This window comes from Hermetia illucens, chromosome 4 (genome assembly GCF_905115235.1).
Source record: "Hermetia illucens chromosome 4, iHerIll2.2.curated.20191125, whole genome shotgun sequence".
In the NCBI taxonomy this organism is placed as follows: domain Eukaryota; kingdom Metazoa; phylum Arthropoda; class Insecta; order Diptera; family Stratiomyidae; genus Hermetia; species Hermetia illucens.
In genome coordinates, this window is record NC_051852.1 from 129,500,958 (window position 1) to 130,077,673 (window position 576,716).

General features: G+C 42.4%; 3 protein-coding genes and 1 non-coding gene across 14 annotated transcripts; 1 reads left to right on the top strand and 3 right to left on the bottom strand.

Annotated features, from left to right (window-relative positions):
- Positions 1 to 4,140: 4,140 nt before the first annotated feature.
- Positions 4,141 to 155,170, bottom strand: LOC119653565 (neurogenic protein mastermind). The gene is given in 6 exon segments (XM_038058279.1): positions 4,141 to 5,218; positions 5,286 to 5,576; positions 13,208 to 13,984; positions 14,048 to 14,264; positions 153,723 to 154,978; positions 154,981 to 155,170. Coding segments are annotated over 6 exon segments (3,246 nt in total). The 5' UTR covers positions 155,039 to 155,170; the 3' UTR covers positions 4,141 to 4,571.
- Positions 155,171 to 155,230: 60 nt separating this feature from the next.
- On the bottom strand, positions 155,231 to 459,274 carry LOC119653566 (neurogenic protein mastermind-like). Of its 9 annotated transcripts, none has more exons than XM_038058280.1 (3): positions 458,408 to 459,274; positions 346,562 to 347,432; positions 155,231 to 155,500 (listed from the first exon to the last, which is right to left on the bottom strand). In XM_038058280.1, the coding sequence occupies exons 2-3, from the start codon at positions 347,150 to 347,152 to the stop codon at positions 155,372 to 155,374; spliced, it is 720 nt and encodes a 239-aa protein (XP_037914208.1). In that variant the 5' UTR covers positions 347,153 to 347,432; positions 458,408 to 459,274; the 3' UTR covers positions 155,231 to 155,371. The 9 variants fall into 9 exon arrangements, 4 of the variants coding, with proteins under 4 accessions (XP_037914208.1, XP_037914211.1, XP_037914210.1 ...); XM_038058283.1 differs by lacking the exon at positions 458,408 to 459,274 and adding an exon at positions 451,961 to 451,980; XM_038058282.1 differs by lacking the exon at positions 458,408 to 459,274 and adding an exon at positions 355,379 to 355,530.
- Trnap-cgg lies at positions 438,130 to 438,201 on the top strand. Its single transcript has one exon. It is a non-coding gene; the product is annotated as a tRNA-Pro (tRNA).
- A 6,751-nt stretch (positions 459,275 to 466,025) lies between the features above and the next one.
- Positions 466,026 to 491,050, bottom strand: LOC119655689 (putative elongator complex protein 4). Of its 3 annotated transcripts, none has more exons than XM_038061693.1 (7): positions 490,841 to 491,050; positions 490,732 to 490,767; positions 490,540 to 490,655; positions 489,983 to 490,477; positions 476,018 to 476,252; positions 475,864 to 475,946; positions 466,947 to 467,085 (listed from the first exon to the last, which is right to left on the bottom strand). In XM_038061693.1, the coding sequence occupies exons 1-6, from the start codon at positions 490,953 to 490,955 to the stop codon at positions 475,870 to 475,872; spliced, it is 1,074 nt and encodes a 357-aa protein (XP_037917621.1). In that variant the 5' UTR covers positions 490,956 to 491,050; the 3' UTR covers positions 466,947 to 467,085; positions 475,864 to 475,869. The 3 variants fall into 3 exon arrangements, with proteins under 3 accessions (XP_037917623.1, XP_037917621.1, XP_037917622.1); XM_038061694.1 differs by having other exon boundaries at positions 466,955 to 467,085; positions 475,868 to 475,946; XM_038061695.1 differs by lacking the exons at positions 475,864 to 475,946; positions 476,018 to 476,252; positions 489,983 to 490,477; ... (1 more) ...; positions 490,732 to 490,767; positions 490,841 to 491,050 and adding an exon at positions 474,691 to 475,097 and having other exon boundaries at positions 466,026 to 467,085.
- Between the last annotated feature and the right edge of the window lie 85,666 nt (positions 491,051 to 576,716).

Here is a 576,716-nt window from a genome sequence, read left to right on the forward strand (position 1 = left end):
GTGTATAAACAGAGAAAACTTATTTTCAAATCTAACTCTTTTGAATTTTTTTTTTTTTTCATCCTTATCTCATTTTTCTATATAAATATTTGTTCTCTTTAATGTTTTATCTTACTTTTTTCCTTTTATTTCTTTATAACCTTAAATTTTGCCTTTTCATTTTATACAAAATAAATTGTGTCTTCCAATTAAATTAGTTTTGTAATAATTATATAATAATAATAATAGACAAATAGAAAAATGTATAATCGTAATCAGAATATGGTCCTTAAAATTATCTTGTAGAATTGCTTATTAATAATAGGTGATTGCTTTCATATGCTTTTGGGAAAAGATACAAAAAAAGATGTTCTAAAATTAAATAAGTTGTTCGGTAATAAAACTCAAGGGATGTATGCTTTACACTTAAGGTAATGAAAATTTTTATTTTACAAGTGGTTGCGGAGGCAATAGTGCGACTCCATTGTTTTTGCTTTCTACACTATTTCTTCTAAAAAAATAACTTATTAAATAATAAATTATGTTGTAAAAAATATAATAATTACAGAGAAAATATCATGTCTGATTTCTTTCAAATGTTTTCGATGATATTGCCATGATTTATGGTTATTTCAACCGGAAATTAGTGGAGATGGGAAAGTCTTGCGAAAGAAGAGATGGTTTCCATGGAGTTATTTTTGGGAAGAAGGTATATTTTGAGATGTTTTGCTATTATTCTGTAATATTGAAGGAGGCATTTCATCTGTTATAAGCACGCTGATCAGAGCACTTGCAATTCATAAAAAAATTAGTAGACGTGGGTGTTCGAACAACCCTCAAGTGATTCGAGCGCGCAGCAGTTCCTGTTCGCAAATGCACGCAATCATGACAGTGGTTGCACTGCTCTGAGGGTCAGGCAAGCCAGTTGAAGATGAAGAGGTCGTAGCTATTCTACTTGTGAGTGTTCCGTAATCGGGATTACTCCGCGTTTGAGGCTCCTGACGATAAGGACCTAATAATTGATTACGTAGCAGAGAAGATCAAGGATCAGTACAAGAAAAGAACATAAGAACATAAGTTTCGTAACATAACTTTCTGGCCGGGTGAGTTCGAAAGTGGCTCTCAAATTAGGAGCTCCCGCTAAATCTAACGGAAAGAAGGTAATTTAAATAAAAGTTCAAGCTTTCCGACGGTAACGAAAGATAAGTTAAGGAGACCCGTACTTCCAGGTGAGAGGGAAAAATTCGGACCCGGGGTGAAAACTATACGGCTTTAAGGGAAATTATGCGAGTTTCCATTTTATCCTTTTCATTGAAAATTATATTCCTGCTCAGAGAATATTCTTGGCCGTAGGGAATCTCCCTCTTTCCCCTCCGCTCTCGTCAGGCCTGCGTATTTGCTATCACCGTCAGCCACCAAGTCACTTCAAGCGGTAGTACATATGGTAACAACCGATAAAAGAACAAACTAGAGCAAACACTGAAAAAACGAAGGAGCCAGCCGAGTCTACTCGCACACAGCAGCCACGGGCCTTAAATGGCGAAGGCTTACGAGCTGTGCCAAGTCAGGGAGAATTTGGCCCGCTTATAACATAGCCCGATCACGAGAGCTCCTGTACCAGACGCGTGCAAATGCATTCAAGATGATGGTGGTCTGCCATTGGACCATAGGGGACCATTCCGCTAGACTCGGCATACCCTACAATTCACATGGCCGAAGCTGCGGAGAAGGAAGAGAAACCGTCATACACTTTCTCTGCGATTCCCCAGTTCTAGCTAGAATCAGGCTACGGACACTGGATAAATCATTCATTGGGGACCTCAGAGAGATTTCTAGCTGCAGGGTGGGAGAGTTGCTTTCCTACGTGCTACGGGCTGGCTCTGAAGATACTCTGCCTCCCTGCTCCCATAACAGCAGTCGCGGTCTGAGGAGTTTGTGGCAGCCCAACCGCGCATCACAGCGCTAATTGGGCTCCCCGGAGCGACCACTGATACCTACTTACCTCAGAACAGGCAACTGGAATCGCATCTCTCCCTGTAAGGATGAATCAACCTCTGAGAGTTGCATCAAAAGGGAAAAGGAACCAGGGATGCTGACCAATTCAGGCTCATGCGGACCGAGGCAGACGAAAAAACCAAGCAGAAAACAGACTGTTTCTGGCACTCATCCACGATTATTCCCGATTCACGACAGTCAGGCTGATGAAATGAAAAAAGAGGTCAGAGTTAAGGATTATATTGCAGGAATGCGGAACAGATTTGGCAAAAAACCGGTGGCGATTAGATCTAACAAGGGAAAGGATTACCTATCCAAGAAACTATAAGACTTTATTCGGCGAGAAGGAGCGCGACAACAGAACAAAGTGGCGAAAACAAAAAACAGGGCGCTAGTTGAATATGCGTATTGCTTGAAGCTAGACTGGACAGGCGGTGCCCACTGGAGGAGCAGTGTTTACAGCGGCGTACTTGCAAAACAGGGTAGAAAGCAGGATCATTGAGAAAACAGCAATTGATCTGTTCACAAATGAAAAACCAGACCCGCCTCACGTGAGAACTTTTAGCTCCAAGGTTTCCCCGCTCGTCGCAAAGAGGAAACGAAGGCAATGGAACGTCAAGGTAAGAGAAGGAATTTTGGCAGGCTACTAAGGCAACGCTACATGAAAAAAAGATAATTTGAATCCTTTGAATACAGAATCCTATATTCAACGACGGAAAGGATCTGAGCTAGCAGGACAGTGCAGATCGTCGAAAATAAACTCAAGCGAAAGAAGAGCTGCCATTAAGAGGAGAAAAAGAAGGCGTCTTCAAAGCGGTATATCAGCTATGAGCTCCCACAAGATGAAAAAGAAAAGAAGAACAAACATCAGAAGAAGAAATCATAGATCTCCGAGCAGAAATCGAATCAACAGACAAAGAACTCCGACCCCAGCGCCAATACAAAGATGAGTGTCCCAATGACACAACAGACATGTACCGCCGTTGAGATTACGGTATAAGGTAAGAGCCTGCTTCCGAACCGAGAACCGAAAGATTGGAATGATCTTTTGCAGATGGCACCAAGAGAGTAAGACTTGGAATGATCTATTGCAGATAGCAACAAGAAACATCAAGATCTGTGGCCGTAATGAAATTGCTGGCCGAACATAAAAGTTGCGGGTCTTCCTCTAGGCAGGAAAGCGATCTCGCACAAATGAGTTTACAAAGAAGAAACCGACGTTCATGGAAAGATCCACACACACAAGGCTCGTTTGGGTGCAAAGAACGATGTGCTGTTCCCAATTGCCAATCCCGACTTTTACGTGGATGTAAATTGACAGAAAAGAAATCGAGGAGCTAGAGTCAAGCTACAGACACTGGATAAACCATTCTTTGGGGACCTCAAAGAGATTTCTAGGGAGAGCTGCTTTCCTTCATGCTGGCTCTGAAGATCCAAGCCGCCTGGACTCTGCCCCCCTGCTCACAAGACAGCAGTCCAAGTCTTAGGAGTTTGTGGAATCAAAACGGCGCACCACAGCTCCTCGGAGTGGCCAGTGATATCTACCTACCTGTTGAGTTTCTAACCTCCACTTGTAAGTTTTAAAATAAAGCCCATTTCATCCGATAAATCGTGCTCTTTGCTATTCTAATTGCCATCAAAAAGTTCTGAGCTTCTCGGAAAAAGAGATGGATTTCATTGAGTTCGTCGAGAAAGTCCTGATGAAATTATTATATTTTGAAGGTATAGCAAGATACAAGATACATCAGGTTCTGAAAGTTAAATTATTTTTAAATCTGATGTTGTCGAAATAGATTTAATCCTCAACACACTAATCCGATTGAAAAGAAACCATAGCAATATATCGATTTGATTGATTCCAGTATTAAATTTCAATTTGTTCCCACGATAAATCGAAACGTGAAACTAAGCATTCTTTTCAGAAATAACAATGTCAGTTGTAATTGTAAAACAATTTTGAAAAACAAACATAACGAGGGTGTTTCCATACACTCCCAAATTCTACAAAACAAAACGAAACGACAGAACCAAACGATCGGTAAAGAAGGTAAGGAAAACTATCGAAAATATTTCCATGAATTCCAGTCAAAATCAATAAATAGAAAGAAAATACTAAAAGCCACTGATCGTCTGAACATAAGTCAAATTCAAAAAATGCTATATAAACCTCTCAACTTGTATATGTATGTATATATATGTTTGTTTTGTTACTGTCCACATTAAATTGGTAGTAGTGTTTGCAGTATGTAATATATGGCCTAATGAACGAACGCTACTCATAAAATGTGTCCCATCCCTTAGGAATGCGAGGTTATCCCCCAAGAAATTCTTATTACAATCCCTATGCTAAGTAAATTTTTTCCAATTTTTGTAGTTTTTTTTCTAAAAAGTATTTAAACAACAAACTATCACCAAGGATCACCGTTGGCATTCCATCGGTCTTTCTTCCTTAAAACTTCGCTTCGTATAATTCCATTTGTTTGATCAGCTATTCACAAAGCACAACAGCCGAACATTTGCTTCGGTAAAAAACACAATTTCGTCCCTTCGCTGCGTAACCTATTCCGCCGCAAGTTGTTCTTATGAAAACTTTTCCTTTAGAATATGTTGAAATTCTCACTATCCAACGAATTGAGTAGATCCTGCGCAGACAGATTGCCAACATCTCCTGAATTCTCGAGGAAGTCCAGCCCAAAGTCATTGGTGTTCGACACAACCGAATTTATCGTTTGATTGATTGAAGCAACTGATGTGGACGCGGAAGATGTGATTTGTTGATTGTTTACGTTCCCGGAGTTCGCGTTGCCGGCTCCACCCCCACCTTGAGCCTGGGCCATGGATTGAATCATTGAATGCTGTTGATTCGTCGTGGTTTGCTGGGAGTGTTGGACGAACTGCTGCTGCTGTTGTTGTTGAAGTGTTATTTGTTGCGTTTGCGACATGTGCATGCTGGCCATCTGCATTTGGGTCATCATGCCTTGCTGCTGGTGCTGTTGTTGGTTGTGTGAGTCCTGCTGCTGATGGAGCATTTGTTGAATAGCTGATTGCTGTTGCTGATGCTGCGCACTCGGTCCCATACCAGGTCCAACTAACATATTTTGTGGGTTTTGTTGAGACATTTGATTTTGCTGTTGCGATCGCAGCATTTGTTGCTGCATTTGAGCTGGAGTCATTTGCATTCCACTGACACCCATGCCAGCGCCTGGATTATTGCCACCTGCGTTCGCACTCGACATGAAACCACCTGCCATGACAATAGTAAGAAACATTAATACCAATATCAAACATCAGTAAACTAAATTTACTTTTACCTTGATGAGCACCTGCATTGAATGCATTCTGACGCATTTGTGGTCCACCGCCTCCTTGTGAGTTAAATGACATGTTCTGCTGTTGCGACATCATGATATGTCGCCACTCTTGTTGCGAACCAATTGGCATACCCTCCGGATTCACTTGAACATTCGGCGGTCTTTGAGGGCCACCCATTGGACCACTGGCACCGAATGGAACTCCTGCTCCAAGAGCATTTCGAGGACCACCGACGTGACCAGCGGCGGAATGTTGCATAAACATCGAGTGTTGAGGCCGCATCATTGGACCTAAAAATAGATATTTCTTTTAGTTTTGCATTACGGATATGATCGGTATATGGAAATATTATCAAAAGTTCAGAGAATCGTACTAACTTGGGAGTTTTCCATGACTTATACTACTACAAAACCTTCAAAACGCAAATAATGCACATGTTCTGATAATTTTCAAGATCTAATTTTTCTGAATATGGTCCTCTGGAATAAGCACCTATCTATATATATAGCTGGGTGAAAAAAGCATGGATCCATTCTTTTTTAAATAGTCCTTGTTTTTTGTTCCATAACGCCTAAAAGGGATAACTTCCCCATTATGAATTTGAAACAAGTTAAAAACTGCTAATGTCATCCACACGACTTCTTTAAAAAGCAATTAACTTAATATTTTGGAAGGCTGCGGGCTCGATTTGCAGAGTCTGTATTGTCCTTTGGCTTCACCTCTATCTCGCAACGTGATGACCAAAAAATTCATTTGCTTGTATGCAACATTTTTCCTTTTCCACCTATTTAGCATCTTTTATCATCTCCATTACCCTATTTTCAAATTCCCATAGCTCATCTGGATTTTACAAAAACATGAACGCATTTTAAATATTTATTTATGAGTTACCTAAATTTTAACCTCATTTTTTCCCAATAATTACATCGTGCCACACTAATGTGCCGGCAAAGGCATTTTCGCTTAGCGGATCGGCTCAGGCAATTGCGAAACATTTAATTATTCATTGCTGAGCATCAGCTTGTTATAATATAGAAAGTCCATCTTGATCGGTACAAACACTTTCGGTACGGAGTAATAAAAAAGTACTAACTCGATGCGAGCCAGCTTAGTCAGCGAATTAATGTCCCGTACTACGTCACCTCGTGTACAGAAAAACGAACGCACACAATGGGCGGCAATATGCACCTGTTTTTTTTTACATACACATTTTTATCCATTCCATACATATTGATTTTTAATGCTAAGATAGATTGATGTATGTCATTAGTTGGCTTCCAACCAATTTTAATGATAGTCTCTAAAATTAGAATTCTGCTAGCCTCATGCCTAAGGCTCTAAAATAGGAAACAATTCCAATTGGCCCTGATCCGAAGTTTTAATTGTTATGTTTTCGCCCGATGGAACTAGAGAGCTCATCAGCTGTGGTTCTAGCATACTAATTATATATTTTCACCCCTTATTGCCCTCATTGCAGATCGTATAAAATAAACTGTTCGAAAGCAAAGTTCCAAACGCCTTACTGAATCATCGTGGATTTTCTAGTGGTATCTAACGATATGCATATATAGATATATAATTTAGTCAGACTTATTAATTTAACTGAACCCATTCCGTTCAGCATGATCACCACCAGAATTCCCAGCAAGCAGAACACCTCTCAGAGAGCCATCTAGGGTGAGTCCGATATAGACCTTACTGATCGGTCGGAAGGAGCGGCGACCCAAAAGAGCCCAAAATGTGCATTCGCATGATCAAGTGATCTAAGACCCAAGTTGAACGAGTCCTGTTAATTATTTGTGCTAAATCAAAATACATATAAAATGACCAGATTGAGGAGAAAGTATTTGGAGTTTAGTTTTGGTACTCAAATTGAGCGAAGCTGGATCCATACCTAAAGCAAAAGGGGTTTACTAAGTTAATATGACCAGTAGAGTGGAGGTGAGAACCCCAAAGTGGAGTGGAGGTGAGAAGCCCAAAGGCCGATTGAAAATGTGATCCACCGTAGATCATGCTTCTCGATCGCGGCAATTGGAGCTCGAGTGTTTCAGAATCACGGGCGCGGCCGTGGCGGAATTTTTTCATTTTCGCCTTCCAACTTCGCATCACTTTCAGTTTCGACTTTAGGCGGTATTCCTATTTCATATTTCAGGATCCCGTGAGGTTCGACGCATCAGATTAAAGGGCACATAAAATATTTGATATTGATGTGAGAAGGACTGAAGTGCTCCAAAGGATCCTTCAAAACCCCTCTAGCACAGATGGGTACAAGCCCATGTCGATAGGAAACTTCAATGAAGTTACATTAATTACGCGCGGACCTTTACGGTAGATTTTACCGCTTTCTTTAGATTTTCGAGACAGTTCTGGGCCCTTGGTTGATTTCGGCCAATTCCTAAGGTCTTTTGGTCATCCTTCAATCCATAAGTCATTATAATTTATAAGACTGGAGTGTGGCGATGCGATTTCATGAGTAGGCATGATTTTTACTCCGGGGCTGAATTTTCTTGGCACAATCCTACCTTGAAGGGTAATTCCACGATTGCTACTATCGCAATCGCTTTCACCAAGGGCAAAGGATACTCTTTAAATGTTGCCTCACCACTTTCAGTCGGTGCTTTTCATAAAAAACAAATCAACATATTGGATTGGGGAAAAAGTAATGTCGTATTTGTGATCGAATTTTAACGCTTTATTTAACATACTTAGAATTATCCGATTCAAGTCAAATATGCGCTGTTTTGTTCGCAAACTTGTTGCCATTTAAAAAGCAACTCCATTATCCCCCTGTTATAAACCCCCCCCCCCCCCTCTCCTTATTTGCAAAAAACGCCAGTTCTCACAAGCCTCTTTTGAGGCCAATCTAGTAGCACCAAGAGCGTTTTGCATGGACCGGAAGAGATGGTAATTACTTGGTGCCAGGTCCGGACTATACGCTGGATGTGATAGCACATCGCATCCGAGCTTCTGTTGCTTCTGGCGGCTCATCAAAGATGTGTGAGGCCGAACGTTGTCCTGGTGGAACACAACACCATTCCTATTGACCAATTCTGGCCGCTTCTGGTCAATCGCCTGCTTCAAACGGTCGAGTTGCTCACAGTGGAGGACCGAATTGAGAGTCTGGCCACAGTTGAGCAGCTCATAGTGGATGACTCCCTTCCATTCCCACCAAACACACAGCAAAATCTTCCTGGCCGTCAATCCGGGCTTGGCGATGGTTTGGGCCGGCTCGCCGCGCTTCGACCACGATCTTTTTCGCTTGAGGTTGTCGTACGTGATCCACTTTTCATAATCAGTCACCATCCGCTTAAAAAATGGGTCGAATTCGTACCATTTTAGCAGCGCATCGCAGGCGTTGATTCGGTCCAAAAGATTTTTTTTCCGTCAACTCTTGTGGCACCCAAACATCCAGCTTTTTTTTGGAATCCAATCTTTTGCAAATGATTCCAAACGGTTTTATGGTCCTTACCCAGTTCCTGGCCAATCGAGCGAATGTTCACATGCCAGCCTACTTGGATGATTTCGACGACTTTATCGGTTTCGACGACGATTGGCCTACCAGTACGAGGTGTATCTTCGACATCTACTACACCGCAACAAAATCGATCGAACCAACGCTGTGCTGTGTGAGTCGTTACAGTATCGGACCCATAAACTTCACAAATTTTTTTTGGCCACCTTCGTTGCATTTTTACCTCTCAGGTAGTAAAAATGTAAAATATCATGAATTTCTTCCTTGGTGGACTCCATCTTTGACGCGCTATAAGTTGAGACTGAAATGTACGATCATAAAACTGTCAAAGAGACACCTATGACCCGATGCGATTAGTACAACACAAGATATGTTTAAGTGTCGCCATCTATTGACAAAATACGACATTACTTTTTCCCCAACCTAATATTAAGAAAATGGGCTACGGTCTGTAATTAAATTGAAGCGGAATGAGGACTCCTTCAATCCTACTTCTGACATTCATTCAGGAGCTGATGACAATGTTAACAAATGATAGCCATGAATATGGTAGACTCCAATGGAGATTTGAACAACGAATTGGATTTTGAATAACGAATCCAACCCGGAAAAAATTTCTGTCGTAAAAACCGTAAGTCCAAAAAAACCAGCAGAGATGCCATGACTTTGATGGCGGATTATATTCCTGTAAGCTTTGAGCCAAATGAATAGAACCTGAATGCTTCAACTGCCAAACCAACGGAGTATATATAGTGGATAGTGGGCGCAGATGAATGGAAAACTTTCCCTGATTAGACAAAGAATTCCGACTTTACACGTTTTTCGGTGGTGGTATTCCAATTTTTGCCATAACTTTGGACTAGTTGCGATCAGATTCTAACCCTCTTGCCACTTTCGCCCCCCAGCTACGATAATGACGAACGAGTTTGGCACGTGTTGCGGGCGCTAAAGATGGTCGTGTTGGGTCATCGTATCTAAAGACTCAACTGTGTAATTCCCACACCCTTCGTGTGTGCGCGAGAATGAGTAACAAAAATTGGATTGGAGAAACGCAGCCTCCTGATATCGATATTTCAAGCACCTGATCAAAGTCTCAACACCTCGATAACAATAGTTAAATAACATTCAAATGCTTATGCTTATAACTAATCCCTGAGAATTCCCTTTAACTCAGCTCAGTCGCACTTGATAATGCTCTCAATACCTTCAGAGGTGCTTCTACCCAACAGGATCACGCGTATATATGTTTATGTAGGTGGTGTTCGGTCAGACGGAGTGCGTCAGTATCTCCATGCGGTAGATAAATCGGCCTACATACAACGAACTTAAGTGTAAAATTTGGGTATTTGGTGGTTAGAGGAGGGTGTTGATCAGGAGAGCTGACACCGGCACTTTGAAGGATGGTAATGCTCTCACTGATATCTGGGTCAACACAGACTGTTCCTGAAATGTTCCGAAATGCTTCTCATCCGCCAACCCTCCCTTAACCAGCAACTTCAGACAAACTTCTAGAAATAAAACTGCCGGCGAGCCGGGAAAAGTGTCAATAGTCTCCGATTTTTCGATAAAAGTAATTTTGCTTGCTTGCAAATAACACAATGCCGGTACCCGGGCTAGCTCTAGTATTTTTAAGTATCGGTCTACCATCGTAGGTTCTATGGATTACTTCAATCCGTTGGCCACAAAATATTTCAAGGGGAAAAGGATTCTCACTACACTAGTGCCCACAAATGAGCGCATTTCTTAGCCGAGATTGTCCACCACCATTTCCAAGGCATTGCTCTTTTTTTTCGATGTATAATTTTTGTCTGGCTACTTTTAGGCGAGGGTATCTACGATAAGAAGGGGGAAAAGACACTCTAACGAATTCGGATAGCAAAAAAGCAAAGCGTGGAGTAAAAATCCAAGAAAACGCACCAATGTCATATGGACAGTCGGATATATAGGGAGGGGACGTAAAAGGTCCAATCATTGGTGAGCCTAGATGAGATTCGAAGGGTTCTTGATTCTTAGATGCAGAAATTGATTTCGAGCCATGGAGAAACAAACTATAACCTTGCACTGTTCTCCCAGGGCACAGAGGCTGTTAGAGACAACATCTGTACCAATTGTCTTAAATGCAATGGCACCGCTTAAAACCTAAAACCATTAAAAAACCAAATTTGAGGCTGAAAGAAGGACGTTGAACAAGGCATAAAGGCTAACTAATCTTCACCCAGAAAGTACAACTGAGGAGAAAGAAAAAAAATTATTCACAGCAATTATAAAAATTCGATGCCAGCTGTTGAAGGAGGCAAGTACGAGGAAAGCATCCTTCAACGTGCCACCCAGACTGTTCAACGCACTCATGCACTGGTTCACCATCCTGGAGGATATCCCCACTGACTACAAGGCCTTAATGGCCGCTTAGGTGTTGGTGAGAAAGGTTATGTTATACTTGGGGCTCACCCCAGGTTTCCAGTATCGTCAGTACTTCCGCGTGGAAAACCTGAGATACTATTCGACTCGAATAGACAGTGTGTCCGAAAAAACTCGCGAACCGACTCCACAGATTATCTTTGATCCGTTGGCGAAAAATATTAGCCTTGGAACACGCCGCCTAAGCAACCAAAGGCCAGCATTTATTTTTTCCGCTCGATGGATTTGGTCTCATGTTAAGATAAAGTATGACTCCCTTTCAATTATTTTTTCCTTCCTTTCCCCCACTAACGCTTCGAATCTGAATCCTTTTCTCAAAGCTTCTAATTCTTCTGATGAGTAATCAAGAAAAAGTTAACAGTGAAAATATTTCTTTTTCCACTAAATTTCTCTGCTTCCCATAAATCGCATAAGGATCCTGGCTGATGGAGTCTTCCTGTGGAATTTTCAACAATCAAGCTCTTCTGGGATACCTGCCCAGACACACTTTCTCTTAAGATTGCTGAAAGAAGAAACATGCTTTGAAAATTTCCCATTTGACGATCAGCTTTCAGGATGTATCTTCGAGGATTACATAAGATACTAACTTGACTGCATGCTTCTTCCATTATTAAACTCAAAGTGCCTAAACTTCTTCAAGAGCTTGAAAAACATCCCTTTCCATCGCTTCATCAAAAAGGTTTCGCTTTTTATCTTTGTATTGCAACATCTCCCCTCAGAGTTTCCAGCCATACTCATTTATATTTCCTAGCGATTTTGTTCGTATGAAAACTCTGCAAATTTTTATCTAGAATGGTATCATATTGCAAGGCAAAAGCTTTTGTTGATGATAGCGAGTATGGATTAAGTATCACCTACTTATTTTCCTAAAGAATTCTCTTCTTCTTTTTCTTCAGCCTTTGTCCCGTTCACAAGTGGGGTCGGCTCGTCGTGATCGGTTTCACCATTTAACTCTATCGAATGCCTGATCTGGGTGCAATCTTGAGGCTTTTAAATCCCCATCCAGCGTATCAAGCCACCGTTGTTTCGGCCTGCCTTTTGGTCGTTTACCATCGACTTCGATGTTCACACCAATCTTGGCAAATGAATTCTCGTTAGCACGAATTGCGTGACTATACCATCGAAGACGCCTCTCTCGCAATTTTTCCACGATCAGAGCAGCCCCATAATGATCGCGGATATCCTTATTTCGGATGTGATCAAAACGTGTCTCCATTACTGCAAGACGCCGTTCATTGTATTTTATAGTCGACTAGCACTCAGAACCATAGAGAGCGACAAGACGGACGACATTCCGATAAATTTTAGATTTGAGACGTTCGTTGATACTTCGATCACAAAGAATACCAGTTATGGAACGCCACTTCATCCAGGTTCCGTTAATATATAAAGCAATTTCATAACGCAGTTCTCCATTGGCTGATAGCGTTAACCCGAGGTATTTAAATCGGTCAGTTCTGGGCAGATCACTGCCGCTGACAGTGGTTGTGCCTGTTTCATAGGGATCGGTCGTCAAAAATTCAGTTTTGTTAGATTCAATCTGAGACCGTGTTGCATGAGGCCATCATTCCATTTTTGGACAAGTAGCTCGAGATTATTTTTACTATTAGATGCTAGGCAAACATCATCTGCATAAAGCAGTGTCTAGGGCACTGGATGTTGGATATCCCGTGTGACGGTGTCCATAACAAAAACAAAGAGGAGTGGTGAGAAGGCGGTTCCTTGATGAACACCAACAGAGACACGAAGCGGTTTTGATAAACCCGCCATACTTGCAACTTTACTTTTTGAATCGTGGTAGAGCAGTTGAACCCAACGCACAAGTTCTTCTGGCGCTAAGTGTTTTCGTAAAGCATACCAGATGAGTTCGTGTGGCACACGGTTAAACGCTTTCTCTAGATCCAGAAATGCAATGTTAAGAGGGCGATGTTTCTCATGGTGTTTCTCCATGACGCAGCAAATACTAATATTAAAAACGCTAGCGGATATAATTCTAATTTAAATGGTTTAACTAACGAAATTCCAACTTACCTGATGGTGGAATTGGCTGTTGACTCATTCTTCTCATGGCCGCTGCTTGAGCTGCATTCGGGAATCTTCCACCACTCGATTGGTGCATCATCTGAGCCTGCATCAATTGCGCTTGCGTTGCCTTATACTCCGGTGGTGGAGGTCTGCTTCCACCCATATGCTGCTGTTGTTGCTGCTGCAAAGCCTGCGCCCTCAGCATCTGTTGTTGCTGCATGAACTTCGCTTGATTCATATTCATCGGTCCACCAGCACCCATTAGCATCGAATTTGAGCCCATTCCATTACCTCCCATGGCATTTGGAACCATACCTCCCATTCCACTCATCTGATTTGGCATGCCACTCATATTACCAGGATTCATACCTCCCATTCCCATCATGCTCTCAGGTCCATGGGACATTTGGTTCATTGATTGACTCAAAGCCGCTTGACTCATTCGCATCGGGTTACCAGGTCCACCTGGCATTCCTTGTCCAGGCATGCCACTGGTCTGACCAACCATCTGAGGGTTTCCACCAGCTGACATCTGGTTCATTGCTTGTGGATTTAAGCCGGGTGGTACATTTGTAGGCTGGCCCATTGCATTTGTACTTCCAGGTCCATTGGGATTGAGACCAGATTGACCTCCTAGATTTGGACCTCCACTCACAGCACCTCCACCCATTCCAACTGAATTGGCAGCGGCCGCTGCTACATGGCTTTGCCGTTGCCTGATCGTCTGCTGATTGAAGTTGATTGATTGCGATTGCGACATTGAGTAGGATTCGTTGGAAGATCCTGAAAAATTGATAAAACGTTAGACTGAATATCGAAACGCATTAAATATTGCACAAATCTTACCTTGAGAATTGTTGACTGATTGATTCTGAGAGCATTGCTGATTATTGCTTAAGTTATTGCTATTCTGTTGTTGATGATGCTGCTGGGCTTGCTGTTGTTGTTGCTGCTGTTGTTGATGCTGCTGCTGTTGATGACTAAAGAAAACTCCTTGTTGAGCAGCAACCGAAACGTTGCTTTTGAGATCTCCGCTCAGATGTAAATGTTGGCCAGCCGAAACCTAGGGACGAAAAGTAAAAATCAGTTGTTAACGTCTAATTCAAAACTAGAATTATATAACGTTTTTAATTAATTAACCACGTAATGAACCAGCTGGATATTTATGCACGTAGGTATAATTGTGAAAGAGTTTAATAGAGACAGAAGCATTAAAGAAGGGTTTCTCAAAGGTTAACTAACTGGCAAACTCTGGTTTCCAATTTCGCACTTTGCAACTTTTCGGCCCCACTATGTCTAGAGTCTTTAATATTTTCTACCGGCTAAACTGGTGATCACGAGTTGCGCTTCTTTTCCAAGGAGTACACTTTAAAAGCCCCAGCTAATAATTAAAACCTAAGTCAGGTTACCAAGGTACCCCATTCAATATACGCATTTCCTAGAATTTACTCAAGAATCAATGGCAAATTGTATCTCAATAACAAACAGAATCAGATTAACTGAAAAACACCAATCACATGACTGTAGACATTGTGTGCGTATCTCGAACTTATTATCTTTTTTTGCTACTACTATTTGAAAAATTTCTTCGATCATTAGTTTCAAGTACCGTAACGTGAGTATTATACAAAGCTAATCATCGTCGATTTACCAGTTTAATCTACTTAGAATTGTACGAGTAAAGGTACTATTGCAAATAAAGCCGCTGGTATGTAGCAGATAACATTCTTAGTGTGCTGAAATCACTATCTTTTCAGCCCATTTAGTGAGTCTGAGTTTAACATTTGAGATGAACTAGATAGAGTAGGAATGTAGGTAAATGTACATAACTGGGGAGTATATATACCATTTTTTCTCAAAAGAATGCTGAGTAAATAATGCATGTTTCATAAAGTCTTAGTCGAGAGTGTTAAAATACTGAGACAGCACACTCAAAAACAACTAGTAGAGGAATAGGTATACGTCTAGAATTTAAAAGAAAATAGTCTTTGTAAATCATGATTTGATCACGGTGTATATCATACGACAGCCAAAGTGTTAGTATAAATCCCAAGGAAAAAGCCTGCATTTTTTCCGAGGAGAGGGAATGTTTTTACGCACTAACTATTGGGTTCCCGCAACAGTACGCCATCATACTACTAACTAAATATCTCCTCAACATCAGAAAAATATCTTGGAATCTTTGGACACATTACCTCGCGCAAGCCCTCAAGCTCTTCCGAGTTAAGAACCCTTCAAATCAAAGAATTCCTTTCACTAGCCGGACGAGAGAAGGATGTGGATTGTTAGTTGAAGGACCTGCTACCATCCAGTCCCTGTACCGCATTTTCTTCGCAACAAGAAGACCCGGAAAGTAATGTGGAACACGGCTCCATCCTTCAGCGCTCTCTCTCACAATGCTATCCTTAGAGAGATCCCCTGTGTCTGCATAAAGTTCCCATTCCACCTTCCACAAGCGATCGGCATCGTCCACTAGAGAACATACAGTTAGGACATCTTACCTTCCTTATCTTCTCCAGGAAAGACTTTAAGTCAACACGCAACCTTCTAAGCGAAGCTAAGGGTAAGGAAATAGTCAATCTCATCATCCTTTCAGCTGCGCAACGGAAATAAGTGGCCAATGAGACGCACAGTCCATCAGCCTCTTTACTCGTTTTGACAAGAGATTTGATACTCACTTAGTGAATATTGCCATCTTGAATCAAGCGTGATCCTTGTGGCATATCAAGTCTTAGCAGACTATCGTAGAACAATTCTGCTACCTCCAACGTGACCTTCAGCGTCTCATAGAGCTGGGAACGGTCCCTTAATATTCGTAAGAGATCGATCGGCACGTGAAATTAATTTCCTAGTGCGCCTGACATATCTATCCTACGGAATCTAAGGCATTTTTGACATCATGCATTAAGAGGGGCACTACTCGTTGACATTGCCAGCTGTATGCCTCAGTTCGATGAACCACACCTATGACAGAGTCCACAATGGACCTTTCTGCTCTAAAACCGAGCTCTCTTGGGAATAATCCCCAGCAGCGCATATCATTTCAGCGAGTTTACTCCTGATGAGATTTTCGAACACTTTCCCGGCTCTGTTAAGCATACAGGATGATCAGTATGCAGACGGCAGGTCAAGATCTCTTTTTCCTTTGTTGATCAGGGCAAGCCACGCTACCTTGCCGTGGCCTTTCAGACAAGCATTGTATGTGTCGAGCAATCGGTTTGGCCGATGGTGGAATACCAGTTTATATATCTCTACCGTGATACCGCTGGCTGACTTTTCATACGGAGGAGTGCCACTTCCAGCTCTTTCAGCGATGTATTGAGTTTTCCAGAACTCACCACACGTCTACTGACCACATGAGTGATTCGAACGGGAAGGTTATGTACTCAAAATCATACTCATGATGGAATCAACGGCGACAGCGCTGCTACTATTTTCTATCTGCATCTCCACGAATCACGAATTCCACTTCCTTTCAAGGGGGTATACTTCAAAAGCCCCAATGTTCGCTGAGATTCTTACTTAAGAACTGTTACTGACAGAGTAGCATGAAAGCAACTTTTCAACGCTGTAGCAAAGGGGTCCACTGGTGTCTGGGGGCTGGTGTAGAGCTGACAATTTAACCCAGAAAAACTACCTGTCATAATGCCGGGAGAAAACTTTGGTGCTGCCTATTCAGAGTAGCAGCTGCTAAACAGGCCTATATCACCGGAATGCAGAACCTACGCTGGACTTTATATACTATATATCTACCATCCAATAATCCATTTGCTGGGAGTAGATTTCCTAATCAGCCATGAATGAAAGTTACTGTTATTGGTTATGCATTTGCCGATTGCCTGGCGAAATCCAAAACAGTAGTCACATCGACAATCCCTACAGAGAGACTGCAGAGTTGGAAAAGTATAAAGGATGGACTCATATTTGGAGATTTCACAGTTAAGTAAGGAGGGAGTCCACTAACAGTATTTCATAAAAGGTGTTGCGCAGATAAACTTGGGCTCTTCAGATGGGATTACTTGCAACCAATTCGAGTCAAACGCCCCCATCTCTCAACCTTCATGAATTTCGGAACACATAGAACTGGACCCAAGTAACAAGAACACCTGAAATTCCCTCTAACAAGGCCGAATTGGATGCTGTAATGCACTTCTAAATATAAAGCAGCGACGACAGCGACTTTTAAAACCACCTAAAAGAAGTTATCATTGAGATAACCACAAAATATTTAGCCTCAATCAGTTACAGCGATTGGTTGGATGATGATTGTAAACTACCAAAGAAAGGGAAGAATGTTCTCCACCAGACAATGCAGCAACCTCAAAGAACGCAATCACGCGCAGAGACATACCATCAACTCCACAGACAGAAGAAAGTAACCAATCTGTGAATTAAAGAAGCACAAGGATCAACTGTAAAAGAACATAAGCTTTAACGGAAAGTTAACAAGATAAAGCCGTATGCATGCTCACCACGCCGAGACAAGAGTAAATTTGATTGCTAACCGTATGGGCATTTTTGAGTGATAGGTTAAGTATTTTGATGAACTGCCCAACAACCAGAATACCTGCGAGTTGGAGTTTGCACCAGCTGAATAAGATGGATAAATGCTGCCCTCGCCAAGAATGAAAAAAATTTACTATTCTGTAAGCCGCCTGAAGCCGATAGAAAAAAGAAAAGTCAATTGATTGAATATGGAGTACACTAACTATATTAAGCAGTTCATCAGCTTATCCACAAGATATTTTTGCCTTTCCACTTCACGGTCGTCAACTGTTTTTCTGAAAACGATTCCGACAACTCAATTGCCCTGTAGTACCATCAGCTTCAATTTTGCTTCAGACTGGGCTTGAAATTTATTTGTTCGTTCGCGACCTTTCCTTTTCTCAACTCCTACTACTAGTTCCTCAAGCGTATCCCAACCTTTGCAATCTTCCCTTTTCTCAATCCCTACCACTATTTCCTTAAGCTTATCACAACCTTTTATATAAAAAAATTAAGGTCTTTTAGATTTTGCTTCCAGATTATCATCATAACTTTACTTCCGAATCTCTACCCTAAATTCAGCTACCTTTAAATCTCCCGTAACTCTCAATCCTATTTGATAATTATGGAAATACACAGATTCAAAAACGAAAATGATCATTGCATTTTTATTATTAGCATCGTAATGCTATGTACATTCCCGTCTTAACGTGCAATCACATGTATTTAAAAATAGTCCCTGAGAAATATTATTTTCTTGCAGAATTTTGAAATTATAAAATTATTGCTGAACTTATTCTGTCCAAGGGAAGTTATTGTTCACACATACATATATGCATTTTGCCTAGTGAATTCCATTCTGGCAATATATAAAGTAATGTAAGGTTGAGAATTTAGGCCAAAAAGGAAGAATGTGAAAGACAGTCAATTTTTACAATAAGGGCAGAAAGATGTCTCACAAAAATGTGTTTAGAAAAAATTCCATTTGAAAGGCGCCAATGTAAACGTTTCTGAGCGGTATGTGGGAAGAAAGTGGATGTATCTGGATTTTAAGGCTCGTCGATCCTCAAAGGAGCCCAAATTAGCATGTGATAAAAGGAAAACAGCTAAAGTGGTCGAAGCAGTGGTCCGATAAAGATGTAAACTGCTAGACATCGCTGGTTTCGGTGATTTATTGTAACCAATCAGTATCATCACAACCTAAAAAAAATTATTTCAATCCCTGCTGTATTTTTATAGATCTATTTCGGCAATAAATACACGTTTGGGATGCTAGCAAAAGCAGTTTAATTTGTGCGTTGTCGCCGAGAGTAAAAATTTTTATACCCATTGGGGAAAATACCCTCACGAAAATTATAATTTAGTTTATCTTTTAACAAGGGCATTGGGCGACTTTATGTAGTAAAAGGCGCAATGAAATAGATCCTACAAAATTGGCCCAACTCAATGAAACTCAAAGAACTGTTTCCTAATGGGGAACCATTCTTCTTTATGTAAGATGGAGATCTTTGCCGCACGGCAGGATCTGTAAAAACATATTTGCAGGGGAAAATTTCACGTTGTTGGATTAGCCAGATAATAGCCCTAATATGAATCCAATCAGTAACGTTTGGGAGCTGAGGTAAAGGGATGTGGCTAAAGATGTAATGGCAATCAAAGCACACAATTGGTTCTCAAGCCGAATCTGACTTTTCAATAATTACTTGAAGGATACAATCTACGTTGCTGACGTTCTTTGAATACAGCTTTGCTTCACTCATGACAGTGCGATCAAATGTTGTTTCAACATCGCATTTCAGGATTCTTTCATATCTCTGCCTTCTCGATCCTATGCCATTCCCGCGTACTCGAGGAGAGTCATCAGATCCGAGTCTGCAATGGGACTCATCTGAAGCGGCTTTGGCCATGAAGCCTCACCAAAGGTTATATGGTACTATGGGAACCAAGATGGTCCTCTGAGAACAGAAGCCATAGGAGAATTCCTGGGGGATGTACTCTCGGACCGGTTATTTACAGTTGGCCTAGAGTTTCATGGTGGTTGTGGTTATGCCCATATCGCGAACAGAGTTCATTGTGGGCTCAAGCGTGGATTTGCGCTATTCAACTTAGTTGGGGTAGAGTTTTTAGATAGGCCTCGCACCCGCTGCTTTCACTCAGTATAAACCATTACTGCAGTGGTAGTTACGCCCAGGCATAATAATTCATTTTCCTTTCGTCCTCTTACATTGGAAATACTCAAGTTAATTCCCGAATAATACCCTTTATCTCCCTTCTTGGCACTACTATCAGCTTTAGTGTCATTTTGCCATTTTCACTTTTCAAAACTCGATATAAGCATCCATCCTCCAATTGCAGATACTGCCATTGTGGCCATAACCTTTCAATATCTGCACTCCTTCTGTCATGCTACTTTTCTTTGGTCTTCAATTTTGTTCTTTCAGATTAATAATCTTTGCGATAAAAACAAAGCGACTAAAGTGTCCGATGCAGTGGATTGACAAAGATGTGAATCAACAGTGATATATTTATTTAGCCTTTTGTCCTTTTGAATTCCTATCCATCGTTGGCCTATTCCTTGTACGTTGGGAATTGGAATACTAGAACGGTTTGTTGGAGGAGTCAACTCGCGCTTTTTCTGACTCCCCTCATAGTTCTAATGATCTGCAATTTTTTCCCAGCCCTCTGGCAATCGTCCGACCATATTACACTTCAAGGATTTCGTTTAAAGTCTCCCGATTCTGGTAATCTCAAAGTCATTACTATACGCCGAACTTTCATGTCAAATTCGTCATCTTCGTATTCCAATTTCCGTGCTTTGTACGTGGATCAATAGCAGCTTTCGGTGATTATGCACTTGAAACTTGAAGATCTATTTCAGTGAGATAACAGTCACTCACTATGAGTCGGGATCACGAATGCTGTCCACAAATGATTCTATAATACTTTGGCATCGTCGATAGTCAGCTGAACAATATGCGTATGCCATATGTGCCAACCTTTCCACTTCTCCTGCAAAGTGGTGCAATATTCCCCCACCAGATCTCTGGCACTTATTCTTTGACTCTATTCGAAAAACTTGTTTCTTATACTCGCTTCCGTATTTTCATTGGAACGCTGCCATTACCAGTGTATAATTCGTCCCCTCGTCTTCCAGAAAACGATGTGATTCCGTCATACCTCAGAGTCACAACCGAGATTTTCCTTCATTACAGTAGCAAGAGGTCCATATTGCTCTACCTTATGTACTTGTTATTCTCATATGTCTATTCGCTGTGGTTCAAATTTTCAGTGTATCCGAGTATTGCTTTCCAACACTCACCTCCAACTTTTGGAATTCAATGTTCAGGTTCTGGACTATCAAATAGAGTTTTCTGGTAACCTCCTCTTCAAGTTTAACCCCAATATCTTCTACGTGCTGTAAGATGCCGTTCTGATGTTGGAGTTGGAGTACTCTAACTAAATATTCGCCCTACAAATTTTGTGTCTAGGTTAATTGTCATCACTACGAATTTCAATTGGCGTCACATATATTTTCTCAAAGTAACTTTCCTCACACAATTTTGGATACAGCAACAAAAATGTGGAGACCGATAATCGAATTTAGAATCATCGGCGGGGGGGCGGGGTATGCTTGACATGACAGATAGACGTGATAATTGTATGAGATGCAAGCCCCCAACCGAGAAGAAGCGGAACGAATTGACTGGGGACATGGCTTCCATTTGACATTGCTATCCGACGGCATAGAATATTTTCGATGCTTTTTTGCAACTCAAACGAAAAATCTCTTCATACAACTTTTTTATGGCTTTCCAACCCTTCTTTCTTAAATTGGGCGGACGTTACCAGTGCCCACTTTGCCAAGATCTACTCGATCACTTTTCCCTGCCACCTAGGCAGCGTGACTTCACATGTAACCCCTGTTACACCACTAAGTTGCATGCAACTGTACTGATACCAACACGTTATTACTTCCACTCGCTATATCAATGTAACTTCTATTTACCCATAGTGACAGCAACAACACAACAACAACATTACGTGAATTAAATTAATATAGAAAGTTGAAGACTCATTGGCGGGTAATAAACACAAATTCCTTAAAAAACAAATATCACTAAGATACTGAGGTATAGGAAGACAATTGGATGAGAAACATACATGTACGAGTATATGTTCAACATGACAACGGAGAAGGAGAAAGGGAGGTCGTAGATCTTTTTCTGGACAGATAGAGTAAGTCCAGTGACAAGGAGCAAAAATAACTTCACAAAAATATTTTGATAAGGATAATATGATTTCTGATTACATGTTTGGAAATAGTTTCTTTAGGAAAACAATTCAAAGTTTTAAAAACATCCTAAAATGAATAAAAATAGTCAGTCGTAATTTAACTAAGTAAGACTTTAATACAAATTAAAAATATCCATCACTTCTCGATGCCACTCAATTCATCACTCTTCTCTCCTACCCTGAAAAGTTCCTTCTGTTCCAGTAAATCTAACAAAATGATACGGAAAAATCTGCTTGCTGGGACCAGATACAATACTAAATTCTTGTCTTTTTACATTACACAGGGATCTGAACAGACAACAACAAACAGATATATCGCATGCTTTTAAATTTCTCATCCCTTCAGGTCTGGACATAACATACTCTTAGTGGAGCACAAAAGGTTCCCAGATGAAAGTACGAAGATAACCATAAATTTCTAGAAATGAATTAAACAGAATGATTTATTATCCTTGTGTTTGATAGGTCACCTTGTCTTCGTATTATTCGTTTTTACGATTCACACACATAAAGTATTTTTATTCAACTTTAAGATAAAATTAAAGAACGAAACGTCGTCCCGTAAAATTTTGTGTATTATCATTTATGGATGATGTTACAAGATACTCGGATTATGCAGACAGATACTTGTACATTCTCGCCAGAGAACGCCTTTTGGAGATTATATTGATTATCTTGAAAAATACTTCAATCATCTTTGCGTCTAGGAACCGTTCTCATGTTAGGAGGGAGGCCTGCAGGGAATTTGTTCATGCAAACAATTTGAAGATGTAAAATATTTGGATATTGTAGGAAATTGAAAATCCTTGCAATGGAAAAAGTGGGAAAAGCAGAATGGATTTTAAATGTAATAACGTAATCTAATAATTGTGATTGCTTGACGCTCAAATTGTGGGTTATTTTGAATTCTGGAAGCTTATTAAATTATCCTTAAGCGGGCCGTAAGTCAAAACGACATTTTATAACTTTGGTGCAACTAGCATCAATAGTAGAAAAATAAAATCATTTCATTTAGATTGAAATTAGATTAAAAAGCTTTCAAACCTTCAAAAAGATTGGACTGAATAATTGTTTGAAAGTCATCAGTAACTGAGTTAACCACATTGCTGTCATAAAAAGATCCCAAGTTGAACTTACATAGTGCTGTTTCCCTTATTCAACTCGTTGGTCGTACCTTCAAAATTACACCGGCAGCAGCTTTCTGAGGTCGGCACAAATAACGCCCAACGTGGTGCTCGTATAAATAAGCTTACACTGGCTAACTAAGCAATACAATGCCAGCCATTCGCAAGGCTAAATGGGTCTAGTAATGTTTATTTCGAGAACAAGAGAGCAACTCTCTAAAGGCCCTCCTTTCCATTTTCTTCCTTTTGTATGCCAACAGAAATGGAAAACATGGATATTTGGAAAAGTGGAGGAGATATCAGAAAGTTGAGCTGCTTGTGTGAATCATCGTTTTGCTGTCAACAGTGTCGCTGTAAAGTTTCAAATCTATCAGTGAAGTCAGGATTGCCTGAGATCGAGTGGAAGACGCTTTTGTTACAGCGACAAAAGAAAAGAATCTGAGGCAATTGTATCTGCCAGCCATTTTACATGTCATAGAAACTATCATCTTTGTTCTTTTCAAAGAACTGAGCCCCTTCGTGAACTCTGTTCTTAGAGTATCGGACGGATCAGTCGCGGTTGTAATATTCTTCGAAGGCTATTTCCGAAAGTCGTTAATATACTAACTACGGCCGCAATCCCAAGGTGATTAAATGATGAACTTCAATAGATGTTTCAGCGCGAAATACAGGTGACTCGAACATTTACAGACAATTACATTGCCATTAATATCTGTCTCTATGATATGATCTTTTTTTTAAAATTTTTTCAACTAATCCTGCAGAGTATCTTTTGACAGCTGCATATCCCGGCGCAGCGTCTAAACCATGGTTTTCAACAAAACACAGATGGCCGCCAAAAACAGCGCTACTTAAATTACAAATTTTTTCCCCCCTTCGACATATCTAAAAGGGAACCTTGATTTTGTCGGAGTTTGTGCCCAGCCCGATTCTGCTTGTCTCCTTTTTCAGAGCCATGTGGCCATGGTTCATAACTCGGATAAGTCGGAAACCAGATTTCATCAGCGGAGTCGAGGTGTTTGAGGAAAGACGATATAGTTCATTAAATTAATTCCCGTTCTCCAGCCAAAGCAACATAACGAGGAGAAAAAATATCGGTGACAAACGGCAACTCCAGGGGCTTCAATTTCAATTTCAAACTCCTCTGAAGCTGAAGCTCCACGCAGAATGTAACACTTAGCTATTCACGACAACTTTTGCTTCCCTTACCAACGCAACCGCGGAGTTCCCTTTCTCTCTCTCGCAGTCATTAACGCAGCTGTCAGCTCCTTACAATCATCGAGTCATCTCCTCATTCTTCACTCAGTCAGATCTTGTGACTTCTGTGCAATGCAATCGACAACTCCATCTGGACCAGAGACAAAGGCACTTTTGATAGCGGCCCAGAATTTATCAATATCCTAGGGCAAATAGTCTAAACCTTATGTCATTTGCGCAGCAAGAAAGTTTTATCACTGCAAGGTGAGGGCCGTGGAAATGGGCCGTATTCAATTTGGGGATGCAAGGCTCTGATCCGCTGAGAGTATTGATACGCAAACGAAGGGAAGCGACGATCAGATAATGATCCTTTCAAGGCCGTTTCAGTATCTCTTTTGTAAGACTTCTGTCTGTCAACAGAAGACAACTTCTAAATCTAATACTGATTACGACATGGTCGAACTGATTAAATGTTCGTTTCCCAGTCACCAGGAACCCAACGGACCTTGTGGTAGGGTAGTCCCTGTGTGGGAAGAGTGTGTCGCCGATAACGAGGCGGTAAAATATGCGGAAGTGTACATGGTTAATTACAAGATCATGCTTCCTCTATCACAGGTCCGAGGAATTTATTCTCAAAGTGCACTTCGGCATTCAGATCACCTATCACCATCACACCGGCTTCCAGGGCAAGAGAGAGCATGCCTTACCGCAGTTGTCAGCAGCAATCCGATATTGGATTCGCGTTTGCTGCAGCTTGGCTTCCCAGAGTACACAAGAACAGTGCGGCACGAGTGAGAGGTGTAATCTCAAGCCTTATTATATTGCAAGAAGGCATTATGTTGCAAGAAGCGAGAACCCCGCCCCCTCAATACCGTTATCGAAAAGCGTGCGCATATTCCAGAAAGTAATCATAAGCCTTCCTTTGGCAACCAAAACTCAGTGCCTGTATATAATTTCGAAATTTCTAGACTGCTATCCCACAAATTTCTATCCCTTTTGGTTGTCTTTTTCGGTAAGCAGGAAATAGCAGGACAAAATAAAAATAACAAAGGGCCCAGAATAGAACCCTGTGGGACGCCAGAAGAGGGGGAGAAGGAGCGAGAAGTGCAGTCGTCAAAAGAGACGCGGCAGGATCGGTTGGAAAGGTAAGAGGCAAGTGGTATGGGAACGCTTGGAGACGAGAGTTTGGATAGAAGTATCTTGTGATTTACAGTGTCGAAGATTTTAGCGAAGTCAGTGTAAATGATATGTACTTGTTGCCGTGAATTTAGACATTTAACGGCAAAGTTGGTAAAGTCAAGCAGTTTGGAGGCAGTGGACCTACATTTAACGAAGCTGTGTTGCTCCTTCATTATGTGGTGGCCAAAGTGAGCGGACAACCAGTCGCTGACATATCTTTCCAGGATTTTGCAGCTGGAGGAGAGGACGGAAATGGAACGGTAATTCTTGGCAAGCATACGATCGCCACTTTTGTGAATGGATGATGAGAGCCTCTTTCCACAAGTCGGGAAAATTATTCTCTTCGAGGCTTTTGTTGAAAATAACAGATAGGGGAAGAGAGATGAACTTACCAGTTTTGAGCAAAAAGAGGTTTTGGAGATCATTGAAGCCAGGTCCGACATTGGCATCAAGTTTGCCAATGAGGTATTCGACAAGGATAGGGATAAGAAGGGGAATGGTACGCGATGCAGGCTACATCCACTATCGGAAGGGATTCGAAGGAAGAAGGGGGAACATAGACTGAGGGAAAGTAGCGGCAGAGTAAATCACAAGATAGTTGGGGGGAATTAGCTGAGGAGCCAAAGAATTTAGTGGATGGAAAGGATAACTGGGCAGGACAGCGAGAGTTGCAAATGTGGGACCAGAAAGGTTTCAGGTTTCCGCGCTTTATTGAGTTTTTCACACTGGTCAAATATTCGTTTTAGGACTTACGTATTACAGACCGAGGAAAGTAGGGATTTGAAAAAAACTGAGTCAGGATAGTTTCTAGAAGACAGCAAATTCTTTCTCGCAGTCTGTTTTTGACGTAGTTTCTTGTGAACTTCAGTGGTGAACCAGACGGGCTACAAGCGTAAGCACTTAGGAGAGGAGGGAACGTAACAGGGAAAATCAAATAAAATGGCATAGAAGGTGTTGAATACTTGGTCACACGTAAATGGAGAGAGGCCTCTTCCTCTCTCCATTTGCTTGCCGCCAGGGCTGAGTTCACATCTTCGAAGTTCGCCTTACGAAAGTTAAACTTAGTAGGCTTGCGAGCGACAGGAGAGTGGAGTCGAAATATCTGAGCATCGAACTCGAGAGCAGAATGATGGGCGCCAGAGGCAACGTAAGACGAAGCATGAAGGAATTGGGAAAAGCAATGCACAGGAAGGTTAGAGAGGACAAGGTCAAAAGTGCGATCTAAGTGGTTTCTGGAAAGGTTAAATTGGAGGGTGCCACAGGTGTACATGAAAGTGGATAGAGGAAGGAAAGGGTGGGTGGAGTTATTAGGGAGGGAGAGAAGACCAAGAGAGCATGGGAAGATTAAAGTCGCCACAGAGGATGAAACAAAACGATTAGGACCTCTGATAATCTGTCGAAGAAATTCTCGTACAGAGAAGGCGGGCTGAGTCAGGGAAAATATGCACACGATATGATAAAGAGGCATACGTTTGGCGAAATGACTCGTATGGTGCCAGAATCGTAGATAGAGGAGGAGGAGGAAAAGATGATTTCGGCACGGAGAGGGGGCTTAACAGCTATTAGGGCACCTTCGCCAGTTGTCTTGCCAAACGCAGCGCAGTCTCTGTCACAACAAAAGACAGAGTAACCTTTAAGGAGCTCAGAATCTAAAATCCTGTCATCCAGCCAGGTTTCAGAAATACAGATGACGTGATGTTGGAATGCTAAGGCAAACAGTTTGAAATCCAATAGCTTGGTCCTTAGACCCCTTACATTTTGATAAAAGAGTGTAAAGTTGTCGGAATAATTTAAGTTCGGCGTGGCAAGCGGGCAGGCCGGACATTTTCACGAAGCTTAGTCTTCTGATAAGGCTTGACGAAGACCCCTGTGGCCAAAAGGAAGATTGGACGATAGCATCGAAGTCGTGGAGATATGTCACTTTGAAAATTCATGAAAACCCATGGCAAACCCCTACAGGCGCTAAAGATGTGCCTAGTACTCCATCTACTACAAAATAGCCTCGGATTAGATGAAGTGTCCTAAGGTGAATCAGCAGCACTTTTGACAGATATGGCGACTATATCTTCAAAATTTGGATGTTCGAAAGTTTAAACGCAGTAGAAACTCAATATCTTTCGGTCAATTCCTCTAGGAACTTTTAAATTTAATCACGCTCTTAGAGCACTCATATGACAAGGTTTTGACACTATACATTGATTTATCATCATCAAAAGCTGTTTGGTGTTCTGGTCTATACCAACGATCCATCTGAGGCAGGGCCTACCCCGTCTTCTTTTTCTACCATAGACATTGTCTTTATATACTTTGCTGGCTGCAATCCATTGAGCCAGATTTTATCCACATAGATTTCGTCATTATATAGGCTACGGACTATATATTACTAGAAGATAATCCGCAACCGCAGGGTAAAATGAACCTTCTAAGGCCTAACACAAATCATACCTAAAGTTTACGCCGTGGAGGTGCCAGGCAGATGCAATAGTTTATGACCGCACTCAATACCATTTAAGGGGAACTACAACTGAAAGAGGAAACCCAGACCTTTCTTCCGGATCAGAAGAAAATGCCGAAAATTGTGTTGGAATTTATGCAAAAAAACGGGACCGGGGTGAAAATCTCCGGATCATAGAGGAAAGTCTTGGGAGCCCTCTTTTTTCATTGAGATATCTATTCCGGCACCATTAGAAAACTCCGTGCCCGGGAAAATCTTCCACTTTCCACTCTCATTTCATCAGGCTTTAGTGAGGAATGGAAAGAGTACGCGTCTGTTCTTCGCCATTAGAGATTTGTTGGTTACTTCGCTCCAGATTTGGAATAACTAATTTAGTCCGAAGCCTGGCAGACCTCTACTTAACTCCGATGTTTCTACCGTGAATTATCGTGCACTATAACCGATTTTCAGGTTTAACGATCAATCCGATTGCGATTAAATTTTAAACAGAAGAACTAAAGGTCACTTCCAGATTCACAGAATCTGAAAATAAGACTATTTTTGGTCTGACGATGGAAAAGCCTGGCCGTTTCCTTCCACTTTCTGCTGTATGTAAACTCCAGAAGGACTTTTTGACTCTTTGATTGACAATGGTTAATGAAAAATTATTTCAGCAGCACATGGAAAATAGAAAGTATACAAAGTTACCAGGCACTATGTGTTGTGAATATCTTATTGAGATACCAAGCCGCCTACTTTGAACCAAATTCATTATTCACTTGCTCATCAAAGAAGCATTTGAAACTGTTCAATTTCAAGACATCATTCAATTAATTTCTATTTTCAATGATATTTCACTTTACTACTTTCCCTTCCGTCTTAATCTTGGCACAGCACCATTTTCCCAACTTTTCCTGTGTTTACGCTATCTGACTGCACACATATGAAGAGTGCTCACTCCATTCGTACAACAAAAATAATTGTTCATTAGTTTGTGGTTTATTTCACATTTAGTTCTTTTCATTGAAACTTTTATGATTTATTCTCTGTTTACATCTACAATCTACAATCGAGCCGCAGATTAAAAGTGAAGGAGGGAATGTAGTTCCTAAGATTTTCGCACAGGTGCATAGACGAGTATGAAAGTGCATAATAATTCCCGTGTAAGTAAATACATGCATGTGGAGTGCAGCAGCGAACCCAATAATAAAAATATGATAGCAGCCGAGCAGGGAGAGTCATTTGGAGTTATTGTTGTTCATAAGAAAGTTCGAAGTGCTGGCGGAGAGGCAAAGAAGTGAAATGGGCGATAGAAAAAAAATGGAAAACATCGAAAGAGGAAAATGAATTGTGCATTTAATAAGTGAAATGAATAGCCTGAATGATCACCCATTGACTATGCATTCTCCAATGAAGACAGAAATCCGGATCCGGTAATGCAGACAATAAGCCAGTAATTGGTAAATAGTATTGGGAAATTCTTTGCTAAGCCACAAATGTACCAGTGTCACAAAGACCTCAATCACAAAAGGGGTTGCATAATATTCCAAATTGTTCACATACCCTGCAAGCCCGCATAGAAACCACAATTTGCTGAAATTCAACAGGAAAGCACGTCCTCCGGAAATCTGTATAATATACAATGATAATAAGGAGAATAGCTCCTACGCTCCACCCCATCTGAAATACCATAATATCATGACCCTTCCCATTATTTCATCTCATAAAACGGTCATAATCAGGATGGACTATGACATAACCCAATACTCGGTTCCATAATTGATATTACAAATATACACTCTGGCAGACTACATTTACCAGCATATTGGCGAGTATTCCCCAAACGACGGAAGCATGATGAGAATTGCAATTGTGTGGATGGATCTGCTCCCGGTTAATCGCATCGGGAAATCAAGATATACATATATAGATATAATAAAGCTTCTAGGATCTCTAATGGTGATTGAAATTTAAATTATGGTCAAAAAAGCACTTTGACTTGTTATAACGACACGAGATTTTCCCTGAAATAGGTTTTTTAGCCATGAGCAATGATACTTCCTGTTGAAGTGTGGGTGAACTGATTGTAGGGGTTGTTGCCGTCGTGAAAATGACTTTTTTCGGAGCTGAAGATAAAAAGTTTGTTTTTTAAGGAATGAGAAGCATTCCCGCAACAATGCTGATATCAAGAGAATCATGCATTCGATATTCCAAAACAACAATATGAATCCGAATATCATTCGCGGTCAAGGGCCTCCAGTTGGACTTCGTTGTCAGAAAATGTATTCCTCACATTTTCAGCCAAGCGGGAAACCAGATTCAATAATGAGAAAAAGCTTCCAGGTCATCAACTACCTAAAGCAAACACAATTTGCTTCAGTACTTTCCCCATAATGCTTAAAAGATTTGGTGTATGGCACAACAAGAGGTTGACTCCCCTAAACACAGCACACAGAGTAAACTTCTGCTAATTCCATAATGCCGGGGCAATTTTCTTCACAATGTCCTGATCAGCACAACTTGTCAAACGAGTCTGGTTTTATATTCATCGCGAGCTTGAACGCCTTAACAGACTTCCTTTCCCCATTTTCTACTGGAAATAACCAATAGCCCTTCTCTGGTTACTGCGAAAGATACTAATATTGTATCTGCCAAGTCTCCTTTGGCAGCCACGATCTCCCTGCTTACTTGATACAGTAACTCCTCAACGCTGATGGAATGAAAGTAAGTAATTTGAGCAATCGTACCACAGTTCGCTAGAAACCCACCAAATATTTATATTCGTCTCTGGGCGATGTCCTTTCAAGAGTCTCCCTTATTTCGCTAAACAACTAACTTGAGGTTTCAATAATTTTTTTATAGGCTTACACTTTCCTTTTTAATAAGTCTTATCTGTCACCCTTTAGCCAATTGTTCGATAGTGATCCAAACAAATGTCATACAATTCACTATTCCACTAGTGCGTCTTCTCAACCCTAAGTTGCAAATTTTTATGAAGAAAGTTCTTCCTGTGAGGGTACCTGCTTAATCTACTCCACTTCAAAAGTTTACTGGACCTTAGTTTAGCCAGCGTGACAGTTTCCCCACCCTCTTCATTGTCGAGTTTGCAGATTTACAGCTGAAACTAGCTGAAACAAAATTCACTGGTGGTCGTTGTGAGGATAATCTTCGTGAAAGTGCTAGAAGCTGATACATCTCATGCAGCGTGAACGAATTTTCCTCTAACAATTCCCTTCCTCCTTTTCAAGACATATTTATACTTTTTTCGTTAGCCAATATGTACAATATTCAGCTGTGGAAAATCTAAGGCTGAACGAAGTTTCTCTGGGCTTCTACTATTCATCAGGGGTCAAGTAGTACACTGCAGAATATACTGAAACGGAATATAGCTCTTTGGGGCCAACCTGTCTCCCTCTGAGAGTGAGCTGCCTCTCTTCGAGGGTGATATGTAGCTTTCCAGAAGCCAAGCCTCTCGCCTACCAAGGTCATTAGCGGGTGGTGATAGTCATACCCTGAATTCTACCAAAACATCGAAACCTGAACCCAAGAGAGGGGAAAGGCAGGAATCGGGAAGCCCACCATTAGATATAGTGCAGTCAAGGACATTCAGCTGGCCATAATGCCAAAAACGTTTTCAGAGCAAATAATCGCTCGTGAGGAGCGTGCAAGGGATGGACTATGAAGCTTGTGTTCACCGGGATACGCTTTCGACCAGGTCACATACTGGTGGGCAGGGAGACGGAGAACACTGCGGAGTAGCTTAGGACTATAGTTCCTAAATTGTCAGCCTGGGAAGGAGCAGAACTGTCGACATGTGCTGGGGATGATATACCAGGAGCACACATGATGACAGTGCTTCTTCCTAAATACTCAGCAATAGAAACATCTCATGGAACTACTCATCACTCAAAATGAGGACCTCCATATGTGATTATAGAGATTCTCAGAAGCAAGGTGGATGGCAAGGATAGACTCCTCACAATCGGGGTGGATGACCGATTCCTGGAAGCGATCAAACGTCAGAGTTGCCATATCAACTATAGATTTGACAAAATACCTGAACACGTGCACAGAGAAAGCCGACACTTTGGAGGAGGCATCGAGTGAAAAACTTACCGAAGTCCCTGAAGGAATCTCGGAGGCCATAGAGGCATAATCAGGGAAGTAGACCTGCTGTCCACAGAAGAACAGAAGCTGGACGATTTAGATCTTTTAGGGTTTAGGGTAGACAGCGACGTGCAGGAAAGCACCATGTTAAAGGAGGAGATTTATATTTCGACAGTGAAGAAGAGCTCCAAAAAATAACGCAGCCAATGGCCAGCACTAAGAACGCCCAGATAAACCTCCACCTTGCGAAAGTTGCATCTGCGGTAATTGCAAGAGCAAATTCCAAGGAAAACATTAAAATTGTTCTGACCCAGGAGCCATCATTGATCATCATTCTTAAATGTAATTTAAAAGATATATGTCTTTTAGAATTCATGGCCAGAGACCTTGTGGCTATTCAAGTCTCACTGGAAACCGGGGAAGCACTTGACAAATAGTCATGGCAGCGATCTACTTCCCAGGAGACGACATCCGAATCCCATTCAAGCTAAACTGGAGAATTTTTGTGAGAGGGGGACGCTACCACTTCTCGTCGGCTGCGATACCAACGCCCATCATGAAGTCTGGGGAGCAACAAAAACTTCTTAGCAATAAGTTAGAGATACAACATAGGGAACACTCTCAACATTTGCGACCAGCACTAGACTACTGGCCTATGTTGACGATATCGATATCATGGGAAGAACCACCCGAGACGTACAAACTGCCTTCATCCAACTTGCACATCAATGAAGGCAAGACGAAATATATGATGGCAACGTCAGCACGGAAGACGAACCAACCAACAACATCAAACCGCACTGGTCAAACAGGAAGAATAAGGATAAGGGAATACAACTTTGAGACCGTTGACAATTTCTCGTATCTAGAGTCGAAAATCACAACCGATAACAGCTACGATAATGAAATCCGCACACGGTTGTTGTCAATCAACAGAGACTATTCCAGGTTATAAAAACTGTTCCGCTCGAAACGTCTCACCATAGGGTCAAAGCTCGTACTGTATAAGACAACGATCTTGCCAGTCCTCATGTATTTCTCGGAGACTTGGGTTTCCAGCAAGAAAAATTGCGACCTCTTGGTCGGATTCGGGAGAAGAATCCTCCGAAGAATTTTTGGTTCCCTACATGAGGATGGACGATTCCGTAGCCTACACAATGACGAAGTCTATGAGCGATACCATGACCGTCCGGTTATGGATAAAATCCAGCTCAATAGGTTACGATGGGCGGGTCACTTAATCCGTATGGATGAGGATGATCCCACCCGGAAAGTCTATAAGGGCAATATCTATGGTAGAAAAAGAGGACGAGGCATACCCTGCCTAAGATGGAGCGATGGCGTAGGCCAGACAGGGATATCGAATTGGTGGATCTCGGCGCAAAACCGGGATGTCTGGAGTTCCTTATTAAGGCAAACCTAGACCGAATACCGGTTGTTGCGCCGTTAATAATGATGATAACTAAACGAGAGGTACAAAATATATAGTATTTTCTTGAGAATTGCGGGGTCCTAAGTCCGCATCAACTTGATGCCGGACCGGACCAAATGGAGAGCAACTTACTCCCTCGTTTTTTTTTGGTCCACGGACCCCTCATTTAGGGCTTAGCACCCAAATTTTCAAAATATTAGGCTATGACGGCTTTACTTTTTCTTGCCAGGGCAGAGGCAAATCGTCACACCCTGCCTCACATCTACCCTGGGAGCAGCGTGACCGAAGCGGCTCGCAAATGTTAAACGCTCCTTTATATAATTGAACATATTTTTTTGAGAATTACCAATTCTCGAAAAAATATTTTCAGCTCTGGCCAAGCTCTGGTCAATAGGGCGGATTTACGCTCAATATAATTCGTAGTCATGTTGTGTTCTGCGAATTATATAACGGAGCATTTAACATGTGCGACGACTTGCCTCTGCCCTGGTAAGAAACCGTAAAGCCTTCATCGCCTAAAATACAATATATAACTCTACTCTCTACTCTACGGGGCAGGGAAAACTCTGACGGTTAGAACTTGGAGGGTATCGGATGTGCCCTCTATGTCGGATCACAGAATAATCAGATTCAAATTCATTCATGAAAAGAATAATAAGATATCCCAAGAGAACGTATTGGGAAGCAAAACGGAACAGCTTGAAGGAATTCTGTGAACGGATCGAACAAACCACAGATGCAACCAGGCTACACAAAGCTATAGCCAAAGACAAGGCAATATCTTCTGTCTGTCTGAAGAAAAAAGATGAACCTTTAAAAAACTGAAATTACCTGGAGTAGATATCTTCCTAGCACTACTCCCGAAAGGCATAGAAATCATCTTAGAGCTACATACACAGCAAACTGTCAACTCTTGATCGTTGTAGAAAGACTCGCTGTAGTGGGGAGAACTAGCCACCCTCAGAATGCAGTCAACAGAAATTTGGTCCAGGTTGATTATAAGACTCAAGGGAGGACTTTGAGCACTGAATCGTGCGTTGTTCAACCTCAGAGGGATCACTACAATGTATTAGGCAGAAAATAAAGAGAATATAACTTCTATCAATGCTAGATTTCGATTGTCAACATATCGTCAGAAGTTGTAAGAACTGCGCCAAGGGATGGAATGATATACTGGACTAACTTTAGTTTAGTCATTCTGAGATAAAGGAAAATAAAAATAAAAAATAAAATACAATTGATTTGAGAGAATTGAGAAAAAAAACCTTCGCAGGATTGCATTAGACGGGTAAAAAAAAGTATTAAAGGACTAGGGGAACTGCTCCCTGGAAAAGCCATCAGGAATAGAGAAGACTTCATCAGAAAACTAAAAGATATGGAATTTCCGACACCAGATGAACGACTAGTGTCATTCGACATGAAGGCGCTTCTGTACCTGGAGGAGTGGTTACTGAGTAAAAATCCTACATCCTTGGCGTGGAAAAGATGAACAGGGATGCTTAGGGTATGCATGTCGGAAAGCAACCTGACATTCAGAGGGAAGTTCTACAAAAGAACCGGGGGTGGCAATGGGGAGCCCCCTTTCACCCTTTTGAGTGACATATTCATGGACAAGATTGAAAATGATCTACATTCCAAAGACTTGCTCTAGTCAAGGTATGTAGATGACATTTTCACCATTGTCCATGAAGACAAAGTGGCGGAGATGCTGGACGTCCTGAATAAGGTACATCGGTATCTTAGAGTCACAATGGATTTTGATTTGAGGATCATTAGAGAAGAAAAGGAGATCTCTTTTGACATCTACAGGAAGTCATACAAGCTGCGAACGATACCAGATAATTCGAACAATTGTCATAAAATGGCCCCCAGTACTGAAAGATTTAAAAAAGAAAAGGAATATTTAATCGACACCAGAGTAAAGGACGGTTTCCAATGGTCGATTATTGCTTCTAGGAAAATTGGATGTGGCAAGCTGGTAAGAGGTAATACTACCCAATTAGAGTAGTATTTTCATTAAACCTTAAAAATGGCTCACATCTATTGCACAACCATACGTAATGCTGTACGTAACTACTATAATAATATCAATAATTTTACTGTTACAAGCTTCCTAAGGAAGAGATAAAATAGTCATAAATGCAAAAAATCTAGTTGGATTTATAGTCTGTCTTCATAAATATTGTTAGAATATAGATAAAAATATAATAAATCATGTGTATGACTTGCAGTAAGTGTTTTTTTCCAGATCGTATACAGACATCTTATGTCATGGCGTATAATAATTTGATTAATACTAAGAATGACAATACACCTTTAGTACAATAATAAATTTGACAGATGCCATTTAAATTGATGCGATAGCGGGGACCGAATTTCTTACTTGAACCGCAAGCGCTTGCTTGGCCCTTTACTGGATCTTTATGAGTGAATGTATCTAGAGATTGATTTACGAAAACACAACAATTATGAGAGATACACCAAATTTTTCAAAAGTGTTTGCTATATTCTGTTCTGACACGTAACTTGGTAAAATAATTTTAAGGAAGAATCTACGAGTATTTTTGTCTTTTATAAGATCCATTAAACATTGTCATCTTATCCAACCTGACCTTTTGTGGACAGAACGCAAAATTGAAGAGCAGCAAATAAAAATTGCACTCTCATCAAATGTCGAATTTAATTTCGGAGGTTTGAGAAACATTTTCAGGATATTTTTTAGGAGGAATTGTCAGAAGGGTTGATTGATTCTTTCTCTTCTACAGTGCTACAGTTCGATGTTGGCTCTTATCCTCCCGAAATCCTCATCTCCAATCTTCTCGATCAAATGACCGTGTCCTCTAAATTCGGAGCGCATGAAACTCACGGTACTCATTCCTCTCATTTGTCCCGGCGGTTTCCATTTGGCATCTTGCCTTTGAATAGGCGTCAGAGAATTCTTCAGTCGTCTATAGATTCTACATGACGCACCCAGTGGAGCTTTCGAATCTTAATATGGGCGCGATTGATTTTGTTGAACGTCGTCCTATCTACCTGAGACCTATCTTCCCTTGGGGATCCTGCGTTAAGGCAAACAAGTTGATGAAATTGCAATGTTTCCGCTGCTTGCGAACGCTATAAATCTACTTTAATTCTCATTAACTATATTGTAGAGACCCAGGTTATGCAGTGGGCCAGTGCTTTTTCGACGTTTGCGTTCAAGTCGCCGGCGCAGCGAGAATAAACTGAGTCTGAGTCGTCCTTGTATTCCGTTGGTGCACATATACCCATTAATCAAACCTTGAAAATGTAATTTTTACTCGAAAGGCATCAACTCTTCCATTGGTTGGTCTGAAACCTGCGATGTTGAGGTTGAAATTTTTGGGGACAACAAAAGCAATGCCGCATTCACAAGTTCCAGACTTTTGGTGTTTTTAAAAACAGAGTGCCCTCCGGAGCCAATCAACAACAAATGCATTATAATTTTGTTTCTTAGACCACCAAAATATTTTTCTTGTTGTTTTTGACCTGTATAAGTAATTCACCAGTTCTGAACCGGGAGCGCAGGCTTCAGATTTCAAACTCGTAGTTGTTTTGCCACATCGGTGATTTGGCCATTATCGCTGGTATTTAAACGACCCAATCCAAGGATCAGTTTTGGGTTCAGAGACAATATTATACTGTAAAGAAGCTGTCAGCCTATTGCAAAGCCCCCAACTTAAAGGCACAGTATCTGTTTTCGGCGCAGTAAACCCGCAGTTTTCTTCATATTAAAGTAATGAAGAAGAATTCCCCACAAAAACACTTTTCCAGGCACAAAGTCCGACATATTTGAGAGAAAAAAAATTATTGTTGTTTACACTTGAAATGAATGACATATACTGAACAAGACGCACAATGACAGTAGCGTTCCAACGCATGTTCGGAATATTGGAACAATGGAATAATAATCAACCTACGTCATCTCTTAGCAAACGGCACGAATTAAGATATAGACCCAATAATTGATACGCGTCCACTCTGTAATGAGGAAATGGAATTTACGGAAAAGTGACTCTGCCGTCAGATTGTTGCACTTATGTAGTACAGTTACAGTGGGTAGCAGCACATCTTGGGATATGCAAACGAATCTAGGATATTCCATTAAATGGAGCGTCAAGTACGGTCTGAGCCTGAGCTAAGATGATATGAATTATAATCCGGGGTACTACAAGATAACTTCATAAGTCTTTCTCTGTATCTTTTATATGTTCTTATTAGGAAACTGTATCTCAAGTCTCACAATGACAGAATTTGTTTCACTGAGGAATGGGACGAGCTTCCCGTCATAAACCCTCAAACTCCAATATTTACCTTTAATGTACTATGTGTACTGCAGCCCGTGAATTTCTAGGATATCAAGTGTTCCCAGGAGCATTTCGACCTCGACCTACATGCAGACGTAAGACGGCGGTAAAACGTTTCCAAATAACTTAAGGACGATTAATATGATTGCTTTCTACACAAATCTTTCATCACAATCAAACCACGAAATTCATATGCGACAACCCACCACCAGCATCAGGACGAGATGTTGACTAGGTCTGAAATATCGCTAGCAACCATCTTTGCCTCGATGCCATTTTGTAACGATGTAGTAGTGATAATTGGGATATCTGGCTATGACAAGGGTTCAATTTAGGATGACGCTATTGTGTAGGCCCAAGTTGTCGAGCTCCAACACGGTCACTCTAGCCATTGGTACCTAGCTCATGGTGAAATGGACACCAGGTAATCATTATTTTTGAATTGTTAACGCCATGAGTTTATTTTCAGTCACTGTATTGTTAGCCACAATTAATTAAATAATTAGCATTTTCAGCTTGTTTTAATTTGAAATGAAAGAGATGATGATGCTGGTGAAGCTGCGTTAAAAGGTTGATGGAAGCAATTTGGAATGATAGGGATGGCGGGAAATTATACGAAAAGAATCTAATATTGAATCCTTAGGTAGGCGAAATTGTTGTTGAACAGAAAATTTTGACACTTTCCAGGAGATACATAACATGCCAACCAACCCAGTATCCAAGGTTTCTTTAGGTTTACATTCCGCACTTACAGTAATAACCCAATTTAGCACTCGGCCTAGAAATATCAATTTCAATTCATCATTTTTCCTCCTTTTGGGGTCATGTTTGCAAAGTGTAGACCAGAGTATCACTTTTATAGTTTATCGAGGACCAGCTTCTGCTCCAAAGTTGACGCGCCCTGAAACTTTCGCTTGGAGTTAACATTTATTCTCTTGAACACACTCTTGGAAAAATAATTTATAATGGCAATTTTTCATATTTGACTCTCTGGTATAATGCCAAGATTGCTATTCTGAAGGCAATAAAATTAATCGAGTGAACAAGAGAGGCGACCGTTCGAATATGTTCCAAGCCTATTGCCTATTGTATGCAGTATTCCCAATTGGATATCCACGAAACAACGCAAGTATGTATATATCGTCCTTATCGTCCTATTTCTTAGACTTGAAATCCTATTATATTGTTTCCTTGCTCTCTTCTTGTATTAAATTAGGTAATTTCGTTACGATTTTATTTCCTTCGGTTTGACGTCACTCCGTTTCGCTCAGAAGATGACTTAATAATTGAAATTGAGGGCCATAAAATTATCCATGTTTGCCAATAAAGCATGTAGGATGTACTGATAGATGGCATATATGACGCAAAAATTAGATTAGTGCACATTCTGGTGATGAAGGCTGAGTTAAACCGAAATCCAATAGAAGCACGTCGTTGTTTGCAGCTTACGTCACCAGGTATAACTTGATACGTTTGATCTATTTGTGCCTAAAGAGCGCCATTCGCAGGAGGTTCTACTTTATTAGTTTTTATTTTTAAGGAAAAACGAAAGAAATGTAAATTTTGAAGAAAATATTCAGCAGTCATTGTGTATGAGCGATGACACTAATGTTAAGGACCCAAGCATAGAGAACACCCAAGAGAGTTCAAGTTCATTGAATATCTAAAACGTAACCAAATCAGTGTGTATGGCATAGAACCAAAGGGAATCCACCACCACATCTAATTCAAACATTTTCAATATTTTTGGCTAGTTGGACAACATGCGGCAACGCTGAAATTCGTAGTCGCTTGACTCAATATCTGAATCCATAATTACTGAAACAACCACTTGCAATATTCTCTACTTTCTTTCGTCACGATATTGTTGCTATTGCATGTATAAATGGCAACTGGATGGACAGCACAGAAATTGGGCTGTCGAGTTGATGTATGAGTCATAGGGAGACTAACTTTGTTTGAGTGAACTAAGATGCAACTTAGCCATGTTCAATGAGTCACAGGCAATGGATGACCGATAGAACAAAAACTGCTCTTTCCACCAATAGGGGAATCGATGACGCGCTCAGCTAGTAACAAAAGAAATAATTTAGAAGGATAATGTATTTTCCAACTCCTTTCTATTGACTGCGACTTTAATATGAGCTACTATTCACAAGAAAACAAACTAGTCCTGTCTGCCTAGCCGTCAGTGGCTGAATCAATTGTCACGAGAGTGAGAAAGTGTAGTCTGTGTTGAGTTTGAAATGGGGCTAAATGCTACATGCGAAAGGAGAGGGTATATTTTTTTTCGTAGAATATAGTCATGTGCGGTATCAAATGAAAGTTTTCAAATAGTACTTTCCGAAAAAAAACAACCTATTTCTGATATTAGCTAAAACATTTGGGAATGGGGACTATAAATTTCTCAGATCTCGTTCTCAGAACCTATCCAACTGAAAAATCTGAAAAATCACACTGATACATCTATATAAACTCTAGGCCTAAAAATACATCCTGTTCCGATATCTCCACAAACACAGTTAATAATAGTACATTATCAAGTTTTAGTAGTTTACCGGAAAACCCCTTTAAGTTTACCCCAGAAAAAAATCAGTATAAGCACAAGGGGTGATTTAGGACATCATTCTGAAAAGTTTGAAGGCAATCCATCTATCATTAGCAAAGTTATAGAAGGTCAAAGTTTCGTATTTCAGGTAAATTTCTTCCACGCTAAGACGTGTATGATCTCATCATATAAAATGAACTTATATGAACGGTGGGTTCCATGGGGACGTTTCATTTTTCCTTTTTGCCTTAGTTATTTACATATCAGTGGTGCTGGGGTTCTGAAACAACTTGGTGTGCAGAATAACCTCAACACTTCCACTTGGATGCTGCTAGGCAGCCAAACAGGAGAGAGTTACAAGTGTCGGTTCCTAGAAGCATTGAAGGGAACGTGCAGTCCTCGGCATCTTCATCTGAAACGTAGATGAGGTGCCACATTTCCCAAGTAAATTTGGAGCATTATAAAGCGGCGACTGCTCGTATTAGTCGTCGGATCAATAGCTGCAAGACATTTATATACGTGATATAAGAACCGTGGGTTGTTGGTGGGGTGGTCAGGGGCCTAAACTTCCAATATGCTGACCTATTGTATGTCAATAGAAACTGTCGACCACGCTCCTGCATGGTAGACTCAAAAGACTTTCAGGTTAATTTGGTTAACGACCTATGTGATGGCGACACCACATCGGCTAAACTAACCATAAAAGTCAACAGGTAGATAAAAAAAATACTGTGGCGCTCTGAATATTTCCCCTATGACGAAGAAGACGTTCCCAGTGGAACATTCATCAGAGCTATCCAATATGCCAAAAGTAGGCCCCAGCATGGGGGTAATAGTAGGATCTGATGTCAATACTCACCACATATGCTGGGGAAATTCCAACATAAATGCAATAGGATCGAGACTACTGGAGAATCTAGTAGCAACCGATTTGCAGATCCTTAATTTGGGTAATGAACCCACTTTCTTTAACGTGGTCACGCGAGAGGTCATCGACATCAGGGCGGCATCTCCTAACATCGCGGCTCTGATCGGAGAATGGGGAGTATCAAACGATATTACCCTTTCGGATCACAGACGCATTGATTTCGTAATGGGCATGAATCCACCTACTCCATTTCGGAATCCGCGGAGGACAGATTGGGTGATGTATAAAATAGAATTGAGCGCCCGAGTCACGATCCCTGGGAAGCGCATCAAATCCATTGCTGGAATTGAGAAGAAAACCCAGATGATCACAACTAGCATAAGAGAAGCTTTAGAAAAAAGCTGTCCACTCAAGATGTCAAAGAATGGTAAAACACCATGGTGGAACTCAGATTTGGCAAAACAGAGGAGAACGACAAGGATGCTCCTCAATCGTGCTCTGAAGTGTGATTCAGACACTAGCTGGAATCACTATAAAGAGGCACAGAAAGTTCTAAAGGAGAGCATAAGATCGGCTAAACGATCAGCATGGAGACGCTTTTCCGAAGAGACTAACTCTCTTGAGGCAACCTCAAAGTTGAGCGAATTCTGGTTAAAGAACGTAGTCAGAAACTGGGTTATTTACGTTTAGAGTCCGGGAGGTATACAGAAAGCGATGTAGAAACGGCAAAAAATTAGCTTGAAGTGCATTTCCCAGGTAGCATCCATAGTCTAATCTCTGGACCAACAGGTGCATACAACCCTCAGCCGAGAGGCTGGAATCTGGCATGCAAAGTAGTATTAATGGATGGCATCATTTCTGGGCTAGTAATAGAGGGAATGGATGCCCTGGGTCTACATATTCGGAATATATAACGCGCACGCCTAGCACACGCTTATTTTCTCAATAAACTAGCGAGATGTAAAGGTGTTACTCACTTCCAAACCAGGGAAACCCACCTACACAGACGCAAAAAGCTTCCGACCGATAAGTCTAATGTCTTTTCTGCTAAAAGGACTAGAAAAACTAGTAGATCGCTTCATAAGGGATATACACATTTCTAAGTGGCCATTTCACTATAGGCAACACGCCTACCAGAAAGGCAAATCCACGGAGACAGTACTCCATGAACTTGCGGCAAAAATTGAAAAGGCGATGTTCGAAAAAATATACGCCTTAGACGCATTCATGGACATCGAAGGTGCCTTCAATTATACCTCATTCGCGGCAATTTGTGATGCAGACAGCATGAAATCGAACCATTACTGATCAGCTGGATCCTTCACATGCTAGAGTGAAGAAAAATTTACACATCGGTCGGCCAGAACTCTATTAAACCAGGATGTCTCAGGGGCTGCCCACAGGGAAGGTTCTCTCTCCACTGTTATGGCTCTTGGTAATGGATACCCTGCTGTTGCTCCTGGAGGACAAAAAAGTTTTCGCTATCCAACTTAGCAGAAGCGGAAATCCAGTTGCCGCAAATAGTCAAGTATTTAGGAGTACATTTCGATTCCAAGTTAACGTGGAAGCACCATATCCAGGAACAATATCAGAAATCCTGCAGATTGCTCTGGTGCTCTAGGACTGCTATAGGAAAGACCTGAGGACTTTCACCAAAATGGATACATTGGATGTATACACCTATAATAAAACCCATTTTGATGAATGCATACATGGTCTGGTGGCCAAGACTGAACTTTGCTAATAGCAGGAAGCTGCTAATGCAGATTCAGAGACTTGGTTGCCTAAGTGTTACTGAACCAATGAGTACTACGCCGACTGCGGCACTTGCAGCTATCCTGATAATGAGGAGGCTGATAGACTGGCTCGACGAGGATCTGGATCCACAATGGTGGGGCCAGAACCAGCTTTTGGAATCTGACCATCTACTGTCAAGTCTACTGTGAAGGGTGAAATTGCAAGGATTCACGCACCCGAGTGGAGAAATTTGGATCCTTGCCGGCAGGCGAAAATCCTTGTCAAAGAGCCTAGGGTTACTAGAGCGACATTTTTGTTGTCCCTTAAGAAGTGGGACATGAAAACCCTAGTAGGGCTTTTACCGGGACACTGCTCTTTAAACTACCATATGGAAAATATTGGGGTAGTTGTTTGGGCTATGTGCAACCAATGTGAGGATGAGGAGGACGTTTTATGCACCTGCCCGGCCTCCTCAGATCTCGGACAAAGACACCTTGGCAAGGCTTTCTTCAATAAAGAATCTGCACACTTTCTGCCTCTGAAGAATGTGCTCAGATTCACTAAAGCCTGCGAACGCCGTACGCGGGAAGCCATTGAATAGGCGATTTACGGCGATAGTACAATGGGCCTAAGAATGGCCTGAGTGCTGCGTCTCCCCCCAGTAAACTAAACTGCATATCAGTGTCAATTAATCGAAGTAGACATGTGTATGTATATGCATGTGCTAAAAGCTTGCGAGTAGTAAACAATATAATGGACATGTAGATATAATACACATGGTACCTGCTTACCAACGTACGTACATAACATATATGCATGCTTTTATGCACGGAGTAAACTGGCAATGCATGCAGATGCAGAATTCAAGGTGCATTATCAAAGTAATGCGCATTGTTTTATTATTGCACATGATGTATCTCAGCGCGATCAGACAGGTCGAAGATTGTGGAGGGGGTACTGTACTTTCAAATGCGCCTTATCTCAATTTCCTCAGAGCAGTAGGAGTGTTAGGATGTGTCTTTGCGCGGAGTCTGTTTTTCGATTGTGTCACTGCGTAATGGAACGCTCACTGGAACAACGGTACGAGTGACATGTACCAATATGCATAACTAAGAAATGGACAATGATGGATTCTTAGACGTAATATATAACTCATAGCCATGATGCATTTAAACAATTATCTAAATCGACTGCAGATTATCTGATAGCTCACTGCAGTCATGATACTTAAGCTACCAAGGGGAGGCCAGCACATGATGTACTTTGTCTATGCTGAACGAAACCACTGGTCGAACACATCTTTTAGTCATTCTTGTACAATATTTTGTTTTATTTGTCATACAAGTGTGAAATTCGTGAGCTAAAAGAACTTTTATTCTGAGTTTTTCTCTCGGGGCTTTCAAAGCAGTGTTTTTGGGTCTTTAGTTGCAATTCATAAATACCACTTGCCGGAAAGTACGTAACATATATACATATTGACAATAGTATTACTATGAACACCGGAAAATGGTCACATTCAGACAAACACGGGTATGAATCAACTTCTAATGAATAGGAAGCATTGTAATACTTAGGCACTCCCTCTTTCAGGCATTACAATCCTCACGTTCGTCATAATCAAAAGTGTTTTGCTAACCATATTGCCAATCCGTCGCTTCAATAAACACCTTGAGGAGCACAATGGGTACCTTATAAAAATGAATGTCGCCATTGAATTATCAAAAGAGAAGCTTATAGAATCCCCTCACCGTCTTGGCGACAGGCTACAGTAAGGTTCTTTTTTTCCGTATTCACATCTTTTTCTATTTGCTACAATCAAGGTCAGTATTTTTTGCATAATTTGCAAACGTCAAGTCAGTCTATGGAATCCATTATAAGGTTAAAACACCAGCTAAGCCGCCACCAACCAAGTTTTTGTTGTATGGATGTAAGTTAATAAGTCATTATTAATTTCGTAGTTTATGCTTATGCGGTCACGAAATTTTCATTACACAATGGCTGCATGATGACAACGACAACGTCAAACAAACAATGTTTTAATAATCAGTCAGAAATTTTCAAGTAAATGTTGTTTTTCTCTTGTATTTAGTGAGCATGCAGATAATAATTTGTCATAAGTGCTTGGGAGCGGCCTTTTCTTTTTCACGATGAAGAATAAATGCATGAGTGGTGTTGGCTAGCTACTTAGCCTTTGGATTAGAATCATAGAATAAGAATATATAATGGAAGAGTGGACACGCAATCGTGGGTGAAATCAATTTAGGAATATTAAATGAAAAAGAACAGACAGAGAGGAAATGTATTAGCATTTCGAAATGAAACATTTCAAAATATATGCGGGGACCATGTGGAGGTGCGGGTGATCTGTGTCTATCATGAAACGCCAGCTTTCGACCTCCAGTCGGACGCTTGCTTGAGCCCGATTAACAACTACCCATAAAACTGCAAAGTGGTAAGGGTTGCACAGAGATCTGAAAACCAGTGAAATCCGCAAATCTATGTGACAGCAATCTCTTCCTTATTTAATAAGGAACTAGCGGCATGACGAGTATGTGGAGACCTCGATGCCACACAGGGGCATCGTCATGATTTTTTTTTCATATTGCAGAAAGAGCGCTTAATTTAAGTGTGGATGTTCCCACCCTCTTACTCCCTTTCTTTCAGAGACGACGTCAAAACAAAGACTTTCTTGGAAAAGTACAAATCGAATCTAATCATTTCATATCCCATATGGGAAGGACATCCTGAATTCCAAACCAATATGGAAAAACAGAAGAGGGGACTTACGCTACAAAGGCTTAGAGCCTTAGTCTCGACAGCGTTTGGGAGCCAGCAAGCGGACTCTATTTACGACGATGCGATATAAGAGTTGGTTGAATGTTAACTTTTCGATCACACTACCCGGGGTCGAACCCCGGTTGGTTATGGATTTTTAGATTTGCCTTTTTACCCTCTCACCGCGTAATCGAACCATAGTAGAAAGACGACTAACGGTTTCGTTCATGGCAGAGTAAACTCATCAGATGCTGCCACACCTTTGCCATGGGAGCAAAGTGAGCGAAAGTGGCAATATATGGAAACCGCTCCTTTTTATATAATCACAAACGCGATATGGGTGCGAAATACATATACCTAAATTAAAAACCGCCAATTGTTTAAGATTAAGCTAGGCTGAAGATAAGAAATGACAATACGGAAAAGGGAATGTGTAGATACCCTGTACTTAACAGGAGACATATAAAAGCGAGCGCTAAATGGCTACTCACATATTTTTCGAAATCTCGTCACCACAATGTCTCAGTGCTGGATAACTTAACCATAGTGTCATCTAATGCTTCAAGCGAAGTTCCGCCATCACTAGGTGCACAAAGGAAAAACCCCTCTGAGAAAGACCGCCCATATGCGTAATATGAAGGAAAACCTCGAGGTTAATAAGTAATCGATAACGAAACCTACACCTTAGAGTTAAAAATAAGAAACACGGGGAACCAACTAAGGACAAGCGAGAAATTTTATACTCTCTGCGAGTTCGTTCCCCAGCGCTACCTACACAAGTATATTAAAACCACAATTCGAGCCCGGAAGGTATCCTATTGAAAGGAAATGGAGATAATTAAACTATCTATACAGGACTTTAGCAATTACCGACAGGAAACCACTGAAACAAAAGCACCCCGCAATTTTACTAGAAAAAAGCGGTTCACCAAAACGGGCTCAATATTTGTCGTTAAAGGAGATCGAAAATTGTCTAAGGAAGAAATTGTGACACAACCGACTTCAAAATAAATCGACAAAGACCAATGAAGAGCTCAGAAGCACACCACCCCCCTTCCCGAGGCCCAAGAAAGACAAACTGTAAAATGGATTGCGGACAAACAAATGCGGAAATATAGCAAAAGGAAGCCCCAGCATGATCTTAGTTGCCAAGAAAGGTATCAATTCCTATGTCGATGTCCTTCGGAGAGATAAGGCCGATCTCCAATTGAGAGGTATAAAGATTGCTAAGAGGGACGCAGAACAATGATCTACCTCGTATTGGGAATATTTTGGATAGAGGAGGCAACTGTCAAGTGCTATACTCTAATACTGGAGTGTAAAGATCTGGGCGAGGCCAAACACGACCTCTATAGAGAACTGGTGAGTCAATTCGATCTGCAGGAACTGAAAGACTCTGTTATCGAAGGCTTCAGAAAAGCATACCGCGAAATAAAGCTTGCCGGAATAAGTTTATCGGGGAAATGGACAAAAGTTGGTTAGGTTCCAGTTAGACGGATCGTGTGTACGCTTCATGAAAAGCTAACGTCGACCAAATGTATTGGATTGCTAGAATACCTGGCTAGTGAAAGAAGTCATTTCGCAGAAGAGAAAGACCCATTCGGCATACTTTGTAATGAAGCAGATAACAAGGACGGTGAGCTGCTCATGTCCATTATACAGGAGAGTATTAAATTTAACGCGGAGGAAGGTCATACAAATAATCCACAATCATTCTGAAGCTGAACGAGATCTATTGATGCATTCAGGGAAGAAGAGCACGGTTTAGACGTTACAAGTAGTAAGCTCTGGAAAGTAATGGATAATCCAGTCTAGACCACAGATAAAACGGATAAGGCTACTTGCCATTTTTTTGTGGTGAAAAAGAAAATCTTTCGAAGAGCTCTTAGTAACCACCAAAGACACATTTATCAGAGCGAATGCAGAGTACATCAGCATTTCAGAAGAACCGAAGTATAGAATAATGCTAGAGGAGCTGATAGCAGTTTTAGAACCGAAAGGTTTGGTTGCGGCAGAAAAGTCACAAACGGTAGGGGACAATTGCTACTGATTGCAATCAAACAATCCGGCATTTCGCAGTAAAAACAAGAAACTGGCCAATTTTTGACAAGAGAAAAGCGAATGAGAGAAGACTTCAGTTTTACCACACTTCCACGGGGAAAGTCCGGGTACTTTAGTGAACACCTAATATTCAACAATCACTGTCTGAATGAGAGCCAGAAAAAGATAAAAACGCAGCAATACAGCGGCATGCCTATGATAATTTAGGCTAAACTTAGGGGGAAAAGTTGCCACTGCCAGACCCAGATTGATTTAGAGAACACATTCAGAACCCTGCCCTGACTAGCACAGCGATACTGGTTTATATTGAATGCAGAATCAGCATTCCTACCAGTAGATGCGAGGCCTACCTAACATCCCTGTCGCAACTAAGGTGTACAGCGCTCGGGTTGTACGATGCAACGTCACGTTTGAGTTTACAAGGACCACATACGGGCACCAACCGGAAAGGACTAGTGCTCTAAGAGGCCCATCTCAGTTCCCATGGTACTGGATAACCTTCGGTGCGACTTCGTGTCAAGAACCAATTCAGGTGAGCCTTATTGCAGACTCAGATTTGATCGCGCTCCTCGAGTAGCACAGGAACTTCGCTTCACCAACTGCTAGATCAGCCGTAACAAAGGGCTAAGTTTAGATAAGGCCGTAAAGTTTGTGGCCACATAGAAAGTAAGCTATCCGCACCTTTACCACCGACCTCAGAGAGAGATTATGTTCTAAGCAGTAAAAAAGTCAAAGTCAAAATTATTTATACAGAAATGCTCACAGTTGTGGAAACCGCATATCTAAATATATAAGGAGCTCAAAGTGGCGCAGTCCTAACACCGTCGACGCAATTAATACGGTCATGGACTTCACCAAAAATACCCTCGGAAAAGTACTAAGGAGTAGAAAAACCAGTAAATACTATGCAATCATCAGCTTCGACGTAAGAAACGTCTTCATTTTTGCGAATTGAGATTATATAACAGAATCTTGTACAATGGCGAACCCATCGTCCATTTATTGAGAATCGTAAAAACTAGTTTGTTTGGTAAGGAATGGGCTGTTGTGAGCTAGAGCATATCTGATGGAGCGTCATAAAGCTAAAGTGATAGTTGTGGTTAAGGCCATAAGGGTACTGTGGTGAGACAGTAGAAGACACAGCAATTACGATTTCCGAAAAAAAACACAAAGAGAACTTGTCAGACTAGGTTCTTGGAACTAGCATACCATAAGACAGAGCCAGTACTTATTAGCAGGCTGTGTTAGAAGGAAATCATCCAAAGCAAAAGCAAAAAGGAGAATACCTGATCTCAACAAAGCCCTCAGTAATATTCTGGGGAAGTAATTGATTAAAAACAAGCACCTAAAAGCTGTCTTTTCGCGCAACGTAACAGAGTAAATCGATGTATCATACTATGATCTCCTCAATACAGGTATATGGGGCACCAGTTCAGACGCAAATAGTTAAGGTCATCTCATAGAAGATTGTTGGCAACGATATGCCGCCGGAGTGAGCCGCCGGACGCATTATGTGTGGGAGCCGAGATGATACTGATCGACATTCTTGCGATGGAGCTGAAATGCTATGCGAGGACAGAAAACGAGACCAATGGGAACGTCGCCTATTGCATCTGGCAAAATAACTGAGATACATCACAGGAAGGAGAGTGGACAAACCAGACTGAGCCCTGGCTGATGGCCAACTGCAGTAAAATAGATGATCACCTCATGCAATTCATCACTGGACCTAGCGGTTACAGAAGCTATTTGCATTACACAGGGCATGGCGGTTATAGAAGCTATTTGCATTGCACAGGGCGTGGCAAAGGTTCTTCTTTTGAAACGTGTGCAGATACTTAAGAAGAACCATAGCTCGTCTTGTTGCATTGTCGGGCTTTATAAGGAAAAATAACAGAATTCCTGAAAAAAAGCATTCACAAAAAATGAAAGACGGAGCGTACTGAGGAGGGGAGTAATTCTATAAGCGGGTGCTTCGCTGTTAGATGGATCGGCTCAATCGAATCTGGAGATCGACGACTACTGAATCGTCACGAGGTTTTGGCTAGAAACAGGATAAAAACGTCGCAGCGCACTCCCTGCAGCCCTAACGTGACTTGTCTTATCCTTCTCGATGAAAAAGGACTTATAAGGGCAGTTTACGGCAGCTTGACAGAGGTTCAGACCATTGCAATACGAGTCCTACAGAGCATTCCGGTTACTGAATTTCAGGGAGCCTATGAAGCTTGGACTGTAGTTAGCAAACGAAGGGAGTCCATCGATAGTAGCATCATATTATATGAGACCGTTCAATAACCGCACCACTACTTGCCAAAGAGAGAGAATTAGCGGAGAAGCCGGAAGTCCTTTCTCCCCAACCTGTCAAAAGTTGCATTGGTCGAACAGAGTTAACCATGGCAATCCGTTGGGGAAGAGGGGGGATTAGAGAGGCATATCCTTGTCTTTCTTCATCGCGATTAAAAAAAACTTCACTTTGAATTTGGAGGACTTGGACCCGCGATAACATCACTACCCGATTCGGGAATGGAGTTGAAAATTCAAACTTTAGCAAAAAGCTTTTTTGAGGAATTATGTGTCAACTCACGTCAAAAGCAATTGAAGATTATTTTTTATTACAACGTAAAATTTGCGACCTTGAATAGGAGAAATTCGAGATCAACTTATTTCTGAAAATTTGAAATCAAATGTATTAGAGTTCTCCCTCTAAATAATTAGGAATGGAAAAAATAAATGCTTAACAAATTCATGATACATCAAAGAATCAAAGCCGATGCTATAAACTGGACATTCGCTCCCCAACAATAACAAATGGAAAATTTCCTGTCTTCACTTTGAGGGAGCAGCATCAGCTGGAAAAGTAATTAGCCAATGAAGATGAAACGAAAAATTAATGCGAAAATAATAGACTCTTTTCAATGTTTTAATTTTCTTTTTTAAATTTTAAAGTGTTTACACTGTAAAGCTCTGTAAAAAGATACTTGGGTAAGACAATGTGTACATGGTTACCACTCCACTGGCCGAACAAAACCCAAACTAACTTAAAAACTGCTCATTTTCCTTTATTTGTGAACTTACAAGGTCCCCGCACATGAACTCATCACAATTTTCTTTATTTACCATTCCTGAATTGGCTATGGTCTGCCACCTACTCAGCACCTCACGTCCTTTCAGCCCCTAGCCAGGCCGAATGCTATTTCCAGCCATTCGCAATAATATTGACACGTCTTCAACGTAAAATATCTATCTTCCATCATTAATTAGGAACGGCGAAAAAAAGTGCCAAGAAATAAAGAAAAATATGAAAACCATTGCAGTTGGTATGAACATTATTAATGGAGTCACGGCTACAAAGCACAAGGTTTATTTGTTATGACCAAGTGGATAGGATTTCATTTCCAAGCGCAATAACAATGAGAATGGCTCTGAATTTGCCTGCCATGCATGCTTGGTGCATATTTTCGAAGTGAAGTGTATGAATGCAAAGATCATCAAGATTACATGGCGAGAAAAGGTAAAGAATTCAATTTTATTTATATGTCGAGGAATACTAGACAAATGATATTCAAGATTTCTGTTGCATCCATCGAGAATGCTACTGAACTTGTGTGCGGAAAAATAGATGGAAAATCTACAAGGTGAGGAGAAGCGAAAAATGTTATGGGCAACATTTTTTCGAAGTTTAAATTTATAGTCCAAGCTGAAGAGGAAGCTCTCCAAATAGGGAGAATTCATAAATAAATTACATTTGCATATATTGAGCTTCTTTTGCGATATGGGGCGAAAATCTCATTCGGGTTATCTATCGAATTATTTTCCTATTACTAGAGACTAGTACATGGCGGCTTGGTCTAATTATGCTTCAGGTTAAAGTTGCATAATTCAGCAAGTCATTGCACAACCTCCTGGTGGTAGCCGCTGAAAACCGTCTTCGGACGGGCCGGGAGTAGGCTCATTCAACTGACGAGGATCTGATTGTCTGCTGGCCATGTGTTAGGCGCAAGTAGATCTGGCGGGGGGATAGACCGAAGCAACAGCCCGGGGATCGTTCTCCCTGCACTGGAGAAGGTGCCAATAGGACCCCAAACTAAGGTGGAACAGCATACACTGAGGGCTGCGTGGCCAATGGGGAGCTTGGTCTTTAGTATGCGAACTCTAAATATCTTGGGCACCTTCAGTTTCAAATAAGACCCTTACTCTGGTGGCCGGGCCAGCCAGGGTGGACATTCTTCCCAGACTACTCGTGGGACCAAGCCATGGACTCAATTTTAAAAATACAAAAACCGACGATAGAAGAAGAGGGGGTTATGCCAGACGCATCATCGGAGGACGAGCTGCTGACATCCAACCAGGAGACGGTAGCCGTCGAGAGCAGTACACTCGGTGCAAGTCGTAGCACCGCTGTGCTGAAACCAACCACAGGGACCTCCCGGAGCGAGGCGGTAGACGGACTAGTAGTTCCCAGCCTGGAAACCACTGCCGTTAAACTGGGCATAGCGAGTACCAAACATAGTATTCCTAACCCAAAACCCTCGACGTCGGGGATCCCTGAAAGGTGAAAACCGACAAGAACGACGATCACCGGAAACCGACTAAGAAGCGAAGGTCCACTGGTGTCCTGTTCAAGAGCCAATCCCTGAAGGCCATCCATATTCTCAGCAAAATTGCTAAGAATAAGGAAGGCGGTACTGTCGACGAACGGGATGAAAAACAACTGGCTAAATGCGGGGCGATTGTTGAAGAATACAATAGCAAACGCCTGGTAGACGAGCAGAAGGCGAACCTCATCGCTCTGACACCCAATCGATCTTAAGACGAGATCGAGTAAGATCAGAAGCCGAGCAGAGTGGCAAGAGCTCCGACGCTAAGCAAAACCCAGGAGGCTAATTCTGGCGCTGGCAGACGGTAATTCTGCTAGTGGCAAACTTGCGCCGAAAGTGTGGACCAGTGTTGAGGCCAGGCTGTCGGAGATGGTCTTTGAGAATCTCCTGGACACCGAAGGCAAACACACGAGATTCATCCCCTGCTTCGATTCCTCTGAGGTGGTCCGTGGGTTCCACGTTATAGCTTGTGAGATCCAATTCTCTAGGGGCTTTCCCGGTTCTTGCGTCACTAAGCTCAGCGACGCCTGGGAGGGCGTAAAGCTCAGTGTCATCCCTTACGACGAGATTCCCAGAGCACCGGTCGTTCGCATCTGGTTGCCGAAGATCTGCATGGATAAGGACACGCAAATCCAATCCCTGTGCCTTCAAAACCCAAGAATTCCCGTGAACGACTGAGTTGTTATCAAGGAGGAGAAACCCCAGACATACAGCCAACTTTTTCTACTTCGTATAAACGAGGAGTGCCTGGAGGCACTGGAAAAGGTCGACTATAAAGTGCCGTTTGGAGTCACATGAAGTACATGGCTCAGGACCGATCAGCTCCGCCAGAAGAACTACAACATCTGACGAACACCATACCAACCTGTTGATAGGCTGCGACGCCAATGCAAGGCATACGCTTTGGAGCTGCTCGGAAATCAACGAGATAGGTGAGTCATTCTTTGATTTTATTATTACTTCAAACCTATCAGTGTGTAACAGAGGCAGTACACCAACCTTCAAGCTCGGAGAACTATGACAGTTGGGAGGATGTCCTTGATATCACCCTAATAACCTTCAATGGGATCATTAGGGTGGAGGACTGGAGAGTGTCTGACCAAAGATCCTTCTCGGATCACAGTTGGATACTTTTCAGTCTAGATCTCACCGCAGAAGTCTCCAAACCCTTCAGAGACTCCAGGAGGATTGACTGGAGAAAGTTTAGTCAAGTAATGAAGAACAAACTCTCCGGTGCGTAAATTCTTCAGATTGGTACGACAGACGAACTGCACTCAAGGGTCGGGGCTCTAAACAAGGCATTCGATACCGAATTAAAGTATCCTGCCCTACTCAGAACAGCAAAAACACATTGCCACCGTGGTGGAATGAAGATCTCTCCAGCCTCAGGCAGCTGAGATTTGACGTCGGATACCAGTCGACTCAGCTGTGAATGAGTACCTGAGTCAAATCAGTGTACTATAGTGTACCGTTACGGTCTTGAATGAAGTGCTCTAACACACTTCAAGGCCCTGAACCAATATGGGTTGTTGCGCCAACGATTATTATTATTATACAAGAGGCAATGTCAGGGATGTTTCCGTCCATTATGAGCGACATCATGGAAGGAGCGTTGCGAAAGGTGTGCCTGTAGGGCGCAGGATGCTGACTCGGCATAAACCCAACCAAAACGGAACTGATGCTATTCACCACCAAAACAAGGACACCTGAATTCTGCTTACCACGGTTGAATGAACAACGATTGGTTCTTTGCTCCAATGTACAGTATCTCGGTGTAATCCTGAATCCAAAGCTAAATTGGAGATTGAACATACAACTGAGGGTTAAGAAGGCCTGTATAGCCTTCTATGCCTGCAAGAGAACCTTTGCAAAGAACTAGCGTCTCCGGCCGAGGATGATTCTCTGACTGTATAGTACACTGCTATGGTGCGTCCCATCCTAACGTATGTATGGTGGCAGGCTTTGAGCAAAAAGTACAATACGATGAAGCTTATTAGGATTCAAAGAACCACATGGTTCATGCAATGCCGTCAGACTACGTGAGTCCGGATGCTGGGCAGCGAAGACCTACGGCCACAGAACCATCCTAAACGAAGTACCTCGGAAAATCTGGGCATTCCCCACGGACTATGCCACACGCAAGCTGAACTTCACTACAAACTGGACTTTCCAACCAGGGCAAAGTGGAAGACCGGCGGCCTGTTATGACTTAGTATTCTTTATCGGTGGATCATAGATGGCCTGTAGAGTGGACCGCGTCGACGCGTTTTGTCGAATACACATAGTGTATGCAAGTCGTATGGTCTCCCAGGTTTCGCCAGTGTATGCCAAGCGGGCTCTTCGTATATCCGCGATTTCCTAATGAGAGGGAAAGGCTTCAACTTCTCTTGAGGAGACCCTTACAAGTGCAGACGATCATTCCGCAAATACTCGAACCCCAAGAAGTGCGGAATGCAGTTAGTGGTACCAAGAGGAGCTTCCAAGGTTAAAGCGCGTACAAAAAAGCGGGAGGGAGGAAAAAATGCTCATCGTAGAATTAAACCAGTAGGGCTTTAACCTGTCTCACGATGTAATGTCTATAGATAATTCCGGGGGGGCAATGCGAGTGAGTGGAGGTGGTTTTAGTGATTAAGGTGCCACACTGCGGCATTCAATGCGTTCCATCTATATAAAACAAAGAAAAGACAGGTACACAGACAGACAATGAACTGGTTTTAGTAGAAAATTTTCCGTAATTTACTACCAGGAAGAAAATCGTTTAACTTCAGTTGACATCGAATTTGACTACAGTCGAAGGGTTGACAATAGGTGGTCCCAGTTACAATTTGAGATTTTATTATTATTTGGGAATTGGTTGCGATATATGTAAAGCTAAGCTTCGTAGGTAGCAAACATTGCATTAAGAAGGAACATCTCACTTCGTCACTTTAAGAACACATCCCATTCCATTCTAAGTAAATGATAATTGCCTGACTTTGAGTTCGAGTGTAGATGCGTAACCGAGCTGCCACCCCATCGACGTTTTGTAAGTTTTGATTTATTTGTAAGGCGCGTCCTGCCCAGAGCTTAAAACCTCAAGAATTTTTTCGAACTGACTGGCATAACAGTAAGTAAGCGCAAGGCAATAGACTGTCTCTGAGGCTGCGTTTTGATGCTGAACGACTTAATGTGGTCACCTTCCAAATGTGACCCTCAGTTTATGCCAATGATCATGAAAAGCACTTAAAAAAGGAACAGACTCATAGACTCACCTTAGACGATGAGTATTTCATCATTCTGACATCAGTCTGAATGACAATATTATGGCAAACTGATCGTCTAGTGTATTTTTATAGCATCACAGACTGATGAAAATCTAAATTGTCAAATAAAATCTGTCAGATTGGCTCGATAGATGATAATTTGAGTGCAGTACATTTGTCATTGTGTTGTTAATCGAAACATGACTTCCGAATGGTTCGGATCTTTAAATAAATGCAACAAAAGTGGTTTTTTGTCGTCTTACTAAACACATCAGTCCACCAGTCCATGTTTGACGGATGGACAAATGACAGATTGTTAAAATACTGATCGTGTAAGATCAGCCATATGGTAAACGTTTTTTCTTCTTCATTCTAGAAAAAAAGAAAACATTGAGCTCTCAATCTCATATGTGAATTTAATTTTTTAGACTAATTTCTACATTAGGATCAGATAAAACTACATATAATCTCCAGCATATGTAAATATCTTATTGCCGAAATTAATTGTGAATAACCACCGGAATAAAATAGCCTATCAAGTACACCCATAGAATTCCACATTGGAGATTAACCTTGGTCAGAAGTTTGACAAAAACAAAAAAAAAATACAAAAAAAATTGTTTGTAAATTTTAAGGCAGCAAAGATGAGAATCGTTGAGTTTTGTTCTATTTATAAAAAAAGTGAAGCGATGGCGGCTTTAGGGTTTCTTACCAGGACAGATGCAAATCCTCAGACGCTGCCTCACCTCTGCCCTGGGAGCAGCGTGACCGTAGCGGCTCGCAGATGTTGAGTGCTCCTTTATATAATTCGTAGAACACGACATGACTGCTATTTATTTTTATTTCAAAAAAGTACTCCTATTATAAATCCGGGATATTAGAAATTATACTCCATCCGTAACTATTTTCTTTCTGCACAAAACTCGTTCTTTTCACAATGACTGCCAACTGTCTTTTTTTTACTTATTATTATTATTTTTTTCATCTGACGTTTCTCGTCACCTACTCTGTTCTTCACTCTTGTAGCGAGGTCTGAACTGAGTGGAGCGCCGGTGACGTCATCTGTCCGCTGGTATTCGTGTCATTCGAAATAAATTTCGAATGCCGCGAATCCTGCCGCGCCATACTATCATTATTGAAGTCTGTCATGTTATGAACAAGTTCACGCTACCGCACGACTTGGAAATTGTGCAAATATTTTATCAAAGCTCAACGAGTTTTCTTATTATTTAACAACCTTTTGGCAACCAAATAATCATGACTTTCTGTAAGCTTGCAATGGTTGTTTTCTTTAAGGGGGAGGGCTGAAATGAGACTTCGAAAGGTTGCCCTTATGAAGTAGCAAATATCAGATAACCAGCGGCACCTAACAAGGAAGTTTGGAAATAGCTTCCAATAAAAAGTAACACCTGTGAATGAACCAATGCATTGTCTCTTGTACTCAACTTCTATTTTTAGTCCCCCCAAAGCATTTAATTCCGGAAAGAATGATGTATATAATATGTACATTGAATGCCTCCAAATCGAGTGAATAAACTCGTGCAGTTTTGAGTGTAAGCCCACGTCCTACATGACATATATGCGTTCTTGTGCGTCCACATGTTGGCACTGGGAGAAAAACCATTTCGTCGCACAAATGAAATGGTTCAGTTGAACGCTAGCGTCAGAGCACGTCAGCGAGCGTGGTGGCCGTTGGTGGAGGCGACGTGTGCTGCGCATGCCGATAAAGAGGTCATTGTTCTTGTTGCATGCCCCTGTCCCTGTCCTCCTGTCCTTGTTTCACATATGTCGTCGCACTGAGTACAATTAACCGACGATCGTGTTTAGCTCTCTTTCCGCCACAAAGTACGGAATAAAGCTCGCCATTACGTTAATGGGCTCTGGCCTTAAGCAGCGGCGGAGGCCGAAGTGGCGGCAGAGTATCAACAATGGCCCCACAAGAGCAACAAAAGCAACAACCAAGCCAGCAACAATGCCAACTGGCAAAGAAGCTTTTTGCAGTATTTGGGGCTGCAACATGGCATAAACATTCGGTGCTGATTTGATTTGTTCATTTCGTGTCAGCAATGTTGTATGGCGTTGGAGCAAGAATGAGATTTGGACACCTGTGAAGCTGTTTGTGGTTAGTTGGGATTGCAGACGCACGAATGGAGGAATGAAATGGACGCTTTGGAACCAAGTGCGTAACATTTCCGAAAAACGTCTAAATACTGGCCTACATAGACTCAAATCACCAATTGATTCCTAGTTAGTACGTTCTTACATAGGATTTCTGCGAGCGGAAGGGGTTGAATGAAATGTAATGAGCCTAATTACAGACAAATAGATGATACTCCATCGTAGGAAACGACAATTGGAAATATCTATTCGCATAGCGAAAGACCAGAAAAAAATGAGTAATTTTCCAAGAGCTATTCGTGGTTGGAACAAAATCTTACTAAAATCTTTTGCTAATTCTAGGAGTAGACACTTGCACAAATATATTGCATAATACATGCCATGATAGTGAAAAATTTGGTAGAAACCCCACTCTTCCTAGCAAATTTATAGTGGGTCAAAGTACCCTCTTTCTCCTGAAATATCATATAAAATAGTGATTATTCCCAATGCAGTATTTTTTTGGCCCCCTACATGAGGATGGACGATTCCGTAGCCTACATAACGACGAAATCTATGAGCGATACCACGACCGTCAGGTTGTGGATAAAATCCGGCTCAACAGGTTACGGTGGGCGGGTCACTTAATCCGTGTGGATGAGGATGGTCCACCCCGGAAAGTCTGTAAATCTATGGTAGAAAAAGAAAACTAGGCAGAGCCTACCTGAGTGGGGCAATGGCGTAGGTCGGGACGTCAGACAGCTTTTAGAGATAGCGAATTGGTGGACCTCGGCGCAAAACTGAGGAGTCAGGAGTTGCTTATTAAAGCAGGCTTAGACTGGATACCGATTGTTGCGCCGTTGATGATGAGTACTCTTCAGAATGAACGCGTAAAAGGGCTGAACCGTCTAGCCTCCAGATTGAAATGAAGCTAGAAAAATTATTCAATCAACCTCTAACCAAGACGTGAATGAAAGCGGCTCGACTTATGTTCTCGAGAAGCATTCGTGTGGCTAGTTAGGGTGGGAGATGTACAGATGGAGGAAAGAAAACAAAGGGCGTAACATTTCCGAAAACTTTTAAATATTGAACTAGCGATTGCTAGTTAGTACGCCCTTACGTAGTATTTTTAAGAGCGGATAATCAAGTAGACAATACTCCGTCGAGGCGCCAAATCAAACGAATCTAAATCTATAGTTATAATATGTTAAACGGTGTTGTGTTCACATTTTCTAGTGAAAATAGAAGGTACTGGCCCACAAAAAAAAATAAATGAATGTCCTCCCAGGAGCTATTCGCATTTAAAATAGAGCTGTATTGAGGTTGGTTTGCTGTTTGTCTGTTGGCCACTCGCAATATTTTTGGAAACTACTGTCTCTGTAGATATGAAATTGGCAGCAACATTTAAACTATGGATTGAACACACGCAGGAAATCACATTCTCTTCTGCTAAGCTTAAGAAAGGGCTTCCCATATATGCAAAGGGGGAGTAAGTTTCCTATTGAATATAACCGCGCGGCATTTCAAATGAAAGGGTTCGATTACTACTTTATAAAACATTTTTTATTTATGATGTTAGTTGTCAAGTATTGGAACGATTGGTCAAATATGGGATATGGAATGACAGGACTCATTTTCTGAAACTTCCCAACCCACCCAAACTCAACCCCTAAAATATGAACTATCTGGATATATTCCAATGAATTTAATAATATAGTAATAGGGTATTTTGTAAATTTATTGAAAAGTTCCGTATGTTCACCCTAGAAAATTTGGTGGAAGTCCTACTACTATTAACAAATTTAAAAAAGATCAGCATTGGGCTTTTTGTGTGCTACTTGTACCTCAACCAATACTCGTCCAAAATGAACAAGTCCTGTGAAAGGGTTGAGACGTTAGGTTGCGGGTTGCGATTTGACAAGGTGGGAATTACAGGAATGTAGTGTGTATTAATTTATATACTCCAGTTTGTTAAATTCTGAAAGTCAGACTTCGATAATGTCTTAAAAGTTATAGTTTTTGAATACAGCAACTACAAGGGGAAAGGGTTCAACGGTTGACTAGGGAGAAGAATAGTTGAGTCTTCGTGTCGAATGATGCTTTGATCATCAATGCTTTCGTTTTTGGAAAAGGATAGTTGACCAATCTCCTTTTAATATTTGCGGTTAATTAATGAGAAGAGTGGAGCCTTCGAATATGTTTTTTTCATCTAAACTAAAATTTTCAAGCGTTTAAATGAACTGCGCGGGAAAGAGGAACCTAATTTGCTCAGCTACACGATGCTACCGAGATAAAGTAAAATGCATAGAGAACTTCAGAAACGTACGGAGGATAAAGTGTTTGACTACATATCCTATCCGAATTATTGATTACAAACTGACCAGAAAGATGAGTAAACAACTCCTTTAAGCGTGGATCACTAAAAGTGAGTTACACTCACAATAAGCCTTATATAGCTTACGACTTGAGAAATATTTTTGCACGGAACTGGGTAAATTGAGTGATTATCGGATTATCGGAATAGTAAAAGGCATCTTAACCAACGCATCTAAGACAAATGAAGTTTGCACATATCATGAGACGGACTGAAATGTATATAAGGACCACCGCACATTTCTGAGCCTGACTAGCATAGGACAATATCGACAGGACACTCCAATAAGGCTGCACTTAGGTCCTAACAGAGCTCTGCAGCTACAGCGTAGAAAGCGATCAGATGAGATCAGTACTAAGTCCAGAGAATAAGAAAGACGGATGGAGGTACCGAGGTACCGAGCGTTTGAATTGCTTCCTTAGTCATGTTGGCGTTATGAGGACGTGTATTATAGTGAAGTTTCCATTTGTGAATAAATAAATAAATTAGATGCCCTCAATAAGCTCTAGCCAAGAGAAGCAGCTGACTAGTGAAGAGTGTAATTCTTTTATAAAGAAGGACAAAATGGAATGAGATTAGGACCATACGGAGTTCGAAAATAGAACTTAGAAAATAAAATTAAAGAGGAGAGGACATCTTCACGTATATGTGGTTTCCATTTACCTCTTTTTGGGGTATAGGGTGTCAACTACATCTACGCGGTATTGTTCGCAGATAAGTAGAATGCAATTCAGATCCCCTTATAATTTCCTGAGTCGCTCACACTGCTTCTCTACTGTTCTATGACATGTGTCCTTGGCACTAGAAAGCCCATAGATATTCAAAAACAATAAAACAGTAATTTGACATTAAACAGAGAGTGATTGGCTGAATCAGGAATTCTGAAAACAGTAAGAACAGGTTTCCGTGCATTCATAATTTCATCAAGAAGTTCAAATTGTAATGAGTGAATGGTCGATAATTGAAAGATACGCGCTTGCTTGTCTCTTTGCAAACCAAGTTCGGGAGCGTGGGGAAGGCGAGTCCTTTAAAAACTTTACTAATGCGTGAGTCCACACTAGAACCCGAAAAATAAAAAACCAGCACATCGTCCGTACCTATCGAAATATAATAGGCGAGCTACAATGGAAAATGAAAAACAAAAATTGCGGCTGAATTGCGCATTTTCCTTTGTGTTTTTGTTCGAAACCCCACTTGCAGGATTTTGCAGACCCTTAGGAATTAACCGATTTATCGTCGCAAGTAATTACAGAATAAAAACAATGCTCACTCAAGCGAAAACCGCAAACGCACGTCTTTGGGCAATCTCGTCAAATCAAAATCGCCCTTCTTCTTGCACATGACGATTATCACGACTGCCGCCAATGCCACAGTCACCGCTGCGGGTGGACACAGGGGATTCTGATTTCTCCGAAAATTATTCAGAAAATTATTTGCCAGACTCAATGCCTAGACCTTTCACAATTGACCACCGCCGACATCGGTAAAATTACTACGATTATCAGATCGAAATGCAACTCAGTTTTACCACTGAAGTTTACACGGGAAATATATTAGGCCACTTTTTTCTAAAAACTTGTGGCGTCCATCAAATAGCGGTTCCCCCAGAACCCAGTATTAGCGTACACAATATTTCGCTTTAGCCAAGAATAAGTACTAGAAATGCATTTAATAATATGCCACATGTTCGAGTCTATGTGAACACAACAACAAAACAAGTTATTGACCATTTTGTTGAATGTTGAAAAGTTTATGTATTGACCCTGAACATATTTACATGGAGCGAAGTTAAAATCTGTGAGGGTTTTATAGATAAAATTATGAAAAATAAAATAAAAATGACCATTTTGAAAATAATTTTTCTTTTTATATAATATATAAAAAAAACACCATACTGTACCAAACTAGTTACTTCTGATTTAAAGAAGGCATATTCGCATTTTGGTATTCACAAGAAAAGGAGCATGATTAAGACTGAATCATTATTACCAATGGTCCAGGAATGAGTAAACATGACTTTATTGACATGATCATTCAAGATGATTGAAAAAGATAACGCTCCAAGAATCATAATCTTCGCTACAACAAATCAAAGTGCTAGGTGTTTTAGATCGTCTAAAAGACTACCTTCGTCACTTTGTTAACCACAACAACGTTAGTGAAGCTGCGGCCATTTCAGCTATTAATATAAATAGAGACGTAGGCCAGAAATCCAGGTTTTTTCCAGGTCCCTCATTTTCATATTCCCTTAAGCTAGTAGTGTGGTAACTTAAGCCGATTTTCATGTCTTTTTTGGAGGTCGTTTTTTCGTAGGAAAATAAAAATGAATTTTTTGGATATTCAAGATGTTTTTATTTACATGTTAAAGATATTAAAACAAATTTTTCGAAAAGTTATTTATTATTATTATTATCGATCGATTTTGGCACCTCGAAAAGAAAGGCTCGTGGGTGGCCCCGAAGATTTTGGGTCTTGATGTTATTTGAAATCAAAAATTCGTGATAATTCTTAATCTATAGACATGTCGTTCTGGTCGGAAAAACTGAAGTTAAATTTCAATTTCATTTCATAACGAAATGGTGGACTTTGAAAAAAAGAAGTTCTTTTATTTTAGCAAAGAAGGGGTTGTAAAACAAAAAGTTAGGGGTTAAAAAATTTCTCGGCAGTTCCGACGAGAACTATAAGTGTGTAGAGTAGCCTGTTAAAATTTGAAAGTAATTGGTTTGGTAGAAAAAAAATAATGACCCGGGCTAACCAGAAAAATACTGTTTTAAAAAGAAAACGCGTTTAAAATTCAAAAACAGACAAAACCAAAGTTATACTTACTATAGTGGTCTATGCCTGGAGCGTATAATATGCCTTCATCCTCTTCACAGGCATCATTTTCCGCCACCTTCCTGCTCTGCGACACTTTCGGACTTCTTTCGAAGACATCGCTATGGCATTTTCCGCTTTTGCGGTCCGACGTTTATTGTAGGATTTTGCAAACGCACAGTATATGGGCCGAGAGTAGCGGCCATGATTTCCAATATTTTTAGTATTGGGAAAAACCCTTCGTTAAATATACTTATAGCAAATTCTAACGTTTTTTGGCCTTCAAAAATTATGCTTTAGTGCAAAACTTCATACAATGGGTGAAAGCCTCGTTGAGTAGTCACATTACAAAAGTAAGACATCTGTTGGTAACAAAAGTGTTCCTCACTACTTTTGGGCAAGAATTAATCATAGCAAACACTTTCTAAAGCACCGAAAAGGTAAAACTCAAAAGAGAGTACGTTGAACTCTCATCAATGGCTAGTTCCACATCTTTATTTTTTAATTTTTCAACAGATTTGCTCACAAATGTGGCATGATCTTCGCCAATGTATCTATTACCATGAAATTTTCGCTTAACACCTGGATCACCAGGGCTTCAGGGCAGTTTTTTTCCTTTCCTATGCGTCAAGTAAGGCTCATATACTAAAAAAGTACTATGAATTTCAGCGTAAATATAGTACTTTAAAATAAATAAATTTTATGTTGGGACAAATTCTAAGTATTATAAAATACAATATAATACTACAACAGAGTCAACACAGGTCGATGCGCGCAAACAATAAAAGGGCCGAACCGCTCGTAGTTGCCAGTCGACCTTCAATGTGCGACTTCGAAGCGCTCTCGAAAACTCATTATAACTCCAGAAATATTTCGAATTTCGGTCTAAAATATTCAACGTTTTTTCAATTTTTTGAACAAAATTTACCAGACTACCTTAAATCAGTTTTATGGAAAGGAATCAACTGACAGTTTGAGATGCAACTCTTATTTCTTGAGGGTCTGTAATACATACAGTACGATTGCATTACGCGTCAACCTCACTTATGCAACATCACTGTTGGGTTCTGGCAAAAACTTCAGCTCGCTCCTTGACTTTTCGAGAAGCTTGCACTTTTCCTACATGCAGCCTTAGGATTTTCCACTCATAGGCAATCCGGTGATAGTGGGTTCAATTCCGCGGAAAACCTTCCAACCGACTTTTCACCCTTTCTAAATATATGACCTGTCAACTGCCACTTCGTTTTCCCATCAACATGACTCAAATCTCGAAGAAGCTATCAATTTGTAAATGTTTCAGACCAGATTTCCTCGAGGATAAGTCTCTGATGTTGGTTGAGGGGTGGGAGCTGTCGATTAATTATTGCGATCATGTTCTGCGTATTGCGGTCATATCGCAGTAAAAGAGAACCTTGACATGGGGCAGCCTCAACTTGACGTTGGCGGTTAGATATCTATATTCTCAAATTTTGGGCAAAATCTGCAAATATGATCTTTGAATCCGTCTGAGAAAAAAGACGGTTGTGAAGGTATTGCCTTCTGCTACTCATTATTATTAATTGTAACGTGTCATCATACTTGCTCCGATTTCAAAACAAAACACTGTCTCCCCAGTGCTCCAGCTGAAACAACTGATCTTAGTGAATCGGCAAGCGAACAGATAAACCACTTTTGCGGGCCCATGATCTTCACAATTTAGAGTGATCACTAAAATATCACAACTATTAGCTAAGAAACAAATAAAATGTAAGCCATAGGAAGCGACCTCACACTTCGGTACCCCGGAATCAGAAAGAATGGCGACGCCACTAGCAAGAGTGGTCTCGATACCCTCAGAGGTGACCCCGTATTGGTTCGGGTTTGCCAAAGCATTTTAAGGGTTTTGGCCTATGTTCAAAAAGCAGTAGATATTCTTCTCAGAAGATATACACATAATGTAATGCTTCACAGTTCGAAATCTTGGAACTCCTTCTGTTTCTTCCGATGATACGAACTTGTAATCCTGGAAAACATTTTTATAGGAAGGAAAAACTTCATCCTGCATCGGAGAGTGATTTGCGCTCAATCAGCGAAAACTGATGAGCTATCAAACAAACAATAACATTTTTTATACAATGGAAATAAATACCCTCCCCCTTGCAGCCAATAACTCAACGTTAGATATTTCATCGAATTTCAACCTCCCGAATTCAATTCATCCCCGGTAAAACACCCATCTCTTCCTCCAATTACCCAAATAAATCTTAATCAAATACGTATAATAAACGAAAACGAAATTTTCGCGTCCAATAAAACAATAACATTCACATGACTGTAACAAAATGGCAACAGCAACAGTAAAATCGTAGAAAAGCTCGTTCTCGTTAGAGAAATGGATGATAACAACCCCATTAAGGAAATGTATCTTATTTTTTTATTATCCGGCATCCACAGTAGATACTCAGATACATTTCCATAATTTTTTCTCTATTTTTTTTTTCACACTCCCTATGATGACTCGGTAGATTTCTTTTCTCTAGCTATCCCTTCACAGTTCACTGAAGTGCCTTTTATAGTAGCTAGCATCATTGAGGACCTCCTGCTCGCTCTCATTCCGCCTTCTCATTTCTCTAACGTCCTAGAACAATTTGATTTATATATTTATTGAAAAGTTTTTCCTTTCGTTGCCACCAGCAGCTTTAGACTTCGTCGAATTTGCCTTCAAGTGAATTCAATATCGGAAATTGAATCTTTAGGAAGATAAAAAAATATATATATACGTACTCTGGATGGTGCTAGAACTTAGAGAAGGGATGAATTGGAAGATTGTTGCCAATGAAAAATATTTCTTACAAGTACAGTTACGATTTATATATTTCAGCTTTTTTCGCATTTTTACTAAAGGAGGATTGGAAGTGTTAAAAATAAATGATCGGAAAAGTGCCTCAAAGGCAAGTAGGCAGGAGATTTGATGTTTTGTAATAACTGCGTCGAAAAATCTGAAAGGGGAGAACTAGGATACGTTCCGCATAGGAGACCAATTCGTAGGCACCCAATTTATCTGATATTGGATTACAGTTGTTGAAGAAGTTAAAATTAAAGTTAATATAAAAACGCACCTCACTTTGTGAACCCCTCGTATACAGTGATAACATCGGTCTAAACTGAGTTTAGTAGAATTCCCATATATGCGAAGAAGGGGTAAAAATAGTTTCTCCCGAATAAAGCCATCTTAGGTGTAAAATTAAAGTAATTTTCCAATTCCGTCTTAATTCCGAAATTAGTTGTCAAGGAGAGGAATGAGGGATCGAAAGGTGCGCACTTGAATTAAGGGCCGTTCACAGATATGTACTTCCAAGCCAGAAATCCGGAAAAATATCATTCTGGTGTCCTTATCGGCGGTCTAGTTCTATATCTGCTTAAGTAAAGTTGATAATAGTATATTACCATATTTTAAAAATTTATTGGGAACCACCATTGATTCGTCCTAGAAGTACAAAGTAATAGCGAACATAATAGTGAAAAGTTTGGTGGAAATCCCACTAGTATTAGTGAAATTATAGTAGATCAAAAGCAAATTTGGTGGTCCGGATAGTTGAGTGGTTAGAGCGCTAGGCTGTCGTACGGAAGGTCGCGGTTCAAATCTCATTGGTGGCAATGGAATTTGAATCGAGATTTGACGCCGGATACCAGTCGACTAACTGTGAATGAGTACCTGAGTCAAATCAGGGTAATAATCTCGGACGAGCGCAATGCTGACCACATTGCCTCCTAGTGTACTGTTACGGTTTTGAATGAAGTGCTCTAACACACTTCAAGGCCCTGATCCAACATGGATTGTTGCGCCAACGATTATTATTATTATTATTAAAAGCAAATTTATAACACCTCAACACAACATATATATGTTATGTATATAGAATATCCGCGTCACATTAAAGTTTATTGTCTGAAATAATACATATATACGCACTATGAATGTTAAAGCGAAAAAATGGAGATGGTCGTACGCTGAAGTATTTTAAATACACAAAACCTGAAGAGCCGAGCTTTTGGTTTCTGACTTGTTGTTAATGGTAACTGATTTATACAGGTGTTATCGACAGACAAAAGTTTTGTAATCAAAATATACAAGTTCGCAAATAGTTAAACTACACACAACACGGAAACAAGTCGAGAAACTGGAAGCTGGACGTTTCAGGTGTGAAAGGTTTTGTGTGTTTCTTACAGAAAGATATTTGATTGTGCATTTGTTCCATTAGTACGTAGCATGTGATATATGCATATATTATGTGAGACTATCCACTTTCGGGTGATATTGACATTCATAGTCTTAAATTTGCAAAGAAGCGACAACTTTGACCCATTATAATTTTGTTAGTAGTAGTGCGATTTCTATCAAACTGGCAGGATCATGCTTTCATATATCGCTCATATTGTAGCCTATATTACTGCAAAATTTCGTGGTGCTAGGATGAACTTAAGTGGGGTCTTGCAGCCAATTACTAAAAATTATAGTAATATACGATTATTTGCTTTATTTGAACAGATATCGATATGGGAGGTATTTCGGAGCCTAGGCAGTCTCTTGATTTTTCTTAGATTTTCCGGTTGGCTAGTTTCTGAGAATGGGTCCGTTAAAGATATGATCACTTTCGCCACCCATACTCCCCACCCACCAACAAATGTCAAAATGACTTCGGAAAGTACTAATCGAGACCTTTCATTTGATATCCCGCATGTCTATATTTGGCGAAAAAAATGTACACCCCCTATTTTTATGTATGGGGACTCTCTTAAATTCGACATAGGATTATGTAACTCACTGTATGCGTAAGCGTTCACAGTTTTCACCAAATTCACCAAAATGTGTCACTAACAGACAGACAGACAGACTCGGACTTGGAACCCCAGTACCGGCGGCTTTTGGGAGTGGGTAAGCATCGATATCCCTCGACTGCAGTGCCTGGTGGTGGTGGTGGATTACTTGGCCACCGTTGCATCGAATACTACAAGTAGCCTGGAGAAAGATGCATTTAAAAGGAGTACATCACTCCCGAGAACGCCTGTTCAAAATATACGGAAACAGGCCCCACAAACAGGTCATCCATTAGCCCATAGTAGGGGAGGAGGACTTAGTGTTTGATCCATTTAGAAGAGGCTCGACGGTCCTGCGATCTCCTCCAAAATCAACGTTGAAGAAAGAACGAAATCAGGGAAGCTCTCGGAAGACTAATAAATACGGAAGTGCCCAGTGGGAAAACCAAGCAGAGGAGCAGTGTCAGAATACGGACGAATCATCGTTTGCCCTACTCAGAGGAAGAATAGTAGAGTTGTCCGAATTTATAAAGGACAAACATAATGTGCACCAGGCAATCTAAAACATGGTCCATACCATTCGTGTACTGTGTAATAGTGCCAAGGCCGAAAAAAATGCCTTGAAGAAATCAATCATCACCCAAGCAACATAAGTGGCACCCCCTCAAAATCCAAAGGACGGTAAGCTTGAAAAGAGGAGTAGAGAGGGCGCGAACGATTCTTTCGGATCCTAGCAGGACACGAAAATGCAAAAACGCCTCTCACCAGCAGAGGGGAAGGCAAACAAAGTTACCAAAATCGTGGAAACTGCGGCGCCAACTTCAATCAACCCAAAAGAGGTAAAGCCCCAAAAACGAACCAAGGAAGTATGGACCAAGGCCCGAATTAATTATCATCTCTCATCTTACGCCGATATCCTCAGGAAGGTCAAATCCGATCTTGAGCTCATAGACCTTGACGAAAACGTCAGACGCCCCCATATACCTGCGGTAACTGAGGAGAAACTTGCGCAAATTTGTCGGAGAATTGGTGATAACAAAGCACCCGGTCTGGATGCTGTCCGCTGTTAAGAGCAGACCCGACTGGTTTATCAGCGCATTTGAAACATGCATAGTAGAAGGAATTTTCCCCATCGGAGGAAAAGGCAAAAACTAGTTTTGCTCTCGAAGCCGAATAAGCACTCAAGACATTCATCATCATACCGCCCGATTTGCCTCATCGACACAATAAGAAAGATGCTCGAAAGAGCCATCTACAATAGACTGCTCCCTATCATTGAATATAAAGATGGATTATCGGCGAGAAAATTAGGATTTCGACAACCCTATTCAACGATGAACGCTGTAAACGTTGTTTTGAAGCTGACTCGAGACGCGATGTCGTCTAATAAATGCTGTGCCGAGGTGACGTTGGACGTAACAAACGCGTTCAATTCCGCTAGTGGATAATGAACTCACTGACTAAAACGGATGTTCCTGCATAAGCTCCTCGAAAGTTACCTCTCGGAGAAGACACTTTGGTACGATACGGATAAGGGATCTAAGCACTACACTGTCACCGCGGGAGTACCACAGGGTTCAGTGCTGGGTCCTCTCCTGTGGAACGTCATGTTCAATAGGGTCCTTGTCTTTTTCGTGCCAAAGGAGGCTACGATAATCGGTTTCGCAGATGATTTAGCTGTAATTGTCGTTGCGAGACAGCCTGAAGACGTTGAAGTGTACGCTAACGAAACCATTAGCGTCATAAAAGCGTGGCTGGAGGTGGTTCAGCTTGACTATGCGAAACAAAAGGCGGTCTTGATTACTAACCGTAGGAAGAGGAATACGTGTCGGTGGTCACGTCATCACTTCGAAACCGGTTATTAAATAGCTAGGAGTGATGATTGACGGCAAAATCAATTTCAAGGGACACCTGCCTGTGAGAAAGCATCAAATACCAGCGTATCATTAGCGCGGATGATGCCTAACATTGGAGACCCAAGATACAGTCGTAGATTACTTGTGGCCGGAGTGGTTCGCTCCACACTATTATATGCGGCACCAGTTTAGGAGGAAGCACTTTCGTGTGAGAGTAATCGAAGGAGGGTAAATATGACTTACCGCTTAGTCGCGCTTAGGATGTGCAGCTCCTTCAGAACAATATCAGACGACGCAGCGTGTGTTATTGCGGGAATCATCCCAATAGACATTCTGGCAAGTGAGATATGCTGCCTCTACGGGAAAAGGGAAATGAATCCACCTGAAAAGGATACAAAATACCGTAAGGCGGCAAAGCAAGAGTCGCTTGAAAAGTGGTAGCAACGGTGGGATGACTCGCAGAGGGGTCCCTGGACCCACACTTTGATTCCCCGTATTGAAAAGTGGATCCAGCGACGACACGGTGAGATGAACTACCATTTGACGCAATTTCTGTCAGGTCATGGTCATGATGGGACAGACGGACAGACAGATAAACACACAGTAAAGCGATTTTAATAAGGTTTTGTTTTACACAAAACCTTAAAAAGGACTAAATTTTGAATAAGAAAATGTTAGGATTCCGTTTAATTATATTTGAAAAAGGAAATAACCGAGAGAGTTGTTTGCAAACAACTATTCAGTGGAACATGAGCGCCGGTTGAAAAACCTTAGAACGAACACACAACAATAATGGGACATTTTACTCTTTTCCAGAAAAGCAATAGTGATGAAATAAATTTGAGAAAGGATAGTCACGTTTCCACTTACACAGGAGCTTCCTATTTTCAAAGATCGAATGGCACATCTCAAGTTCAAGGGAAGAAGACATTTACGCTAGGACTTCTCCAGTGATGATGAAACTCTACTAGGAAATGCATTAATCGAAGAAACTTTCCCACAGAGCAATCAGATTCTTCGGATTTAAGTGGATTCTTTCTAAATACAGAACTAAATCAATAAATTTCATGGATACATTTCATTTTATTTAGGGGTCTAGGAAATTAAAGGAAGGAAAAATATAGTTTAAGTCGATCTGATCAAGAGTGTTATCTGATCTAAAACATTTATCTCGTTTGTTCCCTTAAACTCTTCTGAGCTGAAATTTTACAAAGGCAAGCTCCTATCTTTTATCTAAAATAATTATCAGAACTATTTTTTTCGTACTAGAACTTCAATTTCGTAGCCTCTTAATTTCCCTCAGTCGACGTCAAAGAGATCGCACTAGATTTATATGTAACTGGATTATTAAGATACTGACCATTGCCCTCTCCTTAATATAATGAAGATCGAGTTGCTTGACGTAAGGTTACATGCAATTTGAATTTGCGATGCTCATTTGTCTGCCCATCTGCCTGTCTGACACACGATTTACTCGTATGGTGTAGGAATGACTTGACATATAGCAAATGGCTCCATTTTCAATAGGATCCCCATAAATGCGAAAGAGAGAGTTTTTTTCTCATAGAATATAGTCGCGTGGAGCATCGACTAAAAGGACTCATTTAATACTTTTCGAAACTTATTTGCTTCTATTTTTTTATATCAGGCGATATATAGGGGAGTGAGGCCTCAAAATATGGGTCCCAAAAAGTGAAACAAATCGCTTTAGAACTTATCCAACCGAAAAACCCGAAAAAGTGACGGTGCTGCACCTACAGAAAATCTACGCCTCAAAATATATCTCAATCAGATGTCTTCACAAAAAAGTTAATAATGACACATTACTATATTTTGTAAATTTGTCAGAAAACCCTCCTTAAGTTCATCCTAGATGTATAGATGGTACAGTGGGTAAAGACAATATAATCGAGATTATAGATCGTAATATTGGAAAATTTGATGGAAATCGTAACATCACTAGCAAAGTAATAAAAAGTCAAAATTTCCTTTTTTATATAAGTCTACTGCACTGTAAGACATGAATATTAGAGAGCAATTCATTATCTTTAATATTTCGCGCGAATAACATTCAAAATGAAAAAGTAGCGAGTAATTACAGGAAAATCGGGAGGTCATACCTTTTTATGTCTCATCAAAGTGCTTCGAAACGATGTAAGGACGAAAGCTACACTTAGGTGTCCTAGCTCCCTTGCAAATCGAACCCAGGGAGTCTTCGCAATATTGAAGTAGCCTATGGTTATTAATTGCGACAGGAAGTTATTTAGTACAGTAGACGCCGAAGTAACATTCCGTAAATACAATTTTGGCACAATTATTTGTGATTACAATCCCATAAAAACTAGATTTTGCAAAATCTTTTTTTCTCTAAGTATGGCCTTAAGGGGTATTAAACGAAAGGACTCAATTAATACTTACGAAACAGGTTTGACATCGGTCGAGAAGTCAAAAACTACAAATTTAAAGCGAAAAGGATTCATCAATTCAAATTCAAATTTGATAAAAGTATAAAGACGTCCCAACGTAAAATCTAGGCTCAAAATACGCATTTTACCGGTTTATAAGGCTCAGTCATAGACATGATCACGCTGCGTATTATGGCAAAAGGTATGTATGCAATTAATGTTTGGAACAGTTGATATTGCAGGATTATTGTTTGCTTGCGTATGGGTCGGCCCATTCGATGAAAGTACAGCTGATGCTTGAGGCTTTTGTTCTCTTGTTCGGCAAGGTCCAAATTCAGAAATTAGCTACACATTTCGGGGAACAAGCCATTATCCACGGAAACTTCAAACCCGTCAGACTGCAAAGAGGATTTGTGATGTAGTTCTTCCATCCTCCAGCCTTTGCATTTGTTTGTCCAATCAAAATTTTCACATTCTCGGAACGAGTGCTGTCCTACCAATATTCGCTTCACGCATCCACACCAGATCCATACTCTACGTAAACAGGGATTAGGAAAATGAGATATCACCCTACTTTCAAACAAGACTCTTTCAATCTTTCGCACGTATGACGTTTTTAAGGATATCATTCCATGCCCTATTCATAATTAACCCATAATTAGCATTTCAGTTCATGGTGATTGAGAAGCATGTCCTGCAAGCTGGAAACCCGGTGATAGGACCATGGTCTAGAATACTAACCAATCCAACGAAACCGAGTATTTTTTGATACAAGGTTTTTTCTTTTAAGATCACCTTTCGTGTTTTTAAGGTTTTGTGTAAAACAAAACCTCATTAAAATCTGTTTACTGTCTGTCTGTCCGTCACACGCATTTTTCTCGGAGACCTGTGCAGCAACTCACACCCAATTTGGTGAAACGGTGGGGACGCTGAACGCTCACGCAGAAAGTAAGTCACATAACTTTACATCGAATTTAAGAGAGGGTCCCCATACATACAAAAGAATGGTGTAAATTTTATCTTCGTCAAATATAGTCAAGTTATGTGGGGTATCAAATGAAAAGTCTCGGTTACTGCTTTCCGAAACGGGTCTTAGTTGTAACATTTATTGGAAAGACGAGGAATGCGCGGCGCCGAAAACGATCTGTAAGGGACCCATTCTCAGAAACTACCCAACCGAAATATCTGAAAAAAATTCAAAACGCTGTCACTATATGGTGCCTAGGCTCCGAAATACCCTCCATACTGATATCTGTTCAATAAAGGTACTATAATTTTTAGTAATTGGCTGCAAAACCCCCCTTAAGTTTCATTTCATTTTGCTTTCAGACTTTCTTTACCCACCTTTTTGCGTTTCTTTTTAGTTTATTTTTTACTGATGTTCTTCGATTGTCCAGATTTATTATTTAGTTTACCTCGATTTAAATTAAGATAAAATCGAGGAAAATCTTCGGTTTGATGATTCCTTCTCCCTCTTTTCCTCTTTAACTCCCGCATATCCGCAAAAACAAAAAAAAAGTAGCCTGAAGATGTCAAAGAAGAAAGAGAACGCCGAAGGTTGCGTTTCATGAAGATCTGAGGCAGGTGAAAGATCGATTCAAAACGTAATCCGCTGTGAATTTTCTCCCTCGATCGTGTCAGTCGGGTTTCGAGTTTTAATCCTGCGGAGTTAACTCGGTATTTTTTTGGTTGAATTTCCACTCTGTAGAAGATGAAGAAAACTCTAAGCATTCAAAATTTTTCTGAAGGACGCGAAAACATCCGTACAGATAGGGAGCTTTTGGAGAAAGACCTGAGCGAGACGAAACTGCTTCTTCAGTATGTCTAGATCGCGGGAGGGTACACTCCATCATTAGAGAGGAATTCGTATTCTCAAAGATCTCAGCTTCCTTTTCCTGATAAAAAAATGCCCGCTTGGAAATTTGCCAGAGGTTTTTTGCCCATTATGCTGAAGAAAGAGAAGATTTTCACCTGTGATGAGACGTGAGTTCACTACTACACACCTGAATCAAAACAAGCAAGCAAAGAGTGGCGACTAAGACGTGAGGCATGCAGTCAAAGATTCAAGCTCAATAAAGACATTGAACCCTTTGTGCGCAAGTCGTTAACGATTCATCCTTCAACTTTTTATGACGACGGAATCAGAAAACTTCAAAAAGCTGGGGAAATGGGTTTCGAAATAAGGGATCTATGTAGAAAAATCTAAAAAAAATATTTTGAAATTATTTTTCATTTAGTAAATCTGTTACTTATATCAAAATTCAAAAGCTCCCGAGGACTAGAGAATGGAGAACAAAAAGACTCTAAGATGCCTACTCAAGCGAATACGGGGACAGACGGAAGAAAACGCGGCTAACAAAAGCTTCACCAGTTAAAAAACACAGTCACCTAATTGAGAAAAATGGATGCGAGGATGAATTAATGATCGCTCCTGTTCTCGATCTAAAGCGTGCGCACTTGAATGTATGAAGAAGGTTCATATCGATAAAGATCGCTCCAATAGTGGGTCTCAATGATGCGACGTTTGGTCTTCATACACAAAAGCTCAAAGAATTCAAATTTACCGGAAGACCTGAATTCTTTCGACCAAAATATGTATCCAAAGGTCAATTTTGCCTTGCCAACATGCAGCTTTCAAGATGACACACTTCCCGTTCACGTCAGAATATGCAAATATACATCTTTTGTGACATTTTATCCTTTTTTAAAGAAATGCGATGACATGCGATCACCCTCACTGGAGACAAGTCGTCAATATTCAGCGGAAATTTTATTCTTTCTTGAAAAAACCAAAAGCAGGCTCAATTCTTTCTATCCCGTCGGCTCCAGAAGCACCTAACTCACTTAAGTTGTCTAAGAGTTCTTTTCTCGCTTACACCAACAATCTTCGACAATTTGCGGATCATTTTCAATGGATGCTCAAAAATCAGTTCCTGGGCCCATTCAACGATGTCGCGCTCCTTGGAGTCAGTTTTCCACGATGGTGTTGTGAAACTTTGCTTGGGCTTTTTCTACTCATTGCACTTTACGATCTGGAGTACCCAAGGAAATGAATGATTTCTACCACTTTTGACAATCCCGGCTGTTCGATTAAACTCAACCTTTATTTTCAACATTGCGGATATTATGATGGTTTGATCCATGAGCCAAGCTATTTGAACACCAATCAGGACATCTACCAATGATATAGAACGGGAAAGTTTTCAAACTCAGTTTTATCCAGTCTTCGGCGCCACATACCGCGCTTAATTAGCATTCTATCAGACAATTTCCCCGCTTAAAGGACTCACTGAGTAGGGCGAGTTTAAAAAATCGAAAATTAAAACAAATTATACCTTCCTTTTTGCAATCAAGCCCAACTAAATAAAGGGAAGTTAGGAAAAATAAAACAAGGGAAAACAAGTTTTGAAGAAACGCTGTGAAAACAGCCATCTTTTTGAATTGCCTTTATAAATTCTTTAAACCTTCATGGAGTAGAAAGAGTTTCACTATTCAAAGCAATCAATTTAAACTAATTTCGAAACTCGGTTCTGACCAATTCTCTAATCCCAGATAGTAGATAACATGCGAGTGCATTCCACCTATTTCACCAGCAAAAAAAACCTCTCATGGTTCTCAATTTTCAAATGTTCAGGTGAATTCGAACTGTTCTATTTCAGAAATACCTGAACTACAGATAGGTAGCCCCAAGCACACACGAAAAAAAGTCTTCTCAACTTTAGGAAGTGATCGACACAAATTCTTCGTCAGAACGTTTTCCATTTACCCTCTTTATGATGTGCACCTCATTCTCTACAAAACTCTCTTGAAATTTATTCCATCCACTTAAAAGCTTAGGAGTTTCAAATGTTTTTTGCCATACGAGGAAGCCCGTAAAAACGAAAGCTGCCATCCTTTCAAACGACAAAAAGGACACGAGAAGGATGCTTTTGTAAAAGCTCCCCCCAAGGAAATTTATTTCAAATAAAATAAGTAGTGAAGCGCAAAACGGAAAGGGGAAAGGGAAGGGAAAGTTGTTTAAGTTATTCCGTAGGATTCTTGCAAAAAAGGACGAAAGCTCATGTTGCCATATACTACTTGGTTTTTTTGTACTATGATAGCAGAATACCTTTGAAGTTTATTTGATTGTGGCGGCGGCGCTAAGAAGGTAAGGATATAAAATGAGATTGTTAGCTTTAATGTCATCTGCTTTGAAACTCACCAGAATATTTTCCAGAATGAAGTACGTGCTCAGGTTGGTTGCTTTGCCTAACTACCTCGTTTCCCTCCTGATTCCTAGCTAGGATGCCATCGAGTTCACTTTTGTATGCATGCATGTGTGTTAGGGAATTTAGAATGTCGTTTAACGAACGAGAAACAATGAGAATCATTTGTTTCTTTGAGAAGAGGTGGGAAGGGTTTAACAGGTGACAATGTAATGTGAGATCCTTAGTATATTAGAGGTAATTCTCACAGAGACTGTAAATTTCAAAGAGGATGGAATTTTATAGGAAAAATCCAATGAATCCTTGTTGTGTTTTAGATTGTAGGAAGCTCGAAGCATCGTTTAGGAAGAAAAGCCGGGTAAACTACAAATGAGTTACATTTTTAGACCTCAATGTCAATCTCAGAGGCAAACGTCAGGTTCGATACCTTCATTTCAAATCTGTAGTACAAATATTTTGATCATATGAGATCTCTAATTCTGCCTCATAAAGAATAACAAATAAAGCTCTCTAAGACAATTTGATCTCTACTTATATCAATTTCATCCTCACGTGGCAAACAGGGATAACCATTCAAGCAAATTGAGAGTGACAATTTTAGTCTTCTAAACAATATTTTCGTGAACCTCCCGATTTCGAGTAGGAGAACTGAGGGTATTCCCGAATAACATTAAATAGTTTTACTATGTATTTACTTACAGCTGATTCCAATCAATATTTTGCAGAAATCGTCTAGAAACACGTAGTTCCGTCTTACCTGTAATAGAGATAAACAATTATTAGAATGAATAATAATTAGATAGTTACAATTGCTATGCAATCATAGAAAATTCAAAATTAGTAAAAGATATCGATCAAACCGAGACTAGATGTCTATCTGGTAGTTACTTAAGAAAAATACAATGAAAGGAAAACATGACAGACTGCAGTTTCGGGTGGGAATCAAGAATCCAGAAAAAGAGCGGAATGATGCTAGAGTTCTGGAACAACTTGGTGTGCAGAATAACCTCAACACTTCCACCTGGATGCTGCTAAGTAGCAAAACAGGAGAGCGAGCCAATAGGCCGGGAACTTTTCTAACTATTGATGTTCCCGGACCCGATGTTAAGAAGATTCGCGAAAAATCGGGTTGCCGGCTCTACTACGGGCTGGGACCGGCACGTTACAAGTGTCGGCTCCTAAAACCATTGATGGGGATGTGCAGCCCTCGGCAACTTCACCTCAAACGTAGATGAGGTGCCACATTTCCCAAATTAATTTGCAGCATTGTAAAGCAGCGACTGCACTTATGAGTCGTCGGATCAATAGCTGGAAGGCATTTATACACCGCATTCAAGAACCGTGGGTTGTTGGTGGGGTAATTAGGGGCCTATACTTCCAACATGCTGACCTGTTGTATGCCAATGGAATCGATAGACCCCGCTCTTGCATGGTAGTCTCAAAAGACTTCCAGGCTAATTTGGTTAACGACCTATGTGATGGCGACACCACACCGGCTAAACTAACCATAAAAAGTCAACAGAGAGATAAAGAGATACTATGGTGCTCTGCATATTTCCCCTATGACGCAGAACACGTTCCCAATGGAACATTCATCAGAGCTATCCAATATGCCAAAAGTAGAGGCATGGGGGTAATAGCAGGATGTGATGTCAACGCTCACTACATATGCTGGGGAAGTTCCAACATCAATGCATGAGGATCGAGACTACTGGAGAATCTAGTAGCAACTGATTTGCAGATCCTTAATTTAGATAATGAACCCACTTTCTTCAATGTGGTCAGGCGAGAGGTCATCGACATCACGGTGGCATCTCTTGACATCGCGGCTTTGGTCGGAGAGTGGAGAATATCAAACGATATTACACTCTCCGATCACAGACGCATTAATTTCGTAATGGGCATGGATTCACCTCAACCCACTCCATTTCGGAATCCGCGGAAGACAAATTGGGTGATGTATAAGATAGAATTGAGCGCCCGAGTCACGATCCCTGGGAAGCGCATCAAATCAATTGCTGGAATTGAGAAGACAACCCGGATGATCACAAATAGTATGAGAACAAGATGCCAAAGAAGGGTAAAACACCATGGTGGAACTCGGATTTGGCAAAAACAGAGGAGAATGACAAGGATGCTTCTCAACCGTGCTCTGAAGTGTGATTCAGGTGCTAGTTGGAATCACTATAAAGATTCACAGAAGGCTCTAAAGGAGAGCATAAGATAGATAGAGTATAAACGATAATAATAGGGACGCTTTTGCGAAGAGACTAACTCTCTTGTAGCAAATTCAAAGCTAAAGCGGATTCTGGTTAAAGAACGTAGCCAGAACTGGGTTATTTACGTTAACAGAACGGGAGGTATACAGAAAGCGATGAAGAAACGTCAAATCATTTGCTTGAACTGCACTTCCCAGGCAGCATCTCGGGGCCAACAAGTGCATACAGCCCTCAACCGAGAAAGTGGAATCTGGCATGCAAAGTAGAATCACTGGAGCGAGTAAAATGGGCACTTAACTCGTTCCATAGATACAAGTCTGCAGGTCTGGATGGCATCATTCCTGTGCTAGTAATAGAGGAAATGGATGCCCTGGGTCTACACATTCGAAATATATATCGCGCATGCCTAGCACATGCTTATATTTCAAGTAAATGGTGTGATGTGAAGGTGTTATTCATTCCCAAACCAGGAAAACCCACCTACACAGACGCAAAAAGCTTCCGACCGGTCAGTCTAACGTCCTTTCTGCTAAAAGGACTAGAAAGACTAGTAGATCGGTTTATAAGGGATACACACATTCCTAAGTGGCCACTTCACCATGGGCAACACGTCTACCAGAAAGGCAAATCCACGGAGACAGCACTCCATGAACTTAGGGCAAAAATTGAAAAGGCGATGTCCGAAAAAGAATACGCCTTAGGCGAATTCATGGACATCGAAGGTGCCTTCAATTATGCCTCATTCGCGGCAATTTGTGATGCAGCAAGACAGCATGGAATCGAACCGCTGCTAATCAGTCGCTAGAGTGGAGAAAAATCCACATCTCGGTCAGCCAGAAGTCTATTAAAGCAGGATGTCTGCCCACAGGGAGAGGTTTTCCCACTGTTATGGTTCTTGGTAATGGATACCCTGCAGTGGCTCCTGGAGGACAAAAAGTCTTGGCGCAAGCATTTGCGGGCGACCTAGCCGTAGTAAAAACCGGCAAGTTTACGGACACAGTATGTGACAGCTTCAATGCAAATCTGCATGAAATCCACAGTTGGTGCCTCCGCAATGGACTCACGGTGAACGATAGGAACACAGGACTAGTTCACTAGGAACGTCAGGTGGGGCGGAAATCCACCTGGCACAAAACGGTCAAGTATCTAGGAGTACATTTCGACTCCAAGTTAACGTGGAAGCACCATATCCAGCAACAATATTAGAAATTCTGCAGATTGCTCTGGTGCTGTAGAAATGCGATAGGTAAGACCTGGGGACTTTCACCAAAACGGATATACTGGATACATCCATAATAAAACCCATTTTGATGTATGCATGCATCGTCTGGTGGCCACTGAACTTTGCTAACAGCAGAAAGCTGCTAACGCAGATTCAGAGACTTGGTTGTCTAAGTATCACTGGAGCAATGAGTACTACGCCAACTGCGGCACTTGAAGCTATCCTAAATTTACTAAATTCACTTTGAGGTGAAACGGAAAGCAGCGCATATAGACTCGATACCATTGGGGCGTGGAAAGGCGGCCAATCATACGGTTATGCGTCTATCTGGAAATTCCTCGAAAATCATCCGGTAGCTCTGAAGCCGACCGATCATATGGCTTCCAGATGTCTTTAAAAAGACATACACTGTCGTAATCACCGAAAGAGAATAATGGTTGACAAATGGTCATGAGTCTTTTCAGATTACAGACTTAATAATCTTCACCGACGGGTGAGTCATGGAGGGCGGATCGGACGCAGGGGTGTTCTCGAAGAATCCGATTATAGGACTTGCCCGACCCCTCGAAAAAATGACGACCATATTTCAGGCGGAGATATATGCCATTTCATTAGCAGCAGAAAAATGTCTGCGAAAAAAATGGAGGGGTCGCACCATGCGAATCTTTTCCGACAGTCGGGCGGCATTATGGGGCACTAAACACCAACGACATATGAAGCCAGTTGGTGTGGAGTTGTCATCAGATGCTGATGAAACTTGGGCGACTGAAAGAAACATTCCTTATGTGGGTGCCGGGGCATCGCTGGTAACGAGGAGGCTGACTGACTGACTCGCCGAGGGTCTGGATCCACAGTGGTGGGGCTAGAATCAGCTTTTGGAATCCGACCATCTACTGTTAAGTGTACTCTAGAGGGTGAAGTTGCAAGGATTCACGAAGTCGAGTGGAGAAGTTTGGACTCTTGCCGGCAAGCGAAAATCCTTGTGAAAGAGCCTAGGGCCACTAGAACGGCACTTTCGTTGACAAAACCCTAGTAGGGCTTTTAACGGGCCACAGCCCCTTAAACTACCATATGGAAAAGATTGGGGTAGTGGTTTCGGCTATGTGTAGCTAATGTGCACTTTTTATGCAGCTGCCCGGCCTCCTCAGATCTCAAACGACGACACCGTGGCAAGGTTTTCTTCAATGAAGAATCTGCACACTCTGCCTCCTCCCAGTAGACTTAACTAACTAACTAACTATCTCTCATATGGGGCTCTCTGTTACAGAAAGGTGAGGGCCCCTGGGAATACGTCATCAAAGCGGGGGAAACAGGGCTCGGTGCGGAGTCGCCTGCTATGGAATATTATGTACAATAGGTTGGTTGTTCTTTTCGTCCCAGAAGAGACTACAATTATCGGCTTTGAGGCCTGAATGTAATTGTCTACACATGGAGACAGTGATGGTGGTAATGTCCTGGCTAGAAACAGCCGAGCTCACCTTGGTGGATGAGAAAACGGAAGTGGTGTTAACAACGACTCGTAAAAAGAAGAATACTGTGAAAGTATGTCAACATACGGTCGTCTCGAAGTCGGCAATCAAATACCGAAAGGCGATGGTTGATGCCCAACTGGGGGTAGTTTTTAGTAAGTGTGAATTCCACACGCGCTCGCTCTAACTCTGACGTTCGGATTGGTTGTATCTTTCAAAGATTTTTAAACCTCCGTGTACGTGCAAAAACAAAAAATATTGTCGTATGTAGACTATTTTAATCAGACGATTTAAGGATGATCATGTGCCGCCTTTTTTCATTAATATAAAAATTCAATTAAGACATGAATCATGATCTTTCGATGGCCGAGAATTTTGATTCAGTCATATTTTTGCCATCATGTTTTCTACTCCAGACGCTTATTTTCAGATAAATTTAATGGTCTGGAGTCTACATAATTATAAATAGACTTTCCGAAAGTTGATGAAATTATCGTAAACTCTTATGACCATGTCAGAATGGAAAAACATGCAAAATTTTTGTGCGCGGTTTGCTCCTGGAATGTGTGGGGGATATATTTGTAGACGCTCAAAATAAATTTGGGTCTGTTCTGTATTAAGATCAAAACAGTATTTCGAGTTACAAAAATTAAAAATGCTCAAGAAAAAACTTTAAATTTGGGTTAAACATCAACAAGAGCCCAGCGTTGGTTGGTCAAAATAATCACTATCTGTCAAAGTCAAACATACCCCCAAGAAAATTGTTGTTGGATGGTTGGTGAATTTTCAAAAACAGAATCTAAATTACGGAAAATCGCAATTTACAAACGTCCAAATCACACTTGAAATAGAACCAAGTTACGTCATGTTAAATATAGTCGATTAAAAGCGGCTACATAAGATACACACACGCGAAAACATTTAATAATTCATCAAGCACCAACAAGTGAGTACGAGTAAATGATAAATTGCGCCACAGGAAAGATAGTGCTGAATAAATTGTTAAGATTTCCGAAACAATTTTACCAAATTTCAGCATCTCTCGAAGGCCCAATGGCATTGTGATTTTCAGACTTTGAGCAAGTGACAACAGCAGGGCCGTCAAAATCAATCATTTTATCAAAACATAATTAGACAATGACCAATTAAAAATGCTCTCGGATGAACTAATTTAGCCAAGTAGCCGCAATCGCCAGCAAGAAGCTATTTGTAAGGCATTAGCAGTCTCTGATCGATTCCTTTGATTTTATGACTAAACATCAGGGAAACTGCTTGCATATGCCAAAATCCTTAAGCGCTTCATCACACATCTCTCGAAGTGATCTTCTATTAATAGTTTAGATGGAAATGTGAATGCCACAGCATGTTGGTCGGTTCAGATAATTGTGTTCGGGGTTTCCATCTGTTGAGATTTAGGGGCTTTTTCAAGGCCCATTTCAAATTGGAATTTCATGATTTAGATCAAATCAAATCCAAAGAAGCGAACCTGGGAATCAACATCAGAGTCGACTGGAAAGATACCCACTTAATATAGTATAGGGCTGAATTTAGCTGCATTCAAGAGAGAGGAGTAGAAGGAGAATTCACAACATCTGACAAAAGTGAAATGTTTGGTGAAAACCGAATCATAATTGGAAGCAGAATAGGCACGTCTGAAGAACAAATACTGGAAACCTGACCAAAAACAAATGTTTGAAGTCAGATGCTTTAGCGAAGCTGGCCAAGTGCCCTTGTCTTATTGTGTCCCCGAAGGTATCTTCCCATTGTCACCACCAACTTCTATCTATAAAACCTTAAAATTGGCAATACTTGCCACTATGAATCCACTGCAAAATGAATTCATCGCACATGCCACAGGCATGGGATAGACACGTAGCGCGAATTGGGAGACAAGATCTGCGATTTTCCTACTACACTTGATCAGGAAAAGATCGAGAAAATGCCTATAACATCAATGATGATCACAACGAATGTAAACATGCATTCGTGGATTGAAAAGAATTTTTAGATTTCTCCCTGCCCATTCGCCACTTGACTGATGGCTACTGATCTTTATTCGCGATTCCGATGAATGATCATCGGCCCAATCATTTCTGATTAAGTGTGGAAAATAAACATGAGGCGTACCACAAGTTTATGGTTGAGATGCGGCCTTTATTCGGATTTAGTGTTTTGGTGTTTTGAATCTGTTTCAGTTTAATAGAATATGAAAAATCGTACTATTTTCTTGTTTTGGTTAGTACAATTTTATGGCAATTAACAATGTGGGGATGTGAAATGTCGTTATAAATAGACTCATACAGGAATTTGCCAATGAAATTTTAAGGGGAACAGAAATATTTCGAATTGATTTTTGAAAAAGTTTACATGAAATAGACAATCAATTGAGGGAGCTCGAAAATCACATGGAAACATTTGATTGGTCCATCCGTACATCCACTCACAGCGCTTCCTCGTTTTTGAGGTTTTCTGGAAAACAAAACTTTGTTTAATATAATATTTTTTTAAGGAGGCGGTGCAAGGTCCTAGGTCCGCATCCACTTAATATCAGACTGGACCAAAAGGAGAGCAACTTAATCCCTCTTTTTTTAGTCCACGGACCCCTCATTTAGGACTTAGCACCCAAACTTCAAAATATTGGGCGAAAACGGCTTTACGGTTTCATACTATGGCAAAGGTAAATCGTCAGACGCTGCCTCCCCTCTGCCCTAGGAGCAGCGTCACCGAAGCGGCTCGCGGATGTTAAATGCTTCTTTATATAATTCGCAGAACACAACATGACTGTGTGAATAATATTGAGAGACAGAGAGCTGGACATATTTTTTTATTTTAGGGATAGCGGGGCCCTAAGTCCGCATACACATGATGTTGGACCGGACCAAAGTCAGTTCCATGGCTCTCTCTTTGAAAAACCAAACCTTATTAAAATCCGCTCAATGTCTGTCTGTCCGTGTGTCTGTCCGTGTGTCTGTCTGTTTGTCTATCACACGTACTTTTCTCAGAAACGGCTATTCCGATTGACACGAAATTTGGTGAGAACATGGGAACTGTGAACGCCCAAACATCCAGTGAGTGATATCTGTTTACGGTCAGATTTAGGGGAGCCCCCATACATGCAAAAGGGGGGTGTAACATTTTTTTTCACCGAATATGGCTATCAAACTTTATCTCCACCTCCACGTGGTGACTGGGAGTTCCTTCTTAATGAAAAACTGCAGACGAAGGTGGTGGCGCCTAAAACGAGACAAGTTGTGCAAACTGGTCCTCCAGGTTGGGGGTTGGGTAGGGAAAACCGTATTTTCTCATGGAACGTGCGCTTCTTGTACAGAAAAGGGGCTGCCAGGCAGCTAGCCAATATCCTGTCCCAATATAAGGATGATGTAACAGCATTACAAAAGATGCTTTGGCCAGGGACCGCTAACCTGGAAAAGAACCACTCTACCATTTATAATAGTGCCCAACCCAACCATGTGCTCAGAGTAGGTTCTTCAGTCGCTTTGAAGGCATAAGCGAAAGGCTATGCACCTTGCGTTTGTGAGGCCTCATTAACGTTCCTGCCCCTACAGAGGAGACTGCAGAGTTGAAGAAGGACACCTTTTATCCCTGAAACTTACCCCAGATATGATATCAAAATTATGTTTGAAGCTGGAGGAAATCATGCCAAGTAGGGCCGGAGTGTTAGCCTCATAGCTTACACAAGACTACCAGCAGACCGCTGATTATCCAACTAGCAGTGCCGCACAAAATGTTGTTGGAAGCACCTGGTTTGCGCGGAAAACAGTCCACAAACAAACGTGGGGCTCTATCGACGGGATCACTTTCAAACAAATTGACCACGTGTTAATTGAATGCCGCCACCCCTCTGTAAGCTCCCACAGAGTCTAAGGGATAGGTGAGGAACTTTTAGTTCTTGTAGACTACTCACTGAGGAAGCTATCACTACTCTGGCAGCTAAGGACAGAATACACCACCAATAAATGAGGAGGAGAAGAACGATGACTACGAGCACGGCTCCATCTGCTACTGCTGTTCTGTCATGGCTACCACTTCAGCAGGCTTGCGGAGAAACCGACTGAGAAAATCAACCTCATTATCATCCATTCTCACTACGAAATTACAACAGTGGTGACAGGTACAATATCTTACACGAAAGATTCGTCAGGAGTTTCCTACAGTGTGCAGTGAATGTCAAAGCAATACCGCTTTATTACCCGCAGCAATACAATCCCGGTCGTCGTTAGGGAGCAAGGTCATCGCGGAAACTTGTAGCCAAGAATGATACCACGACCAACTCCGGGCAACAGTTTCAGTACTCGCTGAAGCACTCTTCTTCATCGTGAAGCCCAAGTCTCCGCTGACTTTCGGGACAAATTCCAAAAAGCGTGCATAGAATTTTCGAAAACAGATCCTTTTCATAGACCAAGCATTCCCAGACAGTTGCATCTCCAGCAACTCCAAGAATTCTATCTCAAGTCAATGATGAAATTGCGTCTTGAATGCAAACTGAGAGAGTTACCCGCAATCTTGCTAAGCGAGTTATCGCCGAAGACTCCCGCCACGCCAGTATGCCGGGAATGAATTTTGCTGGAGTTACTGAAGAGCAGATTCGACAAGCCATAAACAGCTTGAAAAACGGAGAGCTCTTGTCTAAATCGGGTGCAAAATTTCAGAATTTAATCCATTCCTCGTTGCAGGGATACCTTATCCCTAAAAAGGACATGGTACAGGACCACAGAAGCACAAGGACAATTACTTGGTTACCAAAGCTATATATTGGTGGAAGAATCAATGCGCACCTCGAGACAACATTCTGTCTGGGGAGCAGAAAGACTGTCGAGTTGGATCAAAGGGTTGGATAGAGCAACTCATACTTGACTCGATAGTTGTAGGACAGGTATCGCTCGAATTGCAATATCGATTACGCTAAGACAGCGTTCCATGCACTTGACTAATCGATGTCCTAAATCTGTGCTGCCTTGATCCCAAACTAATTAAGTTTTTGACGGCAGTCATGGCAGAGCAGCATGCCACCTTGGCAGACTTCTACAAGTACTTAAAATTTTGCCAAGAAATCCATACTCGAGTTGATGATTCGGAGGATGATCCCAATTCTTGTGGCGTGTCCAACTGGTGCTGGCGTTCACTGGCCAATACATTTAAAATATTGCGCTCAGCGGCGGGTACGGACTACTATGTCCAAATTCCGAATCCATCACTCATATTCTGCCCCGCGACATCGGGGATAGCTACATACGCCCAGAACATTATTGGCCCATATCAAAGAGACTTCACTCCAGGCAAATCAGCAACAAATCAGATTTTCTCTCTGCGAAAAGCGATGGAAAAGCTGTTAGAATATGAACATCACTTGCACCATCTTTTCATCGACTTTAAAGCCGTCTATGGCAGCTTAGCCAAAGTCAAACTGTACACGGCCATGAGAGAATTCGGTATCCCAAAGAAATTAATAAGACTGGCTAGGCTGGCCCTGACCAATGTCCGAGGCCAGATAGAAGCACTCCCGAGACCATACAACATCAACAACGGTCTAAGACAAGGGGATGCCCTATCATGCGTCCTCTTCAATCTGGCCCTTGAGAAAGTGATTCGCGATGCAGACGTAAATGCGAGGCACTATCCTTTTCAAATCCACCCAACTACTGGCCTACGCTCACGATATTGACATTATGGGAAGAACAGCCCGAAATGTACAGTCTAGCTTCATCCAAATCGAGCAGGCGGCCCGAGATCTCGGGCTGCACATTAATGAAGGCTGATGAAATCTGCGGACGGTTGTTCGCAGCCGACAGAGCCTATTTCAGCTTACAAAAACTGTTCCGCTTGAAACGTCTCACCATAGGGTCAAAACTGTTCCTGTACAAGACAATGATCTTGCCAGTCCTTATGTATTTCTCGGAGACCTAGGCTCTTAGCAGGAAAAATTGTGAACTCTTGGCCGCGTCCGAGAGAAGAATCCTCCGAAGAATTTTTGGCCTCCTACATGAGAATGGACGACTCCGTTGCCTACATAACGACGACCGTGTGCTTGTGGATAAAATCCGGCTCAACAGGTTACGGTGGGCGGGTCACTTAATCCGTATGGATGAGAATAATCCCGCCCGGAAAGGTCTATAAGGGCAATATCTATTTTAGAAAAAGAAGACGAGGCAGACCCTGCCTAATATGGGGCGATGGAGGAGGTCAGGAGGCCAGACAGCTTTTAGGGATATCGAATTGGTGGACCTCGGCGCAAAACCGAGGTGTCTGGAGTCCCTTATTAAGGTAGGCCTAGACCAGATACCGGTTGTTGCGCCGTTGATGATGATGACATCGGGATAGCGACGTGCTTAACGTTGTGGAACAATATTACTGCGAAGTCGAATCGCTACGCACTCATTTTTCAGGTGAGCTGCAGTCGAGTCTCTTTTATGATACTCTTCATAAGACAAGCTGCTGGTTGATTCCACTTAGCTTTAAGAACCGGCCTTTTAATCCTATGAATGAGCCGAAGTCAGACCAAAAGCGGATAGATGAAGTCGAAGGCAATAAAGGCTAAATCCATGATATATCTCTGGCAGTCGTTGGCTGTTTACTGGGAAGCTTTTACTGAAACTTTACTGCTTGGAACTTAGCACTAGTGTTAGGTAAAATCCAAAATCTCCCGGGATTATGACAAATCGTAATAATTGAAGCATGTTAGAGCACTACTCTCAAGGCCGTAAGGATACACTAGGAGACAATGTGGTCAGCATTGTACTTGTCCCTGGCTATTACCCCATTCAGCAGTAGCGACGATTGTGAGATCGATTCGGGAAAAATCGATAAAAATTGAGAGAAACAACCTGAAAATACTCTTCATACAAGTCGGACCATCAAAAAAATGGTGGGTATCTCTCAAACACTCCCAAGTCAGTCGGGAAAGAAATGCGACGTCGAAGTGATATCTATCAGCAGACCATATCAATTGAAGACACGATTGGGAAACGTCAAGGACCCCAAGGATAACAGCGAGAAGAGCGGAATCTACCAGATAATTTGCATGGATCGAGAAAAATCATATATAGGGCAAACCAGAAGCTTAATAACGACGAAGTTCAACGAACACATAAGTTATGCAAATCCGGTGAAAGAAAAAAGAACAGAGCAACACATATCCTCAAATTATTAGCAGCTAGACACATCACCCAGGAATAGTATACAATAACGAAGGATAATTAAGGGTAACCAAGGAGATTAATGGCTTCTGAAAATTAGATGCATTGGAAAGTCTCATTTTACCTAGAAGATACCTAAGGATGACGATACGACGAGGATACCTGACGATCTAGGTAACATCAACAAACAAATTTGTCGATTAACAGGCAGTAGCAAGCAATTAAATAATGAGCAATTAAGATTTTCATTTAAAGGACAAACTGGACTAAAACTCAGAGAGCAAGGGATAAACGATAAATCAATTCTTTTGGTCTTTCTTTGGTTTTTCTAAAAAAAAAGTTAGACAGAACGACATACACAAGAATAAAACCCATTGAGGTACTCACAGCTGAGTTGGCTGTTATCCGACATTCAGTCACGGTATAAATCCCTTTGGTTCCAGTGAAATTTGACCCACGAACTTTGGCTGCAGACTAGGTTGCCTTTAACCACCAATCGTCTAATAATTAGCAAATTACTACAATATCAAATTCCCTGATCCCTTTGATATTTTATTGTAGCAATGCTATGTATGTTTTCCTGCCTATGCTCAATCAAGTGCAAAAGTCACTAACCCATTTCGGCTTACGATATTACCCAGGTTATGTGTACATATTGCTTTGAATCTAGTGCATTTTAGGTAAAATAAATGGAAACGCGAAAAATATGAGGAAAGGAGCAGCAGTTGGTGTTTGTGCAATATAAATTTCTTATGAAAATGGAGATTTCTTTTTTTGGTCCAATCTACACATGTGTCGAAGGACGAAACTTTACAGTCGTCACTAGAGAACCGACGATATCCACCTGTGCTTGCAGAAAAAGAAAAGAGGAGGGAATTGCATCTAGATTTCCTTAAGAAGCTAACAGTTTCTCTAAAGAGATTCCCTTGCTCATAACTTTCCTGAGGAAACATTAGGCGAGGTGCCGCCCTGCCGCGATAGTCTGAATTTTGTTTTATTTTGGTAGCTACCCTGACCTGAGACAAGCATGTTGATATGTGAGACATCAATATAAAGATTACTTTGGCGTGGACATTTTTAGGGACCTGCTCATAGTGCTTACCGTATCTTCTGTTTGTTTACCTAAATGCAGCTATTCTCTGATAATCATATTAGTCGGGAATCACTAGATAGACCGGCATATATTTAAACCTTATTTGTGACTTTATAGGGATATTATCTTTCAGCTTTACGCAATGTACGGAAGCCACAAATATAGTCCCAATCCTAAAGAGCTTTCACGGAAAGATCCTATCCCAAGTAAGTAGCAATTTACTCCACTGGCACCTAGGCAAAAGGTATCAGATGAGGATGCAATCCCTCGCGAACCTTTTCTCCTCGATAACGTTAAACGAATCACGAGTTTCTTTGGTTCTACCGGCAAGGTTCCCTTCTTTAACATGTGGCCTATCTGCCACCACTGGTCTCTGTGCTCGATGAACTGTGTTTGCCTAATTCAAGTTAAAGCATTTGAGATAGATCGCGGAGCATTTGAGAACTGAAGCTCTCAGTCGACCATAGTATGGAAAAGTCATCAAATTAAGGCTGTCTGCGGCACACTCCAGTGTACCGAAATTTATGTAAACTCCATTACAGAGTCCCCCGTTTTACAACCGATTGATGAATGCAATGGTACCAACAGTTTATAGATAATGACCTGAATCAATTGCGAGCATTTTAATGATTTTACCTCTCTTAATAAATCCGACTTTCAATATGATCAAATATTGGACTAATTTTCGTCCATTATCTGTAAATTTAACGACATCTCTCTGCCATTGTATTGCCTGATTTACGACCTGGAGTACCTTTTCCATCAACGCAATCACACGGTTTGCATGAACAGCATTTCATTTCACCACGGATACGCATAGCGCAGCAATCACCAGTAACATAAAACAGTTTATTCTCTCCATTATAATATTCTTCGTTATTTCGTCCTGCCTTATACTGCTTCGTATTAATTTGACACTATATCACACTCGATACATCGAATTTCCAATTTAACGACTACCAACTCCAATATAGTCATTTCAAAGAGTACACACCGAAGCAGTGAAGGCCTAAGCGCAAACCTAAAGGCCTGTACAACACGTAAGAGGGGCCGACTGGGTGTCGCTTATGAATTTCCCTGTGTACCGAGGAAGCAAAATGGAAACTCCGTGCGGGGGACACAAACAGTATAAAGGAACATACTCTGAAAGCTCGTTTACATCTGCTAAGATTTATGGCTGAAGTATACTTCATATGTTATATTACGTCCCCTGTATATAGGAGGCCCACAGTGAAGCCTGCTCCACTCGGGCTCTCCTGATGTATGTATCAATAGCTAGGATAACTAGCGTCATACCGTTTTATAGGTTCGCCAGTTCATATACACGGACGTGTATCAAAGTTCCAGAAAATACAGATATACACAAGAAGGAAGGCCACGGGGAACAAGCACGCCATAAGCATTCCAATCACATAAATTGACGATGATTCTATGCTTCAATGCTGTGCTCCCTATCCTATGAACGTAGAGACGTGGTACGTAGATACATCCATGTACTCGATGATTCTATTCACGAGAAAAGCTTCTCGCATTTTCCCTACAATTCATCTTATTCTTCCCGTGCTTTGAGGAAAAGTGAAACGAAATGAAGATTTTCAAAGAGTTTGGTGGACTTGCGAGAGCAGTTGGGGGCGAACCTTTATGCGCAAATCTCTGATGAGAATAGTGACTATCCTGATTCGAAGGTATTGTGTTACCGTTTTCTAGAAGGAGATGATTTTGGGATATTTAGAGACATCAATGCAGATAGATTTGAACAATTCAAGAAACGTGTGCAAACCGAAAGGATCCATCAGAGCCGGAGCGAAAGGAGTCTATGTATCTTGACTTCCAAGATAAATGCATATGACTGACTTAATTCTGAAAGCTTCCTTTTCCTTGGCATACCGGCAACACCATATCCTTATCTGAGCAGCGTCAATTTGATTTTCTCTGTTGATTCCAATTCGTTTCGAATTCCTATGCTTTGCTTATCTCCCTCATTCCCGGCATAGCGTTATACGTGTATAAATTTTGTTCTTTGGCTTCTTCTAATTTGTCAAAACGTTTGTGACATTTTAAGGCGAGTGAATGGAAAAAACAAAAACCAAAGAATTGCAAGGAAAGCTTTAATAATTTCAAGGAAGAAGTACGCAAACAAAATGGAAAATACCGTACCCAACAGAATATTGAATGGAGTTGGGAGCGACCAGGAAGGATGAGTCGGAAGTTGTGCCATGGAAAAATGATACGGTCTTTGAAAGATAAAACGAGGCGCATTCTAATGAAATTTCTACTTTAAAGGATCTTTCAAGCAAATAAAGATACTATTTCTATCCCCTGACATATATACGTGCATTCTATACTTTGAGGATACCAACAAACAGGAAAATTCCAATGGGCGATATTTCGCCCCTTTCCTACCCATGTCCAGAATGTAAATATGGGGACGTATCTTATCTCTAACATTTATTTACACTGAGATAGAATATTACCTGCTAGCTCCCAAGCTCGATAGAGCGCAAGATAGCTGGACGAGCACTTGATAGACGTGTTCAGTGCCGGAACTAAGGGGAGGTTGCGGGGTCAAAGACACCGCTCACTTTCTATACGACCCTCACTATGGTCTTGTATAAAAACCATGGTCAAAATATTTGCGGAGACTGAACCTTTAATCCGCTTTTCTCAAAAATTTTTGCACTCCCAAACCATTTACGTAAAGCTATGATACGTACTTCACTACAGTTTAATTTTTCGATGAACTCGGAAAATCATTGCCGGATAGTATTCATTTGAATGCGAAAAGCGGAGATATCAATCCTTCGTCCAATACGATCCGAAATTTCACATCCATCGATGGAATTCTCTCGAAAACGCAATGAAAACTATTCAGTTCCGCAACCGAGTTCAGAACTCTATCTCCGCATAAGGGTGCAGACATAAAGGACGTATTTTCACCCCCAACAGAATCCATCCATTTGGCATTCTCATTTTCCATTAATTCCCGTTTATTGTAAACTTTTCGACAGACTGAAAACGCTTCTATTCAGGACCTCACTGTTGGCTACCAAATTCGAGTTGAAATGAGTTCAAAGTGAGAAACTCTGAAACAAAATTCATGAGAAAAGGAATTTGGCAATTTCATTTTTACGACATTATCAAACAGAGTTATGCGAAATTCGGTGAGAAACTCATTTTGACCCGAAATGATTTTGGATTCTGCAGAATTGGAATCTCCGGGTGAGTATAATATGACTGGATTATATGGACTTGTCCTTAGACCAGTAGTCGTAATTCAACTATGCGAGGTTCCTTTTTAATTAAATCTCCAGTGACTCTCCTTATTTTCTTTATTCTACTTTATGTACTGATCCTCAACTCGTTCAAGCATTCAGTGAGGAAAATCTTTTTTACTGCATATTCAGGGGATGAGTTTTGAGCTTCACGTAATCACTTTTCGTTATTTTTCTAAACGCAATCTAGGATAAATGGAAATCGTAAAATGTGTATTACTCCCTAATGCTAACTCTCCGTTGCGTTTAAGTAAACGAACTGCAGGGCAGTAAAAGTGTGAAGGAGAATGTAAAATTGTCTATCAGCCACTGTCACTATTATTCATGATGACAGGGTATTAGAAGCTCCTGCGAGAATTCGAGAGAAGACCCAAGGAAAATCGACTAAGATACGGAAGTTCATCAGGTTAATTATGGAACTGACGTATGCATTGCAAGTAAACTCCAAGGATTTTGAACATGTATTCAGGATGTCAAGCATTTTATTTTTTTATGTACACTATGTACCCTAAATAGGAGACCATTTACTCCTTTCTGTGAGGCATGGGACATTTCAAGTCTTTTCAGCTTTATTCTTATTTCTTCCTACTTCTTCTTTTTCTTCAGTCTTTGTCCCGTTCACAAGCGGGGTCGTCCTGATCGTTTTCGCCATTTGGCCCCATCAAATACCTGATCTGGATGCAATCTCGAGGCCTATAAATCAACAACCAGTATATCAATATAAAAATAAAACTAGGTAGCTTGCTCCTACTACAATATATTTTAATAGTTAGTAAATACGTATTTCGAAAGCTACTTACTTTCTTCCTCAGTACTTAAGCTATAGTAGGAGCAAGCTACCTAGTTTTATTTTTATTTAGACGAACTACAAGCATCGGAACGATAACTATTTTACAGTATATCAAACCACCGTTGTTTCGGCCGGCCTTTTGATCGTTTACCATCGACTTTCATGTTCAGACCAATCTTGGCAACTGAATTAGCGCCATACCATCAAAGACGCCTCTCTCGCAGTTTTCCACGATCGGTACAATCCCATAACGATGGCGGATATCCTCATTTCGGATGTAATTAAAACGTGTCACGCCACCAGTCCAACGCAACATCTTCGTCTTCATTACCACAAGACGGCGTTCATTGTCTTTTATAGTCGGCTAACACTCAAAACCATAGAGCGCGACAGGACGGACGACATTGCGGTAAATTTTGGATTTGAGACGTTCATTGATACATCGATCACAAAGAACACTAGCTGTGGAACGCCACTTATTTCTTCCCACTTTATTTTTAAATTATCTTCATCAAAACTTATCTTGGGTAGATTGTAAGCCTGTAGCAGGGGGAGAAGCACAAAGCCAAAGATAAACATTCATATCACAAACAGGGCCCGAGAAGCTGACTCTTAACAAACTTGGCCATCGTATCGTTTATCAGCTCTAATTGGTTCTTGGCCTTATCGCAAGGATTCAGAACGCGATGATTAAAAATTCTGCCAGACATGTATCCCAAGCTCCTTCAAAGAAGGAATGGGATATTCACCGCTGGTTGAATTGCCATGAATTACCGTACTCAAGAAGGATAATCAAATCCGAGTCTGCAAAGTACTCATTTGAAGTGGCTGTTGCCACGAACCCTCAGTCGAAATTATCTGGCATCATGCAAATCAGAATGCTTTAGGAGAATTCCTAGGGCAAGTGGTTAACAACTGGGGGGCCGTACCCCTTAATTGCGGCAAAAGTTTTAGGGAGGCTTCACATCCGCTAGTTTGAGCGGAGGGAAGTAAGCCCCAGCATGAACCTTTACGATGTAATTTGACAAGATGTGATTTCAGGTAAAAAGGAAAATAGAAAACAGGTCGGGAAGTCAGGAGCTAGGCGCCTCAGGTAGCTTCTGAGAATGGACCTGTGAAAAAATTATTACTTTCCAACCCCGGCCTCCCACCTTTTGCAACAAATGTCAGAACTGAAACTAGGCTTGGAAAGAACTGATCGACATCATTTGACACTACAGATGACCCCCCCCCCCCCCCCTGCATGCGGTTTGATCACAGTTCCCACCTTTCAACAAAATTTCACATCAGTAGGAGTAACCATTTCAGCGAAAGGCGCACGTGGCAGCGGAGAGATAGACGGACAGAGAGGCCATTTTGCCAAGGTGCGCAATAGAGACTTTAAATGCTTACTGAGCGAAGGAAAGGAGGGACGGGAGTAGTAAATACCCGGAATATAAGAAGGCGTTGACTACAATGAAAAAAGGAATTTAATCAAATGAAACTCAATCATTGCAGGATCTATCAGGATTTATTTAAGCAAATCATTTGCGAAACTGAGATGGAAATTGACATCATAAATATAGCAGACAAAAACCGTCACGGCGACGTCTAGGTCACAGATTCAACGGGTGGAGCGACAATATGGGCAGTGACGTTGTGTGGGCGAAAAAAGAAGCGATGTGCACGTGTACAATTGCTACGACATTATCTGGAAATATGACTAGATCAATCTAGTAAGGCTGGCGGCTTCACGGATAGAGGTCAACGACTGGTGGGCCAGTAAACTGGCTAGCTGGCGATCAGCCTGCCACTGAGCCAGACAAATGGCTCAGAGGAAGGTAGATAAGATCGATCAGGTGCAAAAACAGCATGCATATAAGAAACCCCGCAATATCTGAAGCTCGCCATCTAGCGGAGCAATATGGAGTGTTTTAAGGAACTCTGCTCGGAGGCGGATTAAACCCCATGGAGCGTGGGGAGGCAGCGCTTATTGAATTGCGGTGGGACGACTTTCCCCCTAGCAAAAGAGCAGCACTAACAAGTTGCCGAAGTCTCTGAATGTAACGGCAGTTCCTGAAGTAATCGGAGACGAACTGTTAGAAACCTGCAGAATAGGTGACAAGAAAGCTTCACGCCTGATCGGAATAGCGACTATTGGCCTTAAGCTCGCCTGGAATCTAAATTGGATGTGTTCAAAGGGTGCATGTCCAAGGAAATATTCCCTACAGAATGGTGGCGGCAGAAGTTGGCACTGCTGGCTAAGGCTAGTAAACCTGCAGGTGAGCTATCTTATCTGCTAACGGCAGTGACCTGCCCAGAACTGAGCGATTTAAATATCTCGGGTCAATGCTATCAGCCAATGGAGAACTGCGTAATGAAATTGCTTCATGCATTAATACGACCTGGATGAAGTGGCGTTCCACAACTGGTGTTCTTTCTGATCAACGTATCAGCGAACGGCTCAAATTTAAAATTTACCGAAATATCGTCCGTTTTCCGCTCTCTATAGTTTTGAGTATCGGCCGACAATAAAAGATAATGAACGGCGTCTTGCGGTAATGGAGACGAAGATGTTGCATTGGACTGGTGGCGTGACACGTTTTGATTACATCCGAAATGAGGATATCCGCGATCGATATGGGATTGCACCGATCGTGGAAATACTGCGAGAGAGGCGTCTTCGATAGTATGGCCATGTAATTCGCGCTAATAAGAATTCACTTGCCAAAATTGGTGTGAACGTTGAAGTCGATGGTAAGCGTCCAAAAGGCCGGCCGAAACAACGGTGGGTTGATTTGCTGGATCGGCATTTAAAAACCTCGAAATTGCATCTAGATCAGGCATTCCATAAAATAAAATAGCGAAACCGTTCACGACGAGCGAACCCCGTTTTTGAACGGGGCAAAGGCAAAGAAAAAGAAGAAGATGTGAGGAGCGATGAGTGCATGACAGTTATGTGTCACATAGTTAGAAATTCAATTGGTCTCTAGGCTGAGGTAAATGCGAGGGGTACGATCCTCCTTAAGTAAACCCAACTACTGGCCTGTGCTGACGGACTTCATGGGAAGAACGACCCGAAAGCTACAAACTGCCTTCATTCAAATCAAGTAGGCGGCGCGAAGTCTTGGGCTGTACATCAATAAAGGCAAGAAAAAATATGTGGTGTCAACGTCAGCACCAAAAACCAACCAACATCACACATCACTGGTCAAACGGGAAGAATAAAGATAGGAGACTACAATTTTGAGACCATTGATAATTTCTCCTGTCTAGGTTCGAAAATCACAACCGATAGCAGCTACGAAGATGAAATCTGCGTACGGTTGTTGGCTGCCAACAGAGCCTATTTCAGCTTACAAAAAATGTTCCGCTGGAAACGTCTCACCATAGGGTCAAAGCTCTTACTATGCAAGACAATGATTTTGCAGGTCCTTATGTATTCCTCGGAGACTTGGGTTCTTACCAAGAAGAATTGCGAACTCTTGGCCGCGTTCGAGAGAAGAATCCTCCGAAGAATTTTTGGCCCCCTACATGAGGATGAACGATTCCGTAGCCTACATAACGACGAAATCTATGAATGATACCATGACCGTCCGGTTGTGGATAAAATCCGGCTCAATAGGTTACGGTGGGCGGGTCACTTAATCCGTATGGATGATGATGATCCAGCACGGAAAGTCTATAAGGGCAATATCTACGATAGAAAAAGAAGACGAGCCAGAGCCTGCCTGAGATGGAGCGATGGTGTAGGTTAGGACGCCAGGTAACTTTTAGGGATATCGAATTGGTGGATCTCGGCGTAAAACCGGGATGTCTGGGGTTCCTTACTAAGGCAGGCCTAGATCGGATATCGGTTGTTGTGCCGTTGATGTTGATGATGAGCAGCCCTAAATGGAAGCAACAACGGCAAACATAATAATCTTTTTTGGAATATTGGAAAAATTAATATGTAAATGGATTTTCGACTTCGAGGGAAGTTAGAAGATTAAAGGGTTTTGTAAGTAGAATCACGAAAAGAATATGAAAAATTATCCTTAAATACTGGTTTTTTATATAAGTGAATGTCGGAGTGGGATCAAGAAAATGGAAGGTGTATATTGCTGTGCTGCTTATGAGCGAATGCATTGTTTCGTAAGTTTGTTCCCACGGACATTGTGTTCTTCATTTCAGGGGCCAGAAATGTCTAAAAACCCGGACCATCTTCTCCAGCTATCTAACCAAGTGGTAAATTGCAATTTCTACGAAAGTACACTTCCCAGGTCTACAAGCTTAAATCCGCCGTTTGCTCACAGATGCCGTCAGTGAGCGTATCAAGCTGCTGTGAGCACGTCATATTTTTTTTTAGTTCGACATTTGTCAACGATTGTCAGTGCATATCATCAACAATTTCATGCAAAAACATATTTTTCCTCTTCAATAATCAGGTTCAGTTTTATACCCGGAAAGAAGCATTTGCGGGAGTCTCTGCTTTTTTGCTTGAAGTTGAAGAAATAAGCCGCTGAATTGCAACGAATGCTTGTGGAGACCTATGGCGACAATGCTCTGTCAGAAAGAACGTGCCGAGACTGGTTCCGTCGGTTCAAAGATGGCGATTTCGATTTGAACGACAACAAGCGTGAAAAGCGGCCCAGGAAAGTTAAGTCCCACGAATTGGAGGCGCTTTTGGACGAGGACGATACTCATATGCAGAAAATGCTCGCCAAGTAATTAGATGTCTCTCAACGAACCATTTCCATGCATCTACGTGCAATAGGTAAGGTTCAAAAGATCGGAAAATGGGTGCCGCATAAATTGAACGATAGGCAGATGTAGCAGCGCCAAAGCACATGCGAAATCTTGTTTGCCAGACACAAAAAAAGATGTTTTTATATAGGATTGTGACTGGCGACAAAAAATGGATTTATTTTCAGAATCCAAAACGAAAAAAATTGTGGGTTGATTGATGGCCAACCAGCACCATCTTCTGTAAAACCAAATCGCTTCGGATGGAAGACGATGCTGCGCGTTTTTTGGAATCAGTGACGTATTGTCTACTATGAACTATTGAAACCTGGTGAAACTGTCGATGCCTACCGTTATTACCAACAACTCATCAAATTGCATGGTGAATGGAAAACGGAATATTAACAAAGACATGAAAAGCCGATTTTCCTCCTTGATAATGCTCCTTCGCACACGTTGAAAAAAGTTCGAAACTACTTAGAAACGCTCAACTGGGAGATACTTCCCCACTTATTCACCAGACCTGACCCCATGCGACTCTTATCTGTTTTCATCGACGGGCCACCCGCTCGCTGGGCAGCACTCCAATTTTTACGCAAGCGTCTGAACATGGCTTGATGGCGTGGCCAATTTTATTGGCATGGTATCAATAAATTACCCGAGAGGTGGAAAAAATGTGTAGATAGCAAGGGCCAGCATTTTGAATAAACTTTTCTTTGGTTCCTATAAAAAAACGTGTTTTTCTTGAAAAAAAAACTAACTGGACTAATCTTTTGATTGAAAATAGTGGACTCTGGAATAGTCATTGTCATTTCGAACATTCTGTTCCATCCACTGTTGGTGACATTCAGCTCTAATTCACTTGAGATTATATATTGGGTTGGGGAAAAAGTAATGTCGTATTTGTGTTCCAAATTTAACGCTTTATTTAACATACTTAGAATTATCCGATTTAAGTCAAATATGCGCCGTTTTGTTCGCAAAGTTGTTGCCATTTTGAAGGCAACTCCATTATCCCCCTCTTATGAAACCCTCCCCCCCCCCTTATTTGCAAAAAACTCAGACAGCTAGTTTTCGCAAGCCTCTTTTGAAGCGAACTTAGTAGCACCAAGAGCGTTTTGCATGGACCGGAAGAGATGGTAATCACTTGGTGCCAGGTCTGGACTATACGGTGGGGGCGATAGGACATCCCATCCGAGCTCGCGTAGCTTCTGACGGATCATCAACGACGTGTAAGGCCGAGCGTTTTTTCGGTGGAATAAAACACCATTCCTATTGACCAATCCTGGTCGCTTCTGGTCAATCGCCTGCTTCAAACGGTCGAGTTGCTCACAGTAGAGGACCGAAATAAGGGTCTGGCCATAGTTGAGCAGCTCATAGTGAATGATTCCCTTCCAATCCCACCAAACACTCAGCAAAACTTTCCTGACCGTCAATCCGGGCTTGACGATGGTTTGGGCCGGCTCGCCGCGTTTCGACCACGATGTTTCTCGCTTGAGATTTTCGTACGTGATCCACTTTTCATCACCAGTCACCATCCGCTTCAAAAATGGGTCGCATTCGCTTCGTTTCATTCGGTCCAAGAGATTTTTTTGCGTCAACTCGTCTGGCACCCAAACATCCAGCTTTTTTGGAATCCAATCTTCTGCAAATGGTTTTATGGTCTATACCCAGTTCCTGGCCAATCATTCGCTCACATGCCGGTCTACTTGGATGATTTCGACGATTTTATCGGTTTCTACGACGATTGGCCTACCAGTACGGGGTGTATATTCGACATCCACTACACCAGAACGAAATCGACCGAACCAACGCTGTGCTGTGCGAACCGTCACAATATCGGACCCATAAACTTCACAAATTTTTTTGGCCACCTTCGTTTCATTTTTACCTCTCAGGTAGTAAGAACGTAAAATATGACGAATTTCTTGCATGGTGAACTCCATCTTTGACGCGCTATAACTTGAGACTGAAACGTACGAACACAACACAAGAATTTCAAATACAAAACGGGTGGGGTCTTCCTTCGTTTACATATTTTTAAAAACCTGTTGTTTGCTTTCTTGCAGATGATTCTTCTGATACCAATTTAGAAGCTAAATCAAGTCCATTCTAAGCTATAATGCTCGCAAAATGAATCCTGACAGGGTACTAATGATATATCTATCGTTTTTGTCAATTCCTTTTAAAGTATCTAAAGAATAATCTTAAAGTGGACCATTAGATGAGATAAAATTGGGACTACTTTCCAACCCAATGTGAAATTGGATAAGATCTGGCCTAGCTATCTTCGTTCGGACTTTAGAATAGATGAATTTTGGAGGATCTTTGTCAGCCAGTTGCTGAACAAAGAAAGCTAACATAATTTGAAAAGAATCTCCGTGGATGACTATATTTTTTTTATTAAAGAAACACAAATGCTGCACTTCGGGAGCCAATTATCCCTTCATCAATGTGCTCTCTGAAAAGGATATCAAAGAATTAAATTCAATTCTTTTAGGAGACTTTTGATATTCTCAGCCTGAATGAAGTTGAAAATCACCTGGTCTGAATCTTGGATCAACGCCCACAAAATATGAAAAAGGAATGAACACAGAAAGCATTCCATGATGTAGGTGGTCTCCCTGCTTCTTTAGAATGCTCAGTGATTGCTACATGTACGGAAAAGACATTTCATTTCACTGCAAGCACATCTAAATCAAAACCCTGCTTAGAGGCATTAATATAAGTGGATTTAACAGCTTTATCGCACCTATCATAAGTACAGCTAAGAAGGATTAAGGGGGGGGTAAGGTCAAATCGTACAAAAAAAGCCATGTTTTTGTGATTTTTTTTCTAACGACACAGTTAAAATTTATTTACTCAACCAATGGTACATTAAAGTATGACATTCGAAGAATGTTTCATCAAATTTTTACAAAGAAATATTAAAAAATACGGCAATGGCAGCAATTGTTCGGACGTGTCTCGAAAAAAAGTTGAATTGCGGTGCCCCTCATAACTTGGTGCTGGATCATTTGAAATCAAAAAATCAAAGTTCATTCGTTAGATAATAGTTTTCCCCAGGTAACGCTGTCGAGTTTTTTTTTTTTCCAAATTTTTTTCATTTTTTCGAACACTTTAAAGTGAAAAACACAATTTTGTGGAAAAAAATCGGTTAATTTGTTATTGCAAAATCAAAATTATGAATAAAAAAAAAAAAAACTCGACAGCGTTACCTCGTAAATGATGTACAGAAATAGTGTTTAAAATTTCAAAAGGATCGGTGCAGTAGTTTTGGAGTTATCAGGGGCACCGACTTTGAAAACGTGAGTTGTGGGAAAAACGTTTTAAAGTTTTAATCACAAAAAAATCTAGTTAAGACGTTTATAAGCGAATTTTATCGACATACCTCACACTGAGTCATCAATGCCAGGTCCATAGAGGATGTTGCTATCATCGATGATGTCTAATGCATCTTTTTGTTCCTGCCTACGAAGAATCCTGCCTTTTTTGGTTTGTCGTTCAGCTTCAGCTCGGGGCGTTGGGGTTGGTTCGGGTATAGGTACAAAAATCCGGCAGGTATAAAAATACTCATAACTTCGTCAATTTTGCTCCAATTGACTTGAAAATTTAACACAATATTCTTCAGATATTACGGATTGAATTTCGAAAATAAAAAAAAAATGAAAAAAAAAAAAATTAAATACCCTACCCCCCCCTTAACTAGCGCAAAACTATTAGGGCCCTATCATTCCTTCCACGGAAAATTTTCCCAGTTTCCATGGTGATCCTTTTCGGATACTTTATAGCGATTCGAGTATTCCTTCACCAGATTAAGCTGAGTTGTTGGCAATGTGGAAAATTATTATTTTATGATGTACACACATCATAAATACATAAGCCTGCCGTTTTGGGTAAGCACCTTATGGGAAGTGATATTTTCTAATGCCCTGGAAGAATCCTTCGACATCCATCCACGTATTGGAAATTATATTAAATCGCAAGTATCAATAACTTTCCCAATCTAATACGCTCGCCAACATTGTCATTGACGTCGACGCCAAACCTCAATTTGCATCATTTATAATTTTTCGCCACCATAGTCATCGTTTCTTTGTTCATTTGTGTGATGTGTGGCGTATGCTATGAGTTTGCATTTATGAGTTTTATGCTTATCATCATTTACAGCCATAACCATCATCATTGCGATATTGATATTATTATCGCCAGTCTCCTCCGCTCGCTCGTCCTAAATTTCCCGATGTAGTCGTGCTACCACATACAATATATCATCTGCTCCAGTGTACACAGAATACGAGTATGTTTAGTTGGCACTACGTGATTTAATATGAGCAAAATCTCAGATTCTTTTTTGATTTGATATTCATTGGAATATATGTTAGAATAATAAAAGAAATATCGCATAGAAATGTAGATGAGTTTTGGCCGATGGTGGATTAGTTAAGAGGTCAGAACAGAGACTACATTGTTGTCGAGGATGATGCAATTTATTAACGAAATAATCGATGATTTTACAAATGCACTGAACGTTTATTCCAAATAATTTAATCATGAATGTAAGCTCAATGAATTACTGCAATATAGGGTGTGTTTATGTAACTACCCCTCATGATGCGATAGTTAAACGATAAAGAATCAACACATCGACATCTATTCGCATGGCTGAATTTACACCAGCTCCGCGGCCCAATCTAGGTCATGGATGTTTTTGTGTTCATTTGCACATATTTACCCTGTCCTTGTAGGCATACTTGCATTTTCCTCATCAACAACACTGTATTAATGAAATAAAAGCTATAAATCGAACTCTATCTGATACGGCCTCAAGTCAATTCTAAGAATTGATGGCTTGAATGTGTATCACTCAAGAATTATGGTCCCTCAGGAAGCAAATATAGAAAATGCAGAAAATGTCAAAGGCTCTGACAGGAACTACTGAGAAAGCTACCTATCTTCTCAACAGTAATGAGCGCAGATATCATGAATCAGAAGAAGAAGAAATTTTATCGGTAACGAAAGGCACCGTTTGTGGTGGATAAAAAAATTGAGAGAGCCTTTGCTTCTCAAGTCCGACAATAATTAGGAAATTCGCACCACTTTCTACAATACAGGATTCCACCGCCTGTTCAGTAACAATCACTACACTTAGCATTTTGCTTATCACACAACGGGCGATTTAAGGCCAAATCTGTTTGCAGGAACATAATCCAATGGAGAGGGCAGGCGTTATGTTCTGGTTCGAAAAACTTAGATTACATCAACGACATTGTCATTTATAGACCGCTTTTAAAGCCAGACATCTCCAAGAAATGATTATTCCATTATGAAAAAATGGTTCTTCCAAATTGCCTTGGAAATTAGGTCCCAGAATAAAATGCCCATGGTGTCCGCGAAAGCTACTGATACGTGCTCTTTTTCACGAGGAATTGATCAACCCTACAGAAATCCTTTCACTTCAGCGAAGAAAATGTCAACAGCATAAAACTTCGAAGTTTGCTCAAGTTTTGTGGACTGCATCCTGGAGTTAGCTGCTACACTTTCTACAATTCCTTCGGGGGGCCGGGTTGGGAAAGACATCGGAACTTTCATAATTCAATTCAGATTCCTTTTAATATTTAAATCTAATTTTATTTAATCAAATTTTCTACACAAGTAGGTGGTTAGATGACACCTACTTCCATTTTCTATGTTTCCGATTGACTTCTTTGTGGATTGTAGAACATCCTCCTTCTAAGTCTTTGTTGAAAACAAAATTTATTAAAATCGGTTTACAGTCTGTCGGTTTGTCTCACCCTATTTTCTCAAAAGGGGAGGTGGGAACGCTGAAACGCCCTACATGCAGCAAGAAACATTGATCTAAGTTGTGTTTAAGGAGGAAGAGCATACATGCAAAAGGGGGTTGTAAATTTGTTTCCACCGAATATAGTCATACGGGGTGACCTGGTCTGATTATGCTTCAGGTTAAACCGGCATAATTCGGCAAGTCCTCACAAGACCTTCTCGTGGTGGCCACTGGAAACCGTCTTCGGACGGGGCAAGAGAGTGTAGGGTCGGGCTGGGAGTAGACTCATCCAATTGACGATAATCTGCTTGTCTGCTGGTCATGTGTTAGGGGCAAGTAGATTTGGCGGGGGATGGACCGAAACAACACCCCGGGGATTGTCCTCCCTGCACTGGAGAAGCTACTAATAGGACCCCAATTCGAGGTGGAACAGCATACGCCGAAGGCTGCGTGGCCAATGGGGAGCTTGGTCTTTAGTATGCGAACTCTCAATACCTTGGGCACCTTCAATTTTAAATAAGACCCTTACCCTGGTGGCTGGGCTAGCCAGGGTGGACATTCTTCCCGGACCACTCGTGAGACAAAGACATGGACTCAATTTTAGAAATACAAAAAAAGGATGATAGAAGAAGAGGGGATAATGCCAGACGCATCATCGGAGGACGAGCTGTTGACATCCAGCCAGGAGACAGTAGCCGTTGAGAGCAGTACACTCGGTGCCAGCCGTAGCACCGCTGTGCTGAGACATCCGCATGGACCTCCCGGAGCGAAGTGGCAGACGGATTAATGGTTTCCTGTTCAAGAGCCAGTACAACAAGGCCATGCATATTCTCAGCAAGATTGCTAAAAAATAAGGAGGCCGGTACCGTCGACGAGCGGGATGAAAAAAAAACAGGCGATTGTTGAGAAATACAATAGCAAACAGCTGATAGACGGGCAGAAGGCGAAGCCCATCGCTTTGAAACGCAATCGATCTCAAGACGAGGTCGTCCAAGATCAGAAGCGGAGCAGAGTGGGCAAGAGCTCAGACGCTAAGCAACAAATTGCGCAACAACAGTCAGCCGACGGGCCACGAACTGCGAAAACCTTCAGCGACCTAGCCAGGAGCCACTTACATGTGGCGCTGACGGATGGAAATTCTGCTAGCGGCAAGTGTTCAGGCCAGGCTGTCGGAGATGGTCATTGGACATCTCCTGGACACCGAAGGCAAATACACGGGACCCATCCGCTGCTTTGATTCTTCTCAGGTGTTCAGGCCAGGCTGTCGGAGATGGATGGACCCCGAAGGCAAATACACGGGACCCATCCCCTGCTTTGATTCTTCTCAGGTGGTTCGTGGGTTCCACGTTATAGCTTGCGTGGACCAGTTCTCTAGGGACTTTTTCGGTTCGTGCGTCGCTAAGATCAGCGACGCCAGGGAGAGCGTAAAGCTCAAGATCATCCCTTACGACGAGATTCCCAGGAGACCGGTCGCTCGCATCAACCTTTACTACTCCGTATAAACGAAGAATGCCTGGAGGCACTGAAAAAGCCGACTATAAAGTACGGTTCGGAGTCAGGAATGCAAAAGTAAAAATGTTCCGCTTTGCAAAACCGAACGACGACCTAGATCCAATCGACGCCGCCAACAAGCTGTTGGAGGAGATGACGATCGACGATCCGACAGGGACTGACGAACCCCCCACGTAAGCAGATCATACTGAGGGTAACGTAGATAAATCTGTAGCACTCGAAGTGTATCTCGGCTAATCTGCTTGTCTTCCTCTTAGAGGAAGCCGTGGCTTGCTGAGATTAACGTTAGTACCAACGCCATCAAGGAATCCTTGACCAGTACTGGATTGGAGGGGCGTCTTACGCATTGGATTATAGTCATGCTAAGTACCAGGATCATCCAGTCGGATCTGGGAGGCAGTAACATCCTGCCTCGGAAAATCTGGGTATTCCCCACGGACTATGCCACACGCAAGCTTAACTTCATTACAAACATTGCTGTGGACTTTCCAACCAGGGCAAAGTGGAAGACCGGCGGTGTGTTGCAAGGTTATGACTCAGTATTCTTTACCGATGGATCAAAGATGGCCTGTAGAGTCGGCGCGAGAGTTTTCTCGAATACGCACAGTATATCTAAGTCGTATGGTCTCCCAGGTTTCACCTGCGTATTCTAGGGGGAAGTACTGGCGATATTGGAAGTCTGTCGATGGCTGAAGCGAGATTCGAGCCCCAAGCGTAGCAGAGCCATTCTGGCCGACAGCCAACGGAGGGAGGGGAATGAGCGGGCTGACGGGTTGGCCAGACGAGGCTCTGGTCTTGTCAGCCCTTCGGTGAATACAGTCGGTGTTTCGCTGGCGGCTGTCGGGGGCCGAATCTACTCGCACTACTTAGCAGCCGCGGGCCTAAGATGGCGAAGGCTCACGAGCTGTGCCAAATCAAGGAGAATTTGACCCGCTTATAACATAGCCCGATTACGAGAGCTCCTCTGCCAGACGCGTGCAAATGTATCCAAGATTACGACGGTCTGCTCGGGACACTGGCCCATAGGGGACCATGCCGCCAGGCTCGGCATGGAGGAATGTAGAATGTAATGTAGAAACATGAAATATGACGGACACGGAGTTCACGAAATTCTGTTCTCAAGTTCTGGCTCTTCACTTTTGAAAGTTACCACCTCAATTAATGCGGAAATATTCTCATAAAAATTACATGAGCTTCCTTTAGGGTCTCACGGGTAATGAGTACTTCAAAATTTTTTGGCTTTAATATTTGACGAAGGACATTTGGATGTACTAAAAGAAATAAAGACTACAATCACGTGAGTGCCAATCAACCAAACCTTGAACGAATTGATCGCTTTAAATAAAGCGAAGCCTTGAGTTTGCCGTTTTCTGCAAAATCAGAACAGAAAAGGGAAGTAATTCTCAGTACAAAATGGTTAAATTAGACTAATGTAATGTCTCAGGAAACTTACTTATATAAAAAAATTAAATCAATGGGATAATAATAACATAAACTTTATAATGTTTGATCCTATGGTTGTACCGTTTTATTCTACTTACTAGCGAACTGCCAAAACTCGAAAAAATCCTTTGGCTTACCTGGAAGAAAAGAAAATTAATTCGTATATGTTTCTTTTGAATAACGAACAAATAGTTTTATGGAAAGCCATAAAATGTATAACAGAGAAAAGGAATTCTTTGAACAATTTTGTTTCTCACGTGTCATTGCACAGAACTGCACACTATGTGTCATTATACCGATGCGTGGTTTCCCACCGATTCCTGAAAATCAAACAAACATGGAGATGTAAAAAAAGGGCCGTGGGCATCTTCAGGCTATTATATTAGCAGATGCCGCTTTTACACCCACCTAGCATCGGCCTGCCCTCAAACAAGTTTTCAACTAGATAGCGATCCAGTTAGATTTCGGCATATGCGCAATGTAACGCTTTAACCAGAAACAAGAGTTAGGATTGCATTTCACAATATGCAACATGATGAAGTGTTTGAAACCTTGAAATGTTTAAATGGATTTGCTTGTTTCGTGGGAAGTTAAAAATATGAAAGGGTTTTGTAGAAAAAGTTTTAAAAATACAAATGATTATTTTTGAATTATTATTTTGAAATGAGTGAAGGTTGGAATGACAAATAGAGAGTTGTAAGGCGGGAAATGGAGGGGTTGAAAGGAGTTAAGTAATAATAATAATAATCGTTGATGCAACAATCCATATTAGATCAGGGCCTTGAAGTGTGTTAGTGTTAGTTACGGTACACTACAGTATAGTGTAGGAGGCAATGTGGTCAGCATTGCACTCGCCCGAGATTATTACCCTGATTTGACTCAGGTACTCTTTTGCAGCTGAGTGGACTGGTAGCCGACGTCTAGTCACGATAACAAATACCCCTGCCCTCTGAGATTTGAACCGCGTCCTTCCGCTACGATAGCCCAGCGCTCTAACCACTAGAGCCATCCAGACACTGAGTTAGGTGAGCAAAACGAAAATACGCAAGGAAATGAATCTGTCATCCACTCTTCACTGAACAAAACAGTTAAATGATTATAGCTTAAAAGCCCTACATCCTGCCCCGACAAAATATTTCAATTTCTTGATCTTAATAAAAGCATATTCCTTGACTAACTGGTCGCTTTTATTTTCATCTATAACAATTTGTGATCCATTGTCCTGATTACTGTCTATCTTCGTTATTTAGTCGATGATATATCATCACTGAGGAGTGAAGACAATACATATCCTAGTGTGAAAATACAAAGGTGTCCACCATCAAATTGTTTTCTTTTGAAATTGAAAATAGAAAAAAGGGAAGGAAAAGAAACTGACTATCCTGATTCTAGCTGATCTTTTTAATCTTAACCTCGTGCTCTTTTTTTCTCTTCAATCGTGAAATAGTTCAAAACCAAATATAAAAATGCTTGGTGTGGCAAGCTTTGATTCGAGATAGATTGAAATTGATACTAGCTTTAATCAACATAAAAGTATAACGCTCTTTTGTACTTAAATATTGTTTGTATCCTTGAGTAACCTTAAAAATTTCCAAGAGTCACCATTCAACCTCTCACGTTACTAAAGCCATCTTTGCTATTAATCGGGCAAAACGAGGGTAAGTTATGATAATCTAAATATTGATATTCATTAGAAACTTGGACTGCCTTCTAAATAAGTATGTAGCATGCGATCAAATAAGACCATCCAAATATGTCTAACGTTGAGGTGTGTCAGATATTTGGTAACTTTAGAAAACAAAACTCGGCGGCGCTCATTGGTCTTCCTTCACAGGAAAAAAATCGAGGTATTCTCCGAGAACTTAACCCAAGGTCGTTCGAAAACAAGCCGCAATGTTTCAGTCAGTGAGACAACGAATGGAATGCAAAGGCTCAATCATATTTAAAATGGAAGTCCTGTCCCATAATCATGAAAACAGTGGACCTATTCCACAACAATTCATGAAGACTCTTCTGGAAGGTAGCGGCAGTGAATTCATCAAATATCTTCCAGTTAGTGCAACCCATTACGATAAGACATAGAGCATTCTCGCATATAGATATCAAAATAAAAGAGTACTCCCAACATCCCCTATGATAGCTAGAAACAACATTCCAATAGAAAGGGATGACAACGCATCCAGCTAGAAAAAGATATAGACTCTCTTAAGGAGCTTAGTATTTATTGATGTGTCGGAGCTAATGTTAATGATGTTACCCCCATTAGATCTGGAGACCTAAGTGAGATGGGCGAAAAGCCTCAGCTCAAAACGAGAAGTGCCGACAAGGTATCACATCATTCTTTGAAAGAATGACATTACAAAGTAAGATCACAAATATCACTCTTCATTTCCCTAATCGTGCTGTTATGTTATATCATCAGCATCACATATTACACCAGCAGTCGATGTTACCAAATATTACCTATAACTAAAGTGATATTTCCTTGGTTTATCACGTTCATAGCGTAAAACTTACGGCAGAACCAAGCAAGTAATGATTGAAAAATAAAATTTATTTCATGCAAGAGATGAAAAAAACAGAAGATATGATGCTTGCTCCGAGCGACAAACCGCCTAATTTGTGTAATGTTTTTTTTTGTAATAAGTACAGTGCGATGTATCAAGCGCATGCCAATAATACTCGGTGATGTTTTGTGATTTTATATCATATCGACACCGACATTACTAGCCATTACTTATCACCTAGAAGTACGTACATCTCCTTTCTATTGCTTCGCGAATAATCTCAATAGTTAAATGTTAGATATCCACACATAAACACTAAATAATTTTTACAGGCTAAGGTCATCCAAGAGAACAAAGAATTATAACACCAATAGATTCGCAAGCGACAGTTGACTTTGTCACCCGACAACTAACACCGCCACTTGCACCAAAAAACTAACAATCGAACGGTACATCATAGTATTACTCGGTGGTGTTTAGTGATGGTTTGTGATGTGGTATCACATTGGTATGGCAAAATATCAATAATATAATTATCATTTCTCGATTAGGTGGTAACTCTAGAATGCTGTGATGTTAAGTGATCTTGCGATATTTGGGAATTTTTGGATTGCGCTCGGTGATGATCATAATCGATTACGGTGATGATCGGATATTACAAAAGGAAGCAATTTACTGATTTTCTGAGGGAGCGATTTAGAATAAATAAGACCATCAGCAACTCTAAATCTACGTCTACATCCGCGTCAAAAGGCAGAAAGGTTTCTTGCCCTTTCAGATTGGATACGATGCTTCCTACTTTCCTTACACTCGCCGAAAATAGAAATTTCTGGACGACAAGGATGGGATTTCGTGTGGAATCCAATCAAGTAAATATTCCAGAAATTTAAATGTCAACATAACCTTCAAATGGCTGCGAACTTGCAGACACTCATCGGAACATTGTAACAAGAAAGGGCGGCCAAAGATGATCGTGAAGCAAAAGTAGAAGCACACATCGATGAGTTAGTGACGTTAGTCGCAGGAAGCGCTGATTCAGCTGCCAATACAGACGCAACAATTAAGAATAATTCCGATACGATGAAAGATTTTGTATATGATCCCGACAGCAACCTTACATTGAAGGCGTAATATACTCTACTCTGATAAACTCGTTAGCGAAGCAGGCGTTGACAATGCTGTTGATTAGGAAATTCTCGGAAGCTGTGTTTCACGATTCAACGAACCAAACCTATGTTCGGCAGAGCTCAACCACTAACATTCGATGCAGCATCATGTCCCAGCCTTTGAGTGTTATTAGCTCTGCCGACTTCTCTCAATCAACTGCAACCTTTTTTGCCATCTAGAAGTAACTATTCTACAGATTTTAACGACTTTCTTGAGCCCAACCAATATCCGCTTCCAATCCCAGGATCAATTTTTGCGACATTGGCCGACAAAAAAATCTTCAGTAAGCTCGACCTCTCCGGTGGTTTCCTTCAACTCGAGCTCAATGACAACGCAAAGAAACAACCCGACATCAGCACACACTGGCCTTTTCACAATCAATCGATAACAACTGAGAGTGAAGATGAGCCCAGGCAGCTTCCAAAAATTGACGGACACCATAACTCTGGATTAGACGGCACTAGCTAAACATCGACGATGCCATTATTTGTGGAATCGATTTAGGAAAGCACTACAAGAAACTCTAAGAAACACTTCGTCGCGCACGCCGATCCTTTCTGTGGTTACATCGTCGATGCAAAAGGATTTCGCCCGGATCGCGACAATGTTAAGACAATGATGGATTTGTCCCGACCAAGTGACGTTCATTCAACTGGAGCATTTCTTAGTGTAATCAACTATTACGGCTTTGTCACTGGTATGAAGGCCCTCTGTGGTCCACTTGACAAGTTTCTTAAAAAAACTGTCAAGTTTGTTTGGCAGAAGAAGCACAAGCAAGGCCTTCAGTAACTCCGAAAGATGCTGACGTTCAACCTGGTTCTCACACATTACAATCTCCTAACGAAAATCGTGGGTGCAGTGGACGCTTTCAGTTACGTAGTCAGCGCCACTTTGAAGCACGAGTTCTAGGATGGTGTCCTTCGCCCAGTCCTGCATTTATCAACTTTGCTCAACAGTGCGCACCGAGGCTACCTCAGGTTCAGCGTGAAACTCTTGCTTTCGACTTTCCCGTCACAAATTTGATAAATACATTTACAGGAGACGTTTCGAGCTGCAGACTGACTGGCAGACACAAACGCCTCCTGGCAATCTTCGGCATCCCCGTCCCCAAAGAAAACTGGTTGCAACATGTTTCCCCGCCTATGACTTCAGGATTCGCTACGCGAATATCGAAAGTTTCGAGTATGCGGATTGTCCATAATTTCTCGAGGAATTCAATGACTTTCATCTCGACATACGGATGTAGCTTTTCGGCCGCGGTCGATTCCAATGGCATCGCATAGCTGGTGACATCGAGTACTTCGTCAAATACTGCGAGAAATATGCAATTGTCGCGAAGTTTCCACTCAAGTGAACACTACAAGCATGACCCCGACTATGCGGCCCATGGAAAAGAGCAAAGTCTACTATCAGCTCCAGCAATCTTCTGAGGCATAATCAAGCTCGATGACACCTCACACAAAGTCAAAGCAACAGCAACCAGTTGGAAACTCGTCACATACAAAATGAGATTATTAATCATTTTGACCCCTCTCGAAGCGAAGAGGCGAAACCGTGCTAATCATCGTCCCGCGTGATGTCCCGGATGTAGATAACACCGACGACGGCCAAAACGGGAACCACTGCGAGGATGTGGAGAACGAAAAAGATTAAAGTGAACCCGTCCCCTAGATAAAACTAGATGATTTAAATAGGGAAGGGAAGGTGAATACTCTAATATGGTGCAGCGAACAGTGTGCTTGCGGATGTTATGTGTTCTTAGAGCCGCACCTAATTGCATGCTAGCATGCAAAGGTACATAGCATTGTTTTTGCCAAAATATAAGATCTTCATTGTCTCATAAAACCGACCAATCCCAGTGTTAAAGTTGACTCGAAACACATCATCAACCCTAATTTAGTTTCGATCAATCGATCAGCTCTAGAAGCCCGCTTTTCAGTATTTCCCAAAAATCCTTCTGGGAAAACCTTTTTGTTCAGTCCTAGATAGCAAGATCTTCATGCAGAGAACTAATTATCTTTATTCTAGGACGTAATCTCTGGCTATATTGTGGATATCTCTCTAAATGAAAGGTCCGAAGTTTATACCCAAGTGTTTCTTATCCAGGCTCATTGAGGTACAGTCACTTCCATTTTGTGCTCCATGCTCATAACAAACGCATGCCTATATGAAATTTCCTCCTGTCACTGACGAATAGGTACTTTGGTAGTAAGGCTATTTTAGGAACTCATGTAACTCTAGATATTTCCATTTATCACCCTCTTTCTATTGTTTTCCTTCACACGTGTACATTGAAAGCTTCGAATCCTTATTTTCGTAATTAAAAAAGAAGCAATACCATCACCTTCCTCAGCCGATATAACCGTGAAACTATCACTGTACTCCGCCTTATTATCAATATCCTTTTCCACACTTGGCAGATTGCATGACAACTGAATGTTAGCTTGTTCAGTAACCGATATAGCTCTATTTAATTCGCGATAGCAACAAGAGGCATCAGTGAAAACCGAAACGACAATGAGTTCTTCGACCTCAAATGATATCCTTTCCCATCAAACGAAATACCTGTTAAATGTTTTTTCACAGTTGAAAGCTAATTCTAGGAGTTTTGCGTGTCTCTGAACTATTTCTGCGAGATATGGGGAGCTTTGCAATGTTGAATTTCTTCTTCAGAATAAATATTATGTTTTGCTGGAGAGCTCAATTTCCACCTCCAGTGATGGAGTAATATGCTAAAAAGGATAATGATATTGCAAAGAGGCTGTGCTGTGTGAGTGTGCATTTTTATACATTCATTGAAATATTGCCGACATCTGGGCAAAGATTGCGTCTTTAACCTAGAGACTTCAAAGGGTTCTCAAGGTGCTGAGTACGACGTTCTATGATTGGCTAAGAAAGGTGTCTGGTGCATAGTGACAGGATGTCCTTCTCAACTTTTGTTGGACTTAACACTCAAATTAAGGTACGTCTCTTTTAAAGTCTGCATATCAGTTCAAATATCGCAAAGAGAAATCAATCAGGGAACCTCTGTTGCAAGGATCTTTCAACCCAAGCCACTCAAGTCCTAACCTCAACCTCCCACAGTTTTCTTCCTGTAGTAATTAGCATTCGATTTTCCTTTACTTTGAAACGTCAAGTTTTCCTCCTTCAAGAGTCCATTGACTTCCCATTCAGGACATAAGAAAACAACGGTGGCAATTTTTCTATACGTTCATCAACCTTTTCCGCCCGGGCCATATTGTCCTTTACGTGTCATCACTCGGTATCATGTCCTGTCGTTCGGTGTTTTACATGAATCTCATACCCATCGTAAAACCCAATCTCATCATTGTCATTCATGAAAAATTCTTTGAAGTTATAGGGGAGTTGTTGCATTTTACATGCAGCGAACTTTATAGTGTTTCCGTGTACGATAGTTAGCGAATGCATAAAGTGCAGGAGGTTCCGAACAGGGTGCCACCTAATGTGGAAAGTTAGATAGAAACTACTGGAAATGAGGAGGGCAAATCGCCCGTTTATTCACTCCCTGGCCTGTCCCGTATATACTTATAAATGTAAACGCTAATGGAAAATCATGCACGACTTGCACGAGACTGGTCGATATTTTTAATTATGCAAATGCAACCCCTGACGTTTGTCTGTGCTTAGTTTTGTCGTTTGTTTGCCAGGAAAGTTTCTACTGTTGTAGGGCGGATGTAAGCACTTAGGTATGTATTTATCCAATTTGCCAAATTCGAAGTTGGACTAAATATTTCAAAGTCGGTTATGATGTTGGAAGCTAATTGTCGTCAATGGTGTTCATATTGTTCAGAATTTGCGTATTATGCAAACAACGGACAGGTACGCAGGAAAACTAAGCCGAGCGGCTGTTTTGAAGGATTAAAAGTGTGAAACGAGGGAGATCCCCGGAGCTTGACGCTAAAAAAACCTACAAAAGTTTGATTCAGGCACCTAGGATTTTCTCAGAAGAAAGCATGAAAATTCGAAGAGGAAAAATGGCAGCAACTAACCATACCATAGTAAAGCTTTTTACTTTATCGGCTCTCTAAGAATCAAAGCCTATATTTCAAAAATTCTCCAGCGCAGACAGAAGCAAAGAATTAAAAGGGATACCTTTTTGTCTCATAGGCTGGCAGAGTCCAACAATCCGTTATTTCCAAGCACTTTGTTGCAAAGCACCATCAAATATCCACCTCTTACTGCATTGAATTCAAAGAGCTTCTTGACAAGAGTTATCTTTGAGAAAATCCACCCGGCCATACCTGATATATTAGCTTCATTGAACAGTGGTACTTCAATGACTACTGTCGTTGGACCAACGTGCAATATTTTGACAGATTATCTGATGCTCATCTTTCTGTCTGAACCACTTTCACCCGCCAATATTCCGCCTCGGCAGGGAAGTATTTGTTTTACGTAGAACAACATATCTAGTGACAGAAAGAAGCTCCGTTACTAAGCTGTAGTTTCCGCTGATGAGAGAATACCAATTTACAGCAACCCGTTAAGACAACCATTCCGACCTGCTCTGTTTATTTCTCGAATAAGGCCGCCTACTGGACTAAACTCACGAAAAACAACGATTCTGACCGAATTATAGCCTTCCTCATAATCCCTTATACAAATGACTTGAAGGAGGAGGTTGAATCATTTCGCAACAATGTATTCTCCAAAAAAATTTCAGACAGACCTACTTTGAAAAATATCCGAAAGGATCACCATTATCAGCGACTCAATACCGTTCACGTTTCAAAATATGAGGGTAAAGAGATCTGTTTCTTAGGACGCGTGGTTTCAACGAATAGAACACGCCCCCTGCCAATAAAAGTCAAAGCGATCCAGTCATATTCGCAACTAACCGACGTGAAACAATGCAGAACATTCTTCGGTACGTTAAATATTTACAATATATTCATAGCTAGAGCACCAATAGTACAGGCAGGATTCTTCACGGCAAAGTAAATTCACCAATTAGCTGGACCTTACCGTAGTTTTTGTGCTTACAAAAAAGCTCCGAAACAGGCAACGCTTGACTATCTTCTGCAATACATCTGACTTCGCGATTGGAGTGGAGGCATCAACTGTAGCTGGCCACTGAGTTACCTAGCCTAGGACCGGGAACTAACGGCTAACCTACGCCTTCCACAAAAAGAACGAATGTTCACCACTTCAATTTGATTATCTAGATTATATCGGGCAGTCTATCACCGATATCCAACATATATCGGATTGCGACAACGTTGCCATGGATGCATTCTTACATGACGAAAAGTTGGAATAAATTTTTGATTACGCTAGCTTGCACCAGCCCGCTGATAAATAGGGAGGCCCAACGCCTCGAGTAAAGGAATTCCAGGACCCGGAGGCCACCAGTTTACACAATCTATTTAACACCGGAAAAAATGCCACCATCAAATAGGTAACTAAGTGGTGTATTTGGCCATGCTAGGACCATCGGAACACTGACCGGGGCAGACCTAGAGCATGATCCTCACTAAGAAGAACACACACACTTTTCTGTGTCTGGAGCTGAAATCCAGCGACCTAACCGTGTTAAAACTGGACAAAGTAGAAGCAAAAAACGGGTAGATCTCCACGGTTTACATGACTCATGACCGATATTTCCAAATAGAAGAACTATAACATTTGACAACCACCGTGGAGTAGGGAAACCGGGAAATAAATGAAAGGAAAGGAACCACCATGGCCAATATTGGAAGCGTAAACACTTTCATGCTTGGCTCCGTCGATCTTACTTTCATAGCTAACACGCTGGTCAAACGTCAACACTGGCATGTTACCGAAGAATATCTGCATAGCGACCACCAGGTGATACATATTACCATTGATAAAGGACCCAGAACTATAAATTCTCACCTGAAGAAACCAGAAACAGGTTGATACTTGATGAGGATGCATTTCTGAAGGTATTGCGATGGGACACCAAGTTTACTGGAACGGCCGTAGGAAAAGTATCGCAGCTGTGCCAATAGATGCTTCCATGCCAAGATGCGCACACCCTGCGCACCCCCCCCACCCCTCCAACTCTAACTACTGGTGGCACGCTGAAATAGCGAAATTCCGTAGGGAATGACTAAAAACCAGAAGGCGGAGTCAACACCGAAAAAACCCGCCAGAGTATGAGCAAAAATCCTTCAAGTGAAAGCACGTACGCAAAAAGTTGCAGTCGGGCATCACGAAAAGTAAAAAGTATTCCTTCAACGATTCTATGATAAGGCCGACTTTGATCAATGGGGGACGCAATAAAAAGTGAAAGGCCTCCTATTATATGTCCCAGACTGCTGTGAGAGATAGTTCCAATATTGTTTTCCCAACATCCAGAAATTATCTTCTCAACCATGCCATTGAGCGCGGAAGACATCTCTCCAATAACCGTACACGAAGTACTGAGCGGAGTGAAAAGAGTCCAGGATAGCGGAGTCCCCAGTATTGATCGAATTCCCAACAAGACGCTGAAACTGGGAATAAGAATGTTGCCAAACATGTTTGCACAAGTATTCACAGACTGCCTGAACAAAGGGTCCTTCCCCGCAGAGTGGAAGTTACAAAACTTTGTATAGACCTATCTGTCTTTTGGATGCAATAGGCAAGGTCCTCGAGCGCATAATCTATAACCGGCTATATCCAATAATTGATAGTGGCGGTTATTTATCAGACAGGCAGTTTGGTTTCTGGAAGGCTGAGTTAGCGGTTGATGCTACTAAAGTGATTTTTGAGATAACCAGAAAAGCCTTCGACGAAGAGAAATACTGCGCGCTGGTGAGTGTCGGCATCAAGAACGCGTTCAATTCTGCCATATGGAAGCGTATTATCGAAGGGCTCATCGCAAAACAAACACCAAACTGTATATTAGATATAATCTTCGACTACTTCCGACAATGGAAGCAACTTTAAAATTCCGACAAAAGTTCCGCAGCGGTCTGTTCTGGGTCACCTATTATGGAACTTGTTGTATGATGACATTCCACGGCTCTCAGTAGCTAAGGCCGTCGTATTCGCAAATGACATTTGAGTTATAACATCCATTCATCCTGATGACGATCAAGTTTTGGCTTCAAGACTTTGGACTGAAGCTTGTAAAGACAAGGCAGAATTGGTATTCTTTGTAAAGCGGCGAAAAAAGATAACTGTAAAACTTGCATCTGTGCATATTGTTTGCTCTCAGCCATGGCTGAAATACCTGGGGTTAACATTCGACTCCAAACTGAGCTTTGGACTCCACTTAGAGCTTACTGGGCAGAAAGCGGCGACCGTCAACTCAACACTAGCAAGGATGCTTCCAAATATAAGTGGGTCAAAACACAACCGATTATTATGTTTATTGCGAGTCGTTAGCTCCCTCCTGTTATACGCGGCGCCAGTGTAGGCACTGGCGATAATATCGCCTAAGCATTCTCCGAACATGCTGCTTCTACCGGATATTTTATGAGGCAGCATATATGATTGTCGGGATGATGCCATCGAATATAATACCTAAAAACCCGTTTAACATTGGAAAATCTAGTAATGTACATGGTGCAATCAAATACAGCATGGTACGCGGCAATTGCAATGGTGAAAGGATCCACCAGTGACTAAAATAGAAGGGGGCTACTGCAACTAACGCCACGCAAAACGATAGCAGTTCAGGTAAAGTAAGCAATTAAAAACTAAGCAGCACTGCGATGCCAGAACAGTGGTCTCGCCGGGAGAGTGTGGGAAAAATATGGGAGGTTTGAGCCGGTAAGTGTCCGGCATGCGTACTCTAGATTCCACATGCGCATCTATGATGGATTTCCCCAGCCGAAAAAAACAACCCAATCGGTGTGTAACAGGGACCGTGCATTAAACATCCATATCCCTAACTCGGTGAACTGTGACGGTTGGGAGGAGGTCCTTGATTTCGCCCTACTAACCGAAAATGGTACATTCAGGATAGAAAACTGGAGAGTGGCTGACCAAAGATCCTTCTCAGATCACAATTACATATTTTTCACTTAAAATCTCACTGCAGAGGTCTTCAACCCCCAAGGATATCGGCAAAAGGAAGTTTGGTCAAGTTGCCAAGAACAAGCTCTTCGAAACCGCTTTTAAAATCTCATAGCCTGAAAAATACAGCAAAATATTGCCAGCGTGCACCAGTTGGGCAAGCGGTTCTTCAACATCTGCTACATGCACAAATACTGACACACATACAAAGACTACCTGAGAAGGCACAAGTCGACCATCAAGACTTCCTGAAAGCGGACCTTATTAGACTATTGTCAGAACACTGAAAGCACCAACAAGGCCAACAGTAAGATTCTGGCCAAGGAACGAAGGCTCCTGGACGACGGCTTCTGGTGACACCCTGGTGCTTCTAGTCTGACCACACTTCCCCGCCAGCGAGAGAAAGTGTGAATCAGAGCATTGCTTGGAATATCGTAATTATCGTGCTATAAATGACATAAAGATACAGATACAGCAACAAAAAATTGTTCTTTGATTTGATTGACTTATGAGATTTACTGTAGCTGCATTTCGGATCCGTACCACACTTCACCACAGCTCCTAATATCTACCCGAAACCTAAACTGTCGCGCTGGTTACTTTTTTCAACGATTGTCTGCTATAGACGGTTTTCTCTGAGTAGGTCAGCTCCACTTTTGAAGCCTTAAATTCAGTATCAGGCACGAGATGCCTAGTCCTAAATTTCCCACAAGATGGACAAATCAAGAAGTACCTACCAAGGTTTTCCACTCTTCCAGGAGAAGGATGATAAAGCAAGCAAGAGAGTGTGCCCGCCAAGGTTTTCCACTCTCCCATAGTAGGAACAACTAAACAATGGAGGTGGGCTTAACACTTAAAACGAACGTTTTGCAAAAGAAAGTCCCTGTCAAAATCAATATATGTAGCCAAAACCATATCCACTATGTCATCATCCAAGCTCTTCTTATGGTAATTTTCTACGCTTATGGCACACAAATCAAGCTTAGCAGGAGCTATAGTTTTAAGGAGTTGACTTAGGTATCATCAACTGAAGACTTTTCGAGTTAAAATAAGATACCACCCCCGTAATATGCAAGTGACTTTGACTAGTTCGATCTCAAATTACATTGACAGCCAGTGGTACTGAAATTGTAATTTATATTTAGCTTGTAAGTTTGCCAGCACTTCATAGCCCCCCCACCACTTATACCACAAACTCCAATTCGCAAATACTCCCATAAATGTCATTCGATTGATACAAATGCATGATTGGGTCCGTTTTTTTCGCTCCTATCATTTCAGTGTTTTTCGAGACTGAATATTTTTGCACACGTCACTTCAAGGCAATATACTCATAAAAATGCAATGAATTTAATTTCACCTGAACACCGGGACAGCGGAGAAGTACGCGATTTACCAGGGGGGTCATGTTGGACAGCTAACATTATACAGTCAATGAGTGCCAGTTGCATTGCTACTTCTGTTGTCGTTTTTGTTGTCGCTTGCAATGTAATGCAAAACAACAAAAGGTGATAATCGAGGTTACCCGTCTGCTGTTTGCGTCTATCACAATAATGGTGCAATGTTGCAAAAACCGCGTGGACTGTTGCATAATTCCGGAGCTTTCTTGAGTAGCTTTAATATTAAATGAAACGTAGTGCATCATGGTTACTACAAAATGCAATGTTTACCTCAAGTGGGACTAAGCGGCTAAGAGCTCTTGAATTATAAAGGATATTGAGCTGATTACCATGACCAGTTTGGGTTAACCGACAGAGTCCATGCCTTGTTTCCTGCCGTAGCTCTTCTGCTTTAATGAATAATTATAACCGAGCAATATGGGCGTATGGCAAAATTATTAAATGCCAATTAGACCACATTCAAGATTGACATAATGGGCAGTAGAGGCAATAGATTCAGCAATTATTTGAAGTTAGCTTTGAGTACGTAATTCTTGGCATTCAGTAAGTGAAAAAAAATGTTCAGTAAAGCGGACGCAGGGATTGGTCAATGCATCTATGGAACAATTTTTCTGCTGCTTTCGAAAAAAGAGCCTTCACTACATATGCATATGCAGAGCAATTCACCCAGCTTCAAACTTTCATAGAGATCAACAGCTGAATGCGCAATTTAAGTCATGAAGGGAAGATATGATCAAAAAATCACAGCAAGTTCAAAATGGTCACTCACAAGGGCTGAGCGATACCGCAATTTGGAATATGCACCATTAGATACCCCATAGCATCGGTCAACCCGTTTTTGCAAGCCGCCAAACGAAAAAAAAGGATTCCACCACGAACGTGGAACGCCGGCTACTGTGAAACCCAGACAACGCGGTCGAAAAGGGAGGGAGAGACGGTTACAGATACAATAAATCGTACCTTCGCTAGTAAATCATATATCCTAGATGCAAATTTAGGCTTCCCTTTGGAGCATCTCTGAGCCTAATTGCTCTTATCTAGGGTGGGCAAAATATATCTAATGCAGGTGAAATATCTGATGCCCTGAAAAACCACATTCAGCATATTTGCAATTTACACCAAAACAAATAGAAACACTAGCCTCCTTTTATGAAGAGCTGAGTGAGCCACACTCTCCGTGCACCAAACTTTTGACTAGGTCTCCTAAATTATGATTTTTTGATTCTGTGCATGATTTGAAAGTGGAAGTCCCTTGGATTAGCGCCCCGAATCTGCGCTCTCCTTATAGGGACTGCGGACATTGGAATCGTCGCAGTTAACGGAAGAGGCCGACGAAATTGTCGCTGAAAGGATAACTTCCGCAGAGAGAATAAAGGGCTGATGTCTTAGCCAAATTTTGCAGAGGCTCCCCAAATTGGAAATACAGGCAAGAGGGAGGCAAATCGTCCGTATAAGTCACCTGCGCGCTCACCTTTCCAATCTACATCAGCTATTAGTGCACTAGTTGGTAATGAAGCATTATTACATGCCTTCTATGTTTAGAGGATTGGGAAAGTAACGTCGGGAGCGACAAACTCAATGATGACACCATTAACTTTTAGAATCGCTTAACAGTAACACCAACACCAAACCACCAGAACAACCAAATTGATATATTAGTAGATCAGATTTTGGAAAAACGTTGTAACGAACAGCGAGACATTGTGGCGAAAAGATCATAGAATTGGACTTAGGACTCCACAGTTACTTCCAATGGCAATTTTGTGAAGTGAATTTTTTCACATTTAGACTTAATGGTGAATATCAAAAGGAAGCTGCTTCTCGATGGAGAAATCCACCTAGCAATGACCGCACCATCATCACCAATTCGTCGACAGCCTTCATAAAACTGTTAAAAGTGGACTTTACTGCATCAATTTTGGTAGATTTTACACCCATTATTAAACATGAAGCATCCTTTGAAACACCATATACTTACGAAGGGATTACCAGTATAAGAAGTGTCAAGCTGTCAACTGAGAAAGATCGCGTAATACGAAGTTTGAATCGGTATTTCACCAAATTAAGCATACAATCCTTTGGTACATCACCAAGGGGTATTTTCTAAAGGAGCCTTTCTTCTGGGAAACTTACGGTATAAGCATCATCAGCTGCTAAAATTACGGCAAAATAGTCTTAAAATGTTTTAGTGACCTCGACGTGGTCGCTACATACTACAACACGGCGAAATGAATTCATGGACACAGAAGCAGGAACCGATTGGGAAGCATATATACACGCTCGGGTCCAATTGCAAAAAGGAGGGAACCTCGAGAAAGGCGTTGAATTATTTTCGGGAGCGAGAGGAAAAATTAATTGAGCGCTGGGAGCTGTTCGAATAAGGCGACAGTAAAATATGGGAACAGTTCGGGGAATATTGAACTCATTCATACTTTACAAAGCGATGCTACAATCTCATGAGGGAGGCCTTTTCAAAATACTTAAAGTGCGTTAGAACACTTCATTCGAGACCGTAACGGTACACTACAAGATTTCAGGCGGTCAAAGGGTAGTATAGGTCCCAGGGCAAAATGTGGATTGGTACCCACGATGAAGCATAAAACCTGGGAAATGCCTGCTGAACCTACACCAACAGCCCTACTACCAAACCCTATCTCCACCTCCACGTGGTGATCGCTGGGAGCTCTCTCTTAACGAAAAGCTGCAGACCGAGAAGGATGAAGGCGAGTCTCCCGCGGCTAAAAACAGGACAAATTGTGCCAACTGGTCCTCCAGGTTGGGGGTTGGGTAGGGCTGACAAACCTACATGGAAAACAACTTGTTACGAAGCCACAACAGGAGCCTCGGACTGGACAGATTACACAACGACAAACGCGGCAACGACAAAGGAATAACGATTTGCGCATTTTCTCATGGAACGTGCGCTCCCTGTACAGAGATGAAGCTGATGAGCAGCTAGCCGATACCCTGTCCCAATATAGGGCTGATGTAACAGCGTTACAGGAGATGCGTTGGACAGGGACCGGTTTCCTGGAAAAGAGCCGCTACACCATATATTATAGTGGTCTATATCTAGTAAACCATGTGCCCGCAGTAGGTTTCTTAGTCAGCCAAAACATGAAACCTGTTGTATTTGATCGGATTTGAAAACATAAGCGAACGATTATGCACTCTGCGTTTGCGAGGCAAGTTTAGAAATATAAGCCTCATTAACGTTCACGCCCCTACAAAGGAGACTGCAGAGTCGGAGAAGGATACCTTGTACGAGGTAGTAGAACTAACCCTCGAAGCCTGTCCCAGATATAATATCAAAATCATACTTCCGGATTTTAACAGTCAAGTAGGGAAGGACGCCGTATTCAGGCGATCATTCATTCATAGCTTACGTGAAAACACAAATGATAACGGATTGCGGATTATTCAATTAGCAGTGCCACACGAAATGGTTGTTTGCGCGGAAAGCGGTCCACAAACATACATAGGCCTCTCCAGACGGGACCTCTTTCAACCAAATCGACCACGTGTTGAACGACCGTTGCCACCTCTCAGCCTTGATGAATGTCAGAACATACAAGGGGGCCAATATAGACTCGGATCACTATCTCGTTGGCATGGTGCTCCGAACTCGAATAACAACACCACCAAGAATCACCTCTGACAATCAGGTGAGAATCAACACTGAAGCCATCCACAACATAGCCCTCCGCGACATCTATAACAGAGAAATGGATGTCGCAGTAACCACAGTCAACAGAGGACCTGGAGAAAAGCATCAACAAATAATCTTCACAACCACCTGAATAACGTTATCATTGATACGGCCACATACATACTCGGCCCCGGCCGCAAAAGGAACGACTGGTTTGACGATGAATGTAAGCTAGCAACGGAAGGGTAGAATGCCGCATACCGAGTAATGTTGCATTCTCAAAGAACCCGGGCACACGCACAGACTTATCACGAACTCCGTCGAGCGGAGAAGCGACTTCACAGACGGAAAAAGGAAGCCTGGGAGAACCAACAAGTCTGTGAGCTAGAAAAGTACAGAGAGCAACCGCACCAGGCGCGCAAGATTTATACATCTCGATGCTCATCCTGCCGAGGCAAAGAGGGGAATTTGATTTTCGACAGAATAGGCATATTGGAGCAATGGGTTGAGTACTTTAATGAGCTACTGAACAACCAGAACATCGGCGAGTTGAAGGTCCAGCCACATGAAGACGACGGACAAATACTGTCACCATCAAGTATAGGAGAAACAGTCCGTGCAATTCATCGGAATTACAGCCGAATTGGTTAAATATGGAGGCGACCAGTTACACCAGGTTGTTCATCAACTTGTGCTCAAGGTATGGGACAGTGAATCAATGCCTGACGATTGGCAACGAGGCATTATCTGTCTCATACATAAAAAGGGAGATATCACACAGTGCAGCAATTATAGAGGTATCACGTTGCTGAGTATCATCTATAAGATATTCTCCACTATCTTGCTAGGCCGGATAGCCCCATACGCCCAGAACATCATTGGCCCATACCAAAGAGGCTTCACTCCAGGCAAATCAGCAGCAGATCAGAGTTTCTCTGTGCGGCAAGCGATGGAAAAACTGTTGGAATATGGGCATCAGTTGCACCATCTCTTCATTGACTTTAAAGCCGCCAATGATAGCATAACCAGGGTAAAACTGTTAACGGCCATGAGAGAATTCGGTATCCCGACAAAATTGATAAGACTGACTAGGCTGACCCTGACCAATGTGCGAGGTCAGATAAAAGCAGACCATTCGACGTCAACAACGGTCTACGACAAGGGGATGCCCTATTATGAGTCCTCTTTAACCTGACCCTCGAGAAAGTGATCCGTGATGCTGAGGTAAATACAAGGGGTACGATCCTCTTTAAGTCCACCCAACTACTGGTCTATGCTGACGATATCGACATCATGGGAAGAACCACCCGAGACGTACAAACTGCCTTCATCCAGATCGAGCAGGCGGCCATTGGGGCGAGATCTTGGGCTGCACATCAATAAAGACAAAAAACAAAATATATGGTGGCAACGTCAGCACCAAAAACCAGCCAACCAACAACATCAAACCGCATTGGTCAAACGGGAAGAAAAAGATAGGAGAATACAACTTTGAGACCGTTGATAATTTCTAATATCTAAGGTCGAAAATCACAGCCGATAACAGCTACGATGATGAAATCTGCGGATGATTGTTATCAGCCAACAGAGCCTATTTCAGCTTGCAAAAACTATTCCGCTCCAAACGTCTCACCACAGGGTCAAAGCTCTTACTATACAAGACAATGATCTTGCCAGTCCTCATGTATTCCTTGGAGACTTGGGTTCTTAGCAAGAAGAATTGCGAACTCTTGGCCGCGTTCGAGAGAAGAATCCTCCAAAGAAATGTTGACCCCCTACATGAGGATGGACGATTCGGTAGCCTACAAAATGACGAAATCTATGAGCGATACCATGACCGTCAGGTTGTGGATAAAGTCCGGCTCACTAGGTTACAGTGGGCGGGTCACTTAATCCGTATGGATGAGGATGATCCAGCCCGGAAAGTCTATAAGGGCAATATCTATGGTAGAAAAAGACGACGAGGCAGACCCTGCCTAAGATGGAGCCATGGCGTAGGTCAGGACGCTAGACAGCTTTTAGGGATATCGAATTGGTGAACCTTAACGCAAAACCGGGATGTCTGGAGTTCCTTATTAAGGCAGGCCTAGACCGGATACCGGTTGTTGCGCCGTTGATGATGATTTGTCCCATTCAGTAAAGCTATTTTTCTCGAGTCGAGAAGCTCTTACTACCTAACGTATCAAGCCAATGTTCTTTTCGATTCAGGGCTTCTTTTTTTTTGGTTGTTTCCCATCGATTTCGAAGCTCACACCAATCCTAACATCATAAGTAAGGCTTTTAGTTTGTTGCTAGGTGTCTCTACTATAAAAGAGGTGTAGTGCGCAGTCATTACATACACGCAAAAGACAAGAAAGAGTGGAAAAAATGAACACTGCATTGGTAATTGTAGGGTAAATAGAAACGAGCAATGAACTTTCTAGTTGGTACGCCCATACCGTTAAGGATTTTAACAGATTTGTCCAGTAGTGCACCAAATACAGGCCGCGACCATAGTGGTGAAAGTATGGCATTCATTCGACGGTAATATCTCATTCTTTGGATTTTTATTAAGTTGAATTGTATTCTAGGAGCACTGACTCTTTTAATTAGGAAGATCAATTCGACCATGAAAGTAGATAGTGGCTTCTTATAAGGTTACACTAATCAGAAGCAGATGGGAAGGTTCACAACTTCAGGTGCCAGGTATAGTTTATTCACCATCTCATCAATGAAAGAATTTTCAGAAATATTACCTGCAAACTAGCAATGATAAATGTCAAGATTTGATATTCTTCTTGGTTGAATCAACTATGCGAAGAAGAGACTCCAAGTATCATAGAAGGCCATTCGCTCCGTCTATTAAAAACAATTTGTCATGACAGAGGTGTTCAAAGCATTGAGCTTCTACCAAGAAAATAATTTATTTGCATCCATTACCGCACGAAGCGAAACACTTTCGATATTCTGACAAAACCATGCGTACAAAAACTGAACAAACAACAGCTTTATGCAAGTTAATGGACTTAAACCAAAAAATCCAAATAATTCCGAAACTCGTTTGTTTTTTAATTAATCACTTTTCTGTGTTTGTGGTTAGTTACCAACCAGGCAACAGGCTGATAAATCTACCACTTTAAGCTACAAATAATTTTCTAAATATCTTTTTTCCCTCTCGATAATGAAGAAGATAAAAAGTCGCATTAGTTTTAATTATGCACGGAAAGCCATATTGCACTCCAACTGAAACCTATGGAAGTAACTTTGAATAGTTCGACAACGTCACTAGGCGGCGACAATCGATTTCTTGGGAGAAGTTACACAATGTGAGTGTCAATAATGAAGTTTACCGACTTTTGATATCAGTGCATTTATGAGGTTCGATTAGTTTGCTCCGAAGACACAATGGAGAACTTGCAGGAAACTCACTTTCAACGTTGTATAAGAAACCATTGAATAATGAACATTAGACTGTCCGTACTGGGCTCACTACTTCCGTATTGAACTAATTTGCTTTCACTAATTCATTTGCAAATACACTTCGGAGTATTATGAGAGATACAAAGTAAACAAAAAGTAATGCACATTTGCATAGTGTGTTTAAATTTTTCTCCATTGAGTTCCTTTTGTAAGCGGCTTTTACCAACTGTTTTGGGTCAATATCCTATGCCGCGCTTACGTACCGATCTTGCTCAACATTTTATCAATTTCATCTTCATCAATCTGAGTAGTAGTTTTCGATACTCGAGAATACAAAGATACTCATCATCATCATCAACGGCGCAACAACCGGAATCCGGTCTACGCCTGCCTTAATAAGGAACTCCAGACATCCCGGTTTTTCGCCGAGGTCCACCAATTCGATATCTCTAAAAGCTGTCTGGCGTCCTGACCTACACCATCGCTCCATCTTAGGCAGGATCTGCCTCGTCTTCTTTTTCTACCATAGATATTTCCCTTATAGACTTTCCCGGTGAGATCATCCTCATCCATACGGGTTAAGTGACCCGCCCACCGTAACCTATTGAGCCGGATTTTATCCACAATCGGACGGTCATGCTATCGCTCATAGATTTCGTCGTTATGTAGGCTACGGAATCGTCCATCCTCATGTATGCCAAAAATTCTTCGTAGAATTCTTCTCTCGAACGTGACCAAAAGTTCGCAATTCTTCTTGCTAAGAACCCAAGTCTCTGAGGAATACATGAGGACTGGTAAGATCATTGTCTTGTACAGTAAGAGCTTCCACCCTATGGTGAACAGTTTTTGTAAGCTGAAATAGGCTAGATACTATTCACCATAAATCTTTTCATGAAAGTTTAAGACACATCGATTTTCCACAGAAAATTTATTCATTTCTCTTTACAAACAAATTTTGATACAACGCACCCATCCCAATAAAGCTCATCACTTATTATCAGCTGATCAGTCAGCTGTCAAACAGGAACTTCTGTAATGAGAATATTCACAATCGAGATGGCGTCCTTTCAATCTTGGAGAAGCTACGAGAAAAGTACCTTTGATGGTGCGAACAAGCCCTCCGTGTTAGTGGTATTTCGCTAGGCAAAATTGGCCTGAACATCGAAGTCGATAATTATGGCTTGATATGACGAATATCAACTTGAGCACTTTTTGACTTCACCTGGACAAAGTTTAGGGCAAAAAGAAACGCAACAAGTCGGGAAACCGGAAGCTGGACGCTTCAGGTACGAAAGGTTTTGTGTATTTCTTAGTACGTAGCACGTAATATATCCATATATTATGTGAGAGTATCCACTTTGGGGTGATATTGACATTCATAGTCTTCAATTTTCAAAGAAGCAACAAATTTGAGGTATTATAACTTTGTTAGTAATAGTGCGATTTCCACCAAACTTGGTAAGATCATGCTATATACTATACTAGGATGAACTTAAGGGGGGTTTCTAATCAATTACAAAAAATTGTAGTAATATACTATTATTAACTTTATTTAAACAGATATAGGCATGGAAGGTACTTCGGAGCCCAGGCACCATATAGTGGCAGCCTCCTGATTTTTTTCAGAGTTTTCGGTTTGGTAGTTTCTGAGAATGGCCCCCTTAAAGAAGTGATCACTTTCAATCCCCCGCGCTCCCCACCCTTCCAACGAATGTCAAAACTAAGACCTTTGAAAAGTACTAATCGAGACCTTTAATTTGATACCCCACATGACTATATTTGATGAAAAAAAATTTTACACCCCCCTTTTGCATGTATGGGGACCCCCCCCCCTTAAATTCGACGTAAAAGGATGTAATTCACTGTATGCGTGAGCGTTCACAGTTCCCACCTTTCTACCAAATTTGGTGTCAATCGCTACAACGGTCTCCGAGAAAAATGCGTGTGACGGACAGACAGACGGACAGACAGACAGACAGACGGTAAATCGATTTTAATAAGGTTTTGTGTTTACACATTAAGCACATTAAAAGTGCTGTTACCACCAAGCCTCGTTATCATACCTTAGATTTCAATCTGCCTTGAGAATTCTCAACCCTAACGTGTCTTACTGAGCTACCCGTTGAACGATCTCCCAGTTTTCCCGTTGCCACTTGTTGTGTTGTACAAAGTGACCAAAGGACGTTATTTCAAGATTTATGATATTTATAAAATATGTTGTATCAAAAAAACCTGGAACGCTATACTCCCTAAGAATGCGGGATGATGGTGTCCAGTTTTTATGGGCCTGTCATTTTGGCATATTGTGATTTTTGTAGTCGTTTTCCTGATCGTGCCACGACCTTTGTAAGAACATTTCGACGTTTAGGTGGTCGACTCCAAGAAACTGGATAAACAAGAGAGTCACTGGACAGCGGATGGCCCTAAACCACTTGTTCTCTACAGAATATTTCTTTTACGGCCCAAGGTGTGGTGGAAAGTATAACAACATCAACTAGACAACATGCGACACACTCGGACCTTTCGCGGTCATTTTTGGAGCGCATTTTGAATAAATATTTGAATGTGTGCCCTTCCAACATAGTCCACTAGTTATGGCTAGTTGACCGTTAAACGCGTTTGACATCTACCCGTGCTCACTATAATGGCGGACCTAATTTTTTATCTAAATTCCCTTTTGCATTTTATTGGCAACGTGAACCAACAAAATTTTCATTTCTGAGGCTCTGGAAATCTCCGTATCATTAATGAAGAGCCAGAGGATATGTGGTTCCAGGAAAACGGTGAACCTGCCCGCACATCACGCACAATGCACCACCTGGCCGACAAAATCACCAGATCTAACTGTCCCAGCTTCTTTCTGTTGCGTTTTTTTATGTCGCGGGTTTAAGTTAATAAGCACCGGACCCTAAAACAGCCCATCTGCCAAAAACTCCAGAATTGGCAAAAAATTACGGAAAATGCCATAAAGCGGGTCCAAATAGTAAATAATAATAAATCATCTTCAAAACATAACAAACATTGCGTTATTTATTTTCAACCACCTTGTAGTTAACATAACTAGCGGTCATTGTTTTTGCAGAATAAATCGAGCGGACAGTGGAAAGAGGTTGTTGGGATTAGGTTATTCTAACAGCTTATGAAAAAGCACTTTATTTGACAAATTCTAAATTCCACTTCTAAGATTGCGTCCTTAAACATTTTCAGTAAGAGCTCCCAGAAAATGGGACCTCGAATTTTAGACAAAGAAATTGAGAATATGCACTCTCCGCCTTAGGAGGCAGTCCTTAGATTCGCAAGGTTAGGAAGCATATCAGGTCAAAACGTGCCTAGATAGATACACCAGGACATAAAACAATGGGCCTTTTGTGGTTCTTTGTGGTCTTCAGAACTATGGTTTCCCCCATTTTTCTAACCTAAAATAACCGAAGTTTGTGCTTCTTCAGAAATATCCAGGTCTTACCTTCGAATGACATCTGCGTCTTAGGTAAAATATAAAAACTGAATCCCACAGCAGATATACTCATCCTCTGCTAGCAAAATCATGAACATTTGTCTAATTACCATGGAAAAAGGTGGCGCACTCTTTCTATGGGGAAGGGGAGTAGAGAATGGCGGAACTAGTAGTGAAAGGAAAAGCATCACTGCGTATAGTAATATATTGCCGATCAAAAAGGAGAAACGCTCCCAAGCCAGGGCACGAAAGAAGGGCTACACAACACTCCCTTGTCGGAGAAGCATTGATAACATCAACCAGTTGGCGGTGATAGTTATTTCGCCAGAGAGAAAGAACCTAATCCAGAAGACGAAAAGAAAGGAAGAGTCTCAGCAAGAGCGAAACGATCTTAAGAAAATGAAAGTTGCCACCATCGACCACAAAATCATCTCCATGGATGTTCCAAATGGCACAAGAGAGAACTTCTAGACGTTGTCTCATACCATCGAAGCTCCTGAAATACCGCCCAAGGATAAGGGTAACTCGCTAGTTTACCCGAAGTAGGAGCAAATAACCAATGAATGCTCCAAGATAAATCCCGCAAGGTGAACAAATGGACTAACCGGCGTCGAAAAAAGGCGACAATGCCCCAAGAGCAGTGTAAGTATGATCCCACATAACAGAGTTGAAGCCAACCAGTATAATGACAGATGCACCAAAGAATCAAGAAAAGTACAAACCACCGTCATCTCTTGTGAAACTTCTTCAAATTTTCTTCATCAGCTTTTTCTTCATCAACAGCAAAGCCAAATTAGAAGATTCTGGGGTATATGTCAAATCTATTTGAATTGGAGTTATATAAGTACCCTGAAAAAAGAAAAACGTTCTGCGAGGTCATTCAGGACACCTGGAAGAAAGCAGTATTTTTTTGCCTCGAACCAAAACTTTTACTTTTGAAGTAAAAGATGTAGATTGTCTTGTAGACAAGACAGAGGTAGAAGAAACGATCAGAAGTGATCAATTTCAAGGCAGATATCATATTTGCCTACTCCATAGGATAAAAATTGGTCAAACGGTCAACGTCCCCGAGAAAGCAGCGAGATAAAGGCAATTTCTTAATACCAAGAAAACAAAGATCGGATACATCAGCGGAAGGATATGAGGAGGGCAATCGACCTAGTGTTTCAAGTGCTAGGCTTATTGACACGTAACCATGATATGCAAAAGGCAGGACAGGAATAGTTTATACCAAAAGTGTAGCAAACCAAGATATAAAACGAAGGCTTATACGTCGTAAGAATGCTGCGCTCTCAGCATGAAACGTGATAAACTCAACAAAGGATGGCTCATGTTCCTGATTCAGGGCAATGCTAGGCCTTCAAAAGGAGTTGCAGAAAGTGAAAAGCTTAGTAGCATGACTCGCATCATGCAAGGAGTTCAACTGCTCATAAGCTGATGTGACAAAAAGTACAAAAGAGAAGAATTTACTAATTGCTCTAAATCAAGCGATATCGAGATAGGATGTCGTCATCATTGCATTTCGAGAATATTTTGGACTGTGGAGGATCAAATCTGAAATACAAAAAGAATAGTCCTAATTGGAAGTGACTCTAATGCTAGAACCCTTGAGCGGAGGATGGCTGAATGAACTCTTGAGACTCTCAGGACGGGACTCATTGTCTGACATATAGGAAACATTTCGATATTTCCACGACCTTTGCTACGTTTTTCTTAGTGCCAGCAGTACAAATGTTTGGGGTATTGAAAGATTACATGATCAACGACCACTTGTACATTTCTTTTAATATGATAAACAGTTCCTCCCAATCTCCTAATGTCAGGCAAATATCTACCTCGTGGCACGCCGCAGAAATTGGCGTAAATTTTACGAAGTTATTTCGGAACCAAACCGTCGCCAAGTCACTCAGCCGATCAGAGTTAATACAGTTTCAGTGCCTAAAAGGAGACCGCACTATGGAAAGTCGCGTTTGTTCTGAGGTACAACTGAAATTGCCAACTTATGTAGGAATTGTCTCAGGCTTCGGTAGATTGCGCAGTGCACAAGAGCCAAGTAATCCTCAAATTTGCAAAGCCATAAAGAAAAATACCGGTATATTATTCATAAGAGAAGAGGACACGATTGGCTGAAGCTAAGCAGTGATATTAACAGGGACCCATGGATATTCAGGCATAAATTGGTCAGCCAAGTTGCTAACATAAAGAATCCGGACTGACGTGGGTAAAGCTGAGATGTCGTCAGCGTATCGTCTTTTCAGTAGGTTGGGCACAGCGAGGAAGCTTCATGAGGAGTTCATAAAACCAAAAGTGACTGACATGCCATGAAAACGGTATTAGACTGGGGCGATCCATAACTGATACGATTGGGGAAGTCGTCCAAGTAGTTAGGCGAGCAGAGGCACACTGTTCACGAATGGTGCACTTGGTAACGTTGGACGCAAGAAATAATGTCAATGTGGAAGCGAGGCTTATATACTATTACTACGTTTCAAATGGAGTAGAAGGACAATAGATGATAAAGAGCACATCAGGGCGGCTACGGGATTTATCCTTAGTCCAGATTTTTAGAATGCCTTACATAATGGTCTGCCGCACCTCGGGATGTCGTACCGACGACACTTAGTAGAATACGGGGATGATGCGGCATTAATTGTAGCATATTCCGTCAAATAATCCCAGCACCCAGATGGGACACTCAGCAGGGACTATCCCTACCTCTGGATAAGATCAAACTGGTCCTGCCCAAAAGAGAGGATTTCCCAGGGCTTTGTTAACGACATCTAATGCACTTTCTTCTTGTGTACAAGGTGCTGGCGGTATCGGTTGAGCGATCCCAACAATTTTGAGGTGAAAGCCAAGAAGGCAAACCATTTCTTCCGCTGAAAGAACGCATAAATGAATTATGAGAGTTCATCAAGTAGATGTGAAATATCCATCAAAAGATCTGGACTTTGATAAGGGACATTGAGTTCTAAGGGTACTGGGGGACACGTGGAGAGAAAAATATTCAAATGCGAAGAGCGTAAATGACACTTCCTCTAGATAAGGTAAGCCAGAAAACGTAGAAATCCTTAGGATTTCAGCAATCTACCCGGCATCTGCACCTCAGTACGTCAGTAACTCAGAACCCCAAAAAAAAATGCACAATATTATAAGCCATACCACGAACACAGCAAGGGGACCTAATGATGTTTTTTTTAAAGACATCAACTGTATTGTCTTCCTGGAGTAGAAACCAACAAACGTTGGAACTCTTATAAATAACCTTGAGATATATCCTCCGTCAATACTGCAGAAGAAAACATGCTTTATAAAGCAAGATTATGGCACGTATACATAGACGCACTAACGGTTCCTAGCTTAGAAACCACAAGGGCCGTACACCAACCTTCCACTTCCTCAGCTCGGAGAATTGTGACGATTGGGAGAAGGTCACTGATGTCATCGTACTAACCGAGAATGGGACTTTCAGGGTGGAAAACTGCAAAGCGTCTCACCAGAGATCCTTTTCAGATCGCAATTAGTCTATATCTCGCTGTAGGTATCTCCAGCTCTTTCCATGACACTAGGAGGATCCACTGGAGGAAGTTTGGTCAAGTTATGAAGACTAAACTCTCCAGTGTGCAAATTTGCAACATTGGAACGTACATTGGCACATACACACTGGAGTCAAAGGTCGAGGCTTTGGCGATGCGTGCGTGGTTTCCGTAACCAAAGAGAACAAGCGTGACCATGAATCCGCGAAGAACTTTCGAACAATCAGCCTCACTTCTTTTGTGTTGAAGACAATCACTAAAGAATGATTATGGAGACAACACCGTTCTCGAGCTCTCAACACGTTTGCCTCAAAGTCAAATCCACTGAAACCGTTCTTTACGAAGTGATTAGCACTATTTAGTGTTCACTACACTACAAGCATTATACCCTAGCTGCCTTTATAGATACAGAGGGAGCATTGAACAACGTTCGTAACAAAGCTGTCAAGGAAACTTTAACCAGAATAGGATTGGAGATCTATCTTACGTAGTGGATAGTATCGCTGAAAACCAGAACAATCCACCTGATCTGCAAGGTAGGCACTTGACCAGAGTTGTGAGCAAACGTACGCCCAAGAGTGGCGCCATCTCTCTGGTACTCTGGTTGATAGTGATGGACAAAATTCTACGCATATTGGACAGAAGCGAGGCGGCGTATGCCGACGAGCTGGTGATAGTGATGTCAGGGAAATCTCCCTACGTTATGGAGGGCGCGTTGGAGAATGTGAGCCTGTGGGCAACAAGATCCGTACTTGAAATTAATCTAACCAAAATAGAGTTGATGTTATTCACCACAAAGGTAAAGATACCCGAATTGCTTCTTTCCTCAAATTTAAAGTATTTGGGTGAAATCTTGGCGATTAAAAAGGCCGGTCCCCATGCCTGGACCGCAACCAGCAATTGGAGTGTCGGTAGCATTGGCTGATGCTCATTGGCTGATGCTGCTATCAAAAACTGGGAACAAGATTCCCATAATGACAGGTGGCGAAGCCTTAATACTGCCGGCCAAACCAAACTCCTCCTGTCAGAGTCAAACAAACATACTGCAAAGTTTATCCTGTCGAAAAGCAGGAAAACTTGCAGCGGAATCCACAGAACATTTTCTATGTGAGTGCCCCGCTTAAGGACGCATCAAACGGGGAATCGAGTACAATGGACCACTAAGGTCTGAGTGCTCAGAGGCTTTGCCTCTCCCTCACCTCAAACACACACACACACAAGAAGGCCGGTATAGCCTTCTACGCCTGCAAGACAACCTTTATAAAGCACCAGAATCTCCCGCTGAATATGGTGCTCTGAATGTACCCAGCCGTGGTACGTCCCATCCAAAAGTACGATTCTATTGCGTGATGGTAAGTGCTGAGCAAGAAGTACAATAGAACTCAGCTTGAAAGGATTCGGAGATCTACGTGCGCAGGTACAACTGGGGCTCTGCGGCCTTGACCGGCAGATGCCCTCAATGTACTCCTGCACCACCACCCCTAGCCAACACATTGAATACACTGTAGCGTGCAGTGCTGTCAGACTACGCACGCAAGCCGAGTTTCATGAAAAATTTCGCTGTGAACTTTCCGAACAGGGCGTGAGTTTTCTTGGATACACACGGTGTAGCGGAGTCGTGCCATTTTCCAGGATTCATCATTGCATTCGAAGCGGAACTACTGGCGATACCGGAAGTTTGTCGGTGACCGAGGTATGATCTTAACCTCAAAAGTAACATAGCCGACAGTCAAGTGGTCATTAATGCTTTTTACTCAATGTCCACATCCTCCATGGTGGTGCAGCAGTGCCGGGACGTGCTGAACGGTATGGATGGCACGATCCTTTGGGTCGCGGTTATAGGGGCAAAGAGGGGAATGAGTGGATCAAGGAGATCTCCAGTTGCAAGATGAAAGAGCTACTATCCTTCGTAAATGCTAGGGGCTGACTCTGAAGCTTGTACTCTGCCCCCGTTGTTCTTACCACAGCAGTCATGGTCTTAGTGTCTTAATTTGCGGCATCAAAGCGTTAATTGGATTCTTCTGACCACTGGCCGCTGGTACCTACCTACCGTACCTCCAGATAGTAATCTGCTTCTACCACAGATCCCAGCTGGACTAGGTTTGAGTGCGAATATAATGTGATGGCACTAATTATCGGAAAGAATGGACTAGATCTAATCAACCCACAGTTGACTCAATGTGTCTCCACCATGAGAGAGAGGAATTTTACAAACAATTTTTTTCCCAAAAAGTAGATGAACTTATAAATTAGAATAACTACTATTCTTAAAAACGCTGGCAATCACACCGTGCGACAATGCATCAAAGGTAAGATGGACTACGCAGGTCATCAGACACTTCCAATAGTAAATACACAACAAGGCTGGCAACCACCAACTTAGCTCCACACCTCCCCAATCTCAGCTAACCTCCACTCAGTAAGATGAACCCCTTGAACAAATAATCAACAACTTCCATTCCAATAAATTCTTCTCTTTCAATTAAATGATAAAAGCCAAATTAGTCGCACATAATGGCACCATACAACACATTGCACCAAACTTGAGCCATTATCCCCAGTATCCATCTCAATACAAATAACTTTCTTAATTGCATTATCTACTCAAACAAATCGTTTCTTTTCTTTCCTTCTTCTAAACAACCGACTCGTGTCATGCATGTAAAAACCACATAATCGCAAAGTCCTCTCGTCCCTGTCTTTCAGCCCAGCCCTCATTCACCCCTTTCTAATTCTCTCACCGAAAAACTAAGCAAGAAACACCCGAATCAACTCTAACGAATGACACGAAACAGTATCCTGTACGAATTTTAGCCTCCTTTCTACCCCTTTACCCAGCCCAGAGGGTTATCTTTACTTCCCTAACATTTCCGTTGCGACATTCATGCTGTATTGCATATAATATTACAATCTAGAGAGCCTGATCTACTATTAATAAGAATTAATAAATAATTCGCCATCCGGTTGGGAGAATTTCATTTTGGACCATGTCTGGTGAATTTATATATTCGCTCATTCTCTTGGCTCAAAGAAGTTTTCTGGATGCTCCTTGAACAACACACGAAGATCTCAAAGCAACGTTGCGCCCATATTACAATCCAGTCAGCACGGAATGACAAACATATATGGACATATCTGCACGTGTCCTAGAGATACTTCTATATTTCTGGTAGTTTCCAGTTGAAGTTAGTGGAGTTTAGAACTAAGTAAAGAATCCGTACAGTTGGGAGACTTAGACGGCAATTGACTGAAGTTGCCATCATTTGACTTTAATCCCTTAGTGGTCACTGAAAAATATGAAAATGAAAAAAATCCTGAAGGTTCAAGCAAGGAGGCGCCCAAAAGCTCGGAAGAAATTTCGCACTTTAAAGTGTGAAGAAGGACTTGAAATAAAATAGAAGGGTACATGATCCTTGAATTCAAAAATAAATAGCTCCCATTTTACCCTTAGTCCTCCATGAAATCTTGTGGTTCATATCAGAAGATTCTGGTAACCCCCGTAACAGAAATTAACTCCCTGCCCCTGAAGAAATCTAGTAGGACTTGTTCAATTATCCCAGTCAATACATATTTCAAAAGTGCATTAATGAATTCGAACCGTATTTTATTCGAATCGATTTTGCACCCCCAATTCAAGCTGGCAAACCAACATCATTGAATTCATCAATGGAACAATTCGAGTGAAATGTATTGCATATGCACAAGTAGTACAACTGCTAAAAGTAAGTTTTAATTTGAACAAATCCTTTTCACTGTTCCCATGTCCCTACATGCACTAAACACTACAATAGGCATCTCCGGGTTAAACATTACAAAAGATCCAATGTTGCCAAACAGTTCCTTGCAACCGAACTTGTATCTGTATATTCTTAGATGAAAGCAGCCGGTAACGAACAAACTTTGTCCGTATTTCAACTTTAGCTCAAACTTCACTTGCTTCACTTGTGCCAAGTAGGCGCACAAGTCTCTCATCTTCCGTAGTCTCCTTCGCCCCCCCGACAACCTTTATAACATCAAACAAAATAAATAATTTACAATCATTCGTTATTGCATTCTCTGTCCTGCTCCGATCCATGGGCCGAGTTCCACCAGATGGAGTTGAAAAAATTCATTTGTCCTTCATTTTCTTGTTGCTTCATAATCATATAGTGGTCTCCTTAGCATGGGATCGTCTCCTCCATCCCTACCAGAATCCCTCATGAACCGACTGTACATCGTGCAATTTCGAAAAGTAGAAAAGGACGAACAAGGAAAGCTTTCCCACGGTAGCTTTTCCCCCTTCCGAATGCTCACAGTTGTGGTATCCCCACAAGGCCACTCACTCCCCCTTTCACCCGCTTTTCTCCCCCCAACAAATGGGGCAAAACGTATGGATATCATCCTTCTATTGGCAATCCCATGTCCTAATAAAGGTCCTTTGCTCTTTGTGTGAGCTTTATAATTTTTTAACTCACCTCGTACGAGGCATAGCTTCATGCCTTCATCGCTTCAGTCGGTGCCTAGGTCCCCTTTCAGCGTCACCTTCCTGCCCGGCACCCTCGTTCCATGTCCTTAGAACTTCCGCAACCGCACAAATGAGATTTTGTTTATGTATCCAAGTGCAATTTCATTTTGTTTGGAGGCAAACGACGAAGGTATTCAGGATATTAATTTCTTAGATGTGCGAGAGTTTGGCGTTACAAACGAGGCGCTATATATGTTGAAATGTTGGGACGACAGGTGAAAAGCAGCGCTTTCCATCGCAATGGATATATGTAAGCTGGTATTGCATGGGGGGATGGTTTGAGGGTGCGCGATGTTGTACAAATGCGCCCAATGGGCGAGTTCCTTAGTTATGTTGATTAGAGGTTCGATTCAGGTTAGGCTTATGGGACTCTAATCAACGCGACGAGCTGACATATTTATGAAAACGGTTCTCGTTGAAATGAGGAATGGAATAGCTACATGGGAAATTAGCGAGGATTTAATGAGGTGGTGGTGATCCCAATGAATTGTGAAAATGTATTGAATTGTGTTTGGATGAAGAAGGAAATTGTTAAATTGTAGAATTGATGTTGTAGGTGAGGGAGTAGGCATTTTTGATTTCTGTAATCCCATTCTCCTTTTGGTTCTACACTGTTACGCTTGCCAGCATTGAGCTGGTATTACACTTTCTTGCAAATGCAACTCTAAATGCAGACATTCCCTCAATAAGAAGGTCACACCACATGGTATTCCGCCGGAGGTATTGAGATATGTTTCTGACAGCTCTAGGAGGCACTGGCTCAACAGGAGCATATTTGGCAATTGTCCCGACGCCCAAGTGAAAAATGTTGTGTTATTATGTCTGGCATTTGTATTTGCTTCCCTGCAGGAAACCAATATACTAATAAAACCTGGAAATTCAGACACTGAGTTAGTCCCGGCTCCAATCGAGAGAACCTGCCAAGGGATGAAAAGGTGGCAGAATCATCAAAATCTGGAGTAACAATATCAGCTTTTTTTGTTTAAGGATTGAGGAGTCCTAAGTCCGCCTCCACTTGATGTCGATGAAATGAAGAGCACCTCATTCCCATGTTTTTTGTGTCCACCGCCTGCTTCTGCCTCTGCCTTGGTCCAAACCGTAAGCCGTCTTCGTCTCCTTTTAAGAGTATCAAGTTTTCAGAACTTGAAGCAGGCTATATAGAATTATTATTAATTATTATGGCGACCAAAGGGTAGTATAGGTCCCAGGGAGAAACGTGGATTGGTATCCACGATGGAGCACAAAACTTGGAAAACGCCTGCTAAACCAACATCAACAGCTCTACTACCAAACCCTATCTCTAGCTCGACGTGGTGATCGCTGGGAGTTCATGCTTCATCAAAAACTGCAGACGGAGAAGGATGAAGTCGAGTCTCCAGCGCCTAAAACGGGACAAAATGTACCAACTGGTCCTTGAGGTTGGGGGTTGGGTAGGGCTGACAACCCAGTCAGCCAAAAAATTAAACTTGCTGTTATCGGCTTTGAAAATATAAGCGAAAGGCTATGCACTTTGTGTTTGCCAGGCAAGTTTAGAAACATAAGCTTCTTTAACGTTCACACCCCTACAGAGGAGACTGCAGAGTCTGAGAAGGACACCTTCTACGAGGCAGTTGAGCGGACCTTCGAAGCCTGTCGCAAGTATGATATCAAAACATACTTGGAGATTTCAACAGCCAAGAATGGATGGGGCCCATATTCAGACAATACGTCGGCTCCCATAGCTTACCTAGGGATACCAATGATAGCGGACTGCAGATTATTCAGTTAGCAGTAGCGCACGAAATGTTTGTTGGAAGTACCTGGTTTACGCGGAAAGCGATCCACTAACATATGTTGACCTCTCCAGATGGGGCCACTTTCAACCTAATTGACCACTCGTTGATTCAAAGCCGCCACCTCTCAGCCTTGATAGATGTCAGAACATATAGGAGGCCAATATAGACTCGGACCATTATCTCGTCGGCATAGTGCTCCGGGCTCGATTTACGACACCACCTACAACCCCCTCTGACTATCAGGTGAGAGTGAATACTGAAGTAATGCACAACACAGCCCTCCGCAACACCTATAAGGGCGAATTGGATACCGCAATAACCGCAATCAACAGAGATCCTGGAGATGAAGCATCAACAAATGATCTTCGCAACCACAGGAAGACCGTTATCATTGATACGGCTACAAAGATAGCCGCAAGAAAAATCGGAACGCCTGAATTGACGATGAATGTAAGGTAGCAACGGAACGGAAGAATGCCGCATACCGAGTAATATTGCATTCTCACAGAACGCGGGCACACGCAGAGATTTATCACGAACTCCGTCGAGCGGAGAAACGACTTCACAGACAGAAAAAGGAAGCCTGGCAGAACCAAGAAGTCAGTGAACTAGAAAAAAACAGCGAGCAACAGCACAAGGCGCGCAAATTTTACCAACAAGTCAACAAGATGAAGCCTTATTCACCCCGATGCTCATCTTGTCGAGACAAAGAAGGAAATTTGATTTTCGACAGAATGGGCATATTGGAGCGATAGGTTGAGTACTTTGATGAACTCGGCGAGTTGGAGTACCGCCAACTGAAGATGGCGGACAAATGCTGCCACCAACTTTAGGAGAAACAGTCCGTGCAATTCATCGGCTTAAAAATCATAAGTCGCCAGGAGCCGATAGAATTACAGCCGAATTAGTTAAATTGTTGGTTCATAAACTTGTATTCAAGGTATGGGGCAGCGAATCAATGCCTGACGACTGGCAAAGAGGCATTACCTGTCTCATACATAAAAAGGGAGATATCACACAGTGCAGCAATTATACAGGTATCACGCTGCTGAATACCATCCATAAGATATTTTCCACTATCTGGCTAGGCCGGATAGTCCCATACGCCCAAAACATCATTGGCCCATACCAAAGAGGCTTCACACCAGCTAAATCAGGAACAGATCAGATTTCCTCTCTGAGGCAAGCGATGGAAAAACTATGGGAATATGGACAACAGTTGCACCATCTATTCATCAACTTTAAAGCCGCCTATGATAGTATAGCCAGGGTAAAACTGTACACGGCCATAAGAGAATTCGGTATACCGACGAAATTGATAAGACTAACTAGGCTGACCCTGACCAATGTGCGAGCCCAGATAAAAGCAGCAGGATCACTCTCAAGACCATTCGACACCAACAACGGCCTACGACAAGGGGATGCCCTATCATGCGTACTCTTTAACCTAGCCCTCGAGAAAGTGATCCGTGATGCTGAGGTAAATGCAAGAGGTACGATCCTCCTTAAGGCCACCCAACACAACAAGGGAAGAACCGCCTGAGATGTACAAACTGCCTTGATCCAGATCGAGCAGGCGGGATTGGTGCGAGATCTTGGGCTGCACATCAGTGAAGGCAAGACAAAATATATGGTGGCAACGTCAGCACCGAAAACCAACCAACCGACAACATCAAACCGCCCTGGTCAAACGGGAAGAATAAAGATAGACTATAGACTTTGAGACTGTTGATAATTTCTTCCATCTAAGGTCAGGTTGTTGGCAGCCAGCAGAGCCTATTTCAGTTTACAAAAACTGTTCCGCTCGAAACATCTCACCATAGGATCAAAGCTCTTACTGTACAAGACAATGATCTTCCCAGTCCTCATGTATTCCTCGGAGACTTGGGTTCTTAGCAAGAAAATTGCGAACTCTTGGTCACATTCGAGAGAAGAATCCTCCGAAGAATTTTTGGCCCCCTACATGAGGATGGACGATTCCGTAGTCTACATACTGACGAAATCTATGAGCGATACCATGGCCGTCAGGTTGTGGATAAAATCCGGCTCAATAGGTTACGGTGGGCGGGTCACTTAATCCGTATGGATGAGGATGATCCAGCCCGAAAAGTCTATAAGGACAATATCTATGGTAGAAAAAGAAGACGAGGCAGACCCTGCCTAAGATGGAGCGATGGCGTAGGTTAGGACACCAGACAGCTTTTAGGGATATCGAATTGGTGAACCTCGGCGCAAAACCGTTCCTTATTAAGGCAGGCCTAGACCGGATACCGATTGTTGCGCCGTTGATGATGATGAACTTCATTGATATATCCTGGTAGCAGAACCGCTATAACTTGCAAATATTGCTGTTGTGGGCCTGTTATGTTACACCTCAAAAGCATTGCCTCCACGATTTTAAACCAAATCTCAGTGCCGTGGTGATTGAAATCTGGAGAACATGGTACCCAGTTTACCGCGGTCGCAATCATACAAGGGTATGACTGCATTGACAGGCGTTTTGCGTGTTCTCGACATTTTCGTTGTTTCTGTTTTTATGTTTACCTTGAAACTGGCAATTTTCTTTTTTTTAAACTAGGCGTCACCACTTTGGGAATTGCCGGGTGAGGTTGATAGCAGAAGTCCAATGAAAACCGAGTTTATATATTTGATTTGTTTATTGAAATCCAATATCGATCCTGCTTTTCATAGTGGTGTTCACGAAATGAGAGGAGTCCCTTCTACCGAGTCACTGCTCTACTTAACCCTCTAGCAATTAGCTAACTTTTAGGGAGTAGATCACTTCGTTCTAATTCCTGGCAAGTGTCTGGAAGTAATTAACTCCACTACATTAGAAAGAATAGTGTGAAATATCTGCTTCCTCATCAGTCACGCAAGATTTTGCCGTAGTCACCTTTTCCCGTGACCTTGTCACATGTTAGCCGCTCTAAATATTCCTCATGTCGACCCTTTTCATTTGTAGCATAACCTTTGCCTCCTCTTCTTCGCACTTAAAAATTACAACTATCTTTTTTTCTATTTCATCCAAAATTAAATTTAAAAATTATGAATTTTCCCCTTTCTCTTATTGCCGCAGAAAAAAAAATAAAAATTATACCTCCTCCTCCCCAGTTGTGAGACTGGAAGGAGAAACTTATATTCAATCAGAATTGTCTATATGGCGGGATCAGTGAGAAGTAATTAAGTGATTAACAGAATCACGCATCTAAAGCTGTACCTTATATTCGTGGCTTCTTCCTGTTTGGGAACGTTATCCTAGGACTAGTGTAAACAACTCCTCAGGATGGAGCCTTTCGTTCCTTCATTACAATTTGGATTATTCTTAAGTTTTCTACTACAATCAACCTTTACAGTAATCGGAAATAATAAATAATAAATGCATTTTCTTTTATGACGTGAGAGATTCAGAAGTGCGAAGGAACCTCTTGAAATTAATAATCAGCCAACCTACCTTTATACCTACAAGTATCTATTATACATATCTGACATATTTTTATACCACTTCATAGCGAATTGAAAATATGAAAAACCTGCTATGTATGGAGGTATGTATAAATTATTCCCAAGGAAAATTGCATATTCATTTCTTATTAATACAATTGTCGATTTGTATTGATGTCAATATTTTAAAAGGAATCGAGGAACATTTCCACTAAATCCACTCGAAACATTGAAACAAAATTATCCAATCGATACTTTCATCCTTTACACATTTTTCCAAGAAAACGGTACAATAAAATATACAAATTATATATCCTGAGGTACTTAAGTGAATGCACGATAAAGTGGAACACACCCGAGCAACAGATCCAAGAACAATTACCATTCGTAAAAAAGAATGGACAACATTTGCAGATGAAAGGCTCAGATGCGGTTTCACGGCGAGCAGATGGTTAATAATTGCAATAAATACTCATTTTCCGAATGTACGACAATCTTGTTATGCAAAACCGAAGAATTTATCAATATTCTTTAAATTTAAGTTACAACACAACACACTAAGTAGATCACTTAACCTGTCAGTTCGTATTCGGGTGCGCCTTTTGTTAATGAAGAAAAATATGAAACGATTTGTATCTTTTTAATGGCTCAAAGGCAAGTTATCAAAGGACTGTGGGAAATTGCTTTCCTTTTCATGATAAAATATCGATTTCTTTTGATATAATTTCAATATACCACCGGAAGAGTATGGTCTACGACATTCCCTGATATACAATATCAACGAATTTAGGGGATGAAAGAAAATAAATTTTTAGGTTAGTTCGAAAGTAAATCCAAGATCTAAATCTCTTAATCAAACAATTTAATAAAATCTGAAAACTATATAATTCGGCCATAACTGGTGACCAGTATTTGATTATCTCTCCTTAAGACAACGACCAATGTTCTCCTTAAGGCTTGCTTCGTAGTTACATGGGAAGTACCTCTAAATGATCCTCATTTCTCTTCCCAAAGCACTCCATTTACCGCAAATTCCAAGTTTCGTTAAACCATACCATTAAAGCACAAAAAAGTAAAATTATAGGGCCTACAAATAAGTTCTGTCGGTTTTTTTGTTAAGTTTGAAGCTTTATTGTGAAAAATTGGTTATATATTCATTGTTCAAAGTATTGCCCATCGCTAGCCACAACTTTCTTCTATCTTTCAGGCAGTTCATAGATACCATCGCGCCAAAAAATTGGCCGGCTTGGCCGCAATCCACTCATCGAGCCATTTTTTGAGTTCGTCGTAATTGGAGAAGTGCTGGTCAGCCAGGCCATGCTGCATCGACCGGAACAAATAGTAATCAGAAGGAGCAATGTCTGGAGAGTACGGCGGCTGGGTAGGACTTCCCATTTCAACGTTTCTAGATATGTTTTAACGGGCTCTGCAACATGTGGACGAGCATTGTCATGTTGCAAAATAACTTTATCATGCCTTTGCTGGTATTGCGGCCGTTCTTTCTTGAGTTCGCGGCTCAAACGCATCACTTGACGTCGGTAGAGTTTGCCCGTGAACGTTTCGTTCGGTTTTAGCAGCTCATAGTATACCACACCCAGATGGTCCCACCATATATACAGCATGATCTTCTCACCATGAATATTCGCTTTGGCCGTCGATGATGAGGCATGGCCGGGGTATCCCCACGTTGCCCCACGCTTGGGATTATCGTAATGGATCCACTTTTCATCGCCAGTAACTATTCGATGCAGAAAACCCTTCCTTTCTTGTCGTTGGAGCAGTTGTTCGCACGTGAAAAAACGGCGTTCGACGTCTCTTGGCTTCAGTTCATACGGAACCCAATTTCCGACCTTTCGGGTCATTCCCATTGCTTTTAAAAGGTGGGAAATGGCTTGCTGAGTGACTCCAAGTGTTTTCCAAGTTCTTCTTGCGTTTGCGATGGATCTTGGTCGAGCAATGCCTCTAATTCTTCATCTTCAAAAATTGTTGGCCGTCCGGCGCGCTCTTCGTCTTCCAAGTCAAAATCGCCACTTTTAAACCGTCCAAACCACCTCTGACACGTTCGCTCAAATAGAGCATGGTCACCATAAACTTCCCACCAAAATGCGATGAATTTCGGTTGCTTTTTTCTTCAGAATGAAATAATGAAGTAGAACTCCCCGCAAAAACACACTATTTGGTACAAAATTGGCCATTTTCGTTGATGAAAAAAGTATTGTTGTTTACACTTCAATTAAATAATTTATACTGACGTTTGTGCCTATTGACAGTAGCTTTCCGATGAATGTTTGGAAATGTGGTTCAAATAAAAAACAAGCTACGCCATCTATTGTGAAAACCGACAGAACTTATTTGTAGACCCTATAAACATTTTTGTAAAAAATTGCAAATAATTTTCCCAATACTTTCAATTTTACATATTTACAATAGAATGAATATCTCGACTCGCTTGCGATTGTTGTTGTGATATTGCTGTGACTATGAGCAAACTAGATGGGCATCGGATTCGGCGAATGATAGGAGAACATAATTATAATGAAATGGATCTTTCCAGAGGTAATGGCAAATAGTAGGAAAAATAATTGAGAATGAAATGGATCTTTCCAGCCTTGGAAATGCTAATGTAGTGCTGCTGACAAACATTTGAAGGTTTGAAGAGAAAATTGGAAGCGATGGACAGTTTGTACAGATAAAAGATGCAGTGCCATATTTTAATGTTAAACGAATACTTTGCCAACTGAGTCCAAGCAAAGTGTCCACATTTGATAATTGGAATCTCTTGAGCGTAATTTGTAGATTTACTGGAGTTCTTTCCAGTTGATCTGTACAGAGCTAAAATGGTTTGCATTTTGTCAGTAAGTGTATAGACAAGATCCAGAATTTAATGGAGACTTAGTTGCAGAATGGTTGGTGAATGGAGACGGTTTTCTTGTCAGGAATTTTCTCTTGTTTGAGATCTAAATTATTTCGCTTGAAATATGAAAGTTATTTAGTATTTGTGATCGAATTTTAGCGCTTTATTTAACATACTTAGAATTGTCCGATTTAACTCAAATATGCGCCGTTTTGTTCGCAAACTTGTTGCCATTTAGAGGGCCAACTTCATTATCCCCCCTTATAAACCCCCCCCCCCCCCTTATTTGCAAAAAAGTCAGACGGCCAGTTTTTCGCAAGCCTCTTTTGAGGTCAACTTAGTAGCACCAAGAGAGTTTTGCATGGACCGGAAGAGATGGTAATCACTTGGTGCCAGGTACGGACTATACGGTGGGTGCTATATTACATCCATCCGAGCTCCCGTAGCTTCTGGCGGGTCATCAAAGATGTGTGAGGCCGAGCGTTGTCCTGGTGGAACACAACACCATTCCTATTGACCAATCCTGGCCACTTCTGGTCAATCGCCTGCTTCAAACGGTCGAGTTGCTCACTGTAGAGGACCGAATTGAGGGTCTAGCCATAGTTGAGCAGCTCATAGTGGACGACTCCCTTCCAATCCCACCAAACACACAGCAAAACCTTCCTGCCGTCAATCCGGGCTTGGCGATGGTTTGGGCCGGCTTGCCGCGCTTTGACCACGGTCTTTTTTCGTTTGTACTGGACCCACTTTCTTCACCAGTCACCATCCGCTTCAAAAATGGGTTGAATTCGTTCCGTTTCAGCAGTGCATCGCAGGCGTTAATTCGGTTTAAGAGATTTTTTTGTGTCAACTCGTGTGACACCCAAACCATTTTTGGAATCTAGTCTTCTGCAAATGGCTCCAAACGGTTTTATGGTCCTTACCCAGTTCCTGGTCAATCAGGCGGATGCTCACATTGCCGGTCTACTTAGATGATTTCGACGATTGGCTACCAGTACGGGATGTATCTTCGACATCCACTACACCAGAACGAAATCGATCGAATCAACGCTGTGCTGAGCGAATCGTTACAGTATCGGACCCATAAACTTCACAAATTTTTTGGCCGCCTTCGTTGCATTTTTCCTTTTAGGTAGTAAAAATGTAAAAATGACGAATTTCTTCCTTGATGGACTCCATCTTTGACGCGCTATAGCTTGAGACTGGAACGTACGATCATAAAACTGTCAAAGAGACACTAAGCACCCAGATTGTCGTCTTCAAATCGCCGTACAGTATGACCCGATGCGATAAGTACAACACAAGATATAAGTGTCTATTGACAAAATCTTCAACCTAATATAACCGTATAGGTATAAAAACGAATTACTTCAATTAGCACTTTATCATCATCATCAATCAAAAGTATAAAATTAAAATGAGAAAAAAATGGTTGAAATCCAACAAATCTATGTAATATTTAGACCTTAAAATAATTTCATCGTTAACCTGTTAAGTAACGCTAAAAATAATGTAATGTATATCCTATGTGCATAAAATTGTGGCAGTATAAACATAATACAGAGAAAGATGTGGAAGTTTAATGGAAATCTGAATATTATTAGCAAAATTAGTTTAGGGGGTTGTGATTTTTACTTGATTTACTGCACCCTATAATGTCAAAGGTTCTCAACAGTAACATATATTGCACTTCAACAACTACACATCCAAAATATCCAAACTGAAATATTGACCTTGCTTTTTTGTTCCATATTCATTTTTGAATGGGAATTCGATTCTTATTTTGGGTACTCTTTAAGTACAACTTATTTCTTTTAGTACTTTAACTTCTGAAGGGTGCAATTCCGTTTGGATGAAAATGAGAAATCCTTCCCCTAGCTCCCTCCTAATAAGCGAGTCGCATCATATGTAATTAGACTTTCATATGCCGAGATAGGGAGGGAACCGCGATGGAAAATAACACGTGGAGGACCAAAGCACAAAGGACCATACCTACAGTTCCGAACTATCAGACAATAGCGTATAAGCACATGTCAACATGCAAGTAGATGGCGGCAAACCATCAGGAACATTAGTCGACAATGTTTCTAAAATGACATATAGCTCTGCCCTTGTAACTGATGACAGTCAACTCAGGATAGCCGTTTAGCCACTCGCAACACTCAAGTTCATCACAAGCACAGGGGTTATTAAATCAGGTTTATGAATTCAATGGAAACTAAAGGTACGGATGACCAAAACCTGTTCCGAAAACGACTTCGGATAGTATCATATCTGGAAAGTCCAGAGCCTGGTGATATGGAGAATAATAATACTGTGGTCAATTGGAGTCGGATTTTTTTACTGATCAGAGGTTTGGCAGCGATCGACAATCCGGTGGAATAAAGGATTACCGAAAACGTAAAAGATGAAGCTCATAGTACCGACTGTCATTTTACCTATCCAAGGACATCCTGTTAGAATGATTCCGGAATCGACTTTTTTTGCTGTTTTGACATAGTAACGCATCCATCTACAGGGGGTTAATTGGGCTTCCTGAAGGGTTGTTTACTGGTTAGCCTAGCTGTAATCAGTGTTTTGGATTCTTACGATCCTGTACTGTACAACGGATTAGCAATAGGATGTTATAACCGCTCCAAACAGGGCAAAATTATATCTAGCATAATCGAAATTAGAGGACTAGGTTCGTATATGATGAAATATAGCGACATGTCCATCCAATAACAGATTGTAATTGAAGCACACGATGGCATAGTGCCAGCCCGTCGGTCCATCCCAGGCAGATTGGAAACAAATCGGTAAGGTTTGTTTTCGGGGGTGGCTCAAATTGAACCTGCTAGGTCATTTTGCAGTTTAGTTCAACTGAATATCAAAAAAAGTTATTAGAAAATATTTGATTACTATTGCCGAAAAAGAAGGCACGGCGAAATAACGTCCGATACCTGTTTGACAATCCTCGACCGCGCAATGAGCGCTCCCGGTGAACACATCAACAACCTTTTTCTACCCAGACAGGGAATAGCAGCGTGGGCAGCCATGATGTTGGGGAGAAAAGGGAGAGGAAGAAAGACGCAAATATGTCATCGATTCCTTTTTATCATTGTTTTAACAACATAGGACGACCAGCGAAAAATTCAAGGAAGAAACTGAGCAGCGAGGTAAAGGAAAATGCTGCGTTCGGCGCTAAATGCATACAAACGAGCCTTTCGGAAGCGCGGAATAAAAGCATCGAGCAGTTCGTCGCTGTCGACAACTAATTCTCGCAGAGCCGACCCATACTAATCGTCCACCCACTAGCTACGAGCATGATTCTTCTCAGACACGCAAGGTGCGCCCCTTGTATCGTGGAACCAGCTCAGTGAGAGTCCTAGAACAAAAAGTGTTGACAGAACGTGTTATTGCCAGCAGCTCCAATTAACGGAAAATCCATGAAAATCCCAGTCCGAACAGCATCATAATGGAGACGCTTCACCACCCCGAGTCCCTTGGCCGTGCATTTTCAAACAACTCTAGACCCCAATTATGTGGTTGTAGGAGTCGGTATTAATTCTTTTATTTGCCGATTTCATAAGGGTTCAAAGTTTTCTCCCGCTCTTTGCGTTGCTTGCTAAGCTTCGTTCTACCGTGGGCCTCCAATTCCAAGAAGCACGCTGCAGAAACTAAAATCTACGAGAAGCACATGCTCGCCATGGTCGCGGAGGTATCTCATGAGATAGAATTCTGGCTTATGTTAATTTCATCACAGATTTGAGAAAAACCTACTAAATGTACCAGCCTATGCACGTTTACTGCGAGGCGAACAAAAAGCCAAGCTGGACGATGCCTGCATATTCCCGAACAATAGTTTATTACTATATTTTGTACGTTTTCTGAAAGCTCCTTTAAGTTAATCCTAAAGTCAGAAAATAATGCGGTGACATAAGGCATGATGTCGGCTTGATGTTGGCAAGTTTGGTGGGAATACTACTATTTTCAACGAAGTAGTAGTAAGCCAAAGTTGTCTCCCCGTGCTTTCTAACTACTAAAATTATTTTCTTTCAGTAAGGAGCCGTTCCAATAATATCTAACCAGCTAGCAACCTGCTAATATGAAGGATATCATGCAGAGATGCGATGCGCTGTGGATTTTTTCCTGTTTAATGGTATTACCTGGTTGATTGCTATTGAGTGATAATACCACTCTTTTCCTCTTCTACATTCCAGGTTTTAAATAGTTTCGAGGTTCCAATTATATCTCGTTTTGAATTCCCCAGGAACTTTGGAATGTTTTCAATACGTAGCGGTAGACTAAAAGTGCTACACAGTTTACAGTGTCAAGCCCGATACCTTGAGATTCACTCTGAACAGTTTTGAACAGTGGCGAATGACGAAGAGCAAAGGCATTGGGTTGCTACAGAGAAAGTACTTAATTGGGGAAGTCATTAATCTAAAGGAAATATAATAGTTCAGGTAATTTAGTTTTTCAATAACGGAAGCAAAACAAGATGGTAATGAACTTCGGAAGATCGCCATCTATAATAGTGAATTTCATCGGAAATATATACCCCTCCAGGCAGAAACCAGAAGTTCGCGGGTACAAGAGTGATAACTTGTTTGCCAACTCTCTATAAATCCACAACATCCATTACTACTTAGAAGGATTAATGCGTTCCTTAAAACCGATAAGGTAAAGTAGAAGAGCTATTGAGTTTGATCCAGGGGCTACACACAGCAACTCATTAGTTGATTCGGTGAATGTAGGCTAAAGAGCAAGAAAAAAAGCAGATGTATTTGTCGGGATCTCCTTTGTCATATTATGAAGAAGTGACTCAGAACCATGAATGGGGAGCATGCTCTCTATTTAGAAATGCCGAGCAAATATGAAGAGATTTATTGTTGTAGAAACCTACGGATATAAACCGCAAGGAACTCTCGACTTATTAGTGCCATACGTCACATAATGACAACATTGAAGTGAAATATGATACCTAGAGTACAACGGAAACAGTGAGCCACTGGCTCAGGAAACCATAACACCTCAAAAAGGTGGTTGTAATTTCTATATATTTGCAGCTGTAGGTATTCCGAGTAAAACCTTTACGACATTCTTGGATGGCCTACAACCCATCGGCACGACCTGGTTCAAAATATGAAAGAAACAAAATTTTTAAATGCGCACGATAGGTGAAACAATAGTAGCTACAATGAATGTAACCTATAGGTAAGATTGTTCCAAAGGTGTTGAATGACAACTATAATTGTAACAAAAGGGAATGACAGACCCCGTGCAAATACTTCCTCTCCTTGCTTCTGCAGATAGCTTTTGGTGGCTTCAACAGCAAGCATTACTTAGCAACTCTTTCGGTATGGAGGTTATGTCGGAAATCAATGTGCAAAACTTCCCACAACCCACACTGAGAAGATCACAAGAATCTTCCAATTAAGAGGACGAATATTCACATAGAAGGTTTTATCTTTAGTTCGTCACTGAACGGGATAGATCTACGCTTTCTCTTCACTCTTCCTTTTCCAAAAGTCTACTACTAAATTGAAATCTAACCTCCACTTGGCTTTTAATTGTCCTCAGAATTCATTGCCTGTAGGACTTGTCTAAAGGCCAAAATTTCCCAAGGCAAAATATCTACCAACGAATAATGAACCGTCGATCAGTTTTGTTCACCTTGTCGCCCTCCTAAATTGGCGAACTGCATCTATCTCATTTTGCATGCATATTGCCCCCTTTCCGTATTAATGTACATATTTTCATAAGCAAGAAATTATTTTCTCTCAAAAAAATATGAGATAATGTTTGAAAATCCCGAAATTTTGAGGACAATTTTTTGTTAAAATAAGGTGGTCCTGAATCCGCCATCCACATAACGGCGGCCCACACTAATTCTGATTAGCAACTTACTCTTTCCTCGTCAGCGGACCACCCCCTTTTGTTGGGCAAAATACCCTATTTTTCTCACAGAAAAAACTTCTGACGGTTTCGTTTGTGAAAGAAGAGACAAACTCGTCAGCCGCTGCTTTACTGCTGCCCAACGGATTTCTCTCAGGTGGCGGCGAGGAAGACGAGCGACCCTGTCGGCCGAGCCAAAACCGAGTGCCGAGGAGAAGCTCCATGTGGTTGCACTGAGAAACGCTGTACTCACTATGTTTTGCTGGCCGTGATGCAGTAGGCTTAATCAGGGCGATCAGACTCAAGTCTGTACTGCGAACCGCTGTACTCACTATGGTTTGCTGGCCGTGATGCAGTAGGCGAATACTCCAAGGCTTAATCAGGGTGGGACAGGCCAGTCTGCACAGGAACTCATCTGAAGTGGCTTTAGGTCACGAAAGCTTACAGGGGTATATTGGCACCATGGAAACTGGGATAATCCCTGATTGATATGTTTCAGGAGAATTCCTGGTTTATGTGCGTTTCAGCTCCGTTATAGCGGTTGGTTGCCTAGTAGGAGTTTCACGAGCGTTTGTGGTTACGTCCAAGCGGACAGCGTGGGATTGGGTTTGAACACGGGTGACATACTCCAAAATTCGATAGAGATTTAGGTAGGTCCTATATCCACCGTATGAATAAGCTGAGCGATGTACTCAATATAGGCTAGCACAATTGTTCGTGTCTCATCGGGGCTCTGCTTGTGGTCACAAAATCAATCCGTGTCTCGTAACTCGACAGGTACTCACGTTAAAGCACCAAGAACGTCACTGCTCTACAGATGGGCGTGACCAAACACAGTTACAGATGTTTTCGACTCCGAAAACCCAACATGGGTAAGAATTACATCATCAGCAAAACCGCCGGTTTGGAACCTTTCCTGGTCTGGCCCTGAACAACAACTTTTCCATAGCAACCGTAGCCGCATTCGGTCATGCTGCTCCATGGAGGAGAGGTCTAAGTTTAATGACCGGGGCATTATTATCATGACCTCAATGATCTAAAGAAACGACAGGTGGGAGCTATTAATTCACTACAAAGGCTCGCTAAAGCGATTGTCGTGGCAAATTACTATTGTCAATATTAAAGAAGGTGCTTCTCAAAACCGGCTAAAAAACAGCGCGCACATACAGCAGAAGAAAGCATAGTGGATCTGACAGTCCAAAAAAGATTTGTTCATAGAAAACTTCCCATCTTTAGATTCACAAAAATCCGATGAGATGAAGGCCATGATGTACACAATTTAGGAATCGATTCAATTCTCCTCATGACCAACATTCGGAATAAGACTTTAAAATAAAGAAATTCGCTTACCTGAATACCATGAGCTCCGGCTTGTTGACTGATGTGTAGTTGTTGCGTTTGCTTCATCTGCAATGTTGTCGCTGATGCAGAACCTGCATTTGGTACCCCATTACCACCAGGTGGTCCTGTCGCTGAATTCGGTCCCCCGGCTGATTGTTGACGTTGTTGAGCATTTGGTGGGACACCTTGTTGAGGCATTTGTCCAGGTCCATTGTTACCACCCGGTGGCATATGACCACCACCGCCAGGACCCACATTAGGATTTGTTCCGGCAGGCCCATTCCCGCCTCTCGTTGGCATATAACCCGCACCGGGGCTTCCACTATTGTTCGGTCCACCAGACATTGGTGAACCATATGGTGAGTATTGTTGTTGTTGTGCATTTTGTTGTTGTGACTGAGTTTGAGGATTCGACGGTTTATTGAATCCAGCTCCCGGCGGCATTGGTCCCATTTTAGAATTAGGTGGCATACCCCCTGGTCCAATTGAATTTTGTTGTTGTTGCTGCTGCTGTTGTTGTTGCTGCATTTGTGCTTGTTGTTGTTGCTGCTGCAACCTCTTGAGATCAAAGTCATTTTGCGATGAATAGAAGAGCTCCTGTTTAATGTCAACATATGATTGTGACTGTTGGGTTTTATGGAATTGTGATGGCGGAACTTGCGGTTGCGACTGTGAGTGGGGCTGTTGCATTGCGGCTGAGGGGTTCGTTTGATTTGTATTTGTTCCCATAAAATCGTTTGCGAACGGATTGAAATCACCAAAGCGGTTGCCACCCATCATTTGGTTTTGTGGCGGAGCATGCGATTGCATTGGCGGTCGCGGGAAGTTCATTCCCATCGCATTTTTGTGCTGATGTTGCTCGGCCATGTGTTTTAGTGTTTGAGCTGCAGGTGAAAGTTCTGACATGGGGGCATTCGGACCGTTTTGATATTGATTTCGCATCTTGTTAATACCCCCTTGGTTGTCGTTACCGAACGCGTTAGGATTGAATTGACCAAGCGGTCCTTCGGACTTGACATTCAAACTGTCAATTAGAGACTGAGCATTGTTCTCTGATTTAATACCATCTTCTGTCTTTATATCTATCAACGGTTTCTCCTCGAAATCCAGGAATTCTGAATGGAATTCAGGAAGATTCGATATTAGATCCTTAATGAGTGCGTCTCCTTCCTCATTTGTATTATCACCCACAAGATCGGATAAGCCAGGAAACTGTCCATTCCCTGATCCATCCTTATCCAGTTGATTTTGCAAATCTGCGAATCATGGTTAGGCTCCTGTTTACATTCTACCAAGTTTGCTAAGTCGTGATGATGTCCGCCCATTGTTTTATTGCTTCCAGGTATATTTCCTCCTCCATTTGGTCCCAGACACCACCGGGTCCGCCCGGATGGCCACCGGTTGGTAGGCCTCCATTCAAATTACCACCCACTCCTGCATTACTACCATTATCCTGTCCATTCACACCTCCTGCACCACCCCCACCTGGTCCACTTCCAGGATTCACATTTTGCCCAACACCACCGCCACCGCCTGCACCACCCCCACCTTCACTTTTTACAGATGTATTTGTCAAGGCTTTCACCGTGACATTTGTGCTTATCTGCTGTGGTTGCGAATTCGCCGCTGACGTTGTGAATTCCAGCTGTTGTACAATTTCAACGGAGAATTTTTGTTAAGTTTTCGGAACCGTTGTGCTGAAGTTTGACCGGTGGTTCGAAATTTTCTGGACCGCCAGCACCGCTAGTATCGACATCGTCCGCAGGCCGTTTGAGGAAATTTTGTTTCTGCAAGTGGAAAAAGGAAAAGTTTTTATTAGACGTTGACTAGTAACTGGACTTTGAATTTAAAATCTTTTATATCTAAACAATTTTTTTACAAGAAGCGTGCATAAAGCTGAGCCATTTCTAATAGTAAGAATCCCAAGACATAGGCACTGAAATCGTTAGTGCGAAGAAAACAGTAACGCACAAATTAAAAAATCGCTGCCTCTCCAGCAATAACAAACAGCCTAAGGTCGGTTAGTTGACTCCGAACACTTCCTGAATATCGAATCTAATACTTCACTATAATTCTGCAAGCGTAGAGAGCGTAGAATATCTCCAAACGTAAGTCAAAGTACATTAATATTATAAATCCAAGCAACACTCGAGTTCCATTGAAGCAAAAAACGCAATCATATTCACAGAACCGGTAAGAGCTCAGCGGGCACACATTCTTCATATATGTTCAGAGCCGCGTATATAGACAAATTTCAATTAATTAAAATGACGCTGCTGCAATCATATGAAATTATAATTTTACCAACCCGCAAGAATGTGGCGAACATGATAAGGAACTGATAAAGTGTACAACAAAGAATGATTTGTAGTCGAAATTTAATGGGGAAAAAAGAAGGTCCCATTTAAAATATTGCGCTTGAAAAGAGTATGAGAAGCAAGACTTCTGGGTTAACTATAAATAGGAGAATGAGTACAATATTGAGTTCGGGAAAAGTCATTCAGAAATGGTGAGCTAGATAAAAAATGGTAAAAATAGCATAATTCCGGAGAGAAAAAACAGGAACCGCATTAATTAAATTCTAAAGTTCAATAAAATGAGAAACACCCATCAACACATCTAAAACTTAAACGACTTAGTAAACGTTAAAATACTGTACTTCGGGAACCAGCTCCCTTCTTCAGTGCATTTTCGTCCTTATGAACATTGGATAACATCGCGAGTCTACGTCAAAATGGAAGAATTTCCTGCAATTTGAGGTATCAACTACAACTGAATAGTACCATCAACCAGTAAGTTCAACTTTATCGATCTCTCCCCAAAGGCTTCGATGGAGAGATTTCCGATTAAGTGTTGTAACCGTTTCCGATTTAGTGGTGTGATCCATGATATGAATACCAGAATGGGATTTAGTGATCAGATTTTGACACTTGACAATGCAGTGTCTGGGGTGCAGAGTTTAAAATAAAGTCTGTTCGGAGTCAACTACCTGGGAAATTATATCACATCAATTGTTTCAAGCTACCACTTGGAGATGCTTTAGATCTCAGTTTCTATTTCAGTAACAAACTCACTGAGATATTGAGCCAATCGCCTACTATACAGAGGGGGGAACCTCTGGCTATGCTCCAGGGAGAAATGCTCAACCATTACTTACAAAATATTGACCACAGCCAGACTGCTAGTCGGAATTCATATATCTCCTCTTCCAATAATATTGTTGGTCTTATATTACACTGATAAGGACTTGATGGGGGAAACCCCAGTACTCATTGCAGCGTAACAAATTAAAGGTACATATAATTCCGTGAGATAACTAGGTAATCGCCGCACAGTGTAAGACAATTGATGATCAAATGATCAGCGTTGTAAGCGAAAGAGAGGATACTCCACATAGGTTCATCCCATATGCCGCATTATCTAGTTGCACCTCACTTAAAGGTCTACCTTTTCGTAGCTACCAGCTTCTTCGAGATGCAACTCCCGTCCAAAGAATCGGAAAAAGTAAACTCATAAATGGATAAATAGAGTAGGCACATTCTCGAATGAGTGTTTTACACATAAAAGGTATATCCGGACTCTTCGACTCTAAAATTCAAACCAATTCGAGGTAGGTGTGCTAAAAACTTTTGATCCAGGATGTCTTATGAAAAATCTCGAACGAATCACTCGCGAAATGCAAAATTCACGCTGTCCCCCACTGCTTATGAATGGAAAGCTGAAATTGTTAATGAGATTAAAACTATCTATGGGGGCTATCCACTGTATGTCTGAAACAAAGGACAATCTCAACAGTGAGCATCACGCCTTTTTACCCTCCGCCAAAAAATGAAAAGAAAACAATGTCAGCCGAAAAATCCTTCATAACCATTAAGGCATAATTTTGATTGAATGTTTACATAAAACGGAGACCACCAATACCGGAAAATACTGTGACACTAAAAGATTGACAACAACCATGCAGGAGAAAAGGAGGGGAGTGATGACAGAGGGATTCTGCCTGCTGGATGACAATAGTAGGAATAATACATTTTGAACTAACCCCCCGCCCCCCCCCTTCGTATTCCCTTGATATAAAGTCTTTAAAATAACCTCTATTCGCTTCCCTAAAAAGGGACAAAGCTGTCCGCCAAAAATAATATGAAAGGAGGATGGGCAGGAGCAAGTGAAGGATATGGCGGAATTTTTCGAGGGGGCATCAAAAAACTTACAACACAATCAGAGTGAAATTATGCGGTGTTTCCAACGATTTTACAACACAAAATAATCAGCAATCGATTTTCTTTTTTTAAGGCATGATCCATCCACTGCCAATATTGACATTTGTAGATGTAATTTTTTATGAGAGAAATTAGCACACTTTGTGGTGTCCGCGCCCTCGCAGCATCCACATGGTTTCGTTCGCTTTTGTGACAGGCGGACGAGAAAATTCGTTTACTAACATATAGCATGATTTTTTTTTCAACCTTAGCCCCCCCTAGTATTTCCTTTACACTCCTTCCAATTTTCTATTTCTAAACCCAATATACACTTCCTTTAAAATATTACCTTTAAAATGATAATTTTTATTTCCATTTTCATTAAGAAAACCCTCTCACCTTCTAACTTTCCATTAAACCCTAAAATTCATTTAAATATTTTCAAGGTTAATGTAGAAATTTTCCAACATTTCGAAAACGATCATTAATCTATCTTGTTGTTGTTTGCACATATATTTAATTATGTTGCATATTACGAAATGCATTACTAACGTTAATTTTTGGCTAAGGCGAAATCCATGCGAATGCAAATGATGATGGGGTTTTTGTTTTTGTAATAAGGTCAATTCAAGGCAAGACGGATACACACACATTAAGGGAAGATTCGAGGTAATTTTTATTGTTATCCCAGCTGTCGAGGAATTGTGGATTCATGGTCTGGGCCGAACAGTTAACGGGACATTGGGCAGTTGAGGAAGGTGAACCGGGAATCAGCTGACTCGGGAAGTTGGTTCGTGGCCGCGGTTGAAGTTTGATCGTTTTTCTTTTCAGTTCGGAAATCTAAAGAGGAAATCACTAAAATAAGGTAGGGATTTCGATTCTGTTCATATTGATTGATGTTAAACGTCGCACTGAAATACTAAAGCGGATACCGGAGGAAGAGCGCAATTGTCTTCCAAACGGCTGTTAGACGTGGAGGATTTCCAGATTGGCATGAGTCTGAAGTTCTCCCCTAGATTTCGAGGAATGTCGAAATCATCATTTTCTTATGACATTGTCCGAATTTTCCTTAGGATTCAGCGACAACCAGAAACAAACGGGCACAGTATTGACGCCCCCGAGACGATGAATCAAGTCACACCTTTAAAGGAGAAAATAAAAAAGCTTCCTGCACGGTTCACAGCCACGCGCCGTCAAAAATGTTCAATGACATTCAAGATAATCTACCGATATCCGCTTCATTCATTTGATGTAGATTGTACCGCGGGCGCGGTCGAGCTACAATTTTTTTTTTAATAATTTCAAGCTTTAGTTTGCGTTTTACATTCAGATAGGTACGTGCTGACATACGCAGCATTATAAGGATACGTGAAGTTTTTATTAAATGGCACGTGAGAGGCTGAATTGTTTAAAAGACTCCCCACATTCCTGAGCCTGGTTACCAAAGAGGCAAGCAAGCGTGTATTAACAGAGCTTCAACACGGACCTTCGCAATCAATTTCACCAACCTTTTAGGTTTTGGGTCGACTCTGCTCGCACAAGATGGTATTTTGACCATCACCCAATCGAAGTAAGTCATGTCATAATTTTCCTATGTTCCAAACTAGACATGTAACTAGCTATCGACGGCAAAACTATTATCTTAACACTTCCTCGAAAATAGAAGCAACTTGTACAAAAGTCGAGTCAGCGCCTCATGCAACACAGTCACAGTTTAAATCTGAATAATTTCGTCGACCGATGATAATAAAACAGACAATATTGCTATCAGTGGAAGCGACCTGCGGCGAACTGAGTGATTTAAATATATCAGACCAATAATCAGTCGAATTGCTTCAGCCATAAGCGCAACAAGGAGCGTTCAGCAACTCTCGTTCATTATGGTCGATGCGTAAATAAACGTCTTAAATCCAAAATTTACCCTGTCGCCCTGTGTTAGTCGACTATAAAAGACAATGAACGGTGCCTTGCAGTGAAAGAGACGAAATCAGCCGCGTAACACGCATGATCACATCCGAAATAAAGACATCCGTGATTGATATAGGGTTGTAAAGATCGCGCGTAATTCGCTCTAACGAAAATTCGCTCGGCAAGATTGGACGACCCCGCTTCTGAATAGGACAAAGACTGATTAATAAGAACGGCACTATACGTCATATTTATTGTCAGACATCAATCCACCGAGCGGGCAAAACTTACTCCACCACGCTTGCAATGAACATGTTAATAAAAAAACCGCATGATCCTGGTCTTGACAACGATTCTAAAATCTCCATAAAGAGCAAGATTTAATTACCCAGTTCTCCACATCCTCTATTATGGTATTGTGCAAATAACAGGAGGATATTTTTTTCTGTAGTATTCTCCGTCCGGGATATCGAATTGGTGGACCTCGGCGCAAAACCGGGATGTCTGGTTATTGCGCCGTTGATGATGATGATGATTCTCCGTTAATGGACGCATTTTCCGGGCAAAATGTTATCGGCTTCCTCCGTGACTGCTCAAGGAGAATACTCACGGAATCAGAGACACCGGTTTCGAAAGAATTTGACGATCGTAAACATGCGCTTACATATTGTATCCACGGAAAGGCATAGACGAACGGAAGGGGCTCAACACCCTACTGATCGCTGATAGTGATTTTGGAAGTGACGCACTCAAACTCCGATATCGAGCGAAATCACGAGAAGTTCAGCATAGGGTGACAAGAATTTGCTATTGCGCTGGTCAAGGAAGTGAAAGATACCGCAAATCGCAGTGATTTCAGAAGAGTATACCGTATCACGAAAAAGCTTGCATCAACGGTAGTCCTCTCATCCACGATGACAAGCAACTGAAGAGGGAGAAACAACACTTCATCCGGTGAGGTTCTTCCTCTTGTAGACGAAAAGGTAATAGCATATGGATACGGCCTTTTCCTCCAACCAAAATAGACATCATTTCGGCCATAAATGCACTCAAACGGAATAAAGCCGCACCCCGCAGAATTATTTATCGCTGCACCTACAGATACTGTGAATCGGCTGCTCTCACTCACATAGAAATCTTTGGCAACGGAATCCTCCCCCAGAGAGTGAAAAAAGGGAATGATCGTTAAGATTGCAATGAAAATTGGAAGAACGTTCCCTGCCGTCTCAAAAATAATGGCTAAAATAATCCTGGAACGAATCAAGGAACATCTGGAAAGCTTGATCGACAGAGAGCAGGCTGGTTTCTGCTCCGGATCCTCGGAGATTAATTGGCTATCACATCTTTCCTCAAACACCTCCACTACGTTCATTACATCTCTTTCCTCTCTTTAATCATGGAGCCTGGCCAAATGGCTCTGGATTTGGAAAGAGAGGCAAGTAGAGTTGAACTGAAAATAAACACCAACAAAACTAAGGTTCTCAGTCTAACGTGTCTTGCACTCTCTATATTTGCATTAATGGGAAGAGCATCAAAGAAGCCAATGAATTTGTATATCTAGGAAGCGTAGCTTCTGCGCGCTAGATCCGCTTTCGCTGCCCTGCCTGAAATCTGGAAATGGACTTATGCCAACACCAACATGAAGTTGAAACTGTTCTATCCTAGAATTTTTTCTGTCTTGCTATATGGGAATAACACATGAATAGTGAACTCCACCGTTACTCAAAAGCTCCCAGCCTTCGTCAACGCTGTCTGCGCCGCATTATTGGAGTACGCTATTATTTCAAACAAAGAGCTTGGTCGGCGCACAGGCCTGGTACCAGAAGTAGCAATGAATAGGTCACACGTTAAGGAGAGGCGACAACTGTATTGCTGGCTACACCATGCGATGGAATCCACTTTATCAAGATAGCCGACGAGTGGGGCGCCCGAAAAGCACCTGGCGCAGAACTATTGAGGAGGAATGCAAGCGGCATCTGGAGTCGTGGGGGAGCTGAAGGGCATTTCAGGTAACCGCGAACGATATCGCTTCTGTGTGGTTGACGTGCTATACCCCACCAAGAGATAGGTATAGTCAAAACTAACTAAAACTCTTGAAATAGACAGAATACCGACCGAGCTCCTTAAAAATGATGAAATGAAGCTTACCATTCAAAAACCCATTAAGAAAATATGGACAACCGAACAATAAAATTTTTTGAAACTGGCCAAAAAAAGAAAAATATTGGTTATAAAGTCGCATTTAGTATACGAAAAAAACATTCAAAGAAATAGGTGACAACATCATTAGCGATGCAAATGGCATTATATATGGTAGAATTCAATATTATCAAAATCTGGTCAATCCGGAATCGGAACTTCCGCGGAAGTCAATACTATTTATTGAAGAAATTAAAGTGATCCTTTTCCTAATTTCGCGCCAAAGAGGCAACTTTAACGTATAATAACTTTGCTAATAATGGTACGATTTCCACCAAACTTTTCAATATAATATTCTATATTATGGCCTGCATTACTCTCATTCTAAGATAAATTCAAGGGCACCCCCTTAAATTGCTAAAATATAATAACATACTATTATTCACATTCTTTGAGTAGAGATCAGGATGGACAGAATTATGAGGCTTAAATGTCATATACAGTATGTTCCCTTGACGATGGTAGAAAATTTAATGGTGAATAGCACTAGTAGCAGCAGATATGTATGGGGAAAATTGTTTAATGGAATCGGCCATTCTATCTTTAACGTTACAGAGCTATGGCTTTTTTCGTAAATAGTGTCGAAAAGCCTGACAAAATTACAATTTTCCACTCCCACAATCATTTAATCCTAGATGTGGCATCTAAGGGGATAATCGTCCACTAGCAAGACCACGAACTCGGTTAACGCACGCAGCGAAATGCTGTCAAATGTAGACAACTGAAGGAGGAAAGAGGCGATTGAAAGGTCTAGCATATTGGAAGCACTGGTTTAAGAAGGACCTATAGTACCGCCGAAAAGAAAACTTAGTACCATTCTAGAGCACCCTAAGTTTAAACAATTATCAGAGATAGATTAAATCCTAGACATATGCGTGTTTCAGTGGTTAGACCATTAAGCTGTCAAACAGAATAGAATGCAGTGCTCTAAAACACGAAAACCTCACTTCCGGGAACACCTTGACAATTTTGCTTTTGCGAAAAAGCAATTTCCGTTTATTTTTCAGTCTACAGGCACGACTTTGCGCTTCAATGGAGTTTATTGTTTTTCATGCCTAACACACCTAACACAAATTTCTCAAGGCTGCAAACTTAGATTGACGTTGTTTGGAGTATGAAAGTTTTGAGGATTTCCTATATGACAACGTACGACGATGTCAGACTATTCACTCTAATGCGATACTATAAAAACTCTACATACGATACTTTAGGATGTAAATTTACAGTGAAAAGACAGCTTTGATCCACTATACAGTGGGCCTACTATGATTATGTTAATAACAATAAGGTTTCCACCAAACCTATCATTTGTGTGTTTTATAGCATGACTAAGGAGTTGTCAATGAAATTCCAAAATATAATAATATACTTCAGTTGAACAGATAGGAAGATATTATAGGGGCATTGCCATGATTTTGCCCAGATTCTTCGAGTGAATAGTTTCTTATAATGAATCTTCAATTCAGGTGCACACTTTTTCAAAATGCATGTGACAGACAGATAGTGAATGAAGTTCAATGTTTAGACAGAACCTTAAAAATCATAAATTCGTGAATTATTACGATCATCAAATCATGAGGAATCGGCTTTGGGTTTTATTAAGAGCCTTTTATTTGGCAAAACAACTTGTATGCGTTTCCCATAATAGTTACAAATGACCGGCTCTGAAATCGCACGCATGCAGTGAGTAACATAAATTTACGTGGGGTTTACGGGGGGGCTACATGCAAAGGGGGATGTAGACATTTTTTCATCGAATAAAGTCGTGCGGGATATTAAATGAATGATCACAATTAGTACTTCCCGAATCTGATATTAGTTTTAACGTGAAATGTAAAGTGCGCCAGTAAGGAGTCGAAATGTGCACACTTAAGGTGAGACAGGACTCATTTTCGGAAACTATCACAAATCAAAAATCCGAAAAAAATTAGGATGGTGCGCTTATATGAAATGTAGATCTCAAAATATGCCACATTCCGATATCTGTTCAAATAAAACTACTAATAGTATATTTTCAACTTTTAGGAATTGACTAAAACACCCCTTATATTCCAAATTCTGCGCCACGATATAAGGCGCATACACATGCTAAGTTTCATGAGAATCCGGCCATTAGCGCCAAAGTTCTAACAATTCAAACTGATCAATTTCGCGCGAATTTACTACATCTGAAGCCAGGAGAGGAGAGAGAGAAAGGAGAATCAGTCCGTGCAATTCATCGGCTAAAAAATCATAAGTCGCCAGGAGTCGATGGAATTACAGCCGAATTGGTTAAATATGGAGGCGACCACTTACACCAAGTGGTTCATCAACTTGTGCTCAAGGTATGGGACAGCGAATCAATGCCTGATGATTGGAAACGAGGCATTATCTGTCTCATACATAAAAAGGGAGATATCACACAGTGTAGCAATTATAGAGGCATCACGTTGCTGAGTACCATCTATAAGATATTCTCCGCTATCTGGCTAGGCCGGATAGCCCCATACGCCCACAACATCATTGGCCCATACCAAACAGGCTTCACTCTAGGCAAATCAGGAACACATCATATTTCCCCTGTGCGACAAGTGATGGAAAGACTGTTGGAATATGGGCAGCAGTTGTGCCATCTATTCATCGACTTTAAAGCCGCCTATGATAGCACACCCAGCGTAAAACTGTACATGGCCATGAAAGAATTCGGTATCCCCACGAAATTATAAGACTGACTAGGCTGACCCTGACAAATGTCCGAGGCCAGATAAAAGCAGCAGGATCACTCTCAGGACCATTCGACATCAACAATGGTCTACGACAAGGGCATGCCCTATTATGCGTCCTCTTTAACCTGGCCCTCGAGAAAGTGATTCGTGATGCTGATGTAAATGCAAGAGGTACGATCCTCTTTAAGTCCATCCAACTACTAGCCTATGCTGATGATATCGACATCATGGGAAGAACCACCCGAGACCTACAAACTGCCTTCATCCAGATCGAGAAGACGACGCGAGAACTTGGGCTGCACATCAATGAAGGCAAGACAAAATATATGGCAAAGTCAGTACCGAAGACGAACCAACCAACAACATCAAACCGCACTGGTCAAACGGGAAGAATAAGGATCGGAGAATACAACTTTGAGACCGTTGATAATTTCTCCTGTCTAGGGTCGAAAATCACAACCGATAACAGTTACGATGATGAAATCCGCGCACGGTTGTTGTCAGCCAACAGAGCCTATTTCAGCTTACAAAAACTGTTCCGCTCGGAACGTCTCACCATAGGGTCAAAGCTCTTACTGTACAAGACTATGATCTTACCAGTCCTCATGTATTCCTGGGAAACTTGGGTTCTTAGCAAGAAAAATTGCGAACTCTTGGCCGCGTTCGAGAGAAGAATCCTCCGAAGAACTTTTGGCCCCCTACAATGACGAAATCTATGAGCGATACCATGACCGTCCGGTTGTGGATAAAATCCGGCTCTATAGGTTACGGTGGGCGGGTCACTTAATCCGTATGGATGAGGATGATCCCACCCGGAAAGTCTATAAGGGCAACATCTATGGTAGAAAAAGAAGACGAGGCAGACCCTACCTAAGATAGAGCGATGGCGTAGGCCAGGACGCCGGACAGCTTTTAGGGATATCGAATTGGTGGACGTCGGCGCAAAACCGGGATGTCTGGAGTTCCTTATTAAGGCAGGCCTAGACCGAATACCGGTTATTGCGCCGTTGATGATGATGATGATGAAGCCATGCAAATAAGATACTACGGTCATAATTAACGGGCATAACTAACATTTCAGTGAAATATTAAAGTCCATATATAAAGAAATTACTTCTCCCCAGTCCTTTTTAAAGTTTTGGGTGAAACAAAACCTTATTAAAATCGATTCGATGTCTGTCTGTCCGTCTGTCGGAAACGGCTGGACCAATTGTTACGAAATTTGGTAAGAACATGTGGTCTGTGCATCCCTTTACAAATTGGAATTGGCGCCATTTTGTGTTGAGTTTAGGAGGGGGGGGGGGGGGGGGGTTCACAGAATATGGTCGCATGAGTTATCAAACGAAAGGGCTTAATTGATGCTTTTGAAGCTGCTTCAATATTTGATATCGAACGAAATGTAGGGGAGTGAACACTCCACATGAAACTCAAAAAGTGTAACAGGTTTTGTTCTCAGAACATATCTAACCGAAAAATCTGAAAAAAATCACAGTGGTGTAACCAAACGAAATCTATGCCTCAAAATACGTCCCGTTCCGATATCTGCACAAATAAAGTTAATAATAGTACATTAGCATATTTTAGAATTTTAACCGGAAACCACTCTTAAGTGCATGCTAGAAGTCCAAAATCTGGCAGAGGTATAAGGGATGACATAAGGCACAACTGTTGTTTAAGTCATAAAACGTGAAGGTTTTACATTTGAGGTGAATTTCATGCATTCTAAAACGTGTATGACGTCATCATAACATATATCTTGTAGTTTGAAAAAAATATGAAGGAATATTTTGGGTATTTTAGACATATACGAATGGAAAAATGTGCATAGAAAGTTTTTCACATAAGATGAACACAAAACCTTGATATCCTACGCACCAGCTTCCGGCATTCCGACTAGTTTGTATCTGTCCAAATGCAAAGCGTATGAGGTTGACTATTATCAATAAAATGCTTTCCAGATCAAATCATTTGTGTGAATGGCTTTTTAAAAATAGAGGGCAGTGGAACTTTTAACAATGTACACACGGAACTGTCGTGCATGGTTCCTAACATGCACAAAATTTTTTATATCTAAATCGTCCTTTCGGTTTGCCGACTTCTTTCCTTATTGAGACTTATTGACTGTTTTTGTGCTCTTGTGCTGCTAATAAGCCTAGAGAAAAATAACAAAGACGAACGGAAGCAACCATCATAGAAACCAGGATTCGAACCTAGGGCACGACTACCGAGAAAATAATGTCCAATCTCAGCCACGGATAATATTATATGTTATTCAAAATCCTGCATGAAAAGAATTTTAATTTATTTTTTATTTTCATCGACATTACATCAACGTCTTATTGCTTCAAACTCCACCCTCAAGAACGACCATCGCAGCAAACAAATCCAAATGTGACAAAAACGAAGTACTGAACTCGGAAACATCAACATAAAATGTATGCAATATGTAAAGTACATTGTTATGTGTTGAAACTTGAAGGGTTGTGTAATCAACAGTGACTGACTACGCTCACTCAACCATTTAGTGAGTGACGGCTCCACATAACATGTCCATGTTCTTATTTCTACAAAATAAAGTGATTCATTGCGAAACCTTGTGCGCCAACACACCATTCCTTGCGCTCCATATACCACAAATCACTTGCATATATTTACGAGTATTTCACTACAAACTGATAATTACCCAATAACTCATTAAAGAAGTATTTTTCCAGATTAAATCCAATAGCGCAGTACTCAGTGATTGGCTCCAGCTGGCTCCCTCCTCGCTCACGGCGTTATCATCAGAAATAAATAAATAAACCAAACATCACAAAGTAACACCAGATCACTCCGCCGCTATTCGTTACTAATTGATAAATTCACAGGTCTCACTTTGTCACACAGAGCAGTTATCAAATGGCCAGTTCCTGCTCAAATCAATCGGTTTAATCACATTTTACAGATACTACACATATATGCATATGTGACGTACGAGGGAATACGATAATTAGATAAATTTCTTGCACTCAGATAATTTTTAATGAAATTACGAAGGAAGATCATGAACGACCGACATCACTGAACAAATCTAGATGAATCTGAAGATATTGCGATAGTTGTCGAGTAATTATAATTTTTGTTTCAGCTCAAGACGGAAGTAGTAAGTGTATGTGGAGAACACTTTAAATGATCACCGCGTAAACAGTTACAACATTACATATTTCTTCCCGAAGATGCTTTTTTGCCTTTAATGATGTAACATGCGTGATATGAAACACTTCACAGTTCACACTCGTTATTTTGCATTGCAAGCGCTCTACGAACGTACATGAGCGTATTTACAATATTTCGCAGTCATTTCCATAAATAAGTTTTCATTATAGATTTTTGTTGTATGCACCTTTAAAGGTTTGAGGCGTTGAGTTTAACTGTTTCCATTTTATTATTCTTTGTGAAATATTAGGTTTTGACTTTCGTTCGTTGGCATTCAGAAAAAAAAAGTAAAAGCACAAGTACAAGTACATAAGTATCTTTTTTCATAATTCATTCATAAATGTGTGTATCTTGTTGATGATCAGATAACTTTCACGTATCAAGATTGAATGAAATTGCATTAGATATAGAAAAGATAAAAATAAATTCGCCTTTTTGAGTAAACTATTGTCGTTAACCCCATCCTCAGTGAGAATTCTAGACTCTAGTGCTAACCATTGCCTCGCGAATTATCCTCTCTTTCATGCTGTTAACATTTGTATCTAAAACCTTCCAAAAATCCCTTGGTTATATTTAAAAAATAATGAAAAAAAATATATTATTAACCAAAAATGAAAATCTTTGAATTTCTTATTATTGTAAACGGCGCCCAACGTGGGTCTCTGAAACTGTTATCTTTGGGGAGGTGGCACCACTAGAAAATAGCCTTTTCAGCTGAAAACTTCGTTTTTGATCTACCAGGTAGATATGCCTCTAATTTTTTTCCCGACTAGGCTCCATGAGCTCCCCCTCGGACCTTGTCGTGGTGGGGTAGCACTTCGAACCCACCCGCGACTCTGAGAAATCAGATCGTGGCCGAGGCACGGATTTTGAAGGCCTCACCTAATTCATGTTCCCCCACGGAGAAATCTGTGGAAGACAGACTCTCCACTTCAGTGTCAGTATCTACGGTGCGGTCTGCCAAAATGGATAGTACAGCAACTTCCTTAATGAGAGGAATTGGAAATCTGACTACAGCCGGTCGGTCGGTGTTACTGTTACCTAAGTCTTCTAAAATACGGGGGAGGAAGGCTCGGCAGAATGAAACTTCAGCCGTAAAGGAGAATTAACTACAGGCTTGCCTGTCAGAATCTTCTCCTCCGCGTTTACCCGAAAAAACGGACGAAAGAGAACCTGGTAATGTGGACGCAACTGATCTTACACCGGTATGTGGAAATATGATAGATCCAGGCAGCCCGGACTCCGTGAACCAGGGAGGGCTTCTAGCGGACGACGGAGGGCACTGCGAAAGAAGGTGAAGTTTCTTGGTAATGAGGACATGGACGTTGCTACACCACCAAGTGTGGCGATATCCAGAGTAATCGGACGCAAGAAAGCGGTGGAAGGTGAGGACAAGCTGGTAACCCCGGTGAGATCCACACTGAACGCAGCAGACTTTTTAGTTAGCGGCAGTTTTCATATTAGACTGCATTTATGCCTACAAACATAAGAGGTAGTCAAATCAACCTTCAGATGCCAAAGCTTCTTCCTATCTACTGGCGGCAAAACTGCCTCAGCATACTTGTTGGGGCAGTTGTAAATGCAATCCTAGAGAAGAGAAGCTGTTTGATTTTATCACTTCAGCTGGTCTGATGACAACGAATGTAGGATGCGCCCTAACAATCTGCACTTCAAAGTTGCTAAAGTTGATTAGAAACTGGCGAGTACTAGATGAAGTCTCACTCTCAGATCACCCTTACTTAGAATTTAGTCTAACTATTACAGACGAGCTCCCTAGGCGACTAAGGACACCTTCGACGATAGATGATCAATTGAAAACTCTGAATCGCACACTTTTAGAGTGCTTTGAAGAGGCTTGTTCTATTTCCCGAGGCCAACGTGGCAAAACGGTTCTATGGTGGAACCGAGAACTGCAGAGACTCTGGAAATCAACCAGACGACTTCTAAATCGTGCTTGCAAAAGCAATAAAGATGAAGACTGGCTATATTTCCGGAACTCACAGCGTGAATATAAAAGGCTCGTAAAACGTTCGAAACGAGACTCTTTTAGAGCGTATTGTGAGGAACTGGAAGGTGAAAGGGAGACTTCCAGATTGTGCAGAGTCCTTAATAAGAATGAGTCGGCCAAATTGGACTCTCTTAGAAAACCGAATGGTACTTTCACGAACTCCAGAGTTGAGTCTATACAGGCAATCTTGGAAGTACACCACCCCGGAGAACAAGTCTCAGAAGTGGGAAGAAGAGAATTGGCGGTTTCTGCAAACCTTCAACACGAAAGCGTTGTAAGGGGAATTGGGACACTGCAAGAGCGGTTATTAATAATAATAATAATCGTTGGCGCAACAATCCATATTGGATCAGGGCCTTGAAGTGTGTTAGAGCACTTCATTCAAGACCGTAACGGTACACTACAGAACACTGTAGGAGGCAATGTGGTCAGCAGCGGTTATTACCAATGAAAAAGCGAGAGCTGCTATACTATTATTTGAACACTTCAGAACCCCTGGTATGGTTGGCATCTACCCAATAATGCTAAAGGAGGGTACAAAGCACTTAGAGCAACTTCTAAGAAACATTTTTTGAGGATGTCTTGCTCTGGGCGGCTTTCCTCTTGGCAGAAGGTGAAGATAGTCTTCATACCAAAGCCTGGGAAGGATGGCCATCCAAATCCAAAGAACTTCAGACAAATCAGTTTAACATCATTTTCAGTGAAATGTCTGGAGAGACTGGTTGAGCGTCACATTCGCGAGAAGGTGCTAAAATCGCACCCACTAAATGAAAACCAACATGCTTACCAATGTGGAAAGTCCTGTGAGTCTGCTTTTCATTCTTTGGTTTCAAAGATAGAGGATGCAACTCTGAAGGGTAAGTACCCGATGGGAGTGTTCGTGGACATTGAAGGGGCTTTTGACTGTGCGCCCTTCCAAAAGCTCTGTGATGCCGCCAGAGAGCATGGTGTTGACGAAACTTTAATAAAGTGGATCTACGCTATGATAACACAGAGATTGTTGTGTGCTGAAGTGAGTGTTGATCGCTATTTAACAACGCAAGCCGCCCTCAAGGGGGCGTGCTATCGTCACTTCTGAGGAGTATGCTGAACTGCAGAATCTGCCAATACACGTTTAAACTTATGCGGATGATGTGGCTGTGCTGGCTGTTGCTCGAGATCTCGGAATGGTGTGTAGAAATACACAACACGTCGTTGATTTCATTGACAGTGGCTGTCTCAGGCATGAACTTTCAGTAAATCCAAATGAATGGTCTTTGTCTTCCGGAGATGAGGGGTACATCCCTTCAACTCTCCAAAGAAGTGAAATATTTGGGAGTTATTCTAAACAAGAAGCTTCTTTGGAACAAACATGTAGAGGTAAAGATGAAACGAGCTCTCACAGCTTATGGGCTGTGTAGGCGGACCTTTGCCACGACATGGGGACTTAGGCCTCGGGTAGTAATGTGGATATATGTTGCTATCATTAGGCCGATGTTCGCTTATGCGTCCGTAGTGTGGTGGGTTAAGGTGAAACAGAAGAGTTTTCGCTGCAAACTAGCCACACTGCAAAGAACTGTGGGTTTGGGTATCATCGGTGCCATGAGCACCACATCCGGCCCAGCTCTGAATGCATTACTCAATTTGCAGCCCCTGGATTTGTTTATTCAGAGCACTGCAATGAGAGCGGCTCATAGACTAATTCGATTAGATCTATAGGAAAACAATAGACGTGGGGGGCGCAGAGCATTGGGAGAATTGAATCTAGTTTTCGCAATGCCTTTCGATTCTCAGATCCTCATACATCTGTTTGGTAAAAGATATGATGTTATCTTGAAACGGAGAGAAAACTGGGACGAACCAGAAGAATCTGTGTCAGGATATACTGACGCCTTCTACACCGATAGCTCAAAGACAAAAAATAGTTCTGGAAAAAAACGAGAAGTGGGCTTTTCTTTTGGGACAATACACAACGCTCTTTCAGGCTGAAGTGTATGCGATTCTAAGGGCGGCAATCTGGATGATTGACGAGTGGTTGAAGGGCAGGCGCATCGGAATCTGTAGCGATAGTCAAGCTGCGTTGAGTAGTACTTTGATTACTTCAAAAAATGTTCAGGAATGTAGAAACCGATTGAATTCTGTTTCTAGATTCAGTACGGTGGATTTACTCTGGGTACCTGGTTATTGTGGTGTAGAGGGAAATGAAATCTCGGATTCCTTAGCAAAAGAGGCTTCAACTTTCCCCATGCCCGGACCGGAACCAGCAATTGGGGTGTCGGTAGCATTGGCCGATGCTGCTATCAAAAACTGGGAACAAGATTCCCATAATGACAGGTGGCGAAGCCTTAATGCTCCTGGACAGATCAAACTCTTCCTGTCAGAACCAAACAAACATACTACAAAGTTTATTCTGTCGAAAAGCAGGAAGACTTGTAGAAGTTTTGTGGGCATTCTGACTGGCCATAATTCACTAGCTGGGCATATGTTCAGAATAGAAATTATCCAAGACGATACGTGTCTATCCTGTAATGAGGAAGCCGACTCCACGGAACATTTTCTATGTGAGTGCCCCGCCTACGGACGCATCAGACATGAGATTTTTGGTGCTGATATGCTCCAACTGGAGCGGGTAGCATCACATCCACTAACGGAAATCCTGCGATACATAAACGAATCCGGGATATTCCGTTAGATGGGGGAATCGAGTACAATGGACCACTAAAGTCTGAGTGCTCAGAGGCTTTGCCTCTCCCCCACCTCGAAGACACACACATTACTTCAATAATTTCTTCTAAGTTTTATTTTAAATTCAGCAAATAAGAAGAAAAAAACGCCAGAAGTGCAAAATAAAATCAAGAAAATCTCAATTTAGTCAAATTACTGATTAATAACAAAGAACTAATGATCGTTCTTACAATCACGATTAATATAGTCACTAATCACATTATGATTTAATCGCAATTGATGGTGATAGTGATCACAACATGATTTAAATTACTCCTGATCAATCAATTAAAGAATTATTGGATCAATTCCTTAATTGCAACCAATTTAATGGATTAAAGGATCAATTAATACATAAAACAAATAATGTCAACATTGCCTATGAAGATAAAAATGGAGTGTTGTAGCGAGGTGGTACTGGCCCTCCTACAATCCTTTCTTTTCTAGTTTTCGCATGCCAATGATTCAGGAATGGGCGTTGGCTTTCTGCTAATCATGATAATTTACAGACATCCTCAATCCATTGTCGAGAGAAAGAGATTGGTTCATGATGAGTATTGGGTTGAAAATGGGGGTACTTAACATGAAACGCTACCTGATTATCCCCAAAATCCAAATATAGAAAATTAAATTTTTGTGGGTTTTGAAAAAAGGGACGGATGAGTACGCAGCGTATCTAGCTGGATAGTGACAGTTAGGAGCCAGGTTCTGAGTCCGACCGCTTCTAGTAGAATAACCTGATTTCATTCTAGGATTTCAGAGAACTAAGAAGAGATTCATTTTTTATTTTCGTATTTTTGGCATTTATATCTAGTACTATATAACAGAGAGCAGCCCTTTTAAGGGCAGTATCCCTGAAGGTACTTTACTACGTCTGAAATCCTCTAGAGAAACAATTTTTCAAATATACGCCTCAACAGAGGCAAATAATTTAAGGTCGTCTGCGCAAGGCAAACACGAGCTGATGAGAATGGAGAGGAGGCCATTGATAAAAAACAAGAATAGCAGGGGGCTAAGTATGGAACCCTGGGGAACATCACAGGAAGGAGAGAAGGAACGGGATGAGTGCCCATTACAAGAAACTCTAGAAGAGGAGTAGGAGGAATGGATGATTGGTGGGAGGAAGTTGAGTAGAAAGTTAGAGTTTGGAGAGGAGAAAATTATGGTCAACGATATCAATGGCTTTGGCGAAATGGGTATAAATAGCGTGTGCCTCCTAACGTGTATTAAGAGAGAAAAGAGATGGGACGGTATTTCACAACTAGTGAAGAATCTCTGCCTTTGAGGATTCTAAAGATGAGGAAAGTAACATTCTGCTAAACTTTTGTTGAAGATAATACAAAGAGAAACGGAAATGCGTTGTTTGCAGGTAGCAAGGAAGAGGTAGGAAGCCCATCGGAACCAGATCCGAGATTGGTGTCAAGATTACCAATGAGGAATAAAACTAAGGTAGGCGTGAGCAAGGGAATGGGAAGATATTCGGAACAGTCTGGATCAATAAAAAGCGTAGCGGGCGCAGAGTTTGAAAGAATAAATCCGGAAGAGAAGTAAGAACCGGGAAGGTCACAGGATTGTTGTGCAGAGTAGGCAGTGAGATTAGCAAAGTTGATGGAAAAATCGTGTGAGGAGAGAATGGCTTTTAGCACTGATGAGGGGATCAAGTGGTTCCCGAAATATCAGTATAGCAAGGTCAAAAAAATAATACTAGCGAATAGCAAAAGCAAGTCTAAATTATTTCAAATAGGTTTCAAGTTACCGCGGGCAGGAGCGGCCTCTCTTATGCGTGATTTTAACCATTGGCATCACAGTGGAGCGCATAGTCTTCAAGACAGAAGGAACAAGGTCGACGCCATTCTCGGAACTTCGAAGCCTCTTCTGCAATGCATGTTTCAGGCGGATGTTATTAAGGATCTCCGTTGTGAACCAAAGGACGAAGGTAAAGAAAGTTAATAGGAGTAGAGATCGGACAGAATATTCTAAAAGGTGCTAAGAGTTTATGATTACACGTTAAGTTAGATAATATGTGATCCCAGCTGAATAACGCTAAGACTGAGTTGAGACCGGCAAAGTTGGCTTTCCGGAAGTTGAACTTAACAGAATTACGCATAGTTTTGTCGTCTGAGCTCTGCTTCAAACTCAAGTGAATAGTAGTGAGCGACACTTTTGATATACAGGGATGGGCGGGCAAGTAGAGAATAGCGGCACACGGGGAGGTTAGAAAGGAAGAGATCGAGAGTGCGGCCCAAGAAGGTTTTGGAACTGTTGCAATTCAGGGCAGAGCAAGTGTTCACAAAAGAAGAGAGGAGAAGGGAAGAGTGAAAGAGGTTGTTAGAAGGAATAGAAAAGCTAGGATGATAAAGCCAGTTGAAAATGGGGAGGTTAAAATCTCCGCAGAGGAAGAAAGGGGGAAAGGAAATTTGATAGTAAGGAGTTCCGACAACCTATCAAACAATTCTTCGTACAGATGGGAAGGGCAAGCACAGGAGATGTAAATACAAAGTACAATAAACTGGAGGGAGTTAGACAGGAAGACACGTAGGACACAATCATAAAGTGAGCCAAAAGAGGAAAAATGTGTTCGGCGTGGAGTTGATTTTTTGGTCGCAATTAGAACTCTGCCACCAGCGCACTTACACGACGCAAACCGGCCCCTGACGCAGCGGAAAATGAAATACCCTTCGGAGAACTCCGAGTTAAGTATATTGTTGCCAATCCAGGTTTCAAAAATACAAGTTACGTGGTTTTGCTGAACCAGCGCGGTAAAATGAAAGGCCACCAGTTTGCTTCTTAAACCCCTTACATTTTGATAAAATAGACGGACAGTCAACACAGGTACATTGACCGGCGAGGCAGGTGACATATATGCTATACTTGTACGCCTTAACGAAAACACCTTGAAGCCAAACAACTTGCTGATTGAATGTGAGCCACCTTTGCTTTCTACGTAATCCAGTACCTCGTCTGTGGAAGTGGCGAACACTAGCCTAGAAATAAAGAGCTGCTTTGGTGGTGAAGCCATCGTTAACCCGGGGACGCTGGCACGACTGGATGAAGTGTGAAGTGAACTGGTAATGTCCTGAATCCCCAATGCAGTTGATGGCTGTTGACGAGCAAATCATGTCAGCGAAAAAGTAATGGGACCGCGAAAATTGCTTTTGAGAAAAGAAGATCGTCTATTTTCTTTCTTCTCTACTGATTTGCTATTCTTAATTAATCAGATCGAGTTCAATCACCCAGCGATATTCGATGAAATTTAAGTATACATTTTTATAGTTCGTACGAAAGTCAAGCTCCCGCTATTTCGCCTTAGCGCTATGATATCGATTCGAATATAGATGGATCTGGAGAAGTTAAACATTGACCCGAATAACCGCAACAAATGTGACTAGTCCGGAGATGATTGGAGAACAAAAAGTCTTAAAAGACCCTTTAGTCCTACGGGCGATTTCGCCTTCGCGCTGTTGGTGATCATCTGGAGTGTTTCCCTAATTCCAGTAATAAATTTAATATGCTTTCAAGGAACATGAGCTGGTCTCTCAGTACAAATATGTATACCACACATTCAGTTCTTCGCGGAGGTGTAGTTGGTTCCAGACCTATTTTGTAATCTATGCGGTTATAGTCCAAGGATGTGATACCATTTGATACTCGTCACTTCCAAAAACGTTACACCAGAGAATGCTTCAATTTATTCCGAATATATAGACCGAAGGCATACCCTCTAAAGTCCTTTCAAACCGCTCAATTGAACCACTTTCTGGGTTCAGGGCTATTTTATGGTACCAATTTAATCGCCCAGGATATATGGGCTTTTCACAAAACTATTTCCACGATAATCCTGATATCAATCTGATCTTTCTCTTCAGAGTTGTTTAAGCATCTGTGCACCGATTTCACTCGGACTGAAAAGTGTTATTACCGTTCGCTTTGAATTTACAAATCTGATTTCATCCACGATGTCTTCTTCTTCTTCGGTGAACTAAGAAGGCAATTTTCTTGGGTCGTTTCTCTCTTGACGATAGTGGCTATCTGGATTACTTCGTCACTGCCAATAATGGATTTTTTGCACTTCTCAAAGATTAGAATTCAAGCTTAATGCTGTGCAAATGATAAGTCTACCGAAACGGGAGAAATTCGAACACAGACACCCATGGCCAAGCGGGATTCGGGCTTTATCCTGTAGGTTAAGCAACAGATGAACCCTCGTCTCAAGGGATGAATCAAAATGCGGTGTTTCCTGCGAGTGCACACTACTGGGAAAATCCTCGGAACCTCAAGCACATTGCCAGGAACTGGCAATGAACGATCGTAGAAGTGGTTCACCCTTACATAAAGGTTTATAACGACCATATTTATAAATATTAACGACATGATAAGTACGCACTGACATGATAGTTTAGGTTTCGACGATAGTTGTTAGCCAACGATTCACAAAAAAAAACAGTACAGAGAGAAAGTGAGGGGTCCCGAGTCCGAATTGACTAAATGTTGGGCCGGACCAGTTAGAGAACAACTTACTCCGGTTTTTCGTGGTCCATGGACCGCTCTATTCGACCTAGGCACAAAAGATGGTTTTATCCACGGTAGAGGCATCTCATTAGATACTGCGTGACCGACAGGGTTCACCGGAGAATGATCACAAACACAAGATCAGTGAGAATTATAATGAATGAAAAAAATCGCTTTATTCAGGATTAACGTTGACCGAGGCTATTTTTTTCTTTAAGGGTCTTGTGTGTTTATCCAAAAAAGGCAGTTTTTGGAATTTTTAATACAAAATCGAATGGATCGAATTTTTAAGATTTTAAGGGTTTATTTTTGGATTTTAGATGTTGTGATATCACTAATTCCACTCGCTCTGTGCTACTTTTACAGTAAAGAGGAAGCGCCAGTTTAGAAATCAAATCGCGTACTAGCTCTATTTGGCTTGAAGGATATATCATTCAATCCCTTGAAAGGGGGACGCAAGTGAGAGGAAATGAACGAATAACACATGAATTCTCTGTGAAACTACACATCGACCTTCATTTATTGAACGGAGAGCTAGCTCCTCTTGTGGATGAAAAAGCTAGTCACCATAACATGCGGATATGGACAGTTCCTTATAACACAAGAGAAAACATTTCAGCAATCAATGTACTGAAACGGACTAAAGCCGCTGGCACAGAAATCTTGGGAATCCAAGGCCTTTCCCAGAAAATGGAAGAAGGGGATGATCGTTAAGATTCCAAAGAAGGGTGCCTGTTCTAAGTGTAAGAATTGGAAGGGTATCTGCGTGCTCACTCATATTGCAAAAGAATAGCTAGAAGATAACATATGTTTACTCTCTCACCGGATCCTTGACCTTGGTCAAATAGCTCCGGATTTTGAAAGAGAGGCAAGTGGAGTTGGACTGAAGATACATACCAACAAAACCAAGCTTCTCAGCAGAGCATCGAAGGCGTCGATCAATTTATATATCTAGGAAACGAGGCGGCATCGAACCAGAAGTTATCCGACGCATTGACAACGCTTTCGCTGCCCTGTCTAAAATCGGCACATGCAGTTATCTCAACACCAAAATCATGTTAAGGCTATTCTATGCTAGTGTCCTCTCTGTGTTGCTATATGGGAGCAGCACATGGAAAGTGAACTCCACTGTTACTCAAAAGCTCCAAACTTTCGCTAATACCTTCGTGGAATCATCGACGTACGCTAACCGGACACTATCTCAAGCGAAGAACTTGGTCGGCACACGTGATTTGCACTCTTAGGAACCGTGATCGGAAGGTGGAAGTGGTAGGTCACACATTAAAGAGGAGCGACAATTGCATTGCTGACTACGCCATGCAGTGGAGTCCACTTTCCCAAGATGGGGTGGGTCGCGCGTAGGTCTGGTTGACACGCTATGCCCCACCAAAGGGTGAAGAGCAAAAATATATTTGTATTCCCAGCAAACTACAATCAGCCAACTGCTAAACGCTTTATGGTATATGAAACAAACCCTATTTACCTACAAACAGTCTGTCACATACATTTTATGCGGAAAGGATTATGGAGTGCCAAGTGAAAGGACTTGATTAGTACTTTATAGAGCAGGTCTAGGGAAAGTTGCTGGCATGAGGCAACCTCGAAATTGCTCAAAATGCCTAATCAGAGAAGTCGAGACAGGACTAATTAGTAATGACGTAGAACTCATATAAAATTTAGGTCGCAAAGCATATCTTATCCCTACTCAAATAGAACCAAACAAAATCACTCTCCACTTATCATAGGGACACACAATTTTGCAGCAATATGCATATAGAAAGTTAATTTCTCATTTTTTTTTCCGGTTTCTGGAACTAAAGTGTAAGTTCTCCGGAAAGTCGTAGTCGTAAGTGTGACTGACGCACTACGCTCCGTACCTGTATCCTTGCTGAAAAATGCAACCACTGTTCACTTCTCTAACACATGGAGAACCACTTGAGTTTAGATTTAATTTATTTGTATTTTCAAATTTAGTGTTTAATAAAACCGTATCAAAAACAAGATGTTTTCACACAATTATTTTTGCACCGAGAAGCAAAGATGGCAAACAGAATGAATTTACGGAAAGAGGACGACCAACTCTCATCCAATCATCAAAGTTAAGCGTTGCTGTTGGTGCCTAGAAATTAGATGGGGGACAACTAGGGAACAATTTCATTTTTAAATTTTATTAATGTAATCTAATCTCTCAACCTACAAAAACAATTAAATTATCATTGCTTTTTATTGAGTTATACATCTCAATAATAAGCACAGGCGCAAGTGCAAAGTTTAAAAAGGAATATAGCAAATTGATTTATTTTTAAAACTCGTGCTATCCCCTACATCAGTTAAACACCGACACCCTAAGACTTTCTCCAAATATCATGATAGCAGACCAACACGATTTCGAATAAATTATATGTGGCATCCACACAGAGTTATTCTTCGAATCGATTTGACTAAAATTTGATTTTTCATCAAACTTCAACAAACTCGTCCAACGGTGCCATCGCTTCCGATGAAAAGCCAATTAAAACGAAGTCCCTTCTAATAAAATCCTTGAAAAAGTCACCTCTATCAGGCAACAAACTAAAGTGATGAACTGCCGAATTTCAGTACTCTGTTACGATAGACAGAGAATACCAAAGCTGATATCGTAGTTCAGTTGAATAACCAAAGGATAGGGTATCAAGATTTTCATGAAATTCGGAAAGAACTTCTTGATTTAAGACAGGATTTCTGAGAATTAACTTCCTTGAGATATAAAGTGAAGTTTTCATAGTCAGAAAACCCATCTTTTGTTCCACCAACATCCCAGGCAAAATCATCCAATATTTCTCGAGAAGAAAAAGCCAATTTCAGGAATAGAAATCAACTTGGCAAGTGATTCTAGGCATGCCCAAATAGACAAACTTATGAAAATTATGGGTAGCTGTAAATGCTTCCTGGAAATAGAAAACTCCATTAGTATCAATTCCGAAGAAAATTGCAAAAGTTTTGCATATGAAATTCCAACTAATTAATGCGATTATAGTTATTTAATAATGTAATTTTCAGTCCGCAGATCGTACGATACTATTTCTTTCAATTAGGTTAGGTGAATGCATTTACGCACAGGGTGTTGGGCTCCCGCAAGGGTACATTGTTGTACTACCAACTAAACACCTCTCCTTCATCAGATCATGCCTTGCTACAAAAGGATAACCTTCGTATTCATCAACTCTTTTATCATTTTTATTTGATCTTGTGCTTTTACTTTCATCTAAATCTCAATTTAGTAAACAAAAGACTAGAATTAAATGCTTTTTTGAATCATTTAATCGACTACCGACCAGAAAGTCCTCCAAAGGATAATATTATTTTAGCCTTTCCGTATTTACTGTAATTGAGAGTCCAACTTAAAGCCGAGTATGGCCGACCTACACGCAATCACTTCGCGCTTCACCACTCAATCACTTATCCAATACACCGCATTGTAACGGTGAAAAAAGTGAGTTTCTTCCTGACTGGCGATCAAAGCGCCACCATCAACTTCCGTCACAATAACCGTTTTTCTTGTCTCCGAGTCGCGTTCCACGAGCTCAGCGGCACATAAAAAAGGTGCGTAACGCTAGCGGCTCGTGCCGCGGTCAATTGCAGGCAATAACGCGGTCACAGCGGTAACGGACAACCGTCGCACAGACGCGACGTCTGGTGGCCAACACACAATTAACGAAAAGAAAAAACACGCGCCGCGCGACACAACATCCGCATCCGCTTCGCAGCGCGCTCGGAAGCAATTGTACGTGAGATTGCGATTGCGACGCGAGTCCGTAACTCAGTTGCTCCCTCACAGGCACAGGTTCTGGTCGTGTGTGCTTTACGTGTCGCTAGCTGTGAAACACTGGCGCTGCTGTCGGCCGAGTAAAGGCAGCAAACACCTTCTGCTTCTCCTCCGCCGCCATCGCCGACGCCGCTTCATTCCCGTTCAGTTCCGACTTGAGTTGTCATTGGATGGGTGCTGGGTTGTTGTTGCTGTTGCTGCCGCTTCTGGCACGTAACATTATTGCTGGCATAGCTGGTGGAGTGCGGCCGTTGGGGCTCTTCGCCGTGGAGCGCCGCACATAGTAAAGCACACAATGTACCGTCACTTTCTTGAGCTTCTGTGCTGAGCCATTCGAAGACGATACGACGCGATACGCTTCAACCAGACCCAGTCAGTCAGCCAAAAGCTTAGCTTTTCCTCAACTTCCTTCCTCTCATTGACGCCGTGGTGTGGAGGCGATGGCTGAGCATTTTCTTATATTTCTCGAGCGTAATTCGTGCCATGTCTACGTACAATTTTCCTACATTCTGTCTATGGATAGTTGGGAAGTAGGGAAAATCGGGGTAAAGTGAATCGAATACATGACGCGCGATGGACAAGGGGTAAGTATCGCAAGAAAAAATGTTATGAGGTAAAAGGGAATGAGGAGTTCACCCTGTATTCTTATCACTTGAGCAGCATTAAATGTGATGATAATGGAACTCATTAGGAATTAAATTGCAATAAAATTACAAAGGGCAGCTTTCCATGTACACGCCCCGGTTAAAGTTGGGAAGAATTACGGGAGCGACTTATCCCCTTCATCAGTACAAAGCTACTAAAAACAATCTTGAGCGCTTGCGTCATGCAAACCGAACCGACAACCTTGGACCCTTGAGAAAGTTTAGAAATTTTGAGAGAAGATGCGACGCGGTTATTAAACACAGATTCAGGTAATTTTCCCTCGAAATTAACAAGACTCGCCCCGGTAAGTGGCAGGTAATTTGGTTGATAGTTTAAAAAAACTTTAAAAGTAATTTAATTAATTAGTGAATAAGCATAAAAGAACCTTATAATCGCAATTGTTTGTAGTAGCTTTGTACTGATGAAAGGGGTAAGTCGCTCCGGAAATATATATTTACATTTAAAACTAAAAATTGTAGATTGGGGGAAGCTACACCTTATCTATCAATTTTAGAATATACTACAACTAGCAGACAAAAATCTAATCTCTTCTGCACCTAATGCTTAATATCATTTCCCTTTTTTCAATGTATAAAATAGCCAAATGGTTAGCGAAGGAATTCCAGAATACGAAAAAACAGTTTGAGGCTAAACCAGTCAAGGATTCAAGTGAACTGATTAGAATCTGCATGGAAGAAAACTTCCCCTTTGGGGATTAGTAATATAAGGAGCAAGCCCTCTATCGACGTTCATCAGCGCCAACTGGCAGTGGAATAACTTCGATCGGTCTTATGCTAACATATTGGAAGAAGTATTTCCTGGACATGCAAAAGGAAGAGAGCTACCATTCCTAGACTTGCTATTGAGAAGGCAACATAAGACATTGGATGTGGAAATCTACAGGATTTAATCAGATACCAAAGAAGTCATATCCAGAACTCCGCCATCCTATTAACATAGTATGCTGGTTTTAAAACCAGGTAAAGGAAGAGAATTTGAGGGAACGTACTTTGTACTATCCTCAATAAAACAAAAATAAAATGCTGAGATCAGGGAAAGAGATAAATAGAGTATAGTTGGAGTTATTCCACTATCCTAAATCCTACCTGATCTCTCTTGGTGACAGGTCCCGCGACAGGTCGACCAAGAAAATGCATCCAATGTCGTTAGAAACAAGATGATCGAATCGAGTAATAAGCCTCGGAAAAATACTAGGGCGTCCACCTCAGTCAATGCGGCAGGACAGACCTCAGTCCTGTCGAGAAATGGGCAAGGGTTCTTGACCCATGAACGTCGCCAGGACGTAAGTAAGTTAGTCTGAACAAAACAAATACGTGTCTGCACGCTAACTGGAAAGACCGAGGAACTCGCAAGAGCCCTTCTGAAAAGGCGCATTGATATCTGCGTTCTGGAAGACACACGATGGTCTGGTGCCAAAAGCTGCGACATTGAACGCAAACGTGGTAAAAATGGCTACAAACTTCTTTATTTTGGTAGCCCATACACTCAATATGGTGTTGACAATACCACCTGAGAGGGAATCTGTGATACCATTAAAGAAGTTGAACGATTTGATGATCGGCTGATAAAGCTCACCATAATATTAGTTGATCGCACTATAGACAGGTCGACTTGATGCCGAGATAGACGCCTTCTGGCAACTTCCCGATGAAAAAACCTGCAACGTTCCCGCTGACGACTATATCATCATTGCCGGCGACCTTAATGGTCATGTGGGTGAAAAGGCAGACGGTAACAGGTGCCATGGGGGAAAGGGGTTCGGAGCGCGCAATGAGGGTGGCGAACGTATAATCGATGTTGTGGACACCCATGACCTTGTAATTATGAATATATGGTTCATCAAACGATTGTCTCATTTTCCTACATTTTATAGTGGGAACAGTAAAAGGCAAATCGACTATGTTCTCATAAGACGCCGACATTTTACCACTGTCACTGATTGCAAAGCCGCTCCTATGAGACCATCACACCTCAATATCAGCCGTTGATTGCCGTCCTGTTAACCACACCACCGATAAAACAGCGTGAGGAACGCACTCGCCCGCCGCGCATTAAATTTCGTGAGAAGAAATGATCTCACTTACGCGATTACCAACCATTACGAATGTGGAATAATCGTGGAACCAAATGAAAGACACGACCCACAAAGCGGCGTCTGCTACCATCGGAGTTACCAACCATGTAAGCGGTACATCAACCGAGATGCTTGACTGTGGAATGACGATGTTAAAAGGTCCGTGAGAAGAAACGCCGCAAATTTCTCGATAATAAAAGGTTCGCCAATTGGAAAATTTATAAAATTGCCAACAGGGAAGCAAAGCGGTCCATTACGAAATCTTTACGATGAACTGGACACTCGGGATGGCGAAAAAGATCTGTATCGACTTGCCAAAAGCAGAAAAGAAGAACACAGGACATCGAACACTTCTGTTGTGTTGGTGACAAGAAGAAGCTTTGCTTACCGACCGTCGAGACGCGACGGATAGGTGACGAGAATATTTCGAGCAGATTTCAACTGGAGAATTTGCTCATCCTCCACTTCCACAATTATTGTCGACATTTGGAGCAGTGCCACCTTTCAGCGCAACTCCATAGTGGTGGCACCGGGAGACGCTGTATCGTATTGGCTTGCCGGCCGTGATGCAGTAGACGAATGCTCTAAAGGCCTAATTAGGGCAATCAGAGCCGAGTCTGCACAGGGACTCATCTGAAGTGGTAATAGTCACAAAACCTTACCAAGAGTATATTGGTACCATGGCGAGCGGGATAGCCCCTGAATTCAAATACTTCAGGTGAACTCCTGTTGTATGTGCGTTCAGCTCGGTTGTTTGTGTTTGGCCCCCTAGTGGGAGCTTCATGGGGGTTGTGGTTGCGTTCAAGCGAATAGAGATCTTCGGGTCTCAGCATGGTGTTGCGTGTCAACACGGGTCCCGTACTCCTTAGTTCGGTAGAGATTTCGGTAGGTCTTGCATCCTCCAGTATGAATGGTGATCCACGCACTCGGTATAGACTGGTACCCTCGTAGTATCCTGTGGCGGGGCTCTGATTGTGGTCACAAAATCAATCGCCCTCTTTACATTGTATTTCTGGGTTTAAAGAAAGCGTTTGACCGCGTACCATACGAACTCATCTGGTATGCTCTATGACAACATACAAAACATTTTGATCATATCCGAAATGAGGATATCCGCGATCGATATGAGGTGACACCGATCGTGGAAAAACTGCGAGAGAGGCGTTCTCGATGGTATGGTCACGTAATTCGCGCTAACGAGAAATTATTTACCAAGATTGGTCTGAACATCGAAGTCGATTGTAGATGAACAAAAGGCCGGCCGAAACAACGGTGACTTGATATGCTGGATGGGGATTTGAAAGCTTCGAGATTACATCCAGATCAGGTATTTGGTAAAGGGAAATGGCGAAAACGATCACGACGAGCCGACCCCGCTTGTGAACGAGACAAAGGCTGAAGAAAACGAAGAAAAGATGAAGGGAAATGGCTCTAACGCATCAAATAATCAAATGGTCAGTGAAGGAACTTCAGAATATGCAAAAAACAGTTTGAGACTAAATCAATCGAGAATTCAGGCATTTTCCCAGGCTTCAGTGAGCTGTGAGATCAAAGCTTTTTTTCAAGTATTCGTGTTAAAAAAGCGACTGCTATAATAAAAGAGTGCCTACGTCAGGAAGAAAATGGTCCACAAAGGATACCATTCCTTTGTGATTGATATAATAAAATAATATATGAAGTTATATATTATAAGCAACTAAAATCAGTTTCGATGGGCAACCCCTTATCACCGCTCATAACCACCAAACTCGAAACGGAATTAACTTTGACCTAATTTCAGTTAGCCTTGAATTGATTAAAGGGAACCGTTTCACCCTGCCCTGTCATGACTGGAGCGGGAAGGCAACTTTAATCTCATCAATGGAAAATTTGAGCTTACACTGCTCTCAAGCAAGCTGGCTTTTGGAAGCCACTTCTATGCAGACCGCGACCTTGAGGTTATACCAGTACTAATGAGAAAGAATTCTTCGAGACATCTGAAGCCAATGGAAGACCAAAGCGACAATGGTTTCTCGTTAAGCGATGTTTACTCATTATTTCGAATGGAAATAAAGAACGCTTTGGCGAGAATGACTAAGACTTCAATTGCAGCCAAGGCCATCGAATTAAATGGGCGCGTTTCTAAGACGACATCAATCCATCCGGCTACGACAACTGGTAAAAGCATGAAAAAGATGCTTAGATTGCTTCTTCTCAACGATAAAAGGGAGAATACCAGATTAAACATGAGACTTCAAGAAGAATGAACTTGGTTTGGGAAAATCTTAACATAGATACTGTTCGGCGTTGGACAGAGATATAAAGCTAATAAGCTAGGAATTTTCCTAACTGAAGAAGGAAGGATTAGGAGCAAATGGGCTGTCAAATTTTTCCTCTCGGTACTCCAGAAAAGGATAAAACACCCCGATGGAACTCAAAATAGGCAAAGCAAAGCACGATAATCAAAACAAACTTGAAATTAAAGGGATGCTGGTTCAAGATCGTTGGAGGGACAACCTAGAATTTTAGAGTTGGAATCACACTGAAAGAAATGAAGAAACATCAACTACAGGAAGTAGAACTAGACTTCTCGGGACCACTATGCAAGCATAGTTCTCGGGAATGAGACAAACTTTTTTCATCCAAAACTCTACCATTTGAGCGGATAAAATTGGTGTCTGATTTCTTTCATAGATGTAACCCCAGATGCTATCGTTCTCACCCTTATCCTTATAACAGAGTAGTATTAAGAATGTACACCGTGCAATCTAATCCCCCCCCCCCCCCGCATGTGAAAAGGTTCCGAACGTCCAATTTTTCTTCTAAAAAGATTAGAAAGAGGGCCACCATCTCAACATCTGCGAGCTGATACGGTCACACTGCTCCCAGGGCAGAGGTGAGGCAGCGTCTGACGATTTGCCTCTGCCCTGGTAAGAAACCGTCAAGCCGTCATCGCTTCACTTTTTTGAGAGGGCCACAAGTTATATTCAATAAGAAAACACTAGTCATTTTAGCAAGGGTGGAATCATTCCACTACTTTTTTCTAACTTCTCACAGAACTTACATTAAGCCAAAGGGGTATCCCCAATTATTATGGCCGGAGGATGCCAAAGAAAAATGAGGACCTCAAGGACCACTGCCTAAGATCAGAATAATGCCAGTCGAATTTCCTTCAACAGACAGGTGAATAGCTAACCACGGGACCTAGCTTAGAACTCTCATGGTCGAGCGGGGTTAACAGCATTAAATAGAAACACCATCCCACCGGCAGATGTTGTCATTTTAAATAACTCAAAGAAGCGATCCTAATACTATGGTAAAAAAAGTAACAAGTTATCCTGTCGAATAGTATATGAACTCAGTATCTGAAAAGCATTGTTAATAGCCCTCAGGCCAACATAGAATCCTCACTGCTCCGTCCATCTTTAGTTATCACAAATGGAATGTGCGCACGCTTCTTGGCAATGGTAACGGAGGCGGTCACAATGTTCGTTTTCTTCTTGAATAAGAATTCTGGCTGGACATTCTGGGCTTAAGCGAAGTGAAGTGATTGAAATCTGAGGAATACTCCTGTGTCCCTTGTGGCACTATGCTTTTACATTCTGAAAAACCTAGAGGTAGCAGACACGAATCCAATGTCAAACTGTTATTAGCGACATAAGGCGCGCTCTCATGACTTGGAAGCCGGCTTCTGACAGGCTCGATGCGAGATTCCGGTCCGATATGAGGAAGATTTCAAAAGCATGGTGTTATGCAACAACGATAAGGAGAATGATTTCTTCTATGAGCAACTACACGCAGTTCCGAAGAAGCTCCCTGAAGGTGACATTGTGACCATAACAAGGATCACTCCGATAACATAAGCATGTAATGAGTGAAAAGTTGGTAGATTTCTACAACAGGCCAGAGTGGCACTAGAAACATTACAGATTGAGAAATGCCAAAAACTCCATTGCGAGTTGTATCATCGAATCCCAGGATAACGCACGAACGAGTCGTCCTACAGCTAGATGGCGCAAAATAGTGGAATCATCGTCTGGACCAAATTGATTGAGAGTTTCAGAACATCTAGAGAAACAGGAATTTAGGCACAATAGAGCAGTGATAGAGCCGTGATCTTAAAAATCGTGAAGCCAATCGTGGAATAAACTTTAAAGCGGGCCTTCAGACCCATCCCTATAAAACCCAAATATTCTGTATGTACAAACAGAAAATAACTACAATTTATGAAAAGGTTTTCGCCAATTCATGAAAGAGGGAGTGATAAAACATATTTTCAATATGATGGATATATGAATAAACAGAATTGTTGCTGCCTGCCAATCCCAGGAAAAAGTATGAAATCCCAAACTTTGAGCAGCCTATGAATTCAATAAAATCAACGAAATACATAATTGAGTCGTATTTTTTTTTGAATCCGAGAAATGCAGCTATAACTGTCACTGGTGACTCATATCGACAAATGACATCTAATTATTTTACAATCTGTCTTCGATAATATTCTGCGTAGTGGTTTGAGCAGTATGGAGCCGCTATCAACCATCAAGGACCAGTATGCATCATCTTCGTAATTTCGCTATTTCATTAAAAATTGATATGCCGCTTTGATGATTCCATACGACTTTCTTGATCACCGCGTGTATCCTTGTTGATTGGTTGCCTTGAGCAGCAAAGTTCCCATCAATATCCAAAGGAATTTTAGTGACCTAAAGGAAAATAAGTATTGTGGAGCAAAAGAAATTGAACCTACAAGATCCTCGTATGATTTATCGACTGAGGTAGCGAGGTCTAAAAGTTTCAGAGACTCATCTCGTCTTTATCTGACTACATACGAGGTTAGACAATTAAATAATGAGACTGATTTTATTGCCGCGATGGTGGTAAACATGAAACCTTCAAGTTCCCTTTCTCTTCCCCAGCATCCTTCCTCTCTCCATTTCACCATCGCTCTAGCTTGTTTAGTTCACCTGCTGTGTTGTGTTGAGTAGGCGTGTGTTGGTGGTGCTCGTCACGAAAATGGAGAAACGAAATCTAGAGCAACGCGTCGCGATAAAATGTTGCGCCAGATTGGGTGAAACAGCTTCGGAAACGTACGCTAAAATTGAAAAAGTGCATGGTGATAGTGCTTTTAGTCGTGCCCAGGTGTTTCGATGGCATAAAGAGTTTAAGGAGGGGCGTGAAAGCGTGGAAGATGAGACGCCGAGTGGGAGACCAGTCAAGGTGCGGACTGACGCGAATGCGCAGCGTGTGCGCCCCTTAATCCGTGAAGATCGGCGTTTAACAGTTCAAATGTTGGCCTCGGAACTGGGTATGAACCCTGAAATAGTCAGACAAATTTTAAGAGGCGATTTCGGGATCAAATTGTTGAGCCCAACGAGCAAAAGCAGCATCAAATGACCGTCGCAGAAGACTGTTTGGAACAAGTGGAAAACGATCCCACGCTGTTTAATCGAGTTATTACAGGCAATGAAAGCTGTTTTTTCCAATACGACCTGGAAACCAAACGCCAGAGCGCACAATGGTTGTCTGCGCAATCACAAGGGCGAATCTGAACGATCAATATTCCTTCCTGCCTTTGTGGTTAACATGAGTGAATTCAGAATAGTTGTTTGGTCACCCCCCAGATACCAAGGTTGGTTACAGTTTCGCTGCCGTTACTGAAACGATTGCTGATCTAAGTGATTCAGAACAATTGCACTGACTTTTCTTTTATGTTCCATCCCAAACGCGGCTTGAGTGACTTTAGCCGTATTGTTAATTTCGACTACGAACCATAGAAAGTTCCTAGTTGAGCGTGCGCGATATTGCTATCACGACTGTTGGCCTGCACTCTACTTTTCACTGGGTAGTTACTTGGCAATGGTAACTGTCAGTATAGCGCTGCAATGTTCCAAATGAATTTTCCATGAAGGATTTCCTCATTCAATGGAACCAACAATTCGAGAGGTAATTTTCTGCCTTAACCTCAACCACTAAGAGTCATTTTCTGACCATGAGCTAGTACGTCTATAGCCGTAACTACACTACGTTGAAGAAGAAACTGGCCAAATCACGAAACTGTTAATCCATCTTTATGATAGATCATGCCCAGATGAACGAGCGGACTACCTTTTCTTGCATTTATGGGGCGACATTGTCTTGTAGAAATATCACTGAACTGGAATCATCAAAACGAACGTATTCAGGCTGGCAAGCCCTGGTCAGCTTCGCGAAAAAATGCTTAGTCAGTTTTTGGACTTACCACAGGTACTTCCTCTCATCTGCTTGGACAACGAGCTCCGAAAGATGATAATCAATTGTTTTAAGGTTATATTGAACAACTTCGTTCCCTTCCCTTGGTATTTCTTATAAAAATGGACGTGATCGCCAAGCAATACAACTATTGTTTTAAATTCTTGGACAACTTCATCGAATTTCTGAAATAATGCTTCATAAAATACATCGTAGGTAATCGTCTTTTTATCTTCTCTTCCTATCTTCAGCTTACTCTGTCCCTATATCAAAATTATTCCCTAGCATTGCTTGCTGACAGAACGAATTACGTCCAAGGGGTTTGAAGGCGATTTTACTTGTAAGACTATGCGAAGGAGCTTAGCATCATCTAATCAATGTAATGTAACGAACCAATCTAAGATCCTTTCTCTGGTTTAATAGTTTCGCCCTTAGGCATTTCTCAAAAAAAACTTTGAATAATGTACAGAGTCTGCTGCGATATCTGTATCGACATAATCAACATGATTTTGTGGAGTTCGCAGTATCCATGGGGTTGTGTAAAGTCAGAATGGAGGAGTTGGTTCTAGAATGAAGGTTGTGTATGAAATGAAAACATTTTTTTAATAAGGATCTCTTCTACGCAAATTTTCCTCCAAATACCACCCTTCAAATTGTTCAGAGTGGATACCAAGTCTTGACTATGTGTAATAAGTTGAACAGTCCAATCTACCCCCACCTCTCCTACACATTACACATTTTACATTAATGGTACGTATATTTCCCACACTGCATCAGTTTTATTTGTTTACAAAGTTTTGGCATCAAATCGACTCGACAGTCGACACACACGAAAAGCTTGTCGAATCCGTTGTCGGCCGATGAGCGACGAGACTCGGGGAAAAGTTTTCCCTTCCGAGTTATTTTATTTCACATTTTCACATATAAAAGCGAAAAGCGATGAGAAAATGCTCTCGAGTTTGATGGTGGTAGCTTGGCCGCTAGGAAAGTTGTTGCCGAGAGCGGGAAAATGTGGAAGGAAAATGCATTCCATTCGTTCGGCTCGAATAATAATGGGTAAATGCTTTGTACGCTATAAATTCCAATCGATACGGGCGAAATTAAAAATGGGGACAGCACACAAAACGGAAAACGATAGAGAGCCAGGAAAAATTGGAATCCGCGCGACTGGTGGCGAGATGTTCATCATATTCGTGTTTTCATATCATCTTTTTCTCAATTTGCTCAATGCTCGGCTCTAATTTCGTAGGGTTGGATGAGCATGACCTACCTACCTTCAATTAAATTAATTAAAATTAGAGGAGTTCAGTGGTACGTGAACGCCATTTCTATGCGGTGTGAGTGCAAGGCCCAGTTAGAATGTTGGAAAGCAGATGCTCGAATTGTTGGGGTGAAACGGACATTTCTGATGTTAATGAAAATACCAACTAATAACATTTGAATTTATCTAGTTCGGGTTTTTCTTCATTTTCTCTGCCAGTCTATCTGAAAAAGTAAACTGTATCTCGGATGCACATAAAATTCAGATAGTACCTAACATGACCCCCATTGGGCGCAATTTCGAAATGTTCCTTACAGATTCTTGTCCGTTTGAATGGGATCGATAAACCAGTGCCATCCTATTCCAATTTCACTTTGACGAGGAGTTTCCTATCAATACTTAAATGTCATAAACTATTTTTGAAAAGATCTCCCAGCGATGTATAATATTTGATAGGAAACCACTGCAGAATCAAGAAACTTAGAGGCGATTAAGGTGGCCAAATGAATTTATCTGACACAGTTTTTTGCAACTCTATGAAGAAATAGAAGTCAAATAGATATAAAAATTGTGAATAATATTTTCCTCTAGGATCTTCAATCTAAATTTATCTATTAGCTAACGTTTTTAGGATTGCGTTTTCCAGAACAATGTTTTAAGACAAACCTATCAATTCAAGATTTGGATCGAAACACCTCGTTAAGAAGAAGTCCCAGTGAAATTCATCATGACTATTGTTCCATCTCGAATTTTCCTACTCTACACTCCGAATCGCCCAATATTTAAGTGGTATATACATGTCTCTTTAATTTTTTTATGAAAATTTCTTTTATTAGTGTCATCAATTATAACCAATTTTATCACCAAACATTATTTTGTACCCTAACCATAAATAGCATCTTTTTTAAGATTTTGTGTGACACAAAACTTCATTCAAATTGGTTTACTGTCTCTACGTCAAATATTTCGGTTGGGTAGTTTCTGAGAATGAATTTCGTGAAAGAAAGGATCAATTTTGACTCCCCGCACTCCTCACGTTTTCAACAAATGTCAAAACTAAAACGGGCTTCGAAAAGTACTAATAAATACCTATCATTTGATACTCCACATGACTGTCTTTGATGAAAAAAAAATTACACCCCTATTTTGCATGTATGGGAACCCCCTTAAATTCAATATAGAAGAATATAACTGTATGCAGAACCGTTTACAGTTCCCACCTTTCCAGTAAATTTGGTGTCAATCGCTATAACCGTCTCCGAGAAAAATGCGTGTGACAGGCAGACATGGTAAACCTCCAGGCGAACTATGCTCATACCTACCATCGTCTCTTGGACACTGTGGGGAAAATGTTAGAGCAGGAAATCTATAATAGATTACTCCCTGTTGTTGAGAGCCAAGACGGCCTTTCAGATCAGCATTATGGGTTCCGTAAAACCAGATCAACCATTGATGCCATCAAATTGGTTACAGGCTTGGCCGAAGATGCAATTCACGGAAAGGGTACTCAGCCTTTGTTCCGTTCACAAGCGGGGTCGGCTCATCGTGATCGGTTTCGCCATTTGGCTCTATCGAATGCCTGGTCTGGGTGCAGTCTCGAGACTTTTAAATCCCCATCCAGCGTATCAAGCCACCGTTGTTTAGGCCTGCCTTTTGGTCGTTTACCCATCGACTTCGATGTTCACACCAATCTTGGTAAGTGAATTCCCGTTAGCACGAATTGCGTGCCCATATCATTGAAGACGCCTCTCTCGCAACTTTCCCACGATCGGTGCAACTCCATAACGATCGCGGATATCCTCATTTCGAATGTGATCACAACGTGTTACGCCACTAGTCCAACGTAACATCTTCGTCTCCTTTACCGCAAGAAGCCGTTCATTGTCTTTTACAGTTGGCCAACACTTTTATAGTTGGCCACCCATAAAGAGCGACAGGACGGACAACATTGCAGTAAATTTTCGATTTGAGACGTTCGTTTATACGTCAATCAAAAACAACACCAGTTGTGGAACGCCACTTCATCCAGCTTGCGTTAATGCGTGAAACAATTTCATGACGTAGTTCTCCATTGGCTGATAGCGTTGACCCGAGGTATTTAAATCGCTCAGTTCTGGAGAGATTACTGCCGCTGACAGTGATTGTGCCTGTTTCATGGGGATCGGTCGTCAAAAATTGGGGTATGGGGCAACCCCAACCGAGCTGTACTCACATACAACGAGAGTTCACCTGAAGTATGAGAGTCCAGGGGCTATCCCGGTTCCCATGGTACCAGTATACCCCTGGTAAGGTTTCGTGACCAATTTGCCACTTCGGATGAGTCCCCGTACAGACTCGGATCTGATCGCCCTAATTAGGACTTTGGAGCATTCGCCTACTGCACACAGCCGGCAAACCAAAGTGCCCCTCGTTGCCACCACTATGGAGGTTCTCCTCGGCCACTTGGTTTTGGTTTGGCCGACAGGGTTGCCGCCCCGTCTTCCTCACCGCCACCTCTGAGCACTAGTTGCGCTGACAGGTGGAACTGCTCCAAATGTCGGCAATGATTGTAGAAGTGGAGGATGAGTAAATTCTTCAGTTGAAATCTGCTCGAAGTATTCTCGCCATCTATCCGTTCCGGCTCGATGGTTGGTAAGCAAAGTACCGTTCTTGTCATTAACGCAACAGAAGTGTTCGATATCTTGTGTACATTCGTTACGGCTTTTAGCAAGTCGATGCAGATCTCTCTCGCCATCCCGAGTGTCAGTTTATCGTAAAGATTTTTGTAATGGTTCGCTCGGGTGACAGCGACCGCTTTCTTTGCTTCCCGGTTGGCATTCTTATAAATTTGCCAATTAGCAGGCATTTTATCGTCGAGAAATTTGTGGTAGAGGCGTTTCTTTTCACGGACCTTCATTTCAGCCAGGTATCTCGGTTGATGTACTGCTTACCCGGCTTGGCGACCCCGAGGGTTGCAGAGGCCGCTTCGTGGATCGTGTCTTTAATTTGGCTCCACGATTCTTCCACATTCGCAATGGTCGGCAATTGTATGAGTGAGATCGTTTCTTCTTTCTTCTCACCAAATTGCCACCATTTGATGCGCTGCGAGCCAGTGTGTTCTTCACGCTGTTTTATCGGTGGCTTAATTCACCCTAGCGAAGATTGCTATTCCCACCTATCTCGCTGCTATCGTTGATAGTTATTTAGCTGAAAGGAGGTTCTGGTATGACATTAATAACGGACCCTAGGACCACGTTGTTTCGGCGGGTGCCCAGGGCTCCGCACTGGGCCGACTACTGTGGAACATCATGTACAACGATATACTTAATCTACCATGCCCAGGCAAGCCACAGTGGTGGGTTATGCTGACGACATAGCGTTGGTTGTTGTCGCAAAGCATCTCGAAGATGCTGAGTTATATTCAGGCGAGACTGTTAAAAGTTGGCTAGAGACCTCTGGTATGATACTTGCGGAGGAAAAAACGGAAGCGATTCTCATCATTAAGCGCCGGAAGAGAAATTACGCCTGGATTAGAATCGGAAATCATGTCATCACTTCCAAGCCGACCATCAAATTCTTGGGGGTAGTGATAGACAGGAAGCTCAGTTATAGGCAACACGTACAGTATGCTTGCGACAAATCATCCACTGCAGTTATGGCCCTGGTAAGGGTGATGCCGAACGTAGGAAGACCACGGTATGCCTCTAGGTTGCTTATAGCTAGGGTGGTAACCTCAATCATCCTCTATGCGACCCCAGTTTGGAGGGAGGCGTTGCGGATGTCAGTTAACACTAACAAACTGAATGCAGTCTATAGGAGGACAGCCCTGAAGGTATGACCTGCCTTCAGGACTGCCTCAGATGATGCAGATGATGCGCATTGACATCTTGGCAGATGAGATGACGAACATATACAACGCAAAGTCTATCTCTCCTTTATCGCAGACCAAGAACACCGAAAGGGAGATATCTCTCTCACCCGATTGTTCAAACTGCAATAGGTTCCTAGAGGACCCAGAGCACGTATTCTTCCACTATCCGAGATTATGGAAGAAAGGAAGAACCTAGAGGAGACTCTAGGAGAGGTGCTCGTACCAGAAAAACTGGTGCGAAGAATGCTGGCATATCAGGAAGACTGGGATGCGATCAACGCCATGCATCTATCCAGAGCAAACTGCGAAAGGCAGAGGCGGTTACGCACGCCGCGTAGAGACGAAAGGTGACCAAGCTAGAGTGAACTGACTCTGCCCCGGGAGCTTGGGGGAGCCGGGGGTGGTTTTAGTGGGTAAAAATCCCACACGCTGGCGTGTCCAGGCCAGTGTCTTTTGAAGGTTTCTACCTCCTCAAAAAAAGAAGGATAGCCCTGAGGGTATGCCCTGCCTTTAGGACTGTCTCAGATGATGCAGAATTCGTCATCTCGGGAATGCTGCTGATTGACATCTTGACAGATGAGATGGCGAACATATACCATGCGAAGCCGATCTCTCCCTCATCGCAGACGTAGAACGCTGAGAGGGAGAGACCCATAAATAGACGACAAGAGCAGTGGAAACGCTCGGGAAAGGTTCGATAGACGCACAGGCTCATTCTTGCCAGCAAAGAGTGGTTGGAGAGATGACACGGTGAGGTTAATTATAATATCACCTAGTTTCTCACGGGGCACGGAGGATATTGCTAATATCTGCACAAGTTTAAATTAGAGACCTCACCCGACTGTCCAAATTTCGATGGAGTTCCAGAGGATCCAGAGAAAGGAGAAATCTAGATGAGACTCTAGGAGAAGTGCTGGTACAAGAAAATCTGGTGCCGAAAATCAAGAGACTTGGGGTGCAGTCAACTTCAGGATTGCATCTATCCAAAACAAACTGCGAAAGGCAGAGGAGACGAGAAAAACGGGGTCACGTACGCCGCTTATAGAAGATAGGTGACTAAGCTAGAGTGAGCTGACTCCGCCCAGTTATGTAATACCTTATGGTGGTTCCACGGGGCAGGGAGGAAGTCGGGGGTGGTTTTAGTAGTGTGTCCAGATCAGTGTCTTTTGAAGATTTCCACCTCCTCAAGAAAAAACAAGTCGGAATACCGGAAGCTCGCGCTTCGGGTATAAAGGTTTTGTATTCATCTTATGGAAGAAACTTCAACGCACGCCGGGTAAATTTCTAAAATGTGGAAATATACTATTATTAACTTTATTTGTGCAGATATCGGAACCGGATATATTTTGAGGCCTAGATTTCGTAGAGATGTACCACTGTGATTTTTTTCAGATTTTTCGGTTGGATAGGTTCTGAGAACGAGACCTGTTACACTTTTTGTGGGTCATATTTTGAACCCTCACTCCCCTATGCTTCATCTAATATCAAATATTGAACCAGATTCGAAAAGTACTAATTGAGACCTTTCATTTGGTACCCTACATGGCTACATTCTGTGAAAAAAAAATTTGCATCCTCCATTCACATGTACGGAGAGCCCCCCTTTAAACTTAACACAAGATGGCGCCACTTACTGCATGTAAAGGGATCACCAGATTACATACTCTCACCAATTTTCGTGACAATCGGTCTAGGCGTTTCCGAATAAATCGGGTGTGACAGACAGACAGACGGACAGACAGACACCGTCTCGATTCTAATAAGGTTTTGTTTCACACAAAACCTTAAAAAGACAGACAAACAGTAAAAAAAGACAGACAGAGATAAGCGATTCATAAGCGGTCAGCAAATCACCAACAGAACACGCATCTAAATTAAGATCTCTTGATACCTTATCCGTGAATCGATGAAACATATGGGTTACGTTCTTCAGTCCGCACGTTATAACGGTAAACTCAAATACTCCATTGTGATGACTGTTGTTTTAGAACGTCTGGATCTGCGATAGGAGTTTGGTGGAAAGCACGGATAATTTTGAAAAAGAAAGTGCATGTGCCAGCCAGTCCAGTGACAATATCCTCTATCGCATAGGCTAACGGCTGTGATACCATTTATCCAGCGATAGGTGCCCGGTATGAAGAGTTCGCTCAGGAGCTATTAGGTGAACTGCCAAATATTTTTTGAAGTAAATAGTCAAACTCCTATTTGGCTATTTTTAGTTTTTCAGATGCTAAGCTCCGTGGTTGGGAAGAGCGGTATTTACAATGCTAGTACTAATGTTGTGCGCTTTGCTGTTTTCTGACATCTTTGTGATTTCCGGGATTTTATCGAACAAGTGACGAACTTTGAAATCTCACGTAACCGTCCAAATTGAATCGGGGCTACTGGCAGCTGGGTGTCCTAAGGTAATCAGCTTAGTATTGAAGTCAACTAGTTGATTGTTTTTTATATCTATCATAAACGCGTGATGACGTAGAATGGCTTAACCCGACATTAGCAATGTGAAATTTGCAACTAAAGGAACAGCAAGGACGTGGACTAACGTTTAGCACTTAATGACCGTAAGTATTAAAAAAAAGATCCATTCTTTTTGGTATTTAATGTACCGTGCTGCTGATTAATGTCATTTCTGCATGGTTTTCGAGCTATTCGCGAAAAACCGTTGAAAAACATGCATTTTTTTTATGGACGCTTCATGTATGACCGGTTTTGTACATTCCTTTTATAAAGACATCTGAGTGTGCATTTGTCCCATTAGTACCTAACACGAAATATATGCATATGTTATGTAAGAATATCCACATTCAGGTGATATTGACATTCAAAGTCTTGAATTTGCAAGAATAGTGCGATTTCCACCAACCTTGGTAGGATCATGCTCTATGTCATAGCCTACGTCACTGCATCATTATTAACTTGATTTGAATAGTGGCAGCTTCCTGATTTTTTTCAGATTTTTGGGTTGGGTAGTTTCTGAGAATGGGTCCGTTATAGAAATGGTCACTTCCGACCCCCGCACTTCCCACCTTTCCAATAAATGTCAAAACTAACACCGACTTCGGAAAGTACTAACAGAGACCTTTCATTTGATACCCCACATGATTATATTTGGTGAAAAAGAAATTTACACGCCCCTTTTGCATGTATGGGGACCTCCCCTCAAATTCGACGTAAAAGGATGTAACTCATTTTATGCGTGGGGAGTCACAGATGTCACCCTGACTAACATGGGAAACCTAAACACCTTTAGGTGTGGAGAACTAGGCTCCGTTGTAGATCTTACTTTTGTAAGTGATTCGGTGGTCAAGCATCTACACTGGCATGTTAGCGAAGAATACACGCATAGCGACCACCAGGTGATATATATTAATATTGAAAAGCGACCCAGAACAATAAATCCTCACCTGAAGAAATCAGAAACAAGTTGGTCATTAAGAGCACTTGATGAGGATTCATTTCTCGAGGTATTGCAGTGGAACACCGAGCTTACTGGAACAGCCATAGAAAAAGCATCGCAGCTGTCCCAACAGATATACCGAGCATGTGATGCTTTCATGCCAAGACGTACACACTTTCGGAAACGCAACCCTAACTTCTGGCGGAACGCTGAAACAGCGAAGTATCGTACGGAATGCTTGAAGGTCAGAAGAGGACCACCCCCTCCCTTAAATTCGACGTAAAAGGATGCAACTCACTGTATGCGTGAGCGTTCACAGTTCCCACCTTTCCAACCAAATTTGGTTTCAATCGCTACAACAGTCACAGAAAAAAATGCGTGTGACGGTCAGACAGATAGTAAACCGATTTTACTTGGTTTTTTTTTTCACAAAACCTTAAACCTTAAATGATATGTTTGAACATGAATAGCTCGGAAACTACTACTTATATGAAAAAATTTCATAAAAGATTTTTTGCTTAGAATTGACCAGAATTGATTGATTGATTTCAGTAGTTATTTTGAAAAAAACTTTACCCCCGGAGGGGTGTGGCACTCCTTCTCCGCGCACATCGGCGCTATATAACTTCTCTAACCTTTACCCCCACCCCAAGTTTCATGTCAATCGGTCTTGATTGAAAGAATTCGGAAGTTGACAATTATTCCTTGGCTGGATCGAGAGGGTCCGAAGCTGAGGTTGCGGAAACATGCGGTGGTTCCCGGATTTTCAATACACCATCAGTTATCTCCAAAAGACGTACAAGATCCGAAATAATAAGGATTACCTGGTCGTTAACGGGGAACCTTTGGCACCGTAGCTTGCGTAACACGTTTCTAAATACGTCCGTATTGGCTTTAAGTTTCATTGCTCGTAGCAACTGGTATGGTTTTTGGTCGTCTAATTCCAATTTTTGTGCGAAAGGTCGAGAGGCTAAAAAATGTATTCGGTATCACTCTATTTAATTTTCCTTTTTAAGTTTTAACCAATATAAGGGAAAATCATCGATGGTTCACATTGCAAGTGAGACTTGCTGTTCATCCGTTTCTTTGGCTCAACCCCGTGCCCTGAAAGCTCAATTCACAAAAGAACGGTTCACGAACAAACTTAAAAAGATACCAAGATGCAAGAAAGCCCCAAGACTGTTGTTTCATATGAACAAAAAGCAGATGTAACGTATGCCGCGTGTTGCTCCCGCTTCTGGGTTTTATACCCTCAGCAGTACTGGAGCACCTTCACTTTTGGCTCAAATTTGTCCCCATTTCCCATCATAACAAAAAAGTTCTGTCATGGTTAAGGACACACAACTCAGGAACAATACCGGGCTTCTTCATTTCCGAAAATTCCATGGAATTCTTTTGGTAAAATTCATCTACCGTTTTATGTATGTCTATGTTGCGAATATTCTGCACGCAACCAATCCGTCCCAGTAGACTTTGCCTTGAAACAACTCTCGTTAAGTTCAATGGAAACAGTTGCCAATTCCGTCCGTTCTTCATCGTTTTTCGTCCTTCTCTTCAGGTGATGAAACTGACCTATAACATTGTTCGATAAATTGACAAAATAATTCTAGGCATATTGCTCCGAAATAGCCAGTAATAAATTGCCTGAAGTGAAAACTCATTTCTAATCATGCTACAAAGCATCTCCTACCCTCAACAGCCAGCACAAAGCAATCCAATAATTCATGACATCTTGACAAAATAAATCAACTCCACTTCTGCAGAACATACCTATGTAAAACAAAAGAGCCGAATACAATAAAGGCACCATCCAATGATATGCAAATGACATTATTTAGTGTGACAGGGGCGCGACGAATATATCACTCCAATGAAAGGTTATATGTTGATGTTAATGAATATCGACATAATGACCGCGACCATGATTAATATTTAAATACACAAATAATGTCCAGAGAGTTTTACAAATGAATATTATCATGTATGAATTATTTTTGATTGGTACATATTCTGTATTCTGTTTCCAGTAATGTGTAGCAACACAGTTGGAAGTGGGAGTGATTATCCTAATCCAAACTGAGATAAGTTCTGTAAGGAAAACAGGGAAGTTTTTTTGGTAGGAAGGAAAACATATTTGTGTATTTCCTTCCGGGGTGTGTAAGCTACCTGGAATTTTGATTCTCTGGGGAAACTTTTTGTAAGGAAAATTTATTGTTAGCTTGGAAATTGATTCTGCTAAAACATCATCAAGAGACGTGCAAGAAACGACTTATAACTGGGAAGGCGACTTGATATTTTGAAGACAATGAAGAATTTAAAAATAAGATTACTGAACAATTGCGGTCCTCTGATATCATGTGAAACCTATTTAACGTTGGTCAAATGGTCAAAATTTTTAAAAATATCTTTCTCAAATGAGCGCCGGCCGAGTAAATACCAGTCACGCAATCAAATTTCCGCTGATAAATAAAATCAACAATACGAGATGCCGGCGCTCTCTGAAAACACATAATCCTAAGAGAACGCAACGTCCGTTTACGCTTTCAGCTCTTCAAATATCTGCGGTAAACGCAACATTAGTGCGTCTAATTCAAAGCTGTCGTTCCCACTTAGAGCTGACATCAGTCTATCAACAAGCGGGTTCGAAGCGACTGACAGCGCAATCGATGTTAGTAGCGATGTCAACAAAAACAACTACCACGGGAACAACAATAAAACAAAAACAAATGTAAACACCAAGAAAAGCTGCTCTAAAACAGGATATTAAACATACGCGCATAGCATCGGATCCTACAGGCCAGAAGAACCAGGCGCGACTACTCTACCACCCCCGATCCACACGGCCAACAGACACAATGGGGATAAAGCGGGGAAGGAAAACTCCGACGGGAAAGTGCAAATCTGAGAAGAAAAGCTCACGGAAAAGTGATGGTTTCGCACAACGTCTTCGCCGGCAACCAGTCAAGAAGGAGAGATGCTAATGCTTTCCGGATGTGCGCAAGACACATTTTCCGGACATCGCATGCACGCCATCGACGTATCCAGGCAGGAGTCGAGAGCGCAAATTTGAAATTAAATTCATGAAAATTTCAAGAAAGTTTGAGAGAGTGTAATAAAAACGTGCCACGAATGGAAATGAATGGTAATTGGGTGGTTATAGTAGTCGAAATGGAAGAAATTTGTAGTTAGGATTCGAAGCGATGCGGGACCTGAATCAGTGCATTCTCGAAAGCGACTGTGAATGGAGAAGATACTTTTTACAATTTATCTATCTTGTGCTCGGGTTTCTAGAGAAATTGGAATTGGATTTAGTTCCTTCCGAATGTCTTCTGAGAATTTATTCTTCAAATATAACTTTGCTCTATAAACACAATGAGTGGGATAAACTTCCTTTCCTCACTCAAATACATTTCTAGGAATGTAGTCGATAAATTAGGAATGGGAATCCTCTTTAATCTAGAAATTAGGCAAGAATTCCGAAAGTTTATCGAATATTGTTAGGTTTTCGGGAAATTTGAAATCCTTGAACAGTTCTCATCCTTGGGAAGCCTAAGTTCCTGCGAAAAAAATATAAACCTGACAATGGTTCACAATGCAAATACACGTTAGTTCATTAGAAGGACTCTATTCGGAATTGATACTCAAATAACAAAACTTTTATTCCAAAAGAAAAATCTCAATATCCAATTCGTAGGATTGGCAGTAAGTCTACTTTTCACTAGAAAACAGTCCCAGGCACAACCTTGTGCTCGTTAGTGCAATACAAAAGTAGTAGCGAGAAGGGAGCACTTTGTAATCAATTGGACTGATAAACTACCATTTTGGGATTATAGGCAAGTGCTCCACAGAAGTACAATCCCAGAAGAATTCGGAAATCCAATGTCGAGTGGACCACTCCCAGCTATTAGAGTACTAACCAATTGAGAGGGGTAGGCGATATATGTAATATCACAAAAGTGATATCACCTTAAAATATAATATCACATTACCATCACAACATCACCATATCAGTTTACATTACAACATCACTGATCATCACAACATCATAGCATTATCACTCAGTAGAGAAGTGATGATGATATTATTCTGATAAATAATAATAATAATAATAATCACTGGCGCAACAATCCAATTGGATCAGGGACTTGAAGTGTGTTAAAGTGTGTCCATTAAAGACCCTAACGGTACACTACAGGATTACAGTCCCCTGTAGGAGGCAATGTAGTCAGCATTGCTCACCCGAGATTGTTACTCTGAATTCACTCAGATACTCTTTTACAGCTGAGCCACCTGGTATCCGATGTCAAATCACGATACAAATTCCACTGCCACCAGTGAAATTTGAACTGCGACCTTCCGCACGACAGCCTTGTGCTCTAACCACTCAGCTATCCGGCAAGTTATAGGATACTGCAAGATGCCTTTGGAATTTTTTTTTTCGTTAAGAGAGTGGAAAAGGTGCTGACTGAATGCAAGCCCATTAGTAAGAAAGCTGCCGAATTGAGAATGCCTAACCCATCTCTGCCCAGAATCAAACGCCTCCCCAAAACACATAAAGAAGACAACGGGGTCAGAGAGGTAATTGCAGCAACGAATTCACCGACTCAAAATATTGCGAAGTGGCTCTTGGAAGAAGTCAAAGGGTTAGGCCTAAAAATAGGAAAACGAGCAGTGGGAAACAACATTGTCATTGCGAGACTCAACGAGGCCGGGGAATGCAAAGTGACGAAGTATTAGTATCCTTCGACGTAAAAGCGCTGTTCCCAATTGTACCGATGAAGGAAGCTCTACACTTATTCGAGGAATGGATTGCGACACACAAAAACTCATCCGAATGAAGGAGGAAGGCTAGGCTTCACCTGCATGAGTGAATCCTATTTCGCATTCAAAAATAAATTTTATAAAACAAGCTCCCGGGCAGCAATGGGCAACCCCCTCTCACCGCTGCTATACTAGGTATTTATGGAGAACTCGAGGAAGCTGGGACACTCCTAAGATTTTAGATCAGATACGTGTATCAGTAATTATCAAAACGGAAGAAGCAGGAATAATCCTGAAGAAACTCAACCGGGCACACAGGAATCCAAAAAGGAAGAGGATATACCGTTCCTAGACTTAAAAATAATTCGAGAAAGAGGGAATTTCGAATTCGACATCTACAGGAAACCAACCCAGACACAACGAAACATCACATACACCTCAAACCACGATTTCCAACATAAGATCGCGGCATACAACTTTGTGATTCACAGGATGGTCGCAACATCGTTCAATGAGAAGAGAAGAAATATAGAAATGAACTACATCCTGGAAACAGCCAAGAAAAACAGATGCAACAGGAACCTCATCGAAAATCGGATCAAAAAGAAACTACGCCAGGCCTCAACACAGCAACTTTGAATACTCTTTCAGAAGGTGAACACAGAACCTAGGCAGTGGATAACACTAATCTACTTGGGTCGGACACAGAAGGCGGCTACATAAACGTGGATTCCGGGCCACCTCGACCAGCAGGCGATACCTACTTAGGACACGGTTACAATCAGTCAAGGACAAAAACAGTGTACGGAAAAAAGGGGCATTTATAAGATCTCCTGCCCAGACCGCGACAAGATTTATGTAGGGCAAACAAAAAGGCTAGTCCACACCAGGGTGTTAGAATACGTAAACAATACCGAATCCGCTAAAAATAAGAGTAACCCAAACATAAGTTCCGCGGTTGCCAGACCAGGGACGTCATATGTCGTTGGACAAGCCAATATCTTGAAAGAGGTAAACGACGTTAAGAGCCGAGATTCCTACGAGAGCCTCCACATCTCGAAAATTCCACCCGAAAAAAGGTTATACACGGGCTTGGGCAATAATTTTCCCACCTTGCTGGAACTTTTAGGAAAGACTAAGAGAAGAATAGAAGCCTAATTAAGATATTACAATCCCAATAACAGCTATAAAAAAACCCAAATGGGGCAAAATTTTTCTGAAGATAAAACACTCAAAAAGGGGCAGTTGGTCCCCAAAATACGTATTTGTTTAAATTAGATACTTTTGGCCAATAAAGCCGAAAAATATCTTCCAAGGCAATCTTTCATTTTAAGACTTCCACTAACAAACAACTTCCTAATTCAAACCATGACAATTAATGTTTTTTAATCCCCGTCCTGATGTGATAAGATATCACTAAACATCACCGAGAAATTTTGTAATGACTGGAATGATACATGATACCCTTCTTCCTATCACAAGTGGCGACTGATGTGTGCCCATGTCGACTATCGCTTGCGAATCTGTTAATATCTTTGGTGGCTTTATATATATATGTTAGGTAGTTTCGGATTTCCTATCAGTCTTAAAAGTGCATCCATGATGAATAGACCTGTTTGGTAAAATTCAAAATAAGTTTCGTGTTTGCAAATTTCTTTTAGTGCCTAATTTGTTACCTGTGCGGTTTACTATATCTATCATTTTCGCTCTTGTGGATATGCTTACAACAAGAGATATTCGGATCCTTTACCTGTTTCTGTTTCGAGGACAAAATGAGCTGCAGCCGCAAAAGAAATTAATCAGGTTTTGGGACCCCCCTTGCAAGGAACGCATAGTGCAACGATGGTTTACCAAAAGCTTCATTGCTGACATAAGAACGAACCGCTTATGAAGAAAATTGTGACTTGTGATGAAAAATGGATGTGTGCAATAAAAGGAAACATTCAGGATCGTGGTTGGATCGCGGAGAAGCTCCCAGGCACAAAACAATAGCGGAAATACACCCTAAGAAGGTCATAGTGACTGGTGGATTTCTAAAGAGGTCATTGACTATTCTTTCCTGAATCCCGGCGAAACGATATCAACGGAGTCTTACTGTCCACAGTTGAATGCAATGCACGCGAAATTGTGTTTCTTTGAATAGACTTGGACCAATTCTGTAACAAAATAACGCACGACCACACGTATCCCCAATTGACCCTGCAAAAGCTACAGGAGTTGCAGTATGAAGTTTTGGCTTACCCACCATTTCAATTCTACAGAGTTATCACCAATTCACTATTATCTTTTCCGGGGTCTCGGAAACTGTTTCCATGAAACGTGGTATTCCAACCAAAATGCTGTAATTTCGCCCATTGACAAATTTTTGGAGCAAAATATACTAGGTTTTTTTCAAAAAGGAATTTTTGATTTGGCAAGGAGTTGGCAAAGAACTACAGATGTCGACGGTGAATATATTGAGAAAAAAAACATTTCAACTGAAAATAATCGAGTTTTTCTTACCTTTTTAAAATCTAGCTGATATATATCGTTGCCATAAACCCCTATGTGGGGCATAGCGCGTGAACCAAACCAAGGCATTATCGCAACATGTTACTGGTAACATGCTTCAACTCTCTCCACAATTTTCCGAGAAGCTTGCACTCCTCCCGTACTGTTCTACGGTGACCCACCCGCTAGTTACTTTGGAATAGTCGGTTCCATTCCATGGCATAATTCGCTCTTCCTTAATGTGTAACCTATTCACCGCCATTTCTGCCTTATCATCAACACTTTCAGAGGTATCTAGCCAGCATGCTGACAAAGTTATTCATTAGCTATATTGCGCAGACGTGAATTCATAAAAGTTTGGGACCTTTAGATAACCGTGATCACTTTCCATGGAATACTTCCGTATAATAGCACAGAGAGAACATTGGCCGGGAAGAATCTCAACTTAATGTAGGTGTTATAATATCGGCACTCTTCACAGGGGTCATCAACGACCCTAAAGGGGTCGCCTACGATACGGGGAATGGTGTCCCCGAGATGCCCGAGCAAGTAGTTCTGACCCTAGCTGACATAAAACCTGCATTTTAGGTAGTAGCCTCGAGAAAGTTTCTCGGTGAAAAGCGTACGTCTAACGACCGATGCACATCGGAACACACTGGAAATCCCCGGAACTGTCGACAACTACTTATCGACGTCAATGGGATGATGTGAGCCTAGCTCTGCCAAGGTGGTAGTTGTGGCGTGTATCAGGAGCCAGCACCTTCGGGACCATATTTATGCATGCACGTATGCATTGAACCGGTATTAGTAGGCGGCGTTGCCCCGAGCGAGTGCTAATCCATCCGTGAGTTCCGGGATCATGAAATACCCCACGAGACATCGGAATGCGCAAACAGAGAAGACTCGCAAAGTGATGCGCCACCTACGACGGAGACGCAACCCAGACAGTACCACGCAGTGCTATAGTTGCAGAAAGAGGCAAAGTGGAAACTGCTGAAACTGACCAGATGGTTTTGAATATAAACCGAGTGGGAGCGCTGTCGATTACTCTGCGCAGTAGTTGGAAACGGAAAAATCGGGGCTCTGCGGAAACCCTGTTCTCTTAAGAGCGAGCAGGTGGACAGCATTGTACGGGCACAATCCCCTGTTCATTCGGTACGGGAAGATGACGTCGGAGCGGAGAACACCGAGGACTGTTCACTTTTGTCTAGAAAAAACTTGAAACATGCGACCCTCTCTATGAAAAACTAGAAGGCGCAGGACCCGATGCTATCTTAGCGGAGGTATACAAACTAGTGTTCCAATTTCGGCCAGACCTACTGTTTGGCGCATTCAATACTTGCCTGAAAGAAGGCATTTTCCCTTTTCGTTAGAAGGTGGCAAGGCTTGCGTTGATCAGCAAGGGAAATGGCGACCCCGAGTTGCCATCTTCATACCGCCCACTCAAAAGCTCACCAGCAGTAGACTCGCAGTATCAATACGCGCTGCCGGAGACTTACGACGTGGATGCGACGGGTAAGCGGATGGATGCCTGCCCCATATCGTTCGGCGAGTCGATAATCAATTCAAAATCAACGGTAAAGTACCTTGGGCTGACTCTTGACTTAAATAGGCTAATGGCAAATATTGAGGGTCCTACGTCTAGTATGCGACGTCTCCTGATGAGTTCAACCCAGTTTGTCTTATTCTACGGCGCAAAGGTATGGACTGACGCTCTTAGCCAGGAGGTATATCATAGGTGTTTCACGCATGTACAGAGATGGAGAGCTTTGCGGGTGACGTCTACGTACCGGTGATGATCGCGGCAGTGATCCCCGTTGCCCTTCTTGTTACGGACCGTAAAGCCGCAAGAGAGAAAACCAAGGGAGGTGGATGCTGATGGAAAACCTCAACACACCCTAGATGAGTGACAACTTTCTTGGCAAAATGAAACTAGAGGCAGATGGACCGTGCCTCTCATTAGCAACTTAGGTGCGTGGCACCTGGACTGACTATTTCCTTATCCAGTTTTTAAGTGGGCATGGAGGTTTTCAGTCTTACCTGCACAAGATTGGAAAGGCACGATCTCCGGACAGTGTGTATTGCAATGTAGTTGTGGACGACGCTACCACACTTTTTTTTCTTGTGGAATGGATGGAATTCGTCAGCAGCTCTATTTAAACATAGGGTATCTCTCACCAGACAACATTTCCGAGGAGACGCTGAAGAGCGCTGTTAGGTGGAGCCGCTTTGCGCTTTACGTTCGGGTTCTTCTCTATGCAAAGAAGATACGAGTTCGACCGGGCGTAAATGAAGTAAAATGATGAGATTCTGGAACGTACCCCTCTCCCTCTTGCTGCAATGTGCTTTTTTACTCTGGAAAGCCAAATGGTTGCGAACGTGAATCCGTGTCGATTTGCTTCTAATGGCTACCGGAAAGCCCGTTCTCTTGACTTGGGAGCCGCTTCCTGACAGACATTTGTATGCAAAATTCCAGGTTAGGGAACATCGCGATTATTCAGTGCAACGCATGAACAGAGATTTTCGAAGTAGTGGAAAGTCCTGGGGATTTAACATGAGTACCTGCCATGTAGACATAATCACACATCATTTGGTCCGGTCCACCATCATGTGGATGTGGACTTAGGATCCCGCATATCCTAAACAACTACCCAGCTTTAGTCTAGCTTAGACTAAAACAACTGGCGTTTTAGTCCAATATAATTCGCAACCTTGTCGTGTTTGTGCGATGATAAAAGGGAACGTTTTTCCACCTGTTGGTACTTTCGGTCACGCTGCTCCCAGGGCAGAGGTGAGACAGCGTCTGATGAGTTGCCTCTGCCCTGGACAAAACCGTCAGTCATTTTTGGTTTTTTAAATTTTGAATGATTGGATACTATGCCCGAAACTAGGGATCCATGGACTATAAAACGTGGGAGTAAGTTGCTCCTCATTTGGCCCAGTCCACCACCATGTGGATGTGGACTTAGGATCCAGCATATCCTAAACAAATAATCACACGGTCCTCTCCGGACACAGATTGATTTGGAGACAACAATCAGAGCCGCGCCATGACTAGTATAGCGGTATTGGTTTACACTGAGTGGAGGCTCAGCATTGATATTAGTGGATGCAAGAGCTATCCAACACCTCTGCCACAACTGGGGGGTACGACGCCCAAGTTGTACAGCGTAACTCCACACTTCAACCCACGACGTGCTCTGACCGCAATATAGACACAATTACCATGACAGCCAAACGTAAGTAGCCAGAACAGGCACATCCATCAGGAATCCTCTTGAAACATATGCGCTCAGCGGACCATCCTGGTTCTCATGGTACCAGATAACTTCCGGTGAGGCTTCGTGGCAAAAGTCAGATCGCTCTCCACGAGTATTTGGGAACGGCAATTCCCAGCAGGTTGCTGAATCTGATGGAGTGGAGAAAGATATTTTCTACGCAATTCAGGAGAAAGTTCCTAAAGGTGATGTTGGAATCATGATAGGTGATCTGAATGTTAAGGTGGGCTCTGACAACATCTTGTCTGGACATGTAATGGGAAAGCACGACTTTAACGATAATATCGGGATTTCTGTGGATTTATGCAACTTCTACCGCCTCGTTAAGTCAGTTGGATTTCTACTGATCGCCACCGTGCGAACAATCAAATTGACCACTTTGCTATTAACAGTAGATTAAGGAGTTGCATTCTAGATGTGCGTGGCAAGAGAGGCGCTGACATCGGCCGCGACACGCAGCACTATCTGTTGGTAGGCTTACTTGTGCTCGCGTGTTACGTCCACCATTTCTCACACACATATCGACGAACATTGGACCGCCAACAAAAATGATCTTTTCTCGGGATCTCCGCGGCAGAAGCGTCATGGAGTGTGGCTGAAAATCGTGGAAACGGATCGATTAACGGAAATGACTGAACGCAGTATGGATCGCTACAAATGCTCCGGGGGGTTGCATCTTGTCACCGACGTGACGTTGTTCATGCTGCGGTGGGCGATATGGTCGAATGGCGGGAGTGGCAGTAAATAGATCACATGTTGCAGGCTATACCATGCAGTGAAACTCACCCTCCCAAGATGGCTGACAAGTGGGGCGCCCCAAGAGTGCTTGGGTTACAACAGTAGAGGGGGAGAGCGGGTATACCACATCAATGACCCAACCATAGCAGCATTAAAGTCAATTACAATAGGAACAACTTCCCAAAAGAAATGGTGATCGGATGGCGGAAGTGGCAATAGATAGGTCACATATTGCAGGATACGCCCTGCAGTGAAATCCACTCTCCCAAAATGGCTGATAAGTGGCTCGTTCCAAGAGGACTTGGGCTAGAACAGTGAAGGAGGAGAGCGGCCGTCACGGGAAATCCTGAGGGAAACCGAAGCGTATTTGAGCAAACTACAAACCTCACCAAGGGCTGAATGGCAACCATACAGAACAGGGGCGTACTCTGCCAAGGCTAAATCAAAAATGAGTAGAAACTTCGTTACGACAACGCGACAGGTCAAGTTCCCCCACCTACTTTACAGTCCAGAGTTAGCACCCTTCAGATTTATTTGGAACTATAAAATTGGGTCATCTGAATAGCTGCTGCCGTACGGAGGATCGCAGGTCAAATCTTACTGGTAGCAGTGGGATTTGTATCGTGGTTTGACGTCGGATACCAGTCCACTCAGTTGTGAATGAGTACGTGAGTCAAAACAGGGTATTAATCACGGGCGAGTGCAATGCCGACCACAGGGTACTATGATCTTCTAGTGTAGGGTTACCGTCATGGTGTAACACCCTTCAAGCCCTGATCTAAGGGGAAGCTATTTTGAAAGTGTTTGAATAATTCTAAGACTGTATTCAATAAATCTGCTCTTATGGCTTTGGCCGCACTAGATATGGACAGGACCCCATAGATGTAGTTTATAGTCTTTTACAGTGCGAAAGAACAGGATCGAGCCCTTTCTATGAATCTGCACACTTTCATTCACCTATAGCTATGTATGTTCGGAACACATGAAATAAAAACATATGTAACTCTAGTAATCTACACATGTCCTGCTTAGTGAGGCACAAATGAAACAGCGCTATGATGTACACAGACAAATTGAAAGCAAAAAAGAAAAACTGTTGCGCAATATAACACCCAAAAAGAAACCGATGGATTGTGGATTGACGCAAATATGAGCAAATTCCAAAAACATTGGAAAACTGCCCCAGATTTGCACTACCTCTGCAAATAGAATGAGTTTCTGGATCAGTACATAGTTAATAGACTTTGGCTAGAGCTCTGCACTTGTTCACTGAGATGAGCGATTTGTGATTTCAACCGAAGGACTTCCTCGGTAACCTCATCATATCAACATAGGAAGGGAATAGGTTGCATGAGAAACGAACCATAGGATGAAAGCCTGCAGTTATGAGAGCAAGGGTACAATTAATTTCAGTAGTTTCAGTCGAAGATAGAAAATATCGTAGAGCTGGAAACATAATCAGGAATCAGTCGAACGGAAAAGCCGGTTAGTTATCGGAGATAGTGGAAAAGGATAATTCTCTCTAGGAAAAAAACGGATATTCTGCTGTTGAAGGTTTGATATTTACAGGATTTAATTGAGTCCTTGGTCGCTCAATTATTTTGCACCACTAAATTGTGCTCTAACCTCGAACAGAGTCTCACTTCGTTCGCAATACATCACTTAAATTAAGAAAGCCTTTTGATAAAAAATTCCATTTTTTCAAATAAATAACAAATATACATTCCTCGAAGTTGGAAAACATAAATTTTAACGGCATACAAATTTATAGAGTCATAAAAGTAATCCTTTAACACCCTCGACATCGAGAGAACGACAACAAATAAAATGGAAATGGAAAACGTGCCTTAAAATTAGATATAAGGAAGTGGCGGTCTAATGTAGTAGCCCTTGTGATGCGAGCATATTTCCACAATATCGTGAAATGAAAACCAAAGCTTTATAGTCTCCTATAAAAATAAATCTAGGTTCTGTTCGTTCGTTCCTCTCTCCTGCAGCTTCACACTCTCATTCGAATGCTCAAGCCAAAATTACAACATAACAATCACGATATTATAAAAGGGTTGCATTGTGGGAATACCACCCCATCCTGGCCCCCCATCTCCGGGAGTAATGCTAAGAAATATTACAGCAAAAGCTTATTCCGACAAGAAGCTTTTCCTATTATAATTCAAAAGAAAATTTCCATGCGTTAACTCGCCACCCCCCAGGAAAGAGGGCATGAGCAAGTGGATCCGTGGCGGCAATAAAAAACGTCTAGTAGATATTCTCGTGATTAATTTTTCGTAATGGAGTCCTGCGTCGTTTCTTTTCTTTTTCCGTGCGAAATTAATTCACCAATTGTGATGCGCTGACCGTTCCTACGAGACAGAGGGATAGTATGGCAGCAGATACATAGTGAAATTGGCAAAAGATTTAATCGTTTCGCAATGTCTCCTCGTTTATGACTCTCCCTAGGAGAAGTTTCGTTTAAGGAAGAAATTAAATGAAAATTGGAAAATTTGCAATGGGGCAGGGGAGAGGGGGAAGCGGTTTTGTGTTATTGGCGCGCTAACCAGAAGCTCTCAGTCGGGAGCTTTGGAATTAATTCAATTTAACGATATCGAATAGCAGGACTAAATATGTATTAGATAAGCACGTAGATACCGGGTGTAGTAGGTGATAATACAGCACACGGGGTTGATAGCTTGGTACATTGATTTCCGAAAGGATACTGGAGTTAGGATACGGCGATAAAAACCATAGTTGGCCTGAGTATTATAATGTAATATAATTAGTGAATGGAATGGTTTTTGTGCATTGAATTTGATTAGATGAGTCGATATCAGGAAGAGTGGTTTATTGGCAGAACAGGGACAAAGAAGGGGGTCTGCTTCATTCCGAAAAATAATGTAGCTAATTTGTTTTTGGGCTAATTTAATTGGATATTGATCAAATGTTGGAACGGAACATTTCAGAAACTAAATATATTCACAAAATATGGAGTGGATGGACTCGTTCGCTTCCTTTCGTTGCAATTTGCGAAACGTGAATATGTTTATTTTTATCTTTACATGTTGCTTTTAACCATACATCTTCTTTTTCTTCAGCCTTTGTCCCGTTCACAAGCGGGATCGGCTTGTCGTGATTGGTTTCGCCATTTGGCTCTATCGTTTCCCTGATCTTGGTGCAATTTCGAGGCTTTTGGATGGGGTCTAGCGTATCAAGCCACCGTTGTTTCGGCCTGTCTTTTGGTCGTTTACCATCGACTTCGATGTGATCAAACCGTGTCACGCCGCTATTCCAATGCAACACCTTCGTCTCCATTACCGCAAGACGCCGTTCATTGTCATTTATAGTCGGCCAACACTCAGAATCATAGAGAGCGACACGACGGACAACATTGCCGTAAATTTTAGATTTCGTTCATTGATACGACGATCACACAGAACACCAGTTGTGGAACGCCACTTCATCCAGGTTGCGTTAATGCGTGAAGCATTTTCATAACGCAGTTCTGGCTGATAGCTTTGACCCGAATATATAAATCGCTCAGTTTTGGGCAAATCACTGCCGCTGATTATGCTTGTTTCGTGGGGAGCGGTCGTCAAAAATTCAGTTCAGATCGACACTTCCAAATCTCATTTATTATATGAACATTATAAAATTTTGAACATTGAATATCTGAAACCAAATACTTAAAAGTCCTTTTTTTTAGTGCTTCCTGTTCATTCCTTGGTGGAGTACAGGGCATCCACACAGCCAGACTCCAGTTTCACTATCATCACACTTAACGCTGTGCAAGTGATAAGCCCACAGCAGCGAGACAAACACAAGACGAACACAGACACCCATGACAATTGGGATCCGAACCCAGAACAACGTTAAAAGCCCTTTTATATTGGTGAAAATATTTGAGCACGAGACGAATTTACAAAAAACAAGTTGGGAAACCGGAAGCTGGGCGCTAAAAACATGGCAATATACTATTATTAACTTAATTATAATAGAACGGATATCGATATGGAGAGTATGAATTTTCAGATCTTTCGGTTGGGTAGTTTCTGAGAATGGGTCCGTTAACGAACTTCACTTTCCACCCCTCCTACTCCCCGCCTTTCTAGCAAATCTCAAAACTAAAACCGGCTTCGAAAAGTACTAATCGATGCCTTCCACGCTTATATTCGGTGAAAAAAATGTTTACAGCCCCTTTTTACATGTATGGGGACCCCCCCACCCCAAATCTCAACGTAGAGGGATTTCGCTTACTGCATTTCCGGAGGTTCACAGTTCCCACCTTCTCACCAAATTTCGTGTCAGTTGGTATAGCCGTTTCTGAGAAAAGTCCGTGTGACAGACAGCTGAGATCAATGATCCAAAATCTGATGGAGTCTGTTGGTCAGCGAAATAACGTCCACCACGCTATCAAAGACCAGGTGCGTTCTATCAGGGCGACGTACTTTAAGGCTAAAGAGGACGTAAAAGCACGCGAAGAAGGTATACCGCCGAATAGCCAACGGAAAGTGATGGCTACCGTAGCAACACAAACTATGAAGACATCTCTTCCCAAGAGGCTCTTTGACGAAGAAAGTATCCAAGGTGAAAGGGACATCTCAGCAATGCGCAATAAGCGACAAAGACAACGAAGAGTTACAATCATCCCAACGGACAGCAAAACGCAAAAAGGAGAAACCAATGCCGGTGCAACCTAGGAAGACAGGAGACGGGAGCTTATCGGCCCACCCGGTAAAGGCCACTAACCGCGCCGAAGACTCTACTTGGCCTAAAGTAGAAAGTAAGAAACGGTTGCAGAGGAGAGCCAAGCCGGAAGCGCTGATCATAACAAAAACCAGCGAGCTCACGTACGCGGAGATTTTGCGTAAAGTAAAAGCAGATACCTCCCTGACTGAACTGAGTGGTAATGTTACGCGTATCAGACGTACGCAGAAAGGTAATCTGTTGCTGGAGCTTAAAGCGGATGAAGATGTAGGCGAAAACCTACGGAAAAAAATCGTAGTGTCACCAGGCAAGGCTGCGGCCATCAAAATGAGCAGAGGTTCGGTGGCGACAGAATGTAAGGACTTGGATGAAGTCGCCACGAAACCTTCCAATCTCAATTAGACCTACAATCAGTGAGCGAGGCCAACGTGCTACGACTAAGGAAGGCGTACGATGATACACAATAATAAGTCTTCCTGTCGAAGCAGCAAAAAAGGCGATAGCAGCAGGCAAAGTTCGCATTGGATGGGTGGTTTGCCGGATACGAGAGCAAAGTCAAGTGCATATATATTTTAAGTGTTGGCAGTTCGGCCACATTGCGAAAACCTGTACCAGCTCACAAGACAGATCTAGTGTGTGCCGCAAGTGCGGGGAACAAGGCCATTTTGCGAAGGATTGTGACAGAAAGCCCAAATGCGTGTTCTGTGTCGAATCGCAAAATAGCGACAGCGCCCACATTGCAGGAACAATATGAAAAACTGCATAGCGGAGTATGGGTAGCTGACAAAAACAGCAAAGCCGCGATATGGAGCTGCGGAAGTCGTCCTGTAGAAGATGTTAAAAAACATCCAGAAAACGGATTTACACGTGCCAAGATAGGAGGTATATATATCTATAGTTGTTACGCAGCCCCGAGTGTCACGCTGGAGGAATCCACTTTGTTCGTTGAGAAACTATCCTTCGGTGCCAGATGCTATAATTCCAAAATAATTGCCGGCGATTTCAACTCTGGGGGTGCCAAGACATACCGGAGGGGAGAATTACAATCGGTAGTAGACCTCACTTTTGTCAGTGACACCCTTATCAATGACTTACAGTGGCATGTCAGCGTTATTCTTTTTGGTGGCTTCATATAATTCCTACGCGAGGTTTGGAAGACAATACCCTGATGATCGCTGTGTGTGTACGGGAAGCGCAGAAGAAAAAGCTTTACGGGTCGCGGAAAAATTGCAGCGGGCATGCGAGGCCTATATGCCACGCGTAGCGTTTTCCGAAGACAAAATCCTAATTTCTAGTGGAATTCAGAAATTGAGGAATGTCCGAAAAACTGCCTCAGAGCTAGGAGATGCTCCCAGCGCAGAAGAAATCAACCTGAATTCGTTGAGCTACAAGACCGCGAGGAAAAAAAAATTGCAAGTAGCACCACGAAGAGCAAATCCGAACATTTCAAGCTACTGAAGCTGATTCTGATTCACGGGATGGCGCCTACCGGTCCGTAATATCATCACTGAAAGGCAAGCACTCCCCACCGATTACCTGCCCTAAATTACTACAAAACAAAGTAGGCACTCTCTTCCCAGAGGATGTGAACTACACAAATCTGCCTAAAGTCGATCTAAACCCCGACGAAATTCCTGTAGTGGTAGAAGAGGAAATTTTTGATGCAGCGAGGAAATTCGCTGAAAATAAGACTCCACGGCCAGATGGGCCACCAGCACCAGGTATGTTTGCCAAAATTGTTACGGCATGCCTTAAAGAAGGAGAATTCCCAAAGGAATGAAAGCTGCAAAAGTTAATACTTATTCCGAAGTCAAGTAAACCATTGGGTGACCCCTCCTCATATCGACCGATATGTTTGGTCAATACCATTGGTAAACTATTTGAACGAGTATTATTCAACAGGCTGCTCGTTGTTACGGAAAAGGAAGGAGGCCTATCCGACAAGCAATTCGGGTTTCGTAATGGGAGGTCAACCGTCGATGCAATCAACATGGTGACTGGCCTGGCTCGCGCTATAATACAAGATGACAAATGCTGCGCAGTGGTGACATTCGATGTAAAAAATGCATTCAACACTGCAAAGTGGACGAAAATCGTAGAGGCTCTAACCAAACTACAGGCTTCGAAGTACATTGTACGCATCGTTGTTGATATTTCTTCTTAGAACCACGTGCGGCGTACCACAAGGGTCTGTTTTAGGTCCCTTACTGTGGTTAATTATGAGTGCTGAGGCTACGCCGTTAGTTCCGTGCTACTCTACGCAGCTCCAGTTTGGGAAACCGTTCTGGAAAACAAATTAAACTACGGAAAACTAGGAATGACATATCGACGAAGTGCACTCCGGGTATGCAGTGCTTATCAAACAACATAAGGAGAAGCAGCATATGTACAATCCTCATAGACATCTTGGCGGATGAAGGTCGGCGTCTCTACGACAAAATGTATGCAATTGGGGAGTCTATTGTACTTCAACGGCAACTAGCACAGCGGGAATCCATCGCAGAATGGCAAAAGAGATGGAATGAGGCACAAACTGGCCGTTGGACCTACCGTATCATTCCATACATGCGGAGATAGATTGAAAGGAGTCACGGGGAACTAAGCTTCGAGTTAGCACAGTTTTTAAGTGAATATGGAGGTTACCGGGCTTATCTACATCGATTGGGATACGAAGAGTCACCATGTTGCCTAAGATGTGGTAACTTGGCTGAGAATGCGGAGCATGTTGTATTTGAGTGCCCAAAGTTTACAGCACACCGAACTAGGCAGGAGGCGATCGCAGACAGGCGCTTAACACCTGAAAATATAGTGGAGTTTATGTTGGAATCAACGGAGGCTTGGAATGAAGTGGTAATTGAGCTGAAAATGATTCGTCAACAGCTAAGGCATGTAGAACTGCGAAGAAAGCAAGAATGGTAGCGAACAATAATGAGCCACAGTTAAGAACTGATCCAGCCCCGCGATGCAATGCTTATAGCAGTCTCGTGGGGAGAGTGGAAGGAGAAGGAGGTGGTTTTGGTGAGTAGGAGTCTCACATAACTGCATGGCAAGAGCCAGCAGTAGGTCTTGAACCTTTCCACCTTCCAACGATAAACGACATTGAAACGATTTTAATAATTTTAAAAATGCTCAAATAAATTCAATTTACCAAGCCAATCCTCCCGCTACATCTGAAGGAATCAACCCGTCGAACATTACAGCGTGCTAAGACATTTGATGTACCAGTGTAGCTTAAATGAATCTCAGTCCCACAACTGAACCATACCCTCCTTACGTTAGGAAGAATAGGATTTCTGCGTAGAACCGAGCAACAAACTGCACTTCCTTCGGCTTGTACTGGTCATCAGCAATCAGACCGTTGAAGAATAGGCGAACGAATGATGTTTTCGAAGTCTAAATAAGCAGCTACTCTGATCTAATCCATGATCTCTATATCATTGTAAAATCCCTTTAGGATTTACTTAAGAATGAAGTAGGAGCGAGCTTTCAGAAATACAGGTCGAATCAATTTTATTTTTCCGTCACAGTTAAAACCAGTAAATTCTGGGTATATGTCGCGAGTAGCAACGTAGCTATCGTCTCCTTTAATCTGCCAAAAATGGATTTGTGATCATGTCACATTCCGTTCAATGTGCCTTTCATACTGCAACTTTTACATTGAGTGGGCTGATCTCTGTGCATGCTATTGCGAAGTTTTCACAGCGTCCCAATAAGAAAATCCGATTCCAGGATAAATGGGGTTTTTCTCTATTATTAGACCTAATTCTAACATTCTATTTCGAGCCCCGTGAAAACTCCGCCAGCAGAGGAATCACGTCCTTCTCTCCCCATTATCGTCAAGCGTGAGAATAATCTTAGATGTAGTAAAAGGAAATCTATTATTTTTCCAATAGATGGCTTCAGTATATCGCGTGGTATAAGTCCGATCGCTATGTTCGATGGCGTTGGAATGGTGACATTTCGTACTAAAACACTTCAGTGACAGTTTTGTCATTGGTTAGTTTAAGCGCGCGTCAAGGATGAATAAGAATAAAGAGAAAATACACCCCATTTGACAATTTTTATTCAATAAAGGCAAGAGAGGCGTCTTCGATCGTATGAACGTGTAATTCGCACTGAAAAAAACTTACTTGCCAAAATTGGCCTGAACATCGAGGTCGGTGGAAAACGACCAAAACACCGGCTGAAACAACGTTGGATTGATATGTTTAATGGTGATTTGAGAGCCTCTCGATTCCATCCAGATCAGGCATATAATTGAGCGAAGTGGTGCCACCACACACTATCCACGGGGGACAGGACATGGACTGCAAAAAAAGGTCTTGATGCTGTCGATTACACACAATTTTTGTTTCCGACTATCATGTAAGGGCTGTTTCGATTACTCAGTAGTTAACATTGCACAGAAACGGTTAGGAACTATTTGAAAATGGTTGGATTCAAAAAGAAACTCGACGTATGAATGCTACTCGAGTTAACGCATAAAACCTCATAAGCTGAAGTTCCACCTTCGAATTTTTTCTGATTCCCAGCAAAATCGACCCTTTTCTGCAAAAATCGTGACTAATAATGAAAAGTGGATTACTTACGACAACATCAAGAGTAGTTTTCAGGAGTAACAGCATTAATCACGAATCAGGATGTATAGATGAATTTGAGGGTCTGACTCAACAACTCAACGGGAGAATATGATGCCAGATTCTTTGAAAGTGACAGTCGGCAAAAATAACGATAGAAAAAGCAAACTGCATAGATTTCTTCTTCGTGACAATCAATTGAACAAGAAACATATATTAGGTTGTTGCATATGAAATAGCCGATTTGGTAATCAAGTGAAGTTAGTGGCGATTTTGCTGTATCAAACCACCACCAGTTGGCGCTGTTGATGTCGAATAATGAAGTATTGATACTCCTACATTCAATCAAGGAGTCATTTCAGTTTTGATCATCGTTGGATGGAAAGAGCCAAGAACGTATACTTTTTCTGTATGAGTTCAAACTTGGTCATAAAGCAGGGGAGGTGACCAGGAACATTAACAGCGCATTTGGAGCTGATACGGTAAGCGAACGAACCACACGGCGGTGGTTCGAAAAGTTCCGGTTAGGTGCCATAAACCTTCAAAGGGAGCCACGTGGATATCCAAGACCATCGATTGACAACGACGAGCTACGTTTGCGAGTTGAATCCGACAAACGTCAGTCTGTAAGAGACATTGCAGAGAAACTGCGCGTACACTATTCGACAGTTTCCCGGCACTTGCAACAACTTGGAAAGGTGAAAAGCTCGACAAAGGGGTTCCGTATGCCCTTACGGAGCAAAACATGGCGCTTCAAATGGAAATTTGCAGTTCTTTACTCTCCCGCAACAGAAGCGATCCCTTTTTGCACAGAATAGTGCCATGTGATGAAAAGTGGATATTATACGTCAATCGTCGCCGATCAGCGCAATGACTAGACGCTGATGAGCCACCGAAGCATATGCAGAAACCGAGCCTCCATCCGAAGAAGGTAAAGGTGACTGTTCGGTAGTCTACAGCTGGAGTTGTCCACTATTCTTTTTTGGCATCTGGAGAAACGATAAATGCACAGAAATACTGTACCCAACTCGAGGAAATGCACCAAAAATTGAGTATTCAACGGTCGAGATTGGTCAACAGAGATAGTGTGATACTCCTTCACGACAATGCACGACCTCATGTATCCAGAACAACGGTTCAAAAGTTGAACAAATTGCAGTATGAGACTCTGCCTCTTGCATCATATTCACTGGACCTTCGCCAACCGACTACCACTCTTTTAAGAACAAAGAGGTTGTCAAAATTATTTTCGACGAATTTATCAACACCCGACAGTTGGACCTTTACGAAACTGGCATACATGCTCTTAAATCTCGCTGTGAGAAGTGTTTTGAAGCGACTGGCACCAATTTTGATTAAATAAATAAATTTTTGTAAGCTTTACAGTCGTTTCAAATGTTAGTACCAAAATGGCCATTTCATTTGCAACAACCTAATAGTTTAGTAGATTTCAACTGAATGAATTCAGAGTCCCTGTTTTCATTGACGCACTTGAATGTCATCCTAACTTTTTTCGCTGAGGGTAGAGCTTAATTTTCTTACCGTGTATTTGCAAATTTTAAATGATGGACTCACCTGAAATAAGAAAAAAAATATGGTCAGTTATATTATGTACAATAAATAATTCTGAAAATTTAACAAGTAAAGGAAGCGCAAAAGGGTGGTTTGAGAATATATTCAATCTTTTTGCAGTGACAACCTAGGCCACCTGTGAAACTTCAGGATAAGACGAAGACTACATGCGTGATTATACTTCGAAACTTTCTGCAGTTAAATTTTGTATCGTAAAGCTAAGTATATGGAGAACTATTAATTTTCTGATTTATATATTCTTTGTGACCGTTTGACAAGCCTAAAGAGGGAAGGGAATCAACAGAGGCTAAGCAGGATTCGATGCTACCGTCAAACAATCTCAGGCTTTCGATAATTTGGTAATCTTCTAGTCTGACAATTGCTTTGTCACCATCACAATAATCAAAATTAATTTATAATTGCGATTAGTAATTAAAAGCATTATTGGCACTCCTTTATCGCTTTTTCTCGGAGACAATTACTTGCTAATTTTTTGTCGATCGCAGATGTGTGCTATCGAATTAATAAGTTAAAAATCACTTTTAGAGAAAAGATACGAATTAGTAGCTATATATATAGATTCCTAAATTGTTTCTCCATCTGCCCCTCTTCCTATTCCCAAAACTATTACTCAAAACCTTCTTGTTTCAATCAATGACTGACAGCCATAGGTGTCTCAGCAAACCTCTCAATATCGACCTAAGTAATGCCTGGTGTTGAATGGTGCCGATAATAAACATGTGTTTAAATTATCTCAGCACCTAATAAATCATGCCAGGCTTTCTCATATCCACTACATCATTTACGTGCACTTGATTGACTCGTGTGGCATCTAGGCATCTACTACGAAAAGTACTTGACATTTTAATTGGTACGTACGAGTAGCTGGCGACGAATATGAGTACGTACTGCAATTTTGATGATAGCAATTACGTATGAGCGTTCGTAAGTTAAATTTTTGCTTAAGATGTTTCATCAAGTGTAGCTTTGATGGTGTTTCTTGTCTTATTTTTTGAAAGCCTTCGTCACAATGGTGGAAGAACAGATGCGAAGGTTTGCTTGGCAATTTGGATTCATAGTTTATGGACGAAAAATGGACTTGTAAAATGTTAGATATTGCGTTGTAAATGAACGTGAACTTTTTAAGTCATTGCTGACAGTGATTTGAGGAATTGGAGCTACCTTCTTTTAATAATATCTGAAAGGGAGAAAGTGAAATTATTAAGTTACAACCAATAAAATGAATCAAAGCAATTTCTAGTCACTAATTTTTGGGAGTGACGAAGCCCGAAATGGAATGGATTTGTGAAGTTGTTGAGGATGAGCTGAATTCTTGCCTCAATGACTCGAACATAACACAAAAAGAGATAGTTGAGTAGGTCATCAATTAGGCGCGGAACTATCAATTGGACAGAATAGGGCCATTTTACCGTGTGCAGAATGTATATTGCCTTTTATCAAAGTATTTAATTTCGGTCAGAAGTAAAATTCATTTAGATAAAACTTTCCATTTTATAGAGAAGAACCCATTGAAAACTCGTTAGAATCCAATTAGGGTAGTGAAGTGATTATAGCAGAATCAATATCATTCAAAAAATTACAGGATATAAGATATACTGCTCCCGTTTTACCATCAGAACTATTTAAACTCGGCAATTTGGAATGATGGGCCTCGGCGCAAAACCGAGGTGTGTGGAGTTCCTTAGTAAGGCAGGCAGGTTCCTTACTAAGGTTGCACCGTTGATGATGATGGAATGGTCAACTCATTTGAAACTCTATCCCAACTTGTACTCATTGGCACCAGTTATTGCAAAAACTTTAGAGTGATACATTTAGCAGGCAGTAGGGAAACTTCATCCCAGTCTGTTTTAAAATCTCAAAAGACAATCTTGCAAGTTGGTCGCACCGGTTGAGTTGAGCCTGTTCTGGAAGACAGTAATTCCTAAAGGATGTATAAGGAATCGCTATATACTAATTCTGGCCATAACATTGTACCATTTATGCAGTACGATTTGATAGCTGACTTCAGCTGTCCATTGGATTGTCCTACCATATAGCATGGTACACCATAGATCGAAGCTAGACGTCCCTCTTAGTGACTTCCTTAGACCAAAATAGTCCGATTTGCGCCCTGGGTCGATGGTCACCCGCAGAAGTGGAGCGTAATGTGCTTTCTAGAAGCTACAAACGTAAGGCCGATTTAGAATAGTAATAGAGACGGCCGATTATAATAAAAGTGTCCAGATGCTGGCATCTACACAATGTCACAATCCGATATGGGTGTGGTCAAACAATTTATATAGAAGTGAAAATCTAGCTTCACATGTTGATCTCCATAACAATCCAGACAGTATCAGCCGCTCTTTAGTGATCATCCCAAGTAACACCGAGTGACTAACTTTACTGTCGCGTTGACGTCGAAGTGTAACAGCTTATGAATACTATCGAATATAATTCCATGTAGTGACGCTGAGGTCAATGGTCATCCTATCGGTGTAGACGCGCCTGCTTCAGTGATCTTCGCAAATATAACTTATAGGTCTGATGAATTAATTTTTTGGATAACAGACCCAACTAGACCTTGCCTAAGCCTTGCCTTGCCTACCCTCTAGCCTTCTAGTCATTTGGTGTGCGGTTAGCGATCCAAAAAACAACACTTAGCGTGTGGTTAGAGAACCCAAAAAATATGTAATTTTCCCTGATGAATTGGCTTAGAAAAATGGACCAACATTGAACTTACCCTTTTTCACCTTACTTGAAAATCTCGCTAGCTCGCTAGATGACACATTTACAGAGTAAATTTTTGATGAAGAACTGCTATTAGATCTTAACTCAACATAGCGCTCTTATGAAAAATTAGGTAGGCCATTAGTAGAAAACCAGCTTTCCCAACTTCATATTTTTCTATACTGGCCGTCTACAATGCAATCCTTGCACCATCGGTGGTGATATGGTATAATAATAATTATTATTACAATTAATAAACGATTACCACGAAACTCCTGTCTTACCAATATTTCCCTAACCCCAGAACTCCCTTCGGCGGAGACTATTTAGAAATAGATGACCACCACAATCTTCTTACCTCATTAAAAAAATCTGCAACTAGTTTCAGTTTAATCCGCAACGCATTTTAGCCCTGACTATCTCCTTTCCAACATCGAGTTGAACCCTGGCAAGTTCAGGGAAATCTGGGCAAAACAACCCAGCAACTCCATCAAAGCATCTCCAGGCCTAAAAAGACGAACATCCTAGCCAACTACTTCCTCCAAGACCATCATTTCGCCCTAGACATCCCCGAGCAAGTTTTCGAAAACGAGGCCAACGAATCAATTTCCCGACTCCAATCAACCTAATCATTCTACCTCATCGAATCCACACAAATCCCATTCATAGTCCTGAAATAAATGTGCTCCGCGCATTTACACTTCCCTTTCGCCAATCACCGAGGCAGTCGTTGCGCTACCGATTGGCAGAGTGTCCATTGCCCTACTGTTTGGAAGAATGCTCGTATACACCCATCCGTAAACAAAATGAAAATCCTTTTAATCCCGATTGATATAAGCCTACCTACATTCTAGCTTTATCAGCCAAGATCTTCGAGTGGACCATTACATTGATTATCGACGCGCACTTTGACTCCGATTGCAGACTTCCCGACCTCCAGTTCGCCAAAGGACTTTAGCACTCGGTTGAGCACGGATGGGGCAATAAGTCGGACATTCTTTTTAGTGTCAACAGGGAGAGTCTAAGCTTAGCCTGCCTTCTGTGTCAAAGAAGATTGTTCGACTTTGCAGATCAATACGGACCGACTATTAAATTTTCTGAAATCCCCGACTTCCATCAGCACCTCTCTAAGCTACAACTTAGCTTTCCAGATGAATGGAAATACGAAACTGAAATCCTACAACTTTCACACATGTACACTGGTCACCTGTTAAAATCATACAATAAGCGGATGACCTCATACTTTATACTTCCACTTAAAATATTTCCCTTGATGAAAATTATGTAACCAACTGACACACTCCAACCCCACTTTTACCCAGATCATATATATTAGAGAACGGCGAAAGGAGCCTTAAGCGTACTCTCCTTTTGCTTCAACTTCTGTTATCGCTACAATCCTAAAACCGCATTTTTGACCCTCAAGGTTGAGTAGTCTTCCATGCCGGCAAGTATTCCCAAGCCCAATTTTCAGAACCTACTCCTCATCAGCCCCTAGTTTCTAATCCCCAACCCCTTCCTGCATGTATTGTATCCTACGCTCTGTCCCGAATACTATCCCTGCTTTGATCCAAAATTTTATGAAAATATCAAGGAGTTGAGGCTTTTTCGACTTTTATTCCGAAATATAGCTTTGGTAATACTTGTCCCAAATGAAGGAGAAAGGATTGATTCAATGTATTTGGTACTATCTTCAAAAACCTCAAAATAAACTGATAAGTCCAGGGAAAGAGATAAATAAGGTATAGTTGTAATTATTCCACTATGCTAAGCTGGCAGACCCCGCAGCAGATCGACCCACAAAACATATTCAATGTCGTTACAAGAAAAGGGTATTGTTTGGGATATGAGGGATCCTAAGGCCACATCCACTTGATGTTGGACCGGACCAAATGGAGAGCAACTTACTCCCTTCTTCGGAAATAAATATCACTTTGAAGCCATACAAGGCTGTTGGAATAGAAAACTGTGCTTACCACACAAACATTCATTTCTTATGTTATTAAAGTAGAAGTGATGCTATCTGGGTCCACGGATATGCATCCAAGAGAACAGAACAGAGGAAAATTAAGGTAGTACGAGGATTGGACGAACAATAGCCAATCTAACTCCGCAATTTTTCTCTGAGTGAGTGCAGTACTGTGAGGGTTACCTCTATTTATCAGGAATGGACTTCCTCCTTCAACACTGTCTTGAGGCGCTCCAGCTAGACAGAGCATACTCCTGCGGTTAGTGTTTGGTTGCATTGTAACAGTGGTATTCGTTGCTCCTAAGGGTCAGAACCCAAATTGTACACAAAACCCAAGGATATCATTCTTTTTTCTACGGTATTTTGTACAATGAACTTTGTTGATTGTTGATTTATCCTTCCCCTCCAATGCCACTAACAATTTATTTTTAAATGGGTGAATTGCTCGACTTGAGGAAACCGGAAAAGCAGATGCACATACTCTATGCATGCCCGAAACCATTTTCGGGGATGAGCGTGATACGCAGTTATCATACTTATGACCCGGATTCTGTTTGGGAAATGTACCTCACTTCCTAATAGCTCTCCTACTGTGCAAGCATAGGTTACCCAGTTTCTGGCACTTCAACAACATACATATATAGAATACACAATCCACAAGATGTCCGAGTAAGTAGTTCTGGCCCTCAAGCTGGCAGTATAGCTGTGTCCTAGGTAGTAGCCTTGAGAAAACCTCTCGGTGAAGAATGAACCGTTAATGATCGGTGCACGTGGGGACATTACTGCGAGTCGCTGGAGCCATCTACAGCTCTCTGCTTACGTCGATGGGGTGATGCGAGCCTAGCTCAGCCAAGCCAGTTCCTTCGGGACTTTAGTAGGATAGTGTGCATTTAACCAGTATTAGTAGACCGCGTCGCCCCGAGCGAGCGCCGATGCGTCCGTTAGTTCCGGGATCAGTTAAGCGTAGGTCAGGCCCCAGGGAACTGAAGTAGGAGAGGATACACCCGTGCCTGACTGTTGCATCCCGCTTGCACACAATGCACTAGTAAAATAATAATAATGATAATAAAACTAAAAAATTGGACACGACTGGAAGAGCTGACTGCGTTTGAGCGTAGTACTAAAATGCGTCGCTCACCGCAGCAACCAGCGAAAGAAACAGCGAGGGCTGAAACACCCGATGTAATGAATTATTTAAATAATTCCCCCTTATTAGCGCGTCCCGGTCATGCGACTGAGCGCAGCGTCCCTACTCCGGAAAAAGCGCAGTTAAAATCGCTAGTCCTGAGTAGATGGATTCGGACATGAACCCAGTCGAAGAGTTGTCGACCTATCGTAGCTGCAGCCGAAGAAAGGCTTATCAGGAAATGCGCGACAATGCTGAAGCGTATGCCGTCGACAACGTTCCTCCAGAAGAACGTCAGCAAAGGCATCAAAAACGGGTTGACAGCACTGGAGGAACTACTGGATCGCATCTCCTTCTACAGGCGAACGTGGACATCAGTGATAGATGCGCGGAAAACAGAAACTGCCATACTTCCCGCTGAAAACACTGCTAGCGCCAAACGAACCGCAAATAACCCGAACTGGAGAAAAGGCGGAAAGAGAAGAGAGAGAGAATTTATGCAAGTAGTTCCCAGGGCCCAAAAAAAGAAGGCAAAGAAGGACAATGGAAAGAGCTCGGTACGTGGCCAGAGACCAGTCTATCCAAAGGCAAGGAGACTACACACCGAAAACTAGTAGCAAAAAAGACGACGAAACGAAGAAGGACTAGACAGTCAGCTCTGCTCATTAAGCCGACAGAAGACAAGACATTTCCGGAAGTCCCCAGTGAAATCCACTACAATATTAAATCAGAAGACAATGGAGCAGAAGTACCTTCCACACGGAAAACGAAGGGTAGCGAAGTACTCATCGAACTAGGCCCGCAGAAAACTAGCAAGTGTACCTTCTGCGAAGCGATCAAGGGACTATTTGCGGAGAAGGCTCTGATTTCTAGTCTAGACGTCTTGACTATGTGTCTCTAGAAATTTGAGATCTTGACTACCTCACAGAAAAGGTCGAAGTAGAGGAGGCAATAAAGCGTAAACGTCCAGAGGTATCCAATGTTCGGATAGGTATCATTTCTGTGAATGCTCGAAGCCAAAAACTCACTGTGATGGAAATCCCCGAGCAATATGCAAAGAATATCCTGAACAGCGGGAAAATTATAATTGGATGGGTAATATGCAGGATACGAATGGGAATAGCCCCCACCAAGTGCTACAGGTGTCTGGACTATCGACACACGTCAGCAACTTGCAAAAGACCCGACAGAGAACAGTATGCCGCAGATGCGGTCAGGTAGGTCAGCAAGCAAAAACCTGCAATGAACACGAAAATTGCGTTCTCTGTAAGGATCGTGACGCGTCTGGTGAGCACATTTCATTCACTGTGGGTTCGGGGCGATATCCAATCTTTAGGACGGAACTAGAAAAGGCTAGATTGCAACTAGAATGATCCGCATCCTACAAATTAACATGTACCGGAGTGCAACCGCTCATGAGTTGCTAGTGAAGTTCGCTGCGGAGATAAAAGCTTATCTAGTGCTAAACAGCGAGCAATACCGTAACAGGGACCCGGCTTTATGAAATCTCGACTAAACGGGTACCGCTATCATCTGGGTTCGAGAAGGCGTTCGACTTCCTGTTCTTGCCCAAGGCCAAGGGAATGGCTTTGTCTGGATTCGGTGTTTAAGGATAACGTTTTTTATCGTTTACCTGACGCCGATAGTGGACTTTCGGCGCCGGGTTGATACTATGGAGAACGCGATTTCGTGCGTAGAGGGGCGAATCCTGGTAGGAGGTGACTTTAATGCTAAGGCCCTTCAATGGGGCATGCCTCAGCCAGACTCCGGAGCGAAACGGATTGTGCAAATGGCAGCGAAAACCGGACTCGTAGTTTTAAACACTAGATCCACACCAATGTTCCGGCCGCCAGGCTGTGAAAGAGTGTCGCGAGGGTGAACATCGGGAAATGCGTCGAAGATCTGCTGAAGAACGCTTCGGGGGATGGCAGCGTTGCAACTGACACTGTAAATTGAGTGATGAATCTGATGACGACAGCGTGCGATGGTTCCAAGCCTCCGAAGGATCCCAGCCGTGACAAACCTTCTATGTAGTGGTAAACAGCAAAAATTGCCGACCTACGTTTACACTCCTGCAAGGAGACATGTGCCATACAGGCATAGTATAGTTCAGCAAAAAGGAGCCTTCTCAGTGCGAGAAATAAAAGCAAAGCTCATGGCTAGCAGAATCTAGTCAACGAGGTGAAAGAGGACCCGTAGCAATTGGCTATGAACTTGTCACACAGAAAATCGTTGCTCTGGGGAAACCCTGCATACTAAATACCGAACAGATGGACCGCATGGTACGGGCATTATTTCCCAGACATCCCGTACGAGTTAATGTCCATAGCATGGAAAGCGTCAAGGACTGCCCCCTTTTCAAAATAAAAAAGCTCGGAGAAGCAATTCCCACCATGGAAAACAGGAAGGCGCCAGGTTCTGATTGTATCCCGGAAAAAGTTTACAAGCTGGTGTTCCGCCTACGCCCAGTCTTCCTACTCAGTGCCTTCAGACAATGAAGGAAGAAAATTTCCTTCTTGCTGAAAGGTGGTACTCAGAGGTGGCGGGGAGAAAGACCTTTCGGCTGAACCAAAACCAAGTGGCCGAGGAGAACCTCCACGTAGTGGCACCGGGAAACGCTGTATCGCATTGGCTTGCCGGCTGTGATGAAGTAGGCTCCAAGGCTTAATTAGGGCGATCAGACCCGAGTCTGCACGGGGACTCATCTGAAGTGGCTTCGGCCACGAAACCTTAATAGGGGTATACTGGTACTATATATACTTCGAGAGAATTTCTGTCGTATATGAGTACAGCTCGATTGTTTGCGGTGGGCCCCTTGTGGGAGCTTCATGGGAGGTGTTGGTGATGCTCAAGCGAGAAGAGACCTTCGGGCCTCGGCGTGGTGTTGCGTTTCAACACAGGTGTCGTACTCCTTAGTTCGGTAGAGATTTAGGTAGGTCTTGCATCCACCAGTATGAATGTTAAGCCATCTACTTGCATAGACTGGTACCGTTGTTGCTTGTCACAGCGGGGCTCTGATTGAGATTACAAAATCAATCCGTGTCTGAAGAGGACCGTAGGTGTAAGTCTCCACGACAGGTACCTACGTTAAACACCCAAGGGCTTAACTGTAGCGAGACTCGCGCTAATCAGCAAAGGAAAAGGAGGCCCTGACCTGCCGTCTGCATACTGACTGGTGTGTATGCTAGAAATGGCTGAGAAAGTACTCGCGAAGCTCATCAGCCGGGAACTTATCCCCAAGGCAGTTCGGTTTTAGAGCAGGGAGGCTCATGATGGATCCTGTTATGGAGGCCGTGGATGCTTCATTTCATCAAGCCGAGGCACACTGCTGCCGATCTCCACAGATAGTGCTCCTCATAACGCTTAATGTCAGAAATGCCCTCAATTCTGTAAGATAGACAGACATGCTAGGCACATTACAAAACTCATTCCGCATATCGAACTTTCTCTTGCGGATAATGAGGGATTATCTGAAAGGGGCAGAAGAGGATGGAGATCACGTCAATAATAACACAGGGATCCATCCTAGTCCCGGTCCTCTAGAACGCTGACTACGAAAGTCTGTTAAGATATGCCAGAAGAATCGCGCCTGGTCGGCTATGCATACGACATTTCGGCATTTGTTGCCCAACGCACTGCTTTCCTTTTTATTATGGATGTACATATTGGGTTGGGGAAAAAAGAATGTCGTATTTGTGATCGAAATTTGACGCTTTATTTGACATACTTAGAATTATCCGATTTAAGTCAAATATGCGCCGTTTTGTTCGCAAACTTGTTGCCATTTAGAAGGAAACTTCGTTATCCCCCCTTGTAAAACCCCCCCTCCTTATTTGCAAAATCTCATATTGCCACTTTTCGCAAGCCTCTTTTGAGGCCAACCTAGTTGCATCAAGAGCGTTTTGCATGGGCCGGAAGAGATGGTAATCCAGGTGATGCCAGGTCCGGACTATACGGTGGGTGCGATAAGACATCCCATCCGAGCTCCCGTAGCTTCTGGGGGGTCATCAAAAATGTGCAGGGCCGAGCATTGTCCTGGTGGAACAAAACACCATTCCTCAGGTCAATCTCCTGCTTCAAACGGTGGAGTTGCTCACCGTAGAGGACCGAACTGAGGGTCTAGCCATAGTTGAGCAGCTCCTAGTGGACGGCTCTCTTCCAATCCCACCAAACACATAGCAAAACCTTCCTGGCCGTCAATCCGGGCTTGGAGTCCACCATCTTTTTTGCTTGAGGTTGTCGTACGTGATCCATTTTTCATGACCAGTCACCATCCGCTTCAAAAATGGGTCGAATTCGTTCCGTTTTAGCAGTGCATTGCAGGCGTTTATTCGGTCCAAGATATTTTTTCCGTCAACTTGTGTGGCACCCAAACATCCAGCTTTTTTTGGAATCTTCTGCAAATGGTTCCAAGTGCCGGTCTACTTGGGTAATTTCGATGATTTTATCGGTTTCTACGACAATCGGTCTACCAGTACGGAGTGTATCTTCGACATCCACTACACCAGAACGAAATCGATCGAACCAACACTGTGCTGTGCGAATCGTTACAGCATCGGGCCCATAAACTTCACAAAATTTTTCGACCAACTTCGTTGTATTTTTACCTCGCAGGTAGTAAAAACGTAAAATATGACGAATTTCTTGCTCGGTGGACTCCATCTTTGGCGCGCTATATCTTGAGACTGAAACGTTCGATCACAACACTGTCAAAGAGACACTTGTAGCACGGATTGTCGTCTTCAAATCGCCGTATAGTAAGTACCACACAAGATATGTTTAAGTGTTGCCATCTATTGACAAAATACATTTCTTTTTTCGCCAACCCTATATGGGATTATGTACTATGGAAGCCATTTTTGCAGCTGTTTTCTATAAATGTTATATTCGATTGTTTCCTTTTCGATTATCTCGCCATTTACCACAGTCAAAACGGCTGTATTATAGAAAGGACAGCGTAGACCTTAATGTCGATCATTACTTTTGTGCCTAATATGCCTCCCAGGAATCAGTTATTCATTCTGCCCACTAAGGAAAAGAATAACTGACTCCCGAAATATTGTAAAATACTGTAAACTTATTCACTTTATCATCGCCTACTATGTATTATTTTCTCTAAAAATACTGTAAACTTATCATTGCCTACTATGTAATATTTTTCCTAAAATACTGTAAATTGATATGTACCGGCCTACTAAGTATAGGTAAAAATTGTATAAAAAAGGAAATATAAATTAAAAATACGTAGTTCGTTGGAACTATCAAACTCAAGCTTAACGTGTTTCATTCTGTGGAGTCCAAGCAATTCGCTGCTCCCATAATTTACACTGCTTGATTAGGTCATTGTGGAGTTCAGGCAATTGCTGCTCCCATAGCTGGTTAGTCTGGAGTTTTGGCATTTAGCTGCTCCGACTAACCATAATCTAATCTAGAAAGAAAGAAGAATAAGGTATTGCCAAGTGGACTGGCAACAATCACATAAGGTGGCACATCACAGGGATTGCCATCACATGGCGACCGTGACAGTCTAAAGACTTCATACATAAGTAACAGTCTAAAGACTTCTGCTTACTAGCGTTTCTACTTATTATCGTGAAAATTTGGAAATCAAGGTCGTGTAAATGAACGACATTGGGGAAAAGTTCGACCAGCTTTACCAGAAAATCTGGCAATTGCTCAAAAAACCAGAGCAAAACAATGGAGGCATAACACTATATAAAATTGGAGAGCAACCACCACGCTGGAAGCCGTCAGAATCAACATCGACAACTACGGTTGATGATAAACTTGCGGGACCTCGACGCCTTACGATAGAAGAATATAAGAAACGTACGAAACGACTATCCAATAACGAATCTGTCAGCGCTAAAGGAGGACGAAGAAGAGAACTCCAGCGGCAGTTCATAAAATATAAACGGTTAGAGGAAATCGCAGCTACACCAGAAGAGACCAACAAGTATAAATATTTAATAACCAAAGTTAAAAAAGAAATAAATTATTTAAAAAAAATGCAAAAAAAAAAATAATAAAGTTAATCAGTAAAATAATATAAAAAAAAAAATGTTTGTTCCAAATTAGAATTATGATAGTTTAATAAATGTAATAGTAATAAATAATAAATGATTTTTTTGTTTGTTCTAAATAATGTTAGTATTTATATCACATGATTGAAAGCACGACAATATAACAATATAAAAGTAGATGTCTGAAAATGTTATTCTTTGCTTTTTCTAAATGGACAAATTAGAATCTCTAAAAGAGAAACTTCAAATTACACTAATAAATCTACGGAAAAGTGTAAATCGTCCTTACAGTGAAAAAACTATACGTGAAAAACGCGAATTAATTGAACAAACACTAATAGACGCAAAGTCGACTGAACAAAATATACGAACAGACGTTAAAACAGCAACTCTAATTAAGGGAGTTTGCAAGGAAATACAGCAACTATCTGCTGAAATACTTTCAATATTAGACAAACAACAATTAGGGAACATGGCTTTCGACATTAAAACAGCCACAGCTTTAGTCAAATACTTTGACGGAAACCCAGAGGAAACAGAATCCTTCATTGAGTCAGTTTCACTATTGAACGAACTCACACCAGTAGAACACAAAGGTATTCTACTTAAATTTGTGAAAACCCGGATAACCGGCAAAGCCAAATACACGGTATCCGAGGAATTAAACACAATAACTAAACTAATCGATAAACTGAGAGTAAAATTCTCTATAAAAATATCGTCTGATGCCGTTCTGGCACAACTTAAAAGTTGTAAACAGGGAAATACCAAATTAACTGATTTTACAAATACAATAGAGGACTTGTCAAGACAATTGACAAGAGCCTTTGTATCAGAAAAAGTCGCAGAGGGCGAAACTGCAGAGAAATTAGCCGAAAAATTTGCAATGCAAACAATAGCGGAAAACGTTTCGAACAACGAAACCTCATTAATTTTGCGTGCCGGTAATCTTACAAATCTATCCGACACAATTGCAAAGGCAATTGCAGTCGATAAACCAATTCCCAAAAATATCTATCATTACAAAACTAACAGAAGAGGTAACAATCGCAATAATAACTTCAATAACCAAAACAGACGTAATAATCAAAATTTTAATAATACCGCAAATAGAAATTCATATGAAAATTTTAACAGAAACAATACTCCAAATAGAAACCAAAATTATAACCGCAACCAAAATAACAGGTTCAGAAATAATAACAACAATTACCGAAGACCCTTCTGGAACAACAGTAACAACCGACAAAATATAAACCATTTGAGTTCGGGGGAATCCCAACCCCCTCAGTCGGTGCTAGAAACCAACCAAAATCGGTTGGGGGGAAATCAATAAGAAAGGTCACATTCCATACTATAAATCCATCACTCACAAGCTTTGTACGAGCTTTCGTTGACATGTGCAACACAACATGTACCTTTATAATAGACACAGGAGCCGACATTTCTATATTTAAACGGGGAAAAATTGACAATAATCAAATATACTATCCAAATAACACATGCACAATACAGGGCATTACTGGGGTACAAAAAGAATCAATTGGTGCAACAAAAACCCATATAAAATTCGATAGTACTCTTTCAATTGAGCACACATTCCAAATAGTTGCTAATGACTTTCCACTAGACGCAGATGCAATTCTAGGTTTAGACTTCCTTACTAAACATAGGGCAATAATCGACTATGACACCTGGATATTGACAATTAATATCAATAATATTCTTCATGAAATTCCAATTCTAGATGGTCCTACACGGAACACAATCTTAATCCCGCCCAGATGCGAAGTAATACGCAAACTAAACAATCAATTCTTAAACGACATAGTTATACCCGGACAAGAAATACAACCCGGAATATTCTTAGCAGGATCAATTATTTCTCCTCAAAACTCACTAGTTAAAATCCTAAACACCACTTCAAGTACAGTAAAAATCAAAAACCTCAACCCTCAATGGGAACACCTTTCGGATTATTCTGTATACAACAATACCGATAAATTGCATAACACACAAAGAATGCAAAAATTGTTAAATACATTGAACGTAGAACACGTACCAGAATATGCAATAAAAGACCTTAAAACACTATGCCGAGAATTCGCGGATATTTTTAATATGGAAAACGAACCATTAACCACCAACAATTTTTATAGCCAACATATACAGTTGAGTGATAACTCAGCGGTATCCACACAAAAATTACCGTATACCTGAAGCCCACAAAACAGAAATAAATCGTCAAGTCAAACAAATGTTGGACGACGGTATCATTGAGCACTCAACATCGCATTTCAACTCACCTATACTATTAGTCCCTAAAAAGTCATCAACAAGAGATAAGAAATGGCGTTTGGTAGTTGATTTTCGTAATCTTAACAAAAAAGTGGTAGCAGATAAATTCCCACTTCCCAGAATAGATGAAATTCTTGACCAAATGGGTCGAGCCAAATATTTTTCCACTTTAGATTTACTATCTGGATTTCATCAAATACCTCTAAAACAATCATCGCGAAAATACACAGCTTTTTCTACAAACCAGGGACATTACCAATTTACCCGCCTACCCTTCGGACTAAATATTAGTCCCAATAGCTTTCAGAGAATGATGACCATAGCATTATCAGGTTTATCACCCGACACAGCTTTCTTATACATTGACGACATAATAGTCACTGGATGTTCGAAAAACCATCACTTAAAAAATCTAACGTCAGTATTTCAGTGCTTACGAGCCAAAAATTTAAAGTTAAACCCTGATAAGTGTAAATTCTTTCAATCAGAAGTAACATATCTTGGACATCAGATCTCTGCCGAAGGAATACAACCTGATCCTTCAAAATTCGAAGTCATTAAACAATTTCCAGTACCAAAAAACCCAGACGAAGTAAGACGATTCGTCGCATTCTGTAATTATTACAGACGTTTTGTCCCAAATTTCGCTGAAATTGCCCTACCTTTAAATCAATTGTTGCGTAAAAATGTGAAATTCGAATGGACACCACTGTGTAGCACTGCATTCGACATCCTTAAAACAATATTAATGTCCCCACCCATACTTCAGTACCCTGATTTTAAACAACAGTTTACAATATCCACAGATGCATCCGAAAATGCATGTGGAGCAATACTATCACAGACAATAGATGGAACTGAATTGCCAATAGCTTTCGCTAGCAAAACATTCACTAAAGGTGAAAAAAATAAATCTACCATAGAAAAAGAACTAACAGCAATTCATTGGGCAATAATGTATTTCAAACCATATGTTTATGGAAGACATTTTATAGTAAGAACAGATCATAGACCACTTATTTACTTATTTGGGATGAAAAACCCATCATCTAAACTAACACGGATGAGGCTTGATCTAGAAGAATATCAATTTGACATACAGTACATTAAAGGTAAAGAGAACATTGGCCCAGATACATTATCTAGAATAGGACTAGATATAACAGACCTGACAAACCTGAAAAATGTCTTGCAAATACAAACAAGAACAATGACCAAAAACACAAATCAATCAAAACTCATTCACAATACTTCAGAAAACCACATTACTAACAAAAACATGCAGCCTGATCAACTGCACGTTTTCGAGGTTTTATCACCTAATGAAGTAATGCATTTACCGGAATTGAAATTTAATATTGCGCAATATAAAAATAAAAATACTGATATAGAGATAAACATAATACATAAAAATAAAGTCCAAATAAAGCGGTATATAAATCTAAATAATAACCAATCAATTGAACCCGCATTAGTGCAGGAACTCACAGAGTTGGAAAAATATCTAAATAATAGGTTTCAGATCAAGACTCTGAAACTATCGGCCGAAAGTGAATTATTCACTATATTAAATACAACCGCATTTAAAACGCTAGCGAATCATACTTTGAAAAATATGGATATCCAAATATACAAACCACTAATTACGATAACGGACAAATCGAAAATAATAGAAATATTGCATAATAATCACTCTACTCCAACAGCAGGACACATTGGACAGAGTAGAATGTATAAAAAACTTCGTGAAATATACAAATGGAAAAACATGAAAAAAACAATCGCTAATTATATTAAAAACTGTAGTTCATGTACAAAAAATAAACATCAAAAACAAAATAGGGAATTACTAGAGATAACAACAACACCAACCAAAGTATTCGATACCATGTCCATAGACACAGTTGGACCGTTTACCAAAACCAACCAAGGTAATAAATACGCTGTAACTATGCAGTGTGATCTGAGCAAATATGTGATAATAATACCTATTCCAAACAAAGAAGCGAACACTGTTGCAAGAGCAATTGTCCATGGATTCATATTAAACTACGGACCCATGAACAAAATAAAAACAGATCTCGGTACTGAATACAAAAATCAAGTATTCTCAGAGATATGTAAATTGCTAAAAATTGAACAAATATTTGCAACACCAGCTCATCCTGAAACCATAGGAGCTCTAGAACGTAACCATAAGTGTCTAAACGAATACCTACGAAGTTTCGTTAACGAAAACAAAGACGATTGGGATGATTGGGTACAATACTACTCTTTCTGTTACAACACGTCACCCAATTCCATACATGGTTACACACCATTCGAGTTAGTGTTTGGAAAAAAAGTAAATATACCCTCAGAACTCTCTAAAACAAAACCAGAACCAATATATAATTACGATTTGTACAATAATGAACTAAAATACAGATTACAAAATTCCATTAGCAAAGCCAAACAACTTCTAGAAAAAGCAAAGAAAAAGACAAAGAACCAAAATGACCCAAAATGTAACCCATTATCATTGAAAATAGGAGATCAAGTTTTGTTATCCGTCGAAAACAGACGAAAACTAGACCCATTGTATGAAGGTCCTTATAGCATAATATCAATTGACAATGTAAATTGCCTGATAAAAGACCAGGACAATAAAATATCTAAAATTCACAAAAATAGGTTAAGACGAATAAATAAATAAATAAAATAAACAAAATTGCTTTGAAATTGCCTATACTGTTATAAATATAAATATACCACCTAATTAATCAATACCAATACAATACTATTACAATAAGTAGACTTTAAAAATATTACTCATTATTGTTAAAAAAAAAAAAAAAAAAAACTTCTAACTATACATAATATAAACAATAAAGAAACAAGTCGGAATACCGGAAGCTCGCGCTTCGGGTATAAAGGTTTTGTGTTCATCTTATGTAAGAGACGCACATTTCTCTGTCCGTATATAGCTACAAATCCAACATAATCCTTCATATTTTTCCAAACTACGAGACATACGTACATATTAGAGCCATAGATATCACGCTCACCCTAAACAAACAAACTGCCTATTACCTGCTGTATACATATATGCACGTATCTAAATTTATCGTACCCATATTTCCGATTTACGTCTTATATCTATCTGAATTAGGCACTACCCGCAAAGTTCATTAGCACGCATATATTATATACCTACATATACACATGTCTGGTTGACAAATAACTAAAAAACTAAAACAAAATAATTGTCTGCGACCCAATTCATAAGAACTCATTTCGTCGTGGTATTGACGAATTGATGACGTCATGCGGGTTATAGAGTGCACGAAATTCACAAAAAATTGTAAAGTTTCACCCCCAATAACTTTGTTAATAATAGTTGGATTTTCTTCAAACTTGACCAAACTGTGCATTATATTCTTCGTTACACTCATGCCAAATTTTGTATTTCTGGGATGAACATAAGGGGGGGTGCCGGGTAAATTTCTAAAATGTGGAAATATACTATTATTAACTTTATTTGTGCAGATATCGGAACCGGATATATTTTGAGGCCTAGATTTCGTAGAGGTGCACCACTGTGATTTTTTCCAGATTTTTCGGTTGGATAGGTTCTGAGAACGAGACCTGTTACACTTTTTGTGGGTCATATTTTCAACCCTTACTCCCCTATGTTTCATCTTATATCAAATATTGAACCAGATTCGAAAAGTACTAATTGAGACCTTTCATTTGATACCCTACTTGGCTACATTCTGTGAAAAAAAAATTTGCACCCTCCATTCACATGTACGGAGAGCCCCCCTTAAACTTAACGCAAGATGGCGCCACTTACTGCATGTAAAGGGATCACCAGATTACATACTCTCACCAATTTTCGTGACAATCGGTCTAGCCGTTTCCGAATAAATCGGGTGTGACAGACAGACAGACAGACAGACAGACAGACAGACAGACAGACAGACGGACAGACAGACACCGTCACCATTCTAATAAGGTTTTGTTTCACACAAAACCTTAAAAACGAATTGTCTACCGTTCCTAAAGACAATTCATTTTTTTCAAAAGGGGTAAGGTGTAAAATACTGTAAACTTATTCACTTTATCATCGCCTACTATGTATTATTTTCTCTAAAAATACTGTAAACTTATCATTGCCTACTATGTAATATTTTTCCTAAAATACTGTAAATTGATATGTACCGGCCTACTAAGTATAGGTAAAAATTGTATAAAAAAGGAAATATAAATTAAAAATACGTAGTTCGTTGGAACTATCAAACTCAAGCTTAACGTGTTTCATTCTGTGGAGTCCAAGCAATTCGCTGCTCCCATAATTTACACTGCTTGATTAGGTCATTGTGGAGTTCAGGCAATTGCTGCTCCCATAGCTGGTTAGTCTGGAGTTTTGGCATTTAGCTGCTCCGACTAACCATAATCTAATCTAGAAAGAAAGAAGAATAAGGTATTGCCAAGTGGACTGGCAACAATCACATAAGGTGGCACATCACAGGGATTGCCATCACAATATTGTACACTCACTAAAGAGGGAAATAGCTGATTCTTGGAAGATTGTTTATGCGTAATAAAACAACTTTATTAATTTTCAATAAGTTTCCTTTTTTTGAAGATGTATAAGGGAAATTCGAGTGAACTCCTACGGCCACCGAAATATCCTTGAAAGCTACTGTTGCGGATGAATATTTTCCAAATTTTCCGTCGAATGCGTACCGGTTATTTGTTGTAATGACGTATGTATATATGAAAACACGAAATTATTTCACCGATAGTCTATTTGTTGAAGCTCAACCTCCAAAGCTCACCAGGGAATTCGAAAATAGAATTTTTGTAAAAGCCTCATCCTTTGAAGTTACTTCTTGCTGGATTCTCTTAAATAGAATCAAATTTAGATTTTTCTTTGCTTCAGATGCTTTCAGTTTATTGTGGGCGATATTTTTCAGCCTCAAGCTACTGGCATATATGAATATAGTATAGACTAGCTCAGCCTTTCAAACGTTAGTCAGCTCCTCATGAACTGGCATTATCAAAGGTAACGATGGAATTTCATTACCCAATACCTTCCAACTTTTAAGACTCGAATCTTTCATTACCGTAATAACTTGGAAAATGAAATTCTCTCCGGGCCCAGTGCATACTTCGTCAACAAATTGTTTGCGATTCGCGTCAGTAAAGTAGTAACAGTTCGACACTCATAACAACAATGACGATAATCGTCATATCCAACATATCTACGTATTCGCTACTCATTAAGTAGTCAGATGCGCGAAAACCTGATAATAACGTCATGTAGAGGGTCGCCCCGTGGCTCGTCTTCAAAGGTGCGATAGTTACGTGCAAAATCGAGTCGTTAAGCTCATACAAAATGCAGATAGAAGATAGACATAGTCCTACATATATGAACTGAGTTTGCTACAAGAATAGATAAAAGAGCGAAACATTTTCGCTCGATGCGTTGCGCGCAAAATCGAAAGCGAAAGTCCGAAAGCTCCGACAGAAGTGGGGCCACCCGTTTCGACCCCCCAAATATCTGCTTCTCCGCAGACTTTCTTTGATTTCCAATGACTTTTTCACGTTTTCATTAATTTCCCGGGAAGCTTTTCAATCACAGTTAGCCGCCGTTCCCTCACGTAGGGTCTCAGTCTTGGGATGGTTGTGGGCTAGAGTTCGATTTCAGGTGTTCTGCCTGACACTGATATCGCGACAGATACCTGTTATCTGGCGCTTTTCACCGTGACCAGAAGCGCTAAGCGCGGAATGCCACAACAGCTTAATGCGATAAATCTGCTACTCCCGGTTGAAAAGTGCGCCCTGTCCGAGTGCTCATACGTAAGTTTTGGTTGAATGGGGTGACGGTCGGCAGGGGATGGAAACAGCCCCGAGGCAATAATCTGTAGAGGCGTCTATTGGAAATTTGTGCAAGCTTGCTTGCCGCCTGCCGTGTTTAATTGCGATTACTATTGGAACAGGTTCATGAAAGGTGAGCACACAAACAAGCGCAAACAGTCGAATATTGGCACTGCATATTTTCGGAGGCTTCCAGACAGTGGAATGCAAATGAATAATGGTAGATTGTTGACAGAGGAGGGTTACCAAGCACTGATATTTTGATACATTGCTGGGCGAATAGTGAAGAATTAAAGATTGAATTAGTCCAATGAGCAAGCATTGGACGCCCTCAAGAAATCGAAAGACAACTTCCTCCTGTGTAAATTTCTAGGAAAGGTTCGAAAATATGCATGACCTCTCCTACTAACAAGGTTAAATCAACGTCCTCAAGTTTGTTTTTTTTTCAGATACATAGAACAATGGGTAAAGCCAGCCATCGAGCTCCTTGAAAGCAATTACATTTACTAAAACCGCGAGAGTGCCATAATAAGAACAGAAGACAAAAAACAATACTTTTGATTGCAGAAGATGTTCAATTGCAACTGACAAATTCAATCAGGTAAGTCAAGTAAAAGTTACAACTTCTCCATTGAGAAGTATCTATTAAGGGAAATCAAATTTGTTTATAGTGCAATGAGGACACTGGCATAAGCTCCACTCTTCTTTTTAAATAAAAGTCTGGTTTGTAAGGGATATTGTGAGGTACTCAGTAAATCTAGTTAACCGTTCTTTGACGGCTTCAATCCCTGATGCAATAAAAAACGAAATCGATTTGTGTTTTTCTTTTTCAGGCACAACTAAATCATATTTTTCTGTCTCCCACATGCAATTTTTCTGGCAGCAACTGGACTGATGGATTTGAAGCGTGGTCGAAGCGTACTCGTAAGGACGATGGAAATCTCAGTAACCAGCTTATGGAAGGTATTGTAATTTTACTATCCTTATATAAAATAAGGGGCCTAAACTACCAACATGCTGACCTGTTGTATGCTAATGGAAGTGATCGACCACGCTCTTGCATAGTGGTCTCAAAAGACTGCCAGGCTTATTTGGTTCACGACCTATGTGATGGTGACACCACATCGGCTAAACTAACCATAAAAAGTCAACAGGGAAGTAAAGAGATACTATCGTGTCCTGCATATTTCCCCTATGACGCAGAAGAAGTTCCAAGTGGAACATTCATCAGACATACCCAATATGCCAGAAATAGAGGCATGGAGGTAATAGCAGGATGTGATGTCAACGCCCACCACATATGCTGGGGAAGTTCCAACATCAATGCAAGAGGATTGAGACTGCTGGAGTATTTAGTAGCAACCGATCTGCAGATCCTTAATTTGGGTAATGAACCCACTTTCTTCAACGTGGTCAGGCGAAAGGTCATCGACATCACGGTGGCATCCCCTGACATCGCGGTTCTGGTCGGTGGAAAGAATCAAACGATATCACACTCTCGGATCACAGACGCATTGATTTCATAATGGGAATGGATTCACCTCCACCCACTCCATTTCGGAATCCGCGGAAGACAGTTTGAATGACGTATAAAATAGAATTGACCGCCCGAGACACGATCCCTGGGAAGCGCATCAAATTCATTGCTGGAATTGAGCAGACAACCCAGATGATCACAACTAGCATGAGAGAAGCTTTCGAAAAAAGCTGTCCACTCAAGATTCCAAACAAGTCGGAATACCGGAAGCTCGCGCTTCGGGTATAAAGGTTTTGTGTTCATCTTATGTAAGAGACGCACATTTTTCTGTCCGTATATAGCTACAAATCCAACATAATCCTTATTCATATTTTTCCAAACTACGAGACATACGTACATATTAGAGCCATAGATATCACGCTCACCCTAAACAAACAAACTGCCTATTACCTACTGTACACATATATGCACGTATCTAAATTTATCCTACCCATATTTCCGATTTACGTCTTATATCTAACTGAATTAGGCACTACCCGCAAAGTTCATTAGAACGCATATATTGTATACCTACATACACACATGTCTGGTTGACAAATAACTAAAAAACTAAAACAAAATAATTGTCTGCCACCCAATTCGTAAGAACTCATTTCGTTGTGATATTGACGAATTCATATGTGATGATGACGTCATGCGGGTTGTAGAGTGCACGAAATTCACAAAAAATTGTAAAGTTTCACCCCCTATAACTTTGTTAATAATAATTGGATTTTCTTCAAACTTGACCAAACTGTGCACTATATTCTTCATTACACGCATGCCAAATTTTGTACTTCTGGGAGGAACATAAGGGGGGTGCCGGGTAAATTTCTAAAATGTGGAAATATACTATTGTTAACTTTATTTGTGCAGATATCAGAACCGGATATATTTTGAGGCCTAGATTTCGTAGAGATGCACCACTGTGATTTTTTTCAGATTTTTCGGTTGGATAGGTTCTGAGAACGAGACCTGTTACACTTTTTGTGGGTCATACTTTGAACCCTCACTCCCCTATGTTTCATCTAATATCAAATATTGAACCAGATTCGAAAAGTACTAATTGAGACCTTTCTTTTGATACCCTACATGGCTACATTCTGTGAAAAAAAAATTTGCACCCTCCATTCACATGTACGGGGAGCCCCCCCTTAAACTTAACACAAGATGGCGCCACTTACTGCATGTAAAGGGATCACCAGATTACATACTCTCACCAATTTTCGTGACAATCGGTCTAGCCGTTTCCGAATAAATCATGTGTGACAGACAGACAGACAGACAGACAGACAGACAGACAGACGGACAGACAGACACCGTCTCGATTCTAATAAGGTTTTGTTTCACACAAAACCTTAAAAAGGGTAAAACACCATGATGGAACTTGGATTTGGGAAAAAAGAGAAAAACGACAAGGATGTTTCTCAATCGTGCTCTGAAATGTGATTCAGACGCTAGCTGGAATCGCTATAAAGAGGCGCAGCAGCCTGTAAAGAAGAGCATAAGATCGGCTAAAAGATCATCATGGAGACGCTTTTGCGAAGAGACTAACTCTCTTGTGTCAACTTCAAAGTTGAAGTGGATTCTGGTTAAAGAACGTAGCCTGAAACGGGCTTATTTGCATTTGCAGAACGGGAGGCACACAGAAAGCGATGAAGAAACCGCAAACAATTTGTTTGAAGTGCACTTCCCAGGCAGCATCCAAATTCTAATCTCGGCGCCAACAGGTGCATACAGCCCTCAACCGAGGGACTGGAATCTGGCATGCAAAGTAGTATCACTGGAGCGAGTAAAATGGGCATTTAACTCATTTCATAGATACAAGTCTGCAGGTCCGGATGGCATCATTCCTGCGTTAGTAATAGAGAGAATGGATTCCCTGGATCTACATATTCGGAACATATATTGCGCATGCCTGGTACACGCTTATATTTCAATTAGCTGGCGTGATGTGAAGTTGTTATTCATTCCCAAACCAGTGAAACCCACCTACACAGACGGAAAAAGCTTCCCACCGATCAGTCTAATGTCTTTTCTACTGAAAGGACTAGAAAGACTAGGAGATCGGTTCATAAGGGATACACACACCCCCTAGTAGCCACTTCACCATAGGCAACACGCCTACCAGAAAAGCAAAACCACGGAGGTAGAACTCCATGAATTTACGGCAAAAATTCAAAAGGCGATGTCCGAAAAAGAATACGCCTTAGGCGCATTCATGGATCTCGAAGGTGCCTTCAATTATGCATGTATGGCAAATAAGAGGATACCCTATGTGACAGAAGTCAGACCGGACTACGAATCACTAGTAACTGGTGCAGGAAAGCAGGGCTGCGCATAAATCCAATATAGAACCATTCACTAGAAAGTGCAATCGTGATCACGTGGGAGCCATTAGATTACACGGCATGAAGGTGAAACGAGTAACAGAGGTCAAAAATTTGGGAATTACATTAGACCAAAAATTACTCTGGGAAACGCATGTCGGAAAGCTACCAAGGTTCTAATGACTTGCAAGTCCAAAGCAAAGGAAAAATTGGAATGCACCTCGAAAATGTTGCACAACATATACACTGCAATAGTAAGGCCAATGATTACCTATCGAGCGGTAATCTGGGGAGAAACAAGTCAACTCAGCACAACAGCCAGGGAGTTACACAAACTTCAAAGACTGACTTGCGTGTGTATCAGTGGGGCAATGGGCACCTGCCCAACGGCATCCCAAGAGGTTCTTATGTGATTGATTCCTCTCCATCTGCACGTACAAATGCCGTCGGAATGACGGGGGGTACCAATGAGTCGGGGAGCTGCCTAAATCGAGGAAAATTGATATTCTTTCTGGGCGGTATCCCGAATTACTGATACCAAGGGATAACATGACAACGAGATTCCACTTCGATAAAAAATTTTCAACGCGTTTGAGTAACAGTTCAAACTCAAATCATCTGATTACCTGGTACACTGATAGATCTCTTACGGCAAAGGGAGCAGGCGCTTTGGCCATTGGTCCAAAGAAAACGCATTTTGAACCAATGGGTAAGCATACCAGCATATTCTAGGTGGAAATATACGCCATAGACAGATGTGCTTCCTTCAACCTTGAAAGGAACTATAGGGGGCAGGACATTGCTATTCTAACCAACAGCCAAGCAGCACTTAGGTCCTACCAGATAAATTCAAAACTAGTATGGGAATGCCTTAACACACTGAATACACTCGGGTCGCTCAATAGTCTGGATATTGAGGGTTCCAGGCCACACTGGGAGGCGGTGGACGACCTGACCAGGAAAGAAGCAGCAACGCCACTATACGCGGCAGAGCCATTCTGTGGCTATGACATTGAAAAATTAAGAGGAACGGCTGAGGGGAAATTTACTGGGCCAAATTACCAGGAAGGGAACGGTCCAGGGTCTCATGCGGGGATACGAATTCAATCGTTTGGGAGATTGTTTAAACCTCACCAAGAAGATCCTTCGGATCATAGGAATACTTGCTAGACAATGTAGGCTAAACTATCACCTGGAGAAGCTAGGGATATCTACGGACACTGTCTGTAGGTTCTGTGTGGAGGGTGATGAAGCGTCCATACATCTTCTGCGACAGTGTCCCGCACTTGTGCAAAATAGGTTCAGGCACCTGGGAGAATACTTAATTCATCTGCCGGTTATAAATGTAAACAAAACACTATAATTTGTAGGTAAACCACAACCAGTAAAAAGACACAATAGTTCTTTTAGGACGCAATACGACATCCCTTAAATATTATTATTATTAACCGACGCGTGAGTCTGCAACGAATCTTGAAAATTTAACAAACAGGGGATTTGCGCGAGCCTACCGAAAGAACAACATGCGAGCTAAAATGGTGAAAAAAAGGCTCGACTAAATGTGTGGAACTATAAAACTCCAGACCTGATTGCCGTGATCAAAAAGAAAGATACACGACGAATCGTATGATCAATCGAAGATTCTCCTGCCTCGGATGTGTTGTAAGGCGCGGTCTTCGAGATTCTCGTCCTGCCTTGGCATCCTCAAGCCATCACATTGGAGGATGCCCATTTTTAAGGCGAGTTTTGCGGAGTTAAAGAGGTGGAGAAAAAAAGGAAGTCCTTAAATCATAACGAAAACTAGCTCCAATTCATTTCTTTATAGTTAAGTCTTAATTCATAAGGAACTAATACAACAAAAAACAAAATTAAAAAAAAAAACCAGAATAATAAATTACGGGTACCACATCTTACCCCTTTATTACTCGTAGTGACACAACCCCGGCCATTATCGGGGAGCGGGTTCGACTTGAGGTAATCGCGGAAACTAGTGACCGAGATTCGATGGGGTGAGGCGGCGGTATCAATAACACCAATCCGCACTGCAGACAACAGTTTAAATACTCGTCGAAACACTCTTCTCCACCGTCCAGCTAAGGTCTACGCTAAGGTTCAGGACGAATTCCAAAGAGCGTGTATAGAATTCTCAGAAATCGATCCTTTGCATAGACTAGCTCTAGAATCTATGCATCTTCAGCAACTCCGACAATTCTATCTCAAATCAATTATGAGATTGCATCTTGACTGCGAGCTGATATGTCGCTGCTGCAACTACAATCATTTGTGTATTGTGGTGCAGTTACGGCTGTCAGATTGCACGGTCAGAAGACTCGCTTTCACGTTATTAGTTCGATTCACCGAAGAGGTCCACCATGGAAAATTCGTCTGGAATGTTGGTGGGACTCACTAAGGCAGTACATTGCTAGGCTGATTCAATTCAGCTCTGGCAATGCCAGCCGACGGGTGAGAAATAAAGTGCAGAGGGTTAACAGAAACTATGCCATCCCAAGTGAAACACCCGTAGTTGCAATTCTGGACACACTAAAGCAGAACCTTTCTGTCATATGCAGTCGGCTACGACGGTATGGCGAAAGTCATTCCAGACGTGTCCAGAATGCAACTTACGTGAGAAACCAGCGCAGTGTTTTTTCAGATCCGCCGTACAGTTTTACAGTTTTTTTTTTCGACGGAAGCGAAAGAATATTGGGGTGGACTATGAGAGTTACCCGTCCACCATGGTAACCATGCTGAATAGATGACCCCCGAGAGCATCTGCCTTATCAATACGCCTGGCATGAATTTCCCGAAGAACTGGAGGGAGCCTGATATGGATAGCGTGCAGAATTTCTGGTATAAGAAATTTACCAGCATACAGTCGTTTGGCACATAGCATAAATCAGGTGATTAATCAGCCGGAGGAATTTCCGCCCTTTCTTACTGCGGGAATTACCGACCTTATCTTAAAAAAGGGCACAGGGCAGGACCCCGCGGACACAAGACCGATTACTTGCTTACCAATCCTCTACAAATTCATAACGTCCATTATAAGTGGAAGCGTCAATGCGCACCTTGATACCAGCAACATTCTGTCCGAGGAGCAGAAAGGCTGGCTAGTCGGGTCAAAGGATTGGAAAGGGCAACTCATTAGCGACCCGGTAATTGTGGGATAGGCAACTAGATGTCAAAGAAACCTCTTTAGTTGCTATGTCAATTATGTCAACGCTTTCCAGAGCGTCCCGCATACCTAACTAATCGGTGTCCTACCTTTGTATCGCATTGATCCGAAAGTAATAAAGTTTTTGGCAACAGTAAGGGAAAGGTTGCATACCACCTTACCAATGCGTTCATCTGGGGGTGCTAATACCTCAGACCCTATCCATATACGGGGAGGCATTTTCCAGGGTGATTCGTTGAGTCCGTTTTGGTTTTGCATGGCACTGAACCCCCTTTCATGGCTACTGAATGATGCTAGAGCGCGTGGTTTTGCAATCAGATATGGTCTCCATGCTAAGTGCGAGCTAACACACTTGATATACTTAGATGACATCAAGCTGTAACTGTGTATAACACCTGCGAGTCGCTTCGCTGGCTTTTTAGGGGCCAAGCTTCTCGTCCTCCAAGACCGTTCGTGAGTGGTGATAGCCACACCTTGCATGAGGGGACCCTACTATTAACAAAACGCTGCGGATCTAAACTGGGAAGCCGAAAAACACGTCTCTCAATCCAGCCTGATTGATACCTGGTCGCCTCAGTGAGTAAGTTACACCTTACCGTGCTACGGGGGGCTATGGCACGATGAACCCCCTAACCCCCATACTCGTGGAAATCAAATGAGTACCAGCAATAAAAATAAAAAAACTGAAACCATCGGACCGCACACAAACTGGTTAATCAGGCGGAGGTACATCTACGAGATACTGAGAGCCAGATGATTACACCTAAGAAGGGAGAAGTTGGGACGTCAAGCAGTGGATCCAAGTTCAACATTGGTATACTGCATGAACAACAACCAAGAAACGCCACTGCTCAAAAAGCATGCACTAGCAAAAGCACGTCTGAGATAAATATATCAGACGTCAGGAAGAAGACAGGCCTTAGTGACGCAGGTGCTAAATGGTACCTGCGCTACTTGAAGGAAGGCCTGAAACCAGAAGAGGCCCTTAGGAAGACTCAGGGTAGACTTGAGCCATCTTCATCGGAGCCGAGAAAGCGGGGAGCAGCAGAGATTGGCCCGCATAAAGGAAATGCTCCAAAAAAATCTAAACCTGAACCTAGCAACAGGAAACCATCGAAGACCTTGTCGTCAGGCAGATGTGCAAGGGATGGACTGCGAAACATGTGTTCACCGGGATACGCTTTCGACCAGGTCTAATACTGGTGGACTGCGCGACGGAAGACACTGCAAAGTGGATCAGGGCCATAGTTCCTAAATTGTCAGGCTGGGAAGAGGCAAAACTGTCAACATGTGCTGGGATGATATACCAGCAGCACACATGATGAAGAGTCTTCAGAAGCAAGGTAGAAGGAAAGGGTAAACATGATCAGAGTAGATGACCCATCCCTGGAGGCAATCTAAAGTCGGAGTTGCCATATCAACTATCGATTTTGCATGTGCACAAGGAAAAACCGGGGAAAGACACCTCGGAGGGGACACCGGATGAAAAGCATACCGAGGTCCCCGAAGAAGTCTCGAAAGCCATAGAGGCGGACTGGATCAACCAGAGAAGTAGACCTGCTGCCCAGGAAGAGGAGAAGCTAGACGACCTACACCTAGGACTTCTAGGCATCAGGGTGAAAAGCGACGCGTGGGAAAGCGCCATATCGGAGGAGGATAGGGATACTCCGACAGTGGAGAATAGCTCCAAACAATAACGGAGCCAATGGCCAGTACTAAGATAGCGCAGATAAACCTCCACCATGCGAAAGCTGCATTTACGGTAATTGCAAGGGTAAGTTCCAAGGAGAATATTGGAATAGTGCTGGCTCGGGCGCCCTGGATGTATCGCGGTCTGCAAGGAGAAAGTATTACTTCTACTCGGCTGCGATGCCAACGCCCATCACGAAGTCTGGAGGAGCAGCGATACCACTCGAAGAGGTGAGTACCTTCTTGAATTTATTCTTAGCAATAAGTTACAAATATATATCTTAGGGAACACTCCAACATTTGTGACCAGCACTAGACAGGAGGTACTAGACATAACTCTAGGAAATACTCTAATGAATGGGATGGTCAGGGACTGGAGGGTTTCGGATGAGCCCTCCATGTCTAATCACAGAATAATTAGATTCGACATTAAGGGTAACTCTGAAATAAAAAGAATAATAAGGAACCCAATAGAACGGATTGGGAATTCTATGCAATGCACTTCAGCAAAAACATGGCCCACCTTCAAGGGGGCGGTGACATCAGGAACGAACTGGAGCTAGAAACAGTGTTGGGAAACCTCAACACAGTCGTCATTGACGCTTATGAGGCTAGCTGTTCGGCTAAGACAGTTAAGTTATCAAAGGATGTGCCATGGTGGAACAGGAACCTGGCCAGAATGAGGATAGAGGCACGAAAACTCTTCAACCGGACGCAACAAATCGGGGACTGACAGAGGTACAAAAATGCACTGACTGCGTATAGCAACGCGATAAGGGAAGCAAACCGGAACAGCTTCAGGGAATTCCGTGAAGGGATTGAACAGATCACAGAAGCAACCAGGCTTTACAAGGCTTTAGCCAAAGACGTGGCAATATCCTCTGTCTATTTGAAGAAGGAAGATTACCGAGAATGTTGAAGACAGGGTACATCTGCTTCTCAGAAGTAATTTCCCGGGGTCCTACCTCACGGTGGCAGGTGACAACATTCTGCCTGCCACCACAACAACAAATAAAAGGGGAGGAAAAGAGAGCTGGAAACTAGCAAAATAGGTATGCTCAGAAGCTAGGCTAAGGTGGGCAGAGGGAACTTTTAAACCACTGAAATCACACGAAGTAGTTGGCATTTTGCCAGCACTCATCCAGAGTCGTCGCTTCTATACGGACCAGAACTCTTTTGTGGAATCACAAACGGTTTCATGGCCATGACATTAAGAAATGAAGAGGGACGGTTGGGGGAACTGTACTGGGCGGGCCTACCAGGAACGGAGCAGTCTAGGGTGTTTATTGGTTGATACAAACCCATGGGCACGAAGGATTGCTTAAACCTCACCAAATCATAGTGGAAATTCTCACTGGTCACTGTCGGCTAAACTCTCACCTAGGGAAGCTGCCTGCAGGTTTTGTGCGGAGTGTGATAAAACCTCTATACATGTCGTGGAACAGTGTCCGCCGCTTGCGCAAAGTAGGTCGAGGCATCTGGGAGAACACTTAATACCAATTGAAGTAATAAAAACTTGTTGTTTCTTTTCCGTTGGTGTGAGTATTTTATTCTTGCAAATACCGATATTTCGGGAACCACTTGTTCCCTTCATCAGTGCAAACAAGTTGAACTATCGGTTGAAATATCGGTATTTGCAAGAATAAAATACCCACACCAACGGAAAAGAAACAATAAGTTTTTATTACTTCAATTAATTAATCGTTGGAAACACCGCATAATTTCACTCTGACTTAATACCAGATGCAAAGTTGAAAAATTTGGAAGTATGGAATATACTAAAGTTCCTGACGGTTGTAGGCTTGCTTGAGATACTATGATTAATAGGTACACTATTCCCAGCAAAAGAGGCACAATAGTTCTTTAAGGACGCGGTGGTACTCTCCCTTAATATAATAATAATGGGTTCATTCAATCATAAAATATAAAATACAATTACAGCATGAAGCACGAGATTGGAAAGTTTGGTAGAAATCTAACTATTATTAGCAAAGTTATGGAAACTCCAAATCCACTAGTATGCTACGCTGGGCCCTTTATCCGCACGAAGAGATGCGTTTGATGACACTAAGGTATTTTCTGATTTCTGGTCTGATGAGTGGAGATTATAACATTTCACATATTCTATAAGAACCGGAAGAGAAAGGTCATCTTATGGAGGTACCACAGAGTACACGTGCCTAGAAAATTCAATTCATGATTTTTTTCGACAAATGGGAATAAGGAAACCAGTTATCGGGTAAGTATCTCTGCTCATTGTACGAATAATATTATGCTGCCCCTAGCATCAACAATAGATTACGTACAAGCCAAAATCAATTGCTCATAAACGCACGATCTAAACATTATAGATTTTTGGGCCCGCAGATACATATAATTCAATTGCGGCGCAAAATATCTTCATGGTTTAAACACCCAAGCACAATTGCGAAGTAACACATCCAAAACAAGGTCTTTGTCGTCTCCAAAAGTATAGTAAGTGTATTTACTTTTAATCGATTCTTATTATTTTTCCCCGGTCTGGTTTTAGCTAAATCAACAACCTACGTGCAATGTTTACCGCTTCCACACGGCGAGCGGTTTGGCGTTCCATTCAATTTATTGTTTGGCCAGTTAATCTAATTGACTCTGAGCCTTGAGCTTTTAACCCAAATTTGCAATTTAGCATTTCAATTCTGTTCCGAATGACTGACTGACAGCGAAAAATTGTTTCGTAATATCTACTTTTCAAGTGTATCTGTTGCCCGTGCTGTAAACATTATGGATTATCACCTGAGAGATTTGTGCATGGTTTTGTAATTGCGAGTGGGTTCAGTTTTTACGGACGAAAGGTTCATTTAGCTGTTTTTCGGCCTGTCCGGAATTGCGGATTTCTTTCATGCGGAAGGGATTAAAAACCTAATTGTATTTATATAATTCCGATGGCACAAAAACGTTCAGCTCAGGCCTCTAGTGGGGTGCTGACAAAATGTTGGTGTTACGTCTTGAGCCCTCAGTAGCAAAAATCCACCTCCAGCATTATGAAACAGAGAAAAATGGAGCCCAATTGCATGATTTATGTATCTCCGGACTGAGATCATTCAAGGCAATTAGCGATATCTACTCATTTAAGAAAAAGCTGCAAGATACTCGCAATATTACTTTCTTCAAACAACAAAAGTCAAACAATAATGAAATTTATTAGATACTTCAAACCACAAGATAGTGCTGCTGATTTCAATTTGAAAGTTGCAAATCTAATGGCTTTTAATTGGGTTTATTACTATTATAAACTGACTCGACCCCGGCCGTCCCCAGCAATCTGACTGGAGCAACGTCTAGTACAATATGGTATCCATTTGTTAGAGGTGTTGCGATAGCAGGCGAGATGCTCACTATATTGGATGGAAGCACTCAAGTTGTTGTCATTGCATAATTGCAAATTCTATTCAAAATTAAAATGTTGAGAAACGATTTGGCTGTTGGGTGTTTTGGTTAGCTGCCACTGCAGATCCCAAGAGCCCAGAGGGGCTCACTTGAAATCAGGCTGAAGCGTGAACGAGTGGGGTCCGGTTAGGCAACTTCCTTTTATTGGCGCTGCGATTGTCAATGTTAGCTAAAAGCGTTAACAAAGTTGCGAATGAGATACTCTAGTAAGCAGCGAGCCAGAGTAGAAGAATGTTAATAAGATAATGGGAATCGCATTTAAGATTATTTCTCACTAAACTAATCTGAGTAAAAACAAATTAGCGAGTTCTTGAAAAATGTTTTATTGGTAACCTCCTCGAAATTTGGATGGAAGACCTCAAGACGAGTAGAAAATGTCAGGGTTTTGTTGGTTGGATGCAGCGATAATTTATAGCAACAAATTTGCAGGCAAAACAAATTATTCGATTGGGTCGAGATTCCAACAAGTTTCTGGCGGTGCCAAGATATTTTCTGGTTCCCTTTCAAACTTGCATAAAAGTGTTGCGCAGTTTCAAATTTTCCATAAACTTTGGAAAAATAGTAAATTGAATTAATATTTCTGCGAAGTGACTCAGGCGTGAACACCACACCTATAGAGGCAACTAATGCCTCTATGAAATACGGTAGCCCAAGGATAACGAACACTAATTAATGAACTTAAATTAGGTTCTGCGACGAATTTTTGTTTAAAATATCAGGAGTCCTGGATCCACCATCCAATTGATGGCGGACCAGACCAATTGGGAAGAAACTTTCGCCTACTGTTTCTAGTTCCTCAGACCACCGGATTTTCGGCTGGCATCCAAGTTTATAAAAATTATAGACTACTTGCGGTTTTATCCAGGGCAGAGGTAACTCATCAGATGCTGCCTCACCTCTACCTTGGCAGCAACGTAACGAAAGTGTTTACCGGATATTGTTTGCCTCTTATATATAATTTAAAAGCACGCTCCGTTCCACCATCAAGCGGTGGTGGTAAACTCAGGAGTCCTTATACCCTAAACAAAATTTTAGGTTAGCCCCGGATGGCTTAAGCCTGAATTTACTAGGGCAGGTTTCGCCATCAATATCATTCATACTAACGTTGGGCTTATGAACCATATAACCATATAGAAGGGGGCAAACCACTCCCGATAACCACTTCGATCACGCTTCTCCCAGGGCAGAGGTGAGGTAGCGTCCGATGAGTTGTACTGCCCTGAACGAAACTCCAAGTCATCTTCATTTTTCACAAAATTTGGTCACCCCATCGTCACCTACAATCCGAATGCAAACCAATATATGCTCAAAATTACTTCAAAATTTAGAATGGAATACACAATATAGTAAGCCCTAGGAAAGCAATTATCCTAAATACATATAACCAGAAAGTATCCTGCCAAGAGTTCCTCAGTCATCACAGTTGAATTAACTTGATTTTTGAAAATTGTTATTATTATTTAGAGCTCCACAAAATTTCTCGATTTCGTTATCCGATCGTTTTGTTCTGTGCAATGAATCTGGTGTCCGAAATGACCTTAAAGAGCAGTGCGTGGGTGCAGGTTTTTTTTTTCTGGTTATTTGATTATTTTTCAAAATAAGGGAAAGCACTACTGTGCGTAAGATCTTTCGATGGTTTATATTTTTCGACCCAGATTTCCAATGAGGAGGGAGAGAGAGCCCAAGAGCCCAAGAGCTTGCAGACTGTAACAAGAATGAAAGTAGGGATAACCACAACGACCATTCGGGTAAACTTAGAGAAAAAGCGGTCGAACTGGATCGGGCAAGAGTAGTACCCAATTGGAATTTCGTCGATATGCATTTGTTTTGTGTTAACCAGGATTGGGGATTATATGATAATCTAAAGAATCTTTTTTCCTACCTCTTTAGATTCTTCAAATTCTGTTACGGTCCTAACATACGACGTTTAGGACACGTGAAGTTTTTGTGTATGGTGTGAGAAGGATTGAATTCTTCAAAAGGACCCTCACAATCGGAAGCATGGCTAACATAGAGCAAACGCCTTGCGTTTTGGGAGGTGGAATATCTTAGAACGACATGATCGCTCCAGTTCCGCCACACAAACGCCGGGGCTATAACAAGCGCGTGCTGAATTCGCACCCACTAAAAACCACCCCCGGTATTTTTAGCCCCAGCCCCAATACCACTATTTAGATATTACTTCGAGGAGTAGGTTTGCTCTTAGGTACCCGTCCTTCTCTTTCGGCTTTCCTCCTTCTTTGCACCTTCAGCAACTTCTTCTGTATTTGCACGATTGCGGAGCAAACCGTAAGCCAGTTCTCCTCGGACCTCAGCATCGCCGCAACCAAGTTCTCCGGCCCAACAATTGATTTAGGTTCCTCCTCTTCATTGCAAATCTTGGGCAATGAAACATCACAGATCCGCCAATATGCCACTGAATCCTGTAGCAATCACCGTATCCCGCGAGAAACTGGGTAATGCGGTAGTTGTTCTCCGCATGTTTCCGATCAACCCACACCTTAATGTTGAGAATGAGCCTGTGTGTCCACCGACCCTTCGTAAACTCGTCCCATCTGCGTTACTAGAGATCATACGACTCCGACCTTGCCGCATTCCTTCGCTCTGTGTGCCCCTACATACGTCTTGCATGGTACAGCACACTCATTTTTTCGCCAGAATGTCGACAGAGATCATGTCTGTCGCCGCCAATACTGCCTCATCTGATGTGGTTCTAAAAGCACCGCAAACCCTCATAGCCATTAGCCAGTACAACCGAGTTCAACTGCTTCCCGCTCTGAGAGTTTGCAAGCGACTCTGTCTACACAGGTGACAAGTAAAGCAGGATGAAACGCACCACTATAGCTAGGAGCAACCTCCGACAGTGTTTCAGCCCATCAATATTCGGCAACATTTTTCGAAGTTCCGCGGCGGCACTGGTTGCCTTTTGACATGCATATTCTAGGTGTTCCCTAAAGCTCAATTTAGTGTCAATTATCACCCCCAGATATTTGATAACCCGCTTTGATAGGACCTATATCCACCGACTTCTACTTTCACAGTGTTATTTTTCCTGCTGTTGGTTATTAAGACCGCCCCCTTTTTCGCGTCCGCAAAGATTAGCCCAGCTCTTCATAGTCAGGACTTTACCGCTCTCCCTGTTTCCATCGCGTAGACTTCCACATCTTCTGCGTGTTTTGCTGTAACAACCACAGCTAGGTCATCATCAGCAAAACCGACAATCGCAGTCCCCTCTGGAACAGGAAGAGCAAGAAACCCCCAAGTACCGACCTCTGTGGCACCCCGGCTGTGACAATGTAATTTTCCACCAGATTCGCTAAATACTCGAGGACCATGCCAACCAACGCCCCTTTAATTATGTTCCAGTTGGCCGAAATCAGTCAAAAATCAGTCCGCCTTTTGCCAAGTTTAGAGTGGGCACGTCGGAAACTAAATTGGCGTTCCGAAAAACCATTGCTGGCTTGGACAATGGATAGGAGTTTGTTGTAGATGATTCTCTCCATCATCTTCCCCATTGTATCCAGCAGGCAGATAGGACGACACGATGCTAGGTTTCCAGGTAGCTTGCCAAATTTCGGAAGCAACATCAACTTTTCCGGTTTCTACTGGACAGGGAATATTACTTCTTTTAGGCACACCTCGAAGGTGTTGGCGAGAAGGCCTAGTCGTCACTGCCAGTTTCAAAGTTCGATTGGGGATGCCATTCAAACCTGGGGCCTTGTTGTATTTCCCGCAGCCCCTCTACAGTTACGGGACGTATTATGCCCTCATTTAGCTGAACAACCGTTTACCTTCCCCTATTTTCGTGGTGAACTTTGGAAAAATAGTAAATTGAATTAGTATTTACAATGCACAAAATGTGTGCCAGTCATAGTCAAAATTCGAACCGATACATGCTGGAAATGCTTGAAAAAATTTAAAATGGGAGCTTGGGTCTTCGAGAATATGAGGCTTTGTGTTTGCCTTATACAATGTAACAGCAGCTCTCTCTCAATCTCTGCATATTACCAGAAACTGTACTGCAAAGGATGCCATGATACGTGATCACAAGCGATCTGACTTTTGAAAATTGTTATTATTACTCAAAGTTCCACAAAATTTCTCGGTTACGTTATCTGAATGCATTTTCTGCGCACTGGAATAGGTATACGAAATTCGCTTAAGGAGAGAGACGGGAGTTGGTTAAGGTCACCAGCGCGTCCTCCCTTTTCAACATTTCTCCTAGTGGACTGTTTTCTCGAATAAAGGGAAGCATTACTATCATTAAAATTTTCATACGGTTTATATTTTGAAACCCAAATTTTAGGTAAAAGATAACACATTTTTTCTCCAATTTTTTCAGCTTCGGCTTACAAAATGACAACAAGACCTGTTACGCTATAACGTATGAAAAATGAGTGGTGGCCACGTACGGAGCCATCGTGAAAACCGAAAACAAAAGTGGTGGAAATTCTTCTCGGTCCCTCTAACGCCATACAGAAAACTTTACGTGTCCGAAACCTGGTTCGTCGCCACCGCATCTGAATTTGACGAACCTAAGTAAGATCGGAAAAGCTGCGATATGTACCGAACAAGCCCATCTGACATTCGGAAAAAGAATACAACTTAAGCTCAATTGCGCGCGTACAGTCGAAACACTTTAATGAAGTTGCCTGCATGTCACTGTCGCTGCTTTTGTTCTAGGATTTTGGGATAGCTCCGCCCACTTGGCTTCTTATAGTCAACTTGGACAGTCGTTACGGCCTTCACTACTGCTAATTTCGTCACAGAATAGTGACAAAGGTGAAGCCCAAAATTCGTTCATTCCAACCATATAATCTTTTCCGACTTCCAGCTTCGGTTCTGGTGTGTCAGATGGGGATGCGCTAGTATGTCAACTTGTTCCCGGCTAAGCTTCACTTGTCTTTATCTTCTAAGCTTCGGGTTATATGCCTTTTCCCGGTAAAGCGGGTGCTCCCAAGTCTCGCTTCTCGTCTTGTAGAATAGCGTTTTACTTCCATTCCTTCATTAGTATACCTCAAGAATTTTGGTCTTTTGTGTGTTCGCCTTGAGATTGAAAGCCCCATCCAGACGTTCCAGAACTTACTGGCCTGGCCCTCACCTATCTATATTTAAAAAATTTTGATATTCTTTCTTTTTTATCGGAATAGGTGAAATGGAACTTTGATGAAATATCAAGGGAATCCACTCATACGCGGCCTGTCCTATCGCCATTGTTATCTCTCTCATTCTGCTTTCTGATTCCAGGCGAGCAAGATTTTCACCTTTTCAACTTGGTTACGAACTATTTCCCCAAATATTTAATGCCAGATGAAGGCGGAACAGCTTCCGTAGCACTCTTTTTTTGACTGTCTCGCACGCTTTCTCTGCAATCCAACTGAATGTACCGATATACTTGTTAGACTACCTTATTCGCCTACGCGGTGTTAATCTGCCGTAACTGCAGCATATTGTTTGCACACTCGCACTTTCTGATAATGGACTGCTCTCCCTCGGTTAAGAGTGGCGATCTTTCATAGAATCCACGAAACGCGAACATTTTCGGAATACCTTCCTTACGGGATAAAATCTAAATTAACACCCCGATTACGAGGTATTACAACCCTTTGCAGCATAGTCCCTTAGACTCTGCCGTTTCTTTTTGTTTTAACTCAAGGGTTAGATATCAATCTCCTTTGACTTACGTACGATGTCATAACAAATTCGAGCGAATGCGTCGTGATGTAACCTAAATCGCGGTCCCAGAAGAAACAAGTCAGAAACCAGTAGTCGGTGTAGTTGCAATCAACGGACCCTTGAAACAAGTGACCACATTGATGAAAGAAATTTCTATACTCCTCTTGAATGCATGTATAAGGATATGTCCTGCATAAATTTTTTGGGAAACTTCCAAATAAATCGAGATGGAAAAGTTGATAGCGCGTATTCTAGGCAGCGTCATCCCGGTCGGATGAAACCTTAAGGGAATGCCAGTGACCTCAACGTACCAGCATAAAGCATTAATGAAGGTCTAAACTCCGTTTCCTAACTAATGAGACAGACAAAAGACCAAAACCTTCTACGCCTGACAGTCACAGAAACCGCGAAATTAAACGGCAAAGCAACAAGTACGGCGTTATCTTAGTTTGCTGAGAGTACTGCAGTATATTCAACTTTTTTTAACTAACAGGGTCTGCAGGAGTTTTCACAGGCAACCTGATATAGAAAATATGTATATCACACCGTAAAACTTCACAAGACCAAGTGGTGGTTAATAGTTTGTCCTTTTTGAATCTACCAGTCATCCTAGTTTATATATTTTAGTGAATTACCATCGAACTTTGAAGAAATCACCACCTCTCCCAGTAAATCAATACCAACCTTCCAGTGCAAATATAGCATTTCCATCAAATTCACCGAAGGCTTCTGATCCTAGATTGATTGAACTTCATTTACCGTCTATGACTCATGCATATAAACATCATTTTGTAACAACAAAATTGCCAATAGAACTTAATTGGATTAAAAAACTTCTCATGTCTGTATGGAACTTTTCAAAACCGAACTAACTACTATGCTACTATTGCCTTTCATTATTCCCTTAAAAAGTTCAATATATCAGCAGTTGTGTGCTCGTCCTAGCAAAGTGGCATACATATAGCATACCCGTATGTATAGCGAGTCCTGCGCATGATCCTGGCATCGTATTTCTAGACAAGGAGAGTGGAAAGCTTTCTTCCTTCGCACCATAACTATTGCCACCCACTCCATCGGCTGTAAAGTAAGTAAACTGTTGACACTATACGGCGTCAGGCATATATTACCGAGACGGAAGAAGGAACACATTCCAGGACGTTTGATGGATTGCACTGTCATTCCTTAGCAATGATTTTGAGAACGAAGTGGATGATGTCTTCTGGTTACTAATTGGACAATATTCTGGGACTTACTTGCGAGTTAGTATGAAAATCTTCAGATTTTCCTGAGAATAAGACGAGATTTTTGAAAAATTTGGAAAAGTTCCCAAGAAAAAAAGACACGAAATTCAGGAGCGGACACAGAAAAAGTAGACAAACTAATCAGAAGGACATAATTTTGGATATTCTAACTTGGAAACATTTAATTGCTTGGGTAAGGAAGGAACGATATCTTAGTAAACGTCGAGCGTCTATTTAAAATGAACAAAACATTTACCAAACAAAACGAAACGTAACTGCATTGTAGAAATAGTCTGTCATGACGATTAGAAAAAGGATATAATATAGAAGTGTTTACATAAAGGAAACTAGTCAAACATCCCCTGTAAGTGAACTTTGGATTTGCGGGTAAGTACGTCCTTTAAACTTAAAGGATGGAGAGGTTAGATAGATAGATTTTGAAGGATGCAATAGAAGGTATCCAAACAGACGTACTTTCCTAAAAGAATGAGCCTAAGTCTATCTCATTTAGTACAAGGCAAATAAACAACGAAAAAGGAAACAAACAACGGGTTAGTTCTGTTCTGATGCAACCAAAAAGGAAGGACTAGATGAATTTACGCTCACTTTCATCGAAATACTCCTGACTAGTCTAACTCGATTCCCCAACCACCATCGAGACCGAGTCGAATTGGGCAAAATAACTGCTTGGCTGTCTAGATCTTCTTTCCTCGGAGCCTAAGCTTCCTTAGTGCGATAAATTCACGTGAAATACCCAATTTTGGCCTTCTATAGTGTTTCGTGTTCACTCTTTCTAAAACTTTGCTACTAATAGTTGGATTTCCTTCAAACTTTCCAAAATTGTGTATTATGTTATTGCTTATAATAGTAACAAAACTGTACTTCTAAGATAAACTAAGGGAGGAGCAATATTCTCCGGGTAAATTTATAAAATGTGGTGTTATGCTATTATTAGCTTGTTTTGACCAGTTATCGGAATGGGATCTATTTTGAGGCCTAGAGTCTAGTGAGCCATCAACTTTTTTTTCAGATTTTTTGACTGGATAGCTTCTGAGAAAGAGACCTGTTACACTTTTCGGGACCCACATTTTGAGCTCTCACTCTCCCATATTTTAACTAATATCAAAAGTAGGGCAGTCTTAAAAAGTGTTAATCAAGCCCTTTCATTTCATATCCGAAATGATCAGATTTTTTGAAAAAAGTTTTGCACCCGCTTTCGCATGTATGGGAAGCCCCTCCCTCAACAGAAAACGGCGTCACCCGCCATATGTAAAGAGATTCGCAAACCACATGTCCTCACCAAATTTTGGGAGAATAGCCTGAACCATTTCCGAATAAATCGGGTATGACAGACAGACAGACAGACATTGAATCGATTCTAAAAAAAGAGCAAACAGTTTATGAAAAATTATCATAGAATAGAATGCGATCGTGACGAGATGTCTCAACCTAAAGGCGAACTCAGCACCTGAGTGACGATCCTTGGGAGGCGCATCAACTGAGTTACCGAAATTGATTATGTAACCCTGATGAAAACAGAGAATTTTTCCAGAAAAGTATCCGAAAGAAGGGAAATACGTCTTGCCAAAACTGAGAATTACCAAAGCGGAAAACTTAATCTACTGAAGGTTGGAATCGGCAGAAAGAAGCTAGAAAATTCGTGAAGAAGAGCATGAACCAAGTTAAACAACTTTATCTCTGGAGTCGATTTCGTGAATGGACGGAAGTACCCTCTACGTAAAAGCGGATCCCAGTCCACGCAAGTCGAAGAATTCGGCAACCTTCATCTGTAGAATGAGAGTTGCACTGAAAGTTAAGAAGGGAACTTAACATAATTCCGCTATGTTAATTACATAACATGCTGGTCCCAAGCCCAAATAAAAGAGGAGAGTTTAAGGCGACAAGGAGAGATAAATATAGTAGGAGGCACTCTCTTATGCTCTAACCTACTTAATCTTTCTTGGTGACAAATCTCGAGACAAGCCAACAAGCAGAACGAACCCAATATAATCAAAAAAAAAATTATGTCATTTATTAAACAGCCTCGAAGAATTGATAGGAGTTAACCTCTGCCAACGAGGACGGGCTCCGTCCTACTCTATAAGCTCGAATTCGTAATGCATTCACAGTATGAAATAAGTTAGCCGAAGTCAAAAAAAAAGCATCATATGTTGGTACATTCACTGGAAGAACTTGGAACCGCACTTAGCCTTTATAAGAAACTTGTTAGTGTCGTGTCAAAACTTGCGACCTTGAACGCGAACGTTACGGCAAGTCGGAAACTAAACGTTCATATATGAAAGATTTTAAACTTATCGTGGTACTATGTTACTCACTGCACAGATCCCACCCTTTTACCAAAGTTCGTATCAATAGGATCGTTTCTGAGATATAAGGTGTGGCAGACCGATAGATAGACAGACAGACGGACAATAAGGTTTTATTTTACACAAAGCCTTAAAAATGGCTATAAACTTCTGTGTTTTGGTAACCCACGCACTTAATATGATATCGGCAAAATCTCTGAGAGTTTCCGTGACGCCATTAAAGAAGCCGAGTGACTTTGAGCGACTGATCAGGCTCACTATCATTCTAGCTGATTATTCACCACAGACAAGATGACCCAATGCTAAGAAAGATGATTGGAAAAGCAGACGGCAACAAACACCAGGGGGGGAAGGGTGTGGACCACGCAATATTCTTACAAATCCATGATTTGTTGAAAGGTTGCCCCAACTTCCTACATTTTATAGTGGGGATAGTAAACCGCAAATCTACTAGATCCTAATAAAGCACCGCCATTTTTCCAATCTCGCTGAGAGCAAAATCGTTCCTATGAAATCATCGAACCTTAACATCGGTCTGCTGTCTTGCAAATCAAATCACCGTTGAAACAACGTACCCCAGCCGACCTAGACGTTGTATAAATGAAGGCCCATGGGAGGAAACGCCGCTATCATAAGTTTTCGTCGGTAAAACTCTACCAATTAGGAAATTTGAAAGAAGTGCCCCTCATGCCCATCATGTTAACTCTTGCTATGGACCTTGTTTTAAGGCACATTCAACGTCCAATACGCTACTACAGCTCTACGCAAATAATGCAACTGAGCAACATATTGAAAAGTGCAATGATCGCCTCATGCAACACAGTCTGAGACTGACTATGAACAAAGCAGAATTTTTGAAGGCCGATCCCAATAAAAAAGGCCCTATTACTAACAAAAGCATCCGCGATCGATATGGGTTTGCATCGATCATCAAAAATTATGAACGAGCCGTCCTCGATGGTATAGACATGTGAAACTCGTTTGCTATGATTGACTCGACTCCACTCAAATGAGTCCTATTACCGGGTAAAATGGCGCAGCCAATCGAAACGACCCTACCCCGCTTCTGAACGTGACAAAGATCAAAGAAGTAGACGATTCCGATCCAAACTAAGCAGCACCATAATAGTCAATACAAAAAAAAAACCTTCACAAAGAAGAAGAAGACTTTCCACGAGAAAACCATCATGGGCTAGGAGGCTGCTCTGAAGGGTGTGATTGTGATGATATGTCTAAATGTCAAGGCGGACTGTGGCAGCACCAACTGAGTACCTGCATCATGATCCCTAGGAGGCACAACCAAAGGATCAGCGGAATTGATTAAGTCACTTTTGATATAATTCCCAGGAATTGATTAAGTAACCTTTGGTATAATTACCAGCATAAGAGAAGCTTTTGGAAAAACTGCCATCTTGGTAGAACTCAAAATTGGCAAAGCAGGGAAGAGCAACAGGAATACTCCTCAACAAAGCTCTGGAGACTTAGCTTACCAAAGCGTGAAATAGGTATGAAGCAACCAGGAAAACAATGAAGAAGAATATAAAATTGGTCAAACAATTTTATCCTGGAGACGCTTCTATGAAGAAACTGACTGACTCGAAGCAATGGCTGAATTAAATCAAATTTTGGTCTATACGGACTCAAAACTCATCAACAGTACGGGAGCCATATGGAAGGGAAGAGAGAACATTAAACTATCTATTCAAGATGCCCGTGAACTGCAGAGCCCATATATAATATTTAAGCCAGTATCCCAATATGCCTGCAGCCCTAATCTCTATAACAGACGAAATTGTGTCCTTTAAACTTAACCCCTAATGTAATAATAACACCGCGTATGTTCCAAAATTTGGGAAACGCAACTACCTCTGCTTCCTGGGCGACTAGTCCGTCCTTTTTGGGCCTTTTTGCGTTCATAAAGGGTACGTACACTCTTAAGTGACTACTTTATTGTTAGCAGGAAAGTCACTAGAACGATAAGTTCACGAAGGCATGAGATGCATACGATATCATCATCATCATCAACGGCGCAACAGCCGGTATCCGGTCTAGGCCTGCCTTAATAAGGAACTCCAGACATCCCGGTTTTGCGCCGAGGTCCATCAATTCGATATCCCTAAAAGCTGTCTGGCGTCCTGACCTACGCCATCGGTCCATCTTAGGCAGGGTCCGCCTCGCCTTCTTTTTCTACCATAGATATTGTCCTTATAGACTTTCCGGGTGGGATCATCCTCATCCATACGGATTAAGTGACCCGCCCACCGTAACCTATTGAGCCGGATTTTATCCACAACCGGACGGTCATCGTATCGCTCATAGATTTCGTCATTGTGTAGGCTACGGAATCGTCCATCCTTATGTAGGGGGCCAAAAATTCTTCGGAGGATTCTTCTCTCGAACGCAGCCAAGAGCTCCCAATTTTGCTTGCTAAGAACCCAATACATGAGGACTGGTAAGATCATAGTCTTGTACAGTAAGAGCTTTGACCCTATGGTGAGACGTTTCGAGCGGAACAGTTTTTGTAAGTTGAAATAGGCTCTGTTGGCTGATAACAACCGTGCGCGGATTTCATCATCGTAGCTGTTATCGGTTGTGATTTTCGACCCTAGATAGGAGAAATTATCAACGGTCTCAAAGTTGTAGTCTCCTATCCTTATTCTTCCTGTTTGACCAGTGCGGTTTGATGTTGTTGGTTGATTCGTCTTCGGTGCTGACGTTGCCAACATATATGCAGGAAAAAAATTGCTATGGTCGCATTCTTGAATATGGAACAGGCCTTGAACTGCGGTGCGTGCACGACAACTAATGATGCGATGGCGCATGGCGGAGCAGTCCATCAGACAATTGCAGACTTTGAAAAGAGTACGTATGTCAAGAAAGATACGGCGTTGCTGTAAGGAGGAGAGATTGAGGGTGCGAAGTCGTGACGGATAATCAACCCGTGGAAGGTTCTTTTTGTAAAAGAGGTTCCGGGTGAATTTGCGTTGTACAACTTCAAGGGCCGCAGCAGTCACGAATGCGGAAGGGGGACCAGACTAAGCAATATTCAAGGAAGTTTCTGACAAGTGGATTGAAGAATGTTAAGGAGGGCTGGATTGAGGTATAGTCGGAGGAGCAACGTAAGATAAGACCAGACATTTTGGAAGCTCTATTGATGATGTCAACGAAGTGGGAACTGAAAGGAAGTTTGTCGTCGAATATTACACCCAGGTCTTTGAAGGAGGTCAGTAGTGAAAGGGGTTGTCCACTGAGAGAATAGGAAAAGGATGTTGGGGAAGATTTAAGCGAATAGCTCATCCAGTGGTATTTGTTGACATTCAGTGTTAACTTGTTGACTGAACACCAGCAAACTAAATTATCAAGGTTGGACTGTAAGAGAACACAGTCCAACGGAGACGAAACAGAAGCAAACAATTTGTGTGTTTGAGTAAAGCAAATACGGGCAGGTGAGGATGGAGGCGAGGTCATTGTTAAAAAAGCAGGGAAAGTAGCGGACCAAGTATAGAATTTTGGGGAACAGCAGGGGAAGGAGAGAAGGAACAAGATGAGTAACCATGAAAAGAAGCGTTGCAGGAACGGTATGAGAGATAGGAAGAAAGGCAGGAGATGACTGAGGGAGGGAAGTCTAGTAATGAAAGTTTAGAGAGGAAAATGTTATGGTCATGGTGTCGTGAATTCAAGCATTTAGCAACAAAGTTGGTGAAGACCAGAAGGTTTGAAGCCGTAGATTTATGTTTCACGAAACCATGCTGCGCTTTGACAATGAGGTGACCGAAGCCCGCAGTAAACCAGTCGTGTCTTTCGAATATTTTGGAGCAAGAGGAGAGAAGAGAAATGGGGCGGTAGTTCACAGCAAGAGAAGGGTCTCCGCTCTTGAGGGTAGAGATGATAAGGGGCTCTTTCCAGAGACGGGGAAAGTAGCATTCATCTAGACTTTTGTTGTAGATTGTACTCAGGGGGAGGGAAATGTGTTTTCTACAGTTAAGGAGGAAGAGGTTAGAAAGCGCATCGGGGCCAGGTCCAACATTGAGGTCAAAATTACCAATGAGGAACTCAACCAAGGAAGGCGTAAGGAGAGGAATGGCCAGATAATCGAAACAGTCTGCAGTTCTTAGAGGTGTAGAGGGTGTGGGGCTCGAGGGAGAAAACACTGAAGAGAAGGTCGCAGGATTGTCGTGGAGTCAGCGAAACTGATAGAAGAAGGGAGAGATTGAGTCGGATTACGAAAATTTCGAGCGTGAGACCAAAAGGGCTTTAAGTTACCGCCGGTAAGAGGGGCTTCGACGCTCAATAAGTACCTTTTACGCGCTTTTCTGACCATTGACTTCACAATAGAGCGTATAGCCTTAAAGTGAGCAAGGTTGGTGTCATTCTTAGAAGCCCGAAACTTCTTCCGCAGTGTATGTTTCTAACTACATGAGTAGAATTTAGCAAATAATTTACGAAATGAAAGTTCGGTGAACCTTTGAGCGACTGGACTAATTAGTCTAGTCTACTCACTCTATCTGGAGTGGAAATTCAACTGGCCCAGACAGTCAAATGTTTTGGACTGTGTTTTAGCTCCAAGTAAGGAAGCTTTCCCTGAATCTTTGAGACATCCATGCATCATCCGATGGGCGACGTAAAACTTAGTAAAGGTAACTAGGTGCTAACACAACAACAAGGGATCGTCAGGTGGCTCCATATCTTCCAGGACTACAGACATAGCAATGATCAACGAGGAGTCAGCCTTAAATAGGCAAACAAATTCAGAAACATTTTCGAAAACTTAAAGGTGGAACTGGTCTTACTCCTCAGAAAAATGACAACATGCGCGGTGCAGATATAAGCCATTCTATTCTCAGCAGAGGAATGGCTGCGATAAAGCTGATGGATGCTTACCATTACCATTTCTCTCAGTTAAGTGTCATTAATAGCACTAGACGGTAAAACCAGACGAAACCAGGTGGTATGCAACTGTTACTAGATACTGCTTAGCTGAAATAAACTTTTTAGTCTTGGTACGATTTGATTGTAAGATTCTTCTAGATATTAGATATCAATATCGCTAGCAACTGCTTTCGATTAGGAGCCTTGACATTTTAAAATAAACGTAGAAATCACAGCTTAAATAATTTTATTGATATAAAGGAAAGTTAAGGAATAATTAGCAAGACTCTCCCAGTCATTTAATTTCACAACTTTTATAATTAGTTTAGGTTGATTGGAAATCTTATGTCAACTCACTTTTTAACTTTCAATTAGTTTATTACATTTCAAACATCAAGGGCTACTCCGCCATGGAGAACACCGGTGGTGGTATCTGTCAGTCGAATTAACAACATTCGAAATAAATTTCGAATGTTGTTAACCCTACTGCGCCACATCACCCCGCTCTCAGATGAAACCTAGGGATTTTAGCAACCGAACCCGGAACTGCGTTCGCCATCATTCTGCGAAGCGAACGCGACGTTGATTTGGGGCGCACACGGGTTTCAATCTGGATAAGGAGACAGGCTTTTTGTGTCCTCCGATTTCGAGCTGGAAGAAAGTAAATTCCTCTCGGCGGGTTATTCGGAGGCCAAGTAGGACGAGAGGAAAGACCTGACTCCAGGACGGATCGTCGCTTTAGCATCCCATTGGATTCCGGGTGGTATGCCGTAGTCCGCTGGCGTTTGAATCCCAGGAGTTTGCCTAACTCCGAGAAAAGGGTGGACTCAAATTGCATTCCCTGGTTAGTGATGATCACTGCAGGGACACCAAAGCGAGGGATCCACTCTCGACAGAGGGCTTCGGTACAAGATTGCGCCGTAATGTCCTTCAGAGGTATTGCCTCAGGCCACTGCGTAAACCTGTGGATGATTGTGAGACAATACCTGAAACCGTGCGAGTCTCGCAAAGGGCCTACGATGTCGATCTGTAAGGTGTGGAACCGCTTGGTAGTGCGGGGAAATGAACCCACTTCCTTTCTTACTTGCCAGGTGACCTTACACTTCTGGGATGCGATGCACTCTCTGGCCCAGGAGTTGATGGCCTTATTCATGGAGGGCCAGAAGTATTTATCGGTGACTAACCGATTTGTTGACCTGATGCCTGGATGCGCTAAGTCGTGAACCGCGTGGAAAACGTCCTTGCGAAAGGTGGCTGGAATGTATGGCCGGGGGCCCATTTCCGAGTGTTCGCAGCAGAGAGTGAGGTTCGAGCCGAAGATGGGCAACTCCCGAAATTTGTATTTGAGGTTGGATTTGAGGCTCTGAAGTACTACCTCATCTACTTGCGCCTTGGCGATAGCCGAGAAATCGAGTGAGGCGGGGATGTTAGCCTCGGAGACACGTGACAAAGCGTCAGCAACTATGTTGTCCTTGCCGGACACGTGCTGTATGTCGGACATGAACTGGCTTATAAAGCTCAGGTGTCGAAGCTGAAGAGGGAACGCTTTGTCGGGCTTCTGTTTCAAAACATACGTTAGAGGCTTATGGTCCGAGAACACTGTGAACGGCCTGCCTTCTAGGATGAAGCGGAAGTATTTAATACTTAAGTACGCGGCAAGCAGTTCTCGATCGTAGGTGCTGTTGTTCCGTTGAGCGGGGCTTAACTGTCTAGAGAAGAAGCTCAACGGCTGCCAGACTAGATTCGCCTTTTGGTGAAAAGCAGCACCCACTACGATGTCAGAGGAATCAACAAAAACGGCTAGGGGTGCATCTTGTAGAGGAAATGCCAAGAGTGTAGAATAAGCCAGTTGTTGTCGGGATTAATCAAACCCGCGGACAGCCTCTCCAGGCCACACAATCTCTCGTGTATCTTTTGTTTTGGGGCCAGACAATTACGCGTTTAAAACAGACTGGTGTTGGACGGTCTTGGGCAGGAAACGACGATAGAAGTTTAGCATGCCCAAGAACTTCCGCAAATCCTTCACAGTTTTCGGACGCAGGAAGCTTGTGATTGCTTGCACCTTGTCTGGGTGGGGCTGCATTCCGTCAGGGAAAATGAAGTGGCCGAGGAATCTCACCTGTATCTGAAGAAACTAGCATTTATCAACGTTTAGGACTAAACCGGCCTGAAGGAGACGTTGAAAAATGCACTTGAGAGGGGCTAAGTGCTCAGACTTTGAGGTAGAAGCGACCAAAACATCATCGAAATACACGAAAGAGAAATCGAGGTTTTGTAGGACCGAGTGAATGAATCTTTCGAAGGTTTGCGCCGCATTGCACAACCCGAAAGTAATCCGTGTGAGCTCGAAGATTCCAAAGGGTGTGCATATTGCCGCCTTTGGGATGACTTCTGGAGCTACAGCGGTTTAGTGATATGCCTTGGTTAAATCCAAAGTCGAAAAGATGCAGTAGTTTGCGAGATTATGCGCAAAGTCGTGGATGAGTGAAATAGGATATCGATCAGGAACGTTTGGCTTAGGGACCATATGCAGTGGGGAAGACCAACAGCTGTTTGAAGGTCTGCAGATACCTTGTTGCATAAGTTGTTAGAATTCTTTCCATGGAATAGTCAGCTTCTGGTGTGGTAGGGGACGCACCTTCGAGAAGATAGGGAAATCAGTAGTGTTAATAAATTTCGAATGTTGTTAACCCTGCTGCGCCACACATTCATGATATGGGTACCACTGAAACATCGTGGGCTCCATGCCTTTGACATCATGTTAACTAGAGTTAAGACTTGCTACTTAAGATTCTTGCTGTAAAATGGCTGGTAGGTGAAAATGATTGTGACATCTAGCCGCTAAAATGGCATTGCTCTTTAAACTATTAGCATGGAAAGGCCGGGTGCGGGCAGCAATCGGTAGCCGAAAGATAGAAAGAAACATTTGATTTGCTGCTGATGCACTGGCATTGTTGTTCCTCCATGAATTTTACTCACTTACTACATCCTATTCAAGGAAAAGCGTAGTCCTGATACCCGTAACTACCAAACTGAAAGCCTTCCGCAATCTTCCTCGTTATTAGAAGTGAATTGTATGAGAAAAGAGCTGACTGTAATTGCGATCAGTATTAAATTTAAGTTGCATCTTGTGAGTACTATTAGGAAGCCGAAATCGTCCTGGGAATAGCATACCATGATTATGTTACATGTGACATTGCGGGAGTAATCAGCCGTGGTTCCGCTTCCATGGTAGCTGTGGGACGCTTATCTCACCGGACATAGATGAAGACTCACTCTGGGTCACCTAAAGTACAAGGGAATGAAATTGACGTGCTCACGGAGGAAGGTTAGGTTGGGTATCATGAGAGGCAGTAGACCAGTATTCGATGATTCGACAACCACTAACAATATAACTTTCAGAGGATGACAGGCACGCATAACACTGCAAAATGTTCCCTTTTAAATTGGTTTCAGGCAACTTTGAAGTAACTGGATAAACAACGAAATAGGGAGTCGAATGTTTTCGAAAAGTGAAGTTTCCCACTTTATCAATACCCCCTCTCTTATACTTACTCAACCGACCCTTTGAGACACCTAGCTGACAAAACGGGTTTGATGATATTTAATCACTTCTCCCAAAGTTTTCGTCTCTTTTGATATCTCGGCTTTACCGTCGGCAACAGTAAACCTGTGCGTCCTTCGCAACAGTGTGACCCTTCAATTAACATTACCTCATCCCGCAATCCACGAATGATGAACTGTCATTCCGAGCTCCTGAGCAAGTTTCCAAAAATACATCTAGCTCCGTTTCGGATCAATTCTGACGTTCAATTCAGATATTCAACTCTTCCTCCATGATAACGATGACGATGATAATTCCAATTCATATTCCTCAGAAGATTTATTTCATCTCTTCACTTTTCCGTTTCACTTGGAGACTGATGCTGGGCTCTATTGCGACTATCTCCATCCACGGAACATCTGCACGTATACTCAGACTGTGCAGTAGATACGAATAGATAGAATACTTGTATATCTGTTGGGCTCAAATGTGGAGTGGATGCTCGCTTCCATTTTGAAAAATTTGTTAGTATGATTTAGAATTAAGTCGATGTATTTTGCCTTGGCACTTGCCACATGGCTTAATTGCTAAGATTTGTTAGAACACAAACGTTTTACTAAAATATTGTCTGATTGGTGTTGATTAGGTGATGGTCTCACTATCGTGCTTTCCAGTCTCGGTCTATTCTGGCAGCAGCAATCACTATGAAATATTAACGATTGACCAGCAGGAAGTGACGAGCAAACTGCGATGACTTCTGGCTGAGATTCAGTGTGGAGACTCTAATGAAACATTGAAATTAGAACGGAAAATAAATGTTCTAATTTGTGAAATGAAAAGATTGTGTGTTACGTAAATTGATGCAGTCCAACGAGATTGTTGTTCCCAATAACGAGTAGATTAACTTTGATAGAATAACCGGCATTTCGAGACCAACAGAAATTGGACGAATTGGGTTTACGTGATTTTATGGCATAAACATCCCCCATCAAACCCTAAACAAAACCAGAAATTCCATTAGATTTTGATTAGAAATTCGATTTCTTAGATTTGTAACGGATGAATTGTTCATTTCAATATAAAATTCTACATCGACTCCTAAGGACGAACTTTCCAATTTACGTCAATCCAGATTCCGGTGTACAATTTCGTAGGAAGTTTTGGAGTGCAATCGATTAACATCCATTATTATCGCTCTTTGTTTTCCTCTAAGAATGCCAAGCGGATTTAATTAAATCCCTAATCTGCCTTCAATATCAACCCACTCTCTGTCCATCGGCAATACAGTATTGATTGGGAACTTTCGGGTATGCTTGACGACAAGTGTGGAAAGGTACTCTATAGTTTTTTTACACCCTTAGTTAGTATGGAAGGTTCCAGGTATTATGCCGAAATGATATTCAAAAGTAATTTAGGGGTAGTTTTGCAAGCCGTGGTGGTGTTAGAAACCTTCATTTTTGCACAGTTGCGAAGAAAAACTTGGTTTCCACTTCTTTACTAGGTATCCTTTAAAAAAGGGAAGTGGTGCCCCCATAACTGCTATTTGAATTCATTTCTTATAAGATTAGGATATTTTTTCCTACTTTCAAATTGTCATCCCCTTGCAGGCATAACTTGGATTACATTTGCTTACTGAAGTCATGCAAAGGAAAAAGAAACATTCGATCTAAGGCAATTAAAACTAGCCTTTGGGTAATGTCGTTGTAACAAACAACCCCCTAAATATGGTGAATAATAATACCACACCTACGCACCATTATCGCCTCCGTGACGATATGCGGTGTTACTTTTTTGAAAGCCACAAGTCCCTTCAACAAAAATCACACAAGAATTCGACTTACTTCTAACATACCAAACTCACAATTTCCCAACTTTCATTAAGGTCAGGATTTTACCATCGACAATGCAGTCGTGGTTTTTGCCTCCGATACGCCACTCCGCTTACAGCTGAAACTGCGCATTTTCAGCGGAGGGACCTAGGACATGATGCCGTCAATGGGATTACTATTCAAACCTGACGGTTAGCGGGCGCTTTTTTTAGCGTTTCCCGGTTCGACGAAGGTCTTCAGCCTCGACAAGGAGACCTATTTGGGCCCACCCCGGCAGCCATGGCAGCGACAGTACAGTGGTTGGGCGGAGGCGATTTCGCCATCGGCAATGCAGTCGCTGTTCTTCCCTCCGATATGTCGCCATACTTTCTTGAGATCTTCTCGTGAAGCTAATACTCTCCCTCTATTCTTCTACGCCATGTACTTCCAGAGCGACCCACTCATCAGCCACTCTGTGATAATGGATTCTATTGTATCACATGTACAGTGTACAGCATTGTTGCCCGCTCTTAAAGTGTGACCTAGCCACTGCCACATCCATCCTCTTATTAATCTTAATAAGCAATTTCATCCTCGTTCATGAGCAAGGTACTGCATATTATAGTGTAGAACTTTTTGTTTCTTGGGAGCAGGTAATGTTCTACAACAAACTAATGTTCAGATACTTTTAGGAAGAAATGTAGTTATGTAAAAGTTGTGTTCCGCACCTAAAAACAAGGCAAATTGTACCAACTGGCCCTCCAGGTTCGGGGTTGGGTAGAGCTGACAACCCTACATGGAAAGAAATTTGTTACAGAGCCATAACAGGAGCCTCCGATTGGATGGATTTTACAACGATGAACCCGGCAAAGAAAAAGGAATAACGATCTGCGCATTTTCTCATGGAACGTGCGCTCCCTGTACAGAGCAGCTAGCTGATACCCTGCCCCAATATAGGGCTGATGTAACAGCGATCCAGGAGATGCGTTGGACAGGGACCGGTTTCCCGGAGAAGAGCCACTACACCATATATTATAGTGGCCATCCAGTAAACCATGTGCTCGGAGTAGGTTTCTTAGTCAGCCAAAAAATGAAACCTGCTGTTATCGGCTTTGAAAACATAAGCGAACGGCTATGCACTCTGCGATTGCGAGGCAAGTTTAGAAACATAAGCCTTATTAACTTTCACGCCCCTACAGAGACTGCAGAGTCGGAGAAGGATACCTTCTACGAGGCAGTAGAACGAACCCTCGAAGCCTGTCCCAGATATGATATCAAAATCATACTTGGGGATTTTAACAGCCAAGTAGGGATGGAGCCCGTATTCAGGCGATACATTGGCCCCATAGCTTACACGAAAAAACAAATGATAACGGACTGCGCATTATTCAATTAGCAGGGTCACACGAAATGGTTGTTGGAAGTACCTGGTTTGCGCGGAAAGCGGTCCACAAACATACGTGGGCCTCTCCAGACGGGACCACTTTCAACCAAATTGACCACGTGTTGATCGAACGCCGCCACCTCTCAGCCTTGATGAATGTCAGAACATATAGGGGGGCCAATATAGACTCGGATCACTATCTCGTTGGCATGGTGCTCCCAGCTCGAATAACAATACCACCTAGAATCCCCCCTGACAATCAGGTGAGAGTTAACACTGAAGCCATCCACACAACACAGTCTTCCACATCTATAAAAGCAATTCATCGGCTAAAAAATCATAAGTCGCCAGGAGCCGATGGAATTACAGCCGAATTGGTTAAATATGGAGGCGACCACTTACACCAAGTGGTTCATCAACTTGTGCTCAAGGTATGGGACAGCGAATCAATGCCTGGCGATTGGCAACGAGGCATTATCTGTCTCATACATAAATCGGGAGATAACACACAGTGCAGCAATTATAGAGGTATCACGTTGCTGAGTACCATCTATAAGATATTCTCCGCTATCTTGCTAGGCCGGATAGCCCCATACGCCCAGAACATCATTGACCCATACCAAAGAGGCTTCACTCCAGGCAAATCAGCAACAAATCAGAGTTTCTCTGTGCGGCAAGCGATGGAAAAACTGTTGGAATAAGGACCACAGTTGCAACATCTGTTCATCGACTTTAAAGCCGCCTATGATAGCATAGCCAGGGTAAAACTGTACACGGCCATGAGAGAATTCGATATCCCGACGAAATTAATAAGACTGACTAGGCTCACCCTGACCAATGTGCGAGGCCAGATAAAAGCAGCAGGATCATTCTCAAGACCATTCGACATCAACAACGGTCTACGACAAGGGGATGCGCTATCATGCGTCCTCTTTAGCCTGGCCCTGGAGAAAGTGATCCGTGATGATGAGGTAAATGCAAGAAATACGATCCTCTTTAAGTCCACCCAACTATTGACTTATGCTGACGATATCGACCCGAGACGTACAAACTACCTTCATCCAGATCGAGCAGGCGGCCACTGGGGCGAGACCTTGGACTGCACATCAATGAAGGCAAGACAGAATATATGGTGGCAACGTCAGTGCCGAAGACGAACCAACCAATAACATCAAACCGCACTGGTAAAACAGGAAGGATAAGGATAGGAGAATATAACTTTGAGACCGTTGACAATTTCTCCTATCTAGGGTCCAAAATCACAACCGATAACAGTTACGATGATGAAATCCGCGCACGATTGTTGTCAGCCAACAGAGCCTATTTCAGCTTACAAAGACTGTTCCGCTCGAAACGTCTCGCCATAGGGTCAAAGCTCTTACTGTACAAGACTATCATCTTGCCAGTCCTCATGTATTCTTCGGAAACTTGGGTTCTGAGCAAGAAAATTTGCGAACTCTTGGCTGCGTTCGAGAGAAGAATCTTCCGTAGAATTTTTGGCCCTCTACATGAGGATGGGCAATTCCGTAGCCTACACAATGACGAAATCTATGAGCGATACCATGACCGTCCGGCTGTGGATAAAATCCGGCTCAATAGGTTACGGTGGGCGGGTCACTTAATTCGTATGGATGAGGATGATCCCACCCGGAAAGTCTATAAGGGAAATATCTATTGTAGAAAAAGAAGACGAAGCAGACCCTGCCTAAGATGGAGCGCTGGCGTAGGTCAGGACGCCAGACAGCTTTTAGGGATATCGAATTGGTGGACATGCACGTCTAGTCGACTAGATAGGACATTCAACCCCACTGGAATACCAATACCGTATGCCAAGGTCATCTCACTGATCAAGCCGTCAGTATCACTATCAGTTTCAGGGAAGGATGAGCCCAAAGGTTGATGATTTAAAGTGTTGAAACCACAATGAGCCCCAATTGGAAGGTTGCTGATGTTGATTAACTTCGAGATTGATTGATGAATCTGTTTGAGCATGTTAAAGTGGCCATCGATATTTCATTCAGTACTATGACATGACACTGTGGCGCGGCAGGATCTGCAGCATTCGAAATTTATTTCGGATGTTGCGGATGCGGACGGGTAGATGGCGCTGAACGTGGAAACTCTCCACTCACGCGTTTTCAGAACGCACCGGGGAAGTGGAGAGCCAGCGGTAAAAAAGTGCCGTTGGTTGGGACAGTAAGGACCGCATGGAAATAAGTCGGTCTCTTCTGTTCCCAACCGCGACACGGATCACAAGCTCGTGGAAGTTCTGCAAAGTTTGTATTACAAGCGCTCAGTTACATGGCGTCCATATAAATATCAGAAATAAAAACATGCGAATTTTGTTGGATTAACGTTGTTATTATAATTAGTAGTTTTTTATTGAAACCTTTCGGTACAAATAAATAAAATCCTTTGAAGTGTTTTTAGACGTGCGTCAGTAGTGCAATATAATATGATTTGAGTGTTCTTTTCCAAATGATTACCACTTCCAGTTTTGCATTTATTACTACACAAAGAAATCTCTTAATTCCAAGCTAATTTGGTAGACGTTTTGATCATTTGCCAAAGTGGTGACCCCGATACTAGAGCCCGTCGAGGAAAACGCACAAGCGCCGCCGCCACAATCATCGCCACCATCAAGACGAAAAGGCCACCAAGGGCAGGAAATAGCTGCGATTCATCAACATCAACATCAACGAGCCGACGACGTAAATAACGTCGCATAGCAAACCTTCCGCACTCTACGACGGGCATAGGCAGGCACTTCGCATAAGCGCACACATCCCCGTCCGTCTACGGGTCCAGTCAGCCAGTTGTCCAGCAAAAGCAGCACAAAGATCAGCAGACAATTATACCCGACAACAGCAGCAAACGGCCGTCCCTAGCACCGCCAACGCCGCAGCTTCAGCCCGACGAATTCAAACCAGCGCCGCCGTCGAGGACAGCTAGTAATATCAATTTCAAATTTATTTAATTATTATTATTTATTGTTATATCAAGTGAAATTATTATCGCACTAATTGTTAATTATATTTAAAGTTAAATTGTGATAATAATAACCATAAATCGCTGCAAGAGACGGCGTTGAAGTGTTTCGCATCGCGGGTTCTCTATTTTCTTGGTGTTTTTGGTCTGCGCTGGAGAGCGTCCGCTTTGGTCGTCGTTTTTCTCGTTTCGTGCGTGCATTTGTGGGTACGGCCTGCCGTGTCGGTGTAAATTTCACCGCGTTTCAGTATAAACTCACCGCGTCTGCATCACAATCTCGTACTTCTCGGTAGGAAAATGTCGTTTGACAATAAAGACGCGGCAGGCCCATCGGACCCACAAGTGACCGCCCTCGCCGTACGCGTTCCTCCGTTTTGGCGTCGGAACCCCGAGCTGTGGTTCGTGCATTTGGAAGCACAGTTCCAAATGTCCGGTATCACATCGGACGCGACCCGTTTCAACTACGCGGTGGTCGGCCTGGACGAAGAGTCCATACTTCTGGTGTCCGACGTGGTGAAGTCGGCATCGTACGCTCAGCTCAAGAGCGAGTTGATCAGGCGCCTGTCGGCAAGCGAGTCGGCAAAATTAGACCACTTGCTGGCGGGTTTAACGTTGGGTGATCGAACTCCCAGCCAATTGCTTCGTGAAATGAGGCAATTGGGTGGGAGCAAGATCGGCGACGACCTGATCAAGTCGCTCTGGCTGCGTCGGCTCCCGGAGGGCACCCAGGCGATCCTAGCCTGCGTCTCCGGTTCCTTGGAGGAACTAGCAGCAACGGCCGATCAAGTACAGGAGGTGTACGTTCGCCCAACCATAGCGGCCGTTCAACCACCGTCAGATGAGGTCGGCGACTTACGGCGCGAGATCGCGGCCTTAACTGCCAGCGTGGCCGAGATGCGGGCGACGTTGGACGCTCAGCGTTCGAGTGCCAGGCCGCGAGCTCGCTCACGGTCTGCCACACGAAAAGGGCGTTCGGGTAGCAGGTCGTCAAGACAGTCCACGGACCCAGGGATTTGCTGGTACCACCGCAGATTCGGGGATAAAGCGACAAGATGTACGCTACCTTGCAAATTCGCGCCTACCACAAAAAACTAGGTCCGCGGGGGGTCTTGGCGACGGCCACCCAGAGCGCAGCGCCACGTCGCCTAACTATTTTCGACCCCCTCAGCAGGCGCAACTACCTCGTCGACACGGGTGCGGAGGTTTCGGTTCTTCCCGTACCCCAGCATCATCGACTATTCCCACAACCCCTCAAACTGGCGGCAGCAAATTCATCCCGCATCAATACATACGGGTATAGGCAAGTGGACGTAAGTCTTGGCTTGCGTAGGACGTTTTCGTGGCGTTTCATCCTGGCGGATGTCAGCTTCCCCATACTAGGCGCAGACTTCCTGTGTCACTATGGATTGCTGGTGGACTTGCAAAACAAGTCTCTTATAGATTCCACGACCAACCTTAATTCGTCGGGACATATGGTATCTCACCCAGGCAATAATCTTTCCGTTCTTTTAGAAGACATTACCGACTCTCGTGTTCGGGCACTTCTCCAAAAGTTCAGCCAGATTACTACCAACTGTAGTCTCTCCAAACCAGTGAAGCACAATGTGCAGCACCACATTATCACTACTGGTTCCCCGATTTTCTCAAAGGTGCGTCCTCTACCACCCCAGAAACTGGCTATCGCGCGGAAAGAATTTGAACAACTTGTTCAACAGGGTATCTGCAGGCCCTCAAACAGCTGTTGGTCTTCCCCTTTACATATGGTCCCTAAGCCAAATGGCGAATGGCGTCCCTGTGGGGATTACAGAAGGCTAAACGCACAGACTGTTCCTGACCGATATCCGATTCCACTCATCCACGACTTTGCGCATCACCTCGCGAATTGCCGCATCTTTTCGACCTTGGACTTAGCCAAGGCATACCACCAAATCCCAGTAGCTCCTGAAGACATTCCAAAGACGGCAATATGCACACCCTTTGGACTCTTCGAGTTCACCCGAATGACTTTCGGATTGTGCAATGCGGCGCAAACCTTTCAAAGGTTCATTCACTCAGTCCTGCGAAACCTCGATTTCTGTTTCGTCTATTTGGATGATGTTTTGGTCGCTTCTTCTACTGAGTCTGAGCACTTAGCCCATCTCGAGTGCATTTTTCAACGTCTCCTTGAGGCCGGTTTAGTCCTAAACGTTGAGAAATGCAAATTCCTTCAACAACAGGTGAGATTCCTCGGCCACTCCATTTCCTCTGAAGGAATACAGCCCGACCCAGACAAGGTGCAAGCAATCACAAGCTTCCCGCGTCCAAAAACAGTGAGGGAGTTGAGGAGGTTCTTGGGCATGCTAAACTTTTACCGTCGTTTCCTGCCCAAGGCCGCCCATCACCAGTCCATTTTGAACGCGTACTTGTCTGGCCCCAAAACAAAAGACACACGAGAGATTGTGTGGTCTGAAGAGGCTGTCTGCGCGTTCAATAAATCCAGACAGCAACTGGCTGATGCTACACTCTTGGCATTTCCTCTACAAGATGCACCCCTAGCCGTTTTTGTTGATGCCTCTGACATCGCAGTAGGTGCTGCCCTTCACCAAAAGGTGGACCAAGTTTGGCAGCCGTTGAGCTTCTTCTCGAAGCAGTTGAATCCCGCTCAACGGAACTACAGCACCTACGATCGCGAACTGCTCGCCGCATACCTGTCCATCAAGTACTTCCGTTTCTCCCTAGAAGGCAGGCCGTTCACAGTGTTCACGGACCATAAGCCTCTCACGTTTGCTTTGAAACAGAAGCCCGACAAAGCGTCCCCTCGTCAGCTTCGACACCTGAGCTTCATAAGCCAGTTCACGTCAGACATCCAGCACGTGTCCGGGAAGGACAACATTGTTGCTGACGCTTTGTCTCGTGTCTCCGAAGTTAACATCCCCGCCTCACTCGATTTCTCGGCTATTGCCAAGGCGCAAGTGGATGACGCAGCACTTCAGAGCCTCAAGTCCAACCCCAAATACAAATTTCGGGAGTTGCCCATCTTCGGCTCAAACCTCTCGCTCTGCTGCGAAGACTCGGAAAAGGGACCTCGGCCATACATTCCGGCCACATTTCGCAAGGAAGTGTTCCACGCAGTTCACGACTTGGCGCATCCCGGCATCAGGACAACAAACCGGTTAGTCACCGGAAAATACTTCTGGCCCTCCATGAACAAGGATATCAATTCCTGGGCCAGAGAGTGCATCGCATGCCAGAAGTGTAAAGTCTCCAGGCATGTAAGGAAAGAAGTGGGCTCATTCCCCCGCACTACCAAGCGTTTCCACACAATACACCTCGACATAATAGGGCCTTTGCGAGACTCGCACGGTTACAAGTATTGCCTCACAATCATCGACAGGTTCACGCGGTGGCCTGAGGCAATACCTCTGAAAGACATTACGGCGCAATCTTGTGCCGAAGCCCTCTGCCGAGAGTGGATACCTCGCTTTGGCGTCCCTGCAGTGGTCATCACTGACCAGGGAATGCAATTTGAGTCCACCCTTTTCTCGGAGTTAGGCAAACTCCTGGGTTTTAAACGCCAACGGACTACTGCATACCACCCGCAGTCCAATGGGATGCTAGAACGTTGGCACCGGACGCTGAAAGCCGCCATTATGGCACGCGACGACCCGTCCTGGACTCAAGTCTTGCCTCTCGTCCTACTCGGCCTTCGAACAACCCGCCGAGAGGAATTTGCTGCCAGCCCCGCGGAGCTGGTTTACGGGGAGAACCCAAGACTCCCAAGCGATCCGGTCTTCGACAAGAGATCGGGTCTCACGGAGTCGGGGTTGGTGCGTCTGCTGAGGGACAATCTCCGACGCATCAAAGCGCCACCGCCCACTCGACACTCGTCCATACCTGCTTGTTCGCCCAAGGAACTGGACACGTGCACGCACGTGCTGATCAGGACGGATGCCGTCCGGAAGCCGCTGCAGCCTCCATATGAGGGCCCGTACCGCGTTCTCGAGAGGGGAGAACATTTCTTCCAGCTCGAGATCGGTGGTCACAAAAAGGCGGTCTCTTTGGCCAGGCTGAAACCCGCGTGCGCCCCGAAGCAACGTCGTGTCCGCTTTGTGGATTAACGGCGAACGAAGTTCGGGGATCCGTCGCCGAAACCCCTAGGTTTCGTCTGGGGGCGGAGTGATGTGGCGCGGCAGGATCTGCAGCATTCGAAATTTATTTCGGATGTTGCGGATGCGGACGGGTAGATGGCGCTGAACGTGGAAACTCTCCACTCACGCGTTTTCAGAACGCACCGGGGAAGTGGAGAGCCAGCGGTAAAAAAGTGCCGTTGGTTGGGACAGTAAGGACCGCATGGAAATAAGTCGGTCTCTTCTGTTCCCAACCGCGACACGGATCACAAGCTCGTGGAAGTTCTGCAAAGTTTGTATTACAAGCGCTCAGTTACATGGCGTCCATATAAATATCAGAAATAAAAACATGCGAATTTTGTTGGATTAACGTTGTTATTATAATTAGTAGTTTTTTATTGAAACCTTTCGGTACAAATAAATAAAATCCTTTGAAGTGTTTTTAGACGTGCGTCAGTAGTGCAATATAATATGATTTGAGTGTTCTTTTCCAAATGATTACCACTTCCAGTTTTGCATTTATTACTACACAAAGAAATCTCTTAATTCCAAGCTAATTTGGTAGACGTTTTGATCATTTGCCAAAACACTCTCAACGGATATTCCACAAATGTCCATTTTCATATTTTCATTTGTTCAAGGCCATAATATACCTGAATTTATCAAGCAGCCCAAGTGAAAGTGTTTTTTCCTGCAACCATTCATAGATAATCTTCAGGGTCTGAGTGAAACGAGGGGTAGTACTCATTTCTATTCTCTGGATAATTGTCACTGGAATGTTGTTGTTCCGATATTGAAGAGATTTTTGATTCTTCCAGTCCGTCAATTGACACAATTGTAGAATTTCAAAAGAGTTGTTCAAAGATATCAACTGACATTGCTCCCTTGTTGTTCTTCTTCTTTTTCTTCAGCCTTTGTCCCGTTCACAAGCGGGGTCGGCTCGTCGTGATCGGTTTCGCCATTTGGCTCTATCGAATGCCTGATCTGGGTGCAATCTCGAGGCTTTTAAATCCCCATCCAGCGTATCAAACCACCGTTGTTTAGGCCTGCCTTTTGGTCGTTTACCATTCACTTCTATGTTCAGACCAATCTTGACAAGTGAATTATCGTTGGCACCATACTATCGAAGACGCCTCTCTCGCAACTTCTCCACGATCGGTGCAACCCCATAACGATCGCGGATATCCTCATTTCGGATGTGATCAAAACGTGTCACGCCATTAGTCCAACGTAACATATTCGTCTCCATTACTGCAAGACGCCGTTCATTGTCTTTTATAGTTGGCCAACACTCAGAACCATAGAGAGCGACATGGCAGACAACATTGAAACAAAACAAACTTAAATGTTAATCTTCAAATTTGTGGAAGGTTATTGAAACTTTGATCGTTTCTGCTATTCTCAAACCCGGTGCCTTGCAGACTTGCACTTCAGTGTAAGGCAGAAAACGTTGTGAACCTTTTTTTCAGATACCCTTTGACCTGAGGTTTAAGAAGTAGAAATTTGTGGGCCAACAGCTTACACATTTTGAAAGTTTATTACTACTGAAAAGTTGGAAATCCTTCCAGTATGTTTCCGTTTTATGGCTTTCTTGCATGCTCCTCTCTTTCTCCAAATTCCGCGGCGAAATAAACTGGATGTTCTGAGCCTAAGCCAAAAAAGAGAGAAAGATTCTAAAAATGAGAAATATCTAATTTTACATTGAGTCTGAAGGTGTACAAAGTCACCACAGATCATTTATGATGAAAGGAAAAATTCGAGCAAAGAAACTGAACCCCTTAATGCAGTTGGTCTGTCAGTTTTGACTGTTCAGGCGGTCGGTGATTGAATGAATTATGACTCCTCCAACCGGCCAAACATATTTTTGATACTCAGATACAAAAATATCTCAAATTCTCGTCTCAAGGTCTTCCACGTCCAGAGTTGAACTAATGATGTTGCGGCTTCCCGGCACGTGGATGATGATTTTAGTTCAACTGACGGCCCCAGTTGAATGTGGATGAATGTGAATCGTCACCAGGAAATGGCTAAGCTCAACCTTCCTAGGAGGCGGTAGAACAACTGCGCTAAACATAAAAGGGAGTGACCCGCCAACATGCTCGCTAAAGACGAAAAAGATACCTATAGATAATGTCATCGTGACGAGAGGGCGTCTATGAAAACGATAAAATTTGACGATTGTGGATGAGAACATTACGAAGATTACGATTACGAAGATTACGAAATTAGCTGGGCACAACTAGTGACGCCAGAAACGTAGGTCTTACACAAGACTGCAGGATCAAATGGTGGATGGAGGGTCAACTGAAAGACATAGTTTATACTTAAGCCTAGGACATCAAGATCATCAGATATCGGACTGTTCTCAGGAGTGAATTCTGCGCTTACGGAACTCTAGAGATATTGCATTAATATCCATGAAACTTTCGACCTAGCCGGCAACGGTTCCCGAGTTGAAAGCGATGTTTGCAAACTGAAGAAAACACAATATGGCTTGTGTCAATCTGACAGCCAATCATACTAGAAGTTCTTTCTGGCATTGGATTTTCTCCGACTAGCAGAACCCTATGTGCATGTACACGAGAAAAATTGCATGTTCATGATGGTCTATATGGACGCCATTTGTGAGAGGTGAGAAGAGTCAGAACCAAAAGATCAATTGAAATGAAAAACTTAAGAAAAGCCAGGATATTTAGACTGTCAAATCAAAAGGACTAAGACTTAGAAGCGGGCTATATTTACGGTATCCTGGAGAAGTTCGGCAGCATCGTTTATATCACGCCATTATCGCTTTGAATCTATGAAATTCGAACCTCAATTAAAGCGTATTAAAGAGTATTGTAGGAGAGCGAAATACTATTCCTGATAAGATACTCCATAAAAAGAATGAAGAGAAATTTGCCAACCTGTAGTCAATGAGCAGAGTTAGGTACGGGTGAGCAATCCTAAAGCTGGGGACTGAAGTCTCCTGGGTTTGCGAGGCCCAATGGGTCACATCTCTGCCCTGTTAAGCGCAAAATACACAGACCACGCCGACGTCAGGATAGGATCAACCATTCAACTTACGATTCTCTGAAAGAGTTGAAATTTTGAAGTCCTTGCCCAAACTTGAATTTTTGACGCTGTCAAATTAGCATCCAGCCTACTACGCAACTATTCTATTGAAGTATCTTGCCAATGGTTATTGATGTACTCCCAAAAGTTGCCTGTCCTAGCTTAAACCGGAAAAATCCTTCGACAAATGTTATATTAAATACAATGAAAATTCTGCTTGAGGAGAAAAGCAATTCTAATTGTTGAATAATGGCCCAATAAAGTCTCTTCATCAGGACTTCATCTGCACTATCAAAAGGGATTTCTGCCCAATTTTCACAAGTGATTTTCAATTTTTCCAACAACGTCCTTTACCCTTTTTTTCACAACTTTCAAGATCTTACAGAAATTATAAAGAAATATTTTATGTTGCTTGCATTTGGTTTACCAAACAAAGATTTTTTTGACAAAAATAGAGAATTACGGTTGATATCTGGGCATTCCCACGGACTACGCCACACGCAAGCTGAACTTCACGAAAAACTTCCCTGCGGACTTTCCAAACAAGGCAAAATGGAAGACCGGGGGCATGTGGCTAGGCTATGGCACAGTATTCTTCATCGGCGGATCAAAGATGTTCTGTGAAGTCGATGCGGGAGTTTTCTCAAATACACACAGTGTATCCGAGTGGTATGGTCTCCCAGATTTTGCCAGTCTACTCCAAACGGAAGTACTGGCGATACTGGAAGTTAAGGGTGGAATCTATTCGCACTACTTACCAGCCGCGGGCTACAGATGACAAAGGTACACCACCTGTGCCAAGTCAAGGAGTATTTGACCAGCTTATAACAAAACCCCATAACAGACGCGTGCAAGATTATGACGGTCTCCACGGGGCACTGACCTATAGGAGGCCATGCCGCCAGACTCGGCATACTCTACAATTCGCATTGTCGATGCTGCGGAGAAGAGGGGAAAACCATCAGACATCTCTTTTGCGATTGCCCAGCTCTAGCTGGAATCAGACTACGGACACTAGGTAAACCATTCTTTGAGGACCACAAAGAGATGTCTGGCTACAGGGTGGAAGAACTGCTTTCCTTCGTGAATGCTACGGACTGGCTCTGAAGATCTGAGCCTGCTGGGCTCTGCCTCCTTGCTCCCATAACAGCTGTCATGGTCTTAGGAGCTCGTGGCATCAAAACGGCATACCACAGCGGTAATTGGGATCCTCGGAACGGTCACTGATCCCTACCTACCTAGCTACGGTTGAATTCACATTATGAGGCTAACCAATGTGTAACTGTGTCAGATGCAACAGTTTCACCATTTTTAAGTTCGCTGCCACCGTGAATTCGATTCAAAAGTGACGTAACGAGTTGTTCACACTGCCCTATGTTGAAACAACCAGAATTTTGCCCTCATCATAATCAAGAATGATTATTTGGGGCTATAGTGTGGGTCTTGACAGTCACTAGTTAGCGAATTCGGTTTATGTTCAGAGATATCGCGGCTTAAAACTATCTTGTGTTACAATAATGAAATTAGATGTCACTTTTAAAACTTCCGGCTTTCAAACCAGTTGGCGAACTACAGAACGAAGGCAGGACTTAGTAGTCTACTGTGCAGTATCGCCTCTATTATCTACTTCAAATTAGGGAATTCTTTGGGGTTCACATCTTCCTATTTAACAAGCTAACAAGGTGTGTCAAATATCAATTTTCGTGTACCATGTCGACTGGTCTTCCAGGATATACAAATTTGCCCCAATTACATGACAGTGAATTAAATTTCATTTGCCCATTTACCATAAATCCCTGAGTTCATTATACATAAATTAACATCACATCCAGCAACATCAGGCTGATCGTTGTAATACACATGACTATTTAAACATACAATTGACAATGAAAACAATTTATGAATATGCATAGTAATCAGTATAGCATACTCTCCTCCGTGATAATATGGACCAGAGTCTCTGCAGTGGATATTGCTATTCATAATTGCGATTGTTTTAATTGCAAGCAAGCATTAATGCCCTTCAGTTAGTTATTTAAATAATAACAATTAATCATACATTGTTTGGCCAATGTGTTTCTGATTTCAATCAATTATTATTTTAAATTAGGTGAACTGGCACAGAATTTGTGAATGATTTCGAATTGGAAATTCAGGGGTCTTTCAGATTTAATTTTCCAATCATGAGTGAACCCATATATGGTTGCCATTGTACCCTAAACGCGGAAAACCCTACGCACCATCCCTGTCCGTTCGGCAAAGTGTGTTCCAGCTCCAGCAGGTCTTCCCGAAAAGTCTACACTCTTCCTCTGTTGTTCTATGTCATGGGTTTCTAGAACGATCCATTCGTCCGTCTTCCTAGGATCGTGGATTCCATTGCATAAAATAGCCAGCAATGGTATTGTTGTCTTTCCTTAAAATGAATCCACAGGAAGAAGACTACATACAGGAGGAGCAAATCGAATTTCTAGGGGGCTTATATCATTATTGCATATACCCGAGTTTGGCACGAAATAGTTAACTGATATGAGCACCGATGACGCGTAAATGACTTTCTTGTGCACGTTGCTCCATCTCATGCATCACATACGCGACACGAACACCATAGTAATTGCGCGGATTTTTTCACACCTAAGTTATCGAAGAACGTCGAACAGTCGAACATACGCAATCATCTTCTTCCACCATACAAATTCAAACAATGTGCTGAGATATGAATCTTCTTTATGTAGTCTTTTTGGCCCACAAGTTTGGAGATTATTCCAACCGAGGCTTTCTAAGACCTTCCGTCCGTACAAATAATACTTCCGCTAAGTCACAGATAGTACATACATCAGTTAATGAGGAATTTGCCCTAGTACACCGCGCAACTGTCCAACTTGGACCTTGGTTTTCTCGACTCATAGGCGACTTTTCCTTGCTCCCATTCGCATTATCCGAGTTTCGGATTAGTCTGACTTCACGGACAAAAGTGACTGAACACTTCAACTCATTGTTTTGGTAGTTCCGTGTGTTAAGAACATCCCGTTGTAAATTTTTCTTTTAAAATGAAGCATTCCCCAACTAGCTAGTATAGCGACAAGCAAGTAAGCGTTGACGGACACTTCTTGGCAACCGCACTGAAATGCGAGCGGATCACTATGCCAAAATATGGTTCTGCCTTGGTGGTTAATAAAAATCAATTCAGATGTTTTTTCACGAATTCCATATATTCTTATCACCACAGAGTTTATGTGCTATACTCTAGTGACCCTTACCGAACTTGGTTACTGATGGTTGACTCATGGTGATTGACGTTATGCATAAGTGTATTCTCAACTGATATTCTAGGTGAATCGACATTGGAAATCAAAAACGTCTAAAATTGGATTCATCAAATATCGAAAACTTTGCAATGTTGGAAGTTCATTCTATTTCTAAAACTCATACACACCGCTAAGTCTCCCTTTTAGAGTAACGACATAGGCAAGATGCGTGTGTGGACACGGGACGTGGGGACCGTGGGGAGAAGCTACAGCTTCTGAGCCCTCAGGCCTTGCTGGCCCATTGTACTCGCCATCCCTGTCTAACGGAATATTCTGGACTCGTTAACGTATCGGAGGATTTCCTTTAGTGGATGTGATGCTACCCGTCGCAACTGGAGAACATCGGCACCAAAGATCTGATGCCTGATGCGTCCATAGGCGGGGCATTCACATAGGAAACGCTCCGTGGACTCCGCTTCATCATTACAGGAGGAACACGTATCATCTTGAGTAATTCTTATATTGAACATATGCCCAACTAGTGAATTATGGCCTGACAGAAGGCCCACAATACACCCGCAAGTCGGTTCGGTTCTGGCATTAAAAGTCTGGTGTGTCGAGCAACATTTAGGCTCTGCCACCAACACATTGTGGGAAGCTTGTTCCCAGTTTTTGAAAACAGACTTAGCCAATACTGTAGACTCCGGCTCCAGAACCCTCTTCTGTTTTTGAGCCATCGGTGTAGAAGATTTCCGTATATCCCGCCACGCATTCCTTTGAGACTTCCCAGTTCTCTCTACGCTTCACGGTAACTTCATATCTTCTATGAAACAGATGTATGGGGACACGGGGATCGGAAGGCTTTGTAAGAACTGGATTCAGTCCTCCCACTAACTCTTTCAAAGCTCTGTGCCCCTCACATCCGTTGTTTCCCCATAGATCTAATCGAAATAGTCTATGAGCTTTTCTCATTGCAGTGCTTTGAATAAATATATCCAGGGGCTGCAAATTGAGTAGTGCATGCAGAGCTGCGCCGGATGTTGTGCTCATGGCCCCGATGATACCCAGAGACACAGTTCTTTGCAGTGCAGCTAGTTTACGGTGGAAACCTTTTTGTCTCACCTTAACCCACCACACTACTGATGCATATACGAACATCGGCCGAATGATGGCGACGTAAATCCACATTACCACACGAGGCCTGAGTCCCTATGTCGAGGCAAAGGTTCGTCTGCACAGCCCATAAGCTGTGAGAGCTAGTTTCATCTTTACTTCGACATGTCTGTTCCAAAGAAGTTTTTTATGTAGAGTGACTCCCAAATATTTCACTTCTTCGGAGAGTTGAAGGGTAGTACCCCTCATCTCAGGGAGGCAAAGTCCATCCAGTTTTCTCCTTTTTATGAATAATACCATTGTGGTTTTATTTGAATTAACTGAAAGACCATGTCTGAGGCACCAATTGTCTATCAAATCAACGGCACGTTGTATATTCGTACACACCGTTCCAAGATCCCGATCAACAGCAAGCACAGCCACATCATCAGCATAAGCTTGAGCGTGTATTAGCAAATTTTGCAGTTCGCATAGTAGTAAGTCGATCACCATACTCCACAGAAGTGGCGAAAGCATACCTCCTTGGGGTCAGCGCTTCGTTGCTTCTGCAGTCAGATAGCGATATACACCCACCTGAGCGCACAGCAATTTCTACGTTAGCATAGCATGGATCCCCTTAATTAAAGCATCATCAGCACCATGCTCTCTGGCGGCATCACAAAGTATTTGGAAAGGCGCAGAGTCAAAAGCCCCTTCAGTCTCTACGAATACCCCCCATCGCGTGCTCACCATTCAAAGTTGCATCCTCCATCTTTGTGACCAAAGAATGAAGTCACCTGGTTGATTGGCCTATGCTGACGATATCGACATCATGGGAAGAACGACCCGAGACGTACAAACTGCCTTCATCCAGATCGAGCAGGCGGCGATTGGTGCGAGATCTTGGGCTGCACATCAATGAAGGCAAGACAAAATATATGGTGGCGACGTCAGCACCGAAGACGAATCAACCAACAACATCAAACCGCACTGGTCAAACACGACCGTTGACAATTTCTCCTATCTAGGGTCGAAAATCACAACCGATAATAGCTACGATGATGAAATCCGCGCACGGTTGTTGTCAACCAACAGAGCCTATTTCAGCTTACAAAGACTGTTCCGCTCGAAACGTCTCACCATAGGGTCAAATCTCTTACTGTACAGGACTATGATCTTGCCACTCCTCATGTATTCCTCGGAAACTTGGGTTCTTAGCAAGAAAAATTGCGAACTCTTGGCCGCGTTCGAGAGAAGAATCCTCCAAAGAATTTTTGGCCCTCTACATGAGGATGGACGATTCCGTAGCCTACACAATGACGAAATCTATGAGCGATACCATGACCGTCCGATTGTGGATAAAATCCGGTTCAATAGGTTACGGTGAGCGGGTCACTTAATCCGTATGGATGAGGATGATCCAACCCGGAAAGTCTATAAGGGCAATATCTATGGTAGAAAAAGAAGATGAGGCAGACCCTGCCTAAGATGGAGCGATGGCGTAGGTCAGGACGCCAGACAGCTTTTAGGGATATCGAATTGGTGGACTTCGGCGCAAAACCGGGATGTCTGGAGTTCCTTATTAAGACAGGCCCAGACCGGATACCGGTTGTTGCGCCGTTGATGATGATGAAACTTGGCGAACTTGGAAGAAATTATTCTGGAGGTAGTTTGCACTTTTTGTAACCTCAGAGATGACATAAGTTTCTGGGGTATTTCACAGAGTTTACATATGGCCTAATAGATCAGATTCTTCATTGAGTGCAAAGTGATCGAGATCGGTGGACGGTACAATTCCAGGTCCGTAGAGAGAAAATCCGTCTTCGAGGAAAAAATTATATGGTCCTTCCGGGTCCATTTCCAACGTTTTTAAAGTGATTTTCATCACATTTTATTAGTGACTTATGTTGTCAATCAAGATTTCCCTCTTATGTTTCATGGAATTAGAACCTTCAAAACAACGAATTTCGAGTGAAAAAAAAAATAAACTTAACTTCAGTTTCGAATGAGCCAATTCGTTGGAATTCGCCCGGAAAACTTACAAAACTAACAACAAAAGCATACTTTCTGCCAAGAAGACGATAAGTCTAGAAGTTGCTGCACTATTCCGCTAATTGACCAAGTCAATAATAGCATCTTATCCGGATTTGATGTGACATTGACATTGGTTCAGATGACCATCTAAAAGTGTATTGCAGCGAGCCGTAGTTTGGTAAATAAAATGTTTATAAAGTTATATTTTTAAACCACATTAGTATTGTCGATATAGACTATAAAGTAATTCGAAATAATATTCACTTTTTGATTTAAGATTAAGCCTTTCATTTGGTGATTAGATACATTCCATATAATTAAAGGATTTTAGCCATGAATTGCTGACAACAAAGGTCTGGAACCAGTATTGGGTCTCCTCTAACAATGAATGTAGCCATTTTCCCCAAAATAATCAGTAACACTGTTCATTAGCTCAATATTTACATTTCCAATTCTATCCAATTTGCAACACTCCAAGCAAAAAATGTATATAATCAATTCCATAATGTGCGGTACTTTGAGCCCGTCCAGCGTCAATGAATTGCAAATGAAACAAATTAAATTTAATGTATCTACACGTGCTTGATCGATTTTCATTCGCATTTAATGCTGATAACCCTGATAATGTCATATTGCAATATCGCGAGGGAGTTGAAATGAAAAACGGAAAAAAGCGAACCAAGCAACGCATGAATTCCATCCAAATAGCAATCGCATTATTGATTCCGATATCTGAATTCGTCAACAAAACCTTATTTTTTTATTTTTATTTTTATCCCGATATCTACGGTTTCTGGTATGGCATGGCCAGAAATCGCATTAACAATAATGATAGTAACATTTAAGTAATCACCTCATCGTGGTTATCTGTAATTTATACGCGGAACAGCGAGCGCGTAAGCATCGTATCTTTTAATATGGTTTGCACTTTTCATCTTATCAGCACTAAATTCTCGCGATAGTCGAAATATTTGAATGATTTTTCAATGTGAAAGGCATACGTCAAGATTTTGCTTCCTTCAAAAGATAAACGCGTACACCAGATATCATAAGCGAATAGAACATAAGGTTATTTTTAGATCTGTTAACCGGGAAAACGATATCAAATATAGAATTTATAATTGGAAGATGATAACAAACGCTTTCCATTCAAAGTTTGTGAATTCATCGATATTTGCCAATTCAATGAATTTAATGATGAAGAAGTACAAAGAATTTATTCAAACATAAAAGTCACGAACAAAGGTTTATATTAATCACTCACAATCCAAATAAATTACGTAAAAAGGGTTTTCGTTTTAAATATTGAAGAGTTCATATTTCGGAAGAACCCTTTCCGATTCCCCATTCGAAGATCAGAAGAAAGTTTAAATTGCTGCCGTTTCCCCCATATCTACTTCCATATTCTTTGGTTCCATAGCTCTATATTGGCAATGACACTATAAGACTCCGTCTTTTTATGGAGGTTGAAAACCTTAAAAAGATGCTATTGCAAAGTTCCACTTTTTTGGTGACCCTAAAGGTTGTGGCTTTTGCGGCATTTAGTGCAATCACATTCGCTTATGACTGTAGCATCTCCTCTACAATGTTCTGGGGTTCTACATCTGCGTTAAGAGCGTTGTTCAACTTTCTTTCTACATCTATAGACCGCGAAAAATAGAGCTAATATACTCCAAGTCCCCGAATGTAGCACTACATTCGCGGCAGTCTGGAGACTCGTCCAATCCGTAAGGAACGGTTCCAAATGGTAATCCAATTCTCAGTGTTTTGCCTCGACCCATTTCTTTATATATGGGTCCAGCGGCCCTTTTCGGAGTCATCCCACCATTGCTGCCACTTTCTAAAGATAGTGTGCCTCGGTCGCTAGAAGATTCAAGACGATCATTTCCGCGATAACGCACGCTGCCTCATCTGATGCTTTCTTATGTGCACTGCACCCACTCAATGTGATAAGCTGGTATGCCCAACTCACTCTCCTTCGGTTCACAACATCGTCCGATGCTCGCACCCAGATAGAAGCTTCGTATAGTCGAATAGATCTTCACCCCTGCAACAATGAGCCACAAATACCATATATACTTACACGCCGTCGGTGTGTTTCGCAACTACAGCCACAAAAATAATCAGCATTGCCTCCTCTAGCACGTGAAGGCCAACCACTTCATCATGTCTAGCATTGCGCAGCAAAGGCTCCATTATGAAACTCTAAGGAGAAGCCACTCCGAGAGGTAACTAACTCTAAATTAACCGAACCAAGTAGCCAGGGACACCAAGTTTAACTAACATATTTGTAGTCCAACCTCAGTTGACTGAATTAAAGGCATCAGCTCCCAAGCCATTGACATTGCTCCGATGGACCTCTCGCGCTAGCTCTCCAACATTTTTCCCACAGTGCCTGAAATACGTTGTAAAGAAGATACGTCCGGTGGTGTTTGGGGCTTTAGTAGCAGAACTAACTGCTACTTCCCCCTCTGCACGCGAACAGACTCTTCACACCACGGAAGATTTAAGTGTGCTTGTGATACACTTGGATCTGGCCGTAGCAGCCAACTTGGAAGCTTTTTCGGAATCACCTTCAATTCCAAATCCTTGCTTATTTTCAATACTTTCGTAGATCCCTTGCAGTTCCTCCTGTTAGACCGTTGGGTGAGGTCCACTATTCTCCTACTACAGGAAAAGGGTTGTAGTTACTTTCAAAATCAGGGAGGAGCAAGTCATTTGTGGTTCACAACAACCTTATTGGAAACGGCCCACTGGTTCGTATGGACATCGAGGCACAACTGCCTGTAACAATCCCGTTTCTTCGTACTAGAAGTTACTTCGAAGATCCTGGTATTCCTCCTTCAAGTCCCGGTGTTCCGATTTTCCTCTCAACATCGAGATTTCATGGTTTCACGAGTAATTCGATTGTCAGTTGCGATACGAACGTCTTCGAGACATTGCAGCGTCGCTTATCTTCGTTATACGTTGACATAGCTGAATCACTATTTCAATTGCTGTTCTTTTCGATCCAGGATTCGCGGCATTCGAAGTTTATTTCGAGAGGAATTTGCTGCCAGCCCCGCGGAGCTGGTATACGGGGAGAACCCGAGACTCCCAAGCGACCCGGTTTTCGACAAGAGATCGGGTCTCACAGAGTCGGGGTTGGTGCGTCTGCTAAGAGACAATTTCCGACGCATCAAGGCCACACCTCCCACCCAACACTCGTCCGCACCTGTCTGTGCGTCCAAAGAACTGGATACGTGTACGCACGTCCTGGTCAGGACGGATGCCGTCCGGAAGCCGCTGCAGCCTCCTTATGAAGGCCCGTACCGCGTTCTCGAGCGGGGAGAACATTTCTTCCAGCTCGAGATCGGTGGACACAACGGCGGGTTCACTTCAAGGACTGATGGGGAACACAGTTCCGGATTCGGTCGCTGAAACCACTCGGTTTCATCTGGGGGCGGAGTGATGTCGCGCGGCAGGATTCGCGGCATTCGAAGTTTATTTCGAATGTTGCGAACACCAGCGGACAGATGACGTTACCAGGGCTCTCCACTCAGTTTGGACCTCGCAACAGTAGTGAAGAGGAGAGTAGGTGACGAGAAATGTCATGTTTTGGGATGGAGAAAAAAAGGAGAACCGAAAGATAGAAGATGTCAGAAAAATAATAAACATAACTAGAACCAGTTGTGTTGTTGGAAAAAGTGAAAAGATTCCTATACAAAGGTTCTATGGAATTCATCCTTTGTTGAAGTTGTCAGTGCCATTGTTATTATGAAATAAATGAAGTGTTATAACCAGTGAACATCGTTGTTCTTAACTTCTAAATTCTTCTAGGGCGCGAAGGAATGTCTCATGCTCAAAAGTCCCGGTGGACCAGTCAACTATTGTGGCTACTATATGTTCACCTTTGATTGCCGTTTATTCCGTTTGTAATGTCATAAAGGACGATCTGGATTGCTGGGTTTAGTGCTACGATCTCTAGCATCTTTTCTCCTATTGCGCTATTGAGGCACTAGGACAAACGCAACAGCTGTCGATATGGACGCCGATAATTTTCGCCCTAGTAATACGGGCTTCCGGGTTGTTGCTTGTGTGGCTTGTCTTCCTCATACCCATCATATCGCGGTGTTATGAAACGTGTCCCTCACACAAGTTGCGCTCCCGTAATTTCGATATGATTCACAAATTACCGCCAGAGCTACATTCGACTCTGAAATGGTTTATGAAAGCAAGCCGTGAATTTATTCACCATGTTTGAGATGATTAGTTATCATCGGTGCAGTTCAACTACCTCCTAAATGGCGGATACCGCCCCACCTGCAATGTGCTGATGGTCCACACTCCCCTTTTGGTACAATCCTCGAAAAGATGATCCTTCTTGGGGTCTATGTTGCATTCTATGGTTGTTTGCTATTTTCTGGTTCTAACCTCATCTCCAATTTGCCCCAAAAACTATCCACAGACTTCTCGCTGGATTCTTTTAACTCAGCTGGTCAGTTCTTTTCGGTGAAAGGGTCACTTTCCTCTTCCAGTGACCTCGTATACGAGAACTTAATATAATGTCCCTGATATTCCGTCTCTTCATAAGAAACGATGTGCTAGTTTCATCCCTTTTACTATCACGCCTCGTACCCCGCATTGACAAAATTATCCGGGAACTATCTGCATTCCATTTCGAATCCTGCGACGATTCTTGATTGTCCAAGGTCATTCATTCTCAAGCTTTCATCTCTTCCCGTATTAAAGGCCGCAGTAGCCAAGATTTGCACTACTACGGGACTGCGCTTGGTGAATAACGGCGGCCGAAAACTCGTTTGCCGCCTTTCAAAAATCGGGAAGACTACGTTGAAGAGGTGTCAAGCCATTCTCGTTAACGAAGGAGATTAGAAGTATATTCTATCAAGTGGTGTGATCCGGCATTACTTTTTTGAAAATGAAATGCAATAACTGTGAATTGCTCTCATTACAGGGATATGGTAAGCAAATTCTCAGTCTCAATTGGATGGTATGGATACGGACAACATTTGGCCGAAGGGAAGCACCACCTGGCATAATTCGCATGAAACAACCGAATTCATCAACACAGAAGATTGGACCAATGAGAAAAGGTAGTGTAAACGCAACAAAAGTTGAAGTCTATAGCGAAGTCAATTATCAGAAAGCAACCAAAAAATTTGATTTGACAGGGAAAAGTTATTGAAATCTCTAAAGGTATTCAGAATACCACAGCTTCTAGCAGCAGCTGGAACCGGAACCAAAGAAACTCAGTACAGGTGAAACGCAGATTTGTAACTTGCGATAGTTTCTACATCGGAAGATAATAGTCCAAGAGCCGATGAAATGAAAATGCAATGTCTTAAACAGCCGGTTTGAATGAAATCACGCGACCCCCATTCCATAGCTAACACCAAAAAAAGATAAATCTCTCTCTGCACCAAGAACATCAATAAAGAAGGCGAAAAATAATGGGCTGAAAGGAAATCACTGGCCGACTAAAGCAGTTCCGACAGTCACCGAATTTGTTCAAGAGATACGGCCGTAGGTAATACTCCAAACCAAGGAATTGACCCATTCAGGAAAAGTTCATCAATTCTTCGATTTCCACCAATACCAAAGATGGCAAAAAGCCAGGAAAGCAAATTAAATGTTACGAGCGATTATTATTATTAAGCACAACGTACATCAAAGTATCAAAATCATGGTGAGCGTTATGAGGGCCCTCTATCATCGGTTGAAGTAGGAAAGAGGTCCCAAGCAAAAGCTTAAATTTGCTGTCCCAGCAATTTCATAGGCGACCCAAATAACACCTACCCGTAATGTTGCCGACCTGCCACCAAACAAAAGAGTGGGGGAGAAAGATGGAGATCCCCTAGAGAATCAACAGGTGCTAGGAAAAAGACACACTAGCAGTCTCGTAAAACGGAATTAAAAATACCAAACGTAGAAAAGGTATGCTCTAATTGCGAGCGCCGGCAGGGAAACCTCAGTGGAACGAAAATGTTGGATGAACCAAGCTCGTTAATAAAAAGGCGACGAAGATATTAAAAGTGTGAATTCACCCAGAGGTAATTGTTATCTCCGGTATAGGCAATTTGTCGTACTGATCTCCACCAAAAAAAACTAGACGGAAATATCAGCAAGATCTGAAGGACCCAGAAAGGCAATCTTATATTCAAGCTGAAAAAATCTAGCTTAGACAAAACTAACGGCTTTCGCACGCAAGTGAAGATTTCAATTCAGGAGAATTTCACCGTACGGACTAAAAAGCATGAGATCTATAAATGCGATAGTAAGCGCAGTGACCTAAGTTCGTTGAAGCGAATCAAAAATTCCAACCAACAACCAAGAGACACTTAACAGGCGAGTGAAATTTGGCCAAAGTTTCCAACACTCGCTGCAGACTTGTGCCTCCTAAATCACAGTCGACCTTCTTCTATGCTGATGCTGTGAAATTCAAAATCGTTACTTGTCGAGAAGACTCGGCTAGGTTGGGCCCTATCAAGGGAGGATCCTGTAAAGCCAAGAGAAAACATAGCCCTCTTATTCGATATATCTACATTGAAATGCCAAACTGCACTTGTACGCTTCTTCGACTCTGAAGAGATTCCAGAGGAGATACTCTCTATTAATGAGCGCGAAATCATCTATGAAAGTACGGTCTGACATTTTTGTTAAGTTTGGGTGCTAATCCCTAAACGAGGGGTCCGAGGACCAAAAAAGAGGGAGTAAGTTGCTCTCCATTTGGTCCGGTCCGGCATCAAGTTGATGCGGACTTAGGACCCCACAATTCTCAAAAAAATATTTTCGGCTCTGTTTTGATCAATAGAATTGGCGGATTTGCGCTAAATATAATTCGTGGTCATGTTGTTTTCTGCAAATTACATAAAAGAGCACTTAACATTTGCGAGCCGCTTCGGTCACGCTGCTCTCAAGACAGAGGTGAGGCAGCGTCTGACGATTTTCCTCAGCCCTGGTAAGAAACCGTAAAGCCGTCATCGCCCGACATTTTTTTAGTAAAAATAATATCCACCTTGATGGGTCTTGATTCAAGTGTCCGACATAACGACGTATTGACGTACTGAAATAATGCCAAAATTCAGGAGAGAAATCCCAAGCCACAAAAGTTAGTTGACGTTCACTCTATGGAACGTACCTTCCCAATTTCTTGAAAAATATAATCCCATTGAATTTAAATCTTCAAAATGCTCTTGTCATTACCATATTTCTAATAAAATCTTTGAATATATTACACAAGATATCAACAGTAAAAGAAAATTACAAAAGTTGTAATTGCATGGTTGAGCGAATTCTAAATCAGTTCCAACCTCCAGTGACTTATATGCACATATTACAGAGGCTTCGTGTAGAGTTGGACTGAGCTGGCTCAATATCAATCTGCACACACTGACTAAATCAACTTCCACCTCCAGTTACTCTAGTAACGAGCAGGCAGACCTACGACCGACTATCTACAAACTAAATGCAATATCATCTGCAACCTTCCGAGTCATAGGTAGAGGAAGTCGAGATAGAATGGAATCCAAAGTTTAAGGAGGGTACCGAACCGTTAGGAAGGTTCAATTTTAAGGTGCCTATGAGGGACGGGTCTTTTAATTGAGAAAGAAGCGCTTGGATTTTTGCACGAATATGGAGCCAAGTGGAGTTGGTTTGTTAGGAATGATGAAGTAGTCCCAGTTTTCTCAGCTTTTTGCTCAGTGAATTCACGAGTTCTATTGCGGAATATCTCCAATTAGCCCTGGTTTCCCTTCCTTTCAAACAATTATCAGCGTGACCCCACTTCATTTTCCTCATTCTCTACTTGCAATCTAAAGAAATTGATTTCAAGCTGAAATTCTTCTGGAATGCGAAGAGTCGCAGCCATAGTGTCCATAGCGTACCCACAATATACCACATTCGTGGATTTTTTGAAACAAACAAAACGCACTGGGCTCAAGCAAGAATTTTGCAGACTTAGTAGAATATAGGAGGCCAGTGCAGCAGCTATATCACTTGGTTGCCTGGTTCACTTTGTGCTTTCGATATCTTAATAAGGTCATAGTGATTGCTCCACTCCTCTATGACTTGCATAGCGAAGCTATGTACGCTATTTTTACACTTTATCTGAGTTCCTCTGAGTGCGGTGACGCCAACAACGTCGAAGACTTGAAATTGTGAAAATGTAAAATGGGGCCAAAATGAAGCACACTTTGTGCAGATGAAGAAATAAAGAAATGAAGCAGCAGCAATAACAATAGCTGCCGCAGTAAATAACAATTGGAGAGTTGCTGTTTAACGGAAACTACACTATTAGATACACATGCATAAGATATTTCTACAGAGTACAACAGGGTCATTCCGTTTATGTGCATGTTTCGTTCTATTTGAATGAAATTAGGGTGAATCGATAGCGAACCAATGCAAATGAGCGATGTTCAGAATGAAACTGTTATTAAATTACCCTGAGGTGGTTAATAAAAAAATGTGTGAGCGAATTAATTAACGTCAAAATAGAACGACTGAAAAAAGTAAGACCAATTCAAGAGAAATGATTGGAATTAATATCAACTAGCAACTTATCCGTAAGTCAATTCACTCAATCTAATAGAATCTCCGCTATTAGATCCTTCAATTAGCAAAGCAGCGAGCACCTTGTTGACAGAACATGGATTTCTAGGGTCGGAACTCCAGTATCAACGTTTTGGGAGTGATCAGGCAAGCTTCCGGGAGTCAACATCCCTCGACTGCAGTGCCTCGATGGTGGACAGCTTGGCCACTGTGGTATGTAACGCTACAATCAGTTTCGAAAAGAAGGTGTTTAACACCAGTACATCATCCCCTAGAACACCTATAACAAAAGCGTACAAAGATACGCCAAGGTAAGAACGGTAGTGTTCACAAGCCGTAATGACACCAACCACCTGGAGCCACAGGAAGCTTTTCAGCATCGAAAGTCGATCAGGAGAAGCTCAACGATTATAAGATCTCCTCCAATATCCAGAATTGTCAGAGACTTGGACCAAAGGAGCTCTCGAAACATCACGAAATGTGCGGAAACATAGAGGAGCCAAAATTGTTGAGCCTGCACACTGTGCAATAAGGACTATGGCGAGTCATCAAGATTCTGTACAATAAACATGCGAGAGAATCAAAGGAAATGAAATTACTCCTTCACAGGTAACCCAATCACCCGATCGGTTACCCATAGAAACAAGAGGATTCAGGAAAAGGTGGAGAAACATTTAGAAAACTAGCAAGCACCCAACAAATCGTATTCTCCCGGTTGAACAGAGGCTTCGGGAAAAGGACGAGAAACAACCAGAAAACTAGCATGCTTCAGAAAACAAAAAGGCATGCCACGCACTTTGAGGAAGGGGGCTAAAAACTCGATAGGTAAAAAACGTGCTCAAAACGTTAGCGCCGACATCCAATTAAAGATAGGCAACGGTTAAACTAAAATTGAGCCAAAAAAGGAGAAAATGAAGACCCGCCCCGAAAATTCGAACGCTTCCCAGCCAAGTCAAAAATGTACGTGAGTACTCAAAAGCAGGATAACACTATACAATGCAAGGACTTAGATTAGTTCACGTCTAAGTCAGGAAGCTACACTGCCTTAACAGAGCAGCTTAAATTACACGACTTGCAGGGGGCATCCATTTTAAGTCTCAGAAAAGCGTATGGAAGCACACAGATGGCGACCATCCGAGTACCTATAGAATAAGTACATAACCCCCTGAACTTTGGTATTAGATGCAGATCTCTTGGTGCTTCAAGTATCTCCTGCAAAGACATCTGGCGAGGGCATAGGAGGAAGGAGAAAAAAGTTACATTGCATGCTGTGGGATGGAATGGAAGGCTTGGACAAGAGGCATACTGCCGAAAGCGACAGGTTTTCTGAGCCCAAAATGGTAGTAACTGCGGTGGGAAAAGCGAACCCCATAGAAACCTTAACAATAATATATGGGCATCCAATCTTCGTGGGAATACGGCGAGGTTCGTATCGGCGAAAATAGACGGCATATACGAAGTATGCTCCTCCAAGCGTGACATTGGTGGTAGGCAAAATATATGTGGCGCTTATCACAAAGAACGGTAAGAAAACTACTGCTCACAGTAGAATGGGTAACCACATCATCACTTCAATCAAATACCTTGGAGTGACGATAGATGCTAGGTTGAACTCCAAGCAGCATTTACCAATACAGGGTCTGCTCTGAAAGCAGTAAGACTGATTTTTCCTAGGCGAACGGGCGTACAGCAGGCGATCTGTGTGCGTAGGATCGATGAAGGAGGATATTGGGAATGCTAGGCAGTCGGCTTTCGGTCGTTGAATAGAGTAGGTCGCTTGTACTGTAAACCCCTGTTGAAATGTACCGTCATGGAGAATCATGGGGCGTTTACTGGAGTAGTGATACGGGATCAAATTTTGGGTAAAGCGTAATCAACCGAATAAAGAGATTCATGACATGATTGTAGCGGCCTACGGTAATGCAGCCATAAGGTGCTTTTGAGGGGCGTAGACTGTATCGAGTGGATAGAGAAAGAGTGGAAGACAACGGCGACCATTCCAGACGCCCTTAGATCAGAAAAACCGACAAAAGTTTGTCACAAACGAAAAATTTACGGACCAATGATCTAGGAATTGGTATTAGAATGGTTGCTGAAGATTTGAGCATCCCTCAAACCGAAGTTTTCAATATCATGACAAAAAAGTTAGCGATGAAGAAAGGGTGAAGAGGTTGGCGAAAGTAGCGAGTATTGTCAGTTAAACATAAGGACAGCCGAAAAGCAACCCGCCCGAATTTTCATCATTAGAATGAGGACCCTGATTCTTTCCACTTGGTCCCGTCAAACCTTCTTCTGTTCTCGAGATTAAAACCGGCACTCAGCTCGGTAGAGCTAGTTCAATAGGCCGTGACGGGGGGTACTAAACAACGAAAAATTAAAAGCTTTTTGGTAGCAATTTGCAGATTTGGTAGGGTGTTACCAAGAAAAATTCTAATCCTTTGTATTACACTCATGATTAATTTGAAAAAAGTGCCAGCTTGGGGAACTGCACTGTATACAACATACAATGAGTGCGGTCTATACGAGGAGTATAGGAGCATATGTTTTAAAGGGTATGTTGTGGGTTCAGAATCGTCTCAGGTAAAAGGGACGAGAAGAGGTGGAGAGAGGCGAAGAGGTAGGGTGAAAAAAGGGAAAGTAGGCAGAGAGAGGAGGGGAAAGCGGGAGAGGAGGAGAGAAAGGGGGCAGAAAGAATGAATGGAGAGGGAGAAATGGGAAGGAAAGAAGGAAAAGAGAAAAAGGAAAGAAATAAGGAGAGAGAGAGGGGAAAGGAAAAAAGGGGGAGAGAGGAGAAAGGAAAGAAGGGGGAGAAAGAGGGGAAAGGAGAGAAGGAAGAGAGAGAATGGGAAGTAAAGAAGGAAGAAAGAAAGAAGGGAGATAGATAGGGGGAAGGAAAGAAGAGAGAAAGGAAGGGTGAAGGAAATAAAGGACAAAGGGAGGAAGAAATGAAAGGAGAGAGAGGGGAAGAAAAGAAAGGAAAAAGAGAGGAGAGAGAGGGAGGCAAAATAAGAAAATAATAATCGGTAATGTCATTTTTAGACGATAACAGCACACTAGGAGATATTAACGCTATACGGCATTATTATGAAAATTTGTTCCGGATCCATCAGTGAGGTTTACATCATGATCTTTTTAACAAATGAATGCTCTAGATTTGCTATTGGATGCGAGGATTTCGACAGTATCGCTTTTGCGAACAACAGTTTCTAATATTCTTCAGGAAAAGCCAAGATAATAAATATGAAATAATTGGTCACTACCGAACTGCGACGCACAGAAGGATGGAATACTTCGAAAATACTTCAACGGTAAAATTGACCGTTAACCACTTGTGCAAACTCGCCTCATATTTGGAACAAATCCATCTGTCAGAGCCACGGAAGTTGAATAGGCATTTAAATTGGTGAAAACAAGAACACCTACCGGTATCGCTGATGAGCTCTGGGAAGCCAGAACCGTGGCCTAACATTTTGCCTCAGCGAGCCCTTTAATGGATTTTGGAATGGAATTATTGAGGAGGGGAAAACATTCTCTGATTGACAAAGAGCACAATAACTCCAATATAGACAAGAGTGATTATTCCATACCATAAAGGTTTTTCAGTGCATTCTCGACATCGTTCAAATCATCGGGAACCAGGCCGAGTTTGTCAAAAATTGTGAAACTACTAACACAACACACCTTGCACGGTTATTTATGGAGAAACATGGTGAGAAGCATCACCTTCTCCTTATTATATTCCCAGATTCAGAGAAGGTGTTTGACCGTATTCAAGATAAACTTGTATAGTATGCATTGCGGTAGAATCTAGCACCAGAGGAACTTATGCTTTGAATTAAATTGCTTCAACGCGACACGAAGAGCAAACTTCGAAATGTGGAAGGTACGTTGAAACCACTGTGTGTGTCAGATGGTGTTCATTACGGAACCGCACTTTGGTCACTCATATTTATTCCACGCGGGGCATTTAACGTCCAGTGCCCTACATACTTCTCTAATGGTTTTCCTGATGTTTACCGAGAAAGCTGATTTTGAGCAATTGGCGTTCTTTGTGGTCCTCGCATCAACGAAGATCTCAAATCCAAAATCAACCGTAATATAGTTCACCGGCTGGCCAACTACCAAAGGCAATGAAGGCCGCCTCGCGATAATGAGACGGTGATGTTGCTTTGGGTCAATAACACTTTATGATCACATTCGAAATTGAAACATTCGAAGTGAAGGAAAAATCATTAGCTAAGATTGACCTAAAAATCGAAGTCGAAGGAAAAAGGCCCAAAGGTCGACCGAAACAACGCTGGGTTGGTGCGCTAAATGGTGATCACGGACCAAGCTTATGACCGAGAATTCGATCTGGAGGGAGCCGATCACGCTACCAAAGGTAACAAGGGCTAAACAAAAAGAAGGAGTTCTGATTTTAATATTTCGAAAGCCTTCTGGCTAGAATGCAATGACGTGCGGGAAACATTTTCTGAAAAGAGAAATATTTTGAAGCCAAAATGGCCACACAATTCTCCTGTTAGCAGCACTAGGTAAAGCGTAACCAATTTTAAATTTCGATGACGCTATGATTGAGGTGGTTGCTGCGTTAACTTCGTAATTGCGCCCCGGGATCCCGGCCTAGATGTTTGTGATGGGGTTTAATAGGAATATATAGTACAGTGGCCCCACTAAAGGCCTGAATTCTGGAATTACGCTTCCACCCTCAAAATTCTACGCTGATTTCTTGATTTTTCTATATGATTTATTCATGGTTCTAAAGGTCTCTGTTTCGGAAATGTGAAGATGACTCCCATATATAAGTTATAGCGAAGGACTGATTCCCTAAGGGAGAAATATTCAACCAGTTTCAAAAGTGACACTACTCGTTTGCTTCCGTAGCAATTTTCCCGAAGGTCTGTAAAATCGGATTCGGCAAATTCGCGTTGTCCAATTTCGATAAAGTACATAGGAGAGACTGTTCTCATCAGCAATATTTATTGAAAGCCCCTTTCTGTTGGTTAGCTAGAAATAGTGCTGCAAGGTCGTTGAATAATCAAACAAATAATTGCGCTTTATAGAGTCAATTTGGATGTTTCTTTACTAACAAGCGAATTGTATACGCTATTAATAGCGGAACAGACAGCTTTTTTGGTTCGAGATAAAACTTCAAACTGAATCAAATAAATTTTTCACAAAGTGGCGTTAAGCTGAGGTCCAATAACGCGATAGCAAGTTTAATCTAAAATGTTAATCCTTATGAATGCAATGTCTGACAGCCAAAGTTTGGGAATTTAATCTTTAGCCATTCCTGTCAAGTAACGCAATTCAATCAATCGAAGTTCATCCGAATTGCGAAATTTGAATTGAAAGCCAAGTAAGAGAGCTTATCCTGTATTTTCGTCTTATCGGCCTACGCAAAAAATATTTTTTGCTCAAATCCCTCAACTCAGCAGGCCTCCGCTTTGCATCTGATCACAGCCGTCTCATTCATTTGGTGTCGACAATTACTATTATCCCTACACCTATATTAGTACAGGATTAAAGCAATAGGAACACTCCAAAGAAACAATAGAATGGAATTCATTCCATTAACCATTTGTCCTACCCACTACAACGGCCATTCCGTGAATTATTCACCCTTCAACAAATTCTGATTTGCATACAATACTCATTACCCTCAGAATGCTCCCTTCATAATCCTTCATGTTGCCGGTTGTAAGGTTTCTATCATATTTCCCTTATTTAGAGACAAACAGGAAAATGAAACTAGAAAAGTCTCGCGCTCATTGCCCTTGACTTATGCTGCAACCCCCACGGAAGAGCGTTTTTCATAGCAACGACATATTTAAAATTTCTGCATGAACTTCTAATTTGGATTCATCTCTCGAAGGACATTCGAACATGTAGAGATAGATAATGCCTAAATAATGTATATTTCTTTTTTATTTGCAGAAATCAGGAATATGAAATATTCTTTCGGTTTGGGTACGATATGTAGCTTGGTTGAAAATATCAGAAGGAATGGAGGGGGGACAGGACGCGGTCGTGATCTCCGTTATCAGGGAACATATTTTCTTGTCGCATCGACCGATGTCTCGACATTGAAACGCCTATTTGAAGGAGTGAAATGAGGAGCTCTTATATTCGTCTGCAGTTCGACCCCAATCTACTGATTTTCGCTCCCAATGTTGGCGGAATTACTCGAAGAGTTACCACCAGCAACTGAGTTTCTAAATGAAGAGCGAGCAATTGTAATTAGGGATGAAATATACCCTGACATTTCCGGCTCCATGCCCCACACAGAGGCAATGAATACCACAATTATTCGATCGAGTCTTAGAAACGCAAGGACTTTTTGAAAATCGTTGACTCCCAGTCTTAGCAGCTTCCCTTATTCGGCGCGGTAACACCCAAACATGGTTGGGAAAGCTTCATATTTCCTTTATTTTTGGTACAAAGATGTTGACTTTCTCGGGAAGCAGAGTACGGAACGATTCTTGGAACGAGGACGAAGACTCACATGGATGGCAAGCGAGCGTACAACGTACTGAATGTTACTATACACCTACATATCACCCCCTGACGCCATCGTTATTAGTATTGTTGCTGTTGTTGTTATTGCCATCTTCTTCCCAGGGAATCGTCACTTCACGACTACCCGTATGCACCTTCCACACCCTTCCGTCAGGGACTTATGCCGCCTTTTGCATTACGGTAAATGAGACCAAACTTCATATCGAAGGGATAAAAATAAATCGATTTTTCAATGGTAGGGGGAGCTTCATAATATCTCTCTCATTCGCTCCCTCACCTCATGATGTGGTAGCGGCGGTTTGCTACCGTTTTCTATGGATTTCTTCCTTTCGCCTTCGTGCTCGTTTTCTTGCATTTTATATACGTTGTTCGTATACTTTTCATGTATATTTTAGTGTGATAGCTTGTCCTGAAAAGTGTTTAGTATAATGCACGGGCGACGCGTTATATGAGAAAAAAAAAGTTAAGAAAGGAAAATGAGGACAGGATATGGATACTGACTGGTCGGTTTTGTTGAACGACGGATAATTTGGCATTGATTCAAAGGAGTAATTTGGTGCCTCTTGCCAGCTAGGTTACAGCTTATATCTGCATTCCCATTGGCACTAATTTGAGAACAAGTCAAATATGGAGACTCCGCAAAAGGACATAACATTATCGAGTTTACGAGAGTATTTCATTCGCAACCAAAATATGGGGAATATCCATTTGCCTGAGAAGGAAATTCTGATCTCTACATTCTCTCCTGCTACTATGTTATAGACAATTTGTTGGAATCTGGCAAGCGGTATTCTGAATCTTACAAATCGAACCTCGATTTAAAAACACACATACAAGATAGTTGACATTTCCAAAATAACTGGCCAGAAGAGAACTAGTGCCTACGACGCACTGAAAGATCACATGGGACTGCTGAGGCTCTGATTCAGTCCTGAAATTGACAATTCGATTTCGAAAATGGGCTAAGGGCTCGGGCTGAAGCGTGAAACCACGTTCACAATATCGTCAGCATATAGCTGGAAAGCCTACGGCGTACACCGCGGTTCAGGCGAAACGAATGACAGATGCTTCGACTAATCACCAGTGGCCGTTTGAACAAAGTGCCCTTTCGTAAATTTTGACTGACATACCTGAACACAACCTGTTACTTCATAAAAGTCAGCAAAAAAAACCGTCGCAGCCAAAATTGACTCGGAAGGCCATGTGGCACTTAGGCCAGGACGAATTTATCATCCAATAAGATTCGATCCTAGTTCTATATCTTTACTTTTCTTCTTTAATTTTTTATATGTCAGTCTGATTTCAAAAACATTCTGGAAAAGAAATCTCGATACTTTTGCGTTACCTTAAATTTCATTGGCAGCCTAACAAAAAGGATTACCTGTAACCACATCTAATACCATTGAATAGGATGAAGAATGTTGAAACGAAACTCACCTGGAAAGAAAGAAAACACAAAAGACATTAGAAAGGCAAACTTCAAAAAAAAAAAATATGTAAATGAGTTACACTGAAATGTCAGTAAAGCAGTTCTAAAACTGTAAAACACACATGTATAAGCATCCTTAAGAGCAGTGCCACCATATAAGTGAGCAAATCAAAAACCAGTGGCATATTTAACATAATGTTACTTTGTTAATAACAGTAGGATTTCTACCAAACTTTCCAATATTGTGCTCAATGTTATTGGCTATATTGATGGGGGCAGGTTGTCGGAAGAAAAATATTCGCGGAAAGCAACCAACGGAGAACTTTCAATTGATACCAAATATAAGATATGACTATTTTCGGCGAACAAAATTGCAAGACATACTGATCATCTGATTATATAAATGCCCCACAATGATACGCCCTAGATACTGAAGAGCAATATCTGCAGGCTTGTCATCGGAATCACTAGAGGAGGACACGTTCTCGAAGATATTGCTGCAGAATTTTGACCAAGTCGGAACAATTGCAGATAACCCGCTGCAGATCGCCCAACTAGCACATCAAAAGTGTTACGCTTCTATGCCGCGAACTTCTTCCTCTCAAAGGCACATTGTTGGTGGAATAATATACCGGAAAGATTGCCTACAGCTCAGGAGGGGAAGAAACGTCTTAGAAAAAAAACTTGCAGAGAAGAAGTTACAATAGACCATTGAAAAGAGCGAAAGAGATTGCGTGAAGCGACTGAAATGAAACAGATTCCGACTCATAGGAAGACGCATATAAGTCGGTGATGTCTATGGTAAAGTAGTCTTCTCAATATCAAAACACCATCTTTCCGACAGTAGTAACAGCTATTAAACTAACACCAGTAGCTGATGATAAATACGTAGCGAAAAACTTAGTTCAACTCAGTTTGCAAGTTAGATCGACTGAGTCGAAATTGATTGACAAAACCTGCATCCTTTGGGTTTATGTAGGAGCCAATAGTGAGGATCTGATTAAAATATTTTCCCCATATCTGTTTTTTTCTTGGAGATTCAGGCAAAGCTTTAAACAAAATCTAACCACAAACAGATTTGAGACGAACAACCTCACGGTACTTACCCCTGCGCGCAATATAGGATTTCTCCATGGTCTCGCCTATTAGTTTCCACGACTCAATGTTTGTCTGTCAGTCTGTCACCCACGATTTACTCGCAAACAGCTGAACCGATTGTCACGAAATTTGAAGAGAATACCATATCATGTTTGTCCCTTTACAAGCAGTGGCATCATTTTGCGTTGGAATTAAGGGGTGCTCCCCATATATGCGAAGAGGGGGGTGTACATTTTTTCCCCAAATATACTCATTTGGGGTATCAAATGAAAGGACTCCATTAATACTTTTTAAAACTGATCTTATTTTTGATATTGGGAAACACAGGGGTGTGAGGACTGAAAATGTGTATGATTTCTATTCCTACACTGACGGGACAAACACGCCGAGGACAAACTTCTGCCTCTGGATTCAGAACTTAGCACAAAACTGAAGCAGATGTCAAAATGCAAATTCATAATTTTCCGGCTAGTACGTTTATCGAGCAACAAAAAGAATGATCAAGGATGAAGGACTCGGAACACCTGGCAGAAAGTGGCTAAAAGCAGAGTTTTGATTTGAAAAAGTTAACTTTCACTCAACTTCTAGCACACGTTATCGATTGGGACCCACCCCACCCCCCCTCCATTGGGACTCATTAAAGATTATTTAGATACGACTGAAGAATAAAAGCATGATGGAGGCTAGCAGGTTGCATTCCAATAAGTCACATAAGAACGATAAGTCGGGAAGCCGGAAACTGGAGGTTTTGCGTATTTCTTTTATAAAGACATTTGAGTGTGCATTTGTTCCATTAGTACGTACACGTAATATATACCTATATTATGTGAGAATATCCACATTCACTATTGAATTTGCAAAGAAGTGCCAACTTAAACTTATTATAACTTTGTTAGTAATAATGCGATTTCCACCAAACTTTATTTATTTAATTTAACGGACAACAAACAGAGTAAACTCCAATTACTTATTTTCCTCAGGCGGAGGACGAAGCAAAAAGGAGAGAAGTTAAAAGGACCAAGCTGTTCGGCGTTGTAATTTCGGTAAAGCCTAGAAATTGGGGAATGAAAGTAGACTTCGAGCTCTGCGGAGGGCACGTTGAAAATGTCTGCGCTACGTATGTTCTAAGACGTAGGACGGAAGGTAATGTCGTCAACGGCGGAGGAGTCCATCAGACCCGAGAAAAGTTTAAAAAATATGCATAGATCCAGATAGGATCTACGCTGTTGTAGGAAGGGAAGGTTCAGAAAACGGAGGCGGGAGGGGTAGTCCACACGAGGGAAGCTTTTCTTAAAGAAGAGGGAACGGGTGAATTTACGTTGCACATTTTCAAGCGCAAGACAATCACAATTACGTGAGGGCGACCAGATCACGGAGCAGTGCTCAAGGGTATCCCTCACGAGGAAAGCGAAGAGAGCTAAGGAGAGTTGGATAAAGTCAAAATCAGAAGAGGATTGAAATATAAAGCCTGACAATTTTGCTGCTCGATTGATGACCTCGAGGCAATGGGTGTCAAAGCGGAGCTTATTGTCGAAAGTGACTCCGAGGTCTTGGGTGGAATTTAAGCAAGATAAGGAATGTCCGCTAAGAGAGTAGGAGAAAGAAGTGGGTGAGGATTTTAGGGAGTAGCAATTAGAGTGATACTTTCTAACGTTTAGCGTTAAACCATTAGTCGAGCACCAACGAACCAGAGTGTCCAGGTTAAATTGAAGGGAAACACAGTCCATAGGCGAAGATATAGCAGAAAAGAGCTTAACGTCGTCTGCATAGAGCAAACAGGGACAAGTAAGGAGGGGGGAAGGTCGTTGATAAAAAATAAAAATAACAATGGACCCAGAATAGATCCCTGTGGGATGCCAGAGGAGGGGGAGAAGGAGCGGGAAGTACAGCCGTCCAAACAGACACGGCAGGATTGGTTGGAAAGATAAGAGGCAAGCCATAAAACAAGTGGTATAGAAACATTTGGGGACGAGATTTTGGATAGAAGTATCTTGTGATTTACAGTGCCGAAGGCTTTAGTGAAGTCAGTGTAAATGGTATGCACTTCTTGCCGTGAATTTAGACATTTGGCGACAAAGTTTTTAAAGTCAAGCAGCTTGGAAGCAGTGGACCTACTTTTAACGAAGCCGTGTTGTTCTACGTGCTGACCAAAGTGTGCGAAACAACCAGTCGCTTACATATCTTTCCAGGATTTTGGAACAGCAAGAGAGGATGGAAATGGAACGATAATTCTCGGCAAGCGTACGATCGCCACTTTTGTGTAAGGGGATGATGAGAGCCTCTTTCCACAAGCCGGGAAAATAATTCTCTTCAATGTTTTTGTTGAAAATAAGAGATAGGGGAATGGATGGATTTACCAGTTTGGAGCAAAAAGAGGTTTGGAAGACCATCGTAATCAGATCCGGCATCAAGTTTGCCAATGAGGTACTCGACAAGGATAGGGGTAAGAAGGGGAATGGTAGGCGATGCGGGGCAGGCTGCATTCACTATCGGGAGGGATTCGGAGGAAGGAGGGGGGACATAGCGTGACAAAAAGTTGCGGCAGAGTAAATCACAAAATAGTTGGGAGGAGTTAGCTGGAAAGCCAAAGAATTTAATGGACGGAGGGGATAACTGGGCAGGGCAGCGGGAGTTGCGAATGTGGGACCAGAAGGGTTTCAGGTTTCCGCGCGAACATTGAAAAAAAACTAAGTCAGCATCGTTTCTAAAAGACAAGAACTTCTTCCTTGCAGTCTGTTTTAGACGTAGTTTTTTGTGAATTTCAGTGGTAAACCAGACGGGGTAAGAGTGAAAGCACTAAGGAGAGGAGGAAACATAACAAGGAACAAGATCAGATAAAATGGTGTAGAAGATGTTGAGTGCTTGGTCACACGTAAATGGAGAGAGGAGGAGGACGCCCGGGCTGAGTTCAGACCTTCGAAGTTCGCCTTACGAAAGTTGAACTTGGTAGGCTTGCGAGCGACAGGAGAGTGGAGTCGGGATATCTGAGCATCGAGCTCGAGAACAAGATGATGGGCGTCAGGGGCAACGTAAGACGGAGCATGAAGGGATTGGGAAAGGCACAGCACAGGGAGGTTAGAGAGGACAAGGTCAAGAGTGCGATCAAAGTGGTTTCTAGAAAGGTTAAACTGGAAGGCGCCACAGGTCTACATGAAAGTGGATAGAGGGAGGGAAGGCCAGGAGAGCATAAAAAAATTAAAGTCGCCACAGAGGATGAAAGGAAGTGAAGGAAACAAAACGATCAGGACCTCTGATAATCTATCGAAGAAATTCGCGTATAGAGAAGGCGGGCTTAGGCAGGGAAAATATACACACGATATGATAAAGGGACATACGTTTGGCGCAAAGACACGTATGATAATAGAATCGTTTGTCTGTTTGATACGTAAAATGGGCACAGACATTTGTTTGCTGCAGAAAAAGATTTTGCGTGAAACACATATTTGTCTGACGCAGACATTTGTCTGTTTGGTGAAACATAAATTAATAATAACAGTGTTGTCAATATGTTTACCTTGCAAATACACTAGGCAATATTCTGTCGCGCTGTTCCCAATGGGCGTTAGCAAAACTGTCGGGTCGTGTCGGTCCAAGTAGGTGCGCACTCCAGGGAGCATTTCGTATGAGAGGTGAGGTAAGCGCCCCTCACAAGTTGTATGAATCTAAGGTGAGCCAAAATTTTTCGAGTATGATAGGACCCATGCTCAACGACTCCATTGAGATGGTCATCTATAGCGTATGGACAACGTGAGAATACTCAAAAGTGAATTCAAGAGGACGGTGAGGAAGGCCAGATGAAAAACCGAGGAAAAGATAGGACGATACAGTCGACAAGATGATCCGCTCCCAGGGGTGAAAATCATACGGAGAATGCGAGGTAGGTAGAGATTAGACGCCCCCCCCCCCTCCCCCATTATTTTATTTAGCTTTATATTCCGAGCTTACGAAAAAACTTCGAGCTCGGGGAGAATCACCTCTTTCCCCGCTCTGACCAAGCCTCCGTCTAAGCAAGATAAGTATCTGAAGAGCTCGTTAAATCCTTGAAGTTTTCCAATCGTATTGTTTTACGGAAAACAGCTTTAATAATCCGTTTAAAGCATCCACCATTTGATATTTATATATTGCTGAAATTAATATCAAGTTGGCCGGAATATAAAAGATTTCCGCGGTCATTGGAGATTATGTGCTCCCACTTAGCATTGTGTGAATGAATAACCTATTCGCGTGAATTGAATCCCAAGAGTTCCTAACACAGCAAAACCACCTACCTACAATCCAATGATTTATTCAAAACAATCGACTGAATATCCTGTCTTCCAAATGAGACCAAATTAGTCCACAAACACAGGCTACCAAGCGCTCGTAATCGCAATCACACTCTCTACAGTGCCACATTTAAAGCCAATTAATTTATTCAAGGCATAGCTCACACAAATTATCTCCGCATATCATTGCAACATCCCAGAGCCCAGTTCGAGGCTGAACCGCACCAAAAATCATTCAGACTGCGTTAATTTCCATTAGCTACGACTCCATGACACTAATAAGTATCACAGAGTTTAAATTACGCTCATTACATGCAATTAATTCTGAAATTAGTTCAACATTTTGTACGTTGGCCGATGCAGTGCAATGGAAAAAGCTCGGCACAAAGTGATCCGGGGATGCGGTCCAAGTTGCGATTGTTGCTTCCAATATCGTTTTGAATTGCAATGAATCAAATCGCACTCGAATCAAGTGAGGCACGTCATCGTAGTAATGAATCTTGGTAAGGCTTTGATAACTGACCGAAACATCCCCGGCATTCCGCATGGAATCATGGTGCGCTCTGGTGGCGCATGCTTGCTTTGGACGACGATTGGAATATACTTTTTTGCTCGTTTCAGTCAGCCATAAACTACCCTAGACGTTGTCTTTCGTCTGAATGAGATTGGGATTGCCAGTGGTATTGAATTAACCCTAGAGGAGAGGTAGAGAGTATTTGAGGTGTTCGGTTGACATTAGCTGACATTTGGGATTATACCGACTTTTTCAGTATCTTTTTCATTAATTCATGCTGCTTCACGGACGGATGAATAGAATTGGCAGTAGATAGGTCACACATTAAGGAGGGGTGACAATTGCATTGCTCTCCCAAGATGACCAACGAGTGGGTCGCCCCAGGGACACTTGGCGCAGAACAGTAGAGGATGAGTGCGAGCGTCTCGGAAAGTCGTACAGGGCGCTAAAGGGCATTTCAGGCAACCGCGAGCAATTGTGCGTAAGTGTGGTTGACGCACTATACCCCACCAAGGAGCGAAGGGTAACCATAGATGTTCCATCATGTCAATATCAACAAATCACAGTTAGCGCTAAAAATCGTCAACTTATGATAATTACCATAAAACCAAATGAAATTGAAGGATTTGTTCAAAATCGATGATGTTACATCGAGAGGTCCTTCCAAAAAAGGATGAAATTGACGATTGAAATTCATCAAAAGATACTTTCACAGATATACGTGCGATAAACAACGATAACATTTTAACGTTCCACACATGAGACCATTTACAACTTTGACCCACCGACAGCTTACTCGGTATTCTAGGATTAACTTTCCACTTCTCACTTGTTGTACGCTACAGGGGAGAGCACTCAGGCGTTCTTCTGGTTCAATGTGCATGTTCTGGTTGATGCTATTAGAATGAATCCAGCTCAGTGTTGAGGCAAGCTCAATGCAGTTGTTCATACCATCGGAGGTGGAGATGACAGATGTGGAGGAAATGCACATGTGAACATATGTATGCTCAGTATGTGAAGCCTCCATCCCAAAGGTGGTTTAGGTCATGTGGAGAACGGAACCATTCGATGATGTTCTTCGAAAAGATAGGCATGCATATCAATATGAAAGTGGCTTTTAGAGAAAAGCGAATTAAATCAGATGAAATTCGGAAACGGGTTTTGTTTCGATGCTCGATTGCACCCTCTTGAAATCCGGAAAATCATGTAAAGGTTTAGGGAAAACCATGAAATTTTTTTTTTGGTGAATTGAATGTATATCGATGCTATTGAGGAACTATTTTTCCAATCTATCGATTTATGCCATGTGAATCGATTTTCCGCTCTTACATGGAGTCGAAAAGGAATACGCATATACATTTCTGGAATTATTTCGTACCCTTCAACATAATTGACACAGGTCACAGTACCACTTTGAGAAGAAAGTCGTTATTTTATAGGATTTGGAAAGGTCCACAATGGAAACTTTGAGAGTTTAGGATTAAAAATCTAGACTGAGAGTCATGAAGGATGCATTACTTTTCTGACCTAGATTTTCACAAAGGAAAGCCAAAAAGATCCATCATAAATTTCTCCACCTCAGAAGTCTTAAATGAAGCTTCTTCAATCTACACAAAATGATAAACTATCTGCCTCCGATTCAAGATCGCCCTCCTCAAAATATAACAAATAATTATGGTGTTGATACCCTTCGTGCGTGCACGAATGGTTGTGGCTTCATCGACGATTTTTACGCTTCTTTACGGTAACGCTATGAATCCGATAAGTAGTTACATTTATAATGTGGCCTGTGGTTGGCCTTCTCTGACTTAGGTCCATCCATTGCAAGCTGGTCAGTAAGAACCTAGTGTGCAAGAAGATCCGAATAGCGTTTGTGTGGTGATGAAGTTCTGAACTCTAAGCTAATCGCCTCCAAGAGTGCGTTGTTTATATCTGAGGTCGATGATCGGAATCAGATCAACACCAAAGTGGAGACAAGGTTTTCGGAGTAGAAACTGTTTCAACTGAAGAAGTCAACATTCATTGGGCTTCTTGTGAATCGGCAAGCGCGAATTCAGTTTGCAAATGATATAGCATAAATGCTTTGCATCTAAAGCTAAATAGTCCTTCAGGAAATTGGCAAATACCACTGCTATAGAAAGACCATGCATCGGCTCATTCTTTCTCATTTTTTTTTTTAAATCTACTGAGAAATCCTGCACGTCCTTTTTCTTCGTACCGCTACAACACCCTTTGAGCCTTGCTGTTTCAAATGTATTGACCCCGATCCTCTTGGTTAATGATCACCAATGACATCATTATCGCCACTTGCGTTGACTTAAGGAGGAACGTACCTTTGGTACCAACAAGGGTCAAGTTGAAGAGTATTGGAACATAACTTAATACAACACAAAAAGACCACTAACGATTTCGTCCTGGACAGAGGTCATTAATCACCCATTACCTCAACCCTTCACTGGAAATAGAGTGATCCAAAGTGGTTACAGACGGAGATCGTTCTTCTATATGTAACCGCAATCCGGAATGGTTGCAAAGTATTCCCAATTGGTCCTGGCGGTCATCAAATGGATGCAAACTCAAAATGTTTTTCGGTGGAAACTTCAACCACGAAGCATGATGTTAATATCTTCCCAGAAAGTCCGTATTTAAGTGGTTATGGAGATCAAAGCTCTTCTGGCTTAAATGGCGATTTTGCCAAGGCAAAAATCACATTGCCCGGGAATGTAACAAGGACACCAAATGCGTGCTGTACCATGAAAAGGAGGGACTGGTCAACGGGCATATTGCCGGAAGAGGCAAATATTCTGAGTTCAAAAAGGCGCTAATTGAGAGGGGGACCGAGAAATGAGGTTTATTTAACGTTTAAGACCGCCCACAAAAGGATTCGTATGGGCAAAAGGAGACGGCATCTACGTCTATAGTTGCTAAGGTGCGCCAAGCCTCACGACAGCTGAATTCAAACACACGTTGGATAGATTGCTCTTGGACGCAAAAGGACGGAAACCAAAAGTCATCGCCGGTGACTTTATTGCATGGGCCACAGAATTGATAAGCTCACTGAGAGGGCGTTGTCCCTTGGAGGCACTTAAATATCATATTGGCTAACGACGGTCAGGCTACTACATACCAGAAAGAGGGGGTCCGATTCCGTTGTGGATCTGACTTTTGTCAGTCCTTCACTAGCTCATAATATATCCTGGAACGTCAGTGAACACTACATCCACAATGATCACCAGGCAATAAACTTTGACCCGAAGAACAAGTCAAGCGGTTGGAAATTTTTTCGCCCGAGAATGAGAACAACGTCGAGAAGTTGGTCGGCATAAGCAATTGACAAGCAAACATTCAGAGATGTGTGGTTGGACTAGGACACTATACCAGGTACACTCTCGGAAAGAGTCCTCCATATCACGTAGTGTGTCGCGGCGATGCCGAGGCATTATACTTTCCCCAGTAGAAGGCCCAACTGCTGGTCGAATAGTGTATTGTCTGATCTTCATTCTGCATGCCATCGGACCGGAAGGGCGGCACAGAGAGCAATGGGTAAGATTGACCAGGGGTTGAAGCAGCTAGCTTACAAGGAAGCTCGAAGGAACTTGAAGCTGGCTATACAACGAAACAAGAGGGACTGCTTCAAGCAACTCTGTGCAGAGGAAGATATAGACCCATGGGGAAACGCCTACAGGACTATGATGAGGAGATTTAGAGGTCAAATTACATGTCCCGATCTCCTACTGAAAATCGTTCAGGGTTTGATATCTTTAGATATGGCTGTAATACCTCCAGTAACGACAAAAGAAGTACTGGCGATTTGTAGTAGACTTGGACACAATAAAGGGCCTCGATGGCATACCAAACAAAGCCCTTAAACTGGCCGTTAAGTCGACGCCAGACATATTCATTGAGTTGTTTGAAGCATGCTTGGCGAATGGGATCTTTTCCGAGACATGGGAAAGACAAAGGTTAGTGTTATTACCTAACCCTGGTAAGCCTGCTGGTGACCCCTTTTTCCTACAGACCTACATGTCTATTGGACACTATGGGGAAAATGTTGGAGCGAATAATCTACAATAAAATGCTCCCGGTTGTAGAGACTCTTGGAGGCTTATCAGACCGACAATTCAGCTTCCGAACGGCCAGATCAATCGTCGACGTCATCAAACTGATCACTGGCTTAGCTGAAAATGCGATGTACGGAAAGAGTGGCACTAGCAAGTATTGTGCTGTGATTACCCTTGACATACAAAAAGAATTCAACTCGGCCAGTTGAAATCTTATAAGGAGGTCAATGGCGGCGATTGGTGTACCCAATTACTTAACTGTGCTAGTTAACAGCTATTTGACAGATAGAAGGCTCTGGTACGACACAGACAATGGAACCAAATAATACATTGCCTTCGCGGATGTTGCACAGGGCTCTGTTCTGGGACTGCTATTGTGAAACGCCCCAGTTATTGTTGCATTTCGCAGATGTGGCTGAAAGATGCAGTCCTCTGTGCATACTGCATCCAATGCTCAAAAGATGAGCGCGGTTTATACTAAAGACCTTGTGTGGTTATAGAAAAATTTCAGACGAGGTGGCAGTAGCCGGAATGATGCCGATCGACATTTTTGGGTTAACGCGCATCTGTGATGGACCCGATTCTTTTTCTGATCGGCAAGTGAAAAATGCCGAAAGGGAGGAATCGTTAACCAGGTGGCAATAACAATGGCTACGGGCGAAAAAGGGTCCATGGACCCACAGTTTGTGTTCCAACATTAAGTTGTGGACGCAGAAAACGCATGGTGAGGTAAACTATGATTTTACGCAGTTTCTCACGGTACCGTAAATTTTCTATAGGTTAAAGCTGGACAGCTCACCCAATTGTCCTAGCTGCGACGGTATTCCATAGGACCCGAAGCATGTTTTCTTCCATTATCAGGGAAAGGAAGAGTCTAGAGGAGACATTGGGAGGAATAGCAGCACCGAAAAGTATAAATAGTAAAATGAGAACTAAAATGCAGTTAACCACATGGTGCAGCGGGTTTAGTACAGGTTGAGAGAGACAAAAGTTCAGTTGCGAATTCATCAATGGGTGAAGGGAGAGTCTAAAGCCATGTTCAACCCGCGATCTTATACTTTGCCGTGGTTCCGCAGAAGGACAGGAGTTAGGAGATTATTTTAGTGGGTAAAAATACCGCACAATGAACACATGTTTTAGTATCTTTTGAAGATTTCCACCTCTGGTAAAGAAAGAGATACAGACGCATTCCCTATATGCATTCGTGGGCAGAGCACCGAAAGCGTTTATCAATTGATATATCTAGGAAGGGTGGTTCCTGCCGAGGCTGCCACTGAATTGGATGTTGCCCAAAACATAAACAGCGCTAGTTCCGCTTTCGGTGCCTTGTTTAAAATCTAGAAATGCAGTTATGTCAACATCAAAATCAAGCTGAAACTGATCTGTGCTAGTATTCCTTCTATGTTACTATATAGAAGTAGCACATTAAAACTGACTCCCCTTTTACTTGAAAGCTCCAAGCTTTCGTGAACACCTCTCTGCATCGTATCATCTGAGTACGTTGGCCTATTTCAAACGAGGAACAAGCCTGACCCCCTATGATTGGAATGTGGAAATGAAGATGGATACGTTCATATTAAGGAGGGTTGACAATTCGCAAGATGGCCGCCGGGTGGGTTGCCCGAAGGGTATTTGGCGCAGAACAGTGGAGAAGGACTGTATGCGTCTCGAGCTATCGTGGGGGGAACTGACGCGCATTTCCAGTAACCGCGAACGATGGCACCTATATGTGGTCGATGCGCTACAAAAGTAATATAATAATAGTAAGCGTAGAAATTGAATCAAATTCTCCAGTTCTGCGTTCTACGACACTTTGCCGACACCAAAATGTCTACAAATGAAGATTTTGCGAGACTCGACTATGAAAAATGACGTAAGGCAAAATGTCCAAATCTGAATTTCTGAAGAAGACAGGGTCCAAAACAAAGATATTGGAGCGAATCTTGCAAGAGACTCCAATCGACGCGACCACTTGGGCAAAGAACTTAACGACTTTCTGAACAAGTTTGGCCGAGAAGCGGGAAATATTGCCAACTATATTCGTAGTCAATCGCCCTCACAAAACCAGAATTGCAAAACTCCACCCGAGTTGCGGAGTGGAAAATCACATGGCGTACCAAATTGTGTACAAAGGCGAAGCTCTGATTAATCACGACGTCAAGTTCCTGGAATAGAATGGAATTTCACAAGTAGTTAACCGACAATAGGACGCTCAAGTAGGAGAAGTCGATGCGAAATAACGAGACGTCGACAAGTGCCAAGATCGGGGCCAACTTTGAAGTGAAAATTCCAAACGATGCGATTTTCCACTTGACTGAAGTTTCAGTTTTGTCGAAACCGGGTCGCGGTAGACCGTGACTCCTGAGCACAGGCAAAAGGAAAAATCTCCGTAAATTATGTCAGCCGAATTATCCTCCACTCCTAAGAAGGATAAAGACAATGAGCAAGAATCTCCCCACACCAAGATTCACATCGATGAAACAATAATTGTCACGAGACGATCGTATTAGAATGTAGCCTGAAGAATGACTCTTGAAATATAACTGATTCACGTAAAGACACCAAGGTCCCTAGTAACCGCACGATGCTTCTCTAAATTCAGACGGGGCAACTGCGAGATAACAACCCATTTGGGCGCTCAAGGATTTCTTCAAGAATTCGGAGTCATTTCTCAAATCCTTTTTTCTACTGTCAGGAAGTATGATGTTATAGAGAGAGCATGATGTTATAGCTGCATATCTCAACGATGACCTCGATGAGATATTCATGAAACCGCCCCCGTCTTCAGCGACTTTAAGAAGAAAGTGACAGCGATTTGAAAAGGAAGCAAAGTATGTTTACTGAAGAAGTCCTTATATATTAGGTTGTTGCAAATGAAATGTCGGATTTTTCAATGAAGTGAAGTTAGTTATGATTTTAATGTTTAAAACTGCCGCAAGGTGACTCTGGTGGTATGGGATAATTGAGTATAAATAGTCGTTCGTTCGATCAAGGAGTCATTTCAGTTTCAATCGTCATTGAAGTTCCAAGTAAAACTCAAAGAAAAAAGCATGGAAGGGAGTCAAAAACGTTTACTTTTTCTATATGAATTTAAACTTGGTCACAACGCAGCGGAGGCAACCAGAAACATTTGCAGAGCATTTGGAGCTGACGCAGCAAACGAACGAACGACACAGCGGTGGTTCGAAAAATTCCGATCAGGCGACATGACCCTCCAAAGTGAACCTCGTGGACACCCAGGACCATCGATCGACAAGGACGAGTTGCGTTTGATAGTGGAATCTGATCCCCGATCATCGATTCGTGACATTGCAGAGAAAATAGGCGTACACTATTCGACAGTATCTCGGCACTTACAACAGCTTGGAAAGGTGAAGAAGCTTGATAAGTGGGTTCCGCATAAACCCAACGAGCAAAACATGGCGCTGCGAATGGAAATATCCAGTTCTCTACTCAACCGCAACAGGAACAATCCCTTTTTGTGCAGAATAGTGACATGCGATGAAAAGTGGATATTGTACGACAACCGTCGCAGATCAGCGCAATGGCTAGATGCCGATCAGCCTCCACAACACATGCCAAAACCGAGCCTTCACCCGAAGAAGGTAATGGTAACTGTTTGGTTGTCTGCATCTGGAATTATTCATTATTCGTTTTTGGAGCGTGGTGAAACAATTAATGCAGAGAAATATTGTGCCCAACTTGATGAAATGCACGAGAAATTACGTGTTCAGCGGCCTAGATTGGTCAACAGAGATGGAGTGATACTGCTCCATGATAACGCCCGACCTCATGTTTCCAGAATGACGGTCCAAAAATTAAATGAATTACGATATGAGACTCTTCCTCATCCACCATATTCACCCGACCTCTCGCCAACCGACTACCACTTTTTTAAGCATTTGGATCACTTTTTGGCGGGGAAACAATTCAGCAATGAAGTAGCTGTCAAAAGTGCCTTTGACGAATTTCTTAGCTCTAGAAACCCAGACTTTTACGAAACTGGAATAAATGCCCTTGTATCTCGTTGGGAGAAGTGCATTGAAGCTGCTGGTTCTTATTTTGACTAATAAAATTAATTTTCATAAAAGTTATAGTTTTTTGAAATTTTACTCAAATATCCGACATTTCATTTGCAACAACCTAATAGCTTTGAAAGAATTCAGAAGAACTAGTATCAGAGGCTAAGAGAAAGCTTGGAAAGATGTGAAGCCAGGTACGTCCATGCCTCTTTCGTATTACAATCAACAAAGATCCGCTATCGGTTTTTGATAGCTCTGATAGGAATCAGAGAACTATTTCGATTGTTGATTTAAAACTTCGACGTAAAGGATCTGGGATAAGTAGACATCGATATGATTCAGAGCGATGGGTGCCTTGCCACTCATTAACGAGGGATACATCGAGAAACATTTTCAACTGCTTGGAATAAGCGATTGCAGTCCTTAGTGATAGATCCCGGAAGCCAAGTCCTGAAAAATAAAACCTCCAAGATGGGACGTAACGAAACAGCGATCTGGGTGCTGGGGTCAACATTTCTTTTGCTGAATCGTATGGTACAGAGCAGTTGAAAGTCGGAAAGAGAATGCTACGTTATTTGAAGGTATGACTGATGTCGGACTTATCTATGCAGTCGACACTGAGTCCATTACTGGATTTGTCGATGTTGAATAGAGGAGCTTCTCTTTATGCTTGCAGGATTTCCAGTGTTCTGGGGACTCCTTAAAGCAAAACGGCTGTAGGCTGGTCATGTAAGATTGAGCATGAAAAGCCAAATATCTTAGGAAATTTTCAAGTAAATAATGCCTCGAATGTTCGACGATTTATTTGCGGCAATAACCGGATGATGATTTTCTGTATCACAGTAGAGTCAAACATATCGATTTATGACCCTATTTTGTTTGTCACATGTTGAAATATAAAACCTGAAGTGTGAAGCGTGTGTTTTTTCTGCGTTGTTGCTATTATGCTATGTATTACCTCATTGACAATCAAATGAATAGTTGGTAACTATAGTCGATGGATCTGTTGCTGAAAGACAAAATGCGCTTACCGGGCCACAACAGCTGATTGATTAAGCGAATGGGAAATGGGGAATTTGTAAGCAAGGCTTGCAGAGTGAAACTGCCCTTTTCTGGTAGTCGGGAATCTTCATCTAGTCCTTTGCATTGAATTCCAGAATCGTTTAAATTTTGGAGGACAATGGAGACAAAGCCTCAATGAAAAAGTCAGTAGTATGGATCTAAAAGGAGAAAGCGTAAAATATTACACATATACGAGAAAATCCTTGAACAGTACTCTCAGAGAACAGATATGACGTTAATACATAGTGTTTCCCGGAATTTCGAAAATTAGGACATGGGACAGTGAGAATCATTAAGTTTTCGGAAAGAAATAATAGTTACCTTAGGGATTATTCACAGAAAATGATCATCAACTCAAATATGCGTGAAACTTCAGTGTTTTCTGAAATATTCAGGACTGAAACCTTTAATAGAAGAGAGTCTTCAACGGTTTGAAGGCTTTCTCAATCAGGAAGGCCGAAGCGTAACTTTGGATTCAAGAGGTGGATTCCTTTCATTCTGACAAGTGCAACATTTTCATCGACATTTCCTTAAATAGAAAATTAATCTTCAAATAATGGAAATGAAACGTTACTGCGTATTTAAAACAGACCAGGCTTTGGTGTGGTTCGTTATCAAGTTTTCAAAACTGGCAGAGTGAATTATTGCGATTACATTAATAGTTTAGCGCAGGATAAAGGACATCTCCGCCTGGAGATGTCAAGGCTGGGGAGAAACCAAACTCCGTACTTTAGCTCCATCCAAGACAAACAGAAATCTCAGGTGGAGACGTAATTCGTGAACTAGGCTTATTTTGTGCATTTTCAACTTTTCAGTCCCCATTTTGTTGAAAATCATTTTCGGTATAGTTTCACTTGAACGTACAAACTGAAACGTACTCATTAAAGTAGCATTTGCTCTATAATCCTAATTACTTAGTAAAAGGAGCATTGGGATAGACTGCACTAAGTTTCAAATATAGATCGATTGATTGCCCATAGGAAAGCAGCATATTTTCAAGCCGACTTCCCTCACCTTCACAATTGGGTACTTAGAAAAGTATTCTACGCATTGGTAACCACAGTGCTCTACTAACATCCGCTCCGTAAGTATCCTTCAAAAGCAATAAGAAAGTAAGACGCAATAAAAGCTCCCGCGTGCTTGGACCATCAGTGAAGCGTATTTCTAAACCTTCCAAAGGGAATAAACATCCTTGCTCCATAAATATAAAAACAAAAATATCTAAATACATACCCACCGGAAAGAACGCGAAATAACATTCCCAGTTCAGGTCTAATTAAATGCTACTTCGTCCCACCATGAGCATCATAACTGTGTCAAGGATTTCTCCTTGCGCCCATCCATTTGATGCGTAGTTGTTGCTTTGTATATTTCATTGTTGCTTTCAAGCTCTACAAGTCCTTGTATCCTTTATCAAAGTGTTCCAATTTTTGTTTCATGTTGATTTCTTCATCATTTTCCTCGTTTAGAATCACTCCAGAGCTTAAAGAGGAATGTTAGAATTCCTTTGATAAACACAGGGAAAAGCAAGCAATAGAATTCCAAGGACTATGATCATAATTCCGACCTTGATACATCCAAAATCCCTAAGACTATACAATTCTGACGTTTGCCCTTCATATTTTTCCTTCCTTCCTTCCTTCCTCGCTTTCCTGATGCGTTCGCTTGATTGCCAAATGCTTCCATCGTACCCTGGTATCTCTCGTCCCTCGATAAAAAAGAAAAGAATCGAAGGTCAAAAGTCCTGAAGCAACAGTCGCCAGCATAACCACTACTTTCGGCTCATTGATGGTTCATTCGAATTCTTTTCCCGAAGCGAATGGAACAAGGATATGGTGACATAGCATCGAACGTTGTGTGCGGAATCACAAACCCAAAAGAAAAGGTCAAAATCCGAAAAACTGCTCGTCTGCGTGCTGTAAATCGCGTTTAATAGAAAATTTCCATTGGCGAGAAAAAGCCCCCGAGACGAAACACTATCGACGACTTACTCAGGCAATCTTTTTTTCGCCAGTTGATGTTGTTACTGCCGAATATTTACTGGAAAATTGAAGGCAAGATAATGTAGATGGTTGGGGTTGCGGCACGCAAATGGGGCAAGTGGAAATTTACTCGGAAAAAGGAACAATCGGGATAGATAGAAGCAGACTTAAAATGGCTATGATTTAAGGGATATGATAGTGCCGATGGAAAAAGGGATTAGTTAAGTTGAGAAGAGGTCAGCGAACAGTGAAAATTCGACTAGACATTGAGGAAGATTCCGGGGTGGGAAAAACCCGAATGAGTGTGGAACTGGAAGGAGGATGTTCAAGAGCTGCCCACTTTCAAACTTTTCACGAGTTGGGGGAACGGTGTAAACTCTCCATGAATTGAATAGTTTGGCTTTTTTGGTGTTCATTCGAGGCTTATTTAATATTTCCTCTCTGAACTTCACCTGAAAGGTTCATAAAGATCGTTTATCACCTTTTCGAAACTACCAAACTACTGACTGTAAAGTAAAACCATTAGAATTTGAATTCACACCTCCCCAACGATCAGGTGCTATTGCTGCAAACTGAACTCATTCCTCAATGGACGATCACGAATTTCCCAAAGAGCTGATTGACGAAATGGGAATGAAACGGGGAAGCAGAATAAATAAAATCCTTAAGGGTGACGATGCGCTCGAAAACAAAAGTGGTCGAATTAAGGCTCTCTACAGAGTTGTCTTGAACGCTAAACTTGATTCCGTAGATAGGACTCTCTGTAGCTGTCAAATCTTCTGAGAAGATGGAAGACGTTTAGGAAATTGACGGAAACTTAAAAATTGGTTTATCCGATTAGGAAGTCAGTTTCAAACGAGTTATTGATTGATTAACTCTGATCCACTTTGTGAGGCATTACAATAGAATTCTATGCAAAAGGGATTTCCTAAATGCCGAGGTCTAGAGCATGTGATGAGAAATTATGGCTTTTACGATTGTAGAAACCTAAATGGAAGCTTGCTGTATCTTTTGTTTCAGACGTCAGTCTAATAAGTCGCGAACTCAGATCATGTAACTTGCCTAATCGCGCATACCAGCGCAGTTTAAATTCAACAGGCTTAGCTTTTATGATATTTTCGCGTATCCTTATAAAAACAGACCAAGGATAGAGGATTTCTTTGTCATAAACCATATTATCGGTTAGGCTGACATAAGTAAAACATTCCTGAGTGATATAACTCAGAACTGCCGAATTCCAAAACTGACATATTAAATAATCGTAACAAATGAGAGCCAAATGAATGCGCTAGAACTGCTCGACCCCGCGAAAACGTGGGGAATACAGCGCTCAATAGTCGATTAAAAATAGCAAATGGTAGACTAATTATCCATCCACCTTATGAAATTCAATTTCCCCATCGCCATTGCTGTCGGTTTCTAGCAATGTGTTTCAGTTCACTTCACGATTTTCCGAGAAGATATGCCTGTTGATATGTGTAAATACGCTTTGTAGACTGGAGACACTGCGAACAACTTGCTGTTTAATGGCCTAACTTCTGAATATTGGAAGATCATATTTCGATACATTTGATGCCAAGAAAACACTAGATTTTCTTAACTCGGCACACGGGATGGGCCCTTAAGGCGGTCATAATTCGCGGGCATTCTCCAAAAGGCCAAATCAGAGCCTTGTTTTTTGTAGAGAATGCTAGCTAACTCTTGCTAGGTCGGATAGTCCCATACGCCCAGAACTTCACTGACCCATGCCAAAAAGGCTTCACTCTAGGCAAATCAGCAACAGGTTAGATTTTCTCCCTGCGGTAAGCGATGGAAAAACTGTTGGATTATGGACATCAGTTGCACCATCTTTTCATCGATCTTAAAACTGCCTATTATAGCATAGCTAGAATTAAACTGTATAGCTATGAGAAAATTCGGTAGCCCGACGAAATTGGCCCTGACCAATGTCCGAGGCCAGATAAAAGCAGCAGGATCACTCTCGAGACCATTCAGTATCAACAACGGTCTAAGACGAAGGGATGTCCTATTATGCGTCCTCTTTAACCTTAGCATCGAAAACCAACCAACCAACAACATCAAACTACACTGGTCAAACGGGAAGAATAAAGATAGGAGACTACAACTTCGAGACCGTTGATAATTTCTCCTATCTAGTGTCGAAAATCACAACCGATAACAACTATGACGACGAAATCTGCGCACGGTTGTTGGCAGCCGACAGAGCCTATTTCAACTTACAAAAACTGTTCCGCTCGAAACGTCTCACCATAGGGTCAAAATTCCTACTGTACACGACAAAACCGGGATCGGCGCTAAACCGGGATGTCTGGAGTTCCTTATTAAGGCAGTCCTACCGGTTGTTGCGCCGCTGATGATGATGAATGCTAACTAAATCAGTCGTTCCCAAATGTTGATGCTGAAGCTGGAGAAGCCTCTCCGGAAAAAGTGATAAACTTCGGCAACGGCAAAAGGCTGGAGATCGCCGTTCAATGCCACGCTTGAAAAAGCAGTTCAGAGCGTTTTAATTGCAAAAGTCATCAATCAAGAGATCGAGCGATTAATAAGGTAAAAATATGTAGGTTGGGTGGTTGGCCGAACATGGAGCTTTCAGATACCTTATATTTGGATTCATAGCGGCAGCATGCATTAATGACCTTAACAGATCCAAACGAGCAGAAATGTACAGGAGAGGCCGCCTACTAAAGTGTGCAAATAAGATGACGTTTGAAGGAGATAGAATAGATAATCATAGTATTTAGGAGATCCTTAAAATACATGGCGAAATTCGGTTGATTCAACCGCAAAAAATAAAACAGTGCGTAACTACAATAACTAAATAGGTGACTGCTGAAATCGGCAGTTCCAAAATTAGATAGTGTTCCTAATATACCCCTTAAGTTCGCTGTCAAGATCAGGTTCGATTAGTTTATCTGTGTGGATGTTGGATGAGAGGCAGAAGCTGGTTTTGTTGCCGAAAATCAATAAACAATTGGCAAACATATCATCATCAGGAGACGCACAACACCCAATATTGGGTCCTCTCCTGCGGAACGTGATATACAAAGTAGATTCTGGTTCTTACTGTGCCGTAGCAGGTTACAATAAATATAATTAGAGACGACAGGACGAAACAAACAACCATTTACTCCAAGTTGCTGACAGAACATAGTACTTACAGGAAGCGCCTGTGCCGATTTAGACAGAATGATCCTCCTATTGTCCAGAATATGGTAGAACTGAAGACCTAGAGCACGTCGTATTCTATAGTTTGCGATTTAACTCGGAGATGAAATTGGAAAATGTTTCTCGAAGTTAGTATAAAGCCACAATGTATTATTTGAGAATGCTAAGCGCGAGGACCTCTATAATACAGAGAAGATCCTTGGAAACTCAGTAAATGGGAAGCTTAGTCGCTTCTTTTCGGTGAAATAGTTCTTTGTAATAATCCTATAGACAATGAAGAACAATGAGCTGGAAGCAACAAGGAACTTGGGTTAAGCAAGATGGCACAAAAAATAAGAAGTAGTACAAAGTTCTCCTCTCTCGTGGTCTGAATTGGAATTGATGGTACTACTGAATTGGATCATTGATGGTCTACTCAAGGTATAGATGCTGGAAATAAGATAAATACATTCCTTCCCAAAGTGCCCATAGTATTGCAACGAAAGGATGCCCTGTAGGAAGAGCGATCTTCAGCTTAGACTGGCAAACCAACAACCTAAACAAAAGATGTCGCAGAAGTTAAAATCGTTGAATTTTTGGGTGTATCGATGATCCTGCGACCTTCCTCGATGTCGGAGACGGAAGAATGTAGAGGTCGGGGGAGTTCCCACAAAATTAATAAATATAGAATAACGAAGAAAAGATCAGACATAACAGAAAATAAAGCAAAAGAGCAAAATTCGTACCTAGAAGAAGCGCCTTTCAGACCTTTTCAACAGGATAATATAATAGATGAAAAGGGAAGCCAAAATACCCAAAGCAACAATTATGTTGAGTCATAAAAAGGAAGATCTATAGAGAATACGATCCAAATTAATTGATTGAATAATTACCACTTTACCACCATAAGCAGCAATGCAATGTTTCGAATGCTTGGATTTGGCGATATAGCAAGAGCACGCACCTTTGATTGTGACAGGGCCAGAACCTGCAGGAAGTATGAGTGAGGAGACTACAATTTCAAGCAGTGCCAGGCAAACCTTAAATGTATGCTTTGGGGGTATTAATTTGATGCGAAAGACGCAATTCTGACCTACTACAATTCAAAACTGTCAATAATAGTATGATTTCCACCAACATTTTCAGTATAATGCTCCCTTTCCGGTTCTAAGGTGAACTTACGAAAACGTTAAAAATATGATAATATACTATTATTAACTTCATTTAAGTAGATATCATAACAGGGAATATTTTGATGACTTGATACAGTATGCATAGACTTCCATGATTTTTCCAGATTTTTCGGTGGGATAGTTTCTGAGAACGGGTTCTTAAAATAATGTCAAAGCCACTACTACTTCCAAAATTACTAATCGAGACCTTTAATTTGATACCCCACATGGCTATATCCGATGAAAAAACTTGTGCACCCTTCTTTTAGGTGTATGGAGACCGCCCCTCCCCATCCTTAAGTTCAACGTGGAACAATGTAAGCCCATATGTATGGCTTCAATGCTACGCCGCACTGTACGGACAAACGAATACTCAACTTCTGAGGAAACTTCGATAAGTTTGCCTTAAAACCAGGATGCACAGTCAACGTACCAGGAACCGACCTGAGTCTGAAGAGTTGCTCAATCGATATAAAAAGCCGATAAAGCGGCCATTTCTAGACGTAAAACTAAGCACTTCAAAAGGTTATGTAATGAAGCAAACCCCGACCCATGGGGCGGTACATACAAGGCAGTCATGGCATCAATCAAGAATAAACACTCACCACCTGATTTGTTGCACGATATCATTAGTACTCTCTTCCCACAAATTTCGAGTGAATCGAATCTACCCACTGTCCAAATAGATACCGATAAAATTGGTAACCACTGTCGAAAATAAAGCCCCAGGCTTAAACGGCACTCCGGTTAAAGCTCTAGTAAACACATAAAGGGAGAATCGTCTCGCAGATAGGCACTTCGTATTCCGAAAGGCAAGATCAACTGTCAATGTGATCAGTACGATGACGAAAATTGCGGAGGAAGCAATAGTTACTCTCGATATGAAACATGTCTCAAATCCTGCAAAATGGAACAAAATATTCGCGGCTTTAGTCAAATTAGGCGCTCCGGAATCCTTGGTGCGCACACTCATAGAATTCCTCCGAGAGAGGCTGCTGTTTTACGATATAGACGATGGACCTAAGACATATAGAACTTGCAGGGTTCCACAAGAATCGCTTCTTTCCTGTGGATAATAATGTATTACGGAATTTTGAAGCTACAGCTACCCAGAGGAGTGACGATCATTAACTTCACTGACAATATCGGAGTGGCTATAAAAAAGATGGGATAATTCACCTAAAGGAGAACTCACAGGATTATGCCAGATGTCTCAAAATGGATCAAACAAAGACAAATTAAAGTTAGCTACGACCTGACTCAATTTGTAAGCGGATACGAAGGTTACCATGCATACCTTATCGCTTCCGACATGATGACTCCCCATATTGCCCGACATGCGTGATAATTCTAGAGGATGCGGAGCGTGTTGTTTTTAACCGCCCGAGGTTCATCGTAAACAGAGCGGAGGTGTTGTCACTCGAGATCATCATGGAAAACATGCTAACCTCTGAAAGGAATTGAATTGCGGCGGAAAAATTTATTAAAGCGATTCACAATCTGCTGAGGAAGGAGGAGCTTCGGAGGAAAGTAGTAAGTAACGTAGTTTGTAACTGATCCTGCATCGCGACCTAATATCGAATTGGCAATCCCCCGGGATAAGCGTGGCAGAAGGAGGCGGTTTTAGTAAGTAAAAGTCTCACATAACCGTATGGTAGCAGCAAGCGGTAGATTTTTGAGTTTTCTACCTCTCAACAACAAAAAAGTCGGGAAACCGGCAACTGGACGGTTCAGATATGAAAGGTTTTGTGTATTTCTTTTAGAAAGACATATGAATGCGAATTTTTCTCATTAGTACCTAACACGTAATATACGCATATATTAGGAGCCGTTAAATAAGTGATCACTTTCGACCCCCCTTTCCAACAAATTTCAAAACTAAGGCAAGCTGACTATATTTGGTGAAAAAAAGTTCACACCCCCTTTAGCATACATGGGACCCCCCTCCCCCCCCCTTAAATTCAACGTAAAAGGATGTAACTCATTGTATGCGTGACCGTTCACAGTTCCCACCTTTCGACCAAATTTGGCGTCAATTGCTGCTATAGTCTCCGAGAAAAATGCGTGTGACAGACAGACAGACAGACACTAACCGATTTTAATAAGGTTTCGTTTAAAAAAAAAGACAGACAGATAGATAAAGAACGGATTTATGACTTGCGGTTTCATCCAGAACAGGGGCAAGCCATCAGACGCTGCCTCATCTCTGCCCTGGGAGCAGCGTGACCGAAGTGGTTACAAGGTGGTATTTGCTCCCTTTTATTCAAAAACACGTCATGTGTATGAATTATAACGAACACAAATCCGTCTTTGTGAGGGAATTCTTTGTGAGCAGTGCCTTTGAGAGTAATTCCAGTAATTTCAGAATTTAAAATTTTCGAAATTGCATTCTTTCATCACAGCAAATTTTTGCCGACTTACTCAGCGTTTTGACGTTTTTTCGTAGGGCACGAAGTACCAACCGCAATAATGTAACGAAACACTCATGCTTCGTACATATATTAGTACTCCAGTTAGTTCCCCTTTCACTGTACAGCTCGTGTTCCTATTGCCTTTTGACACTTTTGATTACTTTTCGTGACGGCTATGTGACACCAACTTCGCAAAAAATGGATACTACCAAAAAACAACAGCACGAGACATAACAGATCCACGGTAAGACAGTGCTTGAAAAACGATTGACTATTCAAATGAAGCGACAGAGGAAAAAGAAAAGAAACTTGGTATTGGTCTACGTCCACGAATATCTTAAGGTCCTGTCAGTACCTGCATGTAAGCGTAACCCCACGGTCCATTTCGAACATGAATTGATTTGGGAAAGATAATCAGAGTCCCACGGTAAGTACCACAGCAGCATTGGCTTATATGTTACTGAGTATAGACTTAGCATTCATATCAGTGGATGCTAGGCTTATCTAATATTTCTGCCGCAATTAAGTGGTACACCTCCCGAGTTTTAGAGCGCAATTTAACAGATGATGTAGGCTTAGCTACAATGAACATGAAATTATCCTAGGAGTCAATCCCAAATAGCCAGCCCGGAAATAAATCTTCCAAAATTACTTCTGGAGCTTATGTCATTGGAGGGCTACCAAGGTACACATAGCACCAGGTAACCTCTGGTGAGGCGTCATCATTAGTGTCACTTCAAATGATTCCCTTGCGGATTCGGGTCGGGTTTTCTAGAGTATATGGACAAACGAGCGTCAGATGACGACGTTCACCTCCGTTGGGTAGCGCAGGTACACACGAACAATCTGGATATCTTTCAATTTATCAGGAGAATTTTTTCTTCAAATTCCATGATTTTCAAATACATTTTATTGATTTTTTGCGTGACTTAGCTGAAAGCATCAGTTACGTTATTGACGTTCATATATTTCTAAGAAATGAGACCTTATCGGAAAGATTTAAAAGTCAGGGTGAGATGGATGTTGTGATATTCTTACTTAGCTAAACTTCTACATTTATATTGCATTTGATGTGGGAAACTGATTGTCTACAGGAGCTTGATAAAAAATAACAATTAAATAAATTGCACCCACAATAGCCTTTGCTTTATAATAAAATAAAACTCAAACGAGAGACTTTTATGGGCAATTATTCGAATTTATTATTTTATCTCTGTTTTGGATGTCAATTTTCTCGTGAAAGGCAAGTTTTTTCCCTAAACATTAAAAGATTAGATTTCTGCATTCCTAATTTCAGCAGATGTTTTTACACCACATACATGAGAAGTACAGATATTCGACAAGCTCAAGATAATATCGGATAAATAATTCCAAAAATCAATATCTAATAAGAAAAAATCACCTTGAGTGGTTACTCATGTCAACATGTTGTATGACAACGATGTAGTGCATTTCATCCCACGGAGGAGTTCAACAGTATTTCAAGTACGGAATATCAAAGTACCAAGTACACATTTACATGGTGTCGTAAGTTCTAGCACTTTCTGTTACTTTGTTACTAAATTCTGCGTGGGCATTTCACATTTCACAGGCTTATTCTGAGAAAGTTACAATGTAAGGCTCTTATCGATTTTATGGAATCTTAAAAGTGGATATGCATTAAGGAGTTGGGGTTTCTCCATCACATAACCTTTCACACGTATGGAAATTGGGACTTACATAGAAAAAATATCATAAAAAAGGATTTTGATGGAAAGGACGAAGGGACTTGTTGCCTCCGGAGCCAGATGATCTGAAATTATATCTCCTACAATATCGACGCGACTCTTTCTAAACTCTGTAGGGCATTGACTGCTAGTCGAACTGATTCCCAAACCACTAAGATAGGTACCAACAACTAATCAGCTTGAATTTGCTTTCAATACCATTCCAATAACAAATCACCTAAAATTATCCAGCTCCATCCCTCAAAACGAGAGAATGCGACAAGATAATTTTCATCCCCCACGCGAGCTCCCCTACACTTCCTCCCGGTTTTCACTACGAGTCATATCTAACTAAAACTCATTCTCCGCCAACTCCCATTCAACAACCACCTATTTACCCTTTGTAAACGTCATCGGCAACCTTTCTATTCATCACAACGTAACAATTTCCAAGCCAAGACTAAAAATAAGTTTCTGCTCAAAAGCGATTTATTCTCAGATCCACACGTTTCGATGAATGTCAGGGTCGAAATCAAAGGCAAAACATGGAGTACAAAAATGGAGACAGAGCTAAGGGAAGGCTATCAATGCGATAGCACAACTAAGCAGGAGAACGTCACGAGGCTTCCACAATAAAAGAATATCCGTAAATAAAGCACTAAATCAAGGACTCTTCGACAGAGGCACCTAATGAACCGAAGTGCAATAAAATCCATTAATGAAATTATGGATAGAGCCACTCTAGTAATAAGCTCACGGAGAAATCATGTTCGGAAATAATGTTACCAAAAATAAGTGGTAAATTGTAGGACACTTAAAATAATGCGCATCCATAATTGTTACCTGTTATGGAATTGTGTATCAACAGGATAATGACCTTTAAGAGTGGGGACATGAAAAATTTTGTTTGTTTTGATGACTATTCCTTACAAATGATTAATTACTTTTGGTCAGGTTGAGAACTATAAATTACACTGCTAAGTAGAGACTCTTTGGAAGCACACCTGAGTGGGCCGACGCTAAGGGTAAACAAGAAGGAAGCGTCGAATGCATAATAACTTTCCACGTGTTGAGGTAATTCAAATTGGAACGTTCATATCAACTAATCACGCAAATATGGGACGCCAAATAAGTAACCCCAAGGATATCAGATTAATCCTACTTTACATACAAGTTTAGTTGCATCTTACTGTCATTGAGAAGAATTTGTGGAAGACAAAAATAGTTGCAAAGAAGTAGGTACGTCTAATTATCTAATTCAGTTCCCGAACTTTGCCTACTGTATTTTTTTTAGTTTGAATGCGATTTCCACCAAACTTTTCAATTTTTCTGATGATATCATTTAGGTTGAAACAAAACATTGGGTTCCTGTATGAAACTTCAGGGAAATTCTTGATTCATTGTCAGCATTTGGGAAAATGCACTTAGTAACTTGATGTGAACAGACATATGAATGGTTACTTGCTTTTCAAGGACAATGGCGATAGAAGCCTGTAAGCATTTTGTTTTAGTGTTTTCTTGAGTGCATACAGCAAAATAGCCCCGTGAATTCACACCTGATCACAGGAGTGGCCTCATGATTTAGACATGACAAACTACAAATGAAAGCCACCCATTGATACTTGTTTTGCTGAAAAAGTTATAATAGAAAGGGCAAAGTTCCCCACAAAGACACTCTTTTGATCATCCTCAGCGGAAAGACAAATAAGAAAAACATTTGACCGCTTGACAGTCTAACCACCAATTTGAACAGTCGAGCCCTACGCAGAAACTAGGAGGACTACTTAAGAGCAAATAATACCCTCCATTTCCCATTCTGCCTTTTAATCATAAGTGACAGACCTATGTACCGAACAAGTTCTTCGTTTGAAATAATATCAGGCCAATGTACTCCGACGATACGTCGTGGACAGATGTTGACGAAGGTTTGGAGCCTTCGAATGACATATGATACTCCTGCATAGCAACACAGAAAGAATATTAGCGCAGAAGAGTCTCAACCTGATCTTAGTGTTAAGATAACTGCATTTTCAGACAAGACAACGAAAGCGAATCTAGCGCTGTGCATGCCTTCGATGACACTCACAGTGGAAGCCACGCTTCCTGGATACAAAAATTGATCATCTTCAGTGCAAATCTACTTGCCTCTCTTTCCAAATCCAGACCCATTTGGCAAAGGTCCATGACCTGGGGAGAGAGCACAACAAATGTTATCAAGAAGTCGAACTGTTTAAGGAAAGATGGCATAGTCCATTGATCTCCTCTGATAACAAGAAGAGATAATATCGGTGGCAAGATGCACCCCTGGCAGACTCTGCTCTGGACCTTAAATTTATCTTGAAGTAGCATGTGGCATTTTGCGTCATCATATGTCGCGCTGAAAATAACTATTTGTTCTCTTCGAGCTTCCCCTCCTGCGTAGAGCACGCCAGATACACTTCCTATTCACGCTGCCGAAAGCTATCTCGAGATCAAAGACGAAGAGCAGGTGAAGCGAAAAGCCTGTCACGCCCGCCACCACTTGCCGGATTGATCCTTTCTGTTCATTGGTCCGCTTCCACGATTCCGCTGCCAGCCAGAGATCTTATGACGCCTTTCCCGGACGTGGCTGACAACCTACGTAACACCCAATAAAAGAGCGTTTTGGACAGTGATCCAATGGTAATTGATATTCTCAGGCGACTTGCTCAGTCTATGTGCTGTCCAATACTCCCACCCCCCGACACTGTCGAACGACAGCTGGATTATACAAGCGGTCGCTGTTGACCTGGGAAGCTTACCAACCCTATGAGAAATGTTGGACGAAACACGCAAGCGAACGTAAGTCAGAATTAGATGGTAATTCCTTCCAAGATCGATGTAAGCACCTTTCTTGTTACGCACATCCAGAAGACAATCCCTAAATCTACCGCTGATCCCAAAGTAACCAACCATATTGCTGGTACCTTATCGGTCAATTGAGATCTGACTGGCCTTATTGGAAGCTGTAACATCGAATAATGTGCCACCGATGATCATTATCATTACGGTTACCAAGGCCGTGTTTTCCTATCAAATGTACGAGTGAGGTATTGTCAGAACCCATCTTGATATGCAGATCATCAATCACGAACGCGGTGACATTTACTTTTAGGAAGCCTCCCCTGAATTGCGTATAATTACTAGTAGAAAGTATCCCTCCCTATATATCGGAAGTCTCCGTTGTTGCATATCACGGTACAATTATGATGTTTCTTAACATGGACTGGAATTTTCCAGCCACATGACTGTCAGAAATGGGCTGCCAGGTCAAGAGAGCGCGCCATGCGATTGAAGTCAGAAATAACCCGACATCGGATTCGTGTCTGCTACCACTTGGCTTTCCAAAGTACAAAAACACATTGCCGCAAGAGGGGGAGAAGTACCTTCCAGAGTTCCACCATCCTATTTTGCTTAGGCCCAGAGTGGCCAGTTTATATCGTTGGAATTGATGCTTGAGTTGGAAAAATAGAGCAATCGGGGGAACCTCGATACCATTGTCATGCAGCCTGCCCACATTCTAGAAACCGATCATAGTCCGTTTTCGATAGCTAAAGGTCGTAAACCTGAGGAGATCCTCGAAGACAACAGGGAACATGAAACTTTAACTTATGTATGAGTATAAACGAAATTCTGATAAACGGTAGCATGAATAGATGGATCACTATTAACTTAAACTGAACGCATCCGTTAACGATTAATGTCGCCCTAACGTTCATAAATGACAAATTAGAAACTATGAAAAGAACCAAAGGGAAAACCGACCAACATACAAATGGAGGGCACAAATGAAGTTCGACGCTATGTAAAGGGCGGTAAACATGAAAGCGAGGCAGACTAACAAACAGAGACCAGAAGGATTGAGAATAGACAGCGGAAAATAGCGTAACCGTCCCTCGGAAAACTATTAAGCAAAAGAATTATTTGGTTCCCTGCAAAATATCAAAAACAACAAAGTCAGCACCAAGAAGCTCAACGGCTGCCAAATTTGATTCACTTTTTGATGAAGAGAAGCACCTACGGCAATGTTTGAGGCATCGACGCATCTTGCTGAATACTAAAAGTTTAGCATCTACCAGCTGTTGCTTGTTGGTATCAAACGCCTGGACGACTTCTGGAAACCACACAATCAGTCAGCAGTCTTTGGTATTCGGCCCAGGCAAGAAGATGTTAAGGATCGATTGATAGTGGGGAAGAAACGACAATAGAAGTTAACCATACCCAAGAGCCTTCGCAGATCCTTGACAGTTTTTGAAAGCGGAAGCTCGAAATTGCTTGCACCTTGACTGTGTCCGATTGGATGTCTTCAGGGGTAATCAGGTAGCCGAGGAATCTCACCTGTGATTGTAAGAATTTGCACTTTTCAACGTTAAGTACTAGACCGGCCTCAAGGAGACAGATTGCGATAGAGTGCACAAACCATGGATGAGTGGGATGGGGTGTCGGTCTGGAATCGCCTGAGCATTTAGACGTCTGTACTCGTACAAGGTCTCCATTCGCCATTGAATTTAGAGACCAGGTGAAGTGGCGAAGACCAACAATTACCTGAAGATCTGCAAACGACTGAAGGTCTGTAAATGCAGGATCCAGTCATCCGTGGACAGGCCATTTGTTGTAAATTCCACTACGAATTTGGCATCACATCGTAACGCAATTAATATCAATAACTACCACCACGTAGATACGATAATCCAGCAACATTCGAACATCAGGCAAGTAAACGGCTGTCTGACCAGCCAAGTGGACAAGTAACCCCCACCCAGGAAGTGAAGCGCAATCTCCGGTGGTGAAGTGTTCCTCGGACCCGTCGACTCCAATTGCCCGGACTGGGAAATTTTGGCACAATAACTAAACCAACAGCATCCCGCCAACGAAAATATCAGCCTCAAGCTCAGCAACATCAAAATCCACCACCATCACAACATAAATGGCAGCCACCTCAAACACAGCAACTGCAATGAGGTTCACGTGCAACCCACGATTGGTGAGGTGGTTCGGAACAACTTAAGTCAGGTGGCTCAGCTGTAGCAGATGGTAGCAACATGGTCTCCGAGTTGGCAGAGGCCGTCGGTGTTTTGCGTTCGGGGAGTAGGTTGGGATCAAGGTCTAGATCTGCCTCCCGAAATGGGCGATCGGTTAGTAGGTCGTTGGGACCTTCGCTAAGTACCGGGGCATGGTGGTATCATCGTAGGTTCACATCGAAAAAGCCAGACTTGTCGGGAGTTCTGGCGACGGCTACTCGAAATGCAGCATCACGATGCCTTACAATCTACGACTTCTTAAGCCTGCGCAAGTACCGCGTGCTGAGGTTTCGACAAGCGTTTTCTTGGCGCTGCATTATCGCGGACATCGGCATAGCTATCTTAGGCGCGGATTTCCTGTGCCAGTATGGATTGTTAATGAATATACATAATAGGTCCCTCATTGGTCAACAAGTTCAGTAGAACTCACAAACGCCCTCTTAGTGTCGAGCTGAAAACATTCTGCGTAGGCAGAGCTTATGGCTCTTGTAATCAAATTCAAAGCTCACTTGGGAATAATGCCACAGTGCGCGTCCTATGAAGTCTGTATACTGTATAAAGAAAAAGAAGAAGACACATCTAGAGAGGAAATTCACATGACTTTGAATGAACAATTGAAGTTCCAGGGGCTTGAAGCAAAAACCCTTATAAGTTCGATATCCAAGTAGGCATACACGTAGTAATTACTTAACAATTGATGATAGCGGTGGGATTGTGTAAGCCGCAATGGTCAAATTTAAGGGTTTGAAAGGGGAACAGCTCAAAAGGGAGCTGTCAGCATTAGAGCTTCCTACGACGAGAATTAAAGCAGAATTACAGAAGAGACTTCGCGAAGGTTTCTATAATAGTTGCATTGCATTGCATACCGAAAATCGCCCGCAGGCGAAACCAATGCGTCAAGAAGTGAGCAGACAGGAGATGACTAGCAGCAGAGAAAAACTATCGAGAGAGAGTAGACATGAAGAGGATGGCGTTAGTGCAGGTGTAAAGAAACAGAAGGAGACTATTTGACAAGCTATGAAATAGCAAACAGAAAGTATAAAGCGATTGAAGAACTGAACTTTAGCGCGGCAGAATCAAGAGCCAATGTATCAAGAAGTCAGAGGTCGTACAGGAGGCCATGAGGAAGTTCCAAAACCTCGAGAAGAGGACATCAAGGAAGTTGAAAAATGGCGGGAGAAACCTGCAAAATTGCATAAAGGTCAGGATTTAGAAAACTGAACCGTCTATTCGAAAGAAGGTAGACTGGCAAACAGAAAGTGCGAGGAAACAACAAGGAAATCTGAAAGAGCAAAACATGGGTCCTTGCAGGATAAAGATGACAACAGTGATATGCAGGAGAGCGCGGAATCTGGAAACTTACTTAGTAACTTAAAAGCAATGGTTTGCCAAATTATAGAATCGATGAGCGTAACATATGTGTGCATTTTAATAAGCGAGAGTTATAATTTCAGTAGAGAAAGGTATGCAACATGGAATTACAAAAAACGTGACAAGGAATGAAAGGTATCAGGAAGGATCTATAAATGGAAAAGCAATACCTTCGTAATGATTACTGCGAAGAATGCGATATTATGGACGAGAGATTAGCAAAATCAAAGAGAGAGGAGCATACATGAGTGAGAGTCATAGGGCGATAGGTAAGTAGTATTTGTTGTTTGAGACCGACTGCTGAAGAAGTGCTGACTTTGGTTCAGGAATGGTAACACTATGGTAACAAGGTAAAAGTACAGAATATGATTAATTTTGAGGAGCCAAATCAAAACCGAAACTGGAACGAAATAATGGTCAAAAGGAATAGATGAGGGCTCAAAGTTTCGGGAAAAGAGGTTGTACAACCTATATTGAATGTTGTGTTACGAGCAAGGAGACAGGGCATCATTTTAGGACATCATAGAGGAGAAAGAAATGACCATTTGTGTGTTGAAAAATTAGGAAATTTAATGATATCAATAAGATTAAACAAAATGGTCGAAAGCGAACGGGAAGGAAATCAGAGCACCTGTAGAGACGAATACCAGACAGTTAGCAGCGATTGACATTCGGGACAAACAAGCTTAGGCAGTGGGCAGTGTAATATCATCCCAGTAATGACAATTAGCCAGGATCCCATAATAGTCTAACAGCAAGAGAGATATTTAGTTAGAATACTTAATAACAGATGACTAGAATGCAGTATAGTTTTCACATATTCCGCGAGGTATAATAGGGCCTGAGGTTCACCCTCGGAGTCAGTAAAGGTTCAATGTCAGGAAGTTGTACGGAAGTTTCGTGGTTTCTAGCAAAGGGGCATTGGAAATCCTAAGTTTCTACGTACATCAGTCCGAGTACGGCTCGGTGATATCCTCAGCCCGATATCCACAACTGCGTAACAATATGAAAGTGGAATTAACTTAAATGAGTATCAACCTTTGAAGAATTGCTCAGGTTTTGCTTGCTCATACATCTTACAAAACTGAAGTGGAAATTGGCATTATACGCAAATCCTATAGAAACCTTAGCATCTATGGAATATAGATTCGACTGGCAGAGCAACGATATAAGAGTCCACCGCTAGGTCACATAATGCCCCATAAATCAGTCTACTACTGCTTTGTGTAAACGAGGATAAGCGGTGTATTGTGATGACTTTCAATCATCTTGAGTGGCCCAGGATAATCTAGAGGAGAGAGCTATCCCAAAATTGGCTAAGTCGAACGTGAAGGTCTGCTTGTAAATACTGAATCTTCATCCAAGCGCTCTGTCGACACGTACTTGCACGTCTCTGTACTAGCCAGCGTTTCGATCCCTGGCAGCGTCTGATGAGTTGCCTTTGGCCTGAACGTAAACCTTTTTTTAAAAACTTGGGCTTTCAACTCAAAAGGAGTTAGTCATCAAGCGGATGCGGTCTTAGGACCCTCTGCATTCTTAACAAAAAATTCAAAAACAAGGGTCCGTGGACCACGAAAGAAGAATTAAGTTGCTTCCCAAGTGATCGAGTCCGTTAGCAAGAGAATGTGGACTCAGGACTCCCTCCACCTTCAACAAAAGATTTCCTTATTTCTGTTTGAGTTACAAGAAAAGGTACCCGAACACCCTCACTAACAAATGTGGCAATATGGAGAAGAAAGCTAGTTTCAAGGCTGATATGGTTTTATATTTATTAAGTCTGGTCACCAAAAATATGTCACTATGACCTCAAGTTGTATAGTTCTAAGCATGTCCTCCCTCTTATCAAATACAACTTTGCCCTTATCACAATCAACTTCTAAGGTTGCAAATGACAGTTCCATTCTCATTTCCCTCCTGAGCTTTCCTTATTTAAGCGAAATTACGTCACAGAATGATTACATAAAAGTTTAACGCGACATTTCCCTGCACATTGGTCGTTGAACAATGAACACAAACAAAACGTACTAAATAAGAAAATTCTAGATTTATCATCACAACTTGTCTTTTTCTATTGCATATTTCACTGTTCTGGCCTTTTTCTCAACGTTTCCGTCATATTTATTCATTGCTGTGAAGTGTTTTCTTGTCCTGCATCAACATCAGATTTCGTGCGGTTTCAATTCAAATTGAAAAAAGAAATTTACATAACGCAACTCTGCAAACTAACAATTATTCTTTGCAGAATTTATTTCTATTTGTAATAATAAGTCATTCAAGGTTGACCGGTTGATGGTCAGTTTAATGTTGCATTACGGAGTCAAGGTGGGAAATTAATTCAGAAGCTTGAATGTAGGAAGGAATCTTTAGTCAATAGCAAAGAATGAAGGTGATTTTTTCTTAAATCGAGGGCAGAGACCTATTTATTATACCACATGAACCGGTAGTTCGGGAACCAGTTGCTCTCTCCTCTTTCTCACAATCAATTAAAACGAATCAACTGAATTCTTTTATTGCGCATCAAAACACATTTACTGAGGGAAATATAATTCGTGTTAAAAAAAATGAGAGTCTTTGGCTTGAATCAACCTTTGCAACGAAGCAAAATCACCAGAAGATCCGGAGGTGAAAAGACGATAAAAGACTAAAACCCAAAGTAACAAAGAACGTGGAATCCACACCTGCAATAGCCATCCAGGAAGAAGGGGCTACCGTTGAGATGCTTAAAGAAATAGCTTCTCCTGTTAGGAAGCCTACTGGGAAAATATTGGAAGGAAAGGCCGAAGAAGCTATCGCAATAGAAAAGTGAACTGACAAAGAAAAATCTGCATCATATCAGGACATTTCAATAGGATGAAAAACAAAATGAGATTCCCCCTGTTAGTCATGAACGATGAAAATCAATTCCAACAACTTCACCATTCCAGATCGCAGAAAATTGATTAAACCAAAGTCTCTGAAAAAGGTGACTTTGCTATGTAATTTCAACCCCGTTTAGGCCACTTATATAGAATGTGCTTTATGCATTTCTGCCGAGAGGACAAGATACAACCTAAACACCGCCCTCCATAAAATAAATTCGGCTACTCTGACTACCATTCGTCTGTCATATTTGTGAAGTGCGATGTTCAGTTTAGCCGATATCACCTAAAAGGAGTTCGCTAACAGCGGAGAGAGAAGCTGATAAAATAAAAAACTCCAAGCCAGACTGATGTAGAATATTGCTACCTGGGAGCCAAGACCGTTAGTGCCTGTGGAAAGTCCAAAAATACTTCCCTCAATCCAAGAAATGAATAGTTTACGGTCGCCTCGGTAAGGCCCATATTCGTAGGATTCAAAAGGGGGTGTTATTACAAACAAAGAGAACAACAACAAAAAAACAAAGAAGCGGGATCCATACCGCACGCATACTGGAGCATCAGGTGCTGATAATCGAAGGAAAAATAAATAAGGCAAGCAGCAGAGTTAAGTTCAATATTGGCCTATGCGAGGACCGCATTCAGCAATGATTAGAATGCAGGGACCAGTGAGAGTACGCTCGATGTTAAGATATCAAACGTTAGAAGAAAAATAGGCCTCCGCGTCTCGGAAGGAACGCCCGCAATCGAAAGAAGTCTTCAAGAAAATGCAAATAGACCAAAGCCTTCAAGAACAAAGATGAAGAAAAGGGGAGCAACGAGATGTAATGCTCTCAAGGAGTCCTAACCCAAACTGGAGGACGACCTCGGGGAGATTAAGGGCGAAGATAAGAGCCCCCCATTAACTATGTTAGTGCAGTCAACGGTATTCTCATTTCAGGAACAAATGCTCACTCAGAAAGAACAGAACAAAATTGAAAATCATCAGTCAATTGTGCAAAAAATGCCAAGCTTTTGTTTGGCGGTATACACGGTCAACCAAGTCTGATATCGACCAGTTGTCCCTATACTAGAAGATGACAGGACCGTTGGCATGTGCTGAAACTATAGACCAGAACACAAGGTAATAGTTGACCTTCGGAAAGCTGCAACGATAGAGACGAAGGATCTTTTAAAGCAAATGTGTTTAGAAGGAAAATATAAGGCGGACAAAAATTACTGCCGACCGTCTAGAAACCCCAATCATTGGAGGCGATTAAGAATCACAAGTGCCATGTCAACTATAGGTTCGATAATATCATGCAAGTACGCAAGGAGAAACCTAAGGATATATTGGGCGAAAAATCTACCAAGATCACAGATTATAAATACCGAAAAGCAGATCTGCTACCTATTGACTAGGAGAGGATGAACACCTCAACTAGGATCTAAAGCTTAAGGCGGGCAGCGAACCAAAGACACACGACACGACAGAGGATGATATTCTGACGTCGGAAACAACATTTGGGAAAGTAAAAACACTACTCGAAGAAACGAGTACCTTCTTAAATTTATACATAGTAAGAAGCTAGAAATCCCCTAGTAGCAAATACGCCAGGGATCTTCAGCGATTTTTAAAGGGTCACTCACGATACAAGAAGTGATATCCCCGAGGTGCTCGAATAAGTAGTTGACCCCCTAGCTGACACTATATCCGTGCCCTAGATAGTAGCCGTGAAAAAGCCTCTCGATGAAAAGCGAGCCGGGTATGACCGATACATCAGGGAAGGAAAAAGAAGTTTGGGGGCAGCACGAAGAAACGTCGCTCAGCGCAGCATGCAGCGAGGGCTGAAACACCCGATTTAGCGTCGAGACGCCCCAAATTACAAAGTGATGTCGCTATCAGTGCGGGGACTGTAACTCCAATACCCCGCAGTGTCCTTGCTTCGCAGAAAAGCCAAGTCAAAATCGTTAGATCTGAGCAAGCGGATTTAAACATGAACCGAGTTGAAGTTCCAATCGACCGTCCTAGCTAGAGTCGAAAATGAAAGGCTTATCAGCAAATGCGCGACAGTGGTGAAGTGTATGTAGTCGCAACTTTCCTCCAGAAGAACGTCAGCAGAGACATCAAAAACGGGCTGATGGAACTGGAGGAACTACTGGACCGCATCTTCGGCGAACGTGGACAGAGCGGAAGACGCGCGAAAGCAGAAACAGCCGCACTTCTCACTGAGAACACTGCAAGCGTATCGCAGATATACTGCAAAGCGAACTGATGAGGAAGCGGAAAGAGGAAGACGGGGCACCTAGTCTGGAGCCTATGTGCTCTCTAGAAATCCGAAATCTTGACTGTCTTACACTAACCCCCACCAAGTGCTACATTGCATTCTCTGTAAGGATCGTGAATGTGTTGCACACAGTTCAGTCCTTCGCTCGAAGAAGCAGTTGTCGATATGAAACATAAGAAGGCGCCAGGTCCTGATGGTGTCCCGGTGGAAGTTTACAAACTATTGTTTCGCCAACGAATAGAATTGCGACTCGCAACGTTTGCCGAAACGAGGGCATTTTCCCTTGTCGCTGGAAGGTGGCGGGGCTCACGCTAATCAGCAAAGAGAAAGGAGACCTTGAGCTGCCATGTACATATCAACCGCTATGTATGTTTGACATGACCGGGAAATTACTAGAAAAGCTCATCAGGAGTGAACTCGCTGACGCAGTCCGTGCTGCCTGGGACTTATCCCCAAAGCAACTCGGGTTGAAAACAGGATACCCGGGGGATGCTGTGATGGAGGTCGTGAAAGCAGTTCATTGAGCCGAGGCACGCAGCAGCAGATCTCGACGAACAGTGCTCCTTATAACGCTTGATATCAGAAATAGCTTCAATTCCGTGAGATGGACAGATATGCTAGGCATATTAAAAAACTAATTCCATGTGTCCAACTATTTCTTGCGGATATTGAGGTATTATTTGAGAGGCCGATATTTGCTCTATGAGACACTAGAGGGCCTAAGAGAAATTGAGATCACATCGGGAGTGGCACAGGAATCCATCCCATGGCCTGGCCTCTGGAACGCTTCCTACGATAGTCTACTAAGACTCGAGATACCGGAAGAGTCACACCTGTTCGGTTGTCCAGACTACGTTGCGACACTTGTTGTTGATGACAGCTCATGGTTTCAGTCTAGCGCTGGAAAAAACTAAAGTATGGGTAATTCCATCAGGGATTAACTAGAATTGGAAGCAATGGTGAAAAAATTGAATAGAGTCATTATTGAGGCATGTAAGGTCCGCTATCCGGATAAAGCAATTAACTTATCAAGGAATGTCCCCTGGGGGAAGAAGAATCTAATTAGATTGTGGACGTAAGTTCGAAAACAGGACAAAACAAGTCGCTGATCAAGATACAAAAATTCACTGACAACTTATAGCAAAGCGATCAGAAAAGCAAAGCGAAATAATTTCAGGTAATTGTGAGAGAAGGACTACACAAGGTTTTAGTCAAGAAAAAAAATATCCTCTGTCTATTTAAATCGGACGTTTACCTAGAATGAAGAGGATAGTGTGCAACTATGTATCTCATTCAATTCATTCTCTGAGGTCCTATATTACACTGTAAAAACTGGTCAATAGCGGAAGAAATATAATCGGACGCTAGAGTAAAATATGACGTGAGAACGTATAAATCACTGAAGTCACTCGAAACGAATAGTATCTTTCCAGTTCTGTTTCAAAGGGGCCTGGAATCATGCTAGGCTCTCTCCTGAAGGTGAAGGCCCTGGGATGCTAAAGGCGGACAATAGTGCTGTCTATTCGGAAAGCAGGCAAAAAGAATCTTTTCCACACTAAGTCCTTTAGATCAGTACTATAGAATCTATTGGAAAACTAATAAAAAGGAGGGCACTCTATGCGATAAGGTCTAGCTGGGGTTAACGTAAACTGATACAGGGAGGAAGAGCAGATCATCAGTTCAACCAAAACCACCTTAGCACTATTCACCAGGAAGCATAATTTAGAGGATTTAAGAGAATACATGATGAGAAGTACATTAGACTAAAAGCTATTCTGGAAGAGGCACAGAAGTCAGGGGGTTATACAGACTCTATAGACTTGTTTAAGCATATATTACTGGGATCATGAGAGTATCCAACAGAATCCTCGGGTGTGCTATAAGTATTAGCCCCTCTACATCTTCACATATGCAAGTGAAGTGGCTAACCTTCATAATGCCTGAATTCAAGCAAGGCAAACTTTTTTCCTAGGCAGCTTTCCGAATTACTCACACCAGGATTTTAGCCTGACACCGTGGTTGACTGTGGAAGACAAATGAGCAATAGGATAGTCTAGAAGAGTAGAGTAATGCCTTAGTACTGTCAATTACCAGGCATACCGTCTGTTACAGTAGAAGAAGCGAATGATGGAGTCACCAATTTAATGAAAAAGTATCTCAAATCAATGAATGAGCATGGAAATATACCTCAGAGGAAAGTATGCCTACTTTAGCCACTAAAGGAATTCTAGGGGACAAACCATTGCGCTCCTACTGACAGCCAGGCGCCCACCAAGACACTAAGATTCAAACAAATAAACTCTAAACTGATATGGGAATGCCTTAATAAATTGGACACGCTTGGTTCGTATAATAAAGTCTGGATGCTCTGGGTTCCTAGACATATTGGAACACAGGGCAATGAAGCAACAGGGCCAAAAAAAGAATTAACGGTATCGTCCAGGGCGGAGGCATTAGACGCAACTACACCTTTGTCCTGGGAGCAGCGTGACGTTCACTCTTTTATTTAGATTCACAAACACGTCATGGTTGTTTTGAAATGAGAGTCCTGAATGCGGATCCACTTGAAGACGGATCAGGTCAATTGAAAAAAAAACTGTCTCCAACTTTTTTTGGTCCACGAACCGTTTGTTTTGAGTGAACTGCCCAATTTTTCAAATGATAACTAACGGTTTGGTCCGAAGAACAGCACGTAGGGTCCGTGTACCCAAGAAAATAGTAGGCAATTTCTCCCCGATTGGTCTGGTCCTGCTGTTGAGTCAGGAAAAGGTTCATGTTCACGACACTCAGGAAAGAATGGAAACGGTGGAGGAAACTATACTGGGAAAACTAACCAAGAATGCAAAGGTCTCCAGTAAGACACCCAATACAGGTAGGTGCTATTGAATCAACCAAGATCTGAACCCGTGCCCCTAACATCCCTTGTTTATCTTCCTCCTAATCAATTGAAACATGGAAACACATCAAGATGCGTAACTGCATCCTTCAACGAAGTACCAATTTTATTCTGAATTTCAAAGGATAAATTATTACAAAAAGCCTACTCACCACATGTACACTACTCTGCAGGTTGCTCGCTAACACATTGTCCGGTTGCTTTTTCTCCGTCTTTTTCGCAGCACGTTTCGCCTTGCTTTCAAGATAACGCTTCTGCAGGATACTCGTCTCCTGATTCTGCTGTTCACAGACATTGCTGAAGGACTGATCAAATCTTGGTACACAATCACTTTGTCGTCGTCGATAGATTTCGATCCTTCTCCGAAGCCGATCAACAACGGCCTGTCTTTTTGGTGGCAGGATATCATTTCCAGGTTGATAGTTTTGTTGTTGCTGTTGTTGAACTTGTTGCTGTTGCTGCTGTACAACTTGTTGTTGGATTTGTTGCTGAGCCTGTTGCTGTTGTACTTGCTGCTGTTGAACCGCTTGCAATTGTTGCTGCTGTTGAAGATGCAACCCTTGTTGTACTAAACTTTGTTGTTGATGAAGTTGCAATTGCTGTTGTTGATGATGCAACTGCTGTTGTTGTTGCTGCTGCAGTTGTTGATGTTGTTGCAATTGCAAGTGGGTGTTTAGTTGTTGCTGATGGGCGGCGGCTGCCTGTTTGGCGCTCTGATATACTGGAAGACCTCCGGCATCCATAAATATAACGTTAGTTGGATTACTTGTCTGTGGATGCTTTCTAGGAAGCGATCCAGATTCAAGTAAAGACGATTATCAATTGGAGGATTCTATCACTTTGTTAGTCTCTTGCGAGGTGAACACTTAAAGGTACTGGTGTTTGGCTTGGTCCGTTAAACCTACTTTTATCAATAGTAGGTGAATTTAGAGTTTTTCATCGTCTTTTCCTCGATCGAAACACATTATGGTGATTATATTTAGAGTATGGCGAGAAATGCGTATGTTTTAATATAAACTGAATCTGGAACAAAGAAAAAAAAAACAAATATTATTTTAGGCAATCTGTCAATCTGCATTTAAATCTTAAAATGGCATGCCAGCCAGATACTTCAACTTAAGTATATAAAAAAATATATTAAGAATCCAAAGATGTGTCTAGATAGACATTTGATCACAGTTATTACAAAATTGTCAAAGAAAATGTTAGCTGATAAAGAACAGTCCCCACTTTTCCTCCATTAGGTGAGTAAAATTTGACTGCGAAACTTATAGAAAACTGGCAAGGATGAAACCTTTCATTATTCCTCGCCATCACTAAATATTAGTTATTGGACGTCCCACGCAAAGTGTACAACATGCTTCAACCACATAGACCCCGTGTTAAAGCCAGTGATAGTGGATATCTCTGGCGGTGGGAGGGAAAGGCTGTTAGTTTCCCCCCGGAAACCATTGTCTCCGAGGCAGGCGCAGCGACTACCAGCCGTAGTATAATCACACCTAAGTCGTTGATGAAAGGAAGATTTCCTGAATAACTAAACTACCCACACTATGAAGAAGATTGCCAAATATAGAGAAGCCAGTACGACCGATGAGCAGGGCGAAATGATGAGAAGTACCAAAGTAGAACTAGCAGAAGATATAAATCACTGCAGCCAAGCATGACCGATCTGATGATGAGATTGGTCAAAGTACCAGAAACTAAGCAAATTGCTCAAAAACAAAACAACGATGGCGACTCAACAGCACACGCTTGTCGAAGCCCTTCAACAAACAAAAAAGAATTGACCCCCAGGTAACACTGGTGAGTGGTAACAGAGCGGAGACCAAGCTTCCTGAAGTGGTTGTTGAATAAATTCTTGACAGTTCGTTTGACTAAAAGAAACCTACCTCATATGTTGACTCCTTCCAAAAGTTCATAGATGTTTCATCATAATATATGAAGAATAATTCTCTTGAAATTGAGCACCGAAACTAATATTCTAGTTTTCCTCAAGGAGGACGATATAGAAGAAACTTGTATGAGGTATACCCATAGAGAGGTCCAAAACAGTACAATATATTCTACCCCCACAAAAGGCGCTTGCATTATTTTCTTTGCTCTGACTAAGGTTCAACCAATTTAAGAATGGTTGAACTCGATTCGGTAGAATCAGAGGACTTGTTATCACCTCGGGTTATATGGCTCATGACCGACTGACTCCGTCGGAGGAAATACAGATTTTAGCGTCCATTATCACAATGAACAAAGCTAACCTTGCGACAGGTTGCAATTGAAGCAGCATCCAGTTTGTAGCAGCTCAGAAATCAACAGATCAGACTCTTATTAGTTTTCACTCATACTTGTAAAACGAGCAGTATGCCAACCTTCACTTTTCCGCTTTCCAAGTTCTAAATTATGATCGCATCGAGAAAGGCTTATTTACTCGCAATGATACTTTCAGGATGTAGAACTGGCAAATGTTTAATCAGAGATTTTTGCCGGATCACAAAGATCGTAGAAGTTCTCAAACTATTCAGAGATCATAGGAGAACTGACTGAAGGAAGTTTAATCAGGTTTTTAGAAATAAACCTCCTAGAACACCGTAACAGCGTCTAACCATATACCCGAACAACATAATCGCAATTATTCCACAGAAGCAACAGGATAGGATTATTCCTTCAATGGTAGATATCTATCGAAAACGTACTGCACTTAAGCACGCACTACACACATGTAGACGTTTTCACACAAAAGACAGAATTCATAAAGGTCCTTAAGTCGATCAGTCTCGCTTCCTATGTATTGAAAACTCTGGAGCATATCTTAGACATCCAAAAATAATCACGACAAGATAATCTCTCCACAATCAATCCACCTTAGCTGCCTCCCTAGACATGGAATGTGTTTTAAACACTGCCTTAATCAGAGCAGGATTGGGGGTACCTTACACATACCTTGCGATAAACCAGTCAAACCTAGGAAGCAGCCAACACCGTGAACAAAGATACTCCCCAGAGTGGTATAATTTCTCCGGTCCTTTGGCTACTTATCCTAAAAACCAGAGGTGTTGCCACTACCGGGGCTACGCAGTCAACACACTTTTACACCTACTTCTATTCTACCTCCATATTATATACAATATTATGCGCAATGCTGTTATGCTCCGGGATTCAGGATATTAGCCCCTAGCGCTCTCCGGCCATAGGTACATGTTCGAAATGACAAAGGGAAAAGCACTACACTAGATAAACCACCATCAAAGTCTTATAGCTAATGGTGAAAGGCTGGACAGTCCGACACATTCCTCTAAAGTCTCCTGAACACAGTAGAAGGAAAAGTTAACGAATCCACTCTTGACGAAACCTTGACAAGCAGGTCAGCTTTCCATCGTGAAATCTACTCACACTACTTGTCAGGTGCTGATTACAAATGGTCAGGCTCACTACCTGTAGTAAATACAGAAACAAAATATGGGCAAGAGAACATATAAGCCAGGTACATATATACGAAGCCATACAGAGAACACGAAGCACTGGCAAAAAGGAAAGACCTCGCTAGGTTCGGCATATGTAACTTAGCATACGCACTACCGAACTGACGAAAAGAAGATGATCTCATACATTTCCTCCGTGATTACATGGGATTCAGGGAGGAAGCACTAGGTAATCCGTTCTTTAGTGACCCCGAAGCATAGACAAGTTGATATACTTCGTGAACGCTACTCCTTTGTAATGAAATAAGTAAGGATAACCATCCTGAAAATGTGGAAGGAAATCAATACAAAAACCGGCAATCAACGAATGAAATGGCGTAGTGAATCAATTTCAAGTAAGTCTTGAATGCCGCGAGTGGCCTTCCACTCGCGGCATTCTCCCTTATACTTCAGTAAGGTGCGGCCTTTTGAATCCTCTCCAGACCTTGATATCTTCCGGCCGAAATAATTGAAGAAGTGTGTTGTGAGTTCTACGGAGAATTAAGAGAAAGAATTACTTATTGCAATTTGTAGTCATAGAGTTCTAAGGGTAGTCTCAACTAAGGAATGGTTACACATTATAAGGGACGCCCCGATTTTGAGGTGACTTACATTTAGATCAATTACTCCAATAGAGTACCAACAATTATCTTTCTATCACTGATTTAAATCTAATTCATATTCTCTTCACTAATGCGACTCTACACGGTCGATTTGTTCCAACAAAATGAATATTCCCTCCTTGCGGAACCCAAACAGAAACCCCCACAATCGATAAGGTGATTCATTGTCTATCCGAAATAAAGAGCATCGGCCAAAAATCCCAACTGACTCACAGAGTAATAATCAGCTGACGCTTAAGTGCTGGGACAAGCACTATGCACTCTCTATTTTTTTAAGGGAAATGTTTAGGCAAGATGCAGGTAATCGCACGCTAATACAGCAGGTACATAACATTGTTATGTTAACTGTCTATAAAAAAGTCAATAATTATTTCTGTTTTAGAAAATATATTATAAAATAGGATTTAGGCAGGAAGGTTTCTCATAAAATTTTATTTTACACAGATGAAAAGAGTACCATAAGCCCTCTGGCGGAGAACCGTGTTGGTACTAATCTTCAGTCCGGCCCTACTTGTCTGCTTTTTCATCTCAGGAGCTCATTTTTTGCCATAAAAGAGCTACAAGAGGCAGTCCTCTCAATGAAAAATTAAGAAGGACTGAGACCCGACGGTACCCTGTTACACAAGCTAGTGTTGCACTAACACTTACGATTCTATGTATTGAACGATTGTCTTGAGAAGTGTATTCTTCCTTGTCGTTGGATAGTGTCATGGCTTGTGTTAATTAGCAAAGACAAACGACGCTCTGAGCTACTATCTGCACACTGACCACTCTGTATACATGAAAGAGTCGGGAAAGTATTCGACACCCCGAAGCCATACGTGCTGTCGAGAACTAACACTATTCCTAAGAAAGTTCGGTTTTAGGACAGAAGGATCCACAGTAGTTGCTGACATAAAAGTCGACGATATGGTTCACTGAGCTGACGCGGTTTGAAGCAGTAGATCGGTGTCGCCCAAAACCATGCTGTTCTTTCTCAATGATTTGACCGAATTGTGCGGTCAGCTAGTAGTTGACCTACCTCTCGAGGATTTTTGAGCAGTTGGAGAGAAGAGAGGTGGGACGGTAGTTCGGAGCTAGTGAAGGGTCTCCACTCTTGAGGACAGAATGATAAGGGCTCCTTCCAAAGATGAGGAAAATAAAATTCTTCGACACTTTTATATAAGATTATACACAGTGGAAAGGAAATGTGTTGTTTACAGTTAACAAGGTAGAGGATAGGAAGCCCATCGAGACCAGGTCTGATATTGTTGTCAATATTACCAATGAGGAACTCAACCAAGAAAAGCGTGAGAGAGGAATAGCTAGAGATTCTGAGCATCTTAATGTGGCATAGAGGGCGGTTGAGGGGAATAAAAACGAAAGAGAAATAAGAACAGAGAAAATCACATGATTGTGCGTGGGGAGTTGGCAGTGGAATCAGGTAAATTCATGGGAGAAGGGGGAGATTGGGAGGTGTTACGGGACAAGCGAGTGTGGGACCAAAATGGGTTTAAGTTACTGCGGGCAAAGACAGCCACGCGCTATGCGCTATTTTAATCATCGACTTCATAATGGAACGCATAGTCTTAAAATGAGTAAGGGCGACGTCATTCTTAGAAGCCTGTGATTTCTTCCGCAATGCATGTTTCAAGCGGATGCTATTAATGATTATTCGTTATGAACCAAATCGAGGAAGAACGAAGGAGAAGAGGTGAAATAACAATAGGGATGATGGGACAGGATATTATAAAAGGTGCCAAGAGCCTGACCACACGTTGAGTTAGATAATATGTCATTCCAATTGCTTGACGCTCAGGCTGAATTGAGACCGTCAAAGTTAGCAAGAAAATAAAGAGAAGTGGCACTCAGGGAGGTTGGAAAGAAGAGATCGTGAGTGCGACCCAAGCAATTTTTGGTGATTTTGAAATTCAGGGCAACAAGGGAACAAGTCTTCAAAAAAGAAGAAAATAGAAGGAAAAAGTGGAACATGTTGTTGGAAGGAATACGAAAGCTAGGATGATTAGGCCTGGTGAGAATGGGGAGGTTAAAATCCCCGCAGAGGAAGAAAGAGAAAAAAAGGGAATTTGACAATAACGCGTTCCATCAAACTGCCAAACAATTCTTCGCACAGGTGAGGAGGGCAAGCCCAGAGGAGTTATCTACAAGATACAATGAACCGGAGGGAGTTGGGCGTGGAGCCACGTAGGGCAACATAATCACAAGAAGAATCACAGGAGGAGAAGACGGGTTCGACGCGGAGCATTGCAATTAGGGCCCCACCGCCAGTGGACTTACGTGACACAGCCCGGTCTCTGTCGCAACAGAAAATGAAATACCTTTCAGTATATTATCATCAAGCCAGGTTTGCGAAATACAAATTACATGATGTTACTGAGCCAGGGCGGATGAATTGAAAGCCCCCAGCTTGGTCCTTAAAACCTTATCATTTTGATAAAACAGACGAACAGGGGACACAGAACGAGTTACATTGATCGGCAAGGCAGGTGGGCTACCCTGAAATTTGCTTGTATCCTTCTTCAGGCCAGAAAGAAAGACTGCCGATTGAGTCACATTCGTGCAAATAAATAAAAGAAGTTATCACTCGGTAGGGGTTGCTGTTTTTTGTCAGTTTGACACAAGACCATGATGAAAGTGAGCCAACTTTGCTTTTTATGCACTCCAGTACTTCGTCTGTGGAAGTGGTGAATTCTGGACTGGAAAGAAACAGCTGTTTTGGTCGGGCGGCCTTAGGATAACGAATGGAGAGACTGATGGACAGAGTTGTTCATTGGAAACTTATGTCCGTGGTTGGACCGAAACGATGCAATTATTTTTTTACCCGGTTCCTAAGAGGGCATGGAGTTAGGACACGATTTCCTGACTATGAGTTTTGCAATGCACTGGTAGACGACGTGATGACAACTTTCTTTCTTGTGGAAGGTGGATTCGTCAGTAAATCTATTCAAACATAGGACAACAACGCTGATAAAAGAAGCTGTGTTGCTAATTTCGTTTGGGTTATTTTTCGCGTCAAGAGGATTGAATTAGGTTATTTGATCTAACAACTGTCTTTCCCTTTCTCCGTTCCTATTGATGAAATGATTTATCTGACCTGAGGGCTCCTTGAAACGTAAAGAGCAGAATGGCTAACCAGTGTTTCAGAGAATTCCAGGCTAGTTCTCTGGAGAGGTGTTTAGTTGGTAGTTTGAGGGCATACTGCTGCCCATACTACCAAAAGAAACAAAAAACAACTCGATGAGAAGGAGCGCAAATGTAATTAACACATAACTGAGTTCTGTGATGACATAATCCCTTAAGATTTTACCTCAATGTAACTCATGACAGGTCTCAGTTTGGATGAAGCGGAGGAACTATGATGACATGATGCACAGAAAGAAAAAGATGACAAAGTAAAGTTTTACCAAAAATAAATCATTGAATGGTTCCGGTAGAGCGGAGGCCCAATCTGCCATTTAAGTGATTACGGGTTTTCCCAAACAGTCAGTCAGCAAAGTGACACCGGACTAGCTACAAAAATATAGTTAAAAGGTTATCTTAGTCCAAAAGTTTATTAGTAGTTGAAACACGTAAGTCTGATCTGGATTCGGTGGGAAACCAAGTAAACAGTTTCCATGATGCATAGTACTACCATGGACTGCCTTATCAAGAATATTTGTGCTCCAAAGCAAAACACTGGGAAAAACATCGATATTCGAGCTGCTTTGGTATTTTGTCATAAAAGATAAGGGAAACAAAGGGAGAATGATTTGGATCTAAGAACGAGAAAAACACGGAAACATCATATTAGAGATTATGTTTTAACATGACATAAACGTTATCTTTCAATGAAAAGAGTATCTTATAGTTTTAACGTCAGTGTCAGTAAACAAAGCTACGTCTACGTCAAAAAATTTTAGATGATAACAAAATTAACTGGGGATCCGTGCAGCAGTGTCCATTTCGATTTTCTTCAATTTTGGCTGTTCTAATTTTTCAAAAGCAATAGCCCCGAGTTCTTTCACAAACTCAATACAACTTCTTCCTTGATATTAATTTTTTCTAGCTCCAAGTAAAAAACGAGGCTAACGAAAGCAGCTCATATTCCATAATACCTTGAAATTACATATTGAACTTTCTTACCGAACCCTGAGTCAAGTGGGGCTAAGTGGATGCCAATCGCTTTGTTTATTCATAATGTCTTCAGTGCTCACTCCCGCCTATTCAATCCACCATCGCATAATGGTACGCCGAGCATAAACGCAATGCATAACATGAAAACAAGGTAAAACCTCATCTCAACATGACATACATATTAGCAAAACCCGACACATGTAACTAAGCAAACCTTATTATTCCTTCCAATTGAAGAAAATCATTACTCTAACAAGCAACCGCATAATTAGAAAGTCTGTACATCAAAACTAAGTACGTAAGATAAATGCTTCAGTGTATCTCCGCATTTATTGAGCTACGTACTGGATTTACATTACGGATAGCACGCGGAATTCAAACCGAACAATATAATACGGAGCCGAGTGCAGTTGGGTACTAGGAGAAATCTTTTAATTTTGCTCCGTGGCTGAATATAAATATTCCATGTATTGGCATTGTAAAACGTTGACATGCATTCCGCCGCCACACTGCGTCACTTCAGCAAAAAACGGTCACGTACAATTGCATAAAACCCTCCTGCAAAGATCTTTTCGAAAAAGAAACAGCAAGACAAGGTGCCGCCAACTTACACAGTACGAACTTTCTTGTGCGAGCGAATTTCAGTGAGGATCAGGGCTGCAAGTGCCAATCCCAATACCATGGATAAGATACATCGCATCGAGTAGATACTACGAGTGCGGTAGTAATTGCAAAATAATCCGATTCAATACGTTCATTAACAAAGTCCTTATCACACCTGTTGTCTGTCCGTACACGATTCTACTGAAAGCGAAAAAATTGGCGCCAAAAAACGGTCAATTTTCCTGACCTCAACACCGACAAACTTTAGCGAATGACCGCGCACAGATAGATACGAACTTTCGCCAATTTCAGTTGAAGCTTCATCGTATGAATGAAGCACCCCCAAATGCCAGATGGAGACTGGCACTGGGGCAGTCTAATGCATAGCATTTTAGATACAAATATGAGAACAAGCTAGCACGTCGCCCAAGAAATATACAAAGCGAATGTTGCCCGGAAGCTCCAGTTCCAGCTCCAGATACCGCGCAGCAGCACCGTTTCGCGTCACCACATCAACCCACCGTTACAGCGGGAAGCAATTCTAGAAATCGCCCAGTTCAGTTTGCGGCCCACTGTGCATGGAGGTCGCCATCCGTTGAAGGCGAGTTGGACAATATTGGCGAGTGTACAGCAGAGTATGCTGGGAGAAGCATTGATTTGCATTTACAGAAAGTCGTAGTAGACGTTGTACATGAGGAATCGGATTTAGATGCGGTAAATGGAGCAGACTCCTCAGGAATACGCTTTCAAGGTGGATAATGAAGAGGGAACCATAGCCCGAATTGCTGTAATGAACTTCACCAATTATGAATTAATTCCCATCCTTTTTTAGTAAACAGATCTCTTTTTAGTCATATCAGATAAGTATCTTTGCTAGCTGCCCATTGCATATTCATATTTGATGTGATAGTGGGAGCTTCACGTTCCCCTCGACTAGAACAGAAGACTCTATTCGAAGTTTGAGGGCTCATCACAGAGAGCACAGCCCTATTGGAATTTTATTAAAATGAACTGGCATTGATTTCCTAGCAAACTAAATGCAAAATCAGATAGTCAGAGCTTTAGTTAAGTGCTATCATTCACAAGTAGCTAACTAAGTTAGTGGAAGCAGCAGCGACTCAGGTCATAGCGGTCTGACCAAATAAAGGGCGGAGGTTTCCTATTTGAATCTCACCTAAAGACTGTCAAAATGGGCAAAGGATAAGATGGAGAAATGTATGTATGAGGATAGAGATATCCATAATTTCAAATGGCGAAAAGCAAACTTATCCATACATCAGTGGGGCTAAGAATTTGGCATCTCGGTTGAAATGGTAGAACCCTATTGACAACTTCAATAATGAAGATACGAATTCGCTTCAGAGCTTGTGATCCAGCGTTTCAAACAGTTTTGGATGTGAGCACAATGCCTTAATATCACCGAGGCCACCCCTGGATAAGGTTTGGCAATGGGCCGACAACCCATCCCTGTAAAAACTACTCCATGTCAAAAAACCTGAAACATTTGCTTCGGATTGGACGGATAAACGACAATGACCAAGCAAACGTCTAACGGATTATTCTTTCGGATCCTGGAATGTACGCTCCCTGAACAAACCAGGAGCCGTCAAGGCCCCCCTTCACCAGGTCGAGATTTACAAATTGAGCATGATTGCAGCCCACTAAACATATTGGATTAGTAACGGAGTAAATGATATGAATTCGCACACAATTTTCAAAAGTGGCAAACCATCGGGTGATAGGGAGTTTGGAGTGCATTTTTAGTGAGCAAACAACTCAAACGACATGTTACCAATTCCAAACCTATCAACGAAAGGTTGTGTGCGATTCGCATCAAGACTCATTTTTTCAACCTCTGGCTCATCAACGTGCACGTTCCGACTAAAGTCAAGAAAGATGTAGTGAAAGACGAGTGTTATGCACGCCTGACTCACTCCCAACAAATGATGTCAAAACACTGTTGGGGGATTTTAATGCGAAAATCGAAAGCGAAAGCTGTCATCGGGGAACCACTGGAGGACACAGCTTCCACGAGGAATGCAATCATAAGGGTCAACAATTAATTGACTTCATCAGCAGTAGCATCTTGTCGTAAGTTCCACATGATTCCTGCACCGCCGCATTCACAAACAGACCTGGAAATTACTAGACGCATATACCGTCAACCAAATTGACCACGTCGTCATTGGTAAAAAATGAGGAGCAAACCGCAATTTAGATGCAGAATCTCCTCAGTGCGCCAATCAGGAATCAGCTCTACCAAAATCTACGCAGCTGATAAACTCCTGAGTAATGCCATGGCGCAGGAATATACAGACGACCTAAAGGAAAACCATCACCTAGAGTACACGATATCAGCAAGAGAAATGTACAGGGTTCTGGAGAGACTTAAAGGCACCATCAAAGGAGTCGCAGAGGAGGTCGTGGGATACCAATCCCGGCGAACGCGAAGTGACTGCTCTGACGATGAATGCAGAATATCATTCGACGCAAAGAACGAAGCCTGTAGACAATATATCCAACGTGCAACCAGAGCTAAAAAAAGAAAGGCATGGCGAGCTACGGCGTCTATTCTAAGTGGATCTAGCGCCGTTAATGAGTCGGGTAACATCCAGTTCGGTGCCACCGTCGCCAAAAACCTCGTTTCCATTAATTCAGATAGAAAAAGTGAGATTACTCGTCAGACTTAGAAGCTTGGCTTTGTTAGCGTTGACCTTCAGCCCAACTCTACCTGTCCTTCTTTCCAAACCCAGAGTTATTTGGCCAAGGCGCATGACCCGGTGAGAGAGCAAACAGATGTCATCATTGTAGTCGAGGTGTTTAGAAAAATTAATCATCGTCCAATAAAGCCCTTCAAGTCCTCCGGACAAGGCAGCATAAAGAACGTTGCCGATAACAAGGAGAAATAATATTGATGACAGAGTGCAACCTTGGTGAACCCTGCTTTAGACTTCAAATTCCTCTGAGATTTTGCCTATATGCAGATCGTAACATTTGGCGCCATCATATGTACCTCGGATAATAGCTATTAGTTTTTTTTCGGAATGCCCCTCCTACACGCCCGATACACTCCTTGTTCACGATGTTCAAGGCTTTCTCGAAATCGATGAAAAGCAGGTAAAGCGGAAATTGTTGTATTTAAGACGGGTACCCTTTTTCAGAATCTTAACGATCATTCCCTCCTTCCATTCTCTGGGACAAATCTTGGATTGTCAGGATTTCTGTATAAATGAAATAAGCTACCTACCTCTTTCTAGGCTGTCGAGGCCAGCGGCTTTGCACCGCTTGAGTACATTGATAGGCAAGACAATTTCATTTTTTCGGAAAATTAGTTCATACCTGCCTGTTAATGTGGCTAGCCATTTCATCTACAAAAGGGGGAACTTCAGCGAATATGAAGCGGTTGAGAACGGTGGCGCAGCGTACCTTTCACCTCTTCAGCTACTCATCATCGTGAATCCCTCTCACGCCCATCGAATGATTTGCGACCACAAGCACAACTCTGGAATCATTACTATCTACGGCAGGTTTTGCTTCCCTAACCAGCGCAATATGGAATTGCTTTTTGCCACGGCGCACGTTAACCTGCACTTCCGGAATTCACGTTCGTCACCATTCCCAGCGACGATCCTCCGTGATTCCATTGGCAGCCAGATCTTGTCATTCGTTAGGCACGGCATGAACAACGCCCGAGACGACCCAATGGGTTGTTCTCAAGCGGATAATTCAAGCGATCTGTCGTCCAATCAGCAAGATAGCCCTCTCACTGTTAAGCGATAACTGAATCATATAAGGGTCGAAGTTGATCTTGGGGGTCGGTGTTCCCCAACCCAACGAGGAACGGCGGACGCCACACGCAACTGAAGAAGTGACCTTTAAATGATGATACTTTTTACAGCCGATATAAGCGCCTCTCTTGTTATGCACATCCGGAACACAACTTTTAGATCTACTGCTGATCACAAACTGTTCAATCTGACTGTCGTACGGTGTCGGCCCATTGAAACCTCACTGACCTTATTGCAAACTCTGTGCTCGAACAATACGCCGTCAATGATGAGGCAGTGGGAGCTGCGGAAATCGTCAAACCTCAATTTCAATTGCGTTGATTTTATCCACACTTTCTACTAAGATCAATTAATTTCTTTCTAAAATGGGAGATGTTATATTTTCCGAGTTGTCACAATCCCTAAACGTATTTTGGGTACCAAATGTGCTAAAGGATGTGGAATTCACGACATGGGATGAACAAGTAATTCTAGTTGATGTGGAGGACTTGTTTTCAAGCAGGAAGGAAGCGCTTTTTTATCTGGTGGAGTGGCTTCTAAGAAAAAGTCCCACATCCTTGATGTTGAAACGTGAAACGGGAATGCTCATGAAACTTACGGGGATGTGCATGTCAGAGAGCTTCCTGACTTTGACAGGGAAGCTCTACAAAGGAACAATAAGGGTGGCAATGGGGAACACAATGCTCGCCTTTTTAAGTGACATATTCACAGACAAGATTGAGAATGATCTACTGTGCAAAGGCATGGTTCTTAAAATCTGGACACTTTCTACAAGGAAAAGTGAAGGAGGTACATCGGAACTTAAGATTTACAATGGAGATGACGATGGAGAACTACCACTTCTAAATTTAAGAAGAAAAGGGATCTCTTTTGATATTTATAGAAAGCCACACACCGAACGATTCCGCAAAATTCGAACCACTGTCATTCATATAAAGTGGCCCGTTTCCTTACAATGATCCAGAAATTGTTCACCGTACCCTTTAGTACTGAAAGATTTATGAAAGAATAGGAGTATTTCATAGACACCAGAGTGGAGAACGGCGTTCAATTCCCAATGTTTGAAAGTCTCATAAGGAAAAGGCGAAACTCCAAGAAATACGGGCACTGGCATCCTTGTCAACAACTTCGAAGGGAAAAGAAGAATAGGGGTCACACACTTTGCGGCTATGTCAAAGCTTATAAGAACGATTAAAGGTGGCCGTCAGGTAAGATACACGCAGGCAAGGATCGCAAAATAAAGCAGGAATCCAGCGAATATATAGATTATCATATCCGAATTGTGAGAAGAGGTATACACGACAATCGAAAAGACTGGTTTCGTTGCTCCAGGTAGAGCACGAGAGAAAAGCGGAAATGGCCAGGAAATTCATTATAGCACGGCGCATCATACAGGAGAGGCACAGCTTCACTTGGCACAAGGTATATGTCATTAACCAATGCAGGAACAGTGGGAAATTAAACCCGCAAGAGAGCTTGTCGATCTTACGAATCCGAAAACTATAATAAATCAGGATGAATCATTATTTGCGAAAAGGAGACAAAGAAATCAGCACACTACCTACGTATTTCCAGCAATATCTAGCTGCTGTTCCTTCCCCTTGACCAAACAAAGGATCTGAATAAAGTTCGTAGTAGACGAAAGAAAAAAGTTATTATTTACACAGCCAAAGAATAAACCTACCTAGAAACTCGAAAGGAAAAACCTTTCCACATATAACTAGAAAGACCTGTATTTCCAGAGACTCCTTCAAAACATAAAATCTAAAATAAAACATAAGAATAATAAATCTTCTGCGATATTTCACCAAGGAATATGATAGAAAACTGTACTCTATATTGCGGGAACGAATATGTAGCGAAGAATCCTTTTTTGGTTTTGACGATTACTTCCGCTCCGGCTAACTTAGTCCTGGGCTAGGTGATTTCTGTTCCCTATGATTAGCTTTTTAGTTTACTTTAGTTTACTGGGGGGAGCCGCAACTCCGAGCACTCAGGCCATTGTTAAGCATTGTTAAGAATAATTAGACGTAAGAAACGGAAATATTTTGACGAGCAGTTGCTGAGCATTAATGAAAACCTAGCTAATACAAACACTAGATAAGCATGTAAACTAGTCAATACAATTCAGAACGGTTATCAGCCCTGGACTAGCCTCTGCAAGACAAAGATGGGAACATCATCAGCAATGCCGAAAGCATCAATAAACTCTGGGCGTACTATTTTGAAGAGAGTCTGAACCTGACACCTGGCGCCCACTTACAAGTAGCCCAAATCGATGGCGATATTGGTGATCCTGGCCCCACTACATATTCTCAAACAGCAGATTGATTTCACTGTACAGTCACTGAAATCAAACAAAGCGCCGGGTGCCAACGAGATTGCAGTCGATCTGTTAAAATTCGGTGCAATGGTTCTACTAAATGCGATACACCAACTACTGCTGAGAATCTGGGAAGACGAGGAGACTGGCGAAGGAGCATCATCTGTCCCATCCACAAAAAGGGAGATAGATTGCGTTGTGAAAACTACAGAAGCATTTCACTAGTCTGTTCGTCCTATAAATTACTGACGAAAATTCTGTAGAATAGAATAAGACCATACGCCCAACGATTCATTGGCGAGTACGAAGGTGGTTTCAGGCCTGGACGCTCCACCGACCCGCTTTTTGCCATTGAACATTGAATCTTGCAAAAGTGCTGGGAACATAACGTTGTCGTGTATCAAATCCTTGTCGATTTCGCGCAGGCATACGACAATATAGATCGTGAAGTACTGTACAACATAATATTGCAATTTGGTATAACAATAAAACTAGTACGACTGACGAAGATATCTATGACCAACTCCATCTCACAAGTCAGGATCCAGAACAGGTTGACTGATCCTTTTAAAACACGTACTGATTTGAAACAGAGCGACGGACTGGCACCGACGGTCTTCAACTTCGCACTCGAATACGCTATCCGAGCAATGGATACCAACACCAACGGGATCCAGATAGCGTACACAGATGACATCAACATCATGTCCCGAAAACTGATCGACCCGGAGGAACTTTTGTATACTCTTGACACTGCTCGAAAGTAGTTGGACCACGCATCAATGAGGACAAAACGAAAATAATGATGCAATCAAAAAGTACGACGCCAGCTCATTCGAGCATCAACGTAGGGAACTTCAACATCGAACTTGTAGACAGCTTTATATGTATATCTGGGTAGCAGTCTGTCAAAGGACGCCAATGAGACCGACGAATACAGCTAGCGAATAAGACTTTCTTTTCGATCTTTCCAATAATGAAATCCAAGCATGTGCACAAAAACACGAAGCTCCGCGTATACAAAACCAATCGACCAGTGCTATGCTATGGGAAAGTCCTTCGGCGAATTTTCGGAGCAATTCGCGACCGTGATGGATGGCGCATCCGGTACAACCATGAGTTTTATGAACTGTATGATGAGCTAGAAGTCGCGAAATTCGTCAACGAATGAGCGACGATCGCATGCCTAAAAAAGGTTATGAACGGACGACGTGTCGTCGTAGCGAGAGAAAGCACGATGGGAGAGCACAATATATACGGACACCGACCAACTGCTGGGCTTCCAAGATTGGAGGGCGCGGTCATGTGACCGAAATAATTGGAGGACAACGATTCAGACGGCCAGGGCCCGACGTCGGGCGGTAGTGCCACGATGATGATGAGTTTACGGAGATGGAAGAACCGTGTTTCGAAACACGAAGTCCATTGTATTACAATTCAAACCTCAACAATACAAACCTCACTATGCGCCTACTTTTTTTTTGTTGAGGATGCTGGGAGTTCTGAGTCCGCATCCACTTGATGACGGACCGGACTACTTGGGAAGCAACTTACTTCCTCTCTTGTGGTCCATGGACTCCTCTTTTTTGGGTTAGAAGCACCTGTCGATACATTCGGTTACGCTGCTCCCAAGGAAGAAGTGAGGCAGCGTCTGATGAGTTGCCTCTGCCCTGGACGAAACCCTCAGTCAATTTTTTTTATATACCTACCTATCAAGGGAAGAGAAGTTAATCGTTGCATAGCCTTCAACACGGTTGCGCAAATTTCAGAAATATTCTTTGAATAACCTGACGATATTCAGCATCGCAAAACCAATGATGAAAGACGGGGTTTGATGATTTAATCATTTGAAGACATCCAATCTACAACGAGCACCAAACTAAACTGATTTCTACAGATGTTAGCTTTCCAGGAAGAAGCCTCAATACCACGTCAGGCTTTAACTGGTGACCGTTTATCAACATAGTTGTAGGGCTTAATCACCAAACGTGGCAATACAACGGATATTGGTGACATTACATTCTATATTAGATGTTGCACTTAGCTTACAAAGAAAAAAAATAGGAAAACCTTTGACGCCTAGAGGTCAGATAAAGGCATTTCCATGAGTTTTTCGTTTTTTTGGTTAGAATTAGAACCGGGGTGGCGGAAATTTCGAGGTTTAGATATTATAGAGGAGCACTATTGAAATTTTCAATTTGGTAGTTTCTGACAATGGGCTGTTTTAGATGTCTGGAGAATGGCCATCTGACTAGAGCCTGCATCAGTAACCAAGATAGGTTAAAATCTTACAGAAGATATAATGAAAGAAGCCATTCTGCAAAAGACTACGGAAAAAGACCCCGCTGCGCACTGATGCAGGTATAGGACACACATTGGAGGAAGTTCACTATACAGATTTACCGACGTAGTCAGCGCAAAGAATACTATGTTGCAGTGATTAGTAAGCCTTAAAAGGCTGTCATTTGGCAATGCGAAAAGTACCCGTTCTAGAAGCTCCTAGCAGCCACAGAAGAACGATTGGTGGGTATTTTTAACAGCTACGACCTTTTGTATATCCTAACTGGAGGGTAAGAGACAATGATACAAGAGATGGTAGTAAAGTCCAGCAACCGAATACCAATTATCATTTTCGGGAATTCCAAGTGCTACTGGCGCAACTCGACGATGCGTTCGCAAACAAGGAAGTTCTCCTCATTAGGGGAATCCACTTTTATCAGCAACACTCTTGCAAGTGATTATTTTAGCACGATATGGGAAACTTTAGATTCAACGATCATCAGACGATTCTCTAAAGGCTGAACGCAACGGAAGCAGGTGATGCGATGGTTCAAATGACTAGAGGAGGAGGTAGCAAGCTTAAAGAGCTTCTGGTGAAACAAGAGTATTAATAATAATAGTTGTCCATATTGGATTAGGGGCTTGAAGTGTGTTAGCGCACTTCATTCAAGACCGTAATGGCACGCTACAGTATACTGTAGGAGGCAATTTGGTCAGAATTGCGCTCGCCCGAGATTATTACCCTGATTTGACTCAGGTACTCATTTATAGCTGAGTCGCCTGGTATCCGACGTTAAATCACGATACAAATCCCACTGCCACCGGTGAGATTTGAACCGCTACCTTCCGGATGACAGCCTTGCGCTCTAACCAATCAGCTTTCTGGACCCAAAAGTGCTAGCAGCCGAAAAGTTTAGCACGTGAGATGATTAAGAACGACAGACCCTCAAAAGCAACAGGATTTTTATCACAGCTCCAACAAGCAAGTATGTAATGACGTGAACATCGATTCTTGAGACCAAATTAGGGATCACCAAAAGCTGTTGGGAAAGGTTTCCTCGACGACGAGAGTGCGTTAACACTCAACAACAATTATAGAGGAACGTCGCTGCGAAAGCCGCCAGATCAGATGTAAGAAAGTATCGTGTTTAGATGGAATTCACAATAAAGCATAGACAAGTTACTCCAGTGGAGACCGCCCCAATTAAGGAGAGCACAGGCGGCCTGATAAAATACCAGTACGCGTTCAGAGAGCACCATAACCGACGGAATGCCATAGCGATTAGTGCTACGGATTAGATAATATTAGAATATTGTGTGCACAACTCCATACTGTGTGGAAGACAGCAATTGTGATTTCCGAAAAATACAAGGATGATGTAATGGGGATAGCTATTTCAGCTGTGAACGAAGAAGAAGGAGAGGCAATTGCCACATTTTCGCGCATAACGCCAAATTTTTTTGGGCCAAAGTAACAGAGAAGGTTTGAACAACATAGCCTCGGTTGCCTCGAAATCGTTGTATGTCAGTCTGCGCAAAAACACTAGAGAGATCGACTAATCCCATGGATTGATCCCTACTTCAAGTACAAACGTGGAGAAGTATATTATCACCGGGCTCGACAGTTATAGGAGGTATTTTCACCGCATAGGATTTGACAACAATCCTTTTTGTAAAACCTGTGCAAACGTACACCAACGCCCAGAGCTTTTGTTATCCTATTGTCTGAAATTATGGGAGAAGAAAACTGCGCTGAGCACTGAGTGGTGTATTGAGGGTTACAACAGTAACTTTTGAAGAATACCTTCAACCTGCACACTCACATCAACCATATATACCTAAACCAGAGTAGTTGACACCTACCCCAGAGCCTTCAACCTTTTCCTTTGATGATAGAACTTTGTAAAACAACATGTGACATGCCAATTCCGTGACAGCAGTTTTTCGTTTCAACCTTTAACATAAGAATGACATGCAGGAGTGAACGGGGAATTAATTTGTCGGTAGTCCAATAGTTCATCCAGAAAAATATGATATGGGACGAAAATTGTCCTTGGCTCTTTTAGTAGTAGGCCGTAAATGTGATTTAATATTATGGAATGATAAGGATATGGTGTATCCGATATTCAGGTATAATTCGCCTTTAAGAAGGCAATCATTTGATCAGCGATTGTCTTTCGGCCCTTTATGGCGAACCAGAAATTATAAGAGACTCAACTCTCCTAATGTGATACCAACTTGAGCAGTTGATTCATGGGAACAGGCACCCTCAAGGAATGACAATTAATTATCTAAGGACACTGACGGATCGGGATGAGGAAGAGATATACCTGTATATTGTGATAGGCGTTACAGTATATTACAGTCATAGGTAGGGGAGTAGAAGTAAAGGTTTACAAAATCAGTGAAAACTGTGTAGACTTCAGTGTGAAAATATTTCACAAGTCTATTGCTGCGCGCCAATAAAAAAAGCAAGTCGAAATACCGAAAGCTGAGCGCTTCGGGTATAAAAGTTTTATGTTTATCTTGTATGAGAAATTTCCCATGCATGTTTTCCGTTCGTACATAGCTAAAAAATCAAAATGTTCTTTGATATATCCCACATCACCATTGATATGAGTTTACTTTATGTGATCATGACGTCATATATGTCTTAAATTGTGATAAATTCACGTGAAATTTGATCTTCTACAATTTTCTTAAGAATAGTTGTATTTTTTTCAAACTTTCCAAAATTGTATATCATATTATTACTTATGACGGTACCAAATTTTGTTCTTCTGGGGTTTTCGGGTAAATTCCTAAAATATGATAATATGCTGTTATCAACTTTATTTCAGCAGATATCGGAATGGGATGTATTTTGAGGCCTAGATTTTTTACAGGTGTACCATTGTGATTTTTTCAGATTTTTCGGTTGGATAGGTTCTGAGAACGAGAATTGTTACGGGCATACATTTTGAGCCCTCACTCTCCTATGCTCCATCCACTATCAGAAATAGGATCAGTTACAACAAATATTGTTTGAGCCCTTTCATACGATACCAAACATGACCATATTCTTGGCAAAAAATTTGACATTTCCTTGGGGACATGACATATAAATTTCAATGGAAAAAAGCGATAAGAAGAGGATCAGCACAATTTCCACCAGCTTTCCTGCCAATTTGATCATATATATGAATGCTGATAGATAGATGAATGAATGTGAATTGAATTGAATGAGCGAGTGAGTATACGTTATGTTCAAAAATTGATCCAAATTGTAATATAGTCTAAATCAATTCCAAACGACTATATGCAAATCAGTTACCATAAACCTACCCTCTGTAAACATTACAGTAGACAGGTGGACCCATAAAAACGCTCAGTCTTTTTTTCCTCCTAAAGTATAAGAAGAAAAGATGTAATATGCGTTTTCTAACCAATTTTTTCTCCGGATCACTGTAATCCCTCCATCCATCCATTTGCCATCTACGAATTTTCCCAATCTCCCTTCTCATATTCCGTCTCGACTGCATATCTCGAGAAAATCTGCGAGAAAGGCACCACAATTCGAAAACTCATATCTGCCTCAAGTTCGCCATGAAGGCCTTCCCGTGCTAACTGTAGCGTGGAAAAATATCACTGCTGATATGAGCTCAAAGAAAGCTACCAACAACCAGACATAGACTGCCCAAGTCTAAATAATTGAACCAGAAGAGCGTTTTAATACTTTGATTCGACTAATGGAATTCAATTAGCGCCGATGCAACCCACGGTTGATTTCCACGCTCCGTCATTTCATCAGGCGGTAGGGGTGCAGGCTTAAAAGGGAATTTTTGCAGACAATAAGTTTTTCCTCTGCGGCGGGAAATAAATGATGAAATATTGTATATAGTATTGCAGTGTGATGAGTAACTTGGCCTGAGTGACTAATCGAATAATGCCTTTTGTTGATTGATGGGATCTATCTGCGAGTGTTATATTGAATTGAAGTGATCATGAAGGGATGAATCAACGGTAGACTGATGTGAAGGAAAATGAAAATAAATAAACGGAAGAGCGCAAAGCGCTTCCTGAAAATGATATATTTGGGTGCTTACTCATGATTAGATTTGAACCTTTTCAAACTGTCTGTCTGAGATTTAAAATTCTCTCAACTCTTCACAAAATTGTTGAAAAACCATAAAACGATTCCTGATGCCGGTTTTTGTAAGTCGATCGGTCCCTTGATTGTCCAGTGATGCTCATATGAAAATCTATAGTGGAGTGGCTTTGGCGTTTGACTATCAGATTTGTGGCTTCCATTTTAAAAGCTACCTGCTATTGCAAATGATATCACCTTAAAGGGTAATATCAGGGGTAATATCATAAAAGTGATATCACCTTAAAGGGTAATATCACATAAAGCGTTCGTTGTTCAAATCTCACTGGTGACAGAATTTGTATCGTGATTTGACGTCGGATACCAGTCGACTCAGCTGTGAATGAGTACCTGAGTCAAATCAGGGTAATAATCAGGCGAGCGCAATGCTGACTACATTACCTCCTATAGTGTACCTTTACGGTCTTGAATGAAGTGTTCTAACACACTTCAAGGCCCTGATCCAATTGGATTGTTCCGCTAACGATTATTATTATTATTAGTTTTCAAACTACCCTTTTGACTAATCTTAAACATTTCCTTTCTCTTTTAACTTCTTTTAAAAAGTGCTTCCAGAGCATTCTTGCACATCCCCATATGCAAAAACTTCTCCCATAGAATCTCTATGAATCCAGATGCATTCCTTCAAAGGCAATTCAAATTAAAACTTCCAAAGAACCATACACTCTCTGCTAAGGCATCCATTTAAAATTTAAAATTCCTCGAGCTCTCTGCATTCCCAAACTTCCAACAGGAGAATCCCAAAATCTCATCTTTCTGCGAAATGCATCTCAATTTTATAAATTAAATTATGCTTGTGGTTCACTCATTACGTCGGCCAAACTTGTCAACAATCTCCTCGGTTATGTGTTCACTTTATTTTTGAAATTAACAAGTTCAACGGAAACTTGTGAAAAATTTCGTAGTTGCTCTTCCAATTTGGGAATATGAATTCGCAATATGTAATTTTTTTGCAATGCTATATTTAGATGAAGCGCAGTTGATAGAGTTTGGCATATTTATAGTGACAACTTATCAAAGATTTACATTTTAATGGCAGATTTAAATAAACAGTGAATGAATTAGAAATTTGGGAAATACTTTTATAAATATATATTTGTAAAAAAAATCTGACAAGTTAAGATAGACATCATAAAATGGTTGAAAATAAATTAAGTCAATATTTTATTATAAATACGCCGATTGTTCCCAATACCTCAATTGCTGCATATTTTCATTCTTGACATTCTATTATTGATAGGACAGTTAAAATCTGTCTTTTTTTGTTGGATATGTTGCCTCCAATTGCTCCTGCCCAAGGGTCTTGTTATGTAATTATAAATTCTTTTCAATTAGCCCATGCTTGGTTGCTCCTATGATTGAATCCTTCCATTCACAATTTATAACAATTTAAAATATTATGAAATGCGCCCGCCATCCATTCGCTCCTGAACCCTGGCATACCCATCGTTTGTGATCTCGCACAATATTTTTAGACGAACGTGTTTCAACTTTCAATACCAAAACATCAATTTACGTTAATTTTGGAGGATCTATGAGCTGTGATAGCATGGATTGTCCCTTTGAATGTAATCCCGATTCCAACGAGCTCAACCTCAGTAGTCGGCCCCATGGTAAGGTTCGTAATGTTGGAAAGCTCATCTACTTAGCACTACACTCAAATCCCTTGGCACATACCACAGGATATTTACTTTGAAGCGATCCACCGACCAAAGTAAATATGGAAAGATGATTGAATAACATAAAATAGATATCACTTTAAAGTGTAGTATCAAATCAGCATTATGGAGTATGATTCAAACATCCCAGCCAAAACAACAAGATTACTTAATATCAAAACATCATCGCATCACTATCCAGTAGACAAGTGACCATATTTCTCTTGTGATAAATAATGTTTGGTGATCCCCGTACTGATGTGATATCAGATCACAAGGCATCAGTAAACACCACGGAATAATAGTGTAATGTATCATTAAATACATCATCATATTCTTCTCTGGAAAATTGGCCGCCGACAGCTGCCAAGTGCTGCGCTACCGTACATTTTATACTACTCAAATATTAATCCAATGATCAGTAATATCAGTGATACGGGCTGATGAGTGTAATATGTGATATTGCTGATATAAAATCACATGAGCGATAAGGTTAATGAATGATTGTGTTTGGGATATCACTTTTTATTGCCACTTCTTTGAATGCTTTGCTTTAGTGTTGTCTTGTGAGTCTTCTGTGTTGTACTGTACGCAAGACGGCAGTTAACTGGCGAATAGGTTTTGTTGCAGTTCGCCGCACCGGGCTGATTCCAGTCAAGGTAATGGAGAATGCCGACCCCATGTACTGTCGGAGAGCGATCACATCCAAGTCTGAGAGAATTCCTGGAATATGTGTTCTCAGCCTGATTATTTGCGGTTGGTCCCCTTCTGGTAGTTTCATGGTTGTTTTGCCCATATCGCAGGCAGAGTCCTTTATGAATTCACTCTGTATGAACCAATACCTACACGGAAGGTGCTCACGTTAAACCCTCAGGACCTTTATCACTAATACAAAAGTAGTGTGATATCACATCACTTACTAAGGAGATGTTTCATTTATCTCTACAGAACAGAAAGTAGTTGTGTTTTGACTGACATCTGGTCACATAGCAGCTGATTAATTGCCGTCCAACCCAATTCTTTCACTTTAACCATCATTGATTATAAGAATATTATTGCAAAACTTGAATCCTAAACCGCCTCTACGAGATAAATCTCACTGCACTTTATCGGATCGATGGCAGGAATAATTAACATAGTTGACCTAACGGAAAGGTTACCAAATATACCGAAAAAAGGTATAGAAAATAATTTGAGTACTTCTCAAAAGGTTCACCCCAACCATCCAAGAAGGTAGCGCGTAGAAAGGAACATCTAGTAGCACCCAGAGGCAATAGTTGACCAAAACCACAAATGCGCTGAATTAAGTGATGACAATTAAAAAAAAAAATTTTTTTATGTTTTCTTTTCATATTAATACCATCCTCTTACAACTTTGTCTGCCTGCATAAATTTAAGATAGCTTTAATAAATATGGCGACCACAGAAGCAATTTTCCCTTGCTTCATTTTTCACATGCTACATCATGCTCTTCTTTTTCTTCAGCTTTTGTCCCGATCACAAGAGGCGTCGGCTCGTCGTGATTAATTTCTCCATTTGGTCCCAGCAAATGCCTGATCTGGATGCAATCTGGAAACTTTTAAATCCCCATCCAGCGTATCAAACCACCGTTGTTTCGGCCTCCCTTTTGGTCGTTTACCATCGATGTTCAGACCAATCTTGGCAAGTGAATTCTCGCTACCGCGAATTGCGTGACCATACCATCGAAGACGCGTCTCTCACAATTTTTCCACGATCGGTGCAACCCCATAACTTCGGATGTGATTAAAGCGTGGCATGCCACCACTAGTTCAACTCAACATCTTCGTCTCCATTACCGCAAGACGTCGTTCATTGCCTTTTATAGTCGGCCAACACTCAGAACCATAGAGGGCGACAGGGCGGACGACATTGCGTTAAATTTTAGATTTGAGACGTTCTTTGATACGTCGATCATAAAGAACACCAGTTGTGGAATGCCACTTCATCCAGTTTGAGTTAATGCGGGAAGTAATTTTTTAACGCAGTTCTCCATTAGCTGATAGCGTTGACCCGAGGTATTTAAGTCGATCAGTTCTGGGTAGACCACTGCCACTGATTGTGCCTGTTTCATGGGGACCGGTTTTCAAAAATATATATTTCTGATGAGTAACATTTCAGTCAAAATTGTACGTCAATAAGTTGGAAAACCCCGAAAAGAGGTAAGAGGCTGAGTCATTTCCCGTTAGACCTCCAAGTACGAAAAACTATGTTGTTATTGATGGAGCAGCGATGTTGATGACGCAGAATCGAACATTAATGGTCAGAGAACTTGGAGCTGAGGTTAGCTTTAGTGTCCATATCTACTTATTGTATGTGCCTGAGCATTTTGCCTCAGGGAGATCGCAGTCAAGTTTGTGCCAAAGTTATGGCAAATCAAGTGGAAACAATTTCGTTTCACATAAGATAGAGACTGAACAATGATGACAACTTTCTCAACCCAACGTCTTGGATTTATTGACATGATTGAGACCCCAAATTTCATCACAATGGAAGCACACAAAAGTCATGGGGTTTGAAAAAACAGCGCAACATTTGGATCTTTGGGTAAATGGCAAATATCAGCTGATAAATTCTTTAAGATAACTTAGCTGGTCCTTCTTCACTCATAATTCAGAGTTCCTTAGGTAAGCACACCACACTTATGGATCGCCAACTCTCTACTCTCCTAACTTCGCTCTCCAAGATATCATGCTTTTCTCTAAAATCAAAATCTCCAAGAATGTGCTAGTGCATCACCGAGTAAAAAATTAAACCGAGCCTTAAATTTTCTTACATATATGACTCACGGAAATTTGCTCTGAAATGCAATATCACCGTTTTGGGCATCGACATCCACTCTGAAATCCCAATTCCTGATTTTACATATTTTTTCCTATTCTGTTCGTTTATTTCTTGCTTGATCTTACATCCCCAATCTCCCTTTTGTAAGGATTGAAGTTACTGAGGGCTTACCAAGAGTACCTGACGTGTAAGAATATTCACTCGATCCTCTTTGAGGACGAACTGATTTGAGAACCACAATCAAATCGATGCCTTGACTTGCACGTCGGTATTGGTTTTCACTGAAAGCTGCAATTAACGGTAGACTCCCACTGAGGGATATTCGTGAAAGCGCAACAACCATGAAACTCCCACAAGGGAGCCAACCGCAAATAACCGGGTCGAAAGTACTTCCTCTATAAATTCTCTTGGGAAATACTTATGCTCTCAGAGGGACATCCCGGTTCCCATGGTACCAAATAATCTTTGATGAGACTTCTGGGCAAGGTGTACTTCAGGTGAGTTAAAAAAAAAAAACAAGTAGAAAACCAGAAGCTCAGCAACTCAGGTATGAAAGGTTTTGTGTACTTCTTATATAAGCATAATTGAGTGGACATTTATCCCATTTATATAAGCCCATAATTTATATGCATATATTACGTCCAACTACTCTATTTTCTCTACTTTAGTGCGATACTGATATTCAAAGCTTACATTGTAGTAAGTTTGCACAGGAGCGACAACTTTGACCTGTGTGATTCCTACCAAACTTCCGCCTAATATTATTTAAGCAAATATCGGTATCGAAGGTATTTCGGAGCCTAAACACCATATAGTGACAGCTTTATATTTTCTTGAGATTTTCCGATTGGGTAACTTCTGAGAATGGATGTGTGAAAGAAATGATCACTTTCTAGCATCTTCTGCATTCCGCCTTTTATATCAATTGTTAAAACTGAGGCCAGCCGGTACTAGTAAAGACCTTTCATTTGATATATTCGGTGAAAAAATGTATGGGGATCCCTCCTCAAACTCAACGTAGAAACGATACTACTCACTGAATGCGTGGAAGTTTACAGTTCCCACGAGTCTACCAAATTTCGTGTCAACAGGTGCAGTCGTTTATGACAAAAGTTCGTGTGATAAACAGACAGACAGATATTCTCCAGACATGCTGCACCTACCGGACGGATGATCCCATTATAGATAAGCGAGTTATAAGCATACAATGTAATTGGATACGATCATTAGCTGTGAGAGCATATAGCATGATACCAGGCCAAGAAAGGCCAATGGATACCCAGGCTTACCTGAAACATAAGTATGTGCACTACGCGAGACCATGTTGAGACGGATTACGATCCAACTTAATTCTTAACCCGACACGGTGTGTATAGGAAGTACTTCTATACATTCAGTTTGGATGAGTCGCCCAACTGTCTGGCACTGACAACGCCTTGCTCAAACATGTAATGGGGAAATACGATATGAGATTTGTGGAAGTTAGCAGCTTTCACCTCCTCACTGTTCATTGTTCAAGCGCAGAGCTTGCCATAATGTCAGTTGAGTTTCAACTAACCGACACTTCACGAGCAATCAGATCGACCAGTTTGCGATTACCAGTAGATTTAACAGTTGTCTTCTGGATGTGCATAACAAAGAGGCGTTGGCATCGGCGTCGAAAGGGACCACCACCTGATGTTCGCTTGCGTGTTACGTTGCCCACTGCTCGTAGGGTTGGAGAGCTGCAATAACTCGGTGTCCCTCGATAGTGGGAGAGCTATCTTTCTGATAATACGGTAACAACCCACCTAAGAAAATCGATCAACAATGACTCGCAATCAAAAATGTGTTTTTTGGGTGCGAGACAGGTGTTCAACCACGTCCCGAAGGGGCGTCATAATATCTGGCTGACTGCCGAATCACGGAAGTGGAGCGATGAACGAAAGGAGTTGAGGGCTCTATTTGCAGCTGAGAGTGATGGCGGGCCTAACACGCTTGAACTCCGATACCGAACGAAGTTCCAGAAGTTCAGCATAGTGTGCGTGACAAAGGGGAATTTGTTATAGCGCTGGTCAGGGAGCAGAAAATTCCAGAGAATGCACTGATTGATTTTAGTAATGTAAATCGAATAATGAAACAATTTGTTTTCGGTCGCAAATTTTTAGATGGTCCTGTGGAGCACGTTAACGATCGATTCGAACACGGGGAGAACACTTCACCATGGTTCTTAACTGTATCTCATCCGCTGAGTTTCCCCCTTTTGTGGATAAAATGGCTAGTCACCGTAACATGTGGATACGGACTGTTTCGAAGAACTGCAGAAGAAAAATCGTTTCGGCCGCCAATACACTCAAACCGAGTAAAACCGCTGTGCTCAACAGTCTCCCCGCAAAGTTTTTAATTTCTTCATCTGCAGTTACTGCTCTGTAGCTTCCGCGCATATGGAAATCCTGAAAATCTGATAGGAGTGGAAAAAGGGGAGGATGGTTAAGATTCCAAAGACAGGCATCCGTTTTGAGTGACGGATTAAAAGCGCTAGATCCGCCTTGTCTAAAGTCTGAAAAAGCAGGTGTCTCAACACCAAGTTTAGACTGTTCTATGCTAGTGTTCTTCCTTTTTTGTTATATGGGAGTAACACACCGAAAATAACATCCACTGACACTCGAAGGTTCCAAGCCTTCGTCAACACCTGTTTGCATCGTATCATCGGAGTACACTGGCTTGATATTATTATTATTACAAAGGAAGAACTAGGTCGATGCTTAGGCCTGGCAACCGTGATCAAGAGAAAGTGACAGTGGATAGGTCACACATTAAAGAGGAATAACAATTGTATTACCGACCACGCCATGCAGTGGAATTGCTGGTCCCAAGATGGTCGACGAGTGCGTCGTCCTATGAGCACCTGGCGCAGAACAGTAAACAAGAAGTGCAGGCGTCATGGGAAGTTCTAGAGGGAGCTGAAGAGCATTACAGGGAACCGCGAGCTATGTCGGTTAGGTGTGTTTGGAAGCCTATACACCACCAAGGAGTAAATAGCAACCATATATATATATAAAAGTATCAGTTAATATAGGCTCATTGGTAGCTTTAACGGGGAAAGCATAAATATTCAGTAAAGATTGATTTCAGTGGCAATGGTAGATAGAATTACGATCCGTAGTAATAGAGAATAAGTAAAATAGATAACCTGTTCTAAGATACTCAATCAAACAAATCATACTATATCCACCCTAATTAACCGTTGTTCCAAAATAATAACATGTTTACCTAAGATTTCCCTATAAATTGAACAAATGAATGAAAAGGGTAAAGTAGTACGACCATGTATCTATGTAAGAAAAAAACACAACCTACAGAATTGTTTTGCTAAGACGTAAAATCAGAACACTTGAATGGGTTCATGGAATTACTTTACAAGTAAGTTGTAAACTTGTTCAATGCCATTGACTAGTAAAACATTGCTCAAAATCAAGCTAATATTGACATGATTTTTTTATCATCTTTGATAAGATATCTTTCTGTCTACTGCCAATTTTCCAATGCAGATAAGATTGATGGAAAAGAGAAAGTGCGATTTATTTTTTGTATTTTCCGTGAAAATTTTAATTTGCCAGTAAAATCTGTGAATGGTTTTCAAACCGTTTCAGGATAACTGGGAAGATAGAAGAAATTTCCGTTTGCCTAAATTTTTATTATTCATATTACAGAAATACTATATTTCGGCAACCAACTGTCCTCTCCTTTAGTGTCTAGAAAATAAAAGAATTCAATGAAAAACGAAAATTTCTTCTATTTTTCCGTTTATTAAACACTTCCACTCTTGGCGAAATGTTTTTATTATCTCTTCTCAGGGGGGGGAACAGTTGGTTCCCGAAGTATAGTATTTGCGGAATGTGAATAATAAAATTTTCCAAAGAAAACTATGTTTTCAAGATATCCTTCGCTTCAACTTGTCAATAAAGAATTTGAGGAAAATTGAAATTTTATCAAACACATTGAAAAATAAATAATTCAAGATGTACGTATCTAAAGATGCATTTGAGAGATTAACTCCACAGGACTTACATTCTCATCCCAACTGTCGAAAATAGTACTCCCCCCGATTTTCCATCATCATCAACTACAGAAAATAACAATAAATGAAGAATATTCAGAAGACCATAAATCAAAGTCTGCCCCTTGTATTGAAAGCAGTTCTTGCATCTATTTCTATTTTTCGGTTGCTTAGATCGTTACAAGATATTCGTGTATTTTCTCCTGTTTATCCTCATGAGCTACGCCATCCTCCAAGTCAGCCAGGTTTGAAAAAAGGAAAAACCACTTTATCACCCCTCAGAAATAATGAAAGTGGCAGTTAAATTTCGTTAGGGTGTCATGAGTACTGTTGCAGGGTGAATTGCACGGAGTTAAATTAAGAATTCTCTGAGACGTAACTCAGATGTTTTCGATATCGAATTTCAATCAATGGACGCTTGCCTCGGTTCTGCATATCAAAATAGTGAGCACGGGTTAGAGTGCATGGGAGAAGACCGTGGGTAACGAAGTAAAAATCAGCATGCAGACATTATTGAAGTCCTAATAAAATCATGTTTACATATATTTCCTCCTTCAGAAAACCTTTTTGAAAATATTATTCAATTTTCGATTGTTCTGTATTCATTTTTACACAAGACCTATGTTGACGTACGAATATCTTTACCCAAAACTCCTCAATCACCCTATGCTCAACAGTTGAAACTAGCGACAAGGTCAAAAAGATCTTTCTTTTATCCTTTTCCTGTTGCTATTGATTTCACGTTCCGTATGACAAGTTTCCATACTGTGCTGTATAACCCGCCATTCAATGCTGTCACATTCGTAAGGTATATGATTGTATGAGTGCACGCAGGTGCAGGGAATTGTGTATTTCAAAGCAAACATGACGAAGGACTACTCATGGTTGGAACTAGGAACTTCGGCATGTGCCCTTCTTCCCAGCGATTTGAATTCATTCGGTGAAATATAAAAGGGAGCGACCACCAACCGATGTTGATGGTGTTTTTACTTCAACCCTTAGTTTGCTGTCAATGAATACTACAATGGAAATTTTTAGTTGATAATCTGTTTGGAGTGAGTCATTTACTTGGAATTCGGCAAAGGAGGATATGTTCAAGTGCAAATTTTAATCTTAAAGGGGAGAATAGTATTTTCGAGATTATTTTCGTCACATATTCTATGTAATTAAAATAGCAACATTTGTTCAAATATTGTACATAAAAAGACTCTGTGGTTGTATGATACCGACTTGGAATTTATACGGAGGATTTACGCCCATAAAACATATATGCTGAAGATTGACGACGATTGGCGATAAACATCCTTCTATGTATGACAGAAAAATGTTTGCCATGGGGCAAAAGCTGAAGTTTAGAAATGTGATAAACGTGACCAGCGCATGTTTCCATATTTAGAAACGAGGCACCAGAGCTACTAGCCTCGAGCATGAATTGACATAGGCCAGTTCCTGTCCCTAAGAGGGGTTAGGAAATACCATCCCCACGTACCCGAAGAGAACAATCAGCCCCGAGTCTGTAAGGAACTCATCTGAACTGGAACCGGAGGTTATCTACGAAAGCAAATACTCTAGGAGAAATTGTGTCCTCATCTCGGTTATTTGCGTTTGGCCTCCTTGTGGGAATTTCATAATTGTTGTGGTTGCACCCAAATCGCTGACAGGGTCCCTTGTGGGCTCAATGCGTTAAGGTGGAATTTACAACTCAAGGATCGTACCACTTAATTGCGGCAGAATTGTTAAGGTCTCACATCCAGTGGTATGCATGCTGAGCTAGTACTCAGTATAAACCAGTACTGCTGTGTTAATCACCCGAGGCTTTAATTGTGGTCGCTAGATCAGTCCGTGTCCAAAGACGACCGTGGTACTCACGTAAAGCGCTAGGATCTTAACGTCTCTTAGAGAGCAGTCGTAGCATTGAATGCCGAAGTCCAAGGGAAACCAAGGCGAAGAGCCATTTGAAGCACATCTTCCTTTAGGACCGTTTTAAATTTGGTTCGAAAATAAACAGAGCTTGAAGCTTCAGTTGGTAAAACTCAAGGACATGGATCATCGTTCTCACCGACTTGCAAACAAGTGGGGAAACCGGAAGCTGGGCACTTCAGGTATGAACGGTTTTGGGTATTTCTTTTATAAAATCATTTGAGTGGACATTTGTCCCATTAGTATCTAGCATGTAATTTATATGCATATATTATGTCAGAGTATCCACTTTCGCGTGATACTGACTTTCAAAGTCTTAGAATTTGCACAGACGTGACAAATTTGACCTATTATAACTTTATTAGTAATAGCGTGATTTCCAGGAAAACTTAGGTAGAATCGTGCTCTATATTATAGCCGATATTGCTGCAAAACTTCATGATTCTAGGATGAACTTAAGGGGGGTTTGCAGTCAATTAATAAAAATATTTGAACAGACATCGGTATGGGGTTGCTTCGGAGCCTAGAAATCATATAGTGACAGCTTCTTGATTTTTCGGTTGGGTAGTTTCTGGGAATGCATTCGTGAAAGAAATTATCATTTTTTCATTCCCTCCCTCCCCCTTTGTAAATTAAATGTCAAAACAGAGTTTTGAAAAGTACTAAAAATTGTACAGGCCTCTTTTGCATGTACGGGGACTCCCCTTTAAATTCGACGTAGAGCGATGTAACTCATGTAACGCGTGTGCGTTCACATTTCCCGCATTCTCGCAATGTGGTATCAATCGATATAACTGTTTCCTAGAAAAATGCGTGCGACAGACAGAGTGACAGAGTGAGTAGTGAGTGTAGTGAAGCTGATTCTGATCCATGGGGTGGCGCACACAGGTCGATGATGTCATAACTAAAAGGCAAGCGCTTCCCACCGATTACTCGTCTCGAGTTGTTGCAGAATATAGTCAATACTCTGTTCCCAGCAGATGTCAACTGTACGAGTCTCCCTGCAGTACATATAAATCCCGACAAAGTTCCAGTAGTGGTAAAAGAGGAAGTTCTAGGCACAGCGAAAAGATTCGCTAAAAAAAGTCCCCAGCACCGGATGGAATCCCTAATATTGCCCTTAAAGTAGCCGCCAAGACAGCGCCAGATTTGTTTGCCCAAGGTGAATTCCCCGAGCAATGGAAGCTCATACTTATTCCGAAAGCAGATAAACCATTGGGTGACCCCTCCTCATATACACCAATATGCCTGGTCAATACTATTGGCAAACTAACTATTTGAGCGAATTACATATAACAGATTACTCGCGGTTGCGGAAAAGGAAGGTGGCGTTACCGACAAACAATTCCCATTTCGTAGGCCGAAATCCTCCCCGAACTCTCGACGTAAAAAATGCGTTCACTACTGCAAAATGGAGCTACAGGCCACGAAATACATTGTAAGCATTGTTGTTGAGTTCCTCCTTGGGAGATACCTTTACTGCGACTCGGACGATGGGCTAAAAATATTCTCGACAACATGCGGAGTGCCAAAGGGTTCTGTCCTAGGTCCCTTACTGTGGCTATTTATATATGATGGAGTGTCGACGCTACGCCTTCCGAACGACGTGACAACAATTGGCTCCGACGGAATAACAATAGTTGCAAAACATCAAGACGAGATCGAGATCTACGCAAATGAGGCGATATGGGACATCAATTCGTGGTTGAAAAAATCTGGCCCATCATTTGCTCAATATAAAACAGAAGTAATTCTCATCAGCAAGAGAAGAAAGAACACAATTGTGAAAATCAAAGTTGGCGAATAAGCAATTTACTCCCCAACCATCGCTCAAATACTTGGGAGTAACGATTGACAAAAAGCTTGACTTAAACGTCTTGGCGAATGAAGGCCGGCGACTCTATGAAAAAAACGTATGCGATTGGGGAGTCTAGCGTACTTCGACAGCAGTACGGGTCACAAACTGGTCGTTGGACATACCGCATCATTCCGGACATTCGGAGATGGTTTGAACGAAGCCACGGGGAATTAAGCAACAATTTAACGCAATTCGTAAGTCACAATGCTTTCCAAGATGTGGTAACGTGGCTGAGAACGTGGAGCATGTCATGTTTGGTTGCCCCAGGTTTACCTCGCACTGACCAAGAATGGAAGCGGGGGGAGTTCATGCTGGAGTCAACGGATGCTTGGGACCAGGTTGTAAAGGAACTGAAATCTTAGCCAGGAAGAACTACGTCGAAAACAAGAAAGCGAGGAAACCACAATGAGCCGCAGTTAAAAGTTGATCCATCCCCGCGACGGAATACTTTATAAGAATTCCGTGGGGAGAGTGGAATGAGAAGGAGTTGGTTTTAGTGAGTAAAATTCTCACATAACTGCATGGAAGGAGCCAGCAGTAGGTTTTGAACTTTTCCACCTTCCAACGCCGAAAACAGACAGTGAACCGATTTTGTTTTACCTAAAACCTTAAAAGGCCACTTTTGTCATCGCGCATGCAAAAAGGTCACCTCAAATGAGTCAGATTCAACTCCAGAAGACTGGGGACGAGTCATCTTCTCGGATAAATCCAAATTGATTGAACTTAACGACGAAGGCATTCAATAGACGGTAAAACATTCCCCTTTGAATTGATATTACAAAAACTGATAATTTTGACACTCTTGGAATTTGTCTGCCAGGCGTCATTTATCTAATCTAGAACTTTAGCATTTTGCTTCATAGGCAAGCTCCATGAATAATGTTCTGCGAACTAGAAACCCTAAGACAGGACCATGGTTGATAATGTCAACGAATCCACAGAATGTGTTGTGAAGTAAACGAAAAGCAAAAGGAGAACGTGTGTGCTTTACGCTAGACGCTACTTTGAATTAATATTGATGTTTGCCCTCGTTTTCATTGTATAAAGCGCCCAAATAAGCTTAGAATCTATAGTGTTATTAGTATTATTCTATAGATACTGCGTGACGCATTCTCGTTGAGCTCTGTTGGCAAGGTACTTAGTTGAATTAGTCTTTTTATCATTTTTTAAGGTTTTATTGAAAGCAAAATTTTATTAAAATCGCTTTAATGTCTGTCACGCACTTTTCTCAGAAACGGTTACATCTCTTGACAGTAGAAAAGGTGGAACTGTGAGCCCCGACACATACGGTGCTATTATATTGCTGCATATTGAAATTATGGGGGTGCCCATACACCTAAAAGAGAGGTGCAACATTTTTGTCACAAAATATGACCACGTAGGCTATCAAAGTTCCTGCTTTTCACATTGGTTCCAAAGAGGGGAGCGCGGGGGTCCGTAAAGGTTCAATTACTTCAAGGACCCGTCCTCATAAATTTCCCAAACGGAAGATCTGAAAAAAAATGTGGTGGCCCAGGCACATGGTATCTAGACCCCGAAATACTGTACGCTACGATGCCTGCTTAAATAAAATCAATAATAATATATTTTCAAAAGAATGACAGACGGTTTCATCCAGCGCAGAGGCAACTCATCAGACGCTGCCTCACCTCTGCCCTGGGAATAGCGTGACCGCAAGTGGCTGCAGGCGCTAAAGGCTCCTTTATATATAATCGCAAATACGACATGAGTGTGAATTACATCCAATGGAAATCCGCTCTATATTCAGATCCAAACCGAAATGGAATTGTTTTGTTTGAAGATTGAGCGGATGATAAATGTGGAAGAAAGTATCTTCCCAATTCTGACTTGTTTTTCTATTTTTGTATTATATTTTATTATTTTTGTTGATTTATTCAGTTTGTTCTCTGTTAATTTCTTGAGTTTCATGCTTGATTTTACATGTTTTCTTGTATTGACTCGTTTTTAAGGGTTTGTGTAAAACAAAAGGTTATTAAAATCACTTTACTCGCTGTCTGTCTGTCCATCACACGCATTTTTCGCGGAGTTTTTTTCAGTTATAGCGATTGACACCAAATTTGGTGGAAAGGTGGAAACAGTGAACACTCACGCATACAGTGAGTTTTATCACTCTCAACATACGTCGAATTTAAGGGGAGTCTCCATACATGCAAAAGAGGAGTGTAACATTTTTTTCAGCAAATGTAGCATGCGGGGTTCAAATGAAAGGTATCGATTAGTACTTTCCGAAGCCGGTCTTAGTTTTGATATTTGCTGAAAAGATGGAGAAACTACACAACTGAAAAATCAAGAGATTGCCACTATATGGTGCCTACGCTCCGAAATACCCTCCATACCGATAGCCTTCTAAATAAAGTTAATAATAGTATAATTGACTGCAAAAGCCCCTTAAGTTCATCCTAGTAATATTAAATTTCGCAGTAATGTAGGCATAGAGCATGATCCTACCTATTACTAACGAAGTTATGATAGGTCAAAGTTGTCGTTAGGTGCTGTTCATTAGTACCAACACACGAGTAAACATTTCGTTCTGCGACTGCATCTGAAACCTACAACAGGATCATAAATTAGCCAGTAGACATTACGCAAATACGTAGAGGTTATAACGGAGCTCACGGTGCAGTATAGTACATTTTCTCTTATTGGTGGAGGCTGTTGCTACCAAATGATTGCAAAATAATTACCAAAATAATGACAGAAAGTTATAGGCGGTTATAAAGTCCGTCAGATATAGCAAAAAGCCTGGAGTTTGGAGTGTTTGTTTTGTAACTCTTAGATAAGAAACATATATAAAATAAATATGCAGGTTCATCTGGAAGTCGATTCCACGGCAGCAGAAGAGGTTATGTTGTTTTTTTATGTCAGGAACTTTGGCCGTACTACCATATTTTAAAGGATGTGAATCTAGTTGGCAATATCATCAATACTTTAGTGCAAGGAAAATTTTAATACCAATAGAATTTGCACCAAACTTCCCAGTTATTTTTGCCTATAATAGACTTCGCGATTTTTTTTTGATTAATACAATGCATTTGACTGAAAGTACAAAAAATATGACGATAAATGCATAACATACACCAAAGTTACTGGTCAAATCGCTCAAACGCAAAAAAAAAAATTATTCCAAATAGATGCAGATAAAATAACAAATCATTTCGGCAATACTTAGTAGCAATCTAAGCGAATGACCAAGTTCAAATACTTCTAAAAGATAGCGAACCGCCACGGTCATGAGCATAATCTTTTCACGGACGAGACGAGTTTCAACACAACAAACAAATGTAATTATAGGTAATCTGTAGTGTGTGGCGATGGTGATTCTTTTTATTTTCAGATACGTCTCGATGATTTTGTTGATATTTTTCGTTGCAATATTGATGTTTACGCTGAAATGAAAAGCGTTTTAGATACAAAGTTGTTACTTTTGTTCATTCCTGGCGAAGTTAGAAAATAGTATAAGTAAAAATATCGGCGGAGAGATGGATATTTTGTTGGTGCATAAAATTAGCACAATAAAAGTGTTTAGCACATTGTCACGTTGTTCGCAATGAATAATCCTATTTTTAGGTAAATATGCACATAAAGCTTATGATTCAAAAGTTCTGCGATTTATATACGTGAATTCGAATTTAACATGAAATAGCAGTTGCTTCTAGTATCTAAATATTGCTTGCCCTTTGGAAGGATTCAAAATTTTGTTATTTGCTTTCAAAAATTTAATTCGGTTAGACTTTTACAAGCTTGGAAATTACTACATTCCTCCTTAGTTCTGGATAGAAGTTGGAAAAATGGGTTTCTACATGGCTTTATTTTACTTAGAGAATTGTCTATGCATCCATTAGGATCCCGTGCCAATTAAATATTAAATATCACTTTGATAGGCAATCCACTTTATAAAAAAAAACATAGATAAGCAAAAATTATGTTACCTTGAAAACCAATTAATTAGATATCGAAGTATTGAAGTGCAAAATAATAAAGATATAATTCAGCCGGGGGTGTCATACGTTATTATCGTTATCAGGATATTTTGCAAATTTTTGGGTCGGATAGTTTCTGAGAATGCTTGATAGCGGTGATCAAGTTTAAAATCTGCTCAGAAATCTAAAATCTCTAAAATCTAATTATTATAACCCGCGGGTGGGGAGGGGGGTGTGATATTTGACGGAATTTTTTTATATCTTCAACTTGTATGGATTGGGCGCTCCTTTAAAATCAATATAAAATGGCCCTATTCATTGGCTGGAAGGAAATTCGTAGCTTCGCCACTCCCATCAAAATCCGTGTCAATAGGTGCTTGATCCAAATTTGTAAGTCTACTTCGGGATAATCATCCCCAAATTTAATGCAAACCCGCATTATGGCTTTTAAAGTAAACGTATTGTGCATTCAGCAAATTTGAGAAAAAATCCGATGACAGACTTTGAAAAAAGAAAAGAGCCGCTGCGCGCAACAGCGGCTACGAGCTTGGGGACAGGATGTCCACCAGGAGGTGTAAGATGATACACCCCGAGGAAATGTCATCCGAAGAAGCAGGCAGCTCTCCAAAGCTGCAGGCATTGAACGCGACCCTTCTCGAAAAAATCGAGGAGCTCAAAGAAGAGAAGGCCGCGATGGTTCAACAATTGGACTGTCAACAAAATATCATCAAGCAGCTGGAGAAACGCTTGGCATCCTCGAGGATGCCAATCGCAACATCGGAGCAGCAGCAACGGCGACATCTGCAACATGAAAAACGTGAACGTGAACAACGGTAAAATCATCAACATCATCGCGAACAACGGCAACATCAAGAACAACAACGACACGAGCAACTTGTGGAGCAACAACATCACCAAGATGGAGAGATGTGCCTTGAAGTCATCATCCCAGAAGAGGAAGGCGACGAATTCAACTTCGTCCAGCGGAGGAAAAAGAAAAACAAAGAGAAGGTTAGTGTAAGTAGAGTTAATGCCCCTCCGGCAAACCCTCAGGCACCGTCCCCTCCTCCCCAACCCCCCCCCCCCCCCCCCCCGCCCAGCTACCCGCCCCAAAAAGGCACAAATTCCGCCCATCACCGAGTATAAAATCAACGTTCCTCAATTCTTGAGGATACTAAAAGAGAAAGGGTTAAAAGCAATCCTAAAAAATACGAGGGCTGATAGGACCCTCATTTTCGCTCAAAGTCTTGAAGATCATGCAGCGATCTTCAATCTTATTAAAGAAAAGGGGCTACATGCCACAACCAGTACCCCACCAACTTTAAGAACTCAGTCCCTAGTCAGCCGGAGTCTTCACAGAGAGATAGACCTATCTGACATAATGCGCTCAATGAAGAGTATCCGCATCCCCGACAGGAGTTTCACATGCCCAAGAATTTTCACTGTGGTTGGCAGCTGAGAATTTTTGATTCTTCAACATTTAGAGTGAGCCCGGCCTCAAGAAAACGTTGAAAAATGTACTCGAGATGGTACAAATGGTTAGATTCAGAAGAAGAGACGAACAAAACATCATCTACATAAACGACACAAAAGATTAAGTTTCGTAGAGCAGAGTGGATGAATCTCTGAAATATCTGCACAGCTTTGTACAAGTCAAATGTTATCCTGCGAAGAGTCCGAAAGGTGTGCAGACAGCCATTTTCGGTAGCAACAGCGATTTGGTGATACACCTTGATCAGATCCAAGCTCGTGAAAACACGGCAGTTTATCAATCAATGCGCAAAATCATGGATGAGTGGAATATTGTATCACTCGGGAATAGGCTGAGTATTCAGACGCCTGTAATCTCCGCAAGGCCTCCATTCGTGATTTGGCTTAGAGACCATGTGGAATGGAGATTACCAACAGCTATTGAAGAATCTACATATACCCTGTTTCATAAGATCATCGAAGTTTTTCTTTGCAATAGCTCGGGGAGTCGGCTGGTAGAAACTACTTTCGGTAGTGATGTTGCGATAATTTCGGAGGATTGCGCGAATGTGATGATCAGCACTGACCTCGAAAACAATTGAAAGAGGGTCGTTTGCAAAATTAGACATTTCTCCTAACGAGTTTAATGAGTTTGCGAAATTTGTCAAGCCTTATTCTGCAGGTTCACCAACAGCTCATAGTGATACAGGAAGGCTGCGCTTAAAATGGAAATGCTAATGTCAGGCAAAACTAGTAGCCACGAAACCGTTCGGCGCAGTCCAAGACTCGCGTCCTTCTGTTTGTAGCCGTAAGTGCGGATGGGAGAGGAGTTCGCGGCAGCCAATCGCAATTTTTGCGGTATTAGCGTGTGTGGACGGGGTACTGGGAGAACCGACACCTCCGCGTCCGTGTCGACCCAAAAGCAACGAATGATCAGAGGGTCAAAAATTGTAAGGCGACATAGTACTGCACTTCGTGTAGGCGCCACCGAGGCACCCAGCGAGCCTAGTTTTTTTGGGGTATTGAAATTGCATCCGATGGTGCATTTAGTCTTTTGAGCTCCGAATTTACGGTGGTGCCAGCAAATTGTCGGGGATGATGAATGACCCCGCGTGCAACTACCCGAACGCCCTTTTCGAGAAGCAGACTTCGACCGTGATTGCGATCGAGATCTACCTCCCGAACGCAAAGTATCGACAGTCGGCGTAAGCTTGGAAGTGTCGTTACCATTGACTTGATTGTGATTTTAATAACTAAAATAAAGAGAAAATTAAAAGAGCATCCTTCTATATTTTTGTTACTAAATGTCCACATGAACCCAACCTTTGACCGACGTGATCAAATTGATAAATATATAGGGACTCTGATTTAATTTTCTCTTTAGTTTAATGATTAAAATCACAATCAAAGACAGGTACGGAAGAAGGCCATCATTGCGAGTAAGAAAGAAAAAAGAAAAATAAACAATTATGTGCACTGCTCGACTAGCTTGTTTCACGGTTCGTCGACTAAGACTACGTCTGCCGTCGCCGGCGGTCGAAACAAGAAAGAACTGGAAGTACAACGCGCCGGCCTCGTGCCAGGTATCCAGCTGTGTCGACAATAGTTCAGTGCGTCGACTGAGCTGTTGTCACCGCCGGCATTGCAGTCGGTGGTTCTTGCCTCCGATGTCCCGCCACAATGTCACAATGAGGAGACCATGAAGTCACGCCTCATTTTATTCAAGGCAATTGTAAATTGGGTTTCGCCGACTATATTTGACCTTTTTGTGCGCTTTTGACCGGATTGCTTGTGTTTTTTTAAGGTTTTTTGTAAACACAAAACCTTATTAAAATCGGTTTACTGTCTCTCTGTCTGTCCGTCACACGCATTTTTCTCGGAGACGGTTATAGCGATTGACACCAAATTTGGTAGAAAGGTGGGAACTGTGAACGCTCACGCATACAGTGAATTACATCCTTTTACGTCGAATTTAAGGGGAGTCCCCATGCATGCAAAAGGAGGGTGTAAAATTTTTTTTCATCAAATATAGTCATGTGGGGTATCAAATTAAAGATCTCGATTAGTAGTAGCCGATCTTAGTTTTGACATTCGTTGGAAGGGTGGGGAGCGCGAGGGGTTGAAAGTGACCACTTCTTTAAGGGGGCCATTCTCAGAAACTACCAAACCGAAAAATCTGAAAAAAATCAGGAGGCCGCCACTATATCGTGCCTGGGCTCCGAAATACCTTCCATGCCGATATCTGTTTAAATAAAGTTAATAATAGTATATTACTACAATTTTTTGTAATTGGTTAGAAACCCCCCTTAAGTTCATGCTAGTAATATGAAATGCAGTGATATAGGCTATAATATAGAGCATGATCTTACCAAGTTTGGTGGAAATTGCACTATTACTAACAAAGTTATAATACCTCAAATTTGTTGCTTCTTTGAAAATTGAAGACTATGAATGTCAATATCACCCGAAAGTGGATACTCTCACATAATATATGGATATATTACGTGCTACGTACTAAGAAATACACAAAACCTTTCGTACCTGAAGCGTCCAGCTTCCGGTTTCCCGACTTGTTTATTTTTATGTTTGTTATCGTTACGTCGTTATCGTCAGGAATTCACTGCATTTATCCTAATGTCCTAAGCTCATTATACTAAATTTCATCTTCCATGTCGATATCATCTCAAAAAGTGTATTAATAGCACTTTTTTCACTGTGGCAACCAAAAAAGAAAATGTCTTCAAATCTACTAATAGAGAACATTCTTGCTCACTTATATAAAGGATTATCTATGTACTATCATGAAACGGCGAAGTTTGATATAAACCCTACTATTATTAACAAAGTTACAATATGACAAAAATATATTTTTAAAAAGAAAAAAAAAAATCGCTCTAAAGTACGCTAAAGGATGAAACCTCAAAATAGCGGAGCAGAAGTGTCTTCCATACGCAAAACGAAGGGTGGCGAAGTCCTTGTCGAAGTAGGCCCGAAGACAACTAGCAAGAGTATGTTCTGCGAAACGGTCAAGGGGTTACTGGGAGAGAAGGCTGTCGTTTCTAGTCTAGAGCCTATGTGCTCTTTAGAAATTCGGGATCTTGTCTCACAGAAAAGGTCGAAGTAGAAGGAGGCCATAAAGCATGAATGTCCAGAGATAGCCAATACCGTGGTATAAGTCCCCGAGCAACATGCGAGGAAACTGCTTAGTAGCGGGAAAATCTCAATTGGATGGGTGGTATTCAGGGCACGCATGCGAATAGTCCCCATCAAGTGCTACAGGTGTCTGGACTATGGACACTCATTAGCAACTTGCAAGGGACCGGACAGGAGGACAGTATACTGGAGATGTGGTCGGGTAGGTCACCAAGCGAAGGTCTGCATTGAAAGCGAAAGTTGTGTTCTCTGCAGGGATCGTGGCGCATCTGGTGGGAGCGTTGCACACACTGGGAACTCGGAACGGTGGACAATCTTTAGGACGGAACTGGAAAAGGCTAGAGCGAATAGCATGATCCGTATTTTACAAATTAACATGCACCAGAGTGCAACCGCTCACCAATTGCTAGCGCAGTTCGCTGAGGAGGTAAATGCTGATCTAGTATTAAACAGCGAGCAATACCGAAACAGGGACCCGACTTCATGGCATCTCCACTTATCGGATACCGCCGCCATCTGGGTTCAGGACGACGTTCGACTTTGTGTTCTTGCCGAAGGTTGAGGGAATGGGTTTGTCTGGATTCGGTGTTTAGGGATAACGTTTTCGGGTAGTGAGCCCCGGAGCCTTAAAACGATCGTAGATAAGGCAATATACTAAAGGATTGCAGGAAACAGGAAATCCAATTATGCACATACCAAAAAGATCAGTACATAAACCTTACACAGAGGATGGAAAAAACCTTTCATACCAAAAAGTTGCTTAAGTGATGTTTCTATTCAGGTTCCAGATCATTTCAATTTGACATAAACAGGAAAATTGAGTGTTGCAGATACGACCTTTTCGTCCGGTGTAACCCCTGGCATTGCTTTCCATTTCAACCTCATTCAACAAACTCGTCAAGAAAATGCGAAGCAAGTCTTCGTTCTTAATTGCTTTTAATTGAACTAAATTTCAAAAACACAAAATGATCGATGATTAACTGGACCAAAGAATAAAATTAGAAAGTACCAAAGCTTGTTCACCGATGAAAGTGTATACAACTCTATAACAGGAAATAACATTTGACGCTTTATTATTTCAAGCCAGAGAAAGGTAAGTGAAAGAGTGGAAGCAATAAAATATCTGCAAAGCTGACATGAAATGCATTTCCTAATGATTTGCAAAAATTCAATCTCTAACGGGGTTGATATTTGGAACTGAATAAGAGATCGGTTCTCTGGAGGCATGAAGCACGGTCTAAAGAAAAGTTTGCCTTTTCAAAAATAGAAACGTTTTAGTTAGAATTAATTTTAGCCTTGGAATCAATGGCTTAGCCAAAAGATGAAGACAACTGACCAAGCAATAATCCTCCTGTTTCCAGTTAAAGATAATGAACTCTAATCGTTTGATCTAGATGCCTAAACCAAAGACCGGTTTGCACAAAAACCCATTTGAATAAAAGTGTTTCATCGCGATGTGAGCAGAATGATTATGATTCATGTGTGCAATATTTCAATTCGCAGAATTTGCATTCCCTCAGAGCATGGCCGCAGCAAACAACTATTTATTCGCGAATTTAAAAATGTCAAGTGAGTTCGCTAAAGAACAAAAAACAGAAAAGAACTCCCGAGACATCGTTTAGCACTAATCTTATTTCCGCTTATTCTAGCAATCAGTATCTAATGCCATTATCTTTTCCAAGATCGCGTCTCTCTCTCGCGTGCTTACTTCTAGCGCGGATCCAGACAATTCAACGTTTCTCATACGCAGATTACAGTTTAAAATTGTATATATTTTTGACATTGGCAAGCAGATCTCTTCGATAAGGGCCGCAGAAACTCGTACAATATCAGCTCTAGATGAAATTGTCTACGAATACAAATCGACCGAAGCTAGGGAAGTGATCATGCAGAATTCAAAAATATAAAGCTCCTCTAGTAATATATGTACATAATGTATGTAGTCTGTGGCAGCCGCGTTTCGAGATTTCTTAGCATTGTTGCGACTATACTGGCGATGTCGAATGACCCTGACATTTTACCTATAGCAAACCGACTTTCATGCAACTCGACAGCAATACGAACTGCGCGACGCAAGTACTCACTTAACTACTTAGATTTCTAGTGAGCTCCCCACACTCACTTCCTCGCGAAGGGGAGCTTAGCAAATGCGCGGAACATTGCCCATTAGCAAAGCTGCAAAGGCAAATCCGACATGCTTAAGTGTATTAGACTTCCAAGCAGCGCACGAAGTAGATGGAGACAGTTGCAGAGGTTGCTATACAGTGAGCCGCGGGATTTGGTTGCCAATTTGGCTGCACTCAATTGATTTATCGAATAGGAGTAATCTTCGTTTTTCCCAATATTAATAGTCCTAGAATTGTGCTGGAGAAGAGATTTACTGATCCAAGCATGATGGTAACTTCCGCGGATTCACCTAGCATTTCAGGACATACAGAAAGCAGCTATATCACTGGAGCCAGGCAAAACCATACCATTGATATATGTTGAATCTTTTCTGTGAATCTGACCATTAATTTTTTTTCACCATGCCTCTTCCTCCAGGTACTTTTTTGCTTCGTGTTATACACCAGATGTCACCTCGATGGGACTAAAAACTCTTTTTCAACTGGCACCCTGGTCCGAATTGCGTCCTTCGGATGCCCTCGCAGCAGTCCAATCGTTCGCACATCTCTCTCTCTTCTCTCTGCCTGTGAGTAATTCATGGGCCAGGTTCTCCATCCAAAATAGAGGCGACAGTTTTCTTAATCCTTGCGACCTGACCGTTAGATCTATAATAATGCGCTAATGGTTGATGTGACGTTCCTGCAAATTACAATATAATGGGGCATTCTGGTATCTGTTTCCGGGTCATAATTACCTCGAACGAAGTAGTAGAGTTGGTAGGATAACACCAAAGATTCGTGAAGCTACCAATCACCATAAGTGTCTGCCTCCTTTTAAGTTGACTCCAGGGTACCGGAGTTAGAGGCAAACCTTCAACAACAGAAATGAAGAAGAGGGAAGTGACAGAAATCACCCCACAAAAGGAAAATGCTCCGAAGAAGCCGAAAGAGGAACCCAAGAAAGAGCAAACCTAGGATAGGTTAGGTGCCAAGGAGGGAACCAGGAGACCCTCCATTATTGAGTAACTTTCAAACCCCATGATTGCCAAAATGAGGGTCTCCACACACGGCTGTGGAATAAGAACCTAGCACGTAATATATGCATATATTATGTGAGAGTATCCACTTTCGCGTGACAATGAGATTCAAAGTCTTAAATTTGCACAGAAACGGCAACTTTGATCTGTTATCACTTTGTTAGTAATAATGCCATTTCCATAATACTTGGCAGGATCATGTTTTATACTAAAACCTACATTGCCACAAAATTTCATAATTCTAAGATGAGCTTAAGAAGGATACAGTAAATTACTAAAAATTATAGTTACATACTATTATTAACTTTATTTGAACAGACATCAATATGGGGAGGACCCCCCACACTCCCCACCTTTCCAGCTAACGACAAAACTAGGCCCCACTTCGGAAATTACTAACCGAGACCTTTCATTTGATGTCCCCACATGACACAACTAAATTTACACCCACCTTTTGTATGTATGGGGACCCCCCTTAAATTCAACGTAGAAGGATGTAACTCGCTGTATGCGTGAGCGTTCACAATTTCCACCTTTTCACCAAATTTGGTGTCGAACACTATAGCCGTCTTCGAGAAAAATGCGTGTGACGGACAGACAGACAGATAACCAACATCCTATAGAGCTATGTGTCTTCTGAATACAATAGGCAAGGTCCTCGAGCGGGTAATACATAACCGGCTATATCCATTAATTGATAGTCGCGGCTATTTATCGAATAGGCAGTTTGGCTTCCGGAAGGCTCGGTCAGCGGTTGATGCTGGTTTTTGAGCTAGCCCGAAACCCCTACGACGAAGGGAAATACTGCGCTCTGGTGAGTCTTGACATCAAGAATGCGTTCAATTCTGCCAGATGGAACCATAATATCGAAACGCTCATCGCGGCACCAACACCAAAATACATATTAAATATGATGTTTGATTACTTCCGACAGCAGAAGCTGCTTTAGAATACGGACGAAGGGTCGAAGATGTATGTAATAACGACAGGAGTTCCGCAGGAGTCTGCTCTGGGCCCTCTGCTATGAAACTTGATGTATAATGACATTTTACGGCTTCCAGTGGCTAAACAAGCCGTTGTCGTCGGATTCGCAGATGAGGTTGGAGTGGTTATAATATCTAATCACCCCGACGAAGTCCAAATATATGCGAACGAGACTATACGGACGACTTAAAAACCACGGACTGGAGCTTGCCGAACACAAGACGGAGTTGGTGGTCTTTACAAAGCGGTGGAAACAAAAACTTTTGAAATTTGCATCGGGGCGCATGTTGTTAGCTCTCAGCCATCGCTGAAATACCTGAGAGTAATATTCGACTCCAAGCTGAGCTTTAAACCCCACTTAAAGCTTACTGGACAGCGGCAACTATCAGCTCAACACTGGCAAGGATGCTTCCAAATGTAGGCGGCTCGAAGCACAGTCGCCAATTACTCTTATCGCGAGTCGTCAGCTCTGTACTTCTATAAGCGGCACCAGTGTGGACGTCGGCGATAAAAATCGGGAAAATGGCAGACAGCTTCAAACTGCATATTGGTTAACCGCTCTCCGAACATGTTATGCCTACAGACATAATGCCGGTGGATATTCTAACTGATGAACAAGTGGTGTGTATGAAAATCAGGAAGCGAGCATAAACAAGCAAAGTGAGCGCTTGACTGAATGGCAAACAGCATGGGACCAGGCGGAGAATGGCCTGTGGACACACAGGCTTATCCAAAACATAAACATGTGGACTATGCGGAACCACGGTGAGACGAGTTACGATCTGACTCACTTCTTAACTGGACACGGTGGATACAGGAATTATCTCTATAGGTTCGACCTAGATGAATCGCCCGATTGTCCTACCTGTGAAGATGCAGCCGAAAATGCAGAACACGTTCTCTTTGCCTGCCCAAGATTTAAAAGTTCAAGAAAAAAGCTAGAAACAGAGCTAAATATCCGTATAACGGTGGAAAATCTGATAAAGTACATGGTGCAATCAAATACAGAGTGGGATGCAGTAGTTACAATAGTGAAACGGATCCACCAGCAGCTAAAAGCGGCAGAAGCGCAGTGGAGACATAGAAGGGAAGCTTCTGCAATTAACGCCACGCAAAGCGGTAGTAGTTCATTTAGAGTGAACAGGTAAGAACTGAACAGCCCCGCGAAGCAATGCCGGAACGGTGGTCCCGCGGGGGAGAGTGTGGAGAAAATATGGGAGGTTTTAGTCGGTAAGAGTCCGGCATGCGTATCCTAGATTCCAGATGCGTATCCATAATGGATTTCCCCCAGCCAAAAAAAAGACAGACAGTAAACCGATTTTAATTAGGTTTTGTTTTACACAAAACCTTAAAAATAAATCAAAAAAAAAAAACTGCCGACGATCGAGGTGAATGGCCGATCTCTTGAGGCAATCAAAAGCAAGAAAAGCTATCTTATTATCCCGATGCGTGTACACAAAAAGACACGGAAAAAGAATGCTCCAGAGAATACATCGGAAGAAAAATCTCCCGGAATCTCCAATGAAATCATGGAGATTATGAGGACCGAAAGGGCAAGGATGGGTAAGGAAATAGAAGGGAGACCTACTGCCTATTGCGGAAGAGCGGCTGAACCACCTCGACCTGAATCTCCCAAGGCTTAAGTCAGATCGTGAATTACAGGCAAATGTCATGTCAGAAGAAACGATGTTCTGACACTGCAAAAGAGCTCCACATTCATTAATGGACTTAATTATTAGTACTAAATATGCAAAAGCCATGTATGCAGTAATTGCAAAGACAATTTTCGAGGGCATCGGAATAGCGTTGCATCAAGAACACTGCGTGTATTAAGGACAAATCAGTGGTTTGCACGGGAGCAGTATGCAGGTAATTTGAACTCCTCTGTGATACTTGTCACTATCGCCCGAACCACGATTGCATTTTTAACTTACTAAATATTAAAATGTAAAGCAAAATTTGGCATGATTTTTAAATCATTGGACCATTGGCGTAACATATCATGATCACATCCGTCAGGAGAACATCGATATGAGGCTGTACCGACCGCAGAAAAATTGCGAGAGAGACGCCTTCGATGGAACGGAGATGAATTTTCCACTGATGTGAACTCACTCATCGAGATTTGGTCGGTGAAAAAAGAACCAAAAGGTCGCTCAAATAACGACGCTACATTGTAATTTGAGTGCCTAGCGAGAAACATTAGGCAACCGAAACTGGTAACACTACGCACGGAGAGTACCTAACCATACCCCACTTCCGTCAGACATTCAGGTTCCGAAGGTCAGCGTTGCACCAATGTGAGAATACGCCGAAAAAGATTCATAGTTTGCTAAAAAAGCTGCCGGTAAACGAACGATTCGTTTTTAGGACATTAGCTCGATACCCCGAAACAGCTGATGTGGTTGATAGGCCGCGGTAGGGATGCTTGCGCTCTATACGTCCGCCAATGTTGTGGATGCTGCGCATGAGCGTGTTCGTCGCAATCCTCTCCGCAAGCAGAAACGAATGTCGACAGAAATGAGCGTTTCAACTCGAAGTATGAGTCGTATTTTACGAGAAGATCTCGGTCTCGGTGCGTACCGGCAGCACATTAGCCATATGTTAAGGCAAAACTAGAGAAAATACGGCGAACTCGGTGTGCCGCTCCTCTTGGTATCGTGGGGCGTCTTATATCACGAAGTAACTGATAATCATTTCTGCAAGGTCGGCGTCAAAACCAATGCGAGCGTGTACCATGTTAGAGGATGTAGTCGAGCTATTGAGTGAATCTCTATTCACTGGAAAACCGTAGTGCTTCGACTCGGCGCCCGTTCACAAAGCCAAGATAATTCAGCAATGGTTAGCGGCGCATGTTCCTGACTTCATAACCGCGGATGAATGGGCCTCAGGCATCCCAGATTAGAATTCTCTGGACAACAGCCTTTGGGCTAAGTTCGAGGAGACTACCTGCGATCGAACTTACACCGATTTGGAGAGTTTGAAAGCATCGTGCGTGCAGCTCGAGAAATACCGCTTCATAGCGTGCATGCAGCGATCGATGCATGGCCTCACAGACTTCGGGCCCTTATAGCTGCTAGCGACGGCTATTTGGAATATTTTTTTTTTGTTTGAAAGCTCTATGTTTTGTGATTTGTTTGGCAAAAATTATGGCTACACTATGTATATGTCTTTCAGGGTTTCTCACCGGAGACCTCAGGGCTATATACTACTTTCATTGCAAGCCGGCGGGAGAAATCGTTCCCGGATCCTGCCGAAAGAAATTTTTAGTTTCGTTAGGTACTGCGATGCGAAAGCACTACCACTTCTTCCCGGCTGCGATATTAATGCACATAACAAAATCTGGGGACCAACCAAAAAAATAAAGAACATTCTGGAATATACCATTAGTATTAGGCTAAAAGTACAGGCAAGAGGCCCTAGACATAATCCTCGGAAGTATACTTATCCGTGAGCTAATTATAAACTCGAGAATTTCTGAAGAACCGCGTGTGATATCAGGAACAAACTATAACTAGAAATAATTATGGGAAATCTGAACAAAATCACCGTTGATACGTATGGGGCTAGTTGTCCAGCTAAGACAGTTACTTCAACAAGGGGCGTACCCTGATGGAACAGGAACTAAGCTAAGGTGAGAACAGAGGTCCGAAAGTTCTTCAGCAGGGCAAAATTAACAGGGGAGATGGAAAAACGTACTGACGACTAACAGCAATACGATCAGGGAAGTAATGTGAAATAACTTCAGGAAATTTTATGAAGGGATTGAACGCACCATAGAAGCATCCAGGCCACACACGATTTTCGACAAGGACAGACCAATATCCTTTGTTTGTCAGAATAAGAAAGATTGGACATTTACCGAGAATTGGAGGACAGAGTACAATTACTTCTCATACTGAAAACAATAGATGCGTTCTGGACCCATATATCCCGTACGTCCATTTCGACTCGAATGCAAACAGGATGATCGGAAACTGAAACTGCTCTGTATCAGTTAACAGATAGTTCTGTATGCATTTTTGGATATCGAAACTGGTTTCATCATCCCATCGCATGCGGAGATATAGAATAGGGAATATAATTTATCCGCAAGAACAACCTGGCCTTTCGACAAAGCAATAGTAAGAAAGCAAGCAAGTTGTACCAACAGGTAGCAATCCTTTTCCCATGGATATAACTCAAAGTTGCCCACCGGTTGAGGTACTATAGCCACCAATGTGCAGTATAGAAATTGACCTCTTGAAAGAACTATTACTGATATAATGATCCAGGGTTACGCTGATGATGTAGTATTAACCTGTAGGGATATATACGAGGATAAATTATATGATAAAGTCTACTGAGACTAAACATTACTAGTATCTGATTTGGGAGGGTCGACGTAAGTATCCATCCAGCCAAGACTGCCATATTGCCATTTGCTGGAAGCGCAATCATGATCATTGCAGAGTCGTACAAAAAGATTTCAAATTTGTAGGAATTACGCTACCCCAGAAGCTACACTGATAGACGTAGAGTTGCAGGCCCATAGCATAGGAAAGAAATGGGAAATGCTGATGACCAATGGGGCGATAATCCGAGCGGACAGAATCAAACGGCACAACAGTCGAAGAGTAACACAAAACTTCAAAGATTGACTTGAGGCTCGCGTGTGCATCACTGAGACTATACCGGCATGCCAAAAGGTATCCCTGAAGTCCATCTGAGATTAACTCCTTTTCATCTTTACATATAAATGAAGGTGAGTAGGGAGCGATTTTCAGAATATCCGAAGAAATAAGCGCGGCACTTTCGTGAAGGATGCAAACATAATGACTACAGGAATGACTAATCTTTTCTCCAGCTTTACATCGTATCCGTGCTTACTGGCATAAGTGAGTAGTTCGGCCCCGTGAGCTGGATGCACATTTTGGCGGAAAGACTATTGGTGAAAAGAAGAATACAAAAGGAACTTTGTAAAACTGAAACTATCGGCATGTATTTTCACCTCTGCTGCTTCACGCCAACATGCATTTCTAGGACTATGACCAAGCAAAATGGCGCAACCGAACGGAACAAAAGCTGCAGAAGAAGAAGATAGCCAACCAACACCAAATGTGATCGATCTCTGACAATCACCTTGTTGGCTTGGCTATAGTTGATACAAACTCTTTACCTAGTCTGCTATAGGCAATTTAAGCGGTATTTCCTTGCAGAATAATAACGGCTCCACTTTTATGATACTTTCTTCAAGCGTACAAAATCCAAATCATACCCACGCACCTCCACTTTTCTCTGTTACTAAAACCTTCCCCCCCTTTTTACTTTTACTTTTTTCTAATCTTTCCCTGATACAGAAAGTATGCAGAATTGTCGTCACAGAAGACTTGGCATTTTTGTCCTAAATCTGGGGAAAGCGGGCATCTGCATATGAATTGCACGGCCCCCTCCTCGTTTTCCTCAAATCAGCCGCAAACAGCCGAAACCATTAGCAGCGATTCATTAGAAGCCTCCTCTTTCTTTAGAGACAATCAATATGAAACTCTAATTGCTTTAGGGTCTTTGATTTGCGGGGTCCGTTTGCACAAATATCCGAATGTCCAAGCGCCCTCATCAGGCATGTCTCATTCAGTTGGTCGAGTTTGAGTAGCATCTAATAGCAACCTTATACCAACTTACTTTTCATATGTTGCCATTGTTGCTAACAGCGCCAATTGCCGGATTGAGCAGATTCAAATAATGCGAACCCTGCCTCAGCTTTCATTTTTAAATTTCACATAATTCATTTGTCCATTCGTCAATTAATTAAATACTACTCCCGTTTGCTCCCTTGTCCCATCGTTTAAAAACAATCCCTACCATGGAATCTAGCCCCTTAGGACATCATGTCAGTGTCACACTAAAATAAAGAGCAGTCTTAATAGAAAATGAATTTTTAAGAGAGAAACCGTCTGTCAACTGATAATCGAAGTTAAGCGTTGTTCAAAATGGTTAGTACTTAGATGGGGAACTATTAAAATTTAAATTTAGTTTTAATTTTTTAACTCTCAAAAATTGATCCTTCATAAATGATTTCATATGATTTTCTTTTCTTTCCACCAAGAAATCACTTAAGTACTTCGAACATTGTTAGCGAGGTTATTTAACCATTCTGGTTATGAAGATTTTTCTACCCTCGTAAAACAGTCATGAAAATCACGAATGGAGCCAAATTATTTTTCAACTTTCTGACAATTCTGCTTAAGCCGTACAATATTAATTTGAATACAGGAGACCAATGATGCACGATGACAGCTGTGGGCTCTGAGAGCGTTGATTCCCTGTTCGTATCTTCCCCGGAAGTTTTGAAATAAATAATGAGCACAATTAAGAGAGCTCATCACAGCTTTCCACGATGTAGAGTTCAAAAGGGTTAGCTTAAAAACACGAATCAAAACAAGCACCGCTATCAACTCCTGTTTATGCTCATTAAAATATTCAAACGAAACGCAAAACGGAAGCATATTGCCTCTAGTTAGTGTATCATCTGTAGTATTAATGCTAATGAAGCACAAACAAAGAAAAAAACAACATTCAAGCGCCAATTATGTGGACACCAAAAGTATACAAAATGTTTGCAAATTCTGCGAACACTACTCGCCAGATTGAATGCTGAGCGGTATGGCATAGGTCATCTGGTCATTTAGATTAAAATGTTCCTGAAATTATACATTAATTGCGCTCACACAATTCATACGAAACAAACGTGTGGCGCTGTCGTAGCGAGATACCGAGGCTTGTTCTCGCCTGCTTAGGCCATATATGAGCGGTAATCACGACGTGATAAGATTTACAAGCCTTATCAAAGCGTTCAATGATTGCGTCGTTCAGTCTTTTGATTGTTTCATAGCTTGTTCGCACTTATTAAATTTTTGCACATAAATACTGGAAGCGAATGATTGGGCATATTTTTTCCTCTGAGGTAGCGATAGTGATGTCAAACTAGCCGGGGGTAGATAGAAGTGTCCATGAAAACTTTGTTGATGAATTTGCGTTTGAAACGAAGACTATTTAATTGAAAATTGATAGATTTTTCTGATATCTAATTTTTTTATGAAAGAACATAGCAGTTACCTGAATAATCGATATTCACGTCTTCATGAAACAAATATAAGTAGAATATTGAATCAGTAGAACCCGGACTTACCTAAAAAGAAAAAAAAGGAAATATAAACATTATCTATCGCCAAATTAAGTGATATCCATGGTATTATTTTAAAATTAGAAATTCATTGCAAGAATATTATCTTCGCACGCACTGTTGAGGAAGCAAAACTAAAAGTTGATTACCATCTGCCTGAATTGAATGAATAGCGCATCATAACTCTGTAGGTTTTCATTTGGGATAGTAAAATAGTTAAAAATCGTGATGAAATTATATATGGTTCCCTTATTCCACCGATTAAGTCTTATGTAAGTCTAAGATTATCAATGGCTCTGCGATGTTCTGGATTAAATGGAACCACGACTTAAGCAAGAGATTCGGTAATAACGATGAGATCTGCACCAAACTTTTCTGCGTTTTTTACGAAGACTAAACTTTCTAAGGGAAGTGTCACTCAATTTTTTCAATAGTTTTAGATATAGATCTCAACGAATCTCAAATGTAGAATTTTATTATTAAAGTAACAAACTAGGTTTTTAATTTCTATAAAAACCTAATAATAATAGCATAATTACAAATAATACAATTACGCACTTATAGGGTGGTTCCGTTCCTACAGACAGCTGCGAATCTAGGAAGTATACATGCAATAAGGCTCGTGGTGTCACTATATGTGAAAGATCTCTCGGACCTCATAATCCAACACAATTTTATATCGTTAAGATTCACCTATTTTCAAGAAAACTTAATGTGGTGAATTGATCCTGATGGTTAAATGGCCTGCGTTTTTGACGAGAATGTCAATGAAAACTACATTTCAGGTCTACTAGCGAACCCTACTCCCATTTCTTGGTAGTAACCATCCTGTAATTCATAGCGGCGGACAGGACTGGACAATTGGCGAACCACAACACGGCAGGATAGCAATTCTTTTTCGCACATGGGAAGGGATCCAAAGCAAAAGCTGGTTCCTAAATCAGAGATGAGGTATTAATTATGATATAGGAATTTTTATAGCCGTATTAACGCCAAGTGGCTATGAACAAACTCCTTCTAGTTGAAGTAACATATGCTACTATCTCGAACATGTCCAGAGAAAAGCAACACGAGCCGATTTGAAGATGATAACATGTCCAAAACAAGCTCTCAAACGAAAATGGAGAAGCTGATTGAAGCCTATTCAACGTCTAGTTGCTGGAATTTGTCAGCCGGATTAATAAGGTGCATCACACGATCAGCATCCTTCACACATCCTTCGTCTTGGGGCCGTGGCCTAAACTGCATGTTAGTTGAAATGAAGAAAAGTCCGAGATGAATCCCAGAGGAGAATAACAGGAGAAAAAGGCCGGGAGTGTTGACAACAAATGAAGATGAGGACAAGTTGTATGCTGATATCACAGGGATACAGTAGACCTTGATTTGAAAGGTTTCGCGATTTGGACGAACATAGAACCCAAGATTATCCGACGATCTGTAGGACAATACCGATTCATAGCTTCGTTCTTAGAGGTTACCCACTAGAAGCGGTATAACGCAACGACACAGAAGAGCCCACCACTAGGCAGCAAACCTATACAGCTCTCAAGGCACATACAGTAATTGGACCTGAAAAGCCTTAGAGAAGGTGAAGTCGAAAAGCATGCAGCCAGATCATTATATCAACAAGCAGGAAGCACATTTCGGATAAAGTTAAAACCGGGTGATTAGGGTGCAGGTTGCGGAGCACATCTCGAAAAAAAAACATACTTGAAATGCCTCAAAAGCGAATATATGGCAAAAACTACCCGAAGACTCACGGGTGCTCGATGGTCTGGCAAAAAAAGTGTAATATGTACCTCCATATTCAATTATTTATTTTTCAAAAATAGCAAACCCATCTGTTGGTGAAACGAGGAAATCGGCAAGTTGCCTTCTTATGAGTAATTGAGAACTGCAAATAGGTAAATTTCATCCATGTGAATCCTCATACAAATCGACAATGTTGAAAACGTGCCCTAGAATATTGCAACAACAACTGCCTTCTCAAAAGGAATCATCATCACCAACGGCGCAACAACCGGTATCCGGCCTACCTTAATAAGGAACTCCAGACATCCCGTTTTGCGCCGAGGTCCACCAATTCGATATCCCTAAAAGCTGTCTGGCGTCCTGACCTACGCCATCGCTCCATCTTAGACAGGGTTTGTTCGCAATTTTTCTTGCTAAGAACCCAAGTCCGAGGAATACATTGGCTGACAACAACCGTGCGCGGATTTCCTCATTGTAGCTGTTATCGGTTGTGATTTCTGACCTTAGATAGGAGAAATTATCAACGGTCTCATAGTTGTATTCTCCTATCCTTAGTCTTCCTATTTGACCAGTCCGGTTTGATGGTTTTGGTTGGTTGGTTTTCGGTGCTGACGTTGCCACCATATACTTTGTCTTGCCTTCATTGATGTGCAGCTCAAGATCTCGCGCCAATCGCCGCCTGCTCGATCTGGATGAAGGCAGTTTGTACGTCTCGGGTGGTTCTTCCCATGATGTCGATATCGTCAGTAGTTGGGTGGGCTTAAAGAAGATCGTGCCTCTTGCATTTACCTCAGCATCACGGATCACTTTCTCAAGGGCCAGGTTAAAGAGGACGCATGGTAGGCTTTTATCTGGCCTCGCACATTGGTCAGGGTCAGCCTAGTCAGTTTTATCAATTCTCCCATGGCCGTGTACAGTTTTACCCTGGCTATACTATCATAGGCGGCTTTAAAGTCAATGAATAGATCAAAAGGAATAGTAACTGCCAAAGATGTTTTACCAGTAACCCATGATGAAGTACTAGGAGTAGCAAATAGGCTTCGAGCTCGCCTATCACCATCGATTCCCTACGAAGGGACTGAAGTTATCAATTAAGCACCGGAAGAAAATCTAAAGGAACTATTTGCTAGACAGCGAAAATGATAAAGGTTATATTCAGTAATCGATGACTCCCTTCGGCTTCCTGTAAACTCAGCCAACTGTTAAGCTTAAGATTGCTTTCTACTTTACAGGGAGTTTAACCCATGCACAGAAATAATCGAAATGGTGATGAAAGTTAAGCACATTCAGAAGCGTTTACTATATAGGTGCTCAAAGACGGAAAAGCTCCAAATCGTCAACTGCGGAGCTAGTGGCCACCTCGTCAACCACATCAATGTCGTGGAAAATAATAGCCTCCGCCGCTACTCGGCTATCTCGTTTCATTTCACAACAGCACCATGTGTTATCAATGCGGACGTGCTACTCATCGCCACACCATCCAGTTGACATTAAATCGGCTACAGCTCGCCATCACCCCAAACTACTCTTCGTATCCAGGCTAATTTAATGTACTTCTTCTGACTATTTTATTGATTTCAAAGGAAGCAAAACCAGTTCATCTCCGATGCCATTGTTGCTCGTGATGTTGGCGAATTATGGCCCCCGACCATGATAGCTTCAGTCAAGCTGGCTACATAGGTTCCCTTCAAATGTTACCATAAGAAGAAACTAGCAGGAAATTTCCTTTCCCCCCGTCTATCACCCCATCTACTTAAGTGAATCTCTGATTAGCTTTTACCAAAATATTAGACGTCTAAGAACCAAGCTATTGAACTTCAATCTATCTGTCCTGGTCTCCCAAGATCATATCAACTGCCTTCATAAAACCTGGTTAGATTATACGATAATTTTGAGCTCCTCCAAAGACAGACAGCATTGTGTAAGGCAACTGATGAAACCTTTCTGATCACTGTTTCTGAACCCACATTTTCCTCCCTGTCTTCTCATATACAATTCTGCTTCCCTACCTATCTCGACCCAATGCGAGTCCAATTATTATTTCCTGTTTATAATTCCCGTCTTAGCCCCTCTCACCAATAAAATAAATCCTCTTAAGGCAGGTTATTAGAAGTCTTAACTGTGATTTTCCGTACTACTTGTGTTGGCTCCAAATGCTCACTGGACTTAACATTTCCAGCTCTCCGTTCCTAATAATTCTTTATGTACCTCTCTCCCTTTATGCACTTTCATGAACACTTGCATGACCTTACCAGAAATCAACTGTCTGTGCGTTACTTCCCTCACTTGAATTTGATGGTGATGGATTGTGCACAGTTAAACTCTCGAAAGGCCAATTTCGAAGGTCTGAACTCAGCCCTGACGAGACCAAAATCTCCGAATCTTTGATACCATTTTATCCTTATAGGTAAAGAAAAACACGGATTTTGAAATCGGCAATCCAATGGTAATACCATTCTAGGCAATGCTTCGGCTAAACGCCAAATTTCTCTGTTATGGGCTCAGTAAATAGTACATTGCTTCTGTCCAAGGATGAGGTGCTGAGGTGACGAGGCGGCAACCCTTTCGGCTGAACCAAAACCAAGTGGCCGAGGAGAACCTCCACGTGGTGGCACCGGGAACCGCTGTATCGCATTGGCTTGCCGGCCGTGATGCAGTAGGCGAATGCTCCAAGGTCTAGCAAGGGCGATCAGACCCGAGTCTGCACGGGGACTAATCTGAAGTGGTTTCGGTCACAAAACCTTACCAGGGGTATACTGGTATCATGGGACCGAGGTAACCCCTGGACTCTTATACTTCAGGAGAATTCCTGTCTTATCTGAGTACAGCTCGGTTGGTTGCGGTTGGCTCCCTTGTGGGAGTTTCATGGGGGCTGTGGTTGTGCTCGAGCGAGAAGCGATCTTCGGGCCTCGACGTGGTGTTGCGTATCAACACGGGTGCCGTACTCCATAGTTCGGTAGAGATTTAGGTAATTCTTGCATCCACCAGTATGAATGCTAAGACATGCACTTGGTATAGACTTGTACCGTTGCGCTTGTCTCAGCGGGGCTCTGGTTGTGGTCACAAAATCAATCCGTGCCTGAAGAGGGCCGTAGGATTAAGTTTCAAGACAGGTACCTACGTTAAACACCGAGGACTGCACTGTCCAAGGATGAATGAAGCAAACTGAATCTTAGAAAAATAAACAAAAACAAAATTTTAATCTTGCAAATCATAACCCAAATCAAGGGAAACCATAAATTCATCAGCGGAACTTCTGAGTTTCGAGCAAAGTGATTCATAGAATCCGTTGAGCTCAATTTTAGTTTCTTTAAGGCTATTGTAAAGTGTTCACTACCTTTATGAATAATTGGATGAATTGGTGGTGGAGATTGTGGGAAAAAAACAGGACCAAATTTCAAGTACTCAGATTTACTACATAGCAACGAAATGCTAGACGCTGCTACCGCGCCGTAGTTTCCAAGAACCTTCAGGCTATCAGAAGACAAAACACTTCATAAATGTGTCATGGTAGTCATTTTGAAACATTTTAACTTTTGATTTACCACGAGCATTTCAAACTCTGCCCATCTCTCCTACACATTTCAATTCCCAAAGGAAGTCAACGCGCAATCTGGAGGATTGCCTTCTAAGAGCTCAACCGACAGATAGATAAAAAGCAAGCCTAAATAACTTTTCCAAAAAATTAAGCTCTATATGCCACTTTCCTTTAGGAAAGGTGACAACTAGATTCACCGAAATTCATTTTTGCGCAGAATATTGCAGATGCAAGTTGGCATTATTGCAAGAGAAATGCCTCCGAAAAATTAAAGAACCTACGAGAAATCATTCTGCAACAACGCCCAGTTTTTGTTTGATTGAGTTGTATACCGCTAGCAACTGCAGTGACCTCCAGACTACATGTTTAATGACGATCTCTGGTATTTCCAACAAAAATTTATTACAGTTCGATCAGGATTAAGTAGTCAGATAGTTCGTAGTTAAATTTGCATAGATACTCCCTTCCGAAGTTATCCTACTTTGTCATGGTTGGGAAGATGGCTAGGGCAGCTAGGAGCTACCAAATCAAAAACCGAATGGTCAAAGGCATTCAGACGGGGCCATGGGTGTGAGCTCTGGGTATCAGGATAAATAGATGATTTGAGTTTAAAATGAAATTTTTCACAGATTCAATCGCGACACGACACCGCGTATTGTATTAGAGCCCAGTCCTCAAAGGACGAGCCAAAGTAACATGCTACTAACAGCATGGTTGATATAAGGTGGAAAGAATTTGCCCCTTGACAAAAAGCCGGTTCCAAGCAAAAAAACATATTCGGATGGACCACCTCTGAATAAACAACCTTGACATTTAGGTTGTACCAGAGTGAACGGAAATCCGAGGCATCTACAGCCAACAGAAATCTGAAGCAGAGAAACTCAAGCGCCAAATGTATACCATAACATCATCATCATCAACGACGCAACAACCGGTAGCCGGTCTAGGCCTGACTTAATAAGGAACTCCAGACATCCCCGTTTTACGCCGAGATCCACCAATTCGATATCCCTAAAAGCGTCCTGACCTACGCCATCGCTCCATCTTAGGGATGGTCTGCCTCGTCTTCTTTTTCTACCATAGATATTGCGCTTATAGACTTTCCGGGTGGGATCATCCTCATCCATACGGACTAAGTGACCCGCCCACCGTAACTTATTGAGCCGGATTTTATCCACAACTGGATGGTCATGGTATCGCTCATAGATTTCGTCATTGTGTAGGCTACGGAATTGTCCATCCTCATGTAGGGGGCCAAAAATTCTTCGGAGGATTCTTCTCTCGAACGCGGCCAAGAGTTCTCAATTTTTCTTGTTAAGAACCCAAGTTTCCGAGCAACACATGAGGACTGGCAAGATCATAGTCTTGTACAGTAAGAGCTTTGACCCTATGGTGAGACGTTTCGAGCGGAACAGTCTTTGTAAGCTGAAATAGGCTCTGTTGGCTGGCAACAACCGTGCGCGGATTTCATCATTGTAGCTGTTATCGGTTGTGATTTTCGACCCTAGATAGGAGAAATTGTCAACGGTCTCAAAGTTGTATTCTCCTATCCTTATTCTTCTTCGTGCTTGACCAGTGCGGTTTGATGTTGTTGGTTGATTCGTCTTCGGTGCTGACGTTGCCACCATATATTTTGTCTTGCCTTCATTGATGTGCAGCCCAAGATCTCGCTCCGATTGCCGCCTGCTCGATCTGGATGAAGGCAGTTTGTAGGTCTCCGGTGGTTCTTCCCATGATATCGATATCGTCAGTAGTTGGATGGACTTGAAGAGGATCGTGCCTCTTGCATTTACCTCAGCATCACGGATCACTTTCTCGAGGGCCAGGTTAAAGAGGACGCATGATAGCGCATCCCCTTGTCGTAGACCGTTGTTGATGTCGAATGGTCTTGAGAGTGATCCTGCTGCTTTTATCTGGCCTCGCACATTGGTCAGGGTCAGCCTAGTCAGTCTTATCAATTTCGTCGGGATACCGAATTCTCTCATGCCGTGTACAGTTTTATCCTGGCTATGCTATCATAGGCGGCTTTAAAGTCGATGAATAGATGGTGCAACTGTTGTCCATATTCCAACAGTTTTTCCATCGCTTGCCGCACAGAGAAAATCTGATCTGTTGCTGATTTGCCTGGAGTGAAGCCTCTTTGGTATGGGCCAATGATGTTCTGGGCGTATGGGGCTATCCGGGCTGGCAAGATAGCGGAGAATATCTTATAGATGGTACTCAGCAACGTGATACCTCTATAATTGCTGCACTGTGTGATATCTCCCTTTTGATGTATGAGACAGATAATGCCTCGTTGCCAATCGTCAGGCATTGATTCGCTGTCCCATACCTTGAGCACAAGTTGATGAACCACTTGGTGTAACTGGTCGTCTCCATATTTAACCAATTCGGCTGTAATTCAATCGGCTCCTGGCGACTTATGATTTTTTAGCCGATGAATTGCACGGACTGTTTCTCCTAAACTTGGTGGTGGCAGTATTTGTCCGTCGTCTCCAGTTGGCGGGACCTCCAACTCGCCGATGTTCTGGTTGTTCAGTAGCTCATCAAAGTACTCAACCCATCGCTCTAATATGCCTATTCTGTCGGAAATCAGATTTCCCTCTTTGTCTCGGCAGGATGAGCATCGAGGTGTATAAGGCTTCATCCTACTGACTTGTTGGTAAAACTTCCGCGCCTGGTGCGGTTGCTCCCTGTACTTTTCTAGTTCACATACTTGTTGGTTCTCCCAGGCTTCCTTTTTCCGTCTGTGAAGTCGCTTCTCTGCTCGACGGAGTTCGTGATAAGTCTCTGCGCGTGCCCGCGTTCTTTGAGAATGCAACATTACTCGGTATGTGGCATTCTTCCGTTCCGTTGCTAGCTTACATTCATCGTCAAACCAGCCGTTCCGACTCCTTTTGCGGCTGGGGCCAAGTATGCTTGTGGCCGTATCAATGATAACGTTCTTCAGGTGATTGTGAATATCATTTATTGATGCTTCATCTCCAGGTCCTCTGTTGACTGCGGTTATTGCGGCATCCATTTCCCTCTTATAGGTATCGCGGAGGGTTGTGTTGTAAATGGCTTCAGTGTTCACTCTCACCTGATTGTCAGAGGGGATTCTAGGTGGTATTGTTATCATACCATAACATGCTAGGACGAAATTTTGCCAATGAAAGCACGAACGAGTGGTTCAGGTAGTAATGTTCAATCTTCGAGAAAGTACGAGACCAACCCAAAAAGAGCAACTGGGCTACCAGTGAAAACAGTGTTCTGCTTCTAGGACTCGACTGCTTTGATTATTTGAGGCAGTAGTCCTATAATAGGCCAGAATATTTCTTGTCTCCGGAAACTAATGTTATGCAAGTTTCGGGAAGAGTAGGGTAAGAACCTTACAGGTTAATCGGTAGCATTGCACAGCAGTCGCTGCCCTTGCAAGTCCTTGAATTAGTTGTTGCAAAAGATTTATATACCTAATCCATGAACTGTGATTAGCAAAAGTTAAGGGCATAAATTTAGAGGACACGGATTTATAATATGACAACGAAATTCATTGACTCCTGCTTTCCGTGGTGGTTCCCAAATACTTCTAGGTTACCTTCATTAATGGGGTATATCCGCGCTCAAAAGGCGAACTAATCATAAAAAATCAACGAGGAAAACTTTCTGTTTACTATCCAGGTGGCAAAGAAAGTCAATTTAATTAGAATTGCCACCATCTACCATTTGAACTCGATCGAACCTAACGAAATATTCCTTCTGCGGATTTGCTTGGCATTCATTAGTGATGAAGAGGTGGACAGCTTGGTTCCCAATACCTTAGCTTCATAGTAGGAATCAGCGTGAGCCCTTAGCGTCATGACATTTATCATATGATTGGGTAATTTTAACTCCTATCGGTAGACGAAAGTGATTATGAAGGAGCCCTATAGAGCGGTATGCCCCAAGAAGGGACAAGCAAAATCCTGATAGGTCTCCAAACGGAGCAATGCTTCTAAACCTGGAGGCAAGCAGTGTGGTGAGTTCGACTATCCATAGTCAATATAAGGGAGTGGAAGATACCGTCCCGCAATTCATATGCAACTGTCCGGCTTCCTTAAGGGGTTAGGGGTAGTCAGAGGCCCGAAAACATGATGATTTTCAAGAATTTTTTTTTCTAGTTCATTGCTTTATTTTACAAAAATAAAAACATAGCTTTAATACATCATGTTTCGACTTGACTTCACCAAAATTAAAAAAAAAAAATTAATAATTTGAAAAGTTATCGCTGTTTGTGTGGAGCCCGTTCCTCCAGAAGTCCCTTGCGGTGATCATCACAAGTCCTTGGAGATTCATCTGAATTCAATCGGATAAGAGAAATTCGTTTCATTAATAGATAATCTTGTGCCTGATCGAAGCTTTTCTTTTTTTTTCAAAATTAACAAAATGGCGGCCTCAGGAAATTTTTTTCAGATTTTCGAGAAAAAAACCGACAGTTAATTGTTAAAAAAAAATCGAAATTTATGAAAGAAAAAAAAATCCTTCGATCAGGCACGAGTTTTTTATGTTTTCCATAAGCAGTATACATTTTATTGAAATCTACCGAGCGGTTTTTAAGTTACAGTGATCACCAGTTCAAAAAACATAGTTTTGAGAAAAACGCATTTAAAGTTTTGCTATTGATTTATGTAGAGTTATACAAATTATTTATTTACTTACACTGAGTCATCTATTCCTGGGCCATATATATTTTCAGAACTTCGAAGTTGTCTTGAAACCTTTCTACAATCACGTCCCATGGTAAATCACTTGAAAAATAATTTATTTTAACACAAAACTATCGACTATCGACTGCAGCTGCTGCTAGCTACCTGCTCTCGAACGCTCCGTAGCGCCCAAGCGCCCTTTGTTAATTGTTGAATATCTCGAAAAGAATTTGTCGGATTCACTTTAAATTTTCACAAAATATTTTTAAAATATTATACTTTAAGAATATGCAAAAAAAAAAAAATCAATTTTTTGAAAATTCTGACTACCCCTAACCCCTTAAAGCTTGGAAGGATCAACGAAAAAATCTGCAAACTCTTTGCCAAATCTGGCAGACGGTGAGAGTGTCTAAGCACCAGGGATAGTACAATGCACCTATTGTAGCTCGGCGCTTGGAACTATGATTCCCTTCATTTAGAGGAAAACAGTTTGAGCTGAGTCTTTCACCCCTGCAGTAAATGCAGTTAGATTTTTTCAATAAACACTAATCTTCCTTTTTCATGGGAAAGAACCATATCTCAATGATTACGATGAATTCCGTTGAGAAAATTCGACTTTTTCTTTCGCTAATTTTTTTTATTGAGTTTTGGCATAAACGGTATTTCGGGAACCATTTGTTCGCGAGATATCGTTTTGAAGGATGAACATTTTTAACCAAAAAAAACCTCTTCTCTTCCTACGTCTGCATTAACTTGATTCCGGACCGGACCAAGTGGGGAGCAACTTACTCCCTCTTTTTTTGGTCCACGGACCCCTCGTTTAGAGCTTAGCATCCAAACTTTGCGGATTTGCGCTCAATATAATTCGTAGTCATATTGTGTTCTGCGAATTATATAAAAGAGCACTTAGCATCTGCGAGCCGCTCCGGTCACGCTGCTCCCAGGGCAGAGGTGAGGTAGCATCTGACGATTTGCCTCTGCCCTGATAAGAAATCGTAAAGCCCTCATCGCCTGACACTCTTCTATTATGTTACACTCGGTGTTTTTCTGTCAGAATTTCGAGGTAAACCAACAAAAAGCATATCCAATTCTTCCCTGACAACTTCCTGGTTAGAAGCCGCAATATTCTCTAAAACTCTTCCCAGATACTTATTTTGGTCCAGAAACCCACACATCCCTCTGTCTTCATTCCCCACAAATCACGTCTGCAGCCTCTAAACTTCAAAATTAACGAGAAAACCCAAACATTGAAACCCACTAAATTCCAAATCTCTATTTATCCAAATAATATCATTTCACCTTATAATCTGCCCCGGAAACCATATTATCTGGGTACATTGCTCGGACTCGCTGCTGGAGTCTGCGGATCATTGCGTGTAACATTTCGTTTAGCTGCTCCTTACTTCGAAATTGGAGGTAACTGGAAGTGAGGCAAGTCGACGATTTGTACCTGTCGTCGAAATACGTTTTATCACTCTTACACCTCACTGGCGTGGTACAGGTTTAGTGAGAGGCAGAACCACGGACTATGCTTTCCTGTTCTGTTTTCTGGTCGCCATACACGCGTACCGCACGAATGGCTTGCTCACATCATAAGTGTCTCGAGGAGCCATGTAGGTACAAGGTATCGTCTTAAGTCATGCCTGCGAGATCGCTGCTCTTTACCTGTTTTCCGGGGAGTGTGGTATTGCCTTTGTTCTTCATTTCTTCATGATCGCTTATTGTTAGTTAGATCACCTGGGCAGGGGCCGGGGCCTGAGCCCGAGCCTGTTGCTGCTTCTTCACCACTTCTTGTGTGTTTTCTTTTTACTAGACATTACTGATCGGCGCTTCTGAGCTGCTGCCCAGAATTCTATATGAGATTCTTTGCGATGTCGTAAATCGTTGATGATGTTCTGTGTTAAATGATGTTTTTCTGGTTGTTTTTTTATCAGGGAAGGGGGAAACCTGTAGATGCCTTACCAGACAATAGCTTCATGAGTTCCGAAATTTTAAGTTGAAGTTGATATCAAAATTGCCGGCAATTATCAAATTTATTTAATAAATTAGCCCCGACATTCCAGTGCAAATCTGTTCATTTAGACTCTAAGTAGGTTCTACGGGAAAGACTCATCCATTTCCTCATAAGGAACTTCATATGAAGTGTCCATCGGAATCGCAGCCTCATTTATTCTTAGGAGTTCTTTAAGGAAAGATATTTCCGATATTTTTCACCTGAGCAGAATGAAGGTATTTGCACAACTATTTCATGCTCTACACGCTCCGAATCCAAGTGAAGGTTATTCTAAGCCTTTCCTGTGTATCTTTTCTAAATCAATCTAGAAAAATTAAGAGCAACTAGAACACAACAGAAAAAACACAAATGGTTTTGGAATGTTTCTGTATGAATGCGGCATAACGCCTGACTAGATCTTTATGGTCTTCTTGTTGCGGTTAGTGATGATGAGGGGTCGATCAACCTAAAGTGCTGAAAACAGTAAAAGAGGTGATCATATATCCGAGGTTCTGAGTGATCCGAAACTCCAATGGGTACAGGTTATGTTTGCAGTTGTTGTTCTCACGCCTCTTCGCAGCAAGACATTTCAGGACCGTTTCGTATGGCTCCCATTCCATCTCATTCTTTCATCTTATTACCATCATGGTAAGCTGAGATATTGGAAGTTTCCGGGCAAGAAGTGACCATTTATGAACTAAAATAGATACATATATGATGATGATCTGTGGTTTTAATGTTTCAATTTTAGATCTTGATGTTCTTGTTTTCTTGTGTTGAAAACTCCCCTTTTTGGCTTGGTAAATTGATCTTTGGGAGATTTTTATTTTTCTGTTCTGAAGACTATCAAACTGTGTTAGTGAAAACTCCTTGAAAATTTTCACCAGCAAGTATACATTTCAGATGATGGCGGATGTTATTTTCCAGTGCAATAATCCAGCAATTTGTTTGGTTTTATTACAAAACTAAGTTAGTTAAACAGATAGATCGACCATCAATTTGTCAAAACTTATGAATCCCACATTCACCAGAATGAAAAAATGCATTTGAGCACAAAGTTCAGGCAGACTACCGACTAAAAGACCCCCGTTGAGCATCTAGGACTCTAACCCGGAACCGTTTGACACACTATCTCAGGCCAACCCCGTGGTGCAAGGCATCTCTCCTATCCAGCTCCCTTTTTTCGCCTTGAGGGTAACGTGCCACTCGACTCCACGTGTCCTCACTGTGCAGCATGGCCTCAAATTATGGTGTCCGGAGACGCAAGGAACCCTTTCATTGAAAGGTGATGGCGATCCCACTTTCTGCAGGAGAAAAAGATTGGTGTCATGCGCAAAGAGTACAGGCTTTCTCTTTGACGCCTTTGTACTTGCGCTAGGCGCTTGCACTACATCTCTTTACTGTGGGACTAAACCGCACTCACCAGCAAGCAACGCCTGCTGCATAAGAGACCTCCTTATTAAGTAATGAAACTGATTTTGTTGCTGCGCTTGTCGTAAACCTGCAATCTTTAAATTCCCATCTCCTTCGCCGGCATCCTTCCCCTCTCCATTGACATATTCACCATCGCTCTAGCTTGTTTAGTTCGCCTGCTGTGTCGTGTTAAGTAGGCGTGTGTTGGTGGTGCTCGTCATGAAAATGGAGAAACAAAATCTAGGGCAATCCGTCGTGATAAAATTTTGCGCCAGATTGGGCGAAACAACTTCGGAAACGTACGCTGAAATTGTAAAAATGCATGGTGATAGTGCTCTTAGTCGTGCCCAGGTGTTTTGATGGCATAAAGAATTTAAGGAGGGGCGTGAAAGCGTGGAAGACGAGGCGCGGAGTGGGAGACCAGTCGAGGTGCGGACTGACGGGAATGCGCAGCGTGTACCCTAACCGTGAAGATCGGCGTTTAGCAGTTCGAATGTTGGCCTCGGAACTGGGTGTGAACCGTGAAACAGTCAGACAAATTTTAACAGGCGATTTCGGTATGAAAGATGGTTCCAAAGAACCTTTCTGAGGAGCAAAAGCAGCATCGAATGACCGTCACAGAAGACTGTTTGGAACAAGTGGAAAACGATCCCACGCTGCTAGATTGAGTTATTACAGGCAATGAGAGCTGGTTTTTCCAATACGACCCGGAAACAAAACGCCAAAGCTCACAATGGTTGTCTCCGTACGCCTCCGCCCGAAAAAAGCTCGCATGAGCAAGTCGACATTGAAAACGATGATGATTACCTTTTTTATAGGCGTGGAATCGTACACAAAGAATTTGTTTTACCGGGCCAAACTGTAAATCAAGTCTACTATCGCCAAGTACTCGAAAGATTGCGAAAACGAGTCAACAGGGTACGCCCAGACATCGCTCGTAACTGGATCCTTCATCACGACAATGCGGCATGCCACACCGCATTCAGCGTGTCCCAGTATTTAGCCTCTAAAGGGATCGCCGTGCTGCAACAGCCACCTTTTCGCCCGATATGTCACCCTGTGACTTTTTTTTTGTTCCTACATCACCATTCCCAATGTGTGTTGAGCTGCTTAATCGTGCGTGCGGTAACCAGGGCCCTAACGACATCCACGCATCTGACCAGATGTGATTCATCAGGCATCTCGAATCGTAGAAGACTATCGGCGTTCCAAACGATAGATCCCTGATCCTGGCTTTCGTAGAGCAGGGCACGGTACTTTAAATAGTCCCTCAATACCAGCAAAAGGTAGCCTGGAATATATAAAATATTTAGCAACGCTTCAAGCATGTAGGGCCACCTCGAAAAATTGAAAGTATTTTTTTGTCTAAGGCCACTCGCCAACAATGGCAATTGTGCGTCAGCCAGTTTCACCGCTTGAACAACCTCCTCAATCGCATCAATTTTGAATCGCCAATCTCTAAAACCATATTGGGTTGATCAGTAATCTTCCGCGGCACGTATTGCATCAATCAATCTTGACTTGATGAACTTCTGAAGCAGCTTCTCCACTGCGACCAGCATCGTGAATGGACGATACGCTGACAGCGCCTCGAGGTGGCCTTTACCTTTGCTTATCAGCACAAGTCTCGTTACCTTCCAGCGGGAGAGAAAAACACCCGCTGTAAAACATGCTTTGAAGGTCCTGAGTAGCAAGTTCGGCTTGTATGTACATACAAGTTTCAACAAATCGCAGGGAATACCACCCGTTTCTGGTGCTTTTAGTGGCGGTGTCCCTTTTTTCCTCTCTTACATTCTACAGATGTAAGGGTCGTCTCGTCTTAGCCTCTAGCACGCTCACCAATCCACAAAAATCTGAGGCAGCTCCTTCGTAGGCTTGCAATTTCAGTCGCCCACCAGCACATAGGTAATTTCGCGAGATGCAGTTTCCTTTTGGGAGTCGATGCTTTGCAAACTTCGGCGATAGGGCTCATTGTAGACTGAACTAGCAATTCAGTTGCAGTTCTGTTTGCGTCTGCCTGTTGTCGCCGATTTACCCCTCTTAAGAGAACTTCGACAATTTTTTCAAGGTTTATTTTCCTGATGTTCCCCCGATAGTTGTTTGCCGGACGTCAGAATATTGGATTTTTTTATTCGTGGTCACGTCGAAGGAAATGTAATGATGATTACTGGCCGGGAAATCTCCCAATACCTTCCGTCGTTGGATTGCTGACACAGGGCGTCGAAATGTTGGAGTGCAACCGCCATTCAGGACAATAAGCGCTATTCTGGCGGCTATTTCCAAAATCTGTGTGCCACGAGATTCTAGTTCAGGTACGCCCCATTCAAACGCTGTGGCGTTAAAGACTCCTCCGACTGGAACTCTCCCTTCCGTGTTTGTAATCTCGTCCTCTATGGCGGCGAGCCTATTTTGAAAAATGGACATAGATTCGTTCGGTGTGAGGTGAACGCTGCAAAATGGAATGAATGAAAATGAACGAAGACTCTTGAACTTCGTTCGACGGAAAAAGGAAAGGTTAATACTAAAATTATAAGTACTCCCTCAGTAAGTGAACTATTCCTACTGTTCTAACCAACCAACAAATAAAAAATGAAAGAATTTAATTAATCGTTAGGTACAACGAAAATGTACCGTCGTTTTAAAAACCCCTCAACAAGAAAAGTCTGAAAACTTTATGAAGAATACTCAGTACCTTTATTTTTGATGAGTCCATTGTAGAACATGTTTAAATAGTTTCTTATCAAATAGGATCAGGATTCAGGTCTTAACGAGTATCCCACTAATTCTAAGGATTCAATCTCTCATTCTCAAAGGCCTTCACGAGGGAACCGTCTTTAAGGATGTCCTTTCGAATCTTACAATGGTGCACATTGAATTCAAATTGCATCTTTGCTATAGTTTTATAACAAAGAAGGTCAAGCCTACCTACAAAAAGAATCTTTTGGCTCTCAAAGAAATCCCAAGAAGGATTGTTTATTTGGAACTTTCGAGTGAAGTACATCCAGATATGCAGTGTTTTAACTGTCAGACCTTCAAACTCATTGCCCAGAACTATTCCATCGTAAACAGTTAGACTATGCGTACAAAAAACTTTTCTCGTGAGCAATGTTCAAGACCCAAGCCACACAAACAGGACTTCCCCTCAGCTACAGAGTTTGTCCAGCATATAAAGAAATGGTTGCCAGAAGTTAGGCTGATAAAAAAAGAAAGAAATGAGCGAAGTATCACGAGCCAAACGGGCAATGGCACAGATGTATGGTCCCCTTTTCAAAATTTGGTTGAACTTATCATGAATTTATGGAGTTAAATATTGTCATTGCTCCTCTGATGGTGAATGACGTAACAGAAAGGCCTAAATGATCTAACCTTTTGATTAAAAAATTTCCTTTGTATTTTTTGCAATTACAAACCTCTCGAGCCGACCCAGCTTTTGAACGGGATAAAGGCTGAAGAAAGGGAAGACAATTAGAAACCTCTATCAACATTTGCTTGCATAGTTTCCCTCCTTTTTGACAAATTTTTCTCACCGGAATGATACTTTTGACATAGGGCGGATATTCTTCCCATTACGAACATGTTCCTTAACCTAGTGGCCATCCTCAAAATACTTCCAAAGTCTTCCTTGAAAATCCAAACATGCACATACAAATTGTCTGGTAAAACTATCTCTCAAAGCTTAATTTCTATTTATCACTAATTTCTGAAAGCATAGAGCGGCCATCATTTAGAGTACAGGAACGAAGTTTCTTCGGAATCACTTCTTCTTTTTCTTCAGCCTTTGTCCCGTTCACAACCGGGATCGGCTCGTCATGATCTGGATGCGATCTCAAGGCTTTTAAATCCCCATCCAGCGTATCAAGCCTTTTGGTCGCTTACCATTGACTTCGATGTTCAGACCAATCTTGGCAAGTGAATTCTCGTTAGCACGAATTACGTGACCATACCACCGAAGACGCCTCTCTCGCACTTTTTCCACGATCGGTGCACGTTGTTCATTGCCTTTTATAGTCGGTCAATACTCAGAACCATAGAGAGCGACAGGACGGACGACATTGCGGTAAATTTTAGATTTGAGACGTTCGTTGATACGTCGATCACAAAGAACACCAATTGTGGAACGTCACTGCATCCAAGCTGTGTTAATGCGTGAACCAATTTCATAGCGCAGTTCTCCATTGGCTGATAGCGTTGACCCGAGCTATTTGAATGGCTCAGTTCTAAGCACATCGCTGCCGCTTTGCTATTGGATGCTACGAAAACATCATCTGTATAGAGCAGTGTATAAGGCGCTGAATGTCCCGTGTGGTAGTGTCCATAACAAGAACAAAGAGTATTGGTGAGAGGCGCTTCCTTGATGAACACTAACAGAGACACGAAGCGGTTTTGATACACCCGCCATACTTTCAACTTTACTTTTCGGACCCTTCTACAGCAATTGAACAGCAATTGAGTTCTTCTGACACTAAGTGTTGTCGTAGAGCATACCAGATGAGTTCGTGTGGCGCACGGTCAAATACTTTCTGTGGATCCAGCAATGCAATGTAAAGAGGACGATGCTTCTCACGATGTTTCTCCATGAATAACCGCGCAGCGTGTATTGCGTTAGTAGTTCCGCAGTTCTTGACAAATCCGGCTTGGTTGACGGTTATTTCAACGATTTCGCGAATACGGTTGTCAAGAATGCGTTCAAAAATCTTGCATGAGATAGTAACCGGATCGGACGGTAATTTTAACATTCTTCGGATTGGCGAATCCTAAAAATGTATGGTCTCCCCAATGCTTGCAACCAAGGGAAACTACCAAGACCAATTGTGAGTACTATTCAGTTTCTACTCCATAATGTCTCCAGCGAGTTGACAGCACAGCTTCGCCAATTTGTAAGAGTTATTTAAAAAAATTTAACGGGTTTGTAGAAAGGTTGAAGGACATCAAGTTTGAACCACAGGACACTGCATCCTCCGGTCTTAATGTAAATTGATGATGTTTATCTGAGGAGATGTTCGCAAAGATATCGTAATACGAAACGGTTCATTAGATGATAGGAACAATTTTTACTCCCTTGCTAGTTGACCAAGTTGGTCAACGGATATTCGGGGAAGCGTTTCAATGACCTGAAAAATAGCTGGAACCAATTCAATTCAGTTTAACAAAATGCGGTGATCCACTTTTTGCGCCGTTTGACATTATAAGCGTCTTTAATTTTTGGAGTAGCCCAGTGCAGCATTCCACGTTAAGCAAGGCAAACCTTTTTCTTTGTAGTCGATCAGTATAATTCCTTGTGGATTCCAAAAGAAACTACACCCATAGGCCTTTCAGCTGACTGGAACACTTTGAACTTATTTGGGGTTGTTGTGCGATTCATGATGATAATTCAAGTTTCATCTTCTGTTCAATCTGTTTGAATGCCTTCTCTGGTTTTGCTACAGAGATTCAAAAACTTGCACAACACGCAACTAGTTTCCGATGCGTTGTCAGTATTTTTGGTATTATACTGGATATGACAAGATGGTTATGTAGGATTGCTAAAATGACTGTAGGTGATACTCCAATCATTTCTGTAAGCTGTTTCTTCCAATATTGAATTATGGACTTTTTAACGTTTTCAGCAGTGGCAGCCTCCATGGAGCGCCTCTCTGCCTCTCTGGGTATTAGTCCCCTTAAACCAATGACATACTTCTCGAGAAATGATTACAAGACTTTTTCTTTGCTTGGTAAGGAACCTAAAATTGGTACGAATTTTCCCATATTTGAACATTTCCACGATCTAATTGACGATTACTCACTGAATAATTACAGGATTTGCACAAAGCTTTGTATTTATACTCTTAAGAAGTCCTTTCGTTAGTGCAGATTAAAAAGAGTGGCCTTCTCCGCTGTCATCTTCTCCATTCCGTAAACTAACATAGAACATTCAATTCTCCGCAAAAAGTTAATAAAATCTTGATCTTAGCCGTCAGATTTACTATATCTCATTATACCGTTTTCAAACTATGTAGATTTTGTCCCTGAGTCTGATTTTTTTTGTTGAACTTTCAGAGATAATTCATAAAATTATCCAGGCAAATGGTGATGCGTAGTTCTCATAAGCTTGAAAGGTTCTGCAAGTGCAAGGATAACCATTTCGAAGTAGCTTCAGTGTCCAAGCCAAAACTTGATTGATTGAACGAGGTAGCTAAATCAAGAAATAGACTAAATTCGTAGGCAATGCTAGCAAATTATGATAATAAAGACGATTAAGGACTGTTGCTGAATCTATACAAGTATATGACCAAAGTAAAGAGCAGAAATGAGGAATCTTATCATCTGACCTGCTGAATTTCACTAATTTTAAAATTATCGTAACTCTTCCACCTCAAGCTGGCATATTTGAAATATCTCTTTAAAACACTCGACATTGTTTCCATCGTCAAAAAATTACCTTCACATTCGGTGTACACACGGGTAAGAGTCTACGGACGTGGTATGCGACAATGGCAACCACTACGACAACGATGACTTCTGCGATATGAAAACGATACAGTAACCGGTATTTGGTACCTGATTCAAGACTCTGAGTCTGACTCAAATAGAGCCAGTGCCGCCAGATGTGCAACCGGCTTTCCGGTGGTGACGTATGACTCGATGCCATGTCGTTCGCAACCAACCTGGCGAACAGGCCGCCACGGAATGCCTCATCGTCTTTTATGAAATTATAAATTTACTTGTTGATGGTGAGCTGAACATAAATAAAATTTCAAAGTAACACAACAGAGGCAATGGCAACAAATGCGACCATGAAAATCCATGAGTTTAGACAAGGCGCGTTTACTGACTTCTCGGCGGCAATGCCACAATAACAATTTTCTATGCTTAATGATAGTAGTGTCGTCGCGGATATTGTGATTTTGGAATGTTACGCTGAAATACAGGGTGTCGTGGAACAATCTCAGTCGATTTAGCTCCGATTGCAGGTGGTTTTCGAAGGAAGGCCTCAGAGATAAAGTCAGGAAAGTCTAATGTACTTCACTGAGATGGCCTTACCTAAGGGTCTAATCTCATCTCCCTAAAAGTCCTAAAAGTCAATAAACCAGCAAAAGAGTACCAGCTTTCTTTCTACTCCATCCGAACACCCTGCTCAAAACCCAAAAACTAACGGAGGTACAAACTTTTCGGCAAACAATCATGGGCATATGCGACGGGATGAGATCACAGCCCACACACTGCCAACTCTAGCCCCAGATGAAGACCGACAAATCAAGAACCATAAAATCATGTGTATTTTGCACCATAGCTAACCAGATAGATATTTTGATATAAAAACTCCAGCGATATCTCGACAGTAACTAATTGGAAATCAAGATTTTTTTGCCTCATAATAAGATACCTAGCCATGTAAATGGACGCGTATGAATGAAAGATAAATGATTCGAATCGCGCTTGGGAAACTAGCATTTGCGTATTTGGAAATGAGGTAATCGAACCGACCCATGGTGCACACAGTTCAATAATTTTTGCAAAGGTAGCGTCAATGCACGGTCGAACGGAGTCCAAAAATGTCAGGCTACAGTTCGTGAAAATAGTGGATTTGGATGCTGTTCCAAAGCGGGGAAAATATTTTTGCGATCACTATTTTGAAACAGCCCAAATATGGAATCAGGTCTCATACTCTTTAACCGACCACTGTCAGTGAAAGCTTTGACTAAACAAAGAATATTCAGTTGCCAAAGAATTCCAATTTCAGAAGTACCCCATCAGATTTCTATCCTATGTATTACACCCACTATCATGTCATCTTATCCGCAAGGATGATGGAATTAATGTTCCGTTTTTACCAAAATTCCTAGAAATATATTTTTATAATTCAGGGATATCCCGAGCATATTCCAAAGGCTCTAAAAAGCAAACAGATAAAAATAAAACAGGGATTAAAGGACTTCGCTTCCTTGAAGAGGGAACCGAAGTAAAAAAAATAAAGTCTAGCAAAAGAATAAATAAGGAGCTCAAGAGAGAGTATCTGTAAAAATATTCTCTCTCGCCCGGCAGCATAAATAAAATGCAATTTGCAAAGAATTGGCCAACATGAAAAAGATACAGTTTCCGATAGTTTGCAAATGACCAATAATTACTCTTTCGAGCCGGCCCTGAGTTTCTTTCAAGCCATTCAGCGGAGAATAGAAAAAACCCAGTACGATGCCTGAGCAATAAAGGCAAGATATACTGAATCTTATGGGAACGATATTCACTTTATCTAGTTTCATGAGATACTAAAGTACGTGAAAACCAGGAAAAATAAATTGACTAAGTTCCCCTAAGGACTTTTCCCTTGTTGTGTATCATTCTCGACGTAACCTACACGTCTCCCGCTTCCGAGCTTCGTGAATTACTGTTCTGCTGCCCCAATTTGACGTTAATTAACGGTGCACTCCCCTCTCCTTGGTTAATGTCGCTAGCTCTCACTAGGTAACTATTGCTCTATTATTCAACACCTTGATCCAATCGATCTCTTCACGATCACATCCTCCTAGGTAGGCTAACCTCGCCTAGCAGCAAATCCTGATCCCTAATCTTAGGGGCGATTTAATTGTCAAACAAGCCTCAGTTTTGAATTCTATATAAACACCAATGACAGTATTCTTGACTGACATGATGCACGAATACCTCCTATTTTAAACCACTACTCCCTATCTACAACGTAAGGAGTTTCCACGACTACCTTGATTATTTTCTAATTAGCGGCAACATCAGGGTACATCCAAACACGTTCCCATTCGTTAAAAGCGCTCCTGGCATCAGTGTCCATGATACCACTACTCCTTTTACCAGCCTTTTCCTTCTATAAAAGAAAACGTCCTTGCTAACCACTTTCGCAAAGCCCACCATTCTAAACCAAAGCTATGAAGCCGAAGTCAATGCATTAATCCGTTTGTTGTAAATCCTCATCATCAACCAGTCGAACGGGACTATTCCAGCACCTCAACCAGCCACCTGCATCGTGCGCCTCTTGAATATAAGCAAATTCTTGCGTCTCTGTATGACAACAAGGGGGCGCAAGTTGGCAATACGCACTCCTAAGCTGACTAGCATCCTTAATATCTACCCACACTAATCCTTAGGTTTCTAGATAGGTGGCAGCTGCAAGATCAAACTAAGTAGGAACTACCCTCACCGTATACTAGCCTGGCTGGAATCCCTCAGGACTCCACCCTGTCCGGAACTCTCTCCTCGGCCGTCACAACAATCATCCTTAAGGCCGTATCCTCATCGATATCCTACAACATTTTCAACCATCACCATTTATGACTCTACGACCGAGTCGTGTTTCAAAGAGCTTTGCCAAGTGTCCCCTGCGAAAATAGAACCAGAATGACTTCATAATCAGCTTCTAATGTCCTGTCCCTCAAGATCAATATAAGTCTTTTCTATATGTGACACGAGTCTATCTGGGCGTTAGCATAAATTACAACCTATCCAGCCTCCTGCACATTAACAAGGTATTCATCATCATCATCAACGGCGCAACAACCGGTATCCGGTCTAGGTCTGCCTTAATAAGGAACTCCCGACATCCCGGTTTTGCGCCGAGGTCCACCAATTCGATATCCCTAAAAGCTGTCTGGCGTCTTCTTTTTCTACCATAGATATTGCCCTTATAGACTTTCCGGGTGGGATCATCCTCATCCATATGGATTAAGTGACCCGCCCACCGTAACCTATTCAGCCGGATTTTATCCACAACTTGACAGTCGTGGTATCGCTCATTGATTTCGTCGTTATGTAGGCTACGAAATCGTCCAACATGTAGGGGGCCAAAAATTCTTCTGAAGATTCTTCTCTCGAACCCGGCCAAGAGTTCGCAATTCTTCTCGCTAAGAACCCAAGTTTCCGAGAAATACACGAGGACTGGCAAGATCAGTAACTATGACGAGACGTTTCGCGCGAAACAGTTTTCGTAAGCTGAAATAGACTCTGTTGGCTGACAGCAACCGTGCGCGGATTTCATCATCGTAGCTGTTATCGATTGTAATTTTCGACTCTAGATAGGAGAAATTATCTCCTACTATTATCGCCTACTCGATCTGGATGAAGGCAGTTTGTACGTCTCGGGTCGTTCTTTCCATGATATCGATATCGTCAGTACAGGCCAGTAGTTGGGTGTACTTGAAGAGGATCCTACCCCTCGCATTTACCTCAGCATCACGGATCACTTTTTCCAAGACCAGGTTAAAGAGGACGCATGATAGGGCATCCTCTTGTCGTAGACCGTTGTTGATGTCAAATGGTCTTGAGAGTGATCCTGCTGCTTTCATCTCGCCTTGCACATTGGTTAGGGTCAGCCAAGTCAATAGTTAGATCAATCTGATAAAACAGGCGCCTCTACGGAAAGAACCGTCAATATGGCTCAATGCATCGCCAAAGCATGTGACGCGTCCATGCCTAGGGGGTGCTTATTCCTCAGTAGAAGACCAAACTATTAGCGGAATGATGAATTGGCCTGCCTTCGATATCAGCCTGTCACCGAGCCAGAAGAGCGGCTCACGGTGGTAGGTAGAGTCGATCAGGGGCAAAAAGAGTGCGTCTATAAGGCAGCCCGCAAAATCCTCAAGCTCGCAATCCAGCTCAGAAGGGGACGTAAACCCGTGGGGAAGTTTGCTGAGTGTTTGTTGTGTTTGCTGAATTGTTCGAAGCGTGCATATCCCAGGAAATATTTACAGCGGCATGAAGCCGTAGAAGCTGATACTTCTCCCTAAGCCTGGTAAGCCTCCCGGTGAACCATCCTCATAACGACCCATATGTTTTTTGGACACTGTGGGGAAAATGTTAAAGCGGGTTATCTAGAATAGATTACTCCATTGATGCCATCAAATTGGTTACTGGCTTGGCCGAAGATGCAATTCACGGAAAGAGTGGTACCAGGAAATATTGTGTGGTAGTAACCCTGGACGTGAAAAATGTATTTAATTCGGCCAATTGGAATCTAATACGAAAATCCCTAGCGGAGGTTGGTATTCCCGCCTATCTCGCTGATATCTTCGATAGTTATTTAACTGAAGGGAGGCTCTGGTATGACACCGATGACCGACCCCAGGTGTACGTTGTTTCCGTGGGTGTCCCACAGGGCTCCGTATTGAGCCCACTACTGTGGTACATCATGTACAACGATGTACTTAATCTTCCCCTTCCGGAGGAAGCCACAGTGGTGGGTTACGCTGACTACATAGCGCTGGTTGTTGTCGCAAAGCATCTCGAAGATGCTGAGTTATACTCAAGCGAGGCAATCGGTGCTGTTAAAAGTTGGCTAGATAGCTCTGGTCTGACACTGGCGCAGGAAAAAAACAGAAGTGGTCCTCATCACTAAGCGCCGGAAGAGAAATTACTTCTGTATTAGAATCGGAAATCATATCATCACTTCCAAGCCGACCATCAAATACTTGGGGGTGGTGATAGACAGGAAGCTCAACTATAACAGTATGTATGTTTGCGATAAATTATCCACTGCTAGTATGGCCCTGCCGAGGATGATGTCGACCGTGGGAGGGCCACGGAATACCTCTAGGTTGCTTATAGCCAGGATGATGAACTCAATCATGCTCTATGCGACCCCAGTTTGGAGAGAGGCGTTGCGGATATCAGTTAACACTAACAAACTGAGTGCAGTCTACAGGAGAACAGCCCTGAGGGTATGCTCTGCCTTCAGGACTGTCTCAGATGATGCGGCATTCGTCATCTCTCGAATGATGCCAATTGACATCTTGGCAGATGAGATGTCGAATATGTACAAACTAATCTCCCCCGTATCGCAGACGAAGAACGCTAAGAGGGAGAGATCCATAAATAGATAGCAAGAGCGGTGGGAACGCTCGGGAAAGGGTCGGTGGACTCACAGGCTCATTTCTACCATCAAGGAGTGATTGGAGACGCAAGACGGTGAGATTAATTATAATCTCACCCAGCTTCTCACGGGGCATGGAGGATATGGCCAATACCTGCACAGATTTAAATTGGAGACCTTACCCAACTGTCCAAATTGCGATGGAGTCCCAGAGGACCCAGAGCATGTATTCTTCCACTGTTCGAGATTTGTGGAAGAAAGGAAGAATTTAGAGGAGACTCTAGGAGAGGTGCTGGTATCAGAAAATCTGGTGGCGAAAATGGTACCACATCAAGAAAATTGGGATGCGGTCAGCTTCACGATCCCATCTATCCAAACCAAACTGCGAAAGGCGAAGGAGAGGAGAAAAGCGCGGCCACGTGCAGCGCGTATAGAAGAAAGGTGACTAAGCTAGAATGAGCTGACTCCGCCTCGTGATGTAATACCTTATGGTGGTTCCGCGGGGCCGGGAGGGAGTCGGGGGTGGTTTTAGTGGGTAAAAATCCCACACCCTGGTATGTCCAGACCAGTGTCTTTTGAAGATTTCTACCTCTTAAAAAAGAGACAGACAGACAGACATTAATAAGGTCTTGTTTTGCAAACAAAACCTTAAAAACCGTTTTTCACCAGAGTGCTTGAGCAAATCTTTAATGTGCAGGTCCAGTCGTTGTTGTTTTTGGAGCACCATATGCAAGTGTGCAACCCAAGGGCTTTTTGATGGACGCGCTAATTTCAACTGAACCATGATTTCACCATGTTTAATTTGTCCAACTAAACTTTTGAAGATCTGGAAGAACAATGACAATTGATGCCTCCTGTGGGAAGTTGGTATCGTATCTTTTTATATGGTTCTTGGATTTTGACGCGCATATAGGACGTATAAGAAGTCACGTTTTCCTATTTTTTCGAAAATAAACATGTTACGTGATAAAAATGGACCAGGGTTGGTCGCCACTACGAATTAGTTACACTTTTTGGACATTGATGGTTTCGTAATTGCATCTCTGGTGGCACCAACATATGCCCCTGGGATCGGAGACTTTCGGACCTTTCCTGTGATTTTAAAGGAAAAGGAAAATGGAATTTGACGGAAGTGTGAAGTCAAAAGTTACAGAATGAAAAGGGGGAGGAAAACACGGAAAAATCATGATGAAACCCCTATACGAAATTTAAGCCTCAAAATAAATACACTCATTCTCACTACAATAGGGCATAACTGCAATTTAGAAATTCACTGGAAAACACCCACATTCTGAAGTGTTAAATTCGCACCAACACAAATCATAATATGGGGAACGAATTTAGAAAATTTTGTGCAAACCCTGCCATTATTAACGAAGTTATAGTAAATCAAGCTTGCATTTTTCTTTTAGCTATCCGCACCAATATCGACGCCGTATAGTTTTATATAAAAATTTCATAAATTATTGACGATCACATGACATTAGGTTACTCTAACAGAATACAATTTCTAATGAAGGACGGCATGAGCAAACGGGCTAGATGTCTTGTTGTAGGTGGATAAATGGAGTCGATGGACTTTAAAAGCTTTAAAAGGGCAACAACCAGACTTCCTTCTTTGCATGAGGGAAAACTTATCATTTATAGTTCCTTCTATACCCTATCATACTATAAGTCGTCTACATTCCATATCTGTTTACTATTCATCGTTTTCCAGTTCCTTATTTTCCGAAATAGAACCTACATATTGGGTTGAGGAAAAAGAAATGTCGTATTTTGTCAATAGATGGCGACACTTGAACATATATTGTGTTGCACTTATCGCATCGGGTCATACTATACGGCGATTTGAAGACGACAAGTGCTCCAAGTGTCTCTTTGACAGTGTTGTGATCGTATGTTTCAGTCTCAAATTATAGCGTGTCAAAAATTGAGTCCACAAAGCAAGAAATTCGTCATATTTTACATTTTTACTAGCTGGGAGGTAAAAATTCAACGAAGGCGGCCGAAAAAATTTGTGAAGTTTATGGGCCCGATACTGTAACGATTAGCACAGCACAGCGTTTGTTCGAATGATTTCGTTCTGGTGTAGTGGATGTTGAAGATACACCCCGTACTGGTAGGCCAATCGTCGTAGAAACCGATAAAATCGTCGAAATCATACAAGTAGACCGGCATGTGAACATTCGCTCGATTGGCCAGGAACTGGGTATAGACCATACAACAGTTTGGAACCAGTTGCAAAAGAATCATCCACTATGAGCTGTTCAACTTTAACCAGACCCTCAATTCGGTCTTCTGTTGTCAGCAACTCGACCGTTTGAAGGCGATTGGCCAGAAGCGGCCAGAATTGGTCAATAGGAATGGCGTTCTATCCCACCAGGACAATGCTCGGCCTCACACATCTTTGATGACCCGCTAGAAGCTAGGGGAGCTCGGATGGGATGTACCGTATAGTCCGGACCTGGCACCAAGTGATCACCATCTCTTTCGGTCCATGCAAAACGCTCTTGGTGCTACTAAGTTGGTCTCAAAAGTGGCTTGCGAAAACTGGCTGTCTGAGTTTTTTGCAAATAAGGAGGGGGGTTTATAAGAGGGGATAATGGAGTTCCCTTCTAAATGGCAACAAATTTGCGAACAAAACGGCGCATATTTGACTTAAATCGGATAATTCTAAGTTTGTTAAATGAAGCGTCAAATTTCGATCACAAATACATTTCGTTTTCCCCAACCTAATATAATAATTTGCAATTAAACAAACTCTTATCAGAGAACGTGATTACAATCATAACTATAATCCTTCAATTTTTCTGTTTCGTCTACCCACTTACTATACCTTCTTTCATGAAATAAACGATACAAATTGCATAATCTTTTTTGAATCTGAAGTTACCTCTTTCACCTTCTTTATGTGTTCGCTAGACATTCCGAAGGCGGCAATTAGCTGCGTTCCCGAGCACTAAGAAAAGATTACTACGAGTATAGTGCGGAAAGTTTGCTAACAAAGCTGCACTCTACGATTAATCTGCATAAAGTGGATCTACTGTAGCAGCTTGTATACAATCTGATTACGGTGATAATACTCGTTAGCAGTTAGGCCTTCATAATCCCCTAATTAAAATATATTACAATAGATTAGCATTTACCGTTCAAATAAACCCCATATGCTCGTGGTTTACTCATGTCATTTCGTGGAGAGAAATCTAAAAGATAATTAAATTGGGGCCTTTTTATGTATTTTCAAGTTTTCAGGAAAATTTGATTGAACTTAATGAACTAATGCGAGAAGTAACAGTTTTGCTAGTTCGATGCAATTCGAGAACTGCAGGCACTTTTGCTCTAATTAGTGCGAAACTGACCCAGCGCAGTTGATTGCATTCGTAGTAACTTCGAAGAACTTTAATTGGATTGCGATGGGGCAGTCTGAATAGAATGAGTGAATAAAAGTTAAGATAGAGATCTTGAAATAACATTTACTTTTGAAGTTTCCAAACCGGATTTCTACATTAATTGGAAACTCCAGAGCTCGATAATTCTAAAGGTCATAAGCCTTCGGAGATAACTTAGGAGTTTCCAAATTTGTTTTCCACCCTGAAATCATTTCGAATTTGTCTTCTCACACTGAGGCTCCTCAATTCTTCTATTTAAGATTAAATAAATCATAATTCGTCTCCCCTCTCCTACGTATAACTTGTACAGAACATAACGAGCTGCCCGATGCGGATGAATGAACTGAATTAATTAGAAGCATTAGGAAAAGAGAAAAAGTGATCCGCCCACGTATAAATATGTCCGCTCCTATCTACTATAGATACTTATCTGACTGCCCACTACCGTACTCCCATCTTAAAGACTTGAAAGTGAAATTATTAAAAATGATTTCCTTATTGGGTCCGACCGTTTGTCTATGTAGAGAATTTTATTATTTGATTGATCATGTTATTTAGTGAGTAGATTTCTTGAGATTTATCTTTGAATATTTTATATAACTTCCTTTCAAAATCGCATCGTCTAAATGCTGTTCGGGTAGACTCAGATATGTGAAATGAGCAATTTAGATAGAGAAAGGATTTGCAAGTCTTTTGCCAAAAATAGAGATTGGTCAGACGAAGTTTTTGACATTCCAGAATATCTAAGAAAAATCCAACAAGAGAGGTTTATCGACTCTAGTTAAAAGTCCGGAAAAGGAGGAAAAGTAAGAAGTTTTTGACTACCTTACTTTGTTTAGATTTAACTTTTACTGTCTAGATAACGACCTAAGCACCCGACTGTTTACTGTTTACTTGACTTTTAAGGGGGTTTCCTATGTGACATCGGATATTTCAACCCTTTTAGCAATTATATTACTGCACGTTGAACTTGAGGAGTGAAAGATTTTTTTACCGAATATAGTGATGTGGGATATCAAATGAAAGTACTCGATTAGTACTTTTCGATGCAGGTCTTAGTTTTAACATTGGTTGCAAAGCGAAGGAGTGCAGAAGTTCGAAACGGGATCAGCCTAAAAATCTGAAAGAAATTATGATGGTACACGCACATGTCATCTAGGCCCCGAAATAGTCCCCGTTACAATATCTGATAGTTATAGCTAGTGTAAGGTTAATAATAGTATATTATCATACAGCCCCAGGTGACCTGTCCGCGCCTCCTGAAACAGATTGTTACCACTCTGTTCCCTCGCCACGAAAATAGGGGAAGGCAAGTTTTTTTTGTCCAGCCAAATGACGGCATAATACCGCCTGTAACTGTGGAGGAGCTGCGGGAAATATGTGGTAGGGTCGGTGACAACAAGGCCCTAGGTTTGGATGGCATCCCCAACCGAGCTTTGAAACTGGCAGTGAAGACTAGGCCCGACCTTTTCGCCAACACCTTCGAGGCGTGCCTAAAAGAAGGAATATTCCCTGCCCAGTGGAAAAAGCAAAAGTTGGTGTTGCTTCCGAAGCCTGGCAAGCAACCTGGAAACCCAGCGTCGTATCGTCCTATCTGCCTGTTGGATACAATGGGGAAGATGATGGAGAGAGTCATCTACAACAGACTTCTGCCCATCGTCGAAGCCAGCAATGGTTTGTCGGAACGCCAGTTTAGTTTCCGACGCGCCCACTCTACGGTGGACGCAATTGGCACGGTGGTAAACCTGGCAAAAGGTGCACTGATTTCTGGCGGCTGCTGTGCCGTGGTGCCGTTGGATGTCAAAAACGCATTCAACTCGGCCAACTGGAATAGAATTAAAGGGGCGTTGGCTGACATAGGTGTCCCCGGATACTTAGCGAATTTGGTGGAAAATTACCTCTCAGAGAGGACTCTCTGGTACGGGACGGATGAGGGCCCCAAAGGGTACATTGTCACAGCCGGGGTACCACAGGGATCGGTACTTGGTCCCCTGTTGTGGAATATCATGTATAATGGGGTGCTTGCTCTTCCCGTCCCAGAGGGGACTACGATTGTCGGCTTTGCTGATGACCTAGCTGTGGTTGTTGCAGCAAAACACCCAGAAGATGTGGAGAGCGGTAAAGTCCTGGCTAGAAAAGGCCGGGCTGACCTTGGCGGACGCGAAAACGGAAGCGGTCTTGATAACGAAACGCAGGAAAAATAATACTGTAAAAGTGGAGGTCGGTGGACATACAATCGTATCAAAGCCGGCTATCAAATACCTGGGGGTAATAATTGACACCAAATTGAGTTTTAGGGAGCACCTAGAGTATGCATGCCAAAAGGCAGCCAGTGCCACCACGGCACTTGCAAAAATGTTGCCAAATATTGGTGGGCCGAAACATTGCCGGAGGTTGATGCTAGCCGGAGTGGTGCGCTCCATCCTGCTCTACTCGTCGCCTGTGTGGGCAGAGGCGCTTGCAAACTCTCAGAGACGGAAGCAGGTGAACTCGGTTTACCGGCGGATGGCTTTGATGGTTTGCAGTGCTTTTAGAACCACATCAGATGAGACAGTATTGGTGGTGACAGACATGATCCCGGTTGACATTCTGGCCAAAGAAATGAGTGTCCTGTACAATGCAAGACATATGGAGGGGCATGCACAGCGTAGAAATGCGGCAAGGTCAGAGTCGCTTGATCTCTGGCAACGCAGATGGGACGAGTCTGCGAAAGGTCGGTGGACGCACAGGCTCATTCCCAACATTAGGGTGTGGCTTGAGCGAAAACATGGGGATACCAACTACCACATTACCCAGTTCCTCACGGTGGTTGCTACAGGCAGTATCTGCACCGCTTTGGGTTGGATGACTTTCCGAACTGTCCCAGATGCGATGGCATACCGGAGGATCCAAAGCATGTGATGTTTCACTGCCCACGATTTGCGATGGTGAGAAGGAGCTTAAACCAGGTGCTGGGCAGGAGCGTGACCCCGGAGAGCTTGGTTACTGAGATGCTGGAGTCCGAGGAGAAGTGGCTTGCGGTTAGCTCCGCAATCATCCAAATGCAGGAGGAGTTGCTGAAAGAACAAAGAAGGAGGAACGCTGCAAATAGGAGAAGGATGAGTGCCTAAGGGCAAACCTACCCCGCGAAGTAATACCTCAATGGTGGTCCCGCGGGGCTGGGGCTGGAGAGACCGGGGGTGGTTTTTAGTGGGTGTGAATCCCACACGCGCCCGCTGTTGTTCCGCCGTTCGGGCGGCGGAGCTGCGGCGGACGTGTCTTTCTAAGATTTTCCACCTCCGTGTACGCACAAAAAAAAAAAAAAAAAATATTATCATACATGTCATCAGAAACGGGTGAGGCGAAGGTCGATTGAGCAACAGAAGTGAAAAAAACCAGGACAGCTGACCACTGGAGCTTTCGAGGAAGAAACCTTTCTGGCGGCTTTAGATGAAGGACATGCCTGTGTGGAGTTGCCAAATCTCCCATCAGGCGAGTCCCTTCGTAGGGATGAGGCGCCGCTCGACGGATGTGTCATGGTCATGCACATGCACGCATCCGGAGATGTGCGTGTATGGGCATGTTTATGCGCAGGATGGATAGGTGGGAACTAAGAAACCACCCGTGAATAAAAATTGGCACAAATAAAACCAAACATGGAGGAACAGAAGGAAAATAAAATTACGGTGCAGGGCTTCAGAAACCCAGCTCCGGCGGTTTTTTGGGAGTAGGCAAGCGGGAGGGGCAGAGAGAGAGGAACCTTGGCTACTGTGGCATCTAATGTTACAAGCGTACGGAAGGGACTAGAACTGGCTCCATCGACGAACCCGTTCAGAAGGAGCTCGATTTTTCGCAGATCGTCTCCCATACGAGCACAAGCTCCTGCGATCGCTGCCTACAGTAGGAAGTGTGTAGCGGGAGTCTTCGATGAGAACGAATCCTTAGCGCCGAATCTTTCAAGCGATGTTTTAGGCAACGACCAGTCTGGAGCTGCCTTTACTGCCTGGGGAAAAAGATCATGGAACTGTATGAATTCATAAAGGAGCGTAGGAATATTCATCAGAATATAAGGGCCATGATAAGAGGCATCCTTTTAGGGTACGGCAAGACCGAAGACGAAAGCGTCGAATGAAAAAGCGAACCAGGCGACTCAAGTAACGCCAGTTCAAAATACAAAAGGAGAGAAACCAGAAAAGAGGCTGCACGAAAAGCTGAACGACTCATCAAGCCAGCAAACAACAAAAAAAGGATTCAATTCCCAAAAAGGCGGAGCAGACGAGGACGATTAAAGGTGCCAGCGAAACTGGTGCAGCGGCGACCTCGAGAAAAGGGACCGCACCTCCAGAGGCGAATGAAACGATCGAAGAAAGATAAAACCGGAGGTGATTATCATTTCCAAACGTGGTGAAGGGTCATATGCTGTCATTCTCAGGAGAGTGAAGGCAGACCTCGAACTCTTATGTTGGAGCTCAACAAATCAAGGGTCGTAACTGCGAACTAATTGTTGAGCCAAATCGGAAAGTCGTTATGGCAAGAGGTCACTATAATCTGCAAAGATATATACGAAATCACCACGAAGAAGGAGCTTCGCGAAGCGTTGGAGAAGCAGTTCGATCTCAACACTCAAACTGTTAGCAACAGGGAATCGCCTTAGGGAGCAAGTGGCGTTGAAGCGATGCTTTAGATGCGTTGGTTTCGATCACATTGTGAAAGCATGCCCTAGTCTAAATGACAGGTCAAAGCAATGCAGGAGATACGGAGGGAAGGCCATATGAGCAAGGACTGCGGAGCTGACCCGAATTGCCTACTGTGCAAAGGGAAGGAAGGTGTGGACCATCGGCACATTGCAGTTAGCAGCAAGTGCCTGGAATACAGAAGAGCCCTTAACACAAATCGCAGATGAGATTGATACAAATCAATCTCAACCATTGCGAGGCGGCGCAGGATCTACTCTCGCAAGCCACACACGAAAAAAAGATCGAAGTGATCATATCGAAATAGTATTTGGGTCAAAGACCAAACGGGCTTGTGGAGAACAAGCCTTCAAGGAAATCATGGAGCACCCGGAAGAGGGCTTCATCAGAGCCAAGTATAAACAGATACTTGCCGCTCTGGTTTTGGATGCAAGAGAACGTTGGCCGATCATAATAGCAGGCGATTTTGATGCGTGGGCTCTTGAATGGAGCAGCCGGACAACTAATATAAGGGGACGTGTTCTCCTCGAAGCGTTCACGGAATTAGACGGGGTGCTGGCGAATGTTGGGGAGAAGGGGTCTGGGGTCTATAGTGGACCTGAAATACGTGAGTGCTTGGCATGTCAGTGAGGGCTATACTCACAGCGACCACCATCTGCATGGAAATCAAGGCCGATCGAGCTCAAAAGAATTCTCGCAGAATGTCAGATGGTATGCTCGGCTGGACGGCGAAAGCTTTTGAGGGAGACATGTTTTCCGCGGCGCTCAAACCCGACATATCCCTGAATGGTACGACTAGAGAAAAAACCGCCCAAATCACCCACTGGGTGACGGAAGCCTGCGATGCTACTATGCCCAGAAGGCGTTTGCTCCCCAGTAGGCAACCCAACTACTGGTGGAACAATGAAATCGCAAGCTTGCGAGCCGCATGTTTCCGGGTAAGGAGGCTTTGCCAGAGGCTCAGGGGAAAGCCCGGTGGCAACGTCCGAGAGGAGCCACACAGGCAACTACTACGCCTAAAAGAAGCCTTTCGGAGATCACTCCAGGCGACCTGTCCGCACCTCCTGAAACAAATTGTTACCACTCTGCTCCCGCACCACGAAAATAGGGGAAGGCAAACTGTTGTCCAGATAAGTGAGGGCATAATACCTCCAGTAACTGTGGAGGAGGTTTCCGACGTGCCCAATCCACGGAACTAACATAGTAATAAACCTGGCAAAAGGTGTACTGATTTCAGGGGGCTTCTGTGCCGTGTTCGCGCTTGATGTCAAAAACGCATTCAACTCGGCCAACTGGAACAGAATTAAAGGGGTGTTAGCTGACATAGGTGTCTACCTCTTAGAGAGGACTCTCTGGTACGGGATGGATGAGGGCCCCAAAGAGTACATTGTCACAGTCGGGGTACCACAGGGATTGGTACTTGGTCCCCTGTTGTGGAATATCATGTATAATGCGGTGCTTGCTCTTTCCGCCGACGATTGTCGGCTTTGCCGATCACCTAGCTTTGGTTGTTACAGCAAAACACCCAGAAGATGTGGTGGTCTACACGACAGAATCAGTAAAAGTGGTAAATTCCTGGCTAGAAACAGCTAGGCTGACCTTGGCGGAGGCAGAAACGGAAGCAGTCTTAATAACGAACCGCAGGAAAAATAACACTGTAAAAGTGGAAGTCGTATCAAAACCGGCTATCAAATACCTGGGGGTGATAGACACCAAATTCAACTTTAGGGAAGACCTGGGATAAGCATGTCAAAAGGCGGCCAGTGCCACCACGGAACTTGCAAAAATGGGTTGGATGATTCTCCGAATTGTTCTAGATGGGGTGGCATACCGGAGGATCCGGAGCATGTGATTTTTCCTTGCCCAATATTTGCAATGGAGAGGAAGAACCTGAACCAAGTGTTGGGCAGGAGCGTGTGCCCGGAGAACTTAGTTGCCGAGTTGCTGAGGTCCGAGGAGAACTGGCTTACGGTTTGCTCGCAATCGTGCTAATACAGGAGTTGCTGAAGGAGCAAAGAAGGAGGAAAGCCGGAAGTAATACCTAAATTGTGATCTCACGGGGCTGGGGCTGGAGAGACCGGGAGTGGTTTTTAGTGGATGCGAATCCCACACGCGCACACTGTAGCTCCGGCGTTTTTGCAGTGTAGCTGGGGAGGACGTGTCTTTCTAAGATTTTCCACCCACGTGTAAGAAAAGAAAAAAATGAAGTTCATGACCCAAAGGGAACGGCGCTGGAAAAAGTGAGTCAGCCTGATAACTAAGGCATGCCTCGACGCAAGTTCCACCACAGTAGGGAATCAAACTATTGGTGGAATCAAGAAAACAGAACGAAAGCATCATGTCTGCGAGCGAGGAAACTTTGCCAAAGGATAAGAGGGAAGCCAGAACATCGGCAGTCAGAGAAAGAATACCGTGCTCTTAGAAGCAGCCTTAAGAAGGCTATACGGCAAAGTAAGCGAAATTGCTACAAGCACTTGTACTTTGACGCAAATACGAACCCGTGGGATGCTGCTTACAAGGTTGTAATGAACACGATTCGTGAACACAAATCACGACCGCGTGATCCCGGCTCTTGTTCCCCCCAATAGAAACGGCGGTTCAACAGAACGTTTTCACAATCCCCGGGGTAACCGAGGAGGAACTACGAGAGATTTGTGGACAAATTGGGTATAATAAGGCTCCGGGATTGGATGGGACTCCGAACAAAGCCCTGAAGTTGGCTGCTAAAATCATCATCGAGTGATTCATAAGCACTTCGTGCATGGTAGAAGGAGTGTTTCCCGCCGAGTGGAAAAGACAGAGGTTGGTTCTGCTACCGAAGCCTCAAAAACCACCTGGCACACCTTCTTCACATCGCCCTATCTGTCTGATCACGGGAGCATGTTCGGTTTACCGATATGAGCCGGAAGCAGTACTTGATAGCTCAGCTTACAGCATGTATTGGGACCGGCAAAGTCTAACTGATCGCCATATTCCAGATAACAAGCCGGACGTGTTGTTAGTTGAGAAGACGGGTCGCTTCGCCTATATTATTACTGTTTCTATCCCCCATAATAGCAACATTGAACGGAAATACGTAGAGAAGAAGAGCCATGAGCCACTGGCTCGGGAAATCAAAGAAATTGGCGTCTCGAACGGGCGGTTGTAGTTTCCATAATATTGTCAGCTGCAGGTGTTGTACCAAAATCCTTCACGGCTTCCCTTGATGTCCTGGTGCTCTCACACAGACTGGTTCGAGCTATGCAGAAATATATCATTCCGCATACGTGCTCGATGTTGCGAGGAGTTGTCGACGGATTCTCCCATTAACCTACCACTGGCGACCACCACCAGCACCCCTTTATCTTTTGATAAATCCTTGGCACTTAGTGTTAGTATTAGTTAAAATCCGCCATCTGCCGAGATTGTGACAACTCGGAATAAAACAAATTTTGTATTTTATTATTTTAAATATATCTTTTATTATGATTTTAAATCTATTTATCAACCAAATTTGATCTAAATCTTGCTTTATAAAAAAACCTGACCTGATACAAAGTATTGATTTAAATCAATTAACCCTGCTCCATCTTCTGGAGCACGATATTGGAAAATTTGGTGGAAATCTTTCTATTATTAACAGAGGCATGGTAGGTCACACCTGCCGCTTTCGTATGGATTTATTTTACCCTGAGACATGTAGAATGTCGATATTACACTAAAGCGAATAGTGTTACATGTTCAATGCATACCATTCCAATGTGGAACCGTGAAGAACGTCAACGCACCCTTACCGAGTGGCAACTTTCTTGGCAAAATGAGCCAAGGGGCAGATGAACTGCGTAGCTCATCGACAAATTAGACCCGTGGTTGAACAGAACGCACGGTGAGATTGATTACTTCCTTACCAAACTTCTAAGTGGGCATGGAGGTTTTCAGTCTTATCTGCACAGGATTGGGAAGGCACGATCTCCTGATTGTGTATTCTGCAATGGAGTGGCGGACAACGCTGAACACACCTTTCTCTCTTGCGAGTGGTGGGACGGCTTTCGTCAGCAGCTTTATGCAGACACAGGGGAGCTCTCTCCATACAACATTGTCAGAGAGATGCTGAAGAGCGCTACCAGCTGTATTCGTATTGCGCATTATGTTCGGGCTCTTCTTATTGCGAAGAAGATTGAACTCGAACGGCGGAGGGATCTCCCTCCCGGGAGAGCGGGAGGACTAGCCCGAAATAATGTTTCAAACGGTTTCAGGATAGTTCTTTGATGACAGGGAGATGTTTAGTTGGTAGTTCGCCAGCGTGCTGTTGCGGCAGTCCAACACTCTGTGCGTAAATGCATTCACCTACCCTACTAAGAAGAAAACAAAAATGTGGAACCGTCGTGCACCGAAATATTCGTACACTAAAAGTACAAGTACAAAAAACCATTTGTACGTGAAGAAACTCGGTTAAAGTAATGAATAAAAATAATGATGCACAAAAAATTGATCCCAAAATGAGGACTACATTCCGTGGACCTTAAAATTTGACACAAAGTTCTGGCTGAATAAATAAATAGTGAAGCCTTTTATGATACAATACGGAAGTATTAATCAATAACATCTCAGTCATGTCGACCTTCTGCCCTGTTCTTACCGGAAAACTCCTCCATATATTCTCCCAATTACAGCATATTTTATGAAGAAATGATACTTGTGGGATTTCCACAGCGATCAAGTAATATTTCTAGCGGATAGAGGCCAACCTGTGACTAATTCCTAAACACAAAAACCAACTCCGGAATTACAATTGACAAATTGAAATAAACATTTTTTGTATTGACAAAGTGATTCCATTACAGGCGAGTACAGAATACATTGTATACTTTGCACTTCGTTCACGACTCGCACGTCACAGCGCCCCATTACCATTACAGCGCTGATAAGCGTTAAGACCATGAGCATTTGCTCGTCACTAAGTTTTTTGCAGTCTTAGCAGAAATCACTGGGCGGTCGCTTACTAGCGACTCGTATTGTACTGAGAACAGATTCTGGCAGCTTTCGTGTGGCTCGTTGGTCTAGGGGTATGATTCTCGCTTCGGGTGCGAGAGGTCCCGGGTTCAATTCCCGGACGAGCCCTTTGTTTTTGCCGGAGGTTAGGATAAGGGGGATGATTACAGAAAGCGAGCAGTTCTAAATTCTGGTTGGAGGTATGAATACCTAAATTAGAATTAACCGTAGACAATAATTGTCCCCAGAAAAAACCTAGTGGTAATAAAGATATTTTTTTAAGAAGGAAGGAAGGAAGAAGGAAGAGAATACAAGGGGCATCAGTACCCATTATATAGTTAATTGAAGGTAACAGAAAATCTATTTTCCATTATCGGGACCGGAACTATCTGCTATTTTTAGAGCTATGAACAGTGATATATGAAGAATTTCTGGTATTCTAAAGAGAGTTCGATTTCAGCCCCTTAAGTAACACCGTCTGAAACTATTCTCCCACACAACAGCTCCCCGCCATTGGTACCGCATCAAAAGCTATTCTCCAAACGAAAACTGTACTTCAATCCGCAAAAATTTGAATTGGAATCGGCTGAATCCGCTGGGCGACCGATTATGAAGTATCTGAACCCGTTGCAGTTTTTTTCTCATGCAGCCTTCGAGGTTGAGGTAGGGCTTCACATGGTCGGTTTGTGGCTCCGTTCATTTACCATCAATCCGTCCAATAAAATTGCATCATCGGCCAACAGCACTGGAAGCCGAATAACGCGGGCATTTGTAGCAATCCAAGCACTCAAAAACTATTTTATAAACAGTTATACGAAGCTGACTATTTCTTGATTGCGCCCATGTTGCTTGCCGCTACCATTGCCGAGTCGTTACCATGTCATTTCGTAGTTTCTTCTTTTCACCGAGTCTCAGATCGTTAGATGATTGTAGTAATTCGCCATCTCGGGGGCCCCCAATCGAGGCACAAGCACAATAACGACTCCAAGCAATTCCGAGGCAACGAAAACATGGAACATGGAAGCAACAGCAAAAAATACCCAGAAACCAAAACAAAACTAAAAACACGCTTTCCAGAGTTGAGCTGAGTGCGGATCACCGCAAAAGCTGGCTATGAAGAGATGATGATGGCAGCAGGGTAACAAGCCAACCAGCTTGCAATCATCACATAGCTAACGGCACGTACAAGTAGTACAAAAGTATTCGTACTCCAGCGACCAGCGGAGCTGAAATCCGACTCCAGATGTCCGAAAGTGTTCTACTGTAGATCTGCAGAGTTTGGCCATTCAGAGAACGTTCGCAGCTTCCAGTTGCGGACCAGAAGGTATAATTTTTAGTTATGCTTGTGAAATCTGCAATTTTGCTTTGATTTATCTGCAGCATTAATTCCATGGCAGAGACAGTCTATGATAGCGTTGTCTTCAATACGATGGTACCGGGCCATTAAACTTGTTTGTAATAAAAGTGTTCCAGCGATAACCTATGAGCTGACAATGATTTTTCACTTTTTTCACCCCGGCCCACCGTATCACTGCCAGGGTCAACTTCGTGATACTAGCCTTTTCGAAGATTCAGCAAAATAGTGCGCAGAAAACCAAAGGAGAAACCCTCTAGTTTCAAATATGGAAGACCATTCCGTACATGGCTTATTATCAAGCTTTTAGATGAGACTTTGAGTCATATATATATATATATACCTGGCGTATCAGGTTTATCCTCACCTGAATTGCAAACCCAGAGCTGCAGGCGACCAGGCGCGTGTCATGGGTTGCGGATAATGACATGACCCACCGGGTCAGCTACGAATATCGCAAGTTAATCTTGTAAATAAGTAGCCGCGGACAAGCAGAACGTTTTCCTTTGTGTTCGTCCTCCTTTACAGATTCTTCCCGTTCAGGAGGAGTAAAACTCCTTAACAAATCCGTAATCCGGGGTGAAGGGATCGTCGCGCCTATCGGATAAATTGCAGTGACGTTACACTGTATTTCAGCGGCTCCCCTCCAAATACCTTCCCTACCTTTCGAGGTAACCATGGGACATTGCAATATTGGGGCTCTGTTGCAGGGTTGACTGCCTCCCCATCACTCGTGGGAACAGAATTGGGAAAAATATTTCAAATTCTTTTAATGGGACCCCAGGGACACGAAGACAGTATCCAACACGGTTAAGCGTCGTTCAACAGCACCAGAGCGGCTCTTCGCCCTTGGATGTTTTGGCGGTTATGCCGTCAACCACCAGGGACGGGAGACCTAGGCGTCGTATGGTTTGGACGAACCAACTTAACGAATTTATCGTCCGCGCCTATTACCGTGTCACGGATTTGGAACGGAATCCATCAGGGTACAGACATCGACTCCATGACGCGTTCATAACCCGCTTCCCGGAACTAAGTTATGTTCCGGAGCAGAACGTTGTCAATCAATACTGGGTGATAGTGAATAACAACCGAGTTGCCTTACCAACTAGGCAACAAATCTTCCAAGAAGTTTCACTTGAGCTCGGGCTGGAGTCATCAAATTACCGGACTAGTCAAAGGAGTAACACAAGTACTCCACTTGTAAGGCACTCCATGAATCCAGTAGTCAGGAGAAGCTTAGTAACTGGGGATGTCGACCCAATTTATAATGAGGCTTTGACCGCATTCCAGGTCGCTTTCACAGAGTATGCTGAGATTCTCCCAGACGCTAGGCCAAAGATCCCAAAACTGAAGTTTACTTCGGCAGCTACTAACATCATTGCTGCCGTTGATAGAATTTTGGCTGATCGTTTGGCTAGCGAGATTACTGCTATAGAGGTTCACAGCCTGATCTACGTTGCAGCTGCCACGGTTATTCGTCTCCATAATCAACATCTTAGTGCGAATAACAGAGGTATGCGCAGAAGGACTTTACCGTTCTGGGTGTTTCGACTCAACAAAAAAGTCGAAAAGTTGAGAAAGGAGATTGGTCGTGTGACGCAAGCACTCCTTGGAAATCCATCACCAAGAGTGCACAGATGCGTTGCGAACATCATTGGAAACTACCATATGTCCAATGATATGCCAATCGAAGAAATCCTCGAGGTGCTGAAGCAGAAACTTGCGGTATGCTCCAATCGTATCCGTAGGTATCAGAAAAGCTTTCAGCGAAAGACAGACACCTTGTTCTTCCAGAACCAACGGGGATCCTACAAAAATCTCACCAACTCAGATAGGGAAAGTAACCTCGATCTGGATCAGGCAGAAGACTTCTGAAGAAGTGTTTGGAGCGAATCCAGCCGTTGCAATTTAGAAGCAGCGTGGCTCCCACACCTTATGCGTTCATGCGAGGCCCTCCCCGAAATGACCATGCCTGACATAACTGAAGTCGACGTTGAAGCAGCCCTTGACAAGGCAGGTAACTGGAAGGCGCCAGGAGTTGACAAGATTCACAACTTCTGGCTGAAGCGGATCAAGAGCACTCACAGGATATTGGCAAATCAATTTAATCAGATGATTGCCGATCCTGATTTAGTTCCACCATTTTTCACCAAGGGGATAACTTTCCTCATCCCCAAGGAACAGGGTGCCTCTTACCCTTCAAAATGTCGACCAATTACTTGTCTTCCTACCATCTACAAGGTCTTCACTTCAGTTCTGTGCGCGAACATCTCAAAACATCTAGATGTTCATAAATTGATAGCTGAGGAGCAAAAAGGATGCGCAAATGGCTCCCGAGGCTGCAAAGAACAGCTTATAATCGATACGGTAGCTGTAAAGCAGACTGTCCACCAAAAACGAAACATCTCGACAGCCTACATCGATTATAAATCAGCCTTCGACTCCGTATCACATTCGTGGTTACTACAAGTGTTACACTTGTATAAAACTAACCCGGATGTCGTTCTTCTACTGAGAGCAGTAATGAAGAATTGGTTTCTTCGCAAACATCAGGAGAGATACCAATCAGGCGTGGCATTTTCCAAGGCGACTCTCTAAGCCCATTGTGGTTTTGTTTGGCTTTGAATCCGCTATCCCATCTTTTGCAAGAAAGCAAATACGGGTTCCAAGTCAAGCATGGCATATTGTCGAAATGTACATTAAGTCATTTGATGTACATTTGTATGCTAAAGACGGGAACCAACTTCGCTCCTTGCTGGACATCACCATCCAGTTCAGCAGGGATATCGGCATGCAGTTGGGTTTGGAAAAATGTCGCATAAAAACAATTGTTTGGGGAAAACACACCGACAACGAAGGATACAGCCAAAATAACATCCGAATTGAGGGTATGGATTCGGACGACGTCTACAAATACCTCGGCATATTGCAAGCAACAACACCTGCTGTGGAAATAATAAAATCTAAGTTGCTGGGGGAATTTGAACGGCGTCTGGATCTTGTCCTTAAAACTGAGCTGTACGGGAAAAATAAGATCATGGCAATCAACACTTTCGCCATTCCCGTCCTTCTATACACTTTCGGTGTGATACAGTGGAGTAATACTGATTTAGAATCTGTCAATAGACGGGTAAGGGTAGTTCTTGCAAACAACAACATGCACAATAGAGCTGCCGAAAAATTGAGGATCACTATCCCACGTCATCAGGGAGGAAGGGGGGTACTTGATTTAAAAACATTGCACTACAATCAAGTGCATTCTCTTCGTGAGTTCTTCTATGAGAAACAATCCTCTAGCCAAATACATCAGGCTACCGTCATGGCAGATAATAAATTATCTCCTTTGAACTTGAGAAGCAGAGAATGGGAATGGGATCCCATGTAACTTCAGTCCAACAGAAGATCGATATGTGGAAAGAGAAACCCATTCACGGAGGTCATATCAAAAATTTGTTGTTGTCAGGCATTGACATCGAAGCCTCCAACAAATGGTTAACAAAGGGGTGTACTTTTCTATGAGACCGAAGCATTCCTAACTTCAATTCAGGATGCTTCGCTCCCAACAAAAAATTATAAACGGTACATTCTTCACGGCTCCTCAATCACCAACTCCAGTTGTAGGTTATGCAACTGTGAAGAGGAGATCATTCAGCCCATAACATCTGCGTGCAGGATGTTGAGCAGCATCGAGTACACCAATCATCATAACTCCGTCCGCAAGATTCTCCATCAAAACCTTGCGTTGAATTATAACTTAGTGGCAACCTACCATCCTTACTATAAGTATACTCCGCAGAGAATCTTGGAAAATGATCGGGTCAAACTACTGTGGGATCACACAGTGTTAATCATAACAGACCCGATCTAGTTCTGCTTCTGAAGGAAGAACGAGCGTGCTTTATAATGGATGTAGCCGTACCGTTGGACCGGAACACTGTTGAAAAACAGCACGAAAAAATCCGGAACTACGGCCCCTTGGCAGACAATATGAGCAGACTTGGAGACTACAAAAGATCGAAGTAGTCCCAGTGGTAATTTCAGCGACAGGATTAGTCCCGCAGAACTTACATAAAGCGCGGAAAACGCTCGATCTTAGGGCTGGACTATACATGGAGATGCAAAAAGCGGTTATCCTTGCAACCTGTGCTATAGTCCGAAGAGTCCTGTCCGGTAACAATCTGACCTAATGGGTTTCAGTCTTGATCCGCACTGTCTTCGATATAAGATCCATGTCTCTGTAGTGTAGAACCTCTGCGTCATTGGCTGAAGTGTTTGCGACAATCGGGATGTAGTAATACATTTTCGCATGGTCGCACACACTTTGCGTTAAAACGCATCACCGCTGTGATGTGGGCCTTTGGATGTTGCCTTCAGCCCATCCTTAGGTTGGTCGCCCCCCGGTCCGGTTGGGCGGGAAGAGGGTCCGTGGGCTTTTTTAACTATATATATATACATATGGTTGCGATTTACCCGTTGCCAAGGTGTAGCGCAGTGGCAATTTTCTTGGCAAAATGAGCCAAGGGGCAAGTGGACTGCGCGGCTCATCGACAAATTAGACCCATGGTTGAACAGAAAGCACGGTGAGATTGATTACTTCCTTACTCAACTTCTAAGTGGGCATGGAGGTTTTCAGTCTTACCTGCACAGAGTTGGGAAGGCGCGATCTCCGATTGTGTGTTCTGCAATAGAGTGGCGGATAACGCTGAACACACCTTTTTCTCTTGCGAGAGGTGGGACGGCCTCCGTCAGCAGCTTTATGCAGACACAGGGGAGCTCTCTCCAGACAACATCAGAGAGATGCTGAAGAGCGCTGGCAGCTGGAATCGTATTGCGCATTATGTTCGGCCTCTTCTTACTATGAAGAAGATTGAACTCGACCGGCAGAGGGATCGGACGGTAAGGGGTTCCCTGAACTAACAACTCCCTTCCTCCCCTCCCCTCTCCTCCCGTTGTTGAAAGGAATTCCCTGACTTGAATGCTCCCAAAGCCGGGAGAGCGGGAGGGCTAGCCCGAAGTAATGTGTCAAACGGTTCCAGGCTAGTTCTCTGATGACAGGGAGGTGTTTAGTTGGTAGTCCGCCAGCGTGCTGTGGCGGGAGTCCAACACTCTGTGCGTAAACGCATTCACCTACCCTACTCCCAAAAAAAAAAAAAAGTGTAGCGCACCAACCACACCCATGCGCCCGAGATGCTCGCATTCCTTCTCTACTGTTCTGTGCCAAGTGCCCTTGGGCCAACCCACTCGTCGGCCACCGTGGGAGAGTGTATTCCACTGCATGACGTAGCCAGCAATGCAATTGTCACCTTTCCTTAATGTGTAACCTATCTACTACCACTTCCGCTTTCCGAACACACTGCGTACACCGACCAAGTTCTTTGTTTGCAATAATATCTGTACAGCATACTATTATGAAACGACGCAGATAGGTGTTGACGAAGACTTGGAGCCTTTGACTGACAGTGGAGGTCACTTTTCATGTACTACTCCCATATAGTAACACAGAAAAAACACTAGCACAGAAGAGTCTCAACTTGATCTTGGTATGGTGATAACTGCATTTCCAGATTTTAGACAAGACACCACAGCGGATCTAGCGCTTTTAATGCGTCAGGCTATATCTAGTTTGGTGTCTACGTCAGCAGAAATGCTTCTTAGATATAAAAATTGATCGACACCTTCGATGCTTCGCCCATTAATGCAGATAGGAAGAGTACGATGACCCGTCAGACAGAGAAGAAATAATATTGTTGACAAGATGCAACCCTGGCGGACTCGGCTTTCGACCTCAAAATCCTCCGAGATTTTGCCTCCATGACATTTTGCACCATCATATGTCACTCTGATAATAGATATTAGTTTCTCTGGAATGCCCTTCCTGTATAGAGCACGCCAGATACACTTCCAGTTCACGCTATTGAAAATTTCTTGAAATCGATGAAGAGCAGGAGAAACGAGGATCCAAACTCCAGGCACTGTTCCGAAATGATCCGCAGGGTGTTGATGTGGTCAATGCAGGAGGATCCGGAGCACAAACCAGCCTGCTCTCTGTCGATCAAGCTTCCGAGATGTTCTTTAATGTGTTCCAAGATTATGTTAGCTATCATCTTTACGACGATAGGGAACGCATAGCTAACCCTCCAATTGTCACATTCAAAATCTTAACAATCATCCCTTTCTTCCACAATCTGGGGGAAGTCTCCGATTGCCAAGATTTCCGCACGAGTGGAAGAAGCAGGTCTGCAGTAACTGCTGCTGCAGCGATAAATAACTCTGCGGGGAGACCGTCAAAGCCAGCGACTTAACTCCGTTTGAGTTCATTGATGGCCGATCCCCGCCCAAATTCCATGTGGTTAGTATTAAGTCAGGTTTAAGTTTACCCTCTAATCTTACTAGATCAGTCGAAGAAACCTTAATTAGGTCTAGTGTAAAAAAGCTACATGCAAAATTAGCATCTACCACACTGAAGGCATATAATGCACACTTGCAATTAGCAGCAACAGAAAACTGTGCGGAATCTAACTTCTTCAAAATTCAACGGGGCTACGAATGTGAAAAGGAACGAAAACGGACATTGCTAAGGAAGAAGCTGAACCTGTTGATAAAAAACTCACCGCACACTAGACGGAAGACACAGGAAAAACGAACGGTAAGTACTATTCCTAATCAAGTTATTAATAAATCATCTATTAGTTTCAGCAGTGAGGAAATGGATCTCCTAAACAAAGGCTGGAACTGCGTAAAAACTGACCTGCCAGTTAAACACGTTGTTGTAGATGTGGAAGGAGCCATAAAATTCATGGGCAACAAAGCGAAGGAGAAAATCCGGCATGAACTATCAAAAGCCACCGCTTACCAAACTAAGATTCAAAAGTCTGCTAACCAGCGGGAAACCACTATCGTACGAGACCTGCTGAAGCAGCTGGTATACTACCTAAACGCGGACAAAGGTTATGCAATTGTAATTATGGATAAACAGCATTACGACAACTTAGTAATGGAAAAGTTGACTGAAGGAAATTTCTTTGAATTGAGGAATAGTCCGCTACCAGGATCCATAAAATGAGTAGAGAAGGCCCTAAAAGAATGCTCTCTAATGGTTGATAACCCAGCCCGGCTGCGGATGCCAAACCCCTCTTTACCCAGAATTAGATGCCAACCAAAAATTCATAAATCAGGCAATGAGATGAGGGAGATGATTGCAGATTCTAACTCCCCTACTTACAACGTTGCGACGTGGTTGTTTGAGGAATGTCAAAAATTGGAATTTATCGGAAAACTATCTATCAAGAATTCGAAAGAATTGATTGAAAGATTGAGTGATAATGAACGCCTAGTGTCATTTGATGTCAAAAGCTTTATTTCCCAGCACGCCTGTAAAAGGGGCAATAACAAAATTTAAAGTGTGGCTACTACGGTTTGGTTCGACACCAGATTGAAGGAGAAAGGCTAAATGATATGCGAGGTTGGCTTCCCTCTACATGAATGAAAATTATTTCACATTCATTCAAAACAATCTCGGGTGTAGTGATGGGCAATCCTCTCTCCCCACTCCTAAGTAAAATCTTTATGGCATCACTGGAGGAGAAAATGGAGAATGCTCACAAAAAATCTAAACCTGAACCCAAAGGGGAAGAAAACCCGGGCAGGTCAGGAGTGAAGGCAGGACTCATAAAGCCGGCCAATAGCTATGCTAGTGGGATCAAGGGCATTCGACTGGCCATACTGCTAAAAATGTTTCCCGAGCAAATACCCACTCGTGAGGAGGAGGAAACCATTGAGGACCTTGTCATCAGACAGATGTGCAAGGGATGGACTTCGAAACTTGTGTTCACCAGGATACGCTTTCGACCAGGCCTTATACTGATGGACTGCGCGACGGAAGATAAGAGCCATAGTTCCTAGCTTGCCAGACTGGGAAGGGTTGGAACTGTCAACATATGCTGGATTACTAGTGCCTGGTGCGCGAAGAACGGCAACACACTCTAGACGAGTGGCAGCTCTCTTGGCAAAATGAAACTAGAGGCAGATGGAGTGCCCGGCTCATCGGCAACTTAGGTGCGTGGCTGAATCGGATGCATGGTGAGACTGACTATTTCCTTACCCAATTTTTAAGTGGGCATGGAAGTTTTCAGTCTTACCTGCACAAGATTGGAAAGGCGCGTTCTCCGGATTGTGTGTTTTGCAATGGAGCTGTGGACGATGCCCATCACACTTTTTTTCCTTGTGGAAGGTGGGATGGGGTTCGTCAGCAGCTCTATTTAAACACAGGGGATCTCTCTCCAGACAACATTGTGGAAGAGATGCTGAAGACTGCTGACAGGTGGAACCGTGTTGCCCATTACGTTCGGGCCCTTCTCGTTGCTAAGCTGATAGAACTCGACCGGTGGAGGAGCCGGATGGCAGGGGGCTCCTTGAACTGACAGTTCCCTACCTCCTCTCCCCTCCCGTTGGTGAAAGGAATTCCCTGATTTGAAGGCTCCGCAAGGCGGGAGAGTTCGGGGGCTGGCCCGAAGTAATGTGACAAACGGTTCCAGGCTAGCTCTCTGACGATGGGGAGGTGTTTAATTGGTAGTCCGACGACGTACCGAATCGGGAGTCCAACACTGTGTGCGTAAATGCATTCACCTACCCTACCCCAAAAAAACTAGTGCCTGGTGCAGGAAGGTGGGACTGCGGATCAACCCAGCTAAAACCACCATAGTACCATTCACTAGGAGACGTAAATACGCTAGATCAAAAATTACTCTGGAAGACACATGTCGGAAAGCCACGAGGGCTCTGATGATTTGTAGATCCATAGTAGGAAAAAAAAGGGTTGTAGCCCGAAGATATTACTTTGGATATATACTGCAATAGTAAAGCCAATGATTACCTGTGGAGCGGTAATCTGGGCAGAAAGAACCGAACTCAGAACTCAAGCCAGGGAATTACGCAAGCTTCAAAGACTGGCTTGCGTGTATCAGTAAAGCAATGAGGACATGCCCAACGGCATGCCTGGAGGTCCTTCTGGGATTAACCCCTCTCCATCTGCACATACAGATGAAGGCAAGGAGGGCAATATTCAGGATGGCCGGGAGTATCAGTGAGGAGATTGATTGATATTCTTTCTAGGCGGTATCCTGAATTACTGATACCAAAGGATAACATGACAACGAGGTTTCACTTTGATAAGAAGTTTGAAACACGTTGGAGTAACAAGGCAAACTGGGAGAGTGTGGCTGGGACATATGGCTTAAATCAGCAACTGATTACTTGGTACACTGACGGATCCCACAGAGCGGTGGGAGCGGGTGCCGGGGCCATTGGTCCAAGCAAAATGTACTTCGAGCCAACGGGCAAGTACACTAGCATATTCCAGGCGGAAATATACGCCATAGACAAATATGCCTCCTTTAATCTGCAAAGGAACTACAGGGGGCAGAACATAGCTATTCTCACCGATAGCCAAGCAGCGATCAAGGCACCTAGGTCCAACCATGTGAACTCTAAGCTGGTATGGGAATGCCTTGAGAGACTGAATACACTTGGCTCGTTCAACAAGGTCTGGATACTCTGGATTCCAGGCCATGCCGGGTTGGAAGGCAACGAGGCAGCGGACAAACTAGTCAAGAAGGGAGCAGGGACGCCTTTACACGGACCAGAATCCTTCTGTGGAATCGGAAACGGTTTCATGGCTGACAGTAAGAAATGAAAAGGAATGGTTGAGGGAACTATACTGGGCGGGCCTACCAGGGATGGAGCAGTCCAGGATGTGTATTGAGAGATACGAACCCATGCGCACAAAGGTTTGCTTAAACCTCACGAAAAAGAACCTTCGAATCACAATGGGAATTCTAACTGGTCACCATCGGCTAAACTATCACTTAGGGAAGCTAGGGATATCTAAGGACACTGCCTGACGGTTTTGTGGGTTCATTAGAGTTAAGTTTTGTTGAATGTGATTAGTATTTAGGTGGGGACCATTTGATAGCATTGGGTCAATAGTTTTTTTTTTTTAATTTGGACATTTTAATTAATTATAGAAGAGATAGAAATTTTTTTATTTTTATTCTGCCGGGGAATCCCCATATAATCTCACTCCGACCACCAGTTTCACTGAAAATGTGGAATTTCAATTTTTGATTGATTCATTCACATCGTTCATGCGCCCATTTGCAAACATTCAAATTGAAAGGCAGCAAGACACCGCCAACATTGCTAAATCCCTCCATCAACATTGGCCAATTGCTATTTGACTGCGCTCAAATATTTGCCGAAGTCCGCGAGCATCATTGAAATGATTGCGATCGAGTGGCGCAACGCGGCTCATATTAGGTCTTGCGCCCGGCGATAAGCCAGCGAGTCGTCCACCATCCCGAGCTTGAGCTGGTGCGCGCGCTTCCCTGCTTCTCGCCCAATCCACCTGGAACGCGACGGTTCACTCCGCCAAGGCCCGGCACCACGGCTCGGCGGCCGCACTGCAATGAAATCCACTGTTCCGGTGAAATCCATTGTGCACCAACCGCCCCTCGATCAACAAACACTCCAAGTCGGAGGTCGGCATGACAGCATGAAGCCAGCAACAAACTTGGAAGCAAAACAAATCGAAGAGGCTGCCCCCTGTCGCCCGCAACCCCTGGCCAAGCTGGCAAGCAGTCAACGCTCGCTTCGTCGGCGACACACCGACATAACGTCATTCAACATGTTGCCTGTGTTGGCCAGGCCCTGGCCCCTGTTCCGCCCGGCTTCGACTTTGCCATCCCATTCCCACCCTGCAATTCCGAAAACTGCATTTCAGTTGGGAATACACGAAATGAATTGGAATGGATGCACGCACACATACGCGAAGGGCTGCGTTGACATTTCGAAAGTTCTTCGAATAGGCGGCGGATGGTGTCTCGATCTTGGCAGATAGGTAGCTGCGGTTGTAGGTCGGGTCACCTGACAGGGGTACCATTTCTGACAATTTGTATACGAATATCTTTTTTTGCCAAATTACCACTGAAGAGTGCAGAGTTCATATTAGCTGAATGATGATTAAAAGCGCATTGTAAGTGAAAAATTTCAAAGTTTTCTGCTTTTCGAGGGAAAAATTAATCAATCGTTAATAAATTTCAATAAAATATGAAATTATTTGCCCAAAAATAATTACAGCAGCCGCTCGAAAATAAGAATTCGCGGAAATTAGAGCAAACTACTTTTTTAAGGATTGAGGGATCCTAAGTCTGGATCCATTTGATGTCGGATTGGACCAAATGGGGAGCAACGTATTTCTTTTTTTTTCCACGGACCCCTCGTTGCGGGCTTTGCACCCCAGCTTCAAAAAAAGGGGGAGACGACTTAACTATTTCATACCAAGTTCGGTGGGCGCTGCCAATCTGCCTCTTGACTCGTATTCCATTTTTCATTGTGCAACATCCGATGTGATCTCCATCCTTCTCTAGCTTTCCAGCGTCTCTCAAATAATCCTTAATATCCCCAAGAACTGGCCCGACGGATAATTTTAATTTTCGAGCGTGGCGGGTCAACATCCACCTCGTCAACTACCTCCTGCGAAAAACAAGCTAGGGAGTCTTCTTTTAGCTGAACTGTACCCTGGCATTGTGGCCCATTCCTCTCAGTCATTTGACAGTTATGCTAAACGGCGGAGCTTATGGCTTTCTCCTGTAGGTCAGCAATCCACCGATACATAGAAAACTTAGCATGGCTAGGTGGTTCCTGGAGCGTGGAAGCCCCGCAGAACGCCAATACCAGGCTCGTAGCTGAATATACGACAATGCCAGTGAAATTTCTCCTTCTCCGAAGTGACCTCCTGTGCGACTCTGGCTTTTCCAAGAGCTTCCACGAATCTCCACGAATCTCTCGATGTTCATCTTTGCAGCATTCTGCGGAGAGGGAGAACGCCTTACTGATGCACACCGAGAGATAGTGTGAATCATTTCGAAGGTTTAAGTTGAAATGTATATCCATGTTTTCATTTTTTTCAGTTCATATATAAAATAAGAAAAGAACTAGGATTTTCCCTTATTTTGAAATTTTGTGTTTTCCTCTGACATACAGTTGTTTCGAGGACTACTTGCCTCCTTCATCAGTGCTAATGCCTAATTAATTAACCTGTCTTAAACTGCCCCTACTTATACGGTAACTTTTAACTCCACTAATTACTCTATAATTGTTTTCTATTTTTCCCATCCTTCCCGTTTTTCCCTATTTTTTTATTACCTGCTGCATGATTTAAAGTTATCTGCCTCCCTCCTTCAAATATGCATATGCTTTCCGCTGCATCCAAAAGGTGTGTTTTCCGCACCCGCTTTATAACATCTACGTTGTCCATCGTTACGGTATACTTTTTCACATTCTGAGGGCAGACGTTGAGGGCAGAGCTATCCAGAGCAGAAAATGACCGGTTATTACAAATGTCGCCCAAAGTGGAGTCATACCTTGGGTTTCACAACATCCTGGAATACAGGCTATGACATCGGTGTCTAAACATTATTCCCGGGTAGGCTCCCCCTGCATTTGACTTAATTTTCTAAATTTTAAATTACAAACCTTTCCTTCATAAAGCACGTGTCCTAAACCTCAGTCCTATTCCACTTTCATATTTTTTTCTGTTCCTCCAGAAACTTAGCTCCATGGGGGCTGGCCTTCAGAATTTACGCGCCGTTGCGGATATACGCTGAAAGGTATTGCTGTCCGAACTTCAGAAGAGTGTCGTATGTGTGAAATAACAATTTTTTCGTTCAATCATTTTGAAAATTTTGATAATACAAATATACCATCTAAAACGTTTCCACTCACTTTACTAGAAAAGTTTTATTTATTCGAAAATATGCATACTTTGGCGGCAAGAAAGTTGTTGAAATATGCATATTTGCAGATAAATAAAAATTTTCTAGTAGAGCTAACGGAAACGGTTTTGGCTTTTTTATTTGCATTAATATAACTTTACTTAAAGGCAAGTTTTTGTTTGATATTATTCCTTCTTCGTCGAGATTAAGGGGTGAACGTCTAATGGAAACACAGAGGGAGTTAGGCAATGTATTTCGTCCTCAATTATTCCAAACAAGGGAGATTGGATTCTCGCGATTATCTTTTTGATTGTTGATGTATATTATTTGATAATTCACAAGGAATAACTCAGCGCTTTTTTTTAGTTTTAAATTCTGCGCATACCACTCTTAGGGGTTGCTTTTTTTAGCACCATTCAGCTGTTTCTGGGGGAGCGCGGAGTTGAAAATTATGAACTTCGAACGAATCATAGAGATGACCTCATGTGGCATAGACTACGTGCCTCTAGAATTTGATTACGTTATTCGCCGACATCTCGCCAGGAATTCAATGCGTGCAAAACTGAAAAGGACACTCCAAATTTAATTGCTCTTTGAGCCATTTAATTGGTACACAATGAGCTAACGATAGTTCACAATTAAAAATTCATATTATATAGGAAAGTCAAAAGTTTCCTTAGATACTTAATTACAAATTGAATAAAGCCATTCCACCGGCCGCCACACGGTAATTAAATTTGAGGAGAATTTCAGTTATTGGGTACCATTTGTTATTGAAGTAATCCAAACTGCATTTGGAGAACCAACTGTCCCCTTCTGATGGTAGAACTTTACTGTTTTATTGTAATAGGGAGGACACAGGCAGAAGAGACGATGCTTAATTCGTTTTCTCATCGCATCATCGAATAGGACATAAAAAAATATGAGAACTTTTTCATCATCAAATAGAATCCATCGCCTCCGTTACATTCAGGTCACAAAGATCCGAACTTCCCATGAAAATACCCAAAAAGTCAGCGTGCGTATTGCATAAATTGCATTCTTAACCTTACTAATCTTCTAAGTTCTCGGTTCTCGAAATGCAGCACATGTATCCTAAAAAGGAAAGTACAGTATTCAATGTTTAAGCGCGTTATTAGCACCTGAATGGACGTTCTTTAAAATAAATTATACATAAAAAAAACTGAGTTCAAGACGGAATTTTCCGCCTCGGCCAGCACTCAATGAAAAAGCAATTGGGGAGTCTTCATTCTAATATTATAGCAATTTTTTATGTTCAGTTAACTTACTACTAATAATATTGACAAACGGGATGGTCAACTCAACTACTTGAACAAGCCAGAGCGACTAACTGCCATTTAGTCCTTATGTTACCTAATACAAACCAATGATGAAAGTTAATTTTCGGGATATTTATTACGATATACACAAGGTTCTGTAGCTTTACAGATGTGTCCGTTTCGACTCCTTACCGTTCACAACTCACTACTTTCGAAATCGGTAATTTGCTGAATATAAGTCCCCGATGACCCATGTGACCATGATAGCCAGACTGCTAATGTTAACGGCAAATCCCATATCTGCAGCTTCTTCAAGAAATTAAGAATGAGCTCTAACTCCATCTTCATCTAATGCAGGCTCATGTCTTAGTCGTCACTTTTGCTCAACTGCTTCAGTCCTCGCGTATAGCAATGAATTCACCTGTCATCACAGGTGATCATACTGATCAACTCTTCTCTTTATAAAGGAGGCAGGATTTCCAATATTATTACAGAACATACAGTGTCTGGATTTTGATTCAGCTATGAAGAAAATTCATCAGCAGTGAGGCGTCGGTCTTCTTTCAGACTTACCTTCGCCATGATTTTGACAAACGAACCACAAAATATTCTAATTCTTTGTGGTATTTTAGGCGTTGTCAGCCATTTTAAAGCCTTCGTCGATATTAAGCGCTTCATTTACCCTCCAGTCAACGAACTCTTCGAAAAGGACCTTCTTTGAGATCGAATCTATCTACACGAAAGTTCGCAACAAGCTACGATGGTACCAGTCTATACTGAATGCATGGTTCAGCATTCATACTAGTGGATGCAAGACCTACCAAAATCTCTACACACCACGCTAAGACCCGAAGGTCCCTGTTCGCTTGAACGCAACCACAACCCCTATGAAGCTCCCACTAAGGAGACCAAGGACAAACAACCGAGCTGAATTCATATACAATAGGAAATCTCCTGAAGTATGTGAGTCCAGGAGCTATCCTGATTCCCATGGTACCAGTATACCTCTGGTAAGGTTTCGTGACTATTGCCACTTCAGATGAGTCCCCGTGCAGATTCGGGTCTGGTCGCCCTAATTAGGCCTTTGGAGCATTCGCCTACTGCATCACGGGCGGCAAGCCAATGTGATACGTCTCCCGGTGCCACCATTATGGAGCTTCTCCTCAGCCACTTGGTTTTGGTTTAGCCGACAGGGTTGTCGCCCCGCCACCTCTGAGCACCCGAATCTATCTACAATGGGATCTTCCTCTAATACATTACCGTTCACGACTCGATATTGGCGTCGCTACTTCCGCCCGAAATAGTGGGATCCCGGTCTATGCTGAAGATCATTTCCCAAGAATCTCTTAAAAGCAATCCCTGCTTTCATTTCTTCTTTTAGCTGCCATAGAACACAATTTTTGTCAAGTTGAAAGGAACTCTTGGTCTCATCTTTCACGTTAATAAGTTCCAAAGCCGTTACTTGATGCTGCCTATTTATCAATCGCACGCTACCGCTTTTGGGCACCACCTTTTACTTCGATGCCTTATCCAACGGGATGATATTTAACGGGCATCGAATCACATTTTAAAGAGGCTGCTACAGAAATACCGACTGTGCTAAGAGGACTTGAAATGTGCAATGACAACACACAGACGATACAGAAAGAGAAGATAATTTGATCCCCATCACCATCTCATTTGACGACATCATAATTATGACCCGAAAAGAATAATTGTGAAAATATTTTCTTAGACAAGTAAAGTATCTTGAAAATACTAATAATTACTTAAAAATGGAATCTGTCTCATGAGGAAAATAAACGTATTTTTCAATGAAGAGAGTACGTAATTAAGCTACTAAACCGAATCAGAATTTCTTAGAGCAACCCATTGTTTACCCTTATTGACATTCATTTAACTCTCGAAAACTATGGAGCAAAAAAAAAACTTTCCACTTTTCTGCAAACACTAGACCTGACATTCCCGTTGCAATCAACTACGAGGCGCATGCAGAAAGTAAGTGTAGTCAATATCTGTAGACTTCAAATAAATTTATGATTACATTCGTACATATGAAAGTTATTTCTTCCTTCTTTATTTCTTCTCCACTTTTTTGTTCGTTGGAAACTCTTCCATTTATGTGTAATTTCATGGAAAACAGATGGTAGTCTGAAGGCACTAAGTCAGCGAAATACTAGAGGACGGTTCCAAAAATCCCATTCAAACGAGTTCAGAAGTTTCTTCGTGGGGTTTGGAATTTTGCAGCAGGCAGACTCTCTTTGTCAGATGCCTTTCCTTTTATTCTGAATAAAATGTTTCAATTTTTCAAGGTCTCAAAATATCTTGCCGCATTGATGGTGTTCTCCTGTACCAGGTATGTAATCAAAATGATGCTTTTATGTCCCCCAATCTTGGATGCCAAGATTTTTTGGTTGAAATTGTAGTTTTGAATTCACGGAGGTTGAAAAAGTGTGTCTTTTAGTTTCAGATATGCAGTGGCCAACCTCCATAAATAGTTACCTCCTTAAAAATCTCAACAGAAGTTTTTCCCCTCACAACGAGGCAAAGTGCAAAATTCACGACGTAAATTTCGCACTTTGCTGGAGATGTGATCGACATTTTTCAGAAGATATGATTCTTGGTCTCGGGATTTGTTAACATACTAACCCAGCATTGGTTTTATTTTCAATGTTGGCAAAGTTGGCAACATGTAGAAAAACTCTTCCCTACGGCCGTGAGATCCTCAATACACTTGCTTTCTGGACGTGTTCCGTACTTTGACCGATCCTGTTGAATTTGCTTGAACTTTTATGGCGAGATTGTTTAAACGGCAGAGAAGCATGAATCATCGCGAGGCTTTCAGAACAGCAAGTTTGACAAAACACATCAAAATAATTAATTCCGTTGCAGGACATTACTCTACAGTCAGGAGACCACTATATAGCCAAGCACAGAAGAGAGATACTGCATCAGAGGTATGAATTCCAATAGAAAGTCTGTATCTTGGCGCCTTCAAAATTGTACGGAAAGATATATATATATTGGAACGAAAGAATTTAAATCCTAAACTTCCCTTTTGCATGCAAGTAGCCAGGATGATTTTGAGGTGTGCATCCTATGTACAATGTTCGCTAGAAAATTTATGCTTTCAAATATGCCTAATTAGAATCCGACCAAGGAAGTGTATCAATCAGAATTTCAGTGGTAGAGCATAGTGTGTATGATATTGAAAAGTTTATCAAGAGCAAAATTACGTGAACTGATACCGACAATCATGTTCAAATTGGAGTAAACAATGATTAAATGATAAGTTTATAAATTTCACTTCCTTAATTAAACATTTCAAAAAACTTCTTCAGACTTGAATACCCGCAAGCAGTGACCAGCAGCAATTGAAGGGTATTTCTGAATGAGCGCAGTAATTTAGGAAACTTCAACTTTGAGCAGCACCTAAGCAAAGTTAAACAGAACATTGTATCGTTGTTCCAATGGATTATTGATGCCAATATGAAGATTTCATTTTTGAAAGGGCGCTTTTCTGTGGTACCTTACGAATCAAACAGATCCATCGATTTATTCCTAGAACTGTCACACAACAAGTGATTTTCGTCAACGACATAAGTGTATGAGTCCAAATTGAACCAAAAAAGCGTGACTTAGCCGTTAACTTCGTATTCTTTCTAAATAAGCTTCTTTTTCATGGAACAAAAAAGAAAGACGTTATCTTCATTGATAAGTTGAATTTCTGTAATAAAACGTAAATTTCCGAGAATTGCGTTAACTTTGCTGTCCTGGAGAATCATCAAACTTGCCATGAAGATGAAGAGCGGTGGATTATATGCGCACGTGATTATGGATTATTTGCGAGCCCATTCACCTTACTCTTTATATAAATGGTTTCAATAAGATTTTGAACGCTTCCCACAACAGTCGCTTTTGAGATGACTTGTAACTGTCTAGGTCCCCAGATTTAGTCCTTTTTTCCTCGGGGAACCTTAAAGAGAAAGCTCTATGCCAGCCAATTGAACGAAAACCAATCAAGCCAGTGTCAGCTCATTGGGCAAAGCACAACAGCCGGTTCTTGATAGTGACTCACACTTAATGGCCACCATTGGAAGAACATCAAGAAAATCATAGAAAACTTTCAGTGAAACAATTTATTTCTTTAATTTTGGGTTCATTTACTTTTGAAAACACAAATTTGTCGGGAGACCGATGAAACGTTAATCGAAAAGCTATCGGGGCTCCATCGCACTATGCTGCAGCATCTACATAAGTGACCGGAAATCCTCTTTGTAACACCAAAGATCCGGCTGCTCAGGTCGGATCCGTGGGGAGATGATTACATCCAAGTAGACTTTGTACATGCTGCATCATCTTCCAACAGGATGCCTTGTGATCAACCTCTCGATTCCAACAATGACATCCCCGCAGATACTCCTTTTTTCCTTGCTTTATCAATTAAGGATGGCGAGGCGAATATAACGGTCCCAGGAAACAGCATTAGTGCATCGAAAAGACGGGGACATAGTATCCATCTCCGAATTATAATTTGAATTATAACTGAAAGGGACAGGAAGGTAAATTCTCTCGATTGGCGTGCTGCATGTTGCCGAAACTCACCCAACCCCTATCAGGCGAGAAACGAAACAAATACAGCTGATGCCATCCGAATTCGTGACATTTTTTCTTAGATTTCCATAATTCGCTCGGACTAGGCCATGTTTGGTAACCCTCCAATTCGAACCAACCGCGACTGTCCCTGTCCAACTGGTTGGATTCTGAGGCACAGCAAGGTGACCGCTACCTGTTGCCATCTTCTTCCAGCCACAGACGTTCAGAGCCATGAGTTACACCGAAATCGTTGACAAATTCAGGTCCAATTCCCACGAACTCCGCCTGAAAGGAATGAGACCTTTGTTTTGAAGTCGCACGCTCAGACTTACCACTTTGCGGTGTCTATCCTGGACCCCTCCAAACTGGAACAATGCCGGCGCGAACGTCTCCTTCAGTTATGATCTATCACTGAAACCAATAATTTCTCCTCTATCACCACAAATAACTCCAAAAATCATCATTCAAGGATCAAAATCACGAGCATTTCTTGCATGGAAGCCACTGTAAACATTCGCACACACTCGCACTAGTCGTCGATGCAGCCACACACACACCACCTCGTCCGCGCGTCACGTTCGCATACGTCACCCGCGAGATGCAACGGCCCAACGCATCCGCGCGAAGAGTTGAATGAAACGTGAAAACGGCAGACACAGGCCGTCAACGGCTGCCCCGCACAACCCTTTCCTACGCACCCCCGCGCCAGTTAGACCGTGCGTGGACAGAAACACTTGGCAGACGGCGAGTCAATGAAATCGCGCGCCACATCGCCGCCCCGTCGACTCCGCCGCTGGCCACCCGCACCAATTGTCAACACACACACGCCAGCCCCAACGTAAACGTTCGCCACCCCTGGCGCTCATCTGGACCGCCGAGATGCGGCGAGCACTTGATGTTTTGTTTGTTTCCCTGCTGGAGCCGGAACCCGCGCGACCACGATAACCTCTGGAGCGGCCAATTCTCGGCTTGCACTTCCTCGGGTGGATGCGAGCAACCACTGTCCCGTTGCACTTGCGAATCGCGCGCGAAATTGCTGGGAATGTCCGGCACCGGCAGCGGCAATTTCTGGCTTATCTGAACGGGCCTAGCTGCGGGTCACCGATTAAACTGAGATGAAGAGCGATAAACGGACCAAAACCGTACTCAGAACGGACACCAAATCGACACTCGCTCGACACCCCTCCTCATCAGTCAAAGCATTTCCCGATACTAAACAAGTTTTGTGATGGCAATGCTTTTTCTTGTATATTTCCTGTCGGTTGATTTGGGGTGAGTGTAGTGGTGTGTTTGGAAACTCTTCGAAAATTCGAAATTCTGGTTAATGTGGATCTTATTCTTTGCTTTTGGGTGAGGAGACGTTGTGCACTAACGAAGATTACGGAGGAGTGTTGTGTGGAGGTGACCGTCGGATGGCAACCCATTGCAATATAAATATATCTATAATATGAAGACATACTAGGGAAACAATTAGCAATAAGAAATCATATCCCGCTTTAAATGCATAATAGAGGACTTCCGGAAATCGCAATAGAAACTGCACAAATTTGATGAACGTTACCCCTTTATTAGGCAGCAACCATAAACATGCTGCAAAAGAACGACTGGTGCTTCTATTTTGGTATAAACGGTTTAGAGTGAGTTATGAAAATAGAGAATTCCTGCATTTGGTTACAGTTTAAACTTAGCCATAAAGTCGTGAATCATCGCACTTTAAGCGCAAGCGAAGCTTCATGAAAAGGTGGGATTGGCCAAATAATTGTAATATTCATCCATTGAAATTGAAATATTCGCAGTTGTGGGATGGCCAGGAAAGGTAGAGGTATCCCAAAAATAGATGCGCCAGCTCCTAAATAAAGCTCCAGTGAAGTGTCCCGCCGAGGCTTGAGAGAATTTGAATACAAGTGGAGGGGAATCCACAAAAGCTATAGAATGTATATATATAGTTAAAAAAAGCCCACGAACCCTCTTCCCGCCGAACCGGACATTTTAATCAGATGATTGCCGATCCTAAATTAGTTCCACCATTTTTCACCAAGAGGGTAACTTTCCTCATTCCCAAGGAACAGGGTGCCTCTTGTCGACCAATTACTTGTCTTTCTACTATCTTCAATGTCTTCACTTCAGTTCTGTACGCGAAAATCTCAACACATTTTGATGTTCATAAAATGATAGCTGAGGAGCAAAAAGGATCACGAGGTTGTAAATAACAGCTTATAATCGATACACGAATGTATATTGGCGACATCAAATTGTATGCCAAAGTCGAAAACCAACTTCGCTCCTTGCTGGACATCACCATTCAGTTCAGCAGGGATATCGGCATGCAGTTGGGTTTGGAAAAATGACGCATAAAAACAATTGTTCGGGGAAAACATACCGACCACGGCGGATACAGCCAATATAACATCCAAATAGAGGGTATGGATTCGGACGACGTCTACAAATACCTCCAATTCATCCAATAGGCGCGTCGATTACTTCACCCCGGATTACGGATTTGTTAAGAAGGTTTACTCCCCCAGAAAATAAAGAATAGGTTAGGGAAGACGCACACAAACTCCCAAGATCATCACTGCCGTGGAGTGTGCAAGGGGAATAGTGTCCAGTCTAACACAGATCTTTAAAGTCAGCCTGTAGTATTCATGAAGTATACCAGCTCCCCCACCCTGCAACTAGAGGTATTTTTGAAGTCCTTAAATAAGTGAAGGTGACTTTCAGCGTGCCATCCAGACCGCTCAGCGCGTCTCTGCACTGCCTCGCCAGCCTAAATCATTGACAGCCATCGACAGGCTTCCAATACTTCCGCTTGGAATACATTGGCGAATCCTTCGAGACAGTACGACTTGACTACGCTGTGTGTATCCGAAAAAACCCCTACATCGACTACACAGATCATCTTTCATCCATCGGTAAAGAGTTCTGGCATAATCTTCCAACACGTCGCCAGTCCTCCACTCTATCCTGGTTGGAAAGTCCACAGCAAAATTCGGGTAGGATTGCAGAGCCCCAGTAGCACCTACGCACGCGGTTCTTTGAATCATATTAGGCTTGATTTTATTGTATTCTTACTAAATGCCGGCGGCGAACCACGACTGCTTGTGTGGAGTTGGATAAGGGAACGTTCGGTGGATGCGTTATGGGCATGTACATGTACGCATCAGGTTATGCGCAGGCCAGGTAAGTGGGAAGCAAACGCCCACCTGTGAATAAAAATCGGCTACGGGAAGGATATCCAAAAATCAAACCAAATATGGAGGACAAGAAAGGAAGGGAGCTTCGGAAACCCAGCACCGGTGGTTTTTGGGAGTGGGCAAGCGAGTTCCCGACCGTCGATATCCAGCGACCGCAGTGCCCCAATTGTGGAAAACTTGGCTACTTTCGCATCTAATGCTACAAGAGATCTTAGTGGAGTGGAGATCTACACCGGATCCTTTTCGCAAAAGCTCAAAATTTGGGTGTTCACCACTGATGGCAACACTGCCCCTAGGCCGTAGTAGTCGATATTCGTCGCAGGACTCGGAAAGGAACTTGGATAGTCTCCGGATTGATATAACTGCTGATGCTGTAAAAGGCGAGCGTCAAAGACAGCAAACTGCAACAGCGTTTGTTTCACTAGGGGAATGCATAAATGAACTCTATGAGTTCATCAAGGAGAGGTGGAATACCCACCAAAATATCAGGACTCTGATACGGGGCCTTGAGTTCTCCAATATTAGGTTGGTGGAAGATAAAAACGCCCATGTGGCGCGTCATGTGACAAGGTCACGCGGGAGACACAGGTGACGCCTCCTCAACATAAGGTAGGTGAGAACGCGGGCAAACGGAGTAGGGACGGAAGTAGTGAGCCCCTTGTTGCCCAACAAGCGGCCAAGAAGAAACAAGCCTCTTCGCCGAAAAAAGCTGAGCCGGCGAAAGTTCTATGCAGTTCTTCGATAACGGCCCCAACTTTGACAAAAGGGGGAGAATTTACAGCTTGTAAACCTGAAAAATGGACAAAGGCGGACGGCAAAAAGAGGCAGAAGCAGAAAAAGAAGATTCGTCCGGAAATAATCATTATTTCCAAGAAAGGAGATATGTCTTATGCCGATATTCTGAAAAAGGCTTATGGAGGTACATAGATCGCTATTATTAGCTTGCCAGTTGAATCAGGGGTGATTACCTCCGGCAAGGTAAGAATAGGTTGGGTCGTATGCCGACTTAACTAGATAAGGCAAGTATCTCTCAAGGGATGCTTCAGATGCCTTAATTTCGATTATCTTGCAGCAGCATGCACTAATGAGTACGATAGGTTGAGAAGGTGCAGGAAGTGTGGAGAACATCCTCGATGTATATTGTGCAAAGAGAAAAGGGGGTAGATCGGCACGTTGTAGGTGGTAGCAGCTGTCTGGCATATAGGAGGGAGCTGAATCATAGGACTAAATGAAATTGATATGAATCAACTTTTAACCATTCCGCGGCAGCTTTAAACTTGCTTTCGCAAACTATTCGAGAGTCGAATGTGAACACTACATCCGCAGTGACCGCTAGGTCATGTTTTTCGACATCCGAAATTGAGTAGACGACAGTCTAGTGAGCACCAAAAGTGGAAACTCAGGATAGCTGGATGATCCAGTGGACCTTTTGAGGAAGACACATCCCTGGCGGCTTTAGAAGGAAGTCACGACCCGAAGGGAGCGGCACTGGAAAAATGAGTCAGCTATGGCAGCGGGTAATTAAGGCATGCGACTATACAATGCCGCGACAGAAGTTCCACCACAGTAGGACACCAAACTATTTGCGGAACCAAGAAATCTCTTTATTGAGAGCATCATGTCTGCGAGCCAGGAGGCTTTGCAAAATGACAAGAAGGAAGCCAGAACATCGGCAGTCGGAAAAAGGACACCGCGATCTTCGAAGCAGTCTTAAAAAATCTGTACGGAAAAGTAAACGAAATTGCTATAAGCAGCTGTATTTTAAGGCAAGTACGAACTCGTGGGGCGCTGCTTGCAAGGTTGTAATGAACAAAATTCGTGGACAAAAATCACCCCAAGTCATGTGTCCGCAAATCTTGTTCAAAATAATCGCAGTCCTTCTCCCTCAACAGGAAGACAGTGGACCTGAGCGGTTTAATCCCCGGGGTGACCTAGGAGAAACTATATGAGATTTGTAGACGAATTAGGGATAATAAGATTTCGGGATTGGACGGAATCCCGAATAAAGCCCTGGAGTGGGCTGCTAAAATCACGTCCACGTGCATGGTGGAAGGAGTGTTTCCCACCCAGTGGAAAATGCATCTTCTTAACATCGCCTTTCTGTCTGATAGACACAGTGAGGAGGGTGATTTGCAGCAGGGTGCTTCCGTTTGTCGAGCTAGCGGGTGGTCTACCAAAGCGGTGGTATTGCAGTCCACGATCGATGCAGTAGCAACGGTCGTGGACTTGGCTCGAGAGGCATCCGCCTCTGGTAAGTGCCACGCGGTGGTGAGGCTGGATGTCAGGAATGTCTATTATTCGGCCATCTGGGGTTGGACTAATGGTACCCTGGCTAAACAGGGTGTCCATGGTTAGGGAGCTCGGATAATCGAGAGTTACCTCTTGGAGAAACTTCTTTGGTACGAGACGGATGACAGGTCGAAGCAACATGTTGTGATAGCAGGTGTTCCCCAAGGCTCCGTATTGGGCTGTGGAGCACAATGAATGGCAGAGGGTTCGGCCTTCGCGTGCCAAAAGAGGCAACGTTGATTGGTTTTGCAGACGATCTGGCGGTGGTAATAGTTGCGAGACACCCCTAAGACGTGAAACTGTATGGAAGTGAGACTATTCCTGCCAGCAAAGCATGGCTACAGATGGTGAAACTAGACCTGCTGGACGATAAAACGGAGACGGTTCTTATTACCCATCAAAGGCAAAATTGTACTATCAAAATCCATGTAGGTAATCACGGGGTCGTTTTAAAATCGATTATTAGATATCTGCTAGTAATGATCGATGCAAATTTGAGCTTTAAGGGGCAACTGGACTGTCCGCGGCAAAAGGCAGCAAAGGTTAGCTCATTTCTAGCAAGGATGATACCTGGTGTCCGGATAGCTGAGTGGTTAGAGCGCAAGGCTGTCCTACGGAAGGTCGCGATTTAAATCTCACTGGCGGCAGTGGAATTTGTGATTTGACGTCGGATACCAGTCGCCTCAGCTGTAAATGAGTACCTGAGTCAAATCAGGGTAATAATCTCGGGCGAGCGCAATGCTGACCATATTGCCTCCTAGTGTACCGTTACGGTCTTGAATGACGTGCTCTAACCCACTTCAAGGCCCTGATCCAACATGGATTGTTGCGCCAACGATTATTATTATTATATTATTATGATACCTGGTGAAATCCATTCTGCTATACGGGACTCCTGTCTGTGTGGAAGCACTGAACAACACGGTGAACCAGAGAAGGGCGAGTTCGGCATAACGGCTAATCGTGCTGAGGGTGTGCAGCGCTTTTAGGACTGTATCCGGTGAGGCAGTGTATGTCGTCGCGGGGATGATTCCTTTGGATCTTCTAGCGAACGAGGCACACTGTCTCTACCGGAAAAGGCGTATGCGGCCGAAGTGACTGCGGGCTTTTGAAAAGCCACAAGGACGGAGCTGTACAGAAGATGACAGCAACGGTGGGATAATTCTAAAAAAAGCCGCTGGACCAATGCACTTATCTCCAGTATTGAGAGATGGGTCAAGCGAAAACACGGAGGATTAAATTACCATCTAACACAGTACTTAAATCCCTTCGGATTAGGTGAGTTCCCAGACTGTCCCGAATAGCGGCGCACCCGAGGACCGGGAGTATGTTATGTTTCCTTGTACGAGATTCACGATTGTAATAGGGAGCCTAAACGACGGCCTCATCACAGTTATCCCATCCCATAATTTTGTGGGGATGATGAGGTCGGACGCAAATTGGAGTGCGATGAACACAACAGGATCGAGCCTGGAAAACGCGACTTAGTCGTCCTGATGTAAACCGAAGCCTTCTTCGCAAGGTAACACTTCACGGTGATCTCGCGGGCACATGAGCGTAGAAGTGGAGATCGTTTTAGTGAGTGAGACCGCTGCACCTCCACCCGTACATACGTACATCTAGATTCCTCGGTCAAAGACCGTACATAGTGCAATTCATTGGCTTAAAATCATAAGTCGTCAGGAGCCGATGGAATTACAGCCGAATTGGTTAAATATGGAGGCGACCAATTACCCCAAGTGGTTCATCAACTTGTGCTCAAGGCGTGGGACAGCGAATCAATGCCTGGCGACTAGCAGAGAGAAGAAGAAGGATGGACGATTCCGTAGCCTACATAACGACGAAATCTAGGAGCGATACCATGACCGTCAGGTTGTGGCTAAAATCCGGCTTAATAGGTTGCGGTGAGCGGGTCACCTAATCCGAATGGATGAGGATGATCCAGCCCGAAAAGTCCATAAGGGCAATATCTATGGTAGAGAAAGAAGACGAGGCAGACCCTGCCTAATATGGATCGATGGCGTAGGTTAGGACGCTAGACAGCTTTTAGGGATATCGAATTGGTGGACCTCGGCGCAAAACCGGGATGTCTGGAGTTCCTTATTAAGGCAGGTCTAGGCCGAATACCGGTTGTTGCGGCGTTGGTGATGATGATGATGAAAATCTTCTGTATGAATATTGCAATACACAAAATAGTTAAAGTTGAACTGTTTACGGGGGACTGATTTTTTTATGGACGCTGCCGGAGTTCAAAATAGTAGGAAATTCAACAATTTATTACCTAAAATATGTAATCTTCGGTGATACACATCAGCTGTGGGTCTGCGAATAGGGAAAAATGCATCTTCATGGGCCATGATAGACCTGGTTGCGCTAAGGAACCAAGTAGTGCGCAGCGAATTCAACCTCTCCAGCTCAACGGTAACAGTTCTACTTTAAAATATTCAATAACGACTACTTTACTCTAAAAAAGCATATATTAAAATTCTCACCTAAAATTACTTCTTACAATTATGCAAAAAACAAAAAAAAAGCTGCAGTCACACATCTTAAACTAAGTAACTTTTCGAAATTTGGTATTGATTCCCCTTCGGCTTGAATGTTGTGTTGTGTCGATTCTTGCATAAATCCGGCGGCTGAATGTAGACTTCCTTAATTTCCGTAGGAATGCTCCCAAGATCCGTTTCATAAACATTTTCAATTGACGGAATTCCTCGCTGGTTTCGATGTGTTGAGTGTAATTCAATTTGATCCTCTCTACAACTCGCTTTCCTGGGCATTCTCGTGCAGTTCAAAATGATCGCGAGAAGCACACAAAACTCCACGATTGAAACGATCAAGCTACCTCCCAGAAAGAGAACATGCTGTTCCCGATACCACGCGTCGATTTTGTTCAGACAGGACTCCGTGTGGCGTGCAAGTTCGTAGTCAAATTTTTGAAGCGCTTGACATAGTGATCCGTTCAGTGGTTTTGGGTCCAAATACGCGAACCGTTCGTTTTTATTCTGAAGCTTGCAGCAAGTCAAAGGCACTGTCCAGTCCCTTTGTCCATAGCTTTGAAGCCTCCATAGAGATGTATCATAGTTTATGTCGCTATTTATTCCACAGCATCGAAAATGCACTTGGGCCAAATCCATTGCAATCGTGAATTGTTCCCTTCCTGGGACGCCATAACTTCCTTGCATTGCCTTCACCATTTTTGTTTCGTCCAGATTTAGTCCCAGGCATTGAGGCCAGATTGTTATAGCCAGGCATGCAGCGGATTCCAATAGAAGGAGGATCACTGTCGTCAGGAAATAGAGGGTGAGAAAGCAGTATGTGTTGAGACATGACGCCCAGAAACCAACGATGGCAGCTAATATGGCAATGGTTCCAGCCGCTCCCAGACCAAGGGAGATGTAGTAGAAAAGTGGCTGCGGAAGATCAGCCAGTTGTTCGTTGGTAGCACCTAGTAGTCGCGATAGAAGAATCCGATTTGTGTCTGAGAAGAGATAGAAGCCACAGAATAAGATGATGGTGCCGCAGACCTGAAATGAATCAAAATATATCGTTTAATAATGTTTCTAGAGTTTCGGGGTAGAATCGATATTGAGTTAAAAAGAATAATTGGAAAGATGTCATGTGCCTGGTTTAAAATTTAAGCGGCGGTAGCAATGGAGGTACAACTTACAAACTAATAGTTCGATATGAATAAGTGAAGAAGTTGTGGCGGCAATACACAATGTCATTTTCAACAAAACCAAATTCATCTTCAACGAACTCGACTGACTTTGCAGCGAATAATAGACCTTTAACGAAGAAAAAATTGTTTGATAGCGATGGAAGTTCTTTTTGTCTCGAGGAAGTTGATCGGCAATAAGTGGGTTTTTAGAATCAACGGAGATACGAACGGGAGCATAGACAAATACAAGGCTAAAATAGTGATCAAAGGCTACGCTCAAAGATAAGTGTCGGAATATGAAGAGACGTTTCGGGTGCCTTTCAGTTCACATCAAAAAGGATCTCATCCTTGAGCATATGAATACCAAATATTTGCTCCACTACCGAAGCATTGGTGGAGATCGTCCTCCCCGCACTGGAAAAGATGCTAACAAGATCTCAAGCCAAGATTGAATAGCGAACTCCGAAGGCTGCGTGGTCAAAATGCAGTTTGGCCTTTAGTATGCGGACCACGAATACCTCGGACAGCTTCAAGTATGTTAAGACCCTTAGCCTGTTAACTAACCGGACTAGCCATGCCATGCGCATCATCAGACGACGAATCGTTGGAATCTAGGAGACAATAGCCGTCAAGGGCCACACAGCCGATGCGAGCCGCAGCAACGCTGTGCTGATACCAACAACAGGGACCTCCGGGATCGAGGCGGCAGACGGACTAATCGGTTCCAGCTTGGAAATCACTGTCGTCGAACTGGGTGTAGCGAGTACCAGCCATAGTATTCCTAACCCGAAACTAGTCCGGTCCGCCAAAAGTAAGGGCTGGCTACAATGTCGGCCAGCGAAAATCAGCAAAACAACAGAGGTTCACTGGAGTACGTATACTACCTGGATCCAACGAGCTATTGAAGAAGATGAAGATCAGCGGTGTTACGAGGACTAACCAACCCGTGCGCAAGCAGGTCATGCAGAGGGTAGCATAGATAAATCTGCAGCAACCAAAGTGTGCCTCAGTTAATCTGCGAGCCAAAGCAAAAGTAACAATTTATTTCAAAGCACAAGAGACATTAATCGGGACAAGCATAGAGCATGCTTCCTCATTACAGAGAGCCTGCAGGAGCCTGGAGTGGAGAACGCGTATATCTCTTCAGCTTACATGGCTCACAACCGATCTATTCCACTAGAAGAACTACAACATTCAACGTCTACCATTATAACAAAGAAGGCCAACCAACAGGTGAGCACCTCTTTGATGTGAACTGTGACGGTTAGGAGTAGGTCCTTGATATCATCCTAATAACCGACAATGGGATTTTTAGGATGGAGAACTGGAGAGTGTCTGACTAGAGATCCTTCTCAGAGCACAGTCTAGATCTCACTGTAGAAGTCTCACACTCTTTCAGAGACCGTAGGAAGATCGACTGGAGCAAATGAGGTCAAATTTGTTGAAGTTTGTTCAAGTTATCAATAGCGAACTCACCGATGCGCAAACTGGTAATATTGACATGAAAGATGAATGGAGTCAAAAAGCTAACGAAGGAGATCTTTAACATCTGTTACAGATACAAATATTGACACCTATATAAGGACTACCTGAAGAGGTACAAGTCGACCATCAAGACTGCCAAGAAGCGGTCTTGGTTGGACTATTATCAAAACATTGAAAGCACCAGCAAATTTGCGAGACTCAATAAGATTTTGGACAAGGAATAAAGGGTTCATCCTTCCTTGAAAAGTCGGAAGACTCCTGGACAGAATCTTCTGGTGAAAGTCTGGAGCTAGTGAGTTATATGCACTTCCCCGCCAGCAAGGAGTACTGCGAGTCGGAGCCTTGATTGGAGGATGGTACAGCTCCAGTTGAGTGAGACTATCAATTCGGTAGTTACCGACGATAAAATCGGCTAGACTATGAACAACTTCTCCGCATATAAATCCCCGAGCCCAGATGGCATAATACGAGTCGTGCAACAGAAATAGCAAGAAAGGGCTCTCCAATTCTCAGGACGCTTACCTTAAAGACAAATCTACAGAAACTGCTTTTCAAGAGGTAATCAGTACGACTGAACGGCCACTACGCTACAAACAATATATTGTAGCTGCCTTCTTGGACATTGAAGGAGCATTTAACAGCGCTAGTATCAAAGCGATCAAGGAAGCTCTAACCAAAATATGATTGGAGTCTCACGCATTGGATAGTATCCATGCTAAGAAACAGGATAATCCAATCTAGCCTGGGAGGTAACTCCATGACGGGACGGGAGGGACGTTCCGAGGTGGCGCCATCTCTTTCGTGCTTTGGTTGATGATGATGGATGAAATTCTACGCATATTGGATAGGAGCGGAGTGAAGGTGGTGTATGTCGACGATTTGGTGATATTGGTGTTAGGAATGTTTCGCTTCGTTATGACTGAAATCATGGAAGGGGCTTCGGGAAAGGTATGACAGTGGGCTGCAAGATGCGTACTCGGCATTAATCCAACCAAAACAAAGCATGTTGCTATTTACCACCAAGACAAGGGTATCGGAATTTTATCATCTGCGGCTAAATGGACAAAAATTGACACTTTCCTCTTCCTGTGGTCTGGAAACCTACTTAACGTAGTGTGTGAATACTAAACATAGAACTGAATATTAAGGTCTGTATAGCCTTCTACACCTGCAAGAGGACCTTCTTAAAAATTGAGGTCCCCGGCCGAGGATGGATATCTGGATGTACACAGCCGTGGTTCGTTACATCCTAACTCTGTGGTTGTCGGCCCTACAATACAATGCATGTGCAGGTGCTACTCGAGCTCCGTAGTCCAGTCTCCTGGATTTCGTCAATGTATTTCTACACATTTTTCCCTTGGATCAACATATTAAATGCGCTGTATCATGTAGTGGTTTCAGACTTCGTGAGTCCGAAGCTTCGACAGTGGCGTCCTACGAACTACCTCTTGAACTCTGGGAATAACAGAATAAGTCATACGCCGAGTTTCAAGAAGAATTTTGCTTTGGGTTTTCCAACCAGTGCAGATTGGAAGACCGACAATGCGTTGCGGGGCTACTAAACGGCATTTTCTACCGATGGATAAAGGATGGTCTGGTAATTGGACCGAGAAAATTCTTGGACTGACATAGCCGGTCTTCCAGGATACGGTGGTGTATTCCAAACAGAAATACTAGTGATATTGCAGGCCTATCGATGGGTGAGGCATGATCCGATCCCCAAGCGTACTGTAGTCATTCTGATCGGACTAGGGCTTTTTACTCAGTGATGTCGGGCAGTGCAAGGACGCATTGGACAGTGCGGGCAGCATGATCATAATCACTCTTCTCTGGTTTCACGGTTATGAGAACATAGAGGAGAATGAACAGATTAGCCAAGACTTCGTTCTTGACTCTGGGTCAGTGGATGCATCAGGGGTTCACCTGCAAACATGCGAGTGTTCACTGGTCGATCAAGTTGTCATAAATGATACGCATATATGTGTGTCTACAGAAGACTTGGAGCAGTATATCGCGTACTTGGATGAGGTGGTGTTGCGTCTTCGCTTACTAGGCATGTACGTGAATGTGGGGAATGCGGGCTCCTCTATGTAGCACACCAAGATTGCTTAACGTACATCTTGTGACTGTGATATACGTAGGGGAGAGGTATTGTCTGAAACGCTATTGAAGCACGATTTGTTCTGTTTGAATGTCCCGTCAAATGTTTATACGTTTAAGAACGCCAGGGGCGTTAGTGATATTGACGTTGCCTGTGTGAATGTTGCAGCAAAGGCATTTCCATCCTTCCAACAATTTCCATGACTAGACAGTGTTAGTGAACACAGTCCTATTGAAGTCGTGCTGGTCAATGTGAATGTAAGCGTTGATCCTCCACTTACTTATGGTTGTAACTAAGTAGGTGGAATATGTTGCTCGGATGGAGGAGTTAGCTGGACTGGACTCTCCCTTCTCTGAGTGGATGTGTTCCGTGTCAGTGGATGTGTTCCGTGAACGATGATATGCGAAGGAAGCAATAAGCGAAGAAAAATCCGCCGTCCGAGATTACAAAGGGCGTGCAGTCAATGTGAAGTTAGTCCTCTTGTTGATGCCAGCCAATTTAGGCTCGATTAGAGCCGAAGCGTATCGTCTTACAAGGAGCTGTTTAGGCAGTAGAAGAAAGAAGATTGGGAGCTTTTCATCGGTAGTCATTATAGTGATGACCTTGGCGAAGGATCTACCAGATATGCAAAGGGAAACGAACTCAAAACATTGCTCAGCATTAAGGCCAACGAAGAGCTTATGCTGGCATGGCTTGATTGTGTTTGTGTCTTTTTGGATGAACTGTTTCCAAAATCCGATGTCTTTGATTTCTCCTGGCGAACGCGCTGAGGTGGGAGAAGAAATTTCTCCTATGCAATGTTGTGAGATCGAGGAGAGCATGATGAAAATCAGGTCTTGGAAGTCTCCTGGCTGGGATGGGATGACTGGCGAGCTGTGCAAAGTCATCTGGCGGCGATTCCATCTCATGTTATGATTTGTTTACAGGAGGGATATTTCCGAATGTCCGGTGTCCGAATGGCTCAAGTGGTTAGAGCGCTGGGCTGTCGTAGCGGAAGGTCGCGGTTCAAATCTCGCTGGGGGCAGAGGAATTTGTTATCGTGATTGGATGTCGGACACCAGTCGACTCAGCTGTGAATGAGTACCTGAGTCAAATCAGGGTAATAATCTCGGGCGAGCGCAATGCTGATCACATTGCCTCCCACAGTGTACTGTGGTGTACCGTTACGGTCTTGAATGAAGTGCTCTAACACACTTCAAGGCCTAGATCCAATATGGATTGTTGCGCCAACGATTATTATTATTATATTTCCCTGCTTTCTGGAAGACTGCCTCCTGATGTCACCAGAGAAGGATAGGAGTAATCCTCGGTCATACAGGGCGATATCTATTCTTCCGGTCTTTCTCAAAATCCTGGAGACGATTATGATTCAACGACTGGGAGTGAAAACATCCCATCTCGTGTTGCAGAGGCGTGCGGCTTCTGAACTGGCATCGACGAGACCATAATGTTAGCTATCCGCCCGTGTGAAGTGTGGTTGCCAGGAATTAGCTCTGTGGAAGAGCTACTTCCATGATAGGGAAGCATTCGCCCAAGGTGGGAGCATGTGTGAGTTAATATGGAGCGGGCAGCCATTAGGCAGATACGTTTAGACAGAACCTGATGATAGATATACTGGTGGGCGGGCACAATTTGGTAGTTCAATGCGTTGCTTACGCGGATGATCTCCCCGTTCTTGTTGAGGGGAAAGCCCACCTGAGCTCGAGCAGCGGAGTACTGATTATATGTAATGCCTCTTAAAGTCGGTGCCGTGGGCTCGATGGAAAAATTGTTAAGTTGAACGGAACGAATTTAAAATACTGGGAGAGTCATAATCGCGGAACATATGTTCTTACGTCGGGCATCGATGGAGGTCCGGACGCGTTTAGTTAAATTGATGCATATATAAAGGCGTGTGATGAGATGTGAATGGGATCCAAGTAAGAGAGCTGCTAGTAATGCAGGTATTGTTGGGAATTCCTCTTCTTGATCTAGATGTAGTCCGGTGTGCCACGGCCTACAGGATCAGAAGAGCCATACTTTTGCTCGAAACGGATGTAGTTAGTGCTAATCAGATGACAAGATCAGAACTGCTTGCGGTCAAAAAGGTTTTCGGTGAAGGTGTAACATCAAGTGGAAGGAAATGTGTGTCTGCCAGAGGAGGCTCTATCGTGGGCTTTGGGCTCAAGATGAGCTTCCTTTTGACTGGCATGGTAGTTTGAATAAGTCGGTCTTATTGTTGAACCTTGCCTCCAGTTAGAGTTATGTTCTGTGCGGGGTAGTTTCAGAGGGCTGGTGTCACATCCTCTGTGTTTCTCCTGCGTACAGCGAAAACTACAAACTAGACGACATGAGCGTTTAAGTAACGAACGGTATCTTTCACCTTTGCTAGTGTCCTGTTAGCAGTGATAAGTTTCGAAGCACTAATCCATATGCGCGTGCTGACTTCCGACAATGGAAAGATGGCGGAAAATTACCTCTTAGAGAGGACTCTCTGGTATGAGAGGAGAGTACGTCATCACAGCGGAGTTAGCAGAGGGCTCGGTAAAGGGTCCCCTACTTTGGAATGCCATATATATTGGTGTGCTTTCTCTTCCCATCTCAGAGGGGTTTACGATTATCGGCTTCGCGGGTGACCTCGCCGTGGTTTTTATAGCAAAGCACCTAGAAGATCTAGAAGTCTCTACGACAATAATAAACTGTATAAAGAAGAACACTGTGAAACTAAATGTCGGTGGATATACGTTTGTCAAAGCCAACTATCAAATACCTGGGAGTGGTGTGATGCCAAACTGAGCCTTTAGGAGCAACTACAATGTGCATCTCACTCTCATTTGCAAAAAAATTGGCGGGACGAACTATTGTCGGATATTGTTTCTAGCGGAAGTGGTATGATCCATTTTGTTTTATGCCGCTTGCAAACTCTTATAGAAGGAAACAGGTAAATTTATTTTACCGGTTGATGGGTCTGGAGTTTGGATGGTAAGGGGTTTCCTGAATTAACAACTCTCTCCCTCCCTCCCCCTCCCGTTGGTGAAAGGGACTTCCTGACTTGAAGGCTCCCAAAGCCGGGAGAGCGGTAGGGCTAGCGAGAAGTAATGTATCAAACGGTGCCAGGCTAGTTCTCTGATGACAGAGAGGTGTTTAGTTGGTAGTCGACAGCGTACTGTTGCGGGAGTCCAACATTCTGTGCGTAAACGTATTCCCAGAAAAAAACTCCCCTAAGCCATAACGAGTACCAGTAAGGATTGTAATTGGATGGATAATCTCGATTTACTTGGGGAACCACACGTACTTCTACTTATTTACATTTCATGCAATAAGGGCTTTTCCTAATAAATTCCAATTCTAATGATTATTTTGTTCTCACTTTCGTATAATATCATCGCGCTCCTTATCTATCGTAAATTCTCTAATGTATCGAGTGAAAAGAATTAATCAGCGATGCATGAAAAACATGCAAATAGAACAAGGCGAATACGTGTTAAATCGAAAAAATCTCAAATTATTGCAATTGCATGTTGAAATGAGCCATGCAATCGTGCACTCTTCTTTAAAAAAAAGTTTCACAAAACAGAACAACCCACACCGGACCTTGGGCAGACAATGTTGGGAGATTTGTAATTATAATGCAATGTTAGCTTATTAATCTACAATTAATTATTTGGCGCCTGAGAACCCCAAGCAAATATACCACCTGAGTTATACTTTCATCACTAACTACCCCAAAACAAGCATCGTTGAATGCATTCCCGCTTCCATGCTTCGGTGAACATTGACCAGAAAATTTCCATTTCCAAAGCAACCCGAAATATTTAATTTTTTGCAAGAAATTCATTGGCATAAAATAACTTGCCGCCACTTGACCTCAAAATAAAAAACAATTTTCACTTTTAAAACTCTCACCAAAAATGCAAAATTGCAACAGTTTAGTATGAACTTGTGATTAAGGACTTTGCGTAGCCGCATGTTGGCGGCTTCCGCGTTGGGCCAATTAGGAGAACTCTTAACTGCGTTCAAAGGAGCGAAAAATCGTACGAATTTACTCCAAACGATTCACATAGTTCACTTTTTAACACTTTCCCGCGAAATAGCTTATAACTGACCGATCCGAACCATAAAGTTCAACTGAACCAAACTCACTGCCGATTCTAGAACAATGGCACCTGCTCGCTTTATTTCCTAAATGTTGTGGTCTATGAGACTGTTCTACGGCCTCCGATACTCTCTTTTGTGTAAATTAATTATTGAAACGGGGCGTCTGATTATGTGTTTAATGTCTGTCATGTCCATAACCGATTGTTTCAATGATCGTTTGTGGTGGTGTATCTGGACTGAAGTGAAGAGAGTACGAATCAACGCCGGGGATTTAATCGATGCGTATCGCAGATATCATGGACAGGTTCAAACTTTCCTGCTACTATTACTTTGCTTTTACACCTTTTTGGTCGACCAACCGATCGACCCCCTTTTTAAAAATCATGAAAACATCGGACGGGCAGGTGAAGAGCAGTTCGTCATTGATGCCTGCGCCATCACCAAGCGTGCCGTTGTCGTTGCTACCACTCAGTCAAAACATATGCTTTTTCCATTCACCGATGATATGAAGGAGGAAACAAACTCATCGAACCGTTACAAAATTATACGTTTTTAAATCCAAAATATGTGTAATGTACAATCGGTGGAAATTGAGTTGAAACACGAGCTAGAATGCTTCAAGTTGGTCTGATAATATCGGGTTGGATTGAGAAGGGTCGGGTTCCGAAGATGATTGCAGATATCAGAGGATTGCACACTGAAGTCTTGGAAATGAGCGGGTAAAGTGTCGAGACCCTATTTAATATAGAAATCATAGCAACTTGTTAAACAAACCATCCATTTGAAAGTTTCTCTCACTTTAGTCTGCGCATATAAATAATCATCAACCCCACTGTTTTCCGTTAACAACCAAGCACTTTACTCATAGCGAGGGTGTACTGAAAGTGAACTCTTTCACGTGTTTGATCGAAGATCCACTCATGGCAATTATAATTTATGCACATACACAGAATGCTAAGTGAACTGCAGCAGTCTGCTTACCCACACTTAAAACTCCAGCAGATGTTTTTTTGGATCTCCGCACGGCAAGCTCGGTGCATTATGCTCTTCACTCTCTTGTAATTCTGAAAGATACAATTAAAAGTTTAGAATGGAACTTAATGATTGTAAATTAGGGAGTAAACCAACACTTTACCTGGCGGAAGATGCAACTTCTCTATAACAAATTTTCGCCGGCGCAGCTTGAAGGCCAGATCAGTTGTTTCGGGAGTGAAGGCATTGAGCGTGTTAAGGGCACTTATCTTGTTGATGTTCAATAGACCGTGGTACTCTTTGAAAATGGGGTTTGTTTCTTTGTCAGAACCGGCGAATGCCTCCAGTTGAACGGAGTAGTCAACCAAATTACGGATTTGGGCTGGAAATGTTTCACTCTGGAATTGAAGAAAATTATGAATGAAATTTAAGCGTTTAGGAGTGCTATTCGAGTATGAATTTGAAAGATTTTGAAAATAACTAACATCCACACAGTCTCTTCCTTCTTCATGTTATTTTTTTTATTTTCAATGAGACAAGCCTTCAGTTACATTACTATTACACTTACTGCTGTACAAGTGGTAAGCCTACAGTAGAGAGACAAGCACAAAGACGGAAACAAAACTTAACAATGACTGGGATTCAAACTCGGGGCAAGAAGATCGAGAGGTGTTCAATAATTGCACCGTTAACACTATCAGATGGAATATGTTCATAACTAGAAGGTTTCAGTGGTTTTCAAGATATATCATTTGTGAAATGAAGAGAATAAAGCGCCTTATATGTAGTATACATTTTCTGTAGGAAAAGTGTCAGAAGTTCGATCGCTAATAATGCTAATCAGTAAAGGAAGCCTCGTTGGGAATCAGGAGAAACCATGAAGCTAAGCAGTAATCAGACCGCAAGCTAAGATCCGACTTTGTTGGAGGTTGAATGAGTTGAATGGGTCATGATATCGGCTTTCTTTTCCCAATAGAAATAAGATCATAGGAGTCAATTGTACATTTAAAAACTCAACACAAAATTTGGAAGATTAAAATTAAGCTTCGATAGTGGCGATCAAACGCTGAATAGGAAGCAGTCTTTTATGCCTCGATGAAGAATTTAAGTTAAAATTTCCACACATATTCAATAGGTTCCCATATCCTATTTGTGGTATACTGACACAATCTCTAACTGGAAAGCTAAAGTAGGTCTTTCCTGATAGGATTGCTAGCATGACGCTCTAATCCGCATCACCTACTAAGGCCTAAGTTTAACCCACGGATAAGTATCTACATCCGGGCAAGTAACACACCAAGCCTGAGGAAAAAATCCTCCAAGGTATTTGCGGCCAAGGTTAAACAGGAGTTGTATTGTTTTTCTGGCGATCCCATCTCGTTGATGGAATTGGTAGCAAAGAAGGCTCGGCCGGAAACGGCTAAGCCCTATTCTACAGTCAAGGCTATCAAAAGCGATGACAAATAGTTTAAGAGGAAACTTCTCTGAATTGTCAATACTACATCATCACAAGTATATCGTAAAATGTTACGGCTAAACTCTGTCGACACAGAACGAACGATTCCGTCAGGTAGTACTAATTCACTCACAATGATAGGTTGATAGGTTGTGAAAAGAGTTACTGAGCTGCTGATTTTCCTTGTTTAAGAGGCGGAAAGGCGTTGAGGTTCTGGAGCAATATTAGAACCATCTGAGGAAAAGTTGATAGTAAAGAGAAGGGAAGCGAAATATACAGCTCACGGCACCTTTATTCAAGGAGTAGATGAGCTGTAGCATTTTATCGCTCAAATAAATTTGCAGCATTATAAAACGAGTACTAAACTAGTCGGATCAATTGGTGCAAGACATTTATGGGGCATATTCGAAAAATACAACCGACTACTTCCTTACATTTAAATTTCAGCCGCTCAGAACATAGTTTTACGCAAACGGCGCTATCCATCATTGTTTGTAAGAGGGAAAATTAGCAGCTTAAACATCAGACATGCTAATTTACTGAGAAACAAGGGAAATGCCAGATCGCACCAGGCATTTCATGAATATTACACCACCTTAGCAATCAATATATTGTTACCATAAAACCCTATGTGGATAATAGCGCGTCAACCACATCCACGCGTCACCACTGTCGGTTCTTAGCAATGTACAACAGTTGGTTCCATGATTTTCCGAGAAGCTTGCATTTCTTTTCCGCTGTTCTGTTCTGTCGTCGGCCGACCTGGGATAGTTGCATGGCACAACCCGCGATGCAATTTTTGCATTTCTTAATGTGTGATCTGACATGTCCACGAGTACCTGGTCCATACGCCGAAAGAGTTCTTCATTACTTATTATCTTAGGCCAAAATGCTCCGATAACACGACGGAGACATGAAGTGATCAAAGCTTGGAACTTTTAACTAATAATAGCGCTTACTTTTCATGTGTTCTTCTTTTTCTTCAGCCTTTGTCCCGTTTACAAGCGTGGTCGGCTTGTCGTGATCGATTTTGCCATTTGGCTCTATCAAATGCCTGATCTGGAGGCAATCACGAGGCTTTTAAATCCCCATGCAGCGTATAAAGCCGCCATTGTTTCGGCCGGCCTTTTGGTCGCTTACCATTAACTTCAATATTCAGACAAATCTTGGCAAATGAATTCTCGTTGGCGCGAATTACGTGACCAGTTTTGCCATGATCGGTGCAACCCCTTATCGATCGCGGATATCCTCATTTCGGATCTGAACAAAACGTGTCACGCCACTAATCCAGCGCGACATTTCCGTCTCCATTACCGAAAGACCATCGCAGCGTCTTAGGGGGTAGGTGAGGATAGTGCAGGAACTTTGCAGTCTTGAAGATACATATATACCTGGCAGTTAGGTATAACATGCAAACCCAAAAATGGGAAGAAGGAGAAATTTAGGGTCCGGTATGGATTACCGGCGGGAGTCGTCTGACTTGGTGACTGGGTCGGGCTCCCGTAATGGAGAGCACGGCGTCGAAACCGCTAGTAGGAGCGGTTCGACCTCTAGGCGCACGACGACCAGGCGCATTGCTCCACCTGCAACTGTTTCGCCACAATTTGTGCTTTTATAACTCGCAGTGACACAACCCCGGCCATCATCAGGGAGCGTGTTCGATTTGAGGTCATCGTGGAAACTGGTGACCAAGAATCACTGCAGGTAACAATTTCAGTACTCGCCGAAGCACTCTTCTTCACCGTCGAGATGAGGTTTCCGCTGAGGTACAGGACGAATTTCTCGGAAATGGATCCTGTGCATAGAAAAGGCTCTATGCATCTCCAGCAACTCCGAGAATTCTATCTTAAATCAATGATGTGATTCCATCTCAGCTGTGTGCTGATATGTCGCTGTTGCCACTAAAATCACTCGTGTATTGTGGTTCAGTTGCGGTTTTCAGATTACACGGTCAGGATTCACTTTCGCGTTACTGGAAAATTCGTCTGGAACGTCAGCGGAACTTACTAAAGGAGGACATTGCTTGGCTGATTCAAATCAGTTCTGGCAATACCAGCAGACGGATGAAGAATAAAGTGCAGAGGGTTTGCAGGAACCATGCAATCCCCAATAAAACACCCATAATTGAAATGGACTAAAGCAGAAACTTTCTGTCATATGCAGTGTCATATGGCGAAAGTCATTCTAGATGTGTCCAGAATGCAACGTACGTGAGTAACCAGCGGAGTTTTTTCAGATCACTCGACGAATCCCAACAGAGCGTCCAGACAGTGCAGTTTTCGTTGACGGAAGCGAAAGAGTATTGGGGTGAACTTTCGGGGTTACCTGCCCAGCATACTGAGTGGATCACAGCCGAAGGCAACCGCCATGCCAATGCGCCTGTCATGAATTTTGCGGATGTTACCGAAGAGGAAGTTCAACGAGCCATAAACAGCTCAAAGAACTGGAAGGGCCCAGGTCTGGATCGGGTGCAGAATTTCTGGTACAAAAATTTCACCAGTATACATAGTCGGTTGGAATAAAGCATAAATGAGAAGCGATAATGAAATGGATGATCGTGAGCCTTCAATTGCTGAATCCATTTGGACCTCCTAAATGAATAATATGAGGTGCTGGAACTGTTTGGACTACACAACATTGACTTTGGAAATAAGTTTGCAATATTTTCTAACGTTGTTCAAGCGTAAAGCAATTCATTTCGTTCCAGAGAAAGAGCTGTCACTGTCAAAATATACAATTTTTAAAAAAATACTATATGGAGGAACCGGTAGTAGCACAGAGAGAACATTGGCGCGGAACAGCCTAAATTCCATGATTTCTGTCGACAGTAATAACGCTATCTAGATATACGAATTGTTCTACGCCCTCGATGTTCTGTCGATTAATATAAATAAGGAGAATACGATGATCAGTGAGGTTTTATCGGTTGTTATTTGCTGTTCGATTTTGCTTGCCTCCTTCTGCAAGCTCAGAGCAATTTAGGTAAGGCCCATCACTCAATGAGAGCGTAAGCAAATGTCATCAGCGTAATCGAGGTATTTGCGGAAGAAAATGTAACAGTGAAAGAATGCAACCCTGGCAGAATCTGTTTTGTATTTTGAGTTCCGTCTTTTTTTCTTCAAACTTTGTCCCGTTCACAAGCTTTCACCATTTGGTTCTATTAAAAGCCTGATCTGAAGCAATCGCGAGGCTTTTAAATCCCCATGCAGCGTATCAAGCCACCGTTATTTCGGCCGGCCTTTTGGTCGTTTACTATCGGCTTCGATGTTCAGACCAATCTTGGTAAGTAAATTCTCGTTAGCGCGAATTACGTGTCCATATCATCGAAGACGCTTCTCTCGCAATTTTTCCACAATCGATGCAACGGATGTGATCAAAACGTGTCACCCCATTAGTCTAACGCAACCTCTCCGTCTCCATTACCGCAAGACGCCGTTCATTGTCTTTTATAGTCGGCCAACACTCAGAACCATAGAGTGCGACAGGACGGACAACTTTGCGGTAAATTTTAGATTTGAGACGTTCGTTGATACATCGATCACAAAGACCACCAGTTGTGGAACGCCACTTCATCCAGGTTGCGTTAATGCGTCAAGCAAGTTCATGACGCAGTTCTTCATTGGCTGATAGCGTTGACCCGAGGTATTTAAGGGGGTCATCCCGTGTGTCGGGTTGGAGAAATCGATTTTTTTTTGCATGAATTGTATCTATCATATATATAGTGGAGAATATGTGGGCAAAGGGATTTTCCGATATTCCGAGTCGTTCAGAAATTACAGTGTTAAACAGGTAAGGAGTTTGCAGCCGCGGCTAGAGTACTCGATGAGAAAGAGTATCGAATCTTTTTTTACCTCTTAGTTTTTTATCTGAGCCTTATAAATTTGAACACAGGTATAAATATAAAAAGATGGAAAACCAATCAATTGTCTAAACTTATTTGCTGTTTGGAATAAAAAGGATAATCCAGTCTAGAGTGAGCACTGAAAGGCTTTCTTGCTATACTCAGTTATATTTTGTTGTAAGTATTGTGTTGTTTGTGTGTTCAGTGATTTTTCTAAATGGATCGTACGAAGGGAGATCGTTTTAACGTTCAACGTCATGCTCGCACTAAAAAACAAATATTTCATGAGAATCGATACTTATCAGAGAAGAAAAAGGACTTCGCATCAACATCAGCAAAGAAACTTTTAGCAAGCATGAATATGGATGTTCCAATTGCGATAAGTTTTGTATATTGTATATTGGATTTTGCTGGAGTTTTCTCCGGTATTTCTGCAAACAATAAAATATACATAGTAGTAAAAGAGGAATGCGTAGGATATGTCGAGAAAAGAATGGGAACGCGGCTTAGAAATGCAAAGAAGAATCACAAAGACATTGGTGGAAAAGGGGCTGGAAAACTTACTGATAAGGTTATTAACGACCTCACTATATTGTTTGGGCTAGCTATTCGTCGACACGCAAATTCGATAGAAGGAATGAAGTAAGAAATTTGGGCAACTTTCTTCCATAAATGCTCTACAGACGAAAGTCCTCAGCATCAAAATTGTCCAGCAGGCGAGGACAGTTGGTGCAAATGGCGCAAAGCGGAAGCTAAAGGAGAACTGGATAATTTCCACCACGAGAAGGCACCTTTGACTGAAGAAGTTCAAAGAGTCATGAAACCAATCTACGAAGATTTGTCACGAGATGATCTCTTGAACAGATATTTAGGAGCAGAGACCCAGAATAACAATGAGTCGTTAAATGCATTGATCTGGACTTTCGCTCCTAAACACCTTCATTCTGGGGCCAAGGTCGTAGAAATAGCCACTTTTCTGGCTGTAATTATTTTCAATGAAGGATTCAATGGCATTCTCAAAATTCTAGTGACAATGGGATGTCAAGTTGGTCACATATGTCAGGTTTATGCCGACCACCCCAATGAAGCGCGAATTTGGCGGTCCGAACGACGATCGATTGACCTCGCTAAAAGAGTCAGAATTGAAACCAGAGAGCAACAATCGGTCTTGCAAGACTTTTTTGAAGAAACGGAGGGTGCTCTCTATGGACCAGGTATAGCACATTAATGGTGAGTTAAAATTTTACTGTTGATAATCACATTTAAATTTTCAAATGCGTTTTTCTCGAAACTGCATCTTGAAAATCGGCTGCCACCATAGCTCAAAATCTATCCAACCAAATTCTTTGAAATTTTCACGACTTCTTTAGTACATATTTCTAAGGTCCGCAAACTAGGATAATTGCAATCGGACGGGTCGTTTTTTTTTATTTATGAAAAAAGCCGTAAAAAAACACCAAAATCCAAAAAATTAAGTTTAAAAGCCCACCAAAAATTTACCTTTTAATATTTTCTAATTATCCTAGTTTACGGACCATCGAATATTGTCCACATTAAAATGCCATTTAGTTTTTTTCCTCGGATGAACACAGCGCCCTCCAGCGTGGCAGCAGAAAAACACCTTTCTTCGAAGATCATCATCATCATCATCAACGGCGCAACAACCGGTATCCGGTCTAGGCCTGCCTTAATAAGGAACTCCAGACATCCCGGTTTTGCGCCGAGGTCCACCAATTCGATATCCCTAAAAGCTGTCTGGCGTCCTGGCTCACGCCATCGCTCCATCTTAGGCAGGGTCTGCCTCGTCTTCTTTTCCTACCATAGATATTGCCCTTATAGACTTTCCGGGTGGGATCATCTTCATCCATACGGATTAAGTGACCCGCCCACCGTAACCTATTGAGCCGGATTTTATCCACAACCGTACGGTCATGGTATCGCTCATAGATTTCGTCATTGTGTAGGCTACGGAATCGTCCATCCTCATGTAGGGGGCCAAAAATTCTTCGGAGGATTGTTCTCTCGAACGCGGCCAAGAGTTCGCAATTTTTCTTGCTAAGAACCCAAGTTTCCGAGGAATACATGAGGACTGGCAAGATCATAGTCTTGTACAGTAAGAGCTTTGACCCTATGGTGAGACGTTTCGAGCGGAACAGTCTTTGTAAGCTGAAGTAGGCTCTGTTGGCTGACAACAACCGTGCGCGGATTTCCTCATCGTAGTTGTTATCGGTTGTGATTTTCGACCCTAGATAGGAGAAATTGTCAACGGTCTCAAAGTTGTATTCCCCTATCCTTATTCTTGTTCGTGCTTGTGTTTGACCAGTGCGGTTTGATGTTGTTGGTTGATTCGTCTTCGGTGCTGACGTTGCCACCATGTATTTTGTCTTGCCTTCATTGATGTGCAGCCCAAGATCTCGCGCCGCCTGCTCGATCTGGATGAAGGCAGTTTGAACGTCTCGGGTGGTTCTTCCCATGATGTCGATATCGTCAGCATAGGCCAGTAGTTGGGTGGACTTGAAGAGGATCGTACCTCTTGCATTCACCTCAGCATCACGGATCACCTTCTCGAGGGCCAGGTTAAAGAGGACGCATGATAGCGCATCCCCTTGTCGTAGACCGTTGTTGATGTCGAATGGTCTTGAGAGTGAACCTGCTGCTTTTATCTGGCCTCGCACATTGGTCAGGGTCAGCCTAGTCAGTCTTATTAATTTCGTCGGGATACCGAATTCTCTCATGGCCGTGTACAGTTTTACCCTGGCTATGCTATCATAGGCGGCTTTAAAGTCGATGAACAGATGGTGCAACTGTTGTCCATATTCCAACAGTTTTTCCATCGCCTGCCGCAGAGAGAAAATCTGATCTGTTGCTGATTTGCCTGGAGTGAAGCCTCTTTGGTATGGGCCAATGATGTTCTGGGCGTATGGGGCTATCCGGCCTAGCAAGATAGTGGAGAATATCTTATAGATGGTACTCAGCAACGTGATACCTCTATAATTGCTGCACTGTGTGATATCTCCCTTTTTATGTATGAGACAGATTATGCCTCGCTGCCAATCGTCAGGCATTGATTCGCTGTCCCATACCTTGAGCACAAGTTGATGAACCACTTGGTGTAACTGGTCGCCTCCATATTTAACCAATTCGGCTGTAATTCCATCGGCTCCTGGCGACTTATGATTTTTTAGCCGATGAATTGCACGGACTGTTTCTCCTAAACTTGGTGGTGGCAGTATTTGTCCGTCGTCTTCAGTTGGCGGGACCTCCAACTCGCCGATGTTCTGGTTGTTCAGTAGCTCATCAAAGTACTCAACCCATCGCTCTAATATGCCCATTCTGTCGGAAATCAGATTTCCCTCTTTGTCTCGGCAGGATGAGCATCGAGGTGTATAAGGCTTCATCCTGCTGACTTGTTGGTAAAACTTCCGCGCCTGGTGCGGTTGCTCCCTGTACTTTTCTAGTTCACAGACTTGTTGGTTCTCCCAGGCTTCCTTTTTCCGTCTGTGAAGTCGCTTCTCCGCTCGACGGAGTTCGTGATAAGTCTCTGCGCGTGCCCGCGTTCTTTGAGAATGCAACATTACTCGGTATGCGGCATTCTTCCGTTCCGTTGCTAGCTTACATTCATCGTCAAACCAGCCGTTCCGACTCCTTTTGCGGCTGGGGCCAAGTATATTTGTGGCCGTATCCATGATAACGTTCTTCAGGTGGTTGTGAAGATCATTAGTTGATGCTTCATCTCCAGGTCCTCTATTGACTGCGGTTATTGCGGCATCCATTTCCCTCTTATAGGTGTCGCGGAGGGTTGTGTTGTGGATGGCTTCAGTGTTCACTCTCACCTGATTGTCAGAGGGGATTCTAGGTGGTATTGTTATTCGAGCTCGGAGCACCATGCCAACGAGATAGTGATCCGAGTCTATATTGGCCCCCCTATATGTTCTGACATTCATCAAGGCTGAGAGGTGGCGGCGTTCGATCAACACGTGGTCAATTTGGTTGAAAGTGGTCCCGTCTGGAGAGGCCCACGTATGTTTGTGGACCGCTTTCCGCGCAAACCAGGTACTTCCAACAACCATTTCGTGTGACCCTGCTAATTGAATAGTCCGCAGTCCGTTATCATTTGTTTTTTCGTGTAAGCTATGGGAGCCAACGTATCGCCTGAATACGGGCTCCTTCCCTACTTGGCTGTTGAAATCCCCAAGTATGATTTTGATATCATATCTGGGACAGGCTTCGAGGGCTCTTTCTACTGCCTCGTAGAAGGTATCCTTCTCCGACTCTGCAGTCTCCTCTGTAGGGGCGTGAACGTTTATGAGGCTTATATTTCTAAACTTGCCTCGCAAGCGCAGAGTGCATAGCCGTTCGCTTATACTTTCAAAGCCGATAACAGCAGGTTTCATTTTTTGGCTGACTAAGAAACCTACTCCGAGCACATGGTTTACTGGATGGCCGCTATAATATATGGTGTAGTGGCTCTTCTCCAGGAAACCGGTCCCTGTCCATCGCATCTCTTGCAACGCTGTTACATCAGCCCTATATTGGGACAGGGTATCGGCTAGCTGCTTATCAGCTTCATCTCTGTACAGGGAGCGCACGTTCCATGAGAAAATGCGCAAATCGTTGTTCCTTTGTCGTTGCCGGGTTCGTCGTTTTAATATCCGTCCTATCCGAGGCTCCTGTTGTGGCTTCGTAACGGTTGTTTTCCGTGTAGGGTTGTCAGCCCTACCCAACCTCCAACCTGGAGGACCAGTTGGTACAATTTGTCCCGTTTTTAGGCGCGGGAGACTCGCCTTCATCCTTCTCCGTCTGCAGCTTTTCGTTAAGAAAGAGCTCCCAGCGGTCACCACGTGGAGGTGGAGATAGGGTTTGGTAGTAGAGCTGTTGGTGTTGGTTCAGCAGGCATTTCCCAGGTTTTATGCTCCATCGTGGGTACCAATCCACGTTTCGCCCCGGGACCTATACTACCCTTTGACCCTTCGAAGATGGGTGCATAAATTGACACGTATTCCGAAAACTAGCTACGATATCAATTATCACATATACTAGAGATATCAATAAACATATGGTGAAAAAATCATGTTTCTATCTTTATCCAGTCCTCCAAAACAATTTTTCAAAAAAAAAAGCGAAAAAAGCGGCCTTCACACGGGATGACCCCCTTAAATCGCTTAGTTCTGAGCAGATCACTGCCGCTGACAGTGATTGTGCCTGTTTCATGGGGATCGGTGGTTAAAAAAGTTTTATTCAGGTTCAATCTGAGACCGTGGTGCATGAGGCGATCATTCCATTTTTGGACAAGTTGCTTGAGATCATTTTTGCTATTAAACACTAGGAAAACATCATCTTCATAAAGCAGTGTATAGGGCGCTGGACGTTGGATATCTCGTGTGACAGCGTCCATAATAAGCAGTGCTGAAAGAGCGCTTCCTTGATGAACACCAACAGAGATACGAAGCGGTTTTGATACACCCGCCACACTTCGAACTTTACTTTTCGGATCGTGGTAGAACAATTGAACCCAGTGCACGAGTTTTTCTGGTTGTCGTAAAGCATACCAGATGAATTCGTGTGGCACACGGTCAACGCTTTCTCTAGATCCAGAAATGAAATGTAAAGAGGGCGATGCTTCTCACGGTGTTTCTCCATGAGTAACCGCGCAGCGTGTATTGCATTAGTATTCCGCAGTTTTTGACAAATCCGGGTTGATTCACGGTTATTTCAACGATTTCGCGAATATGGTGGTCAAGAATGCGTTGAAAAATCTTCATGTATGGAAAAGTAACCGGATCGGACGGTAATTTGAACATTCTGCGGAACTACCTTTATTTTTCCATATTGGAACTGTGGTATTTTCTTGCCAGTCAGATGGTGTTCTTCCTTCCTTCATGGATAACCCGATTAAAGAATTCACTGAGCCACAGTGTTGGGTCCCAGCTCTTCGCTTTCCAGAACTCAGATGCGATGTCGTCAGGTCCTGTGGCTTTCCTCGATTTCATTCGTTTTATTGCCTCCTCGACTTCAGTTGCGCTGACATGTGGAACAGGTCCAAATGTCGGCAATGAATGTGGAACTCCGTACAGATCGCCAATATCCTCATTTCGGATGTGATCATAAAGTGTCACGCCACTAACCCAAGACAACATCTTCGTCTCGATCACCGCAAGACGACGTTCATTGTGTTTATAGTCGGCCAACACTCAGACCCATAGAGGGCGACAGGAGGGACGACAAGGCGGTAAATTTTCAATTTGAATCGTTCGTTGATATATCAATCATAAAGGACACCAATTGTGGAACGACACTTCATTCAGGTTGCACTAATACTTGAAGCGATTTCATAACGCAGTTGTCCATTGGCTACTAGTATTGGCCCGAGGTATTTAAATCGCTCAGTTCTGGGCAGATCACTGCCACTGACATGGGGATCGGTCATCAAAAATTCAGTTTTATTTAGATTTAATCTGAGACCGTGTTGCATGAGGTGATCATTCCACTTCTGGACAACTTACTTTAGATCATTTTTGCTACTGGACGCTACGAAGACATAATCTGCATAAAGCAGTGTATAGGGTGCTGGACGTTGGATGCCCCGTATGACAGTGTCCATAACAAGAACAAAGAGAAGTGGTGAGAGGGCGCTTCCTTGATAAACACCAACAGAGACCCGAAGCGGTTTTGGTACACCCGCCACGCTTCGAATTCTGGTGAGATTTAAAATCAAAGCAGCACGTGACATTTTGCGACGTAGTCTGTCATTCTAATAGTAGCTACTTTTCTTGCGTAGATTATTCTTCCCGAAATCGATAAAGACCTGGTTAAACGGAAATCTAAACAGCGCACATTACTCCACAATGATCCAAGGGATGGTTGATTCAGGAGAAGCCAAGGCGTAAATGAGTATGCTCTACCATTCGCAATTATCGCACACAAGACAGGTGTCCTTCTTCCTGATTAATAGGATTTACGACGGACCTCCATTCATCAAATCTGTAGACACTGCAAGGGAAAGAAATTTCGCAAAGGGATCATCAAAGCTTGCGGTAATTGCAAGAATAATTTCGTATCGCAGCAATCGAGCAATCCATATCCGCACGAGAGGTGGAACTTTACCGGATTTGTGGTGAAGTCGTTTATCCGTCTTTTGAGCTGCTCATCGTGAGTGAGGAGTCGACTATTAACGTGCTTGACCAGATCACAGAAAGATTTACGACCACGTACAAGTTAATTCTTGCGGTATACGGATCTGAAATTGTTATTGCTTGTGGCAGCTTCTGCTTCCCTGACCAGCGCGATATAGTTTTTTTAACTTTAGTCTTATCTTAAGCAGCTTTGTCAGAAATTTTGAGTACATACCTCTATAAGTTTCTCATCGCAATAAGTTAAAAGCAAAGAGTTTGCAAAACTGATTGTCCGAGTGCCGCGACTGAGAGGGAATATCCACGAAAGATCGCATTCTCAAACGAGGATTCCTGTGAGGCGTGGCCTATGTTGTGCTCACTTTACGTACTCCTGGCTATATTAACTGATGATGTCCCTATAACCAATGTGTGAATTTCAAAGGGAGTTAGAAGGGAGAGGGGAGAAAGGGGTCCTCAGTGATTTTTTTCAGCTTTTCAAAATGTTACCTCCATTGTTCGTCTGGTCTTGCTATCCGGCAAATTGATATCAATTTTCTCTAGTTCTTCGGCAAAATATTTTTTTTCCTAAGCAGAATAGCACGAGAGAAGAATCCTCCGAAGAATTGATGGCCCCCTACATGAGGATGGACGATTCCGTAGCCTACATAACGACGAAATCTATGAGCGATGCCATGACCGTCGGTTGTGGATAAAATCCGGGTTAATAGGTAACGATGGGCGGGTCACCTAATCCGTATGGATGAGGAAAGTCTATAAGGGCAATATCTATGGTAGAAAAAGAAGACGAGGCAGACCCTGCCTAAGATGGAGCGGTGGCGTAGGTCACGACGCCAGACAGCTTTTAGGGATATCGAATTGGTGGACCTGGGCGCAAAACCGGGATGTCTGGAGTTCCTTATTAAGGCAGGCCTAGACCGGATACCCGTTGTTGCGCCGTTGATGATGATGACAATAGCACAGTGCTGCAAATAGGAGAGAAGTGCTCTCGAGAGTCATTATCTAACCTTGCTTAACTCCAGAATGTATCGCTCAAATTGAAGAGAACCGTTTACATTCGTCTAATGAACATTTTACCTGATAAACAATGGACAAAATAGCAGCTAAAGAAAAGTCAGGAAAGTGATGTTGAACTAGATAAAATAGTCGGAAAAAGTTGACATATTTTTCAAGAACACCTTCATCATCATCATCAGTAGTCCTGCCTTAGTAAGGAACTCCAGATATCCCGGTTTTGCGCTGGGGTCCACCAATCCAATATCCTTAAAACCTGTGTGGAGTCTTGGCCTACGCTTTCGCTCCATCGATAGATATGACCCATATAGATTTTACGGGCTGGGTTATCCTCAACCAAAGGGATTAAATGACCCGCCAAACGTAACCTATTGAGCCGGATTTTATTCACAACCAGACGGTCGTGGTATCGCTCATAAATTTCGTCGTTTTGTAGGCTACGGAATCATCCATTCTCATGTAGGGGGTCATCGATGACAGTGGGATTTGTATCGTGACTTCACGTCGGGTACTAGTCGACTCAGGTGTGAATGAGTACCTGAATCAAATCACCGAAATAATCACGGTCGAATCCAATGCTGACCACATTGCTTCCCACAGAGTACTGTAATCCTATAGTGTAACGTTACGGTCTTGAATGAAGTGCTCCAACACACTTCACCGCTACTACCTACAATGTCAACTTACCAATAATTGCAGCAAATGCATCGGCGCCGTAATCATACAAACTCCAAACATGCTTCTCACGATCGCCTTTAAAACGGTTAAAAATTTAATAAAGTCCCCTTCGAAGTCGTTGTCGAACCAAAGCGGGGAGCCGAACGACGTCAAGCAGATTCTAACGCACGGAACTGGTTCAGATTCATCCGATAATTGCATCTTTTGCGACTGACTGATCACTTGGGCGATTTCATGTAACAATGACTCAAACTGTGGATTGCTGAACATCGTCGTAGGTTGCTCATGTTTGTCATTTCCATCCCAACTCAAGCCACCGTGCTCATCAAGGACTGATTGTTGGATTGGCTTTGTTAGGTCGAAGTTGTGGCCAATAGTCTGTGAGTTCTGCTCCGAGTTCACTTGTGGTAAGTTGTTGTAACGCCATGCAATCCTCATGTCGTCGGGATTTTGAGGAGTGTCCTTCGTGATCTGTTCCTCGCTGGGACTAGGCACTTTTTTGTACTGAAATGTGGATTGCGGTTAAGTCTATTCTGGCTGTAAGTCTTGTTCACTTCTATTCTCACCATATCCTGTGGATCATCATCTAAACTCGCCAAAAGCGTTTTGTGCTGTGAGAATATTCCTTCAGCCAAGAAGTATTTCGCTAGCACTTTGGAGTAGACGTTGAACTTATCCTCCTCTGAAAAGGACATTCATTTACATTCTGGCTTTTGCAGGATCTTTGTTTAGTTTTGTGGTGACCTAAGTACACTTACCGACTAACAGTACGCTGCCAATATTAAGACCTCCCCCTATTAATTACACATGGATTAAATTCTATTCTATCAGTTAATGGAGAGCCCAAATTAGAGTCAGAGCACTTACCCAGGATATGATCTAGAGAGGGAATTCCCGAGGACGTGACTGGCTGTTTGCTTTGGATACTGACCATTGTCCCTGGGGGAAGCGGGACTTGCTTCCGCTTCTGGAAACTCGACATTCTGTTCAACTGAACCGCGAATAGTTATTCAGGCGGGACTTCCTTGTCTGAAACTTGAGGTTAAAACCCTTCCGTTTACAACTGTTGTCAACAAGTGCTAGTTTCTGGCGTTTAGTGTGGAAATCAGCTGGTTGTATTTTTCCTGGGAAAGCGGGGGTTTGAAGCTTTAATAAAATTTTTGTAGCCAGGGAGTACTGACTTTAGCGACATCTATTGACTTTCACTTGGACAAAAGTTTCGTCAAATGGATTGAAAGATTGGTTAATGCAATTTTAGTTTACTTCGAAAAGGTTAATTCTCCGAAATGAACTCCAGAGAAAATTGAAGAATTCGAAATTTCGAAACATTTTAATTTGGCCTTTTTAAAGGTCTTTTAGCCGGGGACAGCTATTTATTATATTTTTAGCGTGCAGGGACAAGCGAAAGCACGTCTGAGATCAATATATCAGACGTCAAGAAGGAGATTGGTCTCAGTAGCGCAGTTGCTAAATGGTACCTGCGTTATCTGAAGGAAGGCCTGAAACCGGAAGCGGACCTTAAGAAGGCTCAGGACAGATCTAAGTCATCTTTATCAAGAAACCGGGGAGCGGCGGGGATTAGCTCGCATGAAAGGAATGCCCCAAAAAATGCAAACCTGAACCCAGGGATGAAGGGCATTTAACTGGCCATATTGTCAAAAATGTTTCCTGAGCAAAGACTAGCTCATGAGGAGCAGGACCTTGTCGTCAGGCAGATGTGTAAGGGATGGACGGCGAAACTTGTGTTCACCGAGATACGTTTTCGACCAGGTTACACACTGGTGGAAAGCACGTCGGAGGACATTGTAGAGTGGCTAAGGACCATAGTTTCTAAATTGCCAGGCTAGGATGGAGCATCAACATGTGCTGGACATGAAATACGAGGAGCACACATGCCGCAACAATAGAGACGGAAGATCTCATGGACCTTTTAATCGCTCAGAATGAGGATCTCCATACGCGATTATGGAGAGTCTTCAGAAGCAAGGTGGAGGGCAAGAGTAGACTCCTCATGATCAGGGTAGATGACCGATCCCTGGAGGCAATTGCAGTTGCCATTCAACCATCGATTTCGCAACATACTTGTGCACGTACACAGGGAAAAGCCGAGGAAAGACATCTCGGACGAAACACCGGGTGGAAAACTTACCGAGATCCCCGAAGAAATCTCGGAAGCCATAGAGGCATAAAGGACTGGATCAGTCAGGGAAATAGATCTGCTGCTAAGTGAAGAGCAGAAGCTGGACCCAGATCTTCTAGAATTTAGGGTGCACAGCGACGTGCAGGAAACCACCATGTCGGAGGAGGAGGGTGATACTCCGATAGCCCATATAAACCTTCTCCATGGGAAAGCTGCATCTGCGGTAATTGCAATGGCAAGATTCAAGCAGAACATTGAAATAGTGATGGCTCTCGAGCCTTGGGTGCACCGGGGGCAGGTTCGCGATCTGCAAGGAGGAAGTATTTAGGTAATTTGGGACTTCTTTTGCGAAAACCAAGAGCTTGTATAATTCTTAAACGTAATTTAAAATACATGTGCCTTTCAGAGTTTCTGCCCGGCGACTTTGTGGCTATCCAAGTTTCACTGGAAGCACTTGAGTGGCAGTCGTGGCATCGGGTACCTCCCAGGAGACCACATAAGGGTCCCACCGGAGTTAGTCGGTAAACTGGTGAAATACTGTGGGAAGAGGGCGTTCCCACTTCTCCTCGGCTGCGATGCTAACGCCTATCATGAAGTCCGGGGAAACAGCGAGACCAGTCGAAGAGTTGAGTACTTTCTTGAATTTATTCTTAACAATAAGTCAGAAATATATAATATAGGGGAAACTCCAACATTCGTGACCAACACTAGACAAGAGCTACTAGACATCATTCTAAGAAATACTCTAATGAACAGGCTGGTCGGGAATGGGAGGGTGTCGGATGAGCTCTCTATGTCTGATCACAGAATAATCAGAATCGACATTGAGGGTAACTCCGAAATAAAAAAATAATAGGGATTCCAGGAGAACGGATCGGGATTCCTAAAGCCACTGAGCAACAACATGGCTCACCTTCAAGGGAGCGGTGACATCAGGAGCGAACTGGAATTAGAAACAGTGGTGGAAAACCTCATCACAGTCGTCATTGACGCATATGAGGCCAGCTGTCCAACAGTTATGCCATCAATGGATGTACCCTTGTGGAATAAGAATTTAGCCAAAATGAGAACAGAGGAACGAAAACTCTTCAACCGGGCAAAACGCACCGACGACTGGACGAGGTGCAAAAACGCGATCAAAGAAGGAAAAGGGAATTTCGTGAGCGGATCACAGAAGCAATTAGGCTTTACCAACTTGTAGCCAAAGACAGGGCAATGTCTTTTGTTTGTTTCAAGAAGGAAAATGGGATATTTACCGAGAATGAGGAGGACAGAGTACACCTGCATGTCAGAACTCATTTCCCGGGATCCTACTACACGGCGGCAGGCGACAACCTACTGCTACAACGAATAAAAGGAGAAGAAAGGAGAACTGGAAATTAGCAGGAGAGGCATGCTCAGAAGCTAGGGTAAAGTGGGCAGGCGGAACTTCTAAGCCACTGAAATCGCCCGGAGTAGATGGCATTTTCCAAGCACGAATCCAGAAAGGCCTAGAAATCATCTTAGAGTCTTCTAAGGGTGAAAAGGGGCAGATAGCCCTGCGATATATGCTAAGGGCGTAGAGGCGGGCAAAAATGGTCTTAATTCCGAAAGCGGGTAAAAAGGATCCTTTTCACTCTAAATCTGTCAGACCAATTTGCCTAACATCGTTCGTACTCAAAACCCTACATCAGTGTCGGAGGCTTATTGGGCAGGACGGTCAACCGAAACTGCTCTCTGTCAGCTGAAGGATGTACTACGAGGTGCCTTAGAAACAAAAGAAATAGCATTTTGTGCATTTTTGGATATCGAAGGAGCATTCGATAACACATCGTACACAGAAGTACGAGATGCCTTAATCGGTAAGGGAGTGGGAAACACCCTGGCTTTCTGCATTGGCAGAATGTTAGACAGCAGGCAAATAGAAGTACCGATAGATTCAAATTCTATTGTCATCAATACTACTCAAGGTTGTCCACAAGATGGGTTATTATCACCACTTATGTGGAGTATAGTAGTGGACGAATTCCTGGACGAGCTAGCAAATACTGGAATACAAGTCCAGGATTACCCGGGCGACATTGTTTTAAGGGGGGGAGGCAAATATGAGGATACCCTATGTGACAGATTCCAAACTGGATTAAGGGTTACTAGTGCCTGAAGCAAGAAGGCAGGACTGCGTGTCAATCTAGTCAAAGCCACCATAGTACCATTCACTAGGAAACGTAAGGATGATCACTTGCGAGCCATAAGGTTACTTGACATGGATGTGAAACCATAAATAGAGGTCAAGCGTTTGAGAATTAGGCCAAATATTTGGGAATTACGCTAGACCAAAAATTACTCTGGAAGACGTATGTAGGTCCATAGCAGGAAAAAAAATGGTTTGCACCCCGAAGATACTACTTTGAATAGTAGAAGTATTACAATAGTGAGGCATATGGGGTAGTAATCTGGACAGAAAGAACTGAACTTAGCACACATGCGAGGGAGTTACAGAAACTCCAAAGACTGGTTTGCTTGTGAACCACACACACTCGCATAAGGATTTCTGTCAAGGTTAAAGGCGACTGCACTTTCTAGCGGAGATAGCGCAGAAGTAGGGACCCAAATTAAAATGACAATATCAACAACAGTAATCACGATAACACAACCGGTAATAGTCGAAATTTTTAGAAGGAGCAGTAATACATCACTTCCACCGCTTCTGGTAGCTAAAATGGGAGATTCCATTATAAATCCGCGCGAAATTGCGACGGTCACCTACTGGAAAAGTAGAAACACCCACTGTCCCAACGGTGAAGGCGACTAGAAGTGAAAAAGGGAGTGGCACCGTAGAGGCTAAGTGTCCTCGCGATCAAAAAGGGGAGACGCCATCGAATTCGAGTTCGGAAAAGGAGTGCCGAGAAAAGATGGGAAACTCCGAGCTCTTTTTGGGGAAAAAAGGGTGACGAACTCCCCAATCAGGCGGAAATGCAAGTCATCTCATCGCAGAGGAAGGCTACTCAAGAAGTGCAGGGTGGTCCTACGGAAAATGAATGCCGCTACCAGTGTCCAGCGAAACATCTCCATGGGTGTCAAAAATAGCTTAATGGAGATGGAAGAACTGGGGAACCTTATTGCACACCAGCGAAACTCTCAGATGACAGCCGAATAGAAGCTGCGGAAAAAGCATATCGCTAGTACCGCCCCTAGTTGCATAAAACGTAGTGCCCTCGGTCGTTACAGGTGGAACAAAAAATCGACATTAGGAGATGAGAGGAAAACAGCGTGGATCTGCCGACGGAACGGAGAGAGGGGCAAACCAGCAATTCTCATTAAACCGAATGAAGGGAGATCTTTCGCGGAAATTCATCAAGAAATTCGCAACAACGTCAAGCCAGAAGACGCTGGGGTAGATGTTAATTCTATCCGGGGGACTCTAAGAAGAGTACATTTTGCGAGACAGTCCAGAGAATTCTAAGCTCGAAAACAGTGGTTTCTAGCCTAGAACCCATGTGCACCCTTGAAATCAGGGACCTAGATTATCTGAAGAGGTGGGGGAGGAGATAAAAATCGATTACCCAGATGTGAGCAACCTTAAGGTGGAAGTTACGCCTGTTAGCTCTAGAGGAAACAAAATAGCCATTGTCACTGCTCCTGAGAAGACAGTGAGCCAACTTCTCCATTGCGGGAAAATAAAGATCAGGAGGATTATTTGCAGAAAAAGGTAAAGGGGACTTCCAACCAGCTGTTTTAAGTGCTGGACATATGGACATACAGCAGGTGCTTGCAATGGGCATGACAGAAGCACTTTGTGTTACAAGTGTGGAGAAGCCGGGCACAAAGCGAAGACTTGTGATTCAGCAGAGTGCTATGTCCTTTGCAAGGATCGCGGTCTGTGAAGATGATGAGGGTTTCTGTTCCCGGTTCTGGGCGTTGCTAGGTCGAAAAGTCAAGCACCATGATCCACGTTCTGCATGCAAACGTGCATAGAAGTGCAACTGCTCACGACCTGATGGGTGCAAGAAAGAAGAGCTGATTTGTTGCTTCTCAGCGAATAGTACTGAGATAGGATTTCACCATCGTGGTACACTGATATATCTGGGTGACAAATACAGTTAACTTGCGAGTGCGGGTCCATGGTCGAGGAGACGGCTTCGTTTGGGTTCGTTGTGCAGAAGTTACGTTTTTCAGCATTTACTTCCTACCAAGCGAATCTATACAAGCATTTCGGAAAAGGCTCGCCACCTTGGAGGACGAGATTACAAAGACGGAAGGGAGAATTCTAGTTGGAGGAGACTTTAAAGCCGGAGCCCTCGAATGAGACATGCCTCAACCAGATTCTCGAGGTACATAGATTTTGGAGATGTCCGCCAGGACAGGACGTATTGTCCTAAATATCGGTAGCAGTTGGACATTCCGACGCTCTGGTTATGAGGGCACTATCCTTGACGTAACTTTTTTTACGGAGTCCCTAGTGTTAGCGGTCCAATGATGGAAGGTATTGGAAGTTTCCTTCGAAGTAACAAACGGTTTTCTCCAAGGTTCTGCCGCCCGGTAAACACCTACCGGGTGGAACATCGGTAAAATCAAGGTGGAAAAATTTGTCGAAGCCCTCTTAAAATTGGTAAATCAACGCCACAACTTAGGCGCATATAGGAGAACTGTAACTGAATCGTTAGTTGATTCAACAATGAGTTTTATTACCCCAGCTTCAAATGTATCAGCTCCCAAAGGGGAACTGTGTCTGGGAATAACGCGTGTACTGGTGGACGGTTGAAATTGCAAGCCTACGGAGGAACTGCCTCAGACTTCAGCGGATTGCTCAACGGAGGACAAGACGAGGTGACGTTTAGAACCGCACAGTATAAGAGGGAAAAAGGAACTCCGCCAAAAGGCGGTACGCTGCTGGCAGGAGTTAGTCAACGACATAAACAAAGAGCCATGAGGTATAAGCAGGTTTTCAAAAAACTGATCATGGTGTTCTATGGAGCAGCGAAGTTGGAAGAAATCGCGTAGGCCGTTTTTCCCGTCTACCCCATCCAAACTGACGCTGTCGATGAAAAAGTGAGTACTGAGGAATGCCCGCTCTTCACTGCAAAGGAATTAGAGGAGGCGGTCTTGTCCGTGAAGGACAAAATAGCATCAGGACCGGACAATATTTCCAACGAAGTGTTGAAACTCGTATTTAAATAAAAGCTGGGCTTGCTATTCGGCCCATTCAAGGCACGTTTAACAGTGGGAGATGTTTGCGAGACTTGTGCTGATAAGCAATGGCAAACGTGATCCAGAGACGCCGTCAACGTATCCTCCGTTTAGTATTTTGGAAATAGCGGGGAAGCTGCTTGAGAAACTCATCAAGCCACCATTGACTGACGCAATGCGTGCTGCGGGAAACTACTCACCAACATAATACGGTTTTAGAGCGGGACAATCTACAACCTGATGCCATAGTGGAGGTCCAAGCGGTAAAACTAGTCGCCACTGTCGGCGAGTGGTGCTCCTTACCCGTGATGTAAGAAACGCTTTCGCTTTTGCAAAGCGGTGCGACATGTTTGAAGCACTGGAGAATCGTTTTTATACTCCTAGCTACCTACTCTACGAGACCCGGGGAGGACAGCATTGAATGAAGATGATATCGGGAGCAGTTCAGGGATCTATCCTTGGTCCGGACCTTTGGAACGCCTTATACGATAGTCTTCTACGACTCAAGATGCCTAATGAATCGCACTTGGTCGGATACGCGAATGATGTTGCGGCACTGGTTACCGCACGCACAATTTAGTGGGGAGTAAGCAGATGGAGGGCTGAGCATGGATTCTCTCTAGCTCTGGAGAAAACCGAACCCGTTATGCTGACCAAGCAGAGGACGGGTGTCTTGCTTCCCCGGAAACCATAATTGAGGGCATGTTGAAGAGCGAAGATACATCGTGCCGCATATTACACTCAAGGCATTCTTAAGGCGAAAAAGAGGGAGATGGATAGGTAGGATGCCAGCTTAGTTGAATCCACGGGGTTTTACTCCTCCTGTAAAATGGTTACGGGTCAGAGGGCTAGACGTTCCAGGGGGATGTTTTAGCCGGTGGTCTGGCTGAGACAGGAGTTCGGCACGTAAATGTATTTCACCTAAATTGCTAATAGCTTCGAAATCCAAATAGACCGGAAATTTGGGTAGACTTTGTGAAAGTGAATGCATCTGGAAAAAGAGGCTATCATTAGACATATATATAGCGTTGTATCGTTTAAATAAAATCTAGGACGACGTTACCTCAATGACAGCTAAAGTTGGAGCTGGTCTGAAGTAACTCTTTCTCAGTTTTTTCTCAGTTTTTAGAATGAGATACATCTGGATGTGTCAATTGTTAAGGCAGAAGTGCCAGTGGGTAGGTTATGTATTAAAAAAAAAGATGACAGTTTTATTGCAGATATAGATGTGCATGTTTGATGGTCTATATTTCACTTATCGTACTGATCCTCAAGGCAAGCACGGAATTCTGTAGGTAACTTGTCGAATTCTAGTCTGCAGGGAGTCGACAAATATAGTCCCAGTTTCTTTTTCATATCTTCTTTGCAGGTAGAAGTTGCTTTGGGAATCCAGTTCAATCTGCCGCCATTTGAAACCTTAAATTCCTGACTTTCAATCAATTTTTCATACGGTTTACCCTTTTTCATCAACAAACCATTTATTTTCACTAATCCTTTTGCCTGAATCGAAGGAAACTCGTATCTCATTTCGATTCAAATCCTTAGAAAAAAAACAATAAAGAAAGAAAACACTCAACTATCGCCTGCAAGCCTTTCTCCTCCAATCATTAGTTGCCAAATAACGATGACCAAGCAATCGAAAAGGATCATTAAAGTGATTTGGGTTAATGCGAACGTGCATTCTCTGGAAATGATTTTTTCTCAAGACAACAGATCGGCGTCGTTGCCGGTTGGACATGAAAACCCTTTTTGCAGGACCTCCTTCATTGGAATGTATTTAATTTTTTTCTGAAAAGGAAAAAAATGGGAAAATTGCAATAGGAGGCACTTCAATTTGATGATTTTGCAAAAAATGCGGATGAAAGCTGGACAGGTCCTTAAGGTGTGCTGTTGCAATTATGTTGTTACACGTCCGAGTGGAGAAAAAAGGATATAAATGGATCTAACTATGGAGTAGAAACTGGACCTGAATAGGATTGTGTATGTACGGAAGGTAAGAGGATTGATGGATTATATATTAAAAGTAATGCAACTTTGAATAACCCTTCTTTTGTGAATGCCTGCCATGTAGGTGGTATCCTTTTGTTGAAAATACGCAGAGTCATACAGGCATGAAATATAATCCAATTTTCTTTAGGAGTATTGAAAGTATAGCTAAACAAAGAGCCTGGTTCCTGTATTATTTGGTAAATTTTCCTTTTCGCCTAGTAATTTAGCTGGGAGACTGTAAGACACTGAGCCGTCCGAAGAGCTACAATCTGGATCATTATAATATAAGAAACATGGAAGTGGTTAGTGTTTTTCCAAATCTTTTAAGCTATATAGCTTACGTCTTTTCCATCAAAGTTGAAATATGGAGTAATTTGTTTGCCAATGTTTCAAGGTTAGATAAAATTTAAGGAGATAAAATTAACAGCGGATACAACTGGAAAGAGAGTAGAGACAGGAGTATTTTTAGGAGAATCCTGGAAGCTTTTAGCAGAAAAGCAGTAAGCCGCAGTATGCAGCCGGAAGAACCATGTTGGAATTTATGCCAAATTAGGGCGTAAACAGATCTGAGAAACAGTTCATTGCAGAACAGTTGCCTCCACTCCTTGAAAAATCTGAACTTTATCATAAAGGAATAAATTACCCTAAAGGAAAGGATCATGAATATTGAAGCGGGGATCAAATATGATCAAATATTGACAGCCCAGAATGCAGTTTTATGTCATTGTTTCCGAAGCGACTGTAGGTATTGGTTAACCACTGTAGTCGCTTGACTTCCGTAGAATTTAGATAATAAGGACTGCGAGAGTATGTACGCACGTTAGTTGCGAAGAGCTAGTTAAGGTATGGATTTCGGAAGATCGTGAGCAGATATTGCGGGTCTGCACAATTCATAGTCGAGAGACCATTATTTCTTACTAATCGTATTTCGACTGGAGCATATGCTCCACCAAAAGACGCGCATTTGGAATGTTCGTCCTTCACTACGCGAAGGGAAAAATGTTCAGCCCCATATGGAAAGCAGCCCACTCTTCTTCTTCACATTGACGAGATCATCTCCTGATTTTTTTCATTTGGTTGTTCAAGAAGTAGTGTCCCGTCAAAAGCTCTACAACGGTTTTTACGCCCCCTTTTTAAGGGACAATAAAAATGCCGCTCTATTGGCCTCGTGTTTTTTTCACAAAGATTTTTCTCCGTCGAGAGCTTCACTCTTCAGAGAAGACCACCCACTGTCAAGGTTGGCTCTGATATCGTCATTGTAAAGGCAGGCCTTTGACGGACCAGCCTATTAGTCTCCTCATTATCATCAGTATCAGCAGCAATTGGTGGTAATTCCACACCAGCTAGCTTAATATGGTTTTCTTGGGTTTGCTGATGATGCAGCCGGACTACTGGAACAGATTGGAATGGAGCGGATGCGGTAGTTTGCGCAACATTTTTCTGTTACCAATAAAATGCATATATCTCTATCTGAAATATGGTAGTTTTTTCCCGAGAGATTGGCCCAGGTCTGTATTCTGGTCTCCGGAGAACACATCTGAGTCCGATTTGCCATGACTGACCTGTCGGTGAATATTATTAAGTCAGTACACTCAAAAAGCTTGTGGTCATTTGTTTAACCATTCTTCTCCCCAGTAATACTTAGACAACCGAGCGTTTGGAACTGTGGAAGCAGCCTGCCAGCCAGTTAGCAAACTTCAGCCTCGTTCACTAGACGATGCATGTACACATCAAAATGGATGGATATATTCAGTGAATCCGTTGTGGTGGAGATGCCAGGTGGCCATCGCAGTCTTAAGATACGACCGCATCTACGCTACGTTACGCGACGCGTCCCAAACTGCACTGTCTCTTAAAATATCTTCATATAACTTTTGTTTAGGGATTGAGGAGCCCTAATTCCGCATCCTTGATGTCGGACCGGACCAAATGGTGAGTAACTTACTCGCACCCTTTATGGTCCATGGACTCCTCTTTTTGGATCTAACACCCAAAGTACAAAAATCAAAAGAGGAAGGCGGCTACGGTTTCATACCAGGGCAGGGGCAACTCATCAGATGCTACCTCACTTCTGCCCTGGGAGCAGCGTGACCGAAGCGGTGTTATACGCTCCCTTTTACAATTCGCAAAATATGCTCTGAGAACAATTGGGTGACAGTATTGGTAGTTAATCTCGCCGTGCCAAAACTGAATTTACACCTCAATACAGGTAATCAGAGTGTGGGTCTAGCGACCCCCCTTCCCCGTTGTGACTACTTTCCCCGCCTTGTCGCCTTTCGGTATTCTGTATCCTTTTCAGGTAGATAGCGTACCTCACCTGCCAGAATGTCTATCGTAGTCATTCCCGCAATGTCCCATGCTGCCTAGCCTGAGATTGTTTTTGTCCTCAATGGCACTAAGTGGTAAGTTATGTTTACGTTCCTCTAATTGCTTTTACACGCTAGTGCTTCCACCTAGATCAACGTCGTGTATAACAGGGTAGAGCGAACCAGTCAGGCCACAAGTAATACTCGGCAATATCTTCTACCTACAATGTTAGGCATCATACCTGTTAACGATACCTTGGTATTTGTCGCTTTTCGCAGGCATAGTCCATGTGTCCGTTGAAATTGATCTTTGCGTCAATCATTTGATAACCAGCTTCGAAGTGATGATGAGGTCACCAAGACGTATTCCTTTCCCTACGGTTGGTTATCAAGACCGCCTTCGTCTTTTTTTCCGCAAGGTCAAGCTGAACCATTTCCAATCACACTTTAATGGCGCTGATGGTTTCGCTAGCATACACTTGAACATCTTCAGGTTGTTTCGCGACGACAACCGCTGGTAGATCATCTGCAAAACCAATTATCATGGCCTCGCTTGGCACGGGAAAGACAGGGACCTCGTTGTACATCATGTTCCACAGTAGAGAACTCAACATCGAGTTCTGTGGTACTCCGGTTGTGACGGTGTACTGCTTAGGTCCCTCATTTGAACTGTGTCAAAGTGTCCTTTCCGAGAGGTATTTTTCTAGGAGCTTAGTCAAATTAATAGGGACACCCGTTCTAGCCAGTGATTTATCTTCTGTGATTCCCTATCGTGTCTACAAGGCGGTATGATGATGAATGTCCTGGTTGCTTATTGGGGTTCGGGAGCAAAACTAGTTTTGCCACTTCCACCGATTGAGAAAAACTCCTTTTACCAAGCATGCCTTAAATACGTTGATAAACCAGTCGAAACTGGTCTTAACAGCGAGCTTAAGGGCTCTATTAGGAATAACATCTAAATCAAGGGCTTTATTGTCACCGATTCTCCGGCAGATCTCCGCGAATTCTTCTTCTGTTAGCGGAGGTATGGTAAAGATGTCCAAAGCTTGTTTATATCTTTTGCTCTCCTCTTTATGCGGGGGGAAGATCGCCATCACTATATCAAGCAGAAGATGCAGGCAGATCAGTTGTGGTGTTTGCCCTTTAGTGTTTTTCATAACAATCCTGTCCGCTGTTCACCAGGGGGTTTGATCTGCCTCCACGCGAAGTTCCTTGAAACATTTTCGCCTGCTGGTCCGTATACCCCACTTAAACCTACCTAGAAGGTTTGCGTATACTTCCCGTTTCAGTATCGACGTCTGGTCATCTCCTAAATCGTTGGGGGAAGCATGCTGCCCGCAACTTGATGATTTCTTTGTACTACCATTAGTTTGACCGCTCATTGGTAGGATTCGCCACCTCGGCATGGCAGCATCGCGATCTCTCCTTATGCGCCTCATCATCGGTGCTGCCTTTTCTGAAGCCATTCCATCGGGATCATGCTGCATCATTTCCAACTCCGCAGGAACACACCTCGCGGCGTGGCCCATTTTGGATGTGGAGGAAAATTGCCTGGTGGTCCCTATGAGGATAGTGTTTACTAGCGAACCAGACCATTCTCCTAGCCAATGCGTTACTCAAATACATACAAATCGACTATTGAGACCGAAGCTGTCCCTCGAAAAATGGATGCATTCCCGGTGCTTGCTGTTGTTCCTTGAGCATCAGTGGATGAACCACTTGGTGTAATTGGTCGCCTCCACATTCAACCAATTCGGCTGTAATTCCATCGGCTCCTGTCGACTTATGGTTTTTAAGCCGGTGAATTGCACGGTCTGTTTCTTCTGTGCTTGGTGGTGGCAGCATTTGTCAGTCGTTTTCAGTTAGCCGGACCTCCAACTCGCCGATATTTTTATTGTTGAGCGTTCATCAAAGTACTCAACCTATTGCTTCAATATGCCCATTCTGTCGGAAATCAGATTTGCCTCTTTGTCTCGGTAGGATGAGCATCGAGGTATATAAGGCTTCATCCTGCTGACTTGTTGGTAAAACTTACGCGCTTGGCGCGATTGCTTCCTCTACTTTTCGAGTTCATAGACCTACTAGTTCTCCCAGGATTCCTTTTTCTGTCTGTGAAGTCGCTTCTCCGCTCGACGGAGTTCGTGATAAATCTCTGCACGTGCCCGCGTTCTTTGCAACATTACTCGGTATACACACACATTCATCGGCGAGCCAGCCTTTCCGACTTTTCTTGCGACTGGGGCTAAGTATGTTTTGGAGCCGTATCAATGATAACATTCTTCAGGTGATTGTGAAGATCATTTGTTTATGCTCCATCTCCAGGGCATCTATTAGCTCCGGGTTTTGCGGCATCCATTTTCCCCTTATAGGTGTTACGGAGGGCTGCGTTGTTAATGGTTTAATTATTCACTTTCACCTGATCGTCGGAGGGAGTTGTAGGCGGTGTTGTAATTGGAGCTCGGAGCGCTATTCCAAGGAGATAGTGATCCGAGTCTATATTGGTCCCCTACATGTTCTCACATTCATTAAGGCTGAGAGGTGGCGGCGTTCGATCAGCACGTGGTCAATTTGGTTGAAAGTGGTCCCCCCCGTGGTTCGTGCGATACTGCTAACTGAATAATCAGTAGTCCGTTATCATTAGTGTCCCTATGTAAGCTATGGGACGTATCGCCTGAATACAGGCTGCCTCCCTATTTGGCTGTTAAAATCCCCAAGTATGATTTTGATATTATACCTCGGACAGGTTTCGAGGGTTCGTTCTACTGCCTCGTAGAAGGTATCCTTCTCCGAATCTGCAATCTCCCCTGTAGGGCCGTGAACGTTAGTGAGGTTTATATTTCTAAATTTGCCTCGCAAACGCAGAGTGCATGGCCTTCCGCTTGTATTTCCAAAGTCAATAACAGTAAGTTTCATTTTTTGGCTGACTAAGAAACCTACTCCGAGCACATGGTTTACTGGATGGCCATTGTAATATATGATGTAGTGACTTTTCCCCAGGAAACCAGTCCCTGCTGCTGTTACATCAGCCTTATATTGGGACAGGGTATCGACTAGCTGCTCAGCAGCATTTGGCCTGTACAGGGAGCGCACGTTCCATGAGAAAATGCGTAAATCGTTATTCCGTTGTCGTTGCCGGGTTCGTCGTTTTAAAGTCCATCCTGTCCGAGGCTCTTTCCGTGGCTTCTTAACTTTGGTTTTCCGTGTAGAGTTGTCGGCCCTTACCCAACCCCCAACCTGTTGGGGTACAATTTGTCCCGTTTTTAGGCGTGGGAGACCCGCCTTCATCCTTCTTCGCCTGCAGTTTTTCATTAAGGAAGAACTCCCAGCGATCACCATGTGGAGGCGGAGATAGGGTTTGGTAGTAGAGCGGTTGGTGTTGGTTCAACAGGTGTTTCCCAGGTTTTATGCTCCACCGTGGGTACCAATCCACGTTTCGCCGTGGAATCAATACGACCCTTTGACCGCTTTCGCATTGTGGAGGCTTATCTGGGCTGTCTTAGTACTGGCCAATGGCTTCGTTATTGTTTGGAGTTCTTCTCCATTGGCGGAGTGTCGCCCTATTCCTCCGACATGGCACTTTCCTGCACGTCACTGTTCATCCTAAACCCTAGGGCTAGGTCGTCCAGTTTATGCTATTCACTGGACAGCAGGTCTACTTCCCTGGCTGATCCAGTCCATTCCGCCTCTATGGCTTTCCAGAGCTTTTCAGGGATCTCGGTATGCTTTTCATACGGTGTCTCCTCCGAGGTGTCTTTCCACGGGTTTGCCATGTGTACGTGGCATGCCAAATCGATACTTGATAGGGCAACGCCGACGTTTGATTGCCTCCAGGGATCAGCCATTTACTCCGATCCTGAAGAGTCTACCCTTGCTCTCCACCTTTATTCTGAATCACGTCTCCATAATCACGTATAGAGATCCTCATTCTGAGTGATGAACATGAGATCTTCTCTATTAAAATAGTTAGGTAGCTTAAGTACTGAGGAAGAAAGTAAGTAGCTTTCGAAATACGTATTTACTAACTATTAAAATATATTGTAGTAGGAGCAAGCTACCTAGTTTTATTTTTATCTTCTCTATTGTTGCGGCTTTCGTGAGAAAATTTTCACCATGTTACTCCTGTTATTTCATGCGTGCTCCTGATATTTCATGCCCAGCACATGTTGGCAGTTCTGCTCTTTCCCAGCCTAACCATTTCTGAACTTAGGTCGTAAGCCACTCTGCAAGGTCCTCCAGTATGTGATCTGGTTGAAAGCGTATTCCGGTGAACACAAGTTTTGCAGTCCATTCCTTGCACATCTTCCTGACGACGATATTTTCCTGTTTCTCATGAGTGAGTATTTGCTCGGGAAACATTTTTGGCAGTATAGCTAGTCGAATACCCTTGACCGCACTGGCCACTGGCCTTCACCCCTGATCTGCACGGGTTTTTTTTTCGACTCTTGGGTCCAGGTTTGGATTTTTTGGGAGCATTCCCTTCATGCGGGCTAATCTCCGCTACTCTCTGCTTTCTTGGCTCCAATAAAGATAGCGTAAGTCTATGTTGAGTCTTCTTAAGGATCTTTTTTAGTTTCAGGCTTTCCTTCAGATAACGCAGGTACTATTTAGCATCAGCGCCACTGAGACCTGTTTCTTTCCTGACATCTGATATATTTATTTCAGACGTACTTTTGTTTTTTGGCAGTGGTATTTGCTGGTTGTTGTCCTCGCAGTATACCAATGTTGACCTTGGATCTATAGCTTGGCGTCCCAGCTTCTCAGATCTTGGGCGTAATTACCTGGTTCTCAGCATTTTGGAGATATGCCTCCGCATGGTTAACCAGTTTGTGTGCGGTGCCGTTCCCGCTTGTTTGGTTGCAGTTTTTTTTATTTCCTTCATTTTTGCAATATTACTCATTTGATTCCACACGAGTATGGGAGTTAGGCGGTACACCGTACCATAGCCCCCCCTAGCACGGTAAGGTCAAACTCACTCACTGAGGCGACCAGGTATCAGTGACGCTCCGTTCGAATGTAGTCAGTTACCCCCGACTGCAAACTATCCAGTGGGCAGAGTTCGCATGACACCCTGGATTGGGGGAGGTGTTTTTCGACTTCCCAGTCTAGATCCGTAGCGTTTTGTTAATAGGAAGGTCACCTCGTACAGGGTGTGGCTATTACCACGGTCTTGGTAGACAAGAGCTTGGCCCCTGGAAAGCCACACATCGCCCTAGAGGACAGACAGCTCACCTGAAAGAGAGATAGGCTTGACCCCCATATAAGCTTCAATCCCAAACCTGTTTAAGGTCAAGGCTACAAAGTGTTAGAGCTTGCCGGTCTGCATTTTTGCTAAGATGACTTTTTGAACAGAGTCTCTGCTTCGCTCTATTAAATCGTTTTCAGCGGTTATCCAAAGGAGGTAATGCATGGGCTTGTTCATTATGGAGTCTTATTCTGGAGCATAGTAGTATCAACTGCTATTGGGTGTATAGTGAAATAAAGAAATCTACAGACAGGAAAATTGAACAAAATGATGACGGTTGCATCGTAGTTGTTCTATTGGCAATTGAAATGAATTAAGCAACCATTTACTCGATAAGAAGAAGGAGAGAAGAAGGTAGATTTGGGAATAATTACAGAATAAGGGATTTCTCAAACCCAAGTTTATTACCCGATTTTAGAACTTGACAAGAAAAATTGGGCGAGGGTGATGGAAGCAGGGCAATACCATATGCATTGGAAACAAGACTATGAATTTCGTGAAAGGAAACATTTTTAGGTATTTCATCCATTTAAAAGTCATTCAAGTGAGATTAAACCACTTCCCCAATAGATACTGTGGTTCTAATGACCATAAAAATTTACTTATTATGAATATTATTTGATCGATCTTGTTCCGAATTATCAGGCCCGGATATTAGTATAAGAGTCACTAAGAATCCATGTCTGCTCCTTCGTTCCCTGGCTTCCCAATCTTATGGCTAAATAATTTCTTACTTATTGTGTCATTGAAGAAATCTTGTAGTCAATTGCGAAGTATTATTAACAAGAGACCAAACTCAACACATTTTAATCCGCAGCTTTACAGAAATATCCTTAAGTATATCATTTAGGAATGGTGAATAATTGTATCTATTTTATTCTCACCTGAACTGTGCCCGCATGGAAACAAATCTGCGTACCACCAACGCATATTTTCAAGGGAATTTATCAATCTACTTTGAGGATGGTTTCATGCGATAGCTATTAAGCTATCAGAAAACTCTGATGCTTGACGTTAGGACAAAATGTCGAAACAAGTTGATCCATCGTTCAAATTTGCCATTAGTCAAGGACAGTACTCGTTTCTGTTTAGTTGATAATGTTCCAACTCCTATATGTGCTCCCAAAAGGATCCAATCTCTTCTGAGATTTTTCTTCCAACGCGTTTTTTCTGTGACATCTTCCTTGTCCGTTTTCCCAGCTTCCATTCGATCCCATATATGTTTCCTACGGTCGCCCGATAGCCTCGAATGAAACCTTTTGAAAGTTGGAGGGATTGCGCTCATTCTTTCGGTCCTCTTAAAAAACAAAAGTTTGGTCAGGATTGTTGTTCTGCCATCACCAAATGCCGTCCATAAATCATTGAACTTGTATAGTTTTTTTAACTTCTGCACATACACAAAGGCACTCAGGGGATGATTTTGTCTTTTTTTTCGTGGAGAATTTGGAATCCATACTCCCCCAGGAGGGACGAGGATGATAGTGTGTTAAGAGTTTTTTAAGGGAGTGAATCGGGTCGAGCTGATTTGACTAGGATGGAGAGACTTGAACGAAAAGTGGAAAGATATTTCCTCAATCTTGACATAAGTCACACGAGAATGATAAGTTACTCTATGCAAAAGGAAGAGGATGATAAAGAGGAAAGTTTTTTACTGATAGAGTGGGTGAATATCGCTGTATTGGGAAGATGGCGAATTACGTTAAGATTTCATACGAGAAGTAAATTTGTTCTCAGTTTTGAGTCAGCTAGGTTCGATAGTAAGCCAAGGACTATGGTTTTCTGGAGAGTGCATCAGTTTTCAAGTCTTTCAAAGGGGCGGTGAAGTCACTGACTATCGACTAATTTAAGAAACGTAAAGTAATTTCTTCATATTCGTAATTGAGATGGGATCTTTTTGTTAAAATTCTCCAAAGAGTAGCAGCGAAATATATTAGTATCTTAGTACCTAGCAATTAGGAGACGTTAGAGTTGCCAGGTTCTTTTATCGGCTTGGGATGAAGTTGCTCTCTGAGCAGCGGGACCGAAGTGGTTACTAGACGGTATCCGCCCTTTTATAAAATCCATCATCAAATGAGTGAACACAGGATTTTTTTAATCCTTAAAGAAAAGTTTTCAAAATAGTAAATAAAGAGCAAAGTGTCCCTTGGTTAACAAAATATTATCAATTTTTTCAGGAACGAAATTTACTCTTTATCAGTGTGAACTAATCACGCACCTATGAAGGGAATAACTGATTCCAGAAAAAAGGACAAACCTCGGTATCATCGTTACGACAAAAGTTCAAGTACAATACGGAAAGGGTAAGCTTAGGGTATATCTGTCAGAGTTACTTTAGATGCGAGCAAGATTCATCTTGTTCAGTTCGAGTTTAACAATTATTTCCAGCTAGCTTGCGATTGTTGACAGCTCTTTATGTCGTCGTGGCCATTAGTAAGCCTGCAATCTGGGGATCCTCGAAAACAGCTCTACTCACTTACTCAGCTGGCTTATGTGCTGGTATTTTCAGAGGAAAAATCGTTGAAAGCAAAGGGACTAGTTTTTACTAGGTGCTTCCATACGCTTCATGGTCAGTCGTCAAGTTGATGAAAAAGGATTGGGAGAATTGCAAAGCTTCGCTGCGAGATAATAGGAGAGTGGAAATGACGTCAGTCCTGGAACCTCGAAGATTGGAAAGTTTCCACCGAGGGCAGCGGAGCAGTCGGAATTCATCGCGGAACTTGGAAAGGATTAGAGATCGTCCTCGGATCAACATGAATGCTACTGTTGTAAAAGACGATCGTAGAAGCTGACAAACTGGAGCACGTTTCTTTCATTGCCAAGTGCCAGGTGGCAAATTAACGCAGGAAACGCAATTGACTCCTCCTCAATATAGGTAGGTGAAAAGAGGGAAAGGAGTAGGGACGGAATTAGTGACCCCTTGATGCCCGTTAAACGGCCAAGAAGAAAAAAGCCTTTTCGCCGAAGATAGCTGAGATTGCGGCTTCAACATTGACAAAAGAGTATGGATTGGCAGTTGGTCTACCTGGTAGGCAGCAAGAAGCAGCAAAAGGAGAAAAAGAGGATTCGTCCAGAAATAATCATTATTTTTAAGAAACAAGATATATCTCACGCTGCTATTTTGCGGATAGTCAAAACTAACCCGAAATTGATAGACTTTGGCGGTAGTGTGAGTCGAGCAAAGGCAAACACAGAAAGGGATCTGATGTTGGAGCTAAGCAAAACCAGCGAGAAGTCAGTGAATTGTTTTCGCAGACAGGTAGAAAAGGTGTTAGGTGAGCAACAGGCAACAGAAGTGAAAGCTCGAAAGCGAAAGATAGTAATTGAGTGCGAGGACCTAGACCAAATTACATCGCGGAAGGATATCTGTGTTATCCTAAGGAAAGATTTTAGCCTTCATATGCCTTGATTTTCATCATTTTGTACCAGCATGCACGATAGGTATGGTAGATCAAAAAGCTGCACAGAGAGTGCAATGGAGATCTACAATGCATGTTCTGCAAAGGAAAAAAAAGTGGACGACCGGTGCAAATCAACCTCAAACATTGTGCGGCAACCCAAGACCCGTTCTCGCAGATCATTGCAGAGCCAAAAGTGGAAGTGCGGTAATCTGCTCACCTTATCGAAATTACAGTAGCGCTACATGGGTGAAAGATTCAACTGGAACTGTGGCGATATGGGCATGCGGAAAGCAAGCCATACAAAATTCAATGGCATCCCCGGGTCAGCTTTGTAAAGGCAAATGTCAACGGTGTCGACATCTGTTACATCCTCTTGTTGCAAGTTATTTTAAAGCGTAAACTTTGGACTGGGAAGGCGAGTGACGAAGTCTTGGGATCAAATCCCACTTGAAACCTACCTGAAACTGGATACTACAACCACAGCAACCATTTGGCAATTACAAACGGAGGAATCGACGGTCGAACGTGGAACAGTAGTGGAAAAACCCGAATAGCTGGCTCACTGTAGAGATGATCGTGTCTGCGAGCTAGGAGACTTTACCAAAGGAGAAGAGGGCAACCAGAAAATCGGGCGATGGGAAAAGAATACCGCGATCTTTGAAGTAGTCTTAACAATACCACGCGGAAAAGAAAGCGCAATTGCTACAGACAACTGTGCCTTGAGGTAGATGCAAACCTGTGGGGCACTGCCTACTAGGTTGTAATGAACAAGATTCGTTCACATAAATTGCCTCAAGTGGCCCGCGACTCTTGATCAAAATAATCGCAATTCTTTCCACACAACAGGATGAAGTGGACCTCAGCTAGCGGTTCAGCACGACATCTTTTCGATACTGGGAGTGACTGAGGAGGATATACAAGAGATCTGCGAAAGAATTGGGCATAATATGGCACCCGAATTCGATGGGATTTCGAAAAAAAGCCCTCAAGTTAGCCACTAAAATCAAGATCACATGGTTCATAAGCACATTTGAATTGTACATGGTGGAAGGAGTGTTCCCACCCAGCGAAAGAAGTAAAGACTGGTTCCGCTACCGAAACCCCAAAAACCACCTGCGAACCCTCTTCATATCGCCCTATTTCTCTTTTAGACACTATAAGGAAGATGATGAGCGTCGGCATTGGTAAGTGCTACATGACGTGACGCTTGTGTAAGAGTTACATTTAACTCGGTTGACTATGATTAGATCAAAGGCATCCTGGCAGTCCTTGGTTACCTTGCTCGAATTATCGAGATTTGTCTTTGGTACAAGACAGATGACGAGCTGGAAGAATGTGTTGTGACAGCATGTGTTCCCAAAGACTTAGTATTGAGACCCCTGCTGTGGAATATACTGTTCCGCAACCTGGCGGTCATAAGCATTCCGAAAACGTGCAGTTTTATGGAATGGAAACCATTTATGCTATCAAAGTATAGTTACAAGTGGGTAAATTTGATCTGGCGAATGAAAAGACGTAGGCGGTTTTTACTACTCATCGAAGGAGAAACAATACTGTCAAAATTCGGGTTCACGAGGCCGTTTCAAAATCGATGATTAGATATCCGGGGGTAGTGGTCGGTGCGAAGTTGAGTTTCAAGAACACCTGGACTATGCATGGGAAAGTGCAGCAAAGGCTTTAGTGAGGATGGTGTCTAATTTTGGATGGTTAAGATCGAGTTACCAGCTGCTTATTGCAGAGATAGGGAAATCCATTATGGTACACATGGCTTCTGTTTAGGCGGGAGTACTGGACAATACAGTGAACCAGAGAATGTTGAATTTGGCATACCGGCCAATTGCGCTTAGCGTGTGCAGAGCACATAGGATAGTATCAGGAATGGCTCTTCTGGGTCTTTTAGAAAATGAAGCAATTTATCTTTACCGGAAAAAGAGGGTAAATCCGGTCGGTGTGTTACGATCTTCCGAAAAGCCACTCTCAAGAGACTGTACAGAAAATGACAATAACGATGGGGTAATTCCGGAGCATGGTATGTTCCATTGCCCAGGATTCGCGGATGAAAAAGGGAGGTCAAAAAACGGTTTAAATGAATTTATGAGACTCCATGATAAGCTGTACGAACTGGATCGAGCCCGGAAAGCAAGACGGACACCTAACTTAATCCTGCTGGTGTTGACCAGAGACCTCTCCGCGGGGTAACATTTCACAGTCGGGGAATCGCGGGATATGGGCGGAGAAGTGAAGGTAATTTTAGTGGGCGAGAATTTTACACACTGTTGGAACCTGCCGCAGCAGCGTCTTTTTAAGATTTCCACCTCCCACCACATAAAAAAAAAATTTTTATTGAAAGACTAAACCTGTACCTTCTGTGCATCTCTTTAGTTATCCATTAGCGTCATCGATAGATAGTCATTGTCTTATGGCGAATAGTTGAAACTCACACAAGTGGACTATCATCCAATTTGAATCAGATAGCATCTATGGAGCAATGACGTAGCAGATTTACTATATTGAGCCATTTTGCCAGAAAAACACTGACTTACTGTTTCGTCTTGATCAAAGATGGGTATCATCTTCCTCCTGCACTGACCCCTTTTCTGAACAAAACACCCATTTTTTAACAATTACTACTGCGAAATTTTAAACCTTTGTATCTGCGTCAATATTGAGATTTTCGAGAAAAGGAACGAAATGTGTGATCATCGGAAAGATAGACCTGCAAAATGGTATACAGATAAGTGGATATAAAGCGCTGGAAAATTGCCGGAAAATGGAGGAATATTTTAGAAAACTCTAAACTCTTGTCCAGGGAAGAAGCAGCAACAGTAGTAGCAGTAACACCTCTGACATTTCTTGGCATATATATACATTTGCTCAAAAATATTTGAATGTTTGCCAAAATCGGCGCTAGTGTATGTAAACCCATACCTGCGGTAAATGCAGAAACAAAACGAGAAAGTTGTCAGTTTGTTCAGTCCTTATTTTTCCCTAATTACTTTGCTTCATTGCTAACCTTAATGTATTTTTCTATTCTGTCACGAAGTCACGAAAGAAGCTCTGGCTCTCGGGCTGGACTCGAATCGCAAAGATGAATCCGACATTAAAAGTGCACCCAACTAGTTATCCAGGTTGGGGCTTTGTGTAGGGCCCATATCTCTACCTGGAAAATTGATCTGTCATGGAATTATGAGAAACCTCAGACTAGACTGCAAATGCAAATTCAGATCCACCAAAATAGATTAATGATTTGCCCACTTTCTCATGAAACGTCTACTCCCTGTACGGAGTCAAAGCTACTCCGGAGCTAGTTGACAACTTGATTCAATAACCAAAGGTCGTAACTATGAGATGAATCTCCATCCGAGGCTTTGGTGGCGTTTCGGTAACATCCTCAACCGCAGCTTCTCCTGCCCCATATGTGCAGTGAGGCGCAGCGTTTGGGTCTCCACCTTGCCTTGGCATCCTCAAGTCAGACGACTGAAGTATGCCCCTTAAGGTGGCAGCTCCAAAGGCGGCCCATCGATTGAGGATGCGACATGGGTCGCTACAAATGGCACACAACTTGGGGTACAACATTTCATAGGTTGTTTTTTAGTGTTCTCTTTTTCTGTAATTTAGGTTCGGAGTGCGGACAAAATTTTACCTTGGACTATTTGTTATGACGGACGAGTAACATGGATGGGCTGGACAAACAATTTGCCCTGGTTGCTTGGAGACTTTTGAAGTAGATATTCCACGGTCCACATTCCCATGCGGCCAAATATTACATAAACTTTGTGTGCGCCAGTGTTGCCCGCCGTTCCTTGATTTCTTCACCGTTACGACCCAGTATTAGCTGGGGACTTGTGAAGCAGCCTAAAGTAGGAAGCGTGTTGTCTCCGCGGATTCCGACCGACTTTCCCGGCTACTCCAGTGGCCTTCCATCAGTAGAAATAGGGCTGGCACGTAGCGGCACCCCGGGGAATCACCGGCTGCAAGTAGAATTGGCTTAAGTTTAATTTTTCTGCCATATCCTTGCAGCCGGGCATTATTGTGATGTGACGAAGGACACTTCCCCAGTTCATCTGCCCACTTTCACCGCGCCCCCGCCCCGATTGCGTTTCACACAATCTGCCGATAGGACGCTATTCCAGTGGAGTGATTTGTGTTTCAGATGAAAGCGTTATCGCAATTCACTCTCAGTTAAAAAATGGAATTTTTGTGTCAGAACGCCCAAATGTTATTTAGCAATATATATACATATATATTTAAAGAACCTACATTCAAAGAAAATAGCCAAAGGAGCCTACACTCAGCAAAAAAGTAACAAAAAAAGAAAATATGATCTTACGCCCACTTAAAGAAAATAGAAGAAATGAGTGTACGCTCGACGAAAGCTAGAATAAGCCTACGTTAAACTAAATAGGGAAAGTTGAAACTTTTTAAGGAACCCCCTCTTCCCAAACTACACTCCCAAAACTTTCATGAAACCCACAGAAGGCTGAGTACCATGACAACCCCATAGTGCACAAAGTTCACCCCAGTACGAGTAACATCGAAAGAGTCATTCCCCCTGTAGAATAGGAGGATTAATACATAAAACTCAAAAGGGGAAGCGGGAAAATCGACTCTTCTTAGCCTGCAGACGGGATGAGAGTGCATTAGTGGGGGCGGCCGGATCCAGCACCTAGCTACGATCCCCGCTATTCAACTATATGTTACATGGTCATCCATTCCTTCATTCCCACAAAGAAAGAAGATGAAAACGAAATCACGGTGAAATCCGCGCCGTTTGAACCCTCGCTGTTTGAAGTCGAAGAATTAACCAGAGGCGGAGTGTTGGGGACAAACGAGGCACAGCCTCACACTACAGCGCAGCATAATAAATGCGTTCTCTCCGCTTCCTCAAACCAACACAACATTTTATTTTTCACCTTCCTTCCTTGCTTGGATTCAGAAAGCTAATCGAATGCTTCCAACCAAAGGCTAACAGACCATCAGCTTTTTCCTAGCCACAAGAGAGAAGGATTCAGTAACCGCGCTCGAAATCTAGAAATGATCAACATTTACATAAAGGCAGGAAATGGCAGTCCCAATAGCTCGGCACAACATCTTAGCATCCGGGCAGAATTCCAGAGACTTAAGGGACGCTCTCTTGTGAGACCCGAAGCCTCAGCCATAATACAAAAGAAAGTCAAGGTAATATACACTCTCTAGGGGTTGGACGCATATCCACCGACACCTGAGAGACTTCTGTTGTGCGATCTATCCTTTATCCTTAACACAAAAATCCAACCCATTCACAAGAATCACAATTTTCGTGGTATACTATAAGGAGAACTCTATTCTTCAAGGTTGGATGGGAAAGTGGGGCTTAGGAATACTTGCTTTTAGGGCAAAGGCGTGTAACCTAAAACTTGAAAGATGGAGTCAATACCATGTGAAGCCTAGCCGGGAACCCTGATTCGCTTACTTGAAACTTACGAAATGTGGGTTCCCACGTTGGGCGTCAATAGTAATAACATAATGTGGTGAGGTGATGGTCAAAGACCATCCTAAGTAGCCTGAACTGACTAAGAGAGGAGAGTTATCCCAACAAATTGAAAAAAAATGGCAAAATTGACCGTAAATACTGAAGCTCCATTAAAGTATTCCGTCGACTCGCGCTTGTTTGCTGCTATGCTAGCTAGCCTCGGGGATGTGGGGGTCCTTTGAACGCTTCGATCTCTCACGTGTCATTTAAGAAAATTTCCCCGGTCCCTAATAGATGCGACAAACGTCCTCTCCTCCAACATTCGGGCCTTTGGGATAGCTCTCCCATCTTTGCCGACTCCGACCATGGTCTTTGACATTATGTCAATACAGTTGTCGAAATCGGTAAAGAGGACGGAGCTATAGCAGAAACTTGAAAAGGTGCTGAAATTGACCGTGAAAGTTCGTCCACAAATACTGAAGCTCCACTGAAGGGTCCCATCGAAACGCGCTTCTTGGCGTCACTTCTAGGGGGGCTTTGAATTGTGTTGGAGGGTCTTTTGGACATCTCAGACGTAGAACGTAGAACCTGAAAAAATGGGAAATTATAAAAAAAAAATATTAGCTCCACTGTGACTCGACTTAGAGCTGCGATTGAGAGGGATGGATCACTTACTCATTCGATGTTTTTGCGGTTATAGATACCTAAGAGATGTGGTCTTTGGTTTGGAGGTACGTAAAAGTTTTTGACATAAAAACCATGTTTGCCAAATCAAGGAGCCAATACCAGGTTGAGATTTTGAATTTAGAGTTGGGCACTGAAGTGGATCAAATAATAAAGAAATGAGATAGGAATATAAGAAGCAAAGGACGAAAAATGTACTTTGATTTTGCTATAAGTTTCTGGCCAGTTGACAGCTTAGAGTTTCAAAGATGAATGTGCTACCCCAAACCCATTCCTGGCTTTCAATTACAAAACGTCTTAAACTCATATTTCAAAATTTATCAATTAAAATTCCTCCATACCTCAGGTCCTTCTCAAACAACTCATTTCCCTAGCACATGTCAATTTTTTATCCATTCAGTTATAATTTCATGACCCAAAGAAATTCAATTAAAATCGATACACATCATCGTCATAATAAAACTCCCTGTTTTTCCGTTAGATTCTTTACCATGAGTCTCGGGTAAAATATTTCCTTACACCTAATCGCCCACTATCAGTGATTATTCCTTTCCTTAAAAACAGGATGCGTCCCATGACAACATGCGACCCATCATATAGAAAGGAATTTCAAAAATCTTTGCAGACATCATTTTGCAGATAGGAAGGGAAGACCTCGGTGAAGCCTGAGAAAAAAAAAAGGAAATCTGGGTGCTAAGTGAAACCTCTTCGTTGACTCTTGTTGTCTGATTGATCCATATTTCCATACACATGTTCCAATGTGCACATTACCGTTCGAGTGGTTCTTCCTAATCATGTCCTCATCTGCAGGTCGCCAAGGAAGCAGTACAGCGCAATGTGTAGGTGTATGTAAAGTAGGTCCAAGCACATGTAATTCATCTCCTGAACTATGGCATATTAATATTTTTCGCCTCAGCTCGACCGTATCGATTTCTCACCGCTCGTCCTGATTTGGGATTTTGGGTGACTTTGTACTGCTTTACGGTTTAGATGATTGGATAGTGAACTGAATGAGGTTTAAGTCATGTGCCCACTTAGCGAAGGAATCGACAGCATTTCCTACGATCTCAGGGTTTTTAGTGTGCTTAAGCGAGAATTACTTACAATTTTTGCATTCAATTGCCAATGGGAGAGATGCTCGCGTCTGGCTATGCAGATTTCTACCGCAGGAATCACTATACGACTCACATTCTCGAGTTCTTGTAGACACCCACCCTTATAGAGATCATCTCCAGCTCATCAAGTAAATGCTCATTCATTTGAAACTCATGTGATTTTAATGAATTTCAAATCAGAACTACATACATCCCTAGCTCCTTACCAGAGAAAAGTTCACATAGTTCAAATACCGCACCAGTGACCAACGGTTTTTCTCAGGCTTCCTGGCTACAGGAAAAACGCAGAATTGCTTTGTCGCTGTCTCTCGCACAGTCCCATAGCACTCATCTCCATATCATAGAAAAGTGTCCTGTCTATTACTGGGATGAATTTCTTGTTTTTCCTTGGCATTCAGGATGTAGGCCGGTAGCTGAAGGAGTTTGTTGCCTATGATAAATTAGGGGTCGAAAAAAATTATCCGTCATATGTGATTTATGACTAGTAGAGCTCTCGGGGTCCACTCGTTCGGAATAAAGTTGAAACGATGGAGCCGAAAAACATACACACTCTATCTTCTATGAAGTCAAGCCCATACGTTTAAGGACTTCCAAATACACGGAGATTGCAGACGACAGGCTATTATTTTATCCTTTTTGCTTCCTAATTGTCCTTTGTCTTGGGAATGTATTTATCTTATTTGGTTAAAGCTAGCTTTTGCGGGGTGTTCGTACTTTGAGCAGTTTTCAGGGTGGTGGGATTAGGTTAGATGGCCCAAAAAAAAAAAAGATTCAAATGCTCATTACACGGTTAATGTGTACTTTACGGTGATTTGTTTCAAAGTCACCTTTCATGGGAACTGGCTTTTGAATATATGTTTACAGGAATGTTTTCATTACTAATCCTTTTATGTATCTAGTGAATCAAAGAGATTGAAAGATAGCATATGGAAATGACTGAGGATTGAATCTAGCGTTATTAGTACAGGACGCAATTGAATTCAGGATTTCTCCTGCATGAGGCATTTTTCTGTGGACGTATCAAAGGGTTGGATTAAATAAGTTTTAATCTAATGGGATGCTCAATGAAATGACATTGGAATATATAGTCCAAAGTCGACAGGATTTAGTAACAAATGGGTGCAGTGAAAAGATTGTTCGACAGATGGAAGGTGAGGAAACTTCACGGACTACAAGAAAGGTCGTTTATTTCTAACTTGTACCGGTTTATTATTCCCTGGGGCCGCAAAGCACTATAGTGTAGGATAAACGTATATCAGCAATAAATAGGCCCAAAAGTTCAAATATTAGCTTAGCTATGGAGCTGGACAAATGAACCCTTAGCGAATATGTAAACCTAGACACGGGTATGCTCACGCGCAGGATGAGTACGTGGGAGCAAAATGCCCACCCGATTTTGAGGATTGGGGGGGGGGCATCGATATCCAACAGCAGTAGTGCCTTAGTGGTGGGAATTGTAGTTATTGCGGCATTAATTGTTATATGCCCGCAAAGGGAGGTAGAACTGATTCCATTAGCGGACCCATTCAGAAGCCCCTTCAATCGTTATGGATCGTCCATGTAGGTAGTTCTGTGAGGTTCATGGTAACAGGCATCAGGTACGATATATCCTGGGATGGAAGGGCCGTATAAATATTGAGGAAAAAGATAAACTACGATATAGATGGCCACCATTCAAAATAGCAGGATAAATCGTGAAAGAGGCTACAATAACGGTTGAACAAATCAACAGGACAACAAATCCTCAAGAGACGAAAAGCCACCGATGTGATGCTCCAGATGCCTTGCATTTGATCATATAGTGAAAACATATGCCAGTGTAAATGGCAGGTCTAAGCAATGCTGAAAATGCAAAACTATCGAAGCGTTAACAACGCCTGGAATCGGGACTGATCTCATGTGTATGACCTTTGGCTTTCGAAAACGGACCATGATTGGTTTCTAGAATGTGCGCACACTTCTCGACAACAGTAGTGAGGGTCCTCAGAATGTTCGCTTTCTCCAACTTGATCGGGAAATCTAATGATATAGTGGTGGGACTTTGGGAAGTCCTCCTCTCCTTCATGCGACAATGTGCTTTTGTACTCTGGAAAACCGAGTGGTAGTAGACGCGAATTCTGTGTCGGATTGCTTCTGACGTTTACTGTAAGGTGCGTTCTGTTGACGTGGGGGCCGGTTTCTGACAGACTTCAAAACGCAAGATTCCAGCCCAAGTTAAGGAGCATCACAATTGTTCAATGGTATGCACCAACGGAGACTTCGGATTTAGTGAAGAGAGATGCTTGTGATCGTGATGGGTGATCTGAGTGCCAAGGTGGGATCTGACAACACCTTGCTCGGATATATTATGGGGAAACACAGTCTTAGCGGCCACGACGATAATGGTGGGAGGTTCGTGGATTTCGTCAACTTCCACCGCTTCGTTGTTGGTAGCATATTGTTCGGTTGGGTTTCAACTGACCGACGCCGTACGAGCAATCAGATCGAAAACTTTATTATTAGCATTTAATTCAAGAGTTGTCTGTTTGATGTGGTAATAGAATAGTCGCTGACATCGGGGGGGTGGACCTGGGGGGGGGGGGGGGACTCGGGGTTGAGGAACTGCGTCCCTCTCAGTTCAACATCGACCGGTTGAATGATCCAGCTATCGCTCTCCAGTGGGAGAGCTATCTCGCCGATGAACGAATGTGGTTGGAGGCTCTATTGACCGCTGCCAGTGAGGTGGGGCGTGACCCGCTCGAATTCCGATACCGAGCAAAATCCCGATGCGGAGTTCAGTGTAGTGTATGCCGTGCCAAGAGAGCATTTGCTGTTGCGTTGGTTAGGGAAGCAGAAGATGTCACAGAACGCAATAACTTCAGAAATGTAAATGCATCACGAAAGAACTTGCATGTGGTCGCAAATGCTTCGATGGTCCTGTGAAGAACGTCAAAAATCGACTTCTTATTCACGATGATGAAAATCAGAAGAGGTGGAAAGAACGCTTTACCACGGTTTTTTAACGTATCACATCCGAAGAGATGGATGAAATATCTTGTCACCGTAACTTGTGGTTACGCACTGTTCCTCCTCCAAACAGAGGAGAAATTATTGCGCCCGTCAATGTACCCAAACCAAACCCGTTGGGGTTGACGGCCTCCCCCAGAAATCTGTTACTTTCACTGGTACGGAAGTCCTGGGATTTCGAGTTCGTTCTCAGAGAGTGGAAGAAGGGCATCCGTTTTGAGTGTGACAATTGAAGGTGTATCTCCGTGCTCCCTGCTTTCGGATATATCTAAAATACCCCTAAAAGGCATCATTGGCCATCTCGATGGCTTGATCGACAGAGACCAGGCTGGTCTCCGCTCCGGATCCTCCTGCATTGATCATATCAACACCTTGCGGATCATTTTCGAACATTGCGCAGAGTTTAAATATTCAATGTACCTGCTCTCTATCGATTTCGAGAAAGTTTTCGCCAGCGTGAGCGGGGAGTATATCTATCTACGCAGGACAGGCATTCTGGAGAAACTAATAGCTATTATTAGAGTGGTATATGATGGCGCAAAATGTCACGTGCTGACTCGAGGTAAAATCTCAAAGGAATTTGAGGCCGAAAACTAAGTCCGTCAGGGTTGCAGCTTGTTATCGGCATTATTTCTTCCCGTTACCGGTGACGTTCTTCATGCTGAATTGTCTGGAGGACGTGGAGGAGTTCAATGAACTATTATATCTGTCCTCAAGCACTTCGTCTACGCTGATGATATCTGTTTGCTCTCTCACCGGATCATGAGCCTTGCCCAAATGGCTTTGGATTTGCAAATAGAGGCAGTTGGTTTAGATTGAAGATAAACACTAACAAAACCACACAAATCAAAAAACCAAAAACGACTAGTGGTTTCGCCCAGGGCAGAGGCAATTCATCAGACGCTGCTTCACCTCTGCCCTGGAAGCAGCGTGACCGAAAGTGGCAACAGGTGGAAAAACAACAAGGTTGCGAATTATATTGAACTAAACCGCCAGTTGTTTTAGTCTAAGCTAGGCTAAAGCTGGGTAGTTGTCTAGGATATGCATCCATATGATGGTGGACCGGACCAAATGGGGAGCAACTTACTACCACGTTTTTTGGCCCACGGTTCGGGGCGTAACACCCAAGCATTGAAAAATAAAAAAACCAAAGCGGTTTTCCACCTGTTTCCACTTTCGGTCACGGTGTATCCAGTGGGGACGGATTGGCAGTGACCACCACATAGAGCCAAACTCCGACATGCTATTAACATAGCACGCTGGTCCCAAGCCCAGGTAAAGGAGGAGGGTTTGAGACAACGTACTATCCTCAATAAAAAAAAACAAATAAAATGCTGACATCAGGGGAAGAGATAAATAAAATGAAGTTATTCCACTGTGCTAAATTCTATCTGGTCTATCCTACCTGGTGACAGGTCCCGCGACAGACCGACCAGGAAAAAGTATATATAAATGGCTATAAACTTGCCTATTTTGGTAGCCCACACACTCAATGTGGTGTTGGCATTGCCATCTCAGAGGGTTTTCGTGATGACATTAAAGAAATCTAACTATTTGATGAGCGGCCGATTAAGCTCACCATTATATCAGCTGATCGCACTATTCACTTCTTCACCGCGTACGCACCACAGACAGGTCGACCTGATGCCGAGAAAGATGCCTTCTGGCGACTTCTCGATGAAAAGACCAGCAAAATGCCAGCTGGAGACTATATCATCATTGCCGGCGACCTTAATGGTCATGTGGGTCCAAACGTAGATGGCATCGGGTGCCAGGGGGAAAAGGGTTTGGAGCGCGCAATAAGGGTGACGAGCGTATAATCGATTTTCCACATGAGGAGAATTCCCGGAGTATGTGCTCTTGGCCAGGTTATTTGCGGTTGGCCCCTTTGTGGGAGTTTCATGGTGATTCTGGTTATATCTACACCACGCTCCTTGGGACTCGGGTACGGTACCCCTCAGTTGCGGCAGAGGTGTTAGATAGGCCTTGCGTCTACTGGTATATATGCTGAGCCTGCACTCAGTATAAACCAGTACCGCTGTACCAGTCATGGCGGGGCTTTGATTGTGGTCTCCAAATCAATCCGTGTCTGAAGAGGACCGTGGGATTATGCCTTCACGGCAGGTACTCACGTTAAACCCCCGGGATTTTCATGTCAGCGCAACTGAAGTCGAAGAGGCAATAAAACGAATGAAATCGAGGAAACTCACAGGACCTGATGACATCGGATCTGAGCTCTGGAAAGCGAAGAGCTGGGACTCCACACTGCGGTTCAATAAATTCTTTAATCGGGTTATTGAGGAAGGTAGAACACCATTTGACTGGCAAGAAAGTATTACAGTTCCAATATGAAAGCAAAAAGGTTGTCCAGCAGAATGTTCAGATTACCGTCCGATCCGGTTACTTTCCTATACCATGAAGATTTTTGAACGCATTCCTGACATTCGTATTCACAAAAAAGTAACCGTGAATCAAGCCGGATTTGTCAAGAACTGCAGAACTTTTGACGCACACTCTGCTCGGTTAATCATAGAGAAAGCGATGTGAGAAGCATCGCTCTATTTACATTGCGTTTTTCGATCTAGAGAAAGTGTTTGATCGTGTGCCACACGAACTCATCTGGCACTTAGTGCCAGTACGTGTGGTTGCTCTACCATGATCCGAAAACTAAAGTTCGAAGTGTGGTGGGTGTATCCAAACCGCTTCGTGTCTCTGTTGGTGTTCATCAAGGAAGCGCCCTCTCACCACTACTCTTTTTTCTTGTTATGGACACTGTCACACGGGACATCCAACATCCCACGTCTTATATATTGCGTTATGCAGAGGATGTTTTTCTAACGTCTAATAGCAAAAATTACGTCGAGCAACTTGTCCAAAAATGGAATCATCGCCTCATGTAGCACGGTCTCAGATTGAATCTGAATAAAACTGAATTTTTGACGGCCGATCTCCATGAAACAGGCACAATCACTGTCAGCGTGGTAATCTGCCCAGAACTGAGCGTTTTAAGTATCTCGGGCCAATGCTATCAGCCAAAGGAGAAGTGCATTATAACATTGCTTCCTGTATTAGCGTCCCCTGAAAGAAGTGGCGTTCCACAACTTGTGTTCTTTGTGATCGATGTATCAACGAATGTCTCAAATCTAAAATTTACCGCAATGTCGTCCGTCCTGCCGCTCTCTATGATTCTGAGTGTTGGTCGACTATAAATGATAATGAACGGCGTCTTGCGGTAATAGAGACGAAGATGTTGCGCTGGACTACTGGCGTGACACGTTTTGATTACATTCGAAATGAGGATATCCGCAACCGATATGGAGTTGCACTGGCCGTGGAAAAACTGCGAGAGAGGCGTCATCGATGTAAGGTCACATAATTCGTGCTAATGAGAATTCACTTGCGAAGATTGGTCTGGATATCGAAGTCGATGGTAAGCGACCAAAAAGCCGGCCGAAACAACGGTGGCTTGATACGCTGGACGAGAGTTCGCAATTGCATCCAAATCAGGCATTTGATAGAACCAAATGGAGAAACCGATCACGACGAGCTGACCTCGCTTGTGAACGGGACAAAGGCTGAAGCAAAAGAAGAAGACCATAGAGAGCCAGTATTATATAACTCCCTCCACCTATTCTCCCCGGTGGAGGTGGTGATAGAAAGGGTCAACTGCGATAGGTATGCTCCGAGGTGGCAGTAGAGATACATTTGGTTATTGGATTCTTTACTTCCGAATGCATAGCGAGGTTCTCTGGTTTCCTGTTCCAGGCTACGATGATCAGCTTCATGAATGACGGACGATTTGGAGGCCATCACTGGGGGCCATTCTGATTTCGTTGGGCATCTCTGAACGTTTTCGGATAAATCGTCTTTCACGTGTAATAAGGAAATAGCTGGCCCTACAATAAAGCCTTTAAGGCCTAGCGCTTCGTGATTTTCTACCACGTTGGGGAACATATCTAGAGAGGAGCCGCTAAAATGTACTGCGACCCCACTGTAATAGACCTGATAATTGGGTCGCTTCATTCACTCTGGATAATGGATTTTTATTCCCCGGCAAAAAGGGTAGGGGAAGGAAAATTTCGCTAGTTATTCCACTTGCGATGATTTACGATTTTCCAAGCAGACCCAATGAGTTATGCCATTATCGCCGATTGCATGCAGGCCCTGGTTGGTGTATTAACAGAGTGAGTAATCGTTGAAAGAGACTCTCAATATCTATGAGGAGATAGTTTAGGGAGAATAAGCGATAGAAAAGTATGTTCTAGCTAGTATTGTACATGACTTTTTATTGTGGTAAAAGAGCCTTCTTATTTCTGTCAATTTTGCAAAAAATAGCTTACATCATACATACATCTATTCATTTAGACCCAATATTAGCTAAAGCTAGTAGTATCAGAATTATGTTTCTCCCCTCATGAAATGGAATTTCACTATCCACCATTCAATATTGAGAACGAGACTGTGTAATTACTTAACGACAGTAGAATGGCCATAACGACCACCAGGATTGGCTATCCCAAGGGATATCCCGACAATCTAAGAAGTGGCGAAAATTGATTGTGCAGATCCACCAGCATCAAGGTGGTAAGGTGGTAGTTCTATCAAAAAGGCTCGAGGGAGCGTGCTTGTTTGCTCCTCAAACTACGAGAAGATTGCAGACCACACTTCACTCGCCGGTAAAGTCAAATGAATCGTTTATTAATTTGAAACTTTTCTTCCCAAATGTGAGAAGTCAAGTGAAAATTATAGTGGTAGTTTTCCCTTCTCTCTACTTATACTCACCTGGCCTAAATTTTGCTCGTTCTCCACGGCTTCATCAACGCTATACCACTGTTCAACTCGACCGCACCTGAAATCATTATCTGTGCGTTGGTCTTATCTACCTCTAGATCACGTCCTTAACATGGGATCACGCCTCCGGCCCCTTTTATACTATTTTATCTAACCTGCTCCCTTATTACTTTCATCCCTTCCCTAGAGCCCTCCGTCCTACTACTTACCTATTCTGGTTCACCACTGAGATCCATGAAAAGTTCCACTTCAAATTCCTGTTATTATTATTATTATTCTGTTAAGTGAAAGTCGCATCGCGTCCTTAAAGAACTATTGTGCCCCTTTTCCTGGTTATAGTAGTATTGATCATAGTATCTCAAGCAACTTTAGTATGTTCCCTACTTCCAGATCTTTCAGCTTTGCATCTGGTATTAATTGTTCTCCCAGATGCCTCGACCTACTTTGCGCAAGTGCCGGACACAGTCCCAGGACGTGTATAAAGGTTTCGTCAGGCAGGCAGTGTCCGTAGATATCCCTAGCTTCCCTAGGTGATAGTTCAGCGGACAATGACCAGTGAGAATTCCCACTATGATTCGGAGGTTTTTTGGTAAGGTTTAAGCAATCCTTTGTGCGCACGGGTTCGTATCCCCCAATAAGCACCCTGGACTGCTCCATCCCCGGTAGGCCCGCCCAGTATAGTTCCCTCAACCGTTCCTCTTCATTTCTTAGATTCATAGCCATGAAGCCGTTTCCGAATCCACAGAAGGGTTCTAGCCCGTATAAAGGCGTCCCTGCTCCCTTCTTTGGCAGTTCGTTCGCTACCTCGTTGCCTTCCAACCCAGCATGGCCTGGAACCCAAAGTATTCAGACCTTGTTGGACGAGCCGAGTGTATTCAGTCTTTCAAGGCATTCCCACACCAGTTTAGAGTTCACCTGGTTGGACCTAAGTGTCTTGATCGCTTTTTAGCTATCGGTGAGAATAGCTATGTTCTGTCCCCTGTAGTTCCTTTGTAGATTAAAGGATGCACATTTGTTTATGGCGTATATTTCCGTCTGTATGTGCAGATGGAAATGGGTTAATCCCAAAAGGACCTCCAGGGATGCCGTTGGGCATGTCTTCATTGCCCCACTGATACACACGCAAGCCAGTCTTTGGAGCTTATGTAATTCCTGGCTTGTGTGTTGAGTTCGGCTCTTTCTGCCCAGATTACCGCTTCATAGGTAATCATTGGCCTTACTATTGCAGTATATTTCTAAAGTAGTATCTTCGGGCTGCAACCCCATTTTTTTTTTTGCTATGGATCGACAAGTCATCAGAGCCCTCGTGGCTTTCCGACAAGTGTTTCGACATGTGTCTCCCAGAGTAATTTTTGGTCTAGCGTAACTCCCAAATATTTGACCTCTGTTTCTCGTTTCGCCTCCCTATCATGTAATCTTATGGCTTTCAGGTGATCAAGCTTACGCCCCGTAGTGAATGGTACTATGGTGGTTTTGGCTGGGTTGATCCGTAGTTCCACCTTCCTGCACCATGCACTAGTAACTCTTAGTCCAGTTTGGATTCTATCGCATAGGGTATCTTCATATTTGCCCCTACAGATCAAAACAATGTCGTCCGCGTAACTCTGGACTTGTATTCCAGTATTTGTTAACACGTCCAGAAGTTTGTCCGCTATCATACTCCACGTCAGCCGCGATGGTACCCCGCCCTGTGGACAGCCTTGAGTAGTATTCATGACAATAGAATTTGTACCTATCGGTATTTCTATTTGCTTTGCTTTCTAGCATTTTGTCCATCCAGAATGCCAGGGTGTTTCCCACTCCCTTGCGGCTCAGGGTATCTTGTATCTCTGTGTGCGATGTGTTGTCGAATGCTCCTTCGATATCCAAAAACGCGCACAGTGCAATTTCTTTTGTTTCTATGGCATCCCGTAGTACCTCTGCCAGCTGATACCGAGCAGTTTTAGTTGACCGTCCTGCCCGGTAAGCGTGTTGACAGTGATATAGGGGATTATACTTTAGAACGTTAGTTCTAATATAGTTGTCTATGACCTTCTCCACCGTTTTGAGTACGAATGATGTTAGGCAAATTGGTCTGAAAAGGATCCTTTTTACCCGCTTTCGCAATAAAGACCACTTTTGCCCGTCTCCATGCCCTTTGTATGTATCCCAGCGCTATACTCTCCCTTACCACCCTCAGAAGAGACTCTAAGATAATTCCTAGGTCTCTCTGGAGTAGTGCTGGGAAAATGCCATCTACTTCGGGAGATTTCAGTGGTTTAAAAGTTCCCACTGCCCAGCTTAGCTTAGCTTCTGAGCATACCTCTTTTGCTTGTTTCCAGTTCTCTCCTATTCAAACTCCTAACAAGAAAAAATAAAAGTCTTTCGCAAATCACGCCGATTTCTCTACTTCAAAGCTCTGGCAATTTTAATAAAGTCGCTGATAATTAAGTCTAGGAGACGTCAACCCCCCTCGTTTCAACCCCGCTCAGCTCTGCTCCATTTTCATCAACTGCGCAGGTTCTTCTGGTGACTCGCTTCAATTATCGTGTGACTTATTATGCAATACTTTTTCTCAGGGTGTAAGTAATCTCTTCTCATCTCTTCACTTCTTCTCTCCCCCGACTCCATTCTGCCCTGCATCTTCTGTAATACCAATCTTTACCTACCCCTTAGTCGAGAACCATATTGGCAACCTTGTCGCTGTCGGACCCGATGCACGTGGCCTTCCTAACCGAGAATTGCTAATTCTTACTTCTTAGGGTGAGGTCGCGCTGTCATCAAATAAGATAGTTTTGTTTATTTCGCGTTACTAGGATCAACCTTAAACAAACTACGTCATCTAATTAATCGTTACTTCCATTTATTTGTGCAAAAAATATCACTTGCCAGTTATATAATCAACCAAGCCAATGAAAGGATAGCAACATCTACAATGTGCTTCTAAAATCCACTGAACCACTATTCATGTGAGCACAATAAATATGTACATTTCCTTTCACAGATATCAAAATATCTAAACGACAGAATAACAAATCGTCCAATAATTAGGGTTGATCCGAAGTAATTGAGTTTATATAGGCCAAACCGTGTAGCCTGACAATGGAAAACGCCACATGTACTACGCACGAAACATGCTAACAAGTCACTTTCCACCCTTTTAATTTGATATTTTTGTTATCCGTGAAGGTTTTCCATACTTTTTTTGTCAGTCCGTATTTTCTTTCCCATTGATGTGCGTTCTTTACAATTTTTCCGCCGCCACCACAATCAAATTCCAATAAGTGCGTAATGTTCCCAAATAAACACTTCAACCCGATCGATTAGCGATGTCAAGAATACCGCAATCGTTCCGAAAACCCTTCACTTTCACTTTCACCCCTTTCACTATTCTACTCGTGTGTATTTTATTTTTACAAGGATCTACGTAGGTATAAATGGGCGCATAAAAAATATAGGAGTGGAAGCACATAAATGCGAACACGGCCATAGAACTGTGCGTTCAAGGGGACTTTTTATAAGTTTACTATCTACGCAGGATCCACTTCAACCCATTGGTAGTAAAGTTTTGTATATAAATCAACAACCCCAGGAAATATCTTTGAGAAGAGTTCGTGATGTGAAAATCAACCCTTTCTGTATCGAGAATCCTTAATAGGGGAGAAGCGCACAATGAGGTCATTTATATGTGCTACAAATGTTGTACTCTTGAGAGAAGAAAGGATAGCCTTGTTTGTTGCTGTCACCATAGGTTAGTTACAAAGATACAATTCCCGGTTGCTATAATATATTGCAGATATTAGCAAGTAGATTTCAGTCCTTTCCCTTTTCATAGATTCCCCAAAAATTCTTATTTAAAAAAATTAAACGTTTCCCGACATATTCCCATAATTTCTACGTTGGTCAGCTTTACTTAGCAGCAGGAGTGCGCTCGGGGATCACTCTCGTGAACCTAAATAACCGTAAAATGGAAGGCTTTCAAGAAGCCAACCAATACTCACGGTGGTTGATACATTGGCCAGTTGGGATGCGATGGGTTAGCAGCTAACCCATAAAGGGGTTGTTGCTATGGCAATAAAAAAAGGGTTGCTATTACCATCGTTGAGAGGATAATGGCCTGCCTAAATGGATTGCTCAAGGGTTAGGTTGTGTTGTGGTGTACACAAATATGTGTATGGGTGGGTGGTGTGGTACTGATGTATCTGCTTTAAGGAGCTCTGTAGTAATTTGGATAAGTTCATGGTTTTAATCCTAGAATCAGGCAATATCTGGGTGATTTTTAACATGATTAACAATTAATTTAAAAATTAATGGTAAGAGAAAGAGGGAAGAGAGAAAATGTTGCACAAAAATTCAAAGATTAAAGCGTGAAGAGAAATTTTCTCCAAAAGGAACAACCGGAAGCTGGACGCTTGAATTTGTCCCATTAGTACGTAACACATAATATATGCATATAATATTAGTGAGAATATCTACTTTCGGGTGATATTGACATTCAAAATCTTGAACTTCTAAAGAAGTGACAATTTTGACCTATTATAACTTGGTTAGTAATAGTGCGATTTCTACCAAACTTGGTAGAAACAAGCTCTATATTATACTTACATTGCGACAAAATTTCGTTGTGCTAGGATGAACTTAAGGGGGGTTCTGCAGCCAATTACTGAAAACTAAAGTAATATAATACTATTAACTTTATTTGAAAAGATATCGGTATTGAAGATATTTCGGAACCTAGCCACCATAGAGTGGCATCCTCTTGATTTTTTTCAGACTTTTCAGTTGGCAGGGTCTGAGAAAAGCCCCGTTAAATAAATGGTCACTTTCGACCCTCCGCACTCCCCGCCTTTCCAACAAATGTCAAAACTATTACCAGCTTTGGAAAGTATTAACCGAGACCTTTTATTTGATACCCCACATGACTACATTTACTAAGAAAAAAATTAACACCCCCGTTTTGCATGTATGGGGACCCCCTTAAATTCGACGTAAAAGGATGTAACTCACTGTGTGCGTGAGCGTTCACAGTTCTCACCTTTCCACCAAATTTGGCGTCAATCCCTACTATAGTCTCCGAGAAAAATGTCTGTGACGGACAGACAGAGAGACGCCAAAGATCGCAACCCCAAAATTATTGCTGGTGACTTCAACGCTTGGGCAATGGAGTGGGGAAGCCAACAAATGAAAGGGGGAGAATCCTACTTGAGGTTTTTTCTTGCCTAAACGTCACCCTGACAAACATCGGAAGCGTAAACACCTTTAGGCGTGGAGAGCTAGGTTCCGTTGTAGATCTTACTTTTGTAAGTGATTCGTTGGTCAAGCATCTACACTGACATGTTAGCGAATAATACAAGCATAGCGACCACCAGGCGATATATTACTATTGAAAAGAGACCCAGAACAATAAATCCTTACCTGAAGAAACCAGAAACAGAGCACTTGATGAGGATACATTTATCGAGGTATCGCAGTGGGACACCGAGTTTACTGGAACAGCCATAGAAAAGGTATTGCAGCTGTCCCAACAGATATACCGAGCATTTGACGTTTCCTTGCCAAGACGTGTACACTCTCGTAACGTAACCCTAACTACTGGTGGAATGCTGAAATAGCAAAGTGTCGTACGGAATGCTTGAAGGTCAGAAGGCGGAATCAACGCCAAAGAAACACGCCAGAGTATGAGCAACGGTACCTCGAATATAAACAGGCACGAGAAAAGTTGCAATGGGCCATCACGAATAGTAAAAATGATTGCTTCAAGTGACCCTCCTATTATGTGCCCTAGATTATTGTGGGAGATAGTTTCGACATTGTTCCCCCAACATCCGGAAACAATCTTCCAATTGATACCAATGAGCGCCGAAGACATGCCTCCAGTAACCTCAGACGAAGTCTTGGAAGCAATGAAGAGGGTCCGGGATGTCGCAGCCTCCGCCATGGATCGAATCCCCAACAAGGCGCTGAAATTGGCAATGAGAATGGCACCAAGCATGTTTGCACTGGTATTTACAGATTGCCTAAAAGCAGCAGTGTGGAAAATTATTATTATTATTCTGTTAAAGGAAAGTCGCACCGCGTCCTTGAAGAACTATTGTGCCCCGTTTTACTGGTTATAGTGTGCTGTTGAGCATAATATCTCAAGCAGGCCTATAACCGTTAGGAACCTTAGTATGTTTCCTACTTCCAGATCTTTCAGCTTTGCATCTGGTGTTAAGTGTTCTCCCAGATGCCTCGACCTACTTTGCACAAGTGCTGGACACTACCCCAGGACGTGTATAGAGGTTTCGTCATCATCCTCACAAAACCTGCAGGCAGTGTCCGTAGATATCCCTAGCTTCCCCAGGTGATAGTTCAGTCGACAATGACCAGTGAGAGTTCCCACTATGATTTGGAGGTTCTTTTTGGTGAGGTTTAAGCAATTTGTTGTGCGTATGGGTTCGTAGCCCCCAATAAGCACCCTGGACTGCTCCATCCCTAGTAGTCCCGCGCAGTATAGTTCCCTCAACCGTTACTCTTCATTTCTTAGATTCATAGCCATGAAACCGTTACCGATTCCACAGAAGGGTTCTGGCCCTTGTAAAGGCGTCTCTGCTCTCTTTTTGGCTAGTTCGTCCGCTGCCTCGTTGCCTTCCAACCCAGCATGGCTTGGAACCCAAAGTATACAGACCTTGTTGGACGAACCGAGTATATTCAGTGTCTCAAGGGATTCCCATACCAGTTTTGAGTTCAGCTGGTTGGACCTAAGTGCCTTGATCGCTGCTTGGCTATCGGTGAGAATAGCTATGTTCTGCCCCTTATAGTTCCTTTGCAAATTAAAGGAGGCCCATTTGTCTGTGGCGTATATTTCTGCCTGGAATATGATAGTGTACCTGCCCATTTGCTCAAAGTTCATTTTCTTTGGACCAATGACACCGACACCCGCTCCTTCTACTGTGAGCGATCTCCCAGTTTGCCTTGTTATATGTGTATATTGTGTATATTGCCTTGTTATATGTGTATATTGTATTCTATATACCTATCTGTCTTCTGAATACAATAGGCAAGGTCCTCGAGCGGGTAATCTATAACCGGTTATATCCATTAATTTATAGTGGAGGTTATTTATCGGAGGCAGTTTGGCTTCCGGAAGCTTCGGTCAGCGGTTGAACTGGTTTATGACCCAGCCAGAAAAGCCTACGACGAAGGAAAATACAGCGCACTGGTGACTCTTGACATCAAGAATGCGTTCAATTCTGCCAGATGGAACCATATCATCGAAGCGCTCATCGCGGCACAAACACCAAAATATATATTAAATATAATCTTCGCTTACTTCCGAGAGCAGAAGTTACTTTATGATACGGACAAAGGGTTGAAGATGTATGTAATAACGACAGGAGTTCCGCAGGGGTCTGTTCTGGGCCCTCTGTTATGGAAGTTAATGTAGAATGGCGTTTTACGGCTTTCAGTAGCTAAACAAGCTGTTGTCGTCGGATTTGCAGATAGGGTTGGTGTGGTCATAACATCCGATCACCCCGAAGAAGTACAGATATATGCGAACGAGACTAAACGGACGATCAAGTCTTGGCTTAAAGACCATGGGCTGGAGCTTGCCGAACACAAGACGGAGGTGGTGCTCTTTACAAAGCGGCGGAAACAGAAAACTGTTGAAATTTGCATCGGGGCGCATGTTGTTAGCTCTCGGCCATCGCTGAAATACCTGGGAGTAATATTCGACTCCAAGCTGAGCCTTAAACCCTACCTAAAGCTACTTCTCTATTGGGGTCTGAAAAGCGAGTCAGATGGAGATGGATATGAGTACAAATATGCCCAGAAAACTTGTGAGTAAGCGAGACGGGTATCGTGGAAACGGTTTTGTGAAGTGATGAACTTGCTAGTTCAAAATGCGGATCCTAGACAAAAAAACGAAGTCACCAATTAGACAGACCATGTTTCGAGAGTATAAGATACAATGGCGGGCCAATTGCTTCACGCAGGAAACATCCAGTGCCACAATTCTGAGTTGGTATATGAACATAACTCCAGATACTTCGCTACTGGCTCGCAAAAGAATATTATAGGGCAGGCTGTCGTCTGGGGCTGCCGGCCCTAGTAATCGGAGTATTGGATGCTGTTCAAATCTCCCGCTTCTCATCTCATCTTATCTCTACGTTAGCGCTGACTGTTTGTGTAAATTTACAGCGGTTCTCTGTCAACATCTCCGCTTGATGTCTATCTTATCATCTTTCACGCGCTCTTCGTTGTTGACTGTTTTCTCGTTCTCGTTCTCGTCGTCGTTTTCGTTTCCATCTTCTTTTTAAGGTTTTGTGTAAACACAAAACCTTATTAAAATCGGTTTACTGTCTGTCTGTCTGTCTGTCCGTCACACGCATTTTTCTCGGAGACGGTTATAGCGATTGACATCAAATTTAGTGAAAAGCTGGGAACTGTGAACGCTCATGCATACAGTGAATTATATCCTTTTACAACGAATTTAAGGGGGGGTCCCCATACATGCAAAAGGGGGGTGTAAATTTTTTTTTCATCAAATATAGTCATGTGGGGTATCAAATTAAAGGTCTCGCTCAGTACTTTTCGAAGCTGGTCTTAGTTTTCACATTTGTTGGAAAGGTGGGGAGTGCGGGTGGTTGAAAGTGACCATTCCTTTACGGGGGCCATTCTCAGAAACTACCCAACCGAAAAATCTGAAAAAATCAGGAGGCTGCCACTATATGGTGCCTGGGCTCCGAAATACCTTCCACACTGATATCTGCATAAATACAGTTAATAATAGTATATTACTATAATTTTTAGTAATTCGCTGCAGAACCCCCCTTAAATTCATGCTAGGACCACGAAATTTCGAAACAATATAGTGTATAACATAGAGCATAATCTTACCAAGTTTGGTGGAAATCGCACTATTACTAACAAAGTTATAATACGTCAAAGTTGTCGTTTCTTTGCAAATTCAAGACTATGAATGTCAATATCATCCGAAAGTGGATATTCCCACATAATATATGCATATATTACGTGCTACGTACTAAGAAATACACAAAACCTTTCGTACCTGAAGCGTCCAGCTTGCGGTTTGCCGACTTGTTTTTTCTCATCCTGCTTTGTGCGGGCAATAAAACTAATCAAAATTAATCTTTGTGTTTTGTTTTGATATCAACTCGTTCTCACCCAACCGTGAATTTGGTTGAATCTCGAAAGAAGTCCGGTCCCAGTATTTTCAAAGAACGCATTTTTCGAACATTGTTTTTGAAGCGTTTCTCGAACAGATGCTTCGCAATCGTATATTAATTGATACGTGAAGGCGTTATTTAAACCTAGCCCTTTTTTTGAACAAGGATTGGATTAGTTGACCAGTACACAAGGAATTTGTATATTTCCAAGTGGAGTCTTTATATTGGGTAGTTCACTTTGGGAAGCGTTCACGGATATCGAATAGACATTCAATTATAGATCATTCGTTCCGATTTGTAATGGGCTAAATTTACATGGAATCGGTTAGCTGGTGGTTCAATTAGATTCTACACGTGTCGGAGGAAAGGTAAATTATGGGAATGATATTCATTGCTGAGAGGAAGTCGACTGAGGAAAAGGCGTTTAGGGGCTGTCAATAGGTAGGTGCTCTCTGTCCCTTTAGCTGACCTCTGAAAATGAATATCAAATGACTTTGAAAGGACGGGATAGTCTTTATGGAAGCGTTTGTAGAGGAGCTAGCTGTTACAAATAGGATGCGGTAATTGTATGTCACTGCATGAGTGCACTTTTTCAAGTGATCCACAGCTCGTAGCCTCGAAACGGATAAACTGTGAACTAGTTCCGAACGATAAGCATGTTTAGTAGGAGTCAACTAGTAATATTGGCAGTCCTTCACAATGCTTTGTTGCAGTAGACCTGCGACTGTCGTTCCTTGCAATATGCACAAGGTCAAAAGCTGTTACCTAAGCATTGCTGGACCACCTAATACTGCATGTATCGTCTGCGGTGCAGGTAGGAACCGTAAATCTCGCTTTTATTCGTTCGAGGTAAAACGATTATTAATGATTAAACTGGTGGCCGACTGTACTAGCAAATACTCGTTTGGAAGCAACTCGGTTTGGATAAGGATCGGGTGTTTCGGATATATACCCACACGAAAGGATATACTCTGCTGTAATATTTAGAAGAGAAGAATGACCGCTAGACCACCAGTTCCTTGGGATTTAGCTCGTCGATGGCGTAGGTCAGGACGCCAGACAGCTTTAAGGGATATAGAATTGGTGGACTTCGGCGCAAAACCGGGATGTCTGGAGTTCCTTATTAAGGCAGGCCTAGACCGGATGCCAGTTGTTGTGCCGTTGATGATGATGATTCCTTTGCATAGCATCTCGTAGAAATATATTTTTCTCGAGATTTGGACTAGAATGCGCCTCTGGGCTGCACATGACGCTATTTGTTTCCTTTCCTTCCCACCGCTTGTCTGAGATATAAGCTCATGCTTTTTAAATAATGTAATAATCTTCGGCAAGGCTTCGGTGAACATCTGGTGTGCTTCAGCATCTCAATAACGTCCGCCCACCTGAGACTGCTGAGAGTATTGTAAGTAGGACCGATACATCCCAAGACTTTGACAAATTTTTTCAAGAATATTCGATTTAGCTCCTCCTAAGTTTCGGTAAATCAATTTTATTAGCAGTGATGTAGTGGTCATCGAAGAACACGCGGAACGTAGGAACCACTTTTCGATAGGGGTGGTCTTATTTGGTGCATCTCATGGATTTCGAATAGTTTGCACTACTTGCAGCATTGTTTCAATTTATTTACTATTTATACGTAACATACGGAGGATTTGAATGCAAATGAATGAGTAGAGCTTCTTTTGTTAAGCGAGATCAGTTGCTGCTTTTTCCGTATTTCTAGGAAGACTATTTCGATTGGAGTCATATAAATCGAGCAGCATACGAGCCGCTATCAACTCTTCTTTTGCGACCTCACAGGGGACATCAGTTGTTGTTTCCGGGTTATCTTTCTGCCGTCCGAGGTTTGCTCAGGGCCCCTCTAGGACGTTTTCCACTTCGTTTTTAATGTTGTGGGTGTAAATGTTTCGTATCTCAAACATGATCCTTGGCTTCAGCTCTCTAACGGAAATAGCTCTCCACATTGCATCTGCCCTACTATGTCGCTTTCTCTCTTCCCCCTCTCTCTATTAGAGGGGGGGGGGATTTTCTTGTTTTCTCTTCTTTTGTTTCTTTTATCTCCTCCGATGTTTTTGGCTGCTTCCCTTTCCTAGTGATTTTTTCAAATTGCTTGGGTTCTTTATATCCTGTCTTATTACCAATACTGGGATCAAGGGGGGTAGAGGCTGATCTTTCCGCCGGGTAGGGGTGCCTCTTCTGCGCCCTTCCCCATTATTTCTACATTGGTTGCAAAAGGCTGGAGTAATGCTTCGTTTGTTGTTTTTCTCATGTACTCACAAGTTTGTTCCAACTCCAATTTATTGAGGGTTGACAAATTTGAAAAGAAATTCTTTTTCAAAAAGGGGTGGTACTGGATGCAAAAATCCTTTAAAACAGCTGAATTGTAGAGTTAGTTCATCAAGATTTTCAAAAGAGTATAATTAATTACTTTTATACAAATGACCGCATAATTTCTCCTGGTATTCATCGATTAATTATAATCTTCAAACAGGGTTGAAATTTCATAGTATCAAAAACCAACTGGTCATTCAATTTCTTCATATACTCAAATAATCTCGTAACAAAAATGACCATGAGAATGCGTATACCCACCATGCAGGGAGGGTTACAATCCAACATCATGGGATGAAGTAAGAGACCACTAAATTACCTCATTGGTTCCACTGCCCACCACTAATGGATTGAACATCAACCCTTTTTTGCTCGATAACGCACGCGTTCCTTTGTGTAATTTCATGGTGCGTTTAAGCACTTCGGAACCATCCGGTGCGATCCTTTTCGATATATGTCTGGTACGTACAAAGCTGAAAGGGTTACGATAAATGGTGGATGAATGTGCGGATAGAGTTTATGGTGGTAGTAATAATGATGGTGGCCACACAGAATTCAAGATGAGGGTTATTCTGTAGTTTAGTTGAGGATATCCTTTCTTTAAGGAGTTTATAGCCCTTTAACAGCATGAAAATGAGTTTTTTCGTGATGAATAGGATGCGCAATATGGTTGCTTAGAGATATTGAGAATTTGGAATGGTCCTGGTTGGAAGTAGAAATATAACAAAAGGCGAAGGTTCTGCCTAATGGTTTCAATTCATTATTTTTGAAAACATTTATGACTTCCTTTTGTTTATCAAAATTACAATTATAATCTGTTATCAATAAGGTGTCACTTTAGGTCCTGAGTATCCTGATATTCATTTTTTTAATTTGTGTACAGCAAGTAAACATTAGTACAATTACAAGTGAATCCTTTTTGGGTCGACTATTATTATACAAATTCTGCGCAATATTCCAAAATGATCCATAGGGTGCTGATGGATCAGGAGCAAAAACCAGTTTGCTCTTTGTCGATCACATTGCTTCAGCCCTCCTAATCATGCGTTCCAGGGTTATTTTAGCGATTATCTTTACGACAGCTGGGAACACGCAGATATCTCTCCAATTGTCACACTCAAACCATGTGCCCTTTTTTGGAATCTCAACGACCACCCCCTACTTCCACTCTTGGGAAAAGTCTCGAATTCCCAAGTTTTCCGTACGAGTGGAAGAAGCAGATCTGCACTAAAAGTCGGTGCAGCGATAAACAACTCTGCGGGGAGACCGTCAAACCCAGCGGTTTTACTCCTTTTGAGCATTTTGATGGCCGAATTGATTTCTCTTCTGCGTGAAGGAACAGCCCGCATCTGCATGTTATGGTGAAATGATCGTCCACAAGAGGGGGAACCTCTGGGGATGTAATATGCTTAAGGACCATGGCGAAGTTCTTTCCACCTCTTCAGTTGTTCATCATCGTGGTGGAAAAGTCGACCGTTGACGTTCTTCACCGCATTTGCGTACGTAAAGAGTTCCTAGAACGCAGCTTGGCATTGGGAGTCGCTGTGATAAATTACCTTACTTAATTCAATCTCCTTTGAAATCTTGGATTACAGGTAAGCTCCAAACCTGCCAGAAAGTTGCCTAAGACCGACCTTTGAGGTGCCAGGGTCCTCTTGTTGGCATACTTTAAGGGCTAGCTATCCTCATTTAGTGAAGGAAGAATTATATTGGGATTGATGGGAGATCTTGGGTGTTTGTTTTGTACTTCCAAACATTCATTAAACAATTACCTTCCGTCCCTTCCATATATGATTATGTATACATACATTTTCTCCGGGTGGAATAAGTAAACTGGACCTTTGTAAAATTGCATCCTTGTGAAAATATGATTTTTTCCTAGCCAGTCATGAGTACTGCTTTCGGAGTCCTATGCTAGGTAACGTGTGTCTTCTCTGCATTGGTGAATATCGGCTCCTCATCATCCATGCATTCAGGCCTTTGCTGGCGCTCAGTAAGGTTTGGTTATCTATTGCCTTCAGAGAAATGCTTTACGTCTTACTCAGTTTTGGAACACCAGGTGTGCCACCTAAGGTATAGTTTTTACTAGCTCTAGTTTAAAAGAGCGAATCATTTTTCAGCTATGAGTTAAATCTCTTTGAAAATAGGATACTTATCCTTCTCTTTATACCTAACAGATTTGAAGCGTTTCTGAAAAAGTGCAGTTTGCTTCCATACCTATTGGATAGATGGAATCGATCCATACCGCCTTATGCTGGTTTCCATTCCTGAGTCCATATATGAGACATTTGAAATATCTCTCCAAAGAGGCCTGCCTGCGATAAAACTACTACACCCTTCCTCCTACTAACCCAACATCATTGTTCTGAACGTTCAAATGTATATTCAATGTCCTTACGGAATGAAACGATTTCTGATATCATGCGTTATGAGGAGCAATATCCACCGAGATCGGCGGCTGTATGCCTCGGTTCGATGGACCACATCCACGACCTGCATAGCAATATTCATCATGGATCTCTCTACTCTGAATCCAAATTGCCTTGGATATAAGTCCCTGGTACCACGGACTGCTTCAGTGAGTCTACTCCTGATCAGATTTTGAAGTACTTTCTGGGCCGGGTCAAGCATACACAGCATTCGGTATGTAAACGGCAACTTAAGATCTCCTTTTCCTTTGTTGATCAGCCTCGCTACCTTCCAGCGACAATGAAAAATGCTCTCCTTTATGTAAGCGTTGAACGCCCTGCTGGGATACCATTAAAACCTGGCGGCGTCTTTTCATGGTGAGAACGACCTCTTCGAGTTCTTTTTTGGTGAAAAGGGGGGCGATTTTCGACGTTTTCCGCCCTGTTAACATCGATCTGTACAGGATGTCTGCGGAATAATGCTCGTAAAATGCTGTCGATCTGGTCGGTGCTGAGTATGCAGGCTTGCCCGTCCCCGATTTTCTGAGTTAAAATTTAATAATCAGGTCCACACAGATCCCCATTTATCTCGTTGACTTGTTTGTTTCGCTTTTATTTATCGCACTGCGAAGTCTCCTTTTAGTTAATCTTTACTCCGGCTTCCTGGCGCATGTCTCTTCACGGGCGTGTAAACGATGTGCAAACGACGGAGCTAATGGCATTTCTTCTGTGGGTCGACAATTTCCGCCGTCCACCAGCACATAGAGGGCTTGTCACAGCTCCGAGCATGGACGTTTTACGCTTTTATCAGCTTCATCATTGGATGAACGAAGTGCGCGATTGTGCTTGTCTGAGAGTTTCGACGAATCTTTCAATGTTCGCTCTTATGACGTTTCACGTGCAGGGGAGAGTGCTGGGTTGGTGCACGCTGAGGAATCGCGTCAACCACTTCGAATACGATGTACTGTTGGTCACTTGTCGAGAAGTCTTCTATAATAGAACGCACCAACGGCGCCAGGGATTTCGATGCAAAATTTACGCCAGTGATGCTTCTTTCGCGGCCTGGGCGTGGATCCGGTGTTCGTTTCTCGGTGAAATTTCCAGGATCCGTTTCCCTTTGGAATTTGGGTGAGCATGCCTCTTTCAAGGGGTTGACGAGGCAGAGGCTAATTAACACGGATTCGTCCGGGCTCCGCACGGGAACGATACAATTCACCACTAAGTGAAATTCACCCGCCTGAGTGGCTCGTCTATCGGTGGGTAGTGGGGTGAAAGTCACGAGGCTGACAGAACAATCGGGAAGTAAAAAGTCAGTGAGAAGCGTGAGAAGTTTTTCTCTTCTGCACTTAGTAACTCATCCATAGTTTATATATTAATTAGATATTTATATGATCAAATTGTCACTGTTTTATAATTATGTTTTATGGATGATAAATGATTTCAATTACTGGACAAAAGTAGCCAAAAATTGATTGTGAACCCCACAAAGACACCTCATAGCAGGACTCGCTCTTTCGTGCCTAAAACGGCCTCCTCAAGAGCATCCGGTCTGTGTCCAAAGTCCGGCATCTTCTCGTTCGGGTTAGGCAAATACTAAAAATTTTATCCCTAAGCACCAAATTCAGGTCATTTTTAAGGCCTTGGCCAAAAACCAGATTTCGAAATTTGCCCTGTAACACTTGGCGAGGGATATCTGTATTCATATACTGCATACTACCCATTCAATTTTGATTTTCCCACTATTAAAGAGTTTCCTCTGGTGTTGGTCGGCGACTTGGATACCTCTGGACATTCTCGTTTTATGGCCTCGTTCACTCCGACCTTTTCTGTGAAGCAGTCAAGATCTTGGATTTCTAGAGAGCACATGGGCTTTAGACTAGAAATGTGCCTTCTGTTTCAGGAGTCCCTTGACCACTTCGCAAAAGCGTGCTGGTTGCTTCCGGACCCAATTCATCGCAGGCTCCGCTACTCTTCGTTTTCCGTATGGAAGAAACTTCTGTTTCACTGTTCACAGGCTGCATCTAGTAGAGGATTTTACTGAGACCTTCCGCAAAAGCTTTCCATAGATTTAATTAACAGAGCCGACGGTCTAGTTCTTCCTTTTTTTCCGTGTCTTTTCCTTTTCTTTGGTCAGACGGGTTTCTGACGGCGTAGTGTGTTGTTTCATTTTGTTCTTCCTTTCCTTCTTTTTTTGGGTCCTAGAGATTACTTGGATAAAGTCTCCTTCAGGCGCGTAGTCCTTTTTTTGATTTGTCCTCAGGTCGTTTTGTAGTGAGCTCTCTGCAGGCCGTTCGTCTCTTACAGTGTTCTCAGTGGGAACGACAACTGTTTTCGTTTTTGCGCGTTTTTCGCTGTTCGTCTTCGCCTGTAGAAGGAAATGGGCACGCTACGTATCTTATCAGGGATGGAAATTTAGTTGGCACAGACAGTTATGTATTTAAGAGTACATCTCGACTACAAGATAAGATAGAATGAACTTTGCTAACAGCAGGAAACTGCTGAGATTCAGAAGTTAGGCTGCCTAGGTATTACTGGAGTAATGGGTGCTGCGCCTACTGCGGTGCTCGACGCTATCCTAAATATAGCCTCCCGCATTCGTTTTGGGGTGAAACGGAAAACAGTTAACAATACATATAGGTTTGGTACCATTGGCGCGGGGAAAGGCGACCAACCATATGCCCATGCGTCTACCTGGAAATTCCTTCGCAACCGTCTGGGGGCTCTGATGTCTGCCATCAGATGTTTTCCAGGTTTGTCTTTGAAAAGGCATACTCGATTATATTAACCAAAAGCGAAGAATGATCAATAAATGGCCACGGGTCTTTTAAGATTACAGACTTAATGATCTACACAGGCGGAACTAAGCGGTGTTTTCGAAAAATCCAATTACGGAATTGGCCGGTCCTTTGTTCTCGGAGAAATGAGGACCGTAATCAGGGTGGAGATATATGCCATTTCATTCGCAGTAGGAGAATTTTTGCGACAAAAATGACGTGGTCGAACCATTCGAATTTGTTTCAACAGTCGGGAAGCGTTATCAGTAGTAGAAAGCAACAACATATCAAGCCAGTTGGTGTAGAGTTGCCATCAGTTACTGGTGAAACTCGGCTGACTGAACGAAACATTCCTGATGTGGATACCAATGCACTCGAACATTGCTGGTAATGAGGGAGCTGACAGACTGGGTCGCCAAGGTTAGAGCAAGAATTTGGCAGCCGGCCATCTACGGCCAAGCCTATTCTGAAGGGTGAAATTGGAAGGATTCGCGCAGTGGAGTGGAGAAATTTGAATTCCATTCGGCAGGCGAAAATCTTTGTTCGAGAACCTGGGGTCACTAGAGCGGTATTTTATTGTCCATTAAGAAGTGACAGATGAAAATTAGGTAGAGTTTTGAAAGGGACACTGCTTTTTAAACTACCACATGGAGAAAATTGAGGAGGTGGACTTGGTTTTTTATAGCCAATGTGATGGGGATGAAGACATGGTTTTCGGCAAGGTTTTCTTAAACGAGGAAGTTTTCAGATTTGCAAAAGCTGGCGAATGCCTCAGGCGGGAAGCTATTGAATATGCCATTTTAAGGGATAGTACAAAAGGCCCGTCATCAATATATGGGGGTAATGGAATGGCGTCTTCCAGAAGAGAACATTCAAATTTATGCAACTTCGAGCACTACGAAAAAATTTACTACGTAGAATCCAAAATTAATTTTAACCAGATTCACTGGGATTCACTCAAGCATATTAAGCCGGTAGCTTCCATCAATACATACCGGATCTGCTCAGCAGCACCTTATTCCGTAAGGAATTCATCTACACATGACCAGGTGACAAAGCTGCATGCATTTATTTTTATCCCTAAATTCGGATCTCGTAAATCCTTTAATGAAGACTTCTTGCACCATACCAAGAAAATCCTTAATGTATTTTGGTGTTCATCCTTAACTAATTTTCGTTGTTTGCTTCTTCTCGTTTTTTCACTTTGCTCCAAGTTCGCTTTCATCATCAGGATCTCAAAGGAATTTGTGAACCAAATTTAATGATCCGAAAGCAGAACATAAACACGTACTCTGAATCCTTTATTCCTTGCTAACTTGTTTTTTTTATACTAAGCGTATAGAGATGGGAAGATACAGTGTGCTTACATGTATGTATGTGGATATGTCCTTAGTTGTATAATACTTGTGTTCGGTTTTATTTTATATCGTTCTGAAGAGATTCTTCTGTATGGTTTCATCCGAAAACAGGAGGATTAACCCGATTTGTCGCATTACTTCACCTTTCAAAAACATCCCGACACCAACAATTTTTTTCTATGTCCTTGCACGCCCAAACAATATCTATATCTACTCAGTCCTGTGAAAAAATGCCGACTAAAGGAATAAACTGTATATTGTGAAAAGGAGTAGATAACGGGTAGTAGGAGTCTGTAGGGTGGAAGGCTTACAAACAAGAGTATTTGGTGTTTAGGTGACATACCTGGTCAAAGGACAATAGAGGAACAATGTAGTGAAAATGCCGACGTAAGGATTTAGAGATGAATGTGCTGACATTGTATTTTAGTTCGTTAATCTGCTATTAGATGGCTATGCTGCCTACTAAGCCTCTTGTCGGTTAACACAATTCGTTGGATTTAAAACCAACTGGAATGTGTATATTTGAGGTTCCACTAGAAAATTAGATGTGTATTCATGAAATCAATTATAATCAGGAAAGTATCCAGGTAACAACAAAAGCGAAGAAAATCTATATTGCGAATGTGATGAGAAAGTTGGCTTGACACAGCCCCACCACTTTTCAATAAATTGGTGAACCTTATGATAAGTTGAATATTGAATTAGAATTCGAGCTTTATTTCAGATAATATAAATTTCTCGAGGACATTACGACGAAGAAATCTGAAAATCCCCCTCCCCTGCCATAGCACTTTATAATTTCTGCTCCAATCAAAAAACAATATTTTTAAGTTGTCTATCATGTCATTATCCATTAAATATTATCCTCTTAACCGAATTTAGTCAGGGAAACGTCCTATCAGAATTCATAATTCTTGGAGTATCCCCTAAAACCTCGATAGCACACGTGGATCATGAATTCATGGATTGATCGGCTATTCTCCCGAAAGCTCCACGCTTATTAATTTTACAGAAAATATATGAAAAGCAAACCTACTCGTATCTTAAACTGAAGGATAACTGCCAGGCCATAAAGGTAAAATGACCAAAATAAGAACAAATAAATAAGAAAAAAAACCTTTTCTAGAAAAGAAAACAATTCAAATGAAATCCTCTGAAGCAGAAATAAAAACGTAAGCCTGGATATTAAGTGAAGAATCCCTTAAAAGGGGTTGCTAGGATACTACGTACTAGAAAGCTAAGACCGTGTGAACAATTTTGTTTTATTGTCCTCTCCTTTTACCATTGTACCACCACTCTAAAACCATCCCAGATATATTTTCTACATGCTGAAGTCAAAAGTCCAAGAGTACATTTCTCGTTTGCTTGTTATCCTAAACTTGAAGGATTTTCGAAAAAAAAAACCTCTTACGATGGGACGATAGCAATAGGATGAAATTGAAGATGATAGCAACACAATTCTTCATTTGGAGTGTGGATATACTTGTTGTGTTCAATTCAAGGGTTTTAGCTCTGAAAATCCAATAAGTTTACAACGGACCTGTAGTAGTGGGGGTACTGAAATATTTGCGCAACACAATTAATAGTGTCCAAGGCGATTACTTCGGCTTTTCGTCAGCAGTGTTGAAAACACTTAGACAAAAGAAATCCTTCAAATAATTCAAAGCAATGCCTCAATATGCATACCTGATGATGAGTTAAGACTATACAAGCAGGCAATTTGTGGTAAACTCAGGAACTGTCCGTATTCGTAGATTACTCCACTTACCCCTTGCAGTCTCTGTCGCACCATACCGCATTAAAACTTTTCACTTGATTTCGCCATGACAATATCCGGGTAAAAATGATGAACCCCTTCAAAGATAGCTCAAAGTAAAGTCACCCCACATACTTGTATGTGGGACTTCATATAAAATAAAATGGTTACTGTAAATGCACTCACATTTAAAAGGATACCAGGTGGGAAAGAAAGGGGAGAATTTTACAGTTCTGAAATTTCGAACCTCACTTCACCATTTCTCACTACCGTAAGACGCAACATCTCGAAATTCAACTTCCACAAAGTCAACTTTTGAGCCTTATGAATTGATCGCATCCCTACAAAACTTATCATGCAACTAAGTTGCCATGGCACTTTATGATATCCTAGAAGAGCTCCTTCTTTGTTTTATTCTCATTTTATGTCCTAAACTGCATGAATAATCGAAATGTTCTATGTAATACTTTACGGGAGAACATCGACGAGCCGAGGAGCCCAATCAGGGCTGTGGTGCGCCGTTTTAAGCACAGCATTCACGAAGGAAAGTAGCGCCACCACCCCGCAACTAGAAATCTCTCTCAGGTCCCCAAAGAAAAGGTTTACTTAGTGTCTGTAGCCTGACTCTGGCTAGAGTTGGGCAAGCGCAGAGAAAGTGCCTGAGGGTTTTCCCTTCTTCTCCACAGCGTATGACAGAGGAGCTCTCGTAATCGGGTTTTGTTGTAAGCGGGCCAAATCCTCCTTGACTTGACACAGGTGGTGGGCGACCATACGACTCGGATACTTTATATGTATTCAAGAAAACTCCATCACCGAGTTCACAGACCATTTTTGATCCGTCGGTGAAGAATAGTCAGGCAACACGCCGTTGGTGTTCCACTCTGCCCTGGTTGGATAGTCCACAGCAAAAATTCTCGTGAAGATTAGCTTTTATGTGGCATCGTCCGTGGGGAATGTCCAGATTTCCCGAGGTACTTCGTTTAGGATGTTACTATGGACGTAGGGATTCGCTGTCCAGCATCCGGACTCACGTAGTCTCACAGCACTGCACGTTACAACGTATTTAATGTGGAGGTCTAGGGGGACAAGATGCAGGAGTACATTGGGAACATCTGCCAGGCAGGACTGCACTAGCACCTGCACATGCGGTTCTTTGAGTCCTATTAAGCTTCGTTCTGTTGTACTTTTTGCTCAAAGCCTGCTACCATACAATAAAACCGTACGTTAGGATTGAACACACCACGGCTATGAACATCCAGAGAACCATCCCCGGCCGGAGATCCTATTTCTTTGCAAAGGTTCTCTTCTAGGCATCGACGGCTATACAGGCCTTCCCAATCTTCAGTTCTATGTTCAATCTACAATTCAGCTTTGGATCCAGGATTACACCTAGATAGTTTACATTGGAGGAAAAAACCAACTTTTGTTCATTCAACCGTAGTGGAACTCAGATACCCTTGTCTTGATGGTGAATAGCATCAGTTCCGTTTAGGTTGGGTTTATGCCGAGTCCGCATTTTGCGGCCCACAGGTATACCTTTCGCAACGTTCCTTCCACGATTTCGCTCATAATGGACGGAAACATCCCTAACACTAATATCACCAAGTCGTCGGCATACGCCACTACCTTCACTCCGCTGCTGCCCAAAATTTGCAAAATTTCGTCAATCATTATTAATCAGTGTATCGGAGAGATGGTGCCACTGTGAGGTCTGCCTCTGTTCACTGTCAAATGGCTGCTTCCCAGATCCGAATGGATTATCCTGGTACTTAGCATGGATATAATCCAATGCATAAGACACCCCTCCAATCCAATGCTGGCCAAGGCTTCCTTGATGGCGGTGATACTAACGTTGTTTTTACTTCGCGAACCCTCCAAGCAAGGCTCTGATTCACAGTCTTCCTTGCTGGCAAGAAAGTTTGTCTGAACCAGTGGCTCCAAGGTTTCACCAGAAGATTCCATCCATGAGCCTTTCGGCTTTTTAAGAACGGATGGGCTCCTGTGTTCCTTGAACAGAATCTTACTGAGCCTTGTTTATTCGGTGGTGTTTTCGATGTTCTGACAATAGTCCAACCAAGACCACCTCTTCAGGCAGTCCTTGTATGCCAGTATTTATGCCAGTATTTCCCTGGTCAGCTTCCTCTGAGCTGGGGAAATGGAAGATTGGTATACTGCCCCTGTTACACACGGAGGAATTTGTGTTAACAAAAAATTAAAAGAATTACTCACCTCTCTCATTGATTTCTGAGCTGCCCCAATGCGTATGCCCTGCATTGGTATCGCAGCCTATTAACATGTTCGCCCTCTTTGTTGCTATGGTGCTCATCAAATGGTCTAGTTCTTCCGGCGAAGCTGATCGTTCGTGGGCAATGTAAGCTGAGGAAATATACAACGTTCTCTGCTCCCGCCTGCTCGAGTTTGACCACGACTAGCTGAAACTCTGGTCCGAACATAGAAAAGCGTGTAGACTCTTCCTCGCGAAGGTACATGCTCTAGGTCTGTCCTGATCAGCCTCTCCTGTGCTATTTGCTTTGGAGCCTTTTGATGGTTCGGTCCCCTCCGATTCCACTGTATTAGTGCGATGTCGATGTCTTCCTCTAGGAGGAAGACAAGCAGATTAGCGAGGCGCACTTTGAGTGTTGCAGATTAATCTGCGTTACCCTCAACATGATCTACTTGCGTGGGTGGTTCGTCAGTCTCCGTTGAACCGTCGATCCTCATCTACTTCAATAGCTTGCTGTCGGCGCCGATTGGATCCAGGTCGTCGTTCGATTTTGCAGAGTGGAACACTTTGACGTTTGCGTTCCTGACCCCGAATCACACTTTGTATTCTACCTTTTCCAGGCACTCTCCGTTAATACGGAGCAGAAAAGGTTGGCTTTTTGTTTGGGGTTCCTCCTCCTTGATAATTACTCAGTCGTCAATGGGAATCCTGCGGTTTCGAAGGCGCAAGGATTGGACGAGCCTGTCCTGATCCATGCGGATCTTCGGCAACCAGATATGAGCGACTGGTCTCCTGGGAATCTCATCATCGAGGATGATTTTGAGTTAATGTTAGTGACGCACGAACCGAGAAAGTCCCTGTAGAATTGGTCCTCGCAAGCTATAACGTGAAACCCACGGACTACCTGAGAGGAATCAAAGCAGGGAATGGATCCCTGTGTTCGCCTTTGGCGTCCAAGAGATGCCCAATGACTATTTTTGATAGCTTGGCCTCAACACTGGTCTACATCTCCGGCGCTAGTTTGCTGCTGGCGGAATTGTCATATTATGAGTGACAATAAAAAAACCCCTACATTGATATATGCTGCGAACACGACTAGTAACAGGAGGAACAATGGTCCCATACGGGAATACGTAGGTATCCGCAAATGTACAGATTAAATAGACATCATATATTTTACCCACCAATAGAGGCAGGTCCTGTTAGGTTTTCGGAGAAGGATGGCGGGAGACATAGATATTGACTGTATACCCCCAATCTGGGATATAAGATCCAAGCCAGCAGTACAATACCAGTACAATACTAAAAATAAAAGAAAAGCCAATCGATGTCTAAACATCGAACGGTGGGCACCTCTAAAAAAATATTAAAAGATTGTAAATAATGTACCCGAATCAGGGAATAAAATTTAGGGAATACAATGACACGGAAAAGTATAAAGGATTTTTAGTAACATATTGGTAAAGGGAGCTGAGAATGAAGCGTCTGACCTTTCTGAAGTGCTTAGAATTTATGGACTAGTATCGCAATATAGCATGGAGAGTGGAAAACTACGAGATGTGACAAGCGGAGGTTCCATAATAGTATGGGAACAGAAGTAGAACGCCCCACAAGTAAAAACAACACGAAGGGTTGTTGAGTTAAATATGGTCGTTGTAAACTGAGAAGATGTGAGATGGCAATAGTGACAATAGTAGATTCGGGATTGGCCTGCTAGACTACCAGCGGAAAAAATTCAACTCTAAAATAACGACAACTGCATTGGTTAAAAGCAGAACATATCAAAGTAAGTAATCCTTTGGTGGGGTATAGCGCGTGGACCACACAACCGAGCATCGCTCGAGACTATCTGAAATCCGCTTCAGCTCCCTCCACGGCTTCATTAGACGCACGCAGTCCTTCCCCACTCGTCAGCCATCTTGGAGAAGTGGATTTTACTACATGGCGTAGCCAGCAATGCAATTGTCGCTCCACCTTACTGTGTGACCTATTTACTGCCACTTCTGCCTTCACGGAACTGAGATATGATTTGTAAGCAAGACCATCATGAACAGGCTCTAATTATTGTATTTGTTAACAAATGCCAATCAGAAACCAGGGGCTGTATGGAGAAAGAAAGTGATAAGACCAGCAAACACCATGTCAAGCTAGGTTTCAATTTGGACCCTGAAAAGCAACTTGGGTATTTAACTCAAAAGAGGGCTTCGTAGACCATGAGAGAGAAAGCAAGTTGCTTCCCAAGTGGTCCGGCCGATCTACAAGTGGATGCGGACTCAGGACAAGTGTCAAAAATTGGTTGGAAACACTCACATTGTCCCAGTACAAGGCCTGATTGAGAAGCTTTATGGATGAACTCTACTGGGAACAAAGTAGGAGGAATAATAGAACCTTTGACGTAGTAGTTTGGACAAAAATTTCGATAGAGGATGATATTTATGTGTCAGTAAAGATTTTTGTCATTAAAACAGTCCCAAAGTCTCCTCGAGAGGTAGGGAGCAGACAGTTATCGAATTTGACTGAAATGTATCTATTGATTATGGATTTATTCGTTAGTACTCGTACATATAAATATGTTCTTGATTTGGTTTTCTTAGATCACATTTTTTTTCCTCCTTCATTTCCTGGCCAGAACATTTTCAAAACAAATAAAGCATAAACTCTCAAACGCATTTCTGTCTCCCGAAACAATTCATATTCATTTCATACAACACATGCACATAAAGGGAACAAATTAAACCCTCATGCTTGATCCCATTATCATATTCACTTTCATAGTAATTTTCGAATTGGAAACAGTTGTTTGAAATTCATATGACAGCACTGGAGCCCTTTCAGCGCCGCAAAAAAGGATTGTGTTGCACCGAGAGGTCAGGATGCATTTGGTGCGTATTGGTCACTTAGTAGCCAGTTGGTTCTAATTTCCCATATATTCCTCCTGCGCTGGACTAGTTCAACCCGTGAGAAGATAAATTGTTCTGCGACCATTTCGTGGCATATTTGAAATATGACCCTACGTTATTTGTGACGTACAAGGGTCTCTGGAGTTATGAGTGCCTACTTGACCATATGTAAACGAATGGGGCAGTAAGTAGAGCAACCATAAAGGGTTTCTTGGGTTCCTGTTAAAATAGGAAATTCGAGAATTGTTGAAATTAACAAACATACAAACAGGAAGAGGCAAATTACTTATAGGTCAAGTAATTTGGCATTTGATGAGCATTGGATGATATTGTCTTTAATTGTTTATTCTGGTTGAGTGTTTTGATGTGTCTATTAACGGGGTTAGGGGTGGTCTACTATAATTTTTTATACGAGCATGTTGTTCCACATTGTGTTTCTTTGTAAGTTTAGAGGATATTACTGCCTTCGAAGTTGGCCAGGTTCGTGTTGGTCGTAAAGATATGTAGAACTGGCGTCAGATCCACATATGCATCAAGAATTTGATATTTAGAATGGTTTTCAAAGTTCCAACGACAACTTAGGGCTTAAGCATCTGAAAATTCGACATTTAGATATTTGCTTGTGAATATTTTTCTATAATTCTTTACAACACTATATTAAGATTTTGTGCGTAACTGCATGTTCTTGTAATAGACTCTGTATATTTCTAGCACACTTTCAAAGTCACCGAAGGCGTTCAGAAGGTGATCAAGCCGCTCTCATGAACTTTGACGCTATTAAGATCGCCGATTTTATTGCTCGCTGAAGCCGTAGCTGTCACTGTTGTCTGTCAATTTGAGAAGAGAGTTGCACGTAAGTAAATAACCAAGAGCGGAAGAATGGCATGAAGTTCCTGGGGGTTTAAGGTGTGTACCTTCCGGGGCCTGTAAAGTGCTACTGGTTTACGCTGAGTGCCAGAGGATAGCAAATCTATCTTACACCCTTGCCACGATTAAGGAGTATAGACGGCCAGTGGTAAAGTGCAGTCCCACGTGCTGCGCCTACTAGGAGTTTTACCCCTCGATATTGATGTAACTACAACCACTGTAATACTCCCACAAGGAGGCCAACCTGGTGCATATGTTCTCAGACGCCCACTTCAGTTTCTATGGTACCAGAAAATTTCCAGCCAGCTCTTTTAGCAAGACTCATCTCATAGGTGTCTCTTGCTGACGTAAAACTGCAAACAAGCATTTTTATCATAGTCGGAAGTGTGGCTATAAAGTCGTTAGAAATGATATGATATATGCTTCGATTTTTGAGCCCACTCCCCTCTTTCTCCATGGTTTGGTGGCGCAATTCACACCCAAATACTTGAAGGAGATTGCTATGCGGAGTGCGTTGATGACCAGCGACAAGGGGGAGGGGGTTAAGTGCACATTGGGGATTATACAGTTTGTTGCGATGGCTGTTTCAATGACACGGAGACGCTTTAATGTTAAATGTTTAAAAAGGAATGAAAAAAATATGAGGATTGCGAAGAAGAGAGGACGTTTCTAGTGTATGGTATTCGAGGAGAACACTTTTAGACTATCGAAGAAAGTAACAAAGGGGTGAAAAGGTGAGAATCTCCTTTCTTATTGCACAGAGTGGTAGCAATGGAAGAAAAACGTGCAGAATTCAAAGAAGACTTAAAATAATGTAGAAGTTTAGTGAAGCGCAAAAAGCAAATGCTGAACGAAAAAACGCTAACATTTCCGAATATGGTCGGTTACGTACCTGTGAATGGACGTGGGTCCCGTTCTCGGGAACATAATCCCACGGTCCTCTTAAGACACGGATTGATTTTGTGACTACAATCAGAGCCCCGCTGTGACAAACGACAACGAGACCAGTTAATAATGAGTGTATGGCTTAGTATTCATACTGGTGGATGCAAGACCTACCCAATTCTTTATCGAACTAGGGAGTACGGCACCCATGCTGAAATGCAACACCACGTTCGAGGCCTGAAACGCTACCACAACCCTCATGAAACTCCCACTAAGGGGCCAACCGCAACAACCGAGCTGAACGCACATACAACAGGAATTCTTCTGAAGTATGTGAATTCAGGTACTAGCAGATTTCGTGATCGACTGCCACTTTAGATGAGTCCTCGTGAAGACTCGGGTCTGATCGCTCTAATTAGGCCTTTGGAGCATTCGCTATTGAGGTTCTTCTCTGCCACTTGCTTTTGGTTCGGCCAACAGGGTTGCCACCCCGTCTTCCTCACCGCCCCCTCTGAGCACCCTGAATATGGTCATGTAACATCATCATCATTAACGGTACAACAACCGGTATCCGGTCTAGACCTGCCTTAATAAGGAACTCCAGACATCCCGGTTTGCGCCAAGGTTCACCAATTCGTTATTTCTAAAAGTTGTCTGGCGACTTGACCTACGCCATCGCTCCATCTTAGGCAGGGTCTGCCTTGTCTTCTTTTTCTACTATAGATATTGCCCTTTTAGACTTTTCGGGCAAGATCATCCTCATCCATACGGATTAAGTGACCCGTCCACAGCAACCTATTGAGCCGGATTCTATTCACAACCTGACGGTTATGGTCATTATGTAGGCTATGGAATCGTCCCTCCTCATGTAGGGAGCCAAAAATTCTTCGGAGGATTCTTCTCTCGAACACGGCCAAGAGTTCGCAATTTTTCTTGCTTAGAACCCAAGTTTCTGAGGAATATCTGTTATCGGTTATAATTTTCGACGCTAGATAGGAGAAATTGTTAACAGTCTCAAAGTTGTAGTTTCCTATCTTTATTCTTCTCGTTGATGTTGTCGGTTGGTTGGTTTTTGGTGCTGACGTTGCCACCATATATTTCGTCTTGCCTTCATTGATGTGCGGCCCAAGATCTTTCGCTGCCTGCTCGGTCTGGATGAAGGCAGTCTCGGATCGCTCTTCGCATGATGTCGATGTCCTCAGTATGGGTCAGTAGTTGAGTGGACTTAAAGAGGGTTGTACCTCTCGCATTTACCTCCGCTTCACTTTTTCCAGAGCTAGTTTAAGGAAGACGCATGACAGGGCATCCCCTTGTCTTAGACCGTTGTTGATGTTGAATGGTCTCGAGAGTGATCCTGTTGCTTTTATCTGGGTCAACCTAGTCAGTCTTATCCATTTCGGTGGGCACCTCATGGCCGAGTACAGTCTTACCCTGACTAAGCTATCATAAGCGGCATTAAAGTCTATGGTGCAACTGACGTCTATACTCCAACAGTTTTCCATCGGTTGCCGTACAGGGGTTGACGTTTCGGCACAATATCACCGTCAAGTTGACCCCCTACGCACACATTCTCACTGTAAGTAATAAGCGGGCCGAATTTAGCTTTTGAAGCGAGTAGGAGCATTTAATTTTGAAACTGTAAATGTACCTTAAGAGACAATGTGGTCTTATATTACGTCTGACCATAATAATTACCGTGGATCAAATACAATATAATGACACAGGTACGTTTAAATTGGGACCTTTTTTTCGAATTTCCTTCAAACTGTTAATGGTAAAGATTATTGGTTATGTTGCTGACTGTTAATGGTAAAGGTTACTGGTTATGTTTTGAATTCCTCCAATTGTTTTGGAATTTAGCAGACTTTCACGGTTTTATTCAAAGGCATAGTTATCGAACTTCATCTTGCGGTCATATTTCACTGACTTCGGAATATTATTGTTTTCTGTATCCTTTTGAACGATATTGCGGGCAAAGCTTCTTCTATGCAGAACTGAAAAGTTTCTTTGCAGATCTTCGAAGTGCACAACATCGACCTCGTTTGGTGTTAATTGGACTATGTGACGTCAGCCGACACTCCGCCTACTGTCGAGTGGCTCTAGAGTCTCGTCGGTTGTCCTGAAGTCGTTGCGTAATCCTTCCTGACGAAGTGTAGAGCGTTGAGGTTTGTCCGTCGTCACCTCTGCTACACTGAAGATTTGCTCTCTGGCCGCTGTGGCAGTCTCACATTCAATGGTCTCAGAATCGAAACCGTGAGTTTTCTAGAAACTATTGACGGTGGAGTTATATCCGAGTACGTCATATATAAAGTGTCAGATCGGTTCGACACGTTAACTTTTGGAGTTACTGTCGAAGACATCGCCAGAATTCCTACAAAGTTACGTGCGTCTGATGATTGGGACTGAGCTCTGGACCACGACATTTTGGATATAGAAACTTGGGAATGTTCGGAAAACCACAACAATAGCAAAAGAGTTTGGGGCTCTCCAAGAAAGTCTCGTTCGTTTGTCCAATTTACCGACAATTACAGCAGATTAAACCAGAACCATAATGTTGATCGTCAGACTAAGGATATTCTGAAATGCTCTTCATGTTCACCTCCTCCCCAGATACAGCAGAATTACCGAAGTTCTCTGAAAACAAACGACCAGGACAGGGCCAGCTCGTCAGACGCTGCCTTGGAAACAACGTGTTCGACAGCGGTTACAAGGTGTTATTGGTTCTTCTCTCCAAAATGTGGTAGATCGTTTTTTTTTCTAATTGGTTCGGTCCGTCATCAACTGGACTTAGGACTCTTAAATCCTTAAAGGAAGACAAAATTATTCAATGTGCGGGGTCTGATCAAAAAGTTCCATGACTTTCTCAATAAGTCCTTATTTCAAATATTTACAATTGTTCTAATTTTTCCACTTCAAAATTCTTCTCTTGGGAGCGAATACACTTCTCCCATCGGTGTTTCCATTGTTCCATTTATCTAGAAAAACCTGTTTCATTGATGTTGTTCAACTGTTCCAGTGCTTTTTCCTTCATCTCCTCTACCGTCTGAAACCGCTGTCCTTTCATTGGTTAATTGAGTTTTGGGTACAGCGAGAAGTCACACGGAGCCAGGTCAGGAAAATAGGGGGGATGGGGAAGGGTTGGCATTTTTTGCCAAAAACTCGCGATTGAGGAGCGCGGTGTGACAAGGCGCGTTGTCGTGGTGGAAAAACCACTCGCCTGTTGCCAACTAATTCTAGCCTCTCTCGATTAATCTTTTGGCGTGAAGTTCTAAGGGTTTGGAGGTATCGATAACGATTGATTGCCTCATCTTGTGGGAGGAATTCATGATGGATGACACCCTTTGAATCGAAGAAAACACCACTTTAATAGTTGATCTCTTCTTTGGTTTTCGTGAATTTTTTTTTGACTTCCACTGGGACGACTGCACCTTGGTTTCCCGGTCATAGCCATAAATCTAAGACTCGTCACATGTAATGATGCTTTTCAAGAAGTTTCCATTAGCATTGGCCACTTCCAAGAGCTTCTGACAAACCTCCAGGCGATGCGTTTTTTGTTCCTCTGTCATCAGTCGTGGAATGAACTTGGCTGCAACTCTGCTCAATTTTTGGTATAAAATCTCCTGATATGATCCAAATGAGATGTCTCGCTCCTCTGCTATCTCTCGAATCGTCAAAACGACGCTTGGAATGCACAAGGGCATTCACTTTGTCCACATGAAAGTTCTCAATTGAGGTTAAAAGTCTTCCTGAACGACGGTCATCTTCCGTTGATGTGCTGCTTTCCTTGAACCGTTTAGACCACTCGTGACTCCGTGAACGACCAAACGCTTGGTGCAGCATTTGGAAAGTTTCCATGAGCGGTTGTTCCTCCTTCACGTCCATGACAAAAAATGCGGAACCCGAAAACAGGCTTCACTAAAACAGCTGAAAAATCGATTTGGAGAAGGTTAGAGCAACAAAATAAAAATGGAGATTACTGAGAAAGGTTCTCGCTAAAAAGTGAGCACCGAATCAAGTCCAGGGACTTTTTGGTCAGACCTCGTAAACACGTCTGCAATACTATATTGTTTGGGTAAAACTTGAGGTCGATACTTATCCTGAAAAACAGATATCAAAATGGTTCCAAATTCCCTGCACTTGTATATGTAGCTATCTTTTGCATTTTAAATGTAAATTAAAACTTCTGGGCGAATCGTTAATTTTATTTGTTGAATTGTAACGTTTTTACCCAAACTGGGGTCCTTTTGAAAGTTTTGAAGGCTTTGAAAAGTTTAAGCCAAAATGTAAAGAAAAAAAAATGAAATATATATATTTTATCTGTGTATATATGCATGGATGTATAGGCAAAAAACTAAAATAGGAAAAACATCTAAAAGAATGGTTCAGTACCCGTTGAATCATTTGCATCTCTAAATGCGCACATATATATTTGATCTGAGATTCTTATGGATATATTCGTGAGGCATTCTCCCTCCAGCTCATTGTCATCCTTCTCACTATAAAAGAATCGGATAAAAAGTCCATAAGCTAGCTCAGTCGTACGTTACACACACGCGAAAGGTCAACAAAGTTGAAATAAGGAAAGACCCTCTTTAAATCAAACTTCAACACCCCCTCATGTGTATGCTGCCAAGAAGTGTGGTAAGCACTTTCCTTCTGCAAAAAGCAAACGAATCCAAAACAAACGAATAAAAAAATACGTAACCCGTAGAGAATTCACCCGATTGAAAATAAACAAAAAAAAAACCCTAACTACAAATCGACCAAGGACTGTGCTAACCCAATCCCACTCCCTCAACAATTCCTACAAAGGATCCCCTGATACCGACTGATGAGACCAAAAGTTATCTTTCAAAAACTCAAGAATCCACTTCAGAGTTTCAGTTCCTTAAAAGATAAGGACAAAAGGGATCCAAGGTAGTCTCCTTGTCTTCCATATGTCCCGAAGAAATAGCTGACAAAAAATCCCACATGGCACATGCTACACTTTCTATTTGAGGCGAAACTCATGAAACCGAGCTAAGATATGTAAATTTAGATATCACAGATATAAGCTGGGAGACGTGGGGTATGCGAAAGGAAAAAAGAACGCCTCGGAAGCCCTAAAAAAGATCAAGATGCGCTGTAGCGTGTTTTATCGTACACGTTCTCCTTGAGGGTAAGGAAAGGGCTCCACCCATATGTAATGTCTTCTTCCAATCCACGTATGCGAAATGCCTTGTAGCTGTGTAGGCTGGAGGAGATGTTTGTATGTTTGTGCTCAAATTCTAACAACGGCAATACACCCTAACTTACAATGCATTAGCATAATTTTTTATGGTGTTATCTCCATACGTAGCACATTTCCGTATTTGACTCATGGGGTTCCCTTATGAGCGTCCTATGTACAAACACATGTGTGTATTTGGTATTTATTTTAATTCATGGGGTTCTAGGCATATTTTTATGTGACCAATTGAACGTCCTAAAATTTGTAAGATTTCCAAAGAGAATGTAGGGAAATTCCAAGTCGCATCCCTTTTATACCTTTTAGCTCAGGAGTAGCACGATTTGCTTAACAATACAACTAGCCATGGACGAATTCGTTGCCCAAAATGGATAGCCTTTGCGAATTCAATGTCCTGAAGGCGAATTTGTTGGTCTATATTCATATGTATATTACAATATATATATATGATTTGAATATTATCCGTTAATGCTATACTTTGATGGAGTAATTTCCGGAAAATCCTTTTCTTTCGGAGAACGGGGTATCTATATTCGAATTCTCCCGCTTCCGGAATCTATCTTCTCTTATTCTTCAAGGCATAGTAGGCTTCATGTCCTTGAATTGCTTATATAATACAAAAGTATGAGATAACATTTAGTCTTGTGGTTTGCAGAGTAAAGCGAGGGGGCGACAATGGCCTTCAGGCTATTTCATTGCGGCCTCATTGTATTCACAGATTACCTTTAATTACTAAAGCTGATGTCCACGTTGGCTTTATTACGTACAGAAGGCAGCTTTTATGGCCGTAACTTATCTTAAAGCGTATATTGCGTACAGGTTCCATCAATGGTGAGGCGGTGGAAGTTTTCGTTAAATTTAATCAGCAAGAATACAAAATAAATTTATACATACATTAGGGTGGGGGATCGTGTGTGGACTTTTTTAATCTTTTTTATTTTCAGGTGGTCAAAGGGTAGTATAGGTCCCAGGGCGGAACGTGAATTGGTACCCACGATGGAGCATAAAACTTGGGAACCGCCTGCTGAACCAACACCAATAGCTGCAGACGGAGAAGGATGAAACCAATTCTCCCATGCCTAAAAACGGGACAAATTGTACTAACTGGTCCTCCAGGTTGGGGGTTGGGGAGGGCTGACAACCCTAAATGGAAAACAACTTGTTACGAAGCCACAACAGCAGCCTCGGACTGGACGGATTACACAACGACGAACCCAGCAACAACAACGGAGTAACGATTTGTGCACTTTCTCATGGAACGTGCGCTCTCTGTACAGAGATGAAGCTGATGAGCAGCTAGCGGATACCCTGTCCCAATAAAGGGCTGATGTAACAGCGGAGGAGATGCGATGGACAGGGGCCGGTTTCCTGGAGAAGAGTCGCTACACCATATATTATAGCGGCCATCCAGTAAACCATGTGCTTGGAGTAGCTTTCTTAGTCAGCCAAAAAATGAAACCTGCTGTTATCGGTTTTGAAAACATAAGCGAACGGCTATGCACTCTGCGCTTGCGAAGCAAATTTAAAAATATAAGCCTCATTAACCTTCACGCCCCAACAGAGGAGAATGCAGAGTCGACGAAGGATACCTTCTACGAGGTAGTAGAACGAACCCTCGAAGCCTGTCCCAGATATGATATCAAAATCATAGTTGGGGATTTTAACAGCCAAGTAGGGAAAGAGCCAGTATTCAGGCGATACGTTGGCTCCCATAGCTTACACCAAAATACAAATGATAACGGACTGCGGATGATACAACTAGCAGTGCATTCTCAAAGAACGCGGGCACGTGCGGAGACTTATCACGAATTCCGGCGAGCGGAGAAGCAACTTCACAGACGGAAAAAGGAAGCCTGGGAGAAGCTTGTGAACTCGAAAAGAACAGAAAGCAATCGCACCGTCAGCAGGATGAAGCCTTACACACCGCGATGTTCATCCTGCTGAGACAAAGAGGGAAATCTGATTTCCGAGAGAATGGGCATATTGGAGCGATGGGTTGAGTACTTTGATGAACTACTGAACAACCAGAACATCGGCGAGTTGGAGGTCCCGCCAACTGAAGACGACGGACAAATACTGCCACCACCAAATATAGAAGAAACAGTCCGTGCAATTCATCGGCTAAAAAATCATAAGTATCCAGGAGCCGATGGAATAACAGCCGAATTGGTTAGATATGGAGGCGAACGATTACACGAAGTGATTCATCAACTTGTGCTCAAGGTGTGGGGCAGCGAATCAATGCCTGACGACTGGCAAAGAGGCATTACCTCTCTCATACATAAAAAGGGAGATATCACACAGTGTAGCAATTATAGAGGTATCACGATGCTGAATACCATCTATAAGATATTCTCCTCTATCTTGCTAGGCCGGATAGCCCCATACGCCCAGAACATCATTGGCCCATGCCAAAGAGGCATCACTCCAGACAAATCAGCAACAGATCAGATTTTCTCTGTACGGCAAGCGATGGAAAAACTGTTGGAATATGGACATCAGGTGCACCATCTATTCATCGACTTTAAAGCCGCCTGTGATAGCATAGCCAGGATAAAACTGTACATGGCCATGAGAGAATTCGGTATCCTGACGAAATTGATAAGACTGACTAGACTGACCCTGACCAAAGTTCGAGGCCAGATAAAAGCAGCAGGATCACTTTCAAGACCATTCGACATCAACAACGGTCTACGACAAGGGAATGTCCTATCATGCGTCCTCTGTAACCTGGCCCTCGAGAAAGTGATCCGTGATGCTGACGTAAATGCAAGGGGTACAATTCTTTTTAAGTCCACCCAGCTATTGGTTTATTCTGACGATATCGGCATCTTGGGAAGAACGACCCGAGACGTACAAACTGACTTCATCCAGATCGAGCAGGCGGCCATTAGGGTGAGATTTTTGACTGCACATCAATGAAGGCCAGATAAAGTATATGGTGGCAACGTCAGCACCAAAAACAAACAAACCAACACCATCAAACCGTACTGGTCAAACGGGAAGAATAAAGATAGGAGAATACAACTTTGAGACCGTTGATAATTTCTCCTATCTAGGGTCGAAAATCATAACCGATAAAAGCTACGATGATGAAATCTGCGCAGCCAACAGAACCTATTTCAGCTTGCAAAAACTATTCCGCTCAAAACGTCTCACCATAGGGTCAAAGCTCTTACTGTACAATACAATGATCTTGCCAGTCTTCATGGACTCCTCGGAAAATTGGGTTCTTAGCAAAAAAACTGGCACCCTACATGAGGATGGACGAGTCCGTAGCCTACATAACGACAAAATCTATGAGCGATACCATGACCGTCCCGTTGTGGATAAAATCCGGCTCAATAGGCTTCACTTAATCCTTATGGATGAGGATGATCAAGCCCGGAAAGCCTATAAGGGCAATATCTATGGTAGAAAAAGAAGACGAGGTAGACCCTGTCTGAGATGGAGCGATGGCGTAAGTCAGGCCGCCAGGCAACTTTTAGGGATATCGAATTGGTGGACCTCGGCACAAAACCGGGAAGTCTGGAGTTCCTTATTAAGGCAGGCCTAGACCGGATACCGGTTGTTGCGCCGTTGATGATGACGATAGAAACACGTAATTAAACATAAAATACTGCTTTTTTGTATTGAAATTAGGCATTCGTTGATGCGATAGTAGTCTTGCCCTAATCAAAACCGTTTCTTTTGCACTTGAAGGTCACCAACTTGATGCAGCGTTTTACAGCTTGCGTGTGGCAAGGAAGATCTTCAATATTCTCACTTGTGCCGAGACTGTTCCTGTCAATGACTTTCAAGGCTTCACCAGATACATTCAAAGTAAGAGGTGGCTCCGTGATCTCACAGTCTCGCCACGTCCCAATGTCGGTATAATCTTTGGCATCGAAGTTGAATGCCGGCACCTTAAACATTCGAAGTCCTCGAGCAATCTCTGATCTTGCTTTTATAATTCTTGGATATGCTAGATCATGGATAATTTTTCTGTCGTCTCCAAGCATTGCAATGAGGAGATTTTCTGGGTGGCAGAAATATCCATTTCTTTGAATTACCTTGCCAATTTTCATCTTCAAATCGGCGTTCAAATAGTATCTCAGATGTTTTTTTTTGCCACAAATGCTTAGCTCCGTTTATGCACGAGGGATTACATAACCCCTAAATATAGACGGCCTGGCTTGATTATGCTTCAGACTATGGTTGCACAATTCGGCAAGTCGGAAACCGCCTTCGGACAGAACAAGTGTGTGTAGAGTCGGCTGGGGAAGGTTCAGCTGACTGACGAGGATCTGTTAGCCTGCTGGTCATATTTTAGTAGCAAGTGTATCTAGCGGTGGGATGAGCCAAGGTAACAGCCAAGGGATCGCTCTCCCTGCACTGGAGAAGGTGCTAATAGGACCCCAAGCCAAGGTGGAACAGTATGCGCCGAGGACTGCGTGGCTAGTGGGGAGCTTGTTCTTTAGTATGTGAAGTCTGAATACCTTCAGTTTCAAATAAGACCCTTATCGTGGTGGACATTCTCCCCGGAATACCGGTGGGACCAAAAAATAGACTCAATTAATAAAAACAAAAAAACTGACGATAGAAAAAGAGGTGGTGATTCCAGGCAGTCGTGAGCAATACAATTAATGTCAATTATAGCACCGTTGTACTTAAACCAACCACAGCGAGGCGGCAGACGGACTAGTGGTTTCCAGTTTGGAATCGACTGCCGTTAGGCTGGGTGTGGCAAATACCAGCCATAGTATTCCTAACTCCAAACTTCGGTTCACTGGAGTCCTGCTCAAGAGCCAGTACCAGAAGGTCATGCATATTCTCAGTAAGATTGCTAAGAGTAAGGAGGTTGGTTCTGTGAGTAAGCGGAATGAAGAGGACTTCGTTAAATACCAAGAGATTGTTGAGGAAAAAAACAACAAATGTCTGACAAACGACCAGAAGGCGAAGCCCACCGCTCTTAAAGGCAATCGATCTCAAGAGGAGATCGAACAAAAACACAAGCGGAGCCGAGTGTGCAAAGGCTCAGACGCTTACCAACCTCTGTAGAAAAGTAAGCAGCAACAGTCAGTCGAGGAGCCATGCACTGTAAAATCCCTCAGAAACGTGGTCAGGAGTTACTTATATGTTGTGTTGGCAGATGGGAATTCCGGTAGCGGTAAACTAACGCCCGAGGTATGTATCAGCTTAGAGAGCTATCAGGAATGGTAATCGAGCGTCTCCTGGAAGCCAAAGGCGAACGCACGGGATCCATTCCTTGCTTAGATTCCTCTCAGGTGGTCCGTGGGCTTCACGGTATAGCTTGCAAAGACTAATTCTCAACCTTGCTTGTCTTCCTTCTAGAGGTGGACATCGACATCACACTAGTACGAGAGCTCTGAATCGGAAGCGACTGAACCATCAAAGGGCTCCAAAGCAAATATTATAATTTATTCCACAGCACAAGAGATCGGGACAGACCTAGAGCATGTATCCTTACGAGGAAGAGTCTGCACAGTTTTCTGTGCCCGGACTAGAGCTCCAGCTGCCTAGTCGTGGTCAAATTGGAGCAGGCAGGGGCAGAGAACGTAGAAAAGCTCCGTCAGAAAAACTACAACATTTGACGACCACCATTGCATCAAAGAAGGTCAACTTGTTGATAGGCTGCGACGCCAATGAAAGGCATACGTGTAACAGGAGTAGTACACCTACCCCAACCTTCCATGTTTCCAGTTCCGACAACTGTAACGGTTGATAGGAGCTTCTTGATATCACCCTAGTAACCGACAATGGAATTCTTAGGGTGGAGAACTGGAACGCGTTTGATCATAGATCCTTTTCACAGTTCGATAATCTTCAGTCTAGATCTCGGCTCAGAGGTCTTCAAACCTTTCAGAGAGCCGAGGAAGATCGACTGAGGAAGTTTGGTCAAGTTATCAAGAACAAACTTTCCGGTGCGCAAATTGGCAAGATTGGCACGACAGACGAACGATGACGGAGTCAAAGTTCGGGGCATTGGAAAAGGCTTCCGATACCGCCTTTAAAGTCCTGTGCCCTGTTAAATACAGCAAGAAGACACTACTACCGTGGTAGAATGAAGATGTTCCCAGTATCAGGAAGCTGACTAGGGAGATTTTTAACATCTGCTACAGGCACAAATATTATCAGTCATAAAAGGACAAGTCGGCCATCAAGACTACCAAGAGGCGGTCCTGGTTCGGTTATTGTCGAAATATTGAAAGCTCGAGCGAATCTGCAAGGCTCAGTAAGATTCTGTTCAAGGAACATAGGAGCCCATCCTCTCTTAAAAAGTCGGAAGGCTTCTGGACGAAATCTTTTGGTGAAACCTAGGAGCTGCTAATTCAGATGCATTTCTCCGCCAAGGAGGAGGTCTGTGAGTCAGAACCTTGCTTTGAAGGTATGCAGTCGCCCAAGTTATACGAGACTATCAAATCGGTCATTACCGAGGATAAGATCGGCTGGCCTATAAACAGCTTCTCCGCATATAAATCTCTGGGCCTAAATGGCATAATGCTATTCATATTGTGCCGTGACTTACCGAGATTAATTTAAATAAATAAATAAATGCTGTCTACTTCAGCTGCCTTCCTGAAGGGGCGAGAGGGAGCATTCAGCAATGTTAGTACCAACGCCTTCAAGGAAGCCTTGATTAGTATAGGATTGGAGGGGTATCTTGCGCATTGAATAATATCAATGCTAAGAACCAGGATAATTCAGTCTGATCTGGGAGGTAGCCACTTGACCAAAGCTGTGAGCAGGGGCACGCCACAGGTTGGAGCATTCTTTCCGGTGCTCTGCTTAATAATGATCGACGAAATTTTGCGAAAATTGGACAGAACCCTGGTGAATGTGGTGGCGTATGTCGACAGTTTGGTGATATTGGTATCAGGGATATTCCCACCATTAAGAGTGACATCATGGAAGGGGCTTTGGGGAAAGTGTGCTTGTGGGCCGCAAGATGTGGACTCGGTATGAACGCAACCAAAACGGAACTGATGCTATTCATCACCATCACCATCACCATCTCCATCTCTCCTACAGTCCCTCTCTCCCTCTACATCGCCGATATCCCTCTCAAACACCCTACCAAAACTCCCTACGCCGTTAAAACCTCCCAATACGCTGACGACCTGATCCTTCATACCGCATTCTGTAACACTCCAGCTACTTATATCAGACTTACTCTCTCCATCCAATCCTTCAATAAGTTTCTTCACTCCTGGAAACTCTTTCTTAATTCAAGCAAGTACGAAGCCATCGTTTTTCGAGGTAGAACTAAATTTATCCAGCGGACACAAAACTTAAACATTAATGTTGGGGTGACTTCTATCCCCTCCGTCCGTTCCATCAAATACCTGGGTGTATACCTGAATTTCCCCCCTCCTATATGCTAGTGCACCGCCGTAATCCTGTATGCATTTGCACGCTTGGCGCTTGGCTTGGCACGATCGGTTATAAGAGGACCAAATTCTCTTCAACTTGACAAAGATGGTGAGGCTTTGGCAATTAAATTCACTGGCTGGTTAGTGACGTGAGTAGATTCCATCCTTCATAGTCGCCAGCAGGACGCCGATTTCGCCAACCTGGACAGTCTGTCGACTCCCCCATTTCCTTCTATGTTCACGTGACTCGGAATTTAGAGTGGGGTGACTTTGAGTGTGTCCCCAGTCTATTCAGCGCGTCCCTGTGCTGTCCTACCAGCCTGGGCTTAATAGCCTCTTAGCTGTCGGGCAGAATGACTACGTTACGCTTAAGATTCGGATGATGCCTCAGCGAGGTTCCAGTATCGTCAGTTCCTCCGCTTAAAATACACAGCCGAATCCGGGAAGAGAGTACGATTCGGCTACACTGTGCGTATCCGAGAAAGCTTCCCGCGATAGATTATCCGTCGGAATTCTTACCGCATACCTTTCCCAACACTTATAACAGGAGGAAACACTTCTGACATTGATATCACCAACTTTTTTGCCACTCCCAGGTCAGGTTAAATTATCCTGGTTCCTCCAATGCGTAAAAATATATTAATTGCTCCCTTCATGTCCAGGAAGCCAGCTAAAATATTTCGCTTATTTGTAACGACCGCTTAACGGTGATTATGTCGTAAAGAGCGGTTTCTGTTAATTTGCGTTCGAGTAAGGCAGCAGCAGAGATTTGGAGAGTGGTGACTTCTTCATAATCTCCCTTAAGTGGAAGACTAAGATGAACTCTACAGTCTTCAACACGAAAGAAGTAATGAAACAACACGAAAGAAGTAAGAAAACCATGTTCATGCGTTTCCGGATATTGCGGTATATATCCGTACGAAATTCAGCTCCGGTAAATCTTTACAAATTCAATCCGTTTTTACTGTTTCTGGGGCATGCGTTATGCTGATTTATATGGTGTAGTTGGGCTGATGCTTTTCTCAGTACTCATCGATTGGATAATTCCACGCGACTGGGCTAGACACCCTCCAGGTAAGGTTATGGCTCACAGTCCACCTTGCTGATGGGGGGAGCACGTATGGAGTAGCAGCTCCTGGGGTCTTATCAGAAGATCCCGTCCAGGAGCCTTTCGATTTTATTTTTGGGTGGGTTCCTATATTCGGTTATGCAGTCCTTGTATGGTTGTAAATAGACCGACTTTCGTTCAGTTATGGTGTTTTTGCTGTCTTTTGCAGGGCTTTTAAGCCGACTTCGAACGTTTTCTCTAGATGCCCGACCTTTTACTACAGTCCGCCTGTCATGTCAATCGAACCATTGGGGGCACCGGAAAGTTTGGTCTTGATAACTTGACCAAACTAGCTCCAGTTGATCCTCCTGAACTTCTGAAAGGGTAGAAGAAATTTAAGCTGAAAAGTATCCGACTTTGTTCAAAGAAAGATCTTGTTCGGACGGTCTTCAGTTATCCACCCTAGAAGTCCCATTGTCGGTTAACAGAGTAATGTTAAGGATCACCTCCAGCCGTCGAACTTCTCCGCTTTGGGGAAGTGGAAGGCCGGTGTACTGCCCCAATTACACACTGATATGTTTGTGTTAATAATAAAGTCAAAGAGAGACTCACCACTTCAGTTCATTTCCTGTTTTTTTTATAGAGGTGGAAAGTATCGAAAGCCACAGTGTGGGACTTTAGCCCACTAAAACCACCTCTCTTCACCCGCTATGCCCCACGGAACTATCTAGAAAAATTACATCGTGAGGCGAGTTAAAGCCCAATCGTCTTAATCCTACAGTCTTACAGTCTCTCCAGACAAGGCTACCCGGATCTCCAGACAAGGCTACCCGAATTCCAACTACTGCGGCAGAATGAACAAAGATTGGTTCTTTCCTGCAATATAAAGTATATGGGTGTAATCTTGGAGTCGAAGCTAAATTTGGGATTGAAGGCAGAACTGCCCTTTAAGAAGGCTTGTACAGCCTTCGATGGCAGGAGAATTTTTAGAAAGAACTGGGGTCTCCGCCGGTTCTCTGGATGTACACAGCTGTGGTATGCCCCATCCTAATGTACGGGTCTATTATATGGTGGCAGGCTTTGAGTAAAAGTAAAATAAAACAAGGATTAGTTTTATTCCTAGAACCACGTGTGAAGGTGCTACTGGGGCTCTGCAGTCCTGCCCAACAGATTCTCTTAATGTACTCCTGCACCTTCTCTCCCTAAAACTCCATATTAAGTACGCTCCAGCCAGCAGTGCTTCTCGGGAAATCTGGGCCTTCCCCAGGGACTACGCTACACGTAAGCTGAACTTCACTAGAAACTTTGCTGTGGATTTTCAAATCAGGGTAAAGTGGAAGATCGGCAGCGGTCTGCAAGGCTATGTCACAGTATTCTTCACCGACGGATCAAGGATGGTCTATGGAGTCGGTGTGGAGTGTTCTCGAATACACACAGTGTATCCGAGTCGTATGGTCCCTCAGGTTTCGTCAATATATTCCAAGTGGAAGTACTAGCGATACTGGAAACTTGTCGATGGCTGGGGCATAATCCGAACCTCAAGCGTAACATAACCATTCTGACCGACAGCCAAGCGGCCATTAAGGCCTTTTACTTAGCAGTGGCATCTTCCAGGCTGGTGGGGCAATGCAGAAACGCGTTGAACAGTCTCCTCTGGGTTTCTGGTCATAGGAACATAGAATGAGCGGGCTGACAGATTGGCCAGGCGGGGTTCTGCTCTTGGCAGTCCTCCTGTTTATACAGTCTATGTCTCGCTGTCGATTGTCAAGGGTGGAATCTATTCGCACTACTTTGCAGCCGCGGACTTCAGATGGCGATGGCTCATCGTCTGCACCAAGTCAAGGACGATTGGGTCCGCTTATGACAAAATTCGATAGTGTGAGCTCTTGTACCTGCTAAATGCGTGCAAATACATACAAGATTCCAACGGTCTGCACGGGACCTATAGGGCTTATAGGGGACCATGCCAGACTCGGTATATCCTACAATTCACTTTGCCGAAGCTCCGGAGAACACGGGGAGTGGCTGGACTCTTTGCCCTTGCTTTCATAATAGCAGCCACGGTCTTAGGAGTTTGTGGCATCAAAACGGCGTACCACAGCGCTAATTAAATATGATTACAGCCACTATTACAGCAACAAAAATAGAGATTAAATGGCCTCCAGAAAATACTAAAACTGAAAAGCAACCATTTTCTTGAAAAAGGATACCAATATTGTCAATTCTATCACCTAACGGAGCATGCGGAGGATGAATGGGAGCACACAGAAGACTTCAACAAAATACTTTTAATCATAAATCGTATTTCATCCGATATAAAAATGATGGTAGGTTTTAGTTTTATATCCTCCCGAATAAAGGATCAGGTTAGCAGTGCATTTACTACTTCCTTTTAGTTTCACTATTAAAAGACAAGCACGACCGTTCAGCCTTTTTTCAAAGAAACTGCTTAATACGGATTTGCAACAAGAAGTATCTATATCTGGAATGGCGTGTACACTGTCTTAATATAATGAAAACCAGAGGATCTATTTGTTTGCAAACAAGGTTTCATATCCTTGAACAAACAATGATGGAATCGAAACGAAGAGCGTATCTAAAAAATTCTTTCTCCTTAAAATCCCTTCGGTCACTCCTTAACAGAATATAGCAACGAAATGATTATCCTGAGATTATCCACCTTGGTGTAGTTTTCCTAACCCCACTAAGATCTATGTGAAACTCAGCCGATATGTGGTATATTCAAGGATCTATCTATCTATGTATCTATCTTCCATTCATTCTAACTTTTTTCCAGTTCATCCTTATTCCAACTTTCAATCTAAGGATAATTCCGTGCGGTCTCAGTGACATAGCTCCGTGTAGAAATGAATAAATGAGCATTGTACATATGATGACATAAAGACAATTTCTTGGAAAATGCCCTTAAGAACATTTTCACATTTTCGGTCAAAGAACTAAGAACTTATCCTTCCTTGTCGTCATCTTGTGTTGTGACAAATTGGCGAGACTTATCTGGTGATTAGAGGGTAATTAACCGAGACAAGAGCATAGAAACGGAGGCGATGACTGTATTAGGTAGGTTTTTAGAGCAGCTTAGGAAAGGGTGTAGGGATGATGGAGGAACAGGTTAAATATGAAATTCATTTTGCTCACACGTTTATTCGCTAATGAGTAGTGGGTAGGATGTATATTTTCAATTTTCCTGGTGAGTTAGGATTAAAATGCATAGAATAGAAGATTCGTGCAAATGCGCAAACTATGGCTTTCAATCATATTGGGCGGATTAAGTCCATCTACAAATACATGAATCTAAAAATTCTAGCATTTTCGCGAATTTTCCCAACGGCCATTTAAACGCACATCAAATGTGAAGTAGAATAAATTTGCTTCACAATACAATTTTGAGTTATCCTTGGACTAAAAATAGCATCATAAATAAAATTGCATCCAAAACTTCACAACACAGACGCAGGACCGAAAAACAAAGTGCTCTATCATAACGCGTCCTTTGAAAATTCACTTTTCTTACATTGAAAATTTGCGTAAGAAAACTGAGCGATTGTAAAGTATTGTCAGCTACCATGGACACTGTGACGTAACAAAGAAATATTTGCAAGAACTCAGGTCAGAAAGGCGTTTAACATTTTATTTCAAGGCTCTTTTACACCACCCGTAATTAGGATGGACTACTGAAGGAGATCAAAGCGAATGGCCCTTAGGAAAATATAGCCTGCGTTTGCTGAAATTGTAATGGTTTTCGCAGGAAATATAGATTGTTTCTGTTTTGAGGGTAATTGCCAGTGACTTGAGACACAACAGTCAAAGTAGTAACTGACTTAATGTAAGGAATGCAAGAGTATGAGTAAATGAATGGAAAGGAGGAAAGCAAACGGGGATATAAACTTTTTCGGATGTTAATTATATTTGACTATTAGCCTCCTCAATAAAGCGGGTGTTAAATTTACCTTAAACGGGATGGTGACCGAGGGTACGATTTCCTTTCTCTTCTAAAGCATTGTTTTTTTGTTGCAAATGTCTCCAACTCATTGCAAAGACTTAATGAGACAATTTTTTGTTGATCCTGTTAGATATGATTTTTATGAAAGGGTAGACATATCTAGGTCTGCCTTAATAAGGGGCTTCAAATACCGAGGTTTTGGATCGAGGTACACCAATTCGATATCCCTAGCAATTCTAGCGGCGTCTCCTTCGCCATTGCTCTCAGTGAGGATCTGGCACGTCATCTTTTCCTATTAAAGATACTGTCCTTACAGACTTTCCGGGTTACATCATCTTCATCTATACGAATTTTATCTACAACCAAATGGTCGTGGTATTACTTATAGATTTCCTCTTTATGTAGATTATGGAATCGGATACCTGTTGTGGGCCGAATGCGGCTAAGAGCTAAGTCTCAAAAAAAAACTATTTTTACTATATTGCGAGACTTTACTTGACAAGCTCTATTTGTCGCTTTTGTTTTCGGTGCTGACGTTGACACCATGTATTTCGCCTTCATCATCATCAACAACGGCGCAAGAACCGGTATTCGGTCTAGGCCTGCCTTAATAAGGAACTCCAGACATCCCGGTTTTGCGCCGAGGTCCACCAATTCGATATCCCTAAAAACTGTCTGGCGTCTTGACCTATGCCATCCCTCAATCTTAGGCAGAGTCTGCCTCATCTTCTTTTTTTACCATAGATATTGCCCTTATAGACTTTCCGGGCTGGATCATCCTCATCCATACGGATTAAGTGACCCGCCTAACGTAACCTACTGAGCCGGATTTTATCCACAACCGGACGGTCATGGTATCGTTCATAGATTTCGTCGTTATATTGGCTACGGAATCTTCCATTCTCATGTAGGGGGCCAAAAATTCTTCGCAGGATTCTCCTCTTGAACGCGGCCAAGAGTTCGAAATTTTTCTTGCTAAGAACCCAAGTCTCCGAGGAATACATGAGGACTGGCAAGACCATTGTCTTGTACAGTAAGAGCGTTGTCTTATGGTGAGAGGTTTCGAGCCAAACAGTGTTTGTCAGCTGAAATAGGCTCTGCTGGCGGCCATGCGCAGACTTCATCGCCATGGCTGTTATTGGTTGTGATTTTCGACTCTAGATAGGAGAAATTTTCAACGGTCTCAAAGTTGTATTCATCTATCTTTATTCTTCCAGTTTGACCAGTGCGGTTTGATGGTATTGGTTGGTTGGTTTTCGGTGTTGACGTTGCCACCATATATTTTGTCTTGCCTTCATTGATGTGTACCCCAAGATCTTGGGCCGCCAGCTCGATGTGGATGAAGGCGGCTTGTACGTCTCGGGTGGTTCTTCCCATGATGTCGATATCGACAGCATAGGCCAGTAGTTGGGTGGACTTAAAGAGGATCGTACCTCTTGCATTTACGCCAGCATCATGGATCACTTTCTCGAGGGTCAGGTTAAAGAGGACGCATGATAGGGCATTCCCCTGTCGTAGACCGTTGTTGATGTCGAATGAGAGTGATCCTGCTGCTTTCATCTGGCCTCGCACATTGGTCAGGGTCAGCCTAGTTAGTCTTATCAGCTTCGTCAGGATAACGAATTCTCTCATGGCCATGCACAGTTTTAGGCGGCTTTAAAGTCGATCAAATGATGATGTTGCCGATTTGCCTGGAGTGAAACCTCTTTGGTATGGGCCAATGATGTTCTGGGCATATGGTGCTATCCGGCCTAGTAAGATAGGAGAGAATATCTTATAGATGATATTCTGCGACGTGATACTTCTATAATTGCTGCACTCTGTGATATCTCCCTTTTTATGTATCATCTCCAGGATCTCTGTTGACTGCGGTTATTGCGCATCCATTTCCCTCTTATAGGTGTTGCGGAGGGCTGTATTGTGGATGGCTTTAGGGTTACCTCTCACATGATTGTCAGAGGGGATTCACTGTTAATTCAATAATCCGCAGTCCGCTATGATTTGTATTTGGATGTAAGCTATGGGAGTCAACGTATCGTCTGAATACGGGCTCCGTCCCTACTTGGCTGTTAAAATCCCCAAGTATGATTTTGATATCATATCTGGGACAGGCTTCGAGGGTTCATTCTACTGCCTCATACAAGGTATCCTTCTCTGATTCTGCAGTCTCCTCTGTAGTGGCGTGAACGTTAATGAGGGTTATATTTCTAAATTTGCCTCGCAAGCGCAGGGTGCACAGCCGTTCGCTTGGGATTTCAAAGCCGACAACAGTAGGTTTCATTTTTTGGCTGACTAAGAAACCTACTCCGAGCACATGGTTTACTGGATGGCCGCTAAAATATATGGTGTACTCTTCTACTCTTCTTCAGGAAAGCGGTCCCTGTCCAACACATCTCCTGTAGCGCTGTTATATCAGCCCTATATTGGGACAGGGCATCGGCTAGCTGCTTGTCAGCTCCATCGCTATACAAGGAGCGCACGTTCCATGAGAAAATGCGCAAATCGTTATTCCTTTGCCGTTGCCGGATTCATCGTTGTGCTATCAGTCCAGGCCGAGGTTCATGTTGTGGCTTTGTAACTTCGGTTTTCTGTGTGGGGTTGTCATCAACCCCCAACCACCAACCTGGAGGACCCGTTGGTACAGTTTGTCCCGTTTTTAGGTGCGGAAGACTCGCCTTCATCCTTCTCCGTCTGCATCTTTTCGTTAAGAAAGAACTCCCAGCGGTCACCACGTGGAGGTGAAGATGGAGTTTAGTGGTAGAGCTGTTGGTGTTGGTTCAGCAGGCGTTCCCAGGTTCTTCGTGGTTACCAATCCACGTTTCGCCCTGGGACCTATCCTACCCTTTTACCAACCACCATAATCTTCTTCGGACTCATCTGTTTACCCAGATCCACTTACCCTCCAAATGAACCTAAATCAAACCTCCCCCCGACTCAAAGAGCGCAGAATTCTACTCCACTGTTCCAACACCTACAGAAACGAAGACCGTCCCTAATAAATCTCCAAGCAAACACCCCGTATCGAAGCCGTCCTAGCCCGTCATACCCTCAATTTCCTCAATACATGTCTATCCCATCTTAATCCCCTTATGTTCCAGGCCATGGAGATCGAGGTCGCCGAAGAGAATTTTCTATGAACTCATCTGTTCCCTCAAATCTTCTTGTCTCTCTAGACCCGACACCTCCTTTTCGATTCCGACGCTAGAGTGATCTTCTACACCGGCAACAATTCCTCATCCCAATTTTCGAAACCTACCCATCGCTACCGCCGATCCCAGCTTCTTTTCCCAAATCTCTCCCGCATACTCCCCATCCCAACCCACATCCTCCCCCCGCCCGCCCATTTGCATCTAAAATTCAACGAGTGGAGTTTCTTTTCGACTTTTCCTTCAGAATATCCATCAATTTTTCTTAGTACTCTTCTCTAGTGATAAGCTAGTTTCGTCCTTAGATTATACCTTAAATTCAGTTACGCTGTTAAGGTTGTCCATAAGTTAGTTTAATTTAGCATTAGAGTAAAATAGGGAGAATAAAAATGTTGTTTTTCGCAAAATGTTTCCTGTTGCCGCTTTCGGTCACGCTGCTCCCTGGGCGGAGGTGGGGCCGCTTCTGATGAGCTGCCTCTGCCTGGAAACTGTCAGTCAACTTTTTTGATAAACTTAGGTGTTTGAAAAAGCAAGCGATGGCGGCTTTATGGTTTCTTACCAGGACAGAGGCAAATCGTCAGACGCTGCCTCACCTCTGCCCTGGGAGCAGCGTGACCGTAGCGGCTCGTAGATGTTGAGTGCTCCTTTATATAATTCGTAGAACAGGACATGCCTACAAATTATATTGAGCGCAAATCCGCCTTATTGTGTTTGTCTCAAAAAGAAGAGTCCGGGGACCACAATGGAGGAAGCAAGTTGCTTCCCAAGTGGTCCGGTCCATGATCAAGTGGATGCGGGCTCAGGACTCTCTGCATCCTCATCAAGTGGATGCGGAATTGGGATCCCATATTTCTAAACAAAATATGTATTTTATGTTTGATTCATTAAACTTTATTCCTGTTACTGAATTTTTCTTAACTAAAATTTATAGATTTTTTCGATTCCCCCTCGGATACCACCTTGTTGTGATGGGGGAGCTTGTGGTAGTTTACTACTACACTAAGGGTGTCGAAAAACACATTAAGATGGAAATAAAAGATTGTAACTCTCCAAGTGGTAAAAAGTCACAGACTTTGAATTCACCCACGACTCTGAGAAATCAGGTCATGGCCGAGGCACGGATTTTGGAGGCCTCACCTAATTCATGTTCCCCTACGGAGAAATCTGGAGAAGACAGGCTCTCCACGTCAGTGGAAAACCTATATCCGGTGTCTACGGCGTGGTCAGTCAAAAAGTTGGTAATGGACGCTACTGATCTAACGAAACTGCACTGCGAAAGATGGCGAAGTTTCTTGGGAATGAGAACATGTTACATCACCAAATGTGGCGATATCCAGAGAAATCGGACGCAAGAATGTGGAACTTTCGGCAGAAGATGAGGACAAGCTGGTAACCCCGGTGAGATCCACACTGAACGCAGAAGACTTTACAGTTAGCGGGGGTTTTCATATTAGACTGAACTTATGGTTACAAACATAAGAGTTAGTCAAATCAACTTGCAGCATGCCAAAGCTTCTTCCTATTTACTGACGACAAAGCAGGCAAAGTTGCAGGACTGTCCTTATGTATTTTTAGTTCAAGAGCCATGGATTCGTTTTAACAGAATCTGTGGTATTGGATCAGTCCAAGGGAGTAGGATCTTCTTTGATGAAACATCGTCTAGACTGAGGGATTGCGTTCTGATTTCAAAGCTGTTAGAGGCAACCATGTTGAGACAATTCTGTTCACAGGACCTTGTTGTCGTCAACTTACAATACCAGATTAATGGTAAGAGGAGAAACGTTATAGTCGCCTCTGCCTACTTACCCTATGATTCTTTGTACCCTCCGCCAACGCAAGAACTAGGGGATCGAGTAGTGTATGCAGAATCAAGTGGCCTTGAGTTCAAAATAGTATGTGATGCGAAGGCTCAGCATAGTTGTTGGGGCAGTAGCAAATGCAATCCTAGAGGAGAGAAGCTGTTTGATTTTATCGCGTCAGCTGGTCTGATGACCGCGAATATAGGGTGCGCCCCCACGTTCGTTGGACCAAGAAGAAGTGGAGTAATTGATCTAACAATTTGCACTTCAAAGTTGTTAGAGTTTATTAGAAACTGGCGAGTACTAGATGAAGTCTCACCCTCAGAACACCGTTACTTAGAATTTAGTCTAACTAGGTGAATAGCCTGTAATGCAAAGACGGAATCCTAGGAAAACGGATTGGACGCAGGTTAATGAACTTCTTGGTGACAAAGTTGAGCTCCCTAGGCGACTAGGGACTCCTTTGGCGATAGAAGATTAATTGAAAACTCTAAATTGCACCCTTTTAGAATGCTTTGAAGGCGCTTGTCCTATTTCCCGAGGACAACATGGTAAAACAGTTCCATGGTGGAATCGAGAATTGCAGAGGCGACTTCTAAATCATGTTTGCAAAAGCAATAAAGAAAAGTCTTCAGACTGGCTAAACTTCCGAAACTTATAGCGTGAATATAAGAGGCTCATAAAACGTTCGAAACTAGACTGTTTTAGAGCATACTGTGAGGAACTGGAAAGTGAAAGGGAGACTTCTAGGTTGTGCAGAGTCTTTAATAAGGATGAGTCTGCCAAATTGGACTCTAAGTATACCACCCGTGAGAACAGGTCTCAGAAGTGGGAAGAAGTGAATTGGTGGTTTCTGCAAACCCTTCAAGACGAAGGTGTTGCAAGGGGAATTGGGACACTGCTAGAGCGGTTGTTACCAATGAAAAGGTGAGAGCTACTATACTATATATATTTGAACACTTCAAAGCATTTGGCGTGGATAGCATCTACCCAGCTAGGCTAAAGGGGAGTATAGAGCACTTAGAGCAAATTCTAAGAAATATTTTTCGAGGATGTCCTCTTTGGGTTACGTGCCTTCCTCTTGGCAGAAGGTGAAGGTAATTTTCATTCCCAAGCCTGGGAAAGATACTTAAATCCAAAGAACTTCAGGCAAATCAATCTAACATCATTTTCGCTGAAATGTCTGGAGAGATTGGTCGATCTTCACATTCGCGAGAAGGCGCTGAGGTCGTACCCACTAAATGAAAACCAACATGCTTATCAACGTGGAAAGTCCTATGAGTCTGCTCTTCATTCTTTGGTTTCAAAGATAGAGAATGCAACTCTGAAAGGTGAGTACGCGATCGGGGTGTTCATGGACATTGATAGTGCTTTTGACTGTGTGTCCTTCCAAAAGTTCTGTGTTGCCGCCAGAAAGTATGGTGTTGACGAAACTCTAATAAAGTGGATCTACGCTATGCTAAAGCAGAGATTGTTCTGTGCTGAAGTGGGTGTTGATCGGTATCCTCAAGGAGGTGTGCTAGCGCCACTACGAACTGCAAAATCTGCCAATACACGTTCACGCTTATGCGGATGCCGTGGCTGTGGTGGCTGTTGGTGGAGATCTCGGAATGGTGTGTGGAAATACATACATCCATACATGTCTCAGGCATGGACTTTCATTAAATCCAAATAAAACTACAATGGTATTTTTTACAAAAAGGAGGAAAATGAATGGTCTTTTCCTGCCAGAGATGAGGGGTACAAGCCTTCAATTCTCCGAAGAAGTGAAATATCTGGGAGTTATTTTAGACAAGAAGCTTCTTTGGAACAAACATGTAGAGATAAACAAGAAACGAGCTCTCACAGCTTATGGCTGTGTAAGCTGACCTTTGCCTCGACATGGGGGCTTACATAGACCTCAGGTAGTAATGTAGATATATGTTGCTATCATTAGGCCGATGTTCGTTTATGCATCCGTAGTGTTTGGGTTAAGGAGAAACAAAAGAGTTTTCGCAGTAAACTTGGCACACTGCAAAGAACTGACATCCGGCGCAGCTGTGAATGCATTACTTAATTTACAGTCGTGGATTTGTTTATTCAGAGCACTGAAATGAGAGCAGCTCATAGATTAATTCGATTAGATCTATGGGAAAACAATGAACATGGAGGGCACAAAGCATTGGAAGAGTCATTAAGAGAACTGAATTTAGTTTTCGCAATGCCTTCCGAATTTCAGATCCCCATACAGCTGTTTGGTAGAAGATAT

What these genes read in the sequence shown, in the direction of transcription:
- LOC119653566 (XM_038058280.1), bottom strand. Translation starts at nt 347,152, where the DNA reads ATGGATGCCGGAGGTCTTCCAGTATATCAGAGCGCCAAACAGGCAGCC. An exon ending in TGCAGAGTAGTGTACATGTG is followed by an intron (nt 155,501 to 346,561) that starts GTGAGTAGGCTT and finishes TTCCACTTGCAG; the next exon opens with AAACAAAATTTCCTCAAACG.
- LOC119655689 (XM_038061693.1), bottom strand. Translation starts at nt 490,955, where the DNA reads ATGTCGAGTTTCCAGAAGCGGAAGCAAGTCCCGCTTCCCCCAGGGACA. An exon ending in ATGATGATCCACAGGATATG is followed by an intron (nt 490,478 to 490,539) that starts GTGAGAATAGAA and finishes TCCACATTTCAG; the next exon opens with TACAAAAAAGTGCCTAGTCC. An exon ending in GAAGTTGCATCTTCCGCCAG is followed by an intron (nt 475,947 to 476,017) that starts GTAAAGTGTTGG and finishes TGTATCTTTCAG; the next exon opens with AATTACAAGAGAGTGAAGAG.